At 42.4% G+C, this 576716-nt stretch overlaps 13 protein-coding genes, 3 long non-coding RNA genes, 1 other non-coding gene and 3 pseudogenes across 31 annotated transcripts; 12 read left to right on the forward strand and 8 right to left on the reverse strand.

Annotated features, from left to right (window-relative positions):
• Window positions 1-29080: 29080 nt before the first annotated feature.
• Window positions 29081-33288, reverse strand: LOC138418648 (uncharacterized). Its single transcript, XR_011248672.1, has 3 exons — window positions 33186-33288; window positions 32919-32989; window positions 29081-29358 (listed from the first exon to the last, which is right to left on the reverse strand). It is a non-coding gene; the product is annotated as an uncharacterized lncRNA (long non-coding RNA).
• On the forward strand, window positions 30020-30828 carry LOC138418644 (ubiquitin-conjugating enzyme E2 C pseudogene; annotated as a pseudogene).
• On the forward strand, window positions 32099-103965 carry LOC138418630 (cadherin-1). Its single transcript, XM_069550156.1, has 16 exons — window positions 32099-32281; window positions 33202-33316; window positions 79258-79481; window positions 83505-83648; window positions 83775-83930; window positions 84890-85034; window positions 86583-86758; window positions 87033-87161; window positions 88627-88809; window positions 90528-90772; window positions 95660-95805; window positions 98035-98259; window positions 98572-98802; window positions 99461-99591; window positions 100289-100432; window positions 102045-103965. Exons 1-16 carry the CDS (start codon window positions 32234-32236, stop codon window positions 102252-102254), a joined length of 2652 nt encoding a protein of 883 aa, XP_069406257.1. The 5' UTR covers window positions 32099-32233; the 3' UTR covers window positions 102255-103965.
• A 2312-nt stretch (window positions 103966-106277) lies between these two features.
• TANGO6 (transport and golgi organization 6 homolog) lies at window positions 106278-286818 on the forward strand. 2 transcript variants are annotated; one of them, XM_069550149.1, is made up of 18 exons: window positions 106278-106416; window positions 119446-120089; window positions 122255-122371; window positions 124513-124654; window positions 126491-126627; window positions 128981-129143; window positions 132891-132973; window positions 146041-146153; window positions 147822-147998; window positions 150762-150894; window positions 152627-152818; window positions 160611-160745; window positions 168183-168659; window positions 169395-169452; window positions 201753-201893; window positions 244684-244835; window positions 253697-253810; window positions 286079-286818. In XM_069550149.1, the coding sequence occupies exons 1-18, from the start codon at window positions 106284-106286 to the stop codon at window positions 286253-286255; spliced, it is 3288 nt and encodes a 1095-aa protein (XP_069406250.1). In that variant the 5' UTR covers window positions 106278-106283; the 3' UTR covers window positions 286256-286818. The 2 variants fall into 2 exon arrangements, with proteins under 2 accessions (XP_069406250.1, XP_069406251.1); XM_069550150.1 differs by having other exon boundaries at window positions 106304-106416; window positions 119449-120089.
• TRNAG-CCC (transfer RNA glycine (anticodon CCC)) lies at window positions 109440-109512 on the reverse strand. Its single transcript has one exon. It is a non-coding gene; the product is annotated as a tRNA-Gly (tRNA).
• Window positions 227391-230985, forward strand: LOC138418645 (small ribosomal subunit protein eS24 pseudogene; annotated as a pseudogene).
• A 57-nt stretch (window positions 286819-286875) lies between the features above and the next one.
• On the forward strand, window positions 286876-288824 carry LOC138418649 (uncharacterized). The gene is made up of 3 exons (XR_011248673.1): window positions 286876-286928; window positions 287235-287305; window positions 288763-288824. It is a non-coding gene; the product is annotated as an uncharacterized lncRNA (long non-coding RNA).
• Window positions 288825-288858: 34 nt separating this feature from the next.
• On the forward strand, window positions 288859-313382 carry HAS3 (hyaluronan synthase 3). 2 transcript variants are annotated; one of them, XM_069550200.1, is made up of 4 exons: window positions 288859-288925; window positions 305616-306251; window positions 309116-309217; window positions 310039-313382. In XM_069550200.1, the coding sequence occupies exons 2-4, from the start codon at window positions 305616-305618 to the stop codon at window positions 310960-310962; spliced, it is 1662 nt and encodes a 553-aa protein (XP_069406301.1). In that variant the 5' UTR covers window positions 288859-288925; the 3' UTR covers window positions 310963-313382. The 2 variants fall into 2 exon arrangements, with proteins under 2 accessions (XP_069406301.1, XP_069406300.1); XM_069550199.1 differs by lacking the exon at window positions 288859-288925 and adding an exon at window positions 302337-302452.
• Window positions 313383-313799: 417 nt separating this feature from the next.
• CHTF8 (chromosome transmission fidelity factor 8) lies at window positions 313800-324633 on the reverse strand. 2 transcript variants are annotated; one of them, XM_069550215.1, is made up of 4 exons: window positions 324511-324633; window positions 317228-317285; window positions 316846-316963; window positions 313800-316451 (listed from the first exon to the last, which is right to left on the reverse strand). In XM_069550215.1, exons 2-4 carry the CDS (start codon window positions 317248-317250, stop codon window positions 316227-316229), a joined length of 366 nt encoding a protein of 121 aa, XP_069406316.1. In that variant the 5' UTR covers window positions 317251-317285; window positions 324511-324633; the 3' UTR covers window positions 313800-316226. The 2 variants fall into 2 exon arrangements, with proteins under 2 accessions (XP_069406316.1, XP_069406317.1); XM_069550216.1 differs by lacking the exon at window positions 324511-324633 and adding an exon at window positions 324116-324301.
• Window positions 314608-316230, reverse strand: DERPC (DERPC proline and glycine rich nuclear protein). Its single transcript, XM_069550201.1, has one exon. The coding sequence runs from the start codon at window positions 316228-316230 to the stop codon at window positions 314608-314610; it is 1623 nt and encodes a 540-aa protein (XP_069406302.1).
• UTP4 (UTP4 small subunit processome component) lies at window positions 324383-354530 on the forward strand. 2 transcript variants are annotated; one of them, XM_069550172.1, is made up of 17 exons: window positions 324383-324713; window positions 326332-326492; window positions 328664-328855; window positions 329768-329852; window positions 331305-331394; window positions 336232-336443; window positions 341197-341368; window positions 341479-341570; window positions 343518-343614; window positions 344388-344452; window positions 345703-345825; window positions 346208-346364; window positions 348159-348265; window positions 349570-349665; window positions 351645-351830; window positions 353430-353540; window positions 354334-354530. In XM_069550172.1, exons 2-17 carry the CDS (start codon window positions 326334-326336, stop codon window positions 354448-354450), a joined length of 2061 nt encoding a protein of 686 aa, XP_069406273.1. In that variant the 5' UTR covers window positions 324383-324713; window positions 326332-326333; the 3' UTR covers window positions 354451-354530. The 2 variants fall into 2 exon arrangements, with proteins under 2 accessions (XP_069406273.1, XP_069406274.1); XM_069550173.1 differs by having other exon boundaries at window positions 324625-324713; window positions 326386-326492.
• Window positions 354531-365344: 10814 nt separating this feature from the next.
• Window positions 365345-433573, forward strand: SNTB2 (syntrophin beta 2). The gene is made up of 7 exons (XM_069550222.1): window positions 365345-365958; window positions 400653-400866; window positions 411897-412107; window positions 418501-418643; window positions 425203-425399; window positions 428216-428400; window positions 430127-433573. The coding sequence occupies exons 1-7, from the start codon at window positions 365379-365381 to the stop codon at window positions 430217-430219; spliced, it is 1623 nt and encodes a 540-aa protein (XP_069406323.1). The 5' UTR covers window positions 365345-365378; the 3' UTR covers window positions 430220-433573.
• On the reverse strand, window positions 380617-384133 carry LOC138418657 (transcription elongation factor A protein-like 8; annotated as a pseudogene).
• Window positions 433574-439819: 6246 nt separating the features above from the next.
• Window positions 439820-450714, forward strand: VPS4A (vacuolar protein sorting 4 homolog A). Of its 2 annotated transcripts, none has more exons than XM_069550223.1 (11): window positions 439820-440124; window positions 443933-444044; window positions 444145-444292; window positions 445546-445607; window positions 445734-445853; window positions 446321-446477; window positions 447006-447154; window positions 447502-447583; window positions 447802-448021; window positions 449007-449147; window positions 449854-450714. In XM_069550223.1, the coding sequence occupies exons 1-11, from the start codon at window positions 440104-440106 to the stop codon at window positions 449953-449955; spliced, it is 1314 nt and encodes a 437-aa protein (XP_069406324.1). In that variant the 5' UTR covers window positions 439820-440103; the 3' UTR covers window positions 449956-450714. The 2 variants fall into 2 exon arrangements, with proteins under 2 accessions (XP_069406324.1, XP_069406325.1); XM_069550224.1 differs by having other exon boundaries at window positions 439878-440124; window positions 445549-445607.
• Window positions 450715-453829: 3115 nt separating this feature from the next.
• On the reverse strand, window positions 453830-462537 carry COG8 (component of oligomeric golgi complex 8). 4 transcript variants are annotated; one of them, XM_069550218.1, is made up of 6 exons: window positions 462084-462508; window positions 460687-460894; window positions 459103-459930; window positions 457088-457256; window positions 456134-456307; window positions 453830-454261 (listed from the first exon to the last, which is right to left on the reverse strand). In XM_069550218.1, the coding sequence occupies exons 1-6, from the start codon at window positions 462482-462484 to the stop codon at window positions 454104-454106; spliced, it is 1938 nt and encodes a 645-aa protein (XP_069406319.1). In that variant the 5' UTR covers window positions 462485-462508; the 3' UTR covers window positions 453830-454103. The 4 variants fall into 4 exon arrangements, with proteins under 4 accessions (XP_069406319.1, XP_070145383.1, XP_069406320.1 ...); XM_069550217.1 differs by lacking the exon at window positions 453830-454261 and having other exon boundaries at window positions 455852-456307; window positions 462084-462537; XM_069550219.1 differs by lacking the exons at window positions 456134-456307; window positions 457088-457256 and having other exon boundaries at window positions 454028-454261.
• On the forward strand, window positions 456932-458827 carry LOC138418658 (uncharacterized). Its single transcript, XR_011248674.1, has 2 exons — window positions 456932-458071; window positions 458167-458827. It is a non-coding gene; the product is annotated as an uncharacterized lncRNA (long non-coding RNA).
• On the forward strand, window positions 462175-527156 carry NIP7 (nucleolar pre-rRNA processing protein NIP7). Of its 5 annotated transcripts, none has more exons than XM_069550230.1 (5): window positions 462175-462824; window positions 462943-463029; window positions 463123-463261; window positions 463963-464103; window positions 492517-493363. In XM_069550230.1, exons 1-5 carry the CDS (start codon window positions 462769-462771, stop codon window positions 492538-492540), a joined length of 447 nt encoding a protein of 148 aa, XP_069406331.1. In that variant the 5' UTR covers window positions 462175-462768; the 3' UTR covers window positions 492541-493363. The 5 variants fall into 5 exon arrangements, with proteins under 5 accessions (XP_069406331.1, XP_069406328.1, XP_069406332.1 ...); XM_069550227.1 differs by lacking the exon at window positions 492517-493363 and adding an exon at window positions 464309-465594 and having other exon boundaries at window positions 462243-462824; XM_069550231.1 differs by lacking the exon at window positions 492517-493363 and adding an exon at window positions 527049-527156 and having other exon boundaries at window positions 462550-462824.
• Window positions 465912-472448, reverse strand: TMED6 (transmembrane p24 trafficking protein 6). 2 transcript variants are annotated; one of them, XM_069550226.1, is made up of 5 exons: window positions 472124-472293; window positions 470893-471444; window positions 469564-469690; window positions 468198-468346; window positions 465912-466302 (listed from the first exon to the last, which is right to left on the reverse strand). In XM_069550226.1, exons 2-5 carry the CDS (start codon window positions 471103-471105, stop codon window positions 466069-466071), a joined length of 723 nt encoding a protein of 240 aa, XP_069406327.1. In that variant the 5' UTR covers window positions 471106-471444; window positions 472124-472293; the 3' UTR covers window positions 465912-466068. The 2 variants fall into 2 exon arrangements, with proteins under 2 accessions (XP_069406327.1, XP_069406326.1); XM_069550225.1 differs by having other exon boundaries at window positions 470893-472448.
• Window positions 472687-495899, reverse strand: TERF2 (telomeric repeat binding factor 2). Of its 2 annotated transcripts, none has more exons than XM_069550221.1 (10): window positions 495312-495899; window positions 495096-495191; window positions 494318-494448; window positions 484291-484377; window positions 482864-483010; window positions 482315-482424; window positions 480693-481085; window positions 476413-476498; window positions 474727-474767; window positions 472687-474279 (listed from the first exon to the last, which is right to left on the reverse strand). In XM_069550221.1, exons 1-10 carry the CDS (start codon window positions 495688-495690, stop codon window positions 474121-474123), a joined length of 1629 nt encoding a protein of 542 aa, XP_069406322.1. In that variant the 5' UTR covers window positions 495691-495899; the 3' UTR covers window positions 472687-474120. The 2 variants fall into 2 exon arrangements, with proteins under 2 accessions (XP_069406322.1, XP_069406321.1); XM_069550220.1 differs by having other exon boundaries at window positions 474727-474770.
• A 1201-nt stretch (window positions 527157-528357) lies between the features above and the next one.
• CYB5B (cytochrome b5 type B) lies at window positions 528358-553000 on the forward strand. The gene is made up of 5 exons (XM_069550232.1): window positions 528358-528769; window positions 537636-537764; window positions 538300-538329; window positions 546424-546452; window positions 549354-553000. The coding sequence occupies exons 1-5, from the start codon at window positions 528608-528610 to the stop codon at window positions 549442-549444; spliced, it is 441 nt and encodes a 146-aa protein (XP_069406333.1). The 5' UTR covers window positions 528358-528607; the 3' UTR covers window positions 549445-553000.
• Window positions 553001-576716: the final 23716 nt, after the last annotated feature.

Raw genomic sequence — 576716 nt, forward strand, 5'->3', positions numbered from 1 at the left:
TTCCTTACTCCTGACCAAACCGCACCACAGCTGCAGTACTGGGAGATTTCCTCTTTTCTGGATCAGCAGTATGGGGAGATTTCCTCTTTGTGCTGTGGGCTTTATGTCAGAAGGCAGGATGTTTGCAGGGTGGTGGTGGGGTGGCGGGGGCAGGGGGAGGGTCCAGCTCTACTACTTCCTAGCAGGTTGCTTAACCTCTACCTGCTCAGGTTTTTCATTTGTAAAATTGGAAGTTTCTGTGGAGATGAAGTGAGTTCATATCTAGCACATAGCAGGTGATATCCATGTTCATTGATAACAGCCACCATTTAGTCAATACTTTTTAGACCCAGACAGCGCTTAACTTCCAATTATTTCCTTTCAACAAATCCTCACAATGACCCTCTGAGGGAATCTTCCTCATTTTAAGAATGGCCTCATTTTATTTTTTGTTAAATGACGCCTGTTTGTCACCAGAATCAAGCCAGAATATTAGAGTACTCACCCAGGATGTCAGTGAAATTAGAACATTCCTGGCAACAGCAGGGCACAGATGGCAGGAATAAGGATGAAGAGGCAGCAGGAATTCCATGTGTGCCCTTGTTAAAGCAAAGTTTTAAATTTATCTTTACAATGGGCTAGAAGAAAAGAATCTGAAGTGAAGCCGCGAAGATCACCAAAGTGGAAATAGATGTCTCCCTGCAAGAGAATGGCCGATTCTATAAAGAAATGATACTCCGGAGGGCCGTCCCTAGACCGGCAGCCTCAACACCACTGCCTAACCAGCAACTGCAAGCAAGTGGGACCCTGTAGTCTCATCTGACAAGCCTTCCAGGTGATTCTGATGCCCACACAATTTAAGATTGAGACTCTGAAGAGTCTTAAAGATCGAAGGCAGGAGGAGAAGGGGATTACAGAGTGTGAGATGGTTGGATGGCATCACCGATTCGATGGACATGAGTTTGAGCAAGCTCCGGGAGTTGGTGAGGGACAGGGGAGCCTGGTATGCTGCAGTCCATGGGGTTACAGAGTCAGACACGACTGAGCGACTGAATTGACTCTGAAGGGTGAGGCTGTGGGTGTCCCGAAGCCTTAGACCCTGGATGGGGAAGTTTAAAGGAAGCAAAGTCTGATAAGAAAGCGTCTCACCCACCCTAGGTCCACAGCACCTCAGCCCACGCTTCTGGCTGCCTCCTGTCTCTCCCTGGAGCTGCAGCCTCTGGCTCCCTCAACCTCAGCGTCCCCTCCACCAGGGCCCTGCAGCTCTTGCTGATAGGGTTGTGTGGGAAGGATTAGGTGTCTCAATCAGCAAACACCTGCTGCCCATTATCTTAAACTCCTCTCTGAGAAGCCTGAATAAAGCCTGAAACCCTGTATCTTCACTGAGACTAATAATAAAACCAAGCAGCCACTGTCCAGGCTGGCCTTCCTCCTCTAAGATTTTTTGGAGGGGGAGTGGAGGAGAAAAAGCAGCCTTTCCTAGCCAAGCCTGCTCTCTGCAGTGGATCTGGATTCCCTTGGCAATAGAACTGCCCTGCAGCCTCTGAGTGATCTGGAAAGAAGGATCCTGGGCTCTGTGATGGGGATGGATGTTAAGTCACCTTTTCACTTGGGACCTGCGTCTCTTCTGCAAAATGGACTCTGGGCTTTAGGACCTGTAATAAGTCAGAATATTTGCAGCTAGCGACTCACCAGGGCCAACCACTCAGAGTGAATGCTAACTGTAGATAACCAATGTGGCCAGCCATACCAGTGGGGACTACTTGAATGTTGCCCTTTGCACACACTGAACGTTAATCCTTCACATTTTGATGTGCAACAGTTGAGCGTGCATCCTTCCATCCTTTACTCCCCCCGCCCTCCAATGCACTGCATGTACATTTTGCCTTGTATCTTTTCTAACAGGATGTGCAATGATACATTGCCTTATTGTCTCCAGCTCATCATGGATGAGTTAGCATGGTGTTTTTTGTTTAGCCATGCCATGCAGCATGTGAGATCTTAGTTCCCCAGCCAGGCGTTGAACCTGGGCCCCCTGCAGTGGAAGCACGGAGTCTTAACCACTGGACACCACCAGGGAAGTCTCATGTTAGCATGGATTTACGGACAGGGAGGTCTGGCGCGCTGCAGTCCATGGGGTTGTGAAGAGTCAGACACGACTGTGCGACTGAACTGAACTGACTGTGTCTCACTGCCACCCACGGGCACTAGTGATTCTAGTTTTTTGCCCGTAACAGTGTTAAAATAAATTCCCTGGAACATCCATCTCTGCAGATGCCTCAACGCCAGTCCTCTAACAACTACAGCGAAGTGAGGGGGCCCATGGTCCTGGTTGGGATCGAGGCTGCCTGATTCTGAGTGAAGGTCCAGGATGATGGGTTGGTGCTGAAAGGACCCCTCAGGCTCATTCTGTTAAATGATTTTCGCTCCAGACTTAAAGCCAAAGTTGCGGAACCCTAGTCTAACTAAAAAAAAGATAAAACCATGGGAAGAAGGGATCAGTTCGCTTGGAGATTGGCCTTTGGCCTTGTCCTCCCAATGTTTCTCCTTAAGAACCCAAATGCAGAGCATTTTGAAAATCTGCCCCTGTCATTTTTCAGATGGTAAAAGATAGAGGTTCCAAAACCAAGCACTCCCCAAGATCCCTCCAGTGGAGCTCAGATGGGCAGATCCAAAGACTCACATCTCACCATGCCTTTTTCCCTGGTACCTGACCTGACCATCTTTTTTTTTCCTCCCAGAAAGGCTTCCAATAGGACCTGTATCACCAGGCAGGCTTTGCTCCAGGCCTGGAGGGGCCCAAAGGGATGGCTGTCATCCCTGGAAGGCTGGCAAGTAGCCGAGGCCTCGAATTCCTGGCTTCCTATGGTCCTAGACATGGACCTTCCTAACCACAGGCCCACACAGGGATGCAGCAAGAAGACCCAGGTAGGGAAATGCTGAGGGCTGGCCAGTAAGGAAGGAGCCCTGAGGTCAGCCAGGCAACAGTCCTGTCATTGAAAGGGTGGGGCGGTCACCCTCGGAAGCTTCTCGGGCAGCCCACACCCTGCGTGTCCAGTTCCAGACTCAGTGGGGGCCCCATGCCTTGTGGCTAAAGGCAGAGCCTACCTCTCACCTCCCATCAGGGAGGCATGATTCAAGGCACAGGTTCAAATCCCTGGGCCTCTAGGTGTGACCCCTTAGGCTAATCGCTTAACCTTTCTGTGCCTCGCTTTTTACCAACTGGAAGATGTAGGAGTGAGTTAATATCTGGAAAGTGCTTAGAAGGGTGTCTGGCACTGGAGTAGGTGGTGTTCTCATCACTACCGTGGTGGGAGTTGAGTTACTGACAGGGCCAGTTATCTCCACACTCAAACCTTGGATGGAAACCGCCCTTCCTGACCACAGACTTCAGCCATAGCTGTTACTTCCCTGGAGGCACTTCCCCCATGAAGCCAGCAGGGGGCACCATTCACTCAAACCACTGCACGGCCAGCACCACTCAATCTGGTCACTGAGAGGGAACTGGGGGTGGAACCGTCACGCTGGCTGCCATGTGGCAGGAACTGCCTTGGACACGGTGATGGTGATAGTGATGATGAGAGTGGTGGTGGCGGTCACTGTTTATCGGGCAATGACTGGCCAGGCTCTTCACACACGTATAGTCAGTTATGTACATTCTGCCACCAGCAACCATGTGGGGTTTTCTTTTTTAAAGGAAATTGAGCATCAGAGAGATTAACGAACATACAGAGCCAGGAAGTGACTGTTTTGGGGTCCAGGTCTCCTTGATGCCTTAGTATTACAGGCGCTTTTTTTAACTAATGACAAAAAAATTTTCAACTTCATTGGGAGTATAAGCGCAGGCAGGCAGGGGAGGAGACACTTCAGATATGGCATAGCCTCCCCTCCCGCTCCCACCATGACAGAGTTGTCCATACCTGATCCTGAGACTCTCAAGTCCTGATACAGAAAAGCCACAGCATTTCCAACTGCTTCTGGGGCATGTGGGACATCACCATAGGGCTTTTATATTCATTAATTTAACTATTTATTGAATGTGTGTTCTATGCCAGGCTGTGCAACCTGTTGTAGGTTGCAGGGAATATAGAAATACAGAAAATGAAAAAGTCCTGTCCTAATATATGGAGCAGGGAGTGGCACAGGGGGAAAAATGTGAGTAGGGTCCACATTTGAAAAGACCCTGAGGCTGGGAAAGATTGAAGGTGGAGGAGAAGGGGACGACAGAGGATGAGATGGTTGGATGGCATCACCAACTCAACAGACATGAGTCTGAGTAAACACCAGGAGTTGGTGATGGATAGGGAAAGCCTGGCGTGCTGGCAGTCCACGGGGTTGCGGAGTCAGACACGACTGAGCAATTGAACTGAACTGAGGATCCACGTACCATATAAGTTGAGGTCATAAACTGTTAAATAAAAGATCCTCTCTTCCTACATGGACAAGTATATCTTCATAGCTATCTGGAAGACCAGGTTTTAATCTGGGTTCCCAGACACCTAGGGTACTAGGTGGGCAGAGTTAGCCCCTAGCCCAGGAGTGGCAGTCAGCTTGCCACTCTCCTCACCCCAGGCTCCATCCTATACCATGAGGGTCCTTGTGCACACATGTGTGTGTATGTGTGTGTGTATTCCCCAGCCCACCCGTCCACTGATCTAAACAAGCTCAGTCCACTGATCTAAACAAACAGCCTTCCACTGACCTTGGGCCTGGGAATACACCCAGGCTGTGCTGGCTTCCCTCAGGACAGATGTGGGGAGGGCCTGGGACTATTTGTGCTGGGCAGGGTGGGAGACACAGGTTCTAGGAGTCACAGCTCCATAGCTCCTTAGGAAGGGCAGGAGGCTAAGAGCAGGGCCTTCCTGCCCAGCCTAAGGGCCATCCTGCTGACATTCAGTGGGAGACAAACTGTAAACAAGATGAATCAGTAAAATAGAACAGTGAAAGGTGAGGCTATAGAGGAAGGTAAAGCTGGGATCAGTTCAGTTCAGTCTCTCAGTCGTGTCTGACTCTTTGCAACCCCATGGACTGCAGCATGCCAGACTTCCCTGTCCATCACCAACTCCCTGTGATGGGTATAGGAAATAAGGGGCTGGAATGAGTGTTTGATTTTAATAGTCAGAAAAGACCTTGCTGAGAAGGGGTCATTTGAGCAAAGAATGAAGAATACTGGGGAACAACTATGCAGCTATGTCTAGGAAAAGTTGCAAATGCTAGGGCCCTGCGGTCGGAGTGCTATGGGAACTTCAGCTGAGTCCCTCAGGGAGCTGCTGGACAGAGGGAGGAGCAAGAACGCAGTGGGAGATGAGGTTGGAAGGGTACAAAGTGGGGCCCAAGTGCCCAGTCCTGAGCCGCCACCTCCACACCCGGCCTGCAGGCTGAGATGAAGGCAGGGCCTGATCCCAGCAGCCCTGGAAAAGCCGACTCAGCAGCCTCGCCTCCATCCCAGAGTTGGCGAAACCTGATTCCTCCTCTGCTCCATTCTCAGCCACCAAGAAGGCGGCCTGGACCTGTCCAGACCTGCAGGCAGCTGCAGAGTTGGCAGGCTGGAGTGGCAAGATTCTTCTCTGTCAGGGGCCCCTGGACTGAGGGAAAGGAGCTGTCACAAAGAAGCCCTGGGTCTGGGGGCACAAAGCCCTGGTGAAGAATAGAGGTCACAGAGGCGAGGGTGTGGATCACCAGCCCCCTTTCCCCCAGACCACACCTCTCTCCAGGGGCTAACAGCAGGCCAGAGTGAGGCGATATGCGAAAAGCACTCAGTGCTCTGCCAGACAGGCAACTGGGGCTCAATAACTGGTAACCGCCACCATCACTGTGGTTGCTTGTTGTTAGACCTTCTGCAAGTCCGGGTGGAGTCCAGCCCTCAGCTGCCTCAGCATTCCTGTGCCCACTGCCCAGCATGCAGCAGGGGTGTGACGGGCCTGGAGAGGAATCTGAGAGGGGATGGGTGGGTCAGGAATGCCCGGGCTCGCTTCCATCCATTCCCGTCCCAATGCCTTCCAGTAAACCAGGGCCAGCCAACAGGGCAGCGGAGGGCAGGGCTCTTGTCACCCTGGAGCCTGACAACCCAGGGCTTCCAGTGAGGCAATGCTAAGTAATTTCGGGAATTACTACCTTTAGAGCGGCTGTGAGTTATGCACACGTACTATGTGTAAGATGATACCCTGACTGACGTTTCACTGCAAATAAAAACCAGAGTTCTAAAATGACCCAGCAGGCTCTGCAGGATCTGACCCCATAGCCCCGGGACCTCTCCTCCCACTGCTGTCCCCTCACCACTGTTCTGGCTAGTCAGCTTCCTGTTCTTCTCAGGATCGTGCAGGCTGGTTCCCACCTTGGGGCCTTTGCACTTGCTGTGCCCTCCGCCTGACATGCCCCTCACCCCAGGTATCACCCAAATGTCCACCGGTTAGAGATTCTGTCCCACTTCAGAAGTGTAACCCTGCCCCCACCCACCATACCTTATTTTTCCATAGTGTTTATTACTTCTCACTGTACTGTACTGTGGGGTTTCCCTGGTGGCTCAGATGGTAAGGAATTTGCCTGCAATGCAGGAGACCCGGCTTCAATCCCTGGGCTGGGAAAATTCCCTGGAAAAGAGAATGGCTACACACTCTAGTATTCTGGACCGGAGAATCCCATGGACAGAGAATATATTTTATCCATCTGTCTTCTGTCCTCCCAAACCCCCATTTAATATAAGCTCCATGAGAACAGGGATTTTTAATTCTTTTTTTCACTCTACATCTCCAGCCCATGGAATAGTTCCTGGAACATTGTAGGTATTCAATAAATGTTTGTCAAATAAAGGAATAAAGGTGCTTTACAGCCCTCAAGGAAGGTTTTTATAAACTACCTCCCCGACCATGTGGCAGGCAGGATCTTAGTTCCCTGACCAGGGATGGAACCCATGCCCCCTGCACTGGAAGTGTGGGATCATGACCACTGGACCACCCAAGAAGTCCTCTATAATTTCCCTTTTGGAAGTGAGGAAGCTGAGGCCCAGGGAGGCAAGGTAAGTCACCCATGGTCATGCCCAGATGGTAAGCAGCAGAGCTGAGAGAATCCAGGGATGCCACTTGTAACATTGCTTTTTTTTTTTTTTAAACATCTCATTTAACCCTGCAGCAGTCTTGGGGTGGTTATGTTCATTCCATCCTACAGACTGAGGCTAGAGAGAGGTGGAGATGAAAGATGATGCTGGTTCTGTCTGTCCTGACCAACTCCTAGAGTATAGGCTTTGGGCCTGTGTGGGATGTGAGAGGGTGTTGGGTGATGCGTGAGCAAAGTACTAAAGTCTTATGTGATCTGAATCATACACAGAGAAAGTAATTCCATTTTCAGTTTTCTATCTTTTTTCTCCTTGGGTCAAGGAAAGAGTCCTCTTTTGTGCTTAGCAAGTCTTCAGTGACTTTAATCTTTATGGTTCTCTCTTAACCAGAGAAGCAAGGCCTAGAAATTAATGACACTGTTCCATCATTGTTGTATTTATTTTCACTTTAGTTATGGCAAAGGATGCTGTTTTTTCATTTACAATACTGTTAGTTTTTCATTTAAAATAAGTTTTTCTAAGTTTTAAATAGTGAGTTCATTTAAAGAAACAGTATTAAGTAAGGATTAGTGAAGGTGGACCTCGGATATGCCCTGAACATGTATACAAGCGAACACGTGCACAGGAAGGTGGTACTTCAAAGAATGAAGCTCCAAAATTGAAATCCACGCTCTGCTTTTTATCTTCTATGTTCTTTCAAAGAGTATCACTTTCTTTGTTGAGGAGGGCATGGGGGGAAATTTACAATCCAGGATATAAAAGAAGAATTAAGTGCTAATCTGAGCGTTAATAGTTGCCTACCTTCAGGGAAGAGTGGGAGGGAACTTTAGGGGCTGGAGAAATCTGAGAAGACTTCCTGAAGGAGGATGCTCTTTAAATTGTCCTTAAAGGATACATGGGAGTTGGATGAAGAGGCTAAAAGAAAGGAGAGTGCCATACTTTCCTTTGCCATTGACTTGTACAGATGAGAAAACTGAGGCATAGAGAGAAATGGCTAGGAGAGCTCAGTCTGGCTCAGGTCTCAGGATCTTGTTCTGGGAGAACCCAATGAAGTAGAAAATAAACTAAGTCAAGCTGGGAGGGATGGGGATGACAAGAGAAGAAGCTCTGGGTTTGAGAGCTGATGAAGAGCCACAGTGAACTTTGGATAAGGGAGAAGCTGCCAGGACTAGTAGATAGCTCAGCAGAGTGAATAAGCGTGAGCTCTGAAGCCCCAGAGCCTGGGTTCAAGTCATCCTCTGCCATTTGTGACAAGTTATCAGTTTCTCTACCTGTAAGATGGGGATGATGGGGGTACATACCTCACAGAGTTGCTGCAACAATCAAATAAGTTAATCCATGTAACACACTTAAAGCAGCATTTAGCACATAGAAATACGTGGTAAATATTAACCTTATAGTTAATGTTAATACTATTATTTTTGTTGCTATTAACTATAAAGTGAGCTAGGAAAAAGAGATTAGAGTCAGGGAGGCTTATCCAAAGGCTGCCTGCCACCTCTGTGCTTCAGTTTCCCTTTCTGAATCAGCTGCTCACTGGGGTTCTCCTCACTAGCTCCTTGGTTCGAGAGCCCATGAAGTGCTGGAAAGAACCACTGCCAGAACTTGGTACCTGCCTCATCATTCAACAAATATTTGTTGGACCCCTACTGAGTGCCAGGCCCTGGGGATACATGGAAAAACAAGACAGCCCCACCCTGTGCATCCTTTATAAAGCTCCAGACTGAGGGAGGAGACCAGGAAGAACCAGGCAATTACAGGGCGGGTGATCTTAATCTGATGTGATGTGGAGTCAGGGAGGCTTCCTGGAAGAGGTGACATCCAAGCTGAGACCTGAGGGCTGCATAGGAGTTTGCTGTGGGCTGGAGAAGGAGATCAGGAGGAGCCGCACGTGCTGAGGAGGGGAGAGGCATGACCAAACTGATACTCTAGAATGATCCCTCATGGGTGTGTTCTAGACAGACACATGTTCACATGCAAAATTCTAGGTGGACAAGGCCATTCACTGTTGTTGCACTGTCTGTAAGAGCAAGAGATTGGCCGCAGCCCTTAGTCCATTGGGGAGTGACTGCATCAATAAACTGTGTCACGCTAACTGCGTGGAGACCAGGAGACAGGAAGAACCAGGCAAATTACAGGGCTGGGGATCTTAGTCTGACCTGAGGTGGAGTCAGGGAAGGTTTCTACAACTGAAAACAAAAAACAAAACAAACAAACAAAAAAGCTCTTTCTGCAAAAATGTGGAAAGATCCAAGAGATATCTTGTCAAGTGAAAAAACAAGTTGAAGAACAATGTGGAATGTGTGCTACCTTTTGTATAAAAAATGAGGAAAATGAGACTACATGAATTTGTTATGTAAATTTGCCGAGAGAAACTGTAGTACAACCCCATGCAATAGAATTTTTTCTGATGATGAAAATGTTCTGTATTTCAGCTGGCTAACACAGCAGCCACTAGCCACAGATGACACTTGAATTGTAGCTAATGTGACCAAGGAGCATAATTTTTAACTTAATTATTAAATGTAAATCTAATAGCCACATGTGGCTAGTAGCCACCGTACTGGACTGCACAGCTCTAGAAAAATATAAAGAAACTCCTAACAGTAGTTAACTGCTGGGAGAGGGCTGGGAATTAATTAGTTGGACAGCTGACAGGAGTGGGAGGGACACTTGTACGTCATACCTTTTTTGTGTTGTATTTTTTTTTGTCTTTTGTTTGGTTAGTTTGGTTTGATTTTTTTGGCCCCACAGTGAAGCACGTGGGATCTTAGTTCCCCAACCAGGGATTGAACCCTTCCCCCCTTCTTTGGGAGTGCAGAGTCTTAACCACTGGACCACCAGGAAAGTCCTCCTATTATTTTTAAACTAGGTGAATGCCTTACCCATCTCAAAAGTTAGATTTTAAAAAAGTGAAGAATGAGGCAGCGAGGCAGAGCCCTCAGGCTGCCTGTGTGGAGAATGAACTGGAGAGGGAGAAAGAGAAAAAGGGGAGACCTGATGTATCAGGATGCTGGCAAGAAACAGAAACAAATTCAAAAGATCAAGTGCGCAGAGTTGATGCAGGTACTGTTCACAGTGCGATGGGCAGGGTTGCAAGGTTTCTTGAGCTCAGCACTGTTGACTTGTGGGAGGGATAGTTCTTTGTCGAGGGGTGGGGTGGGGGCTGTTCTGTGCATTGTAAGATGTTCAGCCGAATCCCTGGCTTCCCCCCATTAGATACTGGTGGCGCCCCTCCCCAGCTGTGACAACCAAAAACCTCTCTCAGGATTGCCGGATGTTCCCAGGGAAGGGCACAGTCATCCCTAGTTGAGAATCACTGGGCTCCATCTCCAGTGTGGGATAGCTGGACACCCCTGGGACTAGCAGATGGGAAGCCATCACCACCCTTAGGTCTGATGGGACATAGGACAAGGGGAGGAAATGACTTTTCACGCCCTAGTGAGAGCTGGAGCCACAGTAGAGGGTCCACATGACAGGAGCTGTGGCCGTAGGTCGTAGAATGCAGCCACTGCCGTACCTCAGCTGGCAGGGACGGGAGAGGGGAGTCTTAATCACTCTCCTCCCAGCCCCATCTTTTATGGGTTCCTTGCTGGAAGCAAAGGCAAGGATCTGGGGCTGGTGCCACCCCTACAGACAGGTCAAGCTTCTGGAGCACAAAGCAGGGGTAGAAACAGGAGAGTGCATTTGTGGGCAAAGGGGAACCAACGAGCATACAAGGCACTGTTGCTGTCTGATTAGGGGTGAGGCTGGCTGGGACAAAGGTCGGGGGGTGGGGTGGACAGAAGTGGGTAGTGGGAATTCCCTGGCGGTCCAGCGGTTCAGACTCCGCACTTTCCCTGATAAGGGTACAGCATTTGATCCATGGTTGGGAAACTAAGATCCCGCAACCTGCACGGCACAGCCAAAGAAAAAAGAAATGGTTAGATTCAGGGATCTTTGGAAGGATTCCATGGTTGATCAGATGTAGGCAGTGAGCAAGAGGAAGGCAATAAGGACACAATATTCAGGTTTCTGCCCTGGGCAGCTGGGTTGATAATGGTGCCATTTTCTGAAATGAAGACAAGCAGAGGAGCAGGTCAGAGAAGGGCAATGGTGAGTTTTGTTCTGAACTTGCCTGTATTTTTGAGCACTTTGAGGTGCCTATTGAACGTGGAAGTGGAAATGTTCAGGTGCAGTAGGGTTCTACAGGTGCAGGGTTCTGGAGAGGGTTTTGGGCTGCCTGCAGGCCAGGGGACCTTGGAAGGTAGGGAGCCTTGGTGCCAGCTTCTCAGCGTCTGTTCTGCTTCCTTCTAGAGATGGGAGAGGGAAGTCACCACCAGCTGGAGAGGAAGGAAGAGGAAGAGTGGAGAAGTGGTGACCCCTTATCATGAAGGGAACCCACATCCTGTACTTCATATTCCTCTTCTCCTCCCATGGGTGGTTTACTGGAGAGAAGCAAAGCTGAGGGGTGAGGCCTGAGCACAGGCCATGAAAGAAAGAGCTTCAGGGCCCTTGTGTATGTCATTTCATGAGCTGCCAGGCAGTTGTGGGCGGTGGGGAGGAAGAGGAATAAGTCACCCCACTGACCCCTGGTGCTTTCTGAAAGCTGGGGATGGAGGAAGCTGTGAGCCACTGGACCTGGGGTCCTGAAGCTGTGAGAGCACCCCATCCTGGACAACCCCGTGAGAGAGGTTTAAAACAAGAGCAGTTGAATTGCTGTGGATGACATGAGGCCAATGAGAACTCCAAAAGAAAATGGTAGTCAGTAAAGCTATTAGCAGCAACAACCCCTCATCTTAAGAAATTTCTTGGGAGTTTTTGAGAATTCCCTGGTGGTCCCATGGTTTGTACCCAGCACTTTCACTGAACCCAGGTCTGTGCTTTCACTGCCATGAACCTGGGTTCAGTCCTTGCTCAGAGAACTAAGACCCCACAAGCTATGCAGTCCAGCCAAAAAAACAAAATCAAAACAAAAAAAAACTTTCTTAAGAAAGTTTTTAAAAGCCAAGTAGTATGCAGAGCGCTTCCTTTTATCCCATGCTAGTTAGGTGGCCAAGACAATGGAATCTTTTTAAGATACAGATCCAATAACATTCATTGTGCCATATGAGGAGGATGTTTTTACCCCCATTTGACAAGAAAATCAGAGCTAAGAAAGGTACAAAACTTGGCTGGGCCTCCAGTTCCAAGGTTCATCCTCAGTCCACCTCCAGGCCCAGCACATTAGCCTCCCTTCCAGGCCAGCTTCCTCCTCCCTCTGCCCCTGGCCCTGCCACTCCCTCTGGGCCGGATTCTCCCCTTCCTCCTCCTCCTCCTGAGATCTCTCCACTCTTTAGTCCCTCCTCTCCCTCTATGTCTATGGAAACAAAAGTCAAGATTGGTTTTGGTGGACTGCACTTTACCATCCTTGAGAATTATTTTAAATGTTGATCTCATGTATTGTTTCCGTTAAGGAAAAAACAATAAAAGTAAGTCATTTCATTTTAATATGTCTCTCTATTTCCCCCTAGTAATTCTGTTGACCTTTATCCTAATCAACAGGCATATTGGGTTACTATTGCTCCCGCTGCCTGGGGTCAGGAGCAGGTTTATTTTTCCAGCAATATTAGACAGCTCGGCTCAAGAGTCACCAGGGAATAACTTCAGGGGTTTGGATTGTAAGTGCTTCAGAGAGCTGCTTATACACGTGCTGCCACCCTCCCCCAACCCCAGGCTCTCTGTGCCCACCCGTTTTGTTGCTTAGACAATTGCAGTGGCCCTTGAGCGATGCTGCCTCCCAGGACTCCTCCCCCATCTGTGCCAGGGTCACCTTCCCAGAACACAGATCTCATCACATCCCTTCTCTGATTAAATACTTCTCGTCCGTTCCCATGACCTACTAGATGTAGTCCAAGTAGCATGTCATGTGACGCCCTCCAAACCCTGGCCTCAGTTGACCTTACAGGCTTAATCCTGCCCACCCCTCACCTCTCCCCTGGTCCAGGTCCCACAAGCCACGCAATATCTTTTTAGGATGCTGGCTTTCCCATTGCCTCACCTTTGCTTGGGCCTTTTTCCCGCATCAGGGGTGTCTTACTTCTCGATTCTGCACCCCCACCGCCCCCCAAATCTGATCAATTTGTGCAAGCATTTCCTCTGCAAACCCTTTCGCAATCCTGGAGTCTCAGAATTAGTTGCTTCCTTGATACTGTATTCCTTCCTCTAGTAGATTTCGTCGGAGTCTAGCACTTGTACTAGGCTTCATGTTTCACTCTCCAGTTAGAGAGTAAACTTACCGAGTGAGAGTCTCTGCGTGATCGTCTCCAGCCTGCACTCACCCCTGGCACTGAATGCAGTATCTGGGACCAGGCTGGTACTGAGAAATTGCTGACCTAAAATCCAAGGCCTAAAAAAAAAAAAAAATCCAAGGCCTTCTCTGAATCCCATCTTTCTGATTCCTGGCTGGTCCCTCCTCTCTCAAAGCCACTTTGCCTCTCCTTTAGCCTACAAGTGACTTGGTTATTGCCCTGATGACAATTCTTCCAGGAAGTCTTCCAGGTTTGGCATCTACCTGAATGTACTCATCACCCTGAATTGTAAAAGCTTCCATCTCCCCCATCAGTCTGAGGATGCCTTGAGGGGAGGGGTATGAGTCTAGCCAAGGGCAGGTACCTAGGGGTAGTTCATAATTATACAGCACTTTCCTCACCAAGTGTTCCTTTGGTATGGGTTTTTTCTGGCTGTGCTAGGTCTTGGTTGGGGCATACAGGCTTTCCCTAACTGTGGTACAAAGGCTTATCATTGCAGTGTCCAGGCTTCTCTAGTTGTGGCATGCAGGCTCTAGAGCACTAATTCAGTCGTGGTACACAGGCTTAGTTGCTCTGCAGCTTGTGGGATCTTCCTGGACCAGGGATCGAACCCATGTCCCCTGCATTGGAAGGCAAATCCTTTACCACTGGACCACCAGGGAAGTCCAGGCAAGTGTGTTTTGAATACTTTATGTCTATAACCTCATTTATGTGTCAAAACAGACATGAGCTAGGTAGCATTAGCCCCAATTTTAGGGAAGGGCAAACTTAAACTAGAGAGATTCTAAACTTGCCCAGAGTCACACAGCTAGGAAGCAGAGGAACAAAGGTTTTAACCCAGGCAATCTGACTCTCATGCTAACTTTTCCACATGGCACATTATTAACTGTATAAATTGTATAATTTAGTGACCAGAAGTGGGATATGGCAATAAGGAGCCAGGCACCCGCTGGGCTTCTGCTCATCTTTCCTCAGGAGACAATCCCACACCAGTCCCAGAGAGTTACCCAAATGCAAGGGCAAGATCTGTGCTAATATAGCATTCTCGGTGAGTTGCATTTTAATAAAGACTCATTGTTCTCCTCTGTCCAGGGAGCCACCCCCTTTCCTGCTGCCCCACAGGGAGGTCCTGGGAATGGTTAACAGGGCTTTGCTGTTGAATAACCTCTGGTGTAGCTCCAGTAACAAAAGACCTCACAGCACCAGGCCAGCTGCCAGACCTCTCTCCTTGCTGGTGGGCACAATATATGGCTCAAAATCCTGAAATATGCACATCATTTTTGACCCAGTTTCTCCACTTGGAGAAACTTACCCTAAAGACCTCTGTAAACAATTCATCAAAGTCATGTATATAAAGGAGTTCCCCATAACACTGTTCATGAGAGTAAACACTGCAAGGACTGGGGTGGGGGCAGAAACCTAGGTCCATCAAAAAGGAAATTAGTTTAATAAAATATAGGTATCTTAAGTAGTGGAAAATTATGCAGCCATTAAAATGCTATTAGAAATCTATGTTTATTGATGTGGTAGGTTGTCCATGAACTGTTGTTGTGTAAAAACACAGTTACTCTATAGCATAGGTAGCATAAGGTTGTTTATTTCTGAGGGAAATACAGAAAGTGGTAACAGTGTTTGTCTTTAGGGAGGGGAATGGAGTGGCTGGGGCCCAGAGAGGAAGAATTCCTTTTTAATTTTTAACACATTTCATGTGCTCAAAATGAGATGAATCATAATCCTGGATTCATGATACATTTGTATCATTGGTCTGTGCCTCCCCAGTTTTCAGTTTGATTAATTGATTATGTTTTAAATTTTTTTTATTTATTCATGGCTGTGCTGAATCTTCATTGCTGTGCTTGGGCTTTCTCTAGTTGTGGTGAGCAGAGGGGCTAGGTACGTAGACTAAGCATGGGCTTAGTTGCTCCACAGCATGTGAGATCTTCCCCGACCAGGGATTGAACCCATGTCCCTTGCATTGGCAGGCGGATTCTTAACGACTGGACCATTAAAGAGGCCCATTGATTCATTGATCATTTATTTTTTGATCATTTATTTTTAACTCTCCCCACAACCCAGGGGATAGAAGGACAGTACACATGGGCTCCTTCTCTATCCCAAGGTCTCTACATCCCCCAAAAGGTAACCCAATCTTCTCATGTTTGTACTTTTCGTTTGCTTGCTCCCTTTGTATAGTTGATACATGTATACTTATGATCTGAATAATATATTGTGTACTTGGATTTGTTTCTAATCTTTATGAGAAGAATATCGTGCTGTATGGAATCTTTTGGAGCAAGTTTTTCCACTCGACATCACACTATGAAGATTCATTCATGCTGTTGTGTGTACCTGCAGTCCGTTTTTTTCATTGCTCTGTATCCATCCATTATATGAATGTATTGCATTTTGAGGGGCTTCCTTGATAGCTCAGTTGGTAAAGAATCCACCTGCAATGCAGGAGACCCAGGTTCGATTCCTGGGTCAGGAAGATCCGCTGGAGAAGGGATAGGTTACCCACTCCAGTATTCTTGGGCTTCCCTTGTGGCTCAGCTGGTAAAGAATCCGCCTGCAATGCAGGAGACCTGGGTTGGGAAGGTCCCCTGGAGAAGGAAAAGGCTACCCACTCCAGTATTCTGACCTAGAAAATACCATGGACTCTATAGTCCATGGGGTTGCAAAGAGTCGAACATGACTGCACGACTTTCACCACTGCATTTTGAAAATCCATTATCCTGTCAATGGACACCTGGATTTTTCCAAATTTTTGCTATGATGAACGATGCATCTATGAATAGTCTTGTATGAGTATCCTGCTGCACAGATTGCTGCTGTTTTCTCTGGTTAAAGCTGAGGAATGGGTGCTCTGTGGTGTGCGGCTTGTGCGTGTTCAGTTTTAGTGGACTTGACATGTACATTCTCACCAGCACATCAAAGGGACGCAGTTAATACCTGTTTTCTGATACCTCATGTCTAGTTGAGTTTTCTAACTTTGGCAATAGAATGAACGGGAGGCTTATTTCTCAATATTTACCCTTTCATTCCTTTCAGACTTTGTATCAGGTGCCTGTGTTATGTTCTCAGATAAATAAGTAAAATGCAAAGCTCAAAATGTCAGCTATGATTAACTCTAGGGTAACAGATGATCTTTAATTTTTCTTATTTTTGCTTATCTTTACATTAATTTTTTCTACTGAGGCTATTTACTACTTGTATAATTTTTGTAAAGAAGGAAGATGTATGGTGCTCCATATCAGTCATTGAGTAAATACAAATTAAAACCACAACAACATATCACTACACGGCTAAAACTTAAGACTGCCCACACTGGTGTGGAGCATGCATGGAGCAACTAGAACTTTGATGCACTGCTGATGGCATTACAGTATGGCATAGTCACTTTGGAAAAAACGGTTTGGCAATTTCTTAGAAAGTTAAACATATGGTAACCATCTGATTTGGCGATTCTATTCATAGATATTTACTCAAGAAAAATGAAAACATATGTCCACATAAAGACATCTGAATATTCCCAGCCATTTTATTCATAATACCCCATAACTGGAAATAGCCTAAATGCCCATTAACTGGTAAATGGATAAACAGTTTGTGGTAACCTTACAGTGGAATACTGCTAAGCAAAAATGTATATATGTACAACATAGATGAATCTCAAAAATATTTCTGGAAAAGGCAAAACTATTGAGACAGAAAAGAGCTCACTGGCTGGAGGGCCTAGGGGTGGACAGAGAGATTGTCCACAAAGGGCACAGGGGAATATTTTGGCATGATTGAAGGTGTCCTATATCTTGAGTTGGGGGGGTCGATACATAATTGTATATGTTCATCAAGATTCACAAAATTTCACACCAGAAGGAGTGAATTTTACTATATGTAGAGCATACTTCAATGTTTAAAGATAGGTGCCCTTCTACAAGGCTGGATCACAAGCTTGTTGTGGCGAATGGGGCTTGTGTAACTCAAAAGCTATGAGCCATGCCTAGCAGGGCCACCCAAGACAGATGGGTCATGGTGAAGAGTTCTGACAAAATATGGTCCACTGGAGGAGGGGATGGCAAACCATTCTGGTTTTCTTGCCACGAGAATCCCATGAACAGTATGAAAAGGCAAAAGGGTATGACATCAGAAGTTGAGCCACCCAGGTCAGAGGGTATCTAATATGCTACTGAGGTAGAGCAGAGGACAATCACTGACGGCTCCAGAAAGAATGAAGTGGCTGGGCCGAAGTGGAACTGGCACTCAGTGGTGGATGTGTCTGGTGGTGAAAGTGAAGTCTGATGCTGTCAAGAGCAATATTGCATAAGAACCTGAGATGTTAAGTCCATGAATCAAAAAAACTGGATGTGGTCAAGCAGTAGATGGCAAGAGTGAACACTGACATCTTTGAAATCAGTGAACTAAAAACAGAGGGAAAAGGCTTATGCAAAGAAAAAGAAAGAAGGCTTAGATCTGTGGATTCTGAGCAGTGAGGAAAGGGGGTTTCCCTTGCTTTCCCTGGAATCAACAGTTTGTAGAACCTCATTAAAGTCTGAGGCCTGATGCCTGAAGCTCTGTCTCTGACTTGCTGGTGATCTGAAGCAAGTACCTTCCCCTCCTGAAAACTCAGTTGTCCCAGAGAGGGGGAGGAATGCTCTGATAACCTCCAAAAAATGCCCAAATATCTCCTGAGGTCTGATTCTCTGAAGGCTACCCACAAAGTGTTATAGATGTTCTTTTCCAATAACAAAAAATGTTTTTAAAAAGTTCTTCATGGAGCATTTAGAAGTATTTAGAATGCAGGTATCCATTCACTTAACTCTCACACCATTCCTAAGAGGATAGAGTCATTTTTACCTCCATTGTATTAAGAAGGAAACCTAGGCACCTAGAGATTACATATTAATAACAAGATCAGCACAGGTCAGTATCCCTGGACTTGAACCCAGCCCTCTCCTGCCAGGGTCCAAGCTCTTATCCATCACACAAAATAAAATGCTGTTTCTTAGGTGAGGTTTATAACATCATCAGTGTCCAAGTCAGAAAAGACAGTGCTTTTATCCAGTTCAGTTTTTTAATTGTAGGTCTCTAGAAGTTAGTGAGACTTCAAATCTATTCATTGGGTCAGGATTGCATTTTTTTTTCAAATGAAAAAGGGTAAAATCGAGTAAAACAGAAGAAAATAGAATATATCAGAGTATATTGCACACAGGAAAGTAAGTGTTATCTTGTGAAAATTTCAGTTTCGGTGTGTGTATGTCCCAGCACAATATGAATGGGGGCCCTGATTGGAAAAGTCTGAGTAACACTGGCTAATCTGATCTGTTTTAATCTGTTTTTAACCTCAGGCTCAGGTTGAGACTGAGGCACAGGAGGGGAAGCTAACCACCTAAGGTCACACGGCCAGCCTAGATTCTGGTAGTCTTTGCTCCCATGGCACTAGCCATTCAATCATTCATTCATTCAGTAGGTACCTACCTTGGCCTGCTTTGATCAGGCTCCGCAGTGAACACCACGAATATCGTGACAAGCAAGCCAGACCAGGCCCTGTCCTCCAGGGACCTCGGTCTCCTAAAAGGAATTCAAAGCAGCTGATGTGGCACATAGTAGCCACCCTCTATATGTATATAAATTGCTTATTCTGTGCAATATTGCTCATTCAGACACTGGTCTGAAAGGTACTAGACCACTTGATTCCTAGACACCCCTACATGTGAGGGTCTACTGTCAGCACCAGCAAACCTGTTTAATAGGTGGGGAAACTGAGGCATGGGGTCAATAACTTGCACATAACAATAAATGGCAGAGCTCAGATCTGAGCCCAAACAGCCTGTCTCCAGAGTCTGTGTTCTTAAGCACTACCCAGTTCTGCTTTTGGGGGGCTTCTGCTGTGTAAACCACAGCCCAGCAACAAGTCTTACCAGGGACAGAGTAGGGGAAGGAGAGGCTTATAAGAGGGGAGACCTTACTGCAAACACAGTCTCAGCATCTATCTTTGTGCTCTTGGCTTTTTAAATTTTATTTTTAAGCTCTTTAAAAATTTTCGGTCACATCATGTCTAAGTTGTGTCTACTAAGAGGAACATCTGCAGGGAACCTAGCCTCCAATCCAGCCCCAGCAGGCACAGGCCAAAACTTGGAATTAAGAAGAAGGGAAGTGGTTCTGGGGGCTCCAAGCTGGACTGGAGCTCCCTGGTTGGCTCTAGAAAGGTGGAGCTCTGCAGAGGGGCAGGCACCAGGCAGACCATGCCCCCAACCTTTTTCAGTTCCTTGGTGAGAGAAGATCACCCTCCCCTAGGTGAGCAGCCTCCTCCTAATGCTGAAGGATCAGGCTATAGCTTAAATGTTAGTTTCTATGTGCCTAGTATCTGTTCACTCTTCTCTAGGTGACAGCACCATCATTTTTCTTTAGGGAACCACACCTCCCCTGCTCTTAGTCCATGTGGTCCTAGAAGGCTGATTCCTCTTGCATCATGCCAGGGCTGGACACATGACCTGGTCTTAGCCAATCAGAACCACCTAGCTTCTCTCTGGCCACAGACTTGGTTCATGTCTTCACATAAGCCAAGTCAGGGCATAAAAGTGAAATCTGAGACTTTTGCTGTACCTATTGGGAAAGTATGGTACTTAGTGGCTAGGCTTGCTAAACCGGTGGGTTAGTAGCCTGTTTCTGCCTTAATAGAAGAATCTAAGAAGAAAATCAACGTAGAGGAAAGCAAAGACTGAGCAAGACAGATCTATGATGACATAATTTGACCACCTGGAGCTACCCATGCCTGAAGTCCACCCATCATGTGCTTTTTAGTATGTGAGCCCTCAAATTTGCTTTTTCTACTTAGGCACATATGTTTCTGGAGTTTCTTTGCAGACTCTAAAGCTCCATACAAAAGGGGCAGCCTCTGATACATGTGGTATTCAATAGAAAAGGGGACCCAGAAGTGAGCAGTCCTATTTATACTATATCCAACCTGCAGCATATCATCTGATAGATGTTTTAACCTCCCTGAGCCTTGGTTCATGTCTTTGGAAAAATGGGTTCCTTGGTGTTGCCTGGGGGATTTGCAAACTGGATCGGGTGACTCCCCTGATCCTAATTAAAATCCTTCAATGGCTCACCATTGCTCCAGAGATGCAGTCCAAGCCACTGAGCGTGACTAACACGGCCCCTACCCTGAATCCTACAACACACACTCTCCTTACCTGCCTGCTGGGTCTAAATCTCCGCCTCTTTCTTCTCCAGCAAAACTGAATCACCTGAAAATGCTGAGCCCTCCTCCTTTTGCCCAGGCAGGCACACTCTGGCTAATTCAACTTAAAATGTCACTCCCCCAACAGAGCTTTCCCTGAGCCCCTGTGCCTTCTCTTCATGGGCCTTGTTAACCTTGAATCATTATCACCAGGTCTATCCTCCAACCAGGATCACTGATATGGCTATTCTAACGGCTAAAATACAGTATTGAAAATTTTTCACATCAGTTGGTAATCAGCTGCTTCCCTGAGTCCCTCAAGTGGCCCCCAAACCCCAGCCCCTCCCACACCCCGACGCCTCCCCACGAACCGACCCAGCAACTGAAAGGGTAAAGCTGGCACAGCAGCAGGACTGAGGACCTTATGTTGGTGTGTTGATGTGTTGGCTGGTATTCATTTTTGATTGGCCTGGGTCTACCAGTTGTTAAATATTAATGTCATCCTTGCTTATTGCCTTGGATCATAAATACCTGGTTCCCTTGTCTTATTCCACCAGACTGAAAGCTCTCTGAGGATGGGGAGGCACCTCCCTCACCAGCAAAGCACTAGGCACATGCTGAGTGTTTACTGAATAAAACGATGGATGAATGAGTAAATTAATAACTGTGCTCTAAAATGTTGGAGAGTCTTTCTAGAAAATTATGGATCCCCATCCTCAGTCTGAACTCTGGAGTTTTCTCCTAGGCTTCCGGTGAAAACCTTGCCCTTTGCCCAGGTTTTATTGCTCTATTGGTCCCCACCCCTGCAAGAAGCTGTCTCTCCAACTGCCACAGTCTGGCTCCTGCCTGGTCAGCTTCACCTTCCCTTCCTGCAAGACTTGTACTCTCTCTGAGAACTGCTGGGCCCAGGACAACCAAGATGCACCCCTTTCATGAGCCCACGAGTAGGTGAGCACATGCGTGTATGCTACACACACACATACGGTGCTCACTGACTCAGTCTCAAAAAGCTCAAAATCATAGTTTTTAGAGGCAGAAGCATACTAAAGAATCCCTCCAGCCAAGCCAACTTGCTTCAAGTTACAAGGTCAATTCCCTACACTGGGCTCTAGCTGCCTCCTGGAGTTTGGTATTAGGTTGGCCAAAAAAGTTCATTCAGGCTTTTCTATAATATCTTACAGAAAAACCTGAATGAACTTTCGGGTTAGGATTAGGGCTGTTGTTCAGTTGCCAAGTCGTGATGAACTATTCTCCACCCCATGGACTGCAACATGGCAGACTTCCCTGTCCCTCACCATCTCCTGGAGTTTGCCCAAGTTCATGCCCATTGAATCAGTGATGCCATCTGACCACCTCATCGTCTGTCTCCCCCTTCTTCTTCTGCCCTCAGTCTTTCCCAGCATCAGGGTCTTTTCCACTGAGTCACCTGTTTGCATCAGGTGGCCAAAGTATTGGAGCTTCAGCTTCAGCATCAGTCCTTCCAAAGAGTATTCAGGGTTGATTTCCTTTAAGATTGACTGGTTAAGTTTAGGCCAGGCTGAACGTGGCACAGAGTGATTTTTCTGGCTGCTGGTCTGGAGAGGGTTGGTCTTGTCCACCTGGATGTGAGACTAGAAAGAGCTCTCTCTCCACTCATCATATGGACAGGTCCCTGGCTCCAAGAAGAGGGATGGGGGCTTCTGTGTTTGAAGGTGGGAGGCAGGAGCCACAGGTCTGTAGAGCCTTATTTTGAGGTTCTATATTCTCTAGCTCTTCTGTAGCACCTTATCTTTTTGTTTTATTTTTTTATTGTAGCATCTTATCTTGAGAGACCAGCTTGTTTGTGCCAAGAGGGGGCACCCAGCCAGCTATGGAACCCCGAAGCTGTGTGCTCCCCCTCTCTCAGTGAACCAAGCGATCCTGCTGCTCATGTACTCAGGGACTCAGGGATTCCACTCAGTGAAAACCCAGCCCTTGAGCTTCGTTAATGTGGAAATAATAATAGTTAATATTTACTTAGAACTTCCTGCCTTCCACGTTTACCTAGGTTATTTTACCCAATTCCCACAGCTGCCCAACAAGGTAGGTGCTATTATTAATAGTATGCAGATAAGGAGATTGAGGTCCAAAGTGTTTTAAGTGTCTCATTCAAAGGTTTAGAGCCAGCAGGGGGAAGAGCGGGATTCAGACCCAGGCAGAGAGGCACTAACATCTGTGGTGGGAACGATTTTGTCTTACTGGTCCTGGAGCCAGAGCATCCACCTGAGGCCTGCTTCTGCCATGACCTCACTGTTCACCTTTCTGAGCATCAATTGCCTCCTCTGCAAAATGGGGAGAATACCTTTTGCTCTGTGGGCAAGTTGGAGGACCATATGGTTCGATCCAGGACCCAGCTCTCAATATTACCCCTACCCTACCCCTCATGTACTGGAAGCTCCAGCCTGGCTAAAAAACCAGTAAAAGTGAAACTGTTAGTTGCTCAGTCATGTCTGTCTCTTTGTGACCCCAAGGACTGTAGCCTGCCAGGATCCTGTATCCATGGAATTCTCCACGTAAGAATACTAGAGTGGGTTGCCATGCCCTTCTTCAGATTTCCAACCCAGGGATCAAACCCTAGTCTCCTACATTGCAGGCAGATTCTTGACTGTCTGAGCCACCAGGGAAGCCCCCCAAAACGGTATTTGCCACCCAGGGTCTGGAATGTCAGGTCAGCTCAACAGACCATTTCTTGCTAAATTAAGCAAGGTTTGCCTCTCATTTCAAATGGCACCTGGAAATAAAAAGCTGGCCTGATCTCAGCAGTACAGCATGAAGATGAAAAGGCTTTGCTGCTGCTGCTGCAGCTAAGTTGCTTCAGTCGTATCCGACTCCTAGTGACCCCATGGACTGCAGCCTACTAGGCTCCTCCGTCCATGGGATTTTCCAGGCAAGAGTACTGGAGTGGGGTGCCATTGCCTTCTCCGGAAAAGGCTTTGAACCCATCAAATTCCAGCTCTGTCAGTTAACATGTCACCTTGGGCAGACCTCTTTACCTCTTGAGCCTCTGATTCTGAATATACAAAATGGGTGTAGTGAGAGCCCCCAAAGTGTTGTATGTTGACCGATACTACTTAGAGTATCGTGAGTTCTGACAAATGGTAGCTGTCACTTTTCTTACACACTATATTATAATTACTGGCATTTAGCACGATACTGGTACCTACTTAGCATTCAAATAATATTTAATAGATAAATGGATGAATGTTTACCTGTCTGCATCTCTCACCTTATGAGTTTCTTAAGGGCAAGAGTCATATTTTGTTTATTTCTGTGTCCTCATTGTTGAGGAGAGTAGCTGGCACATGGGAGTGCTTAATAAATGTTTGTTGTTTTCCCTAATGGTATAATAGATGTGGGCAGCCATCATCCATGGTGCTAAAACCACAAGGTGAAAGGCTGATGGAGAATGTGATAATAGAAGGATCAGGATAACACCAGCTGAATCTTGGTATCCTAAAAGTGAGTCAGCCAATTTCTTGCTTCCTGATATGATGCTATAGGGAGGACTCCATACCAGTTATGAAATATTTTTGCCTAAAAAAAATTGAATCTGACTCAATCAAAGCTCTAGATCTGAGTACCAGTTTCCATGACATATGGGAGAGAGGGACATGGTAAATGACATCCTGAGGATGCATTCAGCCAAATATAAAAATGCAAGACCTCTAACAGGACAAGTGACCTGGCATCTTAAAATCTAAATGCCACTGTAAAACAAACTCTGTAAATTTGGAATTACATCAAAACAGAAACAAGCAAGCAAACAAAAATCTAGAATTCCATCAGAACAGAAGCAAACAAACAAAAAAGAATCTGTTCATTCTCCTGATTGTGTTAATGGTTTCAGAGTATTTGTATATGCCAAAATGTCAAATTGTCTACTGAAATACATGCAGTTAATTATACTTCAAAAAAGCTGGACAAAAAAGGATGGGGAGGTTTTTACAAAGATAAAGAGATGCAAGGGACATACAGCCCAATGTAAAGTGTGACTCTTGCTTGAATTCTGATACAAAAATATTGTAGGGACTTCCCTAGTGGTCCAGTGGCAAAGACTCCATGCTCCCAATGCAGGGCGCCTGGAGTTTGATCTTGGGTCAGAGAATTAGATCCCACCTGCTGCAATGAAGAGTTTGCACGGGGCTTCCCTGGTGGCTCAAAAAATTGATGCTTTTGTACTGTGGTGTTGGTGAAGACTCTTGAGAGTCCCTTGGACTGCAAGGAGATCCAACCAGTCCTTCCTAAAGGAAATCAGTTCTGAATATTCATTGGAAGGACTGATGCTGAAGCTGAAACTCCAATACTTTGGCCACTTGATGCGAAGAACTGACTCTTTGGAAAAGACCCTGATGCTGGGAAAGATTGAAGGTGGGATGAGTAGAGGACGACAGAGGATGAGATGGTTGGATAGCATCACCGACTCGATGGATATGAGTTTGAGTAAACTCCAGGAGTTGGTGATGGACAGGGAGGCCTGGTGTGCTGCAGTCCATGGGGTTGCAAAGAGTTGGACATGACTGAGTGATTGAACTGAACTCCCTGGTGGCTCAGTGGTAAAGAATTCACCTACAAGGCAGGAGACATTGGTTCGATCCTTGAGTTGAAAAGATCCCCTGGAGAAGGAAATGGCAACCCACTCAAGAATTCTTGCCTGGGAAATGCTATGGACAGAGGAGCCTGGCATGGTATAGCTCACAGGGTCACAAAAGAGTTGGATATGACTTAACAACTAAACAACAATGCCACAAATAAAGGTCTTGAGTGCCACAACTAAGACCTGGTGTAGCAAAATAAGTAAATAAATATATTTTCTTAAGTTGTTTAAAAAAATATTTTTTAGCCTTTGGACAATATTGAGGAATTATTGGGAATTTTATCAGGCATTATGACTCAGTTGGATGATGGTCATGTTTTCAGAGATGAAGACTAAAATATTTACAGGGGAAATTATCTTGGATTTGTTTTTAAATATTCTGCAAAAATAAAAATGCAGGGGTACATACCTATTGGAATGCCCAAAATGTCTGGAATACTAACACCACCAAGTGCTGGTGAAAATGTGGCACGGTGGGAACTCTGATTCACTGCCCGTGGAAATAAAAAATGATGCGGCCACTTTGGAAGCCAGTGTGGCCTTTTTCTTTTTTTTCCAAAACTCAACAAATATTTACCATATAACCAGCAGCCATGCTTCTTGGTATTTATCCAAAGGAGTTGAAAACTTACATCCACACAGAAAACTGCACATAGATGTCTATAGCAGCTTTATTCATAACTGCCAAAACTTGGAAGCAAGCAAGATCCCCTTCAGTAAGTGAATGGATATGAAAATTGTGGTACATCACAACAACGGAATATTATTCAGTGCTAAAAAAAGAAATTAGCTATCAAGCTAGGAAAAGCCATGCAACAACCTTGAATACATATCACTCAGTAAAAGAAGCCAGTTTGAAGGTCTCTCTACTTTGTGATTCCCACTACATGACATTCTGGAAAAGGCAAAACTTTGGAGACTGTAAAAAGATCAGTAGTTGACCGGAGTTGGGAGGAGGGAGGGATGAGCAGGCAGGCCGGGCACAGTGGATTTTTAGGGCAGTTCATCAGCTGGTAAAGAATCTGCCTGCAATGCAGGAGACCTGGGTTCGATCCTTGAGTTGGCAAGATTCCCTGGAGAAGGGAAAGGCTACCCACTCCAGTATTCTGGCCTGGAGATTTCCAAGGACTATACAGTCCATGGGGTCACAAAGAGTCAGACATGACTGAGTGACTTTCACACACACACATCAGTTTTAATAAATGTACTGTTGTGGTAGGGGTTGTTGATGGGGAGGCTATGCATGTGGGGAGGAGGTATTTGGGAAATCTCTGTATCTTCTACTCAAATTTGCTATGAACCTAAAACTACTTTTTAAAAAATAGTCTTAATTTTTTTTCAATTTGAAATGTATTTCTTTTTTTTAACTGAAGAATAATTGCTTTACAGGTGCCTTGGTTTCTGTGAAGCATCAACATGAATTAGCCATAGGTATACATATGTCCCATCCCTCTTGAACCTCCCTCCCACCTTCCTTCCCATCCCACCCCTCTTGGTTGTCACAGAGCCCCGGTTTGCGTTCCCTAAATCATACGACAAATTCCCATAAGAAAACAGTCTTTTAACTTTCTTTTTAAACTCAAGGATGAAATTATGAAACAAGATTTGATACAACGTTCACATGTTACAAAATTATACAAATTGCAAAAAAAATAACTTTTGGAGCTGGATGATGGATACATGGTGGTTTATTATACTATATGCTGATGTGCATTATACTATTTTCCTTGTGTTTGAAATAAAAATGGTTTTTTTTGTAGACTGAGCTGGAAGAGGTGGCACCCTATCAGTTACCACATTTTAACAGGAGACTGAAGTGGGATATCCAGTTTTTTCCCCTGCCTGCCAGCAGGCAGCCCAGCAGAGGTGTCAGGAGACCTAGAAGAGCTGGTATGGAGCCTCATCTCCCCACTCAAGGGGAGCCTGATCCAGCTGCAGTCCCCAGCAATTCCATCTTCCCTGGGGTTCCTCCCCAGTGGGCTAGGGGGTTGGGCTCCTCTTGGTAGAGGTTAGGGGAGAGGTGCCCCTCCCAGTTTGAGTACTGTTATCATCACCCCTTTGCCAGAAGATGAAAGGGGCAAGACTGCCTGGGGAGTTAATCTTTAGCCTCCAGACTGACCTGTTGCCAGGACACCCGGGAACTGAAAGTCCTCCGAGACACACCCTGCAGGCACTAAGGAAGTCTGATGTTGGATGCCAACCATGAAAACCTGGTTAGCACCAGGAGCAGTAGGGTCTGTTGTCCGCCTGGGGTGGTACCTGCAAGGCCCCAGTTAATGCCTGAAATCCTACCATTTACATTGGACTGGCCTTCAGAGAGACCTTGACTCCAAGATTTTGATTTTTCTTCCTCAAGGTTGAGAAGCTAATGAATGCCATGGACCTTACCTCCTGCACCAAAAGATTTGCTAACAATCTCAAGGGTTTCAGGACCTCTCACCCCATGGCGCCCACCCACAGACACCAGGTAAAGGACACTGGGTGGAGTTTACTAACTAGTTTCAAAGTTTTCCTGCCTTTGAAAGAATTATCCCAGTGCTTTCTTTAAAATGCGAATGACTCTGGGAAGGTCTAAATGACTAAACAGCCCCCATGAAAGAGATTTTCCCAGAAGAGGTCAGGGATACATAAGAGACTAACAGCCTGGGGGTGAGGTGTCTCCTTGGGGGCTCAGTTTTTCCTGGAAGCTAGAGGGGAATGCGAGCTTCCCTGGAAGCTCAGATGTAAAGCATCTGCCTGCAATGCAGGAGACCTGGGTTTGATCCCTGGTTCAGGAAGATCCCCTGGAGAAGGAAATGGCAACCCACTCCAGTACTCTTGCCTGGAAAATTCCATGGATGGAGGAGTCTGGTAGGCTACAGTCCATGGGATCACAAAGAGTCTGACACAACTGAGCAACTTTACTGGTGACCGGGGAATGCATTGAGCCTAGGGAGCTAATAGCTGACTTCATTAGCACTTCCAAGAACCTTGTGAATTAAGTACTACCAACATCCCCATTTTATGGATGAGGAAACTGAGACTGGACATGCTACCTAGCTAGTGATAGAGTAGGATTTGAACCCTCCATCAGCCTGAGGTCAAGCAGCAGAGGCTCACCTTCGCTCATTTGAGCCTCTCAATGAGGTATCTTTTTTTGATGGAAGAAGACATTGAGGCAGTTCACGGAGGGCCACACAATGCCTTGTCTCCACAGGGACACCCCGTGGGTCCCCTGTTCACCCTGGCTCATGCTGGACAGCTGAGGGCCGGCAGCCCATTGCCTGGAGCTTGGAGTAGGGCTTGCCGAGAAGTCTGAAGCAAGCTCATGCCCAACCTGTCCTCACTGCCTCTAATTGTTCTCTAAAATCCTTTATATTGAATTATCAGAGTTTAATGGAGGAGTCGATGAGAGCCGCTGTGGAGTTGCAAGGCCAGGGCTTGCTGAGAGGAAGAAAGCAAAGCCCTAAAGACTCCCTGGGCCAAGTTATGGTATAAAATATGAATTTTTACATAACTGAGGGAAAAAAAAATAAACGGATGAGCCACCCCATGGGAGAAACGCCTCTCTGTATTTCCATTATCTTGGTTAATGTGCAGTCCTGCTGGAGCCCCAGTGGGAAAGGAAATACTGGAGCCTTTATCCTCCAAACCTCTTGGTGGGTTAAGAGGCAGAAATCCAAATGGCCTGGGCGTGTGCTCAGAAGCCCATTAAAATGGAGGGGACAGGTGGGGGCTAGGGAGCTGTACTGACCTGAAACAATGTCTTGATTTGAGACAGTGCCCCTTCTCTGGGGTTGAGAAAGTAGCTGCAGTGGCCTCAGATTCACCTTTAACCCTGGGTGAAATATTCTAAACATGGTCTTCCCCATGAGCATAGGGGATGGGGCTGGTTCTTTCTAGAGAACAACCTCCACACTCAACACTGACTGAGCATTTGCTACCAGGTGCCAAGTACTCTGCTTAGTGATTTTCTTTCTTAAAAAAATATTATTCAGCCTTCTATTATATTTTTTATAATTTTATTTTTTTATTGTTATTTTGGCTGTGCTGGGTCTTCGTTGCTTTTCTCCAATTGTGCTGAAAGGGGGCTACTCTCTAGTTGTGGGGCTCAGACTTCTCCTGGCAGTGGCTTCTCTTACTGCAGAGAACAGGCTCTAGGATGCGCAGACTTCAGCAGTTGCGGCTCCATGACTCTAGAACATAGGCTGAGTAGTTGTGGCCCACAGGGCTTAGTTGCTCCGAGTCACTTGGGATCTTCCCAGATCAAGGATTGAACCTGTGTCTCCTGCGATGGCAAGCAGATTCTTTACCACTGAGCCACCAGGAAAAGCCCCAGTAATTTTCTTATATTAGCTCCTAAGGACCCATTTCTATGGATGAAAATACTGACTTGCCCAAAGTCACATAGCTACACACTGTAGTTTTTGTTATTGTTACTGTATTTTTCCAGCTTTGTGTGTTTGTGTGTTAGATGCTCAATTGTGTCCAATTTTTTTGTGACCTCATGGACTGTAGCCCAACAGGCTCCTCTGTCCATGGGATTTCCCAGGCAAGAATACTGGAGTGGGTTGCCATTCTCTTCTCCAGGATATCTTCCTGACCCAGGGATTGAACCCAGGTTCTCTGGGTCTCCAGCATTGCAGGCAGATTCTTTACCACCTGAGCCAACAGGGAAACCCATTTCCAGCTTTGAGTAAGTGAGTGAAAGTCACTCAGTCGTGTCCGACTCTGCAACCCCGTGAACTATACAGTCCATGGGATTCTCCAGACCAGAATACTGGAGTAGGTAACCTTTCCCTTCTCCAGGGGATCTTCCCAACTCAGGAACTGAACCCAGGTTTCCTGCATTGCAGGCAGATTCTTAACCAGCTGAGCCACAAGGGAAGCCCAAGAATCCTGGAGTGGGTAGCCTGTCCCTTCTTCAGCATTTCCAGCTTTATTGTGATATAATTGACATATAGCCCTGCAGTTGCAACTGTGAGCTCCGCGTACCGCGTATCTCTGTCTCATCACAGCCTGGATGGCTTCCCAGAACTGTGACCCAGCTGCTGGCAGCGTCGCCACCGCCAGTAAAGGAGCCGAGCCCAGCAGGGGTGCTGCCCGGGGCCCCGTGGGCAAGAGGCTACAACAGGAGCTGATGACTCTCATGATGTATGGCGATAAAGGAATTTCTGCCTTCCCTGAATTGGACAACCTCTTCAAATGGATGGGGACCATCCACGGAGCCGCTGACACAGCATATGAAGACCTGAAGTATAAACTGTCCCTGGAGTTCCCCAGTGGCTACCCCTACAATGCACCCCCAGTGAAGTTCCTCACACCCTGCTACCATCCCAATGTGGACACCCAGGGTAACATCTGTCTGGACATCCTGAAAGACAAGTAGTCTGCCCTGTATGACGTCAGGACCATCCTGCTGTCCATCCAGAGTCTGCTCAGAGAGCCCAACATTGATAGCCCTTTGAACACACATGCCGCTGAGCTCTAGAAAAACCCCACAGCTTTTAAGAAGTACCTGCAAGAAACTTACTCAAAGCAGGTCTCCAGCCAAGACTCCTGACCTGGGATGTCCAGCTCTCCTTGTGTTCTTTTTTTCCTTAGGCGGTCTGTCTGTGCCTCAATGTCTGTATAGGACTCTGTCTTATCTGTGGTGTCATTTTTGTTTTGTTTCTGTTTTTTAAATTAAGTGTGGTTAAACCCTTGTGATGAATATATTAAATAAATATATTTTGGGGTTTTTATAGCAAAAGAAAAATAATTGACATATAACATTGTACACATTTATCAGAAACAAAATGTTGATTTGACACATATATTGCAAAATGATTACTACCATAATAGCTAACACTTAGCTAACACATACCTAACTCATTGCTAACACCCCCATCATATCACATAATTACCATTTCTTTTTAAACACACTGTAGTTCTGATCATGCTTCAAGGGTAAAAGGAAAGATAATGTCCCTTACATGAGACATTGAAGCAAGTTATTTGCAAATGACAGGTTTGGCTGATCTCTGATGGACCTCTTCCTGTCAACATTAAAGGACAGATTGAAACCTCCAGCTCCAGCTGGAAGATTATGTGGGGCCACATGAGCTGAAGCCAATAGAACAGGCGGTGGAGGTGGGTTCCAGTCTTCTATATATCAAAGTGGCTCAGTTGTGTCCCACTTTTTGCAACCCCATGGACGGTAGCCCACCAGGCTCCTCTGTCCATGGAGTTCTGTTGGCAAGAATACTGGAGTGCGTTGCCATTCACTTCTCCAGATCTTCCTCATCAGGGGATTGAACCCAGGGTAAAAGGAAAGATAAAGTCCCTTGCATGGGACATTGAAGCTAGTTATTCTTGCAGATTCTTTACTATCTGAGCTACCAGGGAAGCCCCCTACTACTTCCTACTGGCCTCAAATTCTTTATGCCTGGACTGTCCCTCTATTAAATGGGAATAATAGCACAACTCTTGTGTTGTTTTGAGATGAAGATGGTTAATGTCAAATGCTTAGCACAGAGCCTGTGACACAGTAACTTTTAATGCCCAGTATCAATCGTTACTTATTGTCCCTCACATCTGCATAGAGCTTTTGTGGTGCATGAAACATTGGTCTTAATTAATTGTATGACAACTTCACAACAACACAGGAAGGGGTTTGTGATTATTTTACCATTTAGTAGGTGAAGAAACTGAGACTTTGAAAGGGAAGATTCTGCCCAGTGAACTGATCTGTCGATTCAAGAAGCAATGGAGATCTGAAGTAGGTAAAGGGTGAAATCTCTCTGGCGCCAGATGTTGGTGAGCCACCGCGAGGCTGGTATTCAAGCCTAATGGTAACGGGAATCGTGGAGCCCCTACCATTGCGTTACTCTGACTACTCTCAGATCACCCGGTCTGCTCGCGGCTCCGGGGCGGGGCGTCCGCCCCAGTCAGCGGAGGAAGCGGAGGCCTTGCCGCGCCGCTCATTGGTTGAGGCCGGCAGGTGCATCCTCAGCCAATCCTGGTGCCGGGGGCGGGGCCGTCGAGGCTCACCTGGCTCCCGCGGCGCCCCGCAGCTCAGTGGCGTCCGGAGCCTCTTAGCACCTGTGAGTTCGTGGAAGTTCTGCCAGACTCTAGCCCGGCCCAACTCAGCTAGATCCTACTCAGCCCGCGCCTGGCCTGCCATGGGCCCTCGGTGCCGCAACCTCTCTGTGCTCCTGCTGCTGCTGCAGGTACGTTGGGTCCCCTGACTGCGCGGGATGCCTTCCGGCCCCATAAGCCGCGCCCCAGCCCCCAAACTCCTCTCTTCCCTCCTGTCGTCCCCTGCTCCCTCTTATTCTAAAAAAGTTTGGGTCCAAAGGGCCTGAATGGCCCGGAAACTGCGCCGCGCTCTGGACTCCATGGGGAAGGGAGTGGGAGAGGGAGCCAGTGAGGGTGAAGGGCGAGTACGGCTTTGCGGACGGCCTCCCGCAAAAGCCAGAAGTGGGGGCGCGCCTCGCTGCAGCCTCCGGGTACTCGGGTGGGCGACGGGCGGGGAGTAGAGGGCGTGGAGTAGGGATGGGGAGCCCCGGTGTAAGTCCGGGCGGAGCCGGGAGTAGTGGGAACGAGGAAAGGAAAGCGGAACCAACAGATAAAGTCACCTGCCCTATAAAGTGTAGTGAATAGGTATGCCCCCCACCCTCCCCGGGATAAGAAAGGATGTGAAGAGGCTGGAGCGCCGGCGGTTTGAGGAACCGGACTTAGGAGTGCGAGCGGTCCCGGTATAGGGAGAGTGGAATTGGGAAGAGTAAAGATGCCTCCGATGAAATTGAAAAGGAGACTTTCAGGAAAGCGCTGCTGAGGCCGGAGGGGAGCCAGCAGCCTTCCCACCTGAGAAGTCCTGAAGGCTTGGCGGCCACAGGTTTCCGAATGAAAGAGTTTGACGTGGCTGGCTGGCTGCCCTGTGGGGAGGAATGGGGGGAAATGGGGGTGGGGGAAATGCGGGAGAATGGAGGGGGTGGGGAGGTTGGGGGGTGTGGGGAGTGGGCGGGCCCACCCCTCCCACAGTCCTGGTGCCAGCAGAGGGAAGGGAGGCGCTGCTGGTTTCGGTGTGAGTAAGAGGAGACCCCCCCCCACCAAGTCACCCCGGTTTCATACCTTTCCCCTACCCCAGGTCTCATCGTGGCTCTGCCAGGAGCCGGAGCCCTGCGTGCCTGGCTTTGGCGCTGAGAGTTACACGTTCACCGTGCCCCGGCGGAACTTGGAGAGAGGGCGAGTCCTGGGCAGAGGTGAGGGCGCGCCGCCAGTGTCCCTGGGGTGGGAGTGGGCAGGGTCGGAGAAACGGCGCTCCTACGCCCGCGAGCTGGCCTGGGCGAGCACCGTCTTTCCTGGCTCTGGTGACACACCTTTGTAGATTACACAGATGCGAGGATCTAAACTTTTGCCAGGATAGACGTTGGGTTTGAGGGGCTGTCTTGTATGGTTGACTTAGTTATGGGGGGCACTTATTAGGGGCCTTCAGTGTGTTTCATATTATCCTGACCACTTTAAGTCTTTTCCAACGTCTAAAACCTGATGTGTGGGAAGAGGGTGGTGGGGGAGGTGGCAATTCTCGTTTTTTTACAGATGAGCAAATGGGAGGCTCAGGAGGGTGGAGTCCACTGGCCCCAGGGTCAAAGTAGGAATCTGATCTAGGTTCTGACTTCCAGGCCCCATTCAGCATCTCTGGGATGACTGAGGAGTCCTCTCTTGGTTACCAGGCTGTGGCTTTTGCTCATAGAGATGAAAAAAGATTTTTTTATACAGGTACTGTTTCCCCAAGGAATAGTGGCACGTGCGGTTTTTTGGTGTTTTTTTTTTTTTTAAGCCTGGTAGCCCTGACTCAGGAATGAAAACAGACACAGTGTACTTCTGGGTCTTATCACTGTGATAATCAGGATTCTAGATTTTGGTTTGTTTCACTTTGCCCGGGAGTGAGAGCAAGGAAAGGTTGGTTTCTCTTCTGGTTTCACTGATCTCCAGGTGCTTATTTTCTACCAAAGGACTTTCTCCTCCCTCTTGATTTAGTTGATTGGACGAGTATCATAACAATAAAAGAAACATTTTTTGAAAGGAAGACTCACCCACAATACCCCTAAGGGAGTTCACTGTTTATTCTTCCAGTGTTTGGTCACGTGAAAAATGCAGCAATCATGCTATAAATTTTTTTTGGAACTTTGGAAATTGTTCCAACGGTAGGCAATTTATTATTTTTTTAATAGACAAACTGCAGTTTGATTGATTAAACATATTTGTTTTTCTGAGGCCCGTCTGTGTTGTGTGGAGCTTTCTATTGGGTCAAAAAGGAAAAAATGAAGTGTTGTCTGCTTGATTTTGCAGTGAGTCCCCCATTTCTTGGCCCATGTCAGATTGATGTTCTGCTGGGCCCTGCTGGACCCCAGGAGTGATTGAGGACTTAAAGGAATACCCCACCCTTGCCCTTGGTATTTCCCATTCCAGCAGGTTGATGAGAAATGTCCCAAAATATCCCAGGACCTGCTTAGAGGACACTGTGGTCTATGGGCACGTAGGTGGCAGTGTGGGTGGCCGGGGATGGGTATCAGTGGGGAGCAGAGACTGGCTTCTGGGAGGAGGCAAAGTTGACTGAACCTTGAATTCAGGGCAGAGTTTAGAAACTGTGTGTACATTTGTGTGTGGGGTATTGCAACACAAGTATTGGTCACTTTGTTTTCTTTCACCAAGACATCTGGTAATACCAGAAGTGAGCTAGTCTAGTTTTTATCCCCTACCCCCACCACCAAGTTCTTATATCTGACATGATATTATTATTGTTACATGATAATATTATTACATGATAATAATACAAATATTATTATTATTATTAATAGCCACACCTGTTCACTTTTGAGCCAGACTCTGGGGCAGTTGTATCACGTGTATTTCACCTCATTGAACCTTATGATGGTGGGCACCATTGTTATTTATGTTTTGAGATGAGGAAACTGGAATTGCCTCATAAGGCAATTCCATACTCTGCTCAGGGATCAACAGCTGGCCTTTCTCCCATTCCTTCCTCATCTCAATCTCAAAAAAAAAAAAAAAAAAAGAAAGTGTATTTGGGGAACTCGTATGCATTGTGAAGTCCTCCTCGCTGTATGCCCTGGAGAGCAGAGGTGGTGATAGACCTGGACCCTGACGGGGGCTGGTGGTGATGGAGGTGGACCAGACCCGGTGGGAGGTGGAAGGAGCCTGTAGCTGGTGGTGTTGATGAGAGAAGCAGCCTCTGGTATACTGGTGCTAATGATGGTGGTTCCAGTTCCCTTTATGTCTATACACCTGGTGGCTCAGCAGTAAGAAATCAATGTGCCAATGTAGGGGACCTGAGTTCAATCCCTGGGTGGGGAAGATCATCTGGAGGGGCAAATGGCAACCTGCTCCAGTATTCTCGCCTGAAAAATCCCATGGACAGAGGAGCCTGGTGGGCTATAGTCCAAAGGGTGAGACATAACTGAGCACACACATGCAGAAACACACACACCTAGCCCCACTCAACAGATTTCCTGACGTTTAAGGTCTCTTTCCAACCCATTGTGGACTTGCCCCAGGATGAAAGTGCCCTTCTGGTAAAAACATGCAATTTCAGGGAACTGGCTTTGTGATTTTAAGAAGGCAACCATGATTTAGGGAGGCAGCCTCATTTCCTTTGGACAGTCCAGGAAGATGGAGGCTTGGGATATTATTAGTGCCAGGTTTAAACACTGGCCCCGTGGGAAATTTGCTGCATGCGAATGTGAGAACGAGGAGACTGTGATGTTATGTCCACAGGTGGCTGAAGAATGTCAGAAATAGGGTTCTGACCAAACTCAGGGGGTCTTGGGGTGTAGTTTTCTGGGTCCTGTGCCCTGTGAAATGGCTGAACCCCGCCATCTCACTCAGCTTTGTATTTATTACTTTGGTTTCTCTCCAGGTTTTAGAATGGAGAATGTTCAAACAAACAAACAAAAAACACCAAAAGCACAACTGTAAATTCGTCTTTAGAGTTTCCGATTAGTTTCCTTTTCTTTTTTTTTTAAATACAAACTTGTTTGCGAAACCCAGGCCTTAGTTTCGGGTCTCAGGAGTATTATCCTAGTGCACTCAGCTTTGAGTTGATTGAGGGGTGGTGTTAAAAAAAAAAACAAAAACCAGGCAGCCTTTCAAACTGATGGTTTCTTTGCTTCACTTCCTCCACCACCTGGCTTTCGGCAAACAGGGCTTATATTTTGCATTTGAGCTCTGACTGTTTGATGGATGGCCCTTGCTCACAGGCACCCACCTGTGCGGGTTAAATACACCCATTTCCCCCTCCTTCTAAAAGATGTGCTGAAAGGTGATGGAAATAGTATGCAGGCCCTCTAGTTAAACCAGGCTTTAAAAAGCAAATATGGAAGCCTGCTTGGGGTTACCTTACATCATAAGACCCCCCACTTCCCCGCCTCTCAAACTCCTGGACGTCACTTCCCCTTACTGGCTCTGTGACGAGGATTGGTGCCCAGACCCTGGGGAAGGAGATTAATGGACCATCATCCTGCCCTTGCCTTTGTGTCTCATGAGAAGTGGCAGAAAAGACCTGAGGAAGGCCACCTAAGGAAGACTGGTGGCTGCTGCTTCTCTACTGGCCACTAGAACTGCCTTTCCCCTCTGCTAGGGAAATCTCTGTTTGCTTTTTGGGGCTTTTTATTGGGTGAACCTTTTTCTGGAATGCTCCTTCCAGCCTCAGTATGCCAGATGCTGAAATAATCAGCTCTCACATCTCCCAGAAGCTGCCAAAACCCAAAAATCCCTTAGAGGCAATCATCACAATCAGACTTCCTGGGTTTCCACTCTGTCTCCACCCCCATCTCCATTCAGGGCTGTAGGCTTTCAAGGAGGCGGTTGGGCTGGGGCTGATTAGGATAGTTCCAGGAGTTCAAAGACCAGACTTAAATTTCCGCTACTAGCTGTGTTCAGTTCAGTTGCTCAGTCGTGTCCAGCTCTTTGCAACCCCATGGACTGTAGCACGCCAGTCTTCCCTGTCCATCACCAACTCCCGGAGCTTACTCAAACTCCTGCCGAGTGGGTGATGCGATCCAACCATCTCATCCTATTGTCCCCTTCTCCTGCCTTCAATCTTTCCCAGCATCAGGGTCTTTTCCAGTGAGTCAGTTCTTCGCATCAAGTGGCTAAAGTATTGGAGTTTCAGCTTTAGCATCAGTCCTTCCAATGAATATTCAGGCAGTCCAAGGGACTTTCAAGAGTCTTCTCCAACACCACAGTTTAAAAGCATCAATTCTTCATCGCTCAGCCTGAAGAATCTCATGACTACTGGAAAAACCATAGCTTTGACTAGTCTAGCTGTGTGACCTTGGGGAAATCATGTTACTTCTATGAGCCTGTTTCCTCATCTGTAAAACTGGGGGGCGAGAGGGCAATAATACTCAAACAGAATTGTTGTGAGAATTAAATTTGCATATTTGTTTCTTCACTTGGATTCTCTGCCCAACAAAGGTGAGTTGAGCACAGATTGAGTGTCAACATCGGGTTGGATCTTGGATTACAGTCATGAATAAAGCTGATGTGGGTTGAACATAAAGTAAGAAGGATGTAAGGAAACAGGGAAGAGTCATTAAATGGCTCATATTTCTTAAGGACAGAGTATGCATTCATATTATTTTGAACAAATGAATGAATGAATGTTCACTACCTCTCACCCCTTGGTTTATTTTTCTCATCTCAAACTGTGGCCTGGGGCTAGCCTCTGGTTTTGATTGTAATTGTCAGGGAGAATGGGGTCTGTTAGAACTTTCTATAAGATGCTTGTGAGGGCTTCATGCCCAGCCAGTGGCTCTTGAGGCTGGGGTATAGTGATAAGTGTGTGTAGGGATATAGGGTACCTCAAACCTGATTCTGAAAATGGAAGGGCAGTTATTAGACATTAAAAAAAATTTTTTTTGGTCTTTGGTCCATTAAAAAAAATTGTGTTGTCTCTCTTCTTCTCCCTCCCCGCTCTCTCCTTGTCTCTGTTACTAATTAAAGTTTTTCTTTTATATACTTTAGCTTTTACTTGTTACTGTTGGGAGCATTTTAAGCCCCCTCTTTCTGTTGCATTTCCTCTTCCCTTTCCTTCCTCATATCAACCTCAATCCTCCACTCCCCCACCTCTCAAGGCCCAAGAAGATTCAGAAGGTTCTTGAGTCAGACTGCCTAGATGGAATCAGGAATCCCTTGGCAGCTGAGACGTTGGCCCAGGACTTTCTAAACCTTAGATTCCCTTTCTGTTAAATGGGCGTAATAGTTCGCCTGTCATCTTGTGTATCAGGTGCCCATAAAGGTGACTCATTAAGGCCCCTGGACTATTTGGTGCCTTCTGTTTGAGACTCTCCCTTGTTTTACCTTTGGTCCAAACGTCTCCCTGTGTGCTCTCCCACGCAGCAAACCAGCCAAACCAGTTTCCTCACTCTCCCTGTTTCTGTGTTAAAGCAAACACTGCTCTGCAAACAGCAAACAGTGACTAGACCAAAGTGCTCTTTGCTAGGAAAGGAAATGTTGCAGTATTTTCTCGCTGCTGTGCAGTGTGCTGGGGGGTGCCAGGGGGTGCTGAGGTGGGCTTGCCTGTGGACCTGCCCATAAATATTGTTCAGAACTGGGGGGGAAGGGGTCAGTGGGCAGGGAACAATTGGATCAGGGGAGGGGCCAGAAAATGAGGATAACCTTGAACCTGGCAGCCTTTGCTTGGTTTTGAAACATATTGCATAATACACGTGGCTTAAGGATGCCTGTCTTTTCCTGGGTTTCAAAAAATGCTATGCTTCAGCCCCTGAGACCCTGGCTAAGCATCAGATTACCTCAAAAATCTCCTGCAGGTTCACTGAGCTACAGTCTCTGAAAGGGGCAGTTCTGACAGGGCATTTTAAAAAGCTCCCCAAAAGTCTACCTGACTCATCACCCCAGATGACTCCAGTGGCTTGATCCCGAATGTCTGATGAGTGAATACCCAGTGGCAGCCAGGGTGTGGGCATCTGTTGTCCAGGGATCCAAGGGCACCCTTGATCCAGAAGGGTAAGACTGATCTTTCTGCCATGCCAGTGAAGGAGACCTCTAGGGGTGATTTGTAGAGCCCATGGGATGGAGATGGGGGGGCTCTGGGAAGTAGCCAGTATACCAACCTCTCCCCACTGTGCACCCCGTGCTGGGGGTCTTCAGGGAGATTCCAGAAATTCTCTGAGACTCCCCACCCCCCACCAGTGGCTATTCCCATTTACTGGAGAAAATATTTATTGGTGTGGGAAAGTATTCAGAGGATTGGAGCAGCAGTCAGTTATACCCCTGGACCTTGGTGAATGAGATGGTGGTCCTTTGCTGGGAAGAGAGAGGAAAGAGCAGCAAGTTGGAGAAGGAAAATTAATTCTTGGTTAGGAGAGTGTTAGTTTCTAAAGACCCAGAAGTGGCATCATCTTGGAGGCATTTGGGAATTTCAGGTCTGGAGGCTGAGAGAACAGCAGGCACCAGTATAAATGGGAATTTGTATAGGGCAGTGCTCCTTCTGCCTTAATCTCGCGTCAGTAGGTGCCGAGGTGTTACAGGGACCCCACACGCTGGAGGAGAACATGATGGAAGGGCTGTGCCGAGGGCATTTACCTGGAGGCGGCCAACAAATAAAATACGAGTGTTTGTTTCTAACCAGTATTAGGAGTGGGACCTGCAAAAGTGGGGTCCTCACAGACCTGACAGCTGAGCTAATTCTCCCGGTGGCCCAAGGCAGGAAGTGTTGTTACTGCCTGCAGACTCAGAAGTTGGACAGCATGTCGCCTCACCCAGCCAGGTAGTGGCAGGGCTGGACTTTTATCTTCTGAAACCTGTGCCCTTTCCCACGCCCCTCGACCGCCCTGTCGCCACACTGCATCTCCAGTGAAACTGACTCACCTTAAAAAAAATCGTTTTTTTGTTTTTGGTTGCCCTGGGTCTGCACTGCCATGTGCGGGGTTTCTAATTTCAGAAGGTGGTGGCTGCTTTTCGTTGTGGTGCTCGGGCTTCTTTCTCCTTGCAGTGACTGCTCTTGCTGAGCTTGGGCTCCAGGCGCATGGGCTCCAGTAGTTCACTAGTAGAAACTAGTAGCTTCATAGTTCTAGTGGTTTCGGACCGAGTCCCCTGCATTGCAAGAGGGACTCTTAACCCCTGGACCACCAGGGAAGCCTGCTAATTCACCTTTTTGAGGCAAATTCCTTCTCCCCTTTGAAAAACAGGTCTTTACACCTTTTGCATTTCACTACTTTTAGTTGTGATGCTAGAATTCAGCCTGTTTTTTTGAGGACCTCTTTTGTCTTTCTGCCTCTGAGCCATTTTCAGCCTCTCCCTTTTGACTTTCATTCCTAAAAATGTTAGGTGAACTGCACTTTTTTTCCCCTTTCTGTCTTTTTGACTTGCTGGGTCTCTGAAAGTGCAATTATACTGGCATTCCAGGCGGGTTGGGAGGGAAAGTGTCCTAAACAAACTCATGTTCTAACCCGGGACCAACTCAAGGTGCGAGAGCCAGGCAGAGGTCTGGCTGTGGATCTGTCCACACCAGGGAGAGGGAACACGTGCCTGGGTCCCTGGGAGCTCAGGTGTCACTGCTGGGACCGCCTGGGACCCGCCTGAAGAGTTGAACCTGTTCCCCCTGAGGAAAACCATAAATGGTGGCCAGCACAGGATCCTGTGGGATAATTGGCCAAGGTCTAGATGATCATTAGTGGGCTTTGTAATTAGAGGAGCATGTAACAGGCTGAAAGCCCTTCAGATTTACGATACCTGGGCAAGTTGAAGGCTAAGAGGAACACCTGTTTTTGTGGTTTGGCACTCAGACACACCGAAGCATCTCCTCTGTTCCCAGGAGAGTTTTCCCAAAAGACTGTTTTTTCCCCCCAGCATCTTCACATCGATATTGCAACAGCCTCCCCTCTGGTCTCCCTGCTTCCTCTGCCCCTCCCCCAACACAGTCTTCTCTCTCTTTTTTCCCCCCACACAGCCTTTTCTCCACTCAGCAGTCAGAGCGATGGCTTTTAAAATTTCAGTTAGAGACCATCACTCCTGTTCAATATCTGCCAATGGTTTCCCATTTTTACACAGGGTGAAAGCCAGTATTTTCTCGAATTTACAAGCATTCCACAATCTGCCTCCCTTACCCCCACCCCCTGCCCCACCCCGGACTGTACTTAGACACAGCAGGCACGCTTATGCCTCAGGGCCTTTGCACTGTCTGTCATCAGCAGCCAGCTGCATGGCTCACTCCTTTATGTTTTCAAGTCTCTGCTCAAATGTAACCCTCTCAATGAGGCCTTTCTTGAACCCCGTGTTTGAGGCGGTAACCCTTTCTCCCTTCTTTGCTTCATTTTCCTCTGTATTGCTTTTCACCATCTAACGAATATTTCACTTATTTCTCCTGTCTACCATTAGTCTCCTGCCACTAGAACAAGAGCTCCCTGAGGCCAGGGGCTTTTTGTCTTGTTGAGTTCACAGGCTGTATTGGTATTGCACCTGGAATTGTTCCTGACACATATTTGGTGTCAGTAACTATTTGTTGAATGAATGAATGAGGTTTCAGAGTGTACATATAGGTCTGTACATATCTTTTGCTTTTAGAAGTTATCCCACTGTGGTGCCTTTTTCCAAACAAATTGAGATACAATTGACATATATTAGTTTCAGGTATTATTGTGCTTTTTATTTTAAAGAAAAGAGGAAATTTTCTCAGTATCAGTCACAGAAGGGACACAAGGAGAAGAGGATGTTCTCAGGGCCTGTGTCTCCGCTTGGCACTCCCCAGTTTCTCTGAGCCCTGCACATCCCTGGTGTAACCTTACCTCATTGTCTTGTCACAAAACAGCTTGCAGACTAGAGTGGAAAGGTCAGATGAGCCATTTCTTCCCCACACTTCTTGGTGTAAAGAAGCACCTGATCAAAATCTAAACAAGAGATCTGAGCCCTCCAGAGCCATCTGTTTGGCTTCCTATTGTCTGGGTGACACCTTCCTTGAGCAGGGCTTCCAGATACACCCAGCACCTTCCTAGGTATCCTTCAGGCCCATGAATTCTTCAGGACTCAGTTTCCGTTCTTCCAGTTCTTGGCAATGCACAGGAGCCTGGAGGGAGCTGGTAGAGAACTGGAGGATGCGGAAAACTAAGACAATAGTCCTTTCTTCTTATGACACAAGACTTGTCATCATGACTCTGTATGGGAAGTACGTGCTCTTCCCCAGTGCTGTCTCTTCCTTACACCTCACAAAGCCAGTGATAAGTGACAGGCCCTAAGCGGCTGCTTGTTCAGCGGCTATTGGATTCCAAAGTCTGCACTCTTCACAGCAGGAAAAGCCAACTAAGCCGATGGTCTGTGAGCAGCCAAGTGAAGGCGATGGATAGTTCCTGCTCTGAATGACTCGGAGACATCCCTTGGGATGGCTGAGGCATTCCTTTGTCCATGGAACAAGTTCACGTTGGGCACTTACCTAGCACTGTGCTCCACACTGGGGAGCTTGCTGTTCAGTTGCTCAGTCGTGTCCTGTTCTTGGGGATCTAGCAGAGGACAACAGACAATCCCTGTCCTCGTGGATTTCCTTCCCTTCTCATTGGAGGAGGCTGGGGGAGGCAGTTGGGTCTTGATCTATGGAAGGGAAAGAAAATACTGCAGGAAGGGTGATAAGAATTGGGCGTGCTGGGGTGGGGGGGATTTGAGGGAGGTCTTCACTAAAAAGAAAGACATTAGTGTAAAGACCTGAAGAAGTGAGACGCTGAATATGTAATTAGAATTGGGCTGTTTCTTGAGAGAGTGGAACTTTGCACATTCTTTCTTTCTTTTTTTTTTGGCTGGGCAGCATGAGAGAGCTTAGTTCCCTGATTAAAACCCTCGCCCCTTGCAGTGGAAATGGGGAATCAACCACTGGACCACAAGGAGAGTCCCTCCCCACATTCTTTAAGGCCACATTGGTGCCAGGTAATGACCATACTCTGGGCAGGCATTTTTCTAGAAGAATAATCCTGAGAACTAATTGTCACCACAAAAACCAGGATCCAGTTTTCTTTTCATGCTACCCGCCCCCCTTCCCATGTTGGTGTGTGGCCCGAGAGGATTGTGTCTCCACATATAGTTTTTTCCTCATGGTCAGAGGGGGCCAGGACCTGACAGAATGAAGCCGGGTTTCATACGAAGGGTTTTCAGACAGCAAACTTCCTCCCCCACAAATTCTTCAGCACAACTGTGTGGGAGTCTTGAAGAGGGAATGAGTTGACCAACTTGTTTGTGGAAAAGCTGTGGCTTTTCCATACAGAACGTCACCCCTTGAGTCAGCTTGGTCTAAGAACCTGAGCCCTATTGACAGGTGGGGCAGGGCCCTGAATCACGGCCATCGAGAGGCCTCTCCCGGTGAGGTTATTGTATCAGAGACTGAATCAACTCCCTGACATCACCTCTCATGGCCACAGGTACTCTTGGTGCTGGCTCTTACTCATAAATCCCGGGAGATACTGGCCCCAGATCTCTGCATTCTTAACAAGGAGCCCGCGGCCTTGCGGGAATGACTGGGTTCAACAGCTGCTGGGGAGGGTCACGTGGTTGATTTCATTCCCACTCCACCTCCTGGGCCTGTCATCATGACTAAACTTTATAGAGAAATGAGAATTTGTGGGTGTGCTTCCTGTACCTTTTGCCTTCCAAGTCTGCCTTTCTAAAGAAATGCTCGTCTGTGCCTCGCAGATGGATATTTCAGAGCTTCTCAGAGTCTTTGGTTTTGAAACTTCTGTGTAAATTGTGCTGATTTTTCTTTGCACTTTGGAATTCAGTTATGGTTTCTTTTCTTTTATCTTCCCTCTGCTAATCTTCTCGCCTAAGCCATGGGAGTACTTAAGACTTTGGGAATTAAATACCTGGGGAGGCTGTTCAGCTTAGAAAACTTACATCACTTAGCAGGTGTGAGGCTTGACTGTTAGTTTCAACAGAGATTTGATATCAAGGTTGTGGCTTTCATCTTCAGCGTTTATTTCTCTTTTAACCTGTGAAATGAAGGAGTCAGCCTCCGTGAGCCTCCGAGAGTGAAGATGAATTGGGGAGGGTGGAATGAGAAACAGGTTTGCCTGGGTTCAAATCCTGATTCAACTCTTGCCTTGTGTCCTTGGCAAGTTACTTAACCTTTTTGTGCCTCAGTTCCCTTACCTGTAAAAAGGGGATACAATTGTAGTTCCTACCTCATGGGACTGCTATGAAGATTCAATGAGTTAACGGACATAAAGTACTTTCAGTGCCTGGCACACAGCAAACACTTTCAAGTACTGAGTTTTTATTATTAGATGTTTCCACTTTAGCCTTGTGTCAAGGGGGTAAAAAAAAAAAAAGAAAAATGTAAAGAGCGAAGGAGCCAGATAGAAGAACTGAGGATGAGGAGAGCTACATCGCCTTGTCACTTGGCTTCCTGACCTCCCAGATCTAAGAGACTCTTGACACAGTGCCTGTTCAAGGGCTAGTTGTCTGTCTACAGTTCTTGACTCCTTGGAGATAACCAGCGATGTATTATTTATGGTTGGAAAGATAAGGGGTCTGAGATGGAGTGTGGATGTAATAAGACCACCATGCAGTTAGTTGTTGGTGCTGGGCACTCAGTACATGGGGCTCATCTTTCTATTTTCTCTGCTTAGGGATATGTTTGAAATTCTCCACTATAAAGCTTAAATAAACCATTCAAGGAAACCTAAATAATCTGTAAGAGAAAATTCAAACCCCCCCACCCCCCCTTCTCAAGTGGCTGACATAGCGATTTGGCGTGCGTCCTCCCGGACATTTTTCTAATCACTTACAGGACACATGTGCCTGCATTTGTGGGTTTTTAAAAAACTGAAGTTTTCTGCAAATGGCTACGTAAGATGTGACCATGAGTCTATGAAGCTTTTTCCTCTTATTCTAACCTCAGGAAGGTGTTTTTAGTACCACAGAAGCCAACCAAGTCCCCTCAGTACAGTGTTTGAGTGCCTACTGTGTGCTCTGTGTTAGTCACAAAGTTTCTCCTGTCCCTGGGGGTTTGGAGGCAGGCGATGAGACACAGCTGTGGAAATGAGGTGAAGAGCATCAAAATGCTGAGATGCCAAGTTATCAGACAATGGGCGCATTCACAGCTCAGGTAGGGGAAGACCTGTGTGGGCTGGAGGGGCTGGAGGAGCTGGCGGAGCTTCTGCAGGGGGAGGCAAGTCTGGGGTGTTGGGTGGCATGTGAGCAGGAAGGCGAGGGGGGAGGAGGCAGTGGCGTGTCTGTTGTTGGCCAAGGGAGGGTGGAGGGGAGGGACCTCTCATGCAGACTCTGGGGGCCAGGAATATGACACAAGGGATGTTTGGGTGGTGACTCAGGTAGCCAAGGTGAAACTGAGCTTCCTGTCCTGGAGCCCCAGCAAGAGGGTGGGGGGCTACCAGGAGCACAGTGTCCTCCACAGCTCTTCCGGCCTGGCCTCTGGCTGACAAAGGCCATGAAAGGACTATATAACAGCGCTGCTGCTGGCTGGCTGGGTGGGGCCCTGTGGGCAGAGACCTGGGCAGGCTGGGTGAACCCGGGAAACAGGAGCAGCAGGTTCTCCTCCGTCTGTCTGCCCTGGGGCCACTGGACTGACTCAGTCCCAGGCTCCTCTGAGGCCATCTGGAGCGGCCTCGGAGAACCAGAAATGAGCCCCACCATCCATGTGGCCCCTCAGGCCAGCATGGTCTACCTGTCTGTCCCTCAGCCACTCCAAATGATTATCCGAAATCCACTACTGTACCCAACCTTGCTTCCCTTCTCAGCAAATGGCACACCTGTTCTATTCATCATTCACTCAAATGGCACACCTGTTCTATTCATTCATTTGTTTCTTTCATTCATTGAATAAATAATGGTAGCTCTTATGTGCTACGCACTGATCTAGGACTGAGGATACAGCAGAGAACCAGAAACATAGGAATCTCTTTCTGTGTGGAGTTTGTATTCTAGTGCGTCAATGGGAACAGGCAAGACACATAATACATATGTGAAATGTTTAGGGTATTTAAGAATGAGTGAGCAGTTGCTGAGAAGTGGTGGGTGGTCTGAGAAGAACCTCAGGGAAGGGGTCCTTTGAGCAAAGACCCAGAGACATGAAGGATCAGGATATGTGGGTAAGTGTGTTCCAGACCCTCGGAGTGGCAAGTGGAGGACTGGGGCAGAGTGGGAGACTCCAGAGCCCTGTGAGTGAGGATTCCAGGGATCGGGGCAGGGGTGATGGGAGGGGGCCTTGTGTCTCTCCACTGCAGTCCAGATCCAGTCCCCATATCCTGCCAGCTCTGTCTTCTCACTACCCACCCCCACCCCCCCCCCACCCGCCAAGCTCTATTCTGGGCCCTGGGATAGTCCTCAGGGAGGACTAGGCTGGTGATTGTAGCTCGGACCTTGCCCTCTGACCGCCCAAGCTCTGGAGCTGAGCTCTCCCTTGCTTCTCATTGATGTGGCCCACGGGTCCCTCCCAGGGTATCTGGGTTCTCCACGCCTCTACCAGCGCACTTTTCCTGTGCTCCCTGCCTGACTAACTCCTCTCTCAGGGCCAGCTCAGTGGTTACTTCCTCCAGGAAGCCATCCCTGATCTTCTGCTCTCAAGTCATGAGTCAGGACATCCCCCTGTCTCCCCAATACCTTCTCAGGTTCAGATCCCCTGGGTTCTCCTTCCTCCCCACCCACCAGGCTGTGTGCCTTGAGACATGTCCTCAGCATGGCGCCTAGAATGTAGTTGACCATAAGTAATCCTCTGAGGGGCCCATTTGCTGTGGAGAATGAGGGTGTAGGGTCCCTGGGGATTGGGGGTAGTGAATTATAATGTGGATGAGGAAGCCAAATTCCTAGGTCTCTTATCTTTTCCATTGGATTTTGATCTTCTGAAAAACAAACTAAAAAAACCCACTTTCAGCTGAGCTTAGATGTAATCCCTGTGGTCATCCTTTTAAACAATAATGGAATTTTTTTAAAAGTTTCATTCTCCCCTCCCTCCATGGCTGTTTGCTTCCTAAAGATAAATCAGTTGTTAAAAGCAGCTCAATTGAAAGTGTTCAATTCATGCTTTTTACATGGAAGGGAAGTTAGGGTGATCTGATCGCCACTGCTCTTTTGAGTGTTTGCTTAGCATCAGCCAGGGACTGAACCCAAAATTTCAACTCAAGTTTGTGATCTGTTGTGCCTGCCCTGTGCTGGGCATTCAGACCAGGCCTTGGGAAGACATAGGTCACAGGTGAAAAATCTGCCTACTGTGCCAATTGTCCATTCTAGAAGTGAAGGAGGGGGACAACAAACAGTGAGTAGAGTGTCAAAAGGTGGTTGTTACACACCTGGAAAACCTGAGTGAGCAGGGTGGGTGGGAGAGGAGTCTTGATGGGGTGGTTGCACCTGTAATTTTGCTGTGGGTCCCAGGCCCCTTCCCATTGCACAACTCAGAGGTGGGGGTGAGAGAAGGAACAGTGGGCATTACTTGGGGTGTCTGGGCAGTTGAGGAAGTGGCTGGGAGCGTGAGGGAAATGGAGGAGGGGAGACGGAACTGGAAGAGGTTTGTGGGTGTCTGTGTGGGAGGGACTCAGGGGAACTGGGAATGGGTGGGCAGGGGGAGGGGTGGGCTGATGTGGTCATTCAAGGTGGGTGTCTCTCGCTCCCCTTCCTCACTCCTTGGAATGTGGTCACCCAGGCTCTACCTTTTGAAATGCTGATGCATTAATTAGCAATTGTTTACAGGCTTTCAGCCCAAAAGTGTTAAACCCTTTATTCTGGGAAACAGGTCTCAGTCTTTATCTGCTTCAGAACCACCTGTGGAACTAATTAAAAGTGCTGGCTGCGGGGTCTCACCCCCTCAGAGATGCCAGTTTATAAATCTGGGTGGGATCTAGGAATCTGCATTTTTAAATAAGCCCCACTCAGTGCTTGCTCTGGAGGATGGCACTTCAGACCTGAACTAGAGTCAGGCTCTGTGGGAAGACTTAAAGGTATAGACTCAGTGGGTCCTTCCCTCCAGAGATAGAGTCAAGAGGGCTAAGGGGACTTGAGGGGATTTTTTTCCCCTTTAACACACTCTCCAAATGATTCTTGGTGGCGGTGGTGGCGGTGAAGGGGGCAGGGTCTATGAACCCTCCCAAAGCTGTAGACAAGATGAATGTGCGTGCGTGCAGTTTTTGGCTCAGAGGGTCCGTAGCTTTTATCATATTCTGAGGCACTCAAGTTTCCCCCAAATAGGTGGTCACGCCTTGGCTGTCCGCGGAACAATCAGTCTGAGGTGGGAACCAGTTCCAGGTCCATTGAGGCAGGGACGAAGTTAAGGTTGAGGGCTACAAACTCCCCTAGTGTTCTTGGAAAAGCAAATAGGAACAAAATATGTAAGTCATCTGACAAACAGCAAAAGCATTGGAGGAAGAATTTCAGTGTATTTGGAGAGGAGAGCTTGGATGGCCAAGGGGCTCCTCCCTCCCTCCTTATCATCTATCCATCCAGCCATCCTGCCATCCACCCATTATTCATTCTTCCATTTGGATAGTCACTGGGCATCTGCTTTATCCAATATCTTAGCCATCCAGGCTGCTGGAGCAGGGAGGGCAGCCCAGATAGCTCAGACTGATGGATGACTTGACAAGTTAACTTATTTAGTTTTGGACCAAGGTGTCACTTATGAGCCTACAAATACAGCTCTTTAATTTATAAGTTGCCCAGCCCAATATTAAAATGCCTCGCAAGCCCTGTTGCTATCCTGGCGAAGCCTGCATGAAACTCAAGTGGAGCAGAAAACAGATCCAATGTGGAGATAAGGAAGCTGAAGTTTCAGGTTTAGGTTGGGCCAAGAAATAGTTTTAGGGACTTTCCTTACTGTGGACAGGGAGTAAGGTTGCTTTCCTATTTTTTCTAGGGGGGCGGGTAGGAAGGAGTGGTTTATGATTAATCCGTGTGGAATGTGATAATAGATCTGGAGACTGTAAGATGTTTCAGATATTTTTATTTTGGAGAGCACAATTGATCGTGAACCTGAGGACTATTGGGTTGCCTTTGCTTGCTATTGAACAGGCTTTCCCTAAAACATATGATTCATCTCCTTTTCTGTCTTTCTTTTTTTTAATAAGTAAGATGTTACAGAATGAACTTTTTGACCAGCCCAATATTTCTGGACATGTCATGACTTTTAGATATTGACAGTTTTTAAAGATTGACTTTTCTCTCATGGGAAAGTTCCCTGTCGTAATTGGATCTGGTTTCTCCTTATATCCTGTGCCTTTTCTCAGCTAATCTACCTCAATGTCTGAATCACATAATTAAAGGGCATTATTAAGAACCCTTCAGTTCTTCATACAAACTTGGTATTATGTATTTTTCATACCAACCCTATTCCCATTTGGTGGATGAGCAGAACTGATGATCTGCAAAATGGGACTACAGAGTGTCAGGCATTCACTGGGCACTCAGAAATAGTACTGATTTTTACTATTATTGATAATGGTAAAATATAATACTTTTATTATTAGAATTGATAGAGCTCTTACTATTTGCTGGGCAGTGCCCTGAACCTTTGCAGAGCATTATATAATTTTCCCCACCACTCTTGAGGGAGTAGTAGGTTCTAGACTCGTAGCTATTTGTGGATGAGGAAATGAGGCTCAATGAGGTTCATTTAGCTTGGGGTCCACTGAGACACAGAGATCTGCTACTTAGAAGGCCTTAAGTCTCAGCTGGTAAAGAATCCACCTGCAGTGCAGGACACCCTGGTTCAATTCCTGGGTCGGGAAGATTCACTGGAGAAGGGATAAGCTACCCACTCCAGGATTCTGGCCTGGAGAATTCCATGGACTATGCAGTCCATGGGATCACAAAGAGTTGGACATGACTGAGTGACTTTCACTTTCACTTTTCAAGGCAGTCTTATCCTCTTCATGAGAGAAGCTGGTGAACTGGATCCTCTCTTTTCCATTTTAGGCAATGGTCAATGATGGTCAAGTTAGGACCCCCCAGAGAAGGGGGGTTCTCTTTCCCATGATGCTAAATCTTCGTGAAACAATTCCTTGTTTAAGACTACTTCTTCTGCTTTAGAAGAATCATTTTATTATTATTTTATTATTTTTTGACCATGCTGAAGCTTGCAGGATCTTTTTTTTTTTTGGCTGTTTTGGGTCTTAGTTGCACATGCTGGATCTTTAGTTGAGGCATATGGGATCTAGTTCCATGACCAGGAATCGAACCCTGGCCCCCTACATTGGGAGCACAAAGTCTAAGCCTCTGGGCCACTAGGGAAGTCCCCTTGCAGGATCTTAATTCCCTGACCAGGAATTGAATCCCAGCCCTTGGCAGTGAAAGCGCAGCCCTAACTACCGGACTGTCAGGGAATTCCCTTTCAAGAATTCTTTAAGAACCTCTGGCCTCTGTTGGTCTCTTTCTTCACTTTGTTCATTCTCACCTCATTCCAATGAAGAATTATAAAGATGTGTATATAATGCATGTGTCTCAGATAGGAATCAGAAATGGATTAAGGAAAAATAAAGATAAAAGTGAGGAGAGTTGAGTAGCCAAATGCTTGCCACAGAGCCTCTGTCCCAGCTAAAACCAGACCACTAATTTGACTCTGAGCTTCCTACCAGTCAAAACACAGAGCAAAATAAGATTAGTTGCGTGATTGGGTTTCTGTGCATTAAGCACAAATCAGTGCTTTAGCTGGGAATCTGGTTGTTCCAAAGAGCTTGAGCCTGCCTGAAATCCTGGCAGTACCTCTTATACTTCCCTTATCTTCCTTATACCTCTTATATTGTAGTTGTCTTCATTACTCAACTAGTACGTGTTTGCTGTGGGGAAACATTAGACAATGTAGATAGCTAAGAAGGGAAGAAGTGTACATAGCATCACTACCTAGATAACACTGCAGGGAACATTTTGGAGAAGGTTTCTGTTACTGTACCTTATAGGTGGTGATATCATATAAATGCCTGTTAAAGCAGTAATATGCAATGGTGGAGACTTTACTAAGGCTATCATTCCCCAGCACTCTGCTGCCTCCGGCCACAGTGCCTGCTGTTTCCTGACTCTGGGACCCCCCTCCTTCCCCCAGGGATCCCTGGTGCCCTCTTCCTACTTCATTCAGGTCATTCAGGTCTCTGTTCCAGGTTCACCCTCACCAGAGCCCATCTTGTGGAATAGTGCACGTCATCTCCCATCGCTGCACCACCTTTCCCTGTGTGTGTGTTTCCCCCCATGGTCTTGGTTACTGTTTAACTTAATATTGTACATCATTTCCTGGTCTCCTTTTCTTAGTATGTAAGTCCCTTAAAGATGAGACTTAATCTGGTGTTTTTTTTTTTTAATTAATTAGGCTGCATCCGGTCTTACTGTGCCACACAAGATCTTTCAGTTGCAGCATACTAACTTGTAGTTGTGACATGTGGGATCTAATTCCCCAACCAGGGATCGGACCCAGGCCCCCTGCATTGAGAGCGCAAAGTCTCAGCCACTGGCGCACCAGGGAAGTCCTGAGACGTGGTCTGTTTTATCCTTTGTTGTACTTTTAAGGCTCAGAATACTATCACACACATAGTGGTGGTGGTGGTTTAGTCACTTCTGACTTCAGTCGTTTCTGACTCTTGCAGCCCCATGGACTAGCCCGCCAGCGTCCTCTGTCTGGGATTTTTCAGGCAAGAATACTAGGAGTGGGTTGCCCTTTCCTTCTCCAGGGGATTCCTGACCCAGGGATCGAACCTGGGTCTCCTGCATTGCAGGCAGATTCTTTACTGACTGAGCTACCAGGCAAGTCCACATAGTAGGTATTACATCTCTCATTTCTGTATTTATTACAGATATGATCTCTGTCAGTAACTACAGATAGAGGCCTATGTAAGTGTTTTGTAGACAGAGATGTGTGTACATGTGGGTAATTCAACACCGTGATCTTGCGATGCTGTACCTACTGAACACCTGTTGGCTGCTTCTGGGTTCCTGTCAGGAGTCTTTTGTGCACCTGGCTTTTTTAGGTAATAGTTCATCTTGGAGACCTTTCCTCCCAATCAGTTCCATGTCCTATCTTCATCACTATTTGGTTTTCTTTGCCTCTGCCCAAGAATCACAGTTTCAGAGATGGAAAGGCTCCTGGGAGCCGAGTGGTCCAGCCCTTCTCTGGCCTAGATGGCCAAGCTTCCTACCTGCTAGCCTGAGAGCCTTGCCCGCCACCACCAGGTGTGTGCCCCAGGGCGGCACTCCCTCTGCCTCCTCCTCTACAAAGCGCCTGCTTCCCCTGGCATCACTCCTGGCTAGGCCCCTGCTGACCGCATCCTTCCCGTGGGGCTTGAGGTCAGGGCTTGGGTCTCTTTTTATCCCCTCTCTCCCCACCACCCCATGCATAGAACCCAGCCCTCTACTATTTATGGGTAAATAACTATCTCCACACCCGCCTCAGTCAGTCCATGTGTATTCAGGGCCTGTGTGTGCCAGGTACTGGTCCAGGTACACGGCTACTGCAGAGGGGACACACCAGGCCTCTGCCTTCAGGAAGTTCAGTTCTAGTGTGTAAGTGGACATTAGCATGTAAATGAATAGGATTTCAGGGAGTGGGTTTCCATAGCCGATTTCCATCTATCTATGAGGAAATAAAGTGGAAAAATGGGGAAGGGAGAGACTGGGTGGGGAGGGGTCCACTGTAGCTGAGTGGGTCAGGCATGTGGCTACAGGGAAGTGTGTGTGGTTTGTAATGTCGGGAAGGAGGACCCTGTGGAAAGAACTGTAGGAAGAGAATCCCCAGAAAAGGAAGCCCCAAGGACCAAGCTTCTGAGGCCAGAGGGCTCAGTGAGCTGGAGGTGGACACGAGAGGGTCACAGGTGACCGACGACACTGGAGGGGCAGGAGGAGGCCAGAGCTTGTCTTTGGTCTGGACGGTCTCTTCTGAAGGGCAGAGGAATGTCTCTGCGTCAGCTTCCACCCAGATGAAGTGCTGCGAACCAGTCCCTGCGGCTGATGCATCCTTCTGGCTAGTCGGGGAACCTTTGCCCTCAGCCAGACGAGGCTCTCTGTCTGTTTCTTTTGGAAATTACCATCTGGAGCCCAAGGCCATTAGGTTTGCTCAGTGAGCGTGGCTTAGCTGAGTGTGGGCTCCGTGTCAGAAGGGATTTAGGGTTGGATGGCCGATAGCAATGAGTTCCTGCCCACAGTATCCTGCCTTTTCAATTCCAGCTAGCTCACACCTCCCCTTGCTGCTTGTTCATTCCTTCAGCTTCCTGCCCCAGCTCTGTTTCTGGTAGCCTCTAATTTTTTTTTTTCCCTAGCTTTAAAGTAGTAGCTACTGTGCATTGAACTTTCCTGCTGGGTCTGTCACTGTGCTAAGGACTTGACATCTCACCTCCTTAGGAAATAGGAACCGTCAACCTCTCTGCTGTACTTGGGAGAGTGGGAGGCAGGAGGTGACATTACGGGCCTGAGGTGGCATAGTTGATAAGGGTAAAGTTCAGATTGAACTCAGGTCATATGACCTCTCACCTGGGCTCTTAACCACTTAATACTCTACCAACCACTTAATACTCTACTGGGGCCCTGAATATGGTACTCAGAGTCTAGGCTCCTTGTCTCAAAATTGGCCCCATATAGCCCTGTGGTCAACAGTCCTGGACTCTTTGCACAAAAGAGACACATAGTCGCAGCTCTTATCCTCAGGCCAGTCGTGAAGGTCAGGGCTCCATCAGCTCAAATTTACAGTTTGACAACTGCTGCCCCTCCCAACCTCTTGGGAGAGAAGGATGAAAGTGAAAGTGAAATTGCTCAGTCATGTCCGACTCTTTGCGACCCCATGGACTGTAGACTACCAGGCTTCTCTGTCCATTGAATTTTCCAGGCAAGAATACTGGAGTGGGTTGCCATTTCCTTCTCCAGGAGATCTTCCCAACCCAGGGATTGAACCCGGGTCTCCCGCATTGTAGGCAGACGCTTTACCGTCTGACCCACCAGGGAACCTCTTGGGAGAGAAGGATAAACCTCTTTAATTAATCCACTAAGATTAGTGAGCCACAGACCTTTCAAGGAAAGGTTTACTGAGCACATTTCATACACCAGGCTCTGTCTGCATTCAGAGCAAGAGACCAGCATTGACTAAGCGCTTACAGCATGCCCAGCACTGGGCTACCCTCTGCCTGTGTAAGTCTTGAATACACCTCACCAGGCTCTGGGAGGCGGAAACCTCAGTCAGCTCTGCAGTAAGGTGACGGAGGCCTTCCTAATCACCACGCTTTGCAGAACTGCCCAATAAAAACCAAAGTTTATGGGGAAGTAAATGGCTAGGGGCCGGACACTCAGAAACTTCATTGTGATACTTGAAAAACAGTTTGCTTATGGGAGTAACTCTGAAGGGTTGTAGCCTATGAGTTACTGTGGAAGGTGGATAGTCTGGAAGGAAGTGGAAAGTTGTAACCCCAGATGGAATGGGTGTGGCACATACCGCGCCAGGAACTGAGGTAACTGAAAGATGCGTGTTTTATTCATTCCTACACTTGCGCCGAGTATACCTTTCCACGTTCACCTAGGGCTTCTCTCAGACAAAATCACACAACATGAACAAATTTGAAACTTTGAGTTATGCTCAAATTGTTCCCTATCATTCATGCTGAGAAAAACATCTCATTTTCAAAGCCAGCATTAGAGAATAACTGACTGTTAGTGAGTTCTCTTTTGCAGTGAGGTAAACTGAGTTTTGGCAAATTAAAGTGACTGGCCACAGGGTTATGTATCTGAGAGGTGGCAGGGCTGGGACTTACACTGTGGTCCATCATACCCTTTAACCTCTGTGCCATAGGGCTCTCCCATTCGCATTCCTGGAAAGCAAGTCGTGTGGACAGGGTTGGCCAGGAGGAGAGAATTCTGGAACCCCAAGGAGGGCATGGTCTGTGATGAATGGCCAGTAGTTGAGATGATGCAGAACTGATGTTTTGAAATGTTTAATGATGACCCGTGCAGCATGGACCCTTTGATCAAAGGGAATGCCTGCAGTTTGGTAGTCAAGCAGGTGCCAGGGTCCTGAGCATCAGCTGGAGGATGGGGGAAGCCCACTACCTGGAGATGGGGGCAACCCCCAGGAGGCTCAGGGCAGAGGCTCTTCACCAACTGAAAGGCGGCTCTTTCAATATTTGGAGCATTGGCGTATCTGTGTCAGTGAAAACTGACAGCTGAATATCGGTCAGTCCTGAATGCATTTTCAGTTAATTTGGTTAATTCTTATTTTAGAATCTTCCCCCACCCCCAGAACTTTTAATTATTAAAAACATTAAAAATACATAAAAGTTGAGAGAAAATACCGCGAACACCTGAATACCTTCATTTTATAACCAATACACTCTTGTTGGCTCTATCTGTGTGAATGGTTGCTTTGTGAGCCACTTGAAAGTATATTACAGACATTTCACCACTAAATACTTCAGCCTGCATTGTCCAAGAGTAAGGGCGCTCTCATTTTGAACCATTATCACAACAAAGAAAATTTACAGTATCATCTAACCATCTGCCCCAGATTCAAATATCCCCAAGAATCTCAAGAATGTCTCTTATTTATAGACTCTTACACTCTAGCCATTTAAAGCATTGGCTTCAGTGATCATAGCCGCCCCTATGTACACAGCAGGCAATGAGAGAAGAAAGATGGCTTCTTGCCTTCCAACCAGAGCCTGCTAGCCTCCTTTGATTCCCCCACTTTGGGGCAGAACTTGAAGCATCTGTTGGACGCTAGGAGGGGTGGGCTGGAAGTTTCTGTTTTGTGTTTATAAGCACACGAGTTTCGTGTAAGCTCTACCCACGTATACACAGCCATATATGGACTTCAAGTTTGTAGTTTTAATTTTACGAACTTGTAATTTGTAATTTTAAAAGACCTACTATATTTCCCTCCCCTGTAATACAGCTTAGCTGGCATTTCCGGATCTGAGACTTCTAAGGGTAAACAGAGCTGACGGTGTCAGCATGTTGCTTTCAAAAGGAACAAAGGGTTATGATTCAATAGACCCTGAAATTAGACCTCAAGTTCAAGACTGTATCAGCTCAGATGTGAGGATTTTCCAGAGGTCTCACTTCTGATACTTGGCCTCTCTCCTTAGCTAAACATTCCCCTTTCCACTCTTCTTGTGTCTTCCACAGACCACAAAGAGGGGTTATTTAGCAGTGAAAGTAAAAAAGTCCCCCAGTAGAGCTATCTGATTCCATTTCTTTTAATACAATGGCAGGTAGCAAGCGCGGTTCACATAATTCTGCTATTTTGCATAATTGTGATCTCCATTTCCTAAACATGACTATCTCAGTGCTTGTATGACGTCTGATACACACAGAGTTGGGCATTGACCCTTGAACACGGCACTCCCATTTTGTGAATTTGAGTTAGTCAAACTTGAAGCTGTACTATAAGGTTTTGCATAGGAAAGTCTCATTTTATTTTTTTGGCTGTACCACCAAAAAACTGGGATCCCATTTCTCCAACCAGGGATCAAACTTGGGCCCCTGAAAGTGGAAGCACCGAGTCCTAACCACTGGACTGCCAGGGAATTCTCTGCATGGTAAAGTGTCATTTTGTGTGCAACTTTTAAAGAGAGAGAATCCTTCACAGCTACTTTTAAGGGAAAACTTAGTACTTTTTGAGTGATGCATGGTTTTTTGCAAAACAACGTGTGGACAGAATTGGAGTCTGCCAGGCTTGAATGTCAGCAAGCCTATTGGTCTCTTTCTTGTACTTTCTCTGATGTGTTCTGTCACTATGTCTTGCTACAGTCCTCTGAGGTCACCATTAGACCGCTCTTACGGATGAGGAACTGGGGGAGGGCAGATGGCTTCACTTTAGCTGGAGGTCTTGGTGGTCGAGCTGACACCTCAGCCCAGGTGTGTCTGCCTTCTGAGCTGTCACGTGTTACCACCATTCCGTCCCACGTCCTGTGCTGATAGTCCTGCCTGTCACAGATGGAATCTTGGTGTGTACAGGCTTTGTACCTTGAGCTGCAGAATCATCCTGGGCTTATTTTGGGTGGTGCTCAGATATGTTGATAGTATGCTTCCTATGCTACCTCCAGGCTTTCCCAACAAACTTTGTGCCAGAAAGTCATACATGAAAGCAGTGCTCCAGAGCTCTGGGGCCAGACTGCTCATGCTCAGATTCCAGGTTCATACACGTTAACTTGTAAGCTATGTGACCCTGAGCAAACTGCTCAACCCCTCTGCCCTCAGTTTTTCCCATCTGTGAAATGGAGAAAATAATACCACTCAGTTCATGCAATTATTGTGAGGATAAAATGTCTAGTATAATGAGCCTGGCCACATAGTATGTGCTTCAGAAAGTGTCAGTGGTGTTAATGGTAGTACTAGTAGCTGTTGTTAGTATTATTACGACTACTATGACGACCACTAAAGGCTTTAGCCAGGATTGCCTTCAAAATAGTATTTGTTAGGTGATAATACTCAAAGAAACATTTGTTAGGAAGTAAGATGTTCCTTTGAAAGGTCATTAGTGGGAATTCCCTGGTGGTCAAGTGGTTAGGACTTTATGCTTTTACTGATGAGGGCTCGTGTTCGATCCCTGGTCAAAAAAGAAAAAGTCATTTTATTCAACTATACTTCAATAAAAAATAAATTTTTAAAAAAGGTCATTAGCAAAGTCACAGTGAGATAACACCCCACACTCATTAGGATGTCTATAATTAAAAAACAAACCGAAAATGACAGGTGTTTTTGAGGATATGGAGGAATTAGGGCCTTCGTACACTGCTGGTGGGAATGTAAAATTGTGCTGCTACTGTGGAAAACCATCTAACGTTTCCTCAAAAAGTTGAACATAGTTACCATATAATCCAGAAACTCCACTCCTAGGTATATGCTCAAGAGCCTTAAAAACATGTCTACACAAAACTGTTCATTGCATTATTTGGAGTAGCCAAAAAGTGAACACAACCCAAATGTTCATCTGCCAGTAAGTGGGTAAACACAAATGTGGTCTATCCATACAACAGGAGACTATTCAGCCACTAAAAAGGAATGAAATTTTAACACACACTGTGACATGAATGAATTTAAAAAAGTGAAAGAAGCCAGATACAAAAGTCTGTATATTGTATGATTCCATTCATATGAAACGTCCAGAAGAGGCAAATCCATAGGGACAGAAAAGAGACGAGTGGTTACCAGGGGCCAGGGGAAGAGAGGAATTGGGGCTAACTGCTGATGGGTACATGGCTTCCTTTTGGGATGATGGAAATGTTCTGGAAATTAAACAGTGGTGCTGGTTGTACAACATAGGGAATAACTAAGAACCACTGAAATTGTATACTTTGAATTGGTGAAAGTTTATGTGAATTAATATCTCAGTTTGAAAATAAAATGCCAAGGGGGAGAAAATAAGATCATTGGTGAAACAGAAAGCTCTTGGCGGGAGGAGAGCTGCTGCTATGAGTTGTTAGTCACCAACCTCGAGCTGCTGGGTGGGTCCGCACCAGCCCGCTCTCTGAAGGACCTTGGTTCGCAGGCTTCATGTAAACAGAAGGGATTCCAGGAAGCCATAGCCACCTACCTGCCCAGGAAAATGGACGCTTAGATAAGTTTGACATATTGTGTAATCAAAAGGCAGGCAGGCAGGCAGACTTTCCAGATGAGTCTAAGCTAATGGCTTAAAAGGGTGTTTAGAAGAGAAAGCTGTAGCCCGACTGGTTCTCCAGCCTCCTGCCCAGTCAGCAGAAATGGCGCATTAAGAATGAGAGGGGAAGTATGAAAGCTGGCATGAGTGATATGCGTTGGCCCTGTCATATGGGGTTTAGTTAATGCCCAGTCCTCCCGTGGGCTTGACTGACTGAGGAAGGGCTTTTCCCCCCAGTCCTGGCATGCTAGCTCTAACTCCTTTATGTTAGAAAGCAAGAAGTTCTCTGGGAATTAACACCCAAAGGTGGTGCTCTCGTTTAAGCAAGTTAAAGCCTTCGGGGATGGCCAGGGGCTGCTCAGCTTTTGCTGGGGCCAGCGAGCCCCATTACCAGCCAGGGTGTTGAGCCAGCTTTATTTGCAGCTCTCAGAGCCAGTTCCTGTGCCATGGAAATTCCCCAAAGACCTCATCTAAAAGGGTCTTTTCAGATGTCTGCACACTGCCTGCTTGTCAGCACTTTAGCCTTCCACCTGCACTGCAGGTTTAGTGAGATGCCCAATGGCTGTCTCAGGAGCAAAGTACTCCCGTCTGGAACATGACACTGCCATTCGGTGACTTTGTGCGTGGAGAGAAAAGGCAGAGTCAACCAGGGAGGAGACATATGGACAGAACACATCAGAGGGGCAGGGCGAGGTGGAGGTGGAGGTGGCAGCTTCAGGGTAAGCTGGCCCGAGTTCAGTTTCCAGCTCTGCCTGTCTGCTGGCTCTGTGACCTTGGGCAAGTCACTTCACCTGTGTAAATCTTGTCTTGGTTTATTCATCTGTAAATTGAGGCCACAGTACCTGCTTGCCAGGGTGTGAGGACTGACTGAGAGTCTCCATGGTGCTTCTCGTGCCTTGCTGGTAACTGGTCACTGGCTGATCACTTGGTGGTAACTATAGCATGGAATCATTAGAATCTGCCTGCAAAGACTCGTGAAGTTGTGTGGGTATTTCTGGCTCAATGAGCATCCTTTCCTCTCTCCTCTTGGGGCTGACCGCAGGTCCCTCAGTCAGCGGGCTACAGTCCATAGGGTTGCAAAGAGTTAGATATGACTGAAGCAACTTGGCATGCACGCACACATACAGTGATGAAATGACATTTTAGAGGCAGGCAAAACCCCTACCCTCATGGAACTTACATTCTACTGGGAGGATATACCAAATGAGTGAAGCAGGGAAGAAGGATGAGGAGGGAGTGCTGGGGGCAGGGGGGTGAGCTGTGGGGGAAGGAAAGGAGAGAGACTCATCTCTGCAGGGCTGTGAGGAGAGCAGAGGCACATCAGGATCTACCTGAGATTTTAACAAGCTCACTGGGACTTCTGTGCAGAGAAGAGGCTTTGGGGACATGGGCAAGAATTGGGAAGACAATCTGGAGGCTACTGCAGTTGTCCAGGGTGCTCCCCAGCGGCTCAGCGGTAAAGAATCTGCCTGCAATGCAGGAGACGCGGGTTCAGTTGCTGGGTTGGGAAGGTCTCCTGGAGAAGGAAATGGCAACCCACTTCCATATCTTGCTTAGAAAATCCCATGGACAGAGGAGCCTGGCGGGCTATAGCCACGACTGAGCACTTACACAAGCAATAGTTCAGGTGTCAAGAAATGAAGCAGGTCTATGGGAAGCAAAGAGTCGGGTGTTTGATGTGTCTCTCATGCCCCATTTTAACCCCTCTGCCCATCACATGTGCTTTGTTTTTATTATTTACAGGACTCAAGGTTTGGAGGTTCAAAGTGAATTTATCACCTGGTGCTCAGATCAATTGGGGTTGGGAGGCATTGGAACAGCCAGTCATTGTGGCCTTGGTTGAGCCCTTTTATTCTCTCCTCCTCCCTCCCAGCATCCATGATGTTAAGCCCTAAGCATGTCTAGTGTAGGGCTCCTCTTTGGGGATCTCAGGCCTCTTTATTGAAGACCATGGAGCATTCTGTAGGTCTCCATGTCTCCACTCTAATTCCAGGGGCCTGCATTTTCTCTGACACCCATTCACAGACCTGGAACCTTGGCTCAAGTCACAGGTGCTCACTGCTAAGTCCTCAGGGAGGGCATCAGACTGAGTAGAACAGTGACATGAGAAACTTCTTTCATGGCCACAGAGAGGTTTCCAGGTGGCCTGCAAAGGGGTGGACGTTGCTCCAGTTCAGTTCAGGTCAGTCGCTCAGTTGTCTTTGACTCTGACCCCATGGTTTGCAGCACGCTAGGCTTCCCTGTCCATCACCCTCTCCCGGAGCTTGCTCAAACTAATGTCTGTTGAGTCAGTGATGCCATCCAACCATCTCTTCCTCTGTTGTCCCCTTCTTCTCCCACATTCAATCTTTCCCAGCATCAGGGTCTTTTCCAGTGAATCAGTTCTTCACATCAGGTGGCCAAAGTATTGAAGCCTCAGCATCAGTCCTTCCAACGAATGTCTAGGACTGATATCCTTTAGGATGGGCTGGTTTGATCTCCTTGCAGTCCAAGGGGCTCTCAAGAGTCTTCTCCTACACCACAGTTCAAAAGCATCAGTTCTTTGGCACTCAGCTTTCTTTATAGTCCAACTCTCACATCCATACATGACTATTGGAAAAACCATAGCTTTGACTACACAGGCCTTTGTTGACAAAGTAATGTCTCTGCTTTTTAATATGCTGTCTAGGTTGGTTATAGCTTCTCTTCCAAGGAGCAAGGGTCTTTTAATTTCATGGCTGCAGTCATCCTCCTCAGTGATCTTGGAGCTCAAAAAAATAGAATCTCTGACAGGTTCCATTGTTTCCTCATCTATTTGCCATGAAATGATGGGACTGGATGCCATGGTTTTCGTTTTTTGAATGTTGAATTTTAAGCCAGCTTTTTCACTCTCTCATCAAGTGGCTCTTGAGTTCCTCTTTGCTTTCTGCCATAAGGGTGGTGTCATTTGTATATCTGAGGTTACTGAAATATTAGTAACCTCAGATATACTGAAATATCAGTAACCTCAGATATGATGGCTTCTCTGATAGCTCAGGTGGTAAAGAATCTACCTGCAGTGTGGGAGACCTGGGTTTGATCCCTGGGTTGGGAAAATCCCCTGGAGAAAGGAAAGGCTACCCACTCCAGTATTCTGACCTGGGTGGTAAAGTAGGACATAACTGAGGCGACTTTCACTTTCAGATAAGATATTGCTCCCTCTGGGCCTAAAAGGTTGGAAGGAAGGATGGGAGCAGATTGACCTCCCATCAATCTGGTTTAGAGCATGCCCACAGGCAAGGGACCACCACACCCCACAGCAGGAGCGTGGGTGTGGATGGGCCAGAGGGAGGCACTGATAGGGTTTTGGTTTCATGACAGCATCCCAGACTCTACCTCCTTGATGGCCCTGTCTCTCCAGCAGGGTGACCTCAGACAGCTTGCAGAAGTTTCTAGTTCCATAAATCTATTGATATAACATGAATGACCACAAAGAAGGCTCTGCTGAGTTCTTGATAAGAACTCTTATCTTGTCCAAAGAGCCCATGCATAGGGACCATTCTTTGGAAAGAGGAAGCTGAAGTCACATGGCTCGAGGCATAGATGAGATTAAAATCCAGGTCGCTCAGTCAAGTCTGACTCTTTGTGACCCCGTGGACTGTAGCCTACCAGGCTCCTCCATCCTTGGGATTTTCCAGTTGGATTCTCCAACACTGGAGTGGGTTGCCATTTCCTTCTCCTATGAAAACTTCAAGCTTATACACAGAACCTCAGTCCGTATAGAGGCTGCACCCGAGGAAGCCATCAGGGTATGGGAGGCAGGCAGCCCCCTTCTGTGTTTGGGGTCAGCTCTTAGCAAAAACATTTCCTTCTCTTCTCAGGTGGCCTCACTAATTCTTCTCTACTCTGGCCCTTGTCTTGCCCTCTGGTGCCAGCATCACCGACCCTTCTAGAAGGATTCTGCCCTGTGGATCTTAGGACCAGTCTGTCCCTCACTCTGCCACTTACCCTCTGTGCCCCTTTTCCTCTGGACCAGTTCCACGGGTCAATGTCCCTTTTAAAGCATGACTCTTGGGGGGAAAAAACAGCATTCGTCATTTAGACCATTAGATTGTAACCCAGAGAAGTGTACTTAGCAAACCGCAAATAGAATCGACCAGGGTGGGACCAGATGGCCTCCCCTATCCTGGGTGTCCTGTTTTGGATAATGTAACTGAAGTCAGCATTAGGGGTTTGGGGAGCCTGAGTGCAGGGCTTTCCCGTTGAAGTCAGTCAACCTAACACCTTCCCTCCTTCAGTTCAAAGAAAAGAAAAATGTCTGTTTATGTGATGATGGGAAAGCAAACATGAAGCAATTCCAGTGGTGCAGACTTGCACCCTCCCATCTTTTGCTTCCTCCACCAGCAGTTCATCCCCTGAGACAACCAGTGGTGGTGGTGGTTGTTCAGTTGCCAAGTTATGTCCAACTCTCTGCAACCCCATGAACTGCAGCACTCCAGGCCTCCCTGTCTTTCACTCTCTCCCTGAGTTTCTCAAACTCGTGTCCATTGAGTCAGTGATACAAAGCAACCATCTCATCCTCTGTCACCCCCTTCTCCAGTGGTACCAGTTTCTTGTATCGTTTGAAAGATGTTCTAAACATTTTCTCTACCGTATTATTTTGCTTCTTGACATTTCTTTAGAGATAGATTCCTCTCATGTTATTACGTGTAGATTTACTTGATTCTTTTTCATGGCTACTTTGTTCTTTAAAATTTCTGCAGTGTTTCCTATTGAGTGGTTCAGTTCGGTTCAGTCACTCAGTCGTGTCTGACTCTCTGCGACCCCATGGACTGCAGCACGCCAGGCCTCCCTGTCCATCGCCAACTCCTGGAGTTTACTCAAACTCTTGTCCATTGAGTTGGTGATGCCATCCAACCGTCTCATCCTCTGTCGTCCCCTTCTCCTCCTGTCTTCAATCTTTCCCAGCATCAGGGTCTTTTCCAATGAGTCAGTTCTTTGCATCAGGTGGCCAAAGTATTGGAGTTTCAGCTTCAGCATCAGTGCTTCCAATGAATATTCAGAACTGATTTCCTTTAGGATGGACTGGTTGGATCTCCTTTTAGTCCAAAGGACTCTCAAGAATGAGTCTTCTCCAACACCACAGTTCAAAAGCATCAATTCTTCGGCACTCAGCTTTCCTTATAGTCCAACTCTCACATCCATACGTGACTATTGGAAAAACCATAGCTTTGACTACACAGACTTTTATTGGCAAAGTAATGTCTCTGCTTTTTAATAATGCTGTCTAGGTTGGTCATAACCTTTCTTCCAAGGAGCAAGCGTCTTTTAATTTCATGGCTGCAATCACCATCTGCAGGGATTTTGGAGCCCAAGAAAATAAAGTCTGTTTCCACTGAAAATAAAAACAGAAAATAAAAACTATTTCCCGATCTATTTGCCATGAAGTGATGGGACCAGATGCCATGATCTTAGTTTTCTGAATGTTGAGCTTTAAGCCAACTTTTTCACTCTCCTCTTTCACTTTCATCAAGAGGCTCTTGAGTTCCTCTTTGCTTTCTGCCATAAGGGTGGTGTCATCTGCATATCTGAGGTTATTGATATTTCTCCCTGCAATCTTGATTCCAGCTTGTGCTTCCTCTAGCCCAGCATTTCTCATGATATACTCTGCATAGAAATTAAATAAGCAGGGTGACAATATACAGACTTGACGTACTCCTTTCCTGATTTTGAACCATGTTGTTCCATGTCCAGGTCTAACTGTTGCTTCCTGACCTGCATACAGATTTTTTAGGAGGCAAGTCAGGTGATCTGTATTCCCATATCTTGAAGAATTTTCCAGAGTTTGTTGTGGTCCACACAGTCAAAGGCTTTGGCATAGTCAATAAAGCAGAAATAGATGTTTTTCTGGAACTCTCTTGCTTTCTCCATGATCCAACAGATGTTAGCAATTTGATTTCTGGTTTCTCTGCCTTTTCTAAATCCAGCGTAAAACATCTGGAAGTTCATGGTTTACGTACTGTTGAAGCTTGGCTTGGAGAATTTTGAGCTTTACTTTACTAGCATGTGAAAATGAAGCTCACTCAATTGTGTCTGACTCTTTGTGATCCTGTGGACTATATAGTCCATGGGATTCTCCAGGCCAGAATACTGGAGTGGGCAGCCTTTCCCTTCTCCAGGGGATCTTTCCAACCCAGGGATCGAACCCAGGTCTACTGCATTGCAGGCATATTCTTTATCACCTGAGCCACAAGGGAAGCCCAAGAATACTGGAGTGGGTAGTCAGCCTATCCCTTCTCCAGCAGATCTTCCTGACCTAGGAATCGAACTGAAGTCTCCTACATTGCAGGTGGATTCTTTACCAACTGAGCTGTGAGTAGTGTGTGAGATGAGTGCAATTGTGTGGTAGTTTGAGCATTCTTTGACATTGCCTATCTTTGGGATTGGGATGGATTGAGTGGTCGGCCATTGTTTATTTCATCAGGCCGCTATTGATGCTGTTTCCATGTTTTGCTGCCATGGTGAGGTTCCTTGTGTATCTGTCTCATGCACATGTGTGGGTCCCTCTGTGGGATGAGGTCCTGCGTGTGGGCTCTGCTGGATGAGAGGATGTGAGCATGTGACATCTCTACATGTGGTTTGGATGCCCTCTGAAAAAAGTCATACTGATTAATAGCTGTTCAACATGGCCTTTGAGCACTACTTCTTACACTTCAGCCTCTGTGTCACCAATGAGTAAATTAACCCTGAATGAATGAATGAAAGGGACTTGCCTGAGCACTCACTCATCTTCCTGACAAACCCCAGAGAGTATCCATCACCTGACTTAGTTCTTCCTAGACCAGCTGATCATTTCCCCCGCAGCACCTCTTCCTTCTCCAGTCATGTGTGGGTCATCCCTGTTCTTTCCCACCACTCCCACTGAGCTCTTCCTATAGTCTCCTGCATCTTAGGTTGCTGAGATTCTCAGAGGGATCGAGGTCCTCTGAATAATTGCAAAAATTAATGTTTTCCTACAAAGTAAATAGTGAGCAATTTGCCTATGCTCCCTGTGAGGTTTTATTTTTTAGTCTTTTGAACGGATAATACATTTCTGGCTGGAAAATCAACCAATATAAAAAATTATACAGGAAAAATTTCTTTCCCAACCTGATCTTCTTTGGGTCCAACAACAGCCCCTCCCCCAGACTTATAATCTCAGTTACTTTGCTGAGATGCAAATACAAGGAAAGGTGAACGTGTATTCTTACTTGCCCTGCACTATTTTGCACCTTGCTTTTATCACATTAATGTCTTAAAGTACATTCATAACAGTGCATCGGGAACTTCTCATTTGTTTTAGAGCCACATCAGATTTCATTGTAAGAAAATTCCACAGTTTAAACTAAGCCTCCTTTGATGGATGCTTGAGTTCTCTGCCATGTTTTGCTAGTACAAACAATGCGTTAGTGAATAACCTTGTACATACGTCATTCTGCATGTATGCAAGTTTCCAACTGTTGATTGGAAAATGGGAAGAAGCCAGGTAGAGAAAGCACTGACTCTTGTAAGAACCGCAACCAGAAAAATAAAGTGTGGGAAGCACTGCTGGGGCAGGTGCCGCAGGGCCTTGTGGCAGCAAGTGTATCCTGAGAAGTAGCCCCAGGACCCTGGCTGTGCCCAACACATGCTTTCATGTGGGACCTGTGGCCTGGGGAGTCTTCATATAATTTTCTTCTTTTTGTTGTCTTGCCTACTTGGAAGTCTTGGGGTGAGCTCCCTGGCCTGAGACATTTCTGCTTTTCCCCGGGACTCAGAGAGAAGGGAATGGTTGTGTGGCTTCTTTCCCAGGAGCCTGCGCACGTGGGGGCTGAGCATTCACCTCCGGAGCCAGCTGAGCAGATCAGGCAAATGCTCTTGGAAGCAACGGCCTTTCCCATCAATGCTTATTTGTTCTTGATGAGGAGAAACGATGCTGGCCTCCACTGAAAAAGAGAAAGCCTCCTCTTGTAAGTGCTCTTGGACAAGTGAGCACTTGTTTCGGAGTCATCTGCAAGTGCATGTGATCTGGAGACTCTGTGGGAAATGCCTGAGTTGTGCAGCTTTGGCGTCCAGCTGTGCTTGGGGAGTTCTGCTCCAAAAGTCAGACGCAGAGGGCCCAAGCTTTTCCAGCACAGCCCACAGCTGGAAATGGTACAAGCCTCGTATTCATTCTTTGTGTTGGAGAAGAGGTTTCCGGACCTTGTTCATGACTTACTGAATGATTAAAAATCTCGAGCTCCGCGCTGGTGTCAGCATGTTTCCACATCCATTAGTGCTGGGGAAATGCTGCCCCCAGACTGGAAACGTCTTTCTGGGTTATATCCATGTACAGAGAGTCAGTCTCTGGTTTTAGCAACCTGCCTTTGTGCCCAGCGTTGGTTTGGACCCATCTCATCTGGCAGTCACCTTCCCCTGGAGCCTCTCTCCTTCAGGGCAGAGCAGTTTTAGCCCAGTGGTTCAACCAGCCTTGGGTGGTCCTGGGTGTGTGACTCTTCGCGTCATAGACTGACTGGCTCTCTGACCTTGAACAGGTGACTCAAGCCTTTCTGGGCCTCAGGGGCTCATCAGGGTGAAGGGGATTAAGAAACCCCACCTGCTTCTTAGCAGTTTAAGAGTCAGTGTTTGTGAAGTGCTCAGCACAGTGCCCGCACATAATGACTGTCATTATATGGAATATTTACTCTTCTAATTATTATTCATTAAGAATGATTTATGGACTCTTTTCCTTCCCCACTTTTTCATCACTCTGACCTTGTGTTTTTAGATGAATGGGTTTGTGTCTTTTTTGAACCCTGGGACTTGAACTCATGGGGTCCTCCTCAAAGGAAATCCTAGTAATAACTATATTTTTACAGGTTCATTGAGATGTAATTTACATACCATAAAGTTTACCCACTGCATACAGCCAGGTCATATTTGTAAATGTACACAGCTGTGTGGTAGCTGCACAGCCTAGTTTTTTTTTTTTGTTTTTTTTTTTAATTTTTTTAATCCACATGTTCCAAACTTGCTTTATTAAAAGTTTTTAATTAATATAATTGACATAACATTATATTGTTTGCTGTGTAGAACATAATGCTTATATATTTGTGTATATTGATAAATGATCACTACAGTAAGTCTAGTTATATCCATAACCATAGATTAGTTAAGTCACTCAGTCGTGTCCGACTCTTTGCGACCCCGTGGACTGTAGCCCACCAGGCTCCTCCATCCATGGGATTCTCGAGGCAAGAATCCTGGAGTGGGTGGCCATTTCCTTCTCCAGACACAGCCTAGTTTTAGAATACTCTTGCATGCATGCGTGCTAAGTTGCCAGTAGTGTCTGACTCTTTGCGACCTCATGGACTGCAGCATGCCAGGCTTCCCTGTCCATCACCAACTCCCAGAGCTTGCTCAAACTCATGTCTATCGAGTTGGTGATGCCAACTCGTCCACTTCTGTCGTCCCTTTCTCCTGCCTTCAATCTTTTCCCAGCATCAGGGTCTTTTCCAATAAATCTCTGGTTTCCTGGAATTTCTAGAACCCTGCTCCAGACTAACTGAATCCTATCTCCATGACTGGTAGTCTTTTGTCATTTTCTTTAATTTAGCATGACAACTTTGTTTATGCTATTAAATCTTTTAAAAGTATTTATTTATTTGGCCACACTGGGTCTTAGTTGCTGCATGTGAGCCCCTCCCGTTGCAGCATGCAGAATCTCTAGTTGTGATGTGCAACCCCTTAGTTGCGGCACATGGGATCTGGTTCCGTGGCCAGGGATCGAATCTGGGCTCCCTGCGTTGGGAGCGCGGAGTCTTAGCTGCTGGACTGCAAGGGAGGTCCCTATGCTATTGTATTTTGTCCCTTTCTATTGATGAGTAGCTATGCCATATTTTCTCCATCCTAATAACTATATAGTTGGATTTTTTTTTAATAGGGAAATGGGGAGAAAGAAGAAAATGGGGAAAAAAGATGTTTAAAAATATAGTAGTGTTCATACTCTAATTTTAGAAAAACAGAGGATATCATAGGATGGATATCAGGGTTAAGTAAGCGAATCAGGAGGGGGTGGACCAGGATCTGAAGGACACATAACAGTGTTTAGACAGCGGCTTCTCTTCGTGGTTAGGTCCATCCATGAGTGCTTTGTGCTTTTGGCTCTCTCTCTCTTTTTTTCCCTTCTCCTTTTTAGTTTTTTGATAATAGTTCTAAGATATAATTTCACACATCTTAACATTCTCCCCTTTTAAAGTATAGGAGGATACAATGGCTTTTCCATATATTCACAGAGTTGTGCTACCATAGACAATTTTAGTTAGTTTTTTTTTTTTTAAAACTAAAACCTAAGCAACTGCTTCCTCCCTATAGAGTTGCCTGTTTTAGATATTTCATATAAATTGAGCCATACAGTACATGGTCTTGTGTGACTGGTTTCTTTTAGCATAGTGTTTTCAACATTTACCCATGGTGCAGCTTGTAGTGGTAATGACTTAATGAGTAGTAATTAATTAATTACGAACAGAAAGTAATTAATTCCTCTTTTTTTTATTGCAGAGTGGTTTCTATTGTGGGGATGGATATACTACCCTTTGTTTATTCTTCAACTGGACATTTGGTTTGTCTCCACTTTTTGGTGCCTCCTCTGTGCTTTGTCACTTTCTTTCCTCTAATATACACAAGCATTGTTTTTGAAATTAAAAACAAAAAACTAAGATTTGGGGAAAAGATAGGTGTGGGTGACAAAGACCTTGATAAGAAGTGACTGAGGAATGTCAGGTGTGTGCTGGCCTAACAGGTTAACATCCAACAGCCTAGAATAAACGGAAGGGAGGTCACCAGGTGGGCTCACAGAGAGACCGTAGTGGGGACTGAAGGAGACTCGGGCTGGAGAAGCAGAACAATGCCAGGGTCCCGACTATAGGTCTTGGGGCCGGCCAGACCTGGATTTGAATCCCAGCTCTGCTGCTCAGTGTTGTGTGACCTTGGGAGAGTCACTTAACATCTCTGAGCCTTTATCATTAAAACCTGAGTGATAACGTCCCTCATTGGTTGTTGTGTTATTTCTGCCTTTTGTCTCCCTGGGGAAGCTTTTGTAGGACCATTCTCCACCAAGTGCCTGCTCCAAAGTGCCTGGGGGAAAGGTTTAAAATTCAGTATCCTCTAGCCTCAGAGATCAGTTTGCCTGTGGCATAGCCCAAACCTGGGTATTTTTAAGAAGCATCCTGGGGTAGTCTCTAGGATAGAGCACATGATGCAGAGAGCTGACTCATTGGAAAAGACCCTGATGCTCGGGAAAGATTGAAGGCAGGAGGAGAAGAGGGCGACAGAGGATAAGACTGTTGGATGGTATCAAATCGACTAAACGTGTGTGAGTTTGAGCAAGCTCTGGGAGATAGTGAAGGACAGAGAAGCCTGGTGTGCTGCAGTCCATGGGGTTGCAAAGAGTCAGACACTACTGAGCAACTGAATTGACGAGGATAGTCTCTGTGCAGGGCACATTACACTAGACCCCAGATGGAGGTGAGGTTGGGGTATTTTGGTCAAAGTGCTTTATTTCATAAGTGGGCAGCCAAGAACTGGAGACCCCTTCCTGGCGCATGGGGACCTAGGAGCCAGTCCCCCAGCCCAGGAATGCCAGCCGCCCCTTCCCCTGAGGAGTCAGCAGAAGGTGAAGGGAGAAGGGCGCTCCCTGGCCTCTGGGAGCCCAACAGAAAGGAAAAGTGGGCAGATTGTGTGGTGTGGGTGAAGTCTTTTCTTTCTAATCAATAAGCAAACAGTTCCTGGCGATGCCCAACCTGGCCACAGGAATGTTTCCTGGGTCCCAGCCAGTGGGAATAATCAATTAGCACCTCTATTCAGGCAGGCGGGTCGGGTGTTTGTGTATTAACTGGCAGCCAGAAGCTGGATAATAAAACTCCTCCTATTTAAGTGTGTAAGCCAGAGGGCTTCTCTTGGATGAAACCAAACCAGTTTCCCTCCTCCCTGTGACAGCAAAGAGGTCTCTGTGCACTTCCACAGTGGGCAGGCGGCCAGCTCCTTCTTAAACAGTGGGGTTCACCTGCCTCCCCTTTTAAAACCTTTGCAGTTAGTGTCCACCCTGGAAACTGAAGCCAAGGCCTCGGTCTCAGACTTGAGCAGAGAAGCAAGCCCCGCTTCTCCAGTTGAGACACCAGAGCCCCTCCCCCCATCTAGGCAGGAAGATGGTGATTGAACAGGGTGAGGTTTTTATCAATGGGTTCGTTTTTGAACTGTCCAGGACAGGCCCAGAAAGGCAAAGGATTTCAAACTGAATTCTTTTCTGGCCCTGATCTCGAGGCCAGGTGGTCTGGGGAGGCCCCCTGGTCCTTCTAAACTGGAGGGACAGGAGCCAACGCCCCTCCCAGGCCTGTGTGGGACCCACGTGCTAGTGTTACTCTCATTCCGCTACGTGAGCCCTGGGAAGGCAGGGATCGCTACCTGGGTCTTCAGTCCTGGAACAGGGCCCAGTGAGAGTGGGTATGCTGTGCTGAGCAGGCAGCCTACTGCCCCTTGCTATGTGGCTCGGTCCCTTGGTCTGGCATGCAGCCAGAAGTGGGGCCATCTCTTCAAATGCTCCCCCTCCTATTTTTCCCTAAATTATTTTATTATTCCTGTTGTTGGGTATGTGTTAGCCTCTCAGTTGTGTCCAACTCTTTGCGACCCCATGGACTGTAGCCCACCAGGTTCCTCTGTCCATGGAATTCCCCAGGCAAGAATACTGGAGTAGGTTGCCATTTCCTTCTCCAGGGGATCTTCCTGACCCAGGGATCAAACCCAGGTCTCCTGCATTGTAGGGAGATTCTTTACCGTTTGAGCCACCAGGGAAGATTATTCATGTTCTTGTATCCATACAGTGGAATATTGTGTGTGTTAATTGTTATTTAGTTTATTTTTTGGCCACGCCTTTGTGGCATGTGGGATCTTAGTTCCCTGACCAGGGATCAGCCCATGCCCTCTTCAGTGGACACAGGAAATCTTACCCACTGGACTCCAGGGAAGTCCCTCAAATGCTTCTTTTTGAGCCTTCCCTAAATGCATTTTAATTGTCCCTTCCAGCCCTGCTGCTGCAAAGAAGCTTGGAACCCCCTTACCTATTTGTTTTTCTCTATTAACACTGTTCATTCCATTTGTTAATTATCTCTTCCCCACTGGAATGAAAGCCCCATGAGGACAGGATGCGGCTTTGTTCACTGCTATATTTCCCAGGCCTTAGAATGATGCTTGGCAACAAGTAAAGGCTCTGTAAATATTTGTTGAAGAAAGAATCCTTGAAGCAATCCCTTGAAGGAAATGAAGCCGCCTCCTTCTACAGAAAGGGGAAAGTGACTTGTCTACCGTAGCACCTAAAAAAGCAAAGCTGGGGTTTGACCCTACTGTGGTTGACCCTGTTCACACAAATGTAAAACCATAAAAGTATTTGCACTGGCTTGTACCCAACTGTGGAAGTGCTGTCTGTGACATTTTTCACCGTGCTGATTGTGATCAGCATCCATGGTGTTTGCTGTCTGAGAATATTCTGTGTTAGTCCAAGCAGAAACACAATCTGGGAGCAAACATGCTTTGCTGGAGCGACCCAGGCGGCATGAGTGTAACCTTAAAACAAAGGTGGAGGGCTTCCCTGGTGGTCCAGTGGTTAAGAATCCACCTGCCAATGCAGAGCACACGGGTTCAATCCCTGATCTGGGAAGATCCCCCATGCCACAGAGCAACTAAACCCACGTGCCGGAAGTACTGAGCCTGTGCTCTAGAGCCTGGGAGCCACAGCTACTGAAGGCCTATGCCGCAAGCCCAAGAGCTCGCGCGTTCTGCCACAGGAGGAGCCACCACAGTGAGAAGCCCACACACTGGAGAGTAGTCTCCACTCACCGCAGCTAGAGAAAGCCCACCTGCAGCCACAAAGACCTAGCACAGCCAAAAATAAAGGAATAAATACATACACCTTTAAAAAAGAGGGGGGGATCCAGGGTGGCGATCACCCCTTTATCCTGCGGGCGCGTCGTCACAGGGCTCTGGGATAACTTGCCCTTCCACCGCATCGTCAGCATTTTCTCTGCACACTGTTGCCCCCTCCACCCCAATCTGTTTGGATGGAAACAGACAGGAGGAGACTTTGTTCCTTGGCCTCCTTCCCAAGCGGTGCCCATTGTTGACATCTGTTTTTAGGGTGTGAGTTAAATGAAGACAGAGACCACGTATAATTTGTTCTGGGCAACAACATGCTGGGAGGCCAGGAGAAAGAACTCAATAAGCTTCATGAAAATAAACTTCCCTTGAAGATCCTGAACACCACAGATCTAGCACAGTCAAACAAATAAGTATTAAAAATAAAATTTCCCATCCCCGGGATCCCACGGGAGCTGCCTGTGGACAAGGGTGATTTGCTGGGCTGCCGGCGCCCCAGCCGAGAACGCCCTGGGGGAGCACGATGCACAGGCTCTTGTGGACACACCCGCGAGTTGTGCTTGTGCAACGTGATATTCCAGGCTGCTTATCTTCACCAGAAAAAATGTCTGGGAGTTAAGTTAGCTGATCAAAGGAACTCCGACTTATTTCAACTTATGCAACGCAGTGACCTAAGGCAGAACATTCTTGAATCTTTAAAACTCCCTCCTTTGCTTGTCTGGTTGTCCTTATGTTTTTCTGAGGCCCTGGCACTGGATTTCCAAGGTGTTACTTTCATCTTTCATTCGAGGAGAGACGGGGTGAGTGTGTGTGTCTTGTGGAGATAGGGACAGGGAACCTTGGCTATTTTTATTCTGGTTCCCCTCCACCTGTCCCATTCTGTCTTGTGAAATCACTTCCCTGTGGCCTTTCAGCTAGCAACCAGTCTCACAAATGGCTCATCAAAGGAGGAGGCAGGCTGCCTGGTGGTTAAGTCCTTGTGAGGTGTCAGACCACAGGCCCTGCCACTTCATAGCTAGGCGGCTTGGCCAAGTCTCTTCACTGAGACTTCTGAGCCCACTTCCTCATTTAGAAGCTGGGGCTGCTGGACTCTACCCACCAAGGCTGCTATGGCTAGTCAGGCTGTTAGGTGGTGTTACTGCCCGTAATTCTCAGTAACAAGTGGGCACACATAACTGGAGGTTTATCGGGGCTAAAATGATAGTCTTCCTGGTACAACTTGAATCTCAACAATGCCCGAGTGTGGACAAACCGGAGGCCTCATCATCCTTTCTCTCCCATTTTTCAAACATTGAATTATGTTTTCTGCTGAGCACGGGTGCCTATTAAACCTGGAATGGCTAGTAATTTCTTGAACACCCACCAAAGGAAGACATTCCAGTTACCTAGTCCATCAAAGAAAATGGAACCTAGAAAGGAACTTTCTAGGTGGTGGTACCCATGGAGATTTAGGGCTTTGTGGTTGGAGTTGGAAACACTGTGGCTCTCTAGCGAAGTGAAGGCCTACCCAGCCAGGCGGTACATGTCTGTCTCCCAGGGCTCCGTTCGTCCATCAAGTAAGACTTCTTGTTCCTTATCTTGAGTATTTAAGTTAAAAACCGAAACCCTTGGTTTGGGTGTACACAATGGCAGTGTGGCCCCCAGGATCTCCAAGAGCCTCAGAAGGCTTATGATCTTGCCCTTGAGGTCACGTGTAAAATTTTCTCATCTGATGCTTTGTTCCAGTGGTCCCTGAAATAAATGCATTGTTCTCTGGTGTTAGCCATGGAAAATGCCTCTTGCGGAGAGGGAGACATCCCAGAAGGCATCTCTTTGTGTGTGTTGTGGGGAAAACCCCACTTGCAGATAGTTGCTTCTGAGAGATCGGGTGATCCCACTCCTTACCAAATAACTATGGGTAGCTGAATCTGATGGCAGGCCCGGTCCTTACATCTCCCTAAAATATATGGAGGCTTTGGAGAGTGTCTTGTTCCTACCCACTCACATTCCAGTTGGGCGGGGGTGAGAGAAGAAACGGGAGCCTTCAGGCAGGACTGTTTGTGGCACGACACAATTCCAAGCAAAGAATGTTGCTGCCCTAGGACTACAAAGCTTTTCATATACTTGGGTTTCATTTGTATTTGGACTTCAGGCATCTCTTCCGGGGGTCCTCAGATTAAGCTACTACTTCTGCCAAATACGCAAGAAAATGGGGTACTTGTAGGATGAATGACAACTTACAGGAGTCACAGTGTGCTGAAGATGCTTTTTAGAATATACACACATATATATTTTATTTGTTTGGTGGCTCGGCTGCACCAGGTCTTAGTTGTGGGATCTTTTGTTGCAGCATGCAAATTCTTGGTTGGAAGCACAGAGTCTTTAGCCACTGGACGATGAGGGAAATCCCTAAAGGTACTTGTTACCTCACTCTTCTCTTTGTCGTTTTAAAAAGTGACTCACTGTAATTGTAACATACCATACAATACAAAAATGTTTCACGAACTTACGTTTTTAAAAAATGCCTCCAACTGTTCCTCTTTCAACCTTCCCTCCACCTCCACTCAAATTACTGTCAACCTCCTGCTGTGTAGAATTCCAACTGCTCTGGAATGTCTTTTTTCTTTTTCTTGCCCGCCCCCCCCCCCCCCCCCGCCCCCGCCCAAGAAGTACTCCATCCCTATTTTGTAAATGGGAAGAGTAGTGAAGAACACTCACTCTGGGATCAGGCAGCCCGGCCCCTCCTCCCACCAGCCTTTAATTCAGGGCATAGAAAATGGGACTGGTGATGCCTGCACCACAAGATGGCCTGGGGTGGGGGATTCAATCAGAAAACTGGATGTAAGGAGCACAGGACAAGAGTCTGACTTGTAGAGAGGCAGAGTGGTCAGGAGCGTGAACTCTCAGACATACCTAAGTCCCAGTCCGGGCTCTGCTACTTAGTAACGCCTCAGTTTCCCCGTCTATAAAAAGGGGACGCTGATGACAGCAACTTCACAGAGTTCTGGGATTAGATGAGTTAGTATTTGTGAAGTGCTTAGAATAGAACCTGACACATAAAGTTCTCACATGTTTAGATGTTAAGAAAATAGTGAATAAAAGGTAGTTGGAGCTGTTGAATCTAGTTTTTGATGGTGGTGATGGTGTTATTGTGGAAAGATCTTCCCATTTAGAGATGGCCAGTGGGTTCTTGGCTCTTGTCATTAGGATCTAGTTTCGAAACCAAGTGACCAAATGACTGATTTAGGAAAGGACAACATGCTGATTTAATACTTAGTTCTTTGCTGTCTTTTTTATTTAACTTTTTTATTTTAGAAATGTTCAAGTAGGACTTCCCTGGCAGTCCAGTGGCTGAGACTCTTCCACTGCAAGGGGCGAGAGTTCAATCCCTGGTCAGGGAACTAAGACGTGCCATGCAGTGCAGACAGAAAAAACAAAACTTTTTTTTTTAAAGAAATGTTCAAATATACCCAATCCTCATATACGGATCTTCTGCTTTCTATGATTTGCCAGTCTTGTTTCCCCCTACATGCTGGTGTTAGTGTTCCCTGTGGCTCTGAGACACTGTCCAGCCCTTGCCAGGGTTGAAGCCAGCTTCCCAGAGCCTTCTCAGAACTGGAGATCCCCTCAGTCTTTTCTGTAATTTCTGGCTAATCAGCCCAGAGGCTCAGGTTGCGCAGAAAGATAATGGGCCTTAATGAGCACCTGGAAATTCAGGTTGGGCCTGCCTGCGGCGCGTACACTACTTCTGTCACTTCTCACAGGGCAGGGCTTAGCCACCATTAAGACAAGATGCCCCACAGCAGGTTAAGAGCCTTGCATTAAGTTATTTGCAAAACCATTTTCATTTTTTCAGGCTGCCATGCTTGGCAAGTCCAATCATGCTCATCCCAGCTCTCACTGCCCAGGTCTGGGCTGGCTGGGGAACAGAATTCGGTGTGGAAAATGAGGGCGGCTCTTGTTCCCTGATTATATGGCAAGCCCCCCAAATACAGCCTAGTGGCCCCATCGTTTCTGCTGGGGTGTGGTTGGGAGAACGTTGTGATCACATTCACTGTCTTATTTAATCTCACAAAACCCTGAAGAGGTGGGCTCAGTCAGTGGTGGTATCCTTCAGGTGCCAGTAGAAAAAACTGAAGCCCAGAGAGGTTAAGCATTTTGTGTCGGGTAACTCTGCAAGAACATGGCAGAATCTGGGTTTATATAATCATTCCAGTCACAGACTCTGAGGCTCTTCTTGTCAACCTCTTCCTGTCATTTTTAAAAATCCTTGCCATGCTCACCCCTCCCCAACCCCTTCAAATTTGGGAAATCAGTTGTAGAACCAGACTAAAAGGTGGGGGTAGGCATGTGGCATGGTTTTGATTTTTTTTTTTTTTTTTTAAACAAACTGGCAAAGGAGGGTTCAGGGAGTGATTGAGACTAGGTTACTCATATTAAGGGCCATCCCAACTCTGCTGCTCACTAGTTATAGGGATCAAACAAATGTCTTAACCTCTGTGAGCCTCAGTTTCTTCATCTACAAAATGGGAGTAATCATGATGCTTATCCTCCTGCCCCCTAACAAGGTCTTATTTTCTCTAGCAAGGGTGGGGCTGTTGGTGTCAGAAAAGTTGACAATGGTTGCCCCCTAGTGGAACAAATGAAAACTGCAGCCCAGACACCATAACCGACTTGAGGGCTTTCTGGCAGAGACCTGATCCATGTCCATGTAGAAGTGTCTATGCTGTGCTTAGTTTAGCCATGTAAAATAGGCAAAAGAACAGAACTATTTTTTAAATAAAAGATATCTTGGAAAAACTAAAAATTGCACTGGAGGAATGAGAGATAATTATTTGAAAGGGAGAACAGATAATTTGAGTTTCCCAGAAGGAATTTTCTTCGACTCTTCCTTCTGCCTGGAAGGCTCTTGAGCCAAGATTTCTATAAGGCTGACTCCTTATAGGTCTCAGCTCAAACACCTACAACTTCAGAGAGGCCAGCTTTCACATCCAGTAAAAGTTATACACTCAGCATACTTCATCACTCTTTTTCCCCCCGTCACTCTTATTTTATCCTCTTTTTAAATTCCTTTATGTCTAGCATTTGTCATTACCTGAGATTCAGTTTTGTTATGTGTCCATCTCTTTCACAATTTAGTATAAGCTCAATGCAAGCAGGTGCCTTGCCTGTCTATTCACAATTTTGTCCTTATTGTCCAGCACAATGTCTGACAAATTATTTGATGGAAACTTGTTAGATGAGTCCTTTAGGACTCTGATGTTTAATGCAGACACTTTTCACCACAGCTTCTCCAGCATTGGGTATTAATACTTTTTGAGTTTTAATACTTTAATGACTGTAAAGTTTTAAGCAGCCTTGTCTCTAAGCCACTGATCCTAAGTTCCCTCATCCAAGTAGTCCTCTCTGTCTTTTGCATTTCTCTCACTGCACTGTATGATCAGGTTGAAGATTTTCCTGTGAAATCTTCACTGTCTCCCCTGAGAGTGATGAGATTCTCCACTGGGTGATCTCAGATTGCAGGCAGGCTTTACTTCTCAATGCCTCAGAAAATAAGCATGTAATCAGTTCTAAATGCATATCTGCCGTTATCAATGTCTTTTGTGGAATACTGAATAAATGAAGTATCTAGTATGTGCCAGGCACTGTTCTGGGTATCTTAAAACAACCCTAAGAAGCTGTTGTTGTCAAATACGTTCATTCTGCAGGTGGGTAAACTGGAGCATCGAGAGATTCAGTGATGTGCCCAAGGTCTCAGAGCTAATAAGCAGAGCTGGGACTTGAGCCCTACGTAAATAAGACCATGTTTGAAGAGTGAGCACTATGATTATCCTCGTTTTGAACATGAAGAAAAGAAAGTCACTCGGTCGTGTCTGACTCTTTGCAACCCCTTAGACTGTAGTCTGCCAGGTTCCTCTGTCCATGGAATTCTCCAGGTCAGAATACTTGAGTGGTTAGCTGTTCCCTTCTCCAGGGGATCTTCCCAACCCAGGAATCAAACCCAGATGTCCCGCATTGTAGGTGCATTCTTTACCAGCTGAGCCACAGGGAAGCCTGATGAAGAGGCTGAGGTTAAAAAATTTTCCCAAGCCCTTACTCTTAACGATTATATCCTGCTGGCTTCCTCTCATTATCTGCCACTGTTTATTGAAATGTAAACTGTTTGCTTATTTATCTATTTATTTTTGATTTTGGCTGCATGGGCTCTTTGTTGAGGCATGAGGGCTCAGTAGCTGTGGGCATAGCTACCCTGCGGCATGTGGGATCTTCGTTTCCCAACCAGGGATTGAACCTGCATCCCCTGCACTGGAAGTCAGATTGTTTAACCACTGGACTGCCAGGGAAGTCCCTACACTTTATTTAGATGTCGTTAATCCATAGTATCTCACTGTACCTCAGTCTCTAACTTTTGGACTCAATAGGTATTCTGTCTCAGTTATTTTTCACATAATCAGGAGTCGTCTGAAGGAGAGGCCCTTTTTTGTTACCGAAAAGGAGAAGCTACTTTCTAGGCAGGTTATCATTCTCAGTCTCCAAGTGGATGAGAAAAGAGTCACCAGAGTTAAATCGCCCTGGGCTCGTGAAGGTGGCACCTGCTACTTTGTCATCTTGGCCGTTTGTCACCAGACTCTGGTTTGTTTTCCTTGTGCCTGTTTTGTGTGAGTTAGACTTTTAGTGGGTGAATGAAGTTCAGTCTCTAGAAAAGGAATGCTGTTTCATCTCCCCAGGTTTCTAATCACTGTCATTTATGCCCTGCAGTGAGTTTTGAAGGATGTACTGGCCTACCAAGGACAGTCTATGTTTCTGACGACACCCGATTCAAAGTGCACACAGATGGCCTGGTTACAGTCAAACGGCCTGTACACCTTCATCGTCCAGAGCTAAGTTTTCTTGTCCATGCCTGGGACTCCACCCACAGGAAGCTCTCCACCAAAGTGACACTGACGCTATCAGCGCACCACCATCACCACCACCATCATCATGTAAGTCGGAGTGTTTCTTGGAAGTTCGCTATTATTTTAGCCTGCTGCTTAATTTACATTTGGAGCTGGATAATTTCTATGGGGATTATGGGGATGTCCTCTGCGCTCTGTGAGGTTTAGCAGCATCCCTGGTCTTAACTGCTAGAAACTAGTAACACTGCCAGCTGTGACAATCAAAATTGCCTCCAGACACTGCCAGTGCCCCCTGGGGGTAGAGGGATGGGATGTAAAATAGCTGCATTCCAACTGAACTAATCCTTGCTGTTGATTTGTTGTTGTTGTTGTTGCTAGGCTGATGGCAAGATACACTACCTTATTTCTGCAGATAGTGTAGAATAAGGGTAAGGGCATGGATTCTGTCTGGGATTGAGTACCAGCCCTTCCGCTAGGGAGTTACTTCTTTTTAATTATTTATTTATTGACTGTGCCAGGTCTTAGCTGTGGCACTTGAGATGTTTAGTTGTATGCAGCATGCGAACTTTTAGTTGCAGCATGTGGGATCTAGTTCCCTGACCTGGGCCCCCTGCATTGGGAACACAGAGTCTTAGTCACTGGACCACCGGGAAGTGCCATGGGGGAGTTATTTAATCTGTCTGTGCTTGAATTTATCTGTAAAATGGAGATGATACTGACTATATAAATTAATACTTGTAAGATGCTGTAACTATGGAAGGCATATATCAAATAGTCAGTCATTTTTAACTTTTCTGCTCATTCTCTACCTGGAGGAAGAATTTACACAAAGTCAGTTTTCTGGTCATTTTGCCCTTCATGTCTCTAGTGGGGAGGGTCTTGGCAAAGAAGGGGAGGAATCACTATGAATCTTTGGCCTGATTGGATTGTAATCTCCACGAGCTCCTTCCCCACTGAATTTGCAATGCCTGGCCCTTGGGTCTGGCACATAGCAGGAGCCCAGAGTGAGGTGGATTGGCCACAGATAAAAGGATATAAGTCTGCCCAGGTTCTTGGCAAGAATGTTTCTGAAATTGTTACCCAAAGCCAGATGCCTTTGCCAGTTTCTAAACTGCTCCCATGGTGCTTCCTATTGAACGTCTCTCTAGGGGGCTATTGTAGTTGTATCCTGGGAGTGTAGAAGTGTTATAAGTGCCAAGGTCATTCAGGCTGGCTCTAGTTTTTCTCCCTGAAGACTGCTGAGATTCTAGGAATTTAATACTCCTGGGAGATCTTTTTTTTTTCCTCTCTGATGTAATTGGACAGGCCAGAAAAATGGGGAACTTAGTAGAAATGAAGTAACATAGCTTCCTGACTCAAGTCTCCAACTGATGCCATCATTCATGTTGGTCCTATCTGGTAAGTTCTTGCTAGATAGTGGTGCATGGAGGCCTCTTGTGAGCCAAAGATGGAAACGAAGTTGGTCTTTCAACTTTACTTCTCCACCTTTGCCATCTGCCTTCATGATTAGGTTCAAATACATATTATAGAAAAGCACACATTGCAGTGGTTTATGTGAAACGGTATTTGCCTTTCAAGTTTAGGCTATTCAGTTGTAACTTGTGACCATTATTGAGACTCTTGCAGTCATCAGGAGGCTAGGTTCTTTCTTTCTTTTTTATTCTGTCAACCTTAGCACATATATGGCTTCTGTCCTCAATGATACCGCATGGTCCAAGATGGCTGCTGGAGCTCCAGTCATCACATCTTTCCTCTGGACAGTAGGAAGTTGAACGGGATGAAGCCCCAAAATGTATCACTTAGTTGTCCACGTTTTAAAGAAGGCTTTGTGGCATTTTGAAGTAGTATTTCCTCTTACACCTCGTTAGTCAGAACTTGGCTTCGTGGTCACACCTAGCAACAGATGTAGTGCAGGAAATGTAGTTTACTTGGGTACATTGTTGGATTATATATATAATCTCAAGAGAAAGCGTGGGAGAAAGATAGGGAAAGAAATTTTTGTGTTTAAAAAAGAATAGATATTGAGTGAAAGTGAAAATCTCTCAGTTGTGTCTGACTTTTTGTGACCCTATGGACTGTAACCTGCCAGACTCCTCTGTCCATGGAATTCTTCAGGCAAGAATACTGGAGTGGGTAGCCATTACCTTCTCCAGGGGATCTCCCCAACCCAGGCATCGAACCCAGGTCCCCCACATTGCAGGTGGATTCTTTACCATCTGAGCCACCAGGGAAGCCTGGATGGTAAGGTGACAAGTCTGCCACAACTGGTTTGAGGTTGACTTTGGTTTGTCTCTAGTTCAAAGCACTCCTGTGGTGCCAGGTGACCCTACATTGGAAGGGGTGATAATCTTACCTCTCTTCATTCATATAAGAATAGATCCTATATATTTATATCAAAACATCACATGGTATACCTTAAATAGAAACAATTTTTTATTTTGTCAGTTATACCTCAACAAAGCTGGGGGAAGACTATAAATAGATCTAACTTTCCAGTTCTTTCTCTTAGGTTGGATAAGTTTTCTGGTCTGGTATCCTTTTTTCCTGAGGGATGGATCCTATGTTCAGTTTGTTTATGCTTAAGCATGATTCCCTTTAATGTCACACATGATGGGAGTTCCCTGGTGGCCTAGTCGTTAGGATTCTGGGTTGGCAAGATCCCAGGTTCAATCCTTGGTCATGGAACTAAGATCCTGCAAGCTGCATGACACAGCTAAATAAATGAATAAATATCTTTTTAAAAAAAAAACAAACAATAATTTCACACATAAAGATATTAATGTTATGTTTTGCCAGCATAGTGTTCATCATTATTTATTATCATTCTCTGGAAATGTTCTGTAATCTTGATGTCAGCAAAGTATGCTCTTTGCCTTCCTCTTCATTATGGCAAATGAATTTGCATTCATACACCAAGGTTTGTTTGTTCACCATGGCTGTGCAAGATGGTCATTTTTGGCTTAAGATACAGTATCAAGAATCAGTTTAATATTTGTTCCTGTGTTGAGGTCATACCTCAAATTCCATTTCATTAAAACTATAACTCTGTTTTCTAACCAGTCCAACCATCATCTTTGTTAGCATTTGTCGAGCACTTACTGTTTCAAGCACTATTCTTTTTTTTTTTTTTGCTGCACTGGTCATGTTTCATGTCTGTCCTGTGCATTTTGAATCACATTTTTAAAGGTAAGAAATAAGGTTTGACACACACGTCATAGAGAGGCATCAGTGACAGTGTGGGAGATGGCAGATGGAATTGTCCTCTGAAACCTTTGCTGTATTACCGCCATCACTTTAACACTTAAACAATTTGGAAGATCTTTCCTTCCATCTTCAGCTATCTCATTTCGCTGTGTGTGCATAAAGCTATCTTTATCGCACATGAAAACCGTTCAATATGAGTCTCAAAGGGCGTTTTTGGTTCCCATCCCAACAACTTCTGTTAGAGCAAATGGCAACCAAACCAACAGAATAACACAGTGAGATTAAGGGATTAGTATTGATCACAAATTAGCATCAGTTCCTAAAACTTAATCTGTAGGCTAACTCCACTTCGGAGACCTATATCCCTAGGAAAAATTTAAGAGAAAAACTTTAAAACACTGGGATATCAAATTGTTGCATAAGCTCTGATATTAAGTCATTGGGGGCAGAATGTCCTTTAAAAATGACAAGTGTTGGGACTTCTCCGGTGGTCCACAGGTTAAGACTCTGTGCTTCCACTGCAGAGGGTGAGGGTTTAATTCCTGGTCAGGGAACTAAGATCCTGCATGCTATGCAGCCAAAAAACAAAAAACAACCCCAAAACAACGCAGGTGTGAGATGTGGACGTGATATAGTTCGTAACATCACATCAAACCCTCAAACCCGGAAATCTTATGTGCATGACTGCCTGAACTCTGGACACCAAGAAAGATCCAAAGAGGAAACCAGCTTGGTGATATGGTAAAGGGTTCACTGGGTTTTGTTTTGGCTGTTTCTTTTTTACTAAATGGAAACCATGTCGTCCTCTCAGAAGCCTGGAGATTCTTCTTGGGTAGTTTGAACTGTTCAGCCTGTATCATCTCGCCTAAATGATCCCGTTTTGTTCCTCACCTTCTTTCCTTTTAGGACTCTCTCTCTGGAACTCAGACGGAAGTGCTCACATTTCCTGGCTCCCACCATGGTCTCCGGAGACAGAAGAGAGACTGGGTCATTCCTCCCATCAGCTGCCCAGAAAATGAGAAAGGCCCATTTCCTAAGTCGCTGGTCCAGGTACAGAAGGAAGTTCCCTATTTCTCTGGGAGGGAATTTGGCTGAGAAGGACCTAGGAGAGAAAGGGGAAACAACCAGTGTCAGGATCCTTTCTTGCTCATTCATCTCTCTCTGCTTTGTCTCCAGATCAAATCTAACAGGGAGAAAGAAACCCAAGTTTTCTACAGCATCACTGGCCAAGGAGCTGACACACCCCCTGTCGGTGTTTTTATTATTGAAAGAGAAACAGGATGGTTAAAAGTGACACAGCCTCTGGATAGAGAACACATTGCCAAGTACATTGTGAGTGTCTCTTAGAAGCTTGTTAATGATGGGGTTACATGTTTCCAAAATATTTTGGTCAATTCATGTTGATCGTAGATCAGATGCTCTGGACGTTTGAAGAGCTTGACTCGTCTAGACCTGTCAATAAGGTGAAATGACAGGAGAACCTGGGAAAAACTAGGGGCTGTTTTTGTTAGGAATAAAGTTGGAGAGAGTCTCGAGGTATCAGACATGATCTTAGACCCAAGATGTCAACCTATTCTTGGGATTAAAAGTCCCTGACATAAAGGCAGACGGGCTTCCTTGCTGGCTCAGTGGTAAAGAATCTGCCTGCCAGTGCAGGAGACATAGGTTCAGTTTCTGGGTCAGGAAGATCCCCTGGTGGTGGAAATGACAACCCACTCCAGTATTCTTGTCTGGGAAATCCCATGGATAGAGGAACCTGGCAGACTACAGTCCATGGGGTTGCAAAGAGTCAGACACAACTTAGCTACTAAACAACAATGATGACATAAAGGCAGAGGATGGTGATGATGTTGGAGAACAAAAATCATTTCTGGGCCTTGAGAGCAGTGTGAGCTCAGGGAAGTTGGGAGGTAATGCCTTGATGCCAAATGCAGAAAGGTCTTGGGGAAACCCTAGACTCAAGTGTCCAGAGTAGATCTGACCCTGCTTGGAGTAAGTCAGAGAGTCTCAGGTTTCCACCTTTATCTCCTAGCCCTGGTCCTCAGCCCCCATGTGGGCAATGGGGCCTTTGACCTGGTAGGTGTGTTCTCCAGCCCATGCGTCTTCCCATGTTGTAGTCTTAACCAGTGCCATGACCTCACTGAAGCAGCAGCATGTGTGTGGGATAAGCTCTGTGCTGGGGAGTCCTTACTTGAGTGGAAGGGAGTGGGGCCCAGTGGAGCCCACACTGCTCTGGTCGGACCCCTTCTCCCATGTCCTCTTCCCGAGTAACCCTCACTTGGCTCTTGCAGCTCTTCTCTCATGCCGTGTCTTCCAATGGACAAGCCATTGAAGAGCCTATGGAGATCGTGATCACAGTGACCGACCAGAATGACAACAAGCCCCAGTTCACCCAGGAGGTCTTCAAGGGGTCTGTCCTGGAAGGCGCTCTTCCAGGTGTGTCCAGCCACGAGGAGCTCAACACCCACCAAGACAATTTAGATTCTTTGGACCGCCCCCCTTCCCCAAGTGTTGGGGCTGGCATTTGGGGTCAGGCCTTTCATAGGCGCAGAACTTCTTTGGAAGATAGTGTGTGTGTGTAAAATATCCTCCTGACAGAAACATGTAGAAAATGTCCAAGAGCAGTTTAAGGAAGGAGCAATTTGGACTTGCCTGGTGGTCCAGTGGCTAAGACTCCATACTCCAGAGATCCCACATGCCACAGCTAAGACTTGGGGCAGCTAAATAAATAAACAAATACAGAGCAGTTTAAGAATAGCCTTCCTTGATTAAGAAATAGATCCTTGGGGACTTCCCTGGTGGTCCAGTGGTTTAGACTCCACACTTCCAATGCAGGGAGTGTGAGTTCAAACCTTGGTTGGGGAACTAAAGATACCCCATGCTGCGCAGCCAAGAAAAGTTAACAGATCTTGTTAAGAGTTTACGGCCCCTGTACAGTCCCTTCCTGATCACATTTTTCTCTCTGTCCCCTAAAGGCAGCCACTACCCTGACCTTTATAGGCTTCCCTTGTGACTCAGCTGGTAAAGAATCTGCCTGCAACGCGGGAGACCTGTGTTGGGAAGATCCCTTGGAGAAGGGAAAGGCTACCCACTCTAGTATTCTGGCCTGGAGAAGTCCATAGACTGTTCAGTCCATGGGGTCACAAAGAGTCAGACATAACTGAGCAACTTTCACTCTGACTTTTGTGATAATCATTCCCTTACTTTCATTCATCTTCTGATGTGTGTACTTAATGCTGGGTAACACCTTGTGAGTTTTGCTTACTTTTCTACACGGTGACAAACAGTTTTCTAAGGTGGTTGAACCAATTTACACTCCTACCAGCAATATACCTCATGGAATTGTAAGACTTCTTTTTGGCCAGTCTGTTGAGTATATGATTATTTATCAGTGTAATGTAAAATGGCATTTCTATGATTATTAATGGAATAAAGAAGCATCATATGTTTGCTGACCATTTGGGTTTCTTTACAACTTAAATGTTCAAGTCTTTTGCCCTTTTTTTTTTCTCTTGGGCTTTTTGTCTTTCGTCTATTGGTTCTCTCCTTCTCCCCACCCTCTGCCACCCCTCCCCACCCCACTGTTCGGTTTTGGGACTTTTACTTCCCCAACCAGAGATTCAACCTAGGCCCTTGGAAGTGAGAGCACACAGTCCTAACCACTGGACAACTAGAGAATTCCCTGCCTATTGATTCTTAAAGAGTTATTTGTCATGAACGTTATCAATATTTCCTTCCACCTTGAAGGCAGTGATCTTAGATGACCATTCTCTCAGGTGGAAATGTGGCTAGGAAGCGAATTGTGGCAATTTCTGGGGTTTTTCCTCTCTTATGCACTATTCATTTAGTGTATGAGACAGAGCAAAAATGTTTCAGTTGAACCAGGTGGGTTCTGGGAACACCATTCATTCATTTGGTAGAATGCTTTCTTCCTCCACTAGCACTTTGGTCAGAATTTTGGAAACGAATCTTCTTTGCTTCCAGGAACCTCTGTGATGCAGGTCACGGCCACAGATATAGATGACGACGTGAACACCCACAATGCTGCCATCGGTTACAAAATCCTAGCCCAAGAGCCCATGCTGCCACACAACAAAATGTTCACCATCAACAAGGAAACAGGCGTCATCAGTGTGCTCACCACCGGGCTGGACCGTGAGGTCAGGGGTCAGGAGGATCCAGAGGGTGTGGAGGGCAAATACATGTTAACTCCATTTCCTGGATGATGCAAAACTCTGCCAAGGCTGGTCACCATTTAGCATGGTGATGGTCTGAACTTTGCATCTCAGAGTTTGTCTAGAGATTTGAGGCCAGGCAGGCAGGTGGAGTTATTGGTATTTAAGCAGATGAAAAAGTAATCTGTTTCTCTGCTGGGAGCTGGGTGGGATCTGATGTAGCTGTGGGTCCTGACTCGGCTGTGTTCGATCTCTGCAGAGTTTTCCCACATACACCCTGATGGTCCAAGCAGCAGACCTTAATGGCGAAGGCTTGAGCACAACTGCAACGGCCGTGATCACAGTCCTGGACGCCAATGATAATGCTCCCAGATTCGACCCGACCACGGTAACCCTGCCCCTTCTTAGACAGTCTCCAAAGAAAGGTCCTTGGTTGTTTCCCAGTATCTCAGGGGTGAACCCTTAGGTAACTTTTCCCAGACCATTCAACTTCAAGCTAAAGAACAAGCAAGTTGAGGTGCCAGTTGTCTGTCATCGTCAGCCTGATGCCTGTTGGCCTAGGTTTCTGAAGCTGCAAAATGCACCTCCTGAATCCATGTCCTCATATTGTGCATCTTAGTAGCAGATCTTACCAGGTTTTATCTATTGAATAAATATCCTCTGGGTTTATACCAGGCACTGTCTTAGACACTGGGCATATTATCACAAACACAGCAGACCATCATTCTGTTCTCATGGAGCTTAGAGTCTAGCTAGGGAGACATTAGACAACTAATAATTGTGTGTAATTTTAGTAAATGCAGTCAAGAAGAAGGTACTGAGAACCTGAAACCTTGTTGTGTTCCTTAGAAATCAGCTTAATGGTTAATAAGAGGGATTTGACTATTAACGGTTTAAACAAATAGGGTTGCTTTTTTCTACACTTTAAAAGACTCAGAGGTACATAGTCCACTCTGTCAATAGAAACCAAGCCTCCTTTATCCAGTCTCCCTCCATCCTTGGTGCATGGATTCTATCCCCAGTGTCACTTTGTGGCCCAAGATGGCACATGGAGCTCCAGCTATGTCTGTGGTTTCTTAAGAAAGAAGGCAAAGTTGAGAGGTACCTATGACTTTGATGCTAAGTCAAGTTTTATTATTTCTGTGAAGACCCATCCCATAAATTTCATTTATCTCTCATTAGCTACTGCTGTCTGCAAAGGAACACTGGAAATACAGTATTTTATCTGGGCATGTTGCTGCCATCAATCATGTATTAATGTTAGAGAAGAAGAGGAAAATGGATCTTCAGTAGACAGCAGTGTCTGCCACTCTAGCCTAGGCTTTACGAGTTCAAGAGAAGCTTTGGACAGACGGTCTGATGCCCCGAATCAAGAGAAAGCTTGCTGCATAGCAAGAACTGAAAAGTAGTGTAGTGAGCCAAATGAAACTGCCTCCTCCAGAACCTTGTGAAATGAATTTAGAATTTCAGGATGTATCCTAAGTGCAGTGGGATGTTATCAAAGGGCAGGAGGTTATAATGACCAGACTTTTATGAAAATTACTGGTACCACTGAGAGCGATGGGAGCAGAGGGGAGTAGGGGATAAACGACAGTGTCAGCAACTGGGCCAGAGTGTGCTGAGGGGTGTGGACAGGCAGGGCCTTGGCTCTTTCAGGTACCCACAGGGCACCTAAGTGCTGGCTGCTCCACTGACAGGAAATAAGGATCGTGCTGGTAGAGTGGGCACTTCTGCCAGACTCTTCTCAAAGTTTGGACTCAAGAAAGGACTCCTTTAGACCCCTGAGTCCTGGCTCCACTGCTGGGTCTGACTGAGTACATCCTAAGTGACCCATCTTCTCCTTTGCTCCTCAGTACACGGGGTCAGTGCCTGAGAACGAGGCTAACGTGGCCATCACCACACTCACAGTGACCGATGCCGACGTTCCCAACACCCCGGCATGGGAGGCTGTTTACACAGTATTAAACGATAATGAGAAACAATTTATCGTCATCACAGACCCAGTCACCAATGAAGGCACTCTGAAAACAGCTAAGGTTTGTATGGTTCCTGCAAGATGCAGAAATTGACCACCCAGCCAATGACCCTTGTCCCTGATGCCTTCTCCAGTATAGCCTGGTGTGGCCTGGGTGGAGTGGGGGTAGATGGCTCTCCCAGTTGCCAGTGGACCATTTGGGGTTTGCAGTGACTCTTCAGATTCATGTGGGAAGTCAGGAATCTCCTACATAGCACCCTAAATGTTTTTGCCGTTTTTTTTTTTTTCCACACCTCATGACTTGTGGGATTTTAGTTCCCTGATTGGGGATTGAACCTGGGCCCTTGGCAGTGAGAGCCTAGGACTCACTGGACTACCAGGAAATACCATTTTTAAAAATACAGTTTTTTTAAAAGCTGTTTATTTTGTATTGGGGTATAGCCGGCTTCAGGTGAACAGCGAAGAGACTTAGCCATACATATCCGTCTCTTTTAACACACTCTTTCTCTGAAACATTTGCCCCACAACTGTTTTGCTGATGAGAAGAAAAATGGTTTATGGTTACTACTATTTTGCCAGATGACTTTAGAAGTGGGACAGATATGCCTGTGGAAAACGTCTAGGAAACTCAAACCCTAAGAAGCTGAGTGATTTCCTTCTTGAAGTTAGTCAGAAAGTTAACAAATCCCAAGATGAGCCCCAGAGGTTTGACCTCCCCTTGAGCAAGTGAGGAGGTGCTTCATTTCTGAATCACATAGTATGTAGTCTTTCCTCCCACTAACATTTGATGTCAAGGTTTTCTCATGTTATTCTGTCAAAAAACAGAAAGAAGGTAGTAATTTGAGTTCCTTTCATGTGCAAGGTCCTTCATAAAAGTTCCAGTTTATTCCTTACAGTGCCTCTGTGAGATAGTTTCTTTTCCTACATGTTAATATGTGGAAACAGACCCTGAGGTTAAATTGCTTAAATCACACAGCTAGGAAATGTCCTGGCCAGAATTTGAGCTCACTGCTGACTGATTCTGAACTTGATGTTTTTGCCATTAAACTTACTGGGTTTAAAGACATGGCCAGGCAGGGTTGTCTGTCTTTCTGCTGCCACACAAACAGCTTGTCAGCATAGGATGTGAACATTCTTCCTAGTCTTGGATTAATAAATGACTCAGTGGGCTATGTTTAACAGAGGCTTCCCATTTCAGATTTCATGTAGTTCATCTTTATTCTTTTCCTGGGGACCTCACCGTGAATCAGTTGCATATTAGTCATTGGGAGCTTCTTAAAAATACCAGAGTTCAGACCCCAGCCTCAGAGATTCCTGTTCACTGGCTCTCGGGTTAGGACCCAGGCATTGGTTTTCTTTAAAAGTTCTCAAGGCAATTTCTTGGCAGTCCAGTGCTTAGGATTCTGTGCTGTCACTGCCAAGGCCCCAGGTTCAGTCCCTGATGGGGGAACTAACATCCCACAAGCTGCATGGCCAAAAAAATAAGTTCTCAAGTTAATTATTTTCCTTTATAAAAATTTTTTTGTTTATTTGGCTGTGCTGGGTCTTAGCTGTGCCATGTAGGATCTCATTCCCTAATCAGGGATTGAACCCAGGCTCCCTACACTGGGAGCTCAGAGCCTCTGCCACTGAATCAGCAGGGAAGTCCCTCAAGTTAATTCTTACTACAGCCAGATTTCAGAACCACTGATAATATTGCTAACCAAAAAGGATTTAATGTGTTTTTTTTTTTTTTAAGATAGAATGTATTTTTTTAAACTTGGTTTTTCTGTTCTTTAGGGCTTGGATTTTGAGGCCAAGCAGCAGTACATCCTGTACGTGGCAGTGACGAATGTGGCCCCCTTTGAAGTCACTCTCCCCACTTCCACAGCCACCGTCACTGTGGATGTGATCGATGTGAATGAAGCCCCCATCTTTGTGCCTCCTCAAAAGAAAGTGGAAGTGCCCGAGGACTTTGGCGTGGGCCTGGAGATCACATCCTATACCGCCCGGGAGCCAGACACATTTATGGAACAGAAGATCATGTAAGTGTGAGAGGCTTTCCATAGACTTGGAGCAACTGACTGTGTGCGTATGTGTGTGTATAAACTATTTTGTTCGTGACATTTTATCATCGTTGGTCTGTGTAAGACCTTTATCTTGTTTGACTTACTTGCTTATTTATTGAATATTTATTTGGCTGCATCAGGTCTTAGTCGCAACACACAGGATCTTTGTTGCACATGTGGAATCTTTTTTTTTTTTAACTTTTATTTTGTATTGGGGTATAGCTGATTAACGGCAATATGTGAACCGTGAACTTCCAGATGTTCTAGCTGGTTTTAGAAAAGGCAGAGGAACCAGAGATCAAATTGCTAATATCCGCTGGATCATGGAAAAAGCAAGAGTGTTCCAGAAAAACATGTATTTCTGCTTTATTGACTATGCCAAACCCTTTGACTGTGTGGATCACAATAAACTGGAAAATTCTGAAAGAGATGGAATACCAGACCACCTGACCTGTCTCTTGAGAAACCTATATGTAGGTCAAGAGGCGACAGTTAGAAGTGGACATGGAACAACAGACTGGTTCCAAATAGGAAAAAGAATATGTCAAGGCTGTATATTGTCACCCTGCTTATTTGACTTATATGTAGAGTACCTCATGAGAAACGCTGGGCTGGAAGAAGCACAAGCTGGAATCAAGATTGCCGGGAGAAATATCAATAACCTCAGATATGCAGATACCACCCTTATGGCAGAAAGTGAAGAGGAACTAAAAAGCCTCTTGATGAAAGTGAAAGAGGAAAATGGAAAAGTTGGCTTAAAGCTCAACATTCAGAAAACTAAGATCATGGCATCTGGTCCCATCACTTCATGGGAAATAGATGGGGAAACAGTGGAAACAGTGTCAGACTTTATTTTTTGGGGCTCCAAAATCATTGCAGATGGTGAGTGCAGTCAAGAAATTAAAAAATGCTTACTACTTGGAAGGAAAGTTATGACCAACCGAGATAGCATGTTGAAAAGCAGAGACTTTACTTTGCCAACAAAGGTCTATCTAGTCAAGGCTATGGTTTTTCCAGTAGTCATGTATGGATGTGAGAGTTGAACTGTGAAGAAAGCTGAGCGCTGAAGAATTGATGCTTTTGAACTGTGGTGTTGGAGAAGACTCTGGAGAGTCCCTTGGACTGCAAGGAGATCCAACCAGTCCATTCTAAAGGAGATCAGTCCTAGGATTTCTTTGGAAGGAATGATGCTAAAACTGAAACTCTGGTACTCTGGCCACCTCATGCAAAGAGTTGACTCATTGGAAAAGACTCTGATGCTGGGAGGGATTGAGGGCAGGAGAAGAAGGGGACGACCGAGGATGAGATGGCTGGATGGCATCATTGACTCGATGGATGTGAGTCTGAGTGACCTCTGGGAGATGGTGATGGATAGGGAGGCCTGGCGTGCTGTGATCCATGGGGTCTCAAAGAGTTGGACACAACTGAGAGACTGAACTGCACTGAATAGCTGATTAACAGTGTTGTGATAGTTTCAGGTGAACAGTGGAGGGACTCAGTCACACATACACATCATACGTGGAATCTTTCACTGTGTTGTCTGGGCTTCTCTAGTTGGGGTGCATGGATTTAGTTGCTCCACAGCATGTGGGATCTTAGTTTCCCAACCAGGGATCGAACTGTGTCGCTTGCATTGGAAGGCAGATTCGTAACCACTGAACCACCAAGGAAGTCCCTGGCTTTTTTTTTTCTTCCGCCTTTTGCCCCCATTTCCCACACCTTTTCCATTTCCTCCATAGTCAGCCATTGTAGATTTACTGTGCTTCTCTCACAAAGTATAAAAGGAATGTGGTTTTAATTTATATACATGGCATTGTGTTGAAAGTAGCTTACTGTTTCTTTTTTCCTCTAACTTGGAAGATACCTCTGTAATGTAAATCACAGCCGCAGATGCTGAAAACACATAGATGGATCAACCTACAACAAGGCCCTTGTGGCCATGTCTGAAAAAGAACCTTCTTCTTGTTTTGAGGGCTGGGTCTGATTGCATGCTGGGTGCTCCAGTGTAACAATGGTGGAAGCACCAAGGGAGGACTATAAGCACAAATCCAAGCGTGGCACGTCTGGGTCTTGTTAGGAATGGCACGTTTCCAGGGATAACAAAGACCTTGATCAGTATGCCCACTTCCTCTTCTCAGAGAGAGATTCCTGTCAGTTAATATTTACTTTAGAGGAGACTGTCGAATGCTCTGAATTACTAAGAAAAAGTTATGCAAATCCAGAGTAGAGTCAGGCTTAGTGATTAACTGAGCATATTCATGTTTAGGGGAGGGGTGTTTGTATTCTAGTATCATTGTCTGTAACTTATTATATGTAAATGGAACAAAAAGAGTTTAAGTGCAACCTCAACTTTTGAGGTTATCCTGGGACATGGTTATCCTGGCACCCTGATTGGAATGACTCATAAATACCTTTAAACTGTGTGTGTGCTCGGTACAGGATGGACCAGGTAAAGGTTTCAGATAGTGATCCTCACAGCTGCTAGAAGCAATGGGATTAAGGATAATGAGAAGTTTTTAATGGAGGAACTCAGCTGGGATCATCCAAACCTCCTGATAGATTTCAACATCTACTGAAAAAGCAAGGACAGCCCAATACGACGTGCCACTTAATGTGAGAAATATTTGAGAGAGACAAGAAAGGCTGAAACAGAATCTAATCAAGCCTTAGGATCTGATTTAGATGCAATGCAGAGAATGAACAAGTTAAATGCCACAAGGAAGCAGTCAGTCAAATACAGAACATGGGAGCTCTATGTCCAATGACTGGGTTTCTTCAACAAATAATGTCAAAAAGGTGAGGGTCTTAATCTTCCATAGATTAAGGATATTAATTAAGAGACAAATCAACCAACTGTAATGTGTAGACTGCTTGAAAACAGATTTAAACAATCCAACTATAAAAAACAGCCTTGAGGCAAATAGAGAAACTTGCATATAGAATAGACATTATCCAGTTCAGTTCAGTCGATCAGTCGTGACCAACTCTTTGCGACCCCATGAATCGCAGCATGCCAGGCCTCCCTGTCCATCACCAACTCCCAGAGTTCACTCAGACTCACATCCGTCGAGTCAGTGATGCCATCCAGCCATCTTATCCTCTGTTATCCTTTTCTCCTCCTGCCCCCAATCCCTCCCAGCATCAGAGTCTTTTCCAATGAGTCAACTCTTCGCATGAGGTGGCCAAAGTACTGGAGTTTCAGCTTTAGCATCATTCCTTCCAAGGAAATCCCAGGGCTGATCTCCTTCAGAATGGACTGGTTGGATCTCCTTGCAGTCCAAGGGACTCTCAAGAGTCTTTCCCAACACCACAGTTCAAAAGCATCAATTCTTTGGCACTCAGCCTTCTTCACAGTCCAACTCTCACATCCATACATGACCACGGGGAAAACCATAGCCTTGACTAGACGTTATTAAGTACTTATTATTTTTGCTAGGTGTGTTAGTGACATGATACTATAGGATTTTTGTTTTGGAAGTAAAGCCTTGGATTCTATGTTTTCCAGGCTATGTTAATATTTTAGTTTGTGGTAGCAAAACAGATGTTCAAAGCATCTATTTGGGGCAAGTTAAAGGACCAAGTCTTAATAATGTTTGCAGAGACCCTTACCCCTGGAATAAAGACCGCTCTGTATATGTAGTTCATTGCTGTGCACTTTTTAGGTCCTGAGGATAAGTCCACGATTATCCAGGACCCTTTCCTCCTTCAGTTTCTTTATTTCCCTTTCTGGGCCTTTCCATGACCTCGATAGGTAACTGGGCAGTGTATCTGTTTTTCATGCTTATGTTTCTTCTGATTCTGGTATTCCTAATAAGATGCTGCTTAACAAGATCTTCTTGGCATATTTATTTATTTATTTATTTATTTATTTATTTATTTTTGACTGTGTAAGACCAGAAGGAACCCTACCCTCCCTGGTACTTCCCATTAAATGCCAATAGTGCAACATATCTCCAGGTCACTGTGTCAACACAGATCTCCAAATGCTCATGGCAGGGATGCTAGGTGCCATATTGTGACCAGTTGAGAACTATTGTACCCTCTGGGAGCTGGGCTGAGAGAAACTAAAGAAATCTGATGTCTGGGACTTCCTTGGCGGTCCAGTGGTTAAGACTCAGCCTTGCAATGCAGGAAACATGGGTTCAGTTCCTGGTTGGGGAACTAAGATCCTGCTTGGCACATGCAGAGCAGCTAAGCCCAAGTACCACAACTAATGAGCCTGCACACCACGACTAGAGAGTCCACACACCACAACGAAAGATCCCGAGTGCCACAACTAAGACCTGGAGCAGCGAAGTAAATAAATTAAAAATAAAATGAAAAACATGGCCGCAAACTGTTTATAAAGAAAAGAAAGAAATCTGATATTTAAATGCTGTGTCCAGTCCTGGATTAGATTCTGAATTGGGCAGGGGTGAGTGGGGATGCTGTGAAGGACAGTTCTGAGGAAGCTGACAGTTTGAATATGTACCATGTATGAAGTGATGTTTCCTGAAATTGAAAATCAAATTATAGTTATATAAGAGAATGCCTCTGTTATTAGGAGAAAACAAACTGAGGTATTCATCAGTAAAGGAACATGGTGTCTGCAACTTGTTCGCAAATGGTTTAGCCAAACAAGAGTTTATGTCTATATGGGCATCCACTTATGTATACAGCAAAATACTGGCAATGGGTGAATCTGGGTGAAGGGTACGTGGATGGTCCTCAAACCTTTCTGGTAGAATTCCTATAGATGTGATTTTTTTTTTTTTTAAATGAAATAGGGAAGCAAAGTATATATCAACAACGAGGAACCTTCACCTTCTTCAGCTATCTGCTGTTCGCTGTTCCTGTTCTAAATCAGAGCTTGTGTCTTTCCAGGTATCGGATTTGGAGGGACGCTGCCAACTGGCTGGAGATTAATCCGGAAACGGGTGCCATTTCCACTCGGGCTGAGTTGGACAGAGAGGATGTCGAGCATGTGAAGAACAGCACGTACACAGCCCTCATCATAGCCACTGACAACGGTGAGGACGCCCTTACCATCGAGTGTTTGCCGTCTCCCGCTCCTAAATAGCTTACCTCCTTGCCCCTGTCCTTTTGGAGGCATGAGTTCTTTCTTTTTCTTTCATTCTTAAAGCATTCTCAAAAGAATTGTTCAAAGTGCACAGAATTTAGGTCAAGCAGAAGTTCCTTTTTACCACTCGCTCTGTAACCCCATGGGAGCCAGGCGGCCTGGGCTTAGATCCTAGGACCAAAGCTTAATACCTGTGTGAACTTGAACTTATTACCTAATTTTTATGTCTCTTACCTCTTTTATCTGACAAAATGATAATACCCTATCTAGCTTAAATTTACGTAGAAGTGTTTGGAAGAGTGCCTGCTAACCTATTCTATGCTCTGTAAGGACTGCCATTTATTTGTATTATCATCACCATTAGTGAAGCGTGGCTCCTTCCAGACTCTGTGTATTCAAATACATTTATATACATATGGAAATATGGTTTATTATAAAACTGCTGTCTGATTTATAGCCTATTTTTGTTTTTATTACCAAAAAACCCCATTATCATATGTGTGTTTAATTTTTTTTCTCTTGAACATATGCCTTGAAGACACAGAGATCTATCTTGGCACATTATAGATCTGCCTCTTTTCAGTAAAATGTTACGCGGATGATCCTCTACCAGCTGAGCTACCAGGGAAGTCCTATGTGGATATAGCATAATTTAACTGTTTGCACATTAAAAAAACCCAGGGTTGTTTCCAGTTCTCCATTATTTCTGTGAATGATAGTAAACATCCTTGTACATGCCTCTGGGGGCAAGTGTTTCCCTCAGATAGATATTCAGAAGCAGAATCACTGTTAAAGAGAACTGCTAATTCCTCTGGTTAAGTCCCTTTCCCTCTCTCTCCCCAATGGACATTGTGCTTAGTGAAATAAACCAGTCACAAAATGACAAATACTGTGTGATTCCACTTAGATGAGATTTTAATGTGGTCAGATTCATAGAAACAAAGTAGAATGGTGGTTCCCAGGAACTGGAAGGGGAAATAAGAAATTGTTTAGTGGGTACAGAATTCAGTTTTGTGAGATAAAGTTATGGAGAGCTGTTTCACAGCATGTGATTATACCAACACTATTGAACTGTACATTTTAAAAATGGTTAAAATGATAAATTTCTTTAATTCACAGTTTTTTTAAGAGGTTAAAAAAAATCACTATAGCCACCCAGGTATAAATATTTATGGATTTGAGATATATTCCTCTGGGCTTTTTTCCTCTATGATTCCTTGAGGACCTTCCTTTTGTATTACCAAGTGCTATGTCAGGATGTGAAAGAAATACAAACAGAAATATGTACAGATCTCCAAATTTTGTTTGAAAATTGATTTGCAGTGATTTTAAAAGGTTCAACTCTGTGATAATGACCCTAAAAGCCTTAGAAGTTCAGAGACAGTGAATGAATGAGTAGGGGGCCATGAGGATTTTTTTTTCTTTAATTTATTTATTTGGCTGCATCAGGTCTTAGTTTCCGCATGTAGGCTCTTCAATCTTCCTTGTGGCATGCAGGTTTTTAATTGTGGCATGTGGGATCTAGATTCCTGACCAGGGATTAAACCCATGAACCCTGCATTGGGAGCGCAGATTCTTTGCCACTGGACCACCTGAGGAAGTACTGTGATGAGGAATCTTAAGAGTGGTTTAAAATATATATTTTTCAAGTTTCATTGAAGTATAGTTGACTTATAATGTATTAATTTTTTCTGTACAGCAGAGTGACTTAGTTATATACATATATGTTCTTTTTCATACTCTTTTCCATTATGATTCACCATAGGATACTGAACACAGCTCCCTGCGCTGTACCGTAGGACCTTGTTGTGTACCCATCCTGTATGTAATAGTTTGCGTCCGCTAATCCCAAGCTCATCTCATTCTTTCCCTTCCCTACCCACCTCCCACCCTGGCATAGAGAGGATAAATTTAATGGATGAATAAAGTTATGTATGAAGACAGAGGGAGTCCTTGGTGTGAGGAATAACTTGAGTAACTGTTATCAAAGTGAGGAATAGCAAGTCAGAGGTCTGCCCATTCAGGGTGGCCGGGGACCGGCAGGAGGGGTGGCTCTGGAGGGCAGCTTGGGGTTGGGTGCTGTAGCCCTGAAGAGCCAGGACAAGATTTGGATTCGGTCTGATGGGAGGCAGTAGGGATTCACTGATCATCCTGAGCTGTGACATTTCCTCTGTACTAGGATCTCCACCTGCCACTGGGACAGGCACCCTGCTCCTGTTCCTCGATGATGTGAATGACAATGGCCCCGTACCAGAACCCCGGGCCATGGACTTCTGCCAGAGGAATCCCGAGCCTCACATCATCAACATCGTGGATCCTGATCTCCCCCCGAACACCTCCCCCTTCACAGCAGAACTGACACATGGGGCGAGTGTCAACTGGACCGTTGAGTACAATGACCAAGGTGAGCACCAGAGTCTTCCTTATTTTGGAAACTTTGCTCTGACCCTCTGCTTCCCTTCTCCCCCGCCCTTCTGAACTTCGCTTCTCCGTATCCACTGTCACCCCTTTTAAGGTAATGTTTCCTGGTCCCTTCTGCATTTGCGACATTGAACCAAATCATCAGCATCTGAGTCTGTGACATGCTGCCCATTAAGCTGCAGCTCAAATAGCTGTCATTTTCACTTGGTTTTGGACTGTCTCTAGTTCCTTAATCATTGTAGTCTGGAATGAACTTTTTCTCTTCCAATCCCCTCACTTTTGTTGCTCCCTCCAGAACGTGAGTCTCTGATTTTGAAGCCAAAGAAAACCTTAGAGGTGGGTGACCACAAAATCAATCTCAAGCTCATAGACAACCAGAACAAAGACCAGGTGACTACACTTGATGTGCACGTATGTGACTGTGATGGGATCGTCAGCAACTGCAGGAAGCCCAAGGCCTATGCCGAAGCAGGATTGCAAGTTCCCGCCATCCTGGGGATCCTCGGAGGCGTCCTTGCTTTTCTGAGTAAGTACTGCTGGCGAGTGTTCCAGCCTTTTGCTTCTAGAATGTTAACTGTATATAGCCCCAAATCAGATGAAAACCTTGAAAATTAATTAATAGATTTTAAAGCTTATCTTAAGATAAAGAGTATGCCAAGTAATTTTTTTGCTATCATTTATTTTTAATTAAAAATTTTTTTAATGTTTTTTCATTGTGTGCTATGTGATTTTATAGTCTGTGCCCCACCCCCATAACTGAATAAGAATAATATGTACGTATCAGTAACCTTGAGGCTGACACAGTCGTGGTCACAAACCATCAATGGCTCTAACTCACTCAGAATCAAAGCCACAGTCCCACCAGAGGTCTGCACGAGGTTTCTTTGCTGACCTGGCCTTTCCTTAATCACACCAATTTGCTCCTGCTGCAAGGCCTTTATCTGGACCATTTCTGCTCCTGGAGTACTTTGCCCCAGATTTTGAGAAATGACTGATGGGTTTAAGGTCCAATTAAAGACCACACTTGAGGTCACATGTACTTGTCTACTGTGTTGTGCTGCATATATTAACTTCAGGGCCCTGAAGACATGTAAGCTGCCTAACAGCTGTCTATCCAGTCTGTGCCGGCCGCTGCTTACAGCCTTGCTGATTTGTGGCTCTCATCTCTCTCTTCCCTACTCCAGTCCTTATTCTGCTGCTTCTGCTACTTGTTCGGAGGAGAAGGGTGGTCAAAGAGCCCTTACTGCCCCCAGAAGACGACACCCGGGACAATGTGTATTACTATGATGAAGAAGGAGGTGGAGAAGAAGACCAGGTGGGTGTTGAAAACCATGGGACAAAGCTTAATGGCAGTCTCTTTATTTGGAGGAAGCAATGATTAGGAGAAGGCAGACATGTAAAATAGTTCCACGTCACTTTGTGTATTTTTAAAGACCTTACCCAAGAAAATTGATGTCATTAACCATCACCATTAATAAACATTGTTAACATTTATTTTGTTCCTGCTGTCAGATAAGTTCCATGTAATTCCTGCCTTCTTTGTCCCAGCAAAGTACACTTAAAGCCTTTGCCTCTGTCACATGTTTTAATGTCCCATTGGTCAAAGCAAGTCAAAGGATAAAGCCCCACATAAATGGATTTCTGTTCTTTTCACAGAGGATACGGTGGGAAAGGAGTGAATATTTGTTGAATAATAATCTAATAATCATACCCTTTGAAAAGTTCTTAAAACAATCTCCATCTCTTCCCACAAGTGTTCCTCACAAGGCTTTTATGTTAAATTTCCTTCCAATGCTGTTTTGGAAACTCATAGGTTGAGAACTTTCATTTCAGGAAAAAAACAAACAAACAACTAACTGCCATTTCAGATTACATTGGTACATGGTTGTAGACATCATACAGCTGACATTTAAGGCCTCATCCAGTACTATAATATGTAAACCATATATGACTCTGTGTTTATGACTGTTTCTATTTTACTCTTTACCCTGTTTTTACCTTTTTCTCTAAAGGACTTTGACTTGAGCCAGTTACATAGGGGCCTGGATGCTCGTCCTGAAGTGACTCGCAATGACGTGGCACCAACCCTCATGAGTGTGCCCCAGTACCGACCCCGCCCTGCCAATCCTGATGAAATTGGAAACTTTATTGATGAAGTAAGTAAGCACAGTCAAAAGTCAAAGCGCAATAAGCTTATCTGTAAATTTGGAGAGAAGCAACTGTGTCAAAAGTGAGAAAAAGTCTTTAGGTTCTTTCCTTTACCGTGTTTTCATCTTGCACAATCCCTGAGCTACCTCCCGTCTTCCCACCCCCCCCCCCCTTTTTTTTTTAATTTGTGCCTCATCTAAATTTCAGAACTAATATAATAGCACTTTGAATTAGTCTTTGGGAATTTGCAAAGTCTACACTGAAAAATTGAGACTTGCTTGAAAGGATTTAATAGAATTAGGAAGGAAAAAGAGATTCAACGTAGATTCAGTTTGGTTTCACTAATGGGTCTCTTTCCCTGCATTGCACTGGGATGTAATATTAAATGTGTAATTGCAAGGCTACTCGAGGGCCAGAAAAATAGCTTCCATTCTGTATACGTCAGAAATGCATTCAGCTATAAATACCAGAACCTTAAATAGATACGATACCTTGTGCAAATAGAAGACTGAGGGAAGTAGTCCAGGCTGGAGCATCAGCTTTTTCCATCTTTCTGCTGCATGATCTATGCATGTAGATCCTTGTTCTCATGCCTCATGCTTGTTGCCTCATGATCACAAGATGGCTGCCACGCTTCCAGGCCTTGGGCCTGTTTTCCATTCAAGAAGTAGGAAAAGCACAGAAGAAGACCAAAATCTTTCTAGCAAACTGTTAGGCAAGAGAGAAATTCATCCTATAGGTTATTGTTCAGGACTTTTAAGTTAATTAGCTTCAGGGAGGATGAGGAAGAAATGGTGGGATTAAGCAAAGAACCAGGGAAAATAATAGTCCAGGGGGATCTGTTTCCTTAAACTATGTTACCTGATTACTTGGTTGGTCATTGGAATGATTTTCAGGGCTGGTCTGATGGTCCACTGGCCTTCATTGAGTCTTTATGGCTTTTAGCTTTCTAGGGAAGTTGTCATCACCTGGGACTCTAGAAGCACAGCTGTGTTGGACAGGACCAAGCCAGATCCATTCTAGCACTGGGTCTTAGAGAAAACTGGGAACAGGAGTGTCCAGTTTAAACCATCCCTTTAGATACATCTGGCTCAGGTCTTTTCCTCCATTTATGTTTATTTGTGCTTATAGCTGTTTCTTAATTACAAAAGTAAAATGTTTGTTATTTTAAAAATATAAACTATGAAATGTATATAAAGAAAAGAATGCAAATCCTATGGACAGAGAATCTCACGGACAGAGGAGCCCAGTGGGTCGCAAAGAGTCGGACACGACTGAAGCGACTTAGCAAGCACACAAGACTATCCTGGTATGACTGTTTTTAGTCTCTGTCCGTTTGGATTGGCTGGCGCTCATCTCTCCTGCCTACATATAATTTACCACTTTAAACATTCTGCTACAGACTTTTTCCTTTCATTAGAAATGTGTAATGACCATCTTCTGTTCCAGTCTGTATTAAATTTACTTTGTTGGTATTCATTGCCCCTGGCGTTCTGCAGGATGGTTACATTGTTGTGTGTTGTGTGCATTTTGCTTTATTCACCAAAAGAATGTATTTTGCTTAAGATGACAGGTGTACAATTCCTCTCAATAAAAGATCCTATTGTCTTCCTTCTTTAGAACCTGAAGGCAGCTGATAGTGACCCCACTGCCCCACCCTATGACTCTCTGCTGGTGTTTGATTATGAAGGAAGTGGTTCCGAAGCTGCTAGTCTGAGCTCCCTGAACTCCTCAGAGTCAGACCAAGACCAGGACTATGACTACCTGAATGAATGGGGCAATCGCTTCAAGAAGCTGGCGGACATGTATGGAGGCGGCGAGGATGACTAAGGGACTCAGGACTGATGGGAAGAGAGATGGGTCCCTATACTCGTGTGATGGAAAATGTGGGAAACATACTCCTGGTTATTTGCCAGCTCCCTTCACTCGGGATACGTTTCTGGAGAAGAGACTGATCAGTGATAGCATAGTCCTGATTTCTACTTTATAGATCTAATCTGTGTACTAGAATGATTTAGACTTATTCCTTGAGTAATCTTTTTCCTTTCATCACTTTTGACATGGTGATGATGTCCAAAATACCCCTAAATTTTAATACTTCAAAATAATAGTTTCATTCTCAGAAGGTTCTGCTAGAAACTTGCAGATTCCCTTAAGGGCTTTGTCTCATTTTTAAAAGGAAGGGGAGGGGTCAGTTTCCCTATTGTGTGTGTGTGTATATATATATATATAAAAGTATATATATATATATATATATATATAAATTGTGTGCTTCTGTCCCTCCTGTCACTGCACTGATGTCCTGTGTTCTGACATCTGCTCTTACTCCTTCTGAATTCTATTACATTTCTCTGGTGCAGACATTATTGGGCTCTTTTAGGGAAAGAGGATTATGTCTTAGGCTGGCCATGTACTGAGTGGGTATTGTGTACTCTTAAGACCTTAACGGCTTAACGGTTTTTCATTTTTACGTAATTGTAATGGGCATCTATCCAGTTAACTTGTTCTGAGTAAGGATGTTGGTCATGTGAATGTCATTACAAGGTACTTTGGTTCTAAATAGGGAGGCTGGGCCAGAAAAGGTGGTGAGTTTCAGGCACCACTGAACTTTTTTTTTTTTTTGACCGCACTGCAGGACATGGGGAATCTTAGTTCCCTGACTAGGGGTCAGACCTGCGTCCCTTAACAGGGGAATCGAGGATTCTTAATCACTGGATCACCAGGGAAATCCCACTACTAGGCTTCTAATGTTTATTTATCTCTAAAACAAGAGTGATATATTCCAGGACTTAGAATAGTGCCTAAAGTGCTGTAGCCAAAGACAGAAGCTGGCAAGAGGGCACAGCAGAGGGCAAATGTGAAAAATGGGCTTGGAGATGGCAGGGGCAGTTGTCACTAAGCCTGGCAATTGAGCCAACTGAGGCTGAAGACAGTTGAGGTGGCTCTACCTCCACCCCCTGGAAATTCTGAACTAGAGGAATCTCAACATGTATTTGCCAGGATCCTTGGACCCAAAGCACAGAATCCCCGAGCCCGCTTTTGTTGGTATTTATAAAAAATGCTAGCTGGTCTGGACACATTTGCCCCAAATTTCAGCTATGAAACTTGAGAATATTTTTCAAATCCAATTTGTTTTTCCTTTGCAGAGGAAGAAAACACTCACTGAAAGGGTGTTAGCAAAGGAAGGTGGGGGTAGGGAGTACATTAATTTGGATCTTCTTTTAGTTGAAATGCATCTTTTAAGAAAATTTTGACAACCATAGACAAGAATTTAATCTGAATTACTTCCCTACCTATCAACTGTTTTTAGAAGAAAAGGAACATCTCCCAACCACTTCTTAGAACTGTCTTGATTTTTCAGCAATTTAAACTCTAATGTAGTTCTACATAGAGAATGTCACTATAGTTTTGAGTGTAATATGTGTATGGGTGCAGACAATTTTGTATTTTCTTTGGGAGTGGAAAAGGAAAGCAATTCAAGCTGCAAAAATTATTCTTATTTGTTTTTTTATAAATTTTATTAAAGAATTTTGTTACACCATTGTCAAACTTCTTTTATTTGATTGCACAATCCCAGGTCAGACAAATGGTAGGTAAGCTCATTCAAAACATGGAGAGCGAAGCTTCATATTAAAATATCTATTCCTGAACTTTGTGTCATTCTGTTGGGGCTGAATAGGGGGAAAGGGAAACTGTGTTTCTAAGGTCAGTTTATTTGAAGGATATCCATCCATGTGGCATGTGATGTGGCTTGTGGTGAAACCAATAAAATCTCTTTGTCAGGGGGAAGCTACTGTGGGTTGCACAGAGGGATAGAAAGAAGCAAGGCTGGGGTTTCCCTGGCAGTCCAGTGGCTAACACTCTGTGCTGCCAATGCAGGAGGCTTGAGTTTGATCCTTGGTCAGGAAACTAGATCCCACATGCTGCAACTAAAGATCCCACCTGCCACAACTAAGACCTGGTGCAGCCAAATAAATATTTTTTGAAAAATGTAGTTTCCAGTTTAAAGGTGTTTTAGCAGGTTTTATTTAAGGAAGAGATGAAGATCTAGGTGCAATTTATTAAGCGTTCCTTGTGTGGCAGACATTGCTAAATACTTGAGAACAGTATCACTTTGATTCCCCAAGATAGCCTCGTGAAAATGATTCTGTTACCTTTGAGAGTAGGAAATGGCTGTGATGACATAGGGCTGGAGTCCAGAGAAATGGGAGTGACTAAGAAGGGGCCTGACTCACGGAGGAGAGAGTTAAATGAACCATTTCTTCCCCCAGTGGCGTGGTCTTGCATATGGAGCACATCCCATTTCCCAAGGCTTTCAGCAGCTAAGTACTGAAGAGCAGTCATCAGTCATGACGTCAGGCTAACTCAAAGGATCTCAAAAAGAAGCAGGACAGCCTCTTGGGCGCAGTCTCACAGAGTGGGTGTTGGAGCTGGTTGTGACAGTGGTAGGCGAGGTTACTGACTTTTAATGAAAGGAGAGGCAGGCATGGTAGTCTTGCCCTCAGAAACATTGTCCTTGATTTCCAGCATGCCATTCCCTGGTGGCTCAGATGGTAAGGCGTCTGCCTGCAATGCGGGAGACCCGGGTTCAATCCCTGGGTTGGGAAGATCCCCTGGAGAAGGAAATGGCAACCCACTCCAGCACTCATGCCTGGAAAATTCCATGGATGGAGAAGCCGGGTGGGCTACAGTCCATGGGGTAGCAAAGAGTCGGACACTACCGAGCGACTTCACTTTCACTTTCTTTCAGACAATATGAATTTTGAATGTCCCACCAAGATTTCTGTAAGTGGAAAAGTTGTTAGTGATGATATATCTCCAACCCATTCTGTCTTACATATTAACACAATTCTGATGTGGCACGATTTTAACAAACACTGAATTTTCCAGGGATGTCTGAATAGAGCAAAGAGAGAAGGCAATGGCACCCCACTCCAGTACTCTTGCCTGGAAAATCCCATGGATGGAGGAGCCTGGTGGGCTGCAGTCCATGGGGTCGCTAAGAGTCGGACACGACTGAGCAACTTCACTTTCACTTTTCACTTTCATGCATTGGAGAAGGAAATGGCAACCCACTCCAGTGTTCTTGCCTGGAGAATCCGAGGGATGGGGGAGCCTGGTGGGCTGCAGTCTATAGAGTCGCACAGTCGGACACGACTGAAGCGACTTAGCAGCAGCAGCAGTACTTAGTCCATTTAAGAAATCATATCAAGAACAATATTTGCAGCTATTTGCAATAGGTGTGTGTGTTTAGCAGTTATTTTTAAATATCACTGAAGTGAAGTGAAGTCGCTCAGTCGTGTCCGACTCTTTGCAACCCCATGGACTGGAGCCCACCAGGCTCCTCAGTCCACGGGATTTTCCAGGCATGAATACTGGAGTGGGTTGCCATTTCCTTCTCCAGGGGATCTTCCCGACCCAGGGATCGAACCCGGGGCTCCCACATTGTAGGCAGACGCTTTACCGTCTGAACTACCAGGGAAGCACAAATATCACTACTGAAGAAGTTAAACAATTTGAGTATTATTTTACATACCGAACTTCATTATAAGAAGGTGCAGCATCTGATTACTTCACTACTTCAGTGTTTTGATGACCAAATGTTTTCATACTGAATAAAATTCATATTATTTTATAAACTACTTCTCATCCTTTATACAGAAGTTAATCACGTTGAGTTTCTCAAATCGTGCACGTTGACAGTTTGCGTTAGCTATTTTTACTTCCCCTACCCCAAGGAAATACAGGTGGCGAGAGAAAAACATTTTTTCCCAAAGGGGGCGTTCCCAGCCGAGTCGATCCCGCCCCTAGTGCGTCGGCCACGCGCCACCCGGCAGCGGCACCGTTCCGCTGAGGCGCATGCGCAGCTCGCCAGTAGAGCTTTGCGCGTCAGTCATGGCGGCGGTCAGTCAGGCTGCTGGCATCAGGGTTCTGGAAAAGTGTGGTCTGGAGCAGATTTTGGAGGCGTTGAAGCTGCTGCTGAGCCCGGGAGGTGAGAGGACGGAATTCGGCGCCGGGCTGCACCTGGGGCCTTTGGGCAGGGTCTGTCCAGCGTCATTTTACCCTTGAGGAAACCGAGGTTCAAGGAGGGATGGGACCGTTGAATATTGATACTAGCCGAAGTATCTCGAGCGGTTACCTTGGGCCAGGCACTGTGTTAAGCACCGTGGGTACGTGTTCTCATCCGTCCTTACTGCAGCTCTGTGAGGACTGCAACCACAGCCTCAGAGCTGCCTCAAAGAGGTCCGAGCTTCTTGAGAGCGCAGGGTCTGATGTGGACACTGGACATTTGTACAGAGTGCCAAGGAGTCCAGAGAAAGGAAGCAGTGACGTTTGAGCTGCGTTTGGGGGAGAGGATTTAGAGATTTACAGTCAGTTTTAATCTTTCCCAGTTTAGAATCAGAAGGGACCTTGGGAGTGGTGTAGCCTGGCACTCAAAGGATCCTTTTACTCCTGAGGATACCCCTGGCTCATCAAAGAGAATAAATAACCTGATCAAGATCAGATGGTCAGGTTAGAGGCAGAACACGAACTTAGAACCGAAGTCTACTGAACCCTCTTGTCAGACCAAAGCAGATTATTCAGTATGGAGCCTCTGATGTTATCTGGAGCTTTGGGGAAGATACATATGAAATAGGGCCCTACTTTAAATTAGAGTGTACAATTTGGAGGAAGGGGTTTGTAGGGTGAGGAAGGTAAGGTACGGGAAGATTATGTTCCCAGTCTCACATTTTGAGATTCCCCCACCTCCACCCCAAACTTAGAAAAGTCGGGAAACAGTAAGTGTATCGTACTAGGGGCAAGTGAAAGCTAGTAGGGGGAATTCCCTGCCAGTCCAGTGGTTAGGACTCCCTGGTTTCACTGTGGAGGGCCCCAGTCAATCCCTGGTGGGGGAACTAAGATCCACCAGCTGAGAATTATGAGCAAAAAGGAAAAAAAACAAAACTAATTGAGTGCCTGCTAAGTGTCAACCCCTATAGTGTGCTATTTATGTATGGATCTTTTTATCCTCACAACAATTCCATGATTTAGGTATTACTTGTATTCCATTTTACAGATGAAGGAACCAAGGCTCAGGTATATTGGAAATCGCCCAATGCCAATCTCCTAAGTTGGTAGAGTTAGGATTTGAATTTCAGATGCCTTCAACTGTAGTATGGAACTGTATATACTACTTTGCCACAGTGAAGAATTAAACTGCAAAATACATTTTTAACTTGTTAGTGGAGAGGTTGCTTGTCTAGCAACTACAACTATCTAGAACATTAGTGAGGACAGGGATTAAATAAGTTAAATAGTCTGGAAGTAGTCATCTGTCACAAAGCACACACACTTCGTTTTTGGAAGACCCTCTCTAACTCTCAGAGTATGTGGTGGAGTTTCTACATGTATTCATTTAGCTTAAGAGAAATCAAGCATTATTATTTGAAAAAGAATAATTTGGTAAAATGATATTATTTTCACAGAAAGACTCGGTTATGTTGTGTGAATAGGTTATGTTGTGTGAATCTTTCTGCTGTTTTCTTTTATCATATCAGCTGCTGAAGGAATTACAAAAATACCTGTGTGTAGTAAGTATTCATATGTTCCTGACGGACAGAGGGTGTTGAGACAAGATGAAAGTATTTGTAAAAGTACCTCCAGCTAGTTCAACTTCTTTTGGTCTTTTCAATTGACTGCTTGTGAGGTAATATTTACTGAGAGTCAACTGTATGTAGTATTCTGTCCCCAGTGATTTTTGGAGATAGAAATATTATTTAACAACTTGTGCTCTCAAGTATCTTGTTTGGGGAGATAGTACTCCAAATATAGTGTACTCAGTCGCTCAGTTGTGTCCAATTCTTTGAGACCCTTTGGACTGTAGCCTGCCAGGCTCCTCTGTCAGTGGTATTTCCAAGGCAAGAACACTGGAGCGGGTTGCCATTTCCTCCTCTAGGAGATCTTCCCAACCCAGGGATCACTGTGTCTCCTGCACTGCAGGAAACAATTTTTTTTTTTTTTTTTTTACTGCTGAGCCCATGAGGAAGCCCCACTCCACATACAGGCCAATATATTCAACATAGCAGATAATATTAATACTGGTGGTGAATGGAGGGTACAGGTAGCAGTTGGTTAGTTAGTTAGGAGTTATCTGAGGAAGGAGAATTCAGTCTAGATGGTAATTGAATAGACAGGAAGGAAGGAAGATACCGAGTCTTTCCCTTTTGAGCTATTAAAAGGTCTACAGGATTAAGTATTTTCTCTTCACCTGCCTTCCATTTCTGTTCTCAGTTGTGGGGCAAGTAAGAGTAATAGCTCCACTTCCCTTATTAGGAAGTGTGTTAAGCAGAATTGGAAAGGGGTTGTTAGTTTTAGTGAAGTTTTGCTTGAGGTCATCTCAGCAGTTGTTCAGTTGCTAAGTTGTGTCTGACTCTTTGTGACGCCGTGAACTGCAGCATGCCAGGCTTCTCTGTCCTTCACTACCTCCCGGAATTTGCTCAAACTCATGTCCATTGAGTTGATAATGCCATCCAACTGTCTCATCCTCTGTTCCCCACTTCTCGCCCTTGGTCTTTCCCAGCATTTTAGCAGTAGTTTTCCTAAAAAAAATAATGATAACTTGCCAGACTAAATATATGTTCATTGAACTCAGTCATTAAAATTGAATTATGTGGTGGTTGGGGGGCTTTGGCCACCTCATGAGAAGAGTTGACTCATTGGAAAAGACTCTGATGCTGGGAGGGATTGGGGGCAGGAGGAGAAGGGTCCGACAGAGGATGAGATGGCTGGATGGCATCACCGACTCGATGGACATGAGTTTGAGTGAACTCTGGGAGTTGGTGATGGACAGGGAGGCCTGGTGTGCTGCAATTCACGGGGTCGGAAAGAGTCGGACGCAACTGAACTGAACTGGGGGGCTGTAATTTTGGTGATTTATATATGATGAAGCTGTATCACATATATATATTTGGCTGCACCAGGTCTTGGTTGTGTCATGCAGAATCTTTGATCTTTCTTGTGGCATGTGGGATCTAATTTCCTGACCAGGGGTCGAACCTGGGCCCCCTGCATTGGGAGTGCAGCATCTTAGCCACTGGACCACCAGTAAAGTCCCTTACTTTACAGTTTGAATTTACTAAAAAGTACCACAGAAATTATGAAGTCTGCTTTTAAATGTCACAAGCATAGACTTTTAAATTGGTGGTGGGAAGAATAAATAACTTTGTTTATGAGGGGAGCATTTCCCAAAGCATGGTGGGGATGGTTGTAGGCAGTATGTAGAGAAACATTTTGAGGCTGAAAAGCTTCAAATAGTGATCAAGAGCTTGGATTCTCGAACTGGGTTGCCAGAGTTGAATATGCTCTCTGGCAAATGCCTTAACCTTAGTCTTCTTATCTGGAAATAAGGATATTAATATAATACTCTACATCTCACAGAGGAGAAGGCAATGGCAACCTACTCCAGTTTTCTTGCCTGGAGAATCCCCATGGACAGCAGAGCCTGGCAAGCTACAGTCCATGGGGTCGCAAAGAGTCGGACACGACTGAGCAGCTAACACACACACACACACACACACACCTCACAGAGTTGGTGCAAGGATTGAATTAAATACATATCCCTTAGGGTAGTATATTAACTATTACTAATTTAAGTTTAAAAGGATTAACTTGAAGAAATAAATGAATAAAGCAAATAACAATACAGCTGGTGCTCAAAATAAATGGTCAAAAAGTTACAGAAGCACTAGATGACTCTAGTTTGAAAAACTTTGTTTTAAGGCTACAGATCTCAAACTTTTTGGTTTCAGTACTCCTACACTCTTAAAAAATGTTGAGGACTTAAAAGAGCTTTTATGTGGGTTATGTATATCAATATTTACTGTATTACAAATTAAGAGTTTAAGAGAACTCTTTTAAATTTATTTAAATGCAACAGTAACAAAACCTGTTACATGTTAACATAAAAAATATATTTTTCTGAAATAACAGTTGGAAGAGTAACATTGTTTTACTTTTGAATGGCATTGTTTTATTACACTTTTGCAAATCTTAACTGTCTGACTTATTAGAAGAGAGCTGGGTTTTCATATTTGCTTCTGTGTTCAATCTGTCATGACAGGTTTTTTTTATTGAAACGGATGGATATCTAGACTCACACATCTATATATTTAAGTGGAAAGGGAGGAAATTTCCATCATCTTTTCAGATAACTATGTATTCGTCTTTAAAACTCAATAAGAGGTAATTTCTTAAAAGGTTGATTTTAATATAGAATATGAACTCAATGACATTATTTTCATACTTGGTACACTCAAGAAAGAATGAGAACATAAAAGGCACTGTCTTAGTATTAATATGAAAATAGTTTTGACCTTGCTGATTTTCTGAGAGAATTCTTGGGGAGGCCCTCAAAACCTGAGACCCTGTACCCCACTTTTGAGAACTGCTGCTCTCAGAATGCCATGTTTATTTTCAAGTAGCTTTTATTTCTATCACCAGAAGAGGGCAGAGGAGACCACTTTATAAGGGGCTCTTAAGAAAAAAGGGCTAGTAGCTTTTGTTAATCACTTTCTTTGTGTCCCATGTTTAAGTTCCAAGATCTTATAAAGTCACAGGAAGTTAGAGATTGTTTATTGATCTTAATCATTAGTGGCAACAATCTATGAAAGCACTCATTTCCTGTTTAGGTGTATATTATTTAAAGACAACAGATATTCATGCCAGTGAGTCAGAACACTTGCCCTGAACAGTCTTAGAGAAGTCCTGAAAAATCTTACTCTTCTGATTCTCACTATTTTAGTGATTCTCACCAAATTGAATAACATTTTAAAATGTTATTGTTATAGTAAAGCTTTAAAAAAAGTTAGAGAAGCTAAAAGAAGAAAATTAAAATGACCTTAATCCCACAATCCAGAGATTACATTTTGGAGAGAGAGATATATATATATATATGTATAATTTGTTTACAAAAATGATCTCATATACTACATACTGTTTTCTAACCTTAAAATATATTTTTAGTACAGAAACAACACATATTCACTCTGAAAAAAATTTTAATGAAGCAAAAAAGAAAAATCACCCAAAGTCCTACCATCCAGAGATCATCACTGTTAACACTTTGAAGTATAGCTTTTGAGATCTTTTTCTATGTGTGTACTGAGGCACACACACATAAGTTTTCATAGTTAGGTTCATCCTGTTCTTTTATCCATCAGTTTTCAGAAAAATACGTTAGTGTCTTAGTCTCCAAATTTAGCCAACAGAGTGATAGTTTTTGGTTTTGTTTTATTATGTAATCATGTTTTTGTATATATATATTTCAATTTATTGTAGTGATAATTGTTCCATCTGTGGCCTGTGGGAGTCATTCAAGTTAGCTGTTGGACTCTTTGATGTGACCTAGTAGTCTTGATTGCTTCTTTGCTTTAAGACATAAGATATTCAGATTCATCTTATACATTTCTTGCTCAATGCTTGAAAGCAATTCTTTTTAAGAATAAGTGATATTTAGGGACCATAAGATGGACACTAGTAATATTTGTTGCCACTGAAATGTCATTGCTTCCAGACTTTTTCAATGATTAGAGCCAGGAAATATGTGGATTTTCAGAAAACAAAAAAAAGCAAATTGAAAGTTCCTACTGATATTCCCAATTAAAATGAAATGTTACAGAGTTTAAATTTTTCCTAACATTTCATTAAGAAAAATTTTAAGCTTATAGAAAAGTTGAAGGAATTTTACCATGAAAACTCGTAACCATGACCTAGACTCTTTAACATGTGTTTGTCCACCTAGCCATTCTTCTTTACTGTATTTTATATTTTCATCTTTGTATTTCTTTTCTCTTACCTGTAAATATTGATTCCTTATAAAATTAATATAGTTATTTACTTTATATATATATGCATGCAAATATATAGTCACATATTCATATATACTCACACATGCATATAATTTTTTACAATAAAAAGTCCAACATTACTATCATCAACAAACCTACTGTTTCTAAGGGATTTTGTTTGTTTTTGCCCTCAGGATGTACAAAGTTCTATATTTCAAGTCATTTGAAATATGTGTGGTTATGCTGCTAATTTGGTTTAGAGAAAGAGCTGGAACATTTTTTCTGTAAAAAGCAAGCAGTAAATATTTTGGGCTTTGTGATCCATACTGTCTCTGTTACAGCTATTCACATCTGCCATCATAGCTCGAAAGCAACCATATGTAATATGTAAATAAATGAGCATGACTGTGTTCCAGTAAAACTTTATTTGTGGAAAGAGGTGAAGGGCCAGATTTGACCTGTAGCTTGTATTTTGGCAACCTTGGACATAAAGTATAGAATTTTTAGGTTCATTTGTTTTTTATCTTTAGGAATATTTTGAATTTTCTTTTTGATTTTTCTTTTTTAAATCTATGAAAAACGTCGTGTGCTCAGTCGTGTCTAGTTCTTTGTGACCCCATGGACTGTAGCCCACCAGGTTTCTCTGTACCTGGAATTTTCCAGGCGAGAGTACTGGAGTGGGTTACTATTTCCTGCTCCAGGGGATCTTCCCGACCCAGGGATTGAACCCATGTCTCCTGCATCTCCTGCATTGGCAGGCGGATTCTTTACTAGTAGCCCACCTTTGAAGCTCATGAGAAACATTCAGTGCTTTAAGAGGAAAACTCTAAAACTGGATACATTTATCCTTGATCCTTGTCTACTCCCACTGATTATTTTCCATTTCTGTATAGACAGTTCATTATACTGAATTTTTAATTTGTTCTTCCACTACTTTTAAAAAATAAAAATAATCTGTGTACCTTCCCATTCTAACACAAAAGTTAGCATACTATATACATTCTTCTATACCTTTTAAAATTCGGTATGCCTTAGAGATAGCTGCATAGTGGTACGTGGAAATCTTCCTCTTTCCCTTTTACAGCTGTATAGTATTCTATTATGTCAGTATGCCACTGTTTATTCATCAGTTCTCTATGAATGGATATTTGGGTTGTTTTAAGCCATTTGTTAATATAAAAAAATACTTTTACCAGACTCAGTGGGTTTGGGGTCCTTAGTGAACACACCAAGTACTTTCTTAAAGTAGAAGCATTTATTACAGGTGACAAGTAAGGAGTCAGGGAGATAGTGTTACCAAGTTCAAGCTATGGTGGTACCAAGAAACCATCTTAACCTAGTTAGAATTCAGGCTTCTTTTTTACTAAAAGGGGATAGGGTTTGGCTTGTTGCAGAATTGGCGCAGTTGTTGATCTAGCCATGATGTTCCTATAAACCTCCAATGGAGAGAAATGTTATTTTTTCTGCAACTTTTTATCTCTGTATAAGTGGAAAAGAGTTACACCTTTAAAGGTCAAACCTAGGAGGTAGAGAAAAGGCTATGGTGTATATTTCAGGTCCTAGGGCACAAAGATTAGAGCTAGAGGAAGAGACCCAATATGGAGTCAGGTTTGTTCTGTGTTAAATAGGCCTCAAAGCACTATCTCCCTTAACCACTGGACCAGGGTAGTTTTAAGCCTGGGAGGCATGCATATTCATGAAAGGGCAGGCATGATCATCTGTAAGCATTATAAAGAGGCAGCGGTTACTCTAGGTGGCCCAAAACTGAAAGCAAACAGGTGCTTGAGTGTTTTTGCTTGTACTCCAGTGTCTTGTTGGATGTTTTGTAACCTTTTGGAGACACTTGGTGCAATTTAAGGGTTAGCTTCTGCAAGACAAAGCACACTTTGATTGAGTCCCATCCCTTCCCTACTGCTGCATATCTGACAGTATGGCAGTGAGAAGCTTTGTGTGTATGTCACTTTGCATTTTTGCCTGTGTGTCTATCTATAGGATAGACTCTTAAAAGAGGGATTGCTGGGCCAATGGTTAAATGCCTATATAATTTTGTTAGATATTGCCAAATTTCTCTTCTTAGGGAATGTACCATTTTAGTCTCTTACCAGCCATGTATGAAAGTGTGTGTTTCCCCAAAGCACACAATGTGTTATAAAAACATTTGGATTTTAGCCACTTGATAGACGGGAAGTGATATTTCAGTATAGTTTTAATTTACTTTTCTCTTAGGAGCAAGGTTGATCATATGTTCATGTTTAAGAGCAATTTGCATTTCTTTTTCTGTAAACTGTTCATATCTTTTCCCCATGTAGTATTTCATGCTCTGTTCACTTGAGAATATTTTTAGTGAACATGTCATTGAATAATGTTCATCATAGTATAATGAATGGCTTCAAATAATCCATCCGTCATTCATTCATTCATTCAATAAATAACTGCTTATTTTGAATAGCTACTGTGTCAGACAGGCCTTGTTCCAGGCAAGGAGAACATAGCAGTGAACAAAACAGCAATATCCTTGTCCTCAAGGAATTTTTGTTCTCGTTGGTGGAGAGACGATAATAAGCAAAACAAATGTTACATATAAAATACAGTGTGTTAGATACAGGTAAACTATAATTTACTCAACATGTATTTCTAATTTTACACTATTATAAATAATGTATTGTTGAACACCCTTTTAGTTATCATCAGTTGCATCTTTCTTAGAAGATATATTAACTTTAGATTTGAAATCTATTGTTGTTTGATTTCATTTATGTTTTCAGCATTTTATTATGACCCACCTTTTTGCATTACATTTTTAGTAGTCATCTTAGAATTACAATATACATCATAATTTTTCACAATCTGCTTAGAATTTATCTTGTACCACTTCATAGGACACATGAAAACCTTGTAACTGTGAGGGTTCTTTCATAGCCTTCCACCCCTTTTGGCTTTTATACTATAGTTTTCGTGTTTATTGTATCTATATAAGATATAAACCCCATAATACAGTTTTATAGATTTTACTTTAGACAGTTATATATATTTAAACAAATAAAGAGGAAACAAATGAATCTTTTATATTTAGCCACATATTTACCATTTCTGATGCTTTTCCTTCCTCCTGAAGACCCAGGTTTCCATCTAGTACTGTTTTCCTTCAGCTTGAAGAACTTCCTTTAGCATTTGTTTGTGTTCCAGATCTGCTGGCAGTCAGTTATCTTAGTTTTTCTTCCTTTTCCTTTCATTTTTGAAGGTTACTTTTTATTGGATATAGCATTGAGACTTGATAGGTGGGTTTTTTCCTCCTGTCATCACATCAGGTGGTTGTTGTTGTTTTTTGTTTGTTTTTTACCCTGTTACCACTTCAGTGTTTTCCATTAGCTTTTAAGTCATTGCTTGTGAGTTCACAGTCATTCATAGCATTCGTCTCCTATGCTGACTGCTTTTTTCTGACTACTTTCAATATTTTCTCTTTGTCTAATTTTTAATTTATTTATTTTTAATTGGAGGATGATTGCTTTACAGTATTGTGTTGATTTCTGCCCTCTATCAGTGTGATCATTATCTGATTTCAGTGATTGACTATAATATGCCTAGATGTGATTTTCTTTCTACTTATCCTGATTGGGCATCACTGAGCTTACTCAATCTGTAAATTTGTTTCTTCACTAAATTTTGGAAAATTTTTATCATTATTTCTTCACATCCTTTTGTGCTTCATTTTCTCTCCTTTTATTCTAGTTACTCTCTATTTTATTACAAATACATCATTTGAAAAAAAAACAAATACATCATTTGATGGTGTTCACAGATACTAAGGCTCTATTTCTATAAAATCTTTTTTTCTTTGTTGTTCAGATTGGATAATTTCTAGGGGTATGTATATCTTTAAGTTCACTTTTTTTCGGGGGGTCATCTCAAAGCTGTTAAGTCCATCCATTGAGTTTTTTAAAAAATTCAGATATTTTGTTTTTAAATTCTAGTATTTTCATTTGGGTTTTTAAAAAATGCTTGCTACTTTTTTGCTGAGAGTCTGTATTTTGTTCATTCATAGTGAGTATTTTCCATCACATGCTTGAACACAGTTATAAGAGTTGCTTGAGAATCTTTGTCTGCTCAGTCTGACACCTGGGTCATCTTGGATCAGTCTCTACTTGATTGTCTTTCTCTTGAGGTGGATCACGTTTTCATGTTTCTTCATCTGGTCTAGGACTTTTGGATTGTATCATTGACATCATGAAGGATATTCTGTTGAAACTCTAGATTCTGTTGCAGTCCTCTGGAGAAGATTGATCTTCTTTGGCTTGGTTTTGTTTTAAAGTAGGCATTTTTTGTGTGTGTATGTGATGCCATATGACGTGGGATTGTAGTTCCCTGACTCGGAATCAGACTTGGGCCTACGGCAGTGAAAGTGCTGAGCCCTAACCACTGGATCACCAGGGAGTTCCCTAAAGTAGGCAGTTCATTTGGCTGATTCATACTCTGAGCTCTGTCTCTTCTGCAATGGGCAGCAGCTCTTTTCAGTTCTTTCCATTTTAGCTGAGGTATGTAAAGTGCTTCCCATAGATGCTTAGTGCAAAGATTAGCCACAGATTTAAGCAGTTTGTATTAGATGGTTGGATGGCATCACTAACTCGATGGACATGAGTTTGAGCAAGCTCCAGCAGTTGGTGATGGATAGGGAAGCCTGGCGTGCTGCAGTCCATGGGGTTGCAAAGAGTTGTTTGACACGACTGAGCGACTGAGCTGAACTGACTGAATGCAGAACTGGGAGCTCTTCCTCTCTGGTTCTATACTTTCTGAAATTTCTTATTTTCCACCTGCTGTAGTTGCCCTGAATTCTGTGCTTTGGTTCTCAAGTCAGTAAGATGAAATTCTTCTCGTGTTTTTGGTATGCAAAGACCTGATGCCAGACTGAAAAGCAGGAGGCTTCTTCAGTGCTGTTTTTTTCCTCCTGGGTGCCTTCTCTAGTTTTTGTTCCCTTTCATCACCTTCAGGCATCTTCAGATATTTGCTTTTTACTCTTTGTTCAGAGTTGATAGTTATCTGTGAGAGGCTTGGTCTTATAGGAGTTCTGAGGAGATCATTATTATCACTCTTCATTCATTCTTTTACTCAATCAACTACAGATACTCGTTTGGGGCTTACTTTATGTCAGCTGTGCAAAGCACCCACCAAACAAGAGAGATGTAGTACCCACTGTCATTAAGTTTAAATTCTAATAGAGAAGAAAGAAAGTAAATACCAATAAAATAATTACTGATTATGATAAGTACTATAGAGGAAAGAAATTGGGTGTTATCACAGAGTTAAGAGTGTGGGGGATGGCTTTTAGAGTGGTCAAGGAAGGCCACCTCTGAGGAGATAATATTTAGATTGCGATTCCGGATATCTGTGTCTCAGCATTTCTGCTTTTAGGTGTATATATGTCAGGAATGTGTGTGCGTGCTTCTACCAAGAGAAATCTATTTTATTATTTATTTACTTTTAATTTTTGACCATACAGTGTGGCATGTGGGAATCTTAGGTTGTTCCCTGGCTAGGGATTGAACCCGTGCTCCAATATTGGAAACCACTAGACTGCCAGGGAATTCTCAAGAGAAATCTGTTTTAAATATTAAGAGGATCTGATGTGTGAAAAGTAAATTTTTGGGAGAGTGAAAGTAGGGAAGCCAGGCAAGAGGGTTCTGATGTACTTCAGTTTAAAGGTGTCAATGGCTTCGACAAAGGTTGTAGTCGTGAGATGGATAAAAATGAATAAATTTGAGAATGATTTAGTAAGCAGAACAGGAAAGACTTGGTGATGGGTTGGATAAAAGAAAAAGGTGGAGATGTTACCAGTTGGTAACCAGGTTAGATTGTACTTAGGAGTGTAAGGTACCTGTGAGAGTCAGTAATTTGTTAAATTTGAAAAGCCTAAGAAATATCCAAGTGGAGATTTCATTCAGCAGTTGGAAATATGTCTCTGAAACTTAGAGTCATGGGCTCTAAGTAGTCGTGGGCCAGACATGTAAGTTTGGAAGCTGTTAGCTTATAGCTCCGGAGAAGGTGATGGCACCCCACTACAGTACTCTTGTCTGGAAAATCCCATGGGTGGAGGAGCCTGGTGGGCGTGGGGTCGCTAAGAGTTGGACACGATTGAGTGACTTTCACTTTCACTTTTCACTTTCATGCATTGGAGAAGGAAATGGCAACGCACTCCAGTGTTCTTGCCTGGAGGATCCCAGGGACGAGGGAGCCTGGTGGGCTGCCGTTGATGGGGTTGCACAGGGTCGGACACGACTGAAGCGACTTAGCAGCAGCAGCAGCAGCAGCTTTTAGCTCATTTTTAGACCTAGGCCTGAATAAGACTGTCAAGGAAGATAATCCAGAGTTCAGGACAAGCCTTGGAGCACTTTGATATCTAGTAGAGGAAAAGAGCCAGTAGAGGAGACGTTTCGAGATGGCCACTGAGGTAGGAGGAAAAAAACCAGGACAGGGTGCTTGCTGCCCCAGAACCTAAGAGAGGAGCGTTTCAAGGAGGGAGTCAGCAAGGATGTCCTTCGCCAGCAGAGGGCAGTAAAGACCACTTGGGGAGAGTTCAGGAAAAATTGAGACTAGATACTAGGGAGTGTGTGTGATTGAATTAATTTCTTTGCATCCCATGTCCATATTCTGTGATCTGCCTCACTGGTTGTCATTTTATGATGGAAAGGACTTTGTTTTCTTCAGTGCCTTTTCCCTGGGATCTAGAACAGCTTGAATAAGCCTTCTGTGGTAAATGTTTACCTTTTTAGATTTCTGTTCTCGCTATAGTTTCAGCCCAGTAAGTTGATTAAGATCTGGCCTCTTGGTTCTGGGGCAGCAAGCACCCTGTCCCCTCAGAATGTGTGGGGAATGGAAACAAACTCCATGAAGTATTAGGTTGGCCAAAAAGTTCTCTCAGGTCTTTCCATAGGATGCTATCAAAAACCCAAATGAATTTTTTGGCTAACCCAATATAATGTGTTATGTACATAATTCTAACTACATGCAAAGTGCTGTGGTAAGGCAGGAAATGTGGTCTTGAATTCTGCCCTGGCTGGGGAGGCCCAGTTGGGGGCCCTCTTTTTAGAAGTAATGACATCTGAGTCAGGCTTCAGAATATGAACTGGAGTGGGCAAGGCATTCCTCATGGAGGGAAGCACAATTTGTTTTCCATGTATGTAATTTGATTGATTTTTCTTCAGAAGGATCAGGCTCAAATTCACTGCAGATCACGAAACATGATATCCTGTTGGCTACTTTAAAATCTAACCTGTCTGCTTTGGAGGACAAGTTTCTGAAAGATCCTCACTGGAAGATACTGAAACTCCTACGGGATGAAATTGCTCATGAGGCAGAATGGCCGCAAGACTCTGTGGATGTCACCTGGCGTTTTACCTCCCAGACCTTACTGCTGCTGCTGTGCTTGAAGGAAACCATGCTCCGCCTGGCAGCTGATTTCAATCCAGGTAAACCCAACCCAAAGACTCCAGAAACTGCTCCTGCCCTGAGCCCAGATACGCTTAGCGTCTCCCAGCAAAAGACTGTCCAGTCGGTTTTGCAGTTTGTAGTGACCTTGGGTGTCTGCCCCTATCTCACGCCCGGCGTTGGAGTCCCTCTGAGATTCAGGACTGAGTTTGGGGCCGTTGTTCAGGACGTGGTGTGTCTCAGTACTGCTCCCAGCGCAACCCGGAGGCTGTACACAAGCTGCAGGGCCCTCCTCAGTGTTGCTCAGCATGCGTCTCTGGGAAGCCTGGTTTTCTGCCGCCATTTGGGGGATATCGCAGCAGGTCTGTGCCAGCTGGGGTTCTGCCCAAGCAAGAGGTCATCGCTGAGTCCTGAGGAAGAGGTAAGCATCCATGGGGAGAGAAAGAGAGTGTGTGAGAATCTGTGTGTCCTTGTATGTGGTTGCTATAAGAGATCATCTGAGTTCTTTGGAAAAGTGCTGATGGAACGACCTAGAATTTTTATTAAATGCCTAAGTATCTCTGGTGGATAGACGAATCTTTTTAGGGGGTTGGATCTTTCATTTATTAAATACAAATCCTTTCACTCCTGGAGAGTCCATTTCACCTGTTCCCTTCTTTCCATTTTTTGAAACAGCTGTTGCAAGCTATTTCTTTGAATCTCTGTTTCTTTCCAACTTTGTAAAATGTGTTTATTAATGCCTGCCTTGAGAAAAAAAACAATACCCACCTTGGAAGGTGGCTGTGAGGAATAAGGATGATGTGTGTAAGTTACCTGGCCCAATACCCAGCAGTGCTCACCAAAAAGTTACTACTACTAATATTAATATTAAACTGTTTACGCCTCCTTCATTAAGTTCTTGGGAAGATTAAGTGAGATGAAGTATACAAGCACTGGGTTCCCTCCACAATCCAGTCAGTTGTTGGTTGTTAGGTGTTGAGGGTACAGGCAAGTGTTTTGTTGCCAGTCAGTAAGGATTTGAGCGTCTGGACGATAAAGTGATGTGAAGGATACAGAAGCGTTAGATGTGGCCCTTTTCTCCAACAGCTCACACAGTCACTGGGGAGACAAGACTCACAAGTGCACCATAACAGGGACCACTGCTTCCCCATGAGAGCACTGCCAGCCTTAGCACAGGAACCCAAACAGAAGACGCTGTTAAGGTACAAATGTCACCAGGGTCACATGCAGTGTAACTCCTTTGCTCCTGCATCCAGATTTTATCATGTCCACTCAGCTCATCTTTCTGTCAGCCTTTCTGTGTCACCTTCCAACTTGTTCCTTTTCTGTTTGTTCCCCCTGTGCTCACAAAAGAAAATAAAACAGAAAACATTTAAAAGCCATCGTCACCTGAGTAGTCACTGAAATTATGGTCTCCTCCAGTGCCCTTATGTTTTGCGGAGCAGAGCTCTCTGCTCCTTACAACAGGGTGTGCGTCTTGACAGCTCCATCAGTGCCTGCTACCTGCACTTCCTTGAGATGAGGGGTCTGGAGCAGGTCTTATGACTGTTGTTTGAGCTAAGCAGTACCCAGAGGTCTCAGGCAGAAGAGAGAAAAGAAAAGGGAAACACAGAAAGGACCAAGTGATGGGGTGGAAGGAGAAGGGGAGACATGGTGGGTGGACCGTATGAAGCTGGACAAGTTCCGCAACAGCTCCTGCTCTGATCAGCATCTGCATCACAATTTACTAAATCATATCGAGCAGGATTCTGAGTCTTGACTGTGAAGCTTCCAAAGGGGTCAGTCTGTTGTGGCTTGGAGCAGGGACCCGATTAAACAGCACCCTCTTTGCTGCCCAGATTCTGAATGAATGAAAGGACAGTTAACAGAGTAAGAGATGACAAATCAGAATGTCACCTTTATTACTCATCAAGGCAGAGCTGGAAGGTCTATAGAGAGAGACCCATGGGTCTCCTAACAGTGCATTCCACAACGAAATGCACTTCTCACCCAGTTTTAAAGGGTGCTAGAAAACTGCAGCTCCTTCTGCCCCAGTGCAGAGGACATGCCCCTGAAAAATCTGTGGCACAGAAGAGCAGAACAGACTGTGCACTCATGCCCAAGGGACTGAAGAGGAGCGAGCTGTGTGTGCCAGAACTCAGCAATCAGATGAGTGGATGCAGTCTCCTGCCCAGAAGTGGGTGAGGGAATGGAGAGGGGGCCAGGAGTGTGTCCTTATTATAGCTTCCTCTGAATGGAAGGAAACCAAGAGGCAAAAGAATTAAAAAGGGTAACCAGCAAGGACCTACTGTATAGCACATGGAACTCTTCTCAATGTTATATGGCAACCTGAGTGGGAGGGGAGTTTGAGAGAGAACCGATGCGTGTATATAAATGGCTGAGTCCCTTTGCTGTCCACCTGACATTATCACTGCGTTGTTAATTGACTATACCCCAGTGCAAAATAAAAAGTTAAAAAAAAAAAGAGGCAACAGAAGTTGGCCTCCTGCTCCCCTCACAAGCATCTTTGTTCACTGTTGCACAGCATTATCTTCTCTTGCTTGCCTGGTTTGTATCTCACAGAAGCCAAGGACGTGTTTCTTTTAGGTGTTAACTGAAGAAGAAAGAGCCCTATCGAGGAAGGCGCTAAGAGACATCTTGGATCAAGTGTATCAGCCATTAGCAGTCCGAGAATTACTTATCCTCCAGGGAGGACCGCCCCAGGTATGTACACCTGGGGGATTCTTGTGGGTGAAACTTTAATGATAGAGTGTAGCGTATTGTCTTCTTCCCTGGTAGCTTAGCCAGAATTTGCCTGCGATGCAGGAGGCCCAAGTTTGATCCCTGGGTGGGGAATATCCCCTGAAGAAGGAAATGGCAACCCACCCCAGTATTCTTGCCTGGGAAATGCCATGGACAGAGGAGCCTGGCTGGCTACAGTCTGTGGGGTTGCAAAGAGTTGGACACGACTGAGTGACTAAGCAACTGTCTTCTCCTGGAAATTAGTCTAAATGAATCCTGTTTCATCTTTTAGATTGTTAAATGGTATTTGCCTGGGATAATTTTAAGGAATTTTTCTTTTAATGAAAAATGGACACTTTTCCCAATAATATTGTGATAATTTTTTAGGGCTTATGACAAAAATATATTTTATTCATTCTCAAACTGGGTCTTTTTTTTTAAAACTAAAATTTGGCTGTGTTTTGATAGTATTCTTCTGGCAAAAGTAGAATGGAGTATTCTTATTCTTTGAATGGAGTATTTGAAGTCAAGGAATTAAAACTAGAGTAAAAATGTAATAGTATATATTCTGCTCAGCATAATATAGTTTCTTTTTTCCTTAAAAGTAATTATTTATCTGAAATTATTCAATTTGGTGATGTAGCTGGAATTATCTATTTTCTTTTAGTACCTAAATTTTAGTTACGAGTTTAGATGAGTAAAGCATGAAGGTCCAAAGGATGGGACTTCCCTGGTGGTCTAGGGATTAAAACCCTGTGCTCTGAATGCAGAGGGTCTGGATTCAATCCCTGGGCAGGGAACTAGATCCCACATGCTGCAACTAAGGCCTGGTTCAGCCAAATAAATAAATATGTATTTTTTTTTTTTAAAAGCATGAAGGGTCAAAACAGTTAACTGTAGGACCAGCTGAAGCTGACTACAAAGACATCTCCTTGCCGAAGTCATTTTCATCTCATCCCTCGAATATTACTAGAGCCTCATATTGGGACCCTGTTGCTCATGCCCTGCTTCTCTGAGTGAGTCCACAGTTTGCCAGATGAAATAAAATACATTATAAGGACATGGTGGAAAGCAGAGGCCCAGGAGTTAGGCACACTGGAATTCAACCCCAGTGTGCAGTTGTTTGAATTAGTAAGCCTTTCCATCCCTCACTTTCCTTACCCATAAAATGGGGATGACAACGGCACCTTCCTGATGAAGTCCCTTTTGAGATTGTGTGTGGGGTACTTAACACAGTGCATGGCACATCAACCCCCACAGATTTCTTTAATTATTAATGATTGGAAAAGAGAGAACAGGCTAGTGTGGGGTTAAATGTTTCCTTCACTGAGTTTTATGCTCACACATAAAACACAGTTAAACACAATGAATGACCACACTCTAATTTGCACTCCAGCCCAAAATAAGGGACAGCAAGACTGTTTTGTTGATGGTGGTGCCGCAGAACTCTCAAAAAGGAGTTCTTGAGGAAATCTAACTCTTCCTAAAGCTGCTATGTCAAAAGGAATCAGAGTAGCTACGACCTCAGAGGCCAGGAGTGCCCTCTCACCGCTGGGGACTCTCCTCTTAGTGGTGAGTCTTCTTTGGAAGCTGCATTTGATTGGAAGGACTGCATTCAGATTGGTTACATGGATCTTGTGTCCCCCAAGTCTATATTTTATTCACAAACATATTTGTATATTTCTGGGTTTGAAATTTCACTTGATATTTTTTGAAGAAGTTTCATTGTATTTTTACTTCCTTAAAAGTAAGGCTGAAGAAGATTTTATAAATGTTTACAAAGATTTTTTTTTTCTTTATAAAGATTTTTTTTTTTTGCCATGATGGCTTTGCAGGATCTAAGTTCTCCAACCTGGGATTGAACCCAGGCCATGGCAGCAAAAGTCGAAGGAATCCTAGTTGAGGGAATCCTAACAACTGGGCCACCAGGGAACTCTCCCCTCTCCTTTTTTTTAAAAGAAAAAATTTTGCCCTTTTGAAGTCTGTATAGCGTACTGTTAATTATCAGTCTGACTCAGTATATTTGTATATTTTTAATTTCTGTAAATCCTATCTGAAAAACAACAAAAAAAATCCTATCCATTACACTGACATTCACTCACACATTTCCCTTCGTTTTTCAGTCCTGCTCAGAAGGGAAGATGCAAGTGAGGTGTCGGGCCCCAGCATGGCTCCGGCGTCTGTGTGGGCAGCTCCTCTCTGAAAGGTTGATGAGACCCAGCGGTGTTCAGGCAGTAGTCCGGGGCATTTTGGAAGGAGCAGGTGGTAAGAAATAGACGTTTGTTACTTCGGCATCCACTTTTCTTTATTGGTCTCTAGAGTTTGAATGTAAAACCTGGTGGAGACTAGACTTTGTTTGTGCCTTTGTGGGGCGTGAAAAGTTAAACTTCAGTGAACTCCTTTTCCCCAAAAAACTCATTTTTTTGCTATTTTCCCCCAAAATAGTTGTAATACACTGCTCATGTTGCATAATATTGTCAACTGTTTCAAGTAAGTTATAATATCAGAGGAAAACATTGTACAGAAAATTTAAGTAAATGCTATAGAAACCAAGAAATTCTCTGTGAAAGATCCAGAGGTCTTAAGAGTACTTCACCTCAGGACTTAAAATACAAAAGCATTCTCCTCAAGCTTGAGATACCCAAGAGATAAAAGCTTTGGAATGAAATTTTAGATTCGTTTCCAGTTATACTCTCTTAGTCCTCATTAAGAGAAGAAATGTTCATTATCATACTAAGTATGGTAGTAGTTTTTAATTTATATTTTTTGACTTTTAAACAAAATTATATATGCACATAGTTTAAAGAATCAATAGGTCTGTAATGCTTTTAGAGAAAATTAGCAGTTCTTAGCGGCTTTCTACTCCATTTCCCATCCCCAGAAGCAACCACTTGGAACATTTTGAGCAGGTGTCTTCTGATATTTTTTCTAACCATAATCCTTATATTAAAAAATATTTCACTGGAATGGATGTGCCTGGTAATTTTTGAATGGATAGCGGGCATTTTAATTTAACACTGCTGGATGCTCTGTTTTGTTGTGTTCCTTCGTTGAGCTTTGTGCTAGGATGCAGTTAATTTTCTTGGTATCAGTTTGAGTCCTTCGTTCTTTTTCTTTTTTTGAGTCCTTCAGTTCTGGCTCTTAAACCTTGTTACTGTGGGTGGATAACAGCCTTTAACTTAAGGTAATTTGGCACCAATACTAAGGTGATTGATACCTTTCTGGGATTTTACTTGATTCTGTATGTATTAAGAGGCTTTCCATGGTCACTAGTAGGAACACTAATTATTCCAAGCCCTGCATGAACTCTGGGGATTGTGCTCCCTCCTCCTTTCTGGTGTTTCTTGCCTTGGGTTTCTCTCTCTCTGTCGCTCTCCCTCTCTCTCAACACACACATACACCACACTCTGCAGAAGACTTGAGAGAGGATTCCTCTGCTGGCCTCTGGACTTCCCTCTCTGCTGTTTCACCCTGAAAGCTCTAGCTGTGTTGACGTCCCTGAAGTCTGAACAGTGTTTCTTCTTTAATTCAGCAGTGCAGCAGGCTTCACTGGATTCTCCTTTACCTGTGGTGTGGCCTCAAAACTCTCTAGGGACCTGCCTTGGCGGTCCGGTGGTTAAGACTCCATGCTACATGTCTTGTAGTATGGACCAAAAAAAAAAATCCTCTCTCGAGGCAGTAGGCTAGGGTGTTCATGGGGCTTGCCTTGTTTGCTTCCCTTCTCTTAGGGACCAGTGTCTTGGGCTGCTTTTGTCTGATACCTATTACTCCCTAACTCTAGTTTAAGGCAGTTTGAATGACATGATGCATATAAAGAGACAGAATAATAGAAATATTAATCATTTAAAACATGTCAGTAATAAGCACAAAGAAGAAACTAGCGTTCAGATAATATGCATACTCTAATTACAATGGTTAAGTGTTATTTTTTCCTCTGAACTTGCCGGAGACCAACATCAAAATGAAAGTACGAGGAGGTAGTTTATCTTTCAGAAGAAATTAGTGACTTTCAATAGGGAAAAAAATAGTTTCTCCTCTAATTTAAGGACCTTATGTCATGAGGTGCTATGAATTTTTGACATCTGTATCCATTGCTGACAGCTGGGGCGGCTGGAGGGAGTGATGCTGAGGCCACAGCTGCGGACTGGAAGAAGTGTGACTTGATTGCAAAGATTTTAGCCTCTTGTCCTCAGCAGTCTCTTTCACCAGAGGATTATTATAGAGATATCTGCCCCCAGGTAAATCATGTTTCTTTTGTCTGTTTGAGGATTATCTGCTTATTTATAGAAAGAGGACTTTTAATGTTCACCTAATATTGAGTTAGGGGCCTTCCCAGTGGCTCAGCGGTAAAGAATATGCCTGCAGTGCTGGAGATGCGGGTTTGATCCCTGGGTGGGGAAGACGCCCTTGGAGAAGGAAATGGCAACCCAGTCTAGTATTCTTGCCTGGAAAATCCTGTCTGTCCATGGTGTTGCAGAGTCGGATACGACTTAGTGACTAAACAACAACAACAGTATTGAGTTAATATAATGTTTATTATTCAGTGAAGGACTTTCTTAATAACATTAAAAAACCATGGGAGAGACTGAACTGTTAGGCTTCCCTGATGGCTCAGTTGGTAAAGAATCCACCTGCACTGCAGGAGACCCCGGTTCAATTCCTGGGTTGGGAAGATCCCCTGGAGAAGGGATAGGCTACCCATTCCAGTAATCTTGGGCTTCCCCTCTGGCTCAGCTGGTAAAGAATTTGCCTGCAGTGTGGGAGACCTGGGTTTAATCCCTGGGTTGGGACAATCCCCTGGAGAAGGGAAAGGCTACCCACTCCAGTATCCTGGCCTAGAGAATTCCATGGACTGTATCAGTGGGGTTGCAAACAGTCAGACACGACTGAATGACTTTCACTTTCATCATTAGTAACTGACTAGCTTGCCCTCAAAACTGGAACATGGAACTATAGTTTTGTCATATTTATTATCTTTTCTGTGTTTTTAATTACTTTTTAAAAAATATGTAGTAAATAAAAAAGGTAAATTAGCATGGTATACAATTTTAAAAAGCACAAAAGAGTAAGCGGAAAAATAAGTCTCTCTCCTGTCTCTGTACCAATTTCTTTATTTTGCAGAGACAATCTGTGAATAATATGTATACAATTATATATGTATGTATTTGTTTTTATATTCTAATTTTTACCCAAATGATAATGTGCTGCCCACACTATTTTTCAGTTTTGCTTTTTTCACTTAACAGTATACCTTGGAGATCATTTCATGTTAAGCTGTCTCATTCTTTTTCTTGGGTGCATAGTATGTCATCATATTATGTACCATGATTTATTTAACCAGCTTCCTATTAATGGACATTTAAATTGTTTCCATTGTTTTGCTGTTACAATGCTCCAGTTAATAGGGAAAATTTTTAGAATTGAAATGATTGGCTTAAAAAGTATATGTATTTAAATTTTTGATTGATATTATATATGTATTTGTTTTCCCACACCTTTGCCTACACAGTGTGTTACAAAACTTTTCTTTGTTAATCTGATAGGTGGAAATGTGGAAGGAGTGTTCTTAGTTACCTCGCCACATGCTTTTAGATGTAAGGTATGCCTTTTGGAGAACAGTGTAAAGAAAGTCATCCAGCTGTTACGCTGGTCTTCAGGTTCTCATGGGGAAGCATGCATGGGAACAAATATCATGATGTAAAATCTTACACTGGAAGATACTAAGTAGAAAGTATCTTACAGGATAAAGTTATTTTTGCAATGATGGGTAAACGTTTTCTAAAACTAGTAGCTATAATGTTGGCACTTAAGGAAATGAGACAATCAAGTCATAGGTTTTAGTCTTGCTGAGCCTGTTTCTGGCAGCATCACAGGTCACATACAGTTTTGGGACAGCGGATTCTCCTGTCTACAAAACGTTTGAGTCATTTTTAAGCCAGGAACAGAATGCACTTTTCTGTTGGATACTTAGACTCAAACATGAGAGATCAGTGGTTTGTTTGTTTGGTTTTTGTCTTTTAATGTTTATTTTTTGAGAATAAAGTAGACCCTTGGTCAGATCTGACAGGCTCTTCAGATTCTGAATATATTTATATGCCTTTACCCCGTAATTGCTATTTATCATAGCAAAATTTAGGGGGAAAGCTGAATATCTGGAAATAATATTTTTGAGGAATTTATAACAATATGAGGAGGTTTCAGCAATACACAAAATTGAGTATTAAATATGGTCTCAGATGAAAAGAGGAAAGAATTATACAGGGAACATATTGGAAAAAATACACCAAAAGTGTTCATAGTAATTTGGAATTTTTTTTCTTAAAAATTATTCTCCAAATTTTCTACAAATTACACATATTTTATAAATCTGATAAAATTGTTTAATAAAAACATAGCTCCTTCAGTTCTCATACCCTTTGGTGCCGGGTAGTTAAATTAGTTAAAAAAACAAACAGTTCTGTTGGATCAGTGTTACTGCAGTGAATTTATTTCTTGGTGTAAAGAAATTAATGTGAACTGTGTTCTTTTCTTAGTTGTTGTAGTGCTTCTTACAAAGACTCTGGTATTTACCTTATGGAATTTTTCTTTTAGATTTTGGATTTATTTCACTTTCAAGATAAATTGGCAGCACGGCAGTTTCAGAGAGTTGCCACCACAACCTTTTTAACTATGTCAAGAGAACAGCCACAACTGGCAGCCAAGTACTTACTTCAGCCCATGTTAGCTCCTCTTCATCGATGTTTAAATACAGCAGGTAAACAAGGAAGTCTGGTGGTTTGGGGTCCCTCTAAAGGACCTTCTTCTGTGTTTTGGATTTAAATGACTTAAGTTAAAAAAAAAATGACTTAAGTCTATGTAGTTAAGTGTCTTTAGTTTTGTTTTTTTCTCCTCAACTTTTTATTTTGAAAAATCCACTTCATGGAAGTTCTAAGAATACATTGTCTCATCCCTATATACTTCACATAATTAACATTTTGGCATGTTCGCTTTCTCTTTCTCTGTTCCTACACATATACATATTTTTCTTCCTGAAGCATTTGAGAGTTAGTTGCAGATATCCTCAAATATATAGACTTAATTCAGATTTCTTACTTGTCCGAAGAATTTCCTTTATATCTGTTTTTTAAAAATTACATTGCATTTACTTGTTACATTAATTCTTTAATGTAGAATAGATCCCTGATGGTCTTTCACTCTGACACTTTTGAAGCCCAGGTTATAGACAGTTCTGCAGTTTATATTTGTCTAATTGTTTCCTCGTGATTAGATCCAGGTTAAACATTTTGGCAGGAATACCGTATACGATTTTATTTTTCAGTCCATCAGATTATGGACACATGTCATCAGTTTATTCCATTAGTGAAGTTAAATGTGATTAGTTGATTAAGGTGGTAGCAACCAGATTTCTCCACTGTAAAAATACCTTCCTCCCTTTTTAATTAATAATGATCTGTGGGATGGTCGACATATGAGACAGTGTGAATATCCTGTCTCTAAACAGTTCTTCATACTGTGGTTTGGTATCCCCTGATAATTTTTGCCAGTAAAATGGTGACATTCTTTTTTTTTTTTTCTTTAAATTGTTTTTATTTTGTTAGTTGATATTCTTCTGTAAGGAAGATCTTTTGTTTTCTCCTTGCCTTATCTCTTTGAAAACAGATTCAGTGGATGTCTGAATATTCCTATATTCATTTAGATGCTCAGATTTTCCCAGATTTGGCCAGAGAGTTTAAGTGTATTTGTTTTTTGTTTTTAATTGGAAGACAATTACTTTACAGTGCTGTGTTGGTTTCTACCCTACAACAACAAAAATCAGTCATAACTGTATATATACCTCCCCTCCCTCTTGAGCCTCCCTCCCTTGTGTTTTAATGTCTTTTAACCACTTCCCTTTGTATATTTTCATGCTTTATTGAGGTTAGTACTAGGATACAGAGTATCATTTCAGCATTTTTAGTGAGTTTTTTAAAAAAACAAAACCTTTCCATAATAGTCTTTTCTGAGGTTAAAAATAAAGAGAAAAATTGATGTGTGGTTAAGCCCAGTTTAGTTCTGTGTAGACTTTTTATAGAAGTCATTTATAGTATAAATGTTTCTGAATCTGTGTAGAGGGGTTTAAGTTCAGTTCAGTTGCTCAGTCGTGTCCGACTCTTTGCCACCCCATGGACTGCAGCACGCCAGGCCTCCCTGTCCATCACCAACTCCTGGTGTTTCCTCAAACTCATGTCCATTGAGTCGGTGATGCCATCCAAACATCTCATCCTCTGTCGTCCCCTTCTCCTCCCACCTTCAATCTTTCCTAGCACAGGGTCTTTTCAAATGAGTCAGTTCTTTTGCATCAGATGGCCAAAGTATTGGAGTTTCAGCTCCAGCATGAGTCCTTCCAGTAAATATTCAGTGGGTGAGAATAAAGAAAGCCTAATTCTTGTGCTTGTAAAGCTTCACCAAATTGAGCTTTGGTGAAGTGGAACTTGTGATTATTCAAACATGATAAACATGATATTTGAATAAATAATTAAAATTCCTTTATGTATTTAATAGAAATCTAGTCTGGGATTAGTGTATTCCTCAAAAAATGACTCAAAAAATGAAGTATTATTTCTATTGGCACTCGTCATCAAGGCCTAGGACTTCATTTGTATGTAATTTCATGTGAGACCATACTTCATTCCTAATCTATTTATCTTCTTGCCTGTGACTGACCAGGTATTTCCTTTACTCTGGAGCAGTTGTTCTCAGTGTGTGGTCCCAAGACCAGAAGCATCAGCATCACCTGGGAATTGATAAGAAATACAACTTTTTGGGCTCCGCCTGAGATCTACAAAGTTAGAAACTCTAATGTTGCGCCCAGCACTGCTTTGACTGGCCCACTAGGGAATTCAAGTGTGTGTTCCAGTTTGAGCCCTGGGCTAGAGCACCAGGGCTTCCCAGGTAGTGCAGTGGCAAAGAATCTGCCTGGAGTGCGGGAGACTGGGGTTTAGTCCCTGGGTTGGAAAGATCCCCTGGGGAAGGGAATGGCGACCCACTCCAGTATTCTGGCCTGGAGAATTCCATGGACAGAGGAGCCTGCCAGGCTATAGTCTACGGGGTCGCAAGAGTCATACAGGACTGAGTGACTGACGCTACTGCTAGAGCACTATGCTTGGGAGGCCTAGATTCAGTCCAGTTGTGGGCCAGTTATCTTTGTCCTGGACGTTATTCATTCATTCAAAGAATATTTATTGGGCATCTCTTTACCACGCATTCTTACACGTTAGGTTACATCTGTAATGCCAGCTACATGTTTTGCATATAACATCTGTTGATAACAAAAAGGACTGAGTGAGAATATGACTGTTATTATACGTAAACCCCATCATTGCCGCTAGAAAAACAATCTAACGTATACGCTTTCTTATTTGGTTTTTCATATTGCAGCATATTTTTTAGGGATATATAGCAAGTATGATGAATTACCATATTTTATCAATTTCAAGATGCACTTTTTTCTCACATTAAAAAAACTTTATTTTGGAAATCTCTTTCACATTGTAGTAACTCTAATATCTAGATGCATCTCACTATCATTGTTGGCCAGGTAGCAACTGTGGTATTGTGTATGTCTGCAAGTGAGTGTTAAAACTTGTAGAATGGATGTCGGTGACTTTGAAGAAAATTGTGATGACAGTAATAAAACCAAGGGCTCTTGAGGATATCACATCACTGCACTCTGTGGGTCAGAAGTCAATATATTATGGCACAACACAGATACCAAAAATGTTTCAGAAGAGTTGGACACTAATTAATGTGAAGTTTTAATTCTTTATCCTGTTTATTCCAACTATTTAGCTTTTATCAGGAATGATAGGGACTTCCCCTGGTGGTCCAGTGGCTAGGGCTCCATGCCTCCATTGTAGGGGGCATCAATCCTGTAGGTTCAATCCCTGGTCAGGGAACTAAGATCCTACATGCCATGCAGAATAGCAAAGAAAAAAATGATATATAACAAAACTGTAAAATAAATCTAAGTTCGATTAATAATTTTTTTAAAAAAGCTCTGTTTTAAAAGTTCAGCTTTTAAATTTTTATATTTAAAATTTTTTTAATTAAAATTTTTAAATTAAAAAAATTTTACATTTTATAGGGAAATTTTCAAATACATGTACAGAGAATAGTAAAATAAACATCTGTGTACCAAGTAACCCAGATACAGCTATTAATTCTGCCATTTTCATTTAATTTAATTTCCAACTTCCCATTCATTAATTTAGAATTAGAATTCTAAGTGATAATGTTTCATAGGTTACTTGTAAGTGCTTTTTTTTCTTATTGATATATAAAATAACAATGCATGTTTGTAATCAGTGAAACATTCTGTGAAATATTGTATTTGAATGGTGCTGTATTGTAACCATGTTGATTTTCTAATTTCAGCTGTTACTTCCCAAACTTTCTAATAAAGCATTTTTCCTTAGGCTCATTGAGATGCTGAGCATGAATAATTTTGTTTTTTGTCCTTTAGAGATTCCAGAGAGTGATATGGTGCCAGGGACCATTTTGGTGACAGAACAACAACTTAGTAGATGTATTGAGGATATATATAAGGTTGGTAATTTAAGTCACTATTATTTTTAGTTAATCTTTGTACTTAGTCTTTTAAAATAATTTTGTCTTTTAAACTGATTCTTCAAGATTGGAATTACTAATTTAAATTCCAAACCATCAAAATCTTTTTACTTTGAAAATTGGAAACTATAAGCTGTTAATTTAATCATTTACTTTGAATCTTAAGCAGTTCAGATTCTCTTACGTGCATATGCCACTGATGAAAGCATATCCTTAGAAGAAATTGACAAAGACATTTGCAATACTGTAGGCTTCCTAAACATGTATGATAATATTGAATCTACTTTATAATTTTTGATAGAATCACCATCATGAAGAAATATGTTTGAGTAAATGAGTTATGGAAATGACTTCCTAAATATACAGTAAAGGTGAAAAAATACTTATATAAATTATATGTTCTCTATGATTATAATCTTAAATATATATATTTTTAACAAAAATGAAATCCATTACTGTTAGGCCCAGATGGCATTGGGGTAAATACTCTTCTTTAAAGTTTATTTCAATGCATTTATAATGATATCATACTATTAAAAACATTTACAAGAGTAAGGAGCTTTCAGAATTATATTTCATGTAAAAAGGTAAAGCTGCATTGGGAATATCATTTGGCAGTTCGTTAAAAAGTTAAATGTGGAGTTATCATCAGTTCAGTTCAGTTGCTCAGTCATGTCCGACTCTGCAATCCCGTGTATCGCAGCACGCCAGGCCTCCTTGTCCATCTCCAGGTCCCGGAGTTTACCCAAACTCATGTCCATTGAGTTGGTGATGCCATCCAGCCATCTCATCCTCTGTTGTCCCCTTCTCCTCCTGCCCCCAATCCCTCCCAGCATCAGGATCTTTTCCAATGAGTCAACTCTTTGCATGAGGTGGCCAAAGTATTGGAGTTTCAGCTTCAACATCTGTCCTTCCAATTAACACACAGGACTGATCTCCTTTAGAATGGACTTGCTGGATCTCCTTGCAGTCCAGGGAACTCTCAAGAGTCTTTTCCAGCACCACAGTTCAAAAGCATCAATTCTTCGGCACTCAGCTTTCTTCACAGTCCAACTCTCACATCCATACATGACCACAGGAAAAACCATAGCCTTGACTAGACGGACCTTTGTTGGCAAAGTAATGTCTCTGCTTTTTAATATGCTTCTAGGTTGGTCATAACTTTCCTTCCAAGGAGTAAGCATCTTTTAATTTCATGGCTGCAATCACCATCTGTAGTGATTTTGGAGCCCAAAAAAGTAAAGTCAGCTACTGTTTCCATTGTTTCCCCATTTATTTGCCATGAAGTGATGGGACCAGATGCCATGAATAATGGTGCTCTGGATGTTCATGTATAAGTTATTGTGTGTTTATACGTTTTTATTTCTCATCCCTGGAAGTGGAATTGCTGTATCGTATGGTAATCCTGTGTTTTAATCATTTGAGGTACTGTCAGATCATTTTCCAAAGTGTCTGTACCATTTTACCTTGCTCCCAGCAGTGTATAAGGGTATAAAGTTAATATTAGGTCATGTTCTTTCAGATAAGGCAGATGTGGACTTCTCTGGTGGTCCAGTGGTTAAAACTCTGCACTTCCAATGTAGGGGGCTCAGGTTCAATCCCTGGTCGGGGAGCTATGATCCCAAATGCCACGTGGCATGGCCGAAAAAAAACCAAAGAGAAGGCATTTGCTTTTGGTTTGGTTAGGTTTACGCTTTATGTATGATACTAATAAACTGGTGGATATAAATGCATACTGCTTAAAAATTCAAAATTCATTCTCTGTAACAGTCACTTTTTCCTAAAGTTTAATGTTCACTAACCTTTTATTAAATTTTGCTGTTGAAAAAAATTGAGTATAACCTTCATAACATTGACCTGGCACACAAGTACAGAATTAAATTGTTCATGGATAAAATAAGACATGATGATTTAGTGGCTATAATACTGTTTGTTTTTATTTAATGCCTCATTTAGAGACTTATGAAAAGGAAGTTCTTATATCCTGTTCTTCCTGTTAGTAGGCAAGTACTTTTCAGATAACATGAAGATAAGAAATTATGCAGAACAGTCTAGAAAGCAAAAGTTCTGAATTAGAGAATAAGGCCCAAATAACTTTTAGAAAGATTGTCTTCAGTCATATTCCAGCTAAGAAATACTATGATGAAAAATAGTAAAATAGTCAGGTGTGGAATGTTAGAAAGACTTAAAAGTGCTGGTAGGGATAGGACTAATTTTGACTAAACTTTGGTACAAACTCCTCGTAGTGTTCAGTGAAAGTCAATAAATTGCTTTTAGAAGAAAAAGCAAGACAGCTTCTTTCTGGCAAGTGAATTAGCCTCTAAAAATCAAAGAGATGGAGAAATAGTGAGTCCTGTCCATTTCTCCTATTCTTGCCCGCCGTGAGGGGGGAAAATCCCCTCATAATGAACAGCTGAGTGAAGTAAAAACTTCCTGAAGAGACAGGCAAAACATTAGTTTTGTGGACACTTGATTATGCATAAGGACTGGGACCGTCTTGAAAGCAGGAAGGGGTACAGAAGGGTAATTATTCCCTCTACAAGGATTTGGCAGCTCAGCTGCAGAGGGAAAACAGAGGAAATGTGTATGTTGGAGGAAAATGGTAAACATGGTGTAAAATTGAGCAACAAAGAGTATGTTGTCTTTATTAACTTTCTGCTAATACTAAATTATAGAGTACAGCTCAAAGGCAGGAAATAAGGAAAACATCTGGGGTGGTTGAATTGATCCAGCAACTCACTCGGAAACAAGAGAGGGTACAAGAGGGTGTTTTAATTTTAGAGAGGCATTTGGGAACGTTTCCAGCTCTGGTGTTTGCTCTTTCTTTTTGTGTCTTTTTAACAGACTAATTGAGATGGCACTCACATACCACACAATTTACCCATTTACATGCTTGATTCAGTTTTTTTGGTATATTCACAGTGTTGTGCAGCCATTACCACAATCTAAGTTTACAATATTTTTATGCCTCTAAAGAAATCTATTAGCTGCTATCTCCCATTCTCCTTGCTTTGCCCCTAACCCTAGGTGATCACCTATCTACTTTCTATTTCTATAGATTTGCCTATTCTGGATATTTTATGTAAATGAAATTATATAATATGTGGTCTTTTGTAGTTGACTCTTCAGTGTTCGATGGTTTTTTAAAAAAATATTTATTTGGCTTTGATTTATGTTTCCCTCATGGCTAATGAGGCATACATACTTCCCTGGTGGCTCAATGATAATCTGCCTGCAGTGTAGGAGACACAAGTTCAGTCCCTGGGTTGGAAAGATCCCCTGGAGAAAGAAATGGCTTCCCATTCCAGTATTCTTGCCTGGGAGATCCCGTAGACAGAGGAGCCTGGAAGGTTATAGTCCATGGGGTCACAAAAAGAGTCAGACTCGACTTAGCAACTAAATAACAACGTGGCTAATGATGTTGAACAGCCTGTCTGTCTTACTGGCCATTTGCATGTCTTCCTTGGAGAAATTTCTATTAAGAGCCTTTGCCTGTTTTTATATTGGGTTATTATCTTTTTGTTATTGGTGGATTGTGGAGTGGGACTCACTCTCACCAGCAGCTTTTTCTGAAGAAATCCTCCTCATAAGTCACTTCTTGGTATCCGCACCTTTGATCTTTCCTTCCCTCTTTCCGAATGAGGAGTTTTTATGGTCTTGATCGCATCAAAGTCGGTGTCTTACTTTGGAGTTTTAAGTGCATTTTATCTTGTTGCTTTACTTGACATTTCCAATTTAACATCCCATGTCACCTGTGTTACGACAGATGTCCAACTGGCTGCCCTCTTAGTCTTGCTCAAAGTCCCTTAGTCCTCAGAGCCAGTTTCATCTCTGCTTTATACGCAGTCCTGATCAGACTGGTTATCTTTTAAAGACCACAGCAGAATTAGAAGTAACAGAAGTTAGACTGACTAAGGCACAGTGACAAGAGCATAGAAGATCAAGAAAGGAGACATAAAAATATACCCCCAAAGAGTATATTATCAGTTGAAAAACAAAGTATTTTGTGTTCTGTGCACTTTGTTTAAGAAGGCAAAGGTTACACACAATTCATCTTAGGTATAATTCCTTCCAGAATTGTTAGAATATAAATACGTTTTGGTATTTAGAGGAATCAGCTACCAGCTCTCTGAATGAAAATTTTATGGCAGGAGCAGTGACAAGGGAAGGCCTTCTTATGCTTGCATCCTTCACATGCGGCGCGGGCTGGGGCCGGGTGATCCTTGTGGGCCCGGTGGAATGTTCTTAGCAGAACAGGTAGTATATGTACAGGCGCTGGTCGAGTGAAGTGAACACTTGGCGTAGCCACTGTACTTAGTCTGCGTAAGTAACTGTCATCACTGCTATGTGTGTGCTTTATTTCTGGTAAAATTACGCTGAAAAAGGTATATGCCTCTCAAATAGCTTTTAGTTCAGTGGCATTCCTTTCTGTCTTCTGCCTCTGAGTGTCTGGAGCCTGATCTCTAGAATGTTTATATTCTTTTGTCCTCCCTAGTATGAAAGGGATTCATGTATTTTTCTTTACCTACAGAGGTGAAGAGAGGCCCAGATGGCATGGAGATTGGTTCTGGGTAGGACAGGATAGAAGAATTCCAGTTCTGGGAACTCCCTGGCATTCCAGTGGTTAAAACTCTTCACTCCCAATGCAGGGGGCCTGGTTTGATACCTGATAGGGAAACTAAGATCTCACATGCTGTGTGGCCCAGCCAAAAAAAGGATTCCAGTTCTTTCTGATTAGCACATTTCTTGCTTTTAAGAGAACTGGCCAGCATCCAATACTGGAGGTGGAGGGATGTTGCCTGTCTGTATTCCTCACTGTGCTTGCCCAAGACTCCCTAATGGCAGAATAAGTTTTAGGATTGGAAAGGCTAGAAACGACCTAGTTTATTTTCTACATTCTTATTTCCATTTTATCTCTCTGTTTCCAGGTTTAGGAAATCATGACTTTAATTATCCAAGTCTTTGTCCCACCCCACCCCTGCATCTAATCTTAATGAATTTCTAATGAAAGATTGACCAGTTTATTCCGCCTTCTGAATTTTTAATGATTCGTGTGGAGTACATTAGAATATTGAAATCTTAGAGCTGGAAGGAATTTTAGAAATTATTTAGTGTAATCCTTTTTTTTTCTGAATAGATTTTATGTTGTAGAGCAGTTTTAGGTTCACAGAAAGATTGAGTGAAAAGTATAGAGTTCCCATGTATCCCCTGCCCCTACATGTGCAAAGCTGCCCCCACTGTCAACATCCTACACCGGATGGTGTATTTGTCATGGTGGATGAACTGACATTGACATGTCAATATCACCCTAAGTCCATAGTTTACATTAAGGTTCACCTTTGATGTGGTACATTCTTTGGGTTTTGACAAATTAATCCCTCCTTTTACAGTAAAGGTAACAAAATCCAAAAGATTGTGAAGTGACTTGTCCCAAACCATATGAGTGAGTGGCAGAGCTGGTCCCAGGACCAATGTTTCCTTCTCTCTTTCTCTCTTACTCTTTCTTTGTTTAGAAAGATAATATTTGCACAAGGTACGAATTTAATAAGTGCCAAAGGCTCTGCAGTGAGACATTAGTCTCCTTTCACCTGTGGACGCTCCCTAAAGGCAGTCATTCTTTCTGGATGTTTCCATCTCCTGTTGAACTGTAACCTTGAATAACATGCAGAGAACTGGAAAAAAAAAAAATCCTTCAAGGATGTGGGAGATTCAAACAGTAAATTTTTTAAATGCTGCAGTTCAGATTCTGTGGTATAATGTAGTGAAAAGCACTTGGCTTTTTGAGTCAAATGGACTTAAGATTGGAATTTGACTCCAGGGTTGACTATCTAGGTGATGTTAGGTCACTTAAATTTGACACTTGAGTTGCCTACTGGGTGAATAAAGTAACTTTTGGTAGGCTCATATTCTATAATAGGTGCTCAAAAAATATCAGTTCCTTTTTGGTTCAGGGAAACTCTGTTTTTAAAAGACTGTTTTATGCATTATGCTCTGAAAGCATGAACAGTGCAAAGTACTATATTAAGTAACTTGCTTGGTTCTTCTGCTTCTTACAAGTCTTAATTAAACTCAGTAAGTGCATTAGAAATTCTGGAACACTACTAATCAAAAGGATTACTGGGATATTTTAGAAGCCAGCATTTGACTAGCTTAATCTTTAACAGGGGTAAAATCAAGTTCCAACCTGTACTGAATTTCAGTGTTAGGATTTAGGCAGCTTGAGTCTGAATAGCCTCATCATATTTGTATTTCCATACACGTACATCTCTGCAGAAGATAAGGCCATAAATTAAGAAAGCTGTTCCATTTACAGTAGCAGCAACAATAATAAAATATTTAGGACTAAATTTAACATTTGCACGTGGCTGTAAATTTTACAAAATATTTTAACATGAATTATCTTAATCAGTGCTTATGCTAAAAGCTTTAATGCCTACATTATACATGAGGAAACTGGGACCTGGAGAGGTTTAAATGTGTTCACCCACTGTATAGATTTGAGCAACCATATAGGTAGCTGAAACAAAGTTCACACGCGTGTTTCCTTTTTTTTCCCAATTAAAGTTTTTACTGAATTTGTTACAATATTGCTTCTGTTTTATGTTTTTTTGGGGGTGTGTGTGGCCATAAGACATGTAGGATCTTAGTTCTCCAACCAGGGATTGAACTCACACCCCCTGCATTGGAAGCTCAGAGTCTAAACCGGTGGACTACTAGATGCTCTTTCAGTGCTTCCCGGCGCTTTTGCAGCTACTCTGGAGGGGTGTCTAAAGGATGTATGTTTAACAATATGATGGAAGTCTATGAAATGAGCACATGAGGGCTGCTTTCTGTTTTGTTTTGCTTTGAAACAGAAACACATGTTTATTCTTAATACTTTTGACTGTTTTGTTTCCTCCTAGTTTTTCCTTTCTTTCTAAATTCAGATTTCCAGTCTTCCCCGAGAAATTCAGCCCTCCAGACATGAAGCTAGATGCTGAACAAGTCAATAGAATAAAATCAAACTTCCTATTCAATCTGCTCTTTCTTCCGTGGCTGAAGTTCTGTGATTCTGTTTAGTTAATTTGCATTGACTGATAATTTCTAGATGCTGCAGCTTTTGTTTAAAGAAAAAATGAAAATAGAGAGGGCACTGTAACTTCCCCACAAAAATACAACTTTTGAGAAAGTAAACAGCATCCAGTATACTTTGTTCACTCTTTGATTCAGTCAATCAGATGCCAAAAAATTTACCAAGTACCTACTGAATGCCACTCTGCTCGGTTTACAAGTAGGGAAATGATTAAGAATCAGCTGCTACCTTCAAGGAGCTCCCAATCAAGCAAAGAAAGAGTTACAGTAGAGTGTGATTTATAGTTAAGAGCGCCCAGAAACATGCCTCTCTTACTTGTCAGAGCAGCAGTCCTCTAGATTTAGATGAAGGATTGTGAGGCTTAACCACAGACGCCTCTTCCCAGGGCTGGATCTGTAATAGTAGGCCAAGATGCATTCCTAAATGGATGTGGAAATCCCTAAAAAGGAACGAGGAAATCCCGAGGCTGCCAGTGGGGTCATTGGTACCCATCTGTCTCCTTGTCTAATCTTTTCTGAGCTGTTTTGGTTTTACTAGATACATACTGGTCTCTTATTTTGCCCCTGTGTCTTGTCCTATGCATTTATACTGAAAAAGTCTAAAGTTGTTATAGAAATTCCACTTGTCTTCAAAGCACCATTTCACTTATTCTCAGAGAGGCTTTTTCATACCAAAGAATTAAAAAGATACTTTGAGAGTCTGTCTCTCCCATCCCTGCTTTAGCTTTCCCATCTCTTGGTATTTTGTTTGGTCATCCCTAGTTGTACAGATACCTTAAGTACCCTTGAGGTATGAGGAAACCTTTCAGCTAAACAGGATTTCATCTTTAGAGTATTAACTTCAGAACTGATGGAACAGAGAGCATGTGAGGAAAGGTTAGAAATTTATTATATCTTAGTCAAGTTGAAGAGTCAGTGTTTCAAATATTGGGGGGTAGGAAGGAGTGGTTCATTTTTTTCAGCTAGTCTTACTGCTCAATGGCTGAGGTACCAGAAAAGTATAGACCACCATGAGCATACTTGCAGTCCAGTCAGAGAATGCTGGATAAGATAGGAAAGAGTTTTAAAGCGTGATTAAACCAACCTCTTTATTTTTCTGAATCTGCCTGCAATGCAGGAGACCTGTCTTTGATCCCTGGGTCAGGAAGATCCTCTGGAGAAGGGAATGGGAGTCCACTCCAGTATTCTTGCCTAGAGAATCCCATGGACAGAGGAGCCTGACAGGCTACAGTCTGTGGAATCACAGAGTTAGACATGACTGAGTGACTAACATTACTACTACTACTACTTTATTTTTCAGATAAGGGAACTAAGATTCGGAGAAGTCAATTGATTCATGTTAAATCTCTCAACAGGTCAGTGGAAGTATTTACAAGCAATCCTATGTGTAACACACCTGATAGTTTTACTGCTATAAAAAGGAAACTTCTAAATGATATGGAACATCTTTATCACAGGAAGAAATAAGACAACAAGTATTAGATTGTGTTTCAGAACTTGAATCCCCATCCCACTTTGCCTCCTAGTGAGCAGGGAAGATTGTCCACTAGAAAGAGACTGCACATAAACATGGTTCAAGGAAATTCTACAACATTTGGGTATTAGAGTGTAGAGGTAGGGCAGTCAGATCCTCCCCTTCATTGCGCAGGAACAACTTACCTATTGTGTTTTTGTTGTTTCTTCAGTTGTTATTGTCACCAGCCTGGTGTGCATGTGATTAGAAGGAAAACTGGCCCCAGCAGTTTTTTCCACCTGTGGTATGACTTCATTGCAAGAGTTTTTTTCCCCTAGTGCATTTGGTCCTTGTCAGTGCTGGCACCAAGAGATCGCTTTGCAGCATTGGCTGAATCAGCCCAGCCTTCCGTGTCCCTTTGTGGTTCACTGAATTCCGGATACAAGTCAGGGATGTGGAACATCCACATTAAGGGGAAAGTGACCAGATTTCACTTCGGGAGTGTAAGTGGACGGTAATGTTAGATGTCAGGTGCAGACCACACTGTTAACCTGCACGTGAGGCAACAGATTGGAAGGAGGGGGCTGTCCTTGGAAGAGACTGGCTACAAAACCTTGGTAGAAAGGGGCTATATAAGATCCTCAGTAGAAGGAAGAGGAGGCCATGCAGAGGTGCTGTCCATGGTGCCACTGGGAGCTTCAGCCCTACTTTGCAGAGGTTGCAGAAACAGGGCCATAAATAGCCTAACAAGCTGGGATCCATTGATTCTGAGGGACTCCAGCAGGGACAAAGTTGGTATGGGTTAGGGCTGAAGACAGAAAAATACTATGCACAAGAGGAGATCAGTATTGGGAGGCCATGGGGTATATGCTTTGCTCTTTTTTTTTCACTGTGATAAAACACACATAACATAAAATTATACATTTTACATATTAAAATGTATAATTCAGTGGCATTCACAGTGTTGCACAGCCACCATCACCACTGGCTAGTTCCAGAACTTTTTCATCATCCCAAATGTAAACCCCATACCCATTAAGCTTTCGGTTCCCACTTCTCCCTCCCTTCAACCCTGGGAGCTGCTAGTTTGTTTTCTGTCTCTGGGTTGTGTGTGGCTTTTATGTTAGACAGATCTGGGTTCATCCTGGCCCTGCCATTTCCTAACAGTCTACCTTTGCCCAACTAACTTCACTTCTCTGAGCCTCAGTTTTTCACGGTTTTAGAATGAGAATAAAATGCTTAACTTGCAAGATTCTTGTGAGGATTGATTATATGTTAAATGTTTAGCTGAATACCTGGTTCATTCTTGAGGAGACATGCAATAAGTGGTTGTTACTGATTGCTTAATAAAAGTGGTAACAGTGGGGTGCCTTTAAATTGTATACTGCTGCATTTCAACTGCTTATTCACCAAAAATTCAGGTAACACAACTTAATCATCTATTCTTACAGGTGCTAAAGTAGGAAACTTGACTTCTGCCTTCCAGGATAGTTGAAGAGGTCAGAGATAACTGTATATGCAAGGACCGATTATATGTTACAAGCTCTAAAATACTTTTGGGATTTATAGAAGAAAAGTCATTGATGGTGGTTAGATGCTTAATGGTTATTTGAATTAGAGAATGAATGAATGAACTGTTGAACAATGAAATAATATAGCAGGCCTATGGAAGAGGTAGAACTTAAGCTGGATCAGTTTCATAAGTACCATTGCCTGTCTTTCATCTGTAAAATGCTCTCTGGTCATTAGGATGCAGAGCAGTTGTAGGGTGGATTTTAAGAAAACAGATTTTGATGATTGTCTTTAGATGGTCAGTCCAAAACTTTTGGAAAATAGATATACTTCCAGTAAGGACATGTAAAGAGAAGTAGATTGGAGCTCAGTCCAAAGAAGAATTTTAACTGAATGAATGAATGTTGGAAGGGAGGTGGCAATCCCGTTTGTGTCAAGCAAAACTCATTCAAGTTCTTTGAGCTCTCATAGAAAAAGCTAATTGATCAGTTTGAGCCAAAGGAGACTTTAAATCTTTCTACTTTGAAAAAAAATTTTTCTCTGTTCTTATCTATGAACTTAATGGTTTATTAGTTGGTGACTTGATAAGAGTTACTCTTAATTTCTCCCTCTTTTCACATGGTCTTCCCCTCCTCACTCTCTGTCCTTTTACACTTTTCTTCTTCCTGGCATTTTCACTACCTGATATTTTATATTTATTTAGTTTCTGTTTCCCACTATATCCTTAGAACCACGAATATGTCTCACAAATTGGCACTCAGTAAACATATGCTGCACCTTTATGTAAAAATGGATAAAATTTTCGTTTGTATAAGATAACTACAGTTTTTTCTGTTCCTTCTAAGAAAATACAGAAAAATATTAGAAGAGAATTTAAGCATTGTAGGAATTTATCAACAACAGCATACCTTCTGAGAGATGTGCTTGATATGAATTCATGTTAAAGTTTGAAGTGCTTTGGCTCAGTAAATAATACAGATTTAGCTTCATTTGTTTTTTAGTTTTTTAGTTTTTTGTATTGAAGATGCTGGTAAGGAAGGATGGCTCCACAGGGATTACCTCTGGGAACACACAATCCAGAGCCAAACAATAGGCCCTTACGTTATCTGGGGGATCTCCTTTTTTACCTCCTGTAATTTGTGATATCATAATTAGGCCTGCATATTATTTCTGAACACTGCCATACAATGTACCTCATTTAGCTGGGCTTATGGAGATTAGATCATGCACAGGAAGCTGGCTCCTTCGTTATCAGGCTCCACAGAGGAGTTGGGAGGCTTAAGGAGTATGAAAAATTAGGGTTGATTTAAAGGGACAGGGTTCTGTGGAAAAGCACAGAGATTTTTCCAGCTTGTGCCTCCCTTGACCTTTAGTTTCCCATAAACATTATTGATTTCCACCTCACTTCTCTTTGTGTTAATTAGGGCCTCTTCTGAGTTTTCCTTTCTTCACCCTTTAAGATAGGTCTGCGTGTAGAGAGCAGACATGCGGACACCTTGGAGAAAGGGGAGGGCGAGACAAATTGGGAGAGCAGGATTGACATACATAATACTACCGTGTGTCAAATAGCTAGTGGGAAGCTGCTGTAGGGCACAGGGAGGCTCAGCTTGGGGCTCTGTGAGGACCTAGAGGGGTGGGATGGGGAGGTTGTCAGAGGGAGATTCTCAAGGGGGAGGGGATGTATGTAAACATATAGTTGATTCACTTGTACGGCAGAAACTAGCACAATATTGTAAAACAATTATACTAAACAAATAGGTCTGCTAATACAGAATTTGTGAGATTGCTATAATTTCAATGAGCCAACTCTTTAAAAGAATCTAACCTGGTACCTGGAAGATTAAAATCCTAGCATAGTTTCTGGAACACATATGTGTGTTCCATTGTCAAGTGTGTAGTCATTGTCAGAGCCTCTTTTTTCTTCTTTTATTATGATTACAGTTGACACCATCAGGTTTTAGTTAATTTATTAGAACAGAATTAAATACATTTTAAAATCCTATTATGCTTGATTGGAGTTTTGAATAGCATTTTAGCACTTCCTAAGGTATTTAAAATTATCTACCTTGAATAATAATAACAGTATTATTGGTTTAACTCATTTTATTCTTCCTGTTAGATCACAAGCAATGAAAGAGAACAATTCTTCTTCACTCTGATATTCAGAGTAGTGCAATGCCTAGAACAGTACTTTGATTCCAGTATGTATTCAGAAAGTTTGTTGAATCCTTTTTGAAAGGTACAAATAAAATATTTAACATAGTTATTGTTAATAAGCTTCAGCATCCTTGCACGCTTAACCCTATAAAGCCAGTGCAGATCTAGGTGCACATTGATTGAACTGGAGAGAATAGGACTTGCCCATGTGGCAGTCACATCTGGAGAATGACAAATCCAGGGACTTCCCTTGTCGTCCAGCTGCTGAGACTCTGTGCTCCCAATGCAGGGGGCCCGGGGTTCAATCCCTGGTCGGGGAACTAGATCCCACATGCCACAGGTAGAAGATTCTGCATGCTGCAACTAAGACCCAGCACAGCCAAATAAATGAATAAAAACAAATATTAAGAAAAAGGACAAACCTAGAGCAAACTTTTGTTTTGCTTTTTTTTTTTCTTTTAAATCTAGTCTTAAGCTTTTCTGTTTGCTTGTTAGTCCTAGTAGCAGAGCCTTTAGCAGTAAGATAATTATTGTATAGATGAATAGTAGATGAGGAGGCTCTGAGCTAGTCAGAAGTAGGAAAGGAATAGGTCAGAAAATGGAACCACCTACTTGGTTCCCCAGCAGTTCTTCAGGCTGCATGCATGAAGGGTGATGCTTCATCTCAGTCTCCCTGTGTTTCAACCTGTCTGCCAATCTCAGGTGTTTCCCTTCGCCTTAGCCTTAAAAATGTTCACCTTAGGACTAGAGTGCTGCTTAAGGTAAGCCTTCAGCCCTGCTGATAGGTGTGCGGACTTTTGACTCCCATTCCTCAGACCTTGCACTCACTGTGCCACTGTGACCTTTTCCCTAGGTGTACGTGGTCGGGAATGAACCTTTACCAGTGTTGGTGGATTCTCTGCTTCCTGTCCTGGGAGTCCTCTTCTCTCTCTACTGTTTTACCAAGCAGAGCGTGTCTCATATAAGGTAAACAACCTAGAGAACCTTCTTGTTTATAAACAGTGAAGTCTTTCTTGCATGTTGTTGTTCTTTTGAGTATGACTTATGCCCCTTCGTAGTTTGTTTTTTTTTTTTTTTAAGGTCAGAAAAACTTCTGACAGTCCTCTAGAAAAGAAAGAGCGCTTTGCAGATTGCAGGGGAATTGGGTCTAGTTTCTAGAATGACTTTCCTCAGCCTCTGTTTTAGACATCAGAGGGAAAATCTCTGTTTACATGTATGGGCATGCCCCTGTTTGACCAGTGAACAATACTGCTACTGTATGTCTGGGGAGGAGGAAATAGAGGTTAGACCATGAGCACCTTGTGAGCAGTTAGAAATCAAGTTTGGGAAACCTGGATCTGAATGTGGCACTCTATAATTTAGGTCTGGATTTGGTGTTTGTGCACAGTGTTAATGAGAATGAAGGAGTTCCTCAGTCATCCAGAAAATAATCTTCTGTATTGAAATTTAAGTGGGACTCATTTTGTATCAACTCTGTTCTCACAGTGATTTGTGTTGTTTCTCCCTCCTTATTAGACTTAAATTGGAAGATTGGATTTGACACATACACACTACTAGGTATAAAATAGATAATAAGGACCTGCTGTATAGCACAGGGGACTCTACCCAATACTCGATAATGGCCTATATGGGAAATGAACCTTAAAAAAGGGTGGATATATGTATGTATAAATTCAGGTAGCTATACACCTGGAACTAATACAACATTGCAAATCAACTATACTCCAATAAAAATTAAAAAAATTTCTGTCCTTTCTGAAGTCCTACAGAATTCTGATTTTTGGTGTTTGGAAATCCCCCCATATGTAATCTTATACATAGTAATAGTATCTTCTTCATAGGGTTATTATGAAAGCTAACTATATTGAAGTAAGTATATAGCACTGTCCTTGGCAAATTATAAGCTCAATAAATAGTCATTATCATCATCATTGTTACCTGATAAAGGGAAGTACTCAGTCTGGCATATTATTCACAGCTTACATATTGCCTTTTGGTTAGGGTGTCACTGAAGCTTACAGCCATGAGGGAAGTGACAAGAGAAAGTGCACTGGAAGATGGAGGGTATAAGTGTGTGAATTCGGGTTCTGAAGACCATTCCTGTAATAACTCTTGTTCTAGTTTTGAAATTGAAGTCCTCACAGCACTATCATGTCTCATCAGACTGAGAAGGAAGAAGCAAACGTTTATTCCACTTCTATCCTAGTTGACTGGCACAGATAAGAGGGGATAAGGACTCAGCAAGAATTTGGTGGCGTACTATTTCTTGGTCACCAGTTATTGGTCCCATTGACGGTAGATGGTTTGATATGTGCCAACTTTCTTTCACAGTGCCTGATCCAAAGGCAGTGAGTACACTTGGAATTAAAAAAAAAAAAACCATGTGGGGCTCATGTGTCATATCAGAGCTGCTTCTACAGCCAGAGGTTAGTCAGTCGCTCATCAAATTTCAGGATGTTTGCTTTCTGAAATTCTTAAGCAGAGTTTCCGCTCCCACACGTCAGTAATACTAGGTGATTGTGCCAGCGTTTAGAATGCATGGAACCTGACAGTCATTCTTTCTTTTTCTGTGTTAACTTGTTAGACATGTAGAGTAAGATGACAAGCTCATTTATAACTGCTTTTTTCTGCCAGGTCACTTTGCCAAGAGATCTTATTATGGATTCTGGGGAGACTGGAGAGAAACAAGGCAGTTGCTAGCCTGAAAGGATTTGCAGGGTTGGACAAATCTGTGCCCTCTCTCCATTCTCTGTGCCACTTTAGAGCTGCCCCTCAGGGCGGCATTATGATCACCATCAAGGAGGCCGTGTGGTGAGTCCACCCATTCTTTGCTCTCCTCAGATTTAATTGTACCCAAAAGGCTGTTCTGTGACTTGTCCACTAAGGGGCGCTGACAGAAAGGAAACCAGAAATTAGCAGCTGAGGTGCTATTTATAATCTCTAAGTGAAAGGTGAGCCTTAAATGATCCTCCAGGTCTTTCCTAGATGCTAACTAATAGGTGCAGTTTACTGCAGTCTCACAGCACTGCGTCATAACAAGCCCACTTACTTCGCAGAGTCTTTGCCAGTGAATCAGAGTAATTGGCAAACACCTTTCACCCTCAACGCTATAACAATTCAGTTCTCTTTCTGACATTCAAAATAGTATATGTGTGTTCAGAGTCAGACTTATTCCTAAGGGAAATTCTCTCAGAGCACTCTTTTGTGGTGGAGGTTTGTTTCTCTTAGGGATTGTTTAGAAAGCAGCTAACTGATGTTAGTGGGATGGATAATTTATTTCTCCTATGTCTCACAAATGTATTTTATATTATTTCCTTTTTCTGGGTGATATGAGTATATGTTACCACCTCAGAACACAAGTTCTTGTTGATCAGAGTCCATGTAATATTTAACTGGTGGCAGCTGCTGTACTCAAATGTCACGTCACATTCAAAGTGCTGCTGTTTGTTAAAGTGTTCAAGTCTAATATTTTTATTCATGGTTAGCTTGATTAAGTTTTTTTGTTTTGTTTTAAAACACTTATTCAGTCAGAAAATTTTTCTATTTTTCAAATAGAAAAAAAATATTGATTCCAAATAGAACCATCAGTGTAGGTTTTGCAGTTATAACTATGCTCCTGAACAAAAGGAGCTTAATATTTTCTGTCATGTTTATTTAAAACCACTTTGGAACAGTTTAGACTGGAACCAATTTAGTGACTGCATAGAAAATTTCATATTATTTGACTTATCAGCAGTTAAAACTTACTGCTATCTTAATAAATCTTTAGTGCAAGTATGTCAAAATCAACAGTTTCTATTGAAACTATAGTTTCTCTCCTTGGCAGGAAAAAAAGTAAATAGGCAGTGATTGAGTGAATCTCCATTCACTGCCAGAAGCGATAGATCCTTAAACAGGGATCTCTACATGGACTCCTGAGACTCTATAATCCCCTTGAAATTATATGCAAGGGATTTTTTATATGCAAATACAGATTCTTTGCTGAAAATAGGGTCCATAGCTTCTATTACAGATTGAAGACTCTCCATTTCTCCAGTAAGTTGACACTGTACCAGACTGGGATGGTGGGGTGGTGGTGGTGTGTGGTGTGTGTGTGTGTGTGTGTGTGTTTACGATTTCTTCTAAAACTGCTCATGGTGTTCATCCCCCAAGCCTGTGGTCTTTATCGCGACTTACCTTTCACTCCACCATTCTGCCCAGCAGCACGAATTATCAATAAGAAGTCTGATTAAAGAAACTTTAGAAGAGCAGCTTAGATTTTATCATCTTTGGATCCAGAATTGTTACTTTTCTGGAGCTAAATATGACTATTTGAAATTGATTCTTCCATTGCAGTTTTAGGAATGAATAAAACAATGCTTCTGAAGGTAATTGTTAGCATGTCTTTTTTAAATTTTTTAAAGAATCTTTGAATATGGTATTTCATTTTGATAGGATGGTTCACAGAAGCTTAGACACAATTTCAGCTTGTCTTCTAACTTAAAATGTGTTTGAGATAACATGACTGATCTCTAAAAGATATTAGGATAATATAGGAAGTAATCCTAAACTTAACTTCTAGGTGATTCATTCTACTAAAGAATTATAAATACTATGTTACTAGTGAACCAGCAGATTGGGACATACTGCCCAGTGAGACTGTTTGCTAAATTAACTTTAATAATTGTACTTTTCACTGAAATGAAGCAACACCTGTCATTTTTTCCCTCAATTTAATCTGAAAGAAGCTTTGTTCTTTCATCACAAAAGTAGTAAATGTTCTTTGTATAATATAAAAAAGCATAAAGAGGAAACAAAAATTACCAACTATCCTAATCACAGTTTACACGATTTAATGTCTTGTTTTTAATGTATCTTCTGTACCTTTGTATTCATTTACATGATACAGTATAAGAATATTATATGTTGGCCTTTTCACTTATCTGATGAATGAAAACTAGAAGCTATAGTATCTTATGAGAATTTTCTTTAAACTTTTTGCAGAAATCACCACACTGTTTTTGATAATTTAGCCACATTATTACTTGGAAATTCAGCCTACTCAGTTTTCTGAATCTATGGATTTTTACAAGTCAACAATTGGCTCCCTGAGATTGACTGAATCTTTCCTATGAAGATTATGTCTTTTTTCCACTGCTCATAACCCTTAGCAGCTCATTGAAAAACAATCCAAGCTCCTTTGAATGGCATCCAACATTCTCTGTGGTCTGGCCTCGCTTTTCAGCCTTCTCTTGTCTCCTCTTCTTCAGGAACCAGAATATATGGATAAACCTATACTTTAATTCCTCATTACATTTGAAGCTTATTGAAATAATATCAATAGTGATGTTTCAACGTCCATCTTCAGATGAATCTTTTTCCCATTTGAGCAAATGACTATAGAAGACATGATAGCCTAGCTTCTGAGAATAAATAACTTTTTCAGCATGGAGAAACAGGAAAATAATTTAAATGTTTTTGAGCTTTATAATGATTTATTGTATGAAATTAACATGTTACTTTAGAAGATTATTAATGGGGTCTCAAAAAAAAAAAGGAATAACTCTGGGAAATAAATCTCCCCCTGCATTGCAGTGATGAAGATGAAGATGAAGCCCTGTACCAAAGGGTGTCCTCAGAGCAGTGCCAAGTGGAGCACCTTGGGGGCTTGCTGTCCCATTGCCAGGAATGTGGTTTAGCAGGTGACTTCTTCATCTTCTGCTTGAAAGTAAGAATTGTGTATAGCTCACTGTTGTTTTTATTCTAGGGTAGTATCAGGAGCTCCTTTGAATTTGCCAGGCAGTCATAATTTTAGGTTCTAAAATTAGGTCTTAATTTAGGAGAAATAAAGTCCATAGGGTAATTTTTTTTTTTTTTAGTAGCGTTTGGTTCAGTCAAAAAGAAATTTACCTTCAGCAGTACGCATAGGGTCGAACTCCTTTGAGAGGTAATCTCCACTGAATTTTTAGAGATGACCAAAGTAAAGCGATTGAGCTAGGAAAGGGTTAATCTTTGCTCTGTGTTGACAGTAAGAACTCTTTTGAAGTTAATAGCAGGTTTTACAGCTGTGGAATAATCCCTCATCCTTTCTGACTGTTGTTTTGTCAGGTATTTGGAAAGGAGATTTAGCAGTTCTGCCTCTTTCATTTCATTTTGTAGCCACTTGAAACCTTTTCCGGGTTTGTTTCTTAGTCTGGTGGCTTTGTTTTCTTTTGCTCTAATGTCAGTAACTTACACCCTGTTACTCCTTATTTGCATTGTTAGACACCATGAGTCAGTGTCTCTGATTCCCTGTCATTGATCTCTGCCTTCTTTGGTATTTTCCCTAAAGAAAATGTCCACTCTAAGAGAATGTCTATGGAGTTTAAGGTTGGTGTGGGTTGGGAGAATGCAAGGAGGAAATCAGGGCTAATGTTCCTAGAACTGAAGTGGGGGATACTTTTTTGAGGTTTCTCGCCTCTCTTATTCACATTCATACCCCTGTGCAGCCACTCACTGTAAATAACATCCCAGGAAAATACTCTCCTAATTGGATGATTTCTTTAAAATTTGTTTCAAAAAGTCAAAGGGCTTTGCTTTAAACCAAAGTTCTTCTACCTTGGTGCTATTGACATGTTGGGCTAGGTATTTGTTTCTTTGAGTGGGAGCTTCCTGTCCATTGTAGGATGTTTAGCAGCATCCCTGATCTCTACCCATAGAAGTCTGTGTCATCTCCCAGTTATGACAACCAAAAATGTCTTTCAACATTGCTAAGTGCCCACTGGAGAGCAAAATTGCCCAGAAACAGTTGGGTACCACTCCTCTAAATTGTTAGTTATTAATGCTGTGGTTAAAGTATTCATTGTTATGGAACTTAAGGTTTTCCATTCCCAAGGAAATTTACAGATGAAAGCTAGGGAAAATCTCATAAAACCCACAGTAATGAATTACCTGTTAGTAAAAGTTCAGTTCTGAATATCCTAGAGAAAAAGAACTCTGGTGGTGAAAGCATCTAATAGTCACTAAAAAGGCTTTGGAAATGTTATATGACCTCAGTTCAAGGGAGGCTAGTGGTAGAGATCATAAAAATAGTGATAAAGTAAGTAGTTTGTCAGGCTAGTTCTTTGTGTTGTGTGTGTTTATGATTTTTATTGTAAAGTTTATCATTTTCATATACTTGGCATCATGATATATGTATTACTCTGCAACTTACCTCTTCCATTCAGTTCTGTTTGTAAGATTATATTGATATCTGTGTAGATCTAGTTCATTTATTTCAATTGCTGCAATATAGTAAATACATCACAGCTTATTCATTCTCTTATTGAAGGACATTTGTTTCCAGTTTTTAGCTATTATAACTAATGCTGTAATGAACAGAGACTGGTTCTCCATATATACATTTCAAATGAGTTTTCTGTTTTTAAAGTCCTTAGTTCTGTGGGATTTTTCTTTACTTTTTTTTTCTCCCACACCGATAGGAGTTAACTCACATGGCTGTGGAAAATGAAACAGAGTTTAAAATGAAGTCTTTCTCCAACAAAAGCCTTTTGGAATTAGAGCAGCACCAGACTCTTCTGGTGGAAGGTCAGGAGCGGAAGCTGCTGGTTCTCCAACTGGTGGCTCTTCTGTGTGAGAGAATGTCTGAGCAGATATTCACCAACATCACTCAGGTCAGTGGCTGCCACATAAGGGATCCCAGCCTGGTGGTATTTGTCTGTTTTGGTTTCTTTCATTCTTTCCCAAAGATATTTTTTAAAATGTCACTCAGAGTGTGTTTTGATGACACTTGTATCAGTGCTACCTGGAATTCTGGTTAAAAGTAAATTACTGGGCCCACACCAGACTAAGAGCGTCAGTACTTTCATAGGTCCTGGGTATCGGCATGTCTAACAAGCTCCTGAAGTGGTTCTCGTGCACATAAAACAGAACTGTTTTAAATATTTATATATCTCAGTGGTTTTCAACTTTTGGTGCAAATAAATTGCCTGGGATCTTTTTCCTAATACTGATGCCCAGCCCCATTTTAGAGATTCTGATTCAGCTTGTCTATATTAGAGTCTGGGCATATGTATTTTTTATTTTAAGCTCCATAGATGATTTTAATGTACAGTAAAAGTTGAGAAGGAGGGACTTCTCTGGCAGTCCAGTTGTTAGGACTCTGGCCTTTCAATGCAGAGTGCACGGGTTCAACCCCTGGTCTGGGAACTAAGATCCTGTAAGCTGTATGTCATGGCAGGAAAAAAAAAAATGTTGAGAATGATTAAAACTCAACTTTGAAAAAAAAAATCACTGATGATAAGATCACATTGAATTTTATGGCTCAGAGGTAAAGAATCTGCTTGGCAATGCAGGAGACACATAACTCTAACTTGTAGCTTATCACAACCTGTGAAGTGTTTTTGTTGCCTTTTTATTTTGCCAATGAAGTTTACAGATTTTGTGTAGTGCTTTCAGGATCAGTTAACTGTGGATCAGATCAGTGCTTGAATTTAATGGCTCAGCCTTTTTTTTTAGCCAGCGTTTTAAAATATATATATATATATATATTTATTTATTTATTTATTTATTTTTGGCTGTGCTGGATTTTTACTACTGAAAGGGCTTTCCTCTAGTTGCAGCGAGCAAGGGCTACTCTTCATTGCAGTGCACAGGCTTCTCATTGCAGTGGCTTCTCTTGTTATGGAGCATGGTTTCTGGGGCCTGCAGGCTTCAATAGCTGTGGCACATGGACTCAGTGGTTGAGCTCAGGGGCTCTAGAGCATGGCTTAATAGTTGTGGTGCATGGGCTTAGCTGCTCCACAGCATGAGGGATCTTCCTGGACCAGGGAATGAATGTGTCTCCTGCATTGCCAAGCAGATTCTTTACCTCTGAGCCACTAGGGAAACCCTTTGCCAGCATTTTTTAAAAGTAGGAATTAAAAGTACTAAAGCATAGTCAGTGTAGTCATATTTTACCCTTTTACCACAGTTGGCTGTGGCTTGGTTGGTGAATAATCAGCTGTAAGATGGTCTGATTGTCACACTTAAATCTGACACTCCAGCTCTTTGTATCATCGTCATTGTCCTCTGCCTTCGGGTGTTGCTAAGCAGCATTTCACTACAGCTCCTGCTGAGAAAATTTGCAGCTGCCTGTCAGCTCTGACGTATCGTGCCTGTTTAATGAGATTTATGTTCATGATTTCTTTTCTGGCTTCTTACTCCTTCAGTTCATTGACCCTGTATTACTCAGTAGGGTGATTTGTTTCTCCTGTGTTTATATCAATTCGCTAAAGAATTTTTCACCCAGACCTTGTTTTTGTCTCAGAATGCCCGTTGGAAAGGGAAATGGCTTAAAAACTGATATGACTTAAACTTTCCCACTTATCTCCCTTTACTCCTAATTAAGGAACAATGGCATTAGGCTGATACAAGAGTGGTTTGTCCCATTAAATTTTCCTTCATCTGAGGTTGAACTGTATCACGACAAAAAGGAGCACACAAAACCCCACTGAACTGCATTTTGCAGACTTACTGATGGTGGTAATTTGGTATATTATTTTGAAATACATGCATGCATATGGATAAATTATACGTAATAAATAAATTGTAAGTAATTTTGTTAATATCATTAGGAATGAAGACTTTCAGTATAAGAAGTAAAAGAGTTTAATGAATTTAAGTTAAGTAGAACCCCTGTCATATTAAATTTTTACTGGAAGTGTTGTATGAACTCAGTTAATTTTTCTCATTTTTAAAAACAGATATTTCCTAGCTCAGTCTATTGTCAGTGCCAAGAAGTAATGACAGTCCAGTAGCCTTAAGCATCACTGCTGCTGCTGCTGATGCTAAGTCGCATCAGTCGTGTCCGACTCTGTGTGACCCCATAGATGGCAGCCCACCAGGCTCCGCCATCCCTGGGATTCTCCAGGCAAGATCGCTGGAGTGGGTTGCCATTTCCTTCTCCAATGCATGAAAGTGAAAAGTGAAAGTGAAGTCCCTCAGTCGTGTCTGACTCTTAGCGACCCCGTGGACTGCAGCCCACCAGGCTCCTCCGTCCATGGGATTTTCCAGGCAAGAGTACTGGAGTGAGGTGCCATCGCCCTCTGTAGTACCAGATTATAGTTTCTAATCACCACTTCCTACCAGAAGAACACAAAGCTCATTGGATTAAAGGTTCATTCAGGTCCAGGGCAGAAATTGTACAGTGTAAGCCTCAGGGCATCTTGTTGTGCCTGAAAACCAGGAAGCAATCTGAGATTAACAGGCTCATGTCAGTAGCGTTCAGAAGTTAGCTTGGAGGGGCTCCCACTGACCACAGGTAGGACAATTTGAGCATGAAAAAGAATAATGCCTGCAGTGGATTGAAATGCATCAAGTTTCCCCCCAAAAGGTATCTCGTAGGACATCTTTGGAGGTTCCTAGGTGATCAGTTCACTACTTTGTAAATCGATAAATGCAGGGAAAGAATAAGACATTTATTTTCCCTGTGGGAACTATGTTTCCATGTAATTAGTCAATGAAGAAATTTTTTTCTTTGTGTAAGAGCCACAGCTGGAAAATTGAAAATGAGAACTAGAAAATTATATCAATATTTTGCAATTCCCTAATGAAATAATTGATTGAGGTAGCAATCATCAATGTCTACAAAAACCATTAGGGATACTTTATAATGAATGTATTAGGCCAAATATACCCAAACCATCTGATCCTTTCTTCTCCCAGCATTTAATTATAAAAACTTTCAAAATTTCAAAGAATTTTGTAGTGATTATCTGGATATCCACCACCTAGTTCTGTCATTAGTCTTTTACTGTATTTGCTTTATCACATTTTTGTCTATCTCCATCTGCCTGTCCATTTTATTTTTGGTGGATTTCAGGGTTAATGCTAATATCAGTATGTTGCTGTTCAGTTGTCCAGTCATGTCCGACTCTTCGACTCATTTCAGAGAGTCAAAGAAAGAGTGTTAGTATATGTTTCCCTATATATTTCAGCTTATTCTGATTAATCTTTTTTTTTTTTTGGTTGCATTGTGCGGCTTGTGGAATCTTAGTTCCCCAACCAAGGATTGAACCTGCACCCTCAGCAGTGAAAGCAAGTAGTCCCACTCACTGGACTGCCAGGGAATTCACTGGGCTGAGTAATCTTAGCATCACTATAAGAAGAGAAGCAGACGCTATTATGTGCCTCTCATGTAATGCAGTATGACGTATGCCATACCACCAGGAAGTGTTCCTCTCCAAACCCCCAAACAATATAAAACAACCCCCACCCCACAGGATAAAGGAGCAAGTTAAGTGCAATGAAGAAACAATTAGCCAAATCCATGATGCAGGAAATTCCATAGTACAAATGACCCAGTTTCTTCATCAGATAAATGGCATTAAGGAGGGACAGGGCTGTTGCAGCTTAAAAGGGACTTGAGTCCTATCAGGGGAGTGTAATGAGTGGTTCTTTATTCAAACAAACCAATTTTATCAAGACATTTTTGTAAAAGTCATGGACCCAGTGTTAGAAGATAAAAGGAATTTGTATTTTGTGTATTTGTAGTATGGTAGTTACGTAAAAGGGGCTTCCCGGGTAGCTCAGTTGGTAAAGAATCTGCCTGCAGTGCAGGAGACCCCAGTTTGATTCCTGAGTCAGGAAGATTCCTGGGTCAGGAAGAGCCCCTGGAGAAGGGATAAGCTACCCACTCCAGTATTCTTGGGCTTCCCTGGTGACTCAGATAGTATAGAAGAATCTGCCTGCAATGCAGGAGACCTGGATTTGATCCCTGAGTTGGGAAGATCCCCTGGAGGAGGGCATGGCAACCCACTCCACTATTCTTGCCTGGGGAATCCCCATGGACAGAGGAGCCTGGCGAGCTACAGTCCATGGGGTCACAAAGAGTTGGACATGACTGAGCATCTAAACACAGCACAGTTATGTAAAAAGACACATCTCTCTATTTGTTACAAATGCGTATTGAAGGATTCCTGGATGAAAGATGAAAAAATTTAAAAACTGTGTTGGCAAATGGCATATTAGTATATGAGATAACGCAGAGAAGAATGAGGCATGGAATGATCTTTACTGATTCAGAGCCCTGTTTCAACTCCCAAGTTCTTTTATTCCATAAATATGTATTGAGGGCCTACTATGTGCCACCTACTCTTCTGGGTATCAGAGACATAGCAGTGAACAAAACAGTCATATATATAGAGAGAGAGACAGTAAACAAGCCGAAATACACAGCATGTTAGACGGTGATAAGCACTAGAGAGAAAAAAATCTAACAAGGAAAGGGATGGTGAAGGGAGTGTGGTAAGGTAAATAGGGTGGTCGTGGAGAATCTCACTGAGAAAAGTAACTTTTGAGCAAAAATCTGAAGCGGGGAAGGAGGGAGCCATTGATATATCTAAGGGAAGAGTGTTTCAGATGAGAGGGAGTATGCCCAGAGTGTGGCAGGACCAGCAAGGGAGCCAGTGTATATGGAGTGGAATGAACCAGATTCCCTCTTTCCTGCCCTTCCAGGAAACTGCCACCGTCTGCACCATTCTGTAACTAGATCACTGTAATTGGCAGAGTAAAAGGGGTTCTACTTTCATATATTACATTTTTTAATATAAGTAACACCTGCACCTGCTCACTGTAAAAATATTTAAGCCACATCGAAGTACAAATTTTTTAAAAAGTGGAGACTTCTGATTAAAGATGCTTTATTGAACAAAAGATGGTGTTTATCTGTTCCCTCTGGAAACCACAGTGACCAGCAGAGCAGGAAAGGAGATACAGTGGGTCAAAGAGAGTAACAATATTTGGAAACTTGAAGATGGTAGCAACTTCAGAAAATGGAAAGCTAAGTGCTTGCATGAGAGAAGTCAGGAAGCAAAGCCATGTGCCTCTAAAGAGCTGTTAAAAGTTTTTTGAAAAAAAGGGGAAAAAAAGCAAACCACTTTTCCCTGCAGAAGCCTGGAAGAACTGGGGGCACCAAATGAGCCCTAAAGATGGAGCTGAATTTGAACCATGTTGACAAGCTCCACAAGAGTCAGAAGACTATTTGATTCCTTCTTTAACTTTGTACAATCACCTCCCCTCCCCAGCAAAAGACTAGAGGTTTATTGTTGAGAGAGGTTGAACCCAAAGACTTTGAACTTGGCTGATGCAGTACGCTGCAGAATGGGAGGATTAAGTCGAAGTGTGCAGACTTAACAGTGAGGCCTCAGCTGCCTTACAGTCATCTGTAAGGGCAGTGTTGGCAACAGGTTTACATATCCCCAAAGGATCATTGTGACGATTTAAGTGAGTAAATACCTATAATAAATTCAGAACAGTACCTGGTAAATTGTAAATGCTTACTATTGTCACTAAAATAGCTAAGTAAAACCAGTTGCCTCTGTAGAATCAGATGGGGAGAAATAGGGTAGGCAACTGCCATTTTTTCATTATAAACTTTCACGAGTATTTGGCTTTTAGAGTTACACAGCTTTACAAAAATGTTTAAGTAAAAAATAAAGATGTGTTCCATTGTCTGCTCAATATACATAAATTCTAGAACCAACAGCAGTCACATACCTATCTATTCTCTTGGCTGACAGTTCATAAAATTACAGGAAATGATTAGTGGGGGAGGAGGTGTTGTCAAAATGGGTATAGAGGTTTTGTTGTTACAGGAAAGTTTAGGGGCAAAGGTACATCATAAATAACAATAGCAGCTGGCTGTCATACCAGTTAACAGCGCCCAGGTTTTTTTTTCCTTTAATACACATATAAACTGAAAGTTTCTTTCTTAACAAAATTAGGATCATGCTACTTGTTTAGCAATATTAAGCACAGTAGATAGATCAGTCTATAGGGGAGTAGATAGATCAGTCTATGGGGGGTAGATAGATCAGTAGGTAGTTAGGCAGAGAGATAGAGGAGAGGAATTGAGAAAAAGTTGGAAGGCTAGATAATTCTGTTCCAGCATTTTAACAGTGTATTTGTGCTGAAATAGAAGCTTCCTATAATCAAGGAGTGCTTTAGAAGACTCTTTGAAGGCAAAATAGGTGGAACCCAAGATAGTAGATGCACCAGTTTCTCTGGGAAAAGCCAGTGTCCTTAACTTCTAGTTATCAATAAATTCTCAGGTTTGAGAGGGTGGTGAAAATTGCCATAACCCGTGTTGTTTATTCCAGTAAGTGGAACTTTTAATAGCCTTTCTAGTTTCCTGCCTGAGCTCCAAAAGACAAGTGTTAACAAGCCATTCTCCTGACTTTAAGTCTGCAATAAAGATTCTAGCATAGCATGTGATTTGCCTAGAGAGTTGAACACACAAGCTTGCATGTTATTTAGAGGCTTATTATGACCTATCTCAGCCATCCCATTTTCAAGTTGATTTTCCCCTTTTGAGCCATTAATCCTAAATGTAAGTGTGAGTGTGTGCACATGTATGTGTGTGCACATATATGGGTATGTGTAGGCGTCTTTTATTCAAATGTGTTTCTACTTAAGATGATTGATCAAAGCGCAGTTAAAATAATACTGACCAAATTAATTTCATTTAAGGCTTAGTTGTTATCCAGATGCTGTGTAAACTCTTATATATGAATAATCTTAATCCTTTAAAACCATTCAATATTTTGAAAAATGACTCTGGATTGGTCGTGCAGATCATTTGGGGACATTGAATTCTAAATAAAATGAATGCCTTTTTGTATATTCGTCGCCTACTAGAACTAGACTGTCAAAATGGGAGTAAGGAATATTTGAGGAGGAATCCTCATTAGGAGAAGCAGATGTAAGACACTCGGAGATGGTCAGAAATTTAACAAATTATCTTTCATTTAAATTTCCCAGCAAAAATTCACAAAAAGTAAAGGAAGGTAAGATGGTGTATTAAAGATTTGAGAAAGTGTAAATAGACTTTCTCATTTATTGACTGTATGGCTTTGAGCAGATCACCTCTTTTTAAAAATTGTATGTATTTACTTATTTTTGGCTGTGTTGGGTCTTCGTTGCTGCTCAGGGGCTTTCTGTAGTGCTGGCGAGCCTGGGCTACTGTCTAGTTGCGGTACACTGGCTTCTTACTGTGGTGGATTCTCTTGTTTCAGAGCTTGGGCTCTAGAGCCCAGGCTTAGTAATTGTGGTCTAGGGCTTATGCCCTGTGGCATGTAGAATCTTCCCAGACCAGGGTTTGAACCCATGTCCCCTGCATTGGCAGGTGGATTCTCAACCGTTGAACTATCAGGGAAGTCCTCCAAATCACCTCTCTAAATCTGAGATTCTTCATCTGAAAATGAGGACCAGAGTACATCCTCGAGTTGATATGACACCTGGCTGAGCTGGTGCATGTAGAGCACTGAGCACTGTGCCTGCTGCTCAGTAGCAGTTGTTCTTGAAGCTTCTTGCTATTGTGACGTTGATGAGGGAGAAAATGAAGATGTAGACATCAGATGTAAAGAGAATTTTGAGGGGTTTTTTTTTCTTTCTCCTTGCTGATTCTAAATTTCATTTCTGTGGTAGGTTGTGGACTTTGTAGCAGCAACCCTGCAGCGAGCATGTGCAAGCTTGGCCCACCAGGCAGAGAGCACTGTGGAGTCACAGACACTGAGCATGTCCATGGGGCTGGTGGCCGTCATGCTGGGAGGAGCCGTTCAGGTGAGTTGGAGAAGTGAGCCAAACTTGAAAGGAGGGAGGAGAGGAAAACGTGTTGCTTCCCATCCATACCCTTGTGAGAAGTCAGAATGGCTACTGCACACAGGAGAACCGGGACAAACAAGTCAGGTTGTTGATAAGAATTCTCTCCAAGTAGAAGACAAGAAAACGGTGCCACTTCCTCTTTGTTACCTGGGTAGACTTCCCCATAAAAGGGCAGGGCCCTTTCTGACCGGGCATAAGCTGGATTTGGAAATACCTGTTTTGCATCTGTGGTGAGTACTAGATTCTCTGGCCTTCACTGTACTGGTTCTCTGAAGCTCAGCCCTTGTCGCTGCTGCTATTGTCAGGGAAGAAACTTTGTAACCTACTGGCTACATAGGATTCCGTGTTTTCAATAGTTCCATTTTGGCACAGGATCCATTGTTCAACTCATATCATGTGGCATGTTAAAAGTTTTGTTTCCAGTGCATATATCTTTTACATACTTAATTTATAATTTTTTAACTTTATTCACTCAAAAAATATGTATTGCCTCCTTGTTATGTGCCAAATGCTGAGCCAAGGTGCTGGAAATGGGGCAGTGGGTGAAGCAGACATGGTCCCTCCTGCCGTGAAGCTTAGAACCCATGAGGGAGTCAGGCATTAAATGATTGTGTCAAAAAATAGAATTGAGTGAAGTACCTCAAACAAGAAGTAGAGGATACCAAGAGAACATAACATCTAACCTAGGCTGGGGAGATTTCCATAAGGACTATCTATAAGTTTAAGGTAAGACGTGATGCATAGGAGTTTGGGAGTGTGTGTAGGGCAGATGGAGGGTCCTCTTTCAATGACAGAGCATCATGTATGAGGACTGGAAGCAGGAAGGAGCTCTGTACACTTAAGACACTGATAGAAGGCTGTGTAGCTGAACTGTAGAGACAGGAGTCAGAACAAGGTGGAAAGGTAAGCACCTGTGTGTCTGACATAACCACATTAGGTTAGAAGACTGCGACAAAGTGAAATAGGATTAGTGCAAGTATTATGAAATCTTCCCTGAAATCAAACTGGACAGAACTCTTAGCAGTGAGTGGGAAACTCCTCTGGGAATGGATTTTTGAGTTTAAGGATTAAATTCTGATACTGATTCTTTCCAGGCACGGGGAAAGCCTGGTGGGCTGCCGTCTATGGGGTCGCACAGAGTCGGACATGACTGAAGTGACTTAACAGCAGCAGCAGCTTGTCCTTTAGGATTGATTTAGTCACTAAGTCGTGTCCGACTCTTGCGACCCCATAGACTGTAGTCTGCCAGGTTCCTCTATTCATGGGATTCTCCAAGCAAGAGTACTGGAGTGGGTTGCCATTTCCTTCTCCAGGGAGAAAAGAAATTTTATTTGGGCCTGTTGTTAATGTGAAACCCATTTTTGGTAGCTTTACTTAGCACTCCTAATTTTTATTTTTTTGGAAAACACTTTTGGTTCAGTTGCTGTATTATATTCCTCCTGTTAGAACTGTCAAGGAGGAGTTCACCAATGAAATTGTTTTTCTCTTTGGCTGCACTAAGCAGCATGTGGGAATCTTAGTTTCCCTGACCAGGGATCGAACTCGGCACCCCCTGCCTTTGGAATGTTAAGTCTTTATCAGTGGACCACCAGGGAAGTCCCTGGAATAATTTTTCTTAAGTTGTACCGTTAGTGGATTTAGTTGACCTGGTTGATGTATGTTTTTCTCGTTGAGTATTGATTTGAATAGTCTTTATTTCCATAGTTGAGAGTGTGTTTTTTTGCTTATTTAACACGTAGAATTTCAAACCATGTCATAAAACAGAACACAGAAATCTCCAGTCCCTTTTTGAAGTCCATCATTGTGGGGCTGACTATGCAGATTAGTCCTGTTCTAACAGATATTCATCTGATTGATGCAGATGTAGCATAGCCTTTACCGTGACCCTGCCCTTCCATGAGCCATCCTGACTCACCAACTATATCCTGAATTCCTCTGACTTTGCAGTTCAAGTGAACATAAGACATCACCCCTATACCTTTGCCCTAGATCTATTATTTTTTTTTGTCTTTGATTGAAGGATTTATAAGTGGCTTCTATAGTAATGCTAGGTTTTCTGTCTTTGTATTAGAGAAAACAGTCCTGAATTATGTTTTCAGATGTTCATTGTCAGGCTAGACTAGATTTTTGCTTCAAAGTCTAGATGGTTTCATTGTACCTATCCCTGATCATTATTCATTGTTTTAGCCAATGAAACAGAATCTAACAGCTTTTGAACCTTTCTTTCCTTTCTAATTTATGTAAATAAGATGATTATTAGAACATAGTGTCTAAGAAGAGGAGTTGATTTGGAGAAAGTATAGGTTTAAGGCTGCTAGCTAGACAGCTGTGATTCCAAACATATTTTCTAAATGTCAAGGCTGATCATCAGTAAAAGTATGGTGTTGATGACTTCCCTGTGCCCTCAGGAAGCAGTTTATGCATGATGTTCCAGGGCCTACAGAGTCCTCTGAAGCCCTGCCTCGTGGAGCAGACGTGGTCTTGGAGGGCTGGAACTTGAACCCAAACCTTGAGATTTCATGCAGTTAATACTTTTCCAAGAGTATCATAGGATGAACTCATTTAGGAAATGTTTATCAAGTGTCTGTTCCCTCATGGAGTTTACCTTCAAGTTCCACTTGTAAGTAAATTCAGTAACATCATGAATAAGGACCTAGACATATAAACTGCTTAGCTAAATATCTGAAGAAACATAGGTGATATACAAAAATGAGAACACAGGTAAATGTAAATATTTTTCAGAGTTAGGAATTTTTCGGTCAGCATTTTATTGCTGGAAGAGACTTTTGGATTCTTCCAAAATAATAATTCTCACTGCAGCAGGTAAGGCAGAGTGAGAGTGTATTTGTCCCCCAGGGGAGCTTTGTAAAGTCTCCTGTGGGGGGTTTTCAGGTACATATGCTCTCCTCTGGCTGACCACCCAAGTTCTCCTCTGTTGCAGGGGTCCCCAACCTCCAGGCCAAAGACCAGTATCTCCTGTCAGATCATCAGTGGCATTAGATTAGAAATAAAGTGCACAATAAATGTAATGCACTTGAGTCATCCCGAAACCATCCCTCCCGTCCATGGAAAAATTGCCTTCCAGGAAAAACCAGTCCCTGATGCCAAAAAGGTTGGGGACTATGGTCTTAGAGGACATGTCCTCTCCGACCACCCACCACCCTTAATCCTACCCCTACTGATCTAACCACCAGTTTCTAAATTTGAGAATTTGCAGAAATTTAGAACAAATCATTAATCTAACTTCTACTCCAAGTCATTACCTAACTTCCATTCCTAGAGGAGATTGTAGAAGTGGGCAGACATAGCACTGCTCATTCTGTTCCAGAAACATTCCAGAAACTGGAAAGAGGCAGCCAGATGAAGGAGTCTGTCACTCACCTGTGGGATGCTCTTTCCAGCCTCGGGGCTTTTACACAGAGTTCTGAGATCTAGATGTGAGATCTGTGCCGAGAAGCAATGGCAGGAGGAAAAATGAGGACTACAGTCACTTCCCAATTTTGGTAGTGGCCCTTGGTGACCCTTGAAAAATAATTGATAATTAATGCTTCAGTTTTCTCATTTATCAATTAAGTAAATATTACTTTATACCTCAAAAACATTTTTGAACATTTATAAACAAATAGTTGGCACTTGTAGTCTTAGATTTCCCTGGTTATTCTCATAGTGAGAAATCTGTAGCCTTGTGAAGCTGAACAAATACATAACTTTCATTTCCTTAGAAACTGTTTGGTTCAGAATCCACATAGCTGCCCATGGTGATTAGAGTGGAATAAGATGAATTGCACAGTGACCAAGTTTGAAAATAGGGAGAAAACTCAGTTATTTTTTAAAAATAGATATTATATTTTAGAGCAGTTTTAGGTGCAGAGCAAAATTGAGCAGGAGGTACAGAGATTTCTTGTACATCCCCTGCCCCGACACAGGCAAAGCCTCTCCTGCTGTATCAACATCTGGCTCCCAAATGGTACCTTGGTACAATCCATGAACACATATTGACACATCATTATCACCTACAGTCTGTGGTTTCCATTAGGGTTCCCTTTTAGTGTACACTATGGGTTTTGACAAATATATAATATCCACCATTATAGTGTTGTACCTAATAGCTGGCCTAACCCCCAAATCCTCTGCTTATTCATCCCTTCCTCCCCCAACTCCTCATCTTTTACTGTCTCCCTAGTTTTGCGATTTCCAGAACATTATGTAGTTGAAATCGTATACTCTGTAGCCTTCCAAGATTGACTTCCTTCACTTAGAGATACACATTTAAGGCTCCTCAGTGTCTTTTGTGGTTTGATAGCTCATTTCTTTTTAGTTCTGAATAATACTCCATTGTCTGGATATATCACAATCTGTTTATCCATTCACCTACTGAAGGACATCCGGTTGCTGCCAGGTTTTAGAAGTTATGTGTAAAGCTGCTATAAGCATCTGTGTGTAGGTTTTTGTGTAGACATAAGTTTTCAGCTCATTTGGGTAAATACCAAGGAGTTCAGTTGTTCAAGTGTATAGTAGGAATATGTTCAGTTTTGTAAGAAGCTACCAGACTGTGTTGCAAAAGTGGCTATACCATTTTGTTCTACCAGCACTGAATGAGAATTTCTTTTGTTCTTCATCCTCATCAGTGTTTGGTAGTGTTAGTGTTAGATTCTAGTTATTTTAATGGTTGTGTCATGTTGTCACATTGTTGTTTTAATTTTCAGTTCCTTGATGACATATGACGTTGAGCATATCTTCAATTGCTATCTTCTTTGGTGAGGCATCTGTTCAGGTCTTTCACCCATTTTTTAATTGAGTTGTTTGTTTTCTTATTGTTGAGTTTTAAGGATTCTTTGTGTATTTTACGTTACTGTCCATTATCAAATGTATCTTTTGCATATACCTTCTTCTAGTTTGTGGTTTGTCTTAATCTTTTCTCTTGACATTGCCTTTTGCAGAGCAGAAGTTTTAAATTTTAATGTAGCCCAGCTTATCAGTTATTTCTTTCATGAATTTCTTTGGTATTTCACCTAAAAAGGCCATCACCATTCCTGAGGTCAGCTAGATATCTCTTATGTTATTTTATAGGAATTTTATAATTTTGCAATTTTACATTTAGGTCCATGATCCATTTTTAGTTGATTTTTGTGACAGTGTAAGGTCTATGTCTAGATTCATTTCTTTGCCTATGGATGTCCAGTTGTTCTAGCACCATTTGTTAAAAAGTTGATCTTTTCTCCATTGTAGTGCCTTTGTGTCTTTGTCAAAGATCAGTTGACTGTATTTATGTGGGTCTATCTCTGGTCTCTCTATTCTGTTCCATTGGTTTATTTGTCTTACTTTTTTTTTTAAGAAGAAATTGTTATGTATACGAGAAATGAAAAAGAAGCCCTACACTATAGGTATAAGTAGATATTCTCATTTCAGATACTTGAAGAAAAAACAAAGACTCATGATACTACAGAGGCACTGAATGAAGTCCAGCATGGTGATAACGCTAGCACAGTTATCCTAAAATATCTTTTCCAGTACCACAGATTTTTGATAAAATGGACCTTTTTCTTAGGTGATATATATTTTTATTGTGAAATTCCAGGTACAAACCTGACATATATCTCAAGTTTTCATTTACTTGGGAGGAAAGTGGTAGAGAAAATGAACAATAACATTTCTGTGAAGCTGAAGTGTAATAGGAGAATATTATGTAGGTCCTGTGAAAACAGTTGATTAATTGATTGGTTGGTTGGATAATGAAGTGCATGAATGAGTGAATAATAAATACTCCGCCTTGTTCTAAAGAGGGTTTAAGATATGTAAGGTTTTCAAATGATCAGGGCTTCATGAAGCTTCATATGACAGTTTTTCCAGTATTTTCAGACAGAAAAGGATCACCACTGATTTTTCTTCACTGACTGCCCATGCACCTTTCCTGCTACTGCTGCTAAGTCGCTTCAGTCGTGTCCGACTGTGCGACCCCATAGACGGCAGCCCACCAGGCTCCCCTGTCCCTGGGATTCTCCAGGCAAGAACACTGGAGTGGATTGCCATTTCCTTCTCCAATGCGTGAAAGTGAAAAGTGAAAGTGAAGTCGCTCAGTCGTGTCTGACTCTTAGCGACCCCATGGACTGCTGCCTACCAGGCTCCTCCATCCATGGGATTTTCCGGGCAGGAGTACTGGAGTGGGGTGCCAAAAGAACAAAGCTTCTAGAGAGAATAAAATCTTAAGTAGTTTTCACTCTCATTTTCTAGGGGAACTTCCCTTCTGCCAGTTACCATCACAGTCCCTTCCAGGCCTGAGGCACCCTTGTATGCTGACCAGCCACTTTAGATCTTGCAGTTAAGAATAGCGTTACTCATTCAAATGAGACTGTGTAGCATTTGTTAAAAGTGTGGACTCTGGAGCCAGATTTATTAGGTTTACATCTTACCATCTTTCAGCTGTGTGACTTTAATTTTAATTAAATTTAAAAAATTTCTGGCTGCACCATCCTGCATGTAGAATCTTAGTTTCCTGACCAGGGATTGAACCTGTATCCCCTGCACTAGAAGTGTGGAATCTTAACCCCTGGACCACTCATGAAGTCCCTACCCTGTTTAACATATAGATAGTAACTGTTTTATAGGGCTGTGAGTATGTGTGTGTGTGATTTGTTTATTGTATTTATATTTAAACCATTCACATAGTACTTACTGTGTGTCAGGCACTAAGTACTTTGCTAATGTGAGCTCATCTTTTTAGGGCAAAAGGTACATCCTAGTAAAAAATATAATAATATAATACAATTCAAAATATAAAAGAATTTCACCATATGACTGGGTATTAAAATGTGTCATGGTAAGAATAGCTGTAGATGTTTGACAGAAAACAACAAAATTCTGTACAGCAATTATCCTTCAATTAAAAAATAAATAAAATTAAAAAAAAAAACTGTAGAGACAAACAAGTCTAAGAGGTAAGTGGGGTACAAAGGATGAAAATAGGCTATTCCCAGAAGAAGAAATATAGACAGTTAATAAACATGGAAGGATGCTTAATAGTGCAATTAGTCTGATTAATGCAAATTAAAATAATAACAGCCATGTTTGCCCATCAGATTATAAATATTAAGAGTAATAATATGCAAGGGAAGGGGAAAAAATAGTAATAATATTTGTTCCTGATGTACTTTTTAATTTAGAAAAGTACCTGTACACGGTAAGTATTCAGTAAATGTTAATTATAAGACCATAGTGTTAGAGTGCCAGATTCAGGCTATATGTGAATTACACCAGGAACAAGATTTGCTTCCAGCCCCTTTTTATTAGCGTCTGTTGCCTTGTGCTCATATTAGCACCATATTGTGCTCATATTGTGGTCATATTAGCATCTGCTATGTTAATTTGGGTTTGCATTTTTAAAATTTCATTTTGTAGTTGAAGTCAAGTGATTTTGCTATCCTGAAGCAATTGCTGCCTCTGTTGGAGAAGGTCTCCAGCACGTACCCTGACCCTGTCATCCAGGAACTTGCTGCTGATCTCCGCATTACCATCTCTACTCATGGAGCCTTTTCCACTGAGACTGTCAGTGTGGCCGCCCAGAGTACCCTAAACAAAAAGGATCCAGAAGGTAAAAGGGAAGAGCAGCAACAAACCAGTTATGAAAGATATAGTGATGTGTCTCATGGCCACCTTGAACCACAGCAAAGCCATGCTGCTTCTCATGAAGTCCATGAGCCCAGCACCACTGCAAAGCAAAAATCAGGAAGTGTAACCACGGAAGAGCTCCAGGAAGCTCTTTTATCAGCTTATGATCCTCAAATTCCAACACGGGCTGCTGCCCTGCGAACTCTTTCTCGCTGGATAGAGCAGAGAGAAGCAAAAATCCTTGGTATGCAGGAGAAGCTTCTCAAGGTGAGTAGAACACACTCAGACACATACACATGGTGAGTAGAACACACACACGCGGTGAGGCCACTGTCCAGGAGCCTTGACTGTGTATCAGGCCCTGTTCTGGGCCACCCTTGGGGAAATTGTAATTGTTCTACAGAAGCAAGACTCAGTTGAACATGAGCAGAAGGCCAGAGTTTTTACAGGCTGTTACTAATGTCAGTTGAAGAGCTGAAGTTTGCAAAAGATTTTTTTTAATAAATTAGAACAGATTCAAGGTTATCCCAGTAATAACATCTCTGTCTTGCCCTTGCATTTCCATATGCTTTCTTGAGTGCAAGAGAAAAGGATCAAATTATAGCAGATATGCCATTCATTGAACGTAGCCCCAAACCTGGCCTCTTGTGTGTCAGGGCCTGTAGTCTGTCACGTCTTTTCTAAGAACGGGCTATCTACTGTGGGCTGTAGTGGAAAAAATGTGAGACTTGTTCTTCCAGAGTTTGGTTTCCATGCCTACTTTTAATGTGTACTAGATAACTTCAAGAAGTATCTCTCCCTGATCGCTACCCTTTTTTAACCATTATAAAAATGGAACTTCAAACATATATACTATTTTCCCTACAAGAGTCACAGTCAGAGCAGTATTGAGCTACAGCAAAGAGGAGTACAAGCATTTATTCTTTTGAGTCTGCTCTAAAGGTGTCTTAAATCTCGCTTGCTGTTTGTAAATCATGTCACTGCTATATTTTGTGGTTTCAGATATTCTTGGAGAACTTGGAGCATGAAGACACCTTTGTATATCTGTCTGCTATTCAGGGTAAGTTAGTCCTGGTTAGGACTTTAAGTCTGTGAACCAAAAATTAAATCATGTGTTTTCACAAAATCTCTAAAGTCATAGAATCATAACCTGCTGGTCATTTTGTCCATTTTCCTGCCTCCTAGCTAGGACTTAATTTCAGTCATGATAGTTATATTTCTGGAGGATTCCTAAAGGACCCTGAAGAGTTCAGTATCTCATAATGATAGGGAAGCCTTTATTAATGTTTACTTATCATTCTATAGATTAAATCCCATTTCCTCAAATTTAAGGAGGGAAAGAATTCCTCACATGTGAGCTCCCATTACATTGACGTTTTAGGTACATGGCTACTATCATGGTGCACCTTTGCTCTCTTGTTAAACTAAAAGAATCTCAGAATGTATTTCATTATCAAAACTTTTTTTGCAGTCATTTTATTTCTCATTTATGATTCTTTATTGTGATTCCGTCTTCTATTAATTTGTGGATTTTAAATCTAGAGAGGGGCTTTATGAAAAAGGGTGTGGAGAGTTAAGCACCTTTCCCCAGAAGGGTGAGAGGCAGACCTGGTAAGAAGGCAGAATTAACTCATAGTCTCTGGGCTCCGTAGTGTGCTGTGGTCCTCAGGAGCTGGGGTCTGGAAATTGATCACCAGGATGCAGCAGCCCTTCCCCACCCCTCCTGCTTTTCAGCTATATGAACTTTGACAAATTACTTAATCCCTCCGGGTTTCAATTTCTTACCTGTGAAAAATGGTACAGTTGCTTGCTTTATTTATTTGACTATGCCAGGTCATAGTTTTGCTATGTGGGACCTAGTTCCCTGACTAGGGATTGAACCCGGGCTCCCTGTATTAGATGAGTGGAGTCTTAGCCACTGGATTACCAGGGGAGTCCCTACAGCTGCTTTAGAACATAGTCTGGCAGGTCTTTGAAAAAAAATAAATGCAGAGTTGTCGCTTGACCCAGCAATTCTAAGTATTCACCCAAGAAAAATGAAAACATATGCTCATGCAAAAACTTGTTCATTAATGTTCATAGTAGTCAAAAGGTAGAACCCAGATGTCTACCATTTGATGAACAGATGGACAAAACGTGGTATGTATATACAGTGGAATATTATTCAGCCAATGAAAATGAAGTACTAAAACATGTGGGTAAAACCTTGAAAACATAGATGAAAGAAACCATTCCCAGAAAACCGTATTTTGTGTGGTTCCTTCATATGAAATGTCCAGTATAGGTAAATTTATAGAGACAGAGAGTAGGTTAGTAGTTGTCTAGGGCTGGAGAGAAAGGGGAAAGGTTTGGGAGGTGATGGCCAAAGGGTACAGGATTTCCTTGAGGGGGTGATGAAAACTCACACAATTCTAAAATTGACTGTGGTGATAGTTGCACAACTCTGTCAGTATGGTAGAAACTATTGAATTGTATATTTTAAATTGGTGAATTTTACAGTATGTGAATTGTATCTCAATAAAGCTGTTGCCAAAAAAAAAAAGAATTTAATGAGGAGGAGAGGGATTAAACTATCAGAGCTTAAGGAGATTAACTATAATGTGGTGAATAGGATCCTGGAATAAAAGAAGGACATTAGAGAAAAACTTAAAGAATCTGAGTAAATTACGGACTTTAGTTGATAACGAAATGTCAGTACTAGTTCATTAATTGTGATAATGTACCATGCTAAAGTGAAAGTTAGTAATGGGGGCAGCTAGGTATGCAGTGTACAGGAACTCTGTGTGCATCTTCTCAATAAGTCTGTAAATTGAGTACTGTTCTGTCAGTAAAAGTTTATTTATGAAGGGGGCTAACATTAAATGAGTTAGTACTTTGAAAGTGCTTAGTGCATAGTAAATGTTCAGTATGTGTTAGCTAATTATGATTTTAATGTTTTCATCATCATTGTCGTCATATCACTGCTATTTCTTTTCTTTAGATTTAAACTTTTATTTTATACTGGAGTATAGCTTATTAGCAGCTGATTAACAGTGTTGTGATAGTTTCAGGTGGACAGCAGAGGGACTCAGCCATACATATACGTGTATCCATTCTCCCCGCAACTCCCCTCCTTTCCAGACTGCCACATAACATTGAGCAGAGTTTCCTGTACTGTACAGTAGGACCTTGTTGGTTATCCATTTTAATATAGCAGTGCATGTCACTACTGTTTCTTTTGTTAGATTGCTAGGTAATAACATGGTGATATGTGTAACTTCTCAGAGCTAAAGCTTGAGTAGGTGTATTCTATCAGGTAGCTTCTGCTATGTTAACAGAATACCTCAGCATTCAGTATTATTTATTTATTATCACTCATTTATGATCACTCGCATATCTGTAGACCAGTGGGGTTAGGCTGACCTAGGCTGGGCTGGGCAGTCCTGCTCTTCCCTGTACATCTCTCTGCTGTACTTGTTCCTGATCCTTCCTGGTCCAGGGCCTCCCCAGGTACATTCACATGGTGATGGCCGAAATGCACAAGAGCAAGAATATCAGAGGAGACAAAAATAACCACTCATCAAGGAAAAAGAACAGCTAGGAGAGAGCAGAAGAGTGGAGTGTGTAGAGAGAGAAAGTAATTATTGGCAGCTGAGAGGTCACGGAGGCCAGGAATTGAGATAAGCCTGAGGACTTGATGGAGCTCAGGATTCCACATGACAGTGAATAGCACTTATGGAAATAAAATAAATCAAAGAGGCAAGGATCTGAAATGCTAATAATTAGTAAGTCTCAGAAATAAGTCATCCTGTACTTTTTCCAGGAAACAGTAATACTGTTGAGGAGATGTTTCTCATTGATTTTTTTTTCTTTTGGACAGAGTTTTCGGGAAGTGGCAATGTGTCATTCTCATACAGCATCACTGCTGTATAAGCCTCTTAGCTGTTTAACCCACTGAGCTCATTAGCCTCTAGGGTCTGCTATAAAAATCACAACTGCTGGTTTTGTGTTTGTTTATAGTTCTTTTAATTGGTGTGCTAATCAGTTAGTAGCTAATTTGGAGATGAAGGAATGTGGGAGGTAGAGGTCTAATTTCTGTTCTCAGTTCCCCACAGCAGACAAGTTTGAATTAATTGATGTTTTTGGTGTTTGTGCTATGCATTTCAAGGCCAAGGCTTTAGGTGAATTTCCCATTAAGAAGGGAAAGAGCTGAATTTTCCCACCTGCGTGTCAGTGTCATTTGCCTAGGTCTAACACTCCAAAGCCAAGCCATTCTGGGCTCCAGTCAGGCAGGCAGACAAGACCAGCCTGCATGTAGATATCCTGTAGTGCAGCGGGGCTGCATTAGAAGGCAGGTGCTTAACCACTGAACCACCAGGATCCCAGAAATTTCTGATGTACATATTATCTGTACATCACAACAGCCTGAGAAATAAATTCCCTATGAGTTAAAATTTAATTTTACGAAAGACCACATCTCTTTTTATTTCTACTGAGAAAGTGATGGTTGATTTAATTCTCATAGCAGCTGCTCCCAGACACTCAGTAGCAGCTTCTTCAGGCAGAGAATTCTATACAAGTTGTTGAGTTCCAGTTACAATCCAGAGTTTATAAATAGACACTTTTCTTAGACTGTATCCTTTAAGTGTCTCTCCTTTTCAGACTTCCTTGTATATTCTTTTTCTCATTGTTTTATCATCATTATAGTACAAGTTAATACATTCTTATTGTTTTAAAAAACATTTAAATGGCAAGAAGGTATATAAGAGAAAAAGTAAAAGCCTTCCTCTTTTCAAAAATAGGAGATGAAATATGTCCTTAAGAGTCCCATAATGTATATTTGATGTTTTGAGCATTTTTCACATTTCAGTCTTGAAATACACGTTCCAGTAATGAATGTGATAAACACGTGATATTCTTCAAATAAGATATTATGGCCCAGTTATCTATCTTAGTATGGATCTACTCATGGGTCCTCATGGTCACTTTTAATTATTTAAAGAATAGTTTGAAAGCAGTACCAGCAATAAATGCATTTCACAGCTCCAAGTGATCCCCATCCATGTCAAAAGAATCTTTGGGCGAAACTTCTTGGCTCATTGAAAAAAAGAAAGAAACTGTAGGCTCTGAGCCAAGCATGAGAGGTGAAAGTATGCCAGTGAGTGTCGTGCAGAGAATCTAGTCATCTCAACATAACATGCCTGAACAAATTGCACTGACTCTTCTACCCTTTTCCTTTCACAGAAGAGTTTTCATTTCTGGCAGAAGAGCCAAGAGGAGGGAAAGGCAAAAAGCCTGGAAGGCAGGAAAGTAGATACAAAGTGAAATTGTTTTTACAGAGTTTCAAACTGAGCAGGATTACATGTCTTAACTTGTCAGAGACTGAACTCCCTATCTTATTCTCAGATTTCTACTTCAAATAAAGTAAGTTGCTGCTGCTGGTGCTGCTAAGTCATTTCAGTCGTGTCCAACTCTGTGTGACCCAATGGACGGCAGCCCACCGTCCCTGGGATTCTCCAGGCAAGAACACTGGAGTGGGTTGCCATTTCCTTCTCCAATGCATGAAAGTGAAAAGTTAACTGAAAATAATTCTACCCCTTGAAGGACCACCTAATTGAGTCAGGCATTGAAATGTGGAATGTGTTCCTGGGAAATCTATCATCTCCACTTATTTCCTTGAAATGGGAAGACTCCTTTGGTGTTCTGTACCACATAATTAACAAATAGGCATTTAGAGAACATCTCTCATATATGCTAGCTCAGTAAATTCTTGAAGTTCTGGAAAATAGGCATTATCCCCATTTTTTAAACTTCTTGAGATTTAATTTATACACCTGAAATTCACTTGTCTTACAGTGTACAATTCAGTGGTTTCTAGTATTTGTACAGTCAAACCACTAATTTCAGAACTTTTCATCATTTCAAAAAGAAACCCTATATCCATTATCAGTCGGTTCCCATTCTTCACTCCCCCTCTTCCCTGGGAACCACTAATCTCCTTTTTGTCTCTATGGAATTGCCTATTCTGGATGTCTCATAATACAGAATCATACAATGTGTGGACTTTTATGTCTGGTTCTTTTCAATTAGCATAACATTTGTGAGGTTCATCCCTGTTGTAGCATGTATCAGGGCCTCATTCTTTTTTTATGGCTGAATAATATTACATTGTACTACTAATTAAGAACATTTTGTTTATCTGTTCCTCAGTTGATGGTCATTTGCATAGTTTTCACTTCTAAGCTATCATGGACAATGCTGTAATGAATATTCATGTACAGGTTTTTGTGTGGACATACGTTTTCATTGCTTCTGGGTGTACACGTTGGAGCAGAATTACTGGGTCCTATGGTAATTCTGTGTTTAACCCTTTGAGGAGCTGTCAAACTTTTCCTGAGTGGCCACACCAATGTACTTTCCCAGGGACAATGTATGAGGGCTCCAGTTTCTCTGGGTCCTGACTGATACTTGTTATTGTCTACCCTTTTGTATAGCCGTATTAGAGTGTGAAGTTGGTATCTCATTGTGATTTTGATTTGCATTTCTCCAATGACTAGTGATGTGGAGCATCTTTTCATGAGCTTATTGTGCATTTCTAACCTTCTTTGGAAAAATACGTAGTGTCATTTGAAGCAATAAACTTTTTACTGTTGATGAAGTCTAACTTATCAGTTTCCTGTCTGATAAGGAAGGTGTCATTTCTAGGAAATCATCCAAGATAACTGAGATTTACTTCTGTGTTTTCTTCCAGTGGTTTTGTTGTTTTGGCTCTTAAATGTTTAAGTCTGTGATCCATTTCAAGTTAATTTTTGGGTGTGATGAGAGATACCCTCTTTTTATAGCTAAAGATCCTGAGACTTACATAGGTTAAGTCCCCTTTAGAAGATTATATAGCAAGTAATAATTTGAACCTTGTTGTTGACCTTCAAATCTTGTCGCTGCTTCCCCAATACACTTGGTTACTCTAGAACTTTCTAAATAATGGTAAAATTTGCTCCTATTATTGTGCTTTTAAAGATGGAAAACAGATATATGATTATGATTGTCAATATTTATTAAAATTGAATAATGCTTAATCATCTAGAAAACCTTTTGATTCTTTGAACAGTCTTGAAATACATCTGTTTTTATAAACAGATGTTAAAATTTTTTTATAAATGAAGAATTGACTTGCCTACAGTCATAAAAGTTGGGAGAATAATGGAACACCAGACCCGTGTCTTAGGGATTCCCGGTCCATTATACCTGATTTTACTGCAGTGCAGATGAAATATGTCTTTGACAAATTAGAGATTGTATATTATAGCCCCCAATACTTGCATTTTACATGAGCTCATTTTTGAAATACTGTCTAGTGATTTCCTCTATCAATTGAAGATTGATTCACTCATATTTACATCAGAATATTTAGCAATTTGAGCTTCTCAGGTGGCACTAGTGGTAAAGAACCCACCTACCAGTGTAGGAGACATAAGATATGCTGCTTCCATCCCTGGGTCAGGGAGATCCCTTGGAGGAGGGCATGGCAGCCTACTGTAGTGTTCTTGCCTGGAGCATCCCATGGCCAGAGGAGCCTGGCAGGTTACAGTCCATAGGGTCACAAAGAGTCGAACATGACTGAAGTGACTTAGCATGTGTGCACACATTTAGCAATTTAGTACTTTTACCTACAATTAAAAGATAATTGGCTACTTCAGGTTTAGTTATTTTCACCTTCTAAGATTTCCCAGGATAACTGCTATATAAGAGATGGAAATAAGCATTATAGCAGTCACCACTTATTATTATGTGCCTGTCATAGTAACTCTACAAGTTAGAAATTTTTATCCCTGTTTTACGGATGAGGGAACTGAGGCTCAAAGAGGTTAAGCTGCTGGCCCAAAGTGACACAGATATCAAATGTTAATACTATGATTTGAATCTTAAGTCTCTACATCTCTGAAGACTGCTCTTGTCACAGGGAAAAATAATTAATTCTAAAATAGTTGTTTGTTTCCAAGGCACAAGGGCTGAGTTCTCAGATGGTCAAAGGTATGGGAGAACCAGGCCTGTCTACAAATGAACTCTTCCTATAGCTTAATAATATGCTGATCTCATGTTTGCTTGATTTTGTGTGTGTGTATGTCGTTTTACTCGTTTGGCAGTGAGTACTGTATTTTTTTTTTTTTTAAGATTTATTTATTTATTTTTGGCTGGGCTGGGTCTTCATTGCTGTACAGGGACTCTCTAGTAGCCAAGCTTGGGCTTTTCCTTGCTGTGGCTTCCCTTGTTGTGGAGCATGGATTCTAGGGCCTGGGGGCTTCAGTAGTTGCGGGGGCTGGGCTCAGTAGTTGCGATACATGGGCTTAGTTGCTCTGTGGCATGTGGGATCTTCTAAGAGCAAGGATCGAAACTATGTCCCCTGCATTGGCAGGCAGATTGTCAACTGCTGGACCACCGGGGAAGCCCAGTACTGTGTTATTTTTTAAGCAATCTCTATATGTATCTCTAACTCATCTTCTGTTAGTGGCGTATATACCTCACACTTCCAGTCCTTATTCCCACTATTGATCATTACTGTTTCAGCACTGGAGACACCATTCTCATTTTGGGAGCGTCAGGAGAGAGCCTTCAGAACAATCCTGGGATATATATAGTTTACTGAGATTGTGGATTAGAAAAACAGGTAGCTTTCTGTATAGGACTTTTGATATTTGTTACATTTCTGATGCCAATAAATTACATTTTAAAATTACTTACTTTAAAATAATACAACTTATGAAAGCAATGCCCATACACTGCTGGTGATAACAAAATAGTGCAGCTTCTCTGAAGAACAGTCTGGCAGTTCTCAAAAGGTTAAACATAGTTACCATATGATCCACCAATTCCACTCCTAGATATACACCCAAGAGAAATGAAAACACATGTCCACACAAAAGCTTACATATGAATCCTCATAGCAGCATTTTTTGTAATAGCCAAAAAAGTAGTGTCGACTGAAAAAAATGCACAGCCTACAAGTTAAGAATTATGTTTTATTTGGCAGACTTTCTGAGGACTTCAAGCCTGGGACACAACATCTTAGATAACTCTGAAGAGATAAGGGCGGAACCAGGACATATAGGAATCTTTGCCACAAAGACCAGGTAGTCAGAACATCAAAAGATTACTGTTAATTAAAGAAACCAGATATGTCAAGTTATGGAATTTAGTGCTTTTCTGTATATGGGAAGATGTAAGAGTCTGGGCTCACTGGAGTGATTCCTTTGTTATGCACCTCAGCTGTCTGTTGTCTGCATCCTGTGCCTTCTCATCCTGACTCTCTTCGGGGGCACTGTCAGGGTGGCTGCAGTCAGGGGGTGGCTGACTGCTAGATGACAGGCATCCTATTTCATCCTGAGTTCCCCCAGAGCTCACCATCAGAGAGACTGTAATGTGATGGCTTAACGGCTGTAACATCTTTTATTTACCAGTTGGGCAGGCAGTATTTTTCATTCACAGTAGAAACAACCTAAACTTCTATCACCTGATGAATGGATAAATTAAAGATGGTATATTTAAATAGTGGAATATTATTTAGCAACAAAAAAGAACAAAGTGCTGATTCATACTATAAAGTGAGTGAACCTTCAAAACATGGTAAACGAAAGGAGCCACACACAAAAGACCACATTTTGTATGAAATGTCCAGAGTAGGCAAATCCATAGAGACAGAAGGCAGTTTTGTGGTTGCCAGAGAATGGGAAATGGGAAACAGAGAGTGACTGATAATGAATATGAGGTTTCTTGGGGGAGATGATGAAATGTTTTGAGCTTAGATAGTGGTGATCATTGGACAATCTTGTAATATACTAAAGATCACTGAGTTACATACTTTTATTTCTTGTTCTCAGTTTAATAGCATTATATATACTTTAAAAAATAAACTTAGAAAAATCCAAAACAGTTTTTCATGGAGTTCTTAGGACTGTTAATAGGGATGAGCAGGATTTAGAATGTGGAGGTGAAGCAAGAGGATTGAGGCTGAAAGAAAAGCAAAGGTAGGAAGGTGGTCAAGAGCAGGGCAAGTATAAAGGCAGGTAGTACTGTAAGCAGTTCAGATTGTTACTGGAGCAAAGTGGGAAGGATGGGGAGAAGTGGGACTAGACTAGACTCCATAAGCTGTCAGAATGCCAAGACAAGGCACCTGAACTCTGTGGGCTCTAGGAGGGCTTTAAAGGCTTTTTGTTGTTGCCAGTCCACCAGTAATGTCTTTGTGATGGGGTGCCTGGATTTGAAAGCATCATGCTTGTTGATGGTTGTTATTTTATCTCCTTGTTTCTATTGGATTGTCCAAAAAGTTCATTCAGGTTAAGATGTTGGGCCAACCCAGTATATATTCACTCATAATTTATTGAGCACCAACCACATATCAGATGTAACTTGCATTAATTGATTTACTCCTCATAAAAACTCTATAAGAGTCAATATCTTTACTGATTTTTCAGACAAAGAAACCAAAGTTCAAAGATTGTTGCCAATAAAAGGCTAACCAGTGAGTGATGAAGTCTAGCATCAATTCCAAAGTCAAGGCCATAGGCCTCTCTGTCCTTCCCTCCTCTCCCTCCATTCCTTTTTCTCACCATCTCCAATCACCATGGCCTCTGCTCTTTCAGGCAGTAGATTAAGCCATGGAACCAGTGAATCTTGACATTATCTGCTAAGCAATTACATACGTCTTAATTTCTTGGTTTCCAGGGCTCATTTCAAATCCTTTACCTCCTATTCGTGTAAACTAGCTGTCACTAAGGCAGAATTTATTACCTATAAGGCACTTATGAGACACCTAGGGATAAAAACTCAGTTGCTTCGATGTCTACAAGCTATTAAGAAGGTTGTAAATACCTTCCCTGCAGAACAGCTATTTAAATTTTGCCCTGGAGCCGTCCTTTCTTTAGTCAGGTTGATATTTGAAGACAAGTTAAGGATAAAAGAACAAGAGAGCTCACAACTAAAATAGCAAGTTATTCTTAAGACTTATCTTTAAGTACAGTATTCCTTTAATCTCTAAGGAATTAATCTTTTTTTACTTTTTTAATTGGAGTATAATTGCTTTACAGTGTTGTATGAGTTTCTGCTGTACAACGGTGTGAATCAGCCATAAGTATATATATATCCACTCTCTCTTGACCCTCCCTCCCATCCCCCCATCCCACCCTTCTAGGTCATCACAGAGCACCAGTTCAGCTCCCTGCAGTTTCCCACTAGCTACCTGTTTTACACGTGAAGTGAAAGTTACTCAGTTGTGTCCTACTCTTTGCGACCCCATGGACTCTACAGTCCATGGAATTTTCCAGGCCAGAATACTGGAGTGAGTAGCCTTTCCCTTCTCCAAAGGATCTTCCCAACCCAGGGATCAAACCCAGGTCTCCTGCATTGTGGGTGGATTCTTTACCAGCAGAGCCACAAGGGAAGCCCAAGAATACTGGGAATACAGATCTTCCCAACCTGGGAATCGAACTGGGGTCTCCTGCATTGCAGGTGGATGCTTTACCAACTGAACTATCATGGAAGCCCTTGTTTTATACATGGCAACCCACTCCAGTACTCTTGCCTAGAGAATCCCATGGATGGAGGAGCCTGGTAGGCTGCAGTCCATGGGTCGCTACGAGTTGGACACGACTGAGCGGCTTCACTTTCACTTTTCACTTTCATGCATTGGAGAAGGAAATGGCAACCCACTTCAGTGTTCTTGCCTGGACAATCCCAGGGATGGGGGAGACTGGTGGGCTGCCGTTTATGGGGTCGCACATAGTCGGACACGACTGAAGCTACTTAGCAGCAGCAGCAGCAGCAGTGTATATATGTCAGTGCTACTCTGAATTCATCCCACCCTCTGCTTCCCTTCCTGTCCTGTGTCCACAAGTCCGTTTTCTATGTCTGTCCCATATTTTACTGGAACTTCTTGGAGGCAACAGCTGGAGGGTCACCCTCTCTTGCTCTTCCCTCCCAAACTAAAGTGTTTATCTTACCCTTCATTTCAAATACAAATTAAAATTCCTAATCACACCTAATGTGCTTAAGATGATTCTTGAAGTTATTTACACACTTAATAAGCCCAATTATATTTTTTTATTCACCTTGACATAGTTACTTGTGTTGCTGAATCATAGGTTTAACATTTTTAACTTGAAACATCAATTTCCCCCTCTGTGGTCATGTCAAGATCTTGGGCAGTGGTGGAAAAATGCACTTAACGGTGTAGTTTTGAGCAACTCACTTCTAGATATTTGCATTAGACTTTTACACTTGATTTTTTTTCCTGACCTTGTGACATCTCTTCTGTCCCGAAGGAGGCTGGAAGATAGGGAATGAACTGAGCCTCAGGAAATGCAGATCACAGACTCTGCACTACCAAAGACCTAATTAGGTCATCTTTCTGTCCACCTGTCAAGGCACGATTGCTAAACTTTTCTTTCTTAGGAGAAGGCGGTTTCTGAAGCAATTCTTTTTCTTTTCTTTTTCTTAAATTTAATTTTGCCGTGCTGGGTATTCATTGCTGTGAGGACTTTGCTCTAGTTGAGGCAAGCAGGGACTACTCCTTTGTTGCAGAGCGCGGGTTCTGGGGTGCTCGGGCTTCAGTAGTTGCTGCACGTGGGCTCAGTAATTGTGGCTCTTGGGCTCTGGAGCACAGGCTCAGTAGTTGTGGCGCACAAGCTTGGTTGCAGGCAGATTCTCTACCACTGAGCCACCAGGGAAACCCCTCGGAAGCACTTTTGTATTTTATGTTCCACATCTTTCCATTTTTGGTAACCTGACTTTAGACAGTGACAGAAAGACTGTAAAATATCTTTGGCTGTTGGTTTTTCCTTAATAGTTTCAAATGGTCATTCACTCAACAAATATTCATTGACCACCTACTCTATGTAAGGGTGCTGTGCTCAATATACTGCTGAGGAAAAACAGTCATACCTTGCCTCCATGGAATATATAGTTTGAGGCAGGGAGGAGATGCAGGGGACAAATGCTAATCAAAAAGTCACACAAATGGGACTTCCTCAAACAGTCCGGTGGTTGAGACTTCACCTTTCAATGCAGGGGATGTGAGTTCGATCCTTGGTTGGGGAGCTAAGATCCCACATGCCTCGGGGCCAAAGTACCCAAACATCAAACAGAAGCAGTATTGTAACAAATTCAATAAAGACTTTAAAAATGGTTCACATCAAAGAAAAAAAAGTCTTTAAAAGTTAAAAAAAGTCACACAAATGTGAAATGTGGCCTTGACAGATGCTGGGAAGACAGGTACACAGTGATATGAGAGCCTGTGTTAGGGACATTATACCTGACAGAAAAGGGTAGGAGGAAGTGACCCTTAAGCTGAGATCTGGTGCCTAGTGAAGAAGGGAGGGACCAGTGACCCAGACCCAGGGCACAGTGAAGTAGCAGTGCTGTATCCGGGGGAGACTGCAGACCGGACGACCCCAAAGATCAGTGAAGAAGGGGCGGGCTAGCTAGGCTCTTTTCTTTTTCTCTCTTTCATTGAGCCTCCTCTAAAAACTATGGGAAAACAAGATTCTGCTGCTTTAAAAATAACAACAAAAGGTTCAAAAAATCACTGTCCTAGGCCATCTACGTGACCTGACAAGGACGTTTTATAATCCGTGTCACATGTGATATGTTGTGTGGCACGTAACTTTCATCACCTTCTCACCCCGTCAGATTGTAACTGAATGTTTGACTGTCTGTAGAAATCTCTCAGTTCAGTTATCCAACACACAGCCCCTAAACGTTACAAAAAATGCTCTTATTGCAGATGACAAAGGCAAAAACATATGGAGTTATTTTAGGTCAGTGGGTTTCAGTTTTTTTTTTTTATAGCAGCAGAATACATTTTTCAAGTGAGATCTAATATGAAGGCATCAAAAACTCAAATGACTTTTGTTTTCTTTGTGCCCTTTTCCTTACAGGTTTCATGTTCTCTAGCATGAACATTTATTGCTTTTATAACCAGAGGATAATGGCCTTTAAATTATGTGGTGGTTTAGGAAAGCTGGTAACAAGTTTCAGGGACTATCCCAGATTGAAACAGATGGCTCTCTGTTATAGTACCCTCTGCTGACCTTTTCACAACTAAGGATTACTAAGGCACAGGGTGACCATGGCTTTTTCATTGTGAAATTATATGATAACAGCAGAAACCTTACTGACAAACAGATGTTTTTCCCAAGTGGAGCTTTTCTTAATGAAATGGTTGCTTAGGAACCAGACCATAATAATAACTTTTCTATATTTAGGTTGCAAAGTGATTCAGTTTTCAGAATTACTAAGTCGAGGAATACTAATTAGATAAAATTGAATCTATCTATTATTTCTTGTCTTGCAGCTGAGCGACCAAATGGTTAAAATAGAAGCAAAATTTTGTCCAGATATGTCTATCTAGATGCTATTCATAACAAGGACATAAAAGGAAAACTATAGCTCATAGAGCTACCCTGCTCTGCTCTTAAGTGATTCTCTAGTGGCACCGTGTGTTTGGTCTTTCATCAGTTCATTTTAGAAGTTTTTGTATGTGACACTTGTTAGGTTGTTGAGTGGGTCAAAAATTGTGTGTGAAAAATGTGAAAATAACTTCAGGTTAGGCTCAGTGAGATAGCAGTATAAAGGAAAGGCACTATCACTTGTTTAGGATGACAGATTTGATAAATGGAAAATCTTACATGCTAACTGTTACTAACAACAAAGAAACCTCAATATGTACCATGTTTATCAGGTGTGTTAAAACATTAAATCTTCTATTCAGACTAGACAAAAATCCAGAAGAAAATACAGTTCTGTCTTCCATTTCCAATAATAGTGAGATGTATGCTCAGTATGTGCTCAGACTCTTTGTGACCTCCTGTACTGTAGCCCACCAGGCTCCTATCTAAGGAATTTTCTAGGCAAGAAGACTGGAGCAGGTTGCCATTTCCTCCTCTAGGGGATCTTCCTGACCCAGGGATCAAACCCGCATCTCTTGTGTCTCCTGCATTGGCAGGTAGATTCTTTATCACTGAACCACCAGGGAAGCCAATGATGAGATATTGTTCAGTTGCTCAGTCATGTACAACTCTGGGACCCCATAAACTGAAGTGCACCAGGCTTCCCTGTCCTTCACTATCTCCTGGAGTTTGCTCAAACTTATGTCCATTGAGTCAATGATGTCCCATGATGAGATACCTCAGCTGAAACAATTTTATTCAGGTTAACATATTTAAGACACTTTAAAAGCATAAAAGAGCTAATGAGAAAACAGTGAATTACCAAGCCAACATCTGAAGAGAAAGTGAAAGTGGCTCAGTCATGTCTGACTCTTTGCAGCCCCATGGATGCTACAGTCCATGGAATCCTCCAGGCCAGAATACTGGAGTGTCTTCTTAAGAGAAAGCAAAATCCTAAGAGGTAAATGGAACTTAAGAACCTGCATTTGCCCTCAGGGCATTTGCTGAAATTAAGTTTCAGTTTCCTGCTCTTAAGGTCAGACCTGTAGAAATGAAAGCCTGGCTAGTCCCAACTTGAAATGGGGAGTCTAATAGAAGACCTCTAGCGTTAAGCTTACTTAGATCCCAAAGGAATACACCTTCAGGTGAATAAAAAGTGAAAATGGTATTCCTTCACCTTATCCCCAGGGACTGGGAAGGGCATTGTCTTGTCACTGGAGAGATTGTAATCCCAAAATGGTCCACCTCTCTTGCAGATTTGTATTACTGGGATTCAGGAAAGTTCAAACTGGGAATTAGAGTTTTAAATATTTATATACTCGTGGTGTCTGTGGATGTCTTACAAAAAAGCATATCTCTATAGAAGAAGGGACCGTCACCCTAGACCTGAAAGAATCCTTATAATAACTTTTAAATTTTTAATGATTAAACATTTTATTATGGTAAATTTATTATAAAATTTGCTATTTAACCATCTTTAAATGTACAATTTAGTGGCATTAAATATATCTACAATGTTGTGTCACTTCTATTTCCAAAACTTTTTCATCAGCCCACCCAGAAACTCTTAACTATTAAGCAATAACTACCCATTCCTTCTCTCAAAATAATTATTATATATTTAGTTATGTATAATAATTAGAACATAGTCACAAAATAGCCAAGCACAAGGAAACAATGCCCCAGAAGACTTTGGATGTTGGACTTAAGTTCAGCTCAGTTCATTCACTCTGTCATGTCCAACTCTTTTCGACCCCATGGACTGCAGCACACCAGACTTCCCTGTCCATCATCAGCTCCCGGAGCTTGCTCAAACCCATGTCCGTGAAGTCAGTGATGCCATTCAGCCATCTCATCCTCTGTAATCCCCTTCTCCTCCTGCCTTCAATCTTTCCCAGCATCAGGGTCTTTTCCAAGGAGTCAGTTCTTTGCATCGGGTGACCAAAGTATTGGGAGTTTCAGCCTCAACATCAGTACTTCCAATAAATATTCAGAACTGATTTCTTTTAGGATGGACTGGTTTGATCTGCTTGCAGTCCAAGGGACTCTCAAGAGTCATCTCCAGCACCACAGTTCAAACGCAAATTCACTGATTAGCTCTAGTAATTTTCTGATACTATCTTTAGGGGTTTCTATGTACAGTATCATGTCATCTGCAAACAGTGCGAGCCTTACTTCTTTTCCAATCCGGATTCCTTTTATTTCTTTTTTTCTCTCTGATTACTGTAGCTAGGACTTCTAAAACTATATTGAGTAATGATGATGAAAGTGGCCACCCTTGTTTTGTTCCTGATCTTAGAGAGAATGCTTTCAAATGCTTTCAGTTTTTGACCATTGAGAATAATGTTTGCTATAGGCTTATCATGTATGGTCTTTACTGTGTTGAGGTAGGTTCCTTCTATGCCCATTTTATGAAAAGTTTTAATCATAAATGGGTGCTGAATTTTGTCAAAGGCTTTTTCTGCATCTATTGAGATTATCATATGGTTTTTATCTTTCAATTTGTTAATATGATGTATTACATTGATTGATTTTCACATATTGAAGAGTCCTAATTGAATAAACCCAACTTGATCATGGTGTATGAGCTTTTAGATGTGTTGCTGAATTCTGTTTGCTAAAATTTTGTTGGGAGGATTTTTGCATCTATGTTCATCAGTGATATTGGCCTGTAGTTTTCTTTTTTTGTGTTGTCTCTGTCTATTTTTGGTATCAGGGTGATGGTGGCCTCATAGAATGAGTTTGGAAGTATTCCTTCCTCTACAGTTTTTTGAAAGAGTTTTAGAAGGATAGGCATTAGCTCTTCTCTAAATGTTTGATAGAATTCTCCTGTGAAGCCATCTGATCCTGGGCTTTTGTTTTTGGGGAGATTTTTGATCATAGCTTCAATTTCAGTGCTTGTAATTGGGTTGTTCATAATTTCTATTTCTTCTTGGTTCAGTCTTGGAAGATTGAACTTTTCTAAGAATCTGTCATTTCTTCTAGGTTATCCATTTTATTGCCATATGGTTGTTCATAATAGTCTCTTATAATCCTTTGTATTTCTGCATTGTCTGTTTAACCTCTCCTTTTTCATTTCTAATTTTGTTGGTTTGATTCTTTTTTATTGATGAGTCTGGCTAAAGGCTTGTCAATTTCATTTATCTTCTCAGAGAACCAGCTTTTAGTTTTATTAATCTTTACTGTTGTTTCTTTCATTTCTTTTTCCTTTTTTTCTGCTCACATCTTTATGATTTCTTTCCTTTTGCTAATCTTGGGGTTTTTTGTTCTTTTTTTTCCAGTTGTTTTAGGTATAAAGTTAGGTTGTCTCTTCGATGTTTTTCTTGTTTCTTGATTTAGAATTGTATTGCTATAAACTTCTCTCTTAGAACTGCTTTTGCTGTACCCCATAGGTTTTGAGTTGTTGTGTTTTCATTGTCATTTGTTTCTAGAAATCTTTTGATTTCCCTTTTGATTGCTTCAGTAACCTGTTGGTTATTTAGAAACATGTTGTTTAATCTCTATGTGTTTGTGTTTCTTACAGTTTTTTTCATGTAATTGATATCTAGTGTCATAGTGTTGTGGTCAGAGAAAATGGTTGATATGATTTCAATTTTCTTGAATTTACTGAGGTTTGATTTGTGACCCAAGATGTGGTCTATACTGGAGAATGTTCCACGTGCACTTGAGAAGGTGTATTCTTTTGCATTTGGATGGAATGTCCTGAAGATATCAATGAGATCCATCTCATCTAATCTAATGTATCATTTAAGACTTGTGTTTCCTTATTAATTTTCTGGTTTGATGATCTGTCCATTGGTGTGAGTGGGGACTTAAAGTCTCCTGCTATTATTGTGTTACTGTCAGTTTCTCCTTTTTATGTCTGTTTGTGTTTGCCTTATGTACTGAGGTGCTCTTAAATTGGATGCATAGATACTTACAACTGTTATCCCTTCCTCTTGGATTGATCCCTTGATCATTATGTAGTGTCCTTCCTTATCTCTTGTAACCTTTATTTTAAGGTCTATTTTGTCTGATATGAGGCTTGCTACTCCTCCAGCTTTCTTTTGCTTCCCATTTGCATGGAATGTATTTTTCCATCCTCTCGCTTTCAGTCTATATGTGTCTTGAGGTTTGAAGTGGGTTTCTTGTAGACAGCATGTGTATGGGTCTTGTTTTTGTATCCATTCAGCCAGCCTGTGTCTTTTGGTTGGAGCATTTAGTCCATTTACATTTAAAGTAATTATTGATATATATGGTCCTATTGCCATTTTCTTAATTATTTGGGGTTGATTTTGTAGGTCTTTTTTCTTCTCTTGTATTTCTTGGCTATATAAGCCCCTTTAACATTTGTTGTAAGGCTGATTTGGTGATACTGAATTCTCTTAACTTTTGCTTGTCTGAAAAGCTTTTTATTACTCCATCAATTTTGAATGAGATCCTTACTGGGTTCAGTATTCTTGGTTGTAGATTTTTCCCTTTCAGTACTTTAAATATATCCTGCCATCCCTTCTGGCCTGCAAAGTTTCTGCTGAAAGATCAGCTGTTAAGCATATGCGGTTTCCCTTGTATGTTACTTGTTGCTTCTCCCTTTCTGCTTTTAATATTCTTTATGTTTAGTCTTTGTTAGTTTGATTAGTATGTGCCTTGGCATGTTTCTCCTTAGATTTACCCTGTATGGGACTCTTTGTGCCTCTTGAACTTGATTGACTATTTCCTTTTCCATGTTGGGAAAGAAGAAAATAAAGAGTAGGATAAAATTAGATCTTCAGTGAATGAGTTTTACAATAGACACAGCTAAGAGAGAGTTAATGAACCAGAAGATAGAAAGGAAGACATTATGCAGAATGCAGCACAGAGTAATTATTTTTCTTTTTCTCCTCTTCTTCTGGGACCCCTGTAGTTCAAATATTGGTGCGTTTGATATTGTCCCAGAGGTCTCTGAGATTGTCCTCACTTCTTTCCTTTCTTTTTACTTTGTTCTGCTCTTCAGTAGTTGTTTCCACCATTTTATCTTCTAGCTCATTGATTCATTCTTCTGTTTCAGATATTCTGCTATTGATTCCTTCTAGATAAGAGTATTTTTAATTTCAGTAATTGTGTTCTTTGTCTCTGTATGTTTATTCTTTAATTCTTCTAGGTCTTTGTTAATTGATTCTTGCATTGTCTCCATTTTGTTTTCAAGGTTTTTGATCTTTACTATCATTATTCTGAATTCTTTTTCAGGTAATTTGCCGATTTCCTCTTCATTTATTTGGACTTCTGTGTTTCTAGTTTATTCCTTCATTTTTGTAGTTACCTTCCTTCCAGACTCCCTGCTCTAGGCAACAGCAAATCTATTTTCTGTCTCTGCTGGTTTATATTTTTCCTTCTTATGGCATATCTTTTTTCTTTAATTATACTTTGCATTTCAATTAAGGTTCAATTATTTTGACATTAATGAGCTTTAAACTTTTACGAGATGACATCTATTAATTTTTTCTTTTTGATTTATCCATCCAGAGACTAAACTCTGTCTCCCTGTGCTGTATTCTGCATAATGTCTTCCTTTCTGTCTTCTGGTTCATTAACTCCCTCTTAGCTGTGTAAGAGAGAGTAAAACTACTGTAAAACTCATTCATTGAAGTTTTAATTTTATCCTACTCTTTATTTTTAACATTTTCTTTGGTTTATTTTTCAAATCTGCTGAATCAGATTTGGTTATTTTCTATCCCTGGAGATATTTTCAAGCTTGTCTTATTTTTCTTTGAGTATAGGAAGCCTGGTTACTTAATAATTTGTGTGTGTTACTTTCAACATCTTAACACACACAAAAGTCCAGCCTTTTTTCATAGGAAGCATCACTATAAACAAAGCTAGTGGAGGTGATGGAATTCCAGTTGAGCTATTTCAAATCCTAGAAGATGATGCTGTGGAAGTGCCGCATTCAATATGCCAGCACATTTAGAAAACTCAGCAGCCTCCACAGGACTGGAAAAGGTCATTTTTCATTCCAGTTCTGAAGAAAGGCAATGCCAAAGAATGTTCAAACTACCGCACAATTGCACTCATCTCACACGCTAGTAAAGTAATACTCAAAATTCTCCAAGAGAGGTTACAGCAAACATTATTCTCAGTGGTGAAAAACTGAAAGCATGCCTCCTAAGATCAGGAACAAGACAAGGGTGTCCACTTTTACCACTATTCAACATAGTTTTAGAAGTCAGCTACAGCAATCAGAGAAGAAAGAGAAATAAAAGAAATCCAGATCAGAAAAGAAGTAAAGCTCTCACTGTTTGCTGATAACATGATACTGCACATAGAAACCCCTAAAGATTGTATCAGAAAATTACTAGAGCTAATTAGTGAATTTAGCAAAGTTGCAGGATGGAAAATCAATACACAGAAACACTTGCATTTCTGTATGCTAACAATGAAAATTCAGAAAGAAAAATTAAGGAATCAATCCCATTCACCATTGCAGAAAAAAAAAAAGTTCAGTATCTAGGAATAAGCTTACCTAAGGAGACAAAGAAACTGTACACAGAAAATTAGAAGACACTAATGAAAAAAATCAAAGACAATATAAACAGATGGAGAGATATTCCATGTTCCTGGGTAGGAAGAATCAATATTGTGAAAATGAATATACTACCAAATGCAATCTACAGATTCAGTGTAATTCCTATCAAATTACCAGGGACATTTTTCACAGAACTAGAACAAAAAATTCATATGGAAACACAAAAGACCCCAAATAGCCAAAGCAGTCTCGAGAAAGAAGAATGGAGCTGGAGGAATCAACCTTCCTGACTTTAGATTATACTATAAAGCTACAGTCATCAAGACAGTATGGTGTTGGCACAAAATCAGAAACATAGACCAATGGAAAAAGATAGAAAGCCCAGAAATAAACCCATGCAGCTATGGGTACCTTATTTTTGACAAAGGAGGCAAGAATATACAATGGGGCAAAGACAGCTTCTTCAATAAATGGGAAAACTGGACAGCTACATGTAAAAGAATGAAATTAAATACTTCCTAACACCATACCAAAGATAAACTCAAAATGGAATAGAGACCTAAATGTAAGACCAGAAACTATAAAACTCTTAGAGGAAAACAGGCAGAACAATCAATGACATAAATCAAAGCAAGATCCTCTATGACTCACCTCCTAGAGTAACGGAAATAAAAACAAAAGTAAACAAGTGGGACCTGATTAAACTTAAAAGCTTTTGTACAGCAAAGGAAACTATAAGCAAGGTGAAAAGACAACCCTCAGAATGGAAGAAAATAATGCCAATGAAACAACTGACAGAGGATTAATTTCCAATTTACACAAGCAGCTCATACAACTCAATACCAGAAAAACAAAACAACCCAATCAAAAAGTGGGAAGAAGACCTAAACAGATGTTTCTCCAAAGCAGACATACAGATTGGCTAACAAACACATGAAAAGATGCTCAGTGTTGCTCATTATTAGAGAAATGCAAATCAAAACCACAGTGAGATACCACCTCACACTGGTCAGAATGGCCATCATCAAAAAGTCTACAAACAGTAAATGCTGGAGAGGGTGTGGAGAAAAAGGAATGCTTTTGCACTGTTGGTGGGACTGTAAATTGATATAGCCACAATGGAAGACAGTACGGAGATTCCTTAGAAAACTAGGTATAAAACCACCGAGCAATCCCACCCCTAGGCATATACTCTGAAGAAACCAAAATTGAAAAAGATGCATGTATCCCATTGTCACTGCAGCACTAAGTACAGTAGCTCGAACATGGAAACAACCTAGATGTCCATTGACAGATGAATGGATAAAGAGGTTGTGGTACATATACACAGTGGAATATTACTCAACCATGAAAAGGAATCCATTTGTGTCAGTTCTAGTGAGGTGGATGAACCTAGAACCTATTATATAGAATGAAGTCAGAAAGATTAAGATTAGTATCATATTCTAATGCATATATACAGAATCTAGAAAAATGGTACTGGAGAATTTATTTACAGAGCAGCAGTGGAGAAACAGACATAGAGAACAGACTTATGGACATGGGGAGAGGGGAGGAGAGGGTGAGATGTATGGAAAGAGTAACATGGAAACTTACATTACCATACATAAAATAGATAGCCAACGGGAATTTGCTGTATGGCTCAGGAAACTCAAACAGGGACTCTGTATCAACCTACAGGGGTAGGATGGGGCGGGAGATGGGAGGGAGTTTCAAAAGGGAAGGGATATATGTATACCTATGGCTGATTCATGTTGAGGTTTGACAGAAAACAACAAAATTCTGTAAAGCAATTATCCTTCAATAAAAAAATAATTTAAAAAGATAGGCAGTTCATGGTAGAGGAATGTGGAAATTGCTCAGTCGTGTCCCATTCTTTGAGACCTCATGGACTGTAGCATTTTAGGCTCCTCTGTTCATGGGATTCTCCAGGCAAGAACACTGGAGTGGGTTGCCATTCCCTTCTCCAGGGAATAAAGGTTTAAGGAACTTTTCTAATAGGCAAAGAAATGTAGATTAAAATAATAATGAAATACAATTTTTTACACCATTTCAAAAAACAGATTTTTTTTTTAAACAGACTTTTTAAAGATAGGAATATTCAGTGCTGGCCAATTGTAGTGAAATAGGCACCCTTGAACTCTATTGGTAGGAAAAGTAATTGGAACATTTTAGAAAGGCAGCTTTGAAAATGTTTTTATACCCCTGGAGCCAGTTCTTTACCTTTGGGGAAATCTACCCTAAGAATATAAATAAGAGTTAGGTGCTTATACTAATTCTGTCTAACAAGGTCTATGAAATGTTTTCCATCAATGAATAATTATGCAAATGGCTCTTGGTCCCAGGGACAGCTTGCAATTGAAGAACCCAAGTGAAGAACCTTGTGCTTTCATAGCTCATTTGTCCCCTTCTCCAGGAAGCCCCACCCCTTCCTAAACCCTTCTTTCACTTTTCTCTCCCTGTGTTCTCATTACACTCAAGAATTCTGTACTAACCACACTGTCTTTTAATCGTTGTTTGATTTGTCTCTCTCTAGATAGGCACTGTCGTATTACATTTGTAACACTTAGTACCTGGCACATAGTAGAACTCTGTTAATGTGCGAGTGTGTGAAAGAATGATTTCCGTTGCCTTTATTCTAAAGCTGTTTTCCAAGCTTTAGGATTTATGCCATAGCTTCAGATTACTTCTGTATGCTCTTATGTAACCAATTTGTATTTTTCTAATTGACCCCTTTCCCCCTCTTTTTAAAGAAAGTAAAATTGAAAAGAATCCTTACCATTTCTCCATGCTAAATAATAGTATTGCTATTAAAGTTTTCATTATTATTGTTAGACAACTCCAAATGACCTAGTGTGAAGGCCAAGCCATCTGGGGGAATAAATACCACCCCCAAAATCTTCCCAGAAGAAAAGAAGACTGTAAAATAAAACAGAATTGTTCACTATAAAAAGTGTGTGTGTGTACATGTGTGTGCGTGTGTGTGCATGTGTGTATTTATTCACAAGAGTGAGGTATGGATGAGAGGGCACTAAAATGCTTATGTTGATTTCAGGTTTCAAGTTTTGTTGTTTTTTTTTAAAGACAGCTTATTGAGATATAATTCACATACCATACCATTTGCTTTTTTTAGGTGTGTAATATAATAGCTTTGAGTGTATCCAGAGTTGCACATCTATAACCACAATCCATCTTAGAACATTTTCATTACCCTAAAAAGAGACTGATTCCCCACAGCCTCCCCCTCAATCCTCCCATATATCCATGGGTGACTTTTTTCTTATGTTTTTCTCTAGTATTTGAATCTTTTATAGTGACCATGTATTTTTTATGTATGGTCAAGGGAAAAAGTCATGTTCTTTTGATTGTGGAAATAGTTTTTCAAGGCTTCTCCTTTTCTCCTCTGTTTATAGATGCCCTGCTTAGCAGAGTGATTCTTAACCTGAGGGCCCTGACTAAAGGTCTGGTCACTTGCCAGGATTGTAGGCAGGGTGTTTAAGTATATATATGCATTTTATCAGGGAAAATTTATAGCAGCACTGCCTGGTTTCTGTATAAAACTACCGTTTATATCTTACATGTCATGGTTACTGATTTCACAACAGTCACTTTTTCTAAGCCAGTCTTCGCCCAGAGTACCTAAAGACTTATCTAATCATCTTATCAGGATATCTGCTACATTTAACTGAAGGAAGAAAGGGAGAACTCAGGAGTTTCTGTCTTGCCTCTATCACTGCTTGGTACCCAAAGCACAGAGCAGATCTCCGAGCCTTAAGACACTGGATCATGAGAAAGATCAGTGATGTCTTGTTAGAGCTTCAGGCCAGGTGATCACTCCCCTGGGAGGCTTCGACTCACTAGTGAGAACCCTATGCGTCAGTCAGCTTTGCTGATTCTGCAGCTTCTCTTTGCCAAAGTTTGAGGTGAAATGTCAGTAGAAAACTTAGAAAGAAATCAGTCTGGAGATCAGGTGGTACTCCCTCTACTGGGACCACCTAGCTTGGGGGTCTTCCAAAACTGTTTCTTGCCTAGATTCAGCTAAAAGAGAACTACAGACTGTTTTCTGGAAAATCAGAAGGCCCTTTCTTCATATTATCAGCAGTTGTTTCTTTTGATGGCATAAAGAGAATGTTAATGTTTGAAAGCTACCGTAAAGAGAACTCAATAAATAACATCCTGCTTCTTTCTCACCCAGGATCAGCTGAAATGCAAGTTTCTCTGAATGCACAGGGCAATGATTACTCTCAAAGCAGCACTAATTGCTGTTTTCTCTTCCTTCCTTCCTCACTTATGCCTTCAGTCAGTACTAGGGCAGCTTTGTTTTTATTTCTGTACTTACAATAGAGCCCTTGATCATCGTGTTCTTAAGGCTCACTTTTCTCAGCTCCGTTCTGTATCACCCAGAAGTAATTGATAGAGGCAGTCCTAACAAGGTAGATTCCAAGTTTTTTGATGCTGACTTGGGTTTTATTTATTTGAGGGGTGGGTAGTAGAATAAGAGATTTAGGGGAATTGCAGTAGCCCATAAAGAAGTGACATGGAGATATTTGAGAATCACTGATTAAAAACAGAGACTCACTAAAATCCAAGTTTCCTTGTAGGTCTCCTCTGTTATCGCTAATGTCAGCAGCATCTCAAGTCAAAGTCATTTGTGAATTTCATTAACATTGCTACTTCCCTTTTCCACATTGAGATAAATATAAATAAGTAAATATACCAATTAAGAACAAAGCAGTTCCTATGAAGCCCAACTGGAACCCAAGAGGATTCTGCCTGTTCATACAGGAGGCAGAGTGCCTCTCCTTCCTCTGACCTTGGAGTCAAATAGAAAGTAAATCTTATAGCTGAGAAACACTTGAAAATGTATGATTTGCTGTCTTTACGGTTAGGATTTGCAAAACTGGTACTTTTTTGGTGGGATAGCAGATGTGGGCTTGCAGTCCTGTTTTTGTCACATGGCAGCTCTGTGATCATATTTTTCACCCTTCTGTTCCTCAACTTCTCCCACAGTAAAATTAGGAATGATAGTATTAATAGCATCTACTTCAAAGGATTGTTGGAAGCATTAAACAGATGAAGGCATAAAAAATGCTTAAGACCATGCCTGGCATATTGAAAACACTTATTAAACATTAAGAATTTTTACTGTCTTTGCTACGAGATTTTCATTTATTATAATAAGTAAATATTTCATAATCCAAATGGCTTCTGACTACAGTTAACTTTCACTAAATATAGATTATAGCTTTTTTCCTTCCAAAATGGGAATTAGAGAACAATGTAAGTAAATATATTTGCCTGATTTTAGTGTTTGAGTATATTATTTAGATTTTGGTTTAAAGAGGCAGACTGTAGGTACCGTACCGCCATTCTTACAAATCTTCAACTTGTTAGTCTAACCTTCTTTTTTCCTCAGGACTGAGTAACACTCACTCACCTTAAATCTTTATAAATGTGTTGGGGCTTGTCCATACTTAGCACAACTTTGGAGCTTTAGAGAAACTGAACATTATGTTGGCATGCTAGACATTATCATTTACTCTAATTAGAAAGACAACCTGGCTATTCAGTTGAGTTCCCCATACTTCCTTGATTTAATAACCCACTTCCCCAGTTTGTGCAGCTTCCTGGATTCTTGGAGCTGAAATGATTGTTAATTTCCATCATAATGAGCAGTCTCTAATGTAACAACTGAAGTATCTGCTAGAGGGTAGTAGTCTCCTTCTCTCCAGGGTCAACCTTTCTTCTCTTTGTGTCCTTGAGCTGCAGCAGGAGAGGACAGTCACAGGCTGGTGATTATCTTTTTGGAATCAGAAGGAAAAGTTCCTTGTGCATTACCTCTTCATCATCATCGTTCTTTCAAACTAGAGCTTCTTCCCAGGTTAATATACATTTTACCTTTTTTCTAGTTTTTTAAATTAGTATGTATCTGTTAATCTGTTAAATTAGTATGCATCCTTTGTGAAAAATGGAGAAGCTTGTCTCCTTCCCAGCTTACCCCTCACAGTTAGTCCTCAGTGATAATCATCCCCTCCACCCACCTTAAGTAGTTTGTTCTAGTATATTTATACGTAAAATTCTTTCACAGATCTCGATGTTAAAATTTCTGCACATTATCTACTCATTTCCTGTAGGTTGGATGGAGGGTTAACATCCACATGCACACACATGCCCGTATACACATACCTGTGTCCCTTCTCTTCCTACCATTTCCCTTTCATAGTTTTTGGCTAAATCACTGGACAGTGTTTGCTGCTGACTCTATGAATATTATTCATGGCTACGCCTAGTTCAGTTGTCCTTTCTTGTGTATTTGCTTAGTTTTCTATCAAATAATTGCTGTTTTTCCCAAAATGATCCAACAGCTCTAGCAAATGGGTGTCATTATTTTGTCCCATCTTTTTTCTCTTTACCCATCAGTTCAGTTCAGTTCAGTCGCTCAGTTGTGTCCAACTCTTTGCGACCCCTTGAATCGCAGCATTCCAGGCCTCCCTGTCCATCACCATCTCTCGGAGTTCACTCAGACTTGCGTCCATCGAGTCAGTGATGCCATCCAGCCATCTCATCCTCTGTCGTCCCCTTCTCCTCCTGCCCCCAATCCCTCCCAGCATCAGAGTCTTTTCCAGTGAGTCAACTCTTCGCATGAGGTGGCCAAAGTACTGGAGTTTCAGCTTCAGCATCATTGCCTCCAAAGAAATCCCAGGGCTGATCTCCTTCAAAATGGACTGGTTGGATCTTGCAGTCCAAGGGACTCTCAAGAGTCTTCTCCAACACCATAGTTCAAAAGCATCAATTCTTTGGCACTCAACTTTCTTCACAGTCCAACTCTCACATCCATACATGACCACTGGAAAAACCATAGCCTTGACTAGACAGACCTTTGTTGGCAAAGTAATGTCTCTGCTTTTCAATATGCTATCTAGGTTTGTCATAACTTTTCTTCCAAGGAGTAAGTGTCTTTTAATTTCATGGCTGCAGTCACCATCTGCAGTGATTTTGGAGCCCCCCAAAATAAAGTCTGACACTGTTTCCACTGTTTCCCCATCTATTTCCCATGAAGTGATGGGACCAGATTCCATGATCTTCATTTTCTGAATGTTGAGGTTTAAGCCAACTTTTTCACTCTCCTCTTTCACTTTCATCAAGAGGCTTTTGAGTTCCTCTTCACTTTCTGCCATAAGGGTGGTGTCATCTGCATATCTGAGGTTATTGATATTTTTCCCGGCAATCTTGATTCCAGCTTGTGCTTCTTCCAGCCCAGCGTTTCTCATGATGTACTCTGCATAGAAGTTAAATAAGCAGGGTGACAATATACATCCTTGACATACTCCTTTTCCTATTTGGAACCAGTCTGTTGTTCCATGTCCAGTTCTAACTGTTGCTTCCTGACTTGCATATAGGTTTCTCAATAAGCAGGTCAGATGGTCTGGTATTCCCATCTCTTTCAGAATTTTCCATAGTTTATAGTGATCCACACAGTCAAAGGGTTTGGCATAGTCAATAAAGCAGAAATAGATGTTTTTCTGGAACTCTCTTGCTTTTTCCATGATCCAGCAGATGTTGGCAATTTGATCTCTGGTTCCTCTGCCTTTTCTAAAACCAGCTTGAACATCTGGAAGTTCACGGTTCATGTATTGCTGAAGCCTGGCTTGGAGAATTTTGAGCATTACTTTACTAGCGTGTGAGATGAGTGCAATTGTGCAGTAGTTTGAGCATTCTTTTACATTGCCTTTCTTTGGGATTGGAATGAAAACTGACCTTTTCCAGTCCTGTGGCCACTGCTGAGTTTTCCAAATCTGCTGGCATATTGAGTGCAGCACTTTCACAGCATCATCTTTTAGGGTTTGAAACAGCTCAACTGGAATTCTGTCACCTCCACTAGCTTTGTTCGTAGTGATGCTTTCTAAGGCCCACTTGACTTCACATTCCAGGATGTCTTACTTCAGCCTTTGATATCTATATTCTTTTCATTCTTGTTTATGAGTTTATTCCTTTTTTACTCCTTGCCTGTTAACTGTAGAGAGATTTCAGGGGGAAGATGCTTGTGGTCATTCTGTTACATCTGATTGAAAATTATTTTTACATTTCACCTCTAAAAGAGGCTGTTCTATTTTAAAAGACCTTGCCCCTTAGCACAGATTTTTAATATATTTTATTTATTTATGTTGATACATTACATGCTTCAAAATTAAAAAGAAATACAAAGATACAGAGTTAAAAAATCCCTCTTATATATCTTCTAGTTACTCCTTTTCTGTCCCTAGAAAGAACCAATATCATTGGTTTCTTGTATATCTTTACAGAACTATTCATGAATATTTCCCCTTTGTACACAAATTGTTAAATTTTTATACACATTGTTTTGCACCTTGCATTTCACTTAACAATGGATCTTAGAATTTATTCCATAAAAGTTCTTTAAAAGCTTTGCATTTTCTTGTGAATATCTTTCTGTGTGACTTATTTTACTTAACATAGTTCTCTCAAGGTCCATCCATGTTGAAAATTAAAGAGTTTTCCTTTTCATGGAGGATTACCCATTGCATTGTATTTATTTACCAATGTCTTCTTTGTCCATTCACCCACTGATGGACATTTAGATTGTTTCTGTGTCTTGGCTATTGAAATAGTGTTGTAATGAACATAGAAGTGCACATATCTTTTTGAGTTTGTGTTTTCATATTCTTCAGATAAATGCCTAGGGGTAGAATTGCTAGGTCTTATGGTAGCTCTATTTTTAATTTTTTCATGAACCGCTATACTGTTTTCCATAGTAGTCATACCAGTTTACCTTCCCACCAACAGTACATGAGAATCCCATTTTGCCACATCTTCTCCAACACTTGTTATTTCTTATCTCTTTGATAAGAGCTTTCTGACAGGTGTGAGATGGCATCTCATTGTGGTTTTGTTTTATATCTCCCTGGTGATTGGTGATGATAAATATCTTTTCATGCCTGTCTTAGCCATCTGTCTGTCTTCTTTAGAAGAATGCCTATTCAGATCATCTGCTCATTTCTTAGTCAGATTTTTTTTTTTGCTATTGTGTTTTATGAATCTTACAGTTTTTAAATAACAGGTCTTTGTGATATAATTCATATTTCATACAATTCACCCATTTAAAGTATACAATTCAGTGCTTTTTATTATACTCACAGTGTGTGTAACCATCACTGTAATTAATTTTAGAATGTTTTTATCTCTTCAAAATGAAATTCCATATCATTAGCAGTCAGTCTCTATTTCTTACCCAACTCCCACAACCCTAAGCAACCACGAAATCCACTTTCTGTCTGCAGATTTGCCTATTTTGGACATTTTTATGTAAATAGAGTCATACAGTATGCAGGCATTTCTGTTTCTTACAGTTTTCAGCAGAAATTCAAGTGAGTAGGTGGTTTTCCAAGTTGATGTGGATATTTTGGGAGATAAGTTGTTATCTACTCAGGAGAGTAAGTCAGGTTAGTTTTAAAGTGGGGATGACTTAGCAGATTTCCAGGAGAGAGTTAGTCAGCAAAGATACTTGGGATTAGACTATCTTTCCTGCAATGTAAAACTCCTGTGTAAAGTGAGACTTAAACTACCGTGACTTTCCAAGGTCTGCAGATCACTGAGCAGTATGCTAAGGGATCATCTTGAAATCAACACTGGATCAGAATACATTTCTGGCTTTGTAATGAAAGTCTTTGGGGGGGGGAAAAACAGTTGTTTTACATAATAGACTATCTCTGTTTTGTTGCATAATTACCTTCAGTAATATTTTTTCAGTTGGTTAATTTGTCTTATCCTATGCTTTGCCTCCAAACACAGATCAGAACATTTTTATGAACTCTTGCCAGAACTGATTCACCTTTGCCTTCTGTTTATCTTATCTGTTCCATCACATCTCAAAATGCCTAGTCATTTTCCTGTGATCAGAGCAGGAACAGGTATCTCTCACACAATCATTTGGTCCTTATTGCCAAAGGGATTGATGTGTCATATTTCCTTAAAGCCTGGACTGACCCAGAAATTACCCCATTTTTCAGATTACAAAGGAGGGACCAAGGGTCATAGGAAGGTTAAGGCCAGGTTTCCTCAGTTGTCAAAATTCTAAAAATCTTATCTTTTTAAAAAAAAAATTGTTCTGTAGTCTTAACCATCGTATGTGATTCTCTTCACTGCTTCATGTAAGAGTAAGGAAGGAACCAGTGTTCTCTAGGGATTTATAAATTCATAGGTAGTGACTGTATCCTAGAAGGTAAATTCAAACAGAGAGCCATTTGGCAGCCCTTAGTGGAGCAGGCCAGCAGGAAGATAAACAATCGCTAACCTGAAACTGTGGGAAGCAAGGAAACTACTGTGCTGTCGGCAACCTTTTTATGAAAGATTAAAAGAATTAAAGCTCCCTGGTAGAACTATAAGTCTAGCATTATGGGAAACTTTATTTTTTAACCTGGATTTGTTTCTTTAATCTGAAGAAAGATATATTAGGATTCCTTTGGGTGAAAAAAAAAAATCAAATTGGTATACACGTAAAAGGATATTTATTGGCTTATGTACCCTAAGGTTCTAATGAGTAGAAGTATAATTGGATCCAGGGGCTCAAAGCATGATGCAGTTCTCTTCCTCCTTCGTCTGTTGGTTAGACCCTCCTCTGTTGACACCATTGTGGGGCAGACTTTCTCCCAATGATGGCCACTGGGAGCTCCAGGTTAATCACTTCAACAGGCAAAAACAGGAAAACAAAGAGCCAAAATAACCATCCACACAAACACACAAACTCCAGGAGCTCATCTTCCCTAGTAGTTCCAAAATTGGTTCTAGGATTGAGTCTCTTTCCTCATTCCTGAACCAGACATTGTGGTGGTGATGGGATGGAATATCCTAAGGCACCCTTGATATGAGTTTGTTCACATATGAAGAGAGAGAAAGTGGGTCATTCACCCCACTCAAGCAACAGAGACTGAGTTTGGGAAGGAGTATTTCCTAAAGGAACAACAGGTGTCGCTACCAGAAGAAAGAATAGATGCTATGTGCAACCAAAGTCTGTTTGCTACAGAGAGACAGTCAAGAGCTCACTTGGATTTTGTTTTGTTTCTTAATTTTGGCTGCACTGGGTCTTCGCTGCAGTGCACTGACTTCTCTAGTTGTGGTGTGTGGGCTTAGTTGCTCTGTGGCACGTGGGACCTTCGTTCCCTGACCAGGGATCGTACCTGCACCTCTTGCATCGGAAGGCAGATTCTTAACCACTAGACTACCAAGGAAGTCCCAGTTCATTTGGTTTTGAAGTATACAGCAGGATATGCTCACAAAAGTAAATAACTTCTCTGCTAAAGATTAGTGAGAGAAAATTAGGCATAAATGACAGTAGAAGGGACTCTGGTAATATATATTTTTCAGAGAAGCTAGATACAGATCAAAGTTTTTTAGAGCAAATTCCCTTTCCCCACTGATTTTCATTGTAAAGGTATAACTATATTCTTAAAAGGAGACAGATCCATGGAGTTGCTGAGTTGGGAACTTCTGATGGAGTAGGAGTTATGGTTGCCTCAGATCTGTAACATGTACTAGGCCTTGTGATGACATCAGTGATAGAACACCTGCAGGTGTTTCTTTTTCCTCACTGTTCTTTAGAAGTACATAACCTCTCCCCAAACCTTCCCTCACCCCAAAGTAATGGAGTTTGTGTTTATATAGCTTTGAGACGAGGGTTTTTATTTCTAGTCCTGTCTTAGTCTTATCTCCCTTCTTCTCTCAGCCTCTGTGAAGTTTGCTTGCTATGGGTCTGGGCTCAGATAGTGTTACCACTGCTGCAGATTCCACCTCTAGGTGTGCTGTATGAAGAGAGAGGGTGTCGGCAAGTACTAGGAAGGAGGAATCAGGAGCAGGATCTTCTCTCCTTCTGATCCGGAAACTCAGCTGGAAGCATAAGTCTCTATTCCTCATCATGCCCAGAATTTGTATTCCTTATTTCCTTACGGAAATTGCTCTCATCATTGTCAGTTTTACAGAGAAAACTCATTCTAGGGTAAAGAACTGCAGCACAGATAGGAAGCACTGCTGTGCTCCAGGCTGATGGATTGGCAGGAGCGATACTAGGCTTAGAACCTTACTGACTCAGACCCGAAAGACTCCCTCCAGGGCATTTGATTGAGTCTGTCAGTGGATCCCTGCTGTGCTGTGTAATCATCTAGCTTCAGCTTCCAGAGTCTAGAATCCATAGGTCATAGAATGTCAGTGCTGAATGTGACCTTAGAGATCATATAGGGCTGAGACCAGAAGAATCCAGGAGTGTGAACTCTAAGACCCATGTTCTTTCCACTACCAATGATGCATTTGAAATGAAGGGCAGCTCTTGCTGGTGGAATTACAGAGGTGGATTTAAATGCCTCTGTGTTCATCCCATCACAAGCTGTCTGGGCTTATTTTCCTTTCAGTGCTAAACAGTAATGAATCCTTTCTTTCTATTTTTAACCCTAGGGGTTGCCCTTCTCTCAGACGTGTACCCTGAGAAAATCTTGCCTGGCCTGCTTTCTCAGTATGACAGCAGTAAAGACAGGCACACACCGGAGACCAGAATGAAAGTGGGGGAAATCCTGATGCGAATCGTCAGGGCATTAGGTGAGTTTTCTTGTTCCAGCCTCTGAAATGGGATCAGGGAGTGGTGTGGCTGTGGAACTAAAGTCTGTACACCTTGGAGGCTTGTTATGCTAGCAAGGGGAGGACAGTTTGGGAGCTGGGATGAACTATTTTATGTTCAAGGATTTAGCAGATGTTCAGTGCACACCAAGAGATGGGCCCAGTAGTGCCCATGCTCCTGCAACTGCTTAGTCTCCTCCCCTGAGCTATGTCAGGGCCTGATTTTCCTCAGAGGTGGAATGAGAGGTTTCCCACTTGCTGAGCAGCAGTGAGAATGAAAAGAAGGGGAATGTCAGACAGAGAAGGAGGGGTGCTAACTCTGGTTAAATGGCTCTTGTGTACCTGGTCATCTACATTTATGATCTCATCTAATTTTCCCAAGACGTTCTATAAAGAGGCTGTTGTTAGGTCCATTTCATAGATGAGGAAGCTGTGGCACAAAGAACTGCAGCAATTTGTTCAAGACTCATTCAACTGATAAATAGTAGTACTAAGAATTGAATCTGCTGGCCCTTCCCTGATGCTCCAATGGCTAAGACTCCATGCTTCCAGTGCAGAGGGCCTGGGTTCCATTCCTGGTCAGGGAACTAGATCCTCCGTGCTCCAATTAAGAGTTCACATGCCACAACTAAAGATCCTGCATGCCACAGCAAAGACCCAGCACAGCCAAATAAACAAATACTTAAAAAAAAACAAAGTGAACCTGCCAACTCAAAGGAAGTTGCTCAAAACCACAACCACGAGCTGGGAGTATTAAGACTGTGGGCTCCAGAGTTGCACTGCCTGGGATCAGATCCCAAGCTGCTTGCTAGTGGCTCTTGATCATAGGAATGGTTCTTGACCTCGTGATGCGTCAGTGCCCTCATAAATAAAAAGAAGATATTAGTAACACTTAACCTCATATGCCTATTGTAAGGGTTAAATTTTACTCTTCACTCACTAGGGGAAGATTTTGGAAAACTAGTTTTTTTGCCTCTGGTATCACGAAATCTCATTGAGTTCTTCCTTCACTAGTACTTTCAAGGATTTCAAAAGATTTCACATAGTCATGCATCATGTCTGTGAATATAGCTATATATTTTCCTAATTTCTGGGTGACCCTTCTGGCTAAAGAAGATAGAACTTAGATCTCCAAACATTTAAATTCTTTCATAACTGAAAGAGAAATCTCATGAGAGTGAAATTAAAAAGATAATTTTTGTCTCTCCTCAGAAGAACGGCAAGCTTTCTATATTTGCCTTTTTCTTAAATATGGATCTGAAACATACTAGGCAAGTGAACCATTATGAGCAATGATTCTCTCACAGTAGGTGTGAGTATTAAGTTTAATGTATTGCAGGATCGAATGCAACTTCCTTCCATTTGTGTGTAACATTGTGACTATCGATCTCAGGAAGAATGTGTCTGATACATAGGTGGCATCAGCAGAACATATCTTTTCTCTGAAACTTCTGGTGAACCTCTACCATTGGGAAGATAAACACTGAAAATGCACACTTCTCTGTCTCCATGGGCCAGTCCAAATCACTTCCTGTGGTGAGAGTGAAAGTGGGGATGAAGGTCTAGGTTGAGTGGGAGACAGATTTTGCTCCTCCTTACATATTTCTATAATTAGCCCAGTTTCCAAAACTGCCTTCTGGCATTTCAAAGCATATTCCATCAGTGCTCAAAGTTCTAATCTTCCTGATGTCTATTCCAACAAGTATCCAGCCGTAAACATTGCCTTAGCTTTAACTGCCACTTTCTAATTCACTTCACCAATTTGTCCAGGTGCATAGATAAGATGGCTTATTGAAATCCTTTAAGTGAAATTAAAACCCATTTTTACAATGTAGCCAATATCCTATTGGTGTGGAAATCCTTGTGACAGCCACTTTATAAGATTTCTTTAATAAGTACCCTAATTTCCCAGTGGTCCAGGCCTTGTGCTCTCTCCACCCTCTAGCTCTTCTTTGCAGCAGGGGGTGTTCCATGGGAGCATGAGGTCCACAGGTAGCAGCCAGGTGCTGTACACCACCACTTCCTCTTGGCTTTAATTCTCTAACCACCCCTTCTTTTCTTTCTACCACTAGACAATGGTGAAAAGTCAGCTGGAGCTTTTTTTTTTTACTTTCCATTAAAACAATTGAAGTATTGTATACATATAAAAAAGTATATAAAGTACACTAATTTTAATAGTATAGTTTTATTATTCTTTACGTATTTGCCACCACCCAGATCAATACAGAGAAACTTCTAGTAACCCATAACGTTTCCTTTTTTCCCTTCCTAGTCTATACCTGCCCCAGTAAGCACTCTTCTGACATTTTATCAGCATTAGTTTATTTTGATTGTCTTGTGAATCTCATTTTAATGGAATTAAATCCCCATATTTTCAGTAAGTTGATAGATAAATTTGGTAAATTTATCTTGGGTAAATTTAGGTCAGATTTTAAGGGGCCAGAATATATCACAGGCTTTGTTGTGCCTTCTGTTGCCTGTTGTCTCACATTTCGAGGTGTATGATGTCTGGTGTTCTCCTTTAGTGATGTGAAGATTGATCAGTGATGTTTCCCATAGGATAAATCCATAATAAACTTCCCCATCAACCTTCCCCTGTTGGTTTTAAGTAACCACTGGTGATTTGTTGCCTCGATTGTTGGTGTTATTTCATAGAAGTTACCTTTTTCTACACATTAGGAAACAGCTTCAGAGAGGGTTACTGACTTGCCTAATGTTACACAGCTAATTAATGAGGGATCCAAAATTTCAACCCAGACATTCTGACTCCAGACCCAGTCTCTTAGTGCACGATACTACATCCTGAAAATTTTCCCATGTCAGTAAGCATCTTTTTCCTGTCATTAACATGCACATTTTCCACATCCTCTGTAATTTTTAATGATTGCATGATAATATATCATTTGAATGTATCATAATTTTTTCAACTGACCAGCTTACAGTTCTAATTTTTCATTATTTTGAATTATATTAAGAGGAATATTCTTATAGCTAAATCTTTGTGCAGACCCATGACAATTTCCTAGGAAAATTTTCTAAAAGTAGAATTTCTTACAAAACATGTGCATATTTTAAAATATATTTATTGCTAAATTGTCTTCCCAAGAAATGTACCAGTTTATATCTTAATGTTTGAGAATATTTGTACCTTCATCAGCACTATTATGCTGTTTATTATTTTTATCAAACAGATATATAAAGAAATGTTATTGTGTTTTTATTTCCATTTATTCAATTGATAGGGTTAAATAGTTTTCATATTTTTATTGGCTAAATTTTTGTGTGTGCATGCGCATATGAATTGCTTCTTCCTAGCCTTTCTTCATTTTTCTATTGTGGTGCTTATTTTGGTATTTAATTTGTAAAGCTTTGTATACTTATAGATCTTGAACCACTAACATTATGTTGTAAATATTTTCTTTGGGGTTACATTTTAGTTTTGTTCGCATTTTCTGTTTAACTTGTTTTGAGTTGCAGAAGCTTTTTATTTTGATGTAGGCATATCTATCTTTTCCTTTATGGTTTCTCTGTTATATAGAAAGGCTTTCTTAAAGCAACATCATATAAATATGAATCTATATATTGTGTTGGCCGAAAAGTTGGTTTGTGGTTTTCTGTACAGTCTTATGGAAAACCACAAGTGAAGTTTTTGGCAAATCAATATTTTAATCTCTATTCCTTAACGTAGAAAATATGGTGGAAAAATTTTAGTTTCATTTCTTTTATTTAAAGAACTATTTAGTTTTTTAATTGTACTTTTAGAAATTTAATCTTAACACATTGCTAAATTACCAGTCACTCCAAATGTTTCTCCATCTGTTTCCTCTTATATGGCCCAGTGTCAGCAATAACCTGTGGGTTGTTGTATGTCATTGCATTTTTTAAAACTTCTTTTAAATGTATAGAATTAAGTAACTGTGCTCAAGATATTGAATTGATAATTGGGACAACACCTGGCAAGTGCAATTAAAGCAAAAGGTATTGAGTTCCTCTGTGAGGATATTTCCTTCTGAGATTGCCTAGTGTTATTCCTGATCTGTTGTAGACTACACTGCTTGTTCACATATGGCAGATACAGTGTATTTGCTCTCTTCAGCAAAGCTGGACCAACGCTACCCAATTCTTTGTTCCTCTAGACCAGTGAGGCTCAAATCGGGGAGTGGAGGGAAGAATTTTGCCCCCCAGGGGACATTGGCAATGTCTGGAGACATTTTTAGTTGTTATAGCTAGGGGCAGGGAGGATGTTACTGGCATTAAGTGGGTAGACACTGGGGAAGTTTTTTTAACATCCTACAGTGCCCAGGACAACCCCCTGACCTGGCCAAGAATGTCAGTAGGCCTTCTGTTGATGTGCCCTGTTCTAGAGCTCCTGTTTCTGCTTCATAACATCACAGATATGTTAATTAAATCCAGGACTGCCACATACAGTTGTGCAGGTTGTTCACAGATCAGAAAGTCTGAGAGACATCATTGTATTGAATGGCATGCTCTGGAGCTGTCCCCGTACTCAGGTGTGCAGTCATCCTCATGGCCTTCGCTGAATTCCAGCCTATCCCCCATCTCAGTTGCAACCTAGATTGTCCTCTCACTGGAGAGAGTTGGAAAAAGTTATTCATTCATTTTTGTAATGTATTTACAAATCCTTTTGTATATGGGAGGCTCTGCACATGACTAATATTATGTATTTTATACCGGTCTTACGAGCATACTTTTTAGTGGATAGCCTTTTCTGATTTTTACTAACTACAGGAATGTGTCCTTATTAGAGCTTGTGACCACCTTTGAAGCAATTACATATGTCTCTTTTTTTGCCTTCTGTTTACATTTAATGAACCATAATGAGAACTAAAGTGTATTTTGAAATTATCTCTTGTATTTACGGAATATTTTATATCCTTTCTTAATATTTATTTCTCATTCTAAGGACAAAGGGAGAGAAATAAATAGAACTACTTTTTACTCATTTGTGGCTCTCATTTCAATCTTGAGCTTGGATCAGAAGTCTTTGGTGGAAGAAGTTTCCACCTCTGCCTGTAGTAATACCCGAACATTCTCTGAATGCTTGTTTAATTTCCTGCTTTTGTCAAGTTCTAAATCATATACATTCCTGAGTTATTTGGTAACTCTTCCTAATGCTCGAAGTTGGTTTTGTTTATCTTGAATATGGTTATTTTTTTTCCTTAATTTGGGGCGTAGAGTCATCAGTGTAGTTCAGTTTAAAAATATTTTTTGAGTATGCACTGAATGGTGGGTTCTGTGCCTGAGGCTGGAGATAAAAGCACGGGAAATCCACAGTCTCTACCTTCAAGGAGCTTATAGTTTAGTCAGAGAAGTCAGCTCATACACACATCATTGTGAGGTGACCTGCTAATTTATGGAGAGGCCTGTGTGGAGTGTTGTGAGAGCTCAGAGGAAACAGTCTCGTCTGTCCTTTTTCTACTCAGACCCTGCAGTTAAATGTGGCAGAGTGCTATGGGGCTACATCAGTTCCACATCGTTATCAAACACAGCAGGTTAGTTTTTGAAAAACAGCTTTTGTATCTCAGCTTTAAAAGATTTTCAACTAACGGCAAAGCCTGATCTAAAGTGAAAAATATGTTGAATGTGTGAATAATTGGATACCAGTCTGGGAGTTGAGTATTCATAGATTTCAGCAGCAATGAATGACTATCAAGTATTAGAGTTTACATAGTTTGAAAGGAGAATTTTTCAGCAAAATTCAGAAAATCAAATGAAATGCTTCTTGCCAAGTTTACCTAGGTTAGCATCAGTATAGTTCAACAAATACTTACATTAATGTGAATTAAAAATATTAATCTGGTCAAAATTAAAAGTTGGAGCTCAGGCTGAATAATTTTTTTCTTCACTTCTCTCTGTTTTCTTTTCCTCATGTCAATTTTTTTTAGAGGCATAACTTTAAAAGTTACTTATAGGCCTTTCCTTTCCTTATTGTATTAGTAATATGTAATAATCTTGGACAATTTGGAAATTATTAAAAAGTATAAAAAAGTAATCACTGATTCACCATCCAGAAGTAACCATTCTTTGTTTATATTTTGATGTTTCCTTTAGTTTCTTTTTCTTTCTCAGAATTGTAATTATATTGTATGTATGCTGCCTTTTTTCCATTTAACGTTATTTATAAGCATTTTTCCATGTCATTAAATATTTCTTAAAAATATAAGATTTATTGGTTATTATAATTAATCACCTGAATTTATCATAATTTTATTTATCTTCTCAAAAGATATTAGTGTTTAATTAGTTGGTTCTGGTTTCTTACTTTATGAGGATTATGAAAAGTGTACTATTGATTATTCTTATACATAAATCCTTTGGTGAATCTTTGAGTCTTTCCTTAGGGTTGATTCCTACAGGGGAATTATTCGGTCAAGGTATGTACATGGACTCTTGATATTTAGTGCTAAGTTGCCCTCCAGATATGTACTCTCTTGTCAGCAGTGAAAGAGACTGCCAATTTCTCACAGAGAAATATTATTCCATGTCTTCATACCTATCCTCTAACCCTGACCTGCTGCTGCTGCTGCTGCTAAGTCGCTTCAGTCGTGTCCAACTCAGTGCGACCCCAAAGACGGCAGCCTACCAGGCTCCCCTCTCCCTGGGATTCTCCAGGCAAGAACACTGGAGTGGGTTGCCATTGCCTTCTCCAATGCAGGAAAGTGAAAAGTGAAAGTGAAGTCTCTCAGTTGTGTCCGACTCTTCTCGACCCCGTGGACTGCAGCCTACCAGGCTCCTCCATCCTTGGGATTTTCCAGGCAAGAGTACTGGAGTGAGTTGCCATTACCTTCTCCGCTAACCCCGACCAGTCATCTCTGAAATGTGTACCTTTGCTCCCAGAATGAATGGAGGAATCTGTCAGAGAATGTTGGAGGGAGGGGGCGTGGATGAAGGGAAGGAGGTCAGGGAGGGACTGATGGGTGGAAGGGTGGGTGTATGACTCAGAGCTGCCCTGGAAGAGCAACTCAGATCTGGTAGTGTCATCATGACATACAAAGCACTTTATTTTTAGAGGCAGAACATAGTCTTCTAATCAGCAAGCTTAGACAAGTTCTAGTTTACTCTAGGTCAGAAATGTCGAAAATTGAGAGCAGAAATAGAAAGTCAAATTCACGTTGTTTAATCTGAAGAGTTTACCTTCAGGGAACGCTGTAAGAAAGCACAAGGAATTAATATTTGGAATGAAGAATGAGAGGAGAGAACTAAATTTCAGGTCTCTTTTAGACTGCGCCGTGGCAGCTAGTGACCCTGAGAGTACTGGGGCATAGCAGCTTATACTTCTTGGTTAGAAAGCACCTTTTCTCAAATTACTCTATATGCCCTGAGAAGGGTGGGTCCTGGGCTTTTAAGAGTTGTATATATGTGTGTATTTTATATATATATATATATCTTACAGCCTGCATAACACTCATTTAATGTGTTTTATCAACTCTTTCTGTATTATCTGCTTTTGTTTTAGTTCAGTGTTGCCACTTTACAGTTCATCTACATGATAAGTAGCCCATGATCCCATCCAACTGCAGGATGAAGTCAGTAGTCTGATTCTAGAAAACCTGATGATCCCTGCCCATAGAGGAGCAGATTCAGCACCAGGCTCTGCTCTGACGAACACCTCTAGCCAGTGGTAGAAAACAAAGGAAAATGGAATAATTGGATTTGCCCAGCAGGCTACTGTTTAACCCAGTTGGGTTCGCCTGGGATTTAAGATGAGGAGAGGAGCTTTTTAAAAAAATTTTTTTTTTAATTTGAGTCAGTTTTTTTTTTTTTTTTAACTTTATTTATTTATTTATGGGTGGGCTGGGTCTCGGTTGCTGTGTGAGGGCTTTCTCTAGTTGTGGTGAGCAGTGGCTACTCTTTGTTGTGGTGGGAGGAATTCTCATTATGGTGGCTTCTCATTGCGCAGCACAGGCTCTAGGCGCTTGGACTTCAGTAGTTGTGGCTCACAGGCTTAGTTGCTCCGTGGCACGTGGAATCATCCTGGACCATGGAACAAACACGTGTCCCCTCTATTGGCAGGCAGATTCCTACCCACTGTACCACCAGGGAAGTCCAAAGAGAGACGCTTTTAAACAGCTGCATAGAATTTTATAGTGTAGATGCACCACAGTTCACTTACTCAGCCATTTGTGGCTGAAACTTCATTTTTTTTTTTTCTATTTTTTTCCTATGACATCCAGTGCTGCAATATAAAGTCTCATATATGTGGGCCAATGGAAATATTTATTAGATATGAATATATGCAAAGTTCATATATATGTACATATTAGAGTACTGGGCCTTTATTTCTGTGAGATTGATCCTTGCCAAAGTGGATTCACTCAGTCACTGGCTGTTTTTATTTTAAATTGTTTATATACTAGCAGATTACTTCCTGAAATTGTAGGTGAGATAGGGCTTTTTGAAGCCCCCTGCTATGTCTGTTGTCAAATAGAGAAAAATATCTTTTGAAAATTGTTTTTCAAAGAGAGTGGACTAAAAATATCCTCTTTTGTGTTATTTTGTTGTTTGTCTTGACTGCAATGGGAAGAAAGGCATTTTAAGTAATAAATTCCTGGGAATTCCCTGGCTGTCCAGTGGTTAGGACTCCACGGTTTCATTGCCAAGGGCGTGGGTTCAATTCCTGGTTGGGGAACTAATGTCTTGCAAGCTGCACAGCAGCAGCCAAAAAAAAGTAATAAATTATTAATGTGTTTTGCTATTAAATAACATAATACTAGTCAAGGAATTACAAATCGCTTTTAGAAGTATCTTGCTCAACGAAACTTGTTTAAAGGTGCAGCATTATAATCAATCACCTTAAGGGCATTCTAATTAATTAGTTTCCAGAAATATTTAAACTTTCAATTTACAAATTTTAAAATGTTAGTTTAAGGGCTTTTTGCTTCATAGCATATGTTGTGGTTCCCTTATATGTAGTAAAAGAGTTCAGAACACAATGGCTTAAAACAGCCACCATTTGGGGACTTCCCTGGAGGTCCAGTGGTTGAGACTCTGCTTTCCAATGCGAGGGGCTCAGGTTCAATCCCTGGTTGGGGAGCTAGTGTCCCACCTGCCATGGGGTATGGCCAAAATTTAAAAACAAAACAAAAAACTACCCCTATTTATTTGTTCAGAATTCTGTGAACCACATAATACTTGGCAGGGACATCTCATCTCTGCTCCACATAGTGTTGTCTGGGTTCAGCTGGTGGCTCTTTTACTGCCTGCGGAATCGGCTAGGCTCACCCAGGAGGTTGCATTCAGCTGGGACCTTGACTGGGACACCCTAGTGCTCCTCCATATGGCTTCTGTCTGTTCTTGCGTGTGGATGGTCATTATTCAGCAGTCTAAGCAAAACTTCTTTTCAGTATGGTGAATGGTTTCCCAGAGAACAGAAACAGTAGCTGCCAGACCTCTTAAGAGCTAAACCTAGGGGCTTAGTATGATTTCTGCCACAGTTTGCTGTCAAAGTCAGTCCCCAAACCACCCCAGGTTCAAGGGGAAGGGAAGTAGCCTCTGATTCTTGATGAGACAAACCACGTTCAGGGACGGAGTATTGGTAAACATATCTGCATACTAGTGCATGCTTATTGTGTTTGTTGACAGAAGCCTAACAATACATGGATATATATGGGTATATAAAGAAAAATCCAGTCTCTGCCAAATATTATAGTTAATATTCTTACCTCCCGAGATAAACAATGGTAATAGTTTGGTATGTATTCTTTCACACATCTTCTTATGTTCCTCCAGATATAAGCAAACATATGTGGGCTTTTTATACGGGCTTTCTTTTACAAAAAACAGAATCTTAACATACTATTATTTTTACTATAATTATATACTATTACATATTATTAGTCTGCAGTTTGCTTTCTTTGAAATCAACTTTACTAAGTTGTAATTTACATCCAATAAATGCTCCCATTTCAAGTGTACATTTCAATGAGGTTTGCTGTAAACTCATGTAACCATCACTACAGTCAAAATATAGAACATTTTTGTCACCTTAGAAAGTTCCTGTGTTCCCACATCATCTCCCATTTCACACCCCAACTCAGACAACCACTGATATGCATTCTGCTACTGTAGATTAGATTTGTTTTTGAGAGTTTTATGTAAATGGAATCATAAAGTGTATACCCTTTTGTGTCTGAATTATTTTGCTCAGCAAAAGTTTTTGCGATTTATCCTTGTTGTGTATATTAGTAGTTCTGCTACTTTTTATTACTAAGTAGTAGTACTATATTTGAATGTACCACAGTCGTTCATACATTTACCTGTTGATGGATATTCACGTTGTTTCCAGTTTTGAGCTATTCTGAGTGTAGTTGCTGTGAATATTCTGGTACAAGTCTTAGTGTGAAGATACGTGGTGGTAGTGTATGCTCAGTCGTTTCCAACTCTTTACTCTGGACTGTAGCCCACCAGGCTTCTCCATATAATTTTCCAGGCAGAAATACTGGAGTGGGTTGCCATTTCCTTCTCCAGGAGATCTTCCTGACCCAGGAATCAAACCTGTGTCTACTGAGTCTCCTGCATCGCAGGCAGATTCTTTATCACCTGGGAAGCCATGTGTATGTGTGTAGGGGGGGGCGGGGTGTGCATGCGTGTGTGTGCGCGTGCGTGCGTGCGTGTTGTGTGTGTGTCTTGGGTAAGTACTGGGAGTGGACTTGCTGGATCATATAATAGGTGTATAAAAATCTACCTAAATGTTCCTTATCGCCTGGGAAGCTGTGTGCGTGTGTGTGTGCGCGTGCGTGCGTGTATGTGTGCGTGTGTGTGTGTTTCTTGGGTAAGTACTAGGAGTGGACTTGCTGGATCATATAATAGGTGTATAAAAATCTACCTAAATGTTCTTTATCACCTGCGAAGCTGTGTGTGTGTGTGTGTGCGTGTGTGTGTGCGTGTGTGTGTGTTTCTTGGGTAAGTACTAGGAGTGGACTTGCTGGATCATATAATAGGTGTATAAAAATCTACCTAAATGTTCTTTATCACCTGCGAAGCTGTGTGTGTGTGTGTGTGTGTGTGTGTGTGTGTTTCTTGGGTAAGTACTAGGAGTGGACTTGCTGGATCATATAATAGGTGTATAAAAATCTACCTAAATGTTCTTTATCACCTGCGAAGCTGTGTGTGTGTGTGTGTGTGTGTGTGTGTGTGTGTGTGTGTCTTGGGTAGGTACTAGGAGTGAACTTGCTGGATCATATAATAGGTGTATAAAAATCTACCTAAATGTTTTCCAAAGTAATTGTACCATTTTACATTATGACCAGCAAGATATAAGAGTTCCAGCTGCTCCATATCCTTACCAACACTTAATATCATTCTTTAAAATTTTTTGCTGTTTTAAAAGGTATGTAGTGTTGTGTCATTATGGTTCTAACTTACATTTCCCTGATGACTACTTATGTTGAGCTCTTGTCTTTTCGTGTGCTTATTTTTTACTTCTGTATCTCTTTCTTGAAGTAACTGTTAAGATCTTTTTCCATTTCTTAATTGGATTATTTCTCTTTATTTCTCCAAGTATTTATTGAGTTGTAAGAGTCCTTTGTATGGAGTAAATACAAGTCCTTTGTCATATATATGTATTGCTAATAGTTTCTACCAGTGTTTTCTTTAAAGGTATCTTTTGAGGAGATACTACTTTTTCTGGTGAAAATATTTATCATAATATTAATGATGATATTAATTAAGTTAATATGGAAAAACATAAAATTAGTTATATATTTTAGCTCATTTACAGCTTAAGAACAAATTTTAAATTTTAATAGCAACAAAAAAATCAAATTGATGACATTATTTTGATATGATACGTCATGTGTTGCTAAAATGAGAAATGAGATGAAGTCACTGCTCCCAGTGTAAATATGGTTCTGATGTTATGGTGAAAAATTTTTTTTTAGAGCAGCATGCCCCAATTTTTATATGTTGTATGATGAATCCTTACTCCCATATTTTTCCTCTGTATGAACTATTACAAAACCCTTGCTTTGAAGTCAGGCTGCCTGCATTCTTGAGTCTTGAATATGTGACCACAGGCCAGTTACTTAACATCTCTGTGTCTCAGTTTCTTCATTTGTACAATGATCATTGTAATAAGACCTATTTCATAGAGTGGATCTCCCGCCTTGCAAGCAGATTCTTGACCGTCTGAGCCACCAGGAAAGGCCCATTAGTAAATTATCGTATAAGAATTGCTTTAGTTGAATCCCATAATTTTGATATGTTTTCATTTCAAAATATTTTCTAACTTTGCTTGTGATCTCTTTTTCTACCATGGCTTACTTAGAAATGTGGTGTTTTTTGTTTAAACTTCAAGGATTTTTCCTGTCTTTTCATTCATTGTATTTTTCTTTACCTCACTGAGCACAGCTATAGTTGCTGCTTTATAATCTGTCTTTGATCATTGAAATGTCTATATCATTCAATCCTGGCTTCTGTTGAGTATCTTTCTCCTTGAGAATGGGTCATATTACACGTCAGTTTGGATTATGTCCTGGACATTATTCAATTATGTTGAGAAGGCTGTGGATTCTGTTATAGTCCTTCAAAGTGTTAAATTTTTGTTTTAGCAGGCAATTAAATTAGATTCAAACTTCAGATTTTGTCTTACCTGAAGCGGGCAGTAGTTCAAATCTCACTTCAGTTCTTCTAGTCTTAGCCGCAAGCTGCTTTGTGTCTGGTCTACACATACTTAATTTCAGCACATTTCCCTGAGATCCAAGAGAAACAATGGGAGACTATATTCAGCCACCTGAATACTTATCTTCCTCATAATCTTTGTCCTGCTTTTTTATTGCTTTTGGAGAAAATAACGTTAAAAAAGAAGAAGCCATCATTCTCATCCTTTTTTAAACCCAGGCCAGGTTGCTATGGCCTGGCTTAGGTCAAGAAACCAAAATCATAAAGAGCTATATGTGCTGTGTTAAGGGATTTGGATTTATGCTGACTTTAAATGGAAGTCAGTGAGAGATTATAAGAAGGGAAGAATTGATTGTAATTACTTTTTAGCAAAATCATTTTGGCTGCTATGTGAAGGATGAGAATGAGACAAGACTAGAAGCGGGACTGTTGTTGGACAGTCTGTTAGAGATGGTGATGGATATTGAGTGAGGGTTTACATGTGATAAAGAGGAAAATGATGTCCCCAGATAGGAAAGAAAGTGTGAGACCAGAACAAAAGTGGGATGCTTGTATTGCATATGGAGAATAGAGACTTGACCTGTCTCCTTGCAGCAGATTGTGTTGGGTGCCTTGGGGAAGTGAGGCTAGATAGATAGAGAGGGTGGGGCAGACCGCAAAGAGCCTTGAAGACTGGGCAGAGGAGTTAGGACTTAATGTGATGGGCATTTGGAAATCACTATGGATTCTTAAGGAAGGAAGCAATGTGATGAGAGATGTATAGGTGTGGTTGGCAGGGGCAGGAAACATGAGTGAAGAAAGGAGAGGCTGGAGCCAGAGAGATAGCTAAGAGGCTCTTGTGGTATTCCCTGGCATAAAGAGATGAAGACTTTGATTAGAGGGATGTCTGTGAGAATGGTGAGAAAAAGTAGATATTATAGGCAATTCAGAGGAAGAAATGAGAGACTGTCATCTTTTTTAACATTTAGTGGAGATGAAGTTATAATCCACCCAGCAATTCTACTTAGTGTAGTCCACCCAGTTATTCTCATAGAAATGTTGAGAGGCTCAAATGAAATAAAATACACACACACACACACACACACACACACAAAATCACTTACAAACATTTGAGTATCATTATGGCTATATTAATTCCTGTACTGAGGTTGCCAGAGACCAGTGAAGAGATGTAGGACTATCTACAATGACAGTCATTGGGTAGGGAAATAGGAATTTGATGTATAGATTTAACCTTTCTCTGTCAGGAGTATGCACAGTGACCCCAGAGTCATAACGTCCTCAGTTTTATCTTGACTCTCAACATTTAATAGCTATGAACAAGTTCCATAACCTCTCTATTCCTTTTCTGTAAAATGGGGATAATAACTATGGCAGCTTCCTGATAGCATGGTTATGAAATTAAAAAGATAATATATATAAAGTGTTCACAACAAGCATCTTTCATGGTAAGGGGTGAATAAATGTTGCTATTATTTTCTTTTTGTTATTTTTGAGTTAGTACAACGTATTTCTCCAGTGTCCCATGGCCAAAGCCAACCCTGAATAAACAGCCCTTCAGACAAGTGAAATGTATGATCATCCTGTCCTATTCAAGAATACAAATCATAGTTGAATACTTATTTTATTCCAGGCTCTCCATTAATCACTTTATGTACATGTTCTCACATAATCCTTGAAATGACTCTACAAAGTGATTCCTTTTATTATCATTACCATTTTATAGAGAAAGTAGCATGTTCGGAGTACTTAGTGCTTCCCCAGGATCATAGCTAGTTGGTGCTCAATCAGGGACTCAAAGCCTGATTTTACTGATTGCAAAGATTATACCCTTAATCACAACTGTAATAAACAGTTGTTTGCTTAAACCCAAATTTTTGTTTGAATTAATGTGAAGATTGTAAAAGCCAAATTTTAGTGTGAAATTAGAAAATCAGCTGTCTGATATTGGCATAAATTCTTAGAGGTAAAATACACCTTAGTGACTGCAATAGCAACACAGAATTTCTGTAATAAAAAGCTTACAGGGACTTTTAAAAATTGAATTACAGTTAACTTACAATGTTATGTTATTTTCAAGTATACAGAAAAGTGATTGTTTTATATCTATAAATATTTTTTAATATATATATACATTCTTTTTCAAATTCTTTTCCATCATAGATTAGTACAAGGTATTGAATATACTTTCCTGTGTTATGCAGTAGGTCCTTGTTGTTCACCTGTTTTATATATAGTAGTAATAGTTGTTCAGTTGCTAAGTCATGTCAGACACTTTGTGACCCCATGGACTGCATGCAGCATGCCAGGCTTACCTGTCCTTCACCATCTCCAGGAATGTGTTTAAACTCACGTCTATTGAGTCAGTAATGCCATCCAACCATCTCATCTGTGATCGTCCTCTTCTCTTGCCTTTGACTTTTCCCAACATCAGAGTCTTTCCAGTGAGTCAGCTTTTTGCATCAGATGGCCAAAGTATTGGAGCTTTAGCTTCAGAATCAGTTCTTCCAATGAACATTCAGGGCTGATTTCCTTTAGGATTGACTGGTTTGTTCTTCTTGCTGTCCAAGCGATTCTCAAGAGTCTTCTCCAGCACCACAGTTTGAAAGCATCATATTCTTTGGTGCTCAGCCTTCTTTATTTTTTTCTTTGGAACCCCATGAACTGCAGCACGCCAGGCATCCACGTCCATCACCAACTCCCAGAGTTGACACAAACTCATGTCCATTGTGTCAGTGATGGCATCCAACCATCTCATTCTCTGTTGTCCCCTTCTCCTCCTACCCTCAATCTTTCCCAGCATCAGGGTCTTTTCAAATGAGTCAGCTCTTTGCATCAGGTGGCCAAAATATTGGAGCTTTAGCTTCAACATCAGTCCTTCCAATGAACACCCAGGACTGATCTCCTTTAAAATGGACTGGTTGGATCCCCTTGCAGTCCAAGGGACTCTCAAGAGTCTTCTCCAACACCACAGTTCAAAAGCATCCGTTCTTCGATGCTCAGCTTTCTTCACAGTCCAACTCTCACATCCATACATGACCACAAGAAAAACCATAGCCTTGACTAGGTGGACCTTTGTTGACAAAGTAATGTCTCTGCTTTTGAATATGCTGTCTAGGTTGGTCATAACTTTCCTTCCAAGGAGCAAGCATCTTTTAATCTCATGGCTGCAATCACCATCTGCAGTGATTTTGGAGCCCAGAAAAATAAAGTCAGCCACTATTTCCCCATCTATTTCCCATGAAGTGATGGGACCGAATGCCATGATCTTAGTTTTCTGAATGTTGAGCTTTAAGCCAACTTTTTCACTCTCCACTTTCACTTTCATCAAGAGGCTCTTTAGTTCTTCACTTTCTGCCATAAAGGTGGTGTCATCTGCATATCTGAGGTTATTGATATTTCTCCTGGCAATCTTGATTCCAGCTTGTGCTTCCTCCAGCCCAGCCTTGCTCATGACGTACTCTGCATATAAGTTAAATAAGCAGGGTGACAATATACAGCCTTGATGTACTCTTTTACCTATTTGGAACCAGTCTGTTGTTTCATGTCCAGTTCTAACTGTTGCTTCCTGACCTGCATACAGGTTTCTGTATGCAGACCATACCAGGTAGTCTGGTATTCCTATCTCTTTCAGAATTTTCCACAGTTTATTGTTATCCACACAGTCAAAGGCTTTGGCATACTCAATAAAGCAGAAATAGATGTTTTTCCAGAGCTCTCTTGCTGTTTCAATGATCCAGCGGATGTTGGCAATTTGATCTCTGGCTCCTCTGCCTTTTCTAAAACCAGCTAGAACATCTGGAAGTTCACGGTTCACATATTGCTGAAGCCTGGCTTGGAGAATTTTGAGCATTACTTTACTAGCGTGAGAGATGAGTGCAATTGTTCGGTAGTTTGAACATTCTTTGGCATTGCCTTTCTTTGGGATTGGAATGAAAACTGACCTTTTCCAGTCACTGCTGAGTTTTCTAAATTTGCTGACATATTGAGTGCAGCACTTTCACAGCTTCATCTTTCAGGATTTGAAATAGCTCAACTGGAATTCCATCACCTCCGCTAGCTTTATTAGTAGTCATGCTTCCTAAGGCCCACTTGACTTTGCATTCCAGGATGTCTGGCTCTAGGTTAGTGTGAGTGATCACACCATCATGATTATCAGGGTCATGAAGATCTTTTTTGTACAGTTCTTCTGTGTATTCTTGCCACCACTTCTTAATCTCTTCTGCTTCTGTTAGGTCCATACCATTTCTGTCCTTTATTGAGCCCATGAAATGTTCCCGTGGTATCTCTAATTTTCTTGAAGAGATCTCTAGTCTTTCCCATTCTATTGTTTTCCTCTATTTCTTTGCATTGATCGCTGAGGAAGGCTTTCTCATCTCTCCTTGCTATTCTTTGGAACTCTGCATTCAAGTGGGTATATCTTTCCTTGTCTCCTTTGCTTTTCGCTTCCCTTCTTTTCACAGCTGTTTGTAAGGCTTCCTCAGACAGCCATTTTGCTTTTTTGCATTTCTTTTCCATGGGGATGGTCTTGATTCCTGTGTCCTGTACAGTGTCATGAACCTCTGTCCATAGTTCATCAGGCATTCTGTCTATCAGATCTAGTCCTTTAAGTCTATTTCTCACTTCCACTGTATAGTCATAAGGGATTTGATTTAGGTCATACCTGAATGGTCTAGTGGTTTTCCTGACTTTCTTTAAGTCTGAATTTGGCAGTAAGGAGTTCATGATCTGAGCCACAGTCAGCTCCCTGTCTTGTTTTTGTTGACTGTATAGAGCTTCTCCATCTTTGGCTGCAAAGAATATAATCAATCTGATTTCAGTGTTAACCATCTGGTGATGTCCATGTGTAGAGTCTTCCCTTGTGTTGTTGGAAGAGGGTGTTTGCTATGACCAGTGCATTCTCTTGGCAGAACTCTATTAGCCTTTGTTTCATTTTGCTTCATTCTGTACTCCAAGACCAAATTTGCCTGTTACTCCAGGTGTTTCTTGACTTCCTACTTTTGCATTCCAGTCCCCTATAAGAAAAGGACATCTTTTTGGGGTATTAGTTCTAGAAGGTCTTGTAGGTCTTCATAGAACCGTTCAGCTTCTTCAGCGTTACTGGTCGGGGCATAGACTTGGATTACTGTGACATTGAATGGTTTGTCTTGCAAACGATCAGAGATCATTCTGTCGTTTTTGAGATTGCATCCAAGTATTGCATTTCACACTCTTTTGTTGACTATGATGGCTACTCCATTTCTTCTAAGGGATTCCTGCCCACAGTAGTAGATATAATGGTCATCTGAGTTAAATTCACCCATTCCAGCCCGTCTTAGTTCATTGATTCCTAGAATGTCGATGTTCACCCTTGCCATCTCCTGTTTGACCACTTCGAATTTGCCTTGATGCATGGACCTAACATTCCAGATTCCTATGCAATATTGCTCTTTACAGCATTGAACCTTTCTTCTGTCACCAGTCCCATCCACAGCTGGGTATTCTTTTTGCTTTGGCTCCATCCCTTCATTCTTTCTGGGGTTATTTCTCCAATAACTCTTTGGAGTTATTTCGCAAAGAGTTGGACACGACTAAGTGACTCAACTGAACTGAGCAGCCTTCTTCATGATTCAACTCTTACATCTGTACATGTCTACTGGAAAAACCCTGGTTTTGACTGTATGGACCTTTGTTGGCAAAGTGATGTCTCTGCTTTTGTAATACGCTAAGTTTGTTGTAGCCTTTCTTCCAGGGAATAAGCATCTTTTAATTTTATGTCTGTAGTCACCATCTCAGTGATTTTGGAGCTCAAGGAAATAAAGTCTGTCACTGTTTCCATTGTTTCCCCATCTATTTACCATGAAGTGATGGGACCGGATGCCATGATCTTCGTTTTTTGAATGTTGAGTTTTAAGCCAGCTTTTTCACTCTCCTCTTTCATTCTCATCGAGAGGCTCTGTAGTTCCTCTTCACTTTCTGCCATTAAGGTGGTATCATCTGCATATATGAGGTTATTGATATTTATCCCAGCAGTCTTGATTCCAGCTTGTGCTTCATCTAGCCTGGAATTTCACATGATACACTCTGCATATAAATTAAATAAGCTAGGTGACAGTATACAGCATCGATGTACTCCTTTCCCAATTTTAAACCAGTCCGTTGTTCCACGTCCAGTTCTAACTGTTGCTTCTTGGCCTGCATACCGGTTTCTCAGGAGGCAGGTAGGGTGGTCTGGTATTCCTATCTCTTTAAGAATTTTCCACAATTTGTTGTGATCCACACAGCAGCTTTAGTCTAGTCAGTGAAGCAGAAGTAGATGTTTTTCTGGAATTCTCTTGCTTTTTCTGTGATCCAGCAGATGTTGGCAATTTTATCTCTGGCTCCTCTACCTTTTCTAAATCCATTTTGTACATCTGAAAGTCTTGGTTCCCTTACTACTGAAGGCTAGCTTGGAGGATTTTGAGCATAACCTTATAAGCATGTGGAATGAGCACAATTGTACAGTAGCTTGAACATTCTTAGGCATTGCCCTTCTTTGGGATTGGAATGAAAACCGACCTTTTCCAGTCCTGTGGCCACTACTGAGTTTTCCAAATTTGCTGGCATATTGAGTGTAACACTTTCACAGCGTCATCTTTTAGGATTTGAAATAGCTCAGCTGGAATTCCATCACCTCCACTATCTTTGTTCATAGTAATGCTTCCTAAGGCCCACTTGAGTTTACATTCCAGGATGTCTGGCTCTAGGTGAGTGATCACACCATCATGATTATCTGGGTCATTAAGACCTTTTTTGTGCAGTTCTTTTGTGTATTCTTGCCATTTTTTCTTAATCTCTTCTGCTTCTGTTAGGTCCTTACCATTTCTGCCCTTTTATTGTGTACATCTTTGCATGAATTGTTCCCTTTATATCTCTAATTTTCTTGAAGAGATCTCTAGTATTTCCCATTCTATTGTTTTCCTGTATTTCTTTTCTTTGTTCACTTAAGAAGGCTTTCTTATCTGTCCTCTCTATTCTTTGGAGCTCTGCATTCAGTTGGATATATCTTCCCCTTTCTGCTTTTAGTAGTGTGTGTGTGTTAATCCTAAACTCGTAATTTATCTTTCCCACTTCCCTTATTGTCACATTGATAACTACAAGTCTGTTTTCTATGTCTGTGAATCTCTTTCTGTTTTGTAAATAAGTTCATTTGTATCATTTTTTTTAGATTCCATACATAAGTGATATCATGCAGTATTTGTCTTTTGCTTTCGGATTTCATTTATTATGATAATATCTGTCGTTCAGTCATGAAGTCAGATTCTTTTGCAACTCCATGGACTGTAGTGCGCCAGGCTCCTCTGTCCATGGGATTTCTCAGGCAAGAATACTGGAACCGGTTGCCATTTCCTTCTCAAGGGATCAAACCCACATTTCCTGCATTGGCAGGTGGATTCTTTACCACTGAGCCACCTGGGAAGCTCATGATAATCTCTAGATCCATTCTTGTTGCTGCAAATGGTATTATTTCATTTTTATGACTGAGTACTACTCCATTGTATGTGTGTATATGTATAAAGATAACGTGTGTGTGTGTGTGTGTGTCACACATAACATGCCATATCTTCTTTATCCACTCCTCTGTTGACAGACATTTAGGTTGCTTCCATATCTTGGCTATTGTAAATAGTGCTGCTGTGAACATAGAAGTACATATATCTTTTCAAATTATTTCAGGATCACATGGTAGCTCTATTTTTAGTTTTTTAAGGAACCTCCATACTGTTCTTCATAATGGCTACACCAGTTTACATTCCATGGGACTTTTATGTTAGGGAATTGTAGGGGTTGACAAACCCCTACCCTTGAGCCTAATCTTACCTGCTGCCTGTTTTATATAGCCCATGAGCTGCTAATGGTTTTCACATTTTTTAAATGGTTTGGGGCAGGGGGAGGTTAAAAGACTAATAATGTTTTGTGACATGTGAAATGCAAACTTTAATGTCCATAGAAAGTTTTATTGAAACAGTCATGCTTATTTATATATCGTCTATGGCTATTTTTGTACTCCATTGGCAAAATTCAGTAGTTACAATGACAAAGATAAATTGGTCCTTGAAGCCAAAAGTATTTATTTACTGTCTGGCTCTTTATAGAAAAAGTCTGCTGACACTTTTCTAAGGTAACCATTATTCAAGTAAATACATACGTATATATTTCTTTGGCAACCCTTCATTGCTTGCTCATCAGTGAAATTTCTTTGGAAGTATAACTCATCTTTCAAAATCATTCTTAAGTTTTTCTTCCTGCTACATCAAGCTTTGTGTCTTACTTAAAACAGCAGAAACCTTACCCTTTATAATTAGAGCTCTTTAAATAGATTTGGATAGATATTACATTCCTTTTCTAAAATCACCAGCTGCAGTTATTAGCTCAGGAGATAGAAGATGTCATTGGCAAAGAGTCCTTGCTTTAAAGATGACGCAGTTACAGCTGGCCCTGCTTCTGTAAACCTGCAGATATGAAGGGCCAGCTAAGAAACCTGAGCATCCATGGATTTTTATATTCTCAGGGAGTCCTGGAACAAACTTCAGTATTCCCACAGATATTGAAGGACACTGTGTACTTGAATGTTTCAGTTTTTTATTCTGCTGTTACTTTTATTTTTCCTGTCTTCATTCTTTTGTTTTCTCATCTCACACCCCTAATTCCAATTTTGTTGTTGTTGTTTAGTCGCTAAGTCATGTCCAACTGTTGGTGACCCCATGGACTGTAGCCCACCAGGCTCCTCTGTCCATGGTATTCTGTCCAAGAATACTGGAGTGGGTTGCCATTTCCTTCTCCAGGGGATCTTTCCAACCTAGGGATTGAACCCTTTTGCTTAGCAGGCAGATTCTTTCCCGCTGAGCCACCAGGAAAGACCCAATTCCACTTTAGAGTAAATTAAAGCATTAATTTGGTTTCTTTCTTACGGCTATGAAACAAAGGACAATGAAACATCTCATCTTTTATTAACAAGTTTTAAAATAGATTCTTGGATTCAAAATAGATTCTTGCATTCACTTTTACTTACGGACCTGCAAGAGAGTAAGCTAGCAATCTGATTGGAATATTCCCTTTAGAAAGAAGTTGTAACTTAGTTTTCTTTTCTCTGGACCTGATGTGGTAAAGACTGATCTTATAGCACTTGAGAGATTTTCTGTTAAGAATTTATGCTTGAAGTTTTATTCTTAGGCCACAGGCTTCTTGATTTCTGTTTGTCAATATTATGAGGCTCACTAACTCTTGGGCATGCTTTAACAAGTTCAAACATTTAGGTAGCAAATTAAATTAATTAAGTCACTGGAATGGTTTTAATACTTTCGTCATTACAAAATCATAAAGAGAGTTTACTTCACTTAAAATATCTAGGTTTTTTTTTCTTCTTTCATCTTTTAAAATAACTTACCATAAACCTGGGACTTTTCCTCCCTTATGATCACATTTCTGGCTTTACTTTATTAATTCCGCCCTTCAAGAAAATTCCACCATGTTTCTGAAGTTTGTTACTGTCTCAGCACAGGTTTCAGAAGAATTAATCTCTGTCTTGTCAGTAACCTGGGGTAGAGTCATTTGTTATAGATTATCCTTGTAGGGTAATTGTGTAAACTGAACGTTTATATACTGGTTAAACCAATCTTGGAATTCAATGACCTGTTGAGATGGAATGAGTAACCTAGTTAATACACGACGACAGAAATCTTGGCATCCTCTCTTTCAAGCTGTCTTTCTTTCTATATCACCTTAGTTCATTCGGTTGCCAAAAATCCAGTGGTACAAAGCATTTCCTGTCCATTGTTTTACATTGTCCAAAAGATATATATCTATGGTTCTTACTTGCACGTTGCTCTTATTTGAAGACATGGGAAGAGTCAGAATGTAAAGTACAGTCTTTCCCTCTCCTTTTAGTGCCCACCGTTCCCCTTTTTCTTCTCCCCCCCTCTCACTTAAAACTTTCTTCTTGACCATCACTAGAAAGTCATTAAATTTCAGAAATCACTTCAAATCATTCTTGTTTTTCCCAGCTTGTTGAAAGGAGGTGGCAGGTATATTAATACTTACTAAGGTGTGAATGATAGCCTCCTATGGTGCTGCCTTCTTGGAATGGTTTGCATTTTGAATAAGGAAGTGTTTTAGGCTAAAGAAACATAGTTCTAATGATTAAACAGATTCTGACGCAATACAGATTGCAAATAGAGATATTTGGAGACAAGATGGTCTCTGTATCTCTTTAAAGCACACTTGGTAAGTCAGTTGCACCAACAATAGTTCTACTAATGAGTTTGTTTGTTTATTTGTTTTAATACTTGTCCCACAGAAATCTTCCCTTGGTTACACCTAAGCCTGTCAAAATCTGTCTCTCTACAACTTATATCCAGATCATCCAGTCCTGTGTAGTCTGTGTGATGAGGTGCAATGAAACTAGTTCCTCAGATATTTGCTGATCTATTCCTAGCTCAGGGTCACCTTTTGGTTACATTACATTAAAAAGGACAACAATATGAATAGAAAAAACAAAAAACAGCAAATCAACAATTAGCCTGAGGGAGAAAAGGGGTCCTGACATGTAGACACCAGTAAGGGAGAATCTATCCAAGGACTACCCAGCATTCTTGCCCAGTGACTCCTGCGACCTGCCTCCCTGGCAAGCCCCATCAAGACCCGAAGATGGCTTTGGCTCCAGCCCTCTAATGCCCTAATATGTGCATCAAGCATAGGGCTTTAGGAGCTTTCACAAGGCCATTTACCAGTCATCTCCTACTGTTAGGAAACCGGAAGTGTTACCACTTTGAAGATAGTAAAGAAGAGGGGAATTTTTTTGTTCTCCTCTTCAGGCTAGAGTTAGGAAATTATTCCCATTATGCCCCGTTGCTTATGCCCTTTTATAAGACATAAATCCCTGGCTTCTCTTCCACTCATGCTTTATGAGGTTAAACAAGAATGAAAATTGGTGATGACCGTGAAATGTCAGAGGTGTCAGGGAATCAGCGGGCCACACTGATATCCTTTGTTTTAGAGCGGAAGTTCCTGCTGTTGTTAATGAGCCAAGTAAATGTCCTGATGGCAGTAGAAACAGTCCTCTGCCCAGGAAACTAGAGAATGTATCTGTCTTTCTGTAGCTGTGTGAACAGGGATCAGCCTGTTAAAATTCTTTCTTTCTTTAGTACAGAGTTAAGAACACTTTTTTTCTATCACCGTCAAATTGTTATGCACTTATAGACACACAGGTGTTTTGCAGATAAAGAGGCTTACAAATGCACACACCATTTTTTTTTCCCACTGTACTGTAGCTTCACATTTTATCATAACTAAAATCTCTTCTGTGTTTGTAAAGGGCTGTGTGGAGAAGGGAAACTAAAATCAGAAAAGAAGTGATTTCCCCAGAGCTGTAGGGAAAATTCATGGCTGAAAAGTAATTGTTGTTAATAGATCAGAATTTACCTATGAATTGTTTTAATGATGAATTTCATAAAAAATTAATTGCATTTAAATTATTTAATTCTCTAAACGGCTTTAGGATCTGCTATGCCATCTAATTTCCTTCTGACCTTGATTGAAATTATTGTCTCTGTTGACTCTGGTCCACATGTGGCAATAATTTGTAATCATGAAATGTTAAAAGAAACCAGTAATAATTCTACTGTATTTGTTTCAGTAGTGAAATAGAATTCTAGGCCCTGAAATGCAAGAAAAATTAATAGATGTTACGAAGGACATAAAAGTGTCCATGAAGAGAGTCAGATCTGTATTTTGTCTCCTATTTCCTCACTGACTGAGTCAGCAGGAATATTTCTGTGAGTACATGTGGCTCTCCACCATGTACTTACCCCAAAGATCTAGTCACTTTAGTTCCCAAATAAATGGGAGAAGAGGTAGTTTTTCTGGATCCCTTTTTCCAGTAACAGATTTAGTGAAGTCAAGTGTATATTGTGACATTTGACCTCTTTATGCCTTTATTCTTATTTTCTCTCCAGACTATCTAATATCAAATCTAAAAGTACTATCTTAGAAAAGGAAGAGACTACTTGAACTGGTAAGATTACAAAGCGGATTCAAACAATGTAATTGAGATCCTGGAACCTGGAAAGATAAGATTCAAAGATATGTACACAAAGACCCCAGTTCTCCATCTCCACTTGAGTCTCGTCCCTAAGAGGAAATGAAATAAAAAGAAGCGATTGGGACAGACTTAATAAAAAAGGCTGGAGCACAAAAGCTTTAAAACACTGGCAGGAGGTCTCAACTGGCCCTGGGTTAATGTTTGTCAAATGTGGTTTGGCATACCCAAAGATGGAGTATTGGTCCAAATGGCTATAACAACATGTAAGAACCTCTGAGTCTGTCTCTTCAATATTTTCCTTGTCTCTTTTAAGAGACTTTTATATTATACTAATTTTTTTAAGAACTGATGCAGTGAAAATTAAAAGGTTTTAAAAATGTTACCCAGTAAACTGCCAGCTATGAGACAGTAAATACTGAAACTGTATTGGCACCGTCTTTTACTGGCGAATAAGGAAGCATAGAGCTAGCAGAAGCAATGCCAGTAGTAAAGCAGCGGGAAAGCGCTGGGTTCTGCTTGACTGGCGGTCAAGGGCAGGACCTGGCCCCTGTAGTGGGCATACCATCAGAGAATCCAGATCTCCCGCTTCATGTTTGGAGGGAGCCACTATTGTGAATTGTCTGTGAGATTTGCCTCAAGCCTTTGATCTCTGAGCTTTTGGAAGGCAGAGTTATGTGTCATTATCAGATTCTGCTTATATACATGTACCTCTCTCTTCTAATATGTAAAGATTTTTCTGTTATATATTTTTCCAGCTTCAACATAAACTAGATTCTGCAGCCCTGCTTTTTTACCCGTCTTATTCAAAAACTTACTTTTAAAAAAAAAGCTGTATTGAGATATACTTCATCCTTACAATTCAACAGTTTACAGTGCACAAATCAAAATTTTCTGTATGTTCACAAGGGTGTACAACCATCACCACCACAATCAATTTTGGAACATTTCACTACCCCTAGAAAAACCTGTAGCCATTACCAGTCACGCAGTCACTGACCTACTCTCTCTCTGAGGATTTTCTTATTGTGGATATTTCCTATAAATGAAGTCATACAACATGTGCCTTTTTTTTGAACTGGCTTTTTTTTTTTTTTTGGCTTTTTATTTCTTATTTTATTATTTGAGTATAATGTGTTAGTTTCTGCTGTACAACAAAGTGAATCAGCTATGTGCATGTGAATCTGACTTATTTATGTCTTTTTAATTGTGTTGTCAGAGTTCTTTATATCTTTCCCTGGTGGCTCAGATGGTAAAGACTCTGGCTGCAGTGCAGGAGACCTGGATTTGATCCCTGGGTCAAGAAGATCCCCTAGAAGAGGGCATGGCAACCCACTCCCACTCCAGTATTCTTGCCTGGGAAATCCCATGGACAGAAAGGAGTCTGGCAGGCTATGGTCTGTGAGGTCGCAGAATCGGATATGACTGAAACACACACACACACACACACACACACACACACACACACACACACACCCATCCTACATTGAGAGTGAAGGAGGTATTAGCACTTCTGAGCTGATAAGGCCCCACCATACAGTGATTGTGTTAATGACCTGATTCATCTGTGACTATCATAGGAAGACTTTCTCTTGCTAAAGAATGTAAAAGTTTTCAATCGTTCCATGCATCTTAATATTTTATTTACTACCTTTATTATGTAGAGAAATCCCTTACTATTTGAATCATTGTTCATTTGAGGGGAAAAAAAAGTTGATTCCTAAAAGAGTATCATATCCTTTGTCTGACTGTGACTTTACAACCAGTTAACAGAGTAAGAGTACACTGAAGGCATTGCAGTTCAGTTCAGTTCATTCGCTCAGTTGTGTCCGACTCTTTGTGACCCTGTGAACCGCAGCGCCACCAGGCCTCCCTGTCCATCACCAACTCCCATATTTCATTCAAACCCATGTCCATTCAGTCGATGATGCCATCCAACAGTCTCATCCTCTGTTGTAGAAGTGATCTATCGGGAGATAAATTCAGTTCACTTCAGTCACTCAATCGTATCTGACATTTTGCGACCCCATGAACTGCAGCATGCCAGGCCTCCCCGTCCATCACCAACTCCTGGAGTTTACCCAGACTCATGTCCATTGAGTCAGTGATGCCATCTAACCATCTCATCCTCTGTCATCCCCTTCTCCTCCTGCCCTCAATCTTTCCCAGCATCAGGGTCTTTTCAAATGAGTCAGCTCTTCGTATCAGGTGGCCAAAATATTGGAGTTTCAGTTTCAACATCAGTCCTTCCAATGAACACTCAGGACTGATCTCCTTTAGGATGGACTGGTTGGATCTCCTTGCAGTCCAAGGGACTCTCAAGAGTCTTCTCTAACATCACAGTTCAAAAGCATCCATTCTTCGGCGCTCAGCTTTCTTTATAGTCCGACTCTCACATCCATACATGACTACTGGAAAAACTATAGCCTTGACTAGACAGACTTTGTTGACAAAGTAATGTCTCTGCTTTTCAATATGCTATCTAGGTTGGTCATAACTTTTCTTCCAAGGAGTAAGCGTCTTTTAATCTCATGGCTGCACTCACCATCTGCAGTGATTTTGGAGCCCAGAAAAATAAAGTCAGCCATTGTTTCCACTGTTTCCCCATCTATTTCCCATGAAGTGATGGGACGGGATGCCATGATGTTAGTTTTCTGAATGTTGAGCTTCTTTAAGCCAACTTTTTCACTCTCCTCTTTCACTGTCATCAAGAGGCTTTTTAGTTCCTCTTCACTTTCTGCCTTAAGGGTGGTGTCATCTGCATATCTGAGGTTATTGATATTTCTCCTGGCAATCTTGATTCCAGCTTGTGCTTCCTCCAGCCCAGCGTTTCTCATGATGTACTCTGCCTATAAGTTATTGCAATGCAAACCTCACACTCCATCATAGAACAAAAGCTTTTGTTCTTTGTGAACACACATATACAATCAGATTCTCCAAACTCAGTCTGTAGTTAAACCATTCCTTTCCTCAAAACAGCATTATCAGTCTTTTCAACAAATGGTACTGGAGCAACTGGATGTGTATATGCAAAATTTCCTTCACCCTGAAATCTCTTCCCTGGTGACTCAGCTGGTAAAGAATTCGCCTGCAATGTGGGAGACCTGGGTTCCATCCCTGGATTGGGAAGATCCCTTGGAGAAAAGAACAGCTACCCACTCCAATATTCTGGCCTGGAGAATTCCGTGGGGTGTATAGTCCATGGTGTCGCAAAGAGTCAGACACAACTGAGCAACTTTCACTTTCACTAAATCTCTTGTGCCCTGCAGAGTCCCTTGTGTGTAGTAGTACACATTAAGTGTTTTCATTGAATTGGGTAGTTGGAAGGGCTAAAGTATGGAGATTAAATTTTGATATAATTCAGGGATCTGTGAATTCTTTAAAAGAATTCTGTAAATGCTGTGTTTTCATTTTAATGATAATTCTGAATCACCTGGATACACATTATAATCAAGTTGCACTACGTAATTTCAGTACCCATGTTTGTGTTTGACAAACATTGATCTAAAACATTACTCAGAATGTATGTAAACTTCTGATTACAGAGGAGTGCTGGCTGTACGTGATCATTCATTCTTTGGAAAATATCATTGCCTTTACCTAGCAGCACCTTCACTAGCAGGATATGGTATTTCTTAGTTACTTCCTGTTGGTAGATAGAAGAGAGTAGCTGGAATGATTTTATTTGTACTCACTTCTATGTCTCAAAAAAAAAAAAAAAAAAAAGGGAGGGGGAGGGAGAGAGAAAGAGACAGAGAGGCAAGAAGGAAGGAATAGAGGCCCTCTAGACCTTCCCAGGTGGCGCAGTGGTAAAGAATCTACCTTCCAGTGTAGGAGACTTGGGAGATACAGGCTTGATCCCTGGTTTAAGAAGATCCCTTGGGCTCTTTTCCTCCCTGGCTGCTTGAAGATCAGCCGCCATCATGAACGACACAGTAACTATCCGGACTAGGAAGTTCATGACCAACCGACTGCTTCAGCGGAAACGAATGGTCATCGATGTTCTTCACCCTGGAAAGGCAACAGTACCTAAAACAGAAATTCGGGAAAAACTGGCCAAAGTGTACAAGACCACACCAGATGTCATCTTTGTATTTGGATTCAGAACTCATTTTGGTGGTGGCAAGACAACTGGCTTCGGCATGATTTACGATTCCTTGGATTATGCGAAGAAGAATGAGCTCAAACATAGGCTTGCAAGACATGGCCTGTATGAGAAGAAAAAGACCTCAAGAAAACAGCGAAAGAAACGCAAGAACAGAATGAAGAAAGTCAGGGGGACTGCAAAGGCCAACGTTGATGCTGGCAAAAACGAGTAAAGATTCTGCAGTGACGGTATCTGTGGTGATTGTGCAGATTTTTCATGAAAGAGAAAATAAACTGAGACCTTTTACAGAAAAAAAAAAAAAAAGATCCCTTGGAGTTGTGTTCAGTATTCTGAATGGCTTCAGTATTCTTGGCTGGAAAATCCCATGGACAGAGGAGCCTGACAGGCTATACAGTCCATGGGGTCACAAAGAGTCAGACACGACTGAGCACAGACATCAATGATAGAGTTTTGAAAGGATGTTGTAAAGATTTGACCAAGGATGGGATCTTCTTTCTCACTTAATTCTTCTCGATATCACTTATGTTTCAGTGAACTGGAAGAGTAGGTGAGCCCTTGAAATCAGCAGATCCTCCAGCTACAGAAGTTCACTCTGTCAGTTCAGATCTGATGGTGCGCTTTCACTGTGTAAGTGTCTCTTGTTGCAGATGATCATCTCAGATCCTTTATGAGAGAAGGGAGGATCTGATAGGCATACATGAATCCATCAATCTAGACTTTAAAGTACCATAGCAAAACTTGATTAAAAAAAAAAAAAAACTTCTGAATCCTAATTTGTTGAAGGAATCTTTTCATATAGATAATAATTGATACACACAAGTCAAAGACAGGTGAAAATTCTTTCAACTCTCTCTTTTCACTATGCACTTGATTTTTCACCTTCCAAAGAAACTCATTTTTTAATCGTTTGTTCAAACAAATCTAGATCCTTCATTTACTCCCATGAACACACAGCTGTGTGCTTTAAAATAAGGTTGATTATTGCTGACTTCCTGAGAATACAGAGATGCAAATAGCCAGGTGTTATCATTGTCATTGCACAAAGTAAAATCCATTAGAGCTGAACTAGGATAAACTTAACTAAAATCAACTTGAGAAAGTTTCTAAAAGTTGGTCTTGAGTTTGCTGCTGCTACTGCTACTGCTAACTCACTTTAGTCGTGTCCAACTCTGTGCAACCCCATGGACGGAAGCTCCCCTGTCCCTGGCATTCTCCAGGCAAGAACACTGGAGTGGGTTGCCATTTCCTTCTCCAGTGCAGGAAAGTGAAAAGTGAAAGGGAAGACGCTCAGTCATGTCTGACTCTTCGCGACCCCGTGGACTGCAGCCTACCAGGCTCCTCTGTCCATGGGATTTTCCAGGCAAGAGTACTGGAGTGGGTTGCCATTGCCTTCTAGAGTTACACTATTACAGTCATTGATCATATTTCGAACTATACATTTGATCAACTGCTTCAAGTCTAGTCATCATTTCCGTTGAAGGCTCAGTCATATACTTGGTGATACAAGAAATAATAATTTGTGAAACAAGCAAAATACAAATGGTATAGTTAATAACATTAGTGGAATTAAAAGTAAATATTTTAGCCATGAGCCTCCCGCACCAGTTTTTTTTAAAAGATTGTCAAGACTAGGGAATGGGTCACTTAGAGCAGAAATCTGATTTTTCATGTGGTTAAAATGTGTTACATTAAAGGATTTATCAGATACAAAAATACAGCATTCAGTTTTAATTATAGCACACATATCTCCGTGAGATGCTGTAAGGTGTCAAGGGTCTTGCAGTTGTGTAGCACTGCCTTTCTCATCATAGAGATCTCAGAATTCAATAGGCTAATAGCCCGGTTACTATCATTTAAAGCTTATGGAAGTTGTCAAGGCTTAGATATGGTCAATTATATCCTCCAACCCCATTGAAGGCACACACACACACACAAGCTGCTAAATGGTCGTACCAGTAGATACAGATCTTTGACCCATTGGGATCATACCAATGGTAGATTGGTTGGGGTTACCTGTAGTTTGTTAACATGTATGACCTTAAATTCATGGGAATCCCAGGCTACACCTTTGTATCATCCCTGTAGATGTCAAGGCCACAAATCCACTGAGTTCCATACCAATCACTCTCTCTAAGGGTAATAACAGGCATAGTTCATAAAGCACCCAGCCTTGTCTCATAATTACCAGGTTGATCATTTTTAGTATGATTTAACCATTCCCAACATAGAGGAGCCTTTAAACTTAAATGACCATAGCCTGGTATTAACCATGTAAATCCTCCCCATAATTGTAGGAGTTTTCCTTTTAATAAATGAGAAGTTAATTTTTTATTGATACTTAGCTCATCACTCCGATTGAGTTTAAATGACCCTAAGAGAAAACTTAAATCTATGGCCAGCCTCAGAGCGGGTATTTTTAATTGGCCAGGTGAGAGGATCCCATCTAGAATTATTATGAATAGATAGAACAGGAACTGAACACTCATCTAAAATTTCCTAGGGGATATCCAATCAGAGCCCTAAAGAACAGAAATCCACCAAGGTAACCCAGAAGTAATAGGCACAGGTAATTGGCCACAACCCAACAATTGGATTGAGTTTTAAAGTTTACTGTGTTCATTTCCCTGAAGCTGTTGCTAAATGCCTAAGGAAAAGATGGTGGTCTCTCCAACTTCAGTTCCATGGGTATATCTTAGTCTAAATATTATAGTCTATGGCGAATACTTTCTGAAAATGGGGATTAGGCAGTTCAGAAATCAATACCTTTTTTTGTAAAAGCCATACAGTATGCATACTTTGAAGGAGATAGCAGGATGGTAACAAATACTTGCCCTTGTCAGGTGGCAAGTGTATGCCACCTTTTCTAACAAAAGGTGAATCTTAGAACCTTGTGGTTCAGGTAAGTTCAAACTGAAGAAATACAAACATCTCATCTGGATAAAGAAGAGCAGGAAAAGAAGCCAAAAATATATATAAACCAACACCCTCCCAGATGGGATAATTGAGATTTAGTTGCTTAATCAGAAACTAGGGAATAGCAGTGAATGTCCCAGAGCCTGAGGTTTTAGTTTATAATGAAATGGGTGGTTGGTTAGTAGTTGTGAAATACACTCAGCATGTAACCCCTTTACATGAGCTTCTACTGTAAATAGTTACTTACTTTTCTTTATTTAATAAGTTGGCAGATGTATAAAGATGACTCTGGTAAAGCTGTATATATTGGCTTGGCCAAAAGGTTTAACCAAATTTATGGAATTGTGGACACAGTGGAGGAACGAAAGCGTGGGAGGAATTGGGAGAGTAGCATTGACATATATACACTATCATGTTGAAAGAGCTTCTGTACAACACATTGGGGTGCAGCCTGGCTCTCTGTGATGACCTAGAGGGATGGGACGAGGGGGAGAGGAGGGATGCTCAAGAAGGAGGGCATAAATATATATTATGACTAATTCACATTGTTGTATGGCAGAAACCAACACAATGCAGTAAAGCAACTTTCAAAAAAAGATGTTATGGAAAAAAGCCCAAATGAACCTTTTGGTCAACCTAGAATATATATACATTGATATTTTGAGTCATGCTGTATACTAGGCTATTGTCCCAATTAAAATTGTAATTAGAAGAAAGAAAATTATCGGGCTTATTTTTTTCTTTTATATGTTATAAAATTGACTTCTGAATCCTTTTAAAAACACCCACTGTCTTAAGTTTCTTTGTTTGGCAAATCTAACTTTTTTGACTTTGTGTTCATAGACATAGAACTGATATAGACGACCTCTTCACTATTAAATTTTCATATGTCAAATCAGTTAGAATATTTTTGGCTACAGGTAGCAAATTCTCAACTGGCTTAAACAATAAGGAATAAATCATTACACATGACAAAAAGCCCTGAATTGGTTAATTCTTTGCCTCCATTACATCATTCAGGACCCCAAATCTCTTCATCTTTCTACTCTGCCAACCTCATCTCCTAGTCCCTGATAGTTTCCATTGGCTGCAGCAACTCTGAGGTGTTATGTTCTTAAAATCATTTGTTGTTGTTTAATCGCTGTCATGTCTGACTCTGCAACCCCATGGACTATAGCCCGCCAGGCTACACATCAGTTCAGTTCAGTTCAGTTCAGTTCAGTCGCTCAGTCGTGTCCGACTCTCTGCGACCCTATGAACTGCAGCACGCCAGGCCTCCCTGTCCATCACCATCTCCCGGAGTTCACTCAGACTCACGTCCATCGAGTCCGTGATGCCATCCAGCCATCTCATCCTATGTCATCCCCTTCTCCTCCTGCCCCCAATCCCCCCCAGCATCAGAGTCTTTTCCAATGAGTCAATTCTTCGCATGAGGTGGCCAAAGTACTGGAGTTTCAGCTTTAGCATCATTCCTTCCAAAGAAATCCCAGGGCTGATCTCCTTCAGAATGGACTCATTGGATCTCCTTGCAGTCCAAGGGACTCTCAAGAGTCTTCTCCAACACCACAGTTCAAAAGCATCAATTCTTCAGCGCTCAGCCTTCTTCACAGTCCAGCTCTCACATCCATACATGACCACAGGAAAAACTATAGCCTTGACTAGACGGACCTTAGTCGGCAAAGTAATGTCTCTGCTTTTGAATATGCTATCTAGGTTGGTCATAACTTTTCTTCCAAGGAGTAAGCGTCTTTTAATTTCATGGCTGCAGTCTGTTTCCACTGTTTCCCCATCTATTTCCCATGAAGTGATGGGACCGGATGCCATGATCTTCGTTTTCTGAATGTTGAGCTTTAAGCCAACTTTTTCGCTCTCTTTCACTTTCATCAAGAGGTTTTTTAGCTCCTCTGCCCTTTCTGCCATAAGGGTGGTGTCATATGCATATCTGAGGTTATTGATACTTCTCCCGGCAATCTTGATTCCAGCTTGTGTTTCTTCCAGTCCAGTGTTTCTCATGATGTACTCTGCATATAAGTTAAATAAGCAGGGTGACAATATACAGCCTTGACGTACTCCTTTTCCTATTTGGAACCAGTCTGTTGTTCCATTTCTAGTTCTAACTGTTGCTTCCTGACCTGCATACAGATTTCTCAAGAGGCAGGTTAGGTGGTCTGGTATTCCCATCTCTTTCAGAATTTTCCACAGTTTATAGTGATCTGTACAGTCAAAGGCTTTGACATAGTCAATAAAGCAGAAATACATGTTTTTCTGGAACTCTCTTGCTTTTTCCATGATCCAGTGGATGTTGGCAATTTGATCTCTGGTTCCTCTGCCTTTTCTAAAACCAGCTTGAACATCAGGGAGTTCACAGTTCACATACTGTTGAAGCCTGGCTTGGAGAATTTTGAGCATTATTCTACTAGCATGTGAGATGAGTGCAATTGTGCGGTAGTTTGAGCATTCTTTTACATTGCCTTTCTTTGGAATTGGAATGAAAACGGACCTTTTCCAGTCCTGTGGCCACTGCTGAGTTTTCCAAATTTGCTGGCATATTGAGTGCAGCACTTTCACAGCATCATCTTTCAGGATTTGAAACAGTTCAACTGCAATTCCATCACCTCCACTAGCTTTGTTTGTAGTGATGCTTTCAAGGCCCAGTTGACTTCATGTTCCAGGATGTCTGGCTCTAGATGAGTGATCACATCATCATGATTATCTGGGTCGTGAAGATCTTTTCTGTACAGTTCTTCTGTGTATTCTTGCCACCTCTTCTTAATATCTTCTGCTTCTGTTAGGTCCAGACCATTTCTGTCCTTTATCGAGCCCATCTTTGCATGAAATGTTCCTTTGGTATCTCTAATTTTCTTGAAGAGATCTCTAGTCTTTCCCATTTGTTGTTTTCCTCTATTTCTTTGCATTGATCGCTGAAGAAGGCTTTCTTATCTCTTCTTGCTATTCTTTGGAACTCTGCATTCAGATGCTTCTATCTTTCCTTTTCTCCTTTGCTTTTCGCCTCTCTTCTTTTCACAGCTATTTGTAAGGCCTCCGCAGACAGCCATTTTGCTTTTTTGCATTTCTTTTCCATGGGGATGGTCTTGATCCCTGTCTCCTGTACAATGTCACGAACCTCATTCCATAGTTCATCAGGCACTCTATCTATCAGATCTAGGCCCTTAAATCTATTTCTCACTTCCACTGTATAATCATAAGGGATTTGATTTAGGTCATACCTGAATGGTCTAGCTGTTTTCCCTACTTTCTTCAATTTGAGTCTGAATTTGGTAATAAGGAGTTCATGTTCTGAGCCACAGTCAGCTCCTGGTCTTGTTTTTGTTGACTGTATAGAGCTTCTCCATCTTTGGCTGCAGAGAATATAATCAGTCTGATTTCAGTGTTGACCATCTGGTGATGTCCATGTGTAGAGTCTTCTCTTGCTCTTGTGTTGTTGGCAGAGGGTGTTTGCTATGACCAGCGCATTTTCTTGGCAAAACTCTATTACTCTTTGCCCTGCTTCATTCTGTACTCCAAGGCCAAATTTGCCCGTTACTCCAGGTATTTCTTGACTTCCTACTTTTGCATTCCAGTCCCCTATAATGAAAAGGACATCTTTTTGGGGTGTTAGTTCTAAAAGGTCTTGTAGGTCTTCATAAAACCGTTCAACTTCAGTTTCTTCAGCGTTACTGGTTGGGGCATAGACTTGGATAACTGTGATACTGAATGGTTTGCCTTGGAGACGAACAGATCATTCTGTCGTTTTTGAGGTTGCATCCAAGGACTGCATTTTGGACTCTTTCGCTGACCATGATGGCTACTCCATTTCTTCTGAGGGATTCCTGCCCGCAGTAGTAGATATAATGGTTATCTGAGTTAAATTCACCCATTCCAGTCCATTTTAGTTCGCTGATTCCTAGAATGTCGACGTTCACCCTTGCCATCTCTTGTTTGACCACTTCCAATTTGCCTTGATTCATGGACCTGACATTCCAGGTTCCTATGCAATATTGCTCTTTACAGCATCGGATCTTGCTTCTATCACCAGTCACATCCACAACTGGGGATTGTTTTTGCTTTGGCTCCATCCCTTCATTCTTTCTGGAGTTATTTCTCCACTGATCTCCAGTAGCATATTGGGCACCTAATGACCTGGGGAGTTCCTCTTTCGGTATCCTATCATTTTGGCTTTTCATACTGTTCATGGGGTTCTCAAGGCAAGAATACTGAAGTGGCTTGCCATTCCCTTCTCCAGTGGACCACATTCTGTCAGACCTCTCCACCATGACCCACCCGTCTTGGGTTGCCCTGCAGGCGTGACTTGGTTTCATTGAGTTAGACAAGGCTGTGGTCCTAGTGTGATTAGATTGACTAGTTTTCTGTGAGTATGGTTTCAGTGTGTCTGCTCTCACAAAGTATTTTCTTAGGGTCTTCCATCAGATTTTCCTTCACATCTCTCTGTTCACACTGGATCTCATTCCGGGAGCAATTAAGACAAGAGGATATGTCCACCATGATTCATTTAGAGCAATAAAGACCTTAGCCTGAATCAGGTAAGTGGTGGCTGGACAGGGAGAAGATGCATATTTGAACGAAATTAGAGTGGTTTTACAAGGAAGAATAGGAAAATGCCAGTGAGACGTACATGAGAAAATTTGACACATAGAGATCCCTTAAGCTAAAATTAAGAACCCTTTTTGTAGGATGTTTGAATTCTGTGCTGGTGTCACATGTAGCCCCAGAAGCTGTATTCTCTGTTCACATGCATTCATTTTGTTCTGCATAGAAACCTGGTCAGGACTAACTGGCGACTGGGATCCAGTACAATCTTAAGAAACCAACCGCACAGCACAATAGGAGCAAGGGAGAGCAAAGTCCGTCAGAGGTTAACACAGCCTTCAGGAAATGGGGGCAGAGCTGTAAATCCCCAAAGAAGACCAGGTGTGAGCAAGGTGCGACACGTCCTGGCTGTGTATATGAGGTCTAAGGGAGGTCAGGTTGTGGAAGACATGACGGTGCAGCACTTGGAGAAATGCAGAGTGGGTGCATGGAGTGTTCCAGCTTGCCCAGCCCAGTACCTGGAAAACGAGGCAGCAGGTGGGCCCGGAGCCAGCTGACTGGATTCAGTGTGGGCTCTCAAGATTCCGGGTCTCCACTAGCTCCTCTGGGTTCTTAGGTACGCTTGGGAGTGGGGTTGGTGGAGCATGCAGTTAAATGGATGCTCATTTGGAAAGTTGTAATGAAGCTCAGGCAAGGCAGGAATTTATATAAACAGAATGTTAAATTTTGATTTTGTTAATGTAATGGTACACCCTTAACTTTTATGGTGAGAAAGTGTAGGAAGCAACCATATGATTTCTACATTGAATATGAAACTTCTGTTGTCCGTTCTGTTCTTCAGTTTCCCCCAGGTCTTCTCGTGACTTTTTCCTTCAGCTCTTCTCCTCTGATACCTTTTCCCTGAGCCCTCACCCCTGACTCTTAACTGCTCCCCCTTCCTTATTTTTCTTCATAGCTTTTATTGCTGCTGGAAAGTTTACTTACTATTTATTGTCTTTCTCCTCCAGTAGAAGTAGGCTTCATAAAGATGGGAACTTTGCTTTCTTGTTCATGCTATATATTATCTCCAGTGCTGAGATCATACTTGGAACATTTTAGGCACTCAATTAAGATTTGCTGAATGAATGAGTGAGATACCTCTTGGTATTCTTCCTAAAGAAGGAAATAGATGTACCTGCTTTTATTGACTAATGGGAACTATGGTTTCTGTTTCCTTTTTTGCCTTAGCTATTAGAATTGCTAAACTAAATTTGGGGTTCATTTGCAATAACCATTCTTAGCATGGAATATTGGTACTTCCTCACTATAGAGCTTTTAAAAAATATTCATTTCAGTTTCAGTATTATTTATTGAAAGTTACCTCACATCCCATAGGGAAGTAAATGAGGCTTGAAGAACAATAAATGAACTGCTTGACTGACTGAAGGGTAACAGGGAGAAGTGAAAAATGAACACCAAGCTTTTGAGTCTGGATGAATAAGAATACTGGAGTTGTTGTTAATGGAAATTGGAACCAGATCAATACATTACTCATAAAAGTATCTTTCTCTGTCACCATTTTGGGGACATCTCACTCCAGTGTTGTTGCTTGGTCAGTATTTTTCCTTTTCCTCAGTATGCTTTGAGTACCATGAGAGGAGGGACTCTACCTGACAAATAGTACCTTTTCTTTACCACTTATTTTTTAATCCATTTTAAAATTGAAATATAACTAATTTATAGCACTGTGTTAGTTTTCCACTTATTATTTTTTTAATTGAGGTATATAGTTGCTTTACAGTTTACCTCTAATTTTTAACTTTAAATCCCTACATTAATAAATAATAACTGGTTTGTCATCTGCTCTTACCTTTTTAACCTGCAATTTCCCCTCCTTATGGATTCCAGACTTCTGTCATTTCTCAGTCGGTGACTTCCTTCCAACAGAGACCTTCATTCCTTTAACCACAGCAGCCTCCCACTCCAGGGCTCATGAATAGATGCTTTTTCTTCTCTTCCTGCTCTCCTGAAACTCATTCCCCTGATGGCTAAGCCAAAGGTGACTCATCACCTCATAGACTTCCAACTGGAAGGGGCCAGGGAGACCGTCTCGTCTAATTGACTCATCTCCAGTTGGTCTGAGGAGGTGAAGGGATTTGCCCTAAGTCACACTGCTAGTTGGCTTCAGGGAAGAAATTAGAACACAGAGGGACTCTCCTAGCAGTCCAGTGGTTAAGACTCCACGTTTCTACTGTAAGGAGGTACCTATTCGATCCCTGGTTGGGTGAACCAAGATCCTGCATGCTGAGTGGTGCTGCAAAAAAATAAAAATTAAGCAAAATTAGAACGTAGAGCTCTTAACTCTAGATGCACATCTCACTGTAGAACAAGAAAGCTCCTTTCTGACTCCAGAAAAGGACAGTGTTATACCAAAAGTAGAGAAATATATTTTTCTTTTAGTTGGAAATATCTTAAATACACTGTATCATAGGAGCTAAGTGTAAGACTACCTACATTTGATCTTGGTTGTTTTGGACAAGTTATCTAACCTTTCTATTTCAATATATCCTTTTTCTCTTCTTTCTATGCATTTGTATATTAATATACATATTTAAATATGTAGATGTGGCTTGTTAATATTGAGAGAAGTCATGTGTGTGCATTTTTATGTACATACATGGAATGATACTGGTTCTGTTAGTTTCTTTCACTTAATATTGTCTTAAGAAAATATTTCTTCAGTAGTTTTTCTCTTTTTTTGGCCAAGAGGCCTGTGGAATGAAACTCAAGCGCCCTGCAGTGGAAGCACAGAGTCTTAACCACTGAATCACCAGGACAGTCCCAGGGATACCTTTCCAATTCTGTCTTGTTCCTTTTAATGACCATGTAGTATTCCACAATATGTATAGTTACTTAACCACTTTCATGCCAATTCATTTTAATTTATATCTTCTCATTTTTCACTATTACAGCTCTACAGAGAAGCCTTTATGCAAATTCTTGTGCATAACATGTGACTGCATTCACTAGGCCTGCTATTCAGAAATGCAAATACTAGGTCTAAGTAGGCAGAGAGTCCCCTCTTTCCTGTTCTGAAAACAAGGTATGACTAAGTCATCACTGGTTCAATTTCTGCATTTTATGTTGATGTTAACTGGGCAGGGGGGTGAGTCTCATGCTGAATGTATTATATTAGGAACTGGGAGCATTTTAGAGAAATTACCCCTCATCTTTTTCTTACATTGTAAGGAAAGTACATTGTGTTCCTGACTTTGAGGGAAAGCAAAAAATAAACTTTCTCTTCTTCCCCCTTCCAAGTGACTAAAATTAGTGAAATTATACTAAGCAACCTCTGCTTGACTCTATGACGGCATTAACCACACAGGACTATAATTGTTGGTACTTGTCTGTTTATACCCACCCCCTAAACTTTGGGCTTTTTAAAGGGTAAAGATTATGTTTTATCAATTTTTGTGTCCCTCAAATATGAGCATAATACTAGCACATAATTATATTTAGTTGAAGAAATGAGTGAATTCAAGTCAACATTGGCATTTGTTGAGTATCTAGGATATGCAAAGATTACTAAGAACTGATAACAACAGAGATGAAGCAGTCAAAGTTCTCCCTCAAGGAATTTACAGTCTAATGTGAGAAATAGATATAGGCTGAAAACATCTAGGAATCAAGGTGTTAGTAACAAATGTGATTTAAACCAAAGTATTGTGGGGCTTCCAAGGAGGACTAATTAAGGCTAAGAGAATATTAAGGAAGGTTTTCACAAAGGAAGTAGAATTTGAGGCATTTGAGCTGGGCCTAGAGCTTCCCTGATGGCTCAGATGGTAAAGAGTCCACCTTACTCTTTGGGCTTCCCTGGTGGCTCAGATAGACGGTGAAAAATCTGCCCACGATGCGGGAAACCTGGGTTCAATCCTTGGATTGGGAAGATCCCCTGGAGAAGGGAATGGCTACCCAGTCTAGTGTTGCTGCCTGGAGAATTCCATGGACAGAGGAGCTTGGTGGGCTACAGTTCATGAGGTCGCAAAGAGTCGGACATGACTGAGCAACTAAGCATAGGACAGCACAGAGCTGGGCCTGATAGAGTAGGTTGTTGATTTTTCTGTGTAATTACCATTTTGGTGACTTTAAACATATGTTTCAGAAACCATTGTCACTGTTTAGATGTCATATAACCTTACGGCTACAAGTAGGCTGGAAGTGAAATGTTACACTTGGGTTCTGGAACTAGGGCCTCAGAGCCAAGATCAAGCCAAAACAGCTTTAGTTCTCAGCATGTCCATGGAGGAGGAAGTTGTTTCTGTTTTGTTTTTAAAGTCAATTCAGAGTGCTTTAGCATTCTATTTCTCCTCTCTTTAAAAATGAAACACAGTTTTTTCTTCCTTTGTTTTGGCTGCATGGCCTGTGGGATCTTAGTTCCCTGAGTAGGGATTGAACTCTCACCTCCTGCATTAGAACTGCAGAGTGTCAACCACTGGACCGCCAGGGAAGTCCCCCCAAGCTTTTCTTGACCCTACTTCCTTGACCAGCTATCACCCCATTTCTTTGATCTGTTTTGCAGAAAAACTTAAATGATCTACTTTTTCTTTTTCTATGTTAAACCCACTTCTGTTGTGTGCTCACCCCTACCAGCCCATCAGAACTGTTCTTGTCAAGGTCAACAGTGACCTCATTGTTGCTCAATCTCATCGTCAGTTTTTAGTCTTCTTTTACCTTACTTAGCAGCATTTAATGCAGACCATTCTTTCCTCTCTGATAGACTTTATTCTCTTAATTTCTAGGATACCATGCTAATTTTCTTCCCACGTGGCTGGTTATTTCTTTTCAGTCTCCTTTGTTGGTTCTTCCCTTCCCAGACTCATCCCAGACTTAAGGTTGAAAGAAGCATACAGATTTGGTCCTTGGTCTACTTGCCTTCCTTACCTAAACTCACTTCCTTGATTATATATCTAGTTTCAAGATTTTAAGTATCATCTACATTCCCTTGGCTCAAAAATGCGTATCTTCAATCCAGACTTCTCTTTTCTGAACACTGTATATCTTCTACTTGCTCAACATATGAAAACTGAATTCTAACTTTTCCTTCTGCCCCAAACTTGATTTCCTTGGAGCCTTTCCCATCGTAGTTGGTAGTAACTTCATCCTACCATGCAAAAGCAAAAATCCCAGGAGTCACCATTGGAGTCACCTGAAAGTCATGTTGGTACAATCTTTAGAAAATATGCAGAATCTTTCTCACCCCCTCTACTCAAGTTACCATTCACTGTCAAGCAGCTTCCTGATTTGTACCCAGTTTCCACAAGACATACACACTCACATACACTAGGGTGAGTGATCTTTTTGTACTTTTTTGCTTAAAATCCTCCAAAGGCCTCTCATTTTACTCTGAAAAAGTCCAAGTGCTTACAGAGGTGTATAAAGCCTTGCAAGATCTGCACCACCACCCGCCCTTGCCATCTCCCCTCTAGCCTCCTCTTGGTCTTTCTCTTTTTTAAAAAAAAATTATTTAATTTATTTATTTGGCTGCTTGCAGCATGCAAAATCTAGTTTCCTGACCAGGCCCCTTGCATTAGGAGCACACAGTCTTAGCCAGGATTTCCAGGGAAGTCCCATCTTGGGCCTTCTTGATGATCCTCCACAGGGTTTTTACACTGGTTGTTCCCTCTTTCTGATGTGCTCCTTCCCACCATATGCAAATGGGGACAGCCTCACCTTCTAGCCTTTGACTAAATGTCTCAACCATCTCAACGAAGAAGTCTGGGACTTCCCTGGTGGTCCAGTGGTTAAGACTTTGTGCTTCCACCACAGGAGGCAGAGGTTCAATCCTTGCTTGGGGAACTAAGATCCTGTGTACCAAAAAATAGTAATAATAAAATAAAAACAAATCTGCCACCATCCTCATTCCTTCTGATATATTTACTCTGCTTTTCTCCTGCTGCCCCTCATGGCATTTATTATCTTCTAACCTACTGTATAGTTTATTGCAATGGAAACTCCAAGAGGGCAAGGCTCTTTGTTTCTTTTGTTCACAGGTGTATCCCAGGTATTAGCAACTGTGCTTAGCACATAGTAGGTCTCTCAATAAATAAATCATTGAGCTTTCCTTGACAAGGATCCAAAATGCCTTGATTGTCTTTCACTCACTTTGCTTGAGTAGGTAGGGTGATAGTGTAGGAAAAGTGCTAGGCTGATGACTGAGGTCTAGCCTAGGACCAAACTTGCTATATGTGTAACTGTGAGAGTTGTACTGAATTTGTGAAAGTTTACTAAGCTGTATACTTATGATATATACATTTTTCTTTCATATATATATATATATTGCTTTTTCACAAAATAATTCATCATACATGTTTTCCCTAACATTATTCTTCCAGATATGATTTTTTAATGGTTATATAAGTAATTTGAAAAGGATAAAACACCATGCACTGTTCAATGGTGATATATGATTCCTTCTTTAAGAAGTTGAAAGTTTGTTTTAAAAGACTGTGATATCTTCCCTTTTACTACAGGGGACATGGTCTCAAAGTACCGAGAACCTTTAATCCACACCTTCCTCAGAGGAGCAAGAGATCCGGATAGTGCTCACAGAGCCAGCAGCCTGTCCAACCTTGGAGAGCTGTGCCAGAGGCTGCACTTCATGCTGGGCTCCGTGGTTCATGAGGTATTGCAGATTGATTCCTTTCTCTATGGCTTGTTTTTACTTGGACCTATAATGTAGCTTGGCCCTGGGAGTTAGGAGACCTGTGTTTTTTTTCTAGATCCAGAAAGTCGTTTAACCTCCCTCAGGCTTGATAGTCTCCTATGTATGTTGAAAGTTGTATTAGTAAGAATTGTTTAATTGCAAGTGACAGGAAGTCATCTTAACCTTCTTTAAGCCATAAAAGGGAATATACTGTAAAGATTCCAAGGAAACAGAAGAAACTTTGAGGAAGGACAAACAAAACTTTTCCCTAGATCTCTGGGCCATCTATGAGTGTCATCTCTGTTCACAGAAACATCTCAGGCAAATACATATTCTAATTGGCCCCCCTGGTCGGAGATATCCTGTGTTCGGGGAGACAGGGTCTTACTAGAAGAGACTAATTAAGTTCCATGTTTTGTTCACCACTTTATACCCACTGCCTAGTACATAGTAGGTAAAGGATAAATGAACAGCAAAATATAATAGCCATACAGATATCATCAGCACTGACTGCTCACTTCCCCGGTGTTTAGAGTTTAAAAGACTGGTGTTAGAGTTTCAGATTTAGTGAAAGGTACATCACATTGTTGTCTTCTATGAATATCTTTCTTTAGCCTCTTAAATTTTATCTTTGCCTTTGTGTTTACTTAGTCATCAGTATATTAACATGTATCTTGAACACCTACTATGTATTAGACATTCTGCTATTTGAGGATGATGGGCAAAAAGAAGACTAGTTAATATGTGACCAAGAGTCTTTTTACTACTAATAGGCTTCATCATCTTAAATCTTTTATGGAAGAAGATGGCTTATAAATTATAAATATGTAAATAGAATACAGTTTATATTACCTTTTTATTTATGAAAGACTAGATTTTTTATACGGAGCACATAACTTTACAAGAACAAAAACTTAGAAAATTTGTAGTACTGGCTTCTTTCACATTACTCAGTGTCCTAGGACTGACCATGTTGAACATCAAATCTTAAGAAGTACCTACTGAGAAGGAATTTTCTTCAGTGTCTGGTTATGTCTTATCAACAGGTGGCAAAACACACTCATGGATGTTTACATACAGTTGAATTTATGGTATTTCCTGATTCCTCAGCTTATATGCTTTGTTGAATTGATTGTAAAGGCTCCTCTTATTGTTAAATTCCAGCTTAGGATTTTTAGGAAGTTATACATCAGTTGTTTCCTTTAACTAACTTAAGAGGCATAGCCTTATGCCCAACTTGCTGTATTTGTTTGCTTGTTTTTTTAATCTAATTATTTATGTTTATTTTTTGGCCCTGCTGGGTCTTTGTTGCTACGTGTGGACTCTTCTCCAGTTGTGCCGAGCAGGGGCTACTCTCCAGTGGCAGTGTGCGGGCTTCTTGTTGCAGCGGCTTCATTTGTGGAGCATGGCCTCTAGGTGCACAGGTTTCAGTAGTTGTGGCTCACAGGCTTAGTTGCCACACAGGATATGGGATCTTCCCAGACCAGGGATCGAACCCCTGCATTGCCAGGTGGATTCTTAATTACTGAATCACCAGGGAAGCCCCTTTGTTTTTAATAACTTAAAAACAATGGTTTTTACCAACTTAAAATCTTTCAGTGTGCTAATACACGTGAACCATTGGGCATTTGATTTTTACTTTTTTTAGATGGCACTTTGCACTCTCTTACTGTTTAGTCTATTAACTTGTAAGGACTTTGCAGGTCTGTTTTGTTATATCAGCTAAAGATTTCAGTCTGTTATAAATATTCTGGGTCCAGTATTGAAATGGCTCCCTTTTTTTTCCCCTCCGTTTATTTGATCTGATCATGTGACTCAACCCAAACTGAACCATAAACCATGAACTGAAAAGAAACTCCTGGACCATGATCTGAACCAAACCCAAATACTATTATTCCTAATAACAGAGATAGAGTTCACATACTGCACACAGTTCACCTACTTAAAGAGTACAATTCAATGGTTTTTAGTATATTCAGAGTTGAGGGAGCATCCCCCAGTTTTGTTGAACATAGCCATGAGCTGAATAGGTACTTCCCTGTAGCTCACACAGTAAAGAATCTGCCTGCAAAGCAGGAGAACCAGGTTTGATCACTGGGTGGGGAAGATCCTCTGGAACAGGGCATGGCAACCCACTCCATGGGGAATAGAGTATTCCCATTCTTGCCTGGAGAATCCCATGGACAGAGGAGCCCGCAGGAGCCTGGTGGGCTACAGTCCATGGAGTTGCAAAGAGTCAGACACGACTGAATGACTAACAATGCAATATATGACCTGAATAAAAATTTCATCCAGATCTCCAAGTGAATCAGTTTAGATTTGACCATATCCCATGCATTTTCTAAAACCAATTAACTCAAACTATGCTTGACATCATGATCTTCTCTGAACCCAGAAACTGAGACCCTTCATCTTTCCTTTCTTCTCTAAAGGAAACTGTTATTTGCTGATGGCATACGATTTCCTGTTGAAAGTGATAGAGAAATTTCTTGGTTTGGTTAATTAGAAAGATTGTGCCAAAGCATGTTTTGCAACATTTAAGAAGTGTCAAAAAAAAAAAAAGAGGTGTCATCTTTCTGGAGACCCACCTGACCTGTTGGAAGAGAACCAAATTTCCAAGCATACTTGGGGATGGGAATAAATGAGGCCCCACCCTACCACCCACTTACCTGTGTGTTCACTTGGTCAGATGACAGATTCTGAGCTTGGTTTCCTGACCTAGAAAATTGGATTAAAATATCTATAATGCAGGATTGTTACAAGGATCTAGGGATAATGTATATGCCTAGATACAGTATACAATGATTCATTCAACAGTTGCTGTTGAGAGCCAAACAGCATATATGCTAACAGCATTATGGATATGTATCATTCTTCGAAATAGACATTGACTCCCATCATCTTGGATGGGATGTTCTAGTGAGAAGAGACAGACAATAAATGATATACTTGTTAAGATATATAGTATGTTAGGGACTTCCCTGATGGTCCAGTGGTTAAGAATCCACCTTTCAATGCAGGGGATGCAGTTTCAATCCCTGATCGGAGAACTAAGACCCCATGTGCTGCGGGGCAGCTGAGCCAGCGTGCCACAACGGAGAGCCCATGCACTGCAGCTAAGACCCAACACAGCCTAAGTAAATAAATAAGAGAGATTAAATTCGTTGCCAAGGTCATGCCAGGCTGGGATTTGAATGCAGGCAGTTGGTTCCTGAACCTGTGCTCTTAACGACTCCTCTGTATTGTCTCTCAGTGAATGTTTTCATTTTGTTTATAAGATTGCTTTTGTGCCCTTGAAAAAGAAGGAGAGTTGCCATATGAGAAAAGCTCCTGACAGGAAGGGTCATGCAGTTTTGTTTTAACAGCACTTGCTTTTGGCAATGAAACTTCTGAAGACAATGTATTCCCTCTGATTTGAAAAACCAGGTGTTTCCATCCCACATAATTCCAGTCTCTTCTTTGTAGATGCTCCTTCTTATGTAGTACCCCACGCTTGCTGTGTCATCAGTGCCAAACCAGCTGCCTTGGTGGACTGCAAGTTTGAACATGATTGGATACCTGACAGTCTTAGTATTTCAGCCACTGAGTCCTCCTGTAGTCAGGCTACTCTTATCCGTTCACATCAAATAAGTGGGAGATTTGGCCTGGGGTTTTTTTGTAGTTGTTCATTCATTTGTTTTTCATTTGAAAAATACTTCCTGAGCACTTACTCTGTGCCAGTTATGCGACTGGAGCCAAGCCACATGCTTGGGATCCAGCTCTGAACAGAACAGAGTTTCTGTCCTCATGAAGCTGACATTCTAAAGAGGACAGTTGGGTGACAAACAAGCAAGTGAACAAGCAAATATGTACTGTGTCAGATGGAGTACGTGCTAAGGAGATGGGTCTAAGCAGGCAAGGGCATGGAGGGAGTTTGGTATTGCAGGTGAATCTGTGAACCAGGATGAATAGGGAAAGCTTCAGTGATGAGTGACTGAAGCACACAGGAAGGAGCAGGAGCAGAACCTGGCAGATACATGGGGAGAGGGCCTTATGGGCTTTGACTGTTACTGTGAGTGAGATGGCTAACCAGAGCAGAGGAATGAAATTAGCTAACTTATTTTTAAAAAATTATTTATTTATTTTTGGCTGTGCAAAGTCTTCATTGCTGCATATGGACTTTCTCTAGTTGCGGTAAGCAGGGGCTGCTCTCCGTTGCAGTGCACAGGCTTCTCACTGCAGTGACTTCAACTGGCTACAACTTCTCTTGTTGTAGCCAGAGGCTCTAGAGTGTGGCTCTGGCACACAGGCTTCAGTTGCCTTGTGGCATGTCAGATCTTCCCAGCCAGTGATTGAGCCAGCCTCTCCTTCGTTGGCAGACAGATTTTTATCCATTGGACCACCAGGGAAGTCCTATCTAATTTATTTTAAAAGCGTATTGTGTCGTCTTCTACAACAGTTTTTTCACTGTCTCATGAAAGCTCTTGAAGTCTTTTGTAGTCTCAGAAATGCTTGACCTCAGCATGTACTAGTGGAGAAGGAGCTTTAACTCTGGGGAAATGTGTCTTTGGCTGTGAACTGAAGGAATTCTTCTTCATTGGTGTTTGTCATGTGTCAGGTATATGAAAGGACACAAAGGACCCAATCTCTTCCCCCAAGGAAATCTCAGTAAACTGTGGCAGACAGGAATAAATAGACAGTGGAATAGAGTGATATCCCATGACAAGCCCAAGGTCCTGAGGGAACGCAGAGCTGTGACCCTCATGTAAGCCTGTTGGGGCAGCAAGGAAGTCACATGATCAAGCATGAGGCAGGCAGAGGAAAGGGGAGGGGTAACCTGTTTTGATATAAAATTGAACAAACCAGCCTCCATAGGCGCTTCTAACATGATCTGATCCAGGAATCAGAGATATGGCTCTCAGGCTTCTGAACAAAGCTGTCCACCCTATTGGGTAGTCCAGACTTGGGTACTGTCTGTGCCGTGACACTGCTTACAGGTAGAGAAGGAACATAAAAGGATATGAAAGTACCAGCCCTTTCACAGCCTCTACTGGGAATTCAGGTTTTTCCTCTCTGTTGATGTCAAGATTTAACCTGTCTGGAAACCATTATTATTTTCCCCCAATTTCTCTTTGTTCTTGTCAAGAACTGTGTTGCTTGAAACCAAATCTTGATAGTCTCTTTCATCTTTATCATTCTCCATGAAAAGTAAATATGATTTAAGCGAACTGCAGTGAGAGGCCCATTCTCAGAACAGCAGATAAGACATGCCCCAGGTGACAAGTGCAGGAGCAAGCCACTTGTAAGGTGGTGCCCAGAATTCCACAAACCCTGGCTTTGAAGGCTGATGCAGAGCTGTCACCTCTGATTCCACTGAATGATTAGATTTGATGACCAGATTTGTCACCGTCAGTGCTGTTTCCTCGATAACAGCTTGTGCGCTGAGATGAGGGCTCGTGTAGATGTCCTGGGAAACCTTGGGGAAGTGAACAGAGCCCCCACGGTTCTGTTTCTCATCAGGTTAAGTGAGCATGCAGAACACATGGGAATTAGAGGCATCTTGCCTGGTTGTTAAAGTTTCTTTTTTTTTCAATTGCAAGAGTATTTTTATTTATTTTTAATTAGAGAATAATTGCTTTACAATGTTGTGTTGACTTCTGCCATACAACAACGTGAATCAGCTATATGTACACATCTGTCTCTTCCCTCTTGAGCCTCCCTCCCACGTTCACCTCCATCCCATCCATCCCTCTTGGTTATCACAGAGCACCAGGTTGAGATCCCTGTACTATACAGTAGCTTCCTGTTAGCTATTTTACATATGACAGTATATATATGTCAGTGCTACTGTCTCAATTTGTCCCACCTTAAAGTTTCTTAGTTGACAGAAAGACAAATGATTTAGTATTGAACAAGTTAGCAGACTGACTTGATTTTAACAGAGGAAGTTTTGGGAAAGGGGAGAAAGGTGCTGTTGGAAAATTGAATCATGCTTTCTTGATACCTGAACCCTGCTACCTCTCTTCTGAAATTTTCCAAAGTTTATTTTTGACCCTCTTGCCACTTGTTTTATCTTTATTTATATAGTTCTGGTTATGCTTGGTGTGTGCCAGCTATTTGGGGAGTGATATTTTTCCATATTTCTGTTGGCTCCTATCAAGTGTCAAATTGGTTAAACTGACCTTTAGCATTTCCAAAGCAATCGTCGTTTTTCTCTCTGCATGGCTTTCAGAAGTGGAGATGATTTACATAGTTTAGCCAATTAAAAAAAAAAGCCTTCCATAGTTTGGTTTATTAGAATAGGTGCATTGACCCTTAGGGCAGGTGACATGAAGATACCATGGAATGGGTTTCTGCCCTTTGGGAAGACTTAGAAGATAAATACGATCCTCATTCATATATTAGTAAAGACCTTACATCATCTATCTGTTCTCCAAAGCTTTTAGAGTGGTGGAAGGCAGTGTTGAGTATGTCCTTGGGGCTGGAGGCGAGAGTGACCAGCCTTGAGAGTGACTTGTTCAGACTGGCCAGATGGAAGAGAGCAGCCAGGCATCTTCCCTGCTTGTAGTGTTTGAGGAGGAGTCTGCCCCACTGGGCCGCCAAAGGACAGCATTCTGAGTTGGTTATGGGAGCTTGACCTGAACAGAAGAAGCTGTTTGTATCTTTTGATGGTATGTGCAAGACCGTATTAAAATTCTGATGCTTTAAAAAACATTTTGCACAACCGAACGCTGTATACATGTCATGGGATTTGGTACTGTGATGAAGGTATTGAGGAAGGTCCAGAAATACTTCTGGTCACAGACCTTTGCCTGGCTGTCCTGAGTGGCTGATGCAGATGGGCTTGGTACAGTCTGGTCATAAGTCACCAAGAGCAGGAGGCCATTACAGCTGATCTCAGCAAGGTGTGGAATAACCGGCTCCTCCTAGTTGCACCTTTAAGGTGGCACAGAGATTCAATGCTGGCCTTACAGCAGAAGCCCTTTTCCAGTCAAGATGCTTTTGCCTGTCCTGACTGTGGAATAAATGCCTGACATTCAGAGCTGATTCTACATTGAGCCTTGAGGCAGAAGCATTGGATCAGGCAGGGTTCCAGGCCAGGAGGCTTTTGTCCACCAAATGTAGAAATGTGGGCCAAAACTAAACCTTGAAGTAAGCAGGCAAAAGGCTTTGGAGAGTCTGTGTATTACATGGGCCTGGGCTGGCTTTCATACTTCAGTTATCAGACTGAATAAGCTAAACTTTTATGTGTCAGGAAGGCCTCGGACCTAGCTCCAACTTGTTCTCTGATTTCAGCTCTTACCTCGTAAATACTAAGCCTGCAAGTGGAGGTACCTATTATACTATCGCCTTTTTGGAGGTCACCCAAGGGACTCCTCTGAGGACTGAATTGCTTCTACCGTTAATGCCAGAGGCATGGAAGCCACTGATGGCATTGGGTTGGGGTCCCAGGTCAAAAGCAGAAGCAGCGTGCTGAGTCTTACTGAGAAACAGTCCCCAAAGAGTTGAGTTTTTCTGGGATTTCCCTTCACTTGTAAGCGTCAGGCTTGTCTAATAGATGTACAACTTGATTAAATGCCAGTGCATCACAGATGCAATTATATTTAAGAACAAGCTACTTCTTCTAATCCCTTTGCCATCGCTGATTAATTAGACACTTTGAACTATGCCCAACTGTTTGAAAGCTGTGAAAAATACAACCTGCATAGTTAAAATTTCTGCACAAGCTATTCCTCATTTGTGCCTACGTGCTTTTTTTAAACCTTTTTAAAAAACCATTCTTTAAATGTAATATGTATTTATACATGTTCCCAAGCACACAATCTGGCTATTTTCTTATCATGGTTAGCAATCCTTCCAGTTGGCCAAGATATACACTCACACAGTAAATCACATAACAAAGTATGTAAGAAACCAAGTGAATAATTTAGACTTACCTTCAGATTTTTGCTGTCATTGGTTACACTTCACAGTGTTTGTTTTTTCTTTCTTGGTCTTGAACAAATACCTCATAAAGGATCATTGCTGCTGTTTCTAGTGGTATCTTTTTATGGAGGTTTTAGAATATTTTTGTTGTGCCTACCAGGAGCTGGGTGGGAGCAGGATAGCTGGTACAAGGTATAGAAATTTTGCATTTTATGACATATAATTATTACTATATATTTTGTACCATGTTTTGCAAATAATTCCCAAGTCTTTTCTGTTATAGAACTGTCTTTTAAAGTAAATGAACACTAAAGACCCATTCCACAAGTGAAGATACCCAGACAGGGAGTCTCAGAAACTGACCCCTGGTGACTCCCATGGGCCGTACACTGGACTTGTAGGATGGGGTATCTGGACCTTCTAGAATATCAGTTTGAATATTTATGTATTTCTCTATCCCTGGACTGAAAATTTCATCAGTTGGCACATTGATCCTCATGCCAGGCCTTGAACTCGAAAGCCTGCTTGGCTCAATCTTCAAGGGCCTCAAGTCCCTATACACCGCTGTGTTTCAGACCAGTCTTTCTTTCTTCGACTTGATATCCCCAAAGTGGAGTAGGTAACAGTTCCTCCCACTTTGGAAGGGATATTTACCTCTGACCATGCCTTTATTATATGCACGTATATTTCCTTCCCACTCCCTAATCTCCCTCTTGAATTCCAAACCAGATTTTGCCCCTTTCTAGAAAAGCCAGACTAAATCAAGGTCTCCACCACTAGATCTCTCCCTCTTCATGGAGAATGAGGAAGCAGTCCATCCCTGGCTAACCCAGGTTGTTTGCAATGAATGTGTAGAAAGTGGAACACAGTTGAAAGGCTTTAGGTAATTGTGCAACTCTGATTTTTATTGACTTCATCTTCCCTCACCCTCCTAGGTAACAGCTTGTCTGATTGCTGTGGCGAAAACAGACCATGAAGTTCAAGTGCGGAGAGCTGCCATCCACGTGATTGTGCTGCTGCTTCGGGGACTCAGCCAGAAGGCCACTGAAGTAAGTCAATCTCTTACCATTTGCAAATTCCCTCCCTCTTTGTTCTTTATCTGTTCATCAGTCTTCCTTTCACCAGGACAGGCCTGGAACCTTTTTCCTGGGTGAATTCATACAGATGAATCAGTCATCAGGGATTTTTATAGCAGGAAAATTCTGTTGTTTGCATCTTCAGTAAGAGTCTCTATTTTCTCTGTGTCACATTGGGCAAACTGCACACTAACCTCCAGAAAAACCAGGACACAAGTTTATAGGTTGAGGTCCTGGACCCCAGCATTCCCTTCAGAGAGACAGGTTCCAGGGTGAGCTACGGACCGTACCAAGCCTGCTTTTTATAGTGTGAACTTGAGTGATTTGTCTTCCTGACTCATTTTATTGTTCATATGGAATCACTAAAGGGCTTCATTTCAAATGTCTCCTTTCTAGCTGTGAGTGCAGTCCATGAGATTTTAGTCATTGCATAAATTAAACTTTTATTCCTCCTCCAAGTGGGTTTGGCTGGATTTCTCCCCAGTGTGTGGCCAGTCTAGGAAGAAAGTATATCTGTTCATGTGTGTGCTGAGAATGAATGACCTCTAAATTAATTTTCTGCTTGATTTTTATTGGAAGCACATTCCCAGTTGACTTTATAAAGAGAATTTGCATTAATAATTCACTTCTTGGCATCCACAATGCTTGTCTACAGCTGGCACATCAGTATTTAACCAAGTGTCAGTGAAGCCATTAGCAACATGTTTTGTTAGACAGTTGGCTTTGTTCATGCTAGAATTTTGCCAAATTGAGTTCCCGACACCATTTTTGTATAAGCATTAGTTATCCCCCAGTTATTTTATCTAGGACCTTGACTGGAGTGGGGGCAGAGAGATCATAACTTGACGTTTCAGATAATGGTTTTAGGGTACTCACTGCTCTTGTTGAGAATCTGCTGTACAAAATGGAATTTTACAAGTCAGTGGGTTTTTTTTACCCACTGTCAGAATCTACAAAACTCTTGACAAATATAGCATTATGTAAGTTGTTAAAAACAGAGGAAACTGGGTAAGACATATACAGGAATCCTCTGTATTGTCCTTGCAGCTTTTCTATAAGTCTAAAGTTATGTCAAAATAAAAATTTATTTTAAAAATTAAGTTACAACACTATTAAATCTTTAAAACTCTGTAAGTGCACACACCCTTACTCAGTGAGAGAGAGAGAAAATGTGTGTGTATGTCTGTAGGATACCAAATGTCTGATTAGTAAAGTGCAAGAAGAAATAGAAATGCTATCCAGACTTTTTTCACATCTGTATGTAGCCACTGAAAGCAACACTGCTTGTCTCACCAGTACTGAAATAATTTGTAGCCATGGAAGGTTTGTGTCACTTTCAGAAAGCCATGTGAATGAAAAACCTCTATTCTCCAAACTGTCTCCAGTCTGTACTCACTGAAATGTATAAATTGTGCTTACTCAGTGAATAAAGAAAAGGAAATGAGATGGGATGAGTGTACGATTTCTCTTCCTGTTGCGCCCTTGAGACCAGGTGTGTTAAGTCTTGTAATCGTAGGTGTGATTATCATCAGGGACACTTTAATGAGAAGCGGAGATAACCACAGAGCTTTCAATCTAAGATTTTCTTCACTGCTCTGTTTTGCCCCCAGGAACAGCTGAAATGAAAATGCCACTTTGTTGGTGAAGTTTTGTTTTGTTTTGTTTCCTCTTAATCACTGTCTCTCAAGCTGTAGAGTGCCAAAAGATAATCCTAGGTTTCAGTGAATTCTCTGTTGCTCGTGGATGTGCCGGCCTACAAACTGTGGTCCCAGCAGCTTGAAAAGAAAGCAAAGAGTCCAGTAAGAAGTGGCAGTCCAGATCAGGAGATAGGTTGAAATCAGAGAGGGAAGACGTTACCACCCCCACTGATGGGGTAGCTTTTACCTCTTTCCCATTTGTACGTAGCTAGAATAGCCACTTTGGAGGGAAATATAGCCTTCTGTTTCGTAATGAAACACTTTCTCTGCTTAGCCTTGTTTTGCCCTTATGATCATATCTGTTTATTTACTCATTCCCAAGTATAACGTGCAGCCAGAAGGGAACCCCCTTTATAAGCTAATTTTGCCTTACCTTTGCTGAAAATTGAATTTACAAGGAATACCCAGGAGAGGAGATATGTTTAGACCTGTGCTTTCTGTTGGCCTCAGAGTTAAGAACAGCCCTCCTTATCGTGGAGATTATGAGATGGGAGACAGCATGGGAAAATTGTGCCTAACTCTCCAACTCTTCTCAAGTTAAGTCTGCAAGGTGACTTGTTTATTCTGAGAATTGTAAATGTTTACAACAACCGTATTATTAGAACATTCATTCATTCCAAAGACAGTAATGAATAATTGGAACAGTAATGGCTGAGCAACAGCCTACCGGTTGTATCTGAGAGGCATGCAGTGCATTAGGGGTGCATGCCTGCTCAATTGCTAAGTCGTGTTCAGTTCTTTTGCAACCCCATGGACTGAAGCCCACCAGGTTCCTCTGTCCATGGAATTTTTCAGGCAAGAATGCTGGAGTGGGTTGCCATTTCCTTCTTCAGGGGATTTTCCCTCAGGGATCATACCCTCATCTCCTGCATTGGCTGTTGGCTTCTTTACCACTGAGCCACCAGGAAAGGCCCTTTTAAAGATTTTTGAATGAGTAATTTGGTGTGACCAGAGGCTCTCAGAATCCTGACCATATATTTCCCTTAGGAGCAATCAGTATCCATTAATTCAGGATCTGTTAATTCAGTGTTCACACAATTTTATAGAACATGACTATTAATATGATGAATAACAAGAATCAACTATATATACACTGGGGAAAAGGTTGAGTATCTTGAGAAAAAGAATGAATGATTTGGGGTTGACCATAACTCTAGATTTATGTAGGTAACTAATACCACAGTCCTCTGCATAGTTTACTGAAAGTTGACTTAGAAGAACTGTGACGGACTTCCCTGGCAGTCCAGTAGGTCAGGCACTGCACTTCCACTGCAGGAGGCGTGGGTTTGAGCCGCATGGATTTGATCCCTGGTCAGGAAACTAAGATCCTGCATGGTATGGTAAAAAAAAAAAAAAAAAAAAAACTGTGAAATACTTTAGAGCTTTGCACACAGGTTTGTAGTGACTAAGTATGGTGGCATTTTAATATTGAAACTTTCTCCCTTGTTTTTTAACATTAAAAAGTAATTATAGCACATACCATTTCTTCCTTCTAACCCTAATTTTAAGTGACAAAAGAATAATCTATACTCTAATGGGAGATAAATAAGTCAGCTTTAGAATTTATCCCTTCAAGATGACAACCAACCCTCAACACCATCTTGTATCTTCAAAAGTAAGCAAAATCTGGAAGCATCTTCAGGGAGAAGAGTTTGAGATTAATTATTAATTAATGGTTGAGTCAGGTTCAGAGCCAAATCCAGGCCTCCACCCAGGAATTTTCTTTTTTAATATTTATTTATTTATTTGGTTGTGCTGGGTCTTAGTTGCAGCTTATGGGACCTAGTTCCCCAACCAGGGATTGAACCCAGGCCCCCTGCATTGGGAGTACAGAGTCTTAGCCAGTGGACCACCAGAGAAGTCCCAGGAATGGTTTTTAATTCCTTCTTTTGAGTCCATTGTTGGACTCTGATACTAGAAGTCTGTTCCCAGTAACAATAGGAATAGTGGGTTCACTAACTTTTGTGCAGTTGGAAGTTGCTCTCCTACTTTTCTGTGAGAGAGAAGGCAAAAACCAAGGCTTAAAAAAGAAAAAAAAGATGTGTGTATGATATTATGTTTTTTTAATGACAGCAGTCATACATGGTTCATCCAAAAGATTAGTGAATGCGTCCTGGGTTCAACTTTGTGCCTGTCTGTCCAGACTGAGAACTAGAACCCAAGGGGGATGTGACAGTCTCTGACACAGCAGGTTATAAGTGAACTGACAGACTACATGGAATCTTTTCTTCATTTTATTGGCTTTGCTTTATCCCCAAAGTTATTTTGACATTGGTTGTGGGGTTTTTGGTGCTATGGGTGCAGTTAAACGAGCCCAGTTTCCTTCCCAGAGCTGGTTCCACAGACACTACTCCTTTTAACAGATCAGAGGTTCCATATGACGAGCAAATGAAAAGAGCATTTATTTTGAAATGACTGGGATCCAGGTAATAATTACTCCTTTGTAAACTTTGAAAAAGAGCTGGGGAGAGCCCTTTCAAGACTGAAATTAAGGAGCATCGCCCCTTCCTGGGAGCATAAATCCACTGCCAGTTGAGCAAGGCAGGAGTTCTGTCGATCATCCACTGCTGGCCTGGGCTTAGGTGTTTACCTATTGATAGTATTAATTAAAGGCATTTAATAGGAATTCAGCATTTGGGACATGTTGATGATGCCCTGGAGACAGAGGCATAGAGGGGTTTTAAAGTATGTTGTATCCCCCACAGACACTTCCCTCTGATTCACTCTTAGACATTCTTCTTGCTGTTGCTCCATTTCAGTCTTAGAGAAAAAATCCTCTTAGGCTCTGTATCAGTTTCCTAGGGCTACCATAACAAGTACCTCAAATGGGGTGGCTTAAAACAACAAAACTTTACTGCCTTGGGACTCCCCAGCGTGGTTCAGTGGTTGGGATTCTGTACTTCCACTGCAGGGGGGCATGGGTTTGATGCCTAGTGAGAGAACTAGGATCCCACATGCCACATGACACAGCCAAAAATATATAAAATGAAATGAAATAATTTTAAAATAATATAATAAAGTAAAATATTTACTGTCCTGTACTTCTGGAGGCCAGAAGTGTAAAGTCAAGGTGGGCTGTGCTCTCTCCGAGGTCAACTGAAAAACTCTTCCTTGCTTCTCCTCACCTTACAGTGGTTTGCCGGCCATCCTTGGTGTTTATTGGCTTGACACTGCTTTATTCCAGGCTCTGTCTCTATGGTGATCCGCATGCTCCCTCTGTGTCTGTCATTACATGGCTTTCTTCTTGTAAGGACACCAGTCATACTGGGTCAGGAGCCCACCCTGCTCCAGTGTGACCTTATCTTAACTAATGTATCACTCCAACTCTTTCCAAATAACGTGGGGTCACATTCTGAGGTACTGGGCATTAGGACCTAAACATAGGGGGAGCGGAAGACAAAATTTAACTCCTAACAGGCCCTTAGGATTCCATAGTCCTTTCTGTCTTGTGCTTATGCTTCTCCACCTGTTCATTATTGTTGCTTCTTGAGAAGAGCCTGTTCTGTGTGAAGTGTCTCAAATATCAAAGACAACAATGATGAGGATTATAGTGGGGATATTGTTATTATTACCATTACCACCATAACCACCATTAATGTCTGATCCATAGATGTGTTGGGTTGTTGAATGACTGTTGAAAACCCACCAAAGATAATTTTATATTCCATCCAAATGAATAGGAAATTTCTTTCTATCATGTCAGCCCCTCAGCCTCAGTCATCTCAGATTTTGCAGTTGAGCCTTTCAACTCTGCAAGCATCTCACAATTGCATACATCACCTCGTTCCTCCTCATGATTGGTACCAGCTTGACTGGGAAAATGCACAAGAGCCTAGAAGCTTTGTAGTTATTCAACCAAAAGGACTTATATGTTTGGACTTGATTTAACGCCCAACACTGTTGTTTTTCCCTTTCTTGCCTACCACAAGGAAGCAGTGGATACAGCACCACAAAATAAGAACAGTCATGCTATCTGCTCTCATAAAGCAGGCACTAAGCTAGTACGTTGCTGTACTGTCTCACTTGATTCCCTCAGGACCTCTGAGGGTAGGTGGTGTTACCCCCATTTTACAGATAGCTAAAGGAAGCCCTTCAGAGGTGAAACAAGCCACTCAAGCTCACACAGCTAGTATTGAGTGGTAGAGGTTGAAGCCCTGGATGCATTTCTCTAAGGCCCGTGCTCTAGCTGGCTTTACTGTTCCAAACCTTAAACTGCTTATTTAAAAAAAAAAACAAAGAGTGGATAAAGATTATTTTTTAATGCAAAGAATTACACCAATAATATGTGAAAATATACAATAAGCAGTCACTGATTTAATTTCCCATGCTGAGAATGTTTAAAGCAGTGTTGCGGTTTATTGAGTGGAGACTTGGTACCAAGTTTCAGTTCCTGTTTAGCCATGTACTTTCTCTGTAAATAGCAAGTTCTCATCCCTTCCCTCTAGCAAGGTGTTGCCAAGAAATTGTGATGACTTTCTTTACTTCCTAAGACCCAGTCAGACCAGAAGCACAACTTTTCAAATGTTCATTCCCACACATTAAAAATTAAATGTTTAGTCAGTAATGAATGCTTGCTTTTCCAAGAATCTCTACCATCTCTCAAGATTTCTAAATGGGATAGTGATTCAGAAGTCATGCCTCGAAACCGCTGAGTTAAAGAGGGTTTGCAGCTAGATAACCCTGGAGATTGTCAGAGGCATTTTTTTTAAAATATTCTAACTTTTATTAATGATTTAGCTTGATTCTTGTTTTCTACTTTTTCCAATTGAACTTCTGAGTTATGTTTACTTTTTTTTTAATTTTTATTTTTACTATATTTTACTTTACAATACTTTATTGGTTTTGCCATACATTGACATGAATCCACCACAGGTGTACATGAGTTCCCAATCTTGAACCCCCCTCCCACCTCCTACCCCATATCATCTCTCTGGATCATCCCCGTGCACCAGCCCCAAGCATCCTGTATCCTGTATCAAACATAGACTGGCGATTCGTTTCTTCCATGATAGTATACATGTTTCAGTGCCATTCTCCCAAATCATCCCACCCTCTTCCTCTCCCTCTCCCTCAGAGTCCAAAAGTCCATTCTATACATCTGTGTCTCTTTTGCTGTCTCCCATACAGGGTCATCATTACCATCTTTCTAAATTCCATATATATATGTGTTAGTATACTGTATTGGTGTTTTTCTTTCTGGCTTACTTCACTCTGTATAATCGGCTCCAGTTTCATCCATCTCATTAGAACTGATTCAAATGTATTCTTTTTAATGGCTGAGTAATACTCCATTGTGTATATGTACCACAGCTTTCTTATCCATTCTTCTGCTGATATTTCCATGTTCTGGCTATTATAAACAGTGCTGCAGTGAACATTGGGGGTACATGTGTCTCTTTCAATTCTGGTTTCCTTGGTGTGTATGCCCAGCAGTGGGATTGCTGAGTCATATGGCAGTTCTATTTGCAATTTTTTAAGGAATCTCCACACTGTTCTCCATAGTGGCTGTACTAGTTTGCATTCCCACCAACAGTGTAAGAGGGTTCCCTTTTCTCCACATCCTCTCCAGCATTTATTGCTTGTAGACTTTTGGATTGCAGCTATTTTGACTGGTGTGAAATGGTACCTCATTGTGGTCTTGATTTGCATTTCTCTGATAGTGAGTGATGTTGAGCATCTTTTCATGTGTTTGTTAGCCATCTGTATGTCTTCTTTGGAGAAATGTCTATTTAGTTCTTTGGCCCATTTTTTGATTGGGTTGTTTATTTTTCTGGAATTGAGCTGCATAAGTTGCTTGTATATTTTTGAGATTAGTTGTTTTTCAGTTGCTTCATTTGCTATTATTTTCTCTGTCAGGGGCATTTTTCAGTGGTGTATTTGTTCCAGGCTCTGAGCCAGGGTCCGAGAGAGCCGCTGGAAAGTTGTCAGGAGAGGAGTAGGACCAGGCTGGAGACAGACCCAGCCTAAGGGAAGCTGGTGAGCAGAAGAGAGGCAAGGCCAGGTCCAGGCAGACAAAGACACTTCTTCAAGGCCACTGCAGCTGACCCAAAGGAAGGTAAAATGACCGTGCTCTGTCTATCAATAGCACAGTAGCCCCTTCTCCCCTCACCTTGTAGGTTTTTCTGACATAATTTCTAAAATTGAGATGTAACTGATGTAACTCATATCTATAAAATTAGTCTACAATTCAAGGTTTTTAGTATATTCATTAAGTTGTGCAAACATTACCACCATTTAATCCAGAGCATTTCATTACTCCCCAAAAGAAGCATTGTACTTATTAACAGTTATTCTCCCATGACCCCCTCCAGCCCATGGCAACCACTACTGCCTATGGATTTGCCTTTTCTAGATACTTCATATAAAAAAGAACCATAATATGCCACCTTTTGTGTCTGGCTCCTTTCACTTAGAATAATGTGGTCACGATCATCCATATTGTAACATGTATCAGGATTTCATTACTTTTTATGGCTGAATAATATTCCACTATGTGGATCTAGCATATTTGTTTACCCATTCATTCATTCATTGATGGACATTTGGGTTATTTCCACTTTTCGGCTATTTTAAATAATGTTGCTATGAGCATTTGTCTCCAGGATTTTGTGCAACATATGTTTTCAGTTTTCTTGGATGTATACCTAGGAGTGGAATTACTGGGTTGTGTGGTGCCTCTATGTTTAGCTTTTTGAGGAACTGCCAGACTGTTCTCCAGCTGTACCATTTTTTATTTCTACCAGCAGCGCATGAGGGTTCCAAATGTTCCACATTCTCATTAGCTCTTGTTATTGTCTATCACTTACCAGATTTATAGTCATCCTACTGGGTGTAAAGTGGTGTACTTTATTTATTTTAGATTTTATTATAGTTGATTTACAATGTTAAGTTAGTTTCTGATAAACAGCACAGTGATTCAGCTACATGTATTCTTCATTGTAGGTTATTACATGATACTGAATATAGTTCCCTGTGCTATACAGTAGGACCTTATTGTTTATCTGTTTTGTCTAGAGTAGTTTGTATCTGCAAATCCCAAACTCCTCATTTATCCTTCCTCCCCTTCGTCCATTTTGGCAACCATATGTTTGTTTTCTGTGTCTGAGTGTTTCTGATTCATAAATAAGTTCACTTGTATTTTAGATCCCACATGTAAGTGGTATCATACGACACTTGTCTTTCTCTGTCTGGCTTACTGCACTTAATAAAATCTCTAGGTCTATCCTTGTTGCTGCAAGTGGCATTATTTCATTCTTTTTATAGTTGTGTAGTATTCCATTGTATGTATGTGACCATATCTTCTTTATTCATTTATCTGTTGATGGACGTTTAGATTGCTTCTGTGTCTTGGCTATTGTAAACAGTGCTGCAATGAACATACATCTTTTCAAATGATGGTTTTGTCCAGGTATATGCCCATAAATGGGATTACTGAATCATATGGCAACTTTATTTTTAGTTTTTCAGGAACTTCCATATTGTTATCCATAGTGGCTGTACCAGCTTACATTCCCATCAGCAGTTTAGGAGGGTTCCCTTTTCTCCACACCCTTTCTACCATTTATTGTTTGTGGAGTTTTTAATGACGGCCATTAATGATGGCCATTCTGACTGGTGTTTTCTTTTTAACTTAGTAATTTTATTTGATTTCTCTGATAATTAACAGAGAAATTAATTAATTAATCTTTTCCTATGCCTGTTGGCCATCGGTATGTCTTTGTTGATGAAATATCTATTTACATTTTATGCCTATTTTATGATTGGGTTATTTGTCTTTCTGTTATTGAGTTTCATGAGCTATTTGTATATTTGGGAAATAAAGCTCTTGTTGGTTCCATTGTTTGCATATATTTTCTCCCTTGCTGTAGGTTGTTTTATTTTTGTTTATGGTTTCCTTTGCTATTCAAAAGCTTATTAGTTTGATTAGTGCTCATTTGTTGTTGTTTTCGTTTTTTGCTTTTTTTCCTATTGCCTTGGAAGACTGACATAAGAAATATATGCATTCCTCTTCCCCATTTTCCTTATACATCTACAGTACAGTTTTTACTGTATAGCATTTAGTGTTTATATTGTTATGACTATAACTATTATCTATAGCTGAGCCATGTAATATGATTATATGATTTATGTCAGATTTATGATTTATGTTCTCTTTTAAGAGTTTTGTGGTGTCATATCTTATATTTGCCTTTAAGTCGTTTTGAATTTAAGGCAGGTTAAGAAGTGTGTGATCGGAGAAGGAAATGGCAACCCACTCCAATATTCTTGCCTGGGAAATCCCATAGACAGAGGAGTCTAGCAGGCGATAGTCCATGGGGTCACAAACAGTTAGACACAACTTAGTGACTAAACAACAACAAAGATATCTATTTACACATTTATCCTTATATATAAATTTCTAAGGCCTATGTATATATATATTTCCACAATCCCTTTTTTTCTAAATTTTACAATTTAAAAAATCTGAGAGCAAACATGTTTTCTTATGATCTGTTTGGTTACCAAACCTGAGATGACCTGAATTTATTTGCTGGTGAAATAAAGACTGTTTATCCCCCCCCCCCCCAAAAAAAAAAGAAGTGTGTGATCACTCACCTAGAGCCAGACATCCTGGAATGTGAAGTTAAGTGGGCCTTAGAAAGCGTCACTAAGAACAAAGCTAGTGGAGGTAATGGAATTCCAGTTGAGCTATTTCAGATCCTGAAAGATGATGCTGTGAAAGTGCTGCACTCAGTATGCCAGCAGATTTGGAAAACTCAGCAGTGGCCACAGGACTGGAAAAGGTCAGTTTTCATTCCAATCCCAAAGAAAGGCAATGCCAAAGAATGCTCAAACTACTGCACAATTGCACTCATCTCACACGCTAGTAAAGTAATGCTCAAAATTCTCCAAGCCAGGCTTCAGCAATACGTGAACCGTGAACTTCCAGATTGTCAAGCTGGATTTAGAAAAGGCAGAGGAACCAAAAATCAAATTGCCAACATCTGCTGGATCATAGAAAAAGCAAGAGAGTTCCAGAAAAACATCTATTTCTGCTTTATTGACTATGCCAAAACCTTTGACTGTGTGGATCACTATAAACTATGGAAAATTCTTCAAGAGATGGGAATACCAGACCACCTGACCTGCCTCTTGAGAAACCTATATGCAAGTCAGGAAGCAACAGTTAGAACTGGACATGGAACAACAGACTGGTTCCAAATAGGAAAAGGAGTACGTCAAGGCTGTATATTGTCACCCTGCTTATTTAACTTCTATGCAGAGTACATCATGAGAAACGCTGGACTGGAAGAAGCACAAGCTGGAATCAAGATTGCCAGAAGAAATATCAATAACCTCAGATATGCAGATGACACCACCCTTATGGCAGAAAGTGAAGAGGAACTAAAAAGCCTCTTGATCAAAGTGAAAGAGGAGAGGGAAAAAGTTGGCTTAAAGCTCAGCATTCATAAAACGAAGATCATGGCATCTGGTCCCATCACTTCATGGCAAATAGATGGGGAAACAGTGGAAACAATGTCAGATTTTATTTTGGGGGGCTCCAAAATCACTGCAGATGGTGACTGCAAGCCATGAAATTAAAAGATGCTTACTCCTTGGAAGGAAAGTTATGACCAACCTAGATAGCATATTCAAAAAGCAGAGACATTACTTTGCCAACAAATGTCTCTCTAGTCAAGGCTATGGTTTTTCCAGTAGTCATGTATAGATGTGAGAGTTGGACTGTGAAGAAAGCTCAGCACCGAAGAATTGATGCTTTTGAACTGTGGTGTTGGAGAAGACTCTTGAGAGTCCGTTGGCCTGCAAGGAGATCCAGCCAGTCCATTCTAAAGGAGATCAGTCCTGGGTGTTCTTTGGAAGGACTGATAGTAAAGCTGAAAATCCAGTACTTTGGCTACCTCATGTGAAGAGTTGACTCATTAGAAAAGACTCTGATGCTGGGAGGGATTGGGGGCAGGAGGAAAAGGGGGTGACAGAGGATGAGATGGCTGGATGGCATCACCAACTCAATGGACATGAGTTTGAGTGAACTCCGGGAGTTGATGATGGACAGGGAGGCCTGGTGTGCTGCAATTCATGGGGTCACAAAGAGTCGGACACAACTGAGCGACTGAACTGAACTGAACTGAATTGAAGAAGTGGTCTGACTTCCATGCCACTGTCCTGCTTTCCCAGCATTACTTGTCAAAGAGACTGTCTTTTCTCCACTGTATATTCTTGCCTCCTTGTCAAAGATTAATTGACCATAGGATTTGGGTTTATTTCTAGGCTGTATTATGGTCCATTGATCCATATGTCTGTTTTTATGCCAGTACCATGCTGTTTTGATTACTGTAGCTTTGCAGTAATGTCTGAAGTCTGGAAGGATTTTGCCTCCATCTTTGTTCTTTTTCCTCAGAATTGCTTTGGCAATTCTGGGTCTTTGGATTCTGTATCAATTTTAAGGTTATTTGTTCTAGTTCTGTGAAAAGTGTTGTGGGTAATTTGATATGGATCACATTAAATCTGTAGATAGCTTTGGATATTATGGTCATTTTAACAATATTCATTTCATTTCAGTCGCTCAGTTGTGTGCGACTCTTTGCGACCCCATGAATTGCAGCACGCCAGGCCTCCCTGTCCATCACCATCTCCCGGAGTTCACTCAGACTCACGTCCATTGAGTCAGTGATGCCATCCAGCCATCTCATCCTATGTCGTCCCCTTCTCCTCCTGCCTCCAATCCCTCCCAGCATCAGAGTCTTTTCCAATGAGTCAACTCTTCACATGAGGTGGCCAAAGTACTGGAGTTTCAGCTTTAGCATCAATCCTTCCAAAGAAATCCCAGGGCTGATCTCCTTCAGAATGGACTCATTGGATCTCCTTGCAGTCCAAGGGACTCTCAAGAGTCTTCTCCAACACCACAGTTCAAAAGCATCAATCTTCGGTGCTCAGCCTTCTTCACAGTCCAACTCTCACATCCATACATGACCACAGGAAAAACCATAGCCTTGACTAGATGGACCTTAGTCAGCAAAGTAATATCTCTGCTTTTGAATATGCTATCTAGGTTGGTCATAAGTTTTCTTCGAAGGAGTAAGCGTCTTTTAATTTCATGGCTGCAATCACCATCTGCAGTGATTTTAGAACCCCCCAAAATGAAGTCTGACACTGTTTCCACTGTTTCCCCATCTATTTGCCATGAAGTGACGGGACCAGATGCCATGATCTTCGTTTTCTGAATGTTGAGCTTTAAGCCAACTTTTTCCCTCTCCTCTTTCACTTTCATTAAGAGGCTTTTTAGTTCCTCTTCACTTTCTGCCATAAGGGTGGTGTCATCTGCATATCTGAGGTTGTTGATATTTCTCCTGGCAATCTTGATTCCAGCTTGTGTTTCTTCCAGTCCAGTATTAACATTTCTAATCCAAGAGCAGGGATTATCTTTCTGAATCATTTTCAGTTTCCTTTTTCAATGTTTTATAAAGTTCTCAGCATAAAAGTCTTCCACCTCCTTTGTCAGGTTTATTCCCAAGTATTTTTTTTCAATACTATATTAGAGGGTATTGTTTTTTACTTTCCTTTTCTGATATTTCACTATTAGTGTAAAGAAATGCAACAGGTTTCTCTATATTAATCTTGTATCCTGCTGATTAGATGCTTTTTAAAATGTTTACTTTTACATTTCTAAGTAGCATACTTATAGTTTTATTTCTTGATTTTTCAGTTCATTTAATGACTTCCTACTAGATCTAATATGTACAAGTGGGATGTAGTCATTATGTTCCTCAGGTATAAAAAACTGGCCTGCAGTGGGAAGGGATGAGACAGCAAAGTATATGTGGCTTAGACTTAGAGCATGAACTCTAGGAGTAGAATGGCTAAGATTGAGTCCCTTTGGTTTCCTCATCTGTAAAATGGGGATAATAATAGTACCATTTTATAGGGTGGTTGTTAGAATTAAATGAACTTCTTTATATAAAGTATGTGGAATGTATAGGTTCTAAAAACTCAATATGTATTAGTTATTATTAGCATGCCCCCCACAAATATATGCATTCCTTTTCCCCATTCTCCCTATATAACTACATTACAGTTTTTACTGTACAGCATTTAATGTTTATATTATTCTGATTATAACCGTTATTTGTAGCTGAGCCATGTAATATGATTATATTTCCTTTTGTATATGAATTTCAGCTTTCTCTGAGGTTAATAAATGTCTCAGCTTTACAGTTGTTCCTTTTCTATAAATCTATTATCAATTCATCCCCAATCTCTGCTAAATCTCTTTAGTTTATAAACCTCTTAAAAGTTTCAAATACATCAAGTACTCTAATATCTTCATGTGACTCCTACAACTCTTCATCCACTGGCTCTTCTCTGGGACCCATTACTTTCTAAACCTGTTGCAAGATTTAAGAATAGAACACTTAAAAGCTCATGATGCTCTGTGTGCATGGGGAATACTTATGAACAGGTGGACTTTATAGGAGGGTGATCTGGCCAATTCATTGGGAGATTCCGACTTAGTTTGAAGTCTTGTCTTTAAGTCTGGCTAGAGAAGAACTGTCTTGTCTCCTTCCTAGAGGATGTGAGCCTGGCTGCCCGGGTTCTGAAAGACTGGTGGAAGGAGGAGGATGGCAGTCTCACCATTCAGTATGTGAACTTTCACGTAATTGTTCTGTTTTCAACATGGCAACTTCATCCTTATCTATATCTGACATCCATCTATGCAGAGTCTCTCTAATTGGACCTTAAGAAGATAAAACTCTGTTGACTTCTGCTGTGGTTGAGGAGGGGCAGTCACCTGGATATACAGAGTGGAAGGCACTAGGGGACCTAATACTACTCATACACAGTTCTAGCCAGGGCTTCTGTTCATCTCCATGTTAAGAAGTATAGCCCATCAACTCCTAAAGTTTTTTGCATTTCTGTGGTGCATTAGACTTGCTTCTGGGCTTCTTAGATTTAAGAATCAATTTACCATCCAAATCACACACTTCTGAGAGGACACTATTAGTAATCTGTACTAACCTGCGCAAATCAGAACCATCCAGCTGCTTTCTAGCATCTAAACTTTGGTTGCCATGGCCTTGTTAGTTCTTTTTGTTCTGACAGCAGCAGGACCACTGATGGTAACCCAGTGCGGCATCTTACGTCTAACATTGAGATATTCTCTCTCTGGCCGCAAATGCAAAAATTTCAGGGAAGAAACATAATGTGCCAGCCAAGATCGGACACTCATCCCAGGTCAGCCAGCATGACTGGGCCAAGTGGGGCGTGTGGGGTTGCTGATTTGTATAAAAGCCGGTTCAGCCTCCCCCGTACCCATTTATGAGAGAAGAGGCTGGAGCCAGTGCCTGGGAGTAGGGGATAGTCCTGTAAATTTTCTCAACAGTAACTTGGCCAAATCAATATGACATTAGTGATGGACTTAAGAAGTAAAACTGAAGAGATTGGGACTCAGTACCATATTGTTTCTGCTAAAATATAAGTGTACAACTTTTTCTAGTGATAACATAAGTGACAGTTTGGAAGACCTAACATTTAAAGACTGCTCCCTTTCTGCCTGTTCTGCATAATCATTTACATAGATTTACATATGTTAGAACCTGAGTTGTCTTCCTCTTCTGCATCAGACTTAAGCTATTTTATTTTCTGTAGGATAGCTCTATCCTTACCCTTCCTAATCTGATCTAAAATCGCCAAGAAGATACTATCATTTAAGCACAGAATTTTGAAATGTTCGTGGTAGAAAAGGCCTTAAAGACTATTTCATTTACAATTCACAAAAAATTTCACTTTGCTTATTAGCTCCGGGAGTTGCTCCTTTAATATGAGGTGTCCATGGTCAGATAACTTTGGAAAATGCTGTGTACTGCTGTGTACTCCCCTCCTGGAGATTCTGTGTACATTTGCCTGTTAAGGGGTTTGAGAAGTCCTGCAAAAAAGAAAGCTAGCAGCTTCCTCAGCTCCTCAGCCATTTACCAAGGAACCCTGTTTTCATTATAAGCATGCCAAGTAATAATGTTCCATGGGACATACTTTGGAAAATAATCCAACCATCCTAGTTTATGAATGAAGAAATGAAGTTCATGAAGAGATGGCAGTTACGATTTTCCAAAGGTAATGCCAGGAAGGATTAGCACTGTTTCCCTTTATTCCTTGGAGCTTACGTTGGTCAAGGGCTTGTGAGAATATAGTATCTCCCCCTCTTCCTCTTGCTTAATTCTCTCACCCGCTTGAACAAGGTTCACCTTTTTATCCACAGTGTCTTAGGTCACATCATGAAGGTGAATTGGAGCACAAGATAACCATCATATGTGAAAACATCAATATCAGCGCCCTTTCTCTAGATCAGAACCAACATACTTTGATTACAACAAGTTATTTTAACAAATATTTTAGAGTTCCCCTTTTTATCCTCCTGAAATGAAATGTATAGCTCCTTAACCTGTTGCTGCTGCTGCTGCTGCTAAGTCACTTCAGTTGTGTCCGACTCTGTGCTACCCCATAGACGGCCGCCCACCAGGCTCCCCCATCCCTGGGATTCTCCAGGCAAGAACACTGGAGTGGGTTGCCATTTCCGTCTCCAATGCATGAAAGTGAAAAGTGAAAGTGAAGTCGCTCAGTCATGTCCAACTCTTCGCGACCCCATGGACTGCAGCTTACCAGGCTCCTCCCTCCATGGGCTTTTCCAGGCAAGAGTACTGGAGTGGGGTGCCCTTGCCTTCTCCGGCTCCTTAACCTACCTATATTTAAAAATCAATGTAATATTCAACTATAATATAAAGAAGAAATAAAAGAATAGTATTTTATAATAACATTTTAATATAGAAATATCTAGGCCAACTTTAAAGATACAATGAACTGTTCAGTTCCTCTTCTATGTAGAATCATCATGAATGTAATGGCTACAAATACAAATCAATAATAAATATCTTATACCAGCTACTGAGAAGTAAGTTGAGTAGCCTGATTTTCCAAACTGGTAAACTGCTCTCTGTAAAATTCCAAACAAATAAAAATATTATCTTCCCTCAATTTATATAGTTCTTGCTTTCTTAAAAAATTCAGTATATAATACAACCTAGTGAAAACACTTTTATTGAGCATTTATTAGATGGTAGCACATATATTTAAGTGCTATAAATTTATTCATTCATCTAATTTTCATAATGATCTCACTTAGGTATGATTAATATCCCCAGTTTATACATGGGGAAACTAAGACAAAGAAGATAAGTAACTTGTTCAGCAACTATTTAATAGTAAGTTACAGCCCAGTCAATGAACCCAGGCGGTGCAGCTCCCGAACTTGTGCTCACAGGTTCTGTGACTGTCATCTGAAGGACTTAGAAACTGAGTCACTTGGGCATTTTCTACATAGAACATAGCTAATGGAAGGCGGCTTCGGATCCTGGAAACCAAAAGGAAAACAGACCAGAGTCTCTTTTTAGTGTTGGTTTACTGTCTACCCTGGAGAATGACAGAGAGGGAGAGGAGAGTGTTGGGACCAGCCTTGGACCCAGATGCCCTGCTCCTGGGACCTGCCAGAGCGAAGTGTTCAGAGAGCAGAGACAGGAAACTGCCCAGGCTTCATTTTTATTCTTCCTCATGTTCCTCTAGCCCTTGTCAAAAGCATAAGCCAACCATGGACTATGCCATCTAGCAACTTCTCATAATGGACCCAGAACTGAAAAGGAAGGGAGCTGAAAAAAACTGAAAGAGACACAGTACCTCTGGGGCTGCAGGCTGGGAAGTGAGAGGCTTGGGACTTGCCTCCTGCCCTGCAGCCTGATTGAGAATCTGCTCTTCCTCTAAGAGTGATTGTGCTAATAATCAGGCCTCTGGGTTGCAAAACCCACTTATCTTTGCTCCATCCTCTGAAAGGGCAAGGTTCTGACTAAGAGTTGTCTCCTAGGAGTAACTTACAAAGACAGTTTGGATTAATGCTCTGGGTTCTGTTCCAGCTCATTGCTCATCACCCCACAGTGTGTTTGCTCTTAGCAAATCTGCTCCAAACAAATTGTGTGTTCTCTGAGATTTAGTATTTAATAATGATGTAACTAACTACTGTATGCCAGGCAGGAGAAGGCAGTGGCACCCCACTCCAATACTCTTGCCTGGAAAATCCCATGGACGGAGGAGCCTGGTAGGAGTTGGAGTCGGACACGACTAAGCGACTTCATTTTCACTTTTCGCTTTCATGTATTGGAGAAGGAAATGGCAACCCATTCCAGTGTTCTTGCCTGGAGAATCCCAGGGATGGGGGAGCCTGGTGGGCTGCCGTCTCTGGGGTCGCACAGAGTCAGACACGATTGAAGTGACTTAGCATAGCATATGCCAGGAAAAGCACTAAGTTCTTTTTTTTTTTTTTGACTGTGTCAGGTCTTAGTTGCAGAATGCGGGCTTAGTTGCTCTGTGGCATGTGGGGTCTTAGTACCCTGACTAGGGATTGAACCTGCATCCGCTGGATTGGAAGGTGATTCTTAATCACTGGACCACCAGGGAAATCCCAAGCACTGAGTTCTTTGCATGCTTCATCTCATTGAATCCTGACAATCCTGTGAGATAATTACGCTCATAACCCTATTTATGGGTAAGAAAATTGAAGTCCGGAAAGTTTACATTTAGGTGCCCAAGTCAGACAGAAGAGAGCTGAGTTAAACCCAGGCTGCTTCATTGCCAGCTTGGCTGTTCTGAAGGAACTAAGAAGAATAGGCCTGAGATTATACTTGAGGAAGAGGAAAACTGTTACAAGCGTACTGGGACAAACCTGGATTCCTAGGACTTCTTTCCTTCACCGCAGGACTTCTCTTTAATTCTCCTGGTTAGCAGATATTCAGTTACTCAGTGTGGTAAGGGAGCAGCCAAACAGATCTTTCTGAAATGCAAATCTGAAGACCTGTCCTCAGCTAACATTTTTTCCAAAGGTTCCCTGTGGTGCCTAAAATAAAGGCCAGGCTCCGTAGCATGACGGTCAGGTCCTCTATAATCTGCACCCCTCTGGACTTTATAACTCTCTCTCCTATACTTCCCCCCACCGCCAGGAACCCTGAGAACCTCGCACCAGCCCCACATAATCAGCATACTATTTCTTGCCTCCAGATAATGGTCCATACTGTTTCTTATGCCTCAGATGCCTTCTCCTGCCCCAACTTGTCCATCTGATAAACTTGTATTCATCCTTTAGAACTCTAAATGTCAAATGTTCTGGTCTTTGTAAAAAGCCTATCCTGATTTCTCTGGCAAATTTAGTCCTCCTTTCTCCAGGCTCTACAGTAGTTTGTGTATCAGCTCAGGACCACAGTAGATATTGCACTTCTTTGTTCAACTCTGTTGTCAACAGAGCCCCTGAACACACTGATCATATATATATATATATGTATATATATATATATATATTTTTTTTTTTTTTTTTTAAAGAAAATGTGGTAAATGGACTTCCCTGGTGGCCCAGTGGCTAAGAGTCTGTGCTTCCAATGCAGGGGGCCTGGTCAGGGAACTAGATCTCACATGCCACAATTAAAGACTAAAGATCCCACGTGTCGCAGCAAAGATTGAAAATGCCACAACTAAGACCCAGTGCAACAAATAAATAAATAATTTTTTAAATGTAGTAAATACACATGACACACAGCACATCAGTAGCATTAAGTACATTCACATTTTTGTACTACAACCACTGGCATCCCTCTGCAGGACTCTTCATCTCATAAAACAGAAACCCTGTACCCGTTAAATGCTAACCCTCCCCCCTCCTTCAGCCCCTTCCAACGTAGGGATCGAACTCAGGATCTTCCCAACCCAGGGATCAAACCAAGGTCTCCAGCATTGCTGGCAGTTTCTTTACCAGCTGAGCCACCAGGGAAGCCCAACAATACTGGAGTTGGTAGCCTATCCCTTCTCCAGGAGATCTTCCCAGCGCCAGGAATCGAACCAGGGTCTCCTGCATCGCAGGCAGATTCGTTACCAACTTAACTACCAGGGAAGCCCACCCTTCAGCCCCTACGTATCTCTGTCCTGTCTGTCTCTGTGAATCTGACTACTTTTCCACTCACTCTTATATTCCCCAAATCTGGCACATTGCTTTGCACAGAATAACAGTTAGTAAATGTCTGTTGAGAGAGTGCATGGAATCTTTTGTCTAAGATGCATGGTGCAACACATGTCTTAAATTTCTTTGTACCCGCTTTTGCAACAAATAGACTGCTTAGATCTTAAACTGGAAATTCTGGGGCTTCCTAACTTTTCCAGTGTTCACCTTTCCCCAGATCAGAAGTTGCCCAAATAGGTGTTCTCATTAGAAGGGAGTTTTACCTTCCTTACTCAGAAATGCCTACAGTTTTCATTGCAGTTGGGTTATAGACATGCTGTCCCCAGATCAGCTGGGAGGGGTCCTGAGGCATGGTGACAGAAAGAATACTGACAAGCAGCCAGAACTGGCTGCATTTCAAAACTTGGCTTCACACACTCACACACATACTTGTGTGTGTGTGAGTGTGTGTGTGTGTGTATATATGTTGCTGTCAAAATTGTAGCATATGTATTTTCCTTACTTCCTCCCATCTGAGCAGAGGTTTTTTGCTGTAATTATAGCTAACCTAGTAATGGAGGCAGCTGCATGCATTTTGGGGGAGCCTATAACTTTCTCTGTCTTCAGAGTTGCACTCAAAAAACAAAAAAGAATTATATTCCAATGTACATGTTTAAGAACAAATTTTTTAAATATTTCAGGGGAAAAGATGCAGTATTAATTTGTGGGTCAAAATGTTTTTGACCCAGTCCCCTTGCTAGAAAATGTAAAATCTAGTAGTTGATAGTTAAGAACATTCTATAAGGTGCAACAGGTCATGTCTTGATCCCATCACCCTTGCTCTTGGCACTTGGATTTTTCATGGCCAAAGCTGTCATAGTGAGCCTTCTTTGGAAACCATGACATGTCTCTTACAGAAATAGCAACCCACTCCTGGGAAATGGATTGCCTGGGGAAATTTCATGGGATGCCTGGGAAATCCCATGGACAGAGGAACCTGGCAGCCTACTCCTTGGGGTTGCGAAGAAATTGGGCATGATTTAGTGACTAAACAACAATGGCAACACCCAGTATTTTTGCCTAACATGTTGCATCGCTATATCCTGGCTGCTCATTAGAGTCACCTGGAGAGCATAAAAAGAAATTTTAAAAAAATTATTTTAAGCCTTTAACCCCATACCCCTAATATTCTGATTCTTAGGTGTGAAGTGGAGGCCCACACATTTTAATAGTTCTCCAGGGGATTGTAGTCTGCAGCAGAGGTAGAGAATCACTGTGTTAGAATGGTGATGTTGCTCAGAAGTAGTCTGGGCTGTGTAGCAGTACTTAAGCATTAGTGGGCAGGTTGCTTTTTCTGCTTTAGTCCATGCCGTATATATATATGAACACATACTACCAACCCTGCCAGGACTTCAGTCACTGGTTTTCTCTGACCTTTTGGTGTAACTCTACAACCTTTTATTCCTGAGGCATCTTGCACAGAGTGCTGAATTCCACTAGTGTGTGTGCATGCGTACTCAGTCACCCACTCATGTCCCACTGTTTGCCCACCAGGCTGTAGCCCACCATGGACTGTAGCCCACCAGGCTCCTCTGTCCTTGGAATTTTCCAGGCAAGAATACTGGAGTGCCATTTCCTCCTTCAGGGGATTTCCCAACCTGGGGATTGAACCTGAGTCTTCTGCATTGACAGATGGATTCATTACCTCTGAGCCATCTAGGAAGCCTGAATTCCACTAGGCAGACCCTCTAAGCAGGGGTCCCCAACCTCCAGAATCTAATGCCTAATGATCTGAGGTGGAGCTGATGTAGTGATAATAGAAATAAAGGGCACAATAAATGTGCACTTGAATCATCCTGAAACCATCCCCCAACACCCCAGTCCATGGAAAAACTGTCTTCCATGAAACTGGTCCCTGGTGCCAAAAAGGTTGAGGACTGCCCTTGGTTGGGAAGAACCCTAGAGAAGGAAATGGCAACCCACTGCAGTACTCTTGCCTGGAAAATTCCATGGACTGAGGAGCCTGGTAGGCTACAGTCCGTGGGGTCGCAAAGAGTCGGACACGACTGAGCAACTTCACTTTCACTTTCACCTTAAGGGGACTGGCCTGCACTTTCCTGATGGCCAATCAAGCTGGACATGAGGCTGTGTGAGCCACAGGAGCCTGGGGTGCAGTGAGATGCCCCAAGCTAAGCAGTGCCCCAGAGGAAACCCACCACCTGCAGTCAGCCAGTAATCTAGCTGCTATTCCTCCTCCTCCCTAGCCAGGCCTCGTCCAAGTCAGCTACTTTGAAAGTGCAGAAAAAAGGTCAGATTCTCTCCAGAGCATCCGCCTGTGTGTTGGATTTCCTAGTAAGAGCAGGGTTTGTAGTGAGACCTGATGGATGCAGGTTTGAATTCTAGCTGTGTCCTTGAGCAAATCACTGCTGCTGCTGCTGCTGCTGCTGCTAAGTCGCTTCAGTCGTGTCCGACTCTGTGCGACCCCATAGACAGCAGCCCACCAGGCTCCCCTGTCCCTGGGATTCTCCAGGCAAGAACACTGGATGGGTTGCTGTTTCCTTCTCCAATGCATGAAGTGAAAAGTGAAAGTGAAGTCATTCAGTCGTGTCCGACTCCTAGCCACCCCACGGACTGCAGCCTACCAGGCTCCTCCGTCCATGGGATTTTCCAGGCAAGAGTACTAGAGTGGGGTGCCATTGCCTTCTCCAAGCAAATCACTAAACCTCTCTAAATCCCCTTTCCCTATTTTGTCAACTGGGCCTCATAACACCTACCTCATAGGATTAAATGAGATAATGCGCATGAATGGCTTAGCAGTGACTGAAGCTAATAAACACTCAGTGAATGGTAGTAGTGAACCTTGACAGGCACTGTCTAATCCCACGTGGGAAGCATGAGTGTAGAAAAGGAGCAGGCCGGTGCTCCCTCAGCAGGGTGTCTGCATGGGAAGCTTCGAGAGCCAAGGAAATTGAAGCCCTTTTCCCCCAGATGCGGTAATTGAGTACAGTTTGAAAGCTGGGATTGTAATCCCCTTCCACAGACAAAGCGCCCCATCTCCTCTCCTGCGAGCAGCAGCCTGCTGCCTCTGCACATCCTCCGGCCATTTTTTCCTGCCTTCTTTGTTCTATTTCCGTGCCTGTGGGGATGTAGGAAAACTGCTGCCTTCCTCAGGTTGCTATTTAAAGACATTCTGAGCGATGCTGCCACTGCTGCTTCTAGCGCCACGGCGGCAGCTGCTCCAGTCCCTGCCACAGCAAGTGAACAGCCCCATTGCCTACGTTTTGTTTAGGATCCCTGAGCTGTTACCTCTCCCAGGGGTTCACCGTAAAGCCCGTCTTAGTCTTTGCCCCTCAACTGCACAGCCTGTCTACATCCCTGTAGCATTTTGAGCACATCACTAGTTACAAATTTCCCCTTATTCTTCAATGAAAATCATGCCTGATACCCCCTCACTCCCTCCTCACCCATCTCCACCTTGCACTTGAGATGCCCTTCTTATTTAATAGCCAGACACAACCCAGAAAGGGTAAAAATGCCATTTATCTCTAGGCCTAGCAGAGAAAAATACTTTAAGAATAAAAGGTTTTGAAAAGCTCAGTAACCTCCAGCATTAATAAGAATGCCGCCCTGAACTTCAGCATGTTTGAGATGATCTGTCAGGCACAGATAGGAATCTCTCAGCCATTAGTAATCCTGTCTTTCTCTGCTGACCCACCCAGCGCTTTTCAATGAAGTGTCTCAAAAGCCAGGTCTTTCTGTTCGAATTGGGCCTGATTTCTTTTTCATAGAGCCATCAAAGTGAAGTTTTAGGTTTTATCAGTAAAGCATCTATCCTTCTTTGGACCGAACTTCCTCAGTGAGGTTCAGATTATCTTCCTCCATCCTGCTTCCCCAGTTTATTTTGTTTCCTGCCCATTATCCAAGGGAGACCTTGGAGCTGGGCTGCTCTCTGCTTGCCCAGAAGAGCCCTTGCTGGTACTCTCAGCTCTGTGCAGGGTGCGCACTGTGTTCCCGACCACCAGAACCCAACTCTGGCCCCGATTGCATGCTCAGACTGCATCAGACCTGTTTCCCCTCTCTTACAGCCCTCCCCTTGTCTTCTGACTCTCCTCCATTTATTCATCTTCCTGACTGCTTCTTCTTTGGCTCCTGCTCTCTATTTTTCATTTTCAGAGCTGAGCCTTTCCCCTTATTTTCTTAGCCCCTGGGTGGTAAATCCAATTACCTCAATGTCAGAATAATAGTACCACTGATACTTTGAATTATTGATCACCACACTGTGATAGCAAAATACCCTCACCTGCATTATCTCTTTTGCTCTCACAGTAAACTTGTAAGGTAGGCAGTATATGTTCCCCACTCCGTAGTAGTGAAAGTAATAACCACTTGGAGAGGCAGGATAATCTAGTGGTTAATAAAGAGCATCGACTCAGATGCAGACAGCCAGGGTGTGAATCCTGCCTCCTGCTGTCACCAGCTGTGTGGACAAATTGAAGATAATAGTACCTCTCTCGTGGTGGTGTGAGGATTCAGTGAGTTACTAGAGATAAATTGCCTGGAACCACATCTGGCACATAATAGATATTATGCGGAGATTAGCTGTTGTTATCACATGTTCATTCATTCTTATGTTCGTCAAAGACTATTACCTGCCAGGCTCTGCTTGCTGTCTCAGTGATGCAAGAGCAGCGAGATGGACACAATCTGGCCTCAGAGCGGTCTCAGTATTTTTAAAAATATTTGTTTATTTGGCTGCACCTGGTCTTAGTTGGACAGCACATGGGATCTTCAGTCTTCGTTGCAACATGCAGAAACTTTAGTTGCGGCAAGTGGGATCTAGTTCCCTGACTGTGGATGGAACCTGGGCCGCCTGCATTGGGAGCTCAGAGTCTTAGTCACTGGATCACCAGGGAAGTCCCGAGATCACAGTATTAGTGCCACCTGTGCAGCTGCCACCACGTGCAAATCCTCACGCTTGGATCTTTACAGATAGTAATTCTCACAACAGCTTTAAAAGGAGGCAGTGTTATTCCCATCCCGAGAGGAAATCTTTGGTGTTCCAAAAGCCCAAGTGGTTTGCTCAGGATTCCCCAGCTGGTAATTGGGGTGCCAGGTTTCACTTCACCCAGTTCACCTGCCAGCAGATCTTAGGTTCGACTCTGCATGTCTGTCTCCCCCGTGAGTGGTGAGCTCCTGAGGGCTGGGGCTGGCCCTCGGCACGCAGCTTGCTGAGCTCGATCTCCTGCACACATTCAGGAAATGTTGGCCAGCTTGTGCTCTGTTGTTGTTGCTTAACTCTGTCCCATAACTGATCTCTTCTGATCTCGCTCACTTCCCTCAGACATCAAGCTGACATTGGTTTTTGGTTTTAATTTATTTGGCCGCCCCAGGTCTTAGTTGCAGCATGTGGGATCTTTAATCTTAGTTTTGGCATGCAGAATCTTTAGTTGTGGCATTCAAACCCTTAATTGTGGCAAGTGGATTCTTGTTCCTTCACCAGCGGTAGACCCTGGGCCCCCTGCATTGGGAGCATGCAGTCTTAGCCACTGGACACCTGGGAAGTCCCCGAACATTGGTTTTAACATGGAAGCACAGGGGTCAAGATGAGGATTCTCAAAGGTTGACCTAACTTCCTCATGCCGCACCTGATGCTTATTTCAGCCTGTCTTCAAACAGAACTAGTTGGATTCTGGGGTTGCCTCCTCTTCTGGGCCCCAGTCAGAAAATTTTTTTGTCTGCCAGGTCAGTATCCAGCCACCAACTCCAGTTCACTTATTTCTCATGTCAGATCCTGCCTTTTATTTCAATGTCTGACTTCCCTGTTCTTTCTCTGCTTTTGTCTTTGTGCCCAGCACTTATTTCTTAACCACAAAAGGAATCACAATTCTTCTAGCTCTATACGAGACTGAATTTCTAAATACAGTTAGTGTGTGCTAGCGTTTAAGTTTTTAATTCTTTCATATTTAGTAATCCATTTTTTCCTTAAATATTACAAAAATATAGGTGGAAAGTCCTCCTCTAGATCACGCTCTCTGGAATTCTTATTTTTGTAAATGTCTCGTCTCTGGCCATTTGTATGTCTTATTGATCTCACATAATAATACAAAAGAATAGCAATTTCACTTACTTTAGTTTCATTTGTAAAATCACCTGGAAGTGTGACTTTTAAAATAATTTTTAAATGTAAATGAATACTAATTGCTAAATGTATTCACTCATGTAGTTTGTGTTAGAGAGGTAGTTTGACTAGAGACTATTTTCCTTCCTCTGGTTCCCAGATATTCTGGGTTGTGGTTATATTGTCCTTATAATCAAATATATAAATAAGCTTAGGAATGAAAGTGAAGAAAGCTATTGGCCATGTATTTTTTCTTTTGATCTTAACACAGAGATGTAACCACCACTCTGGGCGTGTTTGGGGTCAGGCTCATTGAAAGAGTCAAACAGTTCTCCTGGTTTTCCACTGAAAAGGCATCTGTGCGCCCAGGGCAGTCTTTTGCTCACACAGTCCCTTTCCAGCGGGTCGAGCCTCATCTGGCTTTTCTAAGCCGTGTCTGGCCCTAAAGACTGCCTGTGTCCCTGAAGCATCAGCTTTGTGTGCTGCGGGAAACTGGCCCCTGGGAGGGCGAGGTGCGGGGGGGAGTGAGTGTGTGCCACCCACACTCCTCATTCTTTCCTTAAAAGCACCTGAACCCCACCCCTTTCCCCAGAGCTTTTAGACTAGGAATCTGGGTACTTCTTGAAGCCATCCCTGGCCCACCCCACTTGCAGCCTCCACCACCTCTCCCTGGAGTCCTGGGGCCTTGCTGCGTGGGGGAGGAGAGCAGGTGTGTTGAACTCTTAATGAGCGGTTTCCTCTGTGGGATTGCCTATATCCTGCCCACCACAGAGGCTTCTGTGAGTAACTTTACCTTTGAACTCTCCTTGTATTCAGCCCCTGATCCATGGGATTTGGTGACAATCCCTGGCTGGCGGAAAGCTTTGATCCTCAGGGAGTCCAGAGGAAGTCCTGTGATGTGTGGGATCCTCAGCGCTATAGGGATTGGGGAGAAGTCTCAGGGAGGGTTGCTAAGACAGACCCATTAATTAAGAAGGAGCCTTTTTCCTAACACTCAGTTACCTAAAAAAGGAGATCCGGTAACTGATAACAAGGGACTCAGCACCCCTCAAGTATGAAGTGGTGTTTGCACAAGCATTATTGTTGTTTTAAAGACACAGCAGTGCCAAGAAAAAATTCCTACCCACACCAGGAAAGAAAAAGCACCTTAGCAACCAGAATGCCTTAGAACTCTCCTCTTTAACAAAGAAAAGCTCATCTTACTCTGTTTTTGTCTTCTTTTTTTAAATTGGAATACAATTGCTTTACAGCGTTGTTTTCGTTTTCTCCTGTACAGTGAAGTAAATCAGCCGTATGCATACATATATGCCGTCCCTCTTGAACTCCCCTCCCACGCTCCCCATCCCCTCTAGGTCATGACACAGCAATGAGCTGAGCTCCCTGTGCTCTCCACAGCTTCCCACTATCTATCTGTTTTACACATGGTCTTGTATATATGTCAATCCAAATCTCCCATTAGGAGGCTCTAGCAAAAAATCTTTAAGATATTTCTGACTAGGTGAGAGAAGAAAAAGAGATGACCGTATAATAAACAGTGGGAGCACTAGAATATCTGTATAAGAGACACTGGGCTATAATCAGTGTCGGGAGATTTGTCTTTAAGCTTTATTCACAAACAGGCATGCTGGTTTGCTTAGACTCTGCATTTATTTGAGGTGGTTTGAGGGTGAGGGGACAGACAGTAAAACTTCCCCTGGCCACTCTGTGGTGCCACCCATTGGCTACAATAAAAGTCAGAGCGAAGGCCTTTTTGCATGGCAGGGCAATGTTCCTCCTCAGCTCCACAGGCAGAAATCAATTCCTTTGCTTCCGTGCAATCACGTACACTTATCTCTTAGATTGAGGATCACAATGCCCAGTGTGGGTGTGCATGTCTGCCTCCCTGCTGGGCTATAGCTGCCGGAGGGTAGGGTTTGTACATTATTCACCTTTTATCACCAGCACACTGCCTGGGCACGAAGTAGGCCCTCAATAATGATTATTGAATGAGTGAGTAAGCATGAGGTGGTCGCTGTGGGGAGTCATCCTCTTTCCAGAGTCATCTCTCCTTTTCACACTGGCAGCCTTGGGGAAGGAGAAAGCTAGGTTATGAGAGGGCAGCAAGCGATAGTGCCAGAGTCAGACACCTACCTGCGCGTCATGACCCAGCAGCTCCAGAGAACATCAGGAGACAGCCGCACGGCAGAGGCGGGGTGGCATCTTTATGGACTTTGCCTGTAGGATTCAGGCATTTAATGCTGAGACATTGGGCAAAGAGCAGAGAGAGTTGTCTGTAGGGCCAAGTGCATAATATGTGGGGCCCAGTGCAAAATGAAAATACAGGTTCACTTGTTTAAAAAAAATAATAAAACAAGGAGAAGGTACCATTCAGGGTGTTTAAATATCAAGTTGTTTTCCTTTCTTCCACAGTCTCTCTGTCCTTTGACTTGTCAAGGTGTTTATTATTTGCTGTTAACACTGTTCTAAGTTGAGAACCTTTTATGTGTTAGGCCATTAGCATGGTACTGAACATCTTTATATTGTGTGATGCCAATTTCAAATGTTTAACTCATTTAAACCCACACATGTTTAACTTATATGTGGGATCATCAAAATTATACAATTTGTATTCTGTAGCTGGTACATGCATATGTATTTCCTTCCTAGCAGAACAGTGGAGAGTCTGCACAAAATTAACTGCTTTTATTTCACATCTTGATACATGCTCATCTTACCAACACCCTTTATCTTAAGTTTACTGATGGATAAGAAAAAGGTGAAAGAACAAGAACTGTGGGTGGTCCTGTTTCCTTCTCTGTCATCATTTTCAGCATAGATGGCTGGCTAACACGGGGAATCCACGCAAAGGATATGATGGATTCCTTCCTGATCCATGTTTCTTGGAAAGTCGTCGCCTGCTTACTATGCTTGGAGCAAGTGGTGGTTTTGACGAAAGCGTGGCCTCCGCAGGCTTTCAGTGCCTTCACTTTTCAGTCATGAATGTAACAGAGGCCCTCCCTGGGTAGAGGCCTCAGGACTAGCTGAACTCCCACGTGTCCCAGGTGCATCAGAGCTGAGCTCATGTGGCACCGGCAGGAATGGGGGACACACGTATGGGGCAGATCTCCTCTGCTCACTCTCAGGTTCCTGTGCCTATTGAACTTCAGTTATAAAATACAAGCTCAAAGATGCAGTTATCAAGTGTCAGGTTGCGGCAGCAGACCAGTAAACCAGGCACGGGGCCCCCTTGGTCATGGGACCCTGTGTGGCTGCACAGGTCACACACCTGTGAATCAGGCCTGGTTTCATGACACTGTTTCAGTGGATGTTCTTAGAGTTTTTAGCTTTTACCAAGTGACAGACTAGCCAGGAATAGCATACATGTGTGCCTTCTCTCATTTATAAATAGTTTTTAGATACTTGCCATGTGCCAGTCACTTTATGAGGCATTGCGACTACACCAGAGTGTACAAGGCAAGACATGGCATCAGTATCAGTAGTACCTGTGAGCTAGTGAGGAAAATATATTTTTAGTTACACACTGAGTATTTCAATTCCAAATGTGAGAGAGGCTACAGACGCAACTCTAAAAGGCTTACCTAGGTGGGAGCTAGGATGTGGCATTTCAGGCTGAGGGTGAGGAGAGGAGGACTTGTAGGTGAAGAGAGAGCAACGGTGGTCTCCTAGGCTGAGGGAACAGCATAAGCAAAGACCTTGAGCTGAGGAGGGGCTTTGCTCAGACAAGGAAAGAAGGCCTACGCAGCTGGAGCCCAGGGACAAGAGGGAGAGCAGCAGGTGGCCTGGGGAGCTGGTTTTGTGTCCCCCACCCTCTGCCTACCTTCTTCCACTCTCCAGTGCCCATGCTGTTCAACAATATCAAATGATGGAAAGGGCTCTGTTTCTATTCTTTTCTTTTTTCATTAATTTATTCATTTGACTGTCCCGGATCCTCAGTTGCAGCATAAGGAATCCTTTTTTTTTTCAGTTGCAGTATGTGGGATCTCTAGTTGAGGCATGCGAACTCTTAGTTGGAACATAAGGGATCTATTTCCCTGACCAGGGACTGAAGCCAGGCCCCCTGCATTGGAACCATGGAATCTTGGCCATCGGACCACCAGGGAGGCCCCTCATCCTCTGTTCTCTAGCAGGTTCAAGATGTGTGATGCTACATGCTTGGTGTTCTTGTGTGCAGTGTTCAGGGGATTGTGGTGCCAGATGTAAGTGTACTCACTACCCACTGAACTAACCATTTCCCATCGTTTTTGTTCACCATTTCCAATTCACTTCCTGTTCCTAAAATATGACCTTTGTTTTCTCGAACCTCTTTTCATACACTTTCTCTCAGGAGCTTTCCATGTTCTGTTCTATATTGTCTTCATTTACCGCCAGAGGGTAAGCAGACTCACCACCAGAGGGTAAGCTTTTAAAAGCAGGTTCTGTGTCTCCTTTACCTATTAAATGGCCTTAAGAAAATCTTTGTCTAGTAGTTAATTCAGTTCAAAAAAGGCATATTTATTTTTAATAGATTATATATTAATAAAATACAATATTAAACTGGCACAAAAGGGTATGTAATCCCCCCACATCTCTCTCCAGTTTCCCTTGCTGGAGGCAACCAGTATTTTGCAGAGATAATCTGTGTCTATTGTATATAAACTATTATATATATATATTTATTACATGGTTTTTATGAAAAGCCATAGAAGCGAAAGAATGAAAGAATTTCTCCATTCTCCTATTCCTTTTTTTATCTATTAGAAAGATGCAAATTTAAAACAGCAAGGTGCTATTTTTCCATTACTTTAATTAGCAAAGATAAAGAGTGCAGTACTTACGAGAATATGGGGAAATAGGAGTTTTCAAAGTGATAGGTAAAAATATAAATTATTACAACCTCTCTGGCCAGCTATCAAGATTTTTACTGCACATTACCCTTTGACCTTGTAATTCCATTTCTGGATATTTGTCCTGCAGATATACTTGTGCATGTCTGCAAATTAGGTATCAGAATGTTTATTGCAATAATTTTTGTAATAGGAAAAGATCTTCAAAATACACTGGGTAGAGTGGGAATCATGGTACTTAGCAGTGTAGCATATAATTTTGTGCTTTAAAAAGGGGAAGGGGAAAAAATAATAAAAAGGGGAAGAGAAAAAAAGGTGTGTGTGTATATATATATATATATATATATATATATGCACTTATAAACACCTGGAATATTTCGCACAATTAAGAATGATATCCTCTGAGAAGAGAAATTAGGAGTCTTGGTAGAAGAGAGACTTATTTTTTAATATGGTCTTCTTTATACTGTATTAACTCTTCAATAAAAATAAACAGGTAAGAACACAGACTCTGAAAGTTTAAAAACTGGCTCCTCCTTTGTTTAGCGAGATGATGTTGGGAGTTTACTTAACCTTCTAATCAATTCTTGTTTCTTCATCTGTAAAGTGGGGCTAATAACTTCCCTTTATACGACTGGCATAAAAGTTAGATAATATAAAGAAAATATCTAGTACAGTACCTGGACCAAAAAATGTAGCTTTTGAGGCAAAGAGTCCTAGACCAGAAGTAACTTTGCAAGTAGCTGCAGACAAGATATGTGACCCACTGTGACCTGGACTCTTCAGTCCTTCATTTGACCAAATGATCCCCAAGTCCGCTTATACTGAGTTTCCCTGCTCTCTTGCTAGAAGAACCCATTTCTTGCTAGAAGTTCTGACTTCCAAGCCAGGAGGATTTGGGACAAAATTAGAAGCTTCTAGGAGGAGGTGCTTTGTTCTTGACACCTTCCCAGTTCCTTATGAGACCATCAGAGTAGAGTATTGGACAAGAAGAAATGGGTCTGACTGTGTCTATGGAGTCCTATCTTGTTTCCCATTGCAGTGTTGGAGTTGAAAAAAAGGTACAGAGTGGCTGAGAGAATTGCACCAAAATGAAACTGGTGAAAAATTTTTAAAGGAATGGCAAGGGAAAGCATGGTTACCAAAGAATAGCCTCCTGGGTTTCATAAGCTAGATGCCAGTTCTGTGGGTATCACAGAGGGCTTTGTGAGAGTTAGTGGGGGAGGATGCTAGGAACACCTGCATCAGGCAGTATTGCCTGCCTGTGGTCCTGAGGTTGGTGCCATGCTTTGTGACTGAAGGAAGGGGTCTGGGATCTCTACTTGGGTCAGGGGCTAAAAGGGAGTAGCAACCACAAAGGCCAGCGTAGTAAGGGGCCAAGAGTGCGTGAGAAACCCAAAGGGAAGCCTATCTCAGTTCAGCTGCCCCATTCCCATCTCCCGCCGGAGAGGACCACGTTTTATCTTCTTAAAGGAGCCTGTGGGTTTCCTCCCAGAACGGCTCAGGTAGGAGAAGGCAGCTAGGTCACTCGGAGAAAATCTGGCACAGTAGACAGATGGCCTTGACTCTGTCTCTCTCGTCCAGGTGCTGAGGGACGTCCTCAAGGATCTCTACCACCTGCTGAAGCACGTGGTGTGTTTGGAGCCCGATGACGTGGCCAGGCTTCATGCCCAGCTGGCCCTGGAAGAGCTGGATGAGATCATGAGAAACTTCCTGTTTCCGCCACCGAAGCTGGAGAAAAAGATCACAGTCTTGCCATAGACCAGCCTTGAAGGACTCGGAGGAGGCAGACGGACCAAGCATCCTGAGCAGTGTCCAGGCCTCCCAGCAGGTGGCTCCACTGCCCCTTTGGAGCTGGCAATATGGCTGCCCCTGAAGGTGGCTTTCTGTCTCTGGTCACATGTGTCTTCAGGCAGACCTTCCTGTATCATCTGTTTAGTCACACTGCATCCAGCCTAAAGTGTGTACCGATGGAAGAGATTACAGGTCTCATTGATCTGAACATTTTTCACTGTCCCATAGCATTCAGAGAAGGACATGTACGTGATGGAAGTATATGTTTAACACAACTGATGGAGTTTGGTTAATTAACCATTCTCTTACGACTTCAGTATAGAAGAGGTTGACCACTCACCTATCACATACATACCTGATACTCTTCCCTGCTGATGATCCCTTTTGTGATGAGGAGCAGCCAGGGCTTGTCATCCTTGGCTGCTCAGGAGGCATTTCAGAGGATGGAAATGCAGTTGGTGGTAGGGAGGGAAAGGAATTTGTTACCAAAACGTGCAAAAATGGAATAAAATAAACTCAGCTGGAAAGAATAACAGGTCTGAATCTGGTCCTCTCTATTGAGATGAAAAGCTGTAGCATTGAGGAGGATTTAATCTCCAGAAAAAAGAATCAAACTGGTTGAATCTTCTAGGGAAGAAGGGTAAGCGCTGTGTTTGCCCTCCCAGGCCATTTTCTTTCACTTCCTCTGCTACTGTTTGCACAGAGTTGCCCTGATAATAGGAGAAAAGAGCCATGAGCATCTCACATGAGAGTTTACATCCTGCCTTCAGTCTTATGCTCCTTTAGATTGAGGAATGCTTGGACAGCGTGTTCATACTGAATGCCTGTTGGAAGTGTGCTGTTTATTGGTGGCTTGATGCCATGTTTACTGAAGTCATTTCACATGTAGTGCTATAGATGTCTTTTTACCAATTTACATATTTCGACCTCTGAATTTTGATTGCAGCTAAAAGAGAAGATAAAAAGGAGAAACTGGATGACTGCTTCAGACAAGCCCTCTCTGTCATCAATACCTTGGTGAGGCTAACCCAGAGTCTTTAACCATTCCTCAGGGATGAATTTTGTTGGAGTTTTATCCCCACTCTCTGGTGACCAGGCCAAGCAGAAGCAAAACACAGTTTCCCAAAACTCTCAAGTAACTGAAGGATCTGTCTGCAAGCAGGTCCATTTGCCAGTAAACCTCAGACTATTTCCCTCTGGCCAAATTACAGACATAGTCCTTAGCTTAGAACCTTTGTGGTGAGCAGTGAATTAGAACGAAGGGAGTCAGGTGTTTTTAAGGAATATTTCCATTCAGCTAGGGTATTGAGATTATTCCATTCTCCAGATCAAAGATGTCTAGAACATCAGATTGGACTTTCAGATCAGAGACGAATCTCCTGTGGACCAGTTGGATAGACACTGGAAGTTCTTATTTCTTGGCCTTCCTCTAACTAAACTCCATACCACCCTCTTAAGATCTCAGATGTGTCAGACCGTTGATTTAATTTACAACTTTATTTGCATTAAATGCATTGCAATTCTTAGGACATACCCTAATGGATCAACTTGATCAGACTGAGAAACTCTCCAGTCTAAACACCCATCTAGGGAGTGCCTCGCAGAGCATCCTGGTCCCTTTATCTCCATTTCGAAGTTGTCTCTTAATTTGAATTATTTGGCAAGTGGCTAAAAGTATCTGTTCTTTATTGATTTTGATGGATTCAGTTTCAGAGAGTGACTTTTTCTGTCCTTGTTACCAAGCTCAAAGAGTCACTGTGTGTGTTTAGTTGCTCAGTCGTGTCTATTTGTGGCCCCCTGGACTGTAGCCTGCGAGGCTCCTCTGCCCATGGAATTTTCTAGGAAAGAAAATGGAGTGGGGTGCCATTTCCTACTCCAGGGGATATTCCCAGCCCAGGGATCGAACCCATGTCTCTTGCATCTCTGCATTAGTAAGTGGATTCTTTACCATTAGCACCACCTGGGAAGCCCAAACTCAAGGAGAGGGATACCTTAACGTCACCCTCCTAAACACCAAATATGACTAAAACATTAAAAGTTTCCAAATTATAATCTCCCATGTTTATCAGTATAGACATTATATAGATATGTATGTATATATACATCTCCATCCTTGAGAAAGAGCATGAGGATTTAGAGCTTTAGGATGATAAAAACACAGAACTTGAAAAAGGTACAGAACTCCAGGGGCAGATGGCAGGAGCAGTGGTGACCGTTCCTTGCACAGGCCTGTAAGGCGTGTCTGCTTCTGTGTCACAGCTGCGTCCCTCCACTTGCCTCCGCCTCTGCCCATCTCTCCTCTTCTGGGCCATCTTCTCCTGCTGCTCCTCAGGGCTCTTCCCTCCGTCTCTGCCACTGAAGCTCTCACCTCCAGTTCCTCCACTGCATAGTGGTCTGCCCCAAGGTCCCCTGTATCACTCATGGGTCTTTTACTTGCGCCCCCTTCCCTTCCCTGCTTCTTATTCCTCTTCCAGGCCCACTGGCACGGCTCCCTTGATCTCCAGAGGATGGGACTGTGGCAAAAGACCAGCAAGGGGCCGAAAGCTGTGGCTGAAGCCAAACCCAGGCGCTCTGCCCAAGCGTCAACTGCTTCATCAGCTTAGACTTCTTGGACACTCTGGATAGCTTTCCTCTCTGGTATGCTGTCCTTCCTCCTTGGTACATACCTGCCCTTTGACACACCCTGTATTATTTATTTATGTATCTATTCATTCATTCATTTTATGCTGCACTGTGTGGCATTGGGGATCTTTAATTTCCCAACCAAGGATCAAACCCTGCATTGGGAGTGTAGAGTCTTACTGCTAGACCACCAGGGACGTCCCCACCCTCTGTTATTTAATCAGAAATCTCCTAACTTGCACTTGGCTCCGTATCATCTCTCCAAACACATACTTTTCCATATTTTCATGTTCTTGTTCTTTCTTCACCTCTCTTCTCCATTCCTTCACTTTCCTACGGCTCTGCCAATCCATCCCCAGATAACAGCCAACCAGGCATGGTGGGTAGGAAAGCAAATCACAGTGACAACAGTTTGTTGAGCACCTACTGTGGGCCAGATGCTGTACCAGGTACTGAGAACACAGCAGCGAACAAAACCCTGACCTTCAGGGAGAGCTGACACTATAGCAGAAGGAGCCAGACAAGAAATAAGGTAAAGAATAGAATATCAAATGGTGATAATTGCCATAGGGAAAACTGAGGGCAGGAATTGGGCTGTGTATGGGCTGAGAGCTGTAAGTTTGGATAAGTTGTCTAGAGAAGGCCTCCCGAGAAGCTGGTATTTGAGTAAAGATCAGAAGGAGATGAAGGAGCAGACATAAAGACACCTGGGGGAAGAGCAGTCCAGGCAGAGGAAGTGGCGAGTGCCAGGGTCCAAGGAGAGAGGTGAAAGAGGAGGGATGGTGTTAGCCCACTGGAAATGGAGGGGAGGGGTATGGGGCGCATAGCCTGTGGACCACTTTGAGTGAGGTAGGGGCAGCCACAGACCTATTTCCAGCTGAAGCCCCTTCAGCATGTTTTTGGTGTTTTTTGATTCTTTTCTTTTTCCTTTAAATGTGGACCATTTTAAAGTGTTTATTGAATTTGTTCAATATTACTTCTGCTTTATGTTTTGGTTTTTTGGCCAGGAGACATGTGGGATCTTAGTTCCCTGACCAGGGATCAAACCTGCACCCCCTGCATTGGACGGTGAAGTCTCTTTCAGCTTGTTTTTGGAAAGTACTTTGAGGCCAAGGTGAAGAAAGCTGTAAAATGGGAAATACATTGAGGCAAAGGGAATTCATACCCAACCACGGTTTTTTCCCCCCTCAGTCCTATGGAAGCAGTGAGCCCTGTCCCCTTTCACCACCCTCCTTCTTTGGCAGCAGAAGAAAGAGGACAGCAGCCCTTTGGGCCTGGCCTCCGTCCCCGCCCTGCTCCAGCTCTTTGTCTGTGAGGCTGTGAGTGAATGGAGCCTTGCCTGCCACCTGCCTGTGACTTGCGGGCAGTCCCTCCGTGGAGGGACAGCCAGGGAGAGTGAAAGTTGATCAGTGGGTGGGAGGATAATTCATCTGACCTGTGCACAATCAGACTGGCCTCTGCAGTCTCTGCACAGAATCAAAGGCTCAGCTGGAATTTCAGTGCAAGGAGGGGAGTCAGAAAACGGGAACTGAGTTTCAGGGTGGGCTGTGGGAGGCAGCCTGACCATGGAAGAGGAGTAGGCATGGGCTTCTTCCCCTGCCTCCTGGACAGCAGCAGGCATGACCTCTAAGGACCCAGCTGTGTCCTCCAGCGAGTTCTGCAGCCACGGAGCTTCTGCAGTCACACGCGGCAGCCTCACTGCAGTGCGCGCTCCTCTCCCTTCCATGCACCACTTGCTCTGAGCTGCCTGGCCGCTTGGGGGTTGGGGAGTTGTCTTCTTAGAACACCGGCTGCTGCCAGGGCTCAGGGCTGTGCTCAGTGTATCCGTGCCTGCCAGCCGTGTGTGTAGAGGGAGTGCAGACCCGCATCACCAGCCCTGAAAGGGGCTGTTTCCAGTTACTCAAAGGGTCCTCCCTGTGGTCCCTCCCCACTGTCTTTCATGCTGACTCAGGGGGTCCATGCTCCCAGGAGGGCTCAGGTGTTACCTGTCCCCACCCCCAAGACACTCTGCATCCCTGGGCATAGAAGAGCAAGGTCAGTCCCTCTGGGTTTCCTTTAGTTTCCTTTCATTTTTTATCCATGAGGTTGTTTGATTCTCAGGACAGCATCGTGGATCGGAGAGGCAAGCTATTGTTACTCCTTTTTGGTGGAATTTGGCCAGTCTCCTGGGGGGTTGAAGCAGACTCTTTTGAACATCTGTTGAATGCTAGGGAGCCTCTCCTCACAAAACTAATATAGAAGGAAAACACTTCCAACCAGAGTATAATTTGGGAAACATTCAGGGGCTCATGTACACACAGAAGCCCTGGCACATGAGCCCCACAAAGCAGTGGTTGAATCTCTGAGGACCTGTGCTGAGGGATGCTGGCCCTATGCTGTCCCCTGCCCTCAGAGTGCTGACAAGCAGCAAAGCCAGCTCCTCAGGTACAAACGCCCTGGCTGCATCTGTCTGTCTGTGCATGCACATGTGTGTTACATATGTTTTATGAGTTATAATAGACTTAAAGTGTATGTGACAAAGATATACTCACCTCCACTCCTACCCAAGGTTACCACTGATCAGCAGTTGGGTGTATATCCCCAGATCTTTCCTTCCTTTCACCCTTTTCCCAAATGAACACTCAAATGTACATTACTGCTTTCCAAAGGAAAAATGGAATTGTCACCATAAATACTGTCTTGTATATTTTTTTCTTAGTCACATATCTTGGAGACATTCTCAGTACTTACAGACTCTGCCCTGTGATGTGGTGTGTCTTCCATTGTATGGATGAGCCACAGCTGGTTTAAGCATTTGCCTCTTGATTGTCAACTGAATTATCTCTAATTTCCAGTGCTTCTCAAACATAACTCTTTATATCTTGAAGTGTTTCTTTAAGTCCTAAGAGGTTGGAAGACCAGATTCAAAAGATACAAATGTTTTCAGTGTTTGTACCAAAATGTCTATCAACCCACTTGTGTTGATCATGTTCCTCCATCCTCAGCTGACATTGTGTTAAATAGCCATGCCACACAGGTTCAGTCACCACAGTGCAGTGTTAACACCATTCTCTAAAAAATACCAGCCCAAGGAGTCTTCAGAGGATGGAGTTTTCTGTGGATCAAAGCCACTAATGGGGCACAGCGACACTCTTTGCAGCTGTGCTCACCGGCAGCCATCTACGAGTACTCATCCTGGAGAGAGAGCCTGGGTCCCCACAGGTCTGTTCAGAACTGCTTGGACGAGGCTCTCCACTCTGATACTCAGTCCTATGTGTTCAGGGTGTGCCTTTTCATGGGATTAGAAGTGCCCCCTTGATAATGACCGTGGTTCCCAAAGCATGCTCAGGACCTAGGGTCTGATGGCACCTCAGAGTATCAGGTTCATCCTATAAAACCCAGGCGAAATGATTGCTGAAGCTCCACATCACCTTAACACTGCTGCTGAGTCGCTGCAGTCGTGTCCAACTCTGTGCGACCCCATAGACGGCAGCCCACCAGGCTCCCCCGTCCCTGGGATTCTCCAGGCAAGAACACTGGAGCGGGTTGCCATTTCCTAAGAGCTTATTATGCTCTTCTGTATACCTGACCTTTATTAATCCACTAAATCCTCACACTGGGCCTATGAGGGAGGTATTATTATTATCCCTGTTTTATAGATGGGAAAACTGAGACACATACAAGGCTAATTACTTGCTCCAGATTATGTAGTTAGTGAAAAGTAGCCAAACCAGTATTTGGACTCAGTCAGTCTGACTCCCAAGGCTGGGCTTTTAGCCACTGTGCTTTGCTACCCAATAGACAGACACTATGTTTCCAAGTGGTAAAAAAACACACACACTTTTTTTTCCTTTCCTTTTTTAATATTTATTTTATTTATTTGGCTGTGCTAGTCTTAGTTGCTGCTCTTGGATCTTCAGCCTCTGTTACGGAATGTGAATCCTTACTTGCGGCATGTGGGATCTAGTTCGCTGTCCAGGGATTTAACCTGGGCCCCTTGCATTGGGAGCATGGAGATTTAGCCACTGGACCATCAGGGAAATCAAAAAAACTGTTCTTAATATCCGTGAGGATAAAGACAGTGGTTCCCTGTCTGTTCAGATGGAGCATGTGTTTCAAGGTAAACCTCAGGCCAGACTCCCTCCAGATAATGTCCTTGTACGTCAAAACCCAACTTCAAACACCAAAACTTGTTACACATATTGTATTTGACCTTGTCCTTTGTTCAGCAGCCGGACATGAGATTTCCCCCTAGCCTGTCTGCTTCTGTACTTAGACAGCTTTTGTAAATTGCTCATTGAAGGACCTGTTCTTTCTGGGGTAGCTAAGGCAGTAGACCTTTGAGGCTGCAGAGCTGTGTGTAGGGGCATAGAAAATGTAGCAAGTCTTCCCATGAACTCGAATCAGAACCCAGAAATGTCTTCTTAAAGACTTGTTGTTTTTTGTTTTAACTTTTCACCTCCTATGAGCAGGGTTTCAGTTCTCAGATTTCAGTATCTCAGAATGATAACAATGGATGGTTTTAATTCTTGGGTATATCTTTCCTGCATATATACATTGATACCTCTATTCCATACCATTCCTTCAGAGAAAAGAAAATGAGACTGGAATTCATGGGTCTATTTTATAGAAGGGGAAAATAGGGTTCAGAGAGAGAAATTCTTAAAAATGGAAAGAGAAACGGAGAAATGAGTGCACTAGAGCAGAGAAGCTTCTGACATTATTTGCTAGTTTTTTGTTTGTTTGTTTGTTTTGCTCTGCTGGGTCTTAGTTGCGGCACACAGGATCTCAGTTCCCTGATCTGGATGGAACCCTGGGCCTGCTGCATTTGAAAGTGAGAAGTCTTAGCCTCTAGATCCTGGGGAAGTCCCTATTCGCTGGTTCTTATAGGAACCAGGTAGCCAGCACCTAACTCCATCGCAGAGATGCAGGGGCACCGAGGGTGGAGCTGCTGTTAAGAGGAGCCGCTTTGGAGCTGCAGGAGCATCCTCTCTGTTTGGGGGACTGGGGACAGCTACTGGGCCTTTAAGTGGTTTATTAAATGATGTAAGATTTAATCTTCATTGTCTGCCTTAAGAGCTAAAGCCTGCTTAGAACAGTGCCTGGGTGGGGCTTGTCAGAGGTATAGCCCTAGTCATCACACGCATAGGTAGCCAGGCGCTGGGGAGAACAAAGCTGCCTGCTCCAAGCTTTCAAGAGTCTCTAGAGCTTGAACAGGCTCCCCAACCCCTACCCTGCCCCAGCCCCCACATTCACACACACCTTTATTAGACCACACACCCTCTTTCCACACTTTAAAACCTATGGTGACCATATTAATCCTAGGGAAGGGCCTGCCTGAAATTAGGCTGTCTGTACTAAAAGATATGTGGTGCTGATGCTTCAGAGAGCTGGGCCTAGGGTGAGTCTCCACCCTCCCACCACCACTTCCCAAAGAAACTGTATCAGTGTTGTTCAGAGATTGCAAAGAACAAGGCTCCAGCATCTGCCTTATGGGAGTCTCTCTGGCCAGGGCCAGGACCATGTGAGAGAGAGTCCAAAGAGAGCAGCCCAGATCCACCACCCTAACCCATCCTTCAGGGAGGAAAAGCCCTTCATGCACAGAAGTCCTGTCATTTGTGAAACAAACTCATCCTGGTTGCTCTTTGGCAACTCTCTCCTCCCTGGCTTTGCCCTGGTTATCCTGGAAGAAGCAGGCAACACTTTTGCCAATAGAAAGGTTGTATCAACCCCATTCCTGGTAGATTCAGAGATCTGGGGACTGACATGCCTCGGTAGCCCCATCCACCTCTGTTTATCTCCTCAGCTCTCCCTGCTAATTTCTACCTCAAATTAATGTCTTTTCTCCTTTTCCTTTTTACTTTGTGGCTCAGTAGTTCATTGGTTCATTGTTAAGTCTTTAAGGTCACTTCATTCAGACCAGTGTGGCCAGCAAGGTGGTGGGTAGACACTCGTCTGCTCTGGAGCTCAGACCCAGGACTGGCTGGTTGGTTGCTGTCCTCCGGGTGCCAGAGATGTGCTTGCAAACCCATGTGAGGAGAATCCACGGGATGCGTGCTCAATGCTGGATGCATAAAGAATCTCCTAGGGAATTCAATAAAAATTCAAGCCTGGAGCTCACCCCCAGTGATTGTGACTAAATTGATCCGGGATAGGGTCCAGGCATTCATGTTTTTAAAAAACCTCCTGGAGTTTTAAAAGTCTAATGTGCAGTAGCCGGACGTGAGAACCGCTGCATTAGCTTATCTGGTGAGAAAAGGGTGGCAGGGGGCAGGAAGAGAGAAAGACACAGAGTGTGTGTGTTAGGGAGGTGTCCTAACAAAAAATATGAGTGTGGGACATATTTGGGGGGGTCTCTCCCCACAGAGGACTGATGGGAACTGCCTCCATCATTGGCTCTTCTCCAGTTGCTTTTATGGATGATGGAGCTTTGGACCTCCTCTGTTACAGTGACTAACTGTGTCTTTAATCAAGAAAGAGGACATGAAGCGGAAGTACCAGCACATTTAAGAACTGTAATTGACAATACTGTAACAAAGCCCAGGTTAATGTAGAACGAGGTTATCTTAAGCAGTTTGTTCCCCTCCTGTTGATCCTTGATCCTGCAACTGGGGCTCTAGGCTGGGATTGTGTCCCGATCAGGTCTGGGAAAAGTGTGTGTGTGCCTGGGTAACGAACGAGTATGCGTATGTGTAGGTGTGGACGTGCCCATGGGTATCAGCATGGCAGTCGGTGTACAGCACCCAGAAAAGACAGCCTCTCCCTGGGCAGGAATGCGATGCTGCTGATATCACCATTCTTGGAAATACGTTTTTTTCAGGAAGAGCACCGTCTCAGGGTGCTCCTAGAGCCCACATCTAGAGTGCCTGCCTCTCTTCTCCAGGATCACCATGACCCTGGATGAGGGACTGAGTGGAGGTTGACACCAGCTGGGTTATGCCAGGCAAATCCTATGTCCTGGTTCAGGGTTGTGTTGCCAAGAGGAAAGAGTCTCTGGAATTCGCTCAGAATTGCTGGATGAGCAGGCCCAGATCTACATACTCCCTTCTTCCCCGCAAAAAATCTCTTGAACAGTACAAGGGATTTAAATAAAGCAAATTACTGGAATTTTGGCGACCACTAATCCTGTATGCTGGCCCTCCTAACTTCCCTGCTTTTCCGTTAGACTGAGGTTGCCAGACCTTTTGAATGTGAACCCGTATATGATGCTGTATCCCACCCAGCACCAGTTTCTGTGAATTTACAATTTATATGATTTTATTTTATATTATTATTTTTATTTATTAATTTTTTGGATGTGCTGGGTCTCCATTGTTGCAAGGGCTTTCTCTAGTTGCAGAGAGCGGGGGCTGCTCTCTGGTTACAGTGAGATGGCTTCTCGTTGCAGTGGTTTCTCTTATTGCAGAGCATGGGCTCTAGGGCATGCAGGCTTCAGTTGTTGTGGCTCATGGGCTTAGTTGCTCCGAGGCATATGGAATCTTCCCAGACCAGGGATCGAACCTATGTCCCCTGCATTGGCAAGGAGATTCCTGTCCACTGTACCATTAGTAGAATATTTGGAGAGTACAGAGAAAAAGGCAAAGAGAAAAATTCATTGATCTACCACCCAAATCTGATATTAATATCTGAGTGAATTTCTCTCCTGCCTTTTAATTCATAGGATTCAAAAGAAAACAGCAACATTAAATGCAGTCATTCATACATGGTGACTTTTGTATCCTGCCTTTTCATTTAACATTGCATTATAAGTATTTTTTGCATATTCCTACATTCTCTTCCTGAACATTATATTTAGTGGCTGCACAATATTCCACCAAGAAGGTAGATTATGCTTTAAAATCGCCTTCTGGATTTCTTTCTTCATTCACCTGGGGGAGGGAGAGGAAGGAAAGATGGCCAGGAAGAGCTTTTCCTGTTCAGGATTCCAAGAAAAGCATCTCCAAGTCTGGCTTGATACTCGGTTATCGTTCTTGTGTGCCCTTCTAATCCTGACCTTCAAGCCAGCATAAAAGAACCTGGCCCCTTAGTAGGAGCTGGCAGCCCTGCCTCCAGTCGAGCAGAGGCCCCTTAACGTGAAATGAAAACGACCCTTCCAAGGAGAGAAAGACTAGAGTTAAAATCTAACCACTGTAACTGCAGGACAGAGAAGTCCTTAAGCCTCCTTCTTCAAACATAGCACCTAGAAATGGTACTGATTACAGACTACTTGTCAGTAAGAGGGGAGACCTATGAAAGGATAACTTTGTTTGCTGGTAGCTGCCTGGCTGCTGTCAAGGCACACACCTTCCACTCTGAATTATGTATTAGCTAGTATTGTAGATTCAGAGAAGGCAATGGCACCCCACTCCAGTTCTCTTGCCTGGAAAATCCCATGGACGGAGGAGCCTGGGGTCGCGAAGAGTTGGACACGACTGAGGGACTTCACTTTCACTTTTCACTTTCATGCACTGGAGAAGGAAATGGCAACCCACTCCAGTGTTCTTGCTTGGAGAATCCCAGGGTTGGCAGAGCCTGGTGGGCTGTCGTCTATGGGGTTGCATGGAGTTGGACACGATTGAAGTGACTTAGCAGCAGCAGTATTGCAGATTAAGCTGCCTTGAGGAGAAAGCCCTATTTAGTCACCTGGGAGACATAGCCTGCTGCTCTTTGGGAGCCAGTTTACATTTCACCTTCATTAGCTTTGAGTGGTTTTGATTGTGGTCGGCCCAGAGAAAGTTGATGGGATGAAGCCTGGAGAGATTGGAGGAGACCTCGTGGCTTGGTTGCCATCCTCCATTCTGCTTTGCTTTGCTAGAAGCTGTGAGCTGGATGCCAGGGTGGAGCACTGAAGCATGAGGTCAGAGGGCACGGGGGAGCTGTGGAGATAGAACATCCCTCTGCCCCTCCTCTGCCAATGACTCAGAAGGCAACCAGTGGAGCAGAGCAGCACCTGGCAGGGCTGTCCCACAGCTTCAAGCATGAGTGATGACAACAGGGATCGAACAGCGGGCTCCTATTGGCACAGGTACTTGAATATTTCATGGGTTTGGATTTGAAAATTAGTTGAAAGGTGAGATATTTGTTTGTAGTAGTGTCAGATTCAGTTACCTCAGACCCTCCAGAGCTTTGAGAATGGCCTCTTCAGCCCTCCAGACTCTAGAAGTCTCTTTCCCTTGGTTACTCCACCCCCTGTAGTCTCACTTGTGCCTGGTAGTTGACACTGCCAGCCCTCACCTCCACTTCCTGGAGGCAGCACCAACAATTCACACAACAGCCCTTTCTCACCCCTTTGTTGTGATGTATCTGCCTCATAGGGCTTCCCAGGTAGCGCTAGAGGTAAAGAACCCACCTGCCAGTGCTGGAGACTTGAGAGACTGTTTAGATTCCTGAGTTGGGAGGATCCCTTCTGCCTCCTAACAGGTCTCCTACCCAACTCCTAGTCTTTGCCCCAAAGTACCAAACAAGACATAACCTCTTACTGCTTTGCTCTGACATCTTCAGTAGGTCTCTGCTACCTACTGGATAAAACCCAGACCATTCTGTCACCCAAGGCCCTCTGGAATCCATCCCCAGCTCCCTCCTCTGCAGGTAGACTGTATCAGGCACTTTCTACATGGCAGGCAGCGATGCAGGTTCTTCAGTGTAAATTTCTTGTTTCATCCTGACTGGTCTTTGCTGGACTTTGAACATACCTCACGCGTTCCTCTGCTGCTGCTGCTAAGTCGCTTCAGTCGTGTCTGACTCTGTGCGACCCCATGGACTGCAGCCTACCAGGCTCCTCCGTCCATGGGATTTTCCAGGCAAGAATACTGGAGTGGGTTGCACTGCCTTCTCTGAACGCATTCCTCTACCTGCTCTCTTTTAGAATGTTTGTCTGGCTGCATCAGGTATTAGTTTGTGGCATGCCAGATCTTCTTTGTGGCTCACTGGCTTCTCTAGTTGCTATGCACAGGCTCGGTAGCTGTGCTGCCATGAGGGTTTAGTTGCCTTGTACCACCACATGGGATCCTGGGCTTCCCTGGTGGCTCAGACAGTAAAGAATCCACCTGCAATATGGGAGACGTGGGTTCGATCCCTGGGTTGGGAAGATCCCCTGGAGGAGGGCATGGCAACCCACTCCAGTATTCTTTCCTGGAGAATCCCCACGGACAGAGGAATCTGGCAGGCTACAGTCCATGGGATCACAAAGAGTCAGACACGACTGAGTGACTTAGCACAGATATGGTATCCTCGTTCCCCAGCCAGGGATGGAACCCATGTCCCCTGCTTTGGAAGGCCAATGGATTCTTAACCACCAGGGAAGTTCCTCCTCTATATACTCTTAAGTGTAAATGATGCCTTCTGTCTAGAATGCTCCTGCTGCTTTTCGTGAAACTCTGCCCAGCCCATACCCACTCAGAGATCTCTTTCCTGAAAAAACTTCAAATTCTTCTAACTGGAGTCTCTCAGCAACATTTAATTATAAACTTTCTTCTATGGTAACTTAAGTTTTCAAGTGTATTTGTCTTCAAAATGGATAACCATTTAGACAGCAGAGACCAGCCTGAGACTTTGCAGTGTCAAAGCATCCTCCTTGGCTCATAGCAGGTCATACATGAATGTTGAAATACGCCGTGAACCTTTTGCCGCAGAACTGAGTAGGAGGCTTACCCTCTGGAACCTGGGTAATAGCCAGTTCAGCACCCTCTGAAATCATGTTTTTAAGTAATTGGGTATGGAATTATTCCTATTTCTAAATCCCCAGTGGTAAGCAGAGATAAATGTGAGCTTTGTTGTATTAGCCCCTTAAATATTCCCCAACCCACCTCCCCCTGAAGAGTCAGACTAATACAAATAGGGCCCAGCAAAGTGGATGTTAATTACAGGCAAATTCTGCCTGGCCACAAGGGTAAAGCTCTCCTAACTGCCTGATCACACTAGGTCGCCTGGCCCTGAAGACCAAAAAAGAGAATTTCCCCAGGGGAAGCCATTTAGGGGGCCAAGCCAGTGGATATGGGCAAAGTGTTTACTGTTCTCATAATGGTGCCCTGGGCCTGCTGTTTATTTCGGAGGTTTTAATTGACTAGTGAGGTGGTGCTATACCAGCTCACACCTATAAACCTCCGTGGAACCAGCTGAGTGAGTTAGGCACTAAGCCTGTGGGACAAATTTGGAGTCTTGGAAATTAGGCATGAGATGATCCCAGAGCAGACCCAGGAAACTTGCACCCGGAGAAGTCATGCTGCTGTGTTGCTGAGGGCAGAAGGGATGTTTCCAAACTGGCTGATCTGTTCCTTAATCGTCAGGTCACTTGCAAGCAGCCAGTTGGCCGGATCTGACTCAGACACGTTTGCCCTGACCTGTGGAGTGTTTTTTAACATTTGAATTAGTAGCTAACACTTCAATAGGAGAAGACTTCACATAAGAATCTGAATTTCTGGTTTCTTCTAACAATAGAGCACCTGGGCCGTTGCTCTCAAAGGGACATCCCCTTTAAATGGGGCATTCACTTCCCACCAAACTGATCACTCATTTTTTGTTGCTGCCCAGCCTCTGCTTGTTTCCCCTGTTCTAAAAAATTGTAGGTTGCAGTGGGAGGTAGAATTAGATAGTTCTTCCAGTCTAGCAGCTCCAGGCTCTGTAAGGCAGAGGCTTACACTCTGCCTATAGAGGGCACACCTCTGGGTGTAGAGACAGTAGTTAGAGCTCAGGGAGTCTGTAATGCAATTGAGATAAGGCATTTTTCATGAATACTGAACTTCCTGCCACCAAGTATCACACCCTGGAGGGATAGGTATGTAGAATCCAGAGTATTGGCAAGCAGATGCCATTCTCTGGTTGAAGTTGCCTGGAGTTAACCTTTACTGAGCACTTACTCTCAGCCGATCTTTTCAATCTTTATGACAGTCCTGTCAAGTAGATAATCAGTCCCATCTCTGGGATGAAGACACTGAGGTTAGTGCCACATGGCTAGTGACAGAACTTACTCCAAGGGCTTAACCAAGGTCTTCTCTCTCCACTTAAGCTTCAGTAGCTGTGGTGCATAGGCTTAGTTGCTCCTTGGAAGATCCCCTTGTGGGATCTTCCCGGATCAGGGATCAAACCTGTGTCCCCTACATTGGCAGCCAGATTCTTAACCACTGGACCATTAGGGAAGTCCCTGAACATTTGTTATAAAAAGCACACAAAAAAGGAATGTTTAAACTATGTAGCATATTAGTGATGATTTTCTCAAGCAAGAGTCCAAAATGATTTGGTTTGTATACTGCAAGATGGGAGTGGGTAGAGATGTGTCAAGGGTCTGTTTACCTGGGGGACTGAGGGGTGAGCTCTGTGGCCCAGTGTTAGTCATGGTGAGCCCCTCAGACTTCTGAGAGGAGCAACTTGCAGACTGCAACTCACATTCCTATAAATGTTCATAGCAATTGACCCAGGGGTATCCAGGAGATATGTAAATTCATTTTTTTACTAATCTTCAATTATAATACATCCAAGATTTTCCAAGATTTAGAAACCATTGTGTTCAGCTGACTGTAAACTTCCTTCCTTGAATGCTAAGAACTCCGCATCTCTGCCCAACTCTACCCCACCCCACCTCACCTCACCAGGTCTAGCGTCAGCTTTGGGGAACTTGGAAACCTCTGGTGATAAGGTCAGTTGGGAATTTACGAAGTCATGGGTGTCGGAGGTAAAGGTGTAAAAAAGGGGAGGAGGAACTGGGTTTTGCTCTAGGACACAGGGAACTTTTAAGGTTCTTGCAAAACCGTTGCAGCTCTTGAAAGCCTTAAAGTCATCAGCGCCCCACTGCGGAATTGCGGAATTCAGAGCTTGTCACAATTGTTAACACCCTCTTTGACCAGTTTTTTTTTTTTTTTTTAAATTTAACGAGTATTGTCTTCTGAGCCTTTTTTACCCCCAGCAGGAAGGTTCTGCTGTTTTGGCTTTAGGGGGTGTTCTACACAAAGCGCAGCTCCTTCGCGTGCAGCAGTCGAGGGATTTCTACCTGCTTGCTCGCTTTGCAGGGTGAGTAGGGTTCGAGGCTTAGAAGACGGGGCGCCGGGCAAAGGGCAAGTGAGAGTCACAATTTTGGAAGCCCCTATGGGTTATACTGAAGTTAACTGCGCTTCAGTTTCCAGGTTGAGCTTGGACAATGACCACCTCTTCCCTGGGCAGTTGGGCCCGGGCCGAGCGCGGAGGAACTCGGCTTTTGGCTTCGGTTGGGAAACCCAGTTTCGGAGTGTGCGGAGACTGCGAGTCTTTCCGAACAGGAGGAGGCGCGTCCACTCGGGACCCTGCGTCCCACCGCGCGCCGGCCGCGTGGGGCTTCCCCCGGCCGAGCCGGGAAGGGGATGCTCCCTCGCAGCCCTCAGGGGAGCCCTCCCACTCTTCCCAACTTTCCCGGCCCCAGGGCCGGAGGAGGGCGCTTCTCCCGGCGGGGGCGCGCTGGGTACTTAAAGGCTGCTCGGCGGGGCCAGCGCTCGTCAGTCGGAGCGCGCGGCAGCAGCGGCGCACCGTGGAGCGAGGCGCGGCGGCGAGGAGCGGGAGGAGGGGCATGGAGCCGCCGCGGGCCTGCTGAGCACAGGAGCGCGGGCAGCCGGCGGCACGGTGAGCGCGGGCCTGGCCAGCCGGCCAGCCCTCTTAGAAGGGCGGGCTGCCCGAGGGACCCGGGCGCGCCGGGCTCCAGGGTGGCGCTTGCTGAGCCCTGCGGACCCCGCCGGCTCCCCCAGCCGTGTGGGTGCTGCGTGCAGCGCCGCGAGGCGGGCTGAGGGCTGCGGCATCTCCAGGCTTCCCGGCGGCGGTTCCTGTAGCCCTCTCCCCACTGACCCCTCCTCCCTTTCTTCATCCTCTCCTTCTCCAGCCTCTCCTCCCTTCCTCCCTTGCGGCTCCTGTTTTGTGAATGGATTAGGAGGTGGACGACGGTGAGGGGCACCAGGCTGGCTGGAGTCTCGCTGCCCCAGGCCCGCCCGGGTGTTCGCACCTGTCCAGGCACCAAGATGCTCGGTGCCCCGGTTACTCCCGGCCGTGGCCGCAAGTACCTGCGGCCTGGGCTCCCCTTCCCTTGCGGGCTCGGAGAGGCTGGGAGGGCGGCCGGGCGTAAAGGAAAGAGCCCCTGCCCCGCGCACAAGTTTCCGTCCCGCCGCGTATGGGCCCCGCAGCAGGGCACACCTGTCAGCTGGAGAGGCTACAGACTGGGCAGCCCCGCATAGTGTCGGGAGTAGATTGGCGGCGTTCGTCTTTGGCTGGAGGTTTTCTCTTTCCCACGTCTCTCGGGGTAGGGGGAGGGCTTAGGGAGCGTCCCCAGTCTCTTGCCCTTCAAGCCGTGTGCGTATTAACCTACAGGGGCCGAGCTCTCCTGGATCTCCTCTGAGCAAAGGGGGTGGAGGGGGACAAGAGGCTCCTCTCGCCGGCTTGAGGGGTGACACGGTCCCCTGTCTCGGCAGGGCCACTTGAGGCGGAGCTGGCACCAGATCCTGATTGCACATGAGGTACCTGGCTGCGGGACCTTCTTGGGGCCTCTGTGGTATAGGGGTGCCAGGATAAAGCCTTTAGTTCCTGAGCAGGGAAGGAGGGGTCCTGCCCAGGAAAGGAGGGGGCCGGCGACACTGAGGATGCCGCCTTTGTCTGCAGGCACACTTTGCCAAGGTAGCGCCCGTCCCCCCTCCCCCCAGGAGGTGAGTGGGGCCTGGTCCGACTGATTGGTTTCTTCCCGGCTGGGTCGTGGGAAACGGGCACGTGGGTGTGGCCGGCACCGTCTTCGTTGGAAAGCCAGGGTCTGGCGGGGGTGAGAAGCATGGCCAGTGCCTTCCGGGCTGCGTTAACCTGGTGGGCACCGCCTCTGGCACTGCACCGAGGCGGGGCGCCAGCGCCGGGCAGGTTGCTGGGTTGGCCTCGGCGCCCCCTGCTCTTTACCAGCGCGCAGGCAGGCAGCAGTGCCCGCAGCGCCCCCGTGGCATATAAGCTCTAGAGGGGGGTGGGGGCGCTCCTGGGTGGTGGATGCAGGGCTTAGGGACCCGTGCACTGCTAGCGCGTGCGAGGCTCCCCCGGGGTGTGTGGGGCGGGGGCGACAAGGACGGCTGGGAATCCTGCAGAGGAAGCACCAGGCAGGCTCCCCGGGACAGCGGGGCAGAGCGCCCGGAGGCCGAGCTTCCCGGAGAGTTAAGGCTGCCAACAGCACTTTCCGGACCGAAGCTGCTGGAATGCTGCTGAGGCCTGAGTCTCCGGTTGATTTAGGCACCGACTACGTGTTCCTTGCCCCTCCTGTGTGAGAGGTGGCAGGGGAACCAGCTCCCTAGCAAGAAAGTATGTTTGTGTTGAGGTGGCAGTCAGGAGTCAGTTTGAGTGAGACCTAGACTTGGAGCAAGCTTGGAAGTGAGACCCCTTTGTCTGTAAAGGATGGGCGGTGGTGGTAACAGAATTCTCCAGATCAGGCGGGTGGCAAGGAGAGGAGATGGGGAGAGGGCCTCAGAGTAGCGGTCAGGGAGCTGTCCTAATCAGCCTTCCCCCAACCCCTCCCCTCCCCCACTCAGTCCTTCAGGGCTACTAACCAGTATAATGGTTTACCTGGGACCTATGGAACAAGAAACCATTGGAATCCCTCCCCGGGGAGTTGCTAAGTCCCAGAGAATTTGGGCAAGATCAGGCAGCCAGGGCGGTAGTAGGGCTGTGTCTCCAGCACAAGACTTCAAGTACCAAGTGCTAGACTCGGCTCACGGAAACACAGCTCTTTTCAGATGGGCAGATGCTGGAAGTCCCGAGTTTTCCTAACAAAACCTGCCAGCATTTCATGTAGTAGTGGGGCAGGGGTACGTGGACAGAGATTCCATGCGGCACTAGGACCAAGTGGATGGGGCTTCCTGGCAGGCGCCCGTCCCGGGCTGCTGGGCTGCTGCAGTGGCAGCTGCAGTTCCCCCTGGTGCCCCAGTGCTGGGCTTCCAGGAGGGCTGTCCACACCCCAGCTCTCATTTCCTTTTCTTTCCCTTGTCTGCTTTTCCTGGTTACTTTCCCTTTCTTTGCTGCCTCTCAAGTCAAAGAGAAAAAGGTGAGAAAGCAGAGGACATTGGTAAACTTTCTCTTACAGATTTAGTTGTTTTGAGAAAGGGAAGCTGCTTCCTCCTTTCTTCCCTCAGGCACATCTCTATTTTTCCTGCTCTTTCTCATCTTTCCCTTCCCCACTTTCTTCATGGTGTGACCCCCTGGTGGGTATAGGGCATAAAGGCTGCCTACCTACCCTGGCCCCTCCACTTCCTCCCTCTTCTTGGCTTCTCAGATGCTCAGAGCTTCCTCTGGCCTCAGGCTCACCCCTACTGAAGCTTATCTGTGAGAGCTTTGGGTCAGGTAGATCCCAGTTCTACCACCAACTAGGTCTCTCTCAGATCTCTCTGGCTTGGGTTTAGCTAATGATAATAAATGCTGCTTTGAGTGCTTTATGTATATAACCCATTTAATCCTCAAAGATGTTAGGAGGTTAGTGCTGCAACACACATTTTACAGATGAAAAAACAAAGGGGTAGAATAGGCACCCAGTAAGTGGCGGAGCTGAGGATTCTTGCCTGGAGAATCCCACGGACAGAGGGGCCTGTCCTCTGCTACTACTACTACTGGTCTGGCTTTCGAGTCTCCAGTCTTAGTCATGCTCAATAAATGGTGATGGTTGTTATTAGTGGATCATTTCCCCAGTTCAAGGCCAGGTCCAGAGACCATGCCCCCATGGCCATTGACCAGAGAAGCTGCCTCCCGCTGACCCACTTCTCCCACCTTCTCCCACCAGATGCCGGTGCAGCTGACAACAGCCCTGCGCGTGGTGGGCACCAGTCTGTTTGCCTTGGCAGTGCTGGGTGGGATCCTGGCAGCTTATGTGACAGGCTACCAGTTCATCCACACAGAAAAACACTACCTGTCCTTTGGGCTGTACGGTGCCATCCTGGGCCTGCACCTGCTCATCCAGAGCCTGTTTGCCTTCCTGGAGCACCGGCGCATGCGACGGGCAGGCCGGACCCTGAAGCTGCCCTCCCCACTGCAGCGCTCGGTGGCGCTCTGCATCGCTGCGTACCAGGAGGACCCTGACTACCTGCGCAAGTGCCTGCGCTCAGCCCAGCGCATCGCCTTCCCCGACCTCAAAGTGGTCCTGGTGGTGGACGGCAATCGCCAGGAGGATGCCTACATGCTGGACATCTTCCATGAGGTGCTCGGTGGCACCGAGCAAGCTGGCTTCTTCGTGTGGCGCAGCAACTTCCATGAGGCGGGTGAGGGTGAGACGGAGGCCAGCCTGCAGGAGGGCATGGACCGCGTTCGGGACGTGGTGCGGGCCAGCACCTTCTCATGCATCATGCAGAAGTGGGGAGGCAAGCGAGAGGTCATGTACACGGCCTTCAAGGCCCTTGGTGATTCAGTGGATTACATCCAGGTGAGGGTGCCTCCCTAGGTGTGTGTGGATGTGTGGATGTGTCCAGCCAGCCAGGTATATCTCCTGGGGAATTTTAGGTCCAGTCTAGGTGCCTTGTGTCGTGTACTTTCCTCCCCTACACTTCAGAAGGCAGTAAACACAGTAATTTTCAACAGCTGTCCTGGGGTCAAGAAGACCTAGGCGGGAATCTTGGATCTGTGGGTACTTAGCTATGTGAATCTGGGCAGGTCTCTGGACTCTGGGCAGGTCTGTGGATTGGTATCCCCAGAGTGGCAAACAAGTGTACAGCATTTACTTTATACCAGACACTGTTATAGGTACTTCATGTGTTTTAGTTCTTTTAATCTTCATAATATTCCTAGGGGATAGGTACCATGCTTATTTCTGCTTACAGAAATTGAGCCTGAAGTGCAGTTGCCTAACTTGCCTAATGTCACACAGCAGTAGTGAGCAGAGCCAGGAGTTGAGCCCAGGTCGTTTGTCCTTGTGCAATACTGCCTCACCATTGGCAGCATGGGGATGAGCCTCGTCATAAAGTGTGGGGAAGAGCCAAAAAGAATCATGCTCCAAAGCACTCAGACAGTTTTAGTTATGGGTTGATGAAGTCTCACTCTTTCTGGTGTCAAGTTCTTGTCTGTGAGGCGGAGGGACACAAGTGCGAATCACCCCCCAGCTCAGTGCTGCAGCCATCTTGGCAGGGCCAGGACCCCAACAGACCCTGCCTTGCTTCCAGCTGAAGCAGGCATTGACACCTCCTTGGAAATTTTATTATGTTGACAAGGTAACACGGCTCCAGTTTTCATATAACAAAACCTAGAGAAAACTGATCAAAGATTATGCATCTCAGTACCAAGTAGAAACTGACACCCAGGACCCAGATTTGTGGTCCAGCATCTGTTCCCCCTTCTCTGTTCCTGCCCTTCTCCACATATGCCCATCGCTTGAATGAATAGCAGCTGCTGTGGTCGCCCAGCTACGTACCAGCACAGTCTTGCTGACAGCATGTTGTGTACTCCAATATTTAAATTTTCTATACGGTACCCACCTAAAATTAGCTTGCTGCATATTTTTTTGTCTTGGCTGTTTGGAAAGTTGCACCCTCACATAAGAGTTGGTACACCTGCCTCTTCCTGCCTTCCTAGGCCCAAGGGCCTCCTCAGTGCCAGAGAGGGAGGGCTGTGAGACAGGTCTTGATTCTGCAGTCTGTCTGGGGTCAAGGGGCCTTTGAGACTTGCCTGTGGACTCAGACGACTTAGAAAAAGCCCTTGAGCCCTGGCACAGGCTCAAGCCATAGTGACTGCTGTCTATTCCCTCGAAGCACAGGATCCCCTCAACCCTGCACTCCCACACCTATTCCTTCCAGTGTGTTCTGGTGGGTCGGCACATGGGTTCACTGCCTGGGGCAGCCGTGGGCCTGCCTGTCAGTGAACACTCTGGATTTCAGTCTGTCTTCACGAGCCCGCTTAAGTTGTCTTTCCCCCTTCAGGAGATAACCCTGCTTCAGCCAGTGGGCAAGCCCAGGCAGCCGAGAGCGCTAGCCTTTCCTAACCTTGCTCAGTTGGAAAGACCTCCCTGGGGTGAAGGAAGTGCCGCAGTGTGAGGAATGAGAGTCAGGGCTGGAATAGTTGTGTGACCAGCAGCGCTGGGAAGCTTGGCCTGTAAGCTGAGGAGGTTCTGGGAGTGTGGCCTGAGGCTCCTGCGACCTTCCCAGTCTGGGCCAGTACTGTAAGGATGTCAGTGGGGAGGCAGGTCAGAGTGGCTGCGATGACTCTACCTGGTTCCCCTCAGCCCTCCCTCCGCTGCTTGTCTGCAGTCATTGAATCTTCCAGTATGGAGAGAGAAAGCAGAGGGTTGGAGTGCAGCCCCCTTCCTGCAGGCAAGTGGGCTCTCTCAGCAACTTTAGTTAGAATTCTAGGCTTTTGTAGACTCTGGGCTCATCTGTGGATACTGTATCTTGCTCTGTCAGGGGTCAGGAAGACGGTTCCCCTACCCATTGGCTATTTGGGATTTTCACACCATCTCAATCATTTTCTAAAATGTAAACAAGGAGTCAGGCAATAGGGAAAGTGTTTGTAGTACAGGTTCAACTATTAACAATAATGGGTCACCTAACAGAATCAAACCAGGAGTCTCCCATTGGAGGGGAGGGTGGGTGTGCAGGATTTGATCCAGATTCTGAGTGGAGGAGCTGCTACCAGCTTCTAGGCCCATCCAGAGCTAGAATCTAGGTGAGAACAGCCCTTGGCTCTGCTGGACCCTCGTCTGGGAGACCTGGCCAACAGGGCACAAATGGCCTGGCAGTCACACTGGTGGGGCTATGACTGGGCTAGATACACCGTCCACTTGGGCTGGCTGTCTAAGAGACTGAAACAGGGCAGCGCCGTTCGTGATGATCCCGTGAGCAAGCTTTGGTGGTAGCCTCTGGCAGGAGCCATTTCTCAGCCTTCTGAGCAATGCCTGCTGGCCTTGCTTGAGCCACAGTGCCTGTCAGTCTGATTTCAGTGACATTTTCCTTTCTTCCCAAGGACCCTAGAGAAATATATTAAGACCACTTCTGAGGAGCCTGGCTCAATCAGGGCTAAAGATCTGTCCAGTACTAGACACTTCTCCCTTTCTGGGCCCACCACTGAAAGTCCCCTGGGTTCCTCTCTCAGCCAAGCAGCTATCAAGTCAGTACCTGAACTCTCCTGTTTCTTACTTCCCTCGGTAATTCATCTCACTCCTTCTGTTTGGCATAGATCTCTTTGTTAGTGGTTTGAAGTGTGTCTGGTGAAGGGGTTATGTCCCTCGGGCAGTGAGCCACCAGGGTGGGGTGGGTGGATGTATCTGTGTCAGAATGGACAGACAGCGCCTTCCTTCTGCAGGTGTGTGACTCTGACACTGTGCTGGATCCAGCCTGCACCATTGAGATGCTTCGAGTCCTGGAAGAGGACCCTCAAGTAGGAGGAGTCGGGGGAGATGTCCAAGTAAGAAGTAGCCAAGGATTCCTGGGGCTGGAGGGTCTGGATTCTTTCTGCTTCTTCATCTAATTGGATATACTAGGGAAGTGGGCATTTTGTTTTGGAGGGGGGTTTCCTCTTTGACAGTTTCATTGGTACCGAAGGGCTCATCTGCTACCCACCCACTTTCCTGCCTATTTCCACCAGGGGCAGGGGGGCAGAAAATTACTTGACTGGTATGTAGAGAGCCTGTACTGCTGGAAGGGGCACAGTGTTCTGAAGTCATCCATCCTAGAGGGTGCTTCCTTTTTGGCCAGTGGTGCAGCAAGCACCTCCAAAGTTAGACCCCCTGAAAAACGCTTGCTGCTGGGGACGTTGCACTGAAGAGCTCTGTGTGGTATGGTATGAATAAAGGGCCAGATCTTCTTCCAAGGGAACTGCTGGCAACATACCGTGTCTTCCCAAGAAGCTTTCCAACTGCAGAAAGGGTCAGGATCGGGGGCTGGGGTGTTACTTTGCTTCTTTCTCAAGCCCTTCTCTCAGCCACCACCACAGGCTGCCTCCTGAGACTGAAGGTGGCTTTGGCTGCTAGAGCAACTTCATTGGGACAGTCGGTGCATATGACATAGAGGAGAGGCTAGGCTGGTGCTGAGAAGAGTTGACTGGGTGTGGTTGCCTCCTCTCAGCCTCTGGTTTCCCATCTCTGAGAGAGCTGGGACTTGTGGCCAGGAACCAGAGCAAAGGGCTATGGATCTCAGAGTGTAGGGAGGCCTGCTGTTCTCTGGTGTCTGTCTCCTGGGGCTCTCATCCTCAGGCAAGGAGGCCCAGAATCTCTGGTTCCCTTGCAGATACTCAACAAGTACGATTCATGGATCTCCTTCCTGAGCAGTGTGCGGTACTGGATGGCCTTCAACGTGGAGCGGGCTTGCCAGTCCTACTTTGGCTGTGTGCAGTGCATCAGCGGGCCCTTGGGCATGTACCGTAACAGCCTCCTTCAGCAATTCCTGGAGGACTGGTACCACCAGAAGTTTCTGGGCAGCAAGTGCAGCTTTGGGGATGACCGGCACCTCACCAACCGAGTCCTGAGTCTCGGCTACAGGACTAAGTATACAGCTCGTTCTAAATGCCTCACGGAGACCCCCACCAAGTACCTACGGTGGCTCAACCAGCAGACTCGCTGGAGCAAGTCTTACTTCCGGGAGTGGCTCTACAACTCTCTGTGGTTCCACAAGCACCACCTCTGGATGACCTACGAGTCAGTGGTCACAGGTTTCTTCCCCTTCTTCCTCATTGCCACGGTCATACAGCTCTTCTACCGGGGCCGCATCTGGAACATTCTCCTCTTTCTGCTGACAGTGCAGCTAGTGGGCATTATCAAGGCCACCTACGCCTGCTTCCTGCGGGGCAACGCAGAGATGATCTTCATGTCACTCTACTCCCTTCTCTATATGTCCAGCCTCCTGCCGGCCAAGATCTTTGCCATTGCTACCATCAACAAGTCTGGCTGGGGCACCTCTGGCCGAAAAACCATCGTGGTGAACTTCATTGGCCTCATCCCTGTGTCCATCTGGGTGGCAGTCCTCCTTGGGGGGCTGGCCTACACAGCTTACTGCCAGGATCTGTTCAGTGAGACAGAGCTGGCCTTCCTGGTCTCTGGGGCCATCCTGTACGGCTGCTACTGGGTGGCCCTCCTCATGCTGTACCTGGCCATCATCGCCCGGCGATGTGGGAAGAAACCAGAACAGTATAGTTTAGCTTTTGCTGAGGTGTGATGCAGCCCCCAAGCAGAGCGGGAAGAGTGCAATGGGTAAGGGAGGGAAGGGGAATGGAAAAGACAGGGTGGGAGGGAGAGGGAGTGCTGTTTTAGTTTCTTAATGGTCCAAAGTGCAAAGAATGGTGACTGTTGTATGGCCTGGGACAGCTCTGTTTCGAGGAGGCAAGTCCAGTGCAGCGGAGGAGAGGCAGAGGAGGCACACTATTTTCAGGCCGCTTGTCTGTTGCCTCCGCACATACAGGTGGCCTCTGGGCAAGATTCCATTTCCTCCCCTGAGATCCAGAGGGAACTCAGAAGTGTGCTAAAGCAAACAGTAAGTTCCATTCAGTGGCAACTTCTCACGGGTGAGTGAGCAACAAGGGCCCATGGGAAGGGGTTCTCTTAGTCCACCTGAACACAATCAGAGGTGGTGGGAGTACTTCTGAGTGATCTGGGCCAGCTAGTAACATGTCCCCACCTCAATCTAGTTATCAATGCAATAAGATTGTGCCTGAAATACAAGGCCCAGAAGCCTGATCTTTGGGCATCAGAAAACAGGGTCCGGGAATGGTGCTTTCCTATGTGAAGTACCTCATTCCGCATCTCAGCATCCCAAGGATGAGCCAGACTAGCAGGGAGTTAGCACTGTACTGTTTTTAAGTGTGTGCGTGTGTGTGTGTGTGTTAAAAAGGAAAGCAGGCCAGGAGGAACAAACCTTGGTGGTGGTGGTGCTAAAAGCCATGGGTTACATGGAGGCTGGGAGCTGACTGTATTCTACCTGGAAATTGCCCAAACATCTATCTAGATTAGCTTGTCTGTGAGCTCTTCTGAGAAGGTAAAATGTTTTGGTCATCTACCAAGAAGATTAAACCGTAACGTGATGAGAAAGGAAGTGAGGACTTGGGTATTACAAGCTGTATACTCCTGAATTCCTCTCTCAAATTCAGCTCTGAGTCTAAGCCAGCCTCCTCACTTGGCTTCCCTTCACAGTGATAAGTCACCTCTCCCACCCTCCTCCTCACCGAGTTGTTTTTCAAGTGGCGAGTGAGACAGAGCCTAGGGCTCTCATCGGCCCCTCTGCAGTAGGCCAGCCTGCCATCAGCATATGGGGGGAAAGCTATTAGCAGTCTCTGACCAAACTGGCTGCAACCTGGAACTGCCTGGACAGGTTCCTTGGCAGCTGGACAGCACACATGACATTCAGGCTATAGTTCTTGACAATCACCTCTACTGGAAAGCTTTTCAGCATTCCCTACGTGAGCCCTCAGTCCAAGCTGGTCATCGTTGAGACTGTCCGTTCTCCTCAGTGGCTTCTCCAGGGAATTCTTACAGCCAAGTTGTGGATAGTCACTACTGCACTTGCTTGCTCCTGTCCAGAAACCAAACAAGGGGATGGAACTGATATCTAAATTCTAAGGTTCTTGTCTTCTCTCACGCCTCTTGAGGATGTTTGATTTTCCTCTGCTTTTTTGGAGAGGGTGTGAGGGAAGGCCGTTTTCTACAGATTTGCAATGCACAAGACTGCTCTGAGCTCTTGGGTTTAAAACCTGGGATACTGACTAAGCCTTGGACTTAAGGGTTGCTTGCTCCAGTGTGCTCTCTCTCCAAACGTCCACTCCAGAGGGCCTGCTGACCTGTCAGAACCAGCACCAAGGTGGAGAGTAGTTGAGGGGCAAGCCTCTAGTGTGCCCAGGTGCTGCCCACAGAAGAACTAGGTGCACTCTGAGCCAGACTGGCAAACCCTGGTGCTTCCCTTCGTTGCCCGCCAACTCGTGGGTTTTCCAGGTGCGCCAACACTGCTGCATCGCATAGGCTTCCAGTTTCTAGAAGACTGTTGGTTGACATCAGGCCTAATCCAGAAGGCTAGGAAGAGGCAGCAGGCATTTGCTCAAGGCAGTTGTTCCGGGCTCTTCCGTGTTTTTGCTGGCCAAGAAGTAAACTATTTTGAGCACTACAATGGAGGAAATCCGGTCAGCCAACTGCAGAGCTCAGACTTCACTAAGGGCTTGTTTTTCTTCAGCTTTTACTTGAAGGTTAACGTGGGATGGACTCCCAGATGGAGAACTCTAGGCAGTCCTCCTCTCAGCTCTGCCTTGCACTTAAGAGATTATCAACTTTTCCCAGGTCGAGCAGGCAGGTACAAGTAAGTGGGCTCACAACGTTTGACCTCGACTGGTTTTTCTAAGTTATTTTGTACATTTTTCAGCAGCGAAACCAAACTGGGTCTTCAGCTTTATTCCCGTTTCTTGCAAGGGAAGAGCCTTTATACAATTGGACACATTTTGGTTTTTCCTCAATGAGAATTTTAACCCTCTTTTGTATTATTTCTACAATTTGTAAACATATTTATTTTTACTTTTTTTTTTTTTTTTACTTTCTGGTGAAATTTTTTATACTGCACTTATTTGTCAAAATAAAGTATCTCACTTAAGGCTGGTATCTCTGAACTCCTCCTTCCCTCTCTGAACTAATGAAAGCTCTTTAATTCAGTTCCAACATGGGTATTTGAGGCAGAACTAGTTTTGTCAAGGTAATTCCAATGAACTCAGAAGCAGGTAAGTTGTCAAAGCTGCCTCTGGACCTGGGGAATTCCAGTAGGCCTGCTTAGTAACTGCACACCTGTGGTGGCTTAGTTTTTACTGTAGAGGATGCATAGGGTCTTTGGAGAAATTACTAAGCCAATGAGTTAGCCCTAGCTACCCAGTTAAGGCTAAAAACCAAAGCTTGCTTCCTCCTTAAATGAAAGTATATTATCTGAGAGGTCATGGAGGATTGTGGCCAAGCTGAAACAATGAAAAGCAGTGGGTAAACTTCCTTCCCTGTGGAACAGGTAATAAAAAGGGAGTGAAATCAACAGCCCTCTCGTCTCATTTATTAAAGAAACAGTAAGAAAAGATACAATGCGGGAAAAACACCAACCATCCTTTCACATCAGGCTGAACAAAGCACAGTGATTTCTCCCCTTTATCCCCCACCCCCACCCCAATTCCCATAATCCCATCCACATCAGTTTAATCTTGAGGTTCTTTGATTGGGAGTACCAGTGGAGAGGGAGTTGGATGAGCAGTGGAGCCTTGGTTCTGGCTTCCTCTAAGTCCCAGGAGAAGGAAGCTGCAGACCCAGTCAGTCAAGCGGATGCTGAGTTTGGTGGCTCTCTGAAGTGGCTGCACTTCCCTGTTCCGTGTTCAAGTCCGCAGGGGAAGAAGGTATGGCAGTAGAGGATGACCAGGTCAGTGCTGCAGAAGCATGGTCCTCTCACCAACACAACATTTCTAGAGAGCAGTGAGCTCATTCTCCAGTGGTGAGCAGGGGACTATGTATGAATTGGGACCTGCAGGCCAATGTATCCCTGAGGAAAGGTCCACAAGAACAATTCAAGAAACTAGTTAAGAAACAAGGGGCAGAAAGCTGTGGGACAAAAGCACAGCAGGCTCCTGAAGGCTGGAGATTCCTTCTCTCAAGGTAGGATCATTCTCACCTGCCAAAGTCCACATCCCACAGTTACAAAGTTCCTTCAGTCAAGAAAGACGCAGAGTGGGGAAAAAGGCTCATCTGAACCTGAGCCCCAGGTATGTACTTCAGATTGTAGTTCCATATCTACTACTTCACCTGTCCAGAACCACAGTGCCTGGAAACCAAGGTGGTCCTGGAGAGAAAATGGTGTTTAAGGGGGTAACATTCCATTTGGGTACATTGCAGCCATCGGCCCCCCTGGTCTGGGGAAAGCAGCTGGGTTTGTGCCAGGGAGGCTCCCTACTCTAGGAAATGGAACCAAAGTCTTGCTCACAGGGCCATTCATTCTTGGAAAGGAAGCTGGGTTTACACCCAGGGCCCCAGTTGGCCTTGCAAAAGGAGCTGGGTTGATACCCACAGGGCCTGCTGGCGAAGAGCCTAGGGGCCCTGGAGCTGGCCTGGGGAAGGTAACCTGACCAGGGCCTAACGGGCCAATAGACCTGGGGAAGGTAGCTGGACTTGGACCCTGTAAGCCAGTGGCCCTTGGGAAGTTAGCTGGGTTGGGGCCTAGTGGCCCAGAGGCTCTTGGGAAAACTGCTGGACTTGAACCCTGGAGGCCAGCAGACCTCTGGAAGTTAACTGGGTTTGAAGCCAATGTGTTAGAAGACTGAGAGAAGGCAGCTGGGTTCAACCCCCCTGCACCTGTCCCCCTTGGAAAGGGATTAGCATTTACTCCCATAGGACCAGCAGGCCTTGCAAAATGAGCTGAATTAGGGCCAACAGGGCCAGGAGCCCTTGACAGGGAAGATGGGTTTGGCCCTGGAAGGCCAATTCCCCGAGAGCCAGGCCCTGAATTTGGGCCTATGGGGCCAGGAAGTCTGGCCATGGAAGATGGGCTTGTGCCCATGTTTCCAGAAGCCTGTGAGAAAGAAGCTGAATTTGCTCCTAAAAGACCTGCTGCTCTCAGAATGGGAGCAAGATCTAGGCCTTGAGGCCCAGCCATTCTTAAGTTAAGACCAGATCCTGTGCCCAAGAGGCCACCTGCTCTGGCATCCAGATTAGGGCCTGGGCCCAGGCCACCTGCCCTTGGATTAGGCCCAAGGCCTGGGCCCAGGCCACTTGATCTTGGGTTGGGCCCAAGGCCAGGACCTGGAAACATACTTGACCTCGGGGCAGGGTTTGTACCTACAAAGCCTGACCTCAGATTGGGACTCGGTCCAGGGCCCAGGCCAACAGGTCTAGGATTGGGGGGACCATTTCCAGGAGTCAACAGGACACCTGCTCTCAGGCTGGGTCCAGATCCAGGGCCCATGGGGCCACCACTTCTGGGGTCAGGACCTGTTCCCAGAAGACCACTTGGCCTTGGGTTGGACACCGGACCTGGCCCTGGGAGACCCCCTAGCCTTGGGTTAGACAGAGGCCCTGGGCCTGGAAGAGCCCCTGCCCTAGGATTCAGAGTTGACCCTGGGTTTGGGCCCAAGAGCCCACCCGGCCTTGGGAAAGAAACTGCACCTGTGCTAGTGGGGTTCATCCCTCTTGGGAAAGAAGCCAGGCCTGGGTCACGAGCACCAGCAGGGAAAGGTGCTGGATTTGAAGCCAGTGAGCCTGATGAAGTGGGAAAAGGAGAGGGGTTCCTTGGAAATGGGGCCAAATTTCCACCAAGAGAACTGCTTGCCATAAGGAAGGGATCCGAGTTCAAACCCAGTGGGTGGCCTGTGTTTAGAACAGGACCCCCCTGGGGTCCCAGGGAACCGTCCAGCCGTCCTCGAGGTGGCAGGGGGGCACGAGTCCAAGGAGTTGGCCGCTCTCGAGGGAAAATCCGAGGTTCTTTCATACTTTCTTGGGGACGTTGGTGATGATGGGCTTGGGGCGAGTTTTGAAAAGGATCTTGTTTCTGATGAGTGCTGTCACCAGGTACCGGGTGCCACTCTCGCAGCCGAGTTCATCACAATCCTGCTCCCCGGGAGTGTGTTTCACAAGGACGGCAAAAGGTTTCTCCAGGTGGATGATTTTCCCATACAGGATATGATGCCCCACGATCAGCACAGGGATTCCCTTTGGCAGAACAAGAATGAGATGCCTAAGGTTCAGGGCAAAGTCATGATATCCAAGTGCCTTCCAGAGACGCTCTCAGGAGACAATGCTGGCACCTCCACTCCCTCTACCACTGCTGGGAAGCCACAACGGACAACCCACCCTCATATCCTTTTTCCTCTTTCCGGCCCCAGGTAAGAGAATTGCTACTTTCAGAACTGTGACCTTTCCAGATTCCCCAAAGCTAAATTACCCTGCTACTGCAGAGGTCGGGGGTGGGGGGGAGAACAAGTGGGGCTTGGCTAGACCCTGAATAACAAACCTGAGGGCAGTCCTCACTGTGGGTCCTGGGAGCACCACCTTGGTGTAGCTTGCTTTCCTGAGGCATTAGGCAGGGAAAGAAAAGTCCCCTCACCTCAGTGGTGTAATGTAGGTCTCCCAGGAGGTTTCCAGCTAATCCAGTGCTGTGGCGAGCCTCGATCTCCCCCTGTAGTTCCATCAGCACCCATTCTGCCAGGCCTCCAGCCCCAGCACTGCAAGCAAAGGGCTGGCGGTTACACTATTTTGGAGGGGTGAAGGATGAATCATAGTGTCCTACACCACCATTCAAGGCCCAAGGGAACTCCTTGTTGAGCAAAAATTCTTGGGAAATTGGGCAGTGCCACGCACTGAACTCAAAACTGAAAGGCTGGGATTTGTGCCGGATGCATCTGAGGACCCCAATTCTTTCAGGGAAATTTCAAACCTATATAGACTTGATCATTCAAGCTAAATTAAAACCCTCAAAATTTACTCACCTGGAAATAACAATCTGCACCATGAGCTTTACGTCTTTAAAAAGCAACAGAAAAGAAGCTGTAGAGAAAAAATATATTTTTTAGGATAATCATAACGAATACTGTGTGCCAGGCACTTTCTAAATGCTTTAGACACATTTAATTTCATTCCCCTAACAACTCCATAGCATATACATTTTTTAAACTGGTATTATACATAGAGAATTCCTTCAGATCACCAAGGGTCAACTACAGTGTGGAAAGTTGATAGGTACCACAGTGTGTTCAAGGTCACATAGCTACTAGTCAACTAGCCAAGATTTGAACCCAAGACATATACTGCAGAGCCCACCCTCTCGTCAGTATGCTAACTTGCCTTTCTCAGGGGCATTATATTTTCCATTCTGTGTATGTCTAAAAAACTAAGGAATTATTTTAGATTTAACTTTTTTCTTTGGTGATGGTGTAAGTGGATGTTTGCCACTTTGGTTATATTTCAAGATTCAAAGGATCTCTCTGAACTAAAAGCTGAGAGAATGGAAAAGGTCCTTCAGACTTTAGTGAATGGTAAAGCTTATTTCTAACGTGACTCTCATCAAACACATTGCCCATCTTTCATTTAGACACTAAAACAACCCTGATGCTTAATCCTTCATTTTATACAATGGCCCCACCTGGTGGCAAGTTTGCAGAATGAGTTAAAATGGGACATTTTTGCCTGAAACTGGCTTCTTATACTTGTCTTCCTAAGAAAGGTATATTAATGGGGGGACTAAAGGGATGGGGGATCTAAACTATGCCTTCTGTACAAATCTTTCCAATGAATAGATGAAGCCTAGTGCAAGGTTATCAGATCAGTGTTTACCAACTGTAGAACAAGCTAATAGGTATTATTATTGTGCTCACCATTAGCAAACACCTGCTTAAACAGCTTTCCTTACTGACATGTCAATCTTTGTTTTGGATCTGGAGGGAAAAGTATCAATATACTCCCAGCAGCCCTGTAAGACAGCAGAACCTCTTTCTCTTGAGCACCAAACACACTTTGGAACCATGCGGCTGGTCAATTACTGGACTTCAAGTATAAATAGCAGCTATTATTTATTCCAGAGAAGGCAGTGGCACCCCCAATCCAGTCCTCTTGCCTGGAAAATCCCATGGATGGAGGAGCCTGGTAGGCTGCAGTCCATGGGGTCGCTACTGAGCGACTCCACTTTCACTTTTCACTTTCATGCATTGGAGAAGGAAATGGCAACCCACTCCAGTGTTCTTGCCTGGAGAATCCCAGGGACAGGGGAGCCTGGTGGGCTGCCATCCATGGGGTCACACAGAGTTGGACACGACTAAAGCGACTTAGCAGCAGCAGTATTTATTCAATTTTTACTATGAATCAGATCCTGTGCATATATATTATGGGTGGTATCTCATTCAACTACTGTGAGACACGGACCTCCCCGTATTTTGCAGATAAAAGTTACTGAGGGATATACTCTTGCTTATATGTGGCACAAACACAGCTAGCAGGTAGCAGAGCCAGTGTAAAAACGTAGGCCATGTGACTTCACACTTGTAATCAATACCTCTCAAACAGGGAGAAAACCAAGCGAGGACAAAAAGGCACGAAAGCATCAGGCAGGCGCTGCTTACATGCATTTAGCAAGAGCTACATCCAGAGGCATGCTTCAATACGCCAGGCCTGCTGCAGCACTGCCAAGTGTGGTACCCCTGACCACAGGTAATACACTGGCTCAGGCGAACAAAGGTCTGACAGGTAAGAAGGCCCTACCTCCACCGTCAGCAGACCAACCAAAGCACTTTTAATATTCTCCCAAGGTCTCCTGAAGGAGAAAGACTAACAATTTAAAATTAGAAGCCCTAAGTTCAGGTTCCAGCCTGAAGTGTGGACACTCATCACATACAAGTCACTGTGGGGCTAAAACCTAGACTGTCGGCTTCATTTAACTATTACGAAGACCAAATATTATAAGATGTGGAACTGCTTTAAAAGACTAACATATAGCTAATTTTTCAAAGGATAAGTAAATCAGCATTTCCACATTATAACTATGAAACTTAAGAGCATGATAGGTACATTTTAGCCATAAATCAAAAAAGGCTCAATAACTGAAAATGAAGTTGTGATGTTTCTAAGGGTTAATAAATACATGTAGATCAAGAAAGAGTTCTTGTAAATGAGTTTTTAAAATTGTATTTATTTTTTGACTGATAACTGCTTTACAATATTTGTTTGATTTAAATAAACTTCTGGTGACTGATGATACAGTGTATTTTCCCTGATAAGTGCAAGTGATAATAAAATACAGGTAGTTTCAGAGAAGCAATAAAGTGTTCACACAGATACACATTTTAGGAAAATCACGGCAGGGAAGGAGATTAATCTTTAAGACTTCTGACTCTAAGGAATGTACGTACTATTTAGAAAAAGGGGATGTATTAATATTAATAGAAATATTATTGGTGCATTCCCTATTTCCTGGACAGTCTCCTGCCAGAACAAGAATTCAAAATAGTGGCCTACTTAGGGCTTTCATTGCCATGGGCCTGGGTCAGAGAACTAAGAGCCCACAAGCTGCAAAGTGTGGCCAAAAAAGCTAAATAAATAAAAACAAAAACCAGAAAAAAAGTGGTCAAAGTGGATAAAGGAAAACAGATCCCTGGTAGCTGGGTCAGAATAGCTGCACCTCCATACTTGCTATTGCTTCAACAAGCCTACACAGCTCTCTATCCACTTACGTAGGCGGCCCTGCCTGAGTACACCTATTGATACAGGCAGGCAGCTAGCAATTCTCCTAAAAACAAAAATCCTGTGACCTAAACACTTTAGACCTAGACCTAATGAGGCTGGAGATGTGACGACAAATGAAGTTCACACCCAGCTTGCAAGAGTCTAGCTCATAGGAACCCGTGGACTGATATGGCTGTATTTATGTACATGGGGGTGTATTTACCAAGTTAGTATTAATAAATAATGCAGGGGAACTCATCCCTTTGAATTTTAAAATTCTCCTTCAGCACCATAAAATATCCTATTGGCTGAATCAGATTATTCTCTTTCTTGCTCTGTGCTCTAAACAGCTGTTCTTAAAACTAGGTATGTTTACCTGGGCACTTCACTAATAACACACGTAATGGAGGTGCATTTCACCCAGTGTGGAGATAACTGAAAAAAACATGAGAACATGCAGTCCAATCTGTCCCCATCTCCTTGAGAGCAGGCAGAGCAAGTTAGTAGGAAAACAAAGAGGTGAAGAAGTAAAATACAAGTCAAATCCTGTTGGTAACAAGTAACATTATAATGAAAAGTTTCTGTAAAACAAAGAAATTTCTAAGTCTTCAGTCTCAACTCATTCCAACTTTTACAAATAACCAAAGCAACTTTTAAATGTCTGTTCTAAGGTACTGCTTGTGTAGAAACTGCAGCTGTTATCAAGAGCAATATCTGAAGGCACAGTTTGACCAATGTACCGTATCAAATCATGAAGCCAAAAGTCAATGGAAAAGATTGCCCAGCACCTCTCTCAACAGCCTTGAGTTTAATCCCAAATTTAGATAGGATCAACTGTCTTTGGTTAAGAATAATAATTCCAAGTTCCTATAGAGCCAGAAGAATTTTATGATCTCACTTTTCAAAAAGATGTTTAAATTCAATGTATTTCAGAGTGGAGTCTCCAAGGCCACGACTACAGTATGAACTTGGAGATGGAAGGTATGGAAAAAACCAAACACCTTTTCCCTGCAATGAATTATTTTGACTCCCTATCCTCTCTTATAAAAGGGGAAATTTTTTTCTACCTAAGTTTTTGAGGCTGTTACATGGCTAAATAAATACATATGTTCTGTACTCATTAGTCAAATGACTTTAGCTATGTAAAAGAAACTTTTTAAAAAGCACTGTGTACATTTTAACTCCTATCTTTTTCCTTTATGGAAAGACAAAAACAAAATGTCTTTTGGGGGAGGCTAAAAGATTTCTGGAAATAGTATCTAAAATTTTTTTTGAAATATCTGAGGTTACCTCAGATCATTCCCAATCTTCAGACCTGGAGTTATTTTGGAGGTTACAAGTAAAGCTGAAACACTGTTGTTTCTTAAGACAGTAGTCCGGATGACTTCAAGAGGCCTGAACAAACTACAGAGTAGCAAAGGAATCCCTTCTTCTCAAAACAAATGCATACTCACAATGGGAGCCCTAATCAAAACTCAAAAGGTTTGTCTGAAATCAGACCAAATCTGGGATATATCTTAACTGTCATTTTGAAGTCAGTTACTATTAAAGTTATTAAAAACCTGAAAAATCGAAGTGCCACCAGTTTCTTAATTAGGAAGAAAAGTTCAGGCAAGGCATTATATTTTTAATACAGAAAGCTTCATTTCTTACATAGCTAAACCTCTCTGAACATTTCCCTGGATTTTTTTTCATCCTGCAAACAAGGCACTGTCTGTCACTGCCTTTTTACAGTGAGGAAACAAGCGTAGAGAAGCTAAAGGTTAAGTAACTGGTCTAACACCTGAGAGTGGCTGCTTCGGAATATGACCTGACTGTAACTCCCCCACAATCCATCCTTTCCTGCGGTCCTCTCACATAGCACCCCCGCCACCCACCATGCCTCATGTCTATAGAGGAACTTGCTTTATAAACACTGCCTTTCTCACAGCATCTACCACAGGATGGCAAATAAACCACCTATGAGGAAAATCTTACACACTGCCACTATGACATCTGTGGTGTAGGCAGCTGAAATCAAGTAAGCCTGCTTTTCATCATATTCAATTGATGAGGCTTAAGTTTCTAAAATCCCTAGAGATGTACTCAAGGTCAGCTCCAGGATTCAAAATTATAGCCCAAACCCGTTTCCTTGTTAGACAGTCAGTCAAAAGAACAGAGCATTCTTTCTCACTGATTCATCTAATCTACAAAATTTTTTATCCATCGGTTTCTGAATTGTTAATATTACTAAGCGCTTAACAGAGAATAGCAATGAGCAAGGATCCTTAATAATGGTAACAGCTCCCAAAATAAGATATAGCAGAAAGTGTGGTATGTACAGTATTAAACAGAACATGCAGCTTTTATGGAAACAATGGGCTCTGACTCAATGGTTTAACCCAACTACACAGAATTAAATTTTATTAGAGCTAAAGTCTTTTTAAAATTGTTTTCATTAGGCCCTTACAAATTTATATTTGCAAATTGCTGGGCCAACAATTAGCATTTACTGAGTCCTTATTCAGTCCCAAGGACTCTTCTGTGTTCAGGGATTTAGTGAGAATTCATTGTCAGAACTGCCTTCTGAGTCTACCATCTTTCTAGCCTATGTATGACGGAGGTAATGTAATCTTATGTCACAGTTTCTCCACCAATAAACTGAACATAAAAAGAACCTATCTCAAAAAGGTTGTTTTATTAAATGAAGTTATGAATGTAAAGTCCTTAGCATGTGCCTAACATATGGTAAAACTTAGGGTCAAGCTATTGATTACCTGGAGGAACATGGCATTTTCTTAGTATATGTCCAATAGAATGACTTTACACTGTTTAATTATTAATCTTTATAGTGGACTAAAACATCTTATAAAAGCAGCATGTTGTAAGAATAAAGTCAAGTTTACTTTATTGATGGGAGAACAATTCAAACATGGCAGGCAGGGTTTACCAAGCTGCTTCAGGGATTAAGTTCTGGAAGGTTTTCTTCTCTAAGCATGGTAGCTATTTCTCTGTGTGCCTTTCCAGCAAAGGAACAATTCATGAACTTTTACATACAACTGGATACAGATTACTTTTATTAGCAGTGTTACTGTGGTTTTGTGACTGATGGGGATAATCTAAGTTTCAAGGGAAGACCTTGTCTCTTGACAGACTTATTAAGTGATAAAATCCAGTTTCTAAATGAAAAGCCTGCTCTCCTCCGACAAGGGGCCATGGAGGGTAGGTGGAACTGAATGCTTCCGAACTTTTCATTAGTGAACAGTGTGTTCAAAAACGTGTGTGGACACTATGCATACATGTGGGACTTTCCCATCATGTTTTAAGATTCCCATGATGGAGGGAATCAGTTACTGGTATTCGCAGACAATAGGTAGAAAAGATGGCTTCAGTCGTTCTGAGTTACTCCAGTTTTCTCCATCTTCTGCTACTCTGCGGCCCCATCTACCCTTCCTCCTTTTACTGCCCTGAGCCCCTCCCTTGCCCAAAGTCCCTTCTTGTCTAGCTCTGCTTGAGGTCTCCCTCTATACTGGATTTCCCTCCCACGAGCCCCATCTTCACCATCTCCCCTGACCCCCTCCTCCTCTCCCTGGAAATTGAGCTACAAGCACTTCCTATTTCTAGCCCCTCCCACTTTCTGGGACTTATCCGTCCGCTTCCCCTCTCTTCCCCACCCCCACCCCATGACCCCCCCGACTTTCTCTAGGACCTCTTACCAAGACTTTCTCCTACCTCCCAAGGAAACTATATTTTAAACTCCACCCTCCAACCCCAGAATGGTCTTTCCAAACCGTTCACCCTCCTAAAGATCGCTCTAAACGTTATTCCTCTACCACCCTCATCTTCCAAATCATTCCCTATGTCCCCCAATTCTTAAGTACTTCGCTCCTCCAGGACCCGACTCCACCCCACTCTTCTCCGGCCTCTCACTCCACCCACAAAAGCAGCTGGATCACTCTCCAGACAGTCTCTTCCTTCCAGTCACCCTCCCATCTACCGCTCCCAATAGCCTCTTCCCCCCAAGATTTAAAAATGTCCCCTCCAAAGAACTCACGGTCCTACCCCCCGCTTAGACCCTTTCTGATGTTCCCGCTACTTCCTGGGTTCCAGGTCTCCCCCACTCTCGCAAGCATCGCGTGCTGGGTTCCCTCCCCACCCAGGGAAAAGCCCCTTCCCGCACATACCTCGAGATTCCGGCCCGCGCTGCCCCCTTCTCCGTCCTCCGCCCGCGCTCGGCCACTCTTTCCGCCCTTCTCCCGCTCCGCCCAGCTCGCTCCCTTCCCTCCGCCTTCCGACTCCGCACCGCTCCCTTCTCCGCAATTCCCGGCTCTCCTACCCCGAGGGCGCCTCTGGGTCGCCCCCACCTCTGCGCGGCCCTCCCCGCTCCCCTCCCCCTTCCCGGCCTCCCCTCCCCCGCCCGCTGCTCCCCGCCCCTCAGCTCGCCATTCTTCTCCTCGAGCCGCGCGCCCCGCCCGGCCCCAGCTTCCTAGCTTCCCGCTCCCTCGCACCCTCGCCCCCCCATCCCCGGCTCAGCCCTCGCTCCCCGCGGCCTCCCCGCGCTCCCTGCCCGCGGCCTGACCTGCAATGGCGGCCGCCGATCGCGGCGCCGCGCGGCCAACGGGCGACAACCGAACCTCCCGCCGCCGTCGCCGCCGCCGCGAGCACTGCCTGCGCACTTCCGGCCTTGCGCCGCGAGCACTTCCGGGGCAGAACACGCGGGCGCGCGCACGTGGGGCCGGGGCGGAGAGAGGCGAGCTCCCTAAGTGGCGAGCCCTTCCACCGGTGAGTTGGGGAAGGGGCGTAGGTAGCGGGGATGGAATGGGGTTGTATCTAGCGAGTGCGGCTTGCTCTAGGTCGGCCCCCCGGGAAACTCGCCGATTCCCCTCTGCCGAGGCCGGGTGGGGGCTACTCCAGACATCCCCGGAGAGGGAATGGGCGGCGGAGCCCTCGCGCGCCTCGGAAGCACGCATAGCCTAGCTGGGCCGAACGCGCCTTCTCTCCTGGCAGATTCTTCACCTTGAAGGGAGATGAGTAAAGGGGCGAACCTGACCCGAGTGCGTCTGTTGGCGGCGGCGGAGCTGGGGATAGAGAAAGTAATTGACAGATGCCAGATCAGTCCTGTCGCTTCATCCCGCTAAGAAGCTCTTGGTTTTTCCTGCCCATCAGCTCCACCGTCACCACCGTAGTTGAGTCTGTGATTTGCAGACTTAGCATGCAGTGGAGATGGAGATGTTTGCCAAAATGCAGGTTCCTTGACCTCCTCCCACCCCCAAAGACTGGAATTCTAGAGCTATGGATTAGTACCCGGAATCCTGCCTTGTTAGAGATCGTTTTGGTTTAGGAGTTCTGCGGACCTGACTTTGAGAGACTCCTTTAGACTGTCAACATTTCTTGCTTTCTTAGAATGATCGAGGTATTGATCCTCTTCTTCACCACCCCCAACCCCAGAAACCTCACGCACCAAATACGAAGGAGACTTTAGTTCTGCCTCGAATACAATTCCTGGAGAAGGAAGTGGCAAGCCACTCTAGTATTCTTGCCTGGAAAATCCCATGGGTGGAGGAACCTGGTAGGCTACATACAGTCCATGGGGTCGCAAAGAGTTGGACACAACTGAGCGACTTCACTTTCTTTTCGAATACATTTGGTCAGCTCCTTGTGGCTCCATTCAAGCGCGCACTCCCAGTAAAAAAATGAGGTTATGTTCAGTCTTTTGCTCTAAGATCAAGTTTTAGATTCTCACCTCTCTTCCTGGAGCACTTCCTTCGGGCAGTTTGCGGGATTGCTAGGAGGCTGGGTGATGCTCTATGTGTTGCTTTTTGAATTTTTTTTGTGTGGAAGAATCCTGAGCTTCTGGAGACTATTTGATAGATTCTGTGTGGACCATTAAAGCATCTTTAGTTGAATATTTTAAAATGAACCTCAGTCAGACTTCCCAGGCGGTCCAGGGATTAAGACTGGGAGCTTCAAGTGATGGCGGCAGGGGAACTAAGACCCCATATCCTCCCCACCCCCAGTTCCTGCCTGGCCTTCTCCCCACCCCCCAAAAATGGGGAAAAATAGAAATGAACCTCAGTGAGATACATTTGGAGTCTGCCACATAGAACAGTGGTACTGTGCTGCGCTTAGTCAATCAGTCGTGGCCGACTCTTTTCCACCCTATGGACTGTAGCCGGCCAGGGGCCTCTGTCCATGGGGCTTTTCCAGGCAAGAATACTGGAGTGGGTTGCCATGCCCTCCTCCAGGGGATATTCCCAACTCAGAGATGGAACCCAGGTCTCCCTCATTGCAGGCTGATTCTTTACCATCTGAGCCACGAGGGAAGTCCAGAAGAGTGGTAATAAAAGACAGGAGATGTGATATACTGCTGTTTAACAATGATTCTTTTCTCCCCTCCTAGGAATGGGTGAATTTAATGTCCATCGAGTGCGTTTCTTTAATTATGTTCCATCAGGGATCCGCTGTGTGGCTTACAATAACCAGTCAAACAGATTGGCTGTTTCACGAACAGATGGCACTGTGGAAATTTATAATTTGTCAGCAAACTACTTTCAGGAGAAAGTAAGTCATTTGGGAGCCGGATTTGGTGGTGGTGATGTTAATTTTTTTTTCTTAAGTTTAATTCTACAAAATCTTCTGTCTTTTTTGTATTCAAAGAGATCAGAAGAAAATGACTCTCCCCTACTCTCTCTGTTGTTTAGAAACAAAGAACAAATATACACTCTCTTGTCTGACTGATAAACTTAGAGCTTCAGTCTATGTAATGTTGGTTAGAAAGAGCCTACCTAGGAATTGTGGTGCTTACTGCCATTTGGAAACTGATGTTTACTAGATCTGTTGTCAAGATCATTGCTTCCTGTCAGTCTCTGCACCATTGTAACTTTAGTAAAGTGGCTTTTCCTGCTGTGTTATTACCCATTTCACTGTTAATTCAGAAAAAAATGATGAGATGTTTTAATATCAAACTTTTTGGTGATGTGATAGCAAGAAGATGAATTCCTAAATTATCTATTTGAGAGAAGGTAGATTTATATACCTAATGTTTGGAACTAAAGAAGATTTTAAATTAGGTAAAATATCATTTGGGTATATGCACAGGGCTATTACAGCAGCCTATTTTTCAAAGTCTCTGATTACAGATTTCAGATGCAGCAAAATAATTCAGTTCACATTTACTGAGTGCCTTGCATGCCCTCAACACCATGATACAGATGAATAGAAGGAAAAATGAATGCAGTGTCTTGCAGCGTAGTACTTGGAATTTAGGTACTCTGTAACTATTTCTAAATGACTGCAAGCATTAGGCATTAAGATGAATGTCAGAGGCCCTACCTTCAAGGAGCTCAAAATCCAGTGGGGGAAAGATGAGTATACGGTTTGAAATAGTGTGGTCAGTTTTATGATAGACCTAAGCATGGGCATAGAATCTTAGTAGAGAGGTGCCTTGCTCTGATGAGGTGGGTTTAGGATTCCTGGAAAGGGATGACTTACCTGAGCTGACCCCTGAAGCAATAACAAGAGTTAAGAAATCACTGGTCACCAAAAATGAGTCCCATTCTATAGCATGAAAAACATGCTGTGATGCACGCTTGTTGCATCCTGTGATTTTTCTTGTTATTATTGTTGCAACTATATAATTGTTTATATATTTGTTTAATGTCTTCTTCCCTCCTGAACTTCCAATTTTATGAAAAAGGGATCTTGTCAGTGATATGGCTGTATTCCCAGCATTTAGCAAGTGCTTAATACAAAGGCATCACTGAGTTAATACATGTTCAACGGGTCTTTACCTAGTACATCTTATTTTCCACTCCCATCGGTTTTCTTTTTTCTTGAACAATTAATTCAGTCTAGTCTTCCACTTTGTTTCCTTGTTCCCTTCCTGGCTATTCAAGATTGATTAGCTTGGGTGATCACTGTCAGATCATGAGAGTGAAGAGTAGGGACTAGTAGTAAGGAGAGTTATCTTCAATTTGTGTCATTGACTTTGGCAATTTGGGCAGACCATTTACAGATGCTCTGCTTTTTCAAGTTCAGCTAGGAAAAATTGTATCTCTCCCGGAGAAGGCAATGGCAACCCACTCCAGTACTCTTGCCTTGAAAATCCCATGGACGGAGGAGCCTGGTAGGCTGCAGTCTAGGGGGTCATGAAGAGTCAGGCAGGACTGAGCAACTTCACTTTCACTTTCATTCCCTTTGGTGGCAAGCAGCTATAAGAATAAAATTCCTTGATTGTATGAATGCTTTTTGAGCAAGAAGAAAACACTTAGAAATCTGAGACTTGAATGAAAAGCTGGAGTGAGCTGCATTCATTTCTTTTATTTTCATTTTTTAGACAACATTTATTGGTGAAATTGGCCCACAGTAAGCAACATGTTTTCAAAGTATACATATTGATAACTTTTGACACATATACACCTTTGAAAGCATCGATCAAGATCACTACAATGACCTTTAAAAATCAGATGACATCAAATACAATTACTTGCAGACTTTATTGTCTGAAAACATTTTGCAGAACTAGTCCTAGAAAAAGAAACAAAACCAACCGTATAACTAAAATGTGAGCCTAAAAAAATGAAAATATCAGTATCATGATCTTCAGATAGTGTGAAATTCCACACTAAGTTATTTCTAGAGGGGCATTTTAATTTTCCCCGTTTACCTGTGATCACTCAGTGCTGGCAGCTGGTGAATTCACGGTGGGTTGAGAAGTTATTGTGTTTCTGTAGTTTTTCCCAGGTCATGAGTCTCGGGCCACAGAAGCTCTGTGCTGGGCGAAAGGACAGCGACTGTTTAGTGCTGGACTCAATGGAGAAATTATCGAGTATGATTTACAGGCATTGACCATCAAGTATGCTGTGGATGCCTTTGGAGGGCCCATCTGGAGCATGGCCGCCAGCCCCAGTGGCTCTCAACTTTTGGTCAGTACGCAACTATTGGTCATCCAAACCGAGATTTCCTCTTGCGCCCATTTACACTTGCTTCCCTGTGTTCATAGGAAGGTAAAGTTATGTTGTGGCCAGTCGCAATTCCAGTCTGAGCCGAATTCCAGCAACCAAGCAATCAATTGTACCTGGATTCCAATAGGAGATACACGATTGGGGTTATTACTGGAGATGTAAAAATCCCTTGTCCTTTTGCACCCTTTCTGCTTCTGCTTTGGATCTTGTTTGTTCATTAATGACACCAGAGGTTTCAGTTTGGTTCAGCGTCTCCCAAACTGTGTCCTTTGGAATTGGGAGATACAGACACTGTCTTTTGTTTGGCTGCGCTTTGTGTTTTGTGATACATTTTGCTTCAGAATTACCACGTGTTAAGTCCTTCCGTAGATTCACAACACACGTTAGTATATTAAGAGTTCTGATAGGTCTTTTTACAAGTCCACTTGTAGAACCATGTTTCTCAAAAATTTTTTGAGCACAGACTTAAGATTTCCCTCCTCCCCGCGCATTCTTACCATTAATTTTCTGTAATGAGTTACTGATTTTTTTTTTGGTACTATTTTACAGTATCTTGACATATCTCCATGAAGGTGACACAGTTAACGGGTGTTTAATTCAGGCCGTCGTATCTAGCACAGACATGCCGTGAAATCCTATTTCTCCTCCATGTCCTGTGCAGGAATTAGGCCACTCATTGGCCTGCTTTCTGGTTGGGATGTGATGGCTGCCAGGAACCAAATTTCTTGATACCAGTACTTTTTTCCTCTCACAAACTATTTTTCCTCTTTCAGAGCAAGTGTTAGCTTGAGGGAAGAAATGTATATATTTTAAATGTGTATATTTGGTTCTCTAAAATGCTTTCTTTGTTTTCCACCCCCTTTTCCATGATAGGTTGGCTGTGAAGATGGATCTGTGAAATTATTTCAGATCACTCCAGACAAAATCCAGTTTGAAAGAAATTTTGATCGTCAGAAAAGTAAGGGTTATTTGTCATCAGGGCAGTGAGTAGTGTTAACAGGAAGTTTTGTTTCTGTGCCACTGGAGATGGGATACTTTCCTATGGGTTCAGAGAATATTTTATCTGTGTGCCAACTTTCTGCGATGCAGGGTATATGCTAGATGCTGTCCTTAGCTCAGGTTCTCTTTACTGTGTAACATAACGTAGCTATGACTACCTGGTTAAGTAATAATAGAGAAAACTGGCAATCCAAAATAGGAAAGCAAGTGTTTCTATGTGAATCAATTTGTTAGTTCTCACTCACTTTAGTGAAGTTTTGATGAATGTGCATAAAGTCTCAAAACTAGGACTTTGCTGTTAGATAGGAGCTGTGGTTCTCAGTCCTGCTAGTACATTCAAGTTGAATGTGGGAATTTTATAGCCAGTTGTCCCTGTTCCAGCTGCACCTACTGACACTGACTTCCAGATCAGAGATTGGCAACCTGTTTCTGTAAAGACACCAGCTAATATTGTAGGCTTCAGCAAAGTAGTCCTAGATAATGCTTAAACAAATGGTCATGGTTGTTCTCGCCTAAAACTTCATTAACGACAGCTCACCCCAGGTTGGCCTTTGGGTTGCAGTATGCTGACTCCTCTTCTGGAGAGTGCTGTCTGAGATGTTCTCTATGTCCAATAGTAATATTTATTCTCTGTTCATCAAATCCCTGTATGTTTGTTTTTAATATCTTGCAGGTGTTCTTTTTTTTTAATTACAAAGGTGACACAGTGTTGTTAAAAATTTCACACGTTTGGCTAAGGGTGAAAGAAAAGAATAAGTGGCTCACCTCAGTCTGTAGGCAACATTTTAAAATGAATCTAGACCTTGTTGTATCTTCGAACGGACGGATACATTTCCAGGAGTGCTTGCACTTGCTTTTCAGCTTTTTTTTTTTTTTCATTTGCTATATCACAGACATCTTTCTGTGTGAGTTGAGTTGTGCCCATGTGAGTGGCATTCCATTTTATGGTGTTCCATAATTTGTTTGATCACACTCCTACTGATAGATACTATTATTAATATATATATATATTTTTACTACTCAAGCCAGTGCTGTAACGAACATTCTTTTCTTCACTTGGGCACTCTAGTAATATTTCTCTGTGGTGAAATTGACAGTGCAATTGCTGTGACAGATAGGCACGTTTAAATTTTGTTTGGTTACTGCCTGGTCACCCTCAGAAGGTTGTGCTTGTTTACAATCCTATCAACCATTTATCCATTATTAAAAGCAAGCATCAAATATGTCATGTGAGTCCCAGGAAAAAGTTGTTCCTCACCTGTTACAAAACAGTTCTTCACAAAAATGCAGCAGGTGAGCGCTAAGACTATAGAACGCTAGTCCTGTAGATCACTGTGGAAAGAGAACTCAGTTACCGTTTGCTGTATATGTATGTGTATGTCACTTTCTCTTTGGTTGTAAAACTCCCCAGGTCGAATCCTGAGTCTCAGCTGGCATCCTGCTGGTACTCACGTTGCGGCTGGCTCCATAGACTATATTAGCGTGTTTGACTCCAAATCAGGTGACTGTTTTTCTCAGCTCATTTGGGATGTGGGTCTTGTTTGTCAAATTCACATTTCTCTGTTTCCAAAAGCTGTGTCCTTGTGCTTTTACCAACCTTCTGAGTTGTCACTGTGAATTTCATATCTTTCTTAGATTCCTACTGCTGCTTTTAGGAGAACCTTGATTCTTCAATTAAATACAGTATTTTTCATCATAAGAATTCACACTAAAATTTGCCTTCAACCAGTAAGCCACTTACTATAAATAATCAGTAGATACCTATTTATATATACCAGTTCTTCATAAAAGAAAGTGTCTGTCTTTGAGGAACCTAAGTTCTTGGTAACACAGTAACGTATTTCCTCTGCTCTTGGCCTGGAGGATTGGCTGATGGATTTCTTCAGTGATGAGACTGACTTCAGCCTGTTAGGTGGCTGGCTGTACTCCCCTCTAAGATGAGAGGATATACAGGACAGGGATGTCGCCTTTTTCTTCCTCTGTACTGCTTAAGCAAGTTTTTTATTGTTATCAGTCATATGCATATAGTCAAAGAATTCCTTAAGGCTTGAATCCCTTTTCCTGCTCCTCAAAGGCAATAACCTGCAACTCTTAGATGTTTCTTTTGGTATTTGTCTCTGTGCTATACATAGTATGCTTAAAATACTGTGTTGTATTTTCTCAGTTTTAGCCCCTTATTTATTGACTTCCACTCTATTAACCCTCTTTCTTTGCACTTTGCCACATGTACCCATATTTCTTCTTGATCCTCCCAGTACGGTTATTTTGCAATTTTGTTCAGATTAGCAGTTGATGTTTTTAATCTCAGACTATATAGGTACTACTTGCAGAGTAAATGTCTTTTCCTTCCCTGTATGGTTTTTTTTTTTAATTTTATTTTTAATTGGAAAGTACCCTGTATTCTTTTCGTTAATATTGTGTGTCTGTCTCTCTCTCTCCTGTGTGTGATTGATACATATATCAGTAATTCATCTCTACATTCTTCTAGTTGTGTAAGGTAGGTTCAGCTACATCTGGTTTTCTTTCTCATTTTGGGTGGGGTGGGGTACTCTGCACGGCTTGCAGGATCTTAGTTCCCTGGCCAGGGATTGAACCTGGACCCCTGCAGGGAAAGCACCAGACCGCCACTAACCACGGACCACTAGGTAATCCCCACTTCTGGTTTTCTTTCTACTGCTTTCATCTCCTTGAAGGATTCTCTCCCAGAGCCTTCTGCCCTGCCTCAGTCGAGTGGAGCCAGTTTCTGGGCCTGCTGCACAACTCTGAGATCTTGAATTCTGGTTTTTCAACCATTCCGGGAATTCCCTTTGCTTGTCTCTCACGTGGAGTTCCCCGTGGCCATGTCATGCACTTTCCTAGTTTATCACTTTGTTTGGTGGATCCTGAGAAAGGGTTTTTATGAGAAAGAATTCTAAGTTGAAAATTATTTTTCCTTAGAAGGTTGAAGCCATGGCTCTGCTGTTCAGCTTCTAGTGTTGTTATGAAATCTGATGCCTTTTTGGGAGTAGATCCTTTGTGTAGGTTTTTATGGTTTGTTTTTCCTGGGAGTTTTTAAGATCTTCCTTTTATCTTTACTGTTCTGAATTTAATAATTCTTTGTTGTGTGGATCTGTTAATATCAATTATATTGGACAACTTGATAGGTTCCTTCAATCCAAAAACCCATGTTTTCCATTTCTGAGGAAAATTCTTATAATCATTTTCTAAATGAGTTGCTCTCCATTTTTTTCTAGAATTTTATCATTTGAATGTTGGCTTTTCTCATTTATTTTCTTTCTTTCTTTTCCCTGTTACTTTTGATCTCTAACTTTTTACTCTGCTTCCTGAGAGAGTTTGTCATCTTTATCTTAGTCCTTTTCTTGAGATTTTCCTTTCTGCTGTTTGTTTCTAGGCTTCTTCTTTGTTTCCTGAATGTTCTTTTTTATAGCGTTCTCTTTTTATTTCATTATATAGTATGAACTCTTGCATTATATAGTACTAACTCTTCTCCAAGACTATTCTCTTCTCTGACCGTTACTTATTTTTCTCTGCCCCTCTCTTGGGCCTCTGCCTTCCATACTAAGGCTGTCCTCCAGTGTCTAGGGGTTCCTTTCATCACCAGACAAGTTTATTGCATCTAAACTTCACTGAGGAATGGTCTGGCTTGACTGTCAGTATGGGGAAGCTCTAAAGACAGGCTGTTTAGGTCTTTTGTCGTGTACAAGTCATATTTCCCAGAAGTGTTTTTTGTTCTCCTGTGGGGTGATAACAAGCAGGGCCATCAGCATTCTAAGAAAACTGGTGTTCTTAATGTTGAGAGACAAGTTTTCACTTAATCTATGCTCCATATACCGCTCCCACCCTCAGTTGCACTGATACCCCTCTTCAGAGAATAAGTTTCTGGTCTCCTCTGAGAAGTGGAATTTGGGGAGTTGCCTGGCTTCTTAGCTGTGAGGCAGGACCCGAGGGATATCATATCAGTTCAGTCACTCAGCCGTGTCCGACTCTTTGCAACCCCATGGACTGTAGCACGCCAGGCTTCCCTGTCCATTACCAACTCCCAAGCTTACTCAAACTCATGTCCATTGAGTCGGAGATGCCATCCAACCATCTCATCCTCTGTTGTCCCCTTCTCCTCCTGCCTTCCATCTTTCCCAGAATGAGGGTCTTTTCTAGTGAGTGAGTTCTTCACATCAGGTGGCCAAAGTATTAGAGTTTCAGCTTCAGCATTAGTCCTTCCAGTGAATATTCAGGATTGATTTCCTTTAGGATGGACTGGTTGGATCTCCTTGCCGTCCAAGGGACTCTCAAGCGTCTTCTCCAATACCACAGTTCAAAAGCATCAATTCTTTAGCGCTCAGCTTTCTTTATAGTCCAACTCTCACATCCATACATGACTACTGGAAAAACCATAGCTTTGACTAGATGTATCTTTGTTGGCAAAGTAATGTCTCTGCTTTTGAATATGCTGTCTAGGTTGGTCATAACTTTTCTTCCAAGGAGTAAGCATCTTTTAATTTCATGGCTGCAGTCACCATCTGCAGTGATTTTGGAGCCCAGAAAAATAAAGTCAGCCACTGTTTCCATTCTTTCCCCATCTATTTGCCATGGAGTGATGGGACCGGATGCCATGATCTTAATTTTCCAAATGTTGAATTTTAAGCCAGTTTCTTCACTCTCCTCTTATACTTTCATCAAGAGGCTCTTCAGTTCTTCTTCACTTTCTGCCATAAGGGTGGTGTCATCTTCATATCTGAGGTTATTAATATTTCTCCTGGCAATCTTGTTTCCAGCTTGTGCTTTATCCAGCCTGGCATTTTGCATGATGTACTCTGCATATAAGTTAAATAAGCAGGGTGACAGTACACAGCCTTGACGTACTCCTTTTCCTATTTGGAACCAGTCTGTTCCATGTCCAGTTCTAAGTGTTGCTTCTTGACCTGCATACAGATTTCTCAGGAGGCAGGTAAGCTGGTCTGGTATTCCCATCTCTTTCAGAATTTTCCACAGTTTCTTGTGATCCACACAGTCAAAGGCTTTGGCGTAGTCAATAAAGCAGAAGCAGATGTTTTTCTGGAACTCTCTTGCTTTTTCGATGATCCAACGGATGTTGGCAACTTGATCTCTGGTTCCTCTGGCTCGTCTAAATCTAGCCTGAACATTTGGAAGTTCACGGTTTATGTACTATTAAAGCCTGGCTTGGACAATTTTGAGCATTACTTTACTAGCGTGTGAGATGAGTGCAATTGTGCAGTAGTTTGAACATTCTTTGGCATTGCCCTTCTCTAGGATTGGAATGAAAACTGACCTTTTCCAGTCCTGTGGCCACTGCTGAGTTTTCCAAATTTGCTGGCATATTGATTGCAGCACTTTCACAGCATTATGTTTTAGAATTTGAAATAGCTCCACTGGAATTCCATCACCTCCACTAGCCTTGTTCATAGTGATGTTTCCTAAGGCCCACTTGACTTCGCATTCCAGGATGTCTGGCTCTAGGTGAGTGATCACACCATCGTAATTATCTGGGTCATGAAGCTCTTTTTTGTACAGTTCTGTGTATTCTTACCACCTCTTATTTTCTGCTTCTGTTAGGTCCTTACCATTTCTGTCGTTTATTATGCTCATCTTTGCCTGAAATGTTCCCTTGGTATCTCTAATTTTCTTGAAGAGATCGCTAGACTTTCACATTCTGTTGTTTTCCTCTATTTCTTTGCATTGATCACTGAGGAAAGTTTTCTTTCTCTCCTTGCTATTCTTTGGAACTCTGCATTCAGATGGATATATCTTTCCTTTTCTCCTTTGCCTTTAGCATCTCAGGTTTCTTAAACTTTTTTCCAACCAGTCCCTCCTTTTAACCCCACTTTCACCTCTATTTCCAGTGTGTCTAGAGTCACCAGTTGCTGGGTCTTCCGAGGTAGAAATCAGGTGGTTTTTTGGCTCTTTCTACTGCTAATTTGGGACTTAGTTTTCAGGTTCTACTAAGTCAGTTACTACTCTGTGTCTGCTTTCCAATCCCCAAATTTTGATACTGTTGTCTTCTGTCCCATTCTCATGGAGATTTGGAAAAGAGCAGAGTAGCATATGTATGCAGAGCTGGCCATGTTTAAGTGAAGTACCAAACGTCTCTTTCCATCTCACCTCCTCACCACAAATGTCTTCTGTCAGCATGCCCCCGCCCCACCCTCCTTCTCCAGATAACATTTTGGTGTTCCATACTTGAGTTCACCATAACCACTGTTTACTGGCTCTCTGTGGTCTGGGCTCAAGCAGCTGAACTTACCAGATGCCAACACAGGCAGCTTTTCAAGACTAAGGAGAAATGAGTGCTGTTCAAACGTGGGCTTTGCTTTTTTCACCAGGAAGCGCTATTGGTAAGATGCTGGTGGATAGGCAGTACATGGGCGTGTCCAAGCGGAAGTGCATCATTTGGGGTGTGGCCTTCCTGTCAGATGGCACTGTCATAAGTGTGGACTCTGCTGGGAAGGTGCAGATCTGGGACTCAGCTACTGGGACCCTCGTGAAGAACCATCTGGTCTCGAATGCTGACGTGCAGTCCATTGCCGTATCCGCTGTGAGTATAGCCCCTGTTGGAGCAGTTCCTGTACACCCTGGGCAGGGAGGGGAGAAGGCTGTGTCAGGGATGTGCCATCAACACGGTTCCCTAATCCTAAGTGTTTTAATGGAGGAAGATGAGCTTAGGACAGTGTGTCTCAAAACGCACAGAATTTGCCAGAACTCTTATTCTCCAGCAGTTAGAGAATAGCCCCTAAAAAGTTAGTTAGCTGAGAGGTTTTTTTCAGACTCCCCTCATCCCCGGTTAACCCACCTTTTGACAGAGCGGGGTTTTTTTAATGTAAAATTTGTATTTTATAAACATATAAGCTTTTACAATATAAACTGATACAATGCTTTTTAAAATTTTTAATTGGAGGATAATTGATTTACTATGTTGCCTTGGTTTCTGCCGTACCACAACATGAATCAGCCATTAGTATCCATATATTCCCTCCCTTTTGAAACTCCCTTCCACCTCCCCCCTTCCCACCCCTCTAGGCTGTCACAGATTTGCACTCCCTGTGTTACATAGCAAGCTTCCCCCTCGCTATCTTACATATGCATATGTTTCAGCGCTGCTCTCTCTATTTGTCCCACCGTCCCCTTCCCGCACTGTGTCTACACGTCTTTTCTCTCTGTCTGCATCTCTGTTCCTGCCCTGCAAATAGGTTAATCAGTACCGTTTTTTAGATTCCATATATATGCGTTTATATTACAATGTTTGTTTTTCTGACTTACTTCGCTCTGTTACAGACTCTAGGTTCATTCACCTCACTAGAACTGACTCAAATTCGTTCCTTTTTATGGCTGAGTAATACTCCTTGTATCTATGTACCACAACTTTATCCATTCATCTATGGATGGACATCTAGGTTGCTTCCATGTCCTGGCTGTTGTAAATAGTGCTGCGATGAACACTGGGGTACATGTGTTTTTTTGAATTATGATTTTCTTAGGGTATATGCCCAGTAGTATGATTGTTAGGTCATGTGGTAGTTTTATTCCTGGTTTTTTAAGGAATCTCCATACTGTTCTCCATAGGGTCTGTATCAATTTACATTCCCACTAACAGTGCCAGAGGTTTCCCTTTTCACCACATCCTATCCAGCATTTAATGTTTGTAGATTTTTTTTTGATGATGGCCATTTTGACTACAATGCTTTTTTAAATGTAGAATTTATGTTTTCTTATTGAAAAGCTGCTTGAGACTTCAACATAAATTTTTGTCATATTACTCTTACGCATTCTTAAAATGGGAAGTGTGTGAAATAAAGCAATTGGGGTATTCCTAGAGCTTTTTCACGTTCAGCTGGACTCTGCATCGCCTGGACTCAGTTCTCAGGGTCCGTGGTTCCCAGACGTGCCTCTCTGCCGTCCACAGTGTTCGCAGAAGACGCCCCACTGTGGCCACAAAGCTTTCTTTTAGGCTTTTGACAGCTCTTCCAGAAGTTCTGATGTTCGTTCTTTATCTGAAGATGTCACACATACAAAGATTGACAGATATAAGATTTTTATTTCAGAGATGTTAAAATGTGGGAAAGTGTGTGCCTGAGAATCAAGGGATTGTGGTACTTTTTTTTTTTTTGAACTGAAAAAAATGCAGTGATACAAATTCCAGTCCTCAGAAGTGCTTATCGCAAACTCTGGAACTGGGCAGACTTCGGTTTGAATCCCAGTTGTGCCACTTAATATAGTTCCGTATCTTCCTTGGGCAGGTTGCTGCTTTCTACGCCTCAGTTTCTTCCCCTGTGAAAACAGGAATGTCCATAACACATGCCTCATAGCTGTCTGAGGAAAGATTCAATGGGTTGCACTTGTGAAGTGCTAGGTACAGTGTCTGGCACAGTGAGTGTGCTATTACCATTTTTACATCTCTTTTAAAACCAATCCTAATTTCAAGGCTTTTCTCCACACTCTCTTGCCAGAACAGATGGTTATTTTTAGGTTTCTTTTTTAATGGTTTTTCACTGATTAAAGAGTGAATTTTGGCAAACACCCAGTCCTTTGATACTTGGAGGCCTTGTGTGTGTCCACAATCACATACACACCTCTTCCAAGTCAGCTTTTCCCTTGCGTGGTTCCTGCTGCACTCCAAGAAAGCCCTTTAAAAAAAATTGTTTTTTTTTTTAGTTTAACTTTTATTTTGGCTGCACTGCTTTTCATTGCAGAGCATGGGCTTTCTCTAGTTGTGGCACAAGGGCCTCTCACATTACAGTGAGCAAGCTTCTTTTGTTGTGGAGCATGGGCTCAGTAGTTGTGGTATTTGAGCTTCTCTAGTTGTGGCCCATGGACTTCGTTCTGCCACCAGGGATGCAGGGAACCCATGTCCCCTGCATTGGCAGGCAGATTCTTAACCAGGACCACCAGGGAAGCCCCCAAGAGAGCTTTTGTTTCCTTCTCAGTGCTTTTATAATTCGACCTCAAGGAAAGAGATTGTGGAATGAGAAACTTGCCTTCCCAGTTCTTCTCTGTAGGTGGGACTTTGAGCACATGGCCACTTGATCTGTTTAGTGGAGGTAGAGGCAAAGAGCACGTGTGTTCCTAAGCAGCTCAGTATTTTACCTTTTGCTCTGGGCTGATGCCTTCACTTACTCCTTGGAAGAAAAGTTATGACCAACCTAGATAGCATATTGAAAAGCAGAGACATTACTTTGCTGACTAAGGTCCGTCTAGTCAAGGCTATTGGAGAAGGCAATGGCACCCCACTCCAGCACTCTTGCCTGGAAAATCCCATGGACGGAGGAGCCTGGTGGGCCGCAGTCCATGGGGTCGCTAAGAGTCGGACACGACTGAGCGACTTACACTATTCACTTTCATGCATTGGAGAAGGAAATGGCAACCCACTCCAGTGTTCTTGCCTGGAGAATCCCAGGGACGGGGGAGCCTCGTGGGCTGCCGTCTATGGGGTCACACAGAGTCGGACATGACTGAAGTGACTTAGCGGCAGCAGCAGCAGCAGTCAAGGCTATGGTTTTTCCTGTGGTCATGTATGGATGTGAGAGTTGGACAGTGAAGAAGGCTGAGCGCCGAAGAATGGATGCTTTTGAACTGTGGTGTTGGAGAAGACTCTTGAGAGTCCCTTGGACTGCAGGGAGATCCAACCAGTCCATTCTGAAGGAGATCAGCCCTGGGATTTCTTTGGAAGGGATGATGCTAAAGCTGAAACTCCAGTACTTTGGCCACCTCATGCGAAGAGTTGACTCATTGGAAAAGACTCTGATGCTGGGAGGGATTGGGGGCAGGAGGAGAAGGGGACGACAGAGGATGAGATGGCTGGATGGCATCACCAACTCAATGGACGTTGAGTTTGAGTGAACTCCGGGAGTTGGTGATGGACAGGGAGGCCTGACGTGCTGCGATTCATGGGGTCGCAAAGAGTCGGACATGACTGAGCGACTGAACTGAACTGAACTGATGCCTTTCAAACTGTAGCCTCAGAGGAGGTAAAGGAGAGAGGCCTGTGCCCAGAGCAAAGGCTTTAGCAGCAGAGAGCATGTAGCTTTGTCAAGTCTGTAAATGGACAAGCAGGTAAACTCTTGAAATTGCAGTTTCCTTATCAGGGTAGAGGCCTATTAAATGATGATTAGGCAGGGGGAAAAAAAGGTAAAATCATGATTCATACAAACATGAAATAGACATATGTCCAAGATTTTCTGTACCTCATTAATTAATGAGGGAGCCAGTAAGATGTCACAAGCAGTTCAAAGGGAGAAATCAGAGAACACAGTTATGTCAGGCCATCAGGAAGGTGAAATGTTTTATGATTTTGTTGCAAACTCAGTGTCCACAGGGCAGTCATCTACTGCATTCTACTAAGCAGAATCCCTTTGCATCTCTATGCAGGAGAATCTTTTGCATCACTCTCAGCTTTTCACAATTTGTAGAATTGTGAAATAGCTCTTGAACAATCAAAGGGCTCCCTTGACAAGGACTTGCTATGCTCATTTCAGTCCTTTACAGTTGCTCCCAGTAGGGCAAATGATACTTAACGTTCAAGCTGTTGAAAGATTAGAGATGGTATGGCTTAAAGTTCCTAGCACAGTGTGTAGTTGACGGTAGCTCCATTCTCACGTGTTCAGACATCTAACTTCTTGATCAGTTCACCCACTCTTTACACTATTTGACTGGTTTAACTACTGATCTAGGTTCCTGATTTTTTTCTCACTACCCTATCAGGTATCCTGTTTTGTTTTCTTCTTATTCAGAATTATGTGCAAAAAATAAAAAAGTTACAATGAAAATGATTTTAGAGAAATTTTAAAAAGTAGTTGTAGACACAGCAAGACCTTTTAAAACTAACAGAAATCCCTGTGCTCAACACACTGACCAGAAGGAGCCTTAAACTGGGGAGCCAGGGAGCCTGCATGTTTGTGATATTGATCAGGCCACTTCCCCTCCTCAGGCTGCCCTTGCTCCTCTAAAAAGAACAGTGAATTTTAGGGTTTTATGAACTTCTGTCTTCTGGCTGCCTCTTTTGAGGCCCCTCCTCTTTTGCCCAATATTATTGCTATTCTGTTGAGGTCTAGTTTGCATTGTATGAAAACATTCATAAGTTTAAAGTACTTCCTGTTTATTTTGTCAGCAGAGGGCGCCTTGTGACCTATTCATGGAGTTGTTAGCTTCTGGAGGAAAAAAGACCCCTGCAACCTCCTCTCCCCAATTCTGGGCATTTTCCCCCATAAGCTTTCCAGGTAGAAAACCTCGGGGAATATTTTAACACTGGGCCTTGTTTTGCTCAAATGTACCTCCCTGATGATTTCCTTTCTCAGCAAGAAGACAGTTTCGTGGTGGGTACAGCCGAGGGGACAGTGTTCCATTTTCAGCTGGTCTCTGTGACTTCCAGTAGCAGCGAGAAGCAGTGGGTGCGGACGAAGCCATTTCAGCATCACACCCACGACGTGCGAGCCGTGGCTCACAGCCCCACCGCACTGATATCTGGAGGTGGGTTTTGCTCTCCGCCTGGCTGCTTCTTAACTCTGCCCATCTCCAGTTATGTTCATATGGAGCTTTTTCTAATTCTGATGCTTTTTCCCCTCTGCTTTTCACTGCAGGCACCGACACCCACTTAGTTATTCGTCCTCTGATGGAGAAAGTGGAAGTAAAGAATTACGATGCTGCTCTCCGAAAAATCACTTTTCCCCACGTGAGTATCATCGTCTAACCCCACCGCCTCCTCACCTCCCCATCCATTTGTCACACAAGACAGCACCACTCACTCTTGGGCAAATCTGGAGGGCTTCTGTAGTTACCTGCCTTCTTCTTTCTTCCGTCTGTTTCTCAGGCAAGCCTCTGGCAAAGATATTTACAGGGGTCAAGAGATTTAGGGCAGCATTCCTAGTTCAGCTTCTGGGGAAATCACTCCTTTTTCCAGTTTGGTGTGGTTTATGGAGATTTTGTTTGTTTTTGAGGCTGGGCTGTTTATTATCCTGGATGGGAGCAGAAAAATCCAGGCTTCCAGTGTTCTTTTCTAGGTAAATTCATCATCTTTCTAGGCTAGAAACTCTTCTGCCCACTATCTGCTTCTACGTTCCATTCAGCCAGTAAACCTTACCGAGTCTGTTTCCTCATCTTCTCGAATCTGGCCATTTTTCTTTGTCTACACTGCCATGATCCTAGTTTGGATCCGTGTCTTTTCTCATCTGGATTTTTTAACAATAGCTTGTTAATGATCTCCTTTTATAGTTTGTGTCATTCTAGCTTATTCTCCACATGATTTGTTCAGAAGGCAACTTTATTCATTGCTCCATGCTTAAGTGCCTTTGGTTGGCCCTCGTTGCCTTCAGTATAAAGACCTGCTTCCTTAGCATGGCTCATGACACCTGTCTCGATATGGAGAAGAGAGCTTCTTCCCTCCCCTCTACTCTTACACTCTTAGAGCACCTCCACCCCCACCCCTACCCAGTCTGGCTGTTCTGAAGGGCTTCTCTTTACTCCCCACAATGCTCTCTTATCTTTGAGATGTTTCCTGAGCCATGTATTTGCCTAGAACGTCCTGACCTGCTTTCTTACTGAGTGATCTTTACCAGTGAACCTGGTCTGGGCTCCTGTCTTTACTGCCTTGAAAGTGAAAGTGAAGTTGCTCAGTCATGTCCGACTCTTTGCAACCCCATGGACTGTAGCCTGCCAGGCTTCTCAGTCCATGGGATTTTCCAGGCAAGAGTACTGGAATGGGTTGCCATTTCCTTCTCCAGGGGATCTTCCTGATCCAGGGATCGAACCCAGGACTCCCACATTGTAGGCAGACGCCTTACCCTCTGAGCCACCAGGGAAGTCCCTTACTGCCTGGGGTTAAACTAAATATCCTTTCTACTTTTATTCATCACATATTGTGCTTGCTGCTGTTGCTGCTAAGTCGCTTCAGTCGTGTCCAACTCTGTGCGACCCCACAGACGGCAGCCCACCAGGCTTCCCCGTCCCTGGGATTCTCCAGGCAAGAACACTGGAGTGGGTTGCCATTTCCTTCTCCAATGCATGAAAGTGAAAAGTGAAAGTGAAGTCGCTCAGTTGTGTCCGACCCTCAGCGACCCCATGGATTGCAGCCTTCCAGGCTCCTCTGTCCATGGGATTTTCCAGGCAAGAGTACTGGAGTGGGGTGCCATTGCCTTCTCCTATAGTGTACTTAGCCGTGTTAAAATTCTGTGCACCTTTAGTGTAATTGCCTGTTTAATTTTATGTCAGTCCTTTAAACTGTAAGCTTGAGAGCAGTAGCTAGGTTTACGTTTGTTCATTTGGTTGCGCTGGATCCTTGTTGGGGCTCATGGGAGTCCCCTGTTTCAGCACACAGGCTGTAGAGTACACGGGCTCAGTAGTTGCCCCCTGGCATGTGGGATCTTAGTTCCTTGACCAGGGATCAAACCCACATCCCCTATGTTGAAAAGTGGATTCTTAACTACTAGACTAACAGGGAAGTCCCAGTAGCTAGGTTTGCATTTACCACTGTGTTTTTAGATCTTATGACTGCCTGGTGTATGGTAGTACTTAGGAAATACTTGTCAAGTCAGTGGATTTCAACAGTAAAAGTGTTCTGAGGTGTTGCTGCGCTAGATGACCCCAGCTTGTTTCTGTCTTTTTGATTCCTGGATGGGTACAGCGACGGCTTGTTTCCTGTGCAAAAAAGAAGCAGCTTCTCCTCTTCCAGTTTGCTCATCACTTGGAACTCTGGCGACTGGGATCCACAGTTGCAACAGGTAAGCTGGGAGAAGGTCTTTTCACAACAAGAAAACTCGGAGAGAGAAGCCAGAAATTGCAGTTGAAATTCTGCTTGTGGAAAAATGGAAGTCGATTCTTTTGCTGTCTGTTTGACATCCTTACGGTTTCCTATCCACTAGATAGAGCAGGGGAGTTCCTCAGAGTGTGAAAATCATTAGCTGCACACCGAATCACCTCTGGAAAGTTTACAGTCCTGTACAGTGCGCTGCAGGGCATAGGGGAGGCAAGGGGCGTGGAATAGTTTGCCCTGGCTGGACCGGGATCAGAACAGGCTGTTGAAAAATGACAGACCGTCATGGTTCAAGCCTTCATGAAAAAGAAGTTCGTGCAGATCTTAGCAGGGTGAGAGCCTCATGGCCTTAGGTATGACACATATGTGTGGGTGCTGTTGTTTTATAGTAGAGGCTTTGGCTTTAGGTTCCACGATGAACAAAAGAAGTTGAAGTTGAGGCCACACAAACTTCACTTCCATCTACCTGCATGCCTGGCTGTGGGAAGCAGCTTCAGAAAAGAAGCGCCATGGCCATATTCAGGGCCCCCACGGAGAGGCTAAGAAAGTGCTCACTGTTCTCCTGTTCGTATACATACCCCCAGAAAACTCTAAGCTCATTCTGTCAGACATGTTTCTGATTTCCCAGTGGTAGAGATTCCATTCTACCCAGGAATGACTTTTTAAATGAAAAAAAAAAAAAAAAACATTTGTATAGCCTTCCTTTGAGAAGAAAAATATCAGAGATGTTTCTTGTTCCAGGAAAGAATGGGGATACCCTTCCACTCTCTAAAAATGCAGATCATTTACTTCACCTCAAGACAAAGGTAAGGAAGTTGAACTGGGTGTTTAGACTCTGAAATCCAGAACATATTTCCTGTTCTAAATTTGGGTGGGGGTCCTTAGCTGATATCCTAAACTGTAAAATGTAAAATTATTTGAATGAAGTACCATATCAAGAGGATTGGGTTTCCTGTGATTATAAGTCAGGCATTCAGAATTTATTAGATGAATTAATGCAAGAAATTGGTTTTTCTTATTTTGGTATTATGAAGATAACATGCATATTCTTAAAAAATTCACATAATATATAAAGAGTATGCCGTGAAAAATGAACCTCCTTCTAACCCCCTACCTCCCAGAGATGATTGCTGCCAACAGTTTCTTATATATTCTTTTAGAAAAAATGTTCACTTGTGTGTATGTGTATATATCCTTTCTTTCAGTACTGATGGGACTGTGCTATACAAACAGCTTTGCTATCTTCCTTTCAAAACATCTTCAATTGCACAATACTTGTGAATTACAGTCTTCCTATAAAGAACTCAAACAGCAGTGATAGGTCATATTTTTGTCCAGCTCTTTAATTCTAGTCACCCCTCCTGAAATGATTGCTGCTAATTGATTAGCTATATATCCTCCTTGACCTTGTTCTGCATATGAGTGTATGGATGTGTGTGTACGTACATACTTACATGTTTTTTCCCTTTTTTGGCCATGCTGGGCAGCATGGGGGATCTTAGTACCTTGAGCAGGGGTTAAACCTGTGCTCCCTGATTTGGGAGCGTGAAGTCTTAACCACTGGATCGCCAGGGAAGTACCCTTACCTACATTTAGACGTTCTTTGAGTTTTTTGAATGATAACAAATGTTACACGAAACTTTTCCTGTGTAGTGCAAATTTTCTCTCACTTAATATTTCTTAGAGGTCTTTAAAGGAGGTTGTCATTAACAAAACAGAAAACCAGTCCCCAAGTCACCAGGCCTCCAAAGCTCCCCTGCATTCAATGCCTGCCTGATCAGATTATTAGAGTTAGGTTTAGTAGGAAGCTACTTGTGAAGTATGTGATGGGCTGCGATAAGCTGACATTATTCAGAGACCTCTGTTCTGGAAATCAAAGCCGCACCCTTCCGATGCTCCACCTGTGAAATAATCATAGTGATGCACAGCATGTGACTGTAAGGATTACATGTAGGTATTTGTGGGTTCAGAGTGGCAGTAGCTTGAGGATCCATGTCACAGTGAACCTTGTGTGAAGTTTTACTTGACCGTTTGTCCTGCTTCCTCACTCTGCCAGGGTCCTGAGAACATTATCTGCAGCTGTATCTCCCCATGTGGTGGTTGGATAGCCTGTTCTACAGCTTCTCGTTTTTTTCTCTATCGACTGAATTACGAACATGACAACATAAGCCTGCAGAGGGTAAGTGATAATCCAGGGTCTGGTTGAATAAGAAGAAACCTTATAAGTGGGTGATTGTTGTGTGAAGTGGAAATTTTCTGGATATGAATCCTTATTCAGTGAGAAAACTTAACAAAATGGTCTCTTATTGCCAAATTTAAAATTATGTTTTTGGAGGAGTAGGTAAATGCCACAAAATGGCAGTAAAAGGTTAGGCTTTTGAGGAGATGATGAGGGGAGGGGAGGGGTTACAGTAGGCACGTCGGTGTTCCAGGCCCTTGGCCAGTGGGCCTCCTTGGAGATAGGAAGTACTCATGTGATGTGAGCCTGGCGCCGCTAATTTTTTATGGGCTCTGGGTCTAACTTCTGTCTGCTTCTGACCTTTACCACTGTTTCCCCCAAGGTTTCCAAAATGCCAGTGTTCCTTCGCTCTGCCCTCCAGATTTTGTTTTCTGAGGATTCAACAAAGCTCTTTGTGGCGTCAAATCAAGGGTCTCTTCGCGTCTTTCGGCTCCTGGAAGGAGGCTTCACGCACCTGCATTCTTTCCAGCCCCAGTCGGGTGAGAAGTTGGGACCTGGCCTCGGGAGAGAGTAGCCAGTCTCTGATGTTTCTTTTTTTTTTTTTCACTTAAATCTCAATTGTCAGGGGTTCGCTAATGCTCCTCTCAGTCCTGCAAAAACTACACACTCACATACCTGCGATTTAAAGCAGGAGATACCTGGCAAGTGAAAACGCTTGATGAGATCTGAAGTGTTGCTCATACCTACTCTTTTCTCACTGGGTTTTTGATTCCTTATTTAGGGCCAGAGAAGTTTCATCACGCTTCTTGGAGTTTTGTTAGTAGAACAAGAAGGAACTTAAAATCATTTGTGATCCTGATAACCTCCATTATTATCTGTGTATATTTCTAGGAGGTGCTTGTATGTAGGTATTTTGTGGACACGTTAATTTGGAGTTTGTTATATTTTTTATAAAGATGAACTTGTGTATACAGTTTCACTACCTGTCCTAATGTTTTTGGCTCCATTTCTGTATGTTCTGAGAGCATGAGTGTGCATGCATGTATGACTGTGGGTAGATAACTCTTCGTGAGTTGACCATTAAGAACTTAGTACTCAGTACTTCCCATGGGTCTTTTTTTTTTCTCCCTTGACTAGGATTATAATGACTTCACCGTTATGTAGACTCCATCTGTCTGGATAATGAACTTTTAAGATTTTTTTTAATGTGGACCATTTTCAAAGTCTCCATTAAATTTGCCACATTGTTGTCTCTGTTTTTATGCTTTGGTTTTTCTGGCCACCAAGCATATGGGATCCTAGTTCCCTGACCAGGGATCAGACCCACGCCCCCTGAATTGAAGGTGAAATCTCAACCACTGAACCCCCAGGGAAGTCCCAGGAAAATCAGCTTTTTAAAATCAACTTAAAGTCTCACTGCTCGTAAGCTGTTCCAGAAACAAATTGGAAAAGAAACATACAAATTGGGAATCAGATGAAGTAGACTGACAGTCTTTATTGAGTGGTTTTATTTATATGTGGTTTTATTATGAAACTTAGATTCTTTACCTTGCCTTTAGCACTCATTTAAAATTGTGGTCTGCATTATGTACGTGGCTTTATTTCGTCCTCCTCTCTCATCTTACTTCCTCTGATGGTCAGGCTGGTTTCTTTACAGGCCTCAAACCTGTGTTTTCCTGTCCTTGTCACTTAGCTCACAGTGTTCTCCACCTTTTTCTACCCACCTCACTCATCCTTTAGCATCTAGTTTATGTCTAGTTGTAAAGCTTTTTCATTGTTTGGGGATGTTTTATAGGCAGCAGTTACTTTGGCATATCACATCACTGTCTGATTTTTATCCCACAAGAATCTTCATGTTGCCGAATTGGTTTAAAATTCTTTTAATGACAGATAGCTCATCCGTGCCCATGCTCCCTTAGTGCTAAATATATAGCAGGGACTTTGTAAATTAAAGATCTGCCTCAGATCTATTGAATTTGCTGCTTATAACTTTGATTAAAAACATTTGATAGGAAAGGACTTTAGAACAACTGAGGTATAGATTTTGGTGATAGTTCTTACCCTTGATTCTCCACTCTCATAGTTGAGAGCTCATCTCCTTCCCAGGCAAGTGCTGCTTTCCGGTTTCTCTCTCTCTGGCTCCTCTTTACTTGGAGAATGGCTACTTAAATTATAGTAGGCAGATTAGCACCTAGAACTTATTTGTAAAACTGTCGAGAAATTGTCCTGTCAGTAACCAGAAACTGAGGTGGCTTTTGCCGTCAGACTCAGGGCAGGGGTGGCTGGCTGTGGACACCGAATTCAGAGACTGAGCTGCTCTTCTGTCCTCGCAGGGACCGTGCAGTCCATGTGTTTGCTGGCAGTCAGTCCAGACGGAAACTGGCTCGCTGCCTCAGGCACCAGTGCCGGTGTGCACGTGTACAACGTGAAACAGCTAAAGGTGAGCATGAGGTTTGGTTGCAGCAAACAGAAGGAAGTTAGCCCTGCAGTTATAAGACTCCGGGAAGACTGAGAGGACCTGGAAGATTACTGGCCTTTTTTTTTTTTTTTTAAACAAAAAATTTTTTCCTGTTTTACTTGTTTGAAACCCCAAAGCTATAATCTTAAATTAAAAATCAGTCAATAGGAACAGTGAAGCCACTTGTCCTCAGAAATTTGAAATTAAGGATTTATGAGTAATGAAATCTACATCTAGGTTTTGTCTGTATTTTGAGGAGGAAAATTCTGATCTACAGAGGAATAGATGCGGATAGAAACAATTTCCTTCAATAGCTTGCCTTGTATTCTCAAGATATTTTCAAATTAAACAGAACTAGGAATAGCAGGAAAACATTTTTCACTAATTAGCAATGATATTGTCATCCCCAGATTGAATTACTCATGTTCCCTTACAGGTTGTCATCTTCATCTGAAAGTCAGATGAAGAGGGGTGGGGATGGGGAGGAGAGGGTGAGATGTATGGAGAGAGCAACATGGAAACTTACATTACCATATGTAAAATAGGTAGCCAACGGGAATTTGCTATATGATTCAGGGAACTCAAACAGGGCTCTGTATCAACCTAGAGGGGTGAGATAGCGGGGGAGATGGGAAGGAGGCTTAAGAGGGAAGGGCCATGTGTATACCTATGGCTGATTCATGTTGATGTTTGACAGAAAACAACAAAACTTTGTAAAGCAGTTATCCTTCAGTTAAAAAAAGAAAATACAAAAGAAAAAAAAAGAACTTAATAACTTTATTGCATTGTGGCAAGAGCATGTACTGCTCTTTGAGCTTTGCCTGGCATTTAAAAGTGTTCTGTGTACCAGTGCACATGCCTTGTGATGGACATATATGTCCCTGCCTAGGCATTAATTTCTTTTTTTTTAAATTAATTTTTATTGGCATATGGTTGCTGTATAGGCATTAATTTCTTTTAAGTTCAGTGTAGAGCTGTAGATCCCCTGTTCAATGATGTGTTTATGTGCAGTTCATACCTGTGTAGAGACAGCAGGGGAGGCTTTACTTCCAGGTCTTCTGTGAACACTTGTCATTTTTCTTGGCAGTTAAACTTGCACTTTTTAAAAAAATGAAATTAAAGTTTATTGTTTGGGGAAATACCTGACATTTACAGGAACTTCCGTAGAATAGAACGTCTTGAGTTCCAAGGAACACTATTTTAAAACTACTGACCTAGACCATCCGGTCGTTCCCGGGGGATGGAATCCCGTTTTAGAGTTTCCTGTGTCTTTGATTTGTCCCCAGCTTCACTGCACAGTGCCTGCTTACAACTTCCCTGTGACTGCTCTGGCCATCGCACCCAATACCAACAACCTCGTCATTGCTCATTCTGACCAGCAGGTAAGAGATCCCAGTGCTTTCCAATTCCCTCCAACTAAAAAGCTGAGATAATGACAATTTTGGAGGAGCTTTTCTTTGCAAATACTGAATGATATAAAAGTAGTTTCCTCTTGTGTGTAGTAAAGCTTTCACATAAAATAGTTTCTTTTAAAATCACATAAAAAACATAAAATACTTAGGAATAAGCATCACCAAGGAAGTGAAAGACTTCTATGCTGAGAACTATAAAACATTAGTAGAGGAAATCAAAGATGACTCAGAGAAATAGAAAGATATCCCCTGCTCTTGGATGGGAAGAATTAATATTGTTAAAATGACCATACTACTGAAAGTGGTCTGTAGATTTAATGTAATTCTTACCAAATTACTTGTGACATTTTTCACAGGACCAGAACAGATAATCCTAAAGTTTATATGACCCAGAATTGCCAAAGCAGTCCTGAGGAAAAAGAACAAAAGCAGGAGGCATAACCTTTCAAGACTTCAGACATTACTACAAAGCTATAGTAATCAAAACAGCTTGGTAGTGACACAAAAACAGACATAGGGATCAATGGAACAGACAAGAGGGAGCCCAGAAATAAACCCACCCACCAATGGGTTAGTTTATCTTCAACAAAGGAGACAAGAATATACAATGGACAAAATTAGTGCTTTATCTACCACTTTTTTCCATACCAAATTTTAATGAGAATATAATTATAAGAGCTGTAGAATATCTGAGCTACAGAACACATTATGCATGAATTTATCAATACTTATAAATTTCTGGTCAAATAGGCTTGATAATACCTGCCTCACTGAGCTAGTATACAAAAGATTAAATGTGATCCAAGAAGCACTGTTTTAAAAAACCAAATTATTATAAATTCTATTAAGTTTATAAATATTAGATACAGATATACATATGACTTTATACATTATCATAAAATTCAGAAACATTTTAAAAAGCTGAACCATCTCAATGCAGGGCTCGGAGAATCACGCTTGAGTAGACCACTAGGCAGATGATGCTGGCTACTTTGATTAGCAGTTTTTAATCAAACGTATCCATTACATGAAGAAAATGGAATCTCTCATTTTAACTTCTTCTCTTGTTAAAACTAGCAGGAAACTTTTTGTACCTGCTTAATTAGAGATTAATAGTGTTACTCACACACTGCAATGAGGATACCAGGAGACATCACTTCATATAGTATGACCCCCTTGGAGAGCATTTGGAGAAACCTAAAAAAGAATTTTAATCCGCATCATCTTTGATTCAGAAGTTCCAGCTCTAGAAGTTCTCGCCGCAGGTGTATGCTTTTAGTTGTACAAAAAAGACACTGATACAGAGAGGATCATTATAGCCTCATGTGTAGTAGCCGAAGGTTGGAAATACCTCAGTGCTCATTAAACAGATAGAAAAATCCTGCTACATCCAGGAAGTGAATAGGTTATTATTATGTGTTCTTCAAAGGGAGCATAAGTGACATGTGTGGACGTTGGTATGAGTCAGTCTCCATGATACAATGCTCAGTGAAAAATGCAACCTGCAGAACAGTGTGTACTCTGTGCATAAAATATCTCTGAAAAGATACAAATAAGGAACAGGCTACTTTTGTCTTGGGGAAAAGAGATATTAAGATTGCAAGGGTGATTTTTCACTATATAAACCTTTCTGTGCTGTTTGAATTGTTTATTGTTCTGTAATTTACCTTAAATTGTTTTAATTTTAAAAAACAGCAGTTGAGACTTCCTTGGTGGTCCAGTGGTTAAAACTCTGTGCTTCTACTACAGGGGTCGTGGGTTTGATCCCCAGGTGGGGAACTAAGATCCCACATGCTGTGTAGTGCAACCAAAAAAAAAAAAAAATAGTGAAAATGCGTATTCTGACTATGATACAGGCAGGGTTTATATAGCTGTTTTTCCAGTCAGGGATGACCTGCTGGTTTTCTGGGTACCAGCCTGTATTTCCTCTGTGTTATATCCTTTCTCAGGTATTTGAGTACAGCATCCCAGACAAACAGTACACAGAATGGAGCCGGACTGTCCAGAAGCAGGGGTTTCATCATCTTTGGCTCCAAAGGGACACTCCCATCACACACATCAGTTTTCATCCCAAGAGACCAATGCACATCCTCCTCCACGACACCTACATGTTCTGCCTCATCGACAAGTCATTGGTGAGTCCTTCACCACTGCCTCCTGTACTCTCACTGGCTTCTGCTTTCCGTAACAATCTTTCGTTCTGAAAGCAAAGGAGGACCATTAGTTAGAGGAAGGAGAATCAGAGTAAAGGTTGCTGGTACCTTCTTTGGAGGGAAGGAGCTTTTAGTTTTGCAGATTTCCTCATTTTTCTTCCCAGTCTCTGGAGGTTCTGAGGGAAGGGGCAGGCCCTGGTGTGCTGGTTTTTGCTGATTTGACTATTTCCCTGCTTTGCCTCTGAGCACATAAAATTAAGTAGGAAAAAGATGAGGTCCATATTCAGAAAGTAGCCATAATCAGGCACTCAGTCACTTCCACTTTTGCACCCTGGGGTGACTGACACGATTTCATTGAAGGATATACATACAGGCGGGGGTTTTGACTGCTTGTGCAACCCCTGGGTTGAATTTACTGGCACACCATCTGCCAGTTTGAGGAGCTGTTGTTAGCGTCTTGAGAAAAGGCCAGTTAGGAAAATTCCATCCTTCGTGGCTGTGATTTAGGTGGGATGTGAACACTTTTTTTTTCCGTTCCAGATTCCAGCCTCTGCCAGCTGCTGTTGTGACTGACCCTAAATTTCATGTCTATTTCTGGGCAGGCACTGTCTTCCCAGCAGCGGTGTTGCTGTGGCCATGCCGTAATGCAGTTTGGGCTGAGAGCACAGCCAGCACACGGTGCATTGGTGCCTTGTGAAGGTGGGGTAGGAGGAGCACGGGGAGAGCAGCAGATGGCTCTAAAGGAGGTGTGCGTGGCGATGTCACTGGAGCTCATCTCGTGGGCCCTGCGTGCTCCGGGCGTGGGAAGCAGAGCCGGCTGACAAGTGCCTTCTGCGAGATGACGATACAGGAAGGGCCCCTCCCACTCGGTTGCCTCTTTATAACTCAACCCAGATCAGCCCAAGTTGTTTTGTTCCCCCAGTATTGGTGATAACTCCATCGCCTCCTCATGAAGGGCAGAGCTATTTCCCAAGGAAGTCAGAAATGAAATAATCACTTGCTTGGCTAGAGGTCATCATCTCTCGCAGTGTCAGTGACATCAGTGGGGTGGTTTGTGTCACTTGGCCAGCCCATGATCTATTTGGGGGAGAGTCTAGAAAGCAGAGCCTGCACAGGCTGAGCTCCTATGCACACCAGTTTGTTTCTGTCTCACAAAGTGTTACTGACGAGACTGGCCAGGAGCCCCAGGCCAGCACTTTGATCTTGCTGCAGACGGTACCAAGCTCTCTTTGCCACATATTCCCCCCGCTATACAGTAGAGCTGGGGGTGTGGCTCTAGCTTTCTCCCTGAAGTAAGAAAAGTCAGGGAGGGAGACTTCCCTGGTGATCCAGTGGTTAAGACTGTACTCCCAACACAGGGAATGTGAGTTCAGTCCCTGGTCAGGGAGCTACGGTCCCACATGCCGTGCAGCATAGTCAAAAATAAATTAATTTAAAAAAAGAAGAATCAGAGAGGTAATAAGTGTATAATATGGTGTTTAGAAGATGGAGTTTTCCTGAAAAATCACTAGAGTCCTTTGGTCTGTAGAGGCCCAATTTAAACAATAATAATTATTAAACAACATATTTTTGTCTTTCTAGCCTCTTCCAAATGACAAAACCTTACTGTACAACCCACTGCCTCCCACAAACGAATCCGATGTCATCAGGAGGCGCACAGCTCATGCCTTTAAAATTTCTAAGAAATATAAGGTAATACATCTTCCATCATATTGTAAGTGGTTGGTTCCCTGTGATATTATCAAAATATAGTAAGTCCCACAAGAGGAAGACAAGAGTGTCTTCATTGTACATGCAGGGAACCTGGTTTGGGGAAATAAGCTGCCTTTCTGAGGCTGTTTGTCCCTTAGGTTTGTAGTTGATTGTTCTTGCCTCAGTATATTAGAGCCAGGCACCATACTTCACCATCATTTCTCACAGCCTACGTATTTCATTTAGGTTGTGAGAAATGATGGTAGAGCTCAGCTGGGTCTGTTTGGGTTAAAGCTGGGCTTTTAAATTTGACTTCCAGTGGAGAATAGTTCTTCCACAGGATAAGTTTCAAGCAAATAGAAGTCATTGAATTTATGATCCCCTTTCTGGGCCAGGCTTTCCACTCTGATAGAACACGTATTCATTGAATCCTGGAACATTTTCTTGGGGGTCTGCAGAATTTTTTTAGAGGAGGAGGTGTTTTAAATTTAAGTAATTTGTAACTTGCCATTTATCAAGTTTAGGTTCCAGAGCCCTCTGTTACTATGAATTCATAAGAAATTAGAGGCTCACAGACCTTCTTTACAGAGAAAAATGAAGAATCCTACTAAAATCTTAAATGATTGGATTCAGTTATAAAAGCTCCCAACCTTTGGAGTTCTAGGGCAGGAAGGTTCCTCGGAAATTTACTTCCCTCCAGCTCGCATGAGGCTAGCCTTTTGGCCCTCGATAGTCAGTTGAGAACTAGCCCTGGAATCTAACTCCTGGTGAGAACCTTCCCATCTTTCTCCAGCCTCTGCTGTTTGTGGATCTCCTGGATGAAAAGACCCTGGTGGCGGTAGAACGGCCTCTGGATGACATCATTGCTCAGCTCCCACCACCCATCAAAAAGAAGAAATTTGGGACCTAAAAAGGGCACTGTCTGTGTCCTTCCTTGAACTGTCTACCCTGTTTTCACAAATCATGATAATAAAACAAAGTTATTCTTTAGGACTAGTTATTATGAATGTTACTCTCTAAAATAGTGGACAGTAATTTCCCTTCATCGACTGAAAGTGAACAGAAACTGCCAGGCATTTGTCATTTGGATAATGTCCCAGTTAACCGCAAATTCATTCAACTTTTTTTAGTATCCTGTTCTTCAGACCTTACTCTCAGAGGTGGGGGAAGACGATAGTTGCCATCTGTTCCCTAACACGTGCTTGAGGCTTCCAAAGGCTGACAACTTTCATTGTCTACCAGCCTGTAGCCCGTCAGAGGTGTGGGGACTTGGCCCAAGTTGCCTTCGAGGTTAGGGAAACTATGGTTGCTTATTCAAGCCGGCCTCACTACCAAAAGCCATAATCAGGGTTATGTTTCAAAAGTGAATTTTAACTATAATGCTCCATCTGAAAAATAGATGCCCTTAGCCATTGGTAGTGAACTATTCAATTTTATTTGAAAGGAAAGAATCAGGTTTGGGGATATGTCTCAGTAACACATCTTTTTATGTTCTAAGCCCATTCCAAGATTAGGGAAAACACTGGGCATTTTCTTACAAAGCAGGAGTGGAGGTGGGGACCCAAAAGCCTGATGTATAATATTTCACCCTTTCTGTTTTCTTCTGCTTGCGTTGACATTGTTATTCTTATAGGTGTCATTGGTTGACGAGTTTTAATGTGATCTTTTAAATTAGAACATGAAGAACTAAAGTTGACCTGAACGAAGCAGATAGCTTTCTCATCTAGGTGGATATATTCCGTTGCATGCCTGTGGAAAGCCACTATGTGTGGTTTTGTTTGTTTGGGATAGGTGAAAGGCTGTGGTACAGACAGAGGAATATGAGGGCTCTGATGATGTCATGAGTAAAGTACTGATGAGAAACATTTTTACTGAGATGAACCCCACCCTCCAGCTTCAGTTCAGTCACTCAGTCATGTCCAACTTTTTGCGACCCCATGGACTGCAGCACACCAGTCCTCCCTGTCCATCACCAACTCCTGGAGCTTACTCAAACTCATGTCCATTCAGTCAGCGATGCCATCCAACCATCTCATCCTCTGTTATCCCCTTCTCCTCCTGCCTTCAGTCTTTCCCAGCATCAGGGTCTTTTCCAATGAGTCAGTTCTTTGCATCAGGTGGCCAAAGTATTGGAGTTTCAGCTTCAACATCAGTCCTTCCAATGAATATTCAGGACTGATTTCCTTTAGGATGGATGGGTGGGATCTCCTTGCAGTCCAAGGGGCTCTCAAGATTCTTCTCCAACACCACAGTTCAAAAGCATCAATTCTTTGGCACTCAGCTTTCTTTATAGTCCAGGTCTCACATCCATACATGACTACTGAAAAAACCATAGCTTTGACTACACAGACCTTTGTTAAAGTAATATCTCTGCTTTTTTAATATGCTCTCTAGGTTGGTCATAGCTTTTCTTCCAAGGAGCAAGCATCTTTTAATTTCATGGCTGCAGTCACCATCTGCAGTGATTTTGGAGCCCAAAAAATAAAGTCTGTCATTGTTTACCCATCTATTTGCCATGAAATGATGGGACTGGATGCCATGACCTTAGTTTTCTGAATGTCCAGTTTTAAGCCAACTGTTTCATTCTCCTCTTTCACTTTCATCAAGAGGCTCTTTAGTTCTTCTTTGCTTTCTGCCATAAGGGTGGTGTCATCTGCATATCTGAGATGTGAAAGATTGATATTTCTCCTGGCAATCTTTATTCCAGCTTGTGCTTCATCCAGCCCAGCGTTTCTCATGATGTACTCTGCATAGAAGTTAAATAAGCAGGGTGACAGTATACAGCCTTGACGTACTCCTTTCTCAATTTGGAACCAGTCTGTTGTTCCATGTCCAGTTCTAATTGTTGCTTCCTGACCTGCATACAGATTTCTCAAGAGGCAGGTCAGGTAGTCTGGTATTCCCATCTCTTTCAGAATTTTCCACAGTTTGCAGTGATCCACACAGTCAAAGGCTTTGGCATAGTCAATAAAGCAGAAATAGAAGTTTTCTGGAACTCTCTTGCTTTTTTGATAATCCAATGGATGTTGTCAATTTGATCTCTGGTTCCTCTGCCTTTTCTAAAACCAGCTTGAACATCTGGAAGTTCATGGTTCACATACTGTTGAAGTCTGGCTTGGAGAATTTTGAGCATTACTTTACCAGCATGTGAGATGAGTGCAATTGTGCAGTAGTTTGAGCATTCTTTGGTATTGCCCTCCAGCTTGGAAAGGGGGAAAAATGAGAATTTATAGTAGGAGAATTAACAGAGGTAATAAGATAGAGCCGTATAAATATATAAAAGAAAGCCTATTTTGGGTTTGCTAAGAGTACAGATATAACAAGGTGTATAATGGTTGGTTTATAATGGCCTTTCTGCACCATCTTTTTATGTTTTTTTTCCAGTGAGAAGAGTAAACAAATAGATGCAACTTTTCAGGTCATTGTGAAAAGTAACTTTCCTCTCTCTTAAGTACACCTTCTTAGTGAGACATATTCTTCCAGTCTGCATTTGACTGGACTAGCCCAGGCTTTCAGTAGACTGGAATATCCTGCCCTTCCTGAGAAATCTTTGGGGTCTTCTTTTGTGTGATTGAAAGCAAAGTTCAGGTCACTGAGCTACAGTGACTATGACCAGAAGGACGCTGCTGCTGCTGCTGCTGCTGCTAAGTCGCTTCAGTCGTGTCAGATTCTGTGTGACCCCATAGACGGCCTCCTACCAGGCTCCTCTGTCCCTGGGATTCTCCAGGCAAGAACACTGGAGTGGGTTGCCATTTCCTTCTCCAATGCATGAAAGTGAAAAGTGAAAAGTGAAGTCACTCATTCATGTCCAACTCTTAAAGACCTCATGGACTGCAGCCTACCAGGCTCTTCGTCCATGGGATTTTCCAGGCAAGAGTACTGGAGTGGGGTGCCATCGCCTTCTCTGAGAAGGAGGCTAGGATGCCTTAAATATTAACTCACTCGCTTTTCCCTGACTGTAGAGCTATAAATTCAGAGACTCTTTATTAACTGGAATCTAGTTTAAGACTTGATTTACTTAAACATATTCTGAAATCCTGTTGATGGTGGCAGGTGTAATTCTGATAGAGAGGGCTCACAGATCATCTGAGTGAGGAAGTAAAACTTTTCTGAAAGTAGAAAGCATTCCTTTGCAACATTTCCAGCCAATGACTTGGACTTCCATAAATGGTATGGGAAGTAAAAGCTTTGGGCCTTGAAATTCTTCCTAAGCAGAGAGTTTCTGAATTACAAATGAAGCAGAAAGTGATTGGGGCAGAAAGTTAGAGAAATTGGGGGAAGGGAAAGGGAAACAGTGCATGCAAGGGACACTTTGGGGCCTGCGTTTTAGGGTGATTTTACTTTAGGAGTTTCTGTAACCTAGACGCATTATATTTCTGTTTCAGGCATTTTGCAGACTGCTGCTCATACTCGAGTGCCACAGAAAAATTTTGAGCTGAGACCAACCTGAGAAAGGTCATATTTGCGAACCTGACTCAATTGCTTTAAAAATTCACTTTTCTCATGCAGTAACTAGTAATTGGATCTCTGAATGGATAATGAAACCTTTACCAGGGAGATTACGCCAGTTTAGACGGAGAGAAACTGAAATCTTGGACTAGTGGAAAAAAGTTAGAGATCATGTACTCTGAGGGTTTTAAAGTTTGTTTTTTTTAAGTATCAAAACTTTCTTCAAATGGAACTTTGTTCTGAACTGAAATATATGCTACAGATAAAAGTGGAGCTGTTTAGGCTTTGAGGGGTGGGGGGGTCGGGGAGCGAGGCCCAAGATTTTCTGAAAGAAACCTGTGTGGCTCTTGGCCTCATTTTTGTACTCACATTCACGGAAATGGAGAACAAGAGAAGGTGATTTTTCCATGGTTACACAATGGTTCATTAGAAGCCAAGGTAGCATCCTTAATAATTATTCTTCTACTGTCTCTTAGCAGGAGGGATGCACTCATAAATAGGATTAGCAGGCATGGTCTGCAAAGGATTTTCCATGCCACAGGCTGCAGAGAAGGTGTTTAAGGATTTCTTGCTCTGGATGAGCGCTTGATTTCACTATTAGAATGAGTTCTGTGGGCAGTCTTGTATGTAAACCAGAGAGTGTTGTAATGAACAAACTAGCATGTTGTTTGCTGGTGCTCTCATGGGGATGTTACTCATGGGTTCATTCTTAGGGCTGGACTTGCTAACTCATATGGTGCTCATTTTCTTTCAGTTTCCCTTTGGAGTTGAATATATGTCCATCAGAAGGGTTTGAAAGCACTTGCTTATTTCCTTAAAACTTTGACACTGTAGTGATAGACTTTAGTTTTAGCCTGTCCAATAGGTAAAAAATAGTATTTTGCCTTTCCTTGTTTACTCTTGAGTTTGCTCACTTTTTAGTGTGTTTTGGCTGTTTGGCTAATTGTGTAAACAGCATGACCTCTTCTCCTTTTCCTCCTAATGTGTTGTCTTTTTCTTTCATATTTCAAGGCATTTTATTGGATACTATGTATCCAATAAACTCTTCGTGGTGGTGGAAATGTTCTGTATCTGTGCTGTACCATAGCCACTTATGGCTGTTGAGCACTTGAAATGTGGCTGGTATGACAAAAAGAACTGAATTTTTAAATTTTAACTGACTTTGACCTAGGAATTCCCTAGCTATTCAGTGGTTAGGACTCTGCACTCTCACTGCTGAGGGCCCAGCTTCAGTCCCTGGTCAGGGAACTAAAATTTCATAAGCCACATAGTGCAGCCAAAAAAAAATTAAATAGCTATGTGTAGCAAGAGGGTTTCTTGGTGGACAACAGAGATATAGATATTAAGGCTTAGCTTGTGTCAGTTCTGTCTTTAGAACTTAATATCTATTTAACATACATTTATTGAGTGTCTGCTATATGCTTTGTATCAGCCAACAGACAGAAGATGGTGTTAGCCCTCAAGAACTTCACTGCCTAGTTGAGGAGAGAAGCCCATCAACATTAGAGATGAGCACAAAGAAGGGGCACCTAACGAGGTTGAAGTCAGGAGACAGTCCTTGAGAACTGGGTAGGAATTAGCAAGGTGGAAAGGAGAAGAAAAGAGGCCTTCCTGCAGCATTCTGTATGCAAAGGTCTGAAGTGAGAGCATAGCCTGTCCAAGGGTTCACCAGTAGTTCCATGTGGTTGAAACACAGCATAGATCAGAAATGGAGGAAAGTGAGGCTGAAGGGTACCGTAGTACTGGGCGCACCCTGGAGGGTGACAGCTTCCCCAGCTGTTAGTAACAAGAAGCAGATGAAGTACCTAGGAAAGGTAAAGAATAGAGAGCGCAGAGGAGAGCTAAGCAGCTAAGGTAAGTAGATTTGGATCAAGAGCTCTTAAGCCCACGTGTAGTGAAAAATAGGGCCAGATAGGAGTAGACCTTGAAGTCTGCAGTTAAGAATTATTCAGTGGAAGACACAGTTATGAACCACTCAGATTCAAAGGGATGGCATAGTAAAAATGTCCACTTGTGTAAGTAAAGGGCAGAAGAGACTGGCAGTTAGGGAGGCAAATAACAGGCTCTTGTATAGGTTCTTGACTCGGGGTTTGTATTAGTTTGCTAGGGTTGCCATACTGCATCACAGTCACTGGGTAGCTTAAACAACAGAAGTTCATCCTCTCAAAATTCTGGAGGCTAGAAATCCAACATCAAGGAAGTAACAGGGTCAGTTTCTTCTAAGGCCTCTTTGCTTGGTTTATAGAGGGCCCTTTTCTCTTTGAGTCTTACCTGTGTGTCTGTTTCCTAATCTCGGTTTATAAAGATAGCAGTTACATTGGATCAGGGCTCACCCTAATGACTTTATTTTAATTACCTCTTTAAGAACCCTGTCTCCAAACATTCTTACTCTGAGGTGCTGTGGACCTGGACTTCAGCCTATAAATTTTGAGGAAACAAGATTCAGCCCATGACAGTGTATGTGGAAGGGCTTCAGAGGCTTTGTGAGCCCCCAGGTTTGAATGCTGAGTTTTACACAAATGTGCATTTGTCTGAGGTGGGTCCCCAGCAGGCAGCTGATTCCCAGGGAGATCCATGTGTACGTGATAAGTCCCTTCAGTCATGTCCACCTCTTTGTAACCCTGTGGATGTGGATTATAGCCCACCAGGCTCCTCTGTGTATGGGATTCTCCAGGCAAGAATACTGGAATAGGTTGCCATGCCCTTCTCGAGGGGATTTTCCCAACCCAGGGATTGAACCTGCATCTCTTTTGTCTCCTGCATTAGCAGGCAGGTTCTTTACCACTAGTGCCACTTGGGAAGCTCAAAGGATCCATGATCCCTCCCCAGTTGGCTGTTCATAAGATGTGAGACAAATGCCTTACTGGAAACGCTACAGGCATCGATAAACATGATTTGTTGTTCACTTGTATGTGAAGAAAGAGAGTTTAAGCTGACTAGAAGACTACAGGTGTTAACTGTGAGGCACTGGAAATTCCGTTAGAACCGATATGGAAGGAAAGTGGATTTTTATTTTTGGACCTTATTTGAATTTCATGGGAAATGATATAATTACCATGACTGTCAATAAAAAACACTGGTGATTTTCCGTAACTTAAGTGGATTCAATGAACTAACCTTCTGCTTGTTAATGTCCTCACTAATATTTTCCTAAAAGGAAAGTCACAGAACTACAAAACTGTCACCAGCTGCTCCTCATTAGGAATGTGGTTAACAGATGTGGGTTTTCATAGTTATAACGCTTGAGATAGTTAATCCATTTTTGTGGGTTTCAGATGGATAGTGATTTATCTTGGTGGGATGAATTTTAAAATACGCTTGCATCATCTAAAGGGTGTAGGCACCTTTTCCTCTTGCACTTCATGTTTGTGCTGGAGAGAAAAACACACTCTAGGATATTTCTCCTGGAAGACAAAGTCATACTGTCAAAAGGGACAGTTGATCTCACTATTCCCTAAGGGGGGGTGGATATTTTTTCAGAGATGGAAGTTGGATTGGTTATCTTCCAAGCTGCTTTCTCCCTCTGGCCTCTTCGTTAGTAGTGACTGAGCAGCTCTTGCTTTTGTTCCTCTGGCATCAGGCCGCCTTTGTGGTGTAACCTTCAGGCTTGCTAAGGGCTGCAGTTTTGCCTGAGGCTCTCCTTCCTCATGAAATTACACAACACTCCAACCTTGGAAGCAGCCCCAGATCCACTAATTCTTTCCTTTGGCAGACTTTTGGCACTCTGTACTCCCTTTTAGCCAAGTATAGCTTTACACGAGATCTGTTTGTCACCGAAATTAATTTGGCCATTTGCCCTTTAAGCCTGGAATCAAATCATATGATGGTGGACTCATTCCTCGATAAAGTATAGACTCTCAGCTGAAGAATTTCTTCCAAAGGTTTTCATTGTGGCTGCTGCCAACGGTCAGCAGGTAATGAGAACAGCAGCAGCTCTTTTCATGCAGCTCTCGCATCAGGTACAGTGCTAAGCACTTTGCAGCCATCATCCCGATCAACCGTCCCAGCTGCGCTTTAAGGTAGAAGATGTCTGAAGTTTTTCGAAGAAGACACTGAGGCCTATGACCTCAGTCCCTTGACCATTGTCATGTAACTAGTAAGTGGCCAGACTGTGATGTGAACCTTGTGCTTTTATTTTTGTATGTTTTGAGACAAGCACCTGGTACAGGTTTGTTAATTTTTTTAATTGACGTATAATTGCTTTACAACGTTGTATTAGTTTCTGCTGTGCAACAACGTGAATCAGCCGTATGTATACATATAATCCCCTCCCTCCTGAGCCTCCCTCTCACCCCTCTAAGTCATCACAGAGCTGAACCTTGTGCTCTTAATTACCATGCTATATCGCACATCTAGTATGAGAGAAAAGAAAGGGGAAAAAGGGCCATTGGCTTTTGAGAGAGCCTAGAATCAGAGCCTGAGTCAGAATTGTAGGAAATTATGGAACTGAGAGAGCTAACCCAACCCCCTCACTTTAAAGTAGTGTAGCAATGATGCCTGCCTTGTTCTGAGAAAACGGTAAGATAACAGCTTGAGCAGAGAATACCTACTGATAGGTGACAGGAATGAAAGGTGATTAGGAATTATCACAGCCGTTCCCTTTTTTAGAGGCAGATAAAATAGCATGCTTGTTCAAAGAATTATGTGTGCTTGTCTTGCCAACCCTAAGAAACTATGGGAACAGATGTGTACTCTTTTTAATTCAGATTTCATTATCCACAGTAAGTAGATTTCCACTGACTACTTGAGATTTCCTAGATGGCAATTTTCACTCTGCAAGGAACCAATACCCTTCAGAGGGATTATTTGAAATGACTGCAGTGCAGGAGGCACTGAATTTCAGTCAATCACATGTTTAATGAGTTCCTTCTCTGCAAGGTGGTATTTTTGGAAGAGTGGGGAACAAAAGGAAGTCGATGGGTGGTTCCTGCCCTCCTGTATTCTGTAACCTACTTGGACAAACAAGCAAGGCATAGAATAAAGTTGTTCAAAGGACAAAAAAATCCCAACAAATTGGGAAGATGGCAAAACTGGGGTGAGATCTTGCAAGGTGGTTAAGTGGTTAAAAGGGGCAGGAAGCGTTTAGAAGGATGGCCTCCAGCAGGAATGTGCGGGGTGTTGTTGGGAGACTCTGGGTGAGTTTGGCCAATCTGAAAGTAGTGATGAAAGAGAATATGGAAAATTAAGTTCTGATGGAAGAACTTACAAAACCAGTTCAATAGTTTGGAATCCCAATATCAATCTCCATTACCTTCTCTCTTCCTAGGCTTATTTTGTTATATAACTTATGTAAGTGCCCTCACCTACTGTTTAGTTGTAAGATCTATGACTTCCTTCAGTTCTGTTGACCAAAAGGTCATGACATTTTTGGAAAGAATTTCCAGCACTTCCCTTTTGCTCATCAGGGTATCTTCAAGTGCCCAACCTTTGGGTGAATATGTACGTAAAAGGTTCAAAATTGTGCTTATACTCTAAGGAATCAGCTGCCAAGTGCTCTCTAATAAGCAGAAATTTCACATAACTCAGGCGTCTGGGGGCTCACGCCTCAGCTGGAGCAAAGCCAGAAACTGACTGCAGGTGCACGTGGGCACATCGAGACCTGCCGGAACAGTGAGCTGGCCTCACTGCAGTTGATTTAGGAGAGGCTGGAGGGTTGAGCTTCTGCTGACACTTGCAGCTTGGAAAATCCTGCTCTGCTAATTGCAAAGAGGATTCTGCTGTAATGATTTTTTAGGGGTAAGATACTCTTCTCATTGTGAATTCTTTCTTGGCGCTGGGTGATTTTCTAGTCTCTATTTTTATTGTTTTCACTTCTGGTATAGGAGGCTCTTTGAAAGTTTCTGCCCATACTTGAATGTGCATTCAGAGTGTTGCATGGACACAGCTTACGAGCTTCAACATGAACTTCATGAGCAAGCAGGTATACAAACCCCTTTTACAGGAATTGGTGTACACTCCCTGGGTTGGCATCCCCCTTTTCTCTCCCCTCCCCCCGCCAACTCCCCTCCTGCCCAAATGAAAATAGGGGAATTTTGCTTTTCCTGCCAAAAAAAAAAAGGAACGTTTGAGGGCACGGTGATCTCATGTTTTTGAGATCGATCTTCCCAGTGTGATTTCTGGACCTCATCCTTGAGGTCTGGACTTATGTTTTTTTTTTTTTTTTTAAAAAAAGCACTGGACCAGGAGGGTGGGAGACGTGAGTTGTCTTTCTTCACTGTGAGCTTTGGGCCAGAATCTTTGACTTTCTGGGCCTCAGTTTCCTCAGCTCTTCTTTTATTGTGTAATTTTAAGGTGAGATAGCTGATTTATTCTCCCCATTCTACTAAAGCAGTGTCTTTTTTTCCTTTTGAGTATAATTGCTTTACAATGTGTTACTTTCTGCTCTTCAAGCCCATGAAACTGTAAGAAGCCAGTGGATTGTATCACCTGTATCTTTGGATAAAAACCGCTGCAGGCCCTACATTGTGCAGTGTTTCTGGGGAGGCCCATGTGCACTTGCCCTAACATAAGGCCATGGCCTCCAGGGTGAGAAAGTCAGATCTACAAATTCAAGTCCAAACACTTCCAAATATGTGGTTATATGCGGCGTTTTACACTCGTATACTGTCGTTGCCACTGACCCTATCCTCTCTTGACATTGGATTCTGGCATCTCCCTAAGTAACCATCATTTTACAGATATCTTTGAGACCTACCTATCGTGACTGCGGGGCTAAAGATATTTTTCCTCTGACATTGCTGGCAAGTAAACAGGGGATTACAAAGCAGAGTGACAAATGCTCTGACTTTTGAGTTTCATTGTCACCTCTATAAAGCTGACCCCAGACCCAACTAAATGTTCTCATCTGCTCACAGGGCATTTTGTACTTGACACTCACCACATACTATAACATCAGGTTAGCTGATTCTCTTTGTTTTCCTCCCAACTAGACTCTCAGCTCTCAGCTGTGGTGCATTTTATTCATCTCATCTCCAGGCCTCAAAAAGGAGCACACTTGGCGGAGCGTTCTGTAAACCAATCAATGCAAAAGTGTACCTGCAACTGGGTCTTGCAGGCTTGCAAAGTGCCTCTCGAAGCTGATTTTACTCTCTGTGCCCAGGCAGCTCTGGCGAGTTGCACGGTAGAGGTCAGGAGCTGGGAGTGGGAAGATCGGAGGCGTACGAGGGAGAACGTGAGACAGCCCAAACCACGCGAGCTGCCCACGTCCGGTGAACTGTAACCCACTGGACCTCGGGCAACTCCTTAACCTCCCGGAAGCTGCTCGGCTGTCCTCTCCCCTCACCTCCGGAAGGTGGGCGTGGCCTCATGAATAATGAATCACCGCCGGGGGCGGGGCCGGACCCGCCCCCACGGGCGGGAAGGGGGAAGCGCCGAGGCTGCCTGACTGGAATGAGGGTAGCTGCGGCGACTGCGGCGGCGGGAGTGGGGCCGGCCATGGCGGTGTGGACGCGGGCCACCAAAGCGGGGCTGGTGGAGCTGCTCCTGAGGGAGCGCTGGGTCCGAGTGGTGGCCGAGCTGAGCGGGGAGAGCCTGAGCCTGACGGGCGACGCCGGGGCGGCTGAGTCTGAGCCCGCTCTCGGGCCCGCGGCGGCCGCCTTCAACGGCCTCCCGAACGGCGGTGGCGCCGGCGACTCGCTGCCCGGGAGCCCGAGCCGCGGCCTGGGGCCCCCGAGTCCACCCGCGCCGCCGCGGAGCCCTGCGGGCGAGGCGGGCGCGTCACCGCCGGTGCGCCGCGTCCGTGTGGTGAAGCAGGAGGCGGGCGGCCTGGGCATCAGCATCAAGGGCGGCCGCGAGAACCGGATGCCGATCCTCATCTCCAAGATCTTCCCGGGACTGGCGGCCGACCAGAGCCGGGCGCTGCGGCTGGGCGACGCCATCCTGTCGGTGAACGGCACCGACCTGCGCCAGGCCACCCACGACCAGGCCGTGCAGGCGCTGAAGCGCGCGGGCAAGGAGGTGCTGCTGGAGGGTGAGCCGGGCCGGCGGGCGGGCGGCGCTGGGCTGGGCTGGCCGGCGCTCACTTTGTTCTGCCACCCTGCCCCCTTTGCGGGGCCAGCCCCTTCCCTCCCACTCGGAGACCTCACCTTCCTCTCTGCTGGCGGCAGGCTTCCCCATAACCCCGTTGCTGGGGCTTTGGAGATGGAAAAACTGATGCTCCCTGCAGGAAAAGTTGGGCTGCCGCCGAAGTGTGGCTTGCAGTCCCCTAGGAAGGTTTTAGTTTGGAGCAGCCGTGCTTGAAGCCCCTCCTCTGCACGCTAAGCTGACACTAAGAACTAGAACAGGACTTCTGAAGGTCTCCGTTTGCCTCCTGAGTGGCGCTTTCTTCACTCACCTCTGGTTTCTTAGGCCAGGCAGGTCTGTTAAAAAAAAAAAAAAAATTTCATCCACACCGATGCCAGCGGTATGCTTGGGCAGACCACCAAAACGCTGGTTAATTTATGGGAATTTAACCCATCATTGGCTCTCAACAATAACCAAAGGAGATCATAGCACTTCATCGAAGCCAGAAAGCTGAAACAGCAAGTTTGTGTGGTTAATGAGCCTTGTTTAACAGTGGAGGCTCACGTGTTTGAACTTTTACTGCCAACTAGAATTTTGCCCCTTTTTGCAGGAGACGGGGTGCCAGCTTCCTACCATTCACAGGCTTCAAGGCTTTAAGCTTAAATTCAGAAGCCTGAAGTGTTAAATCTCAAGTCACGTTTGAATAGTCAAGATTATTCTTTTAAGTTTGAATGTGATCTGTTACCTGAGTCTTTTATGGAACTAAGGCAAAATAAATTTTATCTTCTTGAAGGACTCATGCATGTTGGAGGTAATACTACTTCAGAAATTTTTGAGCGATCAGCCTTCTTTCACCCATTCAGTCATTTAAGAGGCATTTATTGCTGACAATACAGAAGAGAATATAAAAGATGATGTGTCTCTATTTGGTGTCTAGTTGGAAAAATGATAGAAAAATGCAAAACAACTTACAAATTATAGATTGTGGAGTGCAAACTATATGAATACCAAGGGAGTGCAAAGTTAGGAAGTAGTGGAAATCAGCTTGATCAGGGAGGAGTTTTTCAAGAAGCTGAGTCTTGAGCCAGGTCTCCAGGGAAGTGATGGACATAGGCAGGGATGAGTCAAGAGGGTATTCCTGGCAGAGGAAGAACAGAAGGGAAGGGGTGGGGAGTGGAGGTAGGAAGTGGCCAGTCATCAAACTGACTGAGAGGCCAGAAGTCTAGCTTGGCAAAGTGATTTTCACTTTTTCCTAAATCTGCTAGTAAACATTTGGGAAGGTGTTAGTTTCCAAGTAAATATTTTAATGTGCTCTAATTGTAAAATTCCAGTCTCCCACCTTATAATATCCTATTTATAAATATTTATATTTCACTTAGGTGGGGCTAGACACTACTCAGAAATTAGTGTTAATAAAAGGAGTAAAATTATAAATTGTGGCGATGTGGGTTGTATGTGTGTAAAAAAAGAAAGAGTTGCCATAAATGTGTGTCTTGAAATTGTGCTAGCTAAGAATTTGGTTATAAATTCTTAGAGCCAGAATACTGACTGTAGTACTATTTATGTGGTGCTCAGTGGTGATGGGCAGATGTTTCAGCTCTTAACCCATATCTATATTTTTTAAATCTAGTTTTTGTTTAGATATAATTTGAACGTGGTATTCATACCACTTAAATAAAAATCATCTAGTAAACACTTCATAGTATTCATTAACCTAAAATAGGCCACATGTGCTTTTAGAAGGAGGCTTTACAAATGGCAGCATAATATTTAGTGAATGTTTGTTTACCTAACACAGGTTCTACCTTATTTTCCCATTTTCTAAAAGACAAGACATTTTTGTTCTTATATGTGTGGAGAGGTATGAAACTGAACTTTAAAAATCAAAGGATATAAAAATAAAATTGCTTATAATATGCAGAACCACTGCAAACAGTGATTTCATAGAATCAGTCAAATGTTTAAAATTGAGAACTAGTGACCCATCCAGGAAGGCTACTTTTAAAAGATAGATTTTTATGCTTAGAGTTTTAGAACTGAATGATCCTTCCATTTGATGTCTCAAAACTTGAAAAACTACCTTAACATAGCACAGTTTAACATAGCACAGTGATGCTCTTTTGTGGTGCGTACAGGGAATTTTAGGCATACCTTTATCACCCCCAGGCAAAGCAAAGCTGTACTGTCTGGTTGCCTGTGGTTAGGGAACCCAGTGAATTGAAGGGTTTTTTTGTTGTTGTTGTTGTTTTTAATCTCATGGATTTGTAGGAATTATTCGTTCATACATCAGAGGTTTGTTCAGCTCTTCCACTTGCCAGAGTCGCTTAAAAATAGTCTGATTTCTGCCCTCAGGAAGTTTGGAGTTGAGGTAAGAGAGAGTTAAGAAATAGTACAGCTAAGGGCTAAAAACTGTGAGAATGCAACTCTGGAGAGGGTGCAGTACAAAGAAAGACCCTGTGGGCATCAGAGGTTGAGGATGCCCAAGAAGAGATTGATGGAGAAGTTCAAGTTTGAATCAAGCCTTCCCCTAAGGAGAGAGCTACCACCAGTAAAGACAAATGAGAGACCTGAAGAAGTCAGTTTGCCCAGGGAGGTTAGAGCACACATGAGGGCTTTGTGGTCAGCTAGACCAGGCTATGTTCTGGCTAGTGGTTTGTAACCCCTAGGCAAGTTACTCAACCTTGCTGCACCTTAGTTTCCTCATCTATAAAACCAGGATGATAATAACACCTCTTCACAGGGCTGTTGTTCATTTGACAGTTTTTGTGCCGGGAGCCTTTGGGGGAACTGGGAATAGAAGCAGTAAGCAACAGTAATGAAAACAAAGTCTGAATAAGGAAGGTAGGACTGGGTCATGAAGGTATGCTACGAGTTAACAAAGACTCTCAGAATAGCCAGAATATCAAGTTGTTAAAATCCAGGGCTCCATTTTACTTGAAAAGAAATACATGATAAGAATAAGTTATTTAAGGTGAACAGGTCAAGAATGATTTTGCATTTCTGGCATGCAGACTCATTTTTCTGATCTTGTTTTCCTGTCGTCCTTCGTGTAGGCCAACTTTTTTATCCTTAAATTTTGCATTTACTTTTCCATCCCTCTGATTGTTCCTGTTCCTTCACGCTTGCTGCTCAGAACCTTATAACTTGCTAATAACCTTGTACTTGTAGTTTTGACTAATGTCTGATGTTAAGATATGCAGAGATACACAGATTTTCAGCATAAAGGGGTGACTGCTCTTCCATCATATTGTATGAGTTAAACTATATCTCTGTGTTAGAGAGAGTCTATCCAGAAAGCTTCTAGAATTTATATTTGAATTAGACTACACATTGGAAAGTGTTCCAGAGGAGGTTAGGAAAGACAGAATGGTGTTAAATGTAACATCTGAAATTTGAGAAAAGAATCAGTAAAATTTTGAAGCAATTCTCGTTGGAATATTGCTGGAAAATCATCTTTTATTGTGTAAATATGATTCTAAAATTATTGTTATCAAATCTATGGAAAAGAAAATAGTTAAGTATATAGAGAAAGTAGACTGATGAGAAATTTAATTTCAGAGCTGAAAATAATGTTTGTATCTAGAATAGTTTGAGATTTTGAGTGTCATATATGACTGATGCTTTGTGTTTGTTAAAGGACATGTAACTACTGATGTTATTAGGCTGCTCATTTGAAGAAGCTAGTTTGGGTTCTTAAACTGCTGTTTTCTTCACTGTGTGTTGGAAAGTTTGAGAGTCTTCTAGAGAAAACATTTTACATTTTCTTTGAGACTTTGCCATGTATATTCATCAGTCTGTGTCTTAAAGAACCACTAAATTGTCAGGGCATTTTATGTTTCCGGATTTCGGTTTTTTTGACTAGCCTCATTGTATTTCATTTGAGTGATTAAGCATGTTTATATAAGCAGCCACATGTTTGTAACCAGATTATTTCTTATAGAGTCCCCTTTATGCTGAAATATGCTCTCCAAATTATTAGAAAAATATGAGAAATTTATTGGTTCTAATACAGAGTGGTTATGAAAATTCTAAGAGCATTTTTGGAAACCATACCTGGGCTTTAATTTAGATCTCAACTGTAATTCAGAACTTCAGCTGATGTATTCCCTGGTCTATAGTCCTTCAAGGATAAAGGTTACTTTACTTTGTGATCAGATGTGTATCTTTGTACCTGAGGGATGAGGGCCTGTGCCTATGGAACAGTGTTCTGCTGGGCTTAGCAGACTGGGTCATTGGAGGATCCAATCACTGTCCTTGGATAGGCCAGCATACTCTCCTCACCAGCTAAACAGATGATGTTGCTTGCTTGCATTTCCCACTGAATAGCATGACAGTGCCTTAAAGTTTTTACCTGGGTTTTAAAATTATATGTGCATTTTCATGTGTATTTTCTCATTTGACCTTTACATTGTCCTTTGAGGCTGGTGTTGATTGCACTGAAGTTCATTCATGTTAAGTGAGTTACTGAATGTCTCAGAATTTCTCTTTATTTTTAGGGGAAAAATGTTCATGTTTCTTGTGAGCATGAGGAAACGTCTTACCTGGAATTTAAAAAATTGTAAAATAAAAAAAAGTCTCATCTTGCAGATAAAGGATAAATGACCAAAGAGGTCAAATAAGCATGTTTAAGGTCATCTAACTAACCAGTTATGGAACTTGGACTAAGACCCAGTTAGTTCACTGCTGTCTCCCTGGCACCATGATATCTACGGCCAGTCAGTCAGAACTTGTGGCGTCTCATGCATCATCACGTTGCAGCATGCAAAAGCAGCTGACGATGGTCGGTCCCTGGCCTCGGAGAACGTGGACTGAAACTGGGGAGAGAAAACCTCCCAACAGAGAGGAATTGCTGCAATGTACAGTGCTCACTCTTCAAGAATTCTCTGAAGAGGTGATCCTCTGGGGGATGGAAGAGTCAAGTGTGACCTCATGGGGAAAGGATACTTTTGTCTGAGCTTGAAGGATGAGTTGCTCCTCTGTAGTTGGAAGGCAGTTCAACGTGAGGCGGGTAACATGCGCAGAAGCCAAAGCAACCATGACTTGTGATAGGAAGTGACAGTAGGAATGGACTTGGGGGAAGAAAATTAAGCCAAGTAGATAAGTTGAAACCAGATTATGCAAGGACTTGAAAGCAGGCCAAGGAATTTGGACTTTTTCATTCTGTCAACCTTAAGTATCTACTGCAAGTGAGGTGTTCTGGTAGATGCTGGGAACTCAAAATTGGGAGTAACCCCTGCCCTTTAGGCTTGTAGGGAAGCAGTTATGCAGACTGTGATAAATGTTTTAAAAGAGATGAGAACATGGTGCCCTGGAAGCAGAGGTAGAAGTGCAAAGGAGATGGCCCATCAAAGGCAGGGAAGTGATGAGCAGCTGGTGTGTGGAGAGAAGTGAAGTGTGGGAAGGTGTGGGAAGGGTGTGGCAGCAGAGCAGGCTGGAAAGGTGGGCAGAGACCAGGTTGGTGGGCAGTGCCAAGCAGTGGGCTCTAAGTGGAGCTTCTATTTGCAACCTAAACCCTAAAAGAAGAACTTTCGTTGCATTAGTGTTTATAGATAACCCTGGTTCTCTTCCTCAGTCTTACAAGACAGTGACATTTCATACTTGATGCACAGGGTGATGTCTCCAGGGAAGAGTGAAAGCTTCACAGAGCACAGGAGTTGAGAGTGGTGACTTTGTTCATTCTTCTGCTCCTATCATTGCAACTTATTACTTGAGCCTGGTTGAGGGGATTTATGATATATTAGCTGCTTTTAACTACATTTATCTTTACAAAGTGAGCAGGTGGCTTAAAGATTTGCACAGAGAAACCTTGGATTCACGATAATTCTAGCAATACAAATAATAACAAAAAAGTCGTTTTACTTTTCTCCTGGTAGGAGCTCTTTGTCACATTTCAGGGTAATCCTGTCTGTTAAGACATCAACCTAAAAAATGAAATCATCAAGAAAAGTATTTAAAATGTGGATTAACACATTACCTTTAGTAATGAGCTATATAAGGCTGTGTTGTACTTTGAATCATACAGTAGCTAATGATGGCATGACTTCATCAGGGATATATTTAGTGTATTTATTTCATCTTTATCTCATTCATTCTTGATGTTTATGTCTTGTATATGTTTTATAATACGTATGCTTTAACGAATATTCGTAGGATGAGCACGTAGGCTCACATATTTACTGATGGGTGTGTACTATCAAGAGTTTCAGATCTGGCAAGCCACCCAGGTTGTTAAAAGTGCTTTAAATAAGGAGTGCTTTAAACAAAGGAGCAATCTGCCAGAAAGAGTGGCAGATGCGGAGTGTAGGAGCTCAAGACTATGAGGTCAGGGAAAGCACTTAGGAGCCTGTTGGGACACCGTAAAGCTAGTGAGACTGGATAGGACAGTTATGAAGCTGAAAGATACTAAGTAGATAGAAGTGGTGATTCTAAATGATATTTGGAGGAGGAAAGGAAAAGAGAGAGAGGATAACCCCTAGATGTCTGGCCTGGGAAAGTGGATAACTGTGAAACCAGAATGAATGGGGGAGGAACTCATCTTTTTGTGGGGAAGAGAAGTTTGGTTTTGGACTTGTAGAATTTGAGTCACCTGTGTGACATCCTGGTGCAGATGGCTGATACAGGTCTGTAGTCAAGAGAAATGTCAGAAATGAGCTGAAGATTCATGAGATGTTACTGTAGGAGGGATGATTGATGCCATAAGTGTCGATGTAATCGTTAGGAGAGTGCAAATTAAAGAGAAGTGGGGACAGGATGGAACCCTGCAGAATTGATCTATTTAAAAGCAAGAGTGGAGGAACAGAAATCTGGAAAGAAGTGGTTTCAAAAAGGAGGAGGTGATCAGCATCTTGAGATGCTGGCGAAGGCAAGAAGGAAACAAGTCCATTGGATTTGGTGATTAGAGAACAGGATCATGAGAGTTCTCTTAAGAGCAATTTCAGCTGAGTGACAGGAACAGAGAGCAGTGAATAGACTATACTTCTCAGCTTCTAAAGCTTCTCAGAAAAATAAACGCCACGAAGGTGAGCTAGAGTTGAATAAAGTATCCAAGAAGAATCCTACTTTTGTAGTCGTTTGGTTTTTATTTTGTTTTAAGGGAAAGAATTGCGACCTATTTGTACAGTAAGGAGAAAAGGCTGGCCGAGAAGGGAGAGGTTGAAGAGATAGAAGGGATGGGGGACTGATGCAATCCATTCTCGAGCCAGGAAGTGACATGATGGGAACAGAATTTTGGGTTGGCAGCAGTGGACGCACTGGATGCAATGCGAGAGGAAAGAGCAAAGGTAGGAAAAAGCACAGCTGTTGCAGAGAAGAGGAGTCCAACACAGAGACGGTGACCACTGGAGGGGGTGACAGTGGTGGTGCTGGGAGCAGGGGCAGGTTCGATTCAAGAAACGCTTTAAAGCAGGTGATTTCTTGCCAGGGAACAGCAGAACCCACTAGGGACCTTTTCCTGCCCAGATAGCCTCCTTCTGACTGCCTGGGACGCCCAAAGTTTGGACACTTGTAGAGAATCTCTGGCCTCTGTCACTAGCACAGGAATTTGATCCCTCAGAGTCGTTGGAGTGGAAACTAGAGAGCCACTGTTTTGAAGGAAGAAATGACAGGATGTGGGGGTAGATTGGATATAGTGAATTAACTCTGGGACAGGGACAGGGACGGCAGAAGCACTCAGCCATGTTATAAAGCCCTTAGGCAGCGTAACTCTTGTCAGCTGGCTGTGGGGTTGAGAAGAAAAATTTTAGTTTATAAACATCACATCTAGTCATGTGGCATAAGAACATATTCTTCCTTTAAAGGTTTTATCCCCCTAGATTGGTGAAAGGAGTTTTGGGCTTCTGGAGAAATGATGGTATATTTGGGTGAGTTTAATATTTTCTATCTGGAGAAGTAACTGTTGATTTAGTTCCTTAAGTGCCATTCTAAGGAATATGCACTGAGTCTTTCATAAAATGTGTTTTCATTTCAGTGTGAAAACAAAAATTTGTGAAATAATTCTGTATATAAACAGTGCCAGTGATTATGATATCAGTAGATTTAAAAAGAGTAGAGTTACAAAACTCAAATTTGGTTTGGTTTCTGTGATCCGGCTCCTACGACATTGCTAGAATGATTCGACATGTAAACTAGGGAAGAATATGTGAAGTGCAACCTTTAATTTTGGCCAAACCTCGTGGCTTGCCAATCTTAGTACCCCATGAGTGAAAGTGAAAGCCCTAACCGCTAGACTGCCAGGGAATTCCCAAAATGCAGCTTTTTACAAAAATTACTTTGACTTTTCTGCAATATTTTTTTCTTTCTACTGTCTTCTACTCTTTTTTTTTAAATTTTTCAAGTATTTCAAAATGCTTTATGAAAATAAAGATGGGATAGAGAGATGAAAAAATTGAATCTTTATCTTTAAATTTAATTAAGCTATTGTATATATAAAATATTTACTCACTTGGAAATTGGGGAGTTTTGAGTTTTCATTGAAAGAGACAAAGGTTTATTTTTGGTAAAATCAGTTGATAACAAGGTTTTTTTTTGTTTTTGTTTTAAGCAAAGATAATGCACATGTGTTATTCAAGGCGTTTTTGGTTTCACCACCGGTTCAAATTGAAGGGTGGAATTATTGGAAAGATATAGACAGGTCTCAGGACTCCAGGAAAAGCTGAGCCTCAGAAATGTCAAGGACCCAGGCAGTGCTGAGGATTACGCTTTCCACTTTTGCTCATGTCTCCTCATCTCAGAGCTTCTCTGTTTTTCTCTGAGAACGTTCTTTTGCAACAGCTTTGTTCTAGTCCTTTTACGGTTTCACTTTTTAATCTACACCAGGTTTATTTTGACATAGGTATGCGAGAGATTCCACGTTCTGTGCTTTTCCAAATAGTTAACGATTGTCTCAGCATTTGTCAAATAAACCTCTTGTATGCACTGTCTACCCACTCCAGTGTTCTTGTCTGGAGAATCCCAGGGACAGAGGAGCCTGTTGGGCTGCCATCTATGGGGTCGCACAGAGTCAGACACGACTGACGTGACTTAGCAGCATGCACTGTCTGCTAGATTGATGGGGCTGCCTGGAGTGCCATGTGGGGAAAGATTCCAAAGCCATATCTGGGTGCAGCAGAACAGTCTATGCTTAACTAGGGACGTCTGCAATGAGTGTGCTGCGTTGAGGTATATAATACACATGCTACATACCTGTCACCTAGGAATGACCCATTCTTCCCTCACTGATTTGAATTGTACCATTGTTTATATGTTTAATTTTTATATTCTGCAATCTGATTCTGGACTTTTTATTTGAGTGTTTTGTAACCACACCGTATGTTGTAACTTTAACAGTTAATAACTGATCATTCAAGTGGATTACACCATTCAAGAAGAATTTGGAAAAATAACAATGAATAATTAGAGGCTGGTGTACTTACTTATTTATCCAGATAAATTTTGGAGTGATTTTATCATTTCTTAAATCCTTTGGGATTTTGATTAAAATTGTATTAAATCCATAAATTAATTTTTAAGAGAACTGAGATCTTTGTAATATCTCTTTCCCAGTCATTTTGCCAGAAGTATTGGACCTCACTCATATATTCCAGGCATGTACCAGGAGATAATGGGATGTTCTGGTTGGCCAGCCTAAATCACATGGGAGTTTCTCAAAAGATAATCAAGCTGATGTTACCAAAAGAAGGGGGAGTGGATGGTAGGCAGACAAACAACCGACACCCACTCCAATGTTCTAAAACCACCAGAGGTTCATAGTAGAGATTAAATGAGAAACTACCATATAAGTGAAGAGATTTAGAAACTTTATAAACAGCTATAAAAGGAAACCAAGAAGAATACCTTTGCTTGGGTACAGGCGAGCTAGTTGGAGCATTTCAAAGATTCTTGAAACTCGAAAGTGCATAATAAATTATTAGTCTCAGCATTCTCTTTTGAACATCAATTTTATATACATTTCAAGCAACTTCTCCAGATTGTATTACGATTATCATGTTATAACTAGGGAAAGAAAACTATCTAGAGCTTATAGACAGGACCTGGCGTCAGAGGTAGAATGGGATGGAGAAAAATCTTTGTCTATCAGAACAGACATAGACAGTTTTTTTAGTAAGAATTATTTTGGTTTGCAGAAACCCAAACCAAATGGAGCATAAGTGGAATGTACTGCCTCATATAACTGCTAAGACTGGGGGTGGATCTAGGTTTAGGTCCAGAGGGATCCAAAGGCTCAAATTATCTTGGCTGCAACATCTGCTGTGGAGAATCTAATTCTGTGGAGTCAGCTAAGATGGCGCCAGCAGTTGTAGGAATGTATTGCCCTAACTTAATAACCCCTTTAAAAAAGGACAGTTTTTATTCTAGCACCTGCAGTTTCTGGGAAGGACTCTGATTAACTCTGCTTTGTCTACCCTTGGGACATATCTCTATTTCCACACTGGTGGAGACTACAATCCCGGCTTGCCCCATGTACCCATCCTTGGTGTGTCGAGATCGGCAGCATCACCAAACTATGAAATGTGGAATAGAGTGGATGCTAAGCAAACTTATATCCATGATAATGATGCAGACTTTGGAGCTAGAGTGCTTGAAATATTTGTGTAGCTAAATTGTAAAGTTTTTAAAAGTTAAAACAATAGAAATAAGTAATAATGACATTATTGAGACCTTTACTCTGCTAAGCAATTTACATGCATTGTCACAGTTTCTTTTAACAGCCCCGTGAGACAGGTATCATCAGGCCCATCTTAAATATGAAGAAATTGAACCCTGCAGAGATGAAATAATTTGCCCAAGGTTGCAGCACTTGGATGGTAGAGGCACAGATTTATCAGACTCCACAGCTGCTGCTATTTACTGTTTTGATAGATTGCTTCTCCAATGAATCAGTTTAAGAAGCTAGCAAGCCTGAAGACCAGTAGAATTTATCACTGTGATTGGCTTCATGTGCAGGAAGTCATGCTCTGGATTCTGGGTTGTTGCATCAGTCCTCTGAAGGGTATTATTGTTAGTGCCTCCCAGTCTTTGATTTTCCATGCCAGGCACAAATAGATAGGTGTATGTGATTAATCAGTTCATTGAATACGAACATTTCTGCTGGACACTCGGAGAAGTAGAAAGAAAACATGAGCCCCACCACCCTTACCTCCAAATGGCTTTATAAATGCTAATAAACTGACATAAGTTAATCTAGATTGTCTCATACATATTATACAAGTGATAGACAAATGCTGAGAGAACTTGCAGTGCAGGAATGACGGACGTTAGGAATGTGTTTCTCTCAGGTGTGAGGGGGGCAGGCTGTGGTATTGGCGTGGGAGGTCTTCAGGATGAAGGTATTATTAATTTCTTCAAAGACTATTGATTACACGCTAGAATAAAACTGCATTTATTTTTATTTATCTATTTTGGCCACACTGTCGGGCTTGTGGGATTTTAATTTCCCAACCAGAGACTGAACCCAGGCTCCGGGAAGTGAAAGCACAGAGTCCTAACCACTGGACCACCAAGGAATTCTGTGAACTGCATTTATTTTTACAGTGAACGTAAAGTAACAGTAACTGAAAAAATTAAGCTGACTCTTTGTTGTTCAGTCGTTCAGTCATGTCTGACTCTTTGCGACCCTGTGGACTGCAGCACGCCAGGCTTCCCTGTCCTCCACCATCTCCTGGGGCTTGCTCAAACTCATGTCCATTGAATTGGTGATGCCATCCAACCATCTCATCTTCTGTCGTCCCCTTCTCTTCCTGCCTTTAGTCTTTCCCAGCATCAGCCAAAACAGCGACAAAAAAGACTAAAGTGAAATTCTAAAAGTCATTGCTCACAACAGATGTTTTAATATTGATCTACTTTATCCATTTACAGTATAATAGAGTTGATTTTTATACTTGTTAATTTCATCTAGGATGCAGAATAATGATATCCTCACAAGATGAGTGCAAAGCATTTATACTGGAAAATAAGTAATAGTTTTAAATGCTAGCAAGCTGGTTTGTAGCAGCCAGGTCTTACAGGTATTCTCAGAAAGCCAAATTTGTAGGTTTTTTCCCACAATATATTTTGATAAGAAACATGTTTTCTTGAATGTTTTTCCTCTGCACTCTCTCTAAGGAGATTGTGGTTGGAGAAAGATCTCAATTTGCTCTTATTTCTCTACCACCCACCAGTTGACTCCCACTATTCTCCATTTATCTCTCGTATTCCCTCCTACTTCCTCTGTGCTTGAGACTCAAGAGAAGTCTTTGGGATCTTTAAGCATCTCCACCCTTAGGGATATAGTCATAGAAACTGAGTCTTGTACCAAAAATGCTTAGGTCCCAAACTGAAGCATGAGAGGACAACATACTTAGGAAAAATTAAAAAAAAAACACAGCAAAGCATTTCTAGTGACCATTAGCTCCTTATGTGACCTTGGAAAAAATATTAGCATTACAAGCCTTGCATTTCTTATCTATTAAAAATAAAATGCCTTTTAATTCTCATATTTTATAGTTCTATAATGACACAGAGAATGCACAGTTACAGTTACTATAAACTGACTATAGAAATAGATGGATTGTCAGGGAGGATATAATCCAATTAATTTTAATAGTAGTTCAGTTCAGTCACTCAGTTGTGTCCGACTCTTTGTGACCCCATAAATCATAGCACTCCAGGCCTCCCTGTTCATCACCAACTCCCGGAGTTCACTCAAACTCACGCCCATCAAGTCGGTGATGCCATCCAGTCATCTCCTCCTCTGTCATCCCCTTCTCCTCCTGCCCCCAATCCCTCCCAGCATCAGAGTCTTTTCCAATGAGTCAACTCTTCACATGAGGTGGCCAAAGTACTGGAGTTTCAGCTTTAGCATCATTCCTTCCAAAGAACACCCAGGGCTGATCTCCTTCAGAATGGACTGGTTGGATCTCCTTGCAGTCCAAGGGACTCTTTATTATATTTATTTGTGTTGACCATTATTGTCAAGCAAATTTATTCATGTAATAAATTTAGGAATTTAGATGTCAAAGAGTAGAACACAGCTGACTGAACAGCAACAGCGAGGAAGATGAATGGAGTTGGGGAGAGGTTCATGGAGGCTTTTTGTTAGGAAATAAAGCTGAACAAATAGGACAGAATTTTAAGATTGATAAAGTTGAGTTATGTGAATGTTCATTATACTGTACTCTATGTATTTAAGCATATTTTAAATATTTCACAGCTTTTAAAATTCAGATAAAATTTAGCCAACTGTCCAGTTTTTCTTTATGCTGGATCACTTAACTATCACTTTGATTCTGACTTCTTAACATTAAAAAAACTTGAAGTATAATTAACATACAATAATGTGTTGTTCATTTCAATGAATTTTTACCATTTTATACACCTGTGTAACCACTACATAAGCTATAGAACATTTCTCTCACCTCCAGAAAGTTCCCTCATGGCCATTTCCAGTCAATTCCTTTCCCCACCCCATCCCTAGGAATCATTTTTAAATTTCTTTCACCACAAATTAGTTTTGTCTATTCTTTTTTTTCTAAATTTTATTTATCTGTTTTTGGCTGTGCTGGGTCTTCATTGCTGTGTACATTTGTGTGTGTGTGTGTGTGTGTGTGTGTGTGTGTAGGCTTTCTCTATTTGCAGCAAGCGAGGGCTTCTCATTGCAGTGGCTTTTCTTGCGGAGCACAGACTCTAGGGCACACAGGCTCATAGCCTCTAGGGCGAGAGCTCAATGGTTGTGGCATATGGGCTTAGTTGCTCTGAGCCATGTGGAATCTTTCTGGATCATGGATGGAACTCACGTTGCCTACATTGGCAGGTGGATTCCTATCCACTGTGCCATGAGGTAAGTCCCAGTTTTGTCTGTTCTTGAAATTTATTGGAATGGAATCAAAAGTGTTGAAGTCCTTTTACTAAATTTCTACTGGGTTGTTTATCTCTTTGTTGTTGGTTTGTAGAACTCTTTATATATTCTAGACACAAGTCTGTTGTCAGATGTCTATGTTGTAACTAGTTTTTCAATCTTGTATCTTGTCTACTCAATTTCTTTTTCTTTTTAAAGCTGTAAAATTGCCAGTTTTATTCCTCTGGCTGATAGATCAAGAGGTAATTTGAGGTTTACATTTTTTTTAAACAATTCTTTCATCAAGAGTTTAGGTGCTCCAGTTGCCCTTATATAAACTGATTGTAAATTCTTTGATTGACTCTTAATTATGGAAAAACCTTTAATTCTTTTTGTGTGTTTGATGTATTCTTCAAGAAATACATATAAGCAAAAAGAAAAAAATATTACGCAGAAGTAGGCACAGTTAAATTTTTGATATGTGTGTGAATGTGTACACACGTGCACACACACACACAATTTGAGATTTTCTTCTACATGTGTAAGCTGATACTAAATATACTTCCTTGTAGTCTGTTAAATTTTACTTTATGATATGAGGTGAACATATTTTCATGCATATATGTGAAACTTCCCGATTGAAAAATAGACCTGGAGAATGTGTCAAAATAGAAAATCCAGATGCTGGTAACAAGGAAACTACCTAAAACAAAACTCCACCAGATGATTAAAAATAAAGCAAAAGTCAGAGAAACACCAGAAAATGCTAGCAGAAAGAAAGCAGGGGCCAGTTTTTAATATTAGACCAAAAGGAATTCAAGGCCAAAAGCGAACAGGATGAGGAGGGCAGTGTGAATGTCTTTGTTTCCAGTTCAGTTCAGTCACATGCGACTCTTTGTGATCCCATGGACTGCAGCACACCATGCTTCCCTGTCCGTCACCAACTCCCAGAGCTTACTCAAACTCATGTCCATTGAGTCTGATGCCATCCAACTATCTCATCCTCTGTCATCCCCTTCTCCTCCTGCCTTCAATCTTTCCCATCATCAGGGTCTTTTCCAATGAGTCAGTTCTTTGCATCAGGTGGCCAAAGTATTGGGGTTTCAGCTTCAACATCAGTCCTTCCAATGAATATTCAGGACTGATTTCCTTTAGGATGGACTGGTGGGATCTCCTCACAGTCCAGGGGACTCTCAAGAGCCTTCTTCAACACCACAGCTCAAAAGCATCAATTCTTTGGTGCTTAGCTTTCTTTATAGTCCAGGTCTCACATCCATACATGACTACTGGAAAAACCATACCTTTGACTAGACGGATCTTCATTGGCAAAGTAATGTCTCTGCTTTTTAATATGCTGTCTAGGTTTGTCATAGCTTTTCTTCCAAGGAACAGGCATCTTTTAGTTTCAGGGTTGCAGTCACTATCTGCAGTGATTTTGGAGCCCCCCAAAATAAAGTCTGTCACTGTTTCCATTGTTTCCCCGTCTGTTTGCCATGAAGTGATTGGACCAGATGCCATGATGTTAGTTTTCTGAATGTTGAGTTTTAAGCCAACTTTTTCCTTTTCTCTTTCACTTTCAAGAGGCTCTTTAGTTCTTCTTCCCTTTCTGCCATAAGGGTGATGTCATCTGCGTATATGAGTTGTGAAATATTGATACTTCTCCTGGCAATCTTTATTCCAATTTATGCTTCATCCAGCCCAGCATTTCTCATGATGTACTCTACATATAAGTTAAATAAGCAGGGTGACAATATACAGCCTTGACGTTCTCCTTTCCCAGTTTTGAAGCAGTCTGTTCCCTGTCCAGTTCTAACTGTTGCTTCTTGACCTGCATACAGATTTCTCAGGAGGCAGGTCAGCTGGTCTGGTATTCCCATCTCTTGAGGAATGTTCCACAGTTTGTTGTGATCCACACAGTCAAAGGTTTTGGCATAGTCAGTAAAACTGAAGTAGATGTTGTTCTGGAACTCTTGATTTTCAGTGATCTAACAGATGTTGGCAATTTGATCTCTGGTTCCTCTGGCTTTTCTAAATCCAGCTTGAACATCTGGAATTTCATGGTTCACATACTTTTGAAGCCTGACTTGGAGAATTTTGAGCATTACCTTGCTAGCGTGTGAGATGAATACAATTGTGCACTAGTTTGAACATTCTTTGGCATTGCCCTTCTTTGGGATTGGAATGAAAACTGACCTTTTCCAGTCCTGTGGCCATTGCTAGTTTTCCAAATTTGCTGGCATATTGAGTGCAGCTCTTTCACAGCATCATTTTAGGATTTGAAATAGCTCAACTGGAATTGCATCATCTTCACTAGCTTTGTTCATAGTGATGCTTCCTAAGGCCCACATGACTTCGCATTCCAGGATGTCTGATTCTAGGTGAGTGATCACACCATCATGGTTATCTGGATCATGAAGATCTTTTTTGTATAGTTCGTGATTTTTGCCACCTCTTCTTAATGTCTTCTGCTTCTGTTAGGTCCATACCATTTCTGTCCTTTATTTTGCCCATCTTTGCCTGAAATGTTCCCTTGGTATCTCTATAATTATCTTGAAGAGATCTCTGGTCTTTCCCATTCTGTTGTTTTCCTCTATTTCTTTGCATTGATCACTGAGGAAGGCTTTCTTATCTCTCCTTGCTATTCTTTGGAACTCTGCATTCAAATGGGTATATCTTTCCTTTTCACCTTTGCCTTTAGCTTCTCTTCTTTTCTCAGCTATTTGTAAGGCCTCTTCAGACACCCATTTTGCCTTTTTGCATTTCGTTTTCTTGGGGATGGTCTTGATCACTGCCTCCTGTACAGTGTCATGAACCTCTGCCCATAGTTCTTCAGGCACTCTGTCTGTCAGATCTAATCCCTTGAATCTGTTTGTCACTTCCACTGTATAACTGTAAGGGATTTGTTTAGGTCATACATGAATGGCCTAGTGTTCTCTCTACTTTCTTCAATTTAAGTCTGAATTTGGCAATAAGAAGTTCATGATCTGAGCCATAGTCAGCTCCGTCTTGTTTTTGCTGACTGTATAGAGCTTCTGCATCTTTGGCTGCAAAGACTGATTAAGTCTGATTTCAGCATTGACCATCTGGTAATGTCCATGTGTAGAGTCTTCTCTTGTGTTGTTGGGAGAGGGTATTTGCTATGACCAGTGCCTTCTCTTGGCAGAACTCTGTTAGCCTTTGCGCTGCTTCATTTTGTACTCCAAGGCCAAACTTGCCTGTTACTCCAGGTATCTCTTGTCTTCTTATGTTCCAGTCCCCTATAATGAAAAGGATATCTTTTTTTTGGTGTTAGTTCTAGAAGGTCTTGTAGATCTTCATAGAAGTTTTCAGCTTCAGCTTCTTCAACATTATTGGTCGGGGCATAGGCTTGGATTACTGTGATATTGAATGGTTTGCCTTGGAAACAAACAGAGATCATTCTGTCATTTTTGAGATTGCATCCAAATGCTGCATTTGGGACTCTTGTGGACTATGATGGCTACTCCATTTCTTCTAAGGGATTCTTGCCCACAGTAGTAGATATAATGGTCATCTGAGTTAAATTGACCCATTCCAGTCCATTTTAGTTCACTGATTCCTAAAATGTTGATATTCAATCTTGCCATCTCCTGTTTGACCACTTCCAATTTACCTTGATTCATGTACCTAACATTCCAGGTTCCTATGCAATATTGTTCTTTATAGCATCAGACTTTACTTCCATTACCAGTCACATCCACAACTGGGTGTTGTTTTTGCTTTGGCTCCGTCTCTTCTTTCTTTCTGGAGTTATTTCTCCACTCTTCTCCAGTGTCATATTGAGCGCCTACTAACCTGGAGAGTTCCTCTTTCAGTGTCCTATCTTTTTGCCTTTTCATACTGCTCATACTGTTTCCAGTTTCTAGTCCATCATCACAAATTTATTTCTTACTTTTCTTATCTCTTCTCTGCTGCTGCTGCTAAGTCGCTTTAGTCGTGTCTGACTCTGTGCGACCCCATACACGGCAGCCCACCAGGCTCCCCCATCGCTGGGATTCTCCAGGCAAGAATGCTGGAGTGGGTTGCCATTTCCTTCTCCAATGCATGAAAGTGAAAACTGAAAGTGAAGTCGCTTGGTCGTGTCTGACTCATCTGTTCTTCTTATCATTTCTTCATGGTCCAGATGCCCAGTGGTTTTGTCCCTGACCAGGCAGAGTCAGCCCTCCTCTAAGGTTTCCTTCTGCTTCCTGGGCTTGCGCCTTTTGAGAGTTGAGAATGTCCTTCTGCCTCCTGTGGTACACTCCCAAGGGCTATCTTCCTCGGCCTTTGGCATGTTCTGTGGTTTTCCTCCTTTTTCTTCACAAGACTTTTGCATGCTGAGTATTTTTCTCTTATTTTCTTTTTGAGTAAATTAATTGTGCCGAGATCTAAGGGATTTTTTTTTTCCTCCCTCTTCCCTTCGACCCTTTTGTGTCCCTCCTGAAAGACCAAGAGTCCTGAAAGGATCTGAGACCCTTCTCTCCTTCTCCAGCAATAGGGAACTTCCACAGGTCAATAGGCCCTGAACTGTAAGGCCACTCAGTTTCTTAATGGTGGATTTGGATAATCTGAAATTTTTTCTTTCATGGTAGCATTATGTTTCCTGTCCGAGAAATATTTGCCCACTTCAAGGGCACATGTTTTCTTCCAGAAGCTTTGTGATTGTGTTTCAAATTTAGAGCTACAGTCTATCTTCAAGTAATCTTTTGTATATTGACTACTTTTCTTTGCTATAGATAGCCCTCAACCTGACTGCTAAAAGTTCATCTACCTTTAATATTCTCCCTATTTCTCTTTGGAAGTAATAGCAGGGGACTCTCTATATAACTTTTACCAAACCCTTTAAACACTGCTGCTGCCTGTTTATTTCTGTATTTTCCCTCTTCTGTGGTGTCTCACTGAAATCTCAGACAAATTGAGTCATCTCTGTTTTCTTTTTTGTAATTATACCCCCATTACACCTTCAGGGCCTCCAAGGGCCTTATAGCAGTGTATTCAGGAAAGCCATAGGAAAATAGCATCCTGGCCTAAGGGTTGCCATTGAGATAAGAAGTATCACATGTGACTGCATGATTATTTAAGGATTTCTTCTATGCCTTACCATTTATTTAAGCTTCTTGCGCAGTATTAGCATTGTGATGATATTAATGTCACAGAACTAGAAGGACCATTCATTAACAGTAATAAATGGGAGAGAATGCACTGAACCAAAAGTAGCAGTCTTAGAACCTAAGGCTTTCTTAAATGCAGATATGTACTTAAAGCAGCAACTAACTTATTTTTGTAATGTTGATATACTGAATAGGGGATGGGGCTGTGGCAAAATAGAAAGGATTAAGGAGGCAAGTACACAAAATCCTTTAATACTGCTTAGTAAGGTATTCATTTTATCCATTTGTAGAAATCTGAAATTCTTTAAGAAAGGAGTATATTTTTAAGTTGGAGGTGGGGAACAGTTGGTAAATCACTGGATATTAACCAGATTAGGATACAGATTACAGCTAGAAGGAATGTTAATCCTGTGAGACCATCTTTATTGTCAACAACACCACCAAAAAACATACCAGCCTGAAATTATTCTCAGATTTTCAGGGAAAATTTTGAGCAGGTTATTTTAGATTTCTTATTTGAAGGGTAATAATCTTGAGTTTGTTTTAAAACATTTTTTTGCATAATCAACTCTTAATTATTCATGTGATATTAATCAGTTTTGCTATTATTTTCCTAATATATTTCATCTCAATCGAGTTTCTCTTGTCCTCTTTGGCTCTGGGTGAAGAGTGAATTACCATAATCTGCAGCATTTACTATTAGATGGAAGATGAATTTTAATATTTGCTTGAAAGTGAAAGAAAGTGAAAGTCGCTCAGTAGTATCAGACTCTTTTCAACCCCATGACTGGTACAGTCCATGGAATTCTGTAGGCCAGAATACTGGAGTGGGTAGCCTTTCCCTTCTCCAGGGGATCTTTGGGCAGATCTTTAGGATCTCCAGGCATATTCTTTACCAGCTGAGCCACAAGGGAAGGCCAGTCTTTGCTTGAGCAAAATGTAATTGGAGATAAAGCTGCTGCTACAAAATAACAAAAAAATCCCATAAATTTAAATTATTTTGGGAGTATCCACTATTGTGAACTCTTTCCTTATCTCTTCAACTAGTGAGAATGGTGGAATTGGAGGTCTTGACCCCATGGAATCCTGCTTTCATATGTTTTTAGCTTCCTGGCTGTTCATGCATGCCTTTTCATGATCCTGTCCCAGCAGTGTCTCCTCAGCAGCAGAAGTAAGTTGTACAGCTGTCAGCCAGTATAGGCACAGCCCAGGAGCTTTCATCAAGGCAGGAGCTAGGGAATCAGTGGCTTATGGTCTAGAAACGTGTAGGTCCACAAAATGAGGTGATCAGAAGGCCACCAGTTTTACTGTTGAGCAGAATACACCCGACTGAATCCATGCAGATGACTGTGTTGTAGAAGAAATAGCATTGGCTTTGGAACCTAGCAGACCTAGAGCTCTGCATGTTGTGGGGAAAACAGTTTACTCTCTTTAAGCCTCTGTTTCTTTCTCAGTCAAATGATTCTGAAGGTTACATCAGTCACTAAGTCATGTCCAACTCTTTGTGACCCCATGGCCTATAACATACCAGACTCCCATTTCCTTCACTGTCTCCTGGAGTTTGCTCAAATTTATGTCCATTTATATGAAGCACATAACAGGTGTTCAGACAATGTTAATTTTCCTTCCCTTCTATGCATTATACCTGGATGGAAAATTATTTTAGGATCTCTTTCTGCCTGTCTCGAGAAACTGGTGCTAGCTAGTTTAGGAGCAGGGCCTTATTTATCTCCCTCGTATACACCCACTGTTTAGGTCATCTGCTCATGTAATTTCAGCAATTACCTGAATATCTATAATGTTTAGCTATAGCTGTTTGTTCCCAGCGTTTCTGTGATCCCTTACCAGCATATCAGATTTAACCCTGACCTAGGCAAACTTCTTTGCAGTCATTTATTATTTGTTTAAGGGTGTATAGCCTCTGGCCCTGTCTCCTTCCTCTCTTCTCATTGGCTTAGAGGCTTTCTCCTTGTGTTTGTCCTTCCCAGTTTTTACCTTAAGGCTTATGAAGAGCAGGAGTAAGTCCTTGAACCTCCCTGGTTAGTAGGAATTATTTTGAACAGAGAAAAATGTCTACCTTTAAGGAGCTTATAATAGAAGGTAGTGTGATGGTTCCTATTCATATACTGGAGTGGGCTGCCATTTCCTTCTCCAGGGGATCTTCCCAACCCAGGGATTGAACCTGGGTCTTCTGCGTTGCAGACAGACGCTTTACCGTCTGAGCCACTAGAGTGATCCTATAATAGAAGGTAGTGTGATGGATTCTATTCATACAACATGTAGGTTGTGAATTTTATGCACTATTGGAATTTCTAAAAATATTAACATTTGGATTTTTGCCTTTTCCATTTAAGATAGTTCCTCAAACCCTTTCCTCCTGCTTTTTTTTTTAACTCCATTAGTAATCTGTTATTATTGAGATTCTTCTCTTAATGTTGTCTTATAAGCTAGAGACTGGTGAGAACTGTCCTCCTTGGCTCAGAGTGTAAGGAAGCAAGAGTGGATAGCATTGCTGTTCAGGGCTTTTGCTTCCATAGGAGCACCAGGAGCACCAGAAGTCTTTCACCTAGCACCAGATTCACTGGTTGTATTCGTCCCATCAGGTATTATTCCAAATATGGAATTTTATTGCTCCTCAAAAGAAAAACATGTTGAGACAGTAGTTTCTAAGAAGTCAGACTTTGCCACAATTCCTTTTAGATGCAACACCTCAGGCCTTTCCTAGCGTAGATTTAAAATTCTTTCAGAAGCACAGATTTTTCACAGGGACAGATGATTCATTAATTTTGCTCTATGGAAAGAAAGGATCTCAGGTTAAATACACCACCCACACCTAAATGAGCTAACTACAGATTTAAGCTTTGGGAAACCTAAAACATATTTTAAGAGCATCCAGTCTTAAACTGAAGCAAGATATTTTCAATACTCTACCAGCATATGGAAACTGGCGACTTCAGCCCCTTCAGTAGTCTCTCTCAGTTAAACAGCTCGTGGCCTAAACAAGTATTTTTCTGCTCTTCAGTTTACCACATCTTTCTTGGCATCAAATTACATTTTTACGTAGTTCAAATCCTTAGTTTGACCGTTGGGCTGAATTCATTTATGGAAGTGGAAATGAAAATTATTTGTGACGTTACTGCTACATTGCCCACATATGGTCATGGTGTGTATATAGCTTGTTTTCCTGAAGTTATATTTTTAATTGCCTATTTACAGAGTCGTGAAGTGAATTGAAGTTGCTCAATCATGTCCCCCATGGACTGTAGCCTACCAGGCTTCTCTGTCCATGGGATTTTCCAGGCAAGAAAACTGGAGTGGGTTGCCATTTCCTTCTCCAGGGGATCTTCCCGACCCAGGGATTGAACCCAGGTCTCCCACATTGTAGGTGGATGCTTTACCATCTGAGCCACCGGGGAAATCTTACCAAAAGGAGAATTCTCATATGCATGACCTAATTTACTTTCTTGGAGCTTAAGGGAAGTTATATGAAATACTTTCTCTACATTTGCCCTCAGATCCATCCCAGGGAAGAGGCTGTTACCAGAATTGAATTTCACAGAATTTCACAGGCTCCTAGTAAGGCAGAGAGAAAGATCTCCAGCTTTATCTTTCCTTTTTCCTTCTTTCTCTTGCCTACTGATTATTGGGGTGTTTGGAGGGGTGGTTCTGGTGTCTTGTTTGTTGGGTGTGACATAATGGCTTTTTCTTTTAATTGGATAATATTTTCCTTCCCATTTCTTCTTCCCAGTATCTAGCATTTCCAGCCTATTTCTTTCAGATTTTGCACACATAGGTGTGTAGATTAGGCTAGGGACAAACTTGAGATGTCCTGTGCAGGTGTCTTTGGAGTGCAGACAAACAATCCTTTGACTTGATTACATTTTGCCACCTGAGGACAGGCGCTCCAGAGCACACAGTTTATACTAATTCTGCTCACAATTCAAGTGATGTGTTTTTGAGTGACATCTAGGTTGTATCCTTTCTTTAACTCAGTTCTTTAAAAATATGTATTTATCCATTTTATTATGAAGTTTGTGATCTGTGTTTCAGTAGTGACCTCACTTTTTTCTTCTTGAATATTCACCTAGGTAGTTCTTTAAGGAGGAATGATGCATAACAGCCAGGGCTACCTTTCACAGTATCTGATCACCCTTAACTACATATCAACCAACCTCTCTAGAACAGATCACAGCATTTTACCCTGACCCCGATTCTGGCCTTTCCTAACTGCTTACGTTTCTCTGAATGTTTCATGTCCTCGACTGGATGCTGTAACTCAGCCGGGCACACTCACTTCCGCCTCGTCTGCCTGGGGTACTTCTGCTGTCATTCTCAGTGATAAGTCTCCTGTTTGTGTAATACATTCTGCATATAGTTCTGTAATGGAGCTTAATATACTGAGTTGTTATTACTTATTCATTGGTAAAATATAGTGTATTTACATGGTTGGTCTTTCTTTCTGTCTTTGTTATTTACTGGTAGAGTGGCACATGCCAAGTTTATTTTTTTCTCTAAGGTCTCAGTATCCTCATTTGTAAAATGGGAATAATAAATGTCCCTACCTACTAGGGTTATCATGAAATTCAGTGAAATTATTCACATAAAACACTTAACTCTGTTATTGAACATTAACTGAGCATTGACGTCAGTGATTGAATATTTGTGTCCTCTATTACCAGTCTGGAGACTGGTAGAGACATGGAATGTGTTTTATTCATCGTTCAGGGATGGCGGGGCTGAGAGGGGCCTGTTTCCTCTGAGATCGGGTCTGCTTTGTGAGCCTTATTCATTGACCCCCACGGTAGTTCTCTGCTGTGATTAGGACAGACGCAGAAAGGCACAGTGGTCATTTTTCTGAGTTCACACCACATGTAATCCTTTATGTTCTATGGTAATGCTCCTGGGGAAGAGGTCTTAACCAGTTTGTACGCTCATTCATTTAACAGATGCTTTTTACCGTGTGCTGTGCTGATTTCTAAAACTGGTGAAAATGATGGTCAGGTTCTGCACTAGGTCATAATAGTAATATTTCAAATTTGTATGGCTGTTATAATTCGTAAAATCCTTTTCCAGTCCATGCTTTATTTAATCTTCACTATAACTCCCTAAGGATAGACTTTATGATTTTTACATATAAGGAAGCTAAACTGCAAAAAAATGGAATTAAGCCACGAGCGTGGATGTAAATTCTTCTGAAGGATGAACACACAGAAGCACACTCTTTACCAAAAAGTAATCATTTTCTTTTGAAAAATAGCATTCTTGACTCGTGCTTTTTGTTTAGTTTTGTCTTGGCTGGGGCTTTCCAGCCGCTTTTCCGCGCTGCCGCCCGCCGCCCCACCACCCAGCGCTGCCACACCCATGGCGGGGATGGAGACTGCGGCTCTGACTGTTCCGGCGCCTCTGTGCTGCTGCCGGCTCAGAGCACCATGTGCTGTCAGTGTGGGCAGGCTAGTGTTAAATATTGATCCCTGGTTGTTATTATTGAAGTCTTGTGTCTAATACAGAAAAAGTGAATTACCACAGGATGAAAGGACTCTGACCTGAGTTTTTAAAATATGCTAATAGAAAGGTCATTGTAAAGTACACACCCTTCTGCAAGGTGTTAGCCAGCCCTTTTTTCTTTTTTTTTCCCCTTATTCTTGAAACATGAATTGAAATGCTCACTTGCTTACACACACAGTGAGATTATCCTGTTAATCTTAGATAAGACCTGGTTACTCCACTTTTTAACTGTATAGAGCCAGTGAGCAAGTTTGAGTGCTGACTCATTTGTACTGGTGGCTGATGGATTTATACAAACAGTGTTTTATGACTTTCCACTATCTCAAAAGCCAAACTGAAAGCTGAGGACATATTCAGAAAAAGATGACATGGGTTTTTAGCTGTGGCTTTGCCACAGACTGCAGCTTGGAAGAAGTTTTCTAAATTTCTTTGAGCCTCCTTTTTCTTAGAGTTTCAGTTTAGCATCCTTAAAAATGAACAGTTTGTACAAATGATCACTGAGGTCTCCTCTAGCTCTGCAGTTATGTAAATTATTTAGATTAGTATTTGTGCACAGGACACTCTGGACGGCTGTGTGTGTGTGTGTGTAAGGAGTCAAAACATAATACACATGAAATTGATAGCTATTTCATTCATCTCTAAATATGATCATTTATTTAGGCTATATTGACTATAGTTCTATAATTCAAGGGTACATACTACACTCTACACTTGTGGATCTTTCTCCTTTCCTGGAATAATCTCTGGGAGAGAAGTGGATTTAGAATGCATGAAGATAAACATAATCTCAAGATAAGCACTCTTACTGATTATAGGAAGCTAATATTAACACAAATTGACTGTCAGTTGCAAGGGCAAACTCTCACATAACCAAAGAGTGTCTAATATTACTATGTATTATAGTAATGCACTATAATATTACTTAGTATTATTTGACAGGAACGCTTGGCATGAAATTTTGGAATTAATGTAGATGCCTTTAGAATGAAAAGGGCTTCCCTGGTGGCTCAGCTGGTAAAGAATCTGCCTACGGTGCAGGAGACCCGGGTTCGATCCCTGGAGAAGGGAATGGCCTCTAGAATGACCCTGTTATTTGGTTTTGTCATGAGTCTGACCTCTCAAATTTACTCTGACTTGTTAAGAATAAGTAAAACTAAAAGTGAGTGGAAGGAAATGCAAAGTGGTATTTGGTCAAAGGGTACAAACTTCCAATTGTAAGATGAATAAATTCTGGGGATCTGATGTTCAATCTGATGATTATAGTTAACAAAACTGTCTTATATACTTGGAGTTGCAAAGAGAATAGATCTGAATGTTCTCACCACACTAAAATTGTAATTATGTAAAGTAATAGATGTGTTAACTAACCTCATTGTGGGAATCGATTTTGAACCGTTTGAATCATTTTGTAAAATATCTATCAATTTGAATTTGTGTCACATTTTATCATGAACAAATGGACCTTGTGTATTTTTTGAGCAAGAATACTACAGAAGTGATATATCCTTCTCAGTATATATGGGAGGGTAGTGGGCGTGATGTCAATATGTCTTAATACTAGTAAAGTAAACCTTTATAACTGTCGAATCTCTCCACATAAAGTTACCATTTCCCCCTTTGTAATTAATAAATATCTTGGTGAAGACTGAAAGTATCCTATTACTGTTTGAGCTTTCACCCTTTATCCTTTAACCTTTTCACTAATTGTAGTGTTCATTACTGGTTTGGTGAACAACAGTTATTAGTGTAGTGTCCTAATGATGATTTTCTTTTTTTCTCATTCCTTTAACACTTGTTAATTGGAATTCCTCTTCTTCTCCTTCTGCTTCTTTGCTGCACCACATGGCTTGTGAAATTTTAATTTTCAGACCAGGGATTGAACCTGGGCCCTCTGCTGTAAGAATGGACCTAAGCAGTGGATGGACCACGAGGGAATTCTCTAATTGAAATTCTTTAAGAGCTATCCCTTATCCCTCATTTATTTATTTATTCAATTATTTATATCTGTGTGGACTCATGGATATTTATAACCCCATACCACTGTTATTTATTTTGATGCTTAAATTGTTCCAGCTTTTTGAAAATTACCCTTTAATTTAAAAAGTTAATAAAACGAATTATAAGTGAAAGCCATTATTTGTTGTGGGTTGACCAGTACATGGCATTGTAGCTTAAATTCACTACAGTAGTTGAAGTCTATGCACTCTGACAATTCTTGGTCTACCACAGCTGAACTCCTCAGTCATGTGTTATATAAGAAGGAGGGGAAAAAAAGGAGGAGGAGGAAAAGAAAATGAACACATCTTTGTCTTTTCTCCTCTTCCTGAACTCAGTTAATTCTGCCAATTTGGTCAGAAAATCCCTCGTGACAACAAAAGCTTGGCAGTTACTAATAGCAGTTCTTTTGTACAATAAAAAAAAATTGTGAAATGCTTAAAGAGATGGAAACTTGGATGGCATTCTTGTTCCCCAGTGGTAACTGACTGGGTGTTCAGGATGGAATGCTTGCTGACCCCTTGAGCACAGCTATTGTGCTGGGTTAATACTGTGTTTCCGTCTATAGTTTATCACTTGGAGTGCCTATCTAAAACAAACCATCCGGTGTGTCCAGCTAGTCCAGGACATCCACTTTGCAACGGATAAGGATTTCCTTGTGCTTAAACTGCTAGGTCTTTTTTTTCTGGTCTAGTAGAAAAACATTACTTTATTGGTGTTTTTATTAAATATTTTTCAGTTATTTAATTCTGTTTGCTGTTGTTATATCCAGTTTCGTGTAGCATTTTATTTCTACTTCTTTAATAGCATTCATCATATAGTACCTTTTCTCATTTCTCCTTTATTAATTGGTCTTTGGGGGTGGGTGGGTTATGTATCTTTCTTTTCCTTTTCAACTAAAAAGCTTGAGGTCAGAGTGTATATTAAACATTTTAAATAACCTACATGCTTTGTACATAGAGTTCATTGATGTTGAAAAGGAGGAAACATTACAATCTTTTTTTTTTTATAGTAAAAATTGTCTCCTATCATTTATGTTGGTGGTTTAGTCGCTGTTGTGTCTGACTCTTATGGTCCCGTGGACTGTAGCCTGCCAGGCTCCCCTGTCCATGGGATTCTCCAGACGAGAACACTGGAGTGGGTTGCCATTTCCTTCTCCAGAGGATCTTCCCGACCCAGGAATCGAACCCGCGTCTCCTGAATCGCAGGCAGATTCTTTACCAACTGGGCTATGAGGGAAATACTATCATTTATGTTAGTGAAAGTGAACGTTGCTCAGTCTTGTCCTACTCTTTTCGACCCCATAGACTATATAGTCCATGGAATTCTCCAGGCCAGAATACTGGAGTGGGCAACCTTTCCCTTCACCAGGGGATCTTCGCAACCCAGGGATTGAACCCAGGTCTCCCACATTGCAGGCGGATTCTTTACCGGCTGAGCCACAAGGGAAGCCCAAGAATACTGGAGTGGGTAGCCTATCCCTTCTCCAGCAGATCTTCTCGACCCAGGAATCAACCCAGGGTCTCCTGCATTGCAGGCGGATTCTTTACCAACTGAGCTATGAGGGAAGCTCATTCATGTTAAGAATAGATAAAAGCATATATCTTGGGTTTGTGAGAGAAGGGCTTTCTTATAGAAGTATGTTTTAAACCATTATTGACTCCCTATAATATTATATTATTTTATCACTTCAAGAATAAACTGCTCATCCGTAAACCATGTGTTTAAGTAGATAATAGTTTATTAAGTAGAATTTTGTTCTAATGGCTTATGTTTTCTAATAACAAATTCAGTTGACAAGAACCTCAACAAAGATCATTCATATGCATTTTGTGTGATAACCTTCAGTCTGTGGAGTGACCAGTTTCCACATAATCAAAAAGAAGATGACAGTGTTGAACATGGACGCTTTATTCAAATATTTGCAAACATCCTTAATCTAGAGCTATTAGCAGCAGTTTTTAACTGGATTTTTACCACCCATGCGATAAATATTTCTCATGTTTTCCCCAGGATAGGGAAATTAGGACTAAATATATCTATATTTGTGACAGAATTTTTCATAGTTTATCCAGACAATATTTGTGGTTCATCTATATGTTCATGATCCCTGTTGTGAACACTTTATCAATATACTGCCAAATTTTGACCACTGTATTACATTCATTTGTACTAAAACTAAGTACACATATTGTTACAATGATGTCATATGGATTGGGGTAAAACTTGCTCTGAAAGGTTGGAAGCAAGTGTGATGTCAAGCCAGAGTCACAAAAAGATTGTGTATGTGTTATGAAAGTACATGAATTTCACCTCATGAATGTGCAAGAAAATGTATTCAGGACCTTAAGTAGTTCTGCACAGACAGCAACACAATTCTGAGGAGTGACTAAAAAGAGTGAAGAACCGTGGACAGATAAACCCTATAGAAGTGACGTGTTGCAATTATTGTTGACTTTTGTAGTCTTGGCTTTTAATCCCTTCAGTGACCCTTGGTTAAATGGAAAAGATGAGCAAAACAGAAACTGTGACATATGTTATTGTTGTTCATTTGCTAAATCATGTCCAACTCTTTGTGACCCCATGGACTGCAACATGCCAGGCTTCCCTGTCCTTCACTGTCTCCTGGAATTTGCTCAGATTCATGTCCATTGAGTTGGTGATGTCATCCAACGATCTCATCCTCTGCGGCCTCCTTCTCCTTTTGCCTTCAGTCTTGCCCAGCATCAGGGTCCTTTCCAGTGAATCAGCTCTCCATGACAGGTGGCCAAAGAATTTGAGCTTCAGCATTAGTCCTTCCAAAGAATATTCAGGGTCGATTTCCTTTAGGATTGACTGGTTTGATCTTGCAGTCCACCAAGATTTTGCATGATCTTCTGAGCCCCTGAGACTTTGGGGCTTAGCCTTCTTTATGGTCCCACTCTCACATCCGTACATGACTACTGGAAAAACCAGCTTTGACTATATGGACCTTTGTCAGCAAAGTGATGCCTCTGCTTTTTAATATGCTGTCTAGGTTTGTCATAGCTTTCCTTCCAAGGAGCAAGCAGCTTTTAATTTCATGGCTGCAGTCACCACCCACAGTGTAAAATTAACCCACGAAAATAGTTAATCTTACTTAATCCTCTCAGTTATTCAGGATAGTTGGTATTAAGGTTAATATTAGAGTTTTGTGGACTAGAAATTGAAATTGAAAAGTTGAATTATTTGTCCAAATCAGGAAGTTTATAATTGACAGAACTGAAATTCAAATATGGTCTGTTCAATTTCATATCTTAGCCTCTACCTACTTTGTCCAGAGTATATTGTATTAATTGCACACCCAAATACACAGTGATATTCATTGTGTGCTCAAGCACAGGCATGGGCACTTTTCTTCCATTTCTCATTCAACCGCCATAGCCATTTGAAGTTGGTATTTAATGTTTTACAAATGTGGAAACTGAGGCTTAGACAAGAAAATTATGTGCTTCAGATCTCTCAAAAGATAAATGGTAACATCAAGGCTTGTACTGAATTTCATTTGACTAAAATTTGTTGCTCTGTTTTTATACTTCAGTGACTTTACAAAAATTATCCAAAGAGCATCAACTGTAGGTTAGCAAATGCATTGGAGGATGTGAGATACAGACGTACAACAACTGCATGCTGATACTCCATTGTTCTTTCAGCATTTATGGAACAATCACTTTTCCCCATTGTTGTTGTCTCTGCCCTTGAATCTTTTTCTGAAATTGCTTTCTAATCCGTGTTTTTCTTTGTTATTTGATGGCATGTATTAAGTTGCTCAGTTGTGTCCGACTCTTTGTGACCCCATGGACTACAGTCCATGGAATCCTCTAGGCCAAAATACTGGAGTGGGTAGCCTTTCCCTTCTCCAGGGAATCTTCCCATCCCGGGAATCGAACCCAGGTCTCCCATATTGCAGGGTGTTTCAGCTAAACCACAAGGGAACCCCAGAATTAACTTTAGTATTATTTATTTAATAGAACACATGCTTATTTAAAAGTTCAAGCATTGTAGAAATAACTTTCAATAGAAGAAATCACTATAATTACAATACAGATATAACCATTATTAGCAAATGGCATATTTTCTTGAGTACTTTATGAACGTACTAATTATATATAGTTTTTTAAAACATAAAAGCTTTTATTTTTCTTTTGAGAACTTACTATTTTCACCTAGTAACTCTGATATACCCTGAGTTTTGCCTTTGGTTTTATAGTGTTTGAGTCATTTTACATCGTTTTTAAAAATCTGATAAGATTAATTAATTAAAAAACAAAACTAGCCTCTACTTTCGTATTTTAGCAAGAGATTAAGAAGCAATATACATTCATTATAAACAGAAAGGAAGAATTGGAGATTCTGTGATAAGTGACCTACTGCATAAAAAAAAGAAGCAATATAAATTATTCCTAAGCAGCCTTATGCAAAGTGCCTTTCTTGTTGCCTCTGCTTTAGTGAAAATAAAAGTCTTTATCTTTCCATTTTTTCTAATGCTATAGGTGGTCAAGACTTTCTTACAGTTGTCAACAGTCCTCTGCTTTCTATTTTAAAATATTTATTTATTTATCTATTTTATTTATTTGACTGTGCCGGGTCTTAGTTGCAGCATGCAGGATCTTTAGCTGTGGCCTGTGTGATCTAGTTTCCCAACCAGGGATGGAACCTGGGCCCTGCATGGGGAGTGTGGCATCCTAGCCGCTGGACCAGAAGGAAGTCCCTGCTTTCGTATGTTTTGAAGTAAGCAAGAAGGGAATGACACAGATAGGAGCATTATTTCACATAAAGCAGTACTTCTTTTTAGGGGAGGGAGAAGTACTAAAAGTAGAATTGACTTATAAAAACAGAGATATGTCACAGAAAATAAACATAAATGTCAACACCAAAAAGAAAAGAAAAATATGTAACTTGAAGTAATTTTTCAAATGCACAGTGTTTTCTGGTTGTGCATGAGTTATATAAAGGATTTTCAATAAACATCTACTTACTGTTTAGCAGTTTCCACAAGGAAATTTGCTGGTAGCTGTATTCCTTACAAAAACATTTAAAAATGCAAACCTAAGATGTTTAAAACATTTTTTTGTGAAAAAATGAAAAGCTTGCATATACTTTTGCAGTTTGAAGAAACATTCCAAAGAAAATCACTTTTTAAATTCATTTTTTAAATATTTACTTTATAAATGACCCACAGTGGGTTTTACCATATAAGATTAGTAGTTGAAGAATACTACCAAGGAGAAATTATACAGAAGCAGTCCAAATACCCAAATTATTTCAACCATTTGTTCTATGTTTATATATATAAAAGCATGAAAGCTAATACTTTTGAATAAAAGTAATAGATAGCCATGTTAGAATTTAATTGAGGCCTAAAAAATATCCTTTTTTGCCAGTTTGCATAAATTTATTATAAAAGGCCATAATTTTAAAATCCTAAAATTTTAATTGTTGGGGATGAATTTAGAGCTACCTTATTTCTGGTTTGTTTGGATTTATTCCACTGTAGCTTAGAGGTTTGAAAGGAAATTTGAGTTCTCCTTCGTCATCTCAGTAGTAATTTGAGATCCTCAGAAAGGATTTTTCTCCTACTTCTGTGGACTTGGACAGGCCTTGGAGTGAAAAGGAGTAGGAAGATGGGTGCTGTGCTTATTTGCTCAGTCGTGTCCGACTCTTTGTGACCCCATGAGCTGTAGCTTGCCAGGCTCCTCTGTCCATGGGATTCTCCAGGCAAGAATACTCGAGTGGGTTGCCATTTCCTTCTCCAGGGAATCGTCCCAACCCAGGTTATCGAACCCAGATCTCCTGCATTGCAGGCAGATTGTTTACCCTCTGAGCCACCAGGGAAGCCCAGGAAGATGGGTAATGAAATTAAATGAAAATCTCAGGACAAACACAAGTGATAGTTACTTTGTTTTAAAGCAGGACAGTGAAATCACATAAGCCTGTGTACTGCTTCCCAGGTAAATTAGATATCTGTTCATGGTTCTCCAGCTATTGTGGATGGCCAGTTAGATGGGGGTATGGGTGCCATTGTCATCAACTCAAGTAAAACTAATTGCTTCTTTAATAAGGCCATGCAGTAGGCTGTGTGTTTATGTCTGTTTCATTTAAATGTGTATAGTAATAAGCTCATTGATGCTCTGTGATCAAGTGAACATCTGAGTATGTCATAAAAGGGGGCTTTTCTAACACTATAGTATTTAAGAATAGTCATTAAGAATGTCTTTAATTTCTCCCAATTGGGAGCCCAAAAGTTAGTATACTGCTTTAAATGTTTAAAAAGTAAATCTCTGCCATTAGCAGTGCCTGGAAACTTTAAGAATTTCTGCCAAAGTTGTTGTGATCGTATTCTCTCTTGAAAGCCCGGAGCTAAACTAACGCTTGTGTTCAAGTGCCCCAGTCAGCTGCTCAAGGCATATACTAGGCGCACTCCTGCTCATTTTCTAGGGTGGTAAAGTCTCCTTGGTGACCTGAAGCAGTTAACTCTTACTCTCTCCACCTAGAAAATACACGCATTATAACTAGACATAGAAAGCACCCACATAAACACACATAAATCTTTCTAAATGTTGACATTAGTAGTATTGTATCTCCTAGAAGTACATTTAACTTTAGCAGATCTTGTTCAATAACTTATAAGAAAATAATTTTGCCTCTTCTACTGATGGCTGTTAATTTTTTTTAACTTTTCTAGCTTTTTAATTTAGAGAAGAAGAAAGGCACCTACTGTTTATTGAAGGTTTATTATATGCCTAGAATTTTTTTACCTGCTTGCAACTAACAAACACACATAAGTACAATCTATTAGTAAAATTTCGAAGGCTTGTAAAGCTTGTAATGCTATAAAATATTAATACTAGCTATTATGACATTGATAAGCATTGGTAATGACCGTATCTTTCTAGTTTTCCAGTTCCCTTGATACTACTCTAATGACCTTCCACAGTGTAATTTGAGAGAAGGTGAATGCCTGAAGTAACATCTATTGATGTTAGCAGAGGAAATGGTGACTGATTTATCTATATTCAACTATTTATTGACATTTTAATGCTTTTAAGATTTTAATAATGTTCACTTTATCTAGTTTTTGAAACAAGAACACCATGCCTCAAATGACAGTAGTCGCCAGTCATAAAGGAGGTAAAAGAAGTGTACATCTTAAAAGTGAACTTAAAAAGGAGAATGTTTTCTTTTGGTTAAAAGCCGTATCTTAATTTGGGACTACCATTGGTAGAAAAACCCTTTAATACCATTAATAGAAAGCTACCATTAATAGGAAAACAAATACCATATCTTTGTACTTGTTTTTCAAAGCTATGATGGTTTGTTTTCATAACTGTCTCCCTTACTAGACTGGGCATTCCTGAGGGCAGAATCCATGCCTAAGCTGCTCTTGTATTCTCAGTAGCTAGCCTAATGCCTGATACTTGGAAGGTAGCTACAAATGTTGATTGGGTTGAGTCTAATTGAAGTAGAGATACCTAGCCTGGAGGAGAGAGAGATAATCTTGAACTTCAGATGTCTGAAGGGCCCTCATATAGAAGAGATTAAGTTTGTTCTGTATGGCCTCTGTAGACAGCAAACCAATGAGTGAAAGTTTCAAGTTTCTAAATGCTAAACTTGTTTAAAGCTAGATGGGGCTGTCTCAGGAAATAATGAGTCTATCTCCAGATTCACTCGTGTTGTCCAACTACTGAGATAATTCAAGTATTTAATTGTTCATTTTTTCCCTTTACTCGTGTATTCAAGCATTTACTGAACAGGCACTGGTCTGAATGTTGGACATCAAGATTGAATAAACCATAAACCCTGCCTTTGGGGAACTTGGAGCCAGCAGGGGAACTGAAGTATTATTAACAAAGGATTACAACCCAGGGTGCTTAGAAGTTATTACAGAGGAGTGAGTAATGGCAATACCCTGGAGAGAGTAAACAGGATAGGCTGCTGAGGAGGTGAGTTGACCAGGCAGGCAAAGGGAGAAGGGAGTCCTAAGAAGAAACCGTATGCAAAGTCTCAGAATCCGGTTTTTAGGATAGAGTGGTGGCGTATCATTTGGATTACCTGTGCTCTTAAAGCACCCTCTAATCCTAAGATTCTGTGTGTGGGCTCTTTAACTTTGTGTTTTGTTTTGTTTTGTTTTTCACTTCATGCCAGATAGTTCCTGTATGTATATATTTCAGTTATTTTTCATAGGAAGTAAAAATACTGACCTTCTTCTTTGACTTTTGTTCATAGTTAAATTCATCCGAGAAGTAACGCCATATATCAAGAAGCCATCATTGGTGTCAGATCTGCCCTGGGAAGGTGCCGCTCCCCAGTCACCCAGCTTTAGTGGCAGTGAGGACTCTGGTTCTCCAAAACACCAGAACAGCACCAAGGACAGGAAGGTCATCCCGCTCAAAATGTGCTTTGCTGCTAGAAACTTAAGCATGCCGGACCTGGAGAACAGGTGAGCTGTACCTAAGGAGAACATCCTACTCACAGCTTTGCAAACTTAAATGGATATATTATAATACTGCTTTTGCATATTTTATACAGTATTATGGCTGTTGACTAAATTAGGTAAAGTAAAACATCAATCTGAGATGAAAGACTCATTTCTGGGCTTCCATGTTTAAATTACTTCACACATATATGTGCACTGCTGTTGTTCAGCTTCTCAGTCTTGTCTGACTCTTTGCGGCCCTCTGGACTGCAGCACGCCAGGCTTCCCAGTCCTTCGCCATCTCCTGGAGTTTGCTTAAACCCGTGTCCATTGAGTCGGTGATGCCATCCAACCATCTCATCCTCTGTCGTCCCCTTCTCCTCCTGCCTTCAATCTTTCCCAGCATCAGAGTCTTTTCTAATGAGCTGGCTCTTTGCATCAGGTGGCCAAACAATTTTGGACGAACACACAAGAAACTTAATGATGGTTATCCCTGGGGAGTGAAGTGGGATTAGAAGGTAGAAGGAAAGAAGAGGCCTTTACTTTTCATTTTATACCTTTATGGAGTGTTAATATTACTCCTTCATTGTGATTATGACTTAATAACTGAAAAAAATCTTGTTCAAGAAACTTCTAAAAATATCTCCATAGAAGGAAATTCCTTATACTATGGATAGTGTAAAGAATCAGAGATCTTCATTATAGATCAGGTTGCATCAACTACTAATATCACTCTTGCAAGTTAGCTTCTCTTGACCTCAGTTTCCTCATTTGTAAAATGAGAGCATTGGATTGAATAATTTCTAATGTCCCTCCTAGTTCTATCACCATTTGGTTTCTATGACTTTGTCTTCATTAATGCCATGAAGTGGTACCATTAAACTTAGTGTTAGAATAGACATTAAGGGAAAAAGAAAGATAACGATAGTTGGGAAGATCCCCTGGAGAAGGAAATGGCAACCCACTCCCAAATTCTTGCCTGGAGAATGCCATGGACAGAGGAGCCTGGTGGGCTATAGTCCATGGGGTCACAAAGAGTCAGACACAACTGAGTGACTAACTTTCGCTTTCACAAGGACAAACTTTTTATAATTTGCTTTGACTTTTATGGTCTCCTCTGATGTGATTGCATAGCCAGGTGCCTACTCAGGATGGGATGGTTCACAGAAGACAACCAGAAACTGAATGACCTTGAGCATTTTATGCCATAGGGACGTAGAAGCTCCTGCTCTGTAGTATATTGTGTGTATTTCGGAAACAGCTGAGTTCTGCAATCACACAGGCCTTAGTTTGAGTCCCAACTAGGTCGCTTGCTCCAAGGAGGGCTCTGAGCAAGTTCCTGCACCTCTATAAACCTTCATGTTCTCATTGATTAAGAAAAAAGGCTTAGCTGTGCAGATTAAATGAGATAACCACATACAGCCCTTTGCATAGAGTCAAACACATATCAGGATCATAAGAAATAGTAGCTTAAAAAGTCTTAACTGCTAACTTTAACTTTGTGTGTGTGCATTGCAAGCAAATTCTTTATGTCTGAGCCACCAGAGAATCCTATATATACACCTCATACAGACACACACACATACACGTTTTGTTTGGCCTTGCTTTGTGGCTTGTGGGATCTTAGTACCTGAGTCTACAGAGGTAAAAGCATGGAGTCCTAACCACTGGCTGCTGCTGCTGCTAAGTCGCGTTAGTCGCGTCCAACTCTGTGTGACCCTATAGACGGCAGCCCACCAGGCTCCCCTGTCCCTGGGATTCTCCAGGCAAGAACACTGGAGTGGGTTGCCATTTCCCTCTCCAGTGCATGAAAGTGAAAAGTGAAAGTGAAGTCGCTCAGTTGTGTCCGACTCTTGGTGACCCCATGGACTGCAGCCTACCAGGCTCCTGCATCCATGGGATTTTCCAGGCAAGAGTACTGGAGTGGGGTGCCATTGCCTTCTCTGCCTAACCGCTGGACCACCAGTGAATTCTCATATATACATATTTTGAAAATTACATTCTGATATGTTTGTATTGTTTTTATTTGCTTTCTTTTAAAAGTTCAAGACATATAAATTACTTCGTGTTACATACAGGCATACAGGTTTATTTGTGAAAGATTATATATATATTGGATCATATATAAATACAAAACAGCTTGATCTTTGAAGAAATGCTATGTTTATTTTTTTTATACAGTAAGAATCTAATTTGTAAAGTGAATAATCACCTCTTAAATCCAAATTAAGTTTTTTTTCTCAATTGAGTTAGATTTATGTAGAGACTTTGATTATGGACTTAAAAAAAAATTAAATAGTAAGGACTAGAGTAGAGTTATAATGTGACTAAAGAACAAATACCCACTAAATTTGTCAACTGATTGTCAGGCTGAGGAAAGTATTCAGGCTATGTCCCTCCATTATAAATCCTTTCTGGAATGAGAATAGACTGTTGTCTTACTCCATTCAAGCTGCTGTTAAAAAAAAAAAGAAGAAAAACATAAACTGGGTGGCTTATAAACAACAGAACTTTATTTTTCATGGTTAGGGGAAAGGAGGGAAGTCCAAGATCAAGGCGCTGTAGTGTCTGGTGAAGGCCCGCTTCCAGTGGTCACTTCCTTGCCATGTCTGCAATGGCAGAGAAGGCTAGAGAGCTCTCTGGGGTCTCTCTCACAGGACAGTACTAGTCCCATCTGTGAGGGCTCTGCCCTCATGATCTAATTGCCTGCCGGAGGCCCCATTTGCTAATCTTGTCATATTCGGGTTAGAATTTTAACATATGGATTTGAGGCGGAGACACAGACATTTAGTCTATAGCACTTGGAATGCTGCTACTATATCTGAGTATTGTAAGAAAAGAAAAAGTATTACACAGTTTCTGTAGGATACTGGAGTTGTGGGAGTGAGGAAAGAAGGAAGGAGGAAGATGAAATGACTTGGCGCTATTGCTGAAAGCTGTGCTAGTTTACCATCCACGAAGACGTCTTTCAGAGCTCAATAATCTTGACCTTTATTGAAACTTGGGGCTGCATTCTCTTTAACACATATGCTAAAGATATTTGATCAATGGTCAAAGTTGAAATAGATTTTTAGAACCAAATGGAGAGGGCAGTTTGGGCTACAAGAGTGTATCAGACACCATGCTCTTTAATAAGACCATTGATTGGTCTACTTGGCCAGAGTGTACTATACGAGGGAAGTTCTTAGAAGAGTCAGGCTGTTGCAGATTCTCAGGCTTAATTCTGCAAAGTAGTTCATTTCTGATGTTGCTTGAAATACCAAATTTGGGGACCTCCCTGGCAGTCCCGATGTTGACTCCATGCTCCCACTGCAGGGGGTGCAGTTTCAATCTTTGATCGGGGAACTAAGATCCAGTATGCACCACGGTGCTGCCGGAAAAAGAAATACCAAATTTGCAAATGATCTGCTTTTTGTAAAATATAAATCGAAAGAGATTCAAAGTTATTCTTATGTCACTCTTACTTGCATTCCAAGCGTGCTTTCTAGAGAAAAAGAAAAGCAGTAGAATTCCAGGTACCTGGAAAAATTACTTGTGACTTTGTTTATCCCCACAGGAATGCGGATCTTTATCCTATGTGTCTTGGTAAAAAAAAAAAATGTTCAGAACCATTGACTCATTAGACTGAAGTTAGGGTGATGGACTTTGACACTTCAGCCAAGCTATTTGTTTTCCATAAGCCATGGTTTCCTCCTGTAGAAAATGAAAGCTTATGTGAGGATTAAATAAGAGAATGATTATAAAATTGGCATAGAATGCTCTCAGTATATTATTATTATACCTGCTGCTGGTGTCCTTGTAACCTTAAATAAGTCCCTTAGTTTCTCTGTCCTCCTATTTTTTTCCTTCCATAAAATGAACATAATAATAGATGTTTAACTCGTTTTTTTAGAACTACTTCAAGAATAAATATGATAGTATCTATCAAATTGCTTCAAGCTCATTCATCCTTAAATTTATCTCTGCTCTGTCAAAGGGAATGTCATGACAGGTAACACAACTGCAATGTTTAAAGCAGAAACATTGTAGAGAAACAGTTCATTTAGGAACAATAAAAATAAATTTTATCAGGACATCTGTCACCAAGATATTTATCACATTGTAGCCCTAATTTTTTTCCTAATGTTTTATTGTGAAAATCTTCAAACTTACAGCAAAGTTGAAATAATTTTACAGTCAGCACTCATTTCTCCACCACCTAGATTCTACCGTTAACATTTTACTATGTTTGCTTTATCACAAATAGGCCCATTTAGCCATCCATCAGTCCATCTTATATTTTTGATTCGTTTCAAACTAACTTGCTTACATTACTATGCGTCCCTCTACTCAAACATGCATATAGAGTTCAGTGTTTTTGGTGTAACTTTTTTTCTTTTGAGATAATATCTACATACAATAAAATATACAAACCATAAGTTTTGACAGATGCATTCAATTGTGTGACCCAAGCCTGTCAAGATACAGAGTATTGCTCTTACCCTGGGAGGTTTTCTTTTGCCCTCCCCAGTCAATTCCCTCTCCCACCATCCAAGGCTACTCCTGTTCTGACTTGCTGTCATATATTGGTTTCAATTATTCTAAAACTTCATAGAATTATAGTCATGTCATGTGTACTTTTTGTGATAGAATTATTTTACTCAGTGTATGATTTTTTTTAATCTATTTTTTAATTGAAGTAAGATAGCTTTACAGTGTTGTGTTGGTTTCCAGTGTAAGAGTCTCGAGCTTCATCCTTCCTGTTATGTGTAACAATAGTTCTTTCTCTTTATTGCTAAGTAGTAGCATATTTTATGGATATAACACAGTTTCACAGTTTCTTTATCAATTTTCCTATTGATGGTTACAATTCTTGTGGGCATACATTTTTAGTTCTTGTGGATAAGTTCTTAGGAGTGAAACTGCTGACTCAAAGGATAGGTGTATATTTACTTTTTTTAAAAAAAACTGCGAGACTTTTTTCCAAAGTGGTTGTGCCGTCTGACATTCCTACCAGCCACATCCATACCAACACTGATAGTGTCAGTCTTTTTAACATTAACTGAGTGTGTAGTGGAATCTCTTTGTGGTTCATCCTTTGTGTTTATGTAAAGACTTCTTTGACCGGAGAGGAAAGCAGCCTTTATTTCCCCTGTTTCACTACATTGATTTAGTTTGACTATCTAGAGCTGGAAAAAAGTGCTGACTATCAGAATATATAAGTGAGGAGGGGGAAGAAATTTATTTGCTTTTTCCACCTCTCCTCTTTCAAGACCTCACTAGATGCTTCTGATCGTTACAAGCAGTTCATTGTGGAAACTGAAAGCTAAATAAATAATGACAAACTCCAGGGAGAGAACATGAGCCTGTTCCTTAGCAAACAGCATTATGGGCAGTGCAGAGTTTATCGAGAACAAGGTGTTCTTAAAGCTGCTTTTCGGAAATGTAACTCTGTTATTGTTGAAGAGGTTCACAAGGTCTGGGTCATCTTCGCTTTGGCTGTTTTCCATGTAATAGGTAAATTTTGGCTTTATGACATACAAAACAACACGATTATTAATTGAACATTATTATAAATTGAACTCATACTTTATGACAAAGACTCTTCTGAACAGAATAAGCAGGCTAGACTTAGACAATCTTATGCTTCTGTGGACCTAACCATGATCTGATTCATCTGGTCAGAATGTAATTGCTTTTCTCAGGAAATCCTCAGTGGTTTGACTGGAGGCCAGACCTCTTCACACTGTAGCTGTCTCCTCCTCTCTCCTGTGGGCCCAAACAATGACTGGCAGACTGCCTCCAAACTCTTAGTAGTTTTCATTTGAATTTGTCTTTTAAAACAGCAGTCAACATTAGGAAACACTTTGTTCCCTTTATCAGCTCCAGGGGCTGCTTCTTCAAAGGCAGACTTCTGGATCCTAGAATCATTAGTCCTGTTGTGGAGTTTGTGTTCTGAATTCTTCTAATTTAATTTCCTATTTTACAATCACATTTTAAGAAACATTGCAAATTTTCTCTTTTGATGAAAAGTTGGTGATTATGTCCTAGGGAACTGTTTTACTTCCTGTTTTCCCCTTTTTTAGCCTAGTGGTCCCGTGATCTTCTGCTTAATCAGGTTAAGTTTATTTTATAACCGATATATTTTCCTTTCTTTCACTTATTAATAAGTAGGAACTTTAACATCTGAATTTTCAGAGTGTTAACTATGGCCAAGGACCTGTGTCTGAGGCTTTCCCAGGAACTGTATGAGGTCTGAAGGCTTTTTCAGAAGGTGAATGTTTTGTGCCCAGAGAAGGATGAGCTGATTCCTGCCTTTAGTGTTAAGTAGGTCAGTAGGAGGAGTGAAAGAAATTTTTCGTCATGGTTTTGTGACTGAACTTTTAGCATGTGATTAAGGATGTTAAGCTGGTTACAGTGCCAAAGCAACCAGGTAGAAATGAACAGCCTCTGTAGAAAATGGTCAGCCTGGAAGAGGGTCTAAACTAAGGACATCCCTGGCTCTTGCGTTCAGTTTGGTGGGATGAGGGTGGCGGTCAGGCTCCTGCTGGATTGAGGGTGGGGCAGTCGCTAGCTGCTGGGTGTGGGGAGTGCTGAGCCGGTCAGCTGGCCTCTCTATTTTAGCTGCGTGCTTTACTCCCACTTTCAGAGGTAACTGGCGCCTCAAATTCCTCAGCCTCTTCAGGATTCTGCAACGTGGACTGGCTCAGATTTGACTCTCCCCTACTTTTCTTAGGTTTGCTAAATCATTTAACTGCTCTGTCTGCTTGCCAGCTTCCAAAATTTTGTTGTAGTCTCTCCTCTCATCTTCTCCCTGAGCTTGTAGGATTATGCTTTTTAAAAATTCCCTTTAAATTTGTAAATGACTCCTTAGATAAAATACCGAAAGCACAGTACATTAGAGAAAACTTTACAAGTTGAACTTTATTAATAATGAAAGCTTCTCCTGTGTAACAGACACTGTGTACTAGGGTCCCCAGAGAAACAAACAATAGAATGGATAGATAGGTTTATTTACTCATTATAGGAATTAACTCATGCAGTTGTGGAGGCAAAGTCCCATGGTCTGCAAGCTGGAGAAATAGAAAAGCCAGTCTTAAAATTCACCCCAAGTTCAAAGGCCCAAGAACCAGGAGCACCAGTGTTTGAGGGCTGGAGAAGATGAATGTCTCAACTTCAGACAAGAGCGAATTTGCCTCTCCTCTGCTTTTTTATTCTGTTTATGCCCTCGGTGAACTGGATGATACCCAGCTGCACTGGCGAGGACCATCTCCTTTACTCATTCTACTGATGATGCTAATCTGTTGCAGAAATGTTTTACCAGCTACCTGGACATACCCTAGCCCAGTCAAATCACACACTGTTAAGAGAACAAAGAGATAAGCTGAGGACTGGGAGAAAAATCTTTGTAAAATACACATGAAATAAAGGACTAACATCTGAAATATACAAGGAATTCTAAAACTCAGTAATAAGAAAACAACCCAGTTTTAAAATGGGCAACAGACACTTCACCAAAGAAGAAATAGAGATGACAAATTGGCAAATGAAAGGTATTAAAATCATATTCCATTAAGGAATTGTGAATTAAAACAATAAAATGTCACTGTACACGTACTAGAATGGCCAGAATCCAGCAAACAGTACCACATGCTGGTAAAGATGTACAACACCAGGAAGGCTTATTCATCAATGAGGGGAATGCAGAATGATACAGCTACTTTGGAAGACAGTTTAGCAGTTTCTTGCAAAGCTAAACATAGTAGTCTTACCATGTAACCCCACAATTGTGCTCCTTAGTATTTACCCAAAGGAGTCAAAACCTTAGGTCCAGACAGAAACCTACACATGAATGCTTTCATCATAATTGCCAAAATTTGAAAACAACCAAAAGGGCCTTCCATAGGTGAATGGATAAACAAACTATGGTTCCCCCAGACAGTGGAATATTATTCAACCTTAAAAAGAAATAAGCTCTTAAGTCACAAAAGACATGGAGGAACCTTAAATGCATATTGCTAAGTGAGAAAGTTACATACTGCAGGATTCCTAGATCAACAGCTGCCAGGAGTTCAGGGTCAGGGAGTGGGGGTAATGTGCTGTTTTAAATCATCCCATAACAAGTGTATAATTGTTTTTTTAGAGAATATAATCATTTTTTAGCCAAGAAATATCAATATTTATGTTAAGGACCATGACAGCAACAACTGATATAGTGAAAAATAACATTACAAAGAAAAAAACATTATAAAATAGTATAGAAAACTAAATAAAGGTCAATGTGAATATTAAGCTATTTGTCAGAAATCTCTTTCCTTCTCTCTACTTTTTCTGGGCTTTTTGGATGGAGGAGTTCCTCCTGCCTAGGAGTGTGTGTCCTGCTGGTGACTCAGCAGGTAGTCTCATCCTTTTTGGGTCCAATTAAATCTCCCTAGGCCATTTCTCTATTGTAATCCATCTTACATCCCACCATGAAATTATTTTTTAGCTTATTATTTTTAATTGTGATAAAATACACATAACATAAGATTTACCATCATAATTATTTTTCTGGAGGAGCAAATGGCAATTCATTCCTGTGTTCTTGCCTGGGAAATCCCATGGACAGAGGAGCCTGGTGGGCTATAGTCTATGGGGTTGCAAAGATTCAGACATGACTGAGCAACTGAGCACGCACACACACACACACACACACACACACACACTGACAACATAAAATTTACCATCTTAACTATTTTTAAATGTATAGTTCAATTAATTGAACTATAATTATAGTTTATTTATAAAGGTATTAATTATATTCATATTACTATAATATCAACCTTCAAAACTTTTTCCTCTTGCGCAACAAAAATCGTACCCATTCAACAGCTCTCCGTTTCCCTCTCCCATCCCCTAGCCACTACCATCCTAGTTTTTGTTTCTGTGACTTTGACTACTCTAGGTACCTCATATAAGTGGACTCATATAATATTTGCCCTTTTGTGATAGGTTTGTTTCATTTAGAATAATCCTCTCAAGGTTCACGCATATTGTAGCATGTGTCAGAGTTTCTTTCCTTTTTAAAGCTGAATATTATGTGTGTGTGTGTATCCCGTTTTGTTTATTCATCCCATTGATGGACATTTGGGTTGTTCCCACCTTTTGGTTATTGTGAATGATGCTCCTCTGAACCTAGGTATACAGATATCTCATAAAGTTAATTTTTTAATTCATTGTCTTGATCATATTGTCCCCTTGTTCAGAATCCTCAGTGATTCCACGTTGCTTACCAATTAATATCCAGACTTAACCTGCTATTCAAAACCCCCAAAATTTTAATCTCAAGCTACTTCTTGCTGTATTTAGCTATAGGATAGGAAATCAAATAAACTCATCAGAACTATAACTAAAACAGAAGCAAAATGGCTTGTGACTTGCTATCTAAAGATGCTTCAGGTATGGGCTTTGTGAAGTGTTTCGACTGGTCACAGACCTTATTTTATGTTTTGACTATTTTCTAGAACTCTCTGGCCTCTTTGGCTATTGCTGTAAAACTGAAGGCATGTGAAACATGGATAGACTGGTGGGTAGACCTTCAGGTAGCTAGCAGGGTAAGTCTAGTGGGAGGGCATGTCAGTGGATAAGTAGGTAGGTAGCATGGATAGATGTGTTTATAAGCTGTATACCAGTTTGGTAAGTGTGCCCCAGTGGGAAAGAGGCCCCCACTGCAGTCTTGCTTTGCTGCATCTCAGGAGTGCCTTTTTGAGCCAAGAATTTTGTGGTAGTCATCACAGTTCCTTATAGAAGTAGTTTTTGTAACTTGTATATTAGTTAAATATAAACTTTCTGCCTTCCCCATTAGATGATAGGCCCAGTGAGAGGAGAGACTAGTTTTTCTCTATTTTTTTTCAGTATTATATCTCTAAGACAGTGTCAAGCACAGAATCTAGAAAACAGTAGGTTTTCATTAAATGTTTATTTAAGAAAGGAGGGACTGACCAGAGCTCAAATGAGAATGAATATTTACCACATTAAGTATGGCAAGTTAAAATGGAATTATAAAGGAATCTCTAAATATGACCAGAGAGGGATGCACGCTTCAAGGCAGACATGCTGGTGTTCCTGTAAACCAGTCATGTTTGTCAGGTAGTGTGGGATCTCGTGACAGGGCTGCAAGGAAGCGAAAACTGTCTTCAGAAAGATGAAAGAATGAAAAGTTCTCTCCTTGGTCAGTGGCAGTTTGTCAGTTTTTAGCCTACCATGAAAAACACTCCTAAGAGCTTTTAATTTTTTCCCTTTTAAAAGATATATATGTTCATTGTTAGAGCACAGCAGTGAACATATGTTAGTCATTTATTGATTGATTTTTAAAATTCATCTTGGCAAAAGCTTTGATCAAAATACAAGATAGTACCCAGCAAATTGCTTTATAAGGAACTGGTTGCATGTACCTTTAAAAAGATTTAAATAAGTCCTAATGGTTACTTTTGAAGTAGAGATTGTTCTTAGTTGAGCATTAGTAAATAACAGTCATAGAGTTGAAGATTTCTCAACTATTTTTCCTCCGCTACTTGGAGGATGAGTTAACCATACGACATTACCCAGACCCTAAAAAACAATGCTAAATTTTCATTGAGAGTCGTATTCTTCAGCTATTTTATTTCACACAGTGGAAATTTCAGTTCAATTTTTGGCAAAAAGTTTTACTTACCTAGCAATACTATATACCAGAATTTTCTAAGTATTTAAAAAAAAATTCTTTCATTACAATGTGCCTGTGAGATTCAACAAGCAGGCTCTCCATTTCTTTGACTTGGAAATGAAGGCGGAGTGAAGTGCTCTTACTACAGACTCTACACTAGGCTCTCTCATTCCAGGTCATTTCATGAATACTGAGACGGCAGCCCAGCAGTTAGTCTTTCTGGTGATGATCTTTCTACACATTTCTCTGGGATTGGGCTCTAAGGAATTGAGAAAAAGCATTTATATTCTGGAATGCAAAATTAAAGTTGATTTTCAGTTATATATGTTAAACCATGGCAGTTTTGATGGCTTCTGATCTAGCTCATTTTCTTTTTTCTTTTTCCACACAGATTGATAGAGCTCCATTCTCCTGATAGCAGGAACACTTTGATCCTCCGTTGCAAGGATACAGCCACAGCACACTCCTGGTTCGTAGCTATCCACACCAACATAATGGCTCTCCTCCCACAGGTGTTGGCTGAACTCAATGCCATGCTTGGTGCAACCAGTACAGCGGGAGGCAGCAAGGAGGTTAAGCACATTGCCTGGCTGGCAGAACAGGTAGGCTGGGAGGCAGGGCAAGTTCTCACCGGGTCACCGTTCAGAGCCAGGATGGTTCCCCCATTCCGTATGTCTGGAATATTTATCACACAGTCAGGTCTCCAGTGCCTAACTTGCAGATCTTTTGTTTCTCCTCCCCTAGTTTTTAGCTATTTATTGCTAATTATCACTTCCACCAGCAGAATTGACTGTCATGATAGTCATCATCATAACATAACTATGAAGAGATTCTTATCATTTCTTATCATCCTCAATGACTGGAGATAATTTTCATGATTTTAGAATGGAATCAGCAACTTATTTTGCAAAGGGCTATTAGTGCCACGACTTCTTAACTCAGCCATGATAGCAGCAAAACAGTCATAGACAACATGAACGTGAATAGATGTGGCTGTGCTTTAATAAAACTTTATTTACAAAAACAGAAAGTGGGCTGTGTTTGGCCCAGAGGTCATAGTTTCCCAATTCTCACTCTAGTCTATTGACAGAGTTTCAGAGACAACAGGCTTACTACCCTGATCTGGGAAAAGTTTAAAATATACAAAATATTTTACAAGCTATTAAACACATGTACAGCTGTCTTCTACAACTGACAAATGGAAAGAAACCAGAAAACTTAAATAGAGGTTGGGTGAAAGGAAAGGAAGAACATAACCCTGGTTAGTTTAGATCCAAAGTTTGACAAAAGGAAGACTAAAAGTTCTACACGATGTTACAACATCCTTTTTCTTTCGGGGCCTTCACCGTCAGCTGGGCCAGAAGGAGCTGAAAACAAACAGGGTTAGGGAGTCAGAGATGAGTGTTCAAGTGCTAACTCTGTTTTTCATTGGTTTTCTTTTTAAAAGTTCCTTCATATCTTTGCACCCTAGTTCCTTCGTGTGTGCCAGGGGGGCAGAGATTGCATCAGTATCAGCCCAGAAAGGTTTTGTTCTTTTGTGTTGTTGTTTTGTTTTAAATACAGTTTCAGGGTCTGGCTCCCCGTGGTCCCCCTCAGGAGTCCCCATTTGGTAGACTGATGGTGGGGCCTGGCAATCTCATCTGCTGCCCCAGGTGATAGTGTGGTGAATCAGTTTTGGACTCCATTGATCTATTTATTTTCAGCCATGAAATTTTATGAACACTTCAAATAATGATTCTGATAAATTAGAACACAGAATTAGTACTGTGATGATTTCTAGGAGGCATGACTAGAATAAGCAGAAGAAACTAATGAAAATCGTGGTATAAGTACTTTTGACTTTGAAAGTTTTAGTATTTTATCATGGTTTCTATGTTTTTATATGCTGGTTGAAAAACTCAGTGGAGTGGTAGTTGTTCTGTGCTTTTGGCAATGTTAGAAATCTTCATGATTTAAAAAAATACATTCGTAAGGTTCTAAGATTGAAATGAGAAGTTAATAGGTGAAGTCTTACCCTCCTTCTGGTTCCCCATCCACCTAATTCCCACCCCTCAGCCCCCAGAAAGGTAATCACTTTGATTCCTTTATAATGACTCCTGAGAGTTTCTTATGCAGATAAAAGCAAATATGAAATATGTTCTTTTTCTCTTTTATAAAAGAAGAAAGCATATTATGCACACTACTTTATATCAATACTTTGCTGGTTTTTTTTTTTCTTGAAACAATATATCCTGGAGATCTTTTTATATCAAACATATGGAGTGTTCTTTTTTACAACTGTATAGTTTTTCATTCTGTGGCTGTAGTTAAATAAGCATTTCCTCCAGTGTTGTTGTCATTTGTGCCCTTACACAGAATGAATAACCTTGCTATAATGAATAACCTTGTAGTTTGTCCTTTCACATGTGTGCTGTCCAAACTCTTTGGTTCCAGAGTCCAGATAGAGCAGATAACAAGAGAACACACATTATCTGAATGTATTTGGTTCTTAAGGTTCTGGTAGTAAGTTGTAAAGCTTTGGTTAGAAAAGGGTTTATCCAGAATTTGAGCATCATTTCCTGAGCTTTGATCATTAGAGTTCATAGAACTGAATATTTGTATACCTGTAGGATACATCTCAGAAGTGCTGTTTTAAAGGGTTTATTAATAACCTATCTCTATAAGGCAAGTGACCCCCAAGACTTAGTGTCTTTGGAATAACACTTATGTCCCACAGTTTCTAAGGATTGCGAATCTGGTAGCCATTTAGCTGGGTGGTCCTGGCCTAGGACCCTTCAGGAAGTTGCCGTCAAGCTGTTAGCCAGGGCGGCAGTCATCTGAGGGCTTGATGGGTTGGCGGGTGCACCTCCAACATGACTCATCTATATCGCTGTTGGCAGGAAGTCTCAGTTTTTTGCTGCTTGTAGACAGAAGTCTTCAGCTTCTTGCCATGCAGGCCTTTCCACAAAATTGCCTGAGTGTCCTCAGGATACAGCTATGGGTTTCCCTCAGAGCAAGTGATCTGAGAGAGAGAACAAGATGGACATTGCAATACCTATGTGGCTATGACCTAGGCTCTTCTTCTGTCTTCTTTTCATTAGAAGTGAGTTATTACTAAGTCCAGTCTACACCCCAGGGCTCCAGCTTTTAAAGGGAAGAATGGTAAAGAATGTGTGAACATCTTTTTAAACTACCACAAAAGATATAGGCATTTGTATCAGTGGGCTTCCCTGGCGGCTCAGATGGTAACAAGTCTGCTTGCAATGCAGGAGACCCAGGTTCAGTCCAGGGGTCGGGAAGATCCCCTGGAGAAGGAAATGGCAACCCACTCCAGTATTCTTGCCTGGAGAATTCCATGGACAGAGGAGCCTGGCAGGCTGCAGTCCATGGGTGTTGCCAAGAATCGGACAGGACCAAGCCACTAACACACACAACCACAAACACTGGGACTAACACTTTGTATCAATAATTTTGATACATATTGTCAAATTGCCTTCCATTAAGATTGAACTAAATTCCCACCAGCAGTATATGAGAGTTGCCAGACCTTTAAAGTGGAGTTTATTTGGTTTATGCTACATACAGACCAGAAGAAAGGAGAAAAAAATTAAGCCATGGATTCATCACTGTCTGCCCTTGACGGACTATATTTTATGTGTGCGTTTCCTCCACTCAGTTATGAGCTTTTCAAAGACAGGAGTACATTTCTCTCAAATCTTTCGCCCCAGAGAACTTAGCCTAATGCTTTATATATAGTAGATATTCAGTAATTTTTTCCTTTGTCTACATATATACATGCAAAAAGCAAGTAGACAAGTCATTAATTATAAAACACTATCCAGGAACACAAGCTCAGGGTTGGGAAATAATACTAAGTTGAATAGTTTCAAGTTCTTTAAAAAATAGTACTACAGAACTAATCCAAAGTGCTGTTTTTAAACTGTTCATGATTTTTACTTTTTCCATGTAGTTGTTTCGGCCGCCCAAATCAAATACACTTAGAATAAGGTGTTCAAGCAAGATTGGATATCATTTCTCAGAGGAATTTTATAATGAACTTACATATTTGATAAAAGTTGAACTAGGTAAATGCCAAAGCCTTTTTTAGTTGTGATATTATTTATTTCTATGAGTGTGAAAATGGCCAATCTATTTTCAGATCATGTAATCTTTTTAAAATAGGTAAGCATTTCTTTTAGCAATAGATATATTTCCTGAAAAGCATATACATAAATGAAACTGTTTCAGTTGTACCTAGAAAAGATAGGCATTTGGGTCAGATAACTTAAGGAAGGATTATTTATTTAACTTTAAATGATCTTTCTTTATCTGTTTGTTATTTTACATTATCATAAATTGAGTTTGCCTAAAATAGGGAAAACCTAGGCTATAGATGTTTGGTAACAAATAATTTCTGTGCAAGGGACTTATCTCTTTATTGATGCTGATTTTTATGTGACTGATAACTATAACTTTTATATTCTTACGTTCTAACTATACCTCTTATATATTAAGAACTGTATATTCTTAAGAGGGAATTTTCTTTAAGTCTACCAAGTGTGGACACATACGTTATCTACAAAATAAGTATTTTAAGCATTTGAGTATTGATGGAAACGCCAAGAGAGCCAAAGAAAGATTTATTTTCACAGTTTCTACTTTGTCCCTCATGATTCTCAAAATGTGTCGATTCAAGTTAGAAACATACAGTAAATCAGGATTAATGGCACAGTTTATGTTTTGCTCTATGTTTTCTATCATAATACTAAGATGCGTAAAGAACAGAAGTATATCACCTCTTAAAAAGATTTGTAGGATGAAGAGATTTAGGGAATGAATAATAATTATGATTAATTTTTTCATCTTTAGTGCTATTCAACTCTATTTGTTAAAAAACAAAATTTGGAGAGGACTATTGTTTGGCCAGGTGTACACACGTGTGGGTGTTGAAACACAAACAAAGCAGAACCCTAACATTAGTATCCTTTTTCCCTCTGGCCAAAAACTCGATAGCAGGGGAAAAAACCACCTCAGCAGTTGAGCCCCAAGGCTGCTTGTACTGATACCACAACCGAAAGCACATGCTATATATAGCCGGCGGCATTCTGATTCCAGTGAAGGCAAACAGTACCCTTATAAGTTAAGGCAGATAGGCAAACAGAATGACTGAAACTGAGGTTTCATTTTTCTCCAGTGATTAAGTAGAAGAGGGAAAAGATATCCTCCAAAAGCGAAGGACTCCAAAGAGCTAAAGAATAAACACTTTTTAAAAATTGTTTATTGAAAACAGAAGTTCTGTCTTTAAATTGGATATTGTTTCTATTGACATTAGCAGTTTTCCTTTCTCTTCTTTGGGAAGAAATGCATTTAATTTAGATTTTCTAAATGCATATACTGTGACCTGGCATTCACAATCTGTCTTATAACTTAGCAAAAAAAAAGTTAATTTAAAAAAATCAAGTTATCATTTTATTCCTCTGGGAAGATAGACTTTTATATTATTTTCCCTATGAAATATTGTCCATAACAATCTCAGAGATGAAGACTTAGTAGTGCATATAAATTAGAAATTCCTTTTGAGTATCTGTGACCCCAAAACTGAAGAATCCAAGAGAACCTCTTTCCAGCTGATACTTTCCCTCCAGACATCACAGTCTCAGTCTTTCCCCCTAGACATATAAAATCTTAGAAAGACATCACAATCTTTACCCCTAGACATATAAAGTCTTAGAAAACTCAGGTTCACCAGTAAGGAAATAGTTAATTATTTCTCCCGTATTTTGCTAGAATTCTCAGGGTTGGGTCATGTATTTTGGGCTTTCAGCACATGGTTGAACATGTGTAGCTTCACTGGCTGGAATTCATTTCCTGCTCGTGGAATCCAGTCATAGCTCTAGCAAGAACAGAGACCCAGTATAGATGTTACAGCACAGAAATGGACCACTCAGGCCACTTTTCAGATCATAGATGTATTCTTAAAATGCTCTGACATGTTCACATTACCTTCAGAAGTCATTAAGGAAGAGAAGATAAAAGGTGGATCTGAAGACAAGTGAGAGAAAAGTGATTCATCAGTTTAAATTTATCTGGAAGCTGTCAGTGATAGCAAGCTGAAAAGTTGAGGGTTGAAATACTGTTGTTACGACTCCCTGCTCAAAGGTCTCATCTTAGGAAGGCAAACATTTTGATGATACCAGGGCTTTGCTTGAACATAGTCTTTTGCTTTTTGGCCTTGGATCCTTGACAATATATATAAATAGTGGTTGTTTTCCTACGTTTTTAAACTATCACAGAGATAACTGAGCTTTATGCAATTAAATGCAATGGTACATTTGAAACTGAAACATAAACTTCCTGAACTGTAATGGGCAGCTCATTGACAGTAGTTTATATCAGTGTTTTCCAAAATAGAACATAGTTGATCATTTTGCCATTTTAAAAAGATAAAATAGAAATTATCAGAGTGCATTGTACAAAGGATAGGAATTATGGTTGTTTAGGAAATTTTTAAATTCAGTATTTATATATATGTGATGAGTTGCAATGTAAAATGTATTTCTTATTGTAACTCTTGATCAAAAATATTTGAAAAACACTGATGTTTAGATTATACAGACTTACTTGGTAACAGTTTCTATCCTGCACTTAGAAGATGTTACTCCCACATCAGGTATACTAAAACCATTATCATTTTGAACTGAGTGCTGTGTATTTAATTAGAATTTGTGATAATTAGTTATTGTGGAGTAGGGGAAAGAAACTGTGTCATATCATTAGAAAATGTGTGTAATTCACTCAGGGAACACTTTCTCCAGCTACACACAATCTACTTCACACCTCCCAGTGGAGAGGCCCTGCCAGTGGGAAGGAATCTGTGGGGCGTTTCCTTTGTCTCACATGGGTTAGGATGGGGAGGCAGAATGGAGACACACTGTCTTAGGTGGTCACTGAAGGAACTGTCACAGTTACACATCATTATAGTTAGCTCTACTTTCTGGATCTCACCTCTGTAACAGGCAAAGCTAGATGGTGGAAGGCAGCAGTGGAGACCTGTCCTCATGGCCGTGACTGAGAAGGACCTGCTGCTTTATGACTGTATGCCATGGACCAGGGATGCCTGGGCATCACCATGTCATAGCTACCCTCTTGTTGCCACAAGGTAAGACTAAAGACAACAAAATATCTGTCCTACTCTGAATCTGCTGCTGCTGCTGCTGCTGCTGCTGCTAAGTCGCTTCAGTTGTGTCCGACTCTGTGCGACCCCATAGACGGCCTCCTACCAGGCTCCTCTGTCCCTGGGATTCTCCAGGCAAGAACACTAGAGTGGGTTGCCATTTCCTGCTCCAATGCATCAAAGTGAAAAGTGAAAGGGAAGTCGCTAAGTTGTGTCCAACTCTTAGCGACCTCATAGACTGCAGCCTACCAGGCTTCTCCATCCATGGGATTTTCCAGGCAAGAGTACTGGAGTGGGGTGCCATTGCCTTCTCCGACTGAATCTACTAAGGAATTTTAAAGGAATTTTAAAATGACTTCTGTTATCTTTTAGGTGCCTAAAATAGCATTAAAGCAGCGATGTAGACGATTTAGACAAAAACTTTTCTTTCACAACCCTATTGATCATTTTTTGCAGTTCCTAGCTCAGAATATATGGTTTCTGTCACTGATATTTTTGTGTGTATTTTTTAAGTTGTCGAAGCAGCTCCCTAACTGCTCTTCTCAAGACTTGCTTACTCATGAAGATAAATAAATTGTGTTTTGTTTTTTTTTTTTCCTTATTGACTGTGACTAGAAAACCACTGAAATTGTGGCAGCATTTTGACTGAGTGATGAAATCATTTAAACCAGAATGTGGTACTGTGGATAAACTACACAACTCAGCCAAAATATTCTTCAACTTCTCTTTCTAGTATAAGAGTACATTTGATTCCATCAAGTAAACATTTATCTGACCTGAAGCAACAGGATGTTTCTTGTATGCCAGATGTAGGGAGCTGGAAGGAAAAGAATGGAGAAATGTAGATTTGGAGGCCAATACGTCTTAAGAAATAATCAGAAACTAGTTATCTAGTGTGAAACTAGGAAAGATATTCACATTCAGTGTTAATTTGGGCTTAAAAAAAATCAGGTTTTGATACAGCTCAAAAACTACACATTAAAAAGGAGTCCCACAAAAAAGCACTTGATAGTCAAAAAGGTTAAATGATGGCGTCATCTAGGATGTCCCATGGGAAGCAGTGTGGGAGTTCCAGCTTTCAGGAGACAAAGATTCATGTGAGGAAGAGAATTCTTACATTACAGGAAGACTTCTACATTATGTAGAATTTCCTTCAATTTGCCAAGTTCCCTTACATATATCATTATTTTTAAAAAATATAAATTTCACATAGCTTTTCAGGAGTTTCTCGGTAATTTAGAGCTGTAGCCCGTAGATCACAGAATAGAGATGAAGGATTTATTGAGCCTCAGAGTTAGAGAAGTGTGCTCTCATTAATTCCTTCAGGATATAAAGGTCCTGCAGAAAGGGCCTTGATGATTCCATAGCAAAGGTAGACAGTCTCTGATAAATAAATTAATTAATTATAGTTCAAAAATCAAAGAACACTGCTAGGGTGATATAAATTAACATGAGTTACTATTTACATTGGCTTGCACATTTACAGATTCTTGGAAACCAAAGCTGTATGTTTGTGTTTATCTAATAGTTGATATTTTGGGATGGTCAGGGAATTGAGTAAAACATGAATGTGATAAATGAAGAGGATTTTTATTTTATTACATCATTTGACACATTTCCTGAGGTTAAATCCAAGTGCCCAATACAGGTAGAGAATTAGATACACGTGCTGTAGATTTTGCAGGATGTGCATTTTGTAGTCTTTTCCTATATGCTTTCTTTGACTGGAAAAGAAGAAGATCCAGAGAAAGCGTGGCTACTTGACAATGTGGAAAATTGAGTGGTGGAGTGCTTATGGGATTTATGGGGCCAAAGCCGCTGTACCGCCTTTGCGTGAGCTCATCAGGCCTTCCCACTAAGGGGGCCTTTTGGCAGTGTGTTCTAACCAACTGCTGTGCAGCCAGAGTCCAGCAGCTGGTTTGAATTAGATTCCCTCTGCCAAATATTTCATAATCAAATCTGTAGGAAAAATTCTGGACTTTATATTTTTTAAGGTCTGATTTGAGATTAGCAATCAAACTGAATATGGGGGAATACACCCTGACACTTTGCTCACACTCTGTATTACTGGGATTGTATGTGGAGTAGTTTTGAAACTCATTTAACTCTTGCTGAGGTAGCTAACGTGTAATTGGCATGTTGGTTCTACAGGGATCAGCTCAGGGAGGTGGTTCTCAAATAATACTTTCGTGGACCTCTGGGGATACCCTCTTCAGGGGGTCTGTAAGTTCAAAACTGTTTTCACAGTAATACTAACGTGTTGTTTGCTTTTCTCACTGTTGACATTTGCACTGAGTTTGGTAAAATTGCTTGTACCTTATCATGAATCAAGGCAGTTGGCACTGAACTGTATGGCCTTGCAGGGAGAAAACATGCCACTGTAACCTCAAAATGCCTTTGTTGAGGCAGAAAATTGCTAGTTTTATTTAATCTCAGCCCTTGAGTATTCATCCTGTTGATAATCTGTGAGATGATGTGGGAAGTGCTTAGAGCCCACTTCTCCTGCATATGGAGGTGTGATGGTTTTTTACAAAGAAAAGCGTGTGTGGTTTTTATGAGCTGAACTGGCTGGTTGGTTGGTTGGGGTTTTTTAATGGAACACCACTTTCCCTTCAAAAAAAAAAAACAAAACTGACAGACTATGGCTACTCAGACTTGGGTATTTGTCAGACTTTTAATTTTTTCTAAAATAAAATTCAAAATGAATTTGTCATTTAAAGAAAACACTGATGGTATTTGTTAACAATTAAAAATTTCTATCTTTCAAACAAAAAATTAGAATTCTGGGAAACTTGTGTCTCTCACTATGAATTTTGACAGCTTCCTAGTACTTAAAGACTTACCTGATGAGATCAGTGGCGATATTACCAAATGTGACTTTCTTATATAATAAAATACTTTTAACGTTTGGAAAATGTACATAACTCAATGAAAAAATATATTCCAAATGACCAATTCATGATGCTGCAAAATCATGCAAGGGTAAAAAAAATCTATTCAAGCTGTAGGAGAGACCATTGGATTTTTTAATGTAACAGGATAATTGAGGGTTTCCTGGTGGCTCAGTGGTAAAGAATTTGCCTGCAATGCAGGAGCCGCAGGGAGAAGCAGGTTTGATCCCTGGCTTGGAAAGATCCCCTGGAGAAGGGCATGGCAACCCACTCCAGTATTCTTGCCTGGAAAACCCCATGGATAAAAGAGCCTGGAGGTCTACAGTCCATGGGGTCCCAGGGTCGGACACAACTGGAGCAACTTAGCACACATAAAAACTTTATTGATAAGGTTTCAGATCCTACCTTGCACCTAACCTTTAAGAAACTACTTGTTGATTTTTGGTTTGGTGGACAGAAAGATAGCCATAATTATCTGAAATAGCTATTAAAAGACTCCTTCCTTGTCCAGCTGCATACCTGTGTGAGGCTGGGTATACTTCAGCTACATGCTGTGGCAGAATGCAGATACACATAAGAGAATTCAGCTGTCTTTTATTAAGCTGTATATGAAAGAGATTTGAAAAAAATTAAAACAGTGCCAGTGTTCACATTCATTTCGTTTTGAAAAATATTATTTTTAATAAAAGTATGTTATTTATATTAGCACCTAATAGGTTTGTTATTTTTATTTCTAAATGAATATTTTGAAGATTTATCAGTTTTAATTTCTCATTATAGTAAATATACTGCATTTCCTAATATAGTAAATATAGTGCGAAGAGCAGGTGGCGCATGGGCCCTCTCATCACCGTGGCTTCTCCAGATATCAAGCACGGGCTCTGGGTGCGTGGGCTTCTGTAGCTGCAGCACATGGACTTACTAGTTGCAGCTCCCGGGCTCTAAAACACAGGCTCGGTGGTTGTGGCACTTGGGCTTAGTTGCTCTGCAGCATGTGGGATCGTCCTGGACCAGGGATCAAGCCTGTGTCTCCTGCATTGGCAGGCAGATTCTTTACCACTGAGCCAGCAAGGAAGCCCTAAAGCATAGAGCTTAATGCTCTTTGACATTTGCACAGAGTTATGCAGTTACCACAGTCACTATTAGGACGCTTGAACCACCCCAGAAAGAAACCCCTTACCCACTAGCATTCACTCTCCATTTTCCTCTCCCTCAGCTTTAAACAACCCAAAGTTAGCTATGGGTTTTTCTATAGGTACACTTCATCTGAGTGAGAAAGTTCTGTTCTATTCCACATTTGTTGAGTGTTTTCAATTTGGGGTTTAATTAAATGATTTTGGATTTGTTAAAATGTTTTTTCCATGTCTATTACAGTGGTCTTGTAGGTTCTGTCCTTTTTTCTATTTATATGGTTTTACTTATCAATTCATAAATCAATTTAAAAATAATTTTTAAATCGAATCAATTTATAAATAAATTACCATTTTGATTTTGAATATTAAACCAACCTTGTACTTCTGAGATAAATCTTACTTGGTCTTGCTAGATTCAATTTGCTTGCTAATAATTTGATGAGAATTTTGTGTCTTGTATTTATAAATTATCTTGGTCTGTAGTTTTTCTTTTCTTGAGATGTCTTTGATCTGGGTATTAGGGTGTTACTGGCCTCATAGAAAGAGTTGAGAGGTATTCCCTCCTCTTCTGTTTTTTAGAAGACTTTATATAGAGTTGGTACTGATTATTCTTTAAATATTTGCTAGAATTCATCAGCAAAGCCATCTAGGATTAAGATTTTCTTTGTGGGAAGCTTTTCACTATTAGTTGAAGGGATTTTGAAAATGCTTTAACAGTCATACTTTCTTAGACAGTGTTCTGCTCTTTCCCTTTTACCTGAAAATATTTTTTAGTTCATGAATGTCCCATTTCTTATCTTTGACCTTGAAACCCTATTCTTATGAGCATCTCATGGGGCAGAATATGTAGGACACATTGTAGAAACTAAGGTTCTTTCAGGAGAAGGGGACAACAGAGGATGAGATGGCTGGATGGCATCACTGACTGACTGGATGGACGTGAATCTGAGTGAACTCCAGGAGTTGGTGATGGACAGGGAGGCCTGGCGTGCTGTGATTCATGGGGTCGCAAAGAGTCAGACACGACTGAGCGACTGAACTGAACTGATGCTTCTCATGTTTTTTCTCTTCTCTGTTTTGTTTCATTGCTGTCCCATTCTTGATTTGACTCTTCTCCCCAAAATGATTTTTTTGGGCCATGCTGCACAGCCTGTGGGATCTTAGTTCCCTGGCCAGGATTTGAACCCAGGCCACAGTAGTGAAAGTGCCAAATCCTACCCATTGGACTGCCAGGGAATTCCTGGAACTCACTTTTTCAAATAAAAAGATGGCACATCATTTTTTTTTTTTGTAGTAGAGTAGTATCATATTTTAAGTGAATGAGAGTCAAGAGCTGTAGCCAAGTAGTTCCAAATTTTCTTTTTTATGACTGAATAATATTCCATTGTATATACATTCCACATTTTATCTACTCATCAATTGATGGATATTTGAGCTATTTCCACTTTTAGGCTATTAAGAATAATGCTGATATGTACATTTGTGAACAAATTTTTATTCTAATGTATGTGTTTATTTATCTTGGGTACATACCTGGGAATGGAATTGTTGGATCATATAGTACCTCTATTTAACTTTTTGAGGAACCAGTCAGTTAAAAAATAAAAGAAAAAATCATGGTCTATCTTTGGCCAATAGTAACCTCTTCAGCTGAACTTTTGAGTGTTTTTAATAGGGCTTTTATATAAAAGTATTTGAGGACTTCCCCAGTGGTCTAGTGGTTAAGACTCCATGCTTCTACTGCAGGGAACATGGTTTCAATCCCTGGTCAAGGAAGTTCTGCATTGTGTGGCAAAAAAAAAAAAGATATTTGAGAATTGCCATATTCGCTGTTATGATAGAACATTCTGGACTTGTATATTTTCTGCTCTAGATCTGACGTTTTCCAAGAGACAATAAAAAGATCAAGTGTTGCCCAGGGAGAGAGGATAACTAGGCAGTATACTGAGGATTTTCAGAGCAGTGAAAATTCTCTGTATATTATAATGATGGCTATATGTCTTTATATTGATATATTTGTCCAAACCTGGATTTTGACTGGTTATGATGTATTGGTATACATTTATCTTTGGTAAAAAATTACCATTCTTGTGATACTGACAAATAGGGGAGGATATGCATGTTTGTGGCTTATTTCTTAATCAAAATTGAGTCTTTTTTTTTTTTTTTTTGACATGCCTAGCCTCTTGGGACGGCTTCCCTAGTGGCATTGCAAAGAGGTGGACATGACTGAGTGACTAAGCACAGTATAGCCTTTCGTGGGAGCATGAAAAAGCAAATGGGAAATTGGGGTTCTTGGGCCATCTGACCTAGTGTTCTGCTTGTGACACCAGGAGTCATTTTTATGGGAAAACAGAATAGTATCTATGTCAAAGACTATAATCTTGTTTTGAGATATACTTACCTAAAAACTGCTGCTGATGTTTATAATTTTCTGCATTTTTATCAGCATAAATTGCTGAGATTGTCCTCTGACAGTACATTAATGACTTTTGAACTTTGCTGTGTTTGTGGTCCTAGGCTGGTTCATTCTGGCTCTGGGTGTCGCTCACCCTCCCTTGGATCTGACCTGACATTCGCCACCAGGACAGGCTCTCGGCAGGGCATCGAGATGCATCTCTTCAGGGTGGAGACACATCGGGATCTGTCCACTTGGACCCGAATACTCGTTCAGGGCTGCCATGCAGCTGCTGAGTTGATCAAGGAAGTCTCTCTAGGTATAGATACTGGCATTTCATTGCTAACAGTAATTAAATGTCATTCTTTATTTTAAAGTAAAAATCATTTTCCTGTGGGCCAGACTTAAAATGTTCTGAAATAAGACACCTGAAGGTGATCATGATGGAAAGAAACTGAGTTTCTCTACTTTAGTAGCAAAGTTTTCGTTAAGTTGTTTATGTGACTCTGAACACATTCACAACAGTTTCTGTACAACATAACATGGCTGTTTTACTCTTCATTATTTAAATATTTAATAATGTGAGGACTCATTTACTAAATACTAGGTGTATTGACCCTCTTGTTAAGATTTGGAACATGGATAGACACCCTTAAAAGTGTGACCATCTGGAAGAGCTTATAGCTGTAGAAAAGTGAAGAATCTGGAATTGGAGTTTCTGTTGCAAAGTTGGAAGAGGTGTGCCCAGTAAGTACTGAAATGGGCCTCTAAAGGAAATCACCCTGGTGGTCTCTTTCCATTGTTGAAGCGCCCTCTTGTGGCTAGTCTGTGTGAATTTGAAGGGATGGGTATCACATGTGTGTATCTGTGTATATGGTTATGTATAGATATTTCCAGATTGCCTTTCATTTTAAGGAGAACAGAGAGTTGTCAAAATTAAGACACAATTACAGTTTCTAATATGGTTTTAATTACTTTGAACATCTTGCCTGGAAGTTGGTTTAGTTCTGCTCCTGTTTTCTTACATTTTGTTTCCTAAACCTAGTTTTACAGGATTTATATGAAAAGAGAAAATGTTTGAGAGCAGAAGGTCTTGTGATTTATCTTCCTTTCCATTGCTTTTGGAAAGTGAGGGGTCTCTATGGCTTTAGAACTGCATGAGCAGCATTTCCATGGGTCATCTTCTAACAGTGACGCCAGACAGCTTTTTCAGTGTTATAACAATTCTTCAGCTGTTTAGGACGTGCTCTGTATTTTCCTTACGACCACAACAATGGCTCAAGCGATGACACCAATGTCAATGACACCCGCCTTGGATTTTGACCGAAGTCACCACACCACACTGTCTTTCTCACTTGCCTGTCTCCCACCCATTGTGATTGGTCACCACATTAAGGACTGTGGGGCTCTGGTTTTTGTCTTGGCCACAGAATGTGATTTCTGGGATGGAGAAGTCTTCAGTTGAACAGGCTGGATGCCCTGTGTGCTTGTGTGGAGTCCCAGGGGTCTGGCCAGCACACTCATCACTGGCATATGGGGTCGCCATATCTTCAAGTACCTGGAGAGATATGCTTCCCAAAACAAAGAGAGTACAGTGTGGCTTTTGAACATTTTTTAGTTTTGTGTTGTTCCTTTGGTGTCTGTAAACTTCATATTACAGGAAACCAAAATCTAGTCAGTCTTTGGCTCACAATTGTTTAAATACAAATGGCTTGAATAGAGAGAAAATAAGGACCACCTGGTTCCTTATATTTTTAAATGGACAAAAGAAACTTGTTTTTTGGTTATTTCGAATTTTTTTGTTCTCATTCACAGCACTGTTTCAATATTTTACCTTGGTAATCCTTTCATTTCCACAGTTCAAGTCAATTGATGTACTTATTAATCACTTATTCTGTATTTAGAGCTTTCCAGACATGCTAAACTGGCTGAAAGTAAATCACTCTGCAAAGAACCAGGATTTCTTTAAAATGTGTGTGTGTGCATGTCCTCACGCATGGTGCAGGCGCTTAGTCTGTTACACCTTTAATAGGATGCGTGTGCCTGGTGTGCTCATACACATGTATATACATACATAAATAAGCCGGCATGTCCTTCAGATGCGTGTTACCACCTTCTTCTGTTAAATTGTTGGCTCCTTTTCTGAAGTAATTAATATTCAGAGTTCATTGTGCAAAACTCTCCTCTGTGAGTTATTCCTTTTCCTTATTTCTTGAACATGCCAGCTGCCTTGACTGAGTGTTTTTCATGTCCAGTGAAAGGATACATTGGTCTCGATATGAGGACTTGCTTGTTTGGGAGCCATTCTTCCTGCTCACAGCCATGATGAACTCAGTTCTCAGAGGACTGTGTTAATTTCTATGGGGCATAGGGCCTCTCACCAGTAGCCCCTGTACTAACAATAAAACAGCTTAAATGTTGGTGAAACAGGGACTTCACCAGTCTTGACAGGAGACATTTGCCAGTCTTGATGATCAGTTCTTTTGGCCCCATCAATTCAGATGTATCTTTTTGAATTTTATCTTTGGTAGGACTGACAGCGCGACTTCCCAACTACCAACCATGTTACTGCCCCTGAAAGGTGTCTCTGCCTTTTCTCATTTGGTTGTTCCTCCTTGCGCACTCGAAACCTTCTTCCTACTTCTCACTGCCCATCAGGTTTGACCACGTTTTCGGGACTTTCTCAAGTCCCGTTCCTCCAGGAAACCATTCCTCAACTTGGGCCTTATTGAGTTGGTATTTAGTCATCTTCTATACCCTTTACCTTAAGCAGTTAGGGATTTCATGTCTACGCCTGTCACTTATGAGGTCTTGAGAGCAGAGACCGTGCCTCTTACTTCTCTAGCACCACACACAGCCTACTGTCTGCACAGTGTTCAGTTGATACTCACTGAATTGAACTGAATCAGATCAGATGTCAAGTAAAGTTATGGTAATTTCTTCTTCATCTCAATCAAGATGTTGCCTTGAGTGACCAAAACAGAATTCACTTCAGGACATTCCAAATAGGTTAGGTATCACACATTCTCAGAAAGATTCTTTTCCCTTCTCCCTTTTTTGAAGTCAGAAGAAGCCTTTGTCACTCTCTCAACTGCAGTAGGAACTTCATTAGTGATGTCTGTTTCTTTTCAATAGGCTGCACATTAAATGGCCAAGAGGTGAGACTCACCATCCACTATGAAAGTGGGTTCACTGTCTCCAGGGAAAACGGAGGTTCCAGTAGCATCTTATACCGCTACCCCTTCGAAAGGCTGAAAATGTCTGCTGATGATGGCATCAGAAATCTGTATCTGGATTTTGGTGGTCCCGAAGGAGAACTGGTAAGCATGTTTCTGAAAAACATGTTTATTCTAATAGGCATTCTCTTTCTTATCATTCTTACCTCTTGTCATAGAAAATTGTGGACTTACCATCTACTATTCCATTTGGAGCCAAGGAAATTCTTCTTCAGGTTCCAAACATGCATGGGTTTGGCTTTGGGGTTTTGTTTTGTGTTTTCCCCACATTAGGGAATCATTGCCTTTTTAAAGTTTTGTTTGAATATCAGCAAGAAAAATTAGATAACCCTATAAGAAACAGGCTTTTGTCAAATGTAAGATATAAAATACTAAACCTGGCACACTTTAATAAATGAGTTCTATCCATTGCTATTATCAGCAATTTGTTGGGATAAGAGTTAAAAGTAATAGTGACTTAGTTGCTATAGAAATTCTGCTAGTCAGAAAAAAAAAAGCAAAGATATGTCCATACACCCATCATCTGTTTTGACTTCCTTGTCCTTTAAAGGAAATACCCACAGGAATTCTTGAGTCCCCTTGGAGAACTAGAGAAGTGTGTCAAGGGTACTTCAGAAATCAGAAATTATGATAAAGGACTCAAAAAGTCATGCCTCTATGTCTTACGGTATTGAGCCAACAGTTCAAGTCTTATCTTATATGTGACATCTTATGTCTATTGATACAGTCACAACAGGTATAAATTTGGAAAACAGAATCTTGACATTTTAGAACTAATAGAGATCTTAGGGATAATATAGTTCAAACTCCAAATGAGAAAACTGTGACTAGAAATCTTCTTTTAAATGATGAACCTTTAGGAAACTATGGATAGCCATGGACTTCAAAAGCCTGTTGCAGCCTGTTCATCGGATGTCAGCTGTCCAAATTAGAGGCCTGTGCTTAGGAAGGTATAACTAGCCCTCCCAACCAGGTTCAAGATTCGCCATTCCCACCACAAACTGATAAGGGGTGTCAAACATCTTAATAGATGATCACACTTCAGCTGAATTCACTATGATTCCCTGTGGGAAATATACTTACAGTTAGTGATTTCCATATAGGATATTCCTCTTCTCTTTACCTCTTCTACTTTTAAGTTCTTCCTATCTGGCATGGTGGAATCTAATTCTACCATGGTGTAATTAGAGTTGTGTAATTAGAGTACACCACTAATAGTGTCCTAATTGTGGATGTGAACTCTCACGCTAGCGTTTAATTATGCCATGGAATAGCCTTACTTCTGAGTATATTTCCATTTGCAGCTCTAATTGCCCAAGTGTGGCACATAAATCTGGCACATCCTTTATCCAAGTTCTTTTTAAAAAGTAAAACACAAAAAAGTAGTTTCCCTGGTGATCCAGTGGTTAAGAATCCACCTTGCAATGCAAGGGACACAGGTTCAATTCCTGGTTCAGGAAGATCCCACATGCCAGGGACCAACTAAGCCTGTGTGCCACAATTACTGAGCCAGCACTCTAGAGCCTGCGAACTATGGCTGCTGAAGCCCGAGCTGTCTTTTGCCCATGCTCTGCAATAAGAGAAGCCACCGAAATGAGAAGCCCGAGCACCACAGGACGGGTAGCCCCCACTCGCCACAACCAGAGAAAGTTTTCCTTCTCAAAGAAGCAAAGACCCAGCGCAGCCAAAAAATTAATGAATGAATCTTTTTTAAAAAAGTAGAATATCACGTTCAAATTTGTTTACTTTGCACGTTTGCGTATTAAAGCCTCTCTGTATAGCAGTGATAATCAATGTCCTTTCTCCACAGACCGTGGACCTGCACTCCTGTCCGAAGCCGGTTGTATTTGTGTTGCACACATTCTTGTCGGCCAAAGTCACTCGCATGGGGCTGCTTGTATGAGCAGCAAAAAAAAAAATCAGTTAAAGAGCCTTGAATGTCATAAGAAGTATTTACACCTCAAAAAAAACAAAAAAAAGCACAAAAAGAAAGCTCTTTGCTCTCTCCTCCAGCACAGTGCCTTGACAAGGACCTGCAAATCACTGCTGAACTGTAACCGTGTTTAAAGAAGAGCTCGCCGTTTACAAGCTACCTTGGCCGGAAATTCTAGGACTCTAATAAGCTCCAAAATGAATCTGTTACTTTATTGTCTAGTCTCCGAATGTGGATTTTAAGTAATTAGGTTTATTTCCCTGTTAAGAAGGGTGGCTCATTCTTTTTCACTTTGGGCATAATCAAACATCTAAGCGTTATCTTCTTCTCCTCCTTCCAGTAGAATTTGTTTCAGGCTTAGCCTTGACCACTTGCTTAGAACAGCCATCTATGCACAGGTGCCAGTTTGCAGCAGCCTGGGCTTCGTGGTCACTCCGTGTAGGTTAGACATTTGGTTGGAATTTACTGTCCTCATTTACTCCTCCTACCCTCGGAAGTCCTTGAATTGCATCACGAAAGGGTTCTTCACATGTTCTGGCTCTCCCTGTATCCCACTCTGACCATCATGTCCCACCACATCACTGGCTTTGTCACACCTAAGTGCTCACTTTAGGACTTAGAACTTAGGAGATTTGATTTGCCTTGCTTTCCACTCCCTTTCTAGTAGTGACCAACTTGAAGAGCAAGTTGGTAACCACTGCTCTGAAAGCAAAGTTTTGCTTGTTTTAGGATTTTGATTTTTCTCTTTGGTAGGAGCCAGGGGATAAGATTTCTTTTAAAAGAAAATCCTCATTTTAGCTGAAGCCATTTTTTTATTGCTGACCAAATGTGCCTTTGGTGAGGGTTAATGGAGCTTTATTAGTCACTGTTTGAATAACTGGATATCACTGCCATTCCAGGGAAGTCATCTATTCTAATTTTGAGGAACAGTCTTCGAGGTGGGTTTCCTTAATATGGTATCTTTTCCAACTGGTAGATCTTTTGAAGCAAGATAAATCCTGTAGAGCCAACTTGTTTAGAGTACACATCAGTGAAGCCAGCACACCTTCCGCACAAACATCATGTCGCATCGCTTTGAGCTGGGTGAGCCCGGGCAGGATCCAAGCCCAGGCCCTCTCCCTCCCGGGCAGCAGAGTGGCATCCGTCAGCACTGCTCACTCAGAGCTGGCTCAGTGATGCCTCCTGCAGTGGGCAGGGCAATGAGACCGTGGAACAGCTACCTGGGCTTCACTCAGCATCACCAGATGTCATCAGAAGATCACAGCAGCAGCGAAAGTGCTGGTTCTGCAGTACTGGAGAATCGCATTCAGCTGCTTTTTCCTAATTATGAAGGAGGTATATATCTGAAACCATTTACAACAGTATAATAGCTATATAAAATGTCAGGGTTAGTACAGTCCCCAGATCGAAAAGAAAAGATAACATTGACTTGTCTGTCCTCTGCGCTCTCTGCAGAAGGGTCTAGGAATAGTTCTCATTTACTAGAGTCATCAGGAATGCCATAGAGGATGTGTGTACTGTGGAGGGTGTTGGAGGATAGCAATCCAAAGATAGGAAAGAAGGAAAAAAACCACCCACAAATGTACTATTTGCAAAGAGCCATTTGGTTTGAGTGCATACAGACCTATAGGCAGGAGGACATAGAGCAGACCAATGAGCAGAGACGGTTCAAATTAGACTTTGTAAACTCATTGTCTTCCCTCGCCCCATAAGTCAGTTCTCTCAGCTCCAGTCCTCAAAATGTTCTACTTAAAACTGGAAATTAAAATCTAGGCTAGAGTATAACTTTTAAGAGCTTTTCTTATGTTTTGAAATTTCATAAATCTAAGTTTGTTTCCACCTGGGATATGTTGCAAGTCAGAGAAGAAAGAAAATACCTTGAAGATCCAGCTAAGATTTCCGGAAACAGAATGTCAACACACAAAGTGAGCTTAGATGCTTTTTGCAGTGAGAGTATTACAATACAATAATCTGAGAAGTTGAACAATACAGTCATATACTTCATAGCAAAGCCATTTGGTGAGGTTTTCTGTGTTAGTATGAAAGGCTAATAAGACACTGAGAATTTTTTCTGGGGGAACTTCTGAGCCACACTGCTCATTCTTTATATGAAAAAGATCTGTTAAAGAGGTGTGCTTTAAATGTGGGCAGGAGAGGTAAGGCATTGTGTGCATTTCGGCTCATTTTGCTCAAGCTTTAACTGTCATAGCACCAAGATCCCTAGGGTTTCTTAACATCTTTTGAGTCTTGATGCGAAATGAAAGTATATAAGGGGTTTCCTATGACCACAAGCACCCCCAAGAGCAAGAGCCCTTCAGCTGCTTGTTTAACAAATGTCAGCAGCTTTCCAATCATGGGTGACCAGGTTGTTCTTCAAGTAAGTTTGTTTGTGGGACTCTCATACCACAGATGAAGTGCTTTTTATGAATGAGACAGCCTTGGTAAATAGGTATTTTGTATCAAGATGCCAAAATGTGGCAAATTATCTTCAAATAGTAACTGCAGATGGGCAGTTTTGGTATTTCACCTCTTTTCTAGAACAGCTGACTTTTCATTTCTCTTTCATTTTGAACTAGGAAGACTGTTGAGGATGTGGTGGGCTTCCCTGTGTCAAGTGGAAGGGAGCCGCAGAGTAGCATCCCCTCATTCTGATGGACCCGTCCTGTGTCCTCGGGACCCACCTGAGGGTGTAGACGTTTTCTCCACATTCCACACAGATGCCTACAAGCAGCCAGCTGGGGTGTGAGCTTTCCTCCTCCTCATTCTCTAAAACTTCTCCCCTCCCTCTCCAAAAAAAAAAAAAAAAAGGAAGAAAGGCTCAATTATACTTTTTCTGGAAAATACAAGTCCTCTCCTCAAGTCTTCAAACAAACCTTTCCTGGAAATTAGTATCTCATATTTTATATGAAGAATAATGTATGTTTATACAGTATTTATTAGGTAGTCATAACTGTAAACTCACCTACATAGAAAAGTTTCAGATTAAATATTGGGACATGTACAGGAATCAAAAATATTACTTTGAAGGTCATTTGCCTATTTTAAAGCCATGTTTTAGCACCTTTTAGGCGAGGTGAAGTCTGATAGTGCCTATTCCTGTCATCTGTACTCTCACAAAGTTATTGAAAATTATTGCATGCAGGAGAGATCCAAGTGTTTATTTCCTATATTTTTGTAAGTGGAAAAATCTCTCTGACCAACAAATGATTAAAGTTGTTACCGATTATTCTCTTAATTTATCATCCTAACAGAATGGCAACAAAGCTTTTTTCAGCCGATTACATGCACTTAGCTAATAAACCAAAATTTACTCTTTAAAAAAAATGTAAGCTGTGTGGAATCTGGACAAGACTACATTTCACTGTAAATGGTTTTGATGGATAAAAGTGTGTCCACTTTTGCGAAAAGGTTATAATGGATTGTTTTTAATTTTGAGAGAACCTCCAGTCTTCTTGTTTAATTTATATCCATATTTTTAAATTCAAATTATCTTGTAAGCTGCTATGCAAAATCTATTAAAAACCCTACCTACTTAAAAAGTTATAAACATTTTTGAAGTTTTCAGGGAAGACCTGTAGACTTAAGCACTTTCTCTGCTTTTTTTTTTTGCTTATATCTTAGACACGCTGAATTATGTTCTTATTATTTTCACTGGTTATAAGCTATTGATTGTACATAATATTTAAACCATCCAAATAGCCAGCATACATTTCCGTGTCACCGCCATCCACTATTGATGCCGTGAATGAAATGGCTGGTTAGAAAGCCAAAGGTCATTATTTTTTTCCCCCAATATCCAATGAAGAAGTAAAATGCCAGATCTCTTTCGTCTCAAAGCACACTGAGATCTGCATATCTGTGTAAGGAAGAGAGACTGATCTGGGATTCTGCTTAAACTTTAAGTTGTGTTTGATTATAGTGATATTCATTTGTTTTACTGATGTCTATCAGATATATTACATGCCAAGTGGTACTACATCCTATTGGAAATATCTTTCATTTAAATTTGAATTCTTATTATGGCTTTTTTTTTCTCCATTAGATCAAAGTAGAGGAGTCTGCCATTTTCTACCATTCTATGTTCCTATTTTAATTACGTGGTGATCTAGAATTATTTTGTTATGCATACTGTCTTTAAAAACTGACAGCAGCAGTCTTCCCACCCGCGCCTACCTTTTTAAGCTCTATGTTTCACTGTGCTGGGCATGGAGACACTCATTAAATGTGTGATGACAGACAATTCTAAAATAATTATGCTGTATATCAGGATTATGTGTTTTTGAGCAGTATAGCTACTTCTATGGTATAATGATATTAAGTGAAATTTATTTTACACTAGTAATAGACTACATAGGTGGTTGATTTGAAACCCTTTCCCTAAAGCATACACACACAAACATACTTCTAGCAGATCAGTAATTTCCAGTTAAGGTACAATTAATAGACACATAGAACACATCTGTCTCTTTAACACTAGCTAAACTGCCAACTGGAAGAATGGTTGTTATGTATTAACTTTAAAAAATATCTTAACAAGATGTCTTCTTTTATAAACTTGAGCTGAATTTCTTGTCACCTCTGTTCTTACTTTCCACTTTAGCTGACTGAACCAAAGCTTATTCTGGTTTTAAAAGTAAATCTACCCTTGATGTAATGCATAAATATACCATTTATTGCTTGCTCTCCAATGAACATTTGATTGCATTCAACAAAAGTCTACCATATGACCTGTAATATTTGAATTGCCACAAAATAGATTGGTTGAAACTAAAAAGATGTAACAGAGAAATGATACTTCATTTTATTGTAAAATTAGGTATTCTGGTATATTTCTAACGTCTGAGTCCTGGAAGTACTTTGCTCAGTTTAATAATAATCCTACCTCCATGCCATTGATACAAATGCAGAAGTTTTGAGTCCCTCTTTAGCCTAGTCCCATATAGACCCTTGGAGCCTGATTATCACCTCTTCCAAGGTGACAGCAGTCCCTAATGAGTAGACAAAAGGTTCTTTGGGGCCCTAGAGAAATTTTTGAAATGACAAGTCTAGTTAATTATATATTAATTCATGGATTCTTTCATCTAATAAGCATTTATTCATGTGCAGTTCTTCACAGGCACTCTGAAGGGTCCAAAAGAAAATTCCTGCCCTCAAGCAACACCTCATCCATTATTTCTCAGTCATACCATGCCATCTATTCATCAACCACCTCATATTTTTACCAAAGTAAACCTCCAGTTCTGCTCACCTGGCAAACTGGAAAGTGTTTAAAAGGATGCTCAGTCATTGGTCCATGCCAGCATGAAAGAACTCCAAGCACACTTAAGAAGGTTGGTCTTTTCATCATGCATCTTTTTTTTTTTTTAATGCAAAATCAGACTTAAGTTTGGGAAGGAGAATAGTGTAGAATATTCTTAGTAGGGCAAATCACAACTAAAAGTAAGCTCTATTGCCCTAAGTGGATCAATGAGAAAGTCTTTTTAAAGAAATACTTAGCTATCAACAGAAGAGATCAATGTATATTTTATCTACTCCCCTTTGTAGATTCTGCTGATCCAATCATTTCCACACAGCCTTTAAACATCTCATTTGCTCAGACTCCTTACATGTGGTAGATAGGCTGTTGCTTCATCTGATAAATCAAAATAATGAAGATATTTAAAACTTAGCAAAATTTCACTTACTCTAGAACACTTGGGCATTCAAACTCAGTAAAAAGGGCACCTTACAAAAATAAGGGAGGTTGCATGAGTTTTTCCATTTTTTCCTTCAATATCAGTCCCTTTCTATCCAGCCTGCTTCCCATCCGTCACTAGAGGCAGCCTTTCGGCCACAGCCTTTGTCATGCCCAGAGGTGCTGAGATGTCAGTGACTGGAATGGCATAGGGAACACAGTCTCCTGGGCTCCTTCTCCATGGTTTACAGTGTTCTGTAGTTGTGCACAGAATTTAGGTCATGCCTTTAATGTCTTGGTCTTTACTTTATACCACCCCCTTTGACAATCAGGTGCTAATGATTCTATTGGAACCAGCATGTATTGTGTAAATGTCTGTTCTGTGCAGGTTGGAAGAAGTGCTTTCCTTTTATCTCAGTCCTGTTCAGGCGGGTGTCAGTTACATTTTCTCACCTCTTGTTTTGTGAATTAATAGAAGTTAGAGGAAAAATGACTTAAACTACAAGTTTGGGGTTTGGCACAGTCATCAATCTTGATGACACTCTTCATACTTTAACCAAATCTTCTCTATCAAAAGAACCAATTTCCAATTGTTTTTCTCTTGTTTGGACTCCAGTGTTATGTTTTACAGTCTGGGTAACACTGTAACACTGATGGGTTCGGCATGATATGACCTGGGTACCCAAAGAATCTGTTTCCTTTGTGGTACCAGACCCAAGGTCTTTTAGAAACTAATGTGGCAAAACACCACCTATAAAGGCCTGTTTTGGCTGATCTGTGCAAACTCTGATTATACCCTCTTGTGTATTTTGTCCCACACAACTCTCGTTTTTTAAGTATTAAGACCTAAAAAGCTAAGATAACACTTCTACAAGGAGTTAAAAGTATGTGATATTCTGATTTTTTCCTTCCTTTTGGAATCCTGTATTTAAACAAGACGTCTTTTTAAGTATTGTTTAAAATTTAGGTCTCAAGTCTTCTGGCATTACCAGACTACCAAATCAAAACCCATGGTGTAAAACAGGGCAGTATTTGTGTTCTTAATAATGAAAAAGCTTTATGTGTACTCTGTAAGTATAACGCATAGACAACACTTTCCCTTGAGTTGCACATCAACATAGAGCATTGTACATTACAATGAAGTTTGTAACTTAAGGGTATTATATATATAAATACATATATACCTTTGTAACCTTTATACTGTAAATAAAAGAATTGCTTTTAGACTTGTTTTTTCACACTTTCTAACATTAAAATCGTTTCAAACTTACAGGAAAGTTTTAAGAACAGTACAAAGGGGCTTCCCTGGTGGCTCAGTGATAAAGAATCCACCTGCAATGCAGGAGACACAGGTTCGATCCCTGACCCGGGAAGATCCCACATGCCAGTGCACCACAGCTGCTGATCACGTGCTCTTGAGCCCATGCACCACAGCAACTGAAGCCCATGTGCCTAGAGCCTTGTTCTGCAACGAGAAAGCCACTGCAATGAGAAGCCCGCACCCCACAACATGAGAAAGCCCAAGTGCAGCAATGAAGCCCCAGCGCAGCCAAAAATAAGTAAATCTTTTAAAAAAAGCACAAGGAACTCCTGCCTCCCCATCACCTGCATTTCCCAATTGTTAACATTTTGCCACATTTGTTGCATTACCCTGTCGTCTTTTTCTGACATGATGCTCATCACCCTTAAATTCTCCAGTGTGTACTTTGCAAACACAAGGACACTCTCCTGTACTGCCACCCTGCAGCCCTCCCAATCAGGAAGTCAACTTTGGTTCAGCACTGCCACCCATCTACAGACCCCCGTTTAATAGTGCCACTCTTCCCAGCAATGAGTGTCTCCATTTCCTTCCTGGCACAGGATCCTATCCAGTATCACATGTGTTTCGTTGTCACATCTTAAAGCCTCTTCTGATGCCATTTTTAACTAGATTTAGGGCAACTCCAAACTCTTAAAAACTTAGTTTTAGTTCTACCACTGACCATCTGTGTGACAAGAACTTAATCACTGGATCAATCTGAGCTTTATCATACATTCAGTCGCACAGAGGAAAGTGAGGTGAGAGTTTCTCAGGGATCTTGCTAGGAGAGCAGTGTTCCATTTATTTTGGCATCAGTCACTTTGTGTGATATCTCAGTATAATTTTGCCCTGGCCTTACCTCTCCAAAATGTTACTAACCTAAACCTTGTTTTTATTCCTCCTCCCCCACACTGTTCTTGCTTTCAACCAAGAAGCTCCTTAACAAATTGCTCAGAACCCATTCCTTGGCGTGAGCCAGTCTGATTTTATGAAGTCGTATGGGCTAAGCAGAGTTGACTTACTGGTCCAAGCTTGGGTTTACAACAAATGTCACACTCTCAGCGTCATCAGAACCCAATAGAGTAAAGTGCTGTGTGAGAAAGAACAAATTATGCAGCCACTGTAGAGGACAGTGTGAAGGTTCCTTAAAAAAAAAAAAAATAGATTTACCATATGATCCAGCAATCCCACTCCTGGGCATATAGCCAGAAAAGATGAAAACTCTGATTTGAAAAGATGTGCACCCCAATATTCATAGCAGCACTATTCACAATAACCAAATCATGGAATCAACCTAAATGGCTGTTGACAGAGGAATGGATAAAGAAGATGAGGTACATATATACAACAGAATGCTACTCATCCATAAAAAAGCATGACATAGTGCCATTTGCAGTCAAATGGAGGAACCTGATGGACCTAGAGATGATCATGTACCTTCCAGGTGACTCAATAGTAAAGAATCCACCTACAATGCTGAAAACGAGGGTTTGATCCCTGGGTCGGGAAGATCCCCTGGAGGAGGAAATGTCAACCCACTCCAGTATTCTTGCCAGGAAAATCCCACGGACAGAGAAGCCCAGAGGGCTACAGTCCATGAGGCCACAAAAGAGTCAAACACAACTTATAGACTATACAACAACAACGACAGAGGTAATCATACAAAGTGAAGTCAGAAAGAGAAAGACAGATACACTACTTATAAGTGGAATCTCAAATGGTACAAGTGAATGTATTTACAAGACAGAAATAGTCATAGACATGGAAAACAAACTTACTAAAGCAGGAAAGGGGGATGGATGATAAATTAGGAATTTGGGATTAACAGATACACAAATTATCACCTCTATACATTTATAGAGTTGCCACCCTTTATTACCTTTGTTCACTTGAAATGATTTCAAACCGCCCTTACTCTCCTCAAACCACAGGCCTTCCACTTTCTCTCCCTCTATCAGCAGATTCTCTTTTCTTCTAATTCACCAAGAAAACAGAAGCCATCCGAAGGTACTCTCCTTACATCTTGTTATCTTCTGCCCAGCCGAAGTAGGCATCTATCTTCTCCGCTTCCACTTTACTGTCTGCAGCCAATCCACCCATCTAGGCTTTGGTCCCATTCCCATTGGCTAGCTTTCTTTACTGGATTCTTCCTATTGGTTTTTAAACACGCTGCACTTCTGTTAATAACCAATCTGCTATGCTTAAGATCTCCTGGGTAGAGCCTCCAGCTTTGGAGACCTAAGAAAATAACTTTCCTAGGGAGAAAAGTAATATAAAGGAAAACAGAACTGGCTTTAGACAGAGCCACTGGCATCTTAATAACAGTAACCAGGGTCTAAGACCCCATGTGGGGTACACTGTTTACATTAGCTCGCTCATTCATTTCCTCCAAAAGGCAGACAAGGCAGATACTAATTGTTATTATTAGTATAACTTATTAAACATCAGGAACCCAAAGCTCTGAGAAGTCAGGCTTATTGTGAGAGGAAAAACCTGCCCAATAGATGATTTATTTCAAGTGGGATGCAGGACTTGATTTCATTCCAGTAAAATTCCGGCCCCGCCCCCTGGGGGGACCCAGTCTCGCCCCGCCCCCGACACGCCCCTTTGCTCACGCCCGGGTCCCACAGCCTCGGCTGAGAGCTGCGGCCTGCAGTGCCGGCCGTGGCCGCCGGGGGGCAGCCGCACGGCTCTGGCCCGACCGCTCTGGGCCGCGCTCCTCGCTCGCCCTCGGACTCCGCTCCGGCTGCGAGCGGCCGCCCTCCCCGCGCCCATCGCTGACCCATCGGGCTCTCCGCGCCGGACCAGCTCCTCGGCTCCCGGGGCAGGACCGAGGCCGCAAGCAGCGCCGCGGGGTGTGGGGCAGCCCCAGGAGATGAAATGACAACGTCAACCCTCCAGGTACCTCGGCGCGGCCCAGCCTGGCTTACGGAGGCCGAAGGAGGCGCGGCGGGGCCTGCGGCCGGGCGGGCGGCCTCCTCCTAGCCGCGGCCTCGCGCCCCGGCCCGGTCGCTCTGTGCCCGTTTCTCTTTTCTCGCGCTCTGAACCATGGGTCGCTTCGCGTTTAGAATGCCTGGCCCGCTAGACCGGGCCGAGCCCCGAGGTCGCTGTGTGTAGCTGGCTTGGGGATCAGCCTCACCCGGGCCTCACAAGAGACGTCCGGTAAGCTCGGGCCCGCGGTCGGGCTGCTGGATCTCCCTTCTTCTCCTCCTGCCTCCCTTCGAACAGGCCCCCGTTCCTTCCCCGGTCTCCAATTTCCTCTTCTCGGCCTAAGACCCTTCATTCATTCCTTGGATCGCGTCGGGTGGTGCTGGGGTGGCGCCACCTGGATGCATGACTGACCCGTCCTCCAGGTGCTGCTGGTCCTAGCTGGGCAGGGAAACAGGAGCGCGCTCTTGTCTCAGACCTGAGTTTGAATCTCAGTTCTGCCCCTCACTAGCATGTGACCTTGGGCTCGTTAGCTGATCTTGGAGTCTCGGGTTCCCTGTCAGTGAAATGGGGTGATGCCCTGTAGGGTTGTTGTGATAGTGGCTCTAGATCGAGTGATTCAGGTGAGGCATTAACACAATGTCAGCAACATATTAAGTGCTCATTAAGTGGTGACAGGTACAGTGCTTCGGGGAGTTGGGCAAGAGGTCGAGGAAGAAGAGGCATTTGGGTCGGTAGTCAAAGAATGGGGGGATGGCAGATACCAGCAGGGATAGTTACTCCAGGTGGAGAGAAAGAGGGGAACAGAGGCATGGAATACAGTGGGTACTAGGCCTGGAATTTGCTGGTGTCCAGAGCCAAACCTTACCAGCTACCAGTGGAAGCTGTTATCACAGGGATGGACCAACGTGGCTTGCAGATCTCACCTTCCTAGGGCTTATGAGCTAAGAATGCCTTTTCCTTTTTTTTTTTAAAGGAAAGCTTTATTAAGATATAACTCACACACCATACAATTCACTCATTTAAAGTGTACAGTTCAAAGCTTTTAGTATATTCAGAGGCTTCCCTGATAGCTCAGTTGGTAAAGAATCCCCCTGCAATGCAGGAGACCCCAGTTTGATTCCTGGGTTGGGAAGATCCTCTGGAGAAGGGATAGGCTACCCACTCCAGTATCCTTGGGCTTCCCTTGTGGCTCAGCTGGTAAAGAATCCGCCCACAATGCGGGAGACCTGGGTTTGATCCCTGGGTTGGGAAGATTCCCTGGAGAAGGGAAAGACTACCCACTCCAGTATTCTGGCCTGGAGAATTCCATGGAATGGACTGTATAGTCCGTAGAGTCACAAAGAACTGGACATGACTGAGTGACTTTCCCAGAGTTGTGCAGTCATCGCCACAATCACTTTTAGAACACTTTCATCACTCCAGAAAGAAATGCTGCCTCCTTGAGCAGTCACACTTCTCCAGCCCCCAACTGTCTATTTCTCTCAACCCTAGGCAACCACTAATCCATTCTCTGTCCCTAAGCATTTGTCTCATCTGGGCATTTCATATAAATGGAAGTATATATCATAACATGTGATCTTGTGTGATGGGTTCTTTCATTTTTGAAAAGAAAAATTATTTCATTTTATTTTTTGGCTGTCCTGGGTCTTCATTGCTGTGTGGGTTTTTCTCTAGTTGCAGAGAGCAGGTGCTACTCTCTGGGCACAGGCTTCTCCTCGTGGTGGTTTCTGTTGCTGCAAAGCACAGGCTCTCGGGTGCGAGGGCTTCAGCGGCTATGGCTCCCAGGCTCTAGAGCACTGGCTCAGTAGTTGTGGTGCCCATCGCATGTGAGATCTTCCCTGATCAGGGGTCAAACCCCATGTCTCCTGCACTGGCAGGCGGGTTCCTTAACCACTGAGCCAGCAGGGAAGCCCCGGTTTTTACATTTTTTAGTGTCTGGAAAAAGGGATGTTTCATGATATGTGACAGTCATGAAATTGAAATTCCAGTGTCTGTGAAGTTTTATCGGAACCCATCCCTGCTCATTTCGTTTACGTATTGTCTCTGGTTGCCTTGGGGCTACAAAGGCAGAGTTGAGTGGTTGCAACAGAGATTATAGGGCAGGAGAGTCTAAAATATCCACATTCTGGTCCTTTATGGAAAGTTTACCATCTGTTAGCATGTCTTTGTTGCCCTTTTCTTTCATCCTTATCCTCTGCCACACCTGTTAGTAGAGATTGCACAGAGCTTACAGTTTTGTCGCCTTTCCCTCCTGTTAAGCTAAACTGTTTTGACTCTAAATTGCAACTCGCACCCCTTGTATGTGAAAAACTATGTATGGTTGCCGGAAGCGGTGAGTGTGCTCTGAGGTGCACTGAGGATCTTGGGGGGCAGGGGTGGGCCCACTTTGCCGCCTGAGAAGCAGAGCATTCCTATAGTATCTCTCTGAACCCCTCTTTCAAAAAAGACCCAAGCAAAGTGTGTAGAGTGGAAAAGGCCAAGGACCTGGAGGTGTGTTCTGGAGATGAGAAGCCGCCGGTGACAGGAACACCCCGTTTCATGTCTGTCTGAAGAGAGGCGTCGCGGAAGACAGTAAACACATGAAGTTTGTGTTTAAGCTGATCATCCGGGAAGGTTCAGGGCTCCCAGCCATTATCTGTTTGTAAGGAGTATAGGGAGCTAGAAAACAGTAGCTTTTCCTCATCTCTTCAAGCTGGTGAGATTGTGTGACATCAGCCTGGCCTGACCTGTCCCAGTCTGTTAGTTCTGTAGAACTCTCTGTGTCTTTCTGAGACTTCGTATTTTCAGATGAGAAAGGGCTGCACAAAGGCCCTGGGCCCTGCCAAGAGCTAGTCAGGAGGCTTATTGTTCGCTGTGTGGCCAGTGGTCTCTGCCTGCCTGCTGTCTAGTGCTGTCTCAGTTTGAAGAGGATAATTCTGGTGGTGCTTCCCAGCTTGGTGAAGCCATGGTTTCTAAAACTGGATGTGTAGGTGTGGGGCAGCTGCCTGAGAGATCCAGCAGGCTTTCAGTTCGGTCCAGAGCACAGGCCTGTGGGATTTAGCAGGTTCACAAAGACACTCTTGCAGAGTTCTTAGGAGGGTCTGGAAGCTCACTCCCCACCACTGGCAGCACATAGATGCCTTTGAGGTACATAGGCGCTTTTCTTCCTTGAGGTATCCATGTATTGAGTCACGTGGCTAGGCATCCCTTCCCTAGAAATCAACTTTAAGGAAACTGTCTTTTCTTTTGAGCCTAGAGAAGTGAGTTGGGCTAATACAAAACAGTAGAGATCCCTTTAAGATCCCTTTAAGTCCATATCATAAAACTGTCAGGTTGATGAAGGACTTTCCTAGCTGGCTGGGTCCTTTCTGGACCACAAGTTCAAGGGCAGTTTCTGGCCTCCATGCTGACCAGCGCAGCAATCAGTTGGTTTTGCTGTTTGCCCTGTTGCAGGCTCTCAGTCCAGCTCTATTTCTCTTTCCCCTGAAATTGCGAAACAGAAAGTGAACTCTCCTTTTGGGCCCTAACCTGATATACTTGATCAGGCTTCCTTCCGCATCACTGAGAAGGCAGTTGCTTTTAACTGTATGAGTGTATTGTGAAGCAGGACAGCTGTCTTTTAAAGCTTCCTTTCAAGGCCTTTGTAGTTGATGTTGGACAAGTAGGCCAACATAAAGGTCTGCAGCTGATGGATTCCCGGGCCTGGCAATATCTCTTATCAGTGTACTCCTGCTGCCCAGAACCCAGGGGCTTTCTGGATCTCGTGGGAAGCACTGGGTTGTGTGTTTTGCCTTTCCAGAAAGCCATTGATCTGGTGACAAAAGCCACAGAAGAGGATAAAGCCAAGAATTACGAGGAGGCGCTCCGGCTCTACCAGCATGCCGTGGAGTACTTCCTGCACGCTATCAAATGTGAGTCCCCCACAGGGCCCTCCCTAGCCTCAGAGCCCCGGTGAGAGGAGGGCGGGCACACGGAGCTCACAGGGGTCCCTCCGCGGTTCCCCTTCGGCAGATGAAGCACACAGTGACAAAGCCAAGGAGAGCATTCGAGCCAAGTGCATGCAGTACCTGGACCGGGCGGAGAAGCTGAAGGATTACTTACGAAACAAAGAGAAGCATGGCAAGAAGCCAGTCAAGGAGAATCAAAGCGAGAGTAAGGGGTGAGTACGGAGGAGTGGAGGACCCTCGGGGGCCGGCACCCCTGCGAGCAGGGTCCGTTTCCTGCGTTGCTGTCATCTTGGTGCTGTCCTTTGGGGAATTCTACTTGTAATAGAGATGATGCCTGCAGCTGCCTTCACCGAGCCCTTTTTTTTGCTTTTTTTTCACTTTTTTTTTTTTTCCCCACCAAGCCCTTTACAGGAAACATACATCCGTTGTCTCACTAGATCTGTATGGAAAAGCTGTGGGCAGGGCAGGGGGTCAGCCCTGGACTCTGCAGCCAGACTGTCAGGATCTAGCCTGGCTCTGCCGCTTCCTAGTCATGTGACCCTGTACAAGCGCCATGACCCTGCTGGGCCTGCAGGTTCCTCATCTGTAGGAGGAGGAAGGTAGTGGGACTTCCCTCCCAGTGTTGCCCTAAGGAGCAAATGAGATAATGCAGGAAAAGCCCGGAGAAGAGAGCTTGGAGCACAGTAGGGATCAAATAAGTGCCAGCTGTGTTATCAGAGGTTCTCATCTTCACGTGATGGACAGCGGCAAGCTCAGAGAGGTTCAGGGATGGCCGTGGTCATAGAGCTGTTACTTGATGGAGTCTGGACCCAGACCTGGGGCCTCTGTTTTGGACTCTACAGCCAGCGTTCCCTCCACAGCCTGTCACCTCACACCTGTGGTTTGAGCACAAAGGCCAATGATGTCCTGGAGGTGAAGGGAGGGTGCGCAGCCCAGAGCTGATGGAGTAGGAGAGAGAAGGGTGACTTGTCAGCTCTGCCCCCGACCCCCGAGGGGGGAGCTCTGCTCCTGGGTTGAGAGGACCCGCCCAGGGGCCTGGAAGGGTTCTGAGGATGACATGTGACTTGTGTCCAGATCGGGCTTAGCCCTGGAGACACAGCCACATCCTGTCCTGCTGGGAGTCCCTGTGAAAGGCCAGGGGCAGCTCCCAGTGCTTGCCCGGCTGCTCTTGAAGTCCAGCCAGAGCACAGGCCTTCTAGAGAGCGCATACATCTCAGTTCTCTGCCCTTCATGAAGAAGCGAGCGTTGGTGAGGAGAGTGTTTCCTGGAGGATCCAGAGGGGATTGCTGACGACGTGTAGCCCCGACATCCTTGGGGTGCCTTGTCTGCGGACCTCTCAACCACTGTCAAGAAAGGAAAGTGTCTGTTTAGCACCAGGCTGGCCGTCAGAGCCTGGCCTCACTCTCTGAGCCTCCTTGCTCGCTGCCTCTCACTCCAGCCTGTTGTCTTCTGTCTCCTTTCCCAGCAGCGATAGTGACAGTGAAGGGGATAATCCAGAGAAAAAGAAATTGCAAGAGCAGCTGATGGGTAAGCAGCCTGAGGCCCGTGGTGGTGGGAGGGGGCGAGGGTGGTGGTGGTGGGTGGTGGTGGGTGGTGGCAGGGACCCCCAGATGGGTCAGGCTCCAGGTCGAAGGCTCCGTCTTGGTCCTGCAGGTGCCGTCGTGATGGAGAAGCCCAACATCCGGTGGAATGATGTGGCTGGGCTGGAGGGAGCCAAGGAGGCCCTCAAAGAAGCTGTCATTTTGCCAATTAAATTCCCGCACTTGTTCACAGGTAAGAGTTAAGCCACTTTAGGCCTCAGTGCACAAAAGTCAGGCTTCTGAGAGCTCCAGCTCAGGGCCCCCGTGATGCAGACATCCCGGGGGTAGGTGGCAACTCGGCTCCCTTCGTCCCAGCAGGTGAGGTCCAGGGCCGGCTCACCGCGCTCACCTACTCCTTGGCTTCTTTCCACGTCAGAGACACTTTTGTGACTAGAACTTTGAATCGTTCCAGTGGTAGGCAGGGTCAGGAACCAGCGCCAGCCAGCGTCACTTTGCCGGGTCCCAGGGGTCAGGAGCCAGGGCCAGGACCAAGCTCTTGGCAGGTGATTTAGTTGCCTTGACTCTTCTGCTCCTACAGCAAAGTCGTCTCATAGAGCTTTTTATTCCCGGCCGTATTTTCCGTGACTCCAGCCCCTCTGCTTTTTCCTCTCCCTTTCCCCAGCCAGGAAGAAGCTCACTCAAGTTCATTCTTTCTCATAGGCAAGCGTACCCCTTGGCGGGGGATACTGCTCTTTGGACCGCCCGGCACAGGGAAATCCTACCTGGCCAAAGCAGTGGCAACGGAGGCCAACAACTCCACCTTCTTCTCTGTGTCCTCCTCAGACTTGATGTCTAAGTGGCTGGGGGAGAGCGAGAAGTGAGTCCACCCAGGCTCCGCTCCCACGGCGGCTGCCGTGGCTGCTCACGGTCCGGCTTCCCTGCCCTTGGACTCGCCTCCCAGAGGCGCCGGGAGAGGGGTGTCTTGTTAGCTTGTCAGGTGGGACACTGTCCTGACAGGGCCAGCCGAGACTGGAAGGTCACTGGGAGCCATGAGTACACATGAGGGGAAAGGAAAGGCACTCACAGTAACTGGGTTTCAGCTAAGTGTCCTCCGTTGGGGACTTTATACAGTTAACTTATTCCCTATACCGGCTCCCATTTTGCAGATGAGGAGTCTGAGGCTGAGAGGAAGGGAAGGGACTTGTCCTTGTCCAGAGCTAATGAGCAGGGCTGCTGGGATTCAAGACTGATGCTGAGGCTTGCTCTTCCTCCCAGTGCAGGGCTGCCCAAGGACTTGTTACTACTGCTTTTTCTGTCGACTCAGCCTCTCCAAGGGAAGGGTGAGAGGAGGGTGGTGCCAGGGGCCTGGGCTGGGCCGGGATCCCACCTGTGTCTCCCCTCACAGGTTAGTCAAGAACCTGTTCGAGCTGGCCCGGCAGCACAAGCCCTCCATCATCTTCATCGACGAGGTGGATTCGCTCTGCGGATCCCGCAACGAGAATGAGAGCGAGGCTGCCCGCAGGATCAAAACGGAGTTCCTAGTCCAGATGCAGGGTGCGTGCCAGTCCCGGGCCCCCTCCCCACTCCCTGCCCCACCTGAAGCCAGCCCTGGGCTTTGGTATTTAGCTGTAGCTGAATCTGACTGCTCTTACGGTGGAGGGACTAGCAGAGAAGCAGTTTTTAACTCCCTCTCATTGCGGCCTTGGCCGCCCGCCTCTCTGCCCCTCCCGAGGTGGGCAGGGCTGTGGGGCTTGTACCCCAGTAAGCCTTGCCAGGGCCCTGATGGGGGTACCCGGGGACAGCTCCAGTTCAGGACACAGAGCCCCCAAGGTCCTTCACCCCGGGTGCTGACTGAGCCTGGCAGGTGCTGAGCTGGTGTCTGTGTTTCCCTTTGTCCACAGGGGTGGGGAACAACAACGATGGGACTCTGGTGCTAGGTGCCACAAACATCCCGTGGGTGCTGGACTCAGCCATTAGACGGAGGTGAGTCTTCCCTGGAGGAGCCCAGGGCCGAGGTCTGTCTCCAGCCGTGGTCAGCCTGCAGCTGGCAGCAGGCATGTTAGCTGGACCCTGTTTCTCTGGCGGTTTCTCCGAGTCTGCAGAGCCCTTAGTGAGGCTGGCTTCTGGAGGGCCTCCGAGCCTCTCCGTTGAGACCGTCCCACCTTCCGCTTTCAAGTCCTGCCGTGTGCTTGGCTCTCTAGGTTTGAAAAGCGAATTTATATCCCATTGCCGGAGGAGGCTGCCCGTGCCCAGATGTTCCGATTGCATCTGGGGAGCACTCCTCACAACCTCACAGAGGCCAACATCCACGAGCTGGCCCGGAAGACAGAAGGCTACTCGGGCGCAGACATCAGTGTCATTGTGCGGGACTCCCTCATGCAGCCTGTGAGGAAAGTGCAGTCAGCAACACACTTCAAAAAGGTGAGCGGGCCCACAGGGAGCCGCTTAGAAAGTGTCACAGGAAAGGGGGTGTTGGCTCTCTGGCTGCTTGGGTGACTGCGCATCTTGGGAGCCGAGGTTAAGTGCCTTCAGGGGCAGGGCTGTACCTGCTCCACAACCCCCGCAATGCTGGCTTGAGGGCAACCACCTCAAATCGGGTGATGCCAGAGGACAGGGCGCCGTGACCACCACCCCCGCCACCTGTGCCAGCCCTGTGCTAATGCTTGTGGTGGGCCCTGCTGCGTGTCTGAAAGCGAGGGGCATAAAATGGCACACCACACAGAGGAAGTGCATGCGTGCGGTAGATGGCTGTCAGGGGCGCTGCGGACACTGCGGGCTCTGCTCTGCGTGTTGGGGAGACACCTGTGACCACAGCCGATGGAAACCCTTACCCGAGCCTCATTCCTAGTCTGGGAGACAGACAGCAAAGACTCCTTTCTTAAGGGTGATGGGGGAAACAGCCAGGGAGGGAGGTCTGATGTTCTGCGATTGGGAGGGGGTGTGGGTAGGTTGCACCCTTAATGGACGGGGCACCCTGGGTGAACTGAGTCAGGAATTGAAGGATGTAAGCGTTGAGCCCTGGAGATACTTGGGGAAATGTTGCCAACGGAGTAGGCAGCCTTTGGTTGGAAAAACACTTGACGTCACCACGTTCATGATGAGATTTGATGGAGTTGATGAGTTAAGGAAGCTTTCTAGGCCTTTGGGTCACAGATTACGGTTCTGGAGAACAACAACTGGAACAGCATGCTGATCGCAAACCTCTGAAATTGGATTTGGAGCCACCCAGACTCCCAGAGCCCAAGAGTTTGAAGGGGCCCATCAGTCAGATCAGACTGCTGACCTAGAAACCCAAGCCTTCGTCCACGTCACGCTGTCACCTTCTTCTCAGGGCTCAGAAACCCGAGGTGTCCCCAGATGCCAAGGGGCAGCCCCTCCAGCCAGTCAGGCTCCTGTTTGGTTTCAGGTCTGTGGCCCTTCCCGCACCAACCCTAGCATTATGATCGATGACCTCCTGACCCCATGCTCGCCGGGGGACCCAGGGGCCATGGAGATGACTTGGATGGACGTCCCTGGTGACAAACTCCTAGAGCCTGTGGTTTGCATGGTAAGTGGCTGGCTGGGAGAGAGGACTACAGAGAGCCCAGGAACCTGGGGGTTTCGGTCCAAGCATAAAAGCTGCTCCTCCCCTTCCATGTTCTGTGCTGTGTGGCTCCTCCTAGGCAGAATGGTCTTTGGGGCTCTGGAGCTGGCGCTCCTTATACCAGACTCAGTGGGGACCCAGGATGGAGGCCGTAGTGTTAGAATTGTATCTTCAACAGGAAGAGTAAAGGCCAGGTGAGGACTGCTTTTTTGGTCCCTTTGAGGTTGGCCTTCTTACCCAGAAGGAACCAGTAACTGTCTTTAACACTGTTGATTTGGTGTGGTTGCACAGGCAGCCACTCAGCTCACTGTTCCTGGCCTCTCCTTATCTCAGCCTTGCCAGTGGTCTTGCCTGTCCTGTGAGGCGGTGTCAGGCAAGATCACTGGGCCTGGTGTGGTGGGCGTGCACTTACAAAGAGCTTCTCACAGGAGTTGAGATAACAGGAACTTAAGATTCCCTCAACCGGAAGTAGGCCGTCTAGAAATGTCATGGGTTGCCCCAGGAGGCCTTCGGACAGAAGCCAGGCAGTGGGAGTTCTGCATCTGGGACTTGGGGGTGACCTCAGAGGCAGGGCTCTCCCACCCCTCTTCCCAGCCTGGGCTGTGTGGGGCTGAGACTCAGCTGGGCGTGGAGCCCAGCCCCCCTCACCTGCCTGCACCTCTCTTTGCAGTCGGACATGCTCCGGTCCTTGGCCACCACTCGGCCCACTGTGAATGCAGAAGACCTCCTGAAAGTGAAGAAGTTCTCAGAGGACTTTGGACAGGAGAGTTAAAAGCTTCTTCACTTGCCTGATGGTGAAGGTGGGAGGTTGATTGGGGTCAGTCCACGGTACTCCCCAGGTCAGTGGCCACACAGAGCTCCAGGGCTCGTCCCAAGGCCGCTGCAGCGAACCGCTGCTGACTGGCCGTCAGTGGGGGAGCAGGAAGGAAGGGCCTCCCCGCCGCGGAGGCGCAGAAGCACATACGGTACCCGGGGTGTACTGGCTCTTCCTGCTTCCTCCTCCTCCTCTTCTGGATGCTCACCATCTCCTCGTCCTGCCCCTTCCTATGGTGGTTTTTTCAGCCATTCTTTGTTCCCCTAAATTAATGCTGCTTGGATTTTTGACTTGTTTATAAATTTAAAACCTGCCCGAGGCATCGGGGAGTGGGAGCGGCCCCGGCCTTGGAGTTGGCGCAGCGGCCCTTCAGAATGGCTGCCCAGTGCCCCCCGCTGCCCCTCCCTTCCAGATCCAAGTATTGCTCCGAGTGAACAGAATGGCTATTGCCCGGGGTCCCCAGTCCAGACTCTGCCTCTATGGGCCACGAGTAGAGCCAAGGCATTCGCTTCCTCCGGGCCCTGTGTCCTCCCTGCAGGAGGAGGATGGTTTTTGTGAGCACAAAGCTGTGTAGATCAGACCGAGGGAATGCAGTCAGGCAGGTGTCACTGCTGCCTCTTTTTTAATCCCTCTGAATGTGAGAACACTGAGGCCAGCCACTGCCCCGGGTCCCTGTCCTGGAAGCGGGCTAATAAACCCTTTTCATTTCTTGAGCCACCTGAGAGTGCTCTCATCTTTGACTCCTGTCTGGGGGCTCCTTGTAGGCCACACTTGCTTCCCCTAGAAAGACCCTCTGGTCTCTGCTCTCTTCTCTTCAGTGGAGCTGCAAGTAAACAGGAATGTCACCAGTGGCTGCAGTTCTGGGCCTGTTCTGTCGCGTTCACAAGACCTTTCTTCCCCCAGGGCCTTGGAAGTGGTGGGTGTGCTTCAGGGACCTGGGCAGTTCCTGTTCAACCTCCAGAGGAGAGGCTGCAAGCTGAGAGGCCTGTGGTCTAGACACGGCCTGCGGTTGTGCTTTGGTTTGGTCTGCTGCTAACATTTAAAAGTCAAGAGCTGACAAAAATTGAGATCTCTGGCTTCTGAAGCAGATTAGGGAAACACTGGCCCTGCATCCAGGGTCTGCCTTCTTCGTCAGGGGACTGTGCCCCTCCGGCTCACCCTCCCGACCCGGACTGCCTCACTCCTTGGCATTTCCTGTCCAGCCCCAGTGGCCCCTTGAGTTTGTGATTCCTGGAAGTGAGGCAGCCACGGCTCTAGAGCTGGTGGCAGGCCTGGGAGTACTGTCTGAGGGGCGGCAGGAACAGCCTGGGATCCGGTTGCTCTAGCTCTCCTCTCCCTCCCAAAGTGTCAGTATCTTCGAACAGAATGGCCCACGACTGATGAGACGTGGTTTCCTCTTGATGATGTTAGCATTGCACTGTGGTGTCTCTTTGGTCTGGGTAGAGGTGTCTGCTGAATTCAGCCAGCTTTTCCTCAGTTCCGTGAAGGCTTCGGCGCAGTGCTCCTCTCCAGTGCAGTGGGCCAGCCCTGCTCTTGTTACCTGGAGTGTCAGCAGGCCTGACCTCCAGATGGTGCTGTGCTGGGTTGGGGGAGCTGTGTCACTTGCTGGAGAGTTTCCACATCATGTTCCTGATTAGTTAGTTATGGACCCTCAGCCACCAGTTACCATTTGAAAATACCATTCAAAAACTAACTACTTGCCACCCCCTCCCTGTACTGTTTCATTTTAGTCAGTTGTGTTTCGTTACCTTTATTTGAAACGGAAGGCCCTTGCCTTTTTTTTTTTCTTCAACCTGCTTCCTTCTTGCTGTTGCTTGAACACATTGGCAAGTCATAGGGGTTAGCAGAAACTGGAGGGCTGCTGGGGCTCATCGCCACAGTTCTCATCACAGTTGCCCTGCCTTCCCACTTCTCTCTCTACCCTGAGTGACAGGGCAAACACTTGTCTTGTTCGCTGCCAAGGCTGGCAGTGGTGACGCTCAACATGGCTAGTAAGTGCAGAGGACCTTCCTTCCCTAAGCGCTTACTCTGCACTTCACTTCCTCCCTACCTGGGGATTCCACTCTTTACCCTCTGCCTACACTGATTTACACTGTGGAAGCTGACTTCTAAAACTTTCATTAGCTCAAGGCGCTGAATCATGTGTATGGTTTTGCAGCTGATCTATCTGCCCAAGATGGAAGAGAGTTTCTTCCTCGTAAAGGCAAGGATTTGTTGTCTTTGGGTTGTACTGTCTTGGGTTAATTGAACAAATCCATCCTTGTTTATTACAACCATAAATCTCATCTATTGTCAGCAACAGAATCTCAGGCTTTCCCCCGAGGTCCACATTGAGCAGTCATTTTCCTTTGGGCCTTAAGTCAGAAAGTGTCCAGCAGATAACTACCAATCTGTATAACAAAGCCATGATTAAGGACTGTTAACCTCAGGGCTTGTAAGGAACCTTCAGAATGTTTTAATGCCATCCTGCAAGGGAAAGGAGGTTCACTGAATCCTAATTTTCCTAAGGAGCCATATTTTCAGTATAAATGAGAGCTTACTACAGATTCCGAGAGGGCTGAGTCTGTCCTTAACCTCATACAGCACTAGGCCTCGTTCCTCCCTGAAGTGTGATGGACACAAAGCCAGACTTGGCGGGCTTGCGTGGCCTCACACACCCCAGACTTGGCTGTTTAGAGAAAGCACTTGGGGAGAGTGGGTCTTTCCTGGGTCATTTGATTAACTACTGTTTAAGATACATTTTCTCTATAAACAGCTTACTGGACTTCTTACTATACCTGTATTTGGATTTTGGAGGACTTCAGTAAGAGTACCTGCATGGCAAAACTCAACATAAAAATGAGTTCCTTCAACCTCTTGTCAAAGCTCTGACAGAATCTTAGAGCTAAAACCGTGGTCACCATGACGCTGGTTTATTTTTTCAGAATAAGTGTGGTGATGAGAAAGCAGATATTCTGCCTCCTGTTTCTGCCCTGATTGTGACAGGAAAAGGCTCATTGCTCCTTCTCAACTACAGGCAGTCCCCACTTGTTGAAACCACTTTGCACTGCTTCACTTCTATGAAAGACCTACATTAGTACCTGTTTTCACTAATGGAAAGAAACTTGAAGAGGACTTTCACTTTTACAAAAAAAGGCAAAAGCTAAAACACCATTCAGCTTCTGTTTTGCAGCAAGCTCTTACAGAAGCAGCGAGCACTCAGAGCAGCCAGAGTGGCACCACCAAGCTCCTTCCCCAGGAGCTACACTCAGGATCTCAGCCTCAAGCCATCATCGCTTTGAACTGTGTCTGTGAGCATCTGTGTTGTATCTTGATTTATTTTGTGCACCTGTTAGCATGATGTGTCCTAAGGTAACTGCTTCTTCCATGTATGCTATTTCAGCTTAGGAAAGGCTTCATCAGAATTCTCTCAGATCATGGGGAAACCTGTATCGCCCCTTTCCCAGCCCTGCTCCATGGCCTCCCAAAGAACGAGCCACATCCCAGCTACCTAAGAGATCTCAGCAGGAAAATCTGCCCCAGGCCTGTTAAAGGTGGAAAGCAAAAGCCTGAGACCTAAGCTATCTGAACCTAGAAAAACATATGACTCGGTTACCTTAATACTGGCATTGAGCTGGGGATATTCTGTCCTGTGTTTTACTTCCACAGGCAGACTGGTATCCAAAACAGAGACTATGCAAGTAACACACACAGACCCTTTGTAACATAAGAAATTGGGAAGACGAGCAACCACAGCCTTAATCTGCATTTTAAACACAGCTTTCAGATGTTTGGGAGGTTACATCATAATCTAATCTTGGCTTGGGGAATAGATGGCTACACTCTTCTGAAATCATGTCTACTGAGAGTGGCTATTTATTTTCACCCCTCACCTCCCATCTCTATACAAAATTGCCAGGAAATGCCCACTCCTTTAGGGGAGATGTTTCTCTTTTCAAGTTGAAGATATACTGTCCATAGCTCATTTCAGGGTGCACATTTTTAGCATCTTCCTCCAACTCAGTTCGGCAGCTTTGGCAGTCGGTGGTTTTCTGTCAGAGCAGAGCCAGCACCAAGTCCAGCAAGGAAGATGTGCCCAGCTCACAGCCGGAGTGTGTGCGTCTTGGTTAGTCATTCACTTCCATCCAGTGGATGTTTGTAAACGTCTTGCTGTCCATTTTGTCAATGAACAGGCAGCCCTGCAAGTGGTCCATCTCGTGCTGGATGATGCGGGCTGCCCACCCACTCGCCTGCCACACCACCTGCTCTCCTCTAGGGTCCAACCCTGCAGAGGAAGGTACAGCCTGGGTGAGGACATGCTGGAACTGCATCATTCTCAACCTGCTAAGACTTTCCCTGCCCCTGGCTGTGTTTACAAGAGGCAGCATCGGAAGGGAATGCAGACGGCAGCCCCTCTCCATCCTAAAAACGAAATCTGAACTCTGACTCTACCAAGTATTCAACCAGGTTCCCAACCCTGACAGGTGGGTTGCTAGGCTCACTATTGGGCTAAAATGAGAAATGATCTTCCCAAGTGGCTTGCTCAAGAAGAACCACCATCCCAACCCTCCAGCAAAGAATCACATTCTGCACAATATCCTGTGGTATGACAGACAGGTACTGGCTTATCACCCTGAGCTAGGCAAAGATGGGTTCCACTTCGCCCAGGCCACCACGACAGATCTAATAGTAGCAGAGATGTGTGTGTGTGTGTGAGAGAGAGAGAGAGAGAGGAGACACGGGGTGAGCGACAGGGCAGAGAATGGGGTGAGAGCTCATAGTGGAACCAGGCCACCCTTCCAGTCCCCACCCCTGTGCCCCAGTTGAGCTGGCCCTGCTCTCACAGGCACCTCCTGCCCCATCCGCCGTCCTGAATTTCGTCCACTCTGGGTCTGCTTTTTGTTCATGTCGGTAGGCTCCTCAGATCAGCCATCGACATGTCTACACTTCAACTGCAACTTGGCGTAAACTGTTTCGTGGAATCCGAGCCCGCCGCCTACACAGGTTGAATAGGAGCACACAGGCACCCAGTCGCCGCCCCAGGGACCCCACCTCTCCGCACCTGAGATCTGCACCGCCTGGAAGCGGGGCACGCAAGCAAGGAAGCCGGCGACACTCTCGCAGCCCTCAGGGAAGGTGACCAGGCGGCTGTCCAGCACCCGCAGGCTGGGATTCACGAACACGCGCAGGGGGAAGGGCTCCATCTGACGGGCCTCGCGCACTCGCGGCGCGCAAGCGCGGAAGAGCGCCTCGGGGAACTCCAGCGCCAGTACCTGCAGCGGCACTCCGAGTTGCGGCGCGCTCAAGCCCACGCAACGCCGGCGCCGCATCACTTGCACTAGCCGCTCCACCAGCCGCTGCAGCTCGGGTCCCGCCAGCTGCGCCGGCTCTACCGGGGCCGCCACGGCCCGCAGCGCCGGATCCCCAACCTGGCACACGCGCGGGTACGGCGGCGCCGGCGTTCCCTGCACCAGACGCCGCACGTAGCGCCAGTAGGAGCGCCGGCGCGCCGGCCCCTCGAGTCCATCCCGGGCGGGCGTGGAGCTGTAGGCTCGGGCGCCGCCGACCGCTACCCGCTCTCCCCACAGCAGGGCCGACCCAACGCACCGCGGCGCCCGCAGCCACCGCAGCAGCAGCCCAGCCCCCAGGTGACCCATGGCGCGTGGAGCAGAGTCGCCCGCCCGAACGCGTCCCTCGCCGGCCCCCGTAGCCGAGGCTCCGCCGCCAGGGACGCCGGGAAGTGAAGTTTCCGTGCACCTTCCGGGAGCGCTGGCGCCGCCCCCCGTACGCAGCCTGCCTCTCCGCAGCGGCTTTCAGCCTTATTAAGTCCCGTTTCTGGTAGTTTAACCACGCATTTACAAGAACAGCCAAGAGGTTCACTGTTTTTAAAATTTAATTGGAATATGGTTGCTTTACAGTATTGGGGGTTCTCTCTTGAATTACGCCTTTTGCAGCCTCCCCCACGCGGGGCAACACCCGTTCCCACCGGGGTTGCGTAACCTTCCCCAGCCCCACGCCCAGGTACAGGCCGCACAGGCCTGGGGGGCAGGCAGCACCGGTCAGATGCCCGCACTAGGCTCGTCCGGCTGCGGGGGCCCCGCGGACTCCACCTCCTCCTGCCCCGCGTCAGGGACAGCCGGGGTGACCGGCTCGGGGCTCTGCGCCTCGGGCGGCAGTGCTGGCGCTGGAGCCGGGAGCTCGGGGACTAGCTCCTTGTCCAGACAGAAGACCGGCTCTCTCTTGGGCAGAATAAAGGCCAGAGGCTCCTGGACGACGCTGACGTTCACGTGCCCCAGGTTTCCGTACTTGGAAAGCTGAGTAGGTGGAATGCCTGACCCAGAAGGTAAAGAACATAAGTGAAAAAAGCGTTTAATAGGTTTAAATATTTATGTGTCTACAAGGGGAAAAAAACCCAAAATACTTATTGGGAGTAACGAACACAGCACATTTCAGTAGAGTAAAAGTCACCTTTGTGATAGGGGACAGGGAGCTGTGCCGTAAAAGCCAGACTGTGAAGGTAATCGAAACAGCAGAGTGCAGGGCGGATGGAGACAGACAGTGCCAGGAGAGCCTGGACAGCCACCAGCTTCCCCGGACAGGGCCAAGGAGAAGCTGGGGGAGCCAAGAGCAGCCACTCTGCTGGTGCGACCACTGCCCACTGCCCTCCCGCATGCCCTTCGCCGCACAGAGACAGTGGACAAAGGGATACGAAGGCAAATTACAAAAAAATACTTCATAAACACCGTCTATAAGCATTTCATGGCAATAGAATCATGCATTATGGTTTTTTTGTGATTGGCTTCTTTCACTTAGCCAGATGTAAACAAACTGAATGAGTCTACTGATAAGAAATGTCCAGAAAGGAGAGTCTGCTGCAACAGAAAGTAGGTTAGTAGTTGCCAGGGGCTAAGGGTGGGATTGGGGAATGACCACAGGTGAACGCCAGGGATCTTTGGGGTGATGGAAATGTTCTAAAATTAGATAATAGCAGTGGTTGTACACACCTCTGTACATTTTTACTAAAAACTTTGAATTTTAAAAATAGGTGAATTACTTAGTATGTGAATTATGTCAATAAAAGTTTTAAAAATCTTATCTTCCCCTCTCTTACCTAAGGTCTGTGCTATCTGAGCTGGAGGAAAAAGGACTTGGAGACAGCGATTTAAATAAGGAACAAGGTCTTCCAGGAAGACAGTGCAGAACTGGACAAAGAGCTCTTGCTCCCCACTGCTGAAGGCAGCCTCTTCTGCACGATGGAAGGCCAGGATTACTTTAGTTACCTAGGAGAAAAGGGCACCACCAATTACCTGTTAATCTATCCCCATCAAAAGTGACAAAGATGTGCAGCCCTGAAGTTTTCCAAAAGAACATTCCTTCCAAACAGTACATCATTATCTTGTTTAAATTCACAACTGTGGTCAGTCTTCACAATTCTGTCACTTCAATGATGTAGTTCTTACTCAACTAGTTTTATTATTTGTGCAGTTTCCCAAGCAGGAACATCATGAAATACACAGACTACATCATTTTTGGCTCCCATGGGAGATGGACTAGAACTCTGATGGATCCAGGAAAATATCAGCAATACCATAAGAGGTTTTACTGAGTAAGGCCTCTGACGTTCCAGAATGCTAGAACCACTAGAAAACTGTAGAGGAGGAGGAAAACAGACCTGGAAAAGAACATACATTATTTCCACATATAAAGAACATTCACTATTTCCACATACAAATAACAGAGTAAGCCTAGCTAACATTACAGACAGGTGTCATGGTGACAGGGTTAAGAACAGAGACTGTGGGAAATTGCCTGGTGGTTCAGTGGTTAGGATGCCAGGGCCTGGGTTCAATCCCTGGTCACAAGCTGCAATGTACTGCCAAACAAACAAGTAAATAACAAAGAGCCTCTGGTGCCAGATGTTCTGAGCTCTAGTTCCAGCTGTGCACTCTGCTTCTGTGGCCTCTGATTACTTAAGCCCTCTGTGTCTGATAGTTCACTCATCTATAAAGCAGAGCCAGCAAAAGGACCTAACCTCAAAGAGTTGTGAGGATAAAGGCTGAATATGTATAAAGTATGATGAACTATGTGACATGAGGTAAGCTCTAGATGGATATTAGCTAATTACTATTATCTGAATTTCACTGACCCTATAAAGCTTCATTGCTCATGCTTTCTTGCTGTTTTTTACAGGAGGACATCAACAGAAAGACTTGATGCAAGCATGTCACAACTGCCACCTGGTTGACAGGGACTATAAGATGCCATCAATTATAAGAAGCACCTCAACATCTAAGATTTAATGTTTAAAAATGTGCATGATACTCAGATATTAGTGAGATCAGTAAGATGGCTCTTGTGATCCCCACCTCCTGGTACCCACTCCCTTGTGTTTTCTCCTCCTCCTTGAGCGCAGGCAGAACCAATAGGATATGGCAAAGGTGAAGGATTCTGCAGTTTTCATTAACATCCCAAATCGGCTGACTGTGAATTAATGAAAAAGGAAGTTATCCTGGGTGGGTCTGACTTAATTAGATGAGCCTCTTAAAAAGAGGGCTGAGGAAGAGACTCGGGCAGGAGAGATGCTCTCCCACTGGCCCTGAAGAATCAAAAGCTGTGAACTGCTCATGGAGTGGGGTGGTCTCTACGAGTTGAGGGCCTCAGTCCTACAACTGTAAGGAACAGGAATATGCCACTGTGAATGAACCTGAAAGGAGGGGATCCCGAGACCCAGATGAGTCCACAGTCGGGCAACAACTCGATTGCAACCTTGTGAGCAGAAGGTCAGCCCAGTTATACTGTGCCTGGACTCCTGACCCACAGAAACTGAGACATGATAAACGTGTTGTTTTAAGCTGCTGTGTTTGTGTGAGTTTGTCATGCAGCAACAGAAATCCAATACATCACTGAAAAATGACTACAGGTGAGCCACTTCATCAAGGAGGACTAACCAGACCTTTTCAACTAGAAAAACCTCTAAAACCACACTAAACCTAAGTCAATAGACACCCTGTCACACGGACTGGTGTATTACAAAAGTCTGGCCACCTGTAACAAAAGCAGTGGCCCCGCAGCCACCCCAGCAAAAAAAAAAAAGGCCCCAGTAGAGAGCCAACAGTCTGCGCTCACCTTGTCAAGGGCGTCTTCCAGGGCCCTGGTCACCTCCTGTGCCAGGGCCACAGGGCAGCAGAGGCGCAGATCATTGAAGGCGACCAGAATGCTGTTGAGGAAGCAGGCAAGGGGCGGGAAGTCTAAGAGCACCATGGGCGGCTGCAGGGTCCCCGGCTGAGTGACCGGAGCAGCAGCCGGCAGGGCACTGCTGCCCAGGACTGCTGGAGTCGAGATGAGGGTGTAAGAGTTCATTTCATCCTGGAACTTCTCGACGGCCTCCTGAATTGCTTTCTGGAAAGTGCTGATAGCCACCTGCTGGAAAACAGGCGCCAACTGACCCCGGAAATCAGCCCCCACTCGACTGAAGGACAGCCCAAAGTACATGCACTGGCCCAGCAGAGAGTCCAGACGGCTGCCAATCCCTCGGTTAAGGTCAGTCTCCAGCACCTGCAGGAACTGTGAGACTTTCTGCAGCACCCAGCCGTGGAAGATGGCACTCTCATTCACCGTGTGTTCACCCATGGCAGGAGGCAGCAGAGGGTCCTCGTCTGAGAAGATGGCACGGTACTGGGTGATAATATCGAACAGATGGACACGGCAGGCCTCGATGGTTTTTGTGATGTGGAAATAGGGATCATCATTGGGGATGGCAGTCAGGATGGAACGGAGCCAAGCATCTCGGGCCTGAAGGAACTTGACCCTCAGCTCAGCCTCAGTGAAGACATCCATTTGCCGTAGAAAGCCAATGACACGGAGGCAGGCAGGGAGCTGGATGTTGGTCCTCAGTTGTTGGATCAGCTGGCTCAGCATCAGCTGCATGGACTGGCGCACTTCGTTCACAATGCCCTGACAACACGGGGTGAGTCAGTACGCTGGGGAAGACACTCTCCGGAACCCACTCCACTAGCCCTGAATATTGCCAGCCAACATTCCCACCGCCATCCTGACCTATGAGATAGACCTCCTAAAACTGGTGCATCCAGGCTCACCAACAAAGATCTGGTTCACTGTAGCCTACAGGCCCTGCCTGGTTCTCCTGCTCTCACCTGCGTCCTAATGCTCTCCCCTTGCTCACCGCAGACCAGCCAGAATGGCTGTCTTTTTTACTTCTAAACACTCCCAACTTCTCTCCTTAGCCTGCTCTACTTGGTCAGACACTTTCTGGTTTGGTCTCTCCCACATCATGTGGCTGGCTTCTCATCATCTGGGTCTCAGCTTAAATGTTACTTTTCTAGAAAAGCCTTTCCTGACCACTCTTCCTGGAGCAACCCACCTAGTCTCCTGGCCCACTCCCTGCTGTATTTCACTATCTGAAAGGATATTATTTATTTGCCAGTTAACAGCTTACAGTCACATGAGCCACAGCCTTGCCTTTGTTCACACTAGTTCCCCAGCACCTAGATCACTGCCTGGCCCGTGGTTAATATTTACCAACTGACTGAATAATGAATGTATGTTTTATGAGCAAGCCTGCTTGCCTCGTAACTGATGTGAAATATGCCAGGAGTTTCCCCAAGATTTCTGCCTACAGGGTCAGTGATGGCCACAGAAGTCCTGGCCATAAGCACCTCGGTCTGAGTCTTCTCTGGGCAAGTTGGCTACCTGGATGACAGGGATGGAGGAGTATTTCCTTTCTAGTCGGCGTACGTAGGCTGCCAGCTCCAGGGCCTCCTCATAATAGCTGTTCCGGACACAGGTGTCCATGAGCTGAGGGATCTCCAGGATTTCCAGGATTTCCGTGTGCCGGTTTAGAGTCAGGGTGTTCATCCGGCGATTGGAACTGATCTCCTCAGCCTCTTTCACAAAATTCCTAGCAACAGTCAGGAGAACATTTGGTGGTTCACTGCTGTGCATCCAGTTACCAAGCACTTACTGTGAACTGACCCCAGGCTAGACGATTAATCTAATCTTCACACCAAACTCAGGTACTTTTATCCCAGAGATTTAAAGCAACTTGTCTAAGATCACACAACTAGTAAGTGATTAAAAAAAAAAAAAAAGATTTGAATCCAGATATGCCACTTAACAAGCCATGGAAAAGTATTTAAGTCTCTCTGAACTGTTTCTTCATTGGTAAAATAGTATTACGACCCACCTCATAAGGATGTGAGGATTAAATGAGTTGATGGGTATAAACCATTTAACACAGAATCTGATATGGAGTAAATGTTCCTTTAATAACAACTGTTCTTATTTGCATGATGCCCCAAGTAGCTTTGAACTACAACCTAATCCCCAAGTTCCCTCAGCCTCTTAATCTCCTCTGCTATTATCCAACCTTAGTTCCTGCTAGTCTCCCTTTCTTTGTAACTGCAGAGGCCTGCTTTGTGAAGCCCCCTCTCTATTCTAGAGGACTGGAAGAATATGAAAGCTATTCTCAAATATTGAAAGACTCTAAAGAAAACACTTTCTCATGAAAGGGTGGAAGGCAGAATTAGGGATAATGATGGAGAGAGGCAGAATATGGTTCAAAAAGGAAGTTTGGTGGGGTTTTTGTGGGGTTTTTTTGAGGATTATAACTGCTCCCAAATGGGATTTCCTTGTCAGTCTCCTGTCAATGAAAGTTTTGAATCAGATGATCTCTGAGCCAAGCTATCGTTATGTACGTGTGTGTTGTGTGTATGTGTGATGTGTGTATGTTTACCTAAATATGCAAATATATTAAACTGACAATTGTAGGGTGTTAATTACGATATGTCAGACCCAATGGTAAGCGCTTTGTATGCATTCCACTTAGTGCTCACAACAGCCCTATAAGAGGAATGTGCTGCTGGGTTCCAATTCTGACTTAGAAACATCCTGGGGCAGTCTCAATTTCCTTATACACAAAATGGGAATGGCGTACCTACCTCGAAGGCTGCTGTGATGCTTAAAAGGATTAATAAAATGCTCAGAGGAGAAGCTGGCATATAGTAAGCACTAAGTGTTAAGTATTTCTATCATCATAAAGACAGCTATTACAGTTATTAGAAGCCCCTCTAGCTCCGGGCCCGCCGCACCTGCAGCTCTGTTGGAAGCTGGGCAAGCGGTCAAGCAGGCGGCCAAGCGACTCCTCCACATCCCCAAAGAGGCGGTGGATGCGCTCGGTGCACTCGGCGCCGCGGATGAAGGTCTTGTAGTTGGCGAAGGCCAAGTCGCGCGTCTGCTGCAGCAGCTGCGCTCGCTCCTCGGCCAGGCGCTCGGGCTCCCGCCGCAGCCGCTCCAGTCCTGAGCCACTCAACTCCCTGAGATAGCGTCCCACGTCAGGCCGCTCGCGCCACTGGGCCTCCGGAAAGCGGTCCCGGAACAGCGACGCCAGGAGCCCTTCATCCTCCACCTCCCCGAGAGCAGCCGCGGCGGCTGTCGTCGTGGCCGAGGCCGTAGTTGAAAGTGGGATCGTCGCCGTCGCCGCCGCCGCCATGTTTTCGGCAACAGCGTCACTTCCTCTCCCGTCCAGGGAGGGCGCTGACTTTCTAGTCTAGAACCGGAAGTGGCTGGGGGTGGAGGTGTCACTGTCTCTATGGTTTCTCTTCAGGCCGGCTTTCTTTTCCCGAGAGTCCTCCAGATTACGGGGCGCTAGCGTGGGGAACGATTAGAAAGCAGCTAGAGAGGCCGGCTTTGGGGTTGCCAAGGAGCGGCCGGCGGCTGGGCTTCCGTTTCCGCTAACTGAGGCACGAGGATCCGGCGTTCTAACCCAGCGGGAAAATGCGGCCGCTGACTGAAGAGGAGACCCGAGTAATGTTTGAGAAGATAGCAAAATAGTAAGAGTGCTGGAGAGAAGAGGGAGTGCGTGGTTGGCGGGGAGGGGCGAGGGTGGGGCGGGGGGCGCGGTGCGTGGAGGGCTCCGGGCGCAGTCTCCAGTCCTCATTTTGCTCTCAGCATCGGGGAGAATCTTCAGCTGCTGGTCGACAGGCCCGATGGCACCTACTGTTTCAGGCTGCACAAAGACCGGGTGTACTACGTGAGGTGAGGCGGCGCGGGGCCAGGTAGGCAGCGTGGAGCGGGTGCAGGCCTGGGTCCCACCGTACTCCCTCACCTCCTCCTTCCCTCTCCCTTCAGTGAGAAGATTTTGAAGTTGGCCGCCAACATCTCCGGTGACAAGCTGGTGTCGTTGGGGACGTGCTTCGGAAAATTCACCAAGACTCATAAGTTTCGGTTGCACATCACGGCTCTGGATTACCTAGCACCCTATGCCAAGGTTTGTGGGGTGGTTTCAGCTCGCCACTAGGGATGGATACAGTCAAGGCTGAAGGCCACATCAGAACGCAGAATTAGGCACATCTGCTATGCAACGGAGTCCCTGTCCATTGCCTAGGGTCAGTGCCAGCACCTGATGCTGTACATCTGCTACCTGGACGTCGTTGGGGCTGGGGGCTAACCCTGTGGGGCTGCGTAGTGGTCCTTATCTCCAGCAAAAATTGAAAAGCCTATGCAGACGCAGCTCAAGACCAAAAAGTAAATAGGTGACTATGAAGAGGAGCACAGTGGGGTACAGAAAAAGAGCTGTTAAACTTTTAGCCCATGGGAGAAATTGAAGAGTTGAGGAAAGAATCTCTTGGTAATTCTCGTCATTGAGTGAACGGTTTAAGGGAAACAGGCCTCTTTCCCTGAAAATTCATATGACAAAATAAATGATGTGTAGCAGTAACAATCACTATGTTTTGTACCTGCAACTGACATAGTATTGTAGGTCAGGGTACTTCAGTTTTGAGGTCACAAAGAGTTGGGTACGGCTGAGCAACTGAGCATACACATACACGCCCATAATTCAATGTAAAAGTAAAAAAGCTTTAGTTCATAAGAAAAATAAATTAACCACAGACGTAGTAGCTAGCTAATCTACAAAGGTGTAACTGTTAGCATTTTTATGTCTTTTGGGTTTAATTCTTTTTCTTCTAGTATAAAGTGTGGATAAAACCTGGAGCAGAGCAGTCCTTCCTGTATGGGAACCATGTGCTGAAATCTGGACTTGGGCGAATCACTGAAAACACTTCTCAGTACCAGGGAGTTGTCGTGTACTCCATGGCAGATGTCCCTCTGGTGAGTAGAGATGGTGGCTGTTAAAAAATTAAGTATCTTTCCTTTCAAGAAGGATGTGTTTTCAGTCTGCTCTTGAGAGGCTAAATTCTTGGCACCTTTTGAATTCTTCAAAAAACTGTATTTTTTCATCTTTGTTGTTTCCAGACCTCAATGCGTATTTATGGAATGACTTGAGTGAATCAGTGTCTCTTCTTTTGAATCCCAGGGTTTTGGGGTGGCAGCAAAGTCCACACAAGACTGCAGGAAAGTAGACCCCATGGCGATTGTGGTATTTCATCAAGCAGACATTGGGGAATATGTGCGACATGAAGAGACATTGACTTAAAGCAAAATCGTCGCAAGGACTTGTGGCTGTGTGGAAGGGGCTAGTTTTGTTTCCTGTGTCTCTGTAGGCGCCACCGTCATGTTGAATTTTTGTCAACACTGTGACCTCTTCAGGGATTTCTTAGTTTAATATTTTCTCTATCACGGACAAATGCAGGCTGGATTCTCACTATGCAGAAATGACTCAAAAATTGGGTTTTGGATCTTTGTGATTGTGACTCAATAGATTACTTTGTTTTATATTTGAATCAGAGGGCTTCTTGTTTTGAGTAACAGGTTCTAAACTGTTGGAACTGAGGACAAGAATAGCTTGTCCTTATTGTTATCTGTGATAACACTGTTTTCCAAACACGTGATAAGAACATAATGAATTTTCTTTTTTTTTAAACAGGAAATTAATTTTAGTGGCATAATGAATTTTCTTAACTATTTATTAATATTATGAAAGATATTGCCATATCATAGTAGTAGGTCATGTTTGGGATTTTACAAATGAAATATAGATAAAATAGTAAGGGCAGTTTATTCTGTGGCTTTTCTATATGATAGGTGCTGTGTGGTGTGGAAGAAGAAACTCTGATTCAAACACCATTTCTCACATTTACCAGCTATATGGCCTTAGATGAGTCATTAAACTTCAGTAAATACCTTACCCATCTTCCTAAGAATAGTTTTTAGAATTCAGAATCATGATTGTAAAGCACCTAACACAACGCTTGGCAAATGATGGTGTTGAGTACATGCTAAGACTTGTTTTTGTAACACTTATACTGAGTATTTTTGTTACTAAGAACAGGATATTATGAATATAATTTGATTATGTTACCTTGGCTTTAACAAGCAGTTTTCTTGATCTTTTTCTTGAGTTTTATGATCCCCGGCTGAATGTTATTTTTGTCACCTTGATTTCTATTATAAATCTTTTGGTTTTTAATTAAATTTTTTTTTCTTGAAGTATGGTTGATGTACAATATTGTGTTAGTTTCAGGTGTACAGCAGAGTGATTCATTTATATGTATATTCTTATAAATCTTTAATTACCTCACTGGATTAGACAAAAAGCACTAATCAGAGACCCTGCCCTGCAATAATAATTCAGCTCTTCTGTCCTCCCCCATGCCTTCCAAAATTACTTTTAGAATTATTAAAGTATTTTTTAGCAAAAAAGCATATAGAAAAAATTTAACTCCCTGTATTGTAGTTTCTTTAGTGCATATACTGCTTATTTTAAATTTCGAAGATGACATCTCTAAAAAGAAAGCATTTTTCAGTTACAGCAAAGCACTCTACAACTCCTGTTTCAGTATGCAACATACAAAACCCAGTTTGTATATTTTTGTCCCATTTGTTTCAACTCTTCTCCCTTCCAAGTTTCTCTGTTAATTTCTAAATAGATATAGTGAAGGTTAAGAGGTTGCAATATGATGGGCAGTATTTTGATGGTAGCATTTAGTGCATACTTTACAAATAATCAGTGTCAGAACTTAACACATTTTATTATTTTATTGCTGTTTTGCCTGTGTAGATGAGAGCCATAGAGTACAACTTTCTAAAATTGATTTTTCCCCCAACAACTTTACAAAGGTTTGACAAAGCTTGTGCCCCAGAAGGAAAGAGCTAGGGCACTGTAGTCATTTGAGCTTAGCATCTTGGCTTCTGTGTTTCTGTAGTCATTGGGGTATTGAAGAGACGCTTCAAGAAATACAGCTGCAGGATCCCAGAAAGAACAATGACAAGGCTCTGGGCTGTTGACCACCAATTCACGTAGTTATAGTTTGATTGGAGAAGGAAAAAGTCAGCTGTTTTTCTCATGCGTGCGAAGTTGTAGTGTCGCCACATGTGAAAGATATTGTAATGCACCTTTCGTGTGCTCTCCTGCGGGACAGAAAATGAAATACAGAAAGGGTTCCTTTCTACCTCTCATCTAGCCTCACCTGGGTACCCACCAGCACTAACCTCCTATATTCACATGATTTTATGATATGTAAAAGTTGGCTATTGAGGGTGCAGAACAAAAAAAAAAAAAAGGGCTATTGGAGTTGTTGGTAAATGGCTAGTTTTGTTGTATATGAAAAAATTACCTGGACTTCAGTTTTAAAAAAATAATTTTTACAATGAAAAACTTCAGTGCTGAAACCAGAAAGCTCTTCTAGAGTATGTCTAGATGTAGACATATACTTAGCACATCGATGCCGTTCTGGGCAGTGTCTTCTGTTCTTTGTATATGGTAAAAGATAAGAGCCTGCAAATTTTTTACTGAAGGGCTGGACAGTAAATATTCTAGGCTTTGCAAGTGATACAGTCTCTGTTGCAGTTACTAAACTCTGCCACTGTGGCACAAAAGCAGCCACGGACATGTGTCCAGTTAGCTGTCCCTCAGTATTTGCGGGGAGATTGGTCCCAGGACCTGCAGAGGATGCTCTGGTCCCTTTGTCAGCCCTCCATATCTTCAGATTCTCCACCTGCAGATACAGAGGGGGACTAACTGTAATTGTCAGATGAGCATTGTTTTGTTCCAGTAAAGCTTCACTTACAAAAACGGGGCTTTTGTGCATCAGGGAGACTGTCAGGAAAGTGGAGAGAGATCCCAAACAGTGGGATAAAATACTGTATTGGCTGAAAAGTTTTTCTGGAAGATAGGCTAGAAAATCCTGAACAAGTTTTTTTGGCCAACTCAATATTTGCAAACCATATATCTGATAAAGGACTGTTATCTAGAATATATAAAGGACTCTTAGTACTCCACTATTTAAAAAAACTAGATTTTAAGATGGGCAAAGGATTTGAATAGACATTTCTCTGAACTAGATATACAAAAGGCCAAAAACACATGGAACAATGTTCAGTGTCATTAGTCACTGGAGACACAACTCGAAAACCACAAGATACCACTTATACCCACTAAGGTTGCTATAACAAAGACAGTAACACATTGACAAGGATATAGAGAAATTGCAGCTCTCAACAAACACTGCTGGTGTGATGTAAAATGTGTTACCCACAGTGGAAAAGAGCAGTTCCTCATTGAAGTTAAAAATATCATACTAGCAGAGTATACCACTTTTATGTGTACAGAAATAGAAGTATGTTCACACAAAAATCTATATGCAGGTGCTCACAGCATCATTATTTATGATAGTCAAGAAGTGGAAATAACCCAGATGTCTACCAGCTGATAAGTAAAGAAACAAAATACGATGCATATATACAATAGAATATTATCCATCCAGAGAAAGGAATGAAGAACTAACACATGCTACAGTGTGGCTGAACCTTGAAAACATGCTGAGTGAAAGAAGCCAAACACAAAAGGCCACAGTGTGTGAGTCCCCTCGTATGAAATGTACGGAACAGGCAAGTCTATAGAAACAGAAAGGAGATTAGTGAGGGATTACCCAGGACTGTGGGGGCATGGAGAACAGAGTGAATAACAGGCATGCAGTTTATTTTTGGAGTGATGAAACTTCTGGAATTAGATGCTGGTAATGGTTGCAGGACCTTGTAAACCACTAAACTGTACACTGAAAGTGGTGTGTTATATCTAAATTAAAAGGCTATGAGCCATTATTTGCTGATGCCTGGTAGAAAACAAGTGAGGACTTTCAAGAGCTCCAAGGCACAAAATTAATTAAGGGCTTCAAATCTTTTTGCCGGTTTGGTTTCTACCCAAATGAGCTTTCACTAGTATGATATTATTCCCACTAATTCTAATCTTTCCTCCAAATTTAAACTTAGTTTCCAGGGATGTTTCTCTCCCACAGAACAATTACCTCAATTGCATCCAGAGTATCATTCAGTTGTTTTCTTTCATTCTCTTTGTGGTCCATCTCAGGCCCCTCATAGAAGACTCCAAAATTGAGGTATACTTGCACGGAACCAAAGCGATTTTGCTGGTTTGCTAGACAAAGCTGATAAAAACCTGTACAAATTCCGAGATCATTACCAAGTTCTTGATCTCCTGCCCTCCCACCCTCTAAATTTCCCTGGAGATAACTGTTCTCCAAAATTAAATGTGCTACTCTAGACAAAACTGCAGATTCAGTTTTTGATGTGGAAGATCCTGCTCGCTCTTGAAACACATTTACTAAATAGTATAATGTTGTTTTGCCAAATTTTAGTAACTTGAGCTCTGTATTGGATAGAAAACGTTTTCATCTTTTTCAACCTATAATTCTCACATCTAAGCTATTTCTAACCACAAGCATATTAAGAGCATATTGTTTGCCTGCTTGTACACCATTAGAGCTGGGATATCATCTTGATCTTGAAAGTAGGAAAAAGATGGATGCTGTGTGAATGAAAGAAGCTATCCAGGAGTGACTTCCTGCAAGGTGGTCTGTATGGGGGCTGCTGGTTTGGGGTATGTACTGACGCTTATTCTCAGCTGGGGTCACCTCCTGCACATGGCAGTTGGGGAGCAGTGGGGAGGAGCAGGGTTGAAAGATGCTGCAGTGTATTTGATTATCTTAAGTGACTGGAAGGCACCACTGGCTTATCGGGGCCAAGATGTTAAATAATAATGCTGATAGCCTGTGCTGTGAACTGAAGGATTGTCTTATATACCTGTTGAGAAATACTGTCTTTTTTTGTGTAGCTGGCTGGTACAGAGAACAGTTCAAACTGACTAGTGCTGTCCGGAGTGAGGACAGGCTCTCTCTGGCTGTGGGAATTTTCTGGTGACTGGAGAAGTGCTTTGTTGTAGAATGTGGATATTTGTCATGGCCGTGCATTTCCTTATATTCTGAATGTGCTTTTTGGTAACTGGCTCAAGTTGTTCTGATGACTGGAGTACTATCCCATAATAAATTTATTAATTGTAATTCTGTATCATAAATGGGTCTGCCTGTTTTGATCACTTTCGCATAAGCTGGTTCACTGGAGATGATGAAATAAAATCAAGCTTCTGCAGCCCAGTCAAGGACATCTGATTAATGTCCTTGGCCATTGGCAGTCTACAGGAAATCTGGTTTCTGGTGTTCAAGGTTAATTTTTTTCTCCCTACTGTTTCACCTTCAATATGTGGAAAAGTCAGGGCTTTTGCATCTCAGTACTTACTCATTTCAATATTTCCTCATTATTTTCCCAATTTCAAAGAAATACATGATGATTACAATAGCTGTGAGAATGGAAACAGACCTGTCTCGTGGGTAGAGAAGTTAATCTGGCCCCGAACATGCTTAGAGGTCTCTATAAGGAAACCCTGTGGGGTATGTGCAGTGGCAGCAACGTGCCGGTCATGTGACATTCCTAGAGTCCGCTGAACCTGCCGAGACACATTAAAGAGGGAGAAAAGCTCCTGCTACATCATCAGGAAGCTAACTGAATGGTAAGATTGACATCCAGTGACCATCGGTACAGTGGTTCTCAGTCAGGGATGGTACTGCCCAACCCCCACCTTGAATTTGGGTCAAGGTATCGCAGTGATGTTGCATGTGAGTAGGGGAGGGCAGGGAGGCAGCAATGCTGAACATCCTGCCATGTTGGAAACAGTAAGCAAGACAAAGAATTGTCCAAAATGCCAATAGCACCCCTGGTGAGAAAACATGTCTCAGACCTTGAATCTGGCCATGTAGTTCTTGGCTGAACTCACTTGGTTTTGACCTCCCCAGTGGTATACCAGACTTGGGCTTATTTGATACTTGACAGCAAGTAAGGCATTCAATAGGTACTTGTCTCCAAGCTGGATCTTGATAAGCCCAGGCTGTGAGCTTGTGTGGTAGCTACTATTCTATTATTAATTCAGAGATAAGGAAAACCTCTGATAAGTTAGTATAAAATGAATTTTAAGTTACATTGGAGTAAGATTAATATAGTTTTAAAATATGTAAACAAAATTTAGAAAGTTAATAGGTTTCCAAGATAAAGAACAAAGGAAATGAACAGCTTCAAAGTTACTGTTGAGCAGACCATCCTTGGGCACAGCATGGATTAAAGTACTTGGCTTAAAGCATTTAAGCAACAGGATTGACTACATAGAGAAACCTTGAGTCAGTGATTCTTCAATTTGCAGGAATTTGAGTAATATTGTTTCCCCAACTTCATTAACTGAAGTATCTTTGAAATCTTTGGGTCTGTCTCCAAAGTCCATGTGATTTTTTTTCATTCAGCTTGGTACCATATCCATATTATTTTAATATTTAAAAAATGGACTCTTTCTTTCCCCCTCTCATCTCCAAATTCAAGTAAATGTGATGATTACCTCTCCAGGAAGAGGCACCCAGTTTGTCCCATGACTTCGAGCACACTGCCACAGCCCCAAATTTGAGAAGCCAAGCCATATGTTTTAGTGATTATTCATCTATCAAGTTTCCATTTAACTGCAGACCCATTTCACTAACAGGTGGGGAGTCACAGCATAATAAAGACAACTAGAACTTTGTATTTCTTTAAAACCTGACCGACCCCCTTTATAAAAGGAAATGAACAAACAAGAAAAACAAGTCCCCAGTATGACCACGTACCTACCTCATAACTGAAATAGAAGTAGCCAGTCTGGTGGGCAAATTGCCAGAAGCATTCTGTGCCTCCTGGAGGGATCACAATGGCAAAGTCGTGTCGATCTGCTCCACGGAAGAGGGGCTGGTCCCCAGTGCCACTAAGGGGTTCTGTCTTCTGGCTCCTAGCAGAGCTCACTAGGTTCAGAACCACCAGTCCAGCCCCAAAGAGCAAAGGGAACATGCTGCTCTCTGGAGACTCCTGTGTGTGCAGCCCAGTGGAATCAAGCAGTTTAGTATATGTGTACTGTCAACCCAAGCACGGAATCGAGCGATTTAGACAACTGCTGGGGTAATGATTAACTCCACAAGTAACACTTAGGCCAGTCTCAGGGCCACGCGTAAGATATTCCAGAGTAGAACTGGCATGATACCCCACATCTGGCTCACAGGAAGAATTTTTGCTTTAACTTCAAACACTCAGTGGCTTACCAAACATATTTAATGGGTTTCTGAATAGAACCTATTACTTCAGAAGAGCGATTTCCACCCTTCCTTTAGGCTGTCATTTTTCAGTTTTTACCTGTTGGGAATAAACATTAAGCAGGTTTATTTCCAACTATCTGAATGTATGGACTTATTTCTCAGTAGTCGCTGGGAGATTTTTTTTTCATTCATATCAAATTGCTAGATGATAGCTGTTGCTCCTATAAGATACAAGGGGCAAAACCTGTTTCATTGGACTTCTTTCTGCCCAGTGCTACAGCCTAGGAGAGCAAAGCACAGCATGGAAGTGTGTAGAAACATTTAAATGGATGAAGAGTGAGCAAGAGACAGTGGTCAAACTCCTCCATGGATAACCCTCCTCATTCTGCTACCATCCACCTGCATGATAACAGACACCTAAAGCTATCCAAAACCCACTGAAAGACTGTTACGTTGTTCAAACACTCGATATGTCTTCTTTTATCTGTGGCTTCTTTAGCACCCACAGGGGGAAAAAGCCTGAACACCCACTGTCTTCATGGAGGAGAGATTTACCTGCATCTTACTCTCACATCAGCCTACAAGGGAAGCACCATTACCTACTGCATTAGAAATGAAATGGACATCCAGAGTCCAGGAGCTAATTCACCATCTACAAGCACAGCTGAGGCCCTGAGTAGGCCTCACATTCTAACCCCTCAGGACAGTGTGTCTGTCAGTCTCTGAGTTCTGACAGAGCCTACATGTTTTTCTCTCAGCCATCAACTTAAGCATACCTTCTAATCAAGTATCGCTTCAGAATGCATCACGATGAATCCAAGTGGTGATACTTTTAACTGTCACCAAGTATGTGCTGTTATGAAGAACGTACTTCATAACTGTGTTCAGTTCCAGCAAATGCCAGATGACATCACAGCAATCTGGAGGCACAGTGGCTGCAGTGTCGCTAAGGGGAAGGTAGGAGACACTGGGATCATTTCCCAGTGACACACAATGACGCCGGCACCCCTACTGGAGTCCCACCACTGCCCCAATCCTAACACTGCCCACCAGTATGTGGTAAGCAGTGACAGGGCCACCAAAACAGTCATCAGTTCATGGTAAGTGGTCTGGTTCCATAAAACTATAGACAGAATTTTTTCCGTACACATTCCATAACATTACAGTAAAAAATAACATTGAAGTTATATTAAAAGGGGTGGGGGGGTGGCTAGTGGATCTAGTGGATGCTAGTGGATCTCTCAAATTGGAGAAACACTGGAATATTTTGCTTCCTTAAGTATATCCCAGTGTCACATCTAACAATGTGAGAGTTGAAAATAAAGAAGCTTACTGGATCTTAAAGCTTGGTTTGGAGGGAGACCACGACTAGCTACCACCACATCAAGTGGAGACCAAGGTCTCACCTTCTTACTAGTTTAATTTGGGGTTAACTGTTAGAAAAACAGCAGTACCAAACCCCTAAACATGTAGTAATAGGTAATAAAGCCGTACAAAGTTTCCAAATTTTAACTACAAGATGAATTTTTAAACTTTAACATTTGCTTTGTCAAAAGAAATGGACAAAAGGGAATTCTTTTGTCCTCAGAGGTGTGGTATATGAAGAAGTGAGACAGATTAAGAAGAACTTCCACATGTCTGTATGGCACAGCTTCTAAGGATTAGAACATTCAATACAGTTTGACATTAGTTTCTTAACACAAACAGCAGGTTTTACCAAAGCTTGTTCAGCATTTTGCTATCTCTGTTTTTTCAGCTGCAATTAAACAGCTACTTAAATTTGAGAGAAGCAAGACTTTAATGAATGCTACAAGTTATGGACAATAATTAGTTTTCATTTTAAAAAAAGATTACAGAAAACACTTTACTGAAATTATTTTTTTGCTAAAAAGACAGTCTTTAAGGATCTGAGAGACAGCAAGCACAACACAGTACAAAAGGAGAAGGGAATGTTGAATTCCAGTGCAAGACACTAACACAGCACAATTAGGGAACCAGGCGGAAGCAACCATTTCACAAAGAATGGAATTAGGCATTTATACTTAATCAGGATTTTTTTAAGCTTTAAAAGTCCAGCATAAGGAAGGGAATTGGGAAGAGTGGATGGGGACAGGGGCTAAGCTTATCTACAATCACCATTTTACCAAAAAACACACTGGTTCAACCACGTGAGAAGTGGAGGTTAAACCTGCCTACGGAGGCCAGCAAATAGAGCAAATGCCAAGGCAGTCACGTTTCTAGGTGTCGATGTCACAATTGGCTGAACAATGTTTAAAGGGACACTGATTCCACCAGGACTGGTCTCTCATCAACCTGGGCTCACGACAGTTGAAGTTCCTTTGCATTTGCATCAGAAGGCCAAAGCTTTACCTGGAAGAAGTTCACTCCAAATAATGCTCATGTTGCTGGTTTTAACAGGTCATGGAGTCAAAAGTGGCTCCTAATAGACTCCACCATTTCCTAGGAGAAGGTTCTACTGATTACCAGGGATTTAAATTCAAGCAAACCACTAAAGAAGGGAAATACTAATGGTATTCTGGCACTGTACAAGCTATGTGCCTGTCATCTCTGCCAAGGACATGGGGTGGACTTGGCTTTGTTTCTCAGCTCCATGATCTCCAACTGTGATGAAGTGGAACTGGGACCTCCCCCACATGAGAGGAGGATGCCCAAAATTCTCATCCCAGCCCAGCTTCTGAAAGAAACAGCAGACTACCAGGGGCTATTATTAGGAACCATGCTCCTGTGAATTCTGTGGAAATGAAAGCCTGTTTCAGTTCATGCCAAGTCTTTTCATGGTCCGCCAGCGATCCTTAATCATCACAGCTGTTCGGTTAACAAATGGGTAGTTTTTAGAAATGGCAGCCCAGTTTCCTTCTCCATACTTCTGCACTCCAGCCTTGACCCACTCACTTTCCTCTACAGTCCACTTCTGCAAGGAGAAAAGAGAGAAGCAAAGGATTTATCAACACCTGTTCTCTCCACTTACATTTTCATTCAGTGAAGAGGTCTAGGAGAATAATCTGAACCCAAAGGAAGGATTTATACTCTTTAAACATGATACAGATTATAAATTAACACCATGGATTTGAACATTTACTAATTCTCAGTGTCTTACTGTTTCGTCCTCAACTAATAATCATTTCTGCATTCAGAACTTTAAACATGCATTGTTCATGGTTGGGCAACCATGATTTCTGACCTAGATTTTTCTTCCAGAGAGTAATTATTACTTTAGTTTGGATTATCTGAAAACTACGAATAAAATTTTTTACCAGGTGCATGGGTAGTCTATGTCTGTGAAATGTGGGTACCTATTTTACCTCTCTTCTACCCCTACAACCAGAAAACATTAGAAAAGACAGGTTAAAACAATTACCTGCTTTTTTGTTGTATTGGTTGCACTCTCTTCATCTGGTGCTGCTGGAAAACATTAAAAGCAGACTCACGTCAGAGCTCCCCTTTCTCAGCACAACCCACAAGATAAAGACACACAACATCCCCAAAGGGAAAACTTGATTCAGATTTTACAAACTTTGAGAGAATAAAGGATATCACTAAAGGATAATTTGTTTTTGTCCTTTGCTTGAAAGATAGCAATCACTTCAGTCCATGAGAATCTGTACAAAGCAAATACTTCACAAACAGGCATTCAGTAAACAGTCAGGATTTCAGGCTCTTTAGTAAAACCAATATCATTTTCTAAACTTAACTGAGGAACTGTGGTATTTAAAATCCTAATATATATATTAATATATCTATATACTCCTAATATACACATAATATATATGTGTGAATATGCAATATATGCATGTATTTGTGTATATACATAGACCTATGAGTGTGTGTGTGTATATATATATAATTTGTTAACTCATTGTTAACCACTGCTTTGAAATAACCCAGTTTATTATTTTTTAATTTTCAAAATATCAGATGTCAGTAAAATTTGGCTCAATTCCTCAAACAAAAAGAACGGGGTAATAATTATTGCTTCCCACTCCAATAGACCATGTGAGATCAATTCAGATTCTACCTTTTCATCATTATGGATATAGGTCAGGCTTCATAAAACAAGGACCAAGATAATTTTTTAAAGGATCAGAGGGCTACAGGAGGGTATACAAGTGTAATGGACATGCCATCTCAAGCCAACAAGAGCCAGTTAAAAAGCTGCGTAAGGCAAAGTTGCATAAACGTGGAACCTGCTGCAGGGTCTGCCTTAGCAGACATTGCTGTCCCAGGAATGCTTCCTAAAGAATGAGGGAGGGTGACACAGAAGAAGGGGTACTTACAGGAGCAGATTATTTAAATTATGAAGTATTTCCTACTATATATAGTAGAAGCAGATTTCTGAAACAGATCTGGACTGCATCAGAAGTGGATGTTTTCTAGAACTTTGATATCCTGTTTTTAAACATATTTAATGCCACTTTTATTCATCATTATTTCTCCCATCTTCTGTGTAATCTTGATTTTGCCAACTATGTTTTTGCCAACAAAAGGTAATTCTTAAGGACAAAACCTTTGAGACCGGCAAAAGATTACTGGTTGCTGCTGTGTTACAAAAGTCTTCAGCATCTGCAAGACTAAGGTTTAGCATGTAGATGTTTTCATTAGAGTGCAAAGTATGTGGTGGCCGGGGGATCCTAATGCAAATGCTATGAAGCTTAGCATTCATTAAGGGAAAGTAACATTTCTCATCTTGGAAAAAAACATTTATTATACAGAAACTGGTAAGAGACTATTTAGTTAAATAAGAAATGTAGGGAATGACCACTTCTTCCTTTTCTAATTAAAATACTTTGGGAAGAATATCAACTACCATTAAATATAGGATTTATTAAACCAAACCAGGAATTTTAACTGTAAAATGTTGCTTTGATAGTCTCCATTCTTTAATGGGAAAAGACATAAAACTGATTGCTCATGAATCACTATGTGGAGCTTTTAAACTTTTTTCTGTTTTGGAGACAAGCAGTTTCTGGAACATTGTTGACAGTAGCATGCATCTGTACTTCAGCAAGTGTCAAGGAGAGAGACCAGTGAGAACCTTCTGGCTTACCCTGAACTTGAAACAGTTCATCCTCTTCCACCCAAGTCTCTTTTTCTTCAACCCCGTTAGAGCTGTTCCACTTGGCTTTGGGTACTCTGAGGTAAAATCAATGAGAGGACAAGGTGTAAAACAAAATCATCCCAAACTCAGCACTGAATACATCACCATCCCCTTTCAACAACCTGTTCATTTTCCTGGGCCTTTTAGTTTGGTTGGTTTGGACTCAAAGATTTCAGTGTTATTCTAACCTAGAAGCTGCAAATTCCTTCCCCTCTGTCATAGAGATGCTCTGTTCCTATCCCTGGAGTGTTCTCCTTTTCCTCCCCATTCCTCAAGCCCAAGCCCACGGTCCAGTACTTTTCACCAGTATCACACTAGCCTCTTAATTGGAATCTCTCTCCTCCAGCTCATTCTCCTTCCAAAGCCTCCAGAACAGTCATCCTAAACTTACAGATCCCTCCTCTATTCAGTGATGCTTCTCACTGTGTAAACAGTTAAGACTAAATGGCCGTATAGGGGAGCCAAGATCATCCAGTCTGGCCCATCAATTTCTCATCAGTTCCTCCTCTCTCTACCAACATCAGAGCCACACCACCCACACACCCACTCAAACAGGACAGCCTCGCCCTCTTTCCTCCTGTGAGCTCTGCTTTCCTGCCTCTGTTTACTGTTCTTTCTGCTTGGGATTCCCTTCCCTGCCAAGTGAAGTCTTTCAAGGCCATCATTCTCAATGAAGACTGCCCAACACATACAAAAATCCCTTGCTCCTCTGCTGCCATTGTACTACACAACCATTTCACGACATACCTGTAACTGTAAGCACCTTGACATCAGAAACCATTATCCTCATTGTCTACCCCAAACAATTTGCACCGTAACACATACCCTAACAGAAGCTGGAGAGGTATTAACTAACCTAACAATTGGATTATCAAAGAGCCATAAAGGAATTATACTATCAAAGATTACAATAGTAAGCAAACAAGAATCCTCCCTGTGAACATGAAATTTTTAGTACCTAGTTGGAACCAAAAACAGTTCCAAAACTAAAAAGTAATCCAAAATCCAAGTTGCTAAATAAGTGAAAATTATATTCAGCCTTACCGAACACAGCACAGATTATAACATGAGAATTGTAACATCCTTTACAAAACAAACATGGAAAGTATCTGAACTAAGTTTTGAAGAATTTTTATAGATCAGAATCACCTGAAAAGCCTGACAAGCGAGCACAGATAAACTGCGGTCTTCTTCCCCACTAAGAAATTCTGTTGCAGAGCCTGTCTGGGTATTTTTCAAATGAGCAATGAAAGCAGTTTGCTTAATAAATGCATATACTTGAAAAAATTTCATAAGTTTTCTATACAGTTACTTAACAAGTAACTGAGACAAATAGTGGACTGTCTTCTTTATTTTTAAATTAGATCATAACCTCCAAAAGGATATTTCTAAGAATAACTGATTTGAGACAAAGTAAAAATTACATGAGGTTTATCTATCTCAGGATGTTAGCTATGTTAAGTACTACTCGTAAATAAAAGTCAGGATCAGAGTTTAAGTTTTTCATCAATTTATCCAAGTCCTGGGATAAAACTGGTTTTGACCTCTAGGTCCGTCACTTTCACCTAAGTGGCTGGTCAGTCTTCCTGTAGACTCTTTGCAGATCACTTTGTTAACTTTCTGTGCCTCCTCTGAACTCAGCATTTATTACATGTATAAATATTTCAGTATTTCCTAACTTCTCATGTTGTAGAAGGGGCTCAGACCTGGTTCTCATCTTGACTGCTAGCTGGCTGTGCAGACTCCTGGCTCACTGCACTCCTAAGTGGTGAAGTTAGAACAACTTACTGGTCTCAGAGGGTTGGCAGACTATAGCCTGTGGCTGCTGGTTTTTGTACAGCCCTTGAACTAAGAATGGTTTTATATTTTTCAAAGAGTGGTAAAAAAACAAAATAATATGCAACAGACACAAGTGGCCCACAAAGGCTAAAATGTTTCCTTTCTTACCCTTTTATAGAAGTTTTGCTGGTGTCCCCTTAAATTCCAAGAACCAAGAACTGTTACTTTGTTTGGTTAATAAAATACCTTAAGCACTAGTTCTGTGCCATGTGCCATGAGGGATATGAAAGCCTAGTAGTCGTGGCCCCATCAAGATGACAGATGCCAAGCTTGCCTTCCACGCCTCCAATTCCACTGGCTCAGCCTCCCCTTGGTCCTGACTGCTCACCAGGCAGCAGGCTCCACCACCCTCCTCTCCTTTCCCTCAATGTCGGTACAAAAGCTGTCAGTGATGTCTGCTCAGAAGCTTTCAGATTAGGTGTATTAGATTTATCTGGGGCACAGTTAGCAAAGCAGATTAGAGAGCTCTCCCCGTCCCTTCTCATTCAGTAGTCAGGAACGCAGCACTGCAGGTAACTGATGTGAAGCCCCGCTTGAGAACCTCTCCCTGATAGAACGTAAAAGGAGCCAAAATCTGGCCCATCTACCTTCCAGACCTTTCTCCCTTCATCCTCTGTGCACTGTATTCTCCTGCCATACAGACTGCATGACAGTTTCCGGAGCATACCAGGCTTTCTTGAGCTGTAAGAGGTTCCCACTGCCCAGAAGCCCACAGCTCCCAATATGCTGGATGACTTACTACTCATTCTCCAAGGCTAGCCCCTCTGCAAGGCTGCCCACCCACAACTGCTGCCCAGGCCAGCTCTTCTTCCCTGCAGCTCCCAGGGCACCTCACCTAAGCTTCTTCTGGAGCCAGAGTCAGGGAATCCCTTTTTTCTGTAAAGTGCATATAGTATCTTAAGCTTTGAAGGCCTTACTGTCTTTGTTGCAACTACTCAACTCAAGGTAGCAGCCACAGACAATACGTAATTCATAAGTGTGGCTGTTCCAATAAAACTTTATTTACAAAAACAGGCAACAGGTGTACTTAGCCAAGAGGCCATAATTTGCCAACCTCTGCTTTAGAGTACCCATCATATCTCATACCCTTGACAGATCCTTCCATTTATAAAGCCACTGTAATCATATCTTTCCAGTTTCATCTGTTCATGGGAGCAACACCTATACTTCATAGAACTGCTGTGAGAGGCAGAGATCAGGTATCAAATGAGAATAATTGTGTGTTATTCAGCTTGCCCAGCCAATGACTGACTGACTTCCAAATGCAGATAGTGGTATATAGTGCAGAACTGTGCCCAAGTATAAATCACTTATCCGATGCCACAGCCCCACACAGTACCTAGCACAAGCATGCTGGGGCATAGGTCCCCAAACAACTACAACAGAGTGCAGAAGTAGAGATGGCAGTGCCCTTAGGAGATCAGTGAGGTCGTCACTTACAGCAGGGTGACCAGGGGAAATTTATGGAGGTGAGGCAGCTTGGTGTACATGGTGTATCGACATGGGTTTTTGTGTCAAGACTAACTAGGATTTAAAAATCCCAAAGCCCAATTTTGCCACTTTATAGCTCTATGACTTCAGGTAAGTTAGTACATTTCTGAACCTTCCTCACTGATAAAATGGGGCTAAATAAATCACTCAAGAGTGAGTGTAGATATTAAGATAATTGAAAGTGCTTGGCCCACAAAAAGTATTTAGTTAACATCGCTTCTCTTCCCTTTGAAAGACAGATGGGATTCTGACAAGCGATGGAGGAATGATAGTCCAAACGTGGGGAATGAGAGGCAGCAAGAGGAGCACAGTGACAGAAACAGGGTTAGGGGAGCAAGCAACCAGTCAGCCTAAAGGAAAGATCCACAAGAGGGCACAAAGGTAGCAAAACCGAAAGCCAGGTTGGGGTCATGAAGTGGAGCGAAATGAAAGCACTCTAACCACTGCCCCACAGAGCCTAGCAGAATGTGAGAGAATAGTATTTACTGAATTTGCCAAGTTTCAAATGTCCATTGAACGTGCAAAACTATAAATATTCATAAATCTCTTTTAAGGATCAGAGTATAATGTGGCCCGATTCAAACAAACTTCTTGTAAGAAGACTACTATTTAGTAGTCAAGGCACTCAGCAGTTCGCTAAAAGTGGAAGCAGTGGTGAGTAGGAGGCTCTGACACCCTTCCACTCCCACCTAGTGCAATGCCTGGAAGCCCAGCACAGGGCTTCAGAACTGGCAGAATGGCTATGATGTCCCTCCCCACCCTGAGTCACACTCTAACAGTCTGAGCAAGCCTTGGTGGTAAATAACGTAGCTGAAAGTTACTTCATTCACGGAAGCAATACCAGGCCTAACCAGGACCACCAACCAGCCCCCAAACTTCTACAAAGAAGGTCTTCATACTTGGGATTCTTCTCCCCAGGGAGGGGTTGGTTGAGGACAGTGGGCTTGGATGGTGATGCCGGTGTGACCTCCTGGGAAGAGTCGAGGCCTGAGCTCGGCTCAGTACTCTGGCTGTCCTCCTCCAAAACCAGTCTGCTTATTGTCATGCGCTTGGTCTTGGGCTGCAGTTCAGAGCCACCCTCACCCTCAGCGGGGACAGAACTTTCATTATCATCTTTTCTTGTTCTCTTGTTTTTGAGGGCTGGTGATGGCGGGCACACTTTATTAGGAAAGACCATATCCTTCTGGTCCAGTTTTGAGAAGGCTGCCTCAGAATCTTGTGCACTGGACAGAGTCTTGAAAGCTGCTTTCAGAGTCCTAATCCCAATGGTGGTTGGTGTGCTCTGTAGCTGCCTACAAACAACACAAACACAAAAATCAGTTTCACCACCGCTGAGGCCCATCCAAGCAGCCACAACTTTTTCAAACTGTGAAGCTTCACATTATAGACTCAAGTTGAGAACTCTTCATTTAAAAAAAGAGAAAGTGTGTGATACAGCCTTTATTTACAAGAACTTCCATTTATAAGTGTTAAGCAGAGGTTTTAAATATGATACGTAAACTGAATTATGGCGCTTAAACTTCAAGAGAACCTAAAAGGAACTAGGGCCAATGATACTCCCTCCAGAGACCTCTTCAGCGGGTGTGCTAATCCATTACTCTGCATGGACTAAAGCGATGCTCTCCTTTAATCCAAGAGCTCTGCAGAATGTCTAACAGCTACAAGTCCATCTGGGTGACCAACTGATAATCCAGCAATCTCACCTTCAAGTCTAAACTCTTCTTCCAGCTGTCCCAGTCCAACCCTCATGTGAGACTAGTTAAAGAGTGGTCTCAATTCTGCCGTTTCTCCTACAATACACTTATAAATGGGATCTTGAGAATTCTCCGTGAGAGGCGTGCCAGTCTTGGAACAATGAGAAACTGCCTTTTCAAAACAAAGTTCATCGAGCATTTGGAATAGCTAGTATGTTTTAAGTAAACACTGTAAGGAGAAGGCAAACTGGCAGCCTGCATGCCAGTCCTAGCTGGGAGATGTGTCTTGTCTAACCTCTTCTTCTTTCCCCTTAATTGGGCTAACCACCAACATTCAAAAATTGGGAAATCTCAAAAAATATTTTTTGCAACAATCACACAAAGCTGGAAAGCATGCTTTCTTTGGGTTGTGCTCTCCACTGTATTATCCTGGATCCACTTTGCTCCTTTACATCTCCTACAGGCCCCTCAAAGAGATCTCTGCTTTGTTAACTGGTCTCAGGAATCTGGTTCACAAGTCTGAACACGGTATTAAGAGATAACATATCAACAGGGAAGTACTGAGGCAAAGACAGAGAAACAGAAGGAAAGAGCCTTTGAGGAATAAATAGCCAGTCGGGAACTTCTGCCAAAGACCTAACATCCTGTTTTCAATATTCACATTTTCCCAGGGTGTGCTCTGTGAAACCCACAGTGCCTTCCTTGAGTAGCCCAGTAACATGTTAGGAGGTCAAATCACCGGGAATAACTGACTGACTCTGCTCTAAGATGATGACTATGCTTCCGCTGTGTTTCATTCCAGCATCACAAAAGTGCATCCCTCTTACCTGGCAGGTTCTCTGAGTGGCTTTTCCACAGGCTCTGGTGCTGGCTGAGGTTGTGGTTCTTTCACTGTGGCTGAGGCGGAGGACTCAGATTTCAAAGCCTTTCTGGCCATCTGAGAAAGGAAAAATATCATCAAGAAGAGGAAGTCACAGAATTTCATTAACTCTCTGCTTTTACCATGAACATCAAGCACGTTTCACTTACAAACCCAATTTAGGCATAGACTACACGAGGACATAAAAAGGGAGAGAACTTAAAGAATTGTCTCAAATTTCTTTCTTCTTTCCTTCCCCACACAATGGCTCATAGTTTTCTATACTAAAGGAGAACTCAACCTGAGTGGTGCTAAAAGGATCTTGATGTTGCAAGAATTCCAAACAGTTATTTTGGACAACAAACTAAGTGATTTTACTTTGTGTCTCCTCTTCTATCCTTTCAATCTCACCCCTAATCTAGTTTCTGAATCCTACATAGACCTTTGGGGTCACATGCAAAAGCCAGACTTTTGGTTTTCTTTAAAACTTAGGATGACCAATGTTTCCAAGCCCCACCGTGAGGAGGTAGGGCTCTGCGTCATCCAGGTGACTCTCCAGGAAGCGCAGCATCTTCTGCTGGAAGGTCTCATAGGAGAAGTTCTGGATCACAGGGTGGGCCAGGTTCTTTTCACGGATAATGTTTAGGAGGTCATTTCTCAGCTTCTACACAAAGGACCAATAGTTGAAACATGAGAAAGGAAAACTCCAGTAAAGATTTCAGTGATGAGTTAAGACAACACTATCAGAACTTTCTCAGTGCTGTCAATGAATAGCACTGGGGGGAAAGCAAGCCTACCACCGTGTGCTGCTGCTGCTGCTAAGTCGCTTCAGTCGTGTCCGACTCTGTGCGACCCCATAGACGGCAGCCCACCAGGCTCCCCCGTCCCTGGGATTCCCCAGGCAAGAACACTGGAGTGGGTTGCCATTTCCTTCTCCAATGCATGAAAGTGAAGAAAGTGAAGTCGCTCAGTCATGTCTGACTCTTAGCGACCCCATGGACTACAGCCCACCAGGCTCCTCCGTCCATGGGATTTTCCAGGCAAGAGTTCTGGAGTGGGGGGCCATTGCTTTCTCCACCACAGTGTAGAACAGGTCAAAAATTACTAACCAGTCACGGTTGGTTACTATATAGCTATACAAAAGGAAAAAAAAAAGATGAAGATCTTAGGATCTAAAGTATCTTTCTACTTTTACATATAAAGATTTTTAAACTTTCAAAAAAGAAAACCAAAACAGATGAAAAGCTCCCTATGTACTAATATAAAAAGATCTCCAAGATACATTAAGTGAAAATAGCAATTTAATGGTGAAGTTAGTGTGTAGAATATGCTCACATATGTATACGGGAAGACCAGGAAGACTGGATATATGTGTATGTCTGTACATACACACATGCACACTTATTTGCCTGCATATGCACAGAATCTCTTAAGGACCAAAAAGCATTGGTTCCCTCTAAGGAGAGGAATGAGATAGCCAAGTCAGAGATGAGAGAATTTTCACTAAGCTATTTTGTTATATTTATGAATGTTGTATTATATACATATATATTAACTGTTCAAAAATAAAATTTATATTTATATATTAAAAAAAGAGCAGGGTACCAGCAGAGTTTTTGACACCAGAAAACAGAGGTGTTGAGTCCTCAGTAAGGCAGATTCTCAAGTCTGCAGGATCAGCATTTATGTAAATAAAGTCAGATGTGTTAGTACCGGTGCTGATCACTAGTTTTGTCACACACCTGGTAGAAATGGTCAAGTAAATGATTTCTATAAATTTTTCAAATTTTTGAAGAGCCTTCTAACAGTAAATTATCCTAGATATCAAAGACATGTTCAAGGTACTAAATATTAACATTCCTGACAGAGAACCCTTTCCCTATTTCCCCATAAAAAGCAATGAGGTGGACATAGGTAATGGAAGCAAAATTATATCAAATTTACCTGAGTTGTAGGGTCCTTGGACATATGTTTTTTCAAAATTTTTGAAGCCTTTTCAAATTCTTTGTTTTTGATACAAATAATGACTGCCTAAAAAAGGGGGAAAATTTTTTTTAACTGTTGTAATAATGAAGGATATAATCCGAATATCAAATATCAAAATAAGCTCTACTGAAAAGTAAAACTGAGTCTTATATACCCAAGAAATTTTCCACATTCTATCAAACTCCTGTATAAAAAACAATTATTTTTCAACCATATGAACAACTGTGTAAGGTACTACACAGTGTGTAACGTACTAGATTTTCAGTATTCAGTTCAGTTCAGTCGCTTAGTTGTGTCCGACTCTATGACCCCATAGACCACAGCACACCAGGCCTCCCTGTCCATCACCAACTCCCAGAGTCTACCCAAACCCATGTCCATTGAGTCAGTGATTCCATCCAACCATCTCATCCTCTGTTGTCCCCTTCTCCTCTTGTCCTCAATCTTTCCCAGCATCAGGGTCTTTTCAAATGAGTCAGCTCTTCACATCAGGTGGCCAAAGTATTGGAGTTTTAACATCTGTCCATCCAGTGAACACTCAGGACTGATCTTTAGAATATATTGGTTGGACCTCCTTGCAGCCCAAGGAACTCTTGAGAGTCGTCTCCAACACCACAGTTCAAAAGCATCAATTCTTCGGGGCTCAGATTTCTTTACAGTCCAACTCTCACATCCATACATGACCACTGGAAAAACCATAGCCTTGACTAGATGGACCTTTGTTGGCAAAGTAATGTCTCTGCTTTTTAATATGCTATCTATATTGGTCATAACTTTCCTTCCAAGGAGTAAGCATCTTTTTATTTCATGGCTGCAGTCACCATCTGCAGTGATTTTGGAGCTCCAAAAAATTAAGTCTGACACTGTTTCCACTGTTTCCCCATCTACTGCCATTAAGTGATGGGACCAGATGCCATGATCTTAGTTTTCTGAATGTTGAGCTTTAAGCCAACTTTTTCACTCTCCTTTTTCACTTTCATCAAGAGGCTCTTTAGTTCTTCACTTTCTGCCATAAAGGTGGTATCATCTGCATATCTGAGGTTATTGATTATTTCTCCCAGCAATCTTGATTGCAGCTTGTGCTTCCTCCAGCCCAGCGTTTCTCATGATGTACTCTGCATAGAAGTTAAAGAAGCAGGGTGACAATATACAGCCTTGACTTACTCCTTTTCCTATTTGGAACCAGTCTGTTGTTCCCTGTCCAGTTCTAACTGTTGCTTCCTGACCTGCATACAGATTTCTCAAGAGGCAGGTCAGGTAGTCTGGTATTCCCATCTCTTTCAGAATTTTCCACAGTTTATTGTGATCCACACAGTCAAAGGCTTTGGCATAGTCAATAGAGCAGAAGTAGATGTTTTTCTGGAACTCTCTTGCTTTTTCGATGATCCAGCAAATGTTGGCAATTTGATATCTGGTTCCTCTGCCTTTTCTAAAACCAGCTTGAACATCTGGAAGTTCACGTATTGCTGAAGCCTGGCTTGGAGAATTTTGAGCATTACTTTACTAGCGTGTGAGATGAGTGCAATTATGCGGTAGTTTGAGCATTCTTTGGCATTGACTGTCTTTGGGATTGGAATGAAAACTGACCTTTTCCAGTCCTGTGGCCACTGTTGAGTTTTCCAAATTTACTGGCATATTGAGGGCAGCACTTTCACAGCATCATGTTTTAGGATCTGAACTAGCTCAACTGGAATTCCATCACCTCCACTAATTCAGTATTACATTGGAATAAAAAAAGACAGCTGATACAGCAGAATCTGATCTACTGGATTACAGACCATTTACTCAATCTGAATAGGGCCTCCTATGGAAAGGCAAAATGGACAGCAGACCCCTGGAACAGTTGGTTTTGTTCTTTTGGGATGCACAAGTTTGATGTAATGGGGGAATGAGAGGAGGATATACTGGGGGGTGGTGTGGGGGGAGGGACTTGCTGGTGAGTTCCACTAGTGGAACTCAGGCCAATTCTGTAGGAGAAACAGCACAGCCTTTCATACTATAAACCCCAGGGGGCTAACTCCACAAGCAGCAAAGAAAACAGGACAAAGTTCCACGTAGAATGAGAAGGTCTCCTCAGCCACAGAGGAAAAGGAGAGTCCTTCAGTCAAGAAACCTATGTTCTATGTTCCGAGAGCACACACACAGTGGACAAATAACAGTGATTGAAAATTAAAAAGGATATTTAAAAACGTATGTGCACATTTTTTTTTAAATGAGGAAAGCCAGGAAAAAACTGGTACCACCTGGAGTTATCTAATAGGATAAAGTAGCTAATTTAAATACAGTGTCAAAAAAATAAATAGTGTCAAAGAAACATACCTCACACACAAAAAAAAAGGGAAGGAAAACTGGTCCCAGATATTTTCAGTTCTTCACAGGGAAGAGTTTAAGGAGATATGTACATACCAAAGGAAAAATGACTAGCAAGGGAATTCAGAAAATACAAATTTCCGGTGCTTCTGTCCTCAACAGGCTGAGCACAACCATATAGGGCAAAGGAAACTGGTGTCACATGCTTCTGAATAGCAGTTACAACACTAAGTTCCTGCTGCCAGGGAGGGGATGAAGTAAGTCTTTTCATTTTAATCAGACCATCATATTCACTTTTACATTATTATCAGCAGAAAAACTATACTAAGACTATACTTACTTTCTTGAAGAATACAAAGGTTTTACCTTTTATAAATCATTGAGGTCCTATTATGTCTTAACTCTTTTTGGTCATTCTGTTCTAACACGTGTCAGCTCCTGCGGCCACCACAATGATGCCAGAGAGCCACGGATCCAGTAAACCTCCCTTGTGCTGCACTCTGTAGTTAACCTCCTCCCCACCCCAACCCCTCATCTTTTCACCGTTCCATCTCTTCAGAATGTCATATAAATGGCATTATATAAATGGAGTCACTCAGCTTAATTTTTAAAGGATATAGCCTTGAGTCTGGCTTCTTCCCCTTAGTGTAATGCCCTTGAGACCTGTGTCTTTCCCTTGTAATAATGTCTTTCCCTATAATAATGCCCTTGAGATACCTTTCTGCATCCCCATCAGCAATGTATGAAGATTCCAGTTGCTCCATATTCACACTCACACGTATTACTGTTAGAGGAGTTTTAAAGTTTAGCCATTCTAATAGGTATGTGCCAGAATTTCCCCACTGACTAAACGGTGAGCCTCTTTTAATGTTATTTGCCAACAGTATATTCTCTTGAGTTGTTTTCTTTGGGGTGTTTGTTTTCTTGTTCATTTTGAAAGGTCTTTAGATATCTTGGATACAAATTCTTTGTCAGATATGTGATTTGCAAATATTTTCTCCCACTCTATACCTTGTCTTTTCATTCTCTGAACAGTGTTTTTCTCAAGTTTCAATTTTGATGAAGGTCTACTTCATGCTCTTATGGAGCATGCTTTTAGTGTCTTATCTAGAAGCTTTTTACCTTAAGTCCAAGACATAGTTGGGTTTTTTTTTTAATGTTTTCTTCTAAAAGTTTTATTGCTTAACATTTAGATTATGATCCACTTTGAATCAAATTTTTGTATGAGTTTTAGGTCAAGGTTCATTTATTTTTGCATATGGACATCCAGTTGTTTTAATTTCCATTTATTGAAGACTATCCTTTTTCCACTAAAATACCTTCACATTAAAAAAGTATATATTTATTTGGCTGCATCAGGTCTTAGCTGTGGCATGCAGGATCTTTCAGTTGCAGAATGTGGGATCCACTTCTCTGACCAGGGATGGAACCCAGGCCCCCTGCATTGGGAGCTCAGAGTCCCAGCCACTGGACCACCAGGGAAGTTGACCTTCACATTTTTTTGTTAAAAATTGATCAGTCACGTTTGTATGGGTCTGTTTCTGGACTCGATCTTCTGTTCCACTCATCTATCTATAGTCATGAATACTGTAGCTTTATAGTAATTCTTAACATTGGGTGTGAGTCCTCTAGCTTTGTTCTTCTTTTACAGAACTGTCGTGATTTTAGTGTTTTTGTTTTTTTTTAACCTTACCATGTGTCTTCTAGAATCAGTCTGTATCTAACAGAAAATCCTGCAGAGGCTGTGATTAGAATTATAGTAAATCCATAGATCTGTTGGAGAGAATTGACATCTTAACTATATTATTAGGTCTTCTAATGCACAAACAGGGTATTTCTTTCCATTTACTATGTTGTGATTTCTTCATTAGCATTTTGCAATTTTTCCACATACAGATCCTACTTTTTTTTGTTTTGTTTTTGGCTGGCTGGGTCTTCGTTGCTGTGCATGGGCTTTCTTTGGCTGTCGTGAGCGGGGACTGCCGTCTGGTTGCAGTGTTCAGGCTTCTCCTTGCGGTGGCTTCTCTGGTTGCAGAACATGGGCTCTAGGGCGTGCAGGCTTCAGCAGTTGTGGCACGTGGGTTTAGTTGGCATGCGGCATGTGGGATCTTCCTGGACCCAGATCAAACCATGTCTCCTGCATTGGCAGGCAGATTCTTAACCAATGAACACAAGGGAAGTCCCACCTACATGTTTTATTATTAGATTTATACCTAAGTATTTTTCTTCTTTGGAACTATTATAAATGATACTGTTTTGATAATTTCATTTCACTGCTAGCATTTCACTGATTTTGTGTGTTGATCGTATATCCTGCAGTCTGCCTATTTATTATATAGCTTTTTTATATATTCCATGGAATTTTCTATATGGATAGCCATGTGATCTGAAAAAAGGGACAGTTTTATTCCTTCTTTTCCAATCTGTTATTTTTCTTGACTTCACTGCACTGGCTAGGACTTCTAGTATGATGTAGAATGTAAGTGAGAACAGACAGCTTTCCCTCATTTTGGATCTTAGGGTCAAAGCATTCTGTTCTTCACCATTAACTATGATGTTCCCTGTAGGTTTTTTGTAGATGCCTTTTGTCAGGTTGAGTAAGTTTCCTTCTGTTCCTAGTTTGGTCTGTGTTTGTACCATGAACTAACGTTGAATCTTGTCAAACACTTTTTCTGCTTCAATTGGTATGACCATATGATTCTTTCTTTGGACCAGCAGGGTAAAGTACATTCATTGATTTTCAAATATTGAACCAGCCTTGCATTCCTGGGCTTTAGTTTCCCATTCTGCCACATACTAACTGTATCTGCATCCAGGACTAAGCATCAGAATAGACAAAAAAAGTGGAATCCATTTCAAGTTCTGGGAATTACAGCTCCACTGCTAAAGAAAAAAGGTTCTTTTCGTTTGGTTTTAGGTGCCTGCCCTCCTGCCACTGTAATCATTACTATGTCACTGCTGCCACCGTGTAATACTGCCTGGGTGCTAGGATAGAGAAGGAGGGAAAAAGGAAGAAAAAACCCCCTGAGATTTCTTCCACCCTCTCTGACCCTTAGCCAATCCCCTTTCCTGCTCTTAAGACCAGAGAGAGCCTCTCTTGGAGTTATTTCTGTTCACACCTAGAATGTACTTCCAGGTTTCAGAATCCTTCAAGTCCAGGCCTGGTGATACTAGAAAGGGGAAAAATGGTTATCTACCCATCAGCAGTTTGGTAGACCTTCATACTCTGGTCTTCTCCATTTGCTTACTGCCCTTTACATTTCTGTGTTCTCAGATAGCTGCTCCATTCATTCTGTCCAAGATTTATACTTGCATTAAGAAAGAGAAGAGTATGCTTATCTATCTTCCCTAGAACTGGAATACAGGTCCAACTGTGTTTAAATTGTGAAACAAGAAAGGAAATGTGAATGCTTTCAAAATCTAAATTGAAAGCCTACTTTCAAAGTTTGTACTATGAGCTTTTAAAAAACTATGCATTAATTTGATTCCCAGGAAGTTTTTGTTTGCTGTTTTTTTTTACGATATGAAACTTTGCTTTTTGAAAACTTGGAAGTTGTCAGAGATAAGGATAATTTCTTCTCTTATGTATCTGTTAAGGTTCTTACCATGTAAGCAACAGCAATGGTCTCTGGCTAACTTAAACAAAAGCAAAATTCCAAGCACAGATTTTCAGTATAGCTGAGATAGGTTTATGTTGGAGGAAATGCCAGAAAGGACCTAAGAAGAAAAAGCCAAACTTGCAGAAGTGAAAGGCTAAAGAAGCAAACTCAGAAAGAAATCTGGATGTTAAGGAAGCACAAATGCTGAAAAAGCCTTGGCAAAGCTTTCTGTTTCAAGAAATTAAAATTTTAAGACAGTGTGAGATGCACCAGTCCCTCAAATGGGGTAAGTTCCCCCACAAAGAAAATCAAGGTGCTATTACCAAAGATGCACAGCAAAAGCAACACATAAACGCTTCCCCAAGGACATGCCATGTATGTTATTCTCCCATGTTCACAAAAACCTGAGGCCTCTTTCAGTTATAAAAAGAAAACCAACACAGTCTCAATATCATCATCAACTTACAGAAGCAGTTCTCAAACTTTTGGTCTCAGGATTCTTTATACTGTTAAATGTTAATGAGGACACCCAAAGAACTTTTGTCTACATGGGTTATACCCATTGATATTTACTATTAGAAATATAAAACATAAAAATTCAAGATATTTATTCATTCATTGAAAAATAACAATAAACTTATTACAGGTTAATATAAATAACATATCTTTATGAAAATACTTATTTTCTAAGACAAAAGTTTAATGAGAAGGGTGGCACTGTTTTACATTTTTGCAAATCTCCTTAATATCTGGCTTAATAGAAGAAAGATGGTATTCTGCTTCTGTATTCATTCTGTTGTGGTATGTTGTTTTGGTTGAAGGATTTTAAAAAATTCCAGCCTTGCACAAAGTTGAAAAAGGGAGGATTATTTTAAGAGCTCTTTTAGAAAATGTGGATTTTTTTCTTTGACTCTGCACCAAACTTTGGCAAGTGAACTTTTCATCATTATTATATTAAAATGTGATAGTCTAGCTTGCACTTTTAATAGATCTATTACCCTTGAATGATTTTGCAATACAATTCATTGGTCATTTGGAAGATGCTGGTTTACTGAGCTATGATCTTCCATGTGTTTGATACATTCATTAAAAATATTTTCAAAATCACAGTTTTAATATTACTATCAATCATCTCAGAATTAAGTATTAGAAAGATAGCCAGCATATGAATGTAGGTTTTCCAAAATTCTAATTTTCACCTGAAAAGCTTGAATTTTATCTCTGGCAACACATGCTACCAATTGTTTTCATTGACATGACAAGTTCACTCTGCTCTCTCAAGAAAATGACTACCAGATTACCACATCCAAAAAACCAAAATTTTTAAAAAACGGTGTTCCATTATAAAAGCAGCTAGGTCAGCATGCAGCCCAATCACACAAGTACTTTTCCTGAAGAAAACCATCATGTTTTGGTATGCAATAGAAATGCTACAGGAAATTTCCTATTTTGTCATGAAATATTGAAAAAACATTTTGTTCAAAGCTTAATAAAATTATAATTTTTACTGCTTCATCAGACATTCTTAGGTATATTAATAAAATTAATTAGGCTTAATAAAATTAATTTTTACTGCTTCATCAAAGACATTAACTGAAACTGGCTTTTTTTTTTTAAACTATAAGCATGTGCCAGTGAAGAATACAATGACTACTAATACATTTTATTATTGCTTTGGTCATGCTGTGACACCAGAAATGTTACCCATCACTGCTTTTGCATCATCAGTGTAAATGTCAGTGCACTGAAAACCTCAATTAACATTTTGGCATTATTATGAAGATAGTTTTGAACCCTGAAAGGGTCCCAAAGACCTGCAAAGATCCCTGGACCATGCATGGAGAAGTTCAAACTTAACAAATAACTTATTTGATAAACTTTAAAAAATAAACTTAATAAACTTTAAGATAAATTGCAGTGATACTTTACAAAGCTTAAAAATGCAACAAAAAGCCTCACTGAGCATAGGCATTTCAAAATATTTTCCTAAAGATGACCATTAACAGATTCTATGACTAAATAAGAAATTAAATAAATAAATAAATAAATTGAGACAAGTGATACATCATCATTTAATAACTTGGATATTACTATGGTAGCCAGCCTCTAAGATGGCTCCCAGTGATCCCCACCTCTTGCATAGTCCCATTCCATACACTAATCCAGCTGGTTAGATCTATGTTAACAAGAGCATATGGCAGAAGTGGTAAATCACTTCTGAGATTAGTTTTAAAAGACTACAGCTTTCTCTTCTCTTCCATCACTACTGCTCTAGGAGAAGCAAGCTACTATGCTCTAAGCAGCCCTAAGGAGAGACAAGGACCTGAAGTCTTCAAGCCAACAGCCAGCAAGAAAGTGAGTCCTGCTAACAACCAATGGAGTGAGCACAAAAGCGGACTCATCAGCCCCAGCTGAGTCAAAACTCAGATAGCTGTAACCGTGGCGGGCAGCTTGACTATAATCTCATGAGAGACCTCCAGTTAGAAGCACAGCTAAATCACTACCAGATTCCTGACCCTTGGAAACTGAGAGACAGTATTTATTGTTTTAACCTCCTAAAGTTTTGGCTTACTTTGTTACACAGCAGTAAGAGTAATACAGTAAGGAGAGATCTGGCACCTGGTGGAAAATGAAAAAGCAGAAGGGAGTCAACATAAGAAAATGGTTGACTGTTTTAAGGGAATCTAGATTTTGCTAACAAATTTTTCCTAAAGAAGCCTCCAAACGAGATCTATGAACTTAAATAATAAACATGCAGCTGAAGATGAAAGCCCACAGGCTCTTCCAGAAGACAGAACTATAACCCTTGGGTTCTGAAAGAGTTGCATTTCTTAATCAGCTGGCCACTTAAGAGTAGTTACCTGAATTACCCTGAACTAGCACCGTTTCTTCCCATTCAAAAGATCCTTAAGCTATTTTCCAAGTAGGCATGGATTTCTCCTCCTTTGCTAATGTCTTTTCTGGCATTTTATCTCCGACACAAACCTGACTCACTGATACTAAAAATCTATTCTTGTAATCATTCCTCCTTGGAATGGGAATTTTCTCAGCATTCTTTGCAAGACCAAACGTAGATCCTGCCCCAAGGTCCTTAACTGAATAAATAAAATATCGGCATCCCACACAGTTTTTTAACTTTTTTTTTAACATGGTGTCTGAGTACCCAGCACACAGCCAAGGGTCCAAAAGTCTTTGCTAAGCAAGGTTTTATCTCCTACCTCTCTGCTCTTGAGATCTCATCCTTTTAGGAGGTGCTCTTATCTTTTCTTACCAATTTCCTTACTTTCACCACCAAGACAATGCTGAGCTATTGTTGTTCAGTCCCCATCTCTGCATCTGCTTCCACAGCCCCAGCCTTAGTTATTGGAGAAGAAAAAACTTTTTCTGACTGGTTTCCATGGCCACTTCAGTGTTTTAAATATAAATAAGTTCCACTACTTAAAAGCTACCTGAACCATGACATAGTTCCAATCCCAAATTCCTAGACACTCTACAAGCATTTTTCTTGTCAAGAACGCTGCCTGCGTCAGCCTCCTACCATTACTATTTTTCTAACTGGATGATTATCTCAGCATCTCTGATTCTGTCTGCTCAAAAGGAATGTTCCCTAAGCCTCTCAGTAATTGCATGAAAGAGCACAATGCAGTCCCACATTTTCCAAGGCACCAGCTCTTCTCCTCAGTCTATAATAAACAAGGGTGACCAAATCCTAAGCCAGTTACTTTTAGCACTTTCAACATGCTGCTCTGAATGGCACAACCTCCCAAATGCCATTCTTCAATGCCAGCCCACTTCCTGTGTACTGTGGCCCCTCCTGTCAGGGCCACAAGGAAGAGTTACAAAAATCACAACAGCTGAGCACTCGCCTCAACAGTCCCTTCCAAGACTGGGCTAGGAAGAAGGGTCACCTGATGAAGTAACACCTATGTGTGTGAGTTAATGTGTTCTCAGTATGCTCACTTGCTCTCTCTCCATCCCTGTCTGTCCTCCACCCCACACAGGAAAGATAAGCACTGATTCCTCAAAGAACTCTGATCTTTGTTAAAAGAAGAAAGAAATTAAAAATAGAGCCTTACAGCCTCCTTGACCAGTTTTCTACTGGATTCGATCACTGCCTCTGTCAGTGTAAATTCCGTTTTAATCATCTCCAGCACATTGATAGCAGATTCCAGTGGTGTGAGCTCAGCTTCCATATCAAAGGAACAGTCTAGGACAAAAAGCACAGTTTTCACTTTAACCTATTTTCTAAAGAGCAGAATTATGTCTATATATATATATATATATATATGAAAAAATCCAAATATAGTAAGACTTGCATTTAATTTGTTGATATCCTGGCTACAGGCTTACAAACATGTTAAGGGTCCAAATTCAAATCCTTGAATTTCAAGTGACCTTCAGTAATTTTCAGGACAGGTAAAAAATTGTTTTTTTAACACATGCATATGCATCTTAAATATCAGAATCAGATACAAACAGTCAGAAACTATAGATCATTTTGCTAAACAGCTGTCAAGATCAATTTAGGAAAAGAAAAAAAAAGGTGCTCATACTTTAAAAACACTCTACTATGGAGGAAAAAATGTCCATCTTCACATAATTCAATTTAGATAGCAACAAAGTTGGGGCGAGCAAGAAACAGGTGGGAGGAAATAAACACAAAAAAGCAGCCAAGAGAATACTAAGTGGAGAAAAGTAGAGCCAGAGAATAAACTCGTCCTAGAAGGAAAAAGACCACCGTGACTGAAACAGAAGAGCCCACCTTAACCCGAATCCTTCAGGATGTAAGTTTGAAAACAATGTAACCCTAAATAAGTAAGCTAAGAGAAGAACATTAAAAAAAAATAGCCATACCTAAATTTTCCCCTTCTTCAATGCGCGACAGACACTGCATAACCCGCAGCAGCCGAGACACGGTATGCTCCTTCCCCAAGGGCCTGACAAGCAAAGCTGGGAAAGAAGACATCATTGACTCGGCGACCCCCAGCCGCGACACGTGGGGGCGGGGAGAGTGTGCACAGATCCGCTTCCCAGGAGCCCCCAGCCTCCTTCCCCAGGGCCGGCCCTCACCCTGCATGATGTCCCGGATCTGCCTGAAGTCCCCGTACCGGCTACCCCGAAAGGCCCGCAGCGCCTCGTGGAAGTAGAACTTGAGCACCCAGCGGTTGACCGCCTCCTCCAGCCGTGCCTCCCCCGCGCCGCGCTCTGCGGCGCCCCCAAGCCCGGGCGCGTGGCGCCCCCGCCGAGCCCGCCCGCCACTACGGGACGCCCGCCTGCCGCCCGCCCGCCCGCTGCTGTCGCTGCTCCCGCCTCCTCCCGCCATCGCGTGTGATCGCCGCGCGCCCTCCCCGCCCTCCCTGCCGGGACGCTTCCTCGACTGTGACGCCGCTGGGTCACGCACGACGCCCGGGCCGGAAGCGGAGCCCGCCGTCCCGGCTCCCGCGGCCATGATACGGACGGCGTTCCGAGCCGCCCGCGGGCTTCTGGGAGGGAAAGAACCGGAGGCTCCCAGCCTCCCTCTCGGACCCCGTAGATCCCAGTGTGCTGGCTGCAATGCCTGCTGGGAGTTGAAGTCTACGTTGCCATGACGGATACACTCCACGGTTTGCGGTTGGCAACTCCGAAATTACGGAACGTTAGAGACGCTATGTGTAAACTATTGCAAAATGCTTGCATCTTAGTAAGCATTTTTAAAATCGTGAAATGTAATGTGCAGGGAGGAAACTTTATTCTAAAGTTTACGTTTTAACAAGTAAAGCAAAAGGCCAGTGTTAACCCATCAGGGATCAAGAAATAGAATATGGTCGGCACCCCAGAAATCTCTAAACACGTAAGACATATAATCTTAAAAAATTTTTTCTTTTCTTTTTAAAAATTTTCTTTTTTTTTCTTTTTTCTAAGGCATAATTTTTTAAAATCATAAAAGCACATATGGAACAATTAGAAAAAATAAAAGGTTTAAATTTAAATCAGCTACTACTATTAACATCCCACATGAAAAGAGAGGTTGACATATAGCTTTCCAATATCTTGTATACCTGTTTCGCTGTGTGTGTGTGTATGTATGTGTGTGTATATATACAAAATTGAGATTATACTATGTATATTTTATATAACCTTCAATTTGCATCCAACATGTAATGAACATCTTTGCACGTCATTGTTTTTTTTTCCTCTGGTATCTTTAGCAGCTACATAATATTTTACCAATGAACCAAAGTCTCATTTATCTAAACAACTACTGTAAGGGGGCTTACCTGGTGGTTCAGATGGTAAAGAATCTGCTTGCAATGCCTGAGAAATCCCATGGACAGAGGAGCCTGGCAGGCTACAGTCCCTGGGGTCACAAAGGATCCAACACAACCGAGAGACTGTCACTTTCTCCACCATAAGTTATTCAGTTTATTTCAAAATTTTGTAATTCTAGACTATCTCAATATTAGAAATACCCTTTTAAATGTATCATTGCACAATTCATAATTATTTCCTTACGATAATTTCCTTATAGTAGAATTATTGAGTCAAAGAATATACAGGAGAACACTGATCAGAATTTCACTCATCACTCTTCCCTTTTACTTTTGAATATGATGCAGACTCCTTAAATGGCTTTTAAAGCCTGAAGAGAAGTAGCGTATTTGCCAACTTCATTTTGGGCTCGTGTTTCGTGTGTGTGTGTGTGTGTGTGTGTGTGTGTATACAACTTCTATTATTTCCTTTTCACCTACTACTCAGTTTGCTCAGAGCCTTCACTTGGGCTTCCCTGTGGCTCACTGAAGAATCCACCTGCAATGCGGGAGACCTGAGTTCGATCCCTGCGTTGGGAAGATCCCCTGGAGAAGGGAAAGGCTACCCACTCCAGTATTCTGGCCTGGAGAATTCTGTGGACTGTGTATAGTCCATGAGGTCGCAGAGTTGGACACGACTGAGCAGCTTTCACTTCACTTGTCCATTCTAGCCTTACTAAATCCTTCCTGTCCTTCAAGTGTCACTTAAAAGACATTTCACCCCTTCTTGGTTTTCTGGGTTAGATTAAATCCCGTTTGTGCTGTGTCCGGAGCACCACATACTTCACCCTTCCTGAAATACGTTCTCCACAGGCAGCTCATTTGGGGGCTGGCACTCTGTCTTCTTGTTTACCGTACATCCAAGAGCCCAGCCCAGGGCCTGCCACATGAGGTTGGATCGAATCGAGGAGGCACATGAGTAAGGCTTTTGATACATGTTGGAAAACTGTACCACCAGTGTATTTTTTTTTTTACTGAAATTTAAGTCTGTGTCCACCAGGAAACTATATTTACTCAAACAGGGACATTCTTGTGACTGCCTCCCCTTTCTTAAATATTTGTGTTATGATTTTCTAGCTACAGAGCCGCTGACTGCATAATCTTATGACTTTACAGGATACATACCCTGAGTTATTTTCTCCTTTTCTATCCTTGTAGATAGGCCTGGAGAGGTCCATCTCTCCTTTTCCGAGTCTTTTCTTGTCCAACCCCAGTTCCAGATCCACTTCCAGCTTGGGGTTACACGAACTGGGTTCCTGAGCCTTTCTTACTTCTTTGCATTTCTGTGTTGGGTTTGCCGCATTGGCCTTGGAGATTGGAGAGCCTTCATCATTGCATGTATCATTATCTTCCACATCTACCATATCTTCCACAGGCAGGGGAGTTAGTGAATAAGGGGCATTTCCAAAGGACTAGGTGTGCTGTGGGTGTAGGTAGCAAGGGGGGACATAGGATGTGAGCCACCTATAGGTGTCTCTGATGCGCTTGGAATTCATCGCACATCATCGGGACTAAACAGAGAAATCCCAGTTCTGGTGGGTGTGTGTGCACCTTCTCTGGGAGGCCCAGTAACTGGTCTAGCTTCAAACGTTTTTCTACTAATGCCACTGGCCCAGAATCAGCAGAGATCTGTTTTGGGGCCACTAAAGGAGAACTCAGGAGGACAAGTGGCTGCATCATTGAGGATGTGACATGACATGCTGGATCCTTGAATGAATTAGAGTTGGACCTTATACTGTTCGGTATCCTGGTCGGACAAAATCTCCTTACGGTGGACATTCCAGAATAGGGGAAGAGGCCTCTCATTCTGTCAGGTCTTTGGTGACTGTGGCTGCTTTGTGATCCCAGCTTGCCTGCTCTATTTAGTTATTTTTGGCTGAGTTGGGTCTTCATTGCTGCGTGGGCTTTCTCTAGTTGCAACAAATGGGAGCTACTTTCTGGTTGCGGTACACAGCCTTCTTATTATGGTGGCTTCTCTTGTGATGGAGCTCAGGCTCTAGGTGCGTGGGCTCCCGTAGTTTCAGCTCATGGGCTCAGTAGCCCCACAGCATGTGGGATCTCCCCGGACCAGGGGTCAGACCGGTATCCCCTGCATTGCAGAACAGATTCTTAACCACTGGACCACCAGGGAAGCTCCAGCCTACCTGCTTCTAACCAGGAGCCAAATTACCTGCCTCAAATCCTGACTGTTCGATTTGCTAGACATGTAACCTTGAGCAAGTTACTTAACCATCTCTGTGCCTCTGTTTCCTCATCTGTCAAGCACAAATAACAGAGGTACTGCATGGGGGTTGTATAAAAATTAAATGAATTAGTATTTCCAGCACCCTTGGTAAGGGGGTCTGGCTTGTAGTGAGGACTCAGTAAGTGTGAGCTACTTTTATTAACTTATCCATTCATGGCCTGCCTGCCTGAAAAGCCTTTCCTTTCCTTCTATATCAAAAATCTTCTCATTTTTTTAAAGTTAATGTGTAACACATAAATTGCATAAATACTAAGGGAAAAGCTTGATGAGCTTTCTCATTTTTCAAAGTCCCACTATTACGTGGTTGTCCCAGCATCACTGTCTTCCTGACCACAAGTAGCCAAATCTCATCTAAGGGACCTGATGTGGGGCATTTCAGAACTTCTTGCCCTCTCAGTGGGCACCAGCAGGAGGCAGTGTGATACAGGGGAGAAGCCATGGTCAGCCTGACTGCTCAGTTGCGGTCACCTCTTTGAAACTTCATGAACTAGATAGTCCATGGAAGGGTAGCCATTCCCTTCTCCAGCACATCTTCCCAAGGAAGGGACTGAACCTAGGTCTCCCACACTGTAGGCAGATTCTTTACCAGCAGAGCCACCAGGGAAGCCCCATAGTTAGCACGTTAAGGACCAGATAGTCTTATCCTGGCCCGATGACGTTACAGGCATACCTCAGAGAGATATATTGCAAGTTTCGTTCCAGGCCACTGCAATAAAGTGAGTCACACGAATTACCTTCAATTTGTTTAAAAAAAAAAAAAACTCAACATCTGTGACCCACAATAAAATGAGGTATGCCTATACTGGCTTGGCTAGGACCTTAACCCCTGGAAGCCTTGTTTTCCCAATCTTCTAAGGATACCAGACTAGCAAATGGACCCTTTAGAGGGTTGTAGTGAAGAGGAAATGAGATAAGGCTTGTAAACAATGCCTGATACACTCCAGTTAAATTATCATAGTAATAGTAAAATTTTAACAAATACTAATACCCAGTGTCAGGGAGGGTGCTGTGAAATAAGCAGTTTCAGCCAGTGCTGGTGAGAGTAAATCAGTACAGCTTTTCCAGAGAGCAGCTCCAAAAAAGAAAAAGGAAAAAAGCAAAAGCCATACAAATTTACTCTGTGGAAATAATCATGAATGAAAGCACCAAGATTTAAGTACAGGGATTTTCATCACAGCATTACTTTGTTATGTAAAAAAAAAAATTAGAACTGAAAAGATAATAAAATTGTTAACTAAGTCATTGTGTGTGCATAGTAAGGAATTTTTATTGGTAATAAAAATTGTACCTCACCATAAAATAATAATTATGGACCCAAAGATTATTTTATGCTCAAGATGTAATAAGAGAAAAAGGATAGAAACATATAATGTGACAACAAATTTATAGAAATAATACTCAAAAATTTTTTGCATGTTTACTGTTTATCACTCACTATGCTAAGGTGACTTAGATCTGCCATTTCATTTAATCTTAACCAAAATCCTGCAAAAGAGGTCTCATTTTGCCAGTGTTACTGTTGAGTGAACTGAGTCTCTAGGAGGTTGACTTGCCCAAGATACATAATGAATATCTTTGAGTTAGATCTTAGATCAGATATGTTTGAATTTTTAAAAATATTTATTGATATGGCTGTGCCAAGTCTTAATTGAGGAATGAGGGATCTCTGTTGTGGCACATGAGATCTCTAGTTGCAGGAGTCTTTAGTTACCACATGAAGGAATCTTTGGGGCCTCCCAGGTGGCGCCAGTGGTAAAGAATCCGCCTACCAACACAAGAGACGTAAGAGATGCGGGTTTGATCCCTGAGTTGGGAAGATCCCCTGGAGGAAGAAATGGCAACCTGTTCCAGTATTATTGCCTGGAAAACTCCTTGGGCAGAGGAGCCTGCTGGGCTACAGTCCATGAGGTCTTAAAGATTCAGACAAGACCAAGGGAATCTTTAGTTGTGGCATGCAGGATCTAGTTCCCTGACCAGAAATCGAACCCAGGCCCTCCGCATCAGTAATGCCAAGTCTTAGCCAATGGACCACCAGGGATATCCCCATATCTTTTTATTTTTAAGAGGATGATGGTAGATATCAGATCACTACTTCATTTATATTTCTTTGGATATATTTATGACAGTGATATAATCATTTTATTTTTAAATGTTAAGATCTGTAATGTGCAGAAGTTACATCTTTTGTATCTAGTTAACACATAAAGAACCACTTCAGAAAATTCCCTTATGCCCCTTTCAAGCCAATCCCCATCCCCAATTGCTCTTTGGGTTTCAACGCCTTTGTTTTGTCTGTTCTTGAATTTCATATTAACAGAATCATGTAGTATAATAGCTGCTCTGTGCTGGACTTCTTTTGTATCACCATGTTTTTGAGATTCGTCCCTATTCTTTTTTATTGCTGAGTAATGTTTCCATTGTACAAAAATCCACAATTTGTTTATTCATTTTGCATAGATATTTGGGCTGTTTCCAATTTGAGAGTTACAAATAAGGCTGCTATGAGCATTACTGTACAAGTTTAAAACATGTAAATAAGATGAAAAAATTTTAGATGTCTATTTATTTTTAATTGAAGTAAAATTGCTTTATAATATTACATTCCTTTCTGCTGTACAACAACGTGAATCAGCTCTAAGTATAAATATATCCCCACCTCTTGAGCCTCCTTCCCAGATATCAACTTTAAAATTGACACGGGGATACATATTCTTAGGCAGCAGTTTCTTTTCTTTTTTTCTTATGAAATATACATTCAAAGAATGCCTGTTTTCCAGTAAATCCATTTAACCATGCTGCCTAAGCTTAATAATGCAACAGTCTGTTGAGTATATGGTTACCTATTGTAAATATCTTCTCTCACTCTGTGCTTTATCTATTATTATACTCTTTAGAGAGTATACTTAAGAACCACTGGGTATCTTAATTTACTTATTAAGTATAATTTAATTTATCATTCTTGTATCATGAGAGCTGACAAGGCTTGTTAAAGAAATCCTTTCATTTATAAGTCATAAAGATATATATATATATAATATAATCTTCTATAAAACTGTAATTTTTGCCTTTCACATTTAAGTCTTTATCCACCTGGATTTTATGTTTGTATATGAAATGAAGAAAGGTCCAATTTCATTTTTTTCCATTAGGTATCCGGGGATCCTAGCGCTATTTTTTAAAAAGGTTTTTTCCCACTCTTTGTAGTGCCTCCTTTGTTTTAAGTTACACGCCCATAGACGTATGTCTTTTCTAGGGACACACCATTTTCCAAAATTATTTGATGGCGTTTGTTGTTGTTTAGTCACTAGGTTGTGTCTGACTCTTTTGTGACCCCATGGACTGTAGCTAGCCAGACTGCTCTGTCTGTGGGATTTCCCAGGCAAGAGTACTGGATTGGTTTGTCATTTCCTTCTCCAAGGGACCTTCCCGACTCAGGGATCGAACCGAAGTCTCCTGCATTGGCAGGCAGATTCTTTACTGCTGAGCCACCAGGGAAGCCATGTGATGGCATTTATAAGCAGAAAAATTATGAAGACCACTCCATTAAACAAATTGTGTGGCTTTTCTCTAGCCATTTAACTTCCCTGAGTTTCCTGCACTATTGTGGGGGAATATGATGGGGTCGCCCAGTAAAGCAACTAGAAGTTTTGACATAATAAACCTCAAGTGGCAGTAGTAGCAATATACTTTTTTTTCTTTCCATTGTTATATTTCCAGTGCTATGAAGTATGTGGAAACAAACCTGCTTGTGGCAGGAACTGCCAAAGGATGTGACATTTGGGTGGGTCACGAATGACGTGGAATCTGTCATCCTTTTTTTATGACCCTGATCTGTTGGCTGTCCATGGTGCATTTCCCATGTGTGTCTCATCTGCATGCTATTTTATCTACCTTAGAAGGGCCCAGAGGAAAAGGACTGTGCCCCACTCCACACATCACTTGTAGCGAACCCCAGTAGCAGTCGCCTCAGAGGACCTAGAATTGGACTGGCTCTGTGTTTGTCAGACACACAGACATCAAGGTCATCTTAAAAATTCTTGCCACTGTAGTGCTGCAGGATTCCTGAGTTTCACCCACATGCTGCTCCCTCCCCAAACCCCAACCACCGGCCAACACAAGTACAGCCAACAGACTCACCCACTTAACCCAGCACCGCCACCCATGGGAGTGGCGAAATCCATACCACACCCCCTGTACAGTCTTGCCTCTGGGAGAGGGAACTCAGGGTCCTACATATAGTAGGCACTCGATAAGCATCAGGTGCATAACAAATGAGTAACCATGTTACAATCAGGATACAGGAGAGCTCATTTCCATGTGCTGCAGTGTAGCAAGAAGTGGGTAAGGTGTTTCTGGTCCTGAGTATGCATTGGAATCACGGTGTTGTGGAGGGGCTATTCAATATATATATTCCCTCCACATACACACACACACACACACAACTGAATTAGAACAGAAAAGGTATGTGCAGAAAGGAGTTATTTTAAATTAAATTCTCTGGAAGAATCTGAATTTTGATGCTCAGTCAGTGATGGGAATGATAGAATTATTAAACTCCTGGATCATTAAAAGTACCATCAATCAAAACTTAAAATTTGTTTGCCTTTGAACCTGTACATCTTCCTAGATTTTATCCTGTGCCCCAAAATACACACACAAACTATTCAGGGCAGCATTTTTGAAACAGAAGAATAATTGAAACTAGAAAAATGTCAGATCATTCATTAAACAACTTTTATTGAGCCTTATTCTCATTATAAGAGACAGCACTAACAAGAAAATAATAAAATCCTTACTTTTATAGAGATTTATGTTTTATTCCATCAAATAAGTATTGAATGAATAATTTATGATACACCCAAGCAGTGAAATAAATATTGTAGGAACAAGGTTTGTCAATATATATATACTGCTTTGGAAAGGTGTTCAAGACAGTTCTTTTTTTAAAAAATTGAGGTATAATTGAAATAACATTAGATTAGTTTGAATGTATTATTCAAAAATCAGTAAATTAAAGAAAAAAGAAAAAGGTGTTGCAAAACAGTGCAACAGTGCCCTATTTGTGTGTAATATATATATACACATGTGCATATATATACATATACAAAAAATGTAGAAGGATGTTCCCCCAAAATTGTTAATGGCGGTTATTATTGGGAAGTATGACTGAAGGGAAGCAGATTTCTAATTTCTCTTTATACCCTTTCATGCTTTTTATTGAACTTTTTATTTTGTATTGGGGTTCAGCTGATTAACAATGCGGTGATAGTTTCAGGTGAACAGCTAAGGGACCTCACCATGCAGACATGTGTCCAGCCTCCCCCTGACTCCCCTCCCATCCGCCGCCACGTACCACTGAGCAGAGTTCCATGTGCTATTCGGTAGCTCCTTGTTGGTTATCCACTTTAAATGTGTGTACATGTCCATCCCAAACTCTCTAACTGTCCCTTCCCCGCATCCTTTCATGCTGCTTAAAGTTCTTAACCTAAAGAAACATTACTTTTATAAGTTTTTTGATTAAAAAAAAATTCCCTATAACCTGGAAAAACCTATGAGATTTTAAACTTCCAGCAGGGGGCAGCAGTGATTCTCACATATTTCTGATGTCAGCGTAAAACAGGATCAGTGTCCACAGATTTCCAATTCCAGGCCCAAACACTATACTTGAATTACCAGATTACAAAGGAAACAAAAAGCAATATCACAGAAAGCTTAAAATTCCGTAGAAATTTGTGACAAATAATTTCTATAGGGCTCTTTCTTCCTTAACATCTGTGCGTGAGTCTACGCTGCCTTTTTCCCGCTCTGTGAAACTCAGTTTTCTCGTCTCGTTTTAACAGATTTTAACATTCTGTTAACATCAGACAGTTTGACAAGCTAATCTTAAAAGATCTCTTTCCAGCTCTAAAACTCTTTGACTTTAAGAATCTAAATCGGCATCAGGAAGAAACAAGCCCCAGTGCCCTCTGTAATTAATTGGCTTATCAAAGAATCTGCTTTATAGCTTTTAGCTGATCAGGATGAATTATTACTGGTTTATCTGTAGTGCAGATCAAAGAATACTTTTTGGGAGGGGGTGGGAGGGGAGGATGTTGGTATTTACTCACTCCACTGATGGAGAAAAAAGGAGAACTCTCCCACTCTATAAATGTTTAGCATGTGTGTAAAGGTCGTAGGTCTGGTGTTTAGAAATTACACACAGGCTTACGAAAGAATCTTCACTGGGTTGGCCAAATTAAACAGCAGGCAGTTGTAGAGAAATAAACACAAGTTAACATTTAACCATGAGTCCCTGTTCTTGCTGCTGGGTCTTTCTCAATAGGAGGGGCCTGGGAGAGTCGGTAGGCCCCCTAGCAAGACACTGAGCTCTTCTGGAAACACAGCCACCTACCACTTTTATAAAACACATACTTAATATATGTATTTAAATCCAGAATCATAAACTTTCCTGGCTATTTTTCATGCCCCAACAGCAGTGCCTTCTTTTTTTAAGAATAATACTTTATATTAATCTTCTAAATTAGTTTTATTTAGTTTTTTGGCTGTGCCAGATCTTAGTTGCAGCATGCGGGATCTTTGATCTTCATCGTGGCATGTAAACTCATCGCAATAACATGTGAGATCTAGTTTCCCGACCAGGGTGTGAACCCAGTCTCCCTGCCTTGGGAGCGTAGAGTCTTAGCCACTGGACCACCAGGGAAGTGCCTATAAATTGTAATTTAAATTTATTTTTCCTGTTAACATTTGCCTGAGATTATACCACTAAAGTGTCTGAGTCAGGATTTAAGCCTTTGACTGTCAGGATCCAAAAGCCTTGACTGGGGTCCTCTATGAGTGAGGATTCACTCCTCCTACTTTTTCTCTGGAAGCTGTGAATGTCTGCAGGAATTGATGAGTATAAGGTGAATGATCACTTTGTCACAAAGCTCTGTCTCGCTTATGTATATTAAGTACTCACTGTGTGCTTGTCTCGGGCAAGTGCTGAGGGTAAGGGTATCAAAGGATGAATTATTAGACTTGATCATTACACTTTAAGAAACTTCTAGTTTTTGGAGCTGACAAGTATATGAACATAACATGTGAAAAATAATAAGAAAACACAATAAGCAAGAAGAGATCAAGGCAGCATAGCAAGATAGTTAAATCCATGGGCTGTGGAGTCCAGTTCTTAGCTGTGGGACCCTCTAAGCCTCATTTTTCTCTTTTGTAAAATGAGGATAGCTTAGTGTTGGTAATTGCTGTGAGGGTTAAATGATTTAATATATTGTTAAATGGCTTAAGATTGAACTTGGCAGGTGGAAACACTTATTAAAATGTATTGTTTGGTAAAGCTTAAGCACAGTGAGAATCATACATGCCACCAAATGTCTGGGGTGTTGACACCCCTTTCTTAAATTTTTCTGAGTTGCCCAACTCCAAGAGTCCCATTTCCTTGAGCTGTATTCCTTTCCCTGATGTAGTTATCTTTTGATCCTACTAGAACGTCTCCAGGAAAGAATGATGTGCCAAAGGGACCCCAACCTCTGCTCACCAAAACTTGAGCTGCATCGCAGAGAAGGAAAGCGAAGACTGGAATAGTCCTCAGGACAGGCAGATAAGGAGAATCAACCCAGGAGTGTTTGTTAGAAAATGTCTAGGACCCACTCGTTTTCGTTCTGCTTCGAATCCAGTTTCAATACATACTTTACTAATATTTGGATTTAATTATTATCATAGGAAGGGTTTCACATGATTTTATCCTGCAAATCAACTCCCTTCCCAACCCTGCTTATGTATTATTGTTTTCTCCCAAACACTGACTCACCTCCTTCATCCTCAGTCAAGGGCACTGCTTTGATATGCTACAGTGGCTGCCCCCTTTCAGCCTTGGCATGAGGATGGATGGGCTCTTTCATCTGAAACCCTCTGCCTTCTGACAGCTGTGCATAAGCTAACACATCTCCTCTCAAACCCACTAAAAACTCACCTCCTTCTGGAAACCTTCCCTGCTTGAGTTCTTTACTTTTGTACTCCTGTCCTGTGCAACAGATGCAACTGGGATTGTTGGGATGTAGACAGACATGTGTCCTTGTGTCTTGATCGTGCGTTAAGTTATGGTTCTTCCCACTGGGGGTGGCGTGGGCTTGTGGAGAGGGCAGGGACTCTGGAATCTGGCACGAATTTGTACAGCAGCAGCACTCGTGAGTTCTCAAATTCATTCTGGCTGTCCTTTGTCACCTTGGAACTGCTGCTTTTTTTCTCCTGTGTGGTCATCTTCCATCCCTGCTTCTCCAGGCAGCTGTCCCCTCCTCGTTCCACTTTCCTTCTCTCCCAGAGTGGGCAGAGGGCCCTCTTCTAACTTTGCAAAGCACAGCTAAGACTGTCTGTGTGCCCCACCATTTCCTGTAGTATCCTCCTCTGTCAAAGGGGGTTGATTACAGGGCCTTCCTGAATTCCTATAAGAAAGCAGTGCCATCAGGCATGTTCACAGGATTTGGCATACAGCAGATCATGGCAGTTACTTTAGACTGACGGGTTTGCTCCAAACCCATTCCAGCCCTGTCTTAGCTCACTTTCTGAACTTCAGAAGGCTGGCGGGATTAACCTGCATAACATGTCACAAACTCCCTTGCAGCTCCAGTTCTGTTTATGACTTGGATTCCATTTGTGTGAGTCTTTAGAACTAGGAGCTATGTGGAGGAAGAGGCAGGTGTGAAGCATCCATTTTGCTGAGGCCGTTCATGGCCAAGGCCTTCATGATTCTAACAGCAGCTGTGGTGGCAGCTTAGCAGTTCTGAATTTTCCGGACAGTGACAGAGGCTGTGGCTTGCTTGGCACGAGTTCCACAGTATCATTTGGGGAGTGGTTCCTGGATGTTTAGCCTAGAGTCTGTTTCTTGACCTTCTTACTGATTCTGTGAGCTAAAGCCATACCCTTTAATAAGTCCCTTCATGTTTAAATTAGCAAGAGAGAAACCTGCTGTCTGCAACCAAGAGAACTGACGGTTATGTTAAGTGTTCAATAAATGTTATCTGTTATTATCATTTTAAAACTGTGTCGAAAGCTTGGTAATAAGAGCACGTAGTTAGATTTCAGGAAAGGGAATTTTAAACTACCAACTGGATACGACCATGTAAAATGATTTCTGCAGTAGTGCTGTCCCAAAGAGCTATCTTTGACGATGGGGATGTTCTGTGTTTGCATCCAGTATGGTAGCCACTAGCTACACGTGGCTACTGAACACTTGAAATGTGGCTACTATGACTGAGAAACTGAATTTTTAATCTGATTTAGTTTTTAATTCACTTATATTCAAAGACAAATAACGGCATGCAGATGGTGGCTACTGTTCTGGACAGCACAATCCTCAAGTGTCTCAGCCTCACCTTCCAGAAGGGTCTGGACAACCTTCTCTGTCTCTAGCCGGGAAACTTCTTCATTGGTTCTTCCTCAGTCCCCAGTCTCAAGCCTCGTGTTGATGATCTACAGAGGTGCAACATTCCCCAACAGTGACAACTTTGATACAAGTTTAGAGTCTCATTGTCCTCAGGTTTCATTCCAGGATTGCAAATTTGCTTTTTTATTTTTTAATATTTGTTTGTTTCTTTGACCACTCTGGGTCTTTAGTTGCAGTACATGGGACCTAGTTCCCCAACCAGGGATCGAAACCCAGGCCTCCTGCACTGGGAGTGCAGAGTTTTAGCCACTGAGCCACCAGGGAGGTCCCGCAAATTGGCTTTTTATTTACAAAACCCAAAAGTTTATGGAAGTGCTTTTGCTAAAATGCAGTCCATATTGAAAGGGAAATTTCACCTTTCACTTAGAGAAAGAAAACCACTTATTATGTTAAATGTATATATTTTTTTTCCATAACATCTAGGTATTGAGTTTTCAAAAATATTGGAGTCCTTTATCAGTTAGACAAGTGGTTCTCATACTTTGCTGAGTATTAGAATCATTGTAAGAAAGTAACTGTTAATAATTGCAAGCCTTGTAAAGTAAAATAAAAATAAAATTAAAAAAATAATAATAATTGCAAGCCACACTCCAGACCAATTAAATTAGCATTAAAGATTAAAGAGAACCAAAATTTTATCTCCAACAATCTACTTTTTTCAAAATTAGATTCCTATGTTAACTACTAATTAAAAGTTAATAAAAATATAAGAAAAATAATGATAGAATAATTTATAATGATAGGATAATAATTTATTGTGAGCTAAGATAATTATAGACCTGTTATTCAAAGCCAAACTTTTTTTCCCATTTTGGTTGACTGGAGGCCACACAGAGACTGTAGTCACAGAGCCATCATCCAATAATTCTGGGAAGCTTCTGGAATACAGGCATTTACAAAGAGTACAGATTTCAGGGACTTCCCTGATGGTCCAGTGGCTAAGACTCCACACTCCCAATGCAGGGGGCCTGGGTGGCTTCCCTGGTGGCTCAGAGGTTAAAGCGTCTGCCTGCAATGTAGGAGACCTGGGTTCAATCCCTGGGGTGGGAAGATCCCCTGGAGAAGGAAATGGCAACCCACTCCAGTATTCTTGCCTGGAGAATCCCATGGACAGAGGAGCCTGGTGGGCTACAGTCCATGAGGTCACAAAGAGTCGGTCACGACTGAGCGACCTCACTTTCACTTTCACTTTTTCAGGGAACTTGATCCTATGCTGTAACTAAGGCCTGGCACAGCCAAGTCAGTATTAAAAATAATAATAATAATAACAGAGCTCAGTCAGGCCCCTCTTTCAGATTGCCACTTTCACATGAATAAAGCCAAACAATAATCCTTATAGACCTTCCATCCAACCAAACATATGGACAGCTCAAAGGAAGCTGAGAAAAAAGATGAGGTGTCCAAATTCAGTGTCAGACGGTCTCCCTTGCTCTTTTTTTTTTTCCAGATGGTCCTTTTATTATGCTCCCATCCCTCCACTTGCCCACACACAGATGTTCCCTGTGAAAGAACTTGGCTCTATGCAGTTCATTCCAGAATGGGATGGTCCCAGAAAGTTTAAAGAAAGGAACTTGCGTTTCCTGAGATGACTTGCTCTTGACATTAATTCATATTTAGGAAGGAGCTGCCTAAGCCTTTTATAAATACCCGTGAAACTAAGTGACTCAAGATTGATTTTATTTCCTTCTGTCCCCCTGATGGCTCTTTAATCTTCCTGGAGTGATGCTATAACTTCGGTTCATGACAGCAGTGAGTGACAGCCTGGAGCTAGCCCTTTCCTCCAGCCCTGATTCAAAAGCATTTGGGCGTTTCCCACAACCTGAGGGCCCAGGTGCTTGGAAATACTGCCAAGTACTTCTTCTAACTTAAAAAAAAATTGTAATTATATCCATTAGTTCTGGGTTAGGTAACACTCAAAATTTTAAAATTCAGAGGGTACGAAGAACACAAAGTGGTATTTGCCCCTCTGTCCATGTCCCCCAGCTTCCCAGTTCTCTTCCCCAGTGCTACCAGTTGGAGTATCTTCTTCAAGACAGAGATTTTTTATTTTTAAAAAACACATTGGGAATCCCCTGGTGGTCCAGTGGTTAGGGCTCAGAGCCCTCACTGCCCGGGCCCAGGGTCACTCTTTGGTCAGGGAACTAAGATCATGCAAGCCTCGAGGCATGGCTGAAAATAAAAAATAAAAGAATGCGTTTATGTTTTCTTTTTCCTTTTTTCCCCTACTTTTTGGCTGTGCCTTGCAGCATGCGGGATCTTAAGTTACCCTAGCAATCAAACTCGCGCCCCCTGCAGGGAAGCATGGAGGCTCAATCACTGGACCACCCCGGTTAAGTTCCTCTTCCCCACTTTTATTCTTTTATTTTATATTAATGATAGCACACCCTACAAATATATTTTTCATCTGTCTATTTTTCCTTCTACTCCTGCCACTAGGATTTATGCAGCACGAGGAGAGGGACTTTAATGGTATAGTGTTAGATCCTCAGTGTGTAGAATGGCTCCTGGCATACTGTAGTTTCTCCATAAATGTTCATTGAATAAAGTGAATGAACACACTGTTCCACTTCTTGCCCTTAGGAAATCATCTCATTTCTTTCCATAAGGAACATTCTCACTTATTTTCGTGACTGGATAGGGTTCCATTTCCGGACTCATTTATTTAATCAGATCCCTACTAATGGACATTAGTTTGTTTCTAATCCTCAGCCATGAAATATAGTACTGGCATTCATATTCTTATACAGACATCATGTTGTACATGCGTGAGTATATTTAAATGGAAGAGAAACTCCTAAATGTAAAAGAGCTAGGTCAAGGACAAGCTTTGAGTTACATTTTGCCAGCTTCTTTTTCATCAGAAGCAGCTTGCCACATCTAAACAGTGCTACTGTGGTCCATGTAGCACTTGATGTAAGCCTGTCCTAAGAAAATCCATCATTAATGAAATTGTTCTGGTTAGGCCTGAATTAATGACTTCCACTTACTCCTGCAAACCCAACAGGAAACCATCACCCAGGTGGGAGCTGTTGGAACAACACAGATGTATTTCAAAAACACAGTGTAGAAAGACAAGTGCGCACTGCATGACTCCAAGAACAAAGGAGACAAATCTAGGTAACAGAAATCAGAACAGCGGCCGCCCAAGGTTTGGGGGGCAGAGACTTTGGAAAAGGGATACTAGGCACCTTTCTGAAGAGAAGGAAACATTATATCTTGATTTGGGTGGTGGTTTACATGAGTGTTTGCAGTTGTCAAAACTCACTGACCCACATTATAATGTAGATATTTGATTTTTGTAAAATATGCCTCAATTTTAAAAACTTGAAAAAAAAATGGAAAGACCTGGAGTTTGAGGGTGTAACATGTTACTCCCTACATATTCCAGTCACGCTGGCCTTTTTTCCTTTCCCCAGGTGCACTGTGCTTTTTCTCACCTGTCAGCATGCGTGTATGCTATCCCCACTGCCTGAAACACTCCTTCCTTTTTACCAACATATAACAGCACCCGTTCACCCAGACACACACATGCGCACACACATCTGCCTTTTTATAATTCACAGTGCATCAAAAATGTATAAAAAATAAAAACAAATACAAAAAATATATGAAATAGTTCCCTCTTTTACTTGGGGTGCCGAGAAGGGGACAACAGAGGATGAGATGGCTGGATGGCATCACCGACTCGATGGACGTGAGTTTGAGTGAACTCCGGGAGTTGGTGATGGACAGGGAGGCCTGGCGTGCTACAGTCTATGGGGTTGCAAAGACTCGGACATGACTGAGTGACGGAACTGAACTGACTGATACATGGGGTGTATGTTCTAAGACCCTCAGTGGATGCCTACAACCTCGGAGAGTACCAAGCTCCATATATAGTGTGTTTTCCCCTATACATACATACTTTTATTGTTCCGTTGCTAAGTCATGTCTGACTTTTTGTGACCCCCGTGTGCTGCAGCATGCCAGGCTTCCCTGTCCTTCACTATCTCCCAGAGTTTGCTCATCCATTGAGTCGTTGTTGCCATCCAACCATCTCATCCTCTGTCGTCCCCTTCTCCTCCTGCCTTCAATCTCTCCCAGCACTAGGGTCTTTTCCAATGAGTTGGCTCTTTGCATCAGATATCTAAAGTATTGGAGCTTCAGCATCAGTCCTTGCAATGAATATTCAGGGTGATAAAGTTTAATTTCTAAATTAGGCACAGTAAGAGAATATCCAAATTGCCAGCATCACTACTCTTGAGCCTTGGGGACATTACTAAGTAAAATAAGATTTACCTGAACAGTGTGATATGATGACAGTCTGATAACCTAGTAGAATACTAAGTGACTAACTAAGGAGTTAGCATATATATTGTGGATACTTGTCACAGCCCTGGTGGGATGAAGCAGGATGGCATGAGATATCATCAAGCTACTCAGAATGGTGCACAATTTAAAACTTGTAAGTTGCTTATTTCTGGAATTTTCCATTTAATATTATTGAACCTCGGTTGACTGTGGGCGACAGAAATGGTAGAAAGCAAAACCGTGGGGAAGGGATGGGATTAGATAGAAAATGGCTGGATGATACATTTACTGTATGAATTACTCTGTAACCTGTATGAATTGCTTTATAAAACTCAGGCATAAGAAAATGTACATTTCTCAGTTTTGGGGAGACTTGAACTTAAATGCAACTCTATCTCTACCTTCCAAGGTGATGGTGGGTGACACAATGTTGCTCTTTTTTGGCCACACTGCCAACTTGGCCACCTGAGCCAAGAAATATCTGGAGTTTAGGAAATTCAGAAAAATTAAATGGTCTTTGGTCCACATGGTGGTCCCTGAGATGCTCATTGTTCTGTGTGGTTTACTTAAAGGTGAAAGGCTCAGCATAGTGTCAAGCTCAATCATCAGGAGCCTCTTGGAGGGTCCCAAGACCTAGGAGGTGTTTAGCACTCAATCTTCCTAAGGCCGCCAGCCACCCCCATCCTGCCACCTTCTGGGGTTCCACGTGGGGCTGAGGAATGAGCCTCTGTTGTTCTGGAGCTTGCCTTCCTTTCAACCCCCAATGGGTTTGGACTTCAGAAAATTGTCCTGCAGAGGATGGCAGCAGATAGAGTGGCTTTGGGGAGACTCCTTAAAGCTGATAAATCCCCATGTTGGAGTCAACCTCAGCTTTCATTAAATAGCAAATGGGAAAACTGAAAAAGGAGAAGGAACTTTTTTTTTTTAAGCTTCTAAGGATTTTGCAAACAATTGAAGTAATTAAAAGTTCTCAGAAGTAGCCGATGGTGCCCTTTTCACCGAGGGAATGTGGGCCAAGCATGATATATTAAAAGAGAGGGAGCTGCTCTATTGAAGTTAAAAATAATCTTCTGTCACATGGCTAATTTGTTGGAATGCAGCAATTAAAGGGCTCTGGGCAGAGCGAGAGCTGGAAGCAGCTGGGGAGCTTGCAGGCAGAGTGCACGCCCTGGGGACTGTTGTTTGCAGAGAGAGAAAACACTGTCACAGCTGACTTAGGGCACCTTATCAGAAAGCCCACAAAGGAGCCAGGAAGAAGGAAAAGTGGGGTTGACTTTAGACCTGTGACCTGTGGGTTTATCAGACAGTGTAGGGATGGGTCAGGACTTGTCACCTGTGCTCTGGGATGGTGATTCACTCAACAAGGATGAAGGCTTTCCAGTTTCCCCTGCACTTTGAAAACACATGCCTTTGAATCCATTTCAAAGGAACACATAACCCGAAGGAGCCCTTTGATCCTAAATCCATGGGAAAAACCAATCTATATGATCTTGAGGGGCAAAGCTCAGGCCAAGAATATAAATCCTAGATTGGGGAGTTATGTTTTAAAAGTTTTTGTTTTTGTTTGCCTGAAATTTTGAGTTGAAAGAGGCTTTTTGTTTGTTTTCACTTTTTGGCTGCCCTCGGTGGCATGTGGGATCTTAGTTCCCTGCCCAGGGAGCGAACCCACGCCCCCCGTTGGACCACCAGGGAAGTCCCAAAAGAGCTTTAAGGAAATGGTTATCTATCTGGTATAATATGAGTTTTCCAGGTGAGGCAACATGCTCAGAGAGGCTGATTTGCCCACCATCACTCAACAAGCCAGAGACAGAAGCTAGGGTTCTAATTCAGGTGTTTAACTTGAGAGGAGGACATGATCATTAGGAAGGGTAGGGTTCACATGACCATGATGTAGAGTCCTGGCTCCAGGGGTTGTGGAACCCTTCACAAGTGCCTAACCCCTCTCATCTCAGTTTCAGTGCGTGCAGAGTAGAAATAACAATAGTACCTACCACCCAGAATTGTTACAGTGCATGTGAAGTGCCTAATATCTCTCTTAAGTGTTAAATAAAGTGTTAGCTGTTATTTTTCCATGGTTTTTTCTACACTGCCCTGCATCCTAGCACCATCTTGCAAGTTAACTTGTCCACACAGCCTCTTCTTTTTGGTTGGGATTGTCTTTCTCTTCTTTCTACCTCCAGCTCTCAATCATTACATATAAAGGAAAAGAGAATCAGTCACTTTCTCCTAGCATTTTGTGCACTGCAACACACCCGTATTACTTGTCTTCTCTCAAGCTATATAGGCCCTCCAGTCTATGCTTCCAGGCTGCTGGCAAGCAGAAATGGCACCAACATGAAGAAGCAAGTATTGCTGCCCCAAATGAAGTAACCAGAGCTATCTGAATCTTTTAGAATACTTGATCAATTTTCAAGTTTATAAAGGGCACCATGGAGGGGCTCTGAATGTCCGATGGATGTTTGGGCTTCACAGCCTAAGCACCGTTGGAAAGTGGAGGCCAAGTTCTGTGTGTGCGCATATATTGCAAGGAAATGACAACCTACCTGACGCTAGCTTGAGCCAGAAATGGGCAAGTTTAGTGGCTCATGTAACCACAAGACTAGATAGATTTCATTTCTGACTAGATCCAAGGGTCAACCACATCTCCAGGGCACCTTTCTGCTTTGTTGGGCTCTATTCTTTAGATTCTTGCTATTTATGCAGACAAAATAGCTGTGGAGAGCTCTGAGCTTTACTCTTTTTCCAAGTCCGGTATTCATATTAAGCAGTCTTCCTGCCTTTAGTCCTGTTTCCTGATTGGGTGCTTTAGATCAAGTGTCTCTTGCTGAAACAGTAGGGCCAGGGAAATGAACTTCTCTGATTGAACAGATTGGATCACATGTCCCAACAGCATCTGACTGGCAACACTTGCTAGCGTTGCATACACTATAGCAGGAACAGTTCCTCCTGGGAAGATGGGGTACAGAGACCAGAAGAAAGGGAAAGGCAGATAGAAACCATCGATACCAAAGCCAAGGGCACTTATGTGCACTTTTCTGAGGGGGTGGTTTATAGCTTGCTTCGTATCTTCCCAATGTTCTGTAATCCAAGAAATAGTAAAACTTTGGGAAAGGAAAATGCTTTTTCCCCCACTCCAAATATTTCCTTCCTGTAGAGGGTCATCAATTAGCATTAACGCTCCCAGCTCCTCTCCATGTCTTCCTTCTCTTGCACTTAGGGAAGAAGGAGTGTTAGCAGAAGCTGGACATGAGTCTCCCAGTGTCATCCTCCTCCCGGGCTCTCAGGGTCGAGATGCTGGGAAGCAGCATGCCTTCACCCAGGGAGGGCACCCTGGTCCAGCGTTTTCTGGGACTGTGGGAAAGTCTGTTTAATTAGGATTCAAGAAAGCTTACTGGGCACACATGCTCAGCCACATCTCTTAACATAAAGCCTTATCAGAAGATAATTCATCTCCTGACCACCCAGACCCCCAACTGATTCAGAGCCTGAGTAGGGAGGAGGTGTCCTTTTTATTGAGCCGCTTCTCAAAAGTCAACATGAACCATCCACTTCGGTTATTAGGGACCCATAGATTTCATCCTTTCACGCTCCCCTTCCTGGCCGGGTCCCCCACAGGAGAAGCTGTCCACAGAGACAGTGGAGTGCTGGGAGCAGGCTCAGAGGGTGGCCACAAAAATGATAAGAGGCAAGGAAGCTAGATTTACAACAGCAGGTGAGAGAAACGGATTATTTCACACAGGCAGGTGGGGGGAAAATCCAGTGGAGGGGTGATTCAGGAGTAACTTGGACCTTCCCAGGCGGTCCAGTGGTTAGGACTCCATGTTCCAATGCAAGGGGTGTGGGCCTGATCCCTGGTCAGGGAACTAGGATCCTGCATGCTGCATAACGTGACCAAAAAGTAAAAATTTTTTAAATAAAATAAAAAAACACAAGTTAAAAATATAGTAAAAATAGTAGCCTCGACCAAAACCGTGCTAAGGGTGTGGCATCACTGGTATTTTTCCACAACCTCATTCTGACCCTGAGTGTGGTCACATGTGTGTCTCTCACCTCTCCCATCCTCCTCGGGTCCTTCCAAGCCCACCTCTTTGAAAATAAATTGTTCCAGTTCCACAGAGGTGCGGGAAGTTGGGGCACACAAATCAACTTTGAAAATAACACTATAATTTCTTTTTGATTACAGAAGTAATATACAATCTGTGAAAAGAATGGAAAAAGATACAGAAAAGTATAAAGATTAAAACTAAAATCCACTCGAAGCCCTCAACCCTAAGATAGCTGTCGTTAGGATTTTGGTCTGTTACTGTCCAGCCTACTTTCTATACATATTTTTTTTTAATGCATTCTTCATTTCTTTAAAAAAAAGATTATAAAAATATTTCAAATAAAATGGCAGCATGTAGTGTAAAAGAGGAAACTATGATGCTATTTCTTATAATATTATTTCTCTTAGTATTACGATCTACGTATACTATTAAGTGAATATTTTCTATTGCTCACTGCTCCCTTTTCCCTCTCCTGGCCTCAGCAATGGTTGGCACTGTGGCACTCAGCTGAGAGCAAAGTGAGAGTGTCATCAACACCCACTTTAGAGACAGGGATCTATGACTTAACCACAGCCACACCCAACCCCTGCCATGTGGCCAGGATCCCAGGGGACACAAACAATTTCCTAAGGTAATAGATACCTTTGTTGAGAAAAGCGAATGAAGAAGGTGGCTTCCATAAGCCAGGGTTCTTGACCTTCCTTCTCTATTCAGAAATACCTATCACATCTACCATAGTTGCCTCCAGAGCCCCAGGGTTTTGATTCTGATTCTGGGAGCATATAGCTGCAAATGAACAAAGAGCTGAGGGAAAGTTCTTTATCAGCAGGAGAATTATTTTATTCCATGTGTTTCCTTACATGAGTTGGGACAATAAGGGAAAAGAATGAGAAGAAATAAAAGGCCAGTTACTCAGGCTACTTTTAATGAATCACAACTGCCCCCCACCCCCTCCCCCCACAGTGTCATTACCCATCCCCAGTCAGGAAAGGCTTGAGTTTTTCCATGCCAAGAAAAACAGAGGGCAGGAAGAAACAAATTACGACCTTGTTTGTGTTTTGTTTCTTAACTATTTGATTTATAGGCCCAGATCCAATGATTATGGATGAAAGAAAATATCCCAGTGTCCCAAAGCTAACCTGAACTTAACCGGGGTAGATCTCACGTCCACTGCTCAAAGTTAGCACGAAGTTAAAATGCTTTAAGAATAAAGCCTCAGGGTTTGAGGCTGCCTGAGCAGCCCAGTAGCAAAGCCAGATTCCTTTCCCATCGCCCCAATTCAGATGAGTGCTATGAAGAATTTAAAAATACTAAGTATTGGTGAGAATGTGGAAAAATTGGATCCCTTGTGCACTATTGATAGGAATAGGAATGTAAAATGGTATAGCTGCTATATGGAAAATAGTATAGCAGTTCCTCAAAGACTTAAAAATAGAATTACCATATGATCAGCAATTTCATTTCCAGGTACTCAAAAGAATTAAAATCAGGGTCTCAAACAAATGCCTTATACCTAAATATTATTTTTGGTTGGTCTTTTGTTTGCCCAACCATTATTTATTGTTCTGGGAGGCAACAGCTAATACATTTGCCTTTAAATCTATCAGATGCACCCCCTGCCCCCCATAGCTGCCTCGTACTTGGAGGAATTCTGAATTAAGCAAAATGAGGGTAAAGGTTTTGAGTTGACCCTTCAGAGAGCCACCAAACTGGTTGAAATGAACAGCCACAATTTTTAAAGAATGAGATCACTGCTACTACCTCCAGGACTAGGAACTTGTGCTAGGAAAGGGGACTGCCATGGCCGAAGCTTTCTGCCGAACTGGAGAGCAGGGGATGGAGACAGGGCAAGTTAAAACATCACAGAGTTCTCTGACTGAGATTCATCTGTTTTCTTTTTTCCTTGATTAAGCATCCACCTGTTGTTGTAATTTTTTGCTTAGTTTCCAGAATGCCAATAAAGTTGATTTTGAGAGGGAAAAAGGAAAGAAAAATATCATGTAGCCATGAGCTCTATAGAAAGAAAGCATAATGATGTTTTGGACAGAGTAGCCACTCAGGATGTGGTGGCTCACCGAGGCCTCACCCAGGGGTTGACATTTAACCAGAGATTAGACTGATAAATCTAAATGTGAAGTTGGGCAGAGAGAATATCCCCAAAGTAGGCTTGTGCTTGGCATATAGAAATCAAACCGTCTTGACTCAAAAAAGAAATTTTTGGCCATTAGGGTTTTTTTTTTTTGGTCAGATATGGATCTAGATGAAAGGTTGATAAATTCCTCTCTCACTCTTAACTATAGAAAAAAGATGTTTGACCTCACTCATAAGAAGAGAAATGCAGGTCAAAACCACAGTGTGATATAATTTTTAGAGTGTCTCACCATTCTGTTTTGCTGGCTGTGCTGGGTCTTCGTTGCTGCGCTCAGCTGCAGTGAGCAGTGTACAGGCTTCTCTTGTTGCAGAGCACGAGCGCTAGGGCTCGTGGGCTTCAGTATTTGCTGCTCCCAGGCTCTAGAGCTGCAGGCTCAATAGAGGTGGCGCATGGGCTTAGTTGCCCCACGGCATGTGGAAATTTCCCAGACCAGGAATTGAACCTGTGTCTCCTGCATTCGCAGGTGGATTCTTTATCACCGAGTCCACCAGGGAAGTCCTAAAAATGTCTCACTGTTATGATAACACACTCTGAGACTGTGAGGAAACCAGCACTCATGTACATCGCCAGTGAGAATATAAATTGGTGCAATTGCTAACATTACAATTGCATGTGCTTTTGCCTTAGAATTCCCATTTCTTCTTATACATGTGCACAGTGATAAAAGATCAGAGTTGTATTAATTGCAGCATTATTTGCAATTCCAAAACACTGGAAACCCAAATCTCCATCAGCAGGAGACTAGTTAAATTATGATATATTCACACCAAACTCTGAATACCGAACTGTAGAAAACTAGGCAACTGTAAAAACTATGTAAAAATAAATGAGGAGGCACTTTATGTATCATTATCTAAACATTTCTAAGATGTCATTAAGTAAAAAAGACAAGATACAGAAGGGTGGTGTTCACTACCTTTTATATGTAAAGAAAACTTAAGTATAAAAATGTTAGTTGCTCAGTTGTGTCTGACTCTTTGTGACCCCATGGACTGTAGCCTGCCAGCCTCCTCCATCCATGCGTTTTCCCAGGCAGGAATACTGGAGTGGGTAGCTATTGTAGCTATTCCCTTCTTAAAGGGATCTTCTTGATCCAGGGATTGAACCCACATTGCAGGCAGATTCTTTACTGTCTGAGCCACCAGGGAAGCCCTTAAAACTAAGTATAGATATGTGTATTTACTTGCATTTTGCATGGAGAAACTCAGGAAGAATACACAAAAAAATTTATTAAATGGTTTCTTTGGTGGGTGAGTGGAAGGGAATGGAAAGTAGGTAGAAAGGTGGTGGGCAAGATACTTTTTATTGAGATGTTTAATTTTATTTTTAGTTTGGAGCCATATGAATATATTGACTTAAAAATTAAATTTAAAACTTGTTCCCTTTACTACCTCTTATCTTAATTTATTAATTTATCACTTAACTCATAGCCATTGTTCACTCCTCCAGCCGCTCTCCTGAGGAAGTGTTTAGTTAAAAGAATGTGGATGATGGTTATAAAAAGTACATTAGTGCATATGTATTTTTATAAAGCTGACTTAAAAAACACATTAGAGATTAATCTAATCACGAAGGAGATTTCTGTGCTTTACCCCTTATCCTCCAGAGATTAAATAAAGGTCATTGACCAAAGACATTTGGAACATTCTGAGGGCAAAAACCAGCCTAAAGGAAACTTTGTGTTTATGGAAACATTATGATTTTTCAAAGTGGCCTTTGGCTCAGTAGATTGTAGTAAAAACAATGACATCATCCAGTCTCTGAACTGGATCATCTTTATCAAAAAGAACCCTTTACTGGGTAAAGAATTTCTAAGTGTTAACATCTTTTCACATCCATTTTCTCATTGTCTCCACGTCTGGGAAGTATTGTAGTCTTTTAATGTTTTTTGATTCCCTTCTTATGCCCTTCCCCTAACCACTAAATTAACTTTGTCTGTTTTTTCCTTAACAGCTTTATAACTCACATACTATACAAATTATCTATGAAAAGTATACAATTCAGTATCTTTTAGTGTAGTTACAGAGTTGTACAGGCATCATTGCAATCTAATTTTATAACATTGTCACCATACACAAAAGAAGCTTTATCCCCATTAGTGGTCATTCACCATTTTCCCCAGCCAATCTCAGCCATGTACAACCACTAAATGTATTTTCTGTCGCTATAGATGTGCCTTTTAAAAAAATAATTGATTAATTAAGTAGGCTGTGTGGGGTCTTAGTTGTGGCAGGTGAGCTTAGTTGCCCTGCGGCACGTGGGATCTTAAGTTTCCTGACCAGGGATCGAACCCTCACCTCCGGCAGTGGAAGTGCAGAGTCTCAACCACCAGGCCACCAGGGAGCTCTCTAGATGTGCCTCTTCGTGAAATTATATATATATGAAGTCATACTGTATGTGGTCTGTTGTGTTGGGCTTCTTTCACTTAGCACGATGCTTTCAGGTACATTCATGTTTTAGCATGCTCTTTTTTTTTTTTTTACTGCTGAATTATATTTCATTGTAAGGAGACATACACATTTATTTATGTGCATATGGAATCCCATGGACAGAGGAGCATGGTGGGCTACAGTCCATATGGTCGCAAAGAGTTTGGCACAACTGAAGCAACTTAGCTTAACATATCTAGATGATCATATAAAATCATATAAACATCATCCTAATAGATGCAGACAAAATATTTGACAAGCTTTAGTCTCCTTTTATGATTTAAAGAGAAAAAAAAGACACCTCAGGAAACAAGGCGGGGGTTGGGGGGAATCCTATCAGATGAAGAGTATCTACTGACAAGTCTACCGACATCATACTTAATTGTCAGAGGCAGAGTGCTTTCCTACTAAGACTAGGAACAAGCCAGAGATGCTCGTTTCACCGTTTTTATTCAGTGTTCTACCAGAAATGCTAGTGTGCAATACTCCTTGCCAGTGACATAAGGCAAGGAAAAAGGCATATAGATTGGAAAGGAACAAGTGAAACCGTCTCTGTTAGCAGATGATATGATTGCCACATGGAGTTTTCTAAGAAACTTACAAACAACCACTAGAACTATAAGTGAGTTTAGCAAGATTATAAGATACTAAGTCAACGTACAAAATCAATTACATTTCTCTATTATAGCAGCAAACTGTTGAAAATGAAATAATTCCATTTGCAATAGCAGAAAACCATAAACAATTTAGAAACAATTTTGACAAAGGATGTAGAAGCCCTCTATGCTGTAAACCACAAATTGAAAAAACATTCAAATAAATGGAGCCGTGTACCATGTTGGTGGATTGTGAGCCTCAGGATTATCAAGGTGTTCATTCTTTATAAATTCATCTATAAGTGCTTTTACAGAAATTAACAGGGTGATTTTTAAAAGTATCCTTATTATTTGGGGATATGTTCAGATTTACAGAAAAGTTGCAAAATAGTACAGAGTTTTTATATACCTCTCACCCCACTTCCAATAATGTTAACATCTTGAATATACCATAGTACATTTGTCAAAACTAAGAAATCAACACTGGTACATTACTGTCACTTTAATCTGAATTTTACTGTTTGTTTTTTTTCCCCTGATATCCTTTTTCTTTTGTTCTAGGATCCAATCCAGGTTGCCACTTTGCATTTGAGTTCTGTCTCCTTAGTCAAAGTGGGTCTGTGACAATTTCTCCTTGTTCCCTTGTTTTTATTTTTTAAATAAGTGTGATGGTTTTGATTGCTATCTGTCAGGTATTTTGTAGAATGTTCCTCAGTTTGGGTTTGCCTAATGTTTTTCTCCTGTTTAGACTGAATTATGGGTTTGGGAGAAGAATGCCAGAGCGGGGAAGTGCTTCTGTAGCACATACCAGGGAGTACCTGCTATGAACATGATTTGTCCCTGCTGATGCTAACCTTTTTCCTTGCCTTGTTGAGAACAACAAGCTGATTTTAAAACTTTGGTGAAAACATAAAGGGTCTAGAGTAGCAGAAACAATTTTGACAACTCAGAAAAGCTTGACTCTCAGCCTTACAAAGCGATCATAACCAAGATAGTGTGGGACTGGTGTAAGGCTAGACAAATAACTGGAACAGAATAGCAAGTTGCGAAAAAGATCTACACTTACTTGGTCAGTCAGTTTTTGACAAACATGAAAACAATTCAGTAGGGAACTGTTTTCATCAAATAGTGTTGAAACCCTGAGTATCCACTTGGAAAAAAAGAGATTGAGAAAGCCAGCTGAGGTCACCAAGTTTGTGAGCAGCAGGGACACAGATTTCAAGCTAGACTTTCTGGCTTTCACGGGCTACCATTGTGAATATGAATTTATTTAAGTCATAGTATTTTCCTGAATCAAATTCAATTTGAAGCCATATTCTTAAAAAATGTCTATTGTCATAAAAAAAAAAAAAAAGCAGAGGCTGAAGAACCATGCCTGATTAAAGGAAACCAAGGAGACATACATAAATGGAATACATTATCCTGACTTGGATCCCTGATCCTATAGACATACCAAAATTTCACAAAGAACTGTACTATAATGATTGGGAAACAATGTGGACAGCTTGTTAGATAATAGTTTTATCTGCATGTTAAATTCTCTGAACTTGAAAATCATACAGGGGCTTTTCATAGAAGACACGGAATTATTTGGAGGTAAAGTGTCATGAGGTTTGCAACTTAACTCTGAAATGGTTTGGTTTAACAATATTAATGACAATAATAAAAATAAATATAAATTAAATAAAATATGGAAAAATAATAACCATTGGTGAATCTAAGTTAAAGTGGGAATTGATTATATTATTCTTTCAACTTCAGTTCAGTCGCTCAGTTGTGTCTGACTCTTTGCAACCCCATGGACTGCAGCACACCAGGCTTCCCTGTGCATCACCAACTCCCAGAGTTTGCTCAAACTCATGTCCATTGAGTCGGTGATGCCATCCATCCAACCATCTCATCCTCTGTCATCCCCTTCTCCTTTTGCCTTCAATCTTTCCCAGCATCAGGGTCTTTTCCAGTAAGTCAGTTCTTCGTATCAGGTGCCCAAAGTATTGGAGTTTCAGCTTCAGCATCAGTCCTTCCAATGAATATTCAGGACTGATTTCCTTTAGGATGGATTGATTGGATCTCCTTGCAGTCCAAGGGACTCTCAAGAGTCTTCTCCAACACCACAGTTCAAAAGCATCAATTCTTCGGTGCTCAGCTTTCTTTATGGTCCATCTCTCACATCCATACGTGACTACTGGAAAAACCATTTGAAATTCTAAAAAAGAAAGTTAAATATTAATTTTTAAAAACCCACTTTAATCTGATTCTAATTCCAGTTGCCATGATGGTGGCAAATTGAGTCTCAGTCACTTATGAGTATTTCTCTCCTCTGCCCCAGGGATTTTACATAGTGCAGAACATTCAGGAGGGGCCCTCTAGTCTTCAGTCCACACTGGTCACTTCCTGAAGATCAGGCAGAGCTGACAGCCTCTGCACTGATGCTCAAATATGTCTACTAGCTGGGAGCAGTGGCAACAAGGGTCCAGTCTTTCTGCATATATCATGTAACCCTTCCACTTCAAAATCCTGTCACTAACCTAGGTCCCTTTGGCAAAGCTTATAGGGTTCTTGCTACTGGAGGAATCCCAAACTGCTTTCTTCTTCCCAGACTCAGGAAGCCCAATTTAGCTTTTGTGGTACTCCAAATATATTTGTCCAACCCCTCCCTTGGTGGAGAGTTTCTTCCATGCTAGCTTCTTCAGTTCAGTTCAGTCACTCAGTTGTGTCCGACTCTTTGCGATCCCATGGGTTGCAGCACGCCAGGCCTCCCTGTCCATCACCAACTCCCAGAGTTCACTCAAACTCACGTCCATCGAGTCAGTGATGCCATCCAGCCATCTCATCCGCTGCTAGCTTTTTAGGGTCTTCAAAAACACTATTGGACTCAGTTTCCTAGAGGTGGAGGTAGTAAAGGAAATGCCAGGTGATTTTGCTAATTTACTGTATGAAAGATAAACACATATTAAATATGCTTCAAAACAGACTCACAGGGAATTCCCTGGCAGTCCAGTGATTAGGACCCTGTGCTTTCACTGCCAAGGGCCAGGGTTCAATCCCTGGTTGGAGATCAAAGATCCAGCAAACCTCAAGATGTGGCCAGAACAAAACCAAAATAGAATGGCTTTAAACAAAAAACAGACTCACAGATAATAGAGAACAGATTAGTGATTACCAGCAGGTGCAGGTGGGTGGGAGAGGGGCAGTATTGGGGGGAGTGGCAGGTACAAATAGTTGAGTGTAAGGTAGGCTACAAAGACGTATTGTACACCACAGGGAATATAGCCAATATTTTGTAATAACTGTAGATGAGTGAAACCTTTAAAAATTGTGTAAAAAAGTTCAGTGTTTCCCAAAGTTACCCGTAGATCACGTGCATCAGCATCATTCAAAATACTTGCTAAAAATGTTAATTTCTGATTCTATATCCAGACTTGCTGGACCTGAAATGGGGCTGGGAATTTGCTTTTTAAAATTTTTTGTGTCTTAAAACAATGTTTTATTATCTCATAATGCTGGGGTTGATGGGGCTGACCTGCTGATATAGCCTGAACATAGTCATGGTTTGTATTAAGTTGATTAAGGGGCAGTCTCAGCTGAGACACCCTAAGTAGCTGATCTTTGTCGACTAGGGAAAGAAAAGCACAATGTGTGAGCTGTATTTTGTCTCATTTGGGGCAAAATAGGCCCAAAGAGAGAAGAAGGCAATGGCAACCCACTCCAGTACTCTTGCCTGGAAAATCCCATGGACAGAGGAGCCTGGTAGGCTGCAGTCCATGGGGTCGCTAAGAGTCAGGCACGACTGAGCAACTTCCCTTTCACTTTTCACTTTCATGCATTGGAGAAGGAAATGGCAACCCACTCCAGTATTCTTGCCTAGAGAATCCCAGGGACAGAGGAGCCTAGTGGGCTGCCATCTATGGGGTCACACAGAGTCAGACACGACTTAGCAGCAGCAGCAGCAGGCCCAAAGAGACAGCATTTATATAGCCCAAGAGATAGCATTTCATATAGCTCTGAGAAACTGCAACAAAGAGGTAGGGGGGAATGTCAATATATATATGTGATTTTGGTGAATGTTTCATGCAATGAAACACATAGTTTTTGCAGATTACTGCTAGTCACGAGGAGCATGTATCACCATGAAGGATTTTAGTGCATTTCTAGATTCAAGGAGATGCAAAAATTGGGCTCATAAAATCATCTCCTGAAAGTCCCTAATTATCTGAAGATTTGTTCTGCCAGTTTTTCCCAAAGCACAGAGTGCCTCATTCCTGATCTCCACCTTAACTCCTTTCACGGGGTATTGAAGGTCTGCAGCTGAGGGGCTTATAATTTGGTCCTTGTAGAGGTAGGTGGCCGGAGAAGGCAATGGCAACCCACTCCAGTACTCTTGTCTGGAAAATCCCATGGAGTCTGGTAGGCTGCAGTCCATGGGATCTCGAAGAGTCGGGCGTGATTGAGCGACTTCACTTTCACTTTTCACTTTCATGCATTGGAGAAGGAAATGGCAACCCACTCCAGTGTTCTTGCCTGGAGAATCCCAGGGGGAGCCTGGTGGGAGGCTGTCTATGGAGTTTCACAGAGTCAGACACGACTGAAGCAATTTAGCAGTGGCAGCAGCAGCAGAGGTAGGTGGCAAGTGCCAACGTATAGGTAACATCTTTAATCCCAGACTTCTTCACGGCATCATGAAGTGTTCTAAGATGGTGAAGATGGAAATTTCAAGGTCTCTTGAAGTCTAGATGTTGTTACTTGCACAGTACCATTTCTGTCACAATCTATTGGCCAAAGTAAGTAACAAGGAAAGCCAAGATTTAAGGTGAGGAAAAGTCTCACCTTCAAGATTGAAGGTGGGAGGAGAAGGGGACGACAGAGGATGAGATGGTTGGATGGCATCACCGACTCAATGGACATGAGTTTGAGTAAACTCCCGGATTTGGTGATGGATAGGGAGGCCTGGCTTGCTGCAGTCCATGGGGTCGCAGAGTCGGACATGACTGAGCGACTGAACTGAACTGAAAGTCTCTATGTCTGGACTGGAGGGGATCTGCTTTTCTGTTGTTGTTGAGCTTCGTGACTTGTAGGATGTTAGTTCCCCCAACCAAGGATCAGACTTTCACTGCAGTAAAAGCTGAGTCCTAATCACTGGACTGCCAGGGAATTCCTGGGAATTTGCATCTTTAACATAGCCTTCTAGTTGACTCATGCACACCAAGGTTAAGTATGAATCATCATTTAACAAATATGTTTACAGAGCTGTGTCCTTTTGCATTTGCTACAAATCTCTTGCTAGTACTTAAATTTATATATATGCAAATGTTTTTGTTCCTTTCAGAAATTTCTGAAATAGTAATGTGCTTAAGTACCATATGGAGATGGGATCACTGGAGCTCAGAATGGTAGCAGAGTTTGTGATAAAGAAGGAATTCGAGGAGCTTGAAAGGTGAGTAGGCATCAGAAGGAAGAGGGTATCATAAGTGGGTGGACCTGATATGACCACAGATGTGGGCTTATACCAGTAGGTTTAGAAGTCAGGGACTGGTGCACAAGGCTTGTAAAAGGGAATGGTTGGGGATGGATTATGGAGAGTAATGACATGACTTAAGTGACTTAGCATGCATGAATGCATGGAGAATATGGGAGAGTGACATGATGAAAATAACATCTCACCATGACCAGTTTGTCATTTGTAATGGCAGTTAAGAATGCATAGCTCACAATATTGCATATTAACCAAACTTATAATTCCAAAATGCTGGGACCTCTAACCAGCCACAGTTGAGGCGAAATTCTATTTTAGAACACGTAGAAACTGTTCACTGGTCACTTAAGATTCACTTAAAAACAGATTCCTCTCTCCACCCCGCCCTGGGCCTTATTTAGAGATAACTGACATACAAGAAAATCAGATTCTCAGTAATGGCACACACTTGGAATTCTCCATATCGTACACCCAAACACTGTCTCAAGGTGCCGGTTCACCGCCTGTCGTTTATACACTGATTACTAAGCACCAAGCGCTCTGCAGGTACACGCTCTCTCTCTCTCTCAATCGGCCAAATTTCTCTATAAAGTAGAGACTATCATGCCCGTTTTACTGGTGAAGAGGAAACTGAGCCTTAAAGAGACTGGATTCGCCAGGTCACAGCCCGGAGAGTGCAAAGTAAAAATGTAGATCTGGGGCTGGAACAAAAGCTGCGCAGGAGTTGGGGTGGTGGTGGGGGCAGAACAAGTTGCTCTTGACTCAAGACGGACCCTCTACAAGGGGAAGGAAAACGGGGAAAAGGTGACTCTGCCCCGTCTTCCAGAATTCTGCAGGTCTGTAAGCTGCTTCCCTGGTGGCTCAGACGGTAAAGAATCCGCCCGCAATGCTGGAGACTTGGGTTCCATCCCTGGGTTGGTAAGATGCCCTGGAGGAGGCGGCATGGCAACCCACTCTATTCTGGCCTGGAGAATCCCCATGGACAGATGAGCCCGGCGGGCTATGGCCCATGGGATCGCAAAGAGTCGGACACGACAGAGCGACTAAGCACAGCACATAAGCCGATTGAAGAAGAAACCTCTTTCTCAGACGGACGTGTCTCTTAGGCGCCTTTCCAAAACCACAGTATCTGATTGGTGAGATTGGAGGGGATGGGTGATCCAGATTGGTTAGTGGGACCTCGAACCAGGCCTACGCTCCTAGGGTCTGGCGAGGAGTGTGTGGGATTTGAAATAGAATTCCTCGTTTCATTGGTGAAAAGAAAAAGAACCAGAAACTATTCGTAAGCGTGATTGGCTGTTGACAGGTTGGCCCGGTTACGGAAGCCGGTGAGGACAGAGCGGGAGGTCGACTTCCAGGAAGTTGGTAGTGGAAACCGGAATAGCGGTGGAAAAGAGGTTATCTCAGGCCCAATGGCGACTGTGGTAGCAAGCGGCGGCGATGGAAAAGAGCAAGGAGTCGAGACTTCCGTCACGTATTACCGACTGGAGGAGGTGGCGAAGCGCAACTCCTCGAAGGACATATGGCTGGTGATCCACGGGCGAGTCTACGATGTCAGCCGCTTTCTTGACGAGGTGGGGCCCAGGAGGTGGACTGCGCTGAGGGGGTGCGGGCCCCGAAACGCTGGTAGGGCGTGTGGGGGGGGAGTGAGGCCTAGCGGAGGACGAGGAGGCGTACGGAAAGGGACCGCGACCCTTCGAGACGGAGTTTGGTGGGGTGGCGGGGGAACTTTAGGTCTGCGTGCATTTCTAACGGCACTGAGGTCTGGTACCTTCGATAATATGCTTCTGTCACATGTTGAGCACTTACTGTTTGCTTGGCTAAACTTTTGAGTCACCGGTATCACCATTTTACAGAAAGGAAAACCGAGCCTCAGTTTCTCACCTAACAGCCTAGAGTCATTCGAACCTAGGTCTGAAAGCGCCAGATCTCTACTCATTTTTTTTTCACTGTGCCTTCTGAAGTAATACCACTGTTTGGTTTTAATTTTCTTGAGAAGAAGCTGAGATGTCTTCTCCCTTCCTACCATTATGCTGCCTTTCTTTTTCTTGTTTTGAGCAGACCTTGAGGCCAGAGGTTATGAGTTGATTTGGGGTTCATTATTTTTGGCTTCTGACTCAGACTGTTACCTCTTTTGGTAAATCAAGCATGTGTATTAGGTTTTACAAGTTCTCCTTGAGAATGGTGCAACTGATTTTTTTTTTTTTTTAAGAAATACACTTAATTTAACTCTATTGAGGTGTAATTTACATACGATAAATCGTGCCTGTTTAAAATGTACAGTTTGATGAGTTTTGACAAATATATTCATCCATGTAATCACAACTCCAGTTGAGAAAGAACATTTTCATTGCAGTAAAAGTTTCCCTTGTGCTTTTTTGCAGTCATTCCTCTCAATCCCAATCCCTGAGGGTTTGGGATATTTTAAGTGTAAATGTGTTTGGTGATTTATTTTTGATGTGTATATTTTTATTTTGAGCAGTAGATTAATAATCTAATGGTTAATTTCTTGGGCATATTTGTATAATACAAACCTAACACTGAGAAAAAGTTTTATTTCTCTTAGTTCTCTTTATGAAATAAATATACTAGTAAAAATTTTGTTTCTATTAATTTGGGGCTTAGGGCATAAAGCTCTACATCCTGATTCATAAATCTCTAAAAAAAATTTGTAAACCTAAAGTTCCCCCAAAACAGCATTGATTTTAATAAATCTTCCTAGTGGCCAAGAAGTTAACATCTTACCATTTAGTAACTTCTTGTATTTGTGGGGTTTATGGCAGTTAAACGCTTTTAAAAGTGCTTTCCTGTTATTTCAGCCTCAAAGTGACTAATTGAGAGTGAGTTGGGTAGTATTGATCCTTATTTTAGCAGGGATATAAGAAATAGGTTCAGAAAGATTTTTGTCAGGCAACTGATTAGTGGCAGGATGTGTCTTAGATGAATTCCATGGTTTCTCTTGTCTACATAGCAGGACTTTGGAATTCTAGTCTTAGCTGTACTTTGGTGTATGCCTCATAAGTTTCCAGTGTGGCTTGTAGCACAGTAAAGCATAGTTCAAAATGGGTAGCCAGTATGGGGGGGGGTTGTGGTTTCATTTCCCCCCCAGTTTCTTCTTGATTGATTCAGAATAGATAATGAACCTGGAAGGAACACTCAGTGCATGTAGTGGACATTAGTTTAATCTTGAACAGTTACTAGCTTGGTTCACCACGTGCTGATGGAGCCAGAGACATCATAGGTGTGCCAGGACGGCCTTTCAAGCTTGACTTGCAGATCTTTACCTGCAGTTCACCATTCTCACTTACCCTGTTCCAGAGTCTCTGTCCCTGTGTTCTTGTTCATTCCAAGTCAAGTGCTAAGGAGAAAAATGAAGCAGAGAAGAGGACTGTGGATGTGTATGGAGTGACAGCATGAAGATGAAAGGTTGAAATTTTAGGTATGGTGGCCTGAAATGGCTTTATTAAGATTATGACTGAAGTAAAGGCCAGAGAGAAGTTAAGGGAGCTGGCCTTGTGGATATCAGCAGGAAGAGCTTGTTCAAAGCAAATTCAAAGGCCTTGAGGTGTCATGTCCAGTGTGTTTGAGGAACAGTGAGGGAGGTTATATGGTGGCTGGAGAGTAGTAGATGAGGTCAGCATGATCAAGGTGAGGAGCAGGTCAAGTACAGTTTTGCTGATTTTAGAAAGGATTTTGACTTTTGTTCTGAGATGGGTAAGCATGGTGGAGCAGAGGACCAGTAATATGTGACTTAATGGTTTACTATTCAAGCATCACTGACAGCACTGTTGCGAAGAGACTGAAGGAACACTCGAATCCAGTTAGGAGGCTGTGGCGGTAACTCGGGCTAGAGATAGTGGCTTAGGCTAGGGTGGTGGTAGTAGGGTAGTGAGAAGTGTCAGATTTTGGATGTACTGTGACGGTAGAGCCAATAAATTTAGTGATGCCTTTTTTTTTTTTTTTTTTTTTTATGATGCCTTGAATTTGAGAGTCAAGGGTGACTGAGGCTTTTGTCTTGCAGGTCTGGAGGAATTGGGTTGTTGTTAGATCAGACCAGGAAGAAACATCAATTTTCATCCTTTACTTTCCAATCTCAGTTCACTTTGGGGCTGAGTTCACTGAGTTCCTTAGAAAAAGGTTCCTCATTTGAATATCTAGCATTTATAGATTGCTTTCTTTTTTGATTAATGAATATGGTTAAAGTGTTACTCTGGACTTTGAATGTGATAATTTAGGATTGATAATATAATTGAATTATCTTCTAATAGATTGATTTTGTAGTTTTCACTCAGTGGTATTGATTTAATTTATTGAAATCACAAATGAAAAACCTAACCATTGCAATCGTACACATCAGTATTTCTGTTACTTAGTGATTTTGAAAAAAATCACGTAGAAATGGTTACAATATCTTATGCCTTTGACTACAAAATATCGAAGTACATCTTAGCAAGGGTAAATATGATTTTGTGAATTTCCTTTCAGTTTATATTCTTATTATTGTATCACAAGTGGGAAAAGTTGGGAAACCATTGTCTTACGTATAATTAACCATTTCTGACAACAGTAACCTAAAATAACCCATTGCGCTATTTTAAAGCTTTCTATGTACTTTTTCAGTGACTGTTGGGGTGAGTGGGTATACTGCTTTAGGATCTGCTTCACAGGTGGGCTACTAGTCCACGGGGTCGCAAAGAGTCGGACACGACTGAGCGACTTCACTTTCACTTTCACAGATGGGATAGCATTTTATTCATTCAGCAAATGTTTGTTTAGTGCTCACTCTTCTCAAGTGCTGTGGTACTAGGTCCTGGTCGTATAAAAATGGACATAGATCTGCCCTCCTGAAGCTACCCTTCTAAGAGAGACAAAGCAAATACAGCCAAATGTTTCCTTCCTGGGAAGGAAACAGGCAAGAAGTTGAGAAGGTAAAATGGCCATGGTGGGGAAACCCACTTTAATAAGAGTGATCTGGGAAAGCTTCTGTGAAGATGACTTTTCGTTGATGAGAGGGAACTAGCTTTGGGAAGATGAAAGAAAAGAGCATTCCTACGGCATTTGCAAAGTCAAGCAAGAGTTTGGCCTGTTGGTGGGACTGAAAGCAGCTGTGGCTTTAGTGTATCCAGTAAAGGTCAAGAATGGCCAAAGAACTTGGCAGGAGCCAGGAAAGGCAAGGCTGGGTAGGTGGTATGGATTTGTGAACCATACCATAAGTAAATGGAAACCCATTGATGTGTTTTAACATGGGGGTGACACTGAAGGAATTTATTTCAAATATATTATTTTTGCTGAGGTTTTGAGACTAGATTGAAGGGAAAAGCAATACAGAAGGGAAGAAAGGAACTCTTTAAATCTCAAGAATTTGAATCCTCCACCTTCCATGGAGTGCTGCAGTCCATGGAGTTCCAGAGTCAGACGTGACTGAGCGACTGAACTGACTGATAAACAGAAATAGAATCATAGTATTCCTTAATCAAATTATGTTGCTGCTGCTGCTAAGTTGCTTCAGTCGTGTCCGACTCTGTGCGACCCCATAGACGGCAGCCCGCCAGGCTCCCCCATCCCTGGGATTCTCCAGGCAAGAACACTGGAGTGGGTTGCCATTTCCTTCTCCAATGCATGAAAGTGAAAAGAGAAAGGGAAGTTGCTCAGTCGTGTCCTACTCTCAGCGACCCCATGGACTGCAGCCTAGCAGGGTCCTCTGTCCATGGGATTTTCCAGGCAAGAGTACTGGAGTGGGGTGCCATTGCCTTCTCCATAATCAAGTTATAATGTCTATTAATTGATTTAGAATAGTAATAGTGTGTGTTAGGTGCTTATTATTCTAACAGCTTGCATATAATTTCTTTTTTAATCCACTTAATAGCTCATTTTAGAGATGAGAAAACTGAGGAGCAGAGAAATAACTTTTAAAAAGTCATAATGCTAAGTGGTACAAGAAGTCTGGCCAGATAGCCTGTGCCCATGACATTAGGATTTGCCTCTGTTTTTTTTTTTTTTTTTTCATGGCTATAGAATATAGAATTAGGTCTGTTTTACAGCCACCACCTTCCACATCTTAGATGTAATTTGGAAGGGTGGGAATGTGTTAGAGGAAAGTTAGAACTAGCACCTTTTTTCTGGAATCCAGGTAATTTTTTAATTTATTGAGTAGGTCATATAGGTATACTGTGCAAAGCCTTCTTCCCATCTGCCCACTTCCACTTCCTCCTAAAATTAACTACTACTGTTTGTGAATCTTTGCAGAGTTTTATTTTTGTGCCTGTAAGCAAAAGTGAATGTAGTTCCTCTGATTCTTTTTTTTTCCCCCTACCCATAAGGTAACTGATAACTTGCCTTTTTCACATAACTATATATCCCAAGAGTCTTTCCGTATCCACATCTGGAACACTTTCTTATTATTCAAGAAATTGTTGAACTGATTCTGATTTATTCAAGCAGTCTCCTATTTATAAGCATTTGGGTTGTTAGTAATATTTTGCTGTGTAGATTTTTACCCCGTCTAAGTCAACACTATTGAGATCTAACGTCCATACAACAGAACGTAGAGATTTTGTATGTGGAGTTCCATGAGCTTTGACAAAGGTCTCACCTGTATAGTCCCCATCACCATCACTGTTTAGAACATTCCTACCATCTGTGTTCTTGTGCAACCAGTGATTGATTTCTCACGCTTTGTTCTGTGTCTGACATCTTTTACTTAACGTATCTGTGAGACTCATCTATATTTTTGCTATGTGTCAGCAGCGTGTTCCTGTTTAGTGCTTATTATTTCATTGTAACTGTACTAAAATTTAGCTGTTCACCTGTTGATTGACACTGGGTTGTTACCTCTTTTTTTTTTTGGCTAGTATGAATAAAGCTGTGTTTAGACACATTTTCATTCCTTTTGGGGAAATACCTACAAGTGAGATTGCTGTTTGTTTGTTTGTTTGTTTTTCCTTTCTGACTGTACCGCATGGCTTGTGGGGTCTTATTTCCCCAACCAGGGATCCCTTGGCAGTAAAAGCTGAGTCCTAACCATTGGATGCCAGGGATTTCCCATAGCTCATATTTTTTTGTTTTCTTTTGGTTTTGTTTTACATTTGAAGCAATTGGCACTTTTTCCCCAGAGTGGCCCCATCATTTTACAGTCACATCAGCAACGTGTCAGTCTTCCAGTTTCTCGGCATCCTCATTGACACATGATGTATTGTCAGTGCTTTTAGTTTTAGCCATTCTGATAGATGTTTGCCGGTATATAATAATGGTTTTAACTTGCTTCTCCCTGATGGCCAATGATTTTGAGCATCTTCAAGGGCTGATTGGCCTTGTGTGTGTCTTATAAAGTGTGTATTCAGTCTTGCTCATTTTTAATTCTGTTGTTTTCTTATTACTGACTTGAAGGCAGTCTTTATATATTCTGGATGCAAGTCCTTTCAGAAATATGTATTGTGAATATTTTCTCACAGTCTGTATTTTGCCTTTTCATTTTCTTAGGTGTCTTTTGAAGAGAATTTTGTTGAGATGTATATATATATACACGTGCACACATATGTATATATATACACATTTGGTATATAAAACATTCTAATGACCGGATGTGGGCTGTGAGGTTAAAGAGTCTTGTTCGGTGTCCTACTTTACTGTAACTTTAGGGAAATGTGCTCTGTAAAGACCTTTTCCCATCTGTTCAAGGGAGATTACAGTGCCTACTTCACAGAGTTGTTGAGACAGTTAATTTAGGTAATTCATACAAAGACTTATTGTGGTACCTGATATAAAGAGCTCAGTAAGTGTTAGTGGCTGTTTTTATTAATAATTAAAAATTATGTTGTTTCCTATAGCATCTTTTGAGTACATAGTAACTAGCACATGCCCTGAAGACGTAAAGGTGAATTAGATGCTTTGGACTTGCCAGGAAGATGAGATCTGTGCACAAGCAGTTGTTGTGCGTGGTAGAGTAGTCTTGCCTTAGGAAAGACAGAATGTGGGCTCTGCTTGGTGCCACCCCCTGAGAGCTTCAGAATTTGACTAAGCACATTTCTTACTGTCTTTCTCCAAGGCTGGTCAAATGAAAGTGCAATTCAGTCATTATATAGCTTGTGGAATTAACAAATCTATAGAAAGTATGCTTTCTTTTCTCAAACAGGCCCATGTGGCTAGTCCTAGGGAAGCTAGAAATAACATGAGGCAAAATTTAACCTTTAGCACTGCCCAGGTGAGCTGCCCTGATTGACACTTTGACTTTGGCTTGTGTATTTGTGCCGCATACATGCCAGAGAGGGAGAGAGGGCAGGTGGGAGAGGAGGAGGGCACCGTGAGCGCCCCCGAGATCTCACTGTTCCAGGTTCTGTGCTATGTTCAGGAGTATGGCCATGAGTAAGACAGCCATGGTTCCTGTTCTTGGGGAGCTTCTAGTCTAGTTCAGGAAGAAGATGTTAAATAAACAGTTGGAGTTGTGATAAACACCATGAAGATGCCTAAGGAATTGTGCGAATCTGTAGCAGTAGGACCTAACATGGTGGGGAATAAGGGTATATCATCTGGTGGGGGTGAGGTATGTTTGGATCTGCAGACCTGATATTTAGACCCTGAGCAGTTGGAACTGCCGAAGTTACACCCTTTCTGGCAGCCATCAAGTTAACCTCTCCTAGGTGACCCCCTGCCTTACTAGGTTCTTTCTCATCCACACTCAAATACCTATGGACCTGCACCATTTCCTGCTGTTCACCACCCAGATCTCTTATCTTTCTTTGAGTTGTCAGACTGTTTTTTAAGAAGTAGTTTTTATCCTCTCCAAAACTTTAACCTCCATATCTTATTTTGATGATTAGTATTCTGCTAATCTGTTTGGCTAGCTTGGCCTAATTTTGCAGCTTCCATAATCTTAATGTTTCTAGATTTCATTTTCCAAGTCAGGTGGTCTTTAGCATATCCTATTGTTACATTTTTATTACATCACCATGGAATTTCCATTCACAGAGAATTTGTGTAATTTTTTTCCCAACAAGATTTTTATTCTGTAACTGTCATTCTTCACATTCTCTTTTCTGTCAATCTGTTCCTTATCCATTCCATAGAATTAGCAATCTAGAGGTATTATTTTCTGTTAGCAATTTGTCTTCTTTCTTTTCTGTATTAAAATATAAATTTTCTGTCCTCTTTTCAATAATACTTAGTACATGAACTTAATGAAAAGCTGAAAGATTTCCCCTGTTCCCTGCCTTATATTTCGTGAATTTACTAAAACCCTTCACAGAAGAACATCACAAAGTTGCTTTTGTATCTGTAAAGTATTTCACTTGATTATTGCTGGACTGAAATAGAAATGAATCCATCACAGGCATTGCTTCATCAATTGAAAGTTTATGATCTTGACTGCCATATAGTTTATTTGAAATATTTGTAATGTTATTTAATTGCTTATACAATAAAAGCTAAGACAAGATCCATTAGTCTTAAAACATAAAGGCTGTCAAATTCAGAAGAATCTTTGCAGATTCATATGAGATTTAAAAGTAAAGCAGAAAAAAATGGGAAATGTGTACCACCTTATGTTAGGTCTACTTAATAAAACAGGGAGAAATTTATGATTGTGTGATAGATTTGAATAGCACTGGTAACCAATCTAGTTCACTAACCTCCAGACTCTTGGTCTTACTTGTTTTATTTTGCTATGATTCAGACAAAAGTAAATTTTTGGGTTACGTTAATTATAAGTATGTAAACCAAGCTTTGTATGTGTGTGTGGTAAAGTACACATAAAATTTGCCATTGTAACCATTTTTAACTGTACCATTAGATGCCATTAATTGCACTCACAGTTTGTACAACCAACACTGCTGTCTATTTCTAAAGCTTTTTCATTACCCCAGACAAACTTCATAACCGTTCAGTTCAGTTCAGTTTAGTCCAGTCTCTCAGTCATGTCCGACTCTTTGAGACCCCATGATTCGCAGCCCGCCAGGCCTCCCTGTCCATCACCATCTCCCGGAGTTCATTCAAACTCATTAGGCAATAACTAATCTACTGAAACCTGTGGGCCTAGAGCCTGTGCTTCTCAGTAATTGTGGGCTCATCAGTTGTGGCGCGTGGACTTAGTTGCCCCACAGCATGTGGAATCATCCCAGACCAGGAATACAATAATCGTCTTTCCTTGGCTTTCTTGACTTTGATATTTTTGGAGATCACAGGCAGATCATTTTGTAGAATGTCTCTCACTTTGCGATTTTCCTAGGTTTCCTCATAATTAAACCCACAGTATGCATTTTTGGCCAGAAGACACGGGAATTATGTAGTGTTCTCCCCATTGCTCCTGTCACAGGGTATACAGTGCTGGTTCGTCCCATTGCTGCCATTTAAAGGAGAAAAACGGAAAGAGGAGGGCAGCGGGGGAGGAGCTTATATCAGTTAGCTTTTTAGAGAGCCCTTACTTTAATAAATATCTTTTTCTTGTAGCATCCTGGTGGAGAAGAGGTTCTGATGGAACAAGCTGGAGGAGATGCAACTGAAAGCTTTGAAGATGTAGGCCACTCCTCAGACGCCAGAGAAATGCTCAAGCAGTACTACATTGGTGACGTGCACCCGGTAAGAACCAGCCGAGCTAGGCGTGCTTGTAGAGAGAGGAAGCTAGCAGCCACAGGTCGTGATGAGGGAATGAGTGACGCAAATGGAGATTCATTAAGCCCAGCCATTACGCTAAATTTTCTCCAAAATCATCCAGCCTTACTGTGCTAAGCTGGAGCTTCTTGTTTGTAAATCAGCACATAGAGTATCTCTGAAAAGGAACTGATTTTGGAAGTGGGTTTTTAGTTGATTAATTTCTTGGTAATGAGGTTAATATCATGATCTAAAATATAGTGCTTTGATTGTTCTTGCAGATTCTTTGCTAAAAGTGGTAACTGTGGGCCATGCCACTCTAACAAGGGACTGTGATGTGCTCAGAGTCAGGGGTGCAGCGGCGAGGCCGGGGGTAGTGGGCAGGACCTTTCTGCAAACCCTGACATGTCCTAGGGAACTGCTACCAGAAGGCAGGCTCATGTCCCAAAGTTAAAAATAAGTGCATAATGAGAGTTTGTTTGGATGTGTCTTAAATTATTATAAATGTTTCCTCTTTAAACAGAATGACCTTAAACCTGGAGGTGGTAGCAAGGTAAGAAGTCCTCTATTGCTCTTGTGTGTTTCAAGTGTTTATATTTCTATTTACTCAAATGGAATTGCTTTTTTTTTTAAGTATTTTAACAAGAAATGTTTACTTTTCCCTTCCAGCAAAAATCCCTTTTTTCAGGAATTTGCATCCAGTACCATCTCAGAAAAAAGTAACGGAGTCTTGAACAATAGGAACATTTCGTTCAGGCCCCTATTCAGTTTTTTAAAAAATTGAAACTCTAAAGCTATGACTCGTGTTCTTACATTCAATAGTATAGGTGATAATTGCTTCTGTGTTGGAAAAAGAATTGGAAAGTTGATTTATTCTTGCAAGTACAACAAGTTGTAGACTGGAATAATTGAGTAATTAACTAGAACAGGCCTTTCTGTCCCCATTACCCTGTTGTCTGGGCTCAAATAGGTCTACACACCCTTCCCATTCACTCAGTGATACCACAAAAGTAAAAGATTAAATATTTGAAAACTTTAATGTGCACTGCATAATGTACCAGGAAGAAAATTTGAATGCCTTTTTGTTTCCCACAAGCTGGATGCCTCACTTCCCTTATTCCCTCATTTCTTTTTCTGTTTTCCTTGACTCTTCTACTTTCTTAATTTAAAGACACAGCAGTTAGTTGTCATCAGAAATTCATGGAGGCAATGCTCCTTCCCCCTTTCCTCCTTCTAGCTTCTCTTTCCGCATTGAGCTGGAATTCTGAGCCTGTGTGACAGCAAAGGTGGCCAAGACACACAGATTCTTTCAGCTCTAGAGGTTGCTTGACAGATTCTGCCACCTGTTCTCCCACCATCCAGTGTTTGTGTAAATTAACTCTTCCGTCTTGTTGCACTCTGCTACTCTGAACTGTTGAATTGTTTATGAAGGGGATGTGAAGTGGTTCCTTAAAGGCTTTTCGAGCACTGGTAGTTTGTCTTCCCCTCCTAACACGTGTGCTATCCATTCTTGAATCTTCACTTGTGTAATTAAGGTAAAATTTGAACTAAGCATGGCTTGTTTGGTATATTGAACATGTCCAGAAACCATTGCTCTCAGAGGTCAACATCTGATTTGAGGGATATGCCTGTTTATACAGGAGATGTACCTTAATTCAGGAACCATAACCCACTTGTTCATAGCACCCTGAGAGCACTTTTTATATTAAAACAAACAAAATCTGTGTGTGGGGGGTGAGTTCCAGTGTCCGCAAGTCTTACAAATTGCTTCTTGTTGCCACTCTCTTCCTTGGTGGTATAGTATGTCGTTAGGACCATTCTTAGGAATGGAGAGCAGTGTTCTTCCAGTTCTGTTCCTTGTACCGCCTGTATTGGAATCTCTTGGCATGTTTTCCAAATTGCGTATTCCCTGGGCTTCCATTACTACTACTGACTCATGCTCTCTGCAGGTGGGAGTTTGCATTTAAAGTAACCCAGGTAGCCAAGCGCCAGACATTTGGCTGAATGACATGCCCATCTTTTCATGTGAAAACTTTTAGGGAGCTTTTAATTCTCTGCTGTGGAAAGCACTGTCTGCCTTCTGTAGACCAAAAAAGTAACTAGAGATGTCTCAGATAAATTAAAACTGTTGAGCCTTGAACTTTTTATAAGAAATAAAGAAACCCTTTTAGCTGGTGAGATTTGATGAAATTTGGTAAGAATTTAGAAGTCTCCAAATGTAGTTTGGCCCCAGCCTGGCTTAAACTAAACAGTGATTAAGGGCAGTGTTTTCAAGGCTCTGTTTTCCTCATGTCTGCTGTACTCAAAGGACAGTCTCCTTTAAATAGAGAGTCTGATTATTGAGTGTTTCCAGTCACATTGCTGTACTTCAGGCAGACCAGCCAAGGGACACCTTTGGGAAAATTTTCAAGACTACCTACATAGGTTGTCATAGAGCTTATATAGTCCAGCCTGATTTTAGTTCCAGAAAGAAATTCTTGAGCCTTCAGATTTATTTGTTACATAGGTTTTAAATAAGCCCTTCTGCATCTAGGCTGCAGCTATCTCTTTTCTTAATTTTTTTTACATTTACCATGAAGAAATAAATGTCAAGTTCATTTCATTACTATGCTTCCGGTTAAGGTTTCAGAACCTCTGTAAAGAGGTTTCTTCCGCCTTATGGACAAAGTTTTCATTTCCCTTCTTCTTCCTTTATTTCTCTGCTTCTCTCTTCCCTCCACAACTCCACACCTCTTTCCCTTCTGAAACTACCTCCACACCCCTGCCAAAAAAAAAAAAAACTTTTTTAAAAACACCTAAAACATTCTAGTCCCAAGTGCAAATCAGGAACTTTTCCCCAATTTTTTAGAAACTACTTTTCATACTAGTTTTGCTTTGACACTAATGGTCACCATTGTTTCCTTATAATGCCTGAGGTTCAGGACCTTGAAGTGTTTGTTACAATACCAGAGCTTAAAAGCTTAGAGACTTCGGATGTTTTTCTTACCTGCTTCAGTTGAAGATAACTAGAATTAAAAACATTTTTATCTCTTAAATCTCTTCTCAGCTGAATTATTCCCCATGCTATCAGTCTTCTGTTCACATTTGAGTTAACTTTTTTCTGGTCTGCTTTTGAGTTATGGAAACTCACCTTAGAAACTGTTCTGTGCCCATTTGCCTGTCTACTGTGCTGCAAGTAACCAAGATACATTTGTGGTCAGTGACGTCTCTTGATTACGCATTTAATTCTTGGTTAGAATCTTTATCAGTCAGTTCAGGAGATAAGGTAACATACAGATCCAACCTGACCAAAAAATGTGGTGCTGTTTCATTCATTTATTCAGAAGGTATTTTCTAGTACCAGCTGCTTCACTAGTCAAGTCTCATTGTAGTGAATAGACCCAATAACTTGACCATTCTTCCATTTAAATTTTTTGAATGGGAAGTTTGTGGTGTACCTGGTTAAAAATTCAAATAGTACAAAAAAGTGTACTATAAAAATGATTCCCATCGCCAGCTCTGTCTCCCAGGTCCCCTTCTTCTGAGGTAGCCAGCTGCCATTTGCCCATTTACTCTTCTGAAAAGATTCATACATACATAATACGCATACATAAATGTAAATGGATGGGTGGAAGGCAGATGGATTGACCAACAGACTACCCCATCCTTTAAAAATCTCGCACATGATGTTCTGACCCTTGCTTCTTTATACTAAAGCATTTTACCTTAGTGACTGTTCCCTATCAATTTATTAACATCTTTTTAAGCAAGTAAGGTTGTCTCTATAAAAGCTTAGCATGCTTCTTAAACTTCATTTTTCAACTTAAGAAATTTAACTTGAAATCTAGTCAGTTCCATCTATGTTAGAAGTAATTTGTAAATTACATTTAAAGGCAAGTGCATTTTTCTCTCCCTGGTGTTACAGACTTTTGTTATACGGAGTTTTCTATTATAGTTACATACAGGAACATACATAATGTTCCGTTTACCTTCTCTTTTATGAGAGGGAAACTAAAAAGAACGCGTACTTCATAGTTTTGTGATGTAGTTGGTTGCATCATACTAAAAATTTCCTTTTAAGAATTGTTAAATATTCCTATCATACCTACAACCCAATTTATTAATGTTTGAAATGGATATGCCTTAGGATGAGTAGTGCTTGCTATTTACCAAAGAATTTTCTGTGATTGTTTCATTGTTGACTGTTTGTTTTTTTACCTAACATTTGTATTTTGTAACATAATCTTTTGAAATAAAGCAGACTATAATGGCAAGGTCACTTTTGAAAGACAAAACACCCTTCTTGAGAAATCTCAAGGGTTAGTGTCTCTCCTTGTAATGTTTTATTTAGGAATGACGAGTAGTTTTGCAAAACAAGATGTCAGAAGGACAGGAGTAACATCTTTTTCAAATCAGCCCTCCAGTGTGGTGATAAGTAGAATAGTCTCTGAGTGTTTTAATTTTTTCCTTCCGTGTTATCTTCTATATCTTGTCACAGTGGGTGAGAAAGTCGTGTAGAAATTTGTCTCAGCAGGTGTTTTTCATGTTTGCATTTGCCCTTATGTACAGGGAACTATGTTTTGTATGACTGGGCTGACCAGCCATTTGTGCTTTACAAGACAGTAGTTGTTAAAACTGTATTCTCATCTAGAAAGAAATCTTAGTACATTGAAGCTTCACGAGAAGGCTGTCCTCAAGATCCACACCCCATGGCCCTGAATATATTGACATGTACTTTCAAAACTCAGACTTCCTAGATTGTACAATGAACCTAACGTTAGAATTCATATAGTGATAGCTAGTTTCTGGCCACATAGAAACCAAACTATTCTAAATAAAAAGCTACAAAAACTACCAGGCCACCCAAATACTCCTTAAATTTGTTGAAGGTGTCCTGTGGCTTAAAATCCACTTCTTCCAATTTTAAATACTTGGAATCCTCTGCTGCTAAGTCGCTTCAGTCGTGTGTGACTCTTTGCGACCCCATAGATGGCAGCCCACCAGGCTCCGCTGTCCCTGGGATTCTCCATTTCCTTCTCCAATGCATGAAAGTGAAAAGTGAAAGTGAAGTCACTGAGTCATGTCCAACTCTCAGCAACCCCATGGACTGCAGCCCACCAGGCTTCTCCATCCATGGAATTTTCCAGGCAAGAGTACTAGAGTGGGGTGCCATTGCCTTCTCTGTGGAATCCTCTAGGAATGGCAGATATTCAATTTAGGAATTAACACATAAGCTTCTTATATACCTTATGTTTCCCTTTTATTTAAATCTCTGAAAGTCTAAATATAAGCTCTTTAGGCTTGAAGTATACGTATAATGCCGTGTCTGTATATTTGAATGCCTCGTAACCATAATTTTGACTCATTGCTTCCTATGTTTATATTCTGGTGACAAAGGACACCATTCCTTAAGAATGTGTTCTCCTATGTTTTTTTCCCTAAACAGGGTTCATAGTGAAATCACCCCCCCCCCGACTGATCCCTAAATCCTTCCCCATATGTTTGCCAGTTATGAGATTTCTTTATCATTGTTTTAACCACGTGAAAGCATATCAGAAGAGGATCTGTGAGATAGAAGCATCTCTTTGTGGTTGGGCTCCTTCAGTCTTCCTGAACGTGGGAGCATGGTATTAACATCTCTCTAATCTTTAGAAGTCTGCTCTTGTAGGTTTTGCTACAATGCCCTGGGGTCAGAGAAATGTGTTGAGTTAATTGAATATGACTTTAGAATTCAGGTTCATCTGACAAGCTTTTCAATTCACAAGTAAGGAAACTGATTTAGCATGGAGCCCTTCAGTTATAATCAGCATTAATAAAAAGGTTACTCAAAAATTATGAACTGTTTGCTTTGTTTAGTATTTATATGTATGTACATGTATTTATTTACACATTTATTTTATGAGGGAATTAAAGCCTTAGTGAATCTTGAACTTGAGGAACCACCTTGTTTAAACAGTCAATTTCTGTTAATTTTGAATTGAAGTTAGAGTAGACTTAGAACGATGTGGTTGTTTGGGAGTGTATTCCAGACTTGTTGGGGGAGAAAGAAGCATGGATGTTAATTACTTGAGAAAGCTTTTGGTAGAAGGTCTCTGGATTTGAACTGCTCTTTTGTAACTAAAATCATAGGGTATTATAGTTACTACTGTCTGTGCCAAAGATGGAGACCAGTGCCTTCTCTTGACCAATCTTGCATGTAAATTAACATGTGGGCAAGAACATAAGCAGCCAAGATATGCCTGAACACCCACAGGGGTAAATTAAAGTCAATCATAAACTGTAGGAATTTCACCTAAGCATCTGTGAGACTCAGCACAGAGCTCTGCAGTGGAAATGAGAACTATGCACGGTGAGAACAGAAGGGTAGACTTGAAGAAAGGTTCTCTGTTAATAGAACTTTTTCTTTTTAATTTTGTTAAATTAAAAATAACTTTTTTGGCTTCTTTCCGAAGTTGGCTGAGGCACTTGGCTACCATGAGCAGTGCCTTAAACAACTCTTTCATTTATAGTTGATTAAAAGCAGAGTAACTGTACTTTGGCATTTATTTGGCTGTCAGTATTCTAATGAGGATTTGCTGCTTTCTGTCCTCTTTCCTCCAGTGTTACGGTGGTCGTTCTTTTTGCCTTCAGGGAAAGCTTGATCTTAAAACGGGTTGAGGTACTTGGTTAAAAGGAGGAATGAGCAGTAGGAAGGAAGGATGGAAACCATATATATTTAAATTTAAAAAAATTGCTTGTTAGGAACTATTACCATTTCAGTATATTATGGTCTCGATATGTCTCCTCTCTTCCCCTGCTCTTTCTTCTCTGGGTTGCTTACTGCATTGTCTGAGGTTCACTCAAGTTAGCACATACCCAGTGCCAGTGGTTGTAAAAGAAGCTAAAAACTTCTAGAGATAGTCCTTTATATGAACTAATGGCTTTTAATGTTTTTATTGATTGGTTAAGCAAAGTGATACATATATTATTCATGATGCTCTCATGTAAGCCTTTCAGATTACCTTCTTTTTAAAAAAAATGCTAATTCTACATTTTTTGTTTTATAAATCATTGGTATATTTGTGGATAATGAAAGCATAAAAGACTGTGGACATTTTATTCATAGAATTCAATCATTTTTTGGTTACTATAGTGGAATGTTGTGAAAGGCAGTGCAATAAATGAGATGTAGACACAACTGTCAGTACACTCCCACCTTTCAACTCTGCAAAACATTTGCTGTGTTTCTCAAAGATTGACAGTAACATGTTTTAACTAGCCTGACTCATTCTACTCAAGGAGAAATGTCCCAGATTGTTATCATCGGGATCTGAAAGAAATGTAATAGTAAAGTAATAAATTTATCTAAAACTTATTAGAGGTTTTACTTGGCTGTAGGTGAAGTTCTTTCAGGTTTGAGGCATGGTCTCATTTGAATTACAGTGTTGTGGATATAGGAAGCTAAAACTCACCTCATGGTCTGCTCTAAAGTATCTAGGCCAGTATGTATGCAGGGTTGTTGGAATTCTTGGAGATCACTGAGAACTGTAATTATGTGTTCATACCCTGGCATACTGCTGACTATTGGCAGAGATGATCTCTGGGGCAGCAGTAACCTATGCTAATGAGTTACTGTCCTCTGGCGGTAAGTTAGCATGCTTTTTTGTACTCTACAACTAATTAATGAAACCCATACGTTCATTTGATATTTATATAAATTGAATTTAAAATTTTGGTATCAGCTTTATTAAGGTGTAATTCACATTTCATCCAATTCACCTATTTAAGTACAGGTCAAGGGTATTTAGTATATTTAGAGTTGTTCAGCCATAATCACAAATCAATTTTTTAACATTTTCATCACTCTAAAAAGAAACCCGATAACCTTCAGCAGTCATTTTCCATGTCCCTCCAGATCTTCCTCTCCCTGCCCTAGGAAACCACTGATCTACTTTCTTGCCTCTTGGTTGCCTGTTCTGAACATTTCATGTAAATGGACTTATGTAATACATGGTCTTTTTGTCTGGTTTTGTCAAGTAACATTTTCAGGGTTCATCTGTGTTGTCACTGATGTATCAGTACCTCTTGATTAGTTGCTGCCACTTTTTTTAAAAAATTTATTTTGGTATTTTAACTCTAACCCCATTTTTCCTGTTTTTGGTGTGAAATAAGCCCTAAGATCTCTAATCTTAATTATTATGATTTCAGAGAATAAACCAGTTTGCTTCTCTAAGTCACAGAGCAGTTATCTGCATGCTTTTGAGCATTTCCCAGTTGATCTCTATGTTACAAGAGAGGAGTTTTTATTTTTTAGATATGTTTTCAGGAAATGTGATTTTAACTACTGCCAGTGGCAAGCCCAGCTAAACTAGGCATATCATTGTGACTGCAAATTAGTTCATTATTGTAATATAGTTTGTATCAGTGGCATTTTTTTTTTCCAATAAATAGAGTTTCGGTCATTTCTGTATGCTTTCATAGTGGTGCTTTACTAGAGAATGCCAGTATATTATCAGAAAAAGAATTGCCCATCTTCCCACTACATATGGATACTTGTAAACATCAAATTACATGAAAGATGAAGTTGTTATTTAGTTGCATAGTTTACGTGAATATTCATGAGAAGTTTTATATACTCTGTGTTAATCTTTTTTTGTTTTGTTTGTTTTTAAATATGCGTCTTTTTCAGGAACCTCCGAAAAGCAATACGTGCAAAAGGTTGGTATTCCCTTAACAGACTTTCTTAATGCTCCAACATACTATGTGGCAAAGAGGTTCCTTCCATAAATATACATATGTACATAACTTTAGAATATAGTTTGACAGCTCATTCTTTTTTTTGGTCAAAATTATTGCAAGTCAGTAATTAATTAATTACGGGAAAAAATTAATTTTTCCCGTTTCAGTCATCTTGAATAATCTCAAAAAAGTTCTTGCCTTGAGTAATTCTTAAATCTCGTTGTGACATAAATCAGTCATATGTGGTAAGAGGCAAGAGTGCATGTACAGGTATTACTCCTAAGTCAGACCCACAGTCTCTGCAGCTCAGCCCAGCTATGCACTTTCCACTAAAAACTTATTCTCTTTTAATCCTCACAACACACCTACAATATGGGTGCTATTATTGCATTTTACAAAAGAAAACAATTGTGTATTGCAATCATATTCAGGAGTTTGAGTTTTCTCAAAGGTTTACCTAGTAACGTCCCTTGCAGTAATGTTGCTAATACAGTAGTGGTAGCCCTGAAAAGTATGCATTTGTCATCCCTTAAATAGTGTCTCTACTTGAGATAATTGTAGAATCCTTGGCTTATAAAAATTTACAGAGATTATATAGAGCTGTTCTGAGATCTCACTTAAGGCATTTCATAGAAAGAGAAATTGTCTCCCCCACCCCACCCCTATAAAAGTACCATGTCTTTTTTGTTTGATATGATAGAATATTTTTAGAAAGTGGAAATTAAACTGTTAGTAAATTCAGCTGATTTATACTCAGCCCAAAGTCCCATAAAGAATTTGAAAATACAGGCCATAAACTTGTTGTAGACTTTTACAACACTTAAAATTGGTTAAGAATTATTGTGTAGAATACATAAAGAATTTTTACAAATCAGTTAAAAAATAATGTTGTAGAATATGAGAAAAAGATTTAAGCACCTTACAGAAGAGGAAGCACAAATATGAGCATATTTAAAAAAAAGATTTGATTTCATTTGTCATCAGAGAGATGTAAATTAAAATCAGAGTACATTTCACACCTATTGGCCAAAATTAAAAATTCTAAAAATAAGAGGAGTTGTTTAGGAAGTGAATTACCAATATTCTTAGGCCCTGTTAGGATCTTGAGGAAATGCAAATGGGTACAATCACTGTGGAAAACAGTTTATGCATTATCAAGTAACCTTGATAATATAGTAACTTTTGATCCAGCAATTCCATTTCTAGGGATATATATATATATATGTATGTATGTATGTATGTATATATACACTCAAGAAAAATGTGTATATTTATATACTGGTGAACACATTACAGGAATGCTCATAGCAACATTATTCAAGATATTAAAATATTGGAAACAACCCAAATAACCATTCATTAGTAAAATGAATGAATTCGTTCTGGGACATTCACACAGTGGAATACTACAAACCAATAAAAATAGCAGTCACAGCTACAGGCAATAACCTGGATAAATCTGAATGAACAGAGTTCTGTCTTATAGGCAAGAAGTTGTTGTTGAGCCTGATTCTCCTTTGCTGCGGTATGGATGCATTTCCTCATCTTCTGTTCTCAGCGAGTCATAAAGTTACAGAGGATTGTCAGAGGACTGATGGTCGACCATTCTTAGGCTTTTGCACTGAAGGCTTTATCTTCTGTGTTTTGTCAAGGGTCCTGTTTTTGATCTCTTTTGCCTCTTGGGCTACCCTGGAAGGTATCTGAAATCATTACTCTCTTGGGGAGATTACTTTTATGTTTCCCTGTGCCATATAGCTGGTGTACATATTGACCAACTTGCTTGTGTCTTTAAGCAAAGCTCCCTGGCTGACATTCTAAACTTGTCCAGAACAGCTTTCTGCCATACTTTAATGTACAAAGTACTTGGCATGTTCAGGCAAAAAGAATCATTTTTATTATTAAACTGCAGCTGGTTTTTGTGGACTTCAAAGCCTTTTAATACTAAGACTGCATATGTCTTAAGTGGAGGGGCAGCCAGGTCATTTGGATTAGAACTAGCAGTGTTAATTAAGTTCTAATAGAGAAGAACGATTTTTTTTTTCTTTTTTTGACTGTGCCATGTGACTTGCAAGATCTTAGTTCCCCAACCAGTGATTGAACCCAGGGGCCACCACAGTGAAAGTGAGTCGTCTTAACCACTGGGCCACCCAGGGAATTCTCTTTATTTTGAGGAGAATAATGACTGTCTTTACACTGAGGAAGGTTTCTTTGTAGGACTTCTTAAGCCAGCTACCATTTCCCTGATGTTATTAGCGCTGTCAGTATGTTCTGTGTGTGTTTGTGTGTGTTTCCTTATTAGTATCCAAACGAGGATAGGAATCAAGCTGTTTGACCAACTTCCCTTTGTGATTTTGGGTGCAGAGCTTGTGTTTTCTATGTGTAAAATGAGAATAATAGTACTCATTTCATAGGATTGTTGTGAGGATAGTATCATCAGCAATTGTATTAGATATCATTGGTTCTACACTGATAATTATATACATAAAATGGTGGCCTTTTCCTGCTTAAGGATGTTAATTGTAGAATATGTGAAAAGGCTTGAAGAAAAATTTAAACTATCTGTAATCCCATAACCCAGAAATAACCATTTATGTCTTTGTGAAAACACCTACTGAAGGGTGTGTGTGTGTGTGTGTGTATTATCTTTTTTTGGTATCATGCTATATGTTCCATTTTTAGTCCTTTTAAAATTATTGCTGGAATTTTCACTTTAATTAAAATCTTTTTTTATTTCTCCAAATCAAAATTCTTTGATTTGAAGAATATTAAATGTGAAAGTATTTAAATACTTTAGTATTAAAATGTGAATGTTGAATGATAGGGAACGTTTGGTATGAAATGTTCACGATTTTATTGCTTTTTTCCCCCTTGAACATCTAGCTACTGGTCGTATTGGATCTTCCCCATCGTGGGTGCTATTCTCTTAGGTTTTCTGTATCGTTACTACATGGCGGAGAGCAAGTCCTCCTGAGGAGACCTTGTTGAAGTCTGGAAAGCATTTCCACTTGGGAGCAAGAACTAGAGACTTATTTGGAGCCTGCAAGCAGTGCCCTCTTCTCGAGTCCTGCCATTTGTATTCTTACCCCTTGGAACCCACATGGTTGGCCAGACATCCACCTCAGCTCCACGGCCATGTCCAAGTCATTTCTCAGAGCCTTACTCTTAAAGCATCTGCTCTTTTTTCTGTATCCTTGCCTTTGTTTCCTCTCTTAACTCTTTTCCATGAGCGCCTTTTATGTTTCAGAACTGCCTTCTGTGATTACAGTCCACATGTCACTGTGGCATTCCCTTTGGTAAAATTGCCTGCTTTCCAGTGCTTTGAACGCACGTTAGACATATTTAACAGCGTGTCACGTTCTGGTTTTGAAGCTTTTCTTTTTCCCTTTTTCTTTTAAGTAAATGTTCCTATTTTTTAAATTATGACTTAATTTTATTATTTATCATAAGAGGTTTTAATTCATAGCATCAGGTTGCACATCTGTGACTTAAAACACAACTGCAGAATTATCGTGTTCCTTGTTTGTATTTGTTAAAACTGGCCAAGTGTAGCAAGGAGCCCTTGCCACCCTCTAAGGCATCAGATGGTGGTGCTGGGCAGAACTCTGCTTCCCTTTTGTTCATTGGGAGTGGAGAGAAAACAGGGAGAGGGAGAGATGAATTAGGATGATAGAGTGAATTCAGAGTAATCTTTCTTTTGAAAAATATTGAAAAACACTTAAGGGCAAGAGTTCAGAAGAAGCGCTAAAATTTTCATCCTTTATTTTGATTTGGCACCAGTTCCTAACCATCTTTTTTCTTCTTTTAAAGTTACCACCTTTTATTGGTAAAATGCAAGTAAGTATATCTTTAGAGCTTTACAGTTTTGTAAAGGATTTTGCTGTTTTTTTAATCAATTGGCAATTTTTCATTCCCCATTTTATAGAAGTAAAAGACTCCAGATTGATCAGAGGTGCAGTATTTGACCTTCTGTTTGCCCCGATAAAGTAGCTCGCATGGCAAAGCGGCATTTGGAAGCAGGAGAGTGGGACAGGAGCGTTTTCCGCTTCATCTGCATTTTACCTCCATGGCTCCAACGTGTGGTTTTGCTGTTTTTCCATTGAGGGGGGAGAAAAAGTGGTGGTTACTTTTTTTTCCCCTGGATAGCTGTTTCCGTGAGGAGTCGGTTGTTATTCAGAATTATGTTGCTGTTTCTCCTCAGTTCAGGCATTTCTCCGGCGTGTTTGGCTGCTCTCTTCCCCTCTGGAAGCACCTGAGGAGGCCATCACTGGCAGTTTCTGCTGACAGCTGTGGGGACTCTTCCTCCCTGTCCCTTGAGGGTGGCCACTCTGCTCTGAGCCACTGTCACGCACAGCAGGGAACCGTGTGGCTCAGGGAGGACCGGGGCCACTGCTCAGCATCTCCTCCCCTCTTCCTGCTTGCCAGAGACTTGACAGGACAGGAAGCTACACAGCAGCCTAGTGTCTGCCCCTGCAAACTGCTTAAGAAAAAGTTCACCCCAGGTCTTGTATCCTGTGATTTAGCAGTTGAGTGAATTCAGAATTCATAAAAATAACATTAACCTGGTAACTGTGCACTTGGTTATGACATTATGGAGTAATCTTAGGGGATTTCTGGCCAGCTTTTATATGTCAGGGATGTGGGTTTAACTTTAAAATTTTTATCTTTAGATAATATTTTGTATGCATTATAAGATGCCACTTTAAGACAATTTACTGAAAGAAAAATCTTTGATGATTATGTAACAGAGGTGGTGTGACTTGATTACTCCTCAATTTGAAGGCAAAGAAGGGTTGCCTTGAATAAGGATTGATATTTAATTGCTGTAATCATTTAAGTCACCTGATGACATGGGCCCACACTGGGGTAGAAATGAAGAACAAAGAAGTATTGAGGAGCTGGAAAAGGGAACATTCAAGCTAAAACTAAGCCAGAAGATAACTTGGATCAATTAAAACTGTGTTGGCAGTCCCCAAAATTGAATGGAAAACATCTGGCTTAGAAGAAATGTTAAAGAATATTCTTCAGTAAAATTTGTGTTTTTTGGTATTTTTTAAGGTAAAGACCACTGCAAAAGGTATGTTTTTCTGTTTCATATTGGTTGTCGTTTCCTGTTTACATCTGGACTTGTTTTTATTCAGAGCCAGAGGAAAAGATTTTCAGACTTTGTCTCAGCCAGCCATGAAATCCATCCAATACCCAGGGCTCTCTTTTGATCTGCTAATGTGATGTCACTTTATGTAATAAAAACCACTTTTGGGTCCACTTATTATTATTCTGCTGCCTACATAAACAGCCAGGTGAAAGGTAGAGCTTGTGTGAGAGCTTACAGACATTTTTTTCTAAACAATAAAGTAATACAGTATATTAGCCAAATCTATCAAAAAGGACTTTTGTTTTAAAACATAGATGGGAATTCTTGAAACAGCCTCGACATTGATGGTTTGTGAAAAACCCCTCTGCAGAGCCAGTGGAGCCAGTCCCTGTTGTCCCGAGCCTCCTGGGGTGTTTCTGGAGCGTTGGGTTGTTTATTCCCAAGGAAGACTTAACCGCCGGCGCCCCACCATACTGTCAGCATAATGGCTGGAGATCACAAGAGAGGAGATGAGGGGAAATTAGTGCCCCCAAATAAGGATGTTAGTGCCGGGTCCCAAGATTTCCTGCCTCTGTCTCTCAGGAGTTGGTTTTGGTTTCCAAATGACTTACGTTTTGTAAAGACAGGAAAGTGCTGGGGACAAAGTTTATACTGTGTTTAGTTCTCATGTGACCACTTAAGCTGCAACAAAAATCCATTGGAACCTATCATTTGACCCTGTAAAGTTCTTTCAGCAATTGTCATAAATGCACATGTTGTGAAATAAGAACATTGTGTGTTTACACTCACTCAGTTCCCATGTGGAGCAATGAAAAATGCTTTTCAGGCCAGATATATCATTACTTAGAGAGTATCTCATGTTTAAAATCTCAAGTGATACCCGTCTGATTAAATTCCATTTGAGAAACACAGAACAGTAATGTTGGTTACTTCCTTCCCCAGGAGAAATGGATTCACATGTCTTGTGTCAACAGAGACTGCTTTTTTTTCTTCTTTCTTTCAACCATCTTGTTCTTTTGCCAAATATCATGAAACTAATGAGGAGTTTAGTCCCATCTGGCGGCTGTGCTCTGAGAGAGCTGGGTTTGTAATTTGTTGGGGGTGATCTCAGAGGGGAGGTTCCAAGAAGCAGAGAGGTATTTTTTAGATTACCTACTCCATACCTAGCTTCTCACTCATGAACTTGAGGGGCCAATTTGCACCTGCACCTATATTCTCCATTTGCTGTTTAAGCAAAGCACAATGATTTCACTTTCTTTTGATTTTACCCTCCACTCTGAGCAAGTAATACTAACATTCCTTTTGTGTATTCAATAAATGGAGTTTGTTTACCTATTTTATTTCAGCATATTTTGAACAAAGATCTTTGTCTGCTGGAATGTGCACACAGTGAATGTTTGTTTAGAACTACACACAATAAAGACACTGTTTTCCATTTCTTGCCCTGACTACAGTTATTTTGTTTTGTTTTTTTAATTTCTTTTTTTAGGAGAAATTTTGGTTCTGTAGTTCTCAGGTGTTCTGGAAGAAAAGAATTGGAGAGCATAAAAGCCACATGCATCTGTGCTAATAGTGGGTTAGGTGTAACTGGAGAGAGCTCTGCGGTTCTCCAGGATTCTTGCTCCTGTTGCTCTTTCCTTGATGTGTGCTGCTCGTTTGATAATCACGAGAGGTGCAAACCAAGCCTTTTGCTGTATTAACAGATATGATATGGCAACGAGGTAGACAGGTTTTTACTGAAACCATCAGATAAAGAGAAGCCAGTTCAAGGTAATATTTGTTATCTATAATGCCAGTCTTCAAATGGTTGTTTTTCTTGGAAATAGCTAAACTGTTGGGAGAAATTAAGCATTGAGATCGAAGTTCTAGTGACTGTTAGTAAAACAAGGTAAATAAGCCATTTTTACAATTACCTTTTAAAACCCACTGATAGCCTTCTAACATTACCAGTGAGACATCGTTCTTTAGGGTGTAGTTATTTCACTATCATATGAATTGAAGATTACTAATAGAAAAGTCCCATCCTTGGTGCTAGAGTTTGAGTCTAATGTTTAGTCTTCAGTCCTAATAATTCACCGTTCCTGATGCTGAGTGTTTGGCAAGTATTTGACAAATCCTGGTTGATTCCTGAAAACCTGAGATGGAAGATTGTGATTTCAGTTGTGTAAATTTAAGGGACCAAGCACCCACACAGTCTGCTAAGTGATTGGTAATTGCAGGTAACATAGGTGACCTAACATTAATTAGCTTAATAGATATCTGTATACTCTGCAGGTTTTCCTCCATTTATGAGATGGTTACGTCCAAGTAGTGAATATCGTACTGGATATTGCTGGCCCAGGTAAAGATCAGAATTCAAAAGTGATTTTTACTGAATGCATATCACTTCCACTGTCATAAAGTAGAGGAATTATAAGTTAAACCACACTAAGCCTGGAACTGTATTTTCAGGGCCAGTCAGCTTAATCACAAACTTAATATTTTAAAAAACAATTCTTGTATGAAGCATTCAGGAGAGACTAGGGTTGGATTTCAGGCAAAACGTGAGGACACAGTTGCGACACTCATTTATGTGCCACCTATTCTGCCATGCAGTATCTTAGACGACTTCCACACATTTCTGATTCTGCAGGGTCTTTACATGGAAATCGAGGCTATCCAGACTTTACCAATGACTTGAGGCCACACAGCTGAGAGGTGAGCTAGACTTTAAACCCTACTCTAGCCCTACAGCTCTCAATTTCTAGTGTTGGTTGTTCCCATATGAAAACGAAGCTCTAGAGTCTTCCCTGTTGGTTCAGTGGTTCAGACTCTGCGCGTTCCACTGCAGGGGGAACAAGTTCAATCCCAGGTGAGGGAACTTAAGATTCCACAGGCCATACATTATGGCCAAAAAGACCCCAAAACAGCTCTAGCTGTACCAAAATAATATGCCTGGTTATGATTATCATTTATATATATATAGATAGGTATTTCTGTGTATGGTCAATAAAATAGAATCATGAATAATACAATCATTTTTCTTAATTGATAGATACTAGAAAGTAGGTACTATCTTAGTCCACCCCCAAAGTCTTCATTGTTGAAGAGAATCCTGTTGGTTCAGTGTGAACAATTTAAAATGACCCTCACTCCCTTCCTTGTGAAACATCCTTTCTTGATGCTAGTTAATGAGAATTTAGATTTGAACTGTATTATTAGAGTCAACTTTGGAGAAAAGGTAGTCTGTAAAACAGTTAAAGACTATTGACATCCTTAGGCAGCAGAGATGAGAAGTTCTTACAGAACTTCTTCCATCCTATAATCCAGTCTAGGGTTCTGGATGAGATTAACTTGGAAATATATGCATGTGTAAACTGACAGTTATTAATGATGAGTAATTGTTAATAGGTTGGCTTGACCTTTGCCTCTTCTGAACCTATCTCTATAAATCATGAGGAAATCCAAAAAATGAAAGTCTTCCACTTCATGCTGTGAAGCACACAAGACTTGGAAACTGTTATTTCTGGCTTTTTTTCTTATATCATTGCAAAAGATGATTCATGGGAGGAAGCAACATAATGCAGATACAAATACTGTTTGTTACAAGTGTGACAAATGGCATTTTTGATCCATCAGTGCCAGTCTCAGAGCAGTTTCCTATTGTTTGCTCCTGGTCCTAAGCTCTGTGCCTGAGACATCAATGTGATGTTAACTTCAGAACCACATGGATCTGGTAAGAGAAAAATTTTAAGAACTGAGAAGCCTGAATTTCTTCCTCGAGAAGCTTACTTTGGGGATCTCCACCCCGCCCCCCCCCCCCCCCCCCGGCCGTTTCCTCATTTAAGTTTTTCAGGAAGGAAGGTAGCATTACCTTGTAGAACAATAGGGAGATGTCCATAATAAAAAGAAATCCTCTCACACACATGTCCACTCTGATTTAATTATCCAAGAAATCTAATCAAGAGCAGTCCAGGAAAATGAGTTTTCCAAGATTGCCAATCTGACACACACACCCCACCCCTCTTTTTTCCCCCTGAATCTTTTTTTTTTTTTTTTAAGGCTTTTTAGTTTTTAGACTTTTTCTGCACTTCATTCTGCTCCATCTGGCTCCCTTAAACTACAGTACTCTGGCTCATGTTTTGCTAATAAGTGAAAAGGTTACACCTCAGCTACACATCCCTTCATTTTTAAGTATTATGGTCCAAAAATATACCCACTAGCCTGTCTTAGAAAACATTTGGAAGAAATAAAGCTGATTTGTTTATAAGCTGGGCCATCCATGTAAACTAGTGCAGTCCTGTTGGAACATCTTTATTGACCTCGCTCAGGGTTAAATTCTACCTCTGGACCTTTCATGTATGAGTCAATACGTTTGGGTTTTGCTTCAAGCTAGTTCAAACTTGGTTTCTAAAACATCCTAAATACAGTGGCCTCTGCAGCTTACCTGACCTTAAAATGCCTGCCTCAGTAGCATCTTTGAAAAGGTTCAGCCTCTGCAAGTATACCTAGCTCCTGTAGGGCAGACTCATTTTCTTATTCTATGCCAAGTCTTAAGTATCTTCGCAAAGAACTCATTATTTTAAAAAGATACACACTCAAAAAGTGTGTGTATATATATATGTTTATTTTTGTCATAGAATAAGATACGTAAATGTATTTAAGATAACAGTTGCAAAGTGAACTTCACTTGTTATGAATCAGTTATGAATGAGCATCTGATGGGACCTAGGGGTAAGGAGCACAACTGAACCTCATGTATGCTAGAACCAGTAGGAATCAAGGTGGCTGCACTGGTTTCCAGTCCAAACCTGTGAGGGAGACTTAACTCTTGGAAGTAAGAATGTAATTAGCCAGATAGTATCAGAGTGTCCATTTCTGGTGCCATCAAAGACAATGGGACACATTCTTCAGGTTTGAATGGGAGAAAGATCAGGGGGAAGCAGATAGCCAAGGCAGGTACTGTTATCATATACTTGTGTGTATTTTGTCTGAGTGCCTTCATTAATAGATATGCCCCCTGAAGGAAGCATCTTCTGCATCCTTCAAGTTGTCCTGCTTTTATATTGGACCATAGGAAGGACTAAGTAGATCCCGTATGGTTTATCATGCTGTGTCTAAATGAGCAACCTATCCAAATATGTTGCAGAAGTATCTAGGACTCCCAAGTAGAATTTTGAGATGAATTCTAATTCTTCACACATCACTAACAACCAAGAACCCCATTCATTCCTGCGTCCCTACAAATCCATTCTGTCTTCTCTAAATAAATCCAGCTGCCAGCATTTGTTGGTTTCATAGGTATATTTTAACTGAACTTTATTTTTTAGAGCAGTTTTAAATTTAGAAAAATTGCAAAGATAATACAAAGAGTTGACATAAACTCAGCACCCGGTTTCCCCTGTTCAGTTCAGTTGCTCAGTTGTCTGACTCTTTGCAACCCCATGAACCACTGCACGCCAGGCCTCCCTGTCCATCACCCAACTCCCAGAGTTCATTCAGACTCAACGTCCATCGAGTCAGTGATGCCATCCAGTCATCTCATCCTCTGTCATCCCCTTCTCCTGCCCCCAGTCCCTCCCAGCATCAGAGTCTTTTCCAATGAGTCAACTCTTCGCATGAGGTAGCCAAAGTACTGGAGTTTCAGCTTTAGCATCATTCTTTCCAAAGGAATCCCAGGGCTGATCTCCTTCAGAATGGACTGGTTGGATCTCCTTGCAGTCCAAGGAACTCTCAAGAGTCTTCTTCAACACCACAGTTCAAAAGCATCAATTCTTTGGCGCTCAGCCTTCTTCACAGTCCAACTCTCACATCCATACATGACCACTGGGAAAACCATAGCCTTGACCAGATGGACTTTTGTTGGCAAAGTAATGTCTCCGCTTTTGAATATGCTATCTAGGTTGGTCATAACTTTCCTTCTAAGGAGTAAGTGTCTTTTAATTTCATGGCTGCAATCACCATCTGCAGTGATTTTGGAGCCCAGAAAAATAAAGTCTAACACTGTTTCCCCATCTATGCCATGAAGTGATGGGACTGTATGCCATGATCTTCGTTTTCTGAATGTTGAGCTTTAAGCCAACTTTTTCACTCTCCGCTTTCACTTTCATCAAGAGGCTTTTTAGCTCCTCTTCACTTTCTGCCATAAGGGTAGTATATCTGCATATCTGAGGTTATTGATATCTCTCCTGGCAATCTTGGTTCCAGCTTGTGCTGCTTCCGCAATCTTGATTCCACTTGTGCTTCTTCCCCCCAAGCGTTTCTCATGATGTACTCTGCATATAAGTTAAATAAGCGGGGTGACAATATACAGCCTTGACATACTCCTTTTCCTATTTGGAACCAGTCTGTTGTTGCATGTCTAGTTCTAACTGTTGCGTCCTGACCTGCATACAGGTTTCTCAAGAGACAGGTCGAAGCCTTTGACTGTGTGGATCACAATAAACTTTCGCCTGTTATTAAGCATCTTAAACATTAATATGGTACATTGGTTACAGTTAATGAACCACTATCAATACATTATTATCAAAGTCTGCAATTTATTCATACTTCCTATTTTTACATAATTTTTTTCTGTTCCACTGTTAAATTTAGTCATCATTTCTTCTTTGCCTCTGCTTGACTGTGACAATTTCTCAGACTTATTTTTGATGACCTTCAAAGTTTTGAGGAGTGTTGACTAGGTACACTGAAGGATGCCCTGAATTGGAACTTGATGTTTTTCTTATAATTAGATTGAGGTTATAGGTCTGGTTGGGGCCCAGGGAAGCTCTAGATGTAATTTGTTATTATCGTGTCATGTCAAGGGTATATACTATCAATATGATGTATGATTGATGAAGTTGTCATTGATCACCAGGTCAGCCTTGATTACCTATATAAGTCCTGCCTGCCATCATGAGATCTGTAAAGAGGTAGGATTTGTCCTAAGAGTATACTGAAGCATTATGTTCTGTGCTCAACATAACTGCTAACAGACACCATCCCAGTAACTTCAAAAAATGTTAATGACTCAGTGCCCAAATGGGCAATTCCGAGAGGAAGGATCATTGACATTCAGAGCAGAGGGAGAGAGGGCAGAAGGCCACTGTGTTTATTTTGCCACGATCAATTTATTCTCTCCTCCCAGAGAGGTACTTACCTCTAACCTTGAATCTCTTTAACATTAGATTCGGCCACAGATCTCCCCTGTTTATGACCCTTGCTACCACTGATCAATATAAAGCATGTGTATACATGAGTGGAGGCAGGCATCTTCCGCTTTCATTCTGTGGTTTGCCAGGGAGCACTGGCATGGGCTTCTCAACATCCATCACACCCAAACTGATAAGTCTAGGACAGTTGGGCCTGCCTTCTGTCCCGCATGTTTCTACATATGACCCAGTTCTCACCAGTGGATGAAACTTGTGGAAGAAATTTTCTCTCCAAAGACAAGGGTCACAGAAAGAACTGCTGTGGCTGTTTTGCCACCATCTTGAGAAGAAAGCAACACACCAGGATGGCTGAGTGAAGAAGGAGGACAGGAGACTGTTGCCAGCTGCGGGCACAGTGAACTCTGAAGCACACCCTGCAGCAAGACTTCCATTTAGGCGGAGATTGTAACTTTTCTACTGTTTGAGCCATTTGAGTTGGGGTTTCTATTACTTGCAGCTGGAAGCATCCTCACTGATAAACCGTCCCTAAGAGGAATGACTCATAGGGAAACAGTCCTCCCAGCTTCTGATTAACTCTGGCCTCCAGAGATAATTATCTGGGCCATCAGATACACAAAAAGTATGGAGGTCATAAGACTAAAAGGAGAGTGGTTACATTTAAGGAGAGGATGAAGACAGTGGCTGGGAGGGGACCTCAGAGGGGCTTCTGGAATGTTGGTAATTTCTTGATCTGGGTGGTGGTTTGGTGAGTGTGTTTACTTTGGGATAAATTCATTGCACTGTAGACTTACGGTTTGTGTACTTTTCGGCATGGAGGTTATACTTCAATTTTTAAAAGAAAGTTTTAGTAAACTTTTAGTAGAGATATTACCTTGTAACCAGACCTCTACACAAACTGTTTATATCTTGAGTGGAAGGATATGAATGCCATATTGTGGTCATTTTATTAGGCAACCAAACTCAGCTACAGCGATGTGCTTTTTTTGATAGCCTTCTGGAATCTCATGTGAAGACCCCCTGTCACTAGTGTGTGGCCAGCCTTCTCTAATCTCAGCCAGAATGCTTTCCCATAGGGTTTGGATGGGAGGGCGTCACATCCTTACAGATGAAGTACTTCATCGTTTTTAGAGTTCAGTCACAATGACAACTAAAAACTAAAATGAAAGCTAACAGGCTGGTGCCTGTCCACATAAGGCTTGGTCTTTCTCAGAGAGGCGTTCTAGTTACAGGAGGGTCCACTCCAGAGAAACCACAAGACTGCAGCCAGCAACCTCATGCAGCCTAGGTTGGGACCTCTGGTTCACGAAGGAAGGGATGGAAGATGTTGAGTTAGCTGTGGAAGAAGAATACATAGGCTTTGGGGACCAAATTATCTGGAAAAAGATTTAGCACCACTGGAGGAAAACCAGGTAAGAAAAGTTACCACAGGGACTTCCCTGGCAGTCCAGTGGTTAAGACCTTGCCTTCCAGTGCAGGGGGTGCCGCTTTGAGCCTTGGTGAAGGAGCTAAGATCCAACATGCCTCTCAACCAAAAAAAACAAAAGCATAATAAATGGAAACCATATTGTTAAAAGTTCAATAAAAACTTTAAAAATGGTTCACATTAAAAAAAATTTTTTTAAGATGATAAAAGTTACCATAAATCGTAGGTTAGAGAATGGAAATGGACCTGGGGTAGCAAGCTGCTGGTAATATAAATCCTCATGAGGGAGTGGATTTGGAGAGTGATTACATCATGATACTAAATGGGGAATCTGGTTGGTGGTCAGATCCATGGAATTCAAATTCCTTAGCTCCTTATAGCCCTGTCCTAATTGAGGAGTTACGCTGACCTGCAGAACTGGAAGCTCATCAGAATGTGGAGACATCTTAATTTCTGTCCCACCTAACTCATCAAGGTGCTTACACATCCAGTATATCCTCGCTGAGCCTTGTGAGGTAGGTAATTTAGATATGATCATAAAAGAGACAGTGACGGAGAGAACAGACCTTAGAGTCTAAGACCTGTGTTTGAATCCTGTCTCTGTCTTACCAGTGGCACTGTGTTGTGAAATGTACTTGAGCTGAGTGGTCGGTTGTTCTTACCACCATATGGCAACCTAGGGAGACATTTTTGATAGTCGCAACTAGAGGAGCATCCCACGGATGCTGTTAAACATCCCATGACACACAAGACAGCTCCCTACTATGAAGGACTGTGCAGCCCGAAATGGCAGCAGTGCTGCTGCTGGGAAACCCCTGGCCATTCTCAGAACCTCCCTCTTTGGAACAGGCATCTCTCCAGAGTTAGATTTCCATGGGCTGAACTGCCGACTGTCCATAGTTCCCATTTGGTTTCATGATGTTTGTCCCTGGCAGGTGTTTTGTGTGGTGTGTCTCTGCCCCGTGCCACAGTTGATTGGATCAAGGCAGAGGCTGGATCCAAACTAAAGCAGAAAGAGTTCTTTCCCCAAGGAACTGTGTAATCTGTATTGAGAGATGCTGAGGCTCTGTCTGTCTGGTGTCTTGAATCAGTTCAGTTCAGTTGCTCAGTCATGTGCGACCCCATGGACTGTAGCATGCCAAGCCTCCCTGTCCATTACCAACTTCCAGAGTTTACCCAAACTCATGTCCATCGAGTAGGTGATGCCATCCAGCCATCTCATCCTCTGTCGTCCCCTTCTCCCACCTTCAGTCTTTCCCACCTTCTAATGAATATTCAGGACTGATTTCCTTTAGGATTGACTGGAGTCTCTCACAGTCCAAGAGACTCCCAAGAGTCTTCTCTAACACCAGAGTTCAAAAGCATCAATTCTTCAGCTCTTAGCTTTCTTTATAGTCCAACTCTCACATCCATACATGACTACTGGAAAAACCATAGCTTTGACTAGATGGAACTTTGTTGGCAAAGTAATGTCTCTGCTTTTTAATATGCTTTCTTCCAAGGAGCAAGCATCTTTTAATTTCATGGCTGCAGTCACCATTTGCAGTGATTTTGGAGCCCCAAAAAATAAAGTCTCTTACTGTATGGAGAAGTTATATACCTGGCAGCTGTGGGTGGTCATTTTCTCACATGTGAATGGAGTGCAAAAACAACCAGTTTACACATAGCAAAAGAGAAGAATGCGACAGTTCCAGAGAGAAGAGCTGCAATAAGAGACGGCTTCTGTTCTCTGCTGCACCTTGCCCATAGGTGATGGAGGCCATTTCTGTAACCATGTCATGCTTCTTGCCTGAGCTGGTTTCAGTTATGTTTGTTGTGCTCTTGGGACATATGTAAAAACATTTAGCATGGTGCCTGGGAATAGTCCTAAGTAAGTGTCAATTATTATCATTGTTCCCATTTTAGTGATGAAGAAGTCAAGGCACAGAGATTAAAGAATTGGTCTTATGTCACTTGGCTCTTTAGGGGTAACACAATCTAAAATCCAGGTGTCCTGACCCCTCGATGTGGATTCTGTTCCATCTGTCCTTTGAACTGTGAAATAAAACTTTTAAGAATAGTGCATGAGTAAGTAAGTACCTATGTACAGTTAAAAATAATTCACAGTGAACCCTGGTGTATCCATCACCCAGGACAAGAACTCGAAAATTGGCTGCCACTCAGAGGACCTTCCTGTGTCCCTCCCTGACACGTCGTCTCCTGCTCTCCCTGCCAGAGGTAACCAATATCCTGTTTTTTGGTTGAAATAATTTTTAATAGTTTTTCCACCCGCATTTGCATCCCTACACCACATGATTTCACTTTCTTTGTTTTGGAACTTTATATAAATGAAACTGTACTATATATATTCTCCGTGACTTGTTTCTTTCAACACCATGTTTGTAAGGCTCATCCATGCTGTGATGTGTAGCTGTAGTTCATTTATTTTCTTTGATGTATAGTCCACAATGTGTTTGTGCAAGGTACTGTGAATGGGCACTGGATTATTTCTGATTTTTGGCCAACAGTACGACTGGAAGCATCCTTGTTTGTATGCTGGTGCACATGTGCAAGGCTGTCTCGTGGGTGTGTAAGTAGGAGACAGCCTGCTGGGTGTGACTTGCTTTGCTCCACATCCTTGTCAGTTTGTGTTCTCTTTCATGCAGATGCCTGTACCTGGGGCCACAGGGCAAGGAAATTACTGTGCAGTGCTGTGGGACACACAGATTTAAAACACAGATTCCTGGGACTTCCCAACGGTCCCATCATTAAGACTCCAAGCTTCCAGTGCAGGAGGCATGGGTTCAATCCCCAGCAGGGAAACTACATTCCCATGTGCAGGCAAAAAAAAAAAAAAGAGAGAGAATAAAACAGAATCCTTCCTCAAAAAGTTACACATAGAATTACCATGTGACCTAGCAATTCCACATCTAGGTATATACCCAAGAGAATTGAAAATGCGTTCACACAAAACTTGGGCATGAATTTTTGTAGCAGCATTATTCACAATAGCCAAAATGTGAAAATAGGCCAAGTGTCCATGAACTGATCAGTGAGATGTGGTCTGTACCCAGAATGGGATATTATTCAGCATAAAAAGGAATGAAACGCTGATTATACTTCAACTTTGTGGTAAGTGAAAGAAGTCCAGACACAGAAAGTCACATATCATTCTGCTTATATGAAATGTCCAGAATAGGCAAATTCATAGAAGCAGATTACTGATTGCCAGGAGCAAGGGGGCAGGGAAAACGGAGAGTGACATTGATGGGTACAGGGTTCTCTTTTGAGGTGATGAATATGTTCTGGTTGGTTTTCCTGGTGGCTCAGATGGTAAAGAATCTGCCTGCAATGCAGGAAACCAGGGTTCGATCTCTGGTTCAGGAAGATCCCATGGATAAGGAAATGGCAACCCCTCCAGTATTCTTGCCTAGAGAATCCCATGGACAAGGAGCTTGGGAGGCTACAGTCATGGAGTCGCAAAGAGCTGGACACTGCTGAGCGACTAACAGTTTACACTTGACACTATGTGTTCTGGAATTAGTGGTGATAGTCTGACCAATTTGTGAATATACTGAAAAAACCACTGAATTGTATGCCTTAGGGGGAATTTAACAGTACGTGAATTATACATACATATATATGTTTGGCAGTATTTTATTATTTAGCAGTAGGTAAACAGACTTTTAACTAAACAAAAAAGTTTCAAATGTTGCTTAATTAGAAGTATAAATTAAAATAAATTCTTTCTGCTATACTGCCATTTCCCTCAACTTATGATAACCTGTGTTTAATTTGTGATGGAATTCTATGTGAGGAGTCCTTCATTGGGGTTTCCTATGAGACATTTAGGCTGCAAACCTTAAAACAGGTGTGTTTCTAACCTTCTGTTCAACCTTCTGAGGTATTAGTCTTAGCTGGACGTTCCCCCTCTTTGATAAAGTCCTGATGTTGAACCTCAGACAATGGTCATGGGAATGGAAGCTTTTTTTTTTTTTTAACAACTTTATTTTCCTATTTATTTTTGGCTGTGATGTGTCTTCATTGCTGAGGCAGGCTCCTCTCTAGGAGTGTCACACAGGCTTATTGCTGTGGCTTCTCTCGTTGTCGAACTTGGGCTCTAGGGCACATGGGCTCAGTAGTTCTGTGGCCCACGGGCTTAGTTGTCCTGAGGCATGGGGAATCTTCTTTGACTAGAGATCAAACCCATGTCCCTAGTGTTGGCAAGCAGATTCTTATCCGCTGGACCATCAGGCAAATCCTAACGTGAAGCATTTTTCTTTTACTTGGATCACCAACTTTTCTAATTCTCTTTAGCTTTTCTTTACTTATCAGAGATTTATTTAGTGTTTCCCTCAGGCCCTCCATCATTCTTTGATTCCTACACTTCCTATGGCACACTACGTATTACAAGCATGTTCCCTTTAATCAGTGGTATGGGAATTATATCTGAACAGAAATGTCAATACAAACACAGTTTCCTTATTGTTCATTAATTTATTCAAAACGCATGTACTGAATACCTAGGACATGCCAGCTGTTCCTTAGCACACTGTTGGCAACACTGTGGTCAGGGAGTTAGATATGGACCTTGTTTTGGTCAGAACCACCGTTCGGTAGCCAATGCACATTCAGGTGGGGTCACCAAGGAGAGTTTAACGCAGGGACAGTTTGCCGAAGTGCGGGCAGGGCTAAGATACCTGGTGAAGGAATGGTGGTGAGGCACCTTGGGGTGGCAACAGCTGGCAGCCAATGCCACCTGGGCCGGGGAAGACAACAGGGTTAGGAGAACCCAGCAAGACCTGAGGGGAGAGGCTGGACAGCGGCCCTGCAGAGGCAAATGGGGAACTGCCTAGGAGCCCCTGTTGTCACAAACTTCAGGTTTTGAGAGGGGAGACAAAGAGAAAAAACAATTATAGAACGTGATCAACAAACAGGATGACATGAAGGAGGGCATCCTGGGGTATGCGTGGCTGTCTGGGAAGGTCTTTCCAGGTAGGAGATGCTGTTGAGCTGGGACCTGAAGGGTCGAGCCCCAAGGTGACGAAGGCACTGCTGGCCGAGATGGGGAAGCTCAGAGGAGAGTCAGCTTTAGGGGAGGAAATTCAGAAACCTTGGCACAGGGACGTATTAAAGATAGAACCTATACAAATGCAGAAGAATAACAAATCAAGGCCAAGCAAGAGTCCGTGGGGTTCACAGAGAGGCAAAGGAGGAGAGGCGATGGCTGAGAGCTGACACCCAGCGCCTGCCTCGGGAGCCAGGACGTGTGTGGACTGCACCCTCCCTGGAGGTTACACCAAGTGCTGGCGCAGCACTCTGGCTCCTAGCCCGCCCGCCTGCTCGTGGGGCTCCTTCCAGTGTTTATTGGGCCTTCTGCCACGTCCGAGGTCCTCCCCTTACAAAGGCAAGAAGGGCCAGGGGAAGGGAGTGTCCCTTCTGAACACCAGATGGGACACATAGCCTTAAATAGGCAGTGGCCACAGGGAGAAAAGTGGGCTTGCTAACTATGAAGGGTCCAAAGTTTGCTTAGAAATAGGCACCCAGGCCTCTGATGAGTACCGTGGTGCCCAGAGCACCTGGAGGAAACAGCAGGCCTGACATCATGGCTGGAGCCAAAGCAAGGCATCAGAAGAGAACTGAGTCTGAACCGACACCTTTTTCCTCACCTGGTGGGTCTCGTGGCAGCAGCCAGAGCCCACCTTCAGGTGCTTCTAGCCAACACAATTTGGCACATCTCTATATTTTCTTCCATCAAAGTCTCTGCCCTCTGGCTCTCTGCCCAACCAGTTGCCCACAGACTGGAAAACAAAGGCTCGAAGCCTTCCCTGGAGACCTGGGCTTAAGGGATGGGCCTTGGGCAGGCTGGGCGGATGCTCTGTTGATTTTTTTTTTCCAAGTGCAGAGAATGTGACAGCCAATTCCTGTTGGAAATAGCTTTTGTTTTCTTTGGAGCACAAAGCACTTTTCCTTTCTTGTGATTGTCTCAGTTCAGGTCATGTTTAGGATGATGATTTGCTAACCTAATTGCCTACCTTCCAGATCCAGAGTTCTTAACCTTTTAGGGTAGAGACCCTATTGCAACTCTGATAAGAACTATGGACCCTGTCCCCTAAATGTACATGCACACAGATACCCCCAGTTTCACATTTAATATCAATCCTAGGAGGTTAAAATCCCCTGGGTGAAGAAGAGTGTGTTCTTCCTACCCCACACCCCGGCTCCCACCCCCAGCTTTTTTTTCCCATCTGGGTCTTAAAGTCCCCCAGCACTTCTTGCCTGGCTCTTGCCTGAACTAATCACCCCTGCTGAGGAGCAGGGACACCGGCTGGATTTGGGCTGCCTCTGGTTTCAAGACTCCAGGTTCGTGGTGCTTCAGTTTTTCAGGCAGCAGGATATTCCAGTGGGGTTTGTAAAATCTCTGTCTCATCTGTGCCTGGTTATTATGGAGGAGCTGGGCAGCCAGAGTCTCGGAGATTCTAGAAGAGGTAACACAGCTTTGGGTGAGACTAGGGAGACAGGCGTTGTCTGGTTTTGTTAAATTCCAGAAGCAAGTCATTTTGCCAAAAATGCCAAAAATAAAAGGGCTGTCTAGACACACACTAGAAGCTCTCCTATGAAGAGAGACCTTCCTGAAGAACATTGATTTATGCTTAAATGGCGAGACTAGAGTGTTCATTTATTTATTTTTTTGGCCACACTGGGCAACTTGTGGGATCTTAGTTCCCTGACTAGGGATTGAACCCCAGGCCATTGACAGTGAGAGCTGATAATCTCTGGACCGCCAGGGAATTCCCTGGGTTCATTTATTTAACAGGCATGGTTTGTGTCTCTGGGGTGCACTGTGAATCAGACAGACAAGGAACCAGAGAGTTTTAAAGGTAGTGACAAGGGCAAGGATGAAAATAAAATAGGGTGAAGTGGTAGATGTGAACTGAGATGGTGCATTGGAGCCAAAACCTACATATTGCAAAAGAAGCTTCCATCTGGAGAAGAGCTCCAGGTGGAGTGAGCAGCTGCTGAAAAGGCCCTGAGGCTGAAACAGATTGGGCTGCTTAAGGAAAAGGAAAAACACCTGTGGCTGGTGCAGCTTCCGGGAGAAGGAAGGTCCAGCTTCCAGGAGAGGGGGGTCCAGCTTCAGGGAGAGAGGAGGCCGGGACGGGGACAGGAGTGGTAGGCAGCGGGTGGGCCGCGTTGGGGTTTACAGGAAAGACGATGGAGAGGGCAGAGCAGGCGTCTGTGACTGGATTTGCAGATTTGCATTTTGAGATTTGGCCTCCGCGGAAGAAGTGTCTTACGGAGGGCAAGAGCGGAAGACGGACCGAAGCGAGGCTGACTAGTGGCCCAGGTGAGTGGGAGATGCGAGCTCTGAGCTCTTGGTGGCCATACAGATGGCAAGACAGAACCATTTTTCAATGGACGCACGTGGTTCATATCACGTAATATACGCCAACTCCAGGCAGGTGCGGCTCTGGGAACCTTTTCTTACTGCACAGAAGGACCAGAGTGAAGGTGCTCTTGCCAGTCTAAGGGTTCCTGTTAGCGCCCTTCCAGGAAAAACGTGAGCAGAGAAATGAATCCTCTTTTAGAGAAAGTTGCTTGGCTGTTCTTGTCTCTGCAGAATGTTAATCACCTTGGCAGGCAGGAGGAGGGGGAGGAGAGCTGGTATGTATTAGGTACCAACTGCATACCTTGATTTCATCTAATCCCACAGTAACCCTACAAGGCTCATAGTTTTTTGTTTTGTTTTGCTTTGGTGTTTTCTTTCATTTCTTTCTTTCTTTTCTTTTTTTTTTTTTTTTTTTTGAGATAAGGAAACGAGTTCAGAGAGGTTAGGCCAAGGCCACAAAGATAACAAGTGATAAACTGGGACCCAAACCCAGGCCAGTGTGGTTCCAAAGCTTTCCACACCATCCCAGCTGAGCACATTGAGGAGGACTTAGTAGCCTCAAAGCTCGCAGGGTTTTAGCTACTCCTTGGATGAAAACTGGCCTCTGTTGGGGAGTCCCCTGACTGTTCCAGAACATGGGGTGTGCTGAGCGCAGTGATGTCCAAGATTTGCATTTAGAGACATTCCCTAATGTTTAGAAGATTTAATGATGCCAGAGAATCTAAGGGAGAAAGAAGGATTTGAGTCTTCATGTAAACAGGCTCATTAACTAGCAACAACTCAGTAAGGGTGAACTCAATTAGGGCTTACTGGAAGGTAGAATTTATGCCACCTGGCTTGACTCTTGAAATGAGAGACTGATGGTGGCTACGAGTTTATCATGGAGGTGTAACTCAGGGACAGAGGCTCTGCTGAGAAACTCTGTGTTTTAAATCCTTCCCCTGCTGCTCTGAAGCCAGTTGCATGGCAGGAGGACTCTGGAGGGTTCTGGAGGACTCCAGTGTTTCCAGCAGGACCTCTGGCCCAGGGTCCTTGGAGCCTCAGGACTCTGTGTATCATGAGGACCCCTTTTGTCCTTGCAGAACAACCAGGAAGGGAGTTGGCCTCGCAGGGTCCACCTTGTCTGACTGCCTGGGATTGTCTCAGGAAAAGACTGGGGCAACATTCGCAGCAACTGGACACAGGAAAAGCCAGCCCATCACACCCAGGGTTACACCCAGGGTTACAGTGAGAAACAGGACACTGTGGTGCTGTCTGTGGTGTTCCAGGCTCTCTGGTGGGTGTGCACACCTGTGACTAGGCTGCAGGCTCCATGGAGGGAGGGCTGTGTCGTCTTCTCTTTATTGTTTTTGCTGTGCTTGAATGAATGAACGGAGGTTGACAGACACTGTCTTCATCCTCTAGGATTTGACATTTCAGCTGGAATTATAAGCCCACAGAGAAAACAGAGGCTTCCCTGGTGGCTCATTGGTAAAGAGGCCATCTGCCATGCAGGATATACGGGTTCTATCCCCATGTCAGGAAGAGTCCCCAGAAAAGGAAATGGCTACCCACTCCAGTGTTCTTGCCAAAATAATCTCATGGACAGAGGAGCCTGGCAAGCTACAGTCTGTTGGGTCGTAAAAGAAGAGTCTGACACAACTTAGCGACGGAAAAACAAACGAGAAAAAACTGAGGTATTAAGGGCAGTATGTTTTGAAATCAGATTTAGCTTCCAGCAAAGATCGTAAAGTCTTGGTTTCCTCATCTGCAGAAAGAGATGACGAGGCACATCATAGAAAGTGGCTGTGAGTGTTGACTGGAGTCTTGCATTTATGTGCTGAGCAGACAGCTCAGCCCATAGCAACCTCAGAGCAAGTGCGTAACATTTCTGCCATGACCCCCTACACCTTCCATGGTACTTCTGTTTCAGTAGGAACTTTCAGATCTTTTTGCTGTGATTCACATCACAACCCTATAATGTGTGTGTATATATACCTTTAAATATAAGTAAAATGTATATTTTATGAATTAACACCCTTTACTATGTGTGATGGATTCTGATAGTTTCTATGCTGTTAAATTTTGTGGGAAAAAATAATGCGAAAGGGGCACAGGAGAACTTTGGGGTGATGGACATGTCCTATATTTTAATTAGGGTGGTGGTGGTGTGTGTGTCTTTGTCAAAAATCATTGAACTCAACATTAAGATAGGTGCATTTTCAGTTCAGTTGCTCAGTCGTGTCCAACTCTTTGCGACCCCATGAATCGCAGCAAGCCGGGCCTCCCTGTCCATCACCAACTCCCGGAGTTCACTCAGATTCACGTCCATCAAGTCGGTGATGCCATCCAGCCATCTCATCCTCTATCATCCCCTTCTCCTCCTGCCCCCAATCTCCCTCAGCATCAGAGTCTTTTCCAATGAGTCAACTCTTCGCATGAGGTAGCCAAAGTACTGGAGTTTCAGCTTTAGCATCATTCGTTCCAAAGAGCACACAGGACTGATCTCCTTTAGAATGGACTGGTTGGATCTCCTTGCAGTCCAAGGGACTCTCAAGAGTCTTCTCCAACACCACAGTTCAAAAGCATCAATTCTTCGGCACTCAGCTTTCTTCACAGTCACTCTCACGTCCATACATGACCCCTGGGAAAACCATAGCCTTGACTAGATGGACCTTTGTTGGCAAAGTAATGTCTCTGCTTTTGAATATGATATCTAGGTTGGTCATAACTTTCCTTCCAAGGAGTAAGCATCTTTTAATTTCATGGCTGCAGTCACCATCTGCAGTGATTTTGGAGCCCAGAAAAATAAAGTCTGACACTGTTTCCCCATCTATTTGCCATGAAGTGATGGGACCAGATGCCATGATCTTCGTTTTCTGAATGTTGAGCTTTAAGCCAACTTTTTCACTCTCCACTTTCACTTTCATCTAGAGGCTCTTTAGTTCCTCTTCACTTTCTGCCATAAGGGTGGTATCATCTGCATATCTGAGGTTACTGATGTTTCTCCTGGCAATCTTGATTCCAGCTTGTGCTTCTTCCAGCCCAGCGTTTCTCATGATGTACTCTGCATATACGTTAAATAAGCAGGGCGACAATGTACAGCCTTGACATACTCCTTTTCGGTGCATTTTAGTGCTTGTCAATTATATCTCAATAGATTGGCAACCCTCCAAGTTCCTTTTTTATTGAGACATAAATTCACATTCCATGAAATTCATCCTTTTGAAGTGTACAATTCAGTGATTTTTAGCATATTCACAGAGCAATCATCACCACTAGCCAGAACATTTTCATCACCATGAAAAGTAACCCTGTACCCACTGACAGTTTCGCATTCCCCCAGTTCTAGCTTCTGGCAACCATTAATCGACTTTCTGTCTCTGTGGACTTGCTGGTTCCAGACCTGCGGGGCCAGGATCAGAGTCTTTGAAGCTGGGCTGGTTACTGGGTCTCCTGGGGAAGGGGCACACTCACCCCCCAGAACTGAGATTTCTCTTTTTGGTCCAGGTTTTGGGTGACTTCCAAGGGCACCAGTGACACCTGTAGGTGACTCACCCTTTGCCTCTACTTCTTTGTTTAAAAACATTTTTATTTATTCATTTGGCTGCACCAAGTGTTAGTTGTGGCACACGGGATCTTTTGCCATGGGCCCCCAGGCCTACCCAGTCCTCTGGAAATGCCCCTTCCTCTCCTGTGGAAGATGACGAACAAGGATGCACCCAAGCAGGGGTAGGGGAGGGATTCTCCAAGGTCAGTGTGGGAAACCCATCACAGAAATGCAGAAAAAGATGCATGTTCAGGCGCAAGTCCAGCAAGACAGCGTCTGGCAGTGGGTACGAAATGGGGCTGTTGTTGGCTGCCTGGAGGAGGAGAGGGGGCACCTGGAGGTGACTCGTACTCCCCTGTCCCTGCCTCTCTCCTGCCCTGACACTCCACCTTGAAGTGCTCTGAGTCCCTTCACTCCCACTGCCTGGGAGAGGTGTGGACCAGGAGACACCTGAGGAAGGGAGAGGGCTGTGGGGGGAGCTGACCTGGACCAACTGACGCCAGTTCTGCCATCATCTAGAAACGGGTCTGACAGACGGGCTTTCCAGAGAGAGATGTGGAGGTGTTGTCAAGGGCCACCTGGGTAAGAGAAAAAGTCCCTAGAGCTCTAAACGCTCACTTTTTCCAGCTGTCAGGAAGGAAAGGGAAGGCTCTGGTGATGTCTAAGGAGTCAATCACACTGACAAGATAAAATTTTAGAGAAGTGTTAAGCATGCTGAAGAGCATAATTGCCCATGACCCTATTTATATTAAAAAAGGGTATTATGTATGATTCTTCATAATAGACCCAAATCTGAAAGAAGTTTCACCAACCTCCCATTAATAATCTTCAGTGAAAGGAATTTTGCTGTCTACTATTAATTTTGTTTTTACAGTTGTATGCTATTTGTGTAATAAGACATATTTTAAATTTATTTTTAATCTGTTTTTAAATCTGTGATACATTCACATGGAAAATCTCCTTCCCATTCTTGTCTTCATCTGCAAAGACAGGTGCTCTGCGTGCCATGGAGAATGTGAGTTACGTTCCTAAGGCTTTTTTTTGCATCCTTCCAGAATTTCCTCATGTGTATGTAAGTAAATTTGGATAGAGATTCTGTGTGTGCATGTTTGGCGTCACTGGGTTTCACTGCTGCACACAGGCTTCTCCCTGTGGCGGCTTCTCTTGCTGCGGCGCTCAGGCGTGGTGGTGCACGGGCTTAGTTACTCTGCTGCGCGTGGGACCCGCCCGGATCAGGGGTGGAACCATGTCCCCTGCACTGGCAGGCGGATTAGTTGCCAGTGGACCACCAGGGAAGTCTCTGGATGGAGATTATTAATGCAACTCTTTTGGAGCTCTGTCTCTAGGAAGAAAATCAGAATTTAAACTCAATGATCAGACGTAAGGGGGTTTTCCCATAGTTATACATCTACAGGGGACCAGTGAGCAGGAGATACACCTTTCCAAAGAGGAGAAAGCTTTTAAACATGATATATGCAAAACAATAATTGGTAAATGCTCGTTATAAAGGGACCAAGAGGGAGTTCCCTGGTTGGTCCAGTGATTAGGACTTGGTGCTTTCACTGTCAGGGCTCAGGTTCAATCCCTGGTTGGGGAACTAAGATCCCACAAGCCTCATGGCCAAATGAAAGGGCCAAGAAATACAATAAAAAGAAAAATCTCCAGAAAATCCCCCCAAATCTCTGTACCTCAAACTAACAATAATTGACATCAATAAAACCTCTCATCTGGACCAGTGATGTCCAGTAGAACTTTCTGCAATAATGGAAATGTTTTCTGTGCTGTCACAGTAACACTACATATGCCCATGGAGTGCTTGAAATGTGGCTAGTGCAACTGAGGACCTGAATTCTTTATTTTAATTAGTTTTAACTTAACTATCCACAGCCTTGTGTGTCTCATGTTTGCTGTAATGGGTCGCAGGGTAGCAGCAAACCATTTAAATGCAGATGTTTGAGTGGAAGGATGTAAAGAGAGTCTAGGAAGGCTGACTTTTGGCTTCACCTGCCAGAGTTCATAAGGGTGATTACTAATTAATCTAAGATTTCTACGTGTGGGAATTATCTTAAAGTAACGACTATGAATTTGTTCAAAATCTTAACTCTGAGAGTGTTCATTAACGTGAGAAACTGGAACGTTGTAGGAAAATATTTACTGACGTGAGACTATGTTCACAACTGTCTATTAAGTGAAAGGCAGGTTACAAAGCAGGACGATTTCATTAAAATATGAATCTCCTAGAAAGATATATTTCATATGCTGCTTGGTACATGGCAAGCACTCAGTGAATATGTGTTAATGAATGAGTGAAGGTTAATAAGGGTTAGCACTGGGTGACAAAACGGTGAGCGATTTTATTTTTATTTTTTATTATTTATCTATTTTTGCCTGTGCTGGGTCTTCGTCACTGCCCACAGGTTTTCTCTAGTTTTGGAGAGCAGGGCTTCTCTCCAGCTGTGGTGCGAGGGCATCTCATTGTGCTGGCTTCACTTGTTGCAGAGCATGGGCTCTAGAGCGCAAGCTCAGTAGCTGTGGCTCACAGAACTAGTTGCCCCACAGTGTATGGACTCTTCCTGGACCAGAGATCAAACCCACATCCCCTGCACCGGCAGGTGGATTCTTAACCACTGGACTACCAGGGAAGTCCAATGAGTGATTTTATATTTTCTTTGACTCTCTTATTTATGTTTTCTAACTATTTATGGTGAATACATGTACCTTTGTAATAAGAAGCAGCATGAATTGAAAAAAGAAGTATAGTTGCTGGGTCATGATACTTCAGAGCTGGAAGGAGCTTTGAAGACAAAGGCACACATGGCTAGTTAATGGCAGAAGCTCAGGTTTCCCAACTATACACAAACATCTCCCCACGCCAAAGAGGAAAGATTGCTGGATGGTCTCTTATTCTGGTGTGGCAGTTCAGGAGTGGATTTAGAAAGGAAAAACAAAGGGTAACAATGATCTTCAACAAGACATAATAAAACATCATGAAAAATCTCACTAACAAACTCTGGGCATTGATTTTGCTCCAGCTGCATCTGCCCCACCCAAACTGTCCTGCTTTGGGACACCCTGCTGGTCTCCCAGTCCAGCCAATGTTTTGGAGAGAAGTCTCTGTCCCTTGCAGAGGAAGTCTCCTGGTTGTCTTTACATATTGGCTCTTCACAGCCTGTTCTTTTTCAAAATTCTTGACTGAATCACTCAGTCCCTACTTCAGATGTCCTTTCTTTTTATCCAGGCTTTGCTGTTGGCATTTGTGCTTAACTTTGGAACTTAGTGGAATGCACTTTACTACATGAAACGATTATTGCCACCTAGGAGCTCTTACAGGGAAGGCAATGGCAACCCACTCCAGTGTTCTTGCCTGGAGAATCCCAGGGATGGGGGAGCCTGGTGGGCTGCTGTCTCTGGGGTTGCACAGGGTCGACACAACTGAAGCGAGGTAGCAGCAGCAGCAGCTCTTTAGTTCCACCACTCAGTTCATTTTATCACACTTTTTTTTCGAGTAGTGACTAGCTCGTAAACATTGGTGGCTACAGAAACATATAAAAAGGTATTTATCCACAAGAAATGAGAACATACACCCCAAAGCGTACAAAAATGTTCATAGCAGCTTTATTCATAGCAGCCCAAGCTGTTAACCTTCCAAATGCCCATTAACAGGGGAATAGATAAACAAGTTGCAGCAAATGCATTCAATGCAATGCCACTGAGTAACAAAAAGGGATACAATTCTGACACACACACAACAGTGTGGGGAAACCTCAGAGACACCATGCTCAGTGCAAGAAGCCTGAAGAGGGGGGATGAAAAAAAAGGGGAGGTGTGGGCTATAAGAAAATAGTAATAAATAGAGTAGAAGTGGGTAGAGATATAGATGAAACAAGAATGAAAGAATGTTGATAATTGTAGTATAGCTCAATATCCCTGTTGAACATAGATGCAAAAGTCCTCAGCAGAATATTAACAAACCAAGTTTAACAATACATTAAAAGAACTGAACACTATGATCAAGTGGGATTTATTCTAGGGATGCAAAATGAAGGATCATCTCAATAGATGCAGGAAAAACATTTGACAAAATTCAGCATCCATTTATGGATGAAAACTCTCAACAAAGTTTATAACAAAGTTATAAAGGGAATGTACTTCAACATAATAAGGCCATAGATGACAAGCCCACCACTAACTTTGTCTTCAATGGTGAAAAGCTGAAAAATTTTCCTCTAAGATCAGGAACAAGAAAAGGATGCCCACTCTTGCAACTTTTATTTAACATAGTATTGAAAAAAAAATAAAAATTAAAAAAAAAAACAACAACATAGTATTGAGAGTCCTAGCAATAACAGTTAGGAAACTCTGTATTATCTTCATAGTTTTTCTGTATATCTAAAACCATTCTCCCTGGAGAAGGAAATGGCAACCCACTCCAGTATTCTTGCCTGGAGAATCCCATGGACAGAGGAGCCTGGTGGGCTACAGTCCAAGGGGTTGCAAAGAGTCATTCTACAAAATAAGATGTACTAAAACGTTAATAACCTAGGCTGTGCTCTCATGGAATGTAGTAGCTGGGGGCATGAATTCCTAGTTGATCTCCTGGGTCCAATTCATGACCTTGAAAGAGCCCTTTTGGAGGCCAGTTTCGACTTCCAAAAAGTGGATATAATACTCAGACCTACCTCATGGGGGCACTGTGAGGAGCAAATGAGACACTTGATACAAAGTGCTCAGCACCACCGCTGCCTCCAGTTAGAAATCAACGCAAATAAAATAAAAGTGATTGAGAAAGAGTGCATTTCTGGGCCAGGCAGTCTATATTCAAATCCTGGTTCCTCCAAGGCCTTTTCATAAAACTGTGGGCCTGTCCCTTGAACTGAGCCTCAGTTTCCTTAGCTATAAAATGGGGTAAATAGCATCCACCGGAAGGGGGCGGGGGATTGAAGGATTGACTGGGCACCTATAGGTTCAAAGCCCCAGCACTGTGCACAGGGTAGGCACTCCATCAGTGGGAGCTGTGGGAGGAAAGTATTAAGATATGCGAGAAGAATTCAGAGCAATAAAACTGCCTGAGCATCCAAGAAGGCTTCCCCAGGAGGCTGCAGAAAGGGGCCCTGCTCTGGCTTCTGCACTGAGCATCTGATTGGCTGGCTTCATGATCCTCCAAGGTCCTGTGTGACCTCCTCGTCCACCCTGTGAGGTCCTCCCAGGTCTTGAGCTTTGGAACAAAGCCTCTGCCTGCTGTTCCGCTACTGTTCTCTGTCTGAACTCTGATTAGGTCCTTATCTCAGCCGGCTTTGCCCTGCTTGGCTGCCTGTCACATTCAATTCCACCCCAGGGCTTTCATTCTGCCTTGGCCTGAGTGTCTCCGAGTGTGAGGCTCTGGGACACAGGGCCTGGGCTCCATTGCCCTTGGTTCCCACAAGCCTGAGCACTGTGTCTGGAACACAGCAGTGGAACAGAATAAAATTATCTCAAAGCCAACTTTTGGGTCTTGATGTAGTTGGATTTCAAGGCCGCTGAAATGCACCAGCACACTTCCCCTGTCACAAAATACTTCTGTCTCTAGACTCCCTCTGGCCCCAGGTTACATGATCAGAACTTCGTTGCCTTGGCTTAAGCCAAGTTAGGACCTTGTACCTGATAAAAACTGCAACATTCTGTCCTAGCAGGGAACAGATGGTCCACTCAAAGGGTTTA

Source organism: Ovis canadensis, chromosome 14 (genome assembly GCF_042477335.2).
Source record: "Ovis canadensis isolate MfBH-ARS-UI-01 breed Bighorn chromosome 14, ARS-UI_OviCan_v2, whole genome shotgun sequence".
In the NCBI taxonomy this organism is placed as follows: domain Eukaryota; kingdom Metazoa; phylum Chordata; class Mammalia; order Artiodactyla; family Bovidae; genus Ovis; species Ovis canadensis.

What these genes read in the sequence shown, in the direction of transcription:
- UTP4 (XM_069550172.1), top strand. Translation starts at nt 326,334, where the DNA reads ATGGGTGAATTTAATGTCCATCGAGTGCGTTTCTTTAATTATGTTCCA. An exon ending in AGTCCATTGCCGTATCCGCT is followed by an intron (nt 336,444 to 341,196) that starts GTGAGTATAGCC and finishes TTCCTTTCTCAG; the next exon opens with CAAGAAGACAGTTTCGTGGT. An exon ending in ACAACATAAGCCTGCAGAGG is followed by an intron (nt 345,826 to 346,207) that starts GTAAGTGATAAT and finishes GTTTCCCCCAAG; the next exon opens with GTTTCCAAAATGCCAGTGTT.
- CHTF8 (XM_069550215.1), bottom strand. Translation starts at nt 317,250, where the DNA reads ATGGTGCAGATTGTTATTTCCAG. An exon ending in GTGCAGATTGTTATTTCCAG is followed by an intron (nt 316,964 to 317,227) that starts GTGAGTAAATTT and finishes CTTTGCTTGCAG; the next exon opens with TGCTGGGGCTGGAGGCCTGG. An exon ending in ACCTACATTACACCACTGAG is followed by an intron (nt 316,452 to 316,845) that starts GTGAGGGGACTT and finishes GTTCTGCCAAAG; the next exon opens with GGAATCCCTGTGCTGATCGT.
- TANGO6 (XM_069550149.1), top strand. Translation starts at nt 106,284, where the DNA reads ATGCGCAGCTCGCCAGTAGAGCTTTGCGCGTCAGTCATGGCGGCGGTC. An exon ending in TCCAGGGAGGACCGCCCCAG is followed by an intron (nt 122,372 to 124,512) that starts GTATGTACACCT and finishes TTCGTTTTTCAG; the next exon opens with TCCTGCTCAGAAGGGAAGAT. An exon ending in TGCTGGGAGGAGCCGTTCAG is followed by an intron (nt 160,746 to 168,182) that starts GTGAGTTGGAGA and finishes TTCATTTTGTAG; the next exon opens with TTGAAGTCAAGTGATTTTGC.
- CYB5B (XM_069550232.1), top strand. Translation starts at nt 528,608, where the DNA reads ATGGCGACTGTGGTAGCAAGCGGCGGCGATGGAAAAGAGCAAGGAGTC. An exon ending in ACATTGGTGACGTGCACCCG is followed by an intron (nt 537,765 to 538,299) that starts GTAAGAACCAGC and finishes CTCTTTAAACAG; the next exon opens with AATGACCTTAAACCTGGAGG. An exon ending in AACCTGGAGGTGGTAGCAAG is followed by an intron (nt 538,330 to 546,423) that starts GTAAGAAGTCCT and finishes CGTCTTTTTCAG; the next exon opens with GAACCTCCGAAAAGCAATAC.
- TERF2 (XM_069550220.1), bottom strand. Translation starts at nt 495,690, where the DNA reads ATGGCCGCGGGAGCCGGGACGGCGGGCTCCGCTTCCGGCCCGGGCGTC. An exon ending in CCACTCAGAGAACCTGCCAG is followed by an intron (nt 481,086 to 482,314) that starts GTAAGAGGGATG and finishes TGTTGTTTGTAG; the next exon opens with GCAGCTACAGAGCACACCAA. An exon ending in CCTGGGGAGAAGAATCCCAA is followed by an intron (nt 476,499 to 480,692) that starts GTATGAAGACCT and finishes ATTTTACCTCAG; the next exon opens with AGTACCCAAAGCCAAGTGGA.
- COG8 (XM_069550218.1), bottom strand. Translation starts at nt 462,484, where the DNA reads ATGGCGGCGGCGGCGACGGCGACGATCCCACTTTCAACTACGGCCTCG. An exon ending in TCAGATAGCACAGACCTTAG is followed by an intron (nt 456,308 to 457,087) that starts GTAAGAGAGGGG and finishes CTTCTGGGTCAG; the next exon opens with GCATTCCACCTACTCAGCTT. An exon ending in ACTGCCGCCCGAGGCGCAGA is followed by an intron (nt 454,262 to 456,133) that starts GCCCCGAGCCGG and finishes CTTCCTCTGCAG; the next exon opens with GGTTGGACCCTAGAGGAGAG.
- SNTB2 (XM_069550222.1), top strand. Translation starts at nt 365,379, where the DNA reads ATGAGGGTAGCTGCGGCGACTGCGGCGGCGGGAGTGGGGCCGGCCATG. An exon ending in CAAGGAGGTGCTGCTGGAGG is followed by an intron (nt 365,959 to 400,652) that starts GTGAGCCGGGCC and finishes TTTTGTTCATAG; the next exon opens with TTAAATTCATCCGAGAAGTA. An exon ending in TACCCTCTTGTTGCCACAAG is followed by an intron (nt 418,644 to 425,202) that starts GTAAGACTAAAG and finishes TTGTGGTCCTAG; the next exon opens with GCTGGTTCATTCTGGCTCTG.
- NIP7 (XM_069550227.1), top strand. Translation starts at nt 462,769, where the DNA reads ATGCGGCCGCTGACTGAAGAGGAGACCCGAGTAATGTTTGAGAAGATA. An exon ending in TTTGAGAAGATAGCAAAATA is followed by an intron (nt 462,825 to 462,942) that starts GTAAGAGTGCTG and finishes TTTTGCTCTCAG; the next exon opens with CATCGGGGAGAATCTTCAGC. An exon ending in ACCTAGCACCCTATGCCAAG is followed by an intron (nt 463,262 to 463,962) that starts GTTTGTGGGGTG and finishes TTTTTCTTCTAG; the next exon opens with TATAAAGTGTGGATAAAACC.
- HAS3 (XM_069550200.1), top strand. Translation starts at nt 305,616, where the DNA reads ATGCCGGTGCAGCTGACAACAGCCCTGCGCGTGGTGGGCACCAGTCTG. An exon ending in ATTCAGTGGATTACATCCAG is followed by an intron (nt 306,252 to 309,115) that starts GTGAGGGTGCCT and finishes TTCCTTCTGCAG; the next exon opens with GTGTGTGACTCTGACACTGT. An exon ending in GAGTCGGGGGAGATGTCCAA is followed by an intron (nt 309,218 to 310,038) that starts GTAAGAAGTAGC and finishes GTTCCCTTGCAG; the next exon opens with ATACTCAACAAGTACGATTC.
- DERPC (XM_069550201.1), bottom strand. Translation starts at nt 316,230, where the DNA reads ATGAAAGAACCTCGGATTTTCCCTCGAGAGCGGCCAACTCCTTGGACT.
- VPS4A (XM_069550223.1), top strand. Translation starts at nt 440,104, where the DNA reads ATGACAACGTCAACCCTCCAG. An exon ending in CTTCCTGCACGCTATCAAAT is followed by an intron (nt 444,045 to 444,144) that starts GTGAGTCCCCCA and finishes CCCCTTCGGCAG; the next exon opens with ATGAAGCACACAGTGACAAA. An exon ending in ATTCCCGCACTTGTTCACAG is followed by an intron (nt 445,854 to 446,320) that starts GTAAGAGTTAAG and finishes TCTTTCTCATAG; the next exon opens with GCAAGCGTACCCCTTGGCGG.
- LOC138418630 (XM_069550156.1), top strand. Translation starts at nt 32,234, where the DNA reads ATGGGCCCTCGGTGCCGCAACCTCTCTGTGCTCCTGCTGCTGCTGCAG. An exon ending in TTCCTAAGTCGCTGGTCCAG is followed by an intron (nt 83,649 to 83,774) that starts GTACAGAAGGAA and finishes CTTTGTCTCCAG; the next exon opens with ATCAAATCTAACAGGGAGAA. An exon ending in GAGGTGGAGAAGAAGACCAG is followed by an intron (nt 99,592 to 100,288) that starts GTGGGTGTTGAA and finishes TTTTCTCTAAAG; the next exon opens with GACTTTGACTTGAGCCAGTT.
- TMED6 (XM_069550225.1), bottom strand. Translation starts at nt 471,105, where the DNA reads ATGTTCCCTTTGCTCTTTGGGGCTGGACTGGTGGTTCTGAACCTAGTG. An exon ending in ACTTCTATTTCAGTTATGAG is followed by an intron (nt 469,691 to 470,892) that starts GTAGGTACGTGG and finishes GTGTCTCGGCAG; the next exon opens with GTTCAGCGGACTCTAGGAAT. An exon ending in CTTCTCTACCCACGAGACAG is followed by an intron (nt 468,347 to 469,563) that starts GTCTGTTTCCAT and finishes GAATTTGTACAG; the next exon opens with GTTTTTATCAGCTTTGTCTA.